Source organism: Mustelus asterias, chromosome 8 (assembly GCF_964213995.1).
Source record: "Mustelus asterias chromosome 8, sMusAst1.hap1.1, whole genome shotgun sequence".
NCBI classification, from domain to species: domain Eukaryota; kingdom Metazoa; phylum Chordata; class Chondrichthyes; order Carcharhiniformes; family Triakidae; genus Mustelus; species Mustelus asterias.
Window position 1 is genome coordinate 122,795,646 of NC_135808.1, and position 576,716 is coordinate 123,372,361.

The following is a 576,716-nucleotide window of genomic DNA, read 5'->3' on the forward strand; positions in this document are numbered from 1 at the left end:
AATAAAATGGAGTAACTGAGAACTAAACAGGAGCAAAGAGTAAACTGGAGTAACTGAGAACTAAACAGGAGCAAAGAATAAAATGGAGTAACTGAGAACTGAACAGGAGTAAAGAGTAAACTGGAGTAACTGAGAAATAAACAGGAGCAAAGAATAAACTGGAGTAACTGAGAACTAAACAGGAACAAAGAGTAAACTGGAGTAACTGAGAACGAAACAGGAGCAAAGTGTAAACTGGTGTAACTGAGAACTGAACAGGAGCAAAGAACAAACTGTAGTAACTGAGAACTAAACAGGAGCAAAGAACAAACTGGAGTTACTGGGAACGAAACAGGAACAAAGATTGAACTGGAGTAACTGAGAACTAAACAGGAGCAAAGAATAAACTGGAGTAACTGAGAACTAAACAGGAGCAAAGAGCAAACTGGAGTAACTGAGAACTAATCATGAGCAAAGCGAAAACTGGAGTAACTGAGAACTAAACAGGAGCAAAGTGTAAACTGGAGTAACTGAGAACTAAACAGGAGCAAAGAGCAAACTGGAGTAACTGAGAACTAAACAGGAGCAAAGAACAAACTGGAGTAACTGAGAACTAAACAGGAGCAAAGAGTTAACTGGAGTAACTGAGAACTAAACAGGTGCAAAGAACAATCTGGAGGAACTGAGAACTAAACAGGAGCAAAGAGAAAACTGGAGTAACTGAGAACTAAACAGGAGCAAAGTGTAAACTGGAGTAACTGAGAACTAAACAGGAGCAAAGAGCAAACTGGAGTAACTCAGAACTAAACAGGAGCAAAGAACAAATTGGAGTAAATGAGAACTAAACAGGAGCAAAGAATAAACTGGAGTAACTGAGAACTAAACAGGAGCAAAGAGTAAACTGGGGTAACTGAAAACTAAACAGGTGGAAAGAGCAAACTGGAGTGACTGAGAACTAAACAGGAGCAAAGAGCAAACTGGAGTAACTGAGTACTAAACAGGAGCATAGAGAAAACTGGAGTAACTGAGAACTAAACAGGAACAATGTCTGAACTGGAGTAAGTGAGAACTAAACAGGAGCAAAGAATAAACAGGAGTAACTGAGAACTAAACAGGAGCAAAGTGTAAACTGGAGGAACTGAGAACTAAACAGGAGCAAAGAGCAAACTGGAGTAACTGAGTACTAAACAGGAGCAAAGAGAAAACTGGAGTAACTGAGAACTAAACAGGAACAATGTCTGAACTGGAGGAAGTGAGAACTAAACAGGAGCAAAGAATAAACAGGAGTAACTGAGAACGAAACAGGAGCAAAGTGTAAACTGGAGTAACTCAGAACTAAACAGGAGCAAAGAAAAAATTGGAGTAACTGAGAACTAAACAGGAGCAAAGAACAAACTGGAGTAACTGAGAACTAAACAGGAGCAAAGTGTAAACTGGAGTAACTGAGAACGAAACAGGAGCAAAGTGTAAACTGGAGTGACTCAGAACTAAACAGGAGCAAAGAATAAATTGGAGTAACTGAGAACTAAACAGGAGCAAAGAACAAACTGGAGTAACTGAGAACTAAACAGGAGCAAAGTGTAAACTGGAGTAACTGAGAACTAAACAGGAGCAAAGAGTAAACAGGAGTAACTGAGAACTAAACAGGAGCAAAGAGTAAACTGGAGAAACTGAGAACTAAACAGGAGCAACGAGTCAACTGGAGTAACTGAGAACTAAACAGGAGCAAAGAGTAAACTGGAGTAACTGAGAACTAAACAGGAGCTAAGAGTAAACTGGAGTAACTGAGAACTAAACAGGAGCAAAGAGCAAACTGGAGTAACTGAGAACTAAACAGGAGCAAAGAGTAAACTGGAGTAACTGAGAACTAAACAGGAGCAAAGAATAAAATGGAGTAACTGAGAACTAAACAGGAGCAAAGAGTAAACTGGAGTAACTGAGAACTAAACAGGAGCAAAGAATAAAATGGAGTAACTGAGAACTGAACAGGAGTAAAGAGTAAACTGGAGTAACTGAGAAATAAACAGGAGCAAAGAATAAACTGGAGTAACTGAGAACTAAACAGGAACAAAGAGTAAACTGGAGTAACTGAGAACGAAACAGGAGCAAAGTGTAAACTGGTGTAACTGAGAACTGAACAGGAGCAAAGAACAAACTGTAGTAACTGAGAACTAAACAGGAGCAAAGAACAAACTGGAGTAACTGGGAACGAAACAGGAACAAAGATTGAACTGGAGTAACTGAGAACTAAACAGGAGCAAAGAATAAACTGGAGTAACTGAGAACTAAACAGGAGCAAAGAGCAAACTGGAGTAACTGAGAACTAATCATGAGCAAAGCGAAAACTGGAGTAACTGAGAACTAAACAGGAGCAAAGTGTAAACTGGAGTAACTGAGAACTAAACAGGAGCAAAGAGCAAACTGGAGTAACTGAGAACTAAACAGGAGCAAAGAACAAACTGGAGTAACTGAGAACTAAACAGGAGCAAAGAGATAACTGGAGTAACTGAGAACTAAACAGGTGCAAAGAACAATCTGGAGGAACTGAGAACTAAACAGGAGCAAAGAGAAAACTGGAGTAACTGAGAACTAAACAGGAGCAAAGTGTAAACTGGACTAACTGAGAACTAAACAGGAGCAAAGAGCAAACTGGAGTAACTCAGAACTAAACAGGAGCAAAGAACAAATTGGAGTAAATGAGAACTAAACAGGAGCAAAGAATAAACTGGAGTAACTGAGAACTAAACAGGAGCAAAGAGTAAACTGGGGTAACTGAAAACTAAACAGGTGGAAAGAGCAAACTGGAGTGACTGAGAACTAAACAGGAGCAAAGATCAAACTGGAGTAACTGAATACTGAACAGGAGCAAAGAACAAACTGGAGTAACTGAGAACGAAACAGGAGCAAAGAGCAAACTGGAGTAAGTGGGAACAAAACAGAAACAAAGAAGGAACTGGAGTAACTGAGAACTCAACAGGAGCAAAGAACAATGTGTGGTAACTGAGAACTAAACAGGAGCAAAGAACAAACTGGAGTAACGGAACTAAACAGGAACAAAGATTGAACTGGAGTAACTGAGAACTAAACAGGAGCAAAGAGTAAACTGGAGGAACTGAGAACTAAACAGGAGCAAAGAGAAACCTGGAGTAACTGAGAACTAAACAGGAGCAAAGAGAAAACTGGAGTAACTGAGAACTAAACAGGAGCAAAGAGAAACCTGGAGTAACTGCGAACTAAACAGGAGCAAAGTGTAAACTGGAGGAACTGGGAACTAAACAGGAGCAAAGAGCAAACAGAAGTAACTGAGAACTAAACAGGAGCAAAGGGAAAACTGGAGTAACTGAGAGCTAAACAGGAGCAAAGAGCAAACTGGAGTAACTGAGAACTAAACAGGAGCAAAGAGTAAACTGGAGGAACTGAGAACTAAACAGGAGCAAAGAGCAAACTGGAGTAACTGAGAACTAAACAGGAGCAAAGAATAAATTGGAGTAACTGAGAACTAAACAGGAGCAAAGAACAAACTGGAGTAACAGAGAACTAAACAGGAGCAAAGTGTAAACTGGAGTAACTGAGAACTAAACAGGAGCAAAGAGTAAACAGGAGTAACTGAGAACTCAACAGGAGCAAAGAGTAACCTGGAGTAACTGAGAACTAAACAGGAGCAATGAGTAAACTGGAGTAACTGTGAACTAAACAGGAGCAAAGAGTAAACTGGAGTAACTGAGAAAAAAACAGGAGCAATGAGAAAACTGGAGTAACTGAGAACTAAACAGGAGCAAAGAACAAACTGGAGTAACTGAGAACTAAACAGGAGCAAAGAGTAAACTGGAGTAACTGAGAACTAAACAGGAGCAAAGAATAAAATGGAGTAACTGAGAACTAAACAGGAGCAAAGAGTAAACTGGAGTAACTGAGAACTAAACAGGAGCAAAGAATAAACTGGAGTAACTGAGAACTAAACAGGAGCAAAGAGCAAACTGGAGTAACTGAGAACTAAACAGGAGCAAAGAGTAAACTGGAGTAACTGAGAACTAAACAGGAGCAAAGAACAAACTGGAGTAACTGAGAACTAAACAGGAGCAAAGAGTAAACTGGAGTAACTGAGAACTAAACAGGAGCAAAGAATAAACTGGAGTAACTGAGAACTAAACAGGAGCAAAGAGCAAACAGAAGTAACTGAGAACTAAACAGGAGCAAAGAATAAACTGGAGTAACTGAGAACTGAACAGGAGCAAAGAGTAAACTGGAGTAACTGAGAAATAAACAGGAGCAAAGAATAAACTGGAGTAACTGAGAACTAAAAAGGAGCAAAGTGTAAACTGGAGTAACTGGGAACTAAACAGGAGCAAAGAGCAAACAGAAGTAACTGAGAACTAAACAGGAGTAAAGGGAAAACTGGAGTAACTGAGAGCTAAACAGGAGCAAAGAGCAAACTGGAGTAACTGAGAACTAAACAGGAGCAAAGAGCAAACTGGAGTAACTGAGTACTAAACAGGAGCATAGAGAAAACTGGAGTAACTGAGAACTAAACAGGAACAATGTCTGAACTGGAGTAAGTGAGAACTAAACAGGAGCAAAGAATAAACAGGAGTAACTGAGAACTAAACAGGAGCAAAGTGTAAACTGGAGGAACTGAGAACTAAACAGGAGCAAAGAGCAAACTGGAGTAACTGAGTACTAAACAGGAGCAAAGAGAAAACTGGAGTAACTGAGAACTAAACAGGAACAATGTCTGAACTGGAGTAAGTGAGAACTAAACAGGAGCAAAGAATAAACAGGAGTAACTGAGAACGAAACAGGAGCAAAGTGTAAACTGGAGTAACTCAGAACTAAACAGGAGCAAAGAAAAAATTGGAGTAACTGAGAACTAAACAGGAGCAAAGAACAAACTGGAGTAACTGAGAACTAAACAGGAGCAAAGTGTAAACTGGAGTAACTGAGAACGAAACAGGAGCAAAGTGTAAACTGGAGTGACTCAGAACTAAACAGGAGCAAAGAATAAATTGGAGTAACTGAGAACTAAACAGGAGCAAAGAACAAACTGGAGTAACTGAGAACTAAACAGGAGCAAAGTGTAAACTGGAGTAACTGAGAACTAAACAGGAGCAAAGAGTAAACAGGAGTAACTGAGAACTAAACAGGAGCAAAGAGTAAACTGGAGAAACTGAGAACTAAACAGGAGCAACGAGTCAACTGGAGTAACTGAGAACTAAACAGGAGCAAAGAGTAAACTGGAGTAACTGAGAACTAAACAGGAGCTAAGAGTAAACTGGAGTAACTGAGAACTAAACAGGAGCAAAGAGCAAACTGGAGTAACTGAGAACTAAACAGGAGCAAAGAGTAAACTGGAGTAACTGAGAACTAAACAGGAGCAAAGAATAAAATGGAGTAACTGAGAACTAAACAGGAGCAAAGAGTAAACTGGAGTAACTGAGAACTAAACAGGAGCAAAGAATAAAATGGAGTAACTGAGAACTGAACAGGAGTAAAGAGTAAACTGGAGTAACTGAGAAATAAACAGGAGCAAAGAATAAACTGGAGTAACTGAGAACTAAACAGGAACAAAGAGTAAACTGGAGTAACTGAGAACGAAACAGGAGCAAAGTGTAAACTGGTGTAACTGAGAACTGAACAGGAGCAAAGAACAAACTGTAGTAACTGAGAACTAAACAGGAGCAAAGAACAAACTGGAGTAACTGGGAACGAAACAGGAACAAAGATTGAACTGGAGTAACTGAGAAATAAACAGGAGCAAAGAATAAACTGGAGTAACTGAGAACTAAACAGGAGCAAAGAGCAAACTGGAGTAACTGAGAACTAATCATGAGCAAAGCGAAAACTGGAGTAACTGAGAACTAAACAGGAGCAAAGTGTAAACTGGAGTAACTGAGAACTAAACAGGAGCAAAGAGCAAACTGGAGTAACTGAGAACTAAACAGGAGCAAAGAATAAATTGGAGTAACTGAGAACTAAACAGGAGCAAAGAACAAACTGGAGTAACAGAGAACTAAACAGGAGCAAAGTGTAAACTGGAGTAACTGAGAACTAAACAGGAGCAAAGAGTAAACAGGAGTAACTGAGAACTAAACAGGAGCAAAGAGTAACCTGGAGTAACTGAGAACTAAACAGGAGCAATGAGTAAACTGGAGTAACTGTGAACTAAACAGGAGCAAAGAGTAAACTGGAGTAACTGAGAACTAAACAGGAGCAATGAGAAAACTGGAGTAACTGAGAACTAAACAGGAGGAAAGAACAAACTGGAGTAACTGAGAACTAAACAGGAGCAAAGAGTAAACTGGAGTAACTGAGAACTAAACAGGAGCAAAGAATAAAATGGAGTAACTGAGAACTAAACAGGAGCAAAGAGTAAACTGGAGTAACTGAGAACTAAACAGGAGCAAAGAATAAACTGGAGTAACTGAGAACTAAACAGGAGCAAAGAGCAAACTGGAGTAACTGAGAACTAAACAGGAGCAAAGAGTAAACTGGAGTAACTGAGAACTAAACAGGAGCAAAGAATAAACTGGAGTAACTGAGAACTAAACAGGAGCAAAGAGTAAACTGGAGTAACTGAGAAATAAACAGGAGCAAAGAATAAACTGGAGTAACTGAGAACTAAACAGGAGCAAAGTGTAAACTGGAGTAACTGGGAACTAAACAGGAGCAAAGAGCAAACAGAAGTAACTGAGAACTAAACAGGAGTAAAGGGAAAACTGGAGTAACTGAGAGCTAAACAGGAGCAAAGAGCAAACTGGAGTAACTGAGAACTAAACAGGAGCAAAGAGCAAACTGGAGTAACTGAGTACTAAACAGGAGCATAGAGAAAACTGGAGTAACTGAGAACTAAACAGGAACAATGTCTGAACTGGAGTAAGTGAGAACTAAACAGGTGCAAAGAATAAACAGGAGTAACTGAGAACTAAACAGGAGCAAAGTGTAAACTGGAGGAACTGAGAACTAAACAGGAGCAAAGAGCAAACTGGAGTAACTGAGTACTAAACAGGAGCAAAGAGAAAACTGGAGTAACTGAGAACTAAACAGGAACAATGTCTGAACTGGAGTAAGTGAGAACTAAACAGGAGCAAAGAATAAACAGGAGTAACTGAGAACGAAACAGGAGCAAAGTGTAAACTGGAGAAACTCAGAACTAAACAGGAGCAAAGAAAAAATTGGAGTAACTGAGAACTAAACAGGAGCAAAGAACAAACTGGAGTAACTGAGAACTAAACAGGAGCAAAGTGTAAACTGGAGTAACTGAGAACGAAACAGGAGCAAAGTGTAAACTGGAGTGACTCAGAACTAAACAGGAGCAAAGAATAAATTGGAGTAACTGAGAACTAAACAGGAGCAAAGAACAAACTGGAGTAACTGAGAACTAAACAGGAGCAAAGTGTAAACTGGAGTAACTGAGAACTAAACAGGAGCAAAGAGTAAACAGGAGTAACTGAGAACTAAACAGGAGCAAAGAGTAAACTGGAGAAACTGAGAACTAAACAGGAGCAACGAGTCAACTGGAGTAACTGAGAACTAAACAGGAGCAAAGAGTAAACTGGAGTAACTGAGAACTAAACAGGAGCTAAGAGTAAACTGGAGTAACTGAGAACTAAACAGGAGCAAAGAGCAAACTGGAGTAACTGAGAACTAAACAGGAGCAAAGAGTAAACTGGAGTAACTGAGAACTAAACAGGAGCAAAGAATAAAATGGAGTAACTGAGAACTAAACAGGAGCAAAGAGTAAACTGGAGTAACTGAGAACTAAACAGGAGCAAAGAATAAAATGGAGTAACTGAGAACTGAACAGGAGTAAAGAGTAAACTGGAGTAACTGAGAAATAAACAGGAGCAAAGAATAAACTGGAGTAACTGAGAACTAAACAGGAGCAAAGAATAAACTGGAGTAACTGAGAACTAAACAGGAGCAAAGAGCAAACTGGAGTAAGTGAGAACTAAACAGGAGCAAAGAGTAAACTGGAGTAACTGAGAACTAAACAGGAGCAAAGAATAAACTGGAGTAACTGAGAACTAAACAGGAGCAAAGAGTAAACTGGAGTAACTGAGAAATAAACAGGAGCAAAGAATAAACTGGAGTAACTGAGAACTAAACAGGAGCAAAGTGTAAACTGGAGTAACTGGGAACTAAACAGGAGCAAAGAGCAAACAGAAGTAACTGAGAACTAAACAGGAGTAAAGGGAAAACTGGAGTAACTGAGAGCTAAACAGGAGCAAAGAGCAAACTGGAGTAACTGAGAACTAAACAGGAGCAAAGAGCAAACTGGAGTAACTGAGTACTAAACAGGAGCATAGAGAAAACTGGAGTAACTGAGAACTAAACAGGAACAATGTCTGAACTGGAGTAAGTGAGAACTAAACAGGAGCAAAGAATAAACAGGAGTAACTGAGAACTAAACAGGAGCAAAGTGTAAACTGGAGTGACTGAGAACTAAACAGGAGCAAAGAGCAAACTGGAGTAACTGAGTACTAAACAGGAGCAAAGAGAAAACTGGAGTAACTGAGAACAAAACAGGAACAATGTCTGAACTGGAGTAAGTGAGAACTAAACAGGAGCAAAGAATAAACAGGAGTAACTGAGAACGAAACAGGAGCAAAGTGTAAACTGGAGTAACTCAGAACTAAACAGGAGCAAAGAAAAAATTGGAGTAACTGAGAACTAAACAGGAGCAAAGAACAAACTGGAGTAACTGAGAACTAAACAGGAGCAAAGTGTAAACTGGAGTAACTGAGAACGAAACAGGAGCAAAGTGTAAACTGGAGTGACTCAGAACTAAACAGGAGCAAAGAATAAATTGGAGTAACTGAGAACTAAACAGGAGCAAAGAACAAACTGGAGTAACTGAGAACTAAACAGGAGCAAAGTGTAAACTGGAGTAACTGAGAACTAAACAGGAGCAAAGAGTAAACAGGAGTAACTGAGAACTAAACAGGAGCAAAGAGTAAACTGGAGAAACTGAGAACTAAACAGGAGCAATGAGTCAACTGGAGTAACTGAGAACTAAACGGGAGCAAAGAGTAAACTGGAGTAACTGAGAACTAAACAGGAGCTAAGAGTAAACTGGAGTAACTGAGAACTAAACAGGAGCAAAGAGCAAACTGGAGTAACTGAGAACTAAACAGGAGCAAAGAGTAAACTGGAGTAACTGAGAACTAAACAGGAGCAAAGAATAAAATGGAGTAACTGAGAACTAAACAGGAGCAAAGAGTAAACTGGAGTAACTGAGAACTAAACAGGAGCAAAGAATAAAATGGAGTAACTGAGAACTGAACAGGAGTAAAGAGTAAACTGGAGTAACTGAGAAATAAACAGGAGCAAAGAATAAACTGGAGTAACTGAGAACTAAACAGGAACAAAGAGTAAACTGGAGTAACTGAGAACGAAACAGGAGCAAAGTGTAAACTGGTGTAACTGAGAACTGAACAGGAGCAAAGAACAAACTGTCGTAACTGAGAACTAAACAGGAGCAAAGAACAAACTGGAGTAACTGGGAACGAAACAGGAACAAAGATTGAACTGGAGTAACTGAGAACTAAACAGGAGCAAAGAATAAACTGGAGTAACTGAGAACTAAACAGGAGCAAAGAGCAAACTGGAGTAACTGAGAACTAATCATGAGCAAAGCGAAAACTGGAGTAACTGAGAACTAAACAGGAGCAAAGTGTAAACTGGAGTAACTGAGAACTAAACAGGAGCAAAGAGCAAACTGGAGTAACTGAGAACTAAACAGGAGCAAAGAATAAATTGGAGTAACTGAGAACTAAACAGGAGCAAAGAACAAACTGGAGTAACAGAGAACTAAACAGGAGCAAAGTGTAAACTGGAGTAACTGAGAACTAAACAGGAGCAAAGAGTAAACAGGAGTAACTGAGAACTAAACAGGAGCAAAGAGTAACCTGGAGTAACTGAGAACTAAACAGGAGCAATGAGTAAACTGGAGTAACTGTGAACTAAACAGGCCAAAGAGTAAACTGGAGTAACTGAGAACTAAACAGGAGCAATGTGAAAACTGGAGTAACTGAGAACTAAACAGGAGCAAAGAACAAACTGGAGTAACTGAGAACTAAACAGGAGCAAAGAGTAAACTGGAGTAACTGAGAACTAAACAGGAGCAAAGAATAAAATGGAGTAACTGAGAACTAAACAGGAGCAAAGAGTAAACTGGAGTAACTGAGAACTAAACAGGAGCAAAGAATAAACTGGAGTAACTGAGAACTAAACAGGAGCAAAGAGCAAACTGGAGTAACTGAGAACTAAACAGGAGCAAAGAGTAAACTGGAGTAACTGAGAACTAAACAGGAGCAAAGAATAAACTGGAGTAACTGAGAACTAAACAGGAGCAAAGAGTAAAGTGGAGTAACTGAGAACTAAACAGGAGCAAAGAATAAACTGGAGTAACTGAGAACTAAACAGGAGCAAAGAGCAAACAGAAGTAACTGAGAACTAAACAGGAGCAAAGAATAAACTGGAGTAACTGAGAACTGAACAGGAGCAAAGAGTAAACTGGAGTAACTGAGAAATAAACAGGAGCAAAGAATAAACTGGAGTAACTGAGAACTAAACAGGAGCAAAGTGTAAACTGGAGTAACTGGGAACTAAACAGGAGCAAAGAGCAAACAGAAGTAACTGAGAACTGAACAGGAGTAAAGGGAAAACTGGAGTAACTGAGAGCTAAACAGGAGCAAAGAGCAAACTGGAGTAACTGAGAACTAAACAGGAGCAAAGAGCAAACTGGAGTAACTGAGTACTAAACAGGAGCATAGAGAAAACTGGAGTAACTGAGAACTAAACAGGAACAATGTCTGAACTGGAGTAACTGAGAACTAAACAGGAGCAAAGTGTAAACTGGAGGAACTGAGAACTAAACAGGAGCAAAGAGCAAACTGGAGTAACTGAGTACTAAACAGGAGCAAAGAGAAAACTGGAGTAACTGAGAACTAAACAGAAACAATGTCTGAACTGGAGTAAGTGAGAACTAAACAGGAGCAAAGAATAAACAGGAGTAACTGAGAACGAAACAGGAGCAAAGTGTAAACTGGAGTAACTCAGAACTAAACAGGAGCAAAGAAAAAATTGGAGTAACTGAGAACTAAACAGGAGCAAAGAACAAACTGGAGTAACTGAGAACTAAACAGGAGCAAAGTGTAAACTGGCGTAACTGAGAACGAAACAGGAGCAAAGTGTAAACTGGAGTGACTCAGAACTAAACAGGAGCAAAGAATAAATTGGAGTAACTGAGAACTAAACAGGAGCAAAGAACAAACTGGAGTAACTGAGAACTAAACAGGAGCAAAGTGTAAACTGGAGTAACTGAGAACTAAACAGGAGCAAAGAGTAAACAGGAGTAACTGAGAACTAAACAGGAGCAAAGAGTAAACTGGAGAAACTGAGAACTAAACAGGAGCAACGAGTCAACTGGAGTAACTGAGAACTAAACAGGAGCAAAGAGTAAACTGGAGTAAGTGAGAACTAAACAGGAGCTAAGAGTAAACTGGAGTAACTGAGAACTAAACAGGAGCAAAGAGCAAACTGGAGTAACTGAGAACTAAACAGGAGCAAAGAGTAAACTGGAGTAACTGAGAACTAAACAGGAGCAAAGAATAAAATGGAGTAACTGAGAACTAAACAGGAGCAAAGAGTAAACTGGAGTAACTGAGAACTAAACAGGAGCAAAGAATAAAATGGAGTAACTGAGAACTGAACAGGAGTAAAGAGTAAACTGGAGTAACTGAGAAATAAACAGGAGCAAAGAATAAACTGGAGTAACTGAGAACTAAACAGGAACAAAGAGTAAACTGGAGTAACTGAGAACGAAACAGGAGCAAAGTGTAAACTGGTGTAACTGAGAACTGAACAGGAGCAAAGAACAAACTGTAGTAACTGAGAACTAAACAGGAGCAAAGAACAAACTGGAGTAACTGGGAACGAAACAGGAACAAAGATTGAACTGGAGTAACTGAGAACTAAACAGGAGCAACGAATAAACTGGAGTAACTGAGAACTAAACAGGAGCAAAGAGCAAACTGGAGTAACTGAGAACTAATCATGAGCAAAGCGAAAACTGGAGTAACTGAGAACTAAACAGGAGCAAAGTGTAAACTGGAGTAACTGAGAACTAAACAGGAGCAAAGAGCAAACTGGAGTAACTGAGAACTAAACAGGAGCAAAGAACAAACTGGAGTAACTGAGAACTAAACAGGAGCAAAGAGATAACTGGAGTAGCTGAGAACTAAACAGGTGCAAAGAACAATCTGGAGGAACTGAGAACTAAACAGGAGCAAAGAGAAAACTGGAGTAACTGAGAACTAAACAGGAGCAAAGTGTAAACTGGAGTAACTGAGAACTAAACAGGAGCAAAGAGCAAACTGGAGTAACTCAGAACTAAACAGGAGCAAAGAACAAATTGGAGTAAATGAGAACTAAACAGGAGCAAAGAATAAACTGGAGTAACTGAGAACTAAACAGGAGCAAAGAGTAAACTGGGGTAACTGAAAACTAAACAGGTGGAAAGAGCAAACTGGAGTGACTGAGAACTAAACAGGAGCAAAGATCAAACTGGAGTAACTGAATACTGAACAGGAGCAAAGAACAAACTGGAGTAACTGAGAACGAAACAGGAGCAAAGAGCAAACTGGAGTAAGTGAGAACTAAACAGGAGCAAAGAGTAAACTGGAGTAACTGAGAACTAAACAGAGCAAAGAGTAAACTGGAGTAACTGAGAACTAAACAGGAGCAAAGAGTAAACTGGAGTAACTGAGAACTAAACAGGAGCAAAGTGTAAACTGGAGTAAGTGAGAACAAAACAGAAACAAAGACGGAACTGGAGTAACTGAGAACTCAACAGGAGCAAAGAACAAAGTGTAGTAACTGAGAACTAAACAGGAGCAAAGAACAAACTGGAGTAACTGGGAACGAAACAGGAACAAAGATTGAACTGGAGTAACTGAGAACTAAACAGGAGCAAAGAGTAAACTGGAGGAACTGAGAACTAAACAGGAGCAAAGAGAAACCTGGAGTAACTGAGAACTAAACAGGAGCAAAGAGAAAACTGGAGTAACTGAGAACTAAACAGGAGCAAAGAGAAACCTGGAGTAACTGAGAACTAAACAGGAGCAAAGTGTAAACTGGAGTAACTGAGAACAAAACAGGAGCATGGATCAAACTGGAGTAACTGAGAACTAAACAGGAGCAAAGAACAAACTGGAGTAACTGAGAACTAAACAGGAGCAAAGAGAAAACTGGAGTATGTGAGAACTAAACAGGAGCAAAGAATAAACTGGAGTAACTGAGAACTAAACAGGAGCAAAGAGTAAACTGGAGGAACTGAGAACTAAACAGGAGCAAAGAGAAAACTGGAGTAACTGAGAACTAAACAGGAGCAAAGTGCAAACTGGAGTAACTGAGAACGAAACAGGAGCAAAGAACAAACTGGAGTAACTGAGAACTAAACAGGAGCAAAGAGCAAACTGGAGTAACTGAGAACTAAACAGGAGCAAAGAACAAACTGGAGTATGTGAGAACTAAACAGGAGCAAAGAATAAACTGGAGTAACTGAGAACAAAAAGGAGCAAAGAGTAAACTGGTGTAACTGAGAACTGAACAGGAGCAAAGAGCAAACTGGAGAAACAGAGAACTAAACAGGAGCAAAGAGTAAACTGGAGTAACTGAGAAATAAACAGGAGCAAAGAATAAACTGGAGTTACTGAGAACTAAACAGGAACAAAGTGTAAACTGGAGTAACTGAGAACTGAACAGGAGCAAAGAGCAAACTGGAGAAACAGAGAACTAAACAGGAGCAAAGAGTAAACTGGAGTAACTGAGAAATAAACAGGAGCAAAGAATGAACTGGAGTAACTGAGAACTAAACAGGAACAAAGAGTAAACTGGAGTAACTGAGAACGAAACAGGAGCAAAGTGTAAATTGGTGTAACTGAGAACTGAACAGGAGCAAAGAACAAACTGTAGCAACTGAGAACTAAACAGGAGCAAAGAACAAACTGGAGTAACTGGGAACGAAACAGGAACAAAGATTGAACTGGAGTAACTGAGAACTAAACAGGAGCAAAGAATAAACTGGAGTAACTGAGAACTAAACAGGAGCAAAGAGCAAACTGGTGTAACTGAGAACTAATCATGAGCAAAGCGAAAACTGGAGTAACTGAGAACTAAACAGGAGCAAAGTGTAAACTGGAGTAACTGAGAACTCAACAGGAGCAAAGAGTAAACTGGATGAACTGAGAACTAAACAGGAGCAAAGAGATAACTGGAGTAACTGAGAACTAAACAGGAGCAAAGAGTAAACTGGAGTAACTGAGAACTAAACAGGAGCAAAGAGCAAACTGGAGTAACTCAGAACTAAACAGGAGCAAAGAACAAACTGGAGTAAATGAGAACGAAACAGGAGCAAAGAGCAAACTGGAGTAAGTGAGAACTAAACAGGAGCAAAGAACAAACTGGAGTAACTGAATACTAAACAGGAGCAAAGAACAAACTGGAGTAACTGAGAACGAAACAGGAGCAAAGAGCAAACTGGAGTAAGTGAGAACTAAACAGGAGCAAAGAGTAAACTGGAGTAACTGAGAACTAAACAGAGCAAAGAGTAAACTGGAGTAACAGAGAACTAAACAGGAGCAAAGAGTAAACTGGAGTAACTGAGAACTAAACAGGAGCAAAGTGTAAACTGGAGTAAGTGAGAACAAAACAGAAACAAAGACGGAACTGGAGTAACTGAGAACTCAACAGGAGCAAAGAACAAAGTGTAGTAACTGAGAACTAAACAGGAGCAAAGAACAAACTGGAGTAACTGGGAACTAAACAGGAACAAAGATGGAACTGGAGTAACTGAGAACTAAACAGGAGCAAAGAGTAAACTGGAGGAACTGAGAACTAAACAGGAGCAAAGAGAAATCTGGAGTAACTGAGAACTAAACAGGAGCAAAGAGAAAACTGGAGTAACTGAGAACTAAACAGGAGCAAAGAGAAACCTGGAGTAACTGAGAACTAAACAGGAGCAAAGTGTAAACTGGAGTAACTGAGAACAAAACAGGAGCATAGATCAAACTGGAGTAACTGAGAACTAAACAGGAGCAAAGAACAAACTGGAGTAACTGAGAACTAAACAGGAGCAAAGAGAAAACTGGAGTATGTGAGAACTAAACAGGAGCAAAGAATAAACTGGAGTAACTGAGAACTAAACAGGAGCAAAGAGTAAACTGGAGGAACTGAGAACTAAACAGGAGCAAAGAGAAAACTGGAGTAATTGAGAACTCAACAGGAGCAAAGAGTAAACTGGAGTAATTGAGAACTAAACAGGAGCAAAGTGTAAACTGGAGTAACTGAGAACGAAACAGGAGCAAAGAACAAACTGGAGTAACTGAGAACTAAAGAAGAGCAAAGAATAAACTGGTGTAACTGAGTACTATACAGGAGCTAAGTGTAAACTGGAGTAACTGAGAACTAAACAGGAGCTAAGTGTAAACTGGAGTAAGTGAGAACAAAACAGGAGCAAAGAGTAAACTGGAGTAACTGAGAACTAAACAGGAGCTCAGTGTAAATTGGAGTAAGTGAGAACAAAACAGAAACAAAGACTGAAATGGAGTAACTGAGCAATAAACAGGAGCAAAGAACAAACTGGAGTAACTGAGAAGTAAACAGGAGCAACGAACAAACTGGAGTAACTGGGAACTAAACAGGAACAAATATTGAACTGGAGTAACTGAGAACTAAACAGGAGGAAAGAGCAAACTGGAGTAACTGAGAACTAAACAGGAGCAAAGAGAAAACTGGAGTAACTGAGAACTAAACAGGAGCAAAGTGTAAACTGGAGTAACTGAGAACTAACGAGGAGCAAGGAGCAAACTGGAGTAACTGAGAACTAAACAGGAGCAAAGAGAAAACTGGAGTAACTGAGAACTAAATAGGAGCAAAGTGTAAACTGGAGTAATTGGGAACTAAACAGGAGCAAAGAACAAACTGGAGTAACTGATAACTAAACAGGTGCAAAGTGTAAACTGGAGTAACTGAGAACTAAACAGGAGCAAAGTGTAAACTGGAGTAATTGAGAACTCAACAGGAGCAAAGAGTAAACTGGAGTAATTGAGAACTAAACAGGAGCAAAGTGTAAACTGGAGTAACTGAGAACTCAACAGGAGCAAAGAGTAAACTGGATTAACTGAGAACAAAACAGGAGCAAAGAATAAACTAGAGTAACTGAGAACTAAACAGGAGCAAAGAGGAAACTGGAGTAACTGAGAACAAAACAGGAGCAAAGTGTAAACTGGAGTAACTGGGAACTAAACAGGAGCAAAGAGTAAACTGAATTAACTGAGAACAAAACAGGAGCAAAGAGCAAACTGGATTAACTGAGAACTAGACAGGAGCAAAGAATAAACTGGAGTAACTGGGAACGAAACAGGAGCAAAGAGAAAACTGGAGTAACTGAGAACTAAACAGGTGCAAAGTGTAAACTGGAGTAACTGAGAACTAAACAGGAGCAAAGTGTAAACTGGAGTAACTGAGAACTAAACAGGAGCAAAGTGTAAACTGGAGTAACTGAGAACTCAACAGGAGCAAAGAGTAAGCTGGATTAACTGAGAAGAAAACAGGAGCAAAGAATAAACGAGAGTAACTGGGAACTAAACAGGAGCAAAGAGGAAACTGGAGTAACTGAGAACTAAACAGGAGCAAAGTGTAAACTGGAGTAACTGGGAACTAAACAGGAGCAAAGAGCAAACAGAAGTAACTGAGAACTAAACAGGAGCAAAGGGAAAACTGGAGTAACTGAGAACTAAACAGGAGCAAAGAGTAAACTGGAGGAACTGAGAACTAAACAGGAGCAAAGAGCAAACTGGAGTAACTGAGAACTAAACAGGAGCAAAGAGCAAACTGGAGTAACTGAGAACTAAACAGGAGGAAAGAGCAAACTGGAGTAACTGAATACCAAACAGGAGCAAAGAGCAAACTGGAGTAACTGAGAACTAAACAGGAGCAAAGAGCAAACTGGAGTAACTGAGAACTAAACAGGAGGAAAGAGTAAACTGGAGTAACTGAGAAATAAACAGGAGCAAAGAGTAAACTGGAGGAACTGAGAACTAAACAGGAGCAAAGAGCAAACTGGAGTAACTGAGAACTAAACAGGAGCAAAGAGCAAACTGGAGTAACTGAGAACTAAACAGGAGGAAAGAGTAAACTGGAGTAACTGAGAAATAAACAGGAGCAAAGAATAAACTGGTGTAACTGAGAACTAAACAGGAGCAAAGAGCAAACTGGAGTAACTGAGAACTAAACAGGAGGAAAGAGCAAACTGGAGTAACTGAATACTAAACCGGAGCAAAGAACAAACTGGAGTAAGTGAGAACTAAACAGGAGCAAAGAACAAACTGTAGTAACTGAGAACTAAACAGGAGCAAAGAGCAAACTGGAGTAACTGAGAACGAAACAGGAGCAAAGAGAAAACTGGAGTAACTGAGAACTAAACAGGAGCAAAGTGTAAACTGGAGTAACTGAGAACTAAACAGGAGCAAAGAGCAAACTGGAGTACCTGAGAACTAAAGAGGTGCAAAGGGAAAAGTGGAGTAACTGAGAACTAAACAGGAGCAAAGTGCAAACTGGAGTAACTGAGAACTAAACAGGAGCAAAGAGCAAACTGGAGTAACTGAGAACTAAACAGGAGCAAAGAGTAAACTGGAGTAACTGAGAACTAAACAGGTGCAAAGAGCAAACTGGAGTAACTCAGAACTAAACAGGAGCAAAGAACAAACTGGAGTAAATGAGAACGAAACAGGAGCAAAGAGCAAACTGGAGTAAGTGAGAACTAAACAGGAGCAAAGAACAAACTGGAGTAACTGAATACTAAACAGGAGCAAAGAACAAACTGGAGTAACTGAGAACGAAACAGGAGCAAAGAGCAAACTGGAGTAAGTGAGAACTAAACAGGAGCAAAGAACAAACTTGAGTAACTGAATACTAAACAGGAGCAAAGAGTAAACTGGAGTAACTGAGAACTAAACAGAGCAAAGAGTAAACTGGAGTAACTGAGAACTAAACAGGAGCAAAGAGGAAACTGGAGTAACTGAGAACTAAACAGGAGCAAAGTGTAAACTGGAGTAAGTGAGAACAAAACAGAAACAAAGACGGAACTGGAGGAACTGAGAACTCAACAGGAGCAAAGAACAAAGTGTAGTAACTGAGAACTAAACAGGAGCAAAGAACAAACTGGAGTAACTGGGAACTAAACAGGAACAAAGAGTAAACTGGAGTAACTGAGAACTAAACAGGAGCAAAGAGTAAACTGGAGGAACTGAGAACTAAACAGGAGCAATGAGCAAACTGGAGTAACTGAGAACTAAACAGGAGCAAAGAGCAAACTGGAGTAACTGAGAACTAAACAGGAGGAAAGAGCAAACTGGAGTAACTGAATATCAAACAGGAGCAAAGAGCAAACTGGAGTAACTGAGAACTAAACAGGAGCAAAGAGCAAACTGGAGTAACTGAGAACTAAACAGGAGCAAAGAGCAAACTGGAGTAACTGAGAACTAAACAGGAGGAAAGAGCAAACTGGAGTAACTGAATATCAAACAGGAGCAAAGAGCAAACTGGAGTAACTGAGAACTAAACAGGAGCAAAGAGCAAACTGGAGTAACTGAGAACTAAACAGGAGGAAAGAGTAAACTGGAGTAACTGAGAAATAAACAGGAGCAAAGAGTAAACTGGAGGAACTGAGAACTAAACAGGAGCAAAGAGCAAACTGGAGTAACTGAGAACTAAACAGGAGCAAAGAGCAAACTGGAGTAACTGAGAACTAAACAGGAGGAAAGAGTAAACTGGAGTAACTGAGAAATAAACAGGAGCAAAGAATAAACTGGTGTAACTGAGAACTAAACAGGAGCAAAGAGCAAACTGGAGTAACTGAGAACTAAACAGGAGGAAAGAGCAAACTGGAGTAACTGAATACTAAACAGGAGCAAAGAACAAACTGGAGTAACTGAGAACGAAACAGGAGCAAAGAACAAACTGGAGTAAGTGAGAACTAAACAGGAGCAAAGAACAAATTGTAGTAACTGAGAACTAAACAGGAGCAAAGAGCAAACTGGAGTAACTGAGAACTAAACAGGAGCAAAGAGAAAACTGGAGTAACTGAGAACTAAACAGGAGCAAAGTGTAAACTGGAGTAACTGAGAACTAAACAGGAGCAAAGAGCAAACTGGAGTACCTGAGAACTAAAGAGGAGCAAAGAGAAAACTGGAGTAAGTGAGAACTAAACAGGAGCAAAGTGTAAACTGGATTAACTGAGAACTAAACAGGAGCAAAGAGCAAACTGGAGTAACTGAGAAGTAAAGAGGGGCAAAGAGTAAACTGGAGTAACTGAGAACTAAACAGGAGCAAATTGTAAACTGGAGTAACTGAGAACTAAACAGGAGCAAAGAGCAAACTGGAGTAACTCAGAACTAAACAGGAGCAAAGAACAAACTGGAGTAAATGAGAACGAAACAGGAGCAAAGAGCAAACTGGAGTATGTGAGAACTAAACAGGAGCAAAGAACAAACTGGAGTAACTGAATACTAAACAGGAGCAAAGAACAAACTGGAGTAACTGAGAACGAAACAGGAGCAAAGAGCAAACTGGAGTAAGTGAGAACTAAACAGGAGCAAAGAGTAAACTGGAGTAACTGAGAACTAAACAGAGCAAAGAGTAAACTGGAGTAACTGAGAAGTAAACAGGAGCAAAGAGTAAACTGGAGTAACTGAGAAGTAAACAGGAGCAAAGTGTAAACTGGAGTAAGTGAGAACAAAACAGAAACAAAGACGGAACTGGAGTAACTGAGAACTCAACAGGAGGAAAGAGCAAACTGGAGTAACTGAGAACTAAACAGGAGCAAAGAGAAAACTGGAGTAACTGAGAACTAAACAGGAGCAAAGTGTAAACTGGAGTAACTGAGAACTAACGAGGAGCAAAGAGCAAACTGGAGTAACTGAGAACTAAACTGGAGCAAAGAGAAAACTGGAGTAACTGAGAACTAAATAGGAGCAAAGTGTAAACTGGAGTAATTGGGAACTAAACAGGAGCAAAGAACAAACTGGAGTAACTGAGAACTAAACAGGAGCAAAGTGTAAACTGGAGTAATTGAGAACTCAACAGGAGCAAAGAGTAAACTGGAGTAATTGAGAACTAAACAGGAGCAAAGTGTAAACTGGAGTAACTGAGAACTCAACAGGAGCAAAGAGTAAACTGGATTAACTGAGAACAAAACAGGAGCAAAGAATAAACTGGAGTAACTGAGAACTAAACAGGAGCAAAGAGGAAACTGGAGTAACTGAGAACAAAACAGGAGCAAAGTGTAAACTGGAGTAACTGGGAACTAAACAGGAGCAAAGAGTAAACTGAATTAACTGAGAACAAAACAGGAGCAAAGAGCAAACTGGATTTACTGAGACCTAGACAGGAGCAAAGAATAAACTGGAGTAACTGGGAACTAAACAGGAGCAAAGAGAAAACTGGAGTAACTGAGAACTAAACAGGTGCAAAGTGTAAACTGGAGTAACTGAGAACTAAACAGGAGCAAAGTGTAAACTGGAGTAACTGAGAACTAAACAGGAGCAAAGTGTAAACTGGAGTAACTGAGAACTCAACAGGAGCAAAAAGTAAGCCGAATTAACTGAGAAGAAAACAGGAGCAAAGAATAAACGAGAGTAACTGGGAACTAAACAGGAGCAAAGTGTAAACTGGAGTAACTGGGAACTAAACAGGAGCAAAGAGCAAACAGAAGTAACTGAGAACTAAACAGGAGCAAAGGGAAAACTGGAGTAACTGAGAACTAAACAGGAGCAAAGAGTAAACTGGAGGAACTGAGAACTAAACAGGAGCAAAGAGCAAACTGGAGTAACTGAGAACTAAACAGGAGCAAAGAGCAAACTGGAGTAACTGAGAACTAAACAGGAGGAAAGAGCAAACTGGAGTAACTGAATACCAAACAGGAGCAAAGAGCAAACTGGAGTAACTGAGAACTAAACAGGAGCAAAGAGCAAACTGGAGTAACTGAGAACTAAACAGGAGGAAAGAGTAAACTGGAGTAACTGAGAAATAAACAGGAGCAAAGAGTAAACTGGAGGAACTGAGAACTAAACAGGAGCAAAGAGCAAACTGGAGTAACTGAGAACTAAACAGGAGCAAAGAGCAAACTGGAGTAACTGAGAACTAAACAGGAGGAAAGAGTAAACTGGAGTAACTGAGAAATAAACAGGAGCAAAGAATAAACTGGTGTAACTGAGAACTAAACAGGAGCAAAGAGCAAACTGGAGTAACTGAGAACTAAACAGGAGGAAAGAGCAAACTGGAGTAACTGAATACTAAACAGGAGCAAAGCACAAACTGGAGTAACTGAGAACGAAACAGGAGCAAAGAACAAACTGGAGTAAGTGAGAACTAAACAGGAGCAAAGAACAAACTGTAGTAACTGAGAACTAAACAGGAGCAAAGAGCAAACTGGAGTACCTGAGAACTAAAGAGGAGCAAAGAGAAAACTGGAGTAAGTGAGAACTAAACAGGAGCAAAGTGTAAACTGGAGTAACTGAGAACTAAACAGGAGCAAAGAGCAAACTGGAGTAACTGAGAAGTAAAGAGGGGCAAAGAGTAAACTGGAGTAACTGAGAACTAAACAGGAGCAAAGAGTAAACTGGAGTAACTGAGAACTAAACAGGAGCAAACAGCAAACTGGAGTAACTCAGAACTAAACAGGAGCAAAGAACAAACTGGAGTAAATGAGAACGAAACAGGAGCAAAGAGCAAACTGGAGTATGTGAGAACTAAACAGGAGCAAAGAACAAACTGGAGTAACTGAATACTAAACAGGAGCAAAGAACAAACTGGAGTAACTGAGAACGAAACAGGAGCAAAGAGCAAACTGGAGTAAGTGAGAACTAAACAGGAGCAAAGAGTAAACTGGAGTAACTGAGAACTAAACAGAGCAAAGAGTAAACTGGAGTAACTGAGAACTAAACAGGAGCAAAGAGTAAACTGGAGTAACTGAGAACTAAACAGGAGCAAAGTGTAAACTGGAGTAAGTGAGAACAAAACAGAAACAAAGACGGAACTGGAGTAACTGAGAACTCAACAGGAGCAAAGAACAAAGTGTAGTAACTGAGAACTAAACAGGAGCAAAGAACAAACTGGAGTAACTGGGAACTAAACAGGAACAAAGATGGAACTGGAGTAACTGAGAACTAAACAGGAGCAAAGAGTAAACTGGAGGAACTGAGAACTAAACAGGAGCAAAGAGAAACCTGGAGTAACTGAGAACTAAACAGGAGCAAAGGGAAAACTGGAGTACCTGAGAACTAAACAGGAGCAAAGAGAAACCTGGAGTAACTGAGAACTAAACAGGAGCAAAGTGTAAACTGGAGTAACTGAGAACAAAACAGGAGCATAGATCAAACTGGAGTAACTGAGAACTAAACAGGAGCAAAGAACAAACTGGAGTAACTGAGAACTAAACAGGAGCAAAGAGAAAACTGGAGTATGTGAGAACTAAACAGGAGCAAAGAATAAACTGGAGTAACTGAGAACTAAACAGGAGCAAAGAGTAAACTGGAGGAACTGAGAACTAAACAGGAGCAAAGAGAAAACTGGAGTAATTGAGAACTCAACAGGAGCAAAGAGTAAACTGGAGTAATTGAGAACTAAACAGGAGCAAAGTGTAAACTGGAGTAACTGAGAACGAAACAGGAGCAAAGAACAACCTGGAGTAACTGAGAACTAAAGAAGAGCAAAGAATAAACTGGTGTAACTGAGTACTATACAGGAGCTAAGTGTAAACTGGAGTAACTGAGAACTAAACAGGAGCTAAGTGTAAACTGGAGTAAGTGAGAACAAAACAGGAACAAAGAGTAAACTGGAGTAACTGAGAACTAAACAGGAGCTAAGTGTAAATTGGAGTAAGTGAGAACAAAACAGAAACAAAGACTGAAATGGAGTAACTGAGCAATAAACAGGAGCAAAGAACAAACTGGAGTAACTGAGAAGTAAACAGGAGCAATGAACAAACCGGAGTAACTGGGAACTAAACAGGAACAAATATTGAACTGAAGTAACTGAGAACTAAACAGGAGGAAAGAGCAAACTGGAGTAACTGAGAACTAAACAGGAGCAAAGAGAAAACTGGAGTAACTGAGAACTAAACAGGAGCAAAGTGTAAACTGGAGTAACTGAGAACTAACGAGGAGCAAAGAGCAAACTGGAGTAACTGAGAACTAAACTGGAGCAAAGAGAAAACTGGAGTAACTGAGAACTAAATAGGAGCAAAGTGTAAACTGGAGTAATTGGGAACTAAACAGGAGCAAAGAACAAACTGGAGTAACTGAGAACTAAACAGGAGCAAAGTGTAAACTGGAGTAATTGAGAACTCAACAGGAGCAAAGAGTAAACTGGAGTAATTGAGAACTAAACAGGAGCAAAGTGTAAACTGGAGTAACTGAGAACTCAACAGGAGCAAAGAGTAAACTGGATTAACTGAGAACAAAACAGGAGCAAAGAATAAACTGGAGTAACTGAGAACTAAACAGGAGCAAAGAGGAAACTGGAGTAACTGAGAACAAAACAGGAGCAAAGTGTAAACTGGAGTAACTGGGAACTAAACAGGAGCAAAGAGTAAACTGAATTAACTGAGAACAAAACAGGAGCAAAGAGCAAACTGGATTTACTGAGACCTAGACAGGAGCAAAGAATAAACTGGAGTAACTGGGAACTAAACAGGAGCAAAGAGAAAACTGGAGTAACTGAGAACTAAACAGGTGCAAAGTGTAAACTGGAGTAACTGAGAACTAAACAGGAGCAAAGTGTAAACTGGAGTAACTGAGAACTAAACAGGAGCAAAGTGTAAACTGGAGTAACTGAGAACTCAACAGGAGCAAAAAGTAAGCTGGATTAACTGAGAAGAAAACAGGAGCAAAGAATAAACGAGAGTAACTGGGAACTAAACAGGAGCAAAGTGTAAACTGGAGTAACTGGGAACTAAACAGGAGCAAAGAGCAAACAGAAGTAACTGAGAACTAAACAGGAGCAAAGGGAAAACTGGAGTAACTGAGAACTAAACAGGAGCAAAGAGTAAACTGGAGGAACTGAGAACTAAACAGGAGCAAAGAGCAAACTGGAGTAACTGAGAACTAAACAGGAGCAAAGAGCAAACTGGAGTAACTGAGAACTAAACAGGAGGAAAGAGCAAACTGGAGTAACTGAATACCAAACAGGAGCAAAGAGCAAACTGGAGTAACTGAGAACTAAACAGGAGCAAAGAGCAAACTGGAGTAACTGAGAACTAAACAGGAGGAAAGAGTAAACTGGAGTAACTGAGAAATAAACAGGAGCAAAGAGTAAACTGGAGGAACTGAGAACTAAACAGGAGCAAAGAGCAAACTGGAGTAACTGAGAACTAAACAGGAGCAAAGAGCAAACTGGAGTAACTGAGAACTAAACAGGAGGAAAGGGTAAACTGGAGTAACTGAGAAATAAACAGGAGCAAAGAATAAACTGGTGTAACTGAGAACTAAACAGGAGCAAAGAGCAAACTGGAGTAACTGAGAACTAAACAGGAGGAAAGAGCAAACTGGAGTAACTGAATACTAAACAGGAGCAAAGCACAAACTGGAGTAACTGAGAACGAAACAGGAGCAAAGAACAAACTGGAGTAAGTGAGAACTAAACAGGAGCAAAGAACAAACTGTAGTAACTGAGAACTAAACAGGAGCAAAGAGCAAACTGGAGTACCTGAGAACTAAAGAGGAGCAAAGAGAAAACTGGAGTAAGTGAGAACTAAACAGGAGCAAAGTGTAAACTGGAGTAACTGAGAACTAAACAGGAGCAAAGAGCAAACTGGAGTAACTGAGAAGTAAAGAGGGGCAAAGAGTAAACTGGAGTAACTGAGAACTAAACAGGAGCAAAGAGTAAACTGGAGTAACTGAGAACTAAACAGGAGCAAACAGCAAACTGGAGTAACTCAGAACTAAACAGGAGCAAAGAACAAACTGGAGTAAATGAGAACGAAACAGGAGCAAAGAGCAAACTGGAGTATGTGAGAACTAAACAGGAGCAAAGAACAAACTGGAGTAACTGAATACTAAACAGGAGCAAAGAACAAACTGGAGTAACTGAGAACGAAACAGGAGCAAAGAGCAAACTGGAGTAAGTGAGAACTAAACAGGAGCAAAGAGTAAACTGGAGTAACTGAGAACTAAACAGAGCAAAGAGTAAACTGGAGTAACTGAGAACTAAACAGGAGCAAAGAGTAAACTGGAGTAACTGAGAACTAAACAGGAGCAAAGTGTAAACTGGAGTAAGTGAGAACAAAACAGAAACAAAGACGGAACTGGAGTAACTGAGAACTCAACAGGAGCAAAGAACAAAGTGTAGTAACTGAGAACTAAACAGGAGCAAAGAACAAACTGGAGTAACTGGGAACTAAACAGGAGCAAAGAGTAAACTGGAGGAACTGAGAACTAAACAGGAGCAAAGAGAAACCTGGAGTAACTGAGAACTAAACAGGAGCAAAGGGAAAACTGGAGTACCTGAGAACTAAACAGGAGCAAAGAGAAACCTGGAGTAACTGAGAACTAAACAGGAGCAAAGTGTAAACTGGAGTAACTGAGAACAAAACAGGAGCATAGATCAAACTGGAGTAACTGAGAACTAAACAGGAGCAAAGAACAAACTGGAGTAACTGAGAACTAAACAGGAGCAAAGAGAAAACTGGAGTATGTGAGAACTAAACAGGAGCAAAGAATAAACTGGAGTAACTGAGAACTAAACAGGAGCAAAGAGTAAACTGGAGGAACTGAGAACTAAACAGGAGCAAAGAGAAAACTGGAGTAATTGAGAACTCAACAGGAGCAAAGAGTAAACTGGAGTAATTGAGAACTAAACAGGAGCAAAGTGTAAACTGGAGTAACTGAGAACGAAACAGGAGCAAAGAACAACCTGGAGTAACTGAGAACTAAAGAAGAGCAAAGAATAAACTGGTGTAACTGAGTACTATACAGGAGCTAAGTGTAAACTGGAGTAACTGAGAACTAAACAGGAGCTAAGTGTAAACTGGAGTAAGTGAGAACAAAACAGGAGCAAAGAGTAAACTGGAGTAACTGAGAACTAAACAGGAGCTAAGTGTAAATTGGAGTAAGTGAGAACAAAACAGAAACAAAGACTGAAATGGAGTAACTGAGCAATAAACAGGAGCAAAGAACAAACTGGAGTAACTGAGAAGTAAACAGGAGCAACGAACAAACCGGAGTAACTGGGAACTAAACAGGAACAAATATTGAACTGGAGTAACTGAGAACTAAACAGGAGGAAAGAGCAAACTGGAGTAACTGAGAAATAAACAGGAGCAAAGAGAAAACTGGAGTAACTGAGAACTAAACAGGAGCAAAGTGTAAACTGGAGTAACTGAGAACTAACGAGGAGCAAAGAGCAAACTGGAGTAAATGAGAACTAAACAGGAGCAAAGAGAAAACTGGAGTAACTGAGAACTAAATAGGAGCAAAGTGTAAACTGGAGTAATTGGGAACTAAACAGGAGCAAAGAACAAACTGGAGTAACTGAGAACTAAACAGGAGCAAAGTGTAAACTGGAGTAATTGAGAACTCAACAGGAGCAAAGAGTAAACTGGAGTAATTGAGAACTAAACAGGAGCAAAGTGTAAACTGGAGTAACTGAGAACTCAACAGGAGCAAAGAGTAAACTGGATTAACTGAGAACAAAACAGGAGCAAAGAATAAACTAGAGTAACTGAGAACTAAACAGGAGCAAAGAGGAAACTGGAGTAACTGAGAACAAAACAGGAGCAAAGTGTAAACTGGAGTAACTGGGAACTAAACAGGAGCAAAGAGTAAACTGAATTAACTGAGAACAAAACAGGAGCAAAGAGCAAACTGGATTAACTGAGACCTAGACAGGAGCAAAGAATAAACTGGAGTAACTGGGAACTAAACAGGAGCAAAGAGAAAACTGGAGTAACTGAGAACTAAACAGGTGCAAAGTGTAAACTGGAGTAACTGAGAACTAAACAGGAGCAAAGTGTAAACTGGAGTAACTGAGAACTAAACAGGAGCAAAGTGTAAACTGGAGTAACTGAGAACTCAACAGGAGCAAAGAGTAAGCTGGATTAACTGAGAAGAAAACAGGAGCAAAGAATAAATGAGAGTAACTGGGAACTAAACAGGAGCAAAGAGGAAACTGGAGTAACTGAGAACTAAACAGGAGCAAAGTGTAAACTGGAGTAACTGGGAACTAAACAGGAGCAAAGAGCAAACAGAAGTAACTGAGAACTAAACAGGAGCAAAGAGTAAACTGGAGGAACTGAGAACTAAACAGGAGCAAAGAGCAAACTGGAGTAACTGAGAACTAAACAGGAGCAAAGAGCAAACTGGAGTAACTGAGAACTAAACAGGAGGAAAGAGCAAACTGGAGTAACTGAATACCAAACAGGAGCAAAGAGCAAACTGGAGTAACTGAGAACTAAACAGGAGCAAAGAGCAAACTGGAGTAACTGAGAACTAAACAGGAGGAAAGAGTAAACTGGAGTAACTGAGAAATAAACAGGAGCAAAGAGTAAACTGGAGGAACTGAGAACTAAACAGGAGCAAAGAGCAAACTGGAGTAACTGAGAACTAAACAGGAGCAAAGAGCAAACTGGAGTAACTGAGAACTAAACAGGAGGAAAGAGTAAACTGGAGTAACTGAGAAATAAACAGGAGCAAAGAATAAACTGGTGTAACTGAGAACTAAACAGGAGCAAAGAGCAAACTGGAGTAACTGAGAACTAAACAGGAGGAAAGAGCAAACTGGAGTAACTGAATACTAAACAGGAGCAAAGAACAAACTGGAGTAACTGAGAACGAAACAGGAGCAAAGAGCAAACTGGAGTAACTGAGAACTAAACAGGAGCAAAGAGTAAACTGGAGTAACTGAGAACTAAACAGAGCAAAGAGTAAACTGGAGTAACTGAGAACTAAACAGGAGCAAAGAGTAAACTGGAGTAACTGAGAACTAAACAGGAGCAAAGTGTAAACTGGAGTAAGTGAGAACAAAACAGAAACAAAGACGGAACTGGAGTAACTGAGAACTCAACAGGAGCAAAGAACAAAGTGTAGTAACTGAGAACTAAACAGGAGCAAAGAACAAACTGGAGTAACTGGGAACTAAACAGGAACAAAGATGGAACTGGAGTAACTGAGAACTAAACAGGAGCAAAGAGTAAACTGGAGGAACTGAGAACTAAACAGGAGCAAAGAGAAACCTGGAGTAACTGAGAACTAAACAGGAGCAAAGGGAAAACTGGAGTACCTGAGAACTAAACAGGAGCAAAGAGGAAACTGGAGTAACTGAGAACAAAACAGGAGCAAAGTGTAAACTGGAGTAACTGGGAACTAAACAGGAGCAAAGAGTAAACAGAATTAACTGAGAACAAAACAGGAGCAAAGAGCAAACTGGATTAACTGAGACCTAGACAGGAGCAAAGAATAAACTGGAGTAACTGGGAACTAAACAGGAGCAAAGAGAAAACTGGAGTAACTGAGAACTAAACAGGTGCAAAGTGTAAACTGGAGTAACTGAGAACTAAACAGGAGCAAAGTGTAAACTGGAGTAACTGAGAACTAAACAGGAGCAAAGTGTAAACTGGAGTAACTGAGAACTCAACAGGAGCAAAGAGTAAGCTGGATTAACTGAGAAGAAAACAGGAGCAAAGAATAAATGAGAGTAACTGGGAACTAAACAGGAGCAAAGAGGAAACTGGAGTAACTGAGAACTAAACAGGAGCAAAGTGTAAACTGGAGTAACTGGGAACTAAACAGGAGCAAAGAGCAAACAGAAGTAACTGAGAACTAAACAGGAGCAAAGGGAAAACTGGAGTAACTGAGAACTAAACAGGAGCAAAGAGTAAACTGGAGGAACTGAGAACTAAACAGGAGCAAAGAGCAAACTGGAGTAACTGAGAACTAAACAGGAGCAAAGAGCAAACTGGAGTAACTGAGAACTAAACAGGAGGAAAGAGCAAACTGGAGTAACTGAATACCAAACAGGAGCAAAGAGCAAACTGGAGTAACTGAGAACTAAACAGGAGCAAAGAGCAAACTGGAGTAACTGAGAACTAAACAGGAGGAAAGAGTAAACTGGAGTAACTGAGAAATAAACAGGAGCAAAGAGTAAACTGGAGGAACTGAGAACTAAACAGGAGCAAAGAGCAAACTGGAGTAACTGAGAACTAAACAGGAGCAAAGAGCAAACTGGAGTAACTGAGAACTAAACAGGAGGAAAGAGTAAACTGGAGTAACTGAGAAATAAACAGGAGCAAAGAATAAACTGGTGTAACTGAGAACTAAACAGGAGCAAAGAGCAAACTGGAGTAACTGAGAACTAAACAGGAGGAAAGAGCAAACTGGAGTAACTGAATACTAAACAGGAGCAAAGCACAAACTGGAGTAACTGAGAACGAAACAGGAGCAAAGAACAAACTGGAGTAAGTGAGAACTAAACAGGAGCAAAGAACAAACTGTAGTAACTGAGAACTAAACAGGAGCAAAGAGCAAACTGGAGTAACTGAGAACTAAACAGGAGCAAAGAGAAAACTGGAGTAACTGAGAACTAAACAGGAGCAAAGTGTAAACTGGAGTAACTGAGAACTAAACAGGAGCAAAGAGCAAACTGGAGTACCTGAGAACTAAAGAGGAGCAAAGAGAAAACTGGAGTAACTGAGAACTAAACAGGAGCAATGAGCAAACTGGAGTAACTGAGAACTAAACAGGAGCAAAGAGCAAACTGGAGTAACTGAGAACTAAAGAGGGGCAAAGAGGAAACTGGAGTAACTGAGAACTAAACAGGAGCAAAGAGCAAACTGGAGTAACTGAGAACTAAACAGGAGCAAAGAATAAACTGGAGTAACTGAGAACTCAACAGGAGCAAAGAGGAAACTGGAGTAACTGAGAACAAAACAGGAGCAAAGAATAAACTGGAGTAACTGAGAACTAAACAGGAGCAAAGAGAAAACTGGAGTAACTGAGAACTAAACAGGAGCAAAGTATAAACTGGGGTAACTGAGAACTAAACAGGAGCAAAGAGAAAACTGGAGTAACTGAGAACTAAACAGGTGCAAAGTGTAAACTGGAGTAACTGAGAACTAAACAGGAGCAAAGTGTAAACTGGAGTAACTGAGAACTAAACAGGAGCAAAGTGTAAACAGGAGTAACTGAGAACTCAACAGGAGCAAAGAGTAAGCTGGATTAACTGAGAAGAAAACAGGAGCAAAGAATAAACGAGAGTAACTGAGAACTTAACAGAAGCAAAGAGGAAACTGGAGTAGCTGAGAACTAAACAGGAGCAAAGTGTAAACTGGAGTAACTGGGAACTAAACAGGAGCAAAGAGCAAACAGAAGTAACTGAGAACGAAACAGGAGCAAAGGGAAAACTGGAGTAACGGAGAAATAAACAGGAGCAAAGAGTAAACTGGAGGAACTGGGAACTAAACAGGAGCAAAGAGGAAACGGGAGTAACTGAGAACTAAACAGGAGGAAAGAGCAAACAGGAGTAACTGAATACTAAACAGGAGCAAAGAGCAAACTGGAGTAACTGAGAACTAAACAGGAGGAAAGAGCAAACTGGAGTAACTGAGAACTAAACAGGAGGAAAGAGCAAACAGGAGTAACTGAATACTAAACAGGAGCAAAGAGCAAACTGGAGTAACTGAGAACTAAACAGGAGCAAAGAGCAAACTGGAGTAACTGAGAACTAAACAGGAGGAAAGAGTAAACTGGAGTAACTGAGAAATAAACAGGAGCAAAGAGTAAACTGGAGGAACTGAGAACTAAACAGGAGCAAAGAGCAAACTGGAGTAACTGAGAACTAAACAGGAGGAAAGAGTAAGCTGGAGTAACTGAATACTAAACAGGAGCAAATAGCAAACTGGAGTAACTGAGAACTAAACAGGAGCAAAGAGCAAACTGGAGTAACTGAGAACTAAACAGGAGGAAAGAGTAAACTGGAGTAACTGAGAAATAAACAGGAGCAAAGAGTAAACTGGAGGAACTGAGAACTAAACAGGAGCAAAGAGCAAACTGGAGTAACTGAGAACTAAACAGGAGGAAAGAGCAAACTGGAGTAACTGAGAACTAAACAGGAGGAAAGAGTAAACTGGAGTAACTGAGAAATAAACAGGAGCTAAGAATAAACTGGACTAACTGAGAACTAAACAGGAGCAAAGAACAAACTGGAGTAAGTGAGAACTAAACAGGAGCAAAGAACAAACTGTAGTAACTGAGAACCAAACAGGAGCAAAGAGCAAACTGGAGTAACTGAGAACGAAACAGGAGCAAAGAGAAAACTGGAGTAACTGAGAACTAAACAGGAGCAAAGTGTAAACTGGAGTAACTGAGAACTAAACAGGAGCAAAGAGCAAACTGGAGTAACTGAGAGCTAAAGAGGAGCAAAGTGGAAACTGGAGTAACTGAGAACTAAACAGGAGCAAAGAGCAAACTGGAGTAACTGAGAACAAAACAGGAGCAAAGAGTAAACTGGAGTAACTGAGAACGAAACAGGAGCAAAGAGTAAACTGGAGTAACTGAGAACTAAACAGGTGGAAAGAGCAAACCGGAGTAACTGAGAACTAAACAGGAGCAAAGAATTAACTGGAGGAAGTGAGAAGTAAACAGGAGCAAAGAATAAACTGGAGTGACTGAGAACTAAACAGGAGCAAAGAGTAAACTGGAGTAACTGAGAACTAAACAGGAGCAAAGAGTAAACTGGAGTAACTGAGAACTAAACAGGAGCAAAGTGTAAACTGGAGTAAGTGAGAACAAAACAGAAACAAAGACGGAACTGGAGTAACTGAGAACTCAACAGGAGCAAAGAACAAAGTGTGGTAACTGAGAACTAAACAGGAGCAAAGAACAAACTGGAGTAACTGGGAACTAAACAGGAACAAAGATTGAACTGGAGTAACTGAGAACTAAACAGGAGCAAAGAGTAAACTGGAGGAACTGAGAACTAAACAGGAGCAAAGAGAAACCTGGAGTAACTGAGAACTAAACAGGAGCAAAGAGTAAACTGGAGTCACTGAGAACTAAACAGGAGCTAAGTGTAAACTGGAGTAAGTGAGAACAAAACAGAAACAAAGACTGAACTGGAGTAACTGAGCAATAAAAAGGAGCAAAGAACAAACTGTAGTAACTGAGAACTAAACAGGAGCAAAGAACAAACTGGAGTAACTGGGAACTAAACAGGAACAGAGATTGAACTGGAGTCACTGAGAACTAAACAGGAGCAAAGAATAAACTGGAGTAACTGAGAACTAAACAGGAGCAAAGAGCAAACTGGAGTAACTGAGAACTAAACATGAGCAAAGAGAAAACTGGAGTAACTGAGAACGAAACAGGAGCAAAGTGTAAACTGCAGTAACGGAGAACTAAACAGGTGTAAAGAGCAAACTGGAGTAACTGAGAACTAAAGAGGAGCAAAGAGTAAACTGGAGTAACTGAGAACTAAACAGGAGCAAAGGGCAAACTGGAGTAACTGAGAACAAAACAGGAGCGTAGATCAAACTGGAGTAACGGAGAACAAAACAGGAGCAAAGAACAAACTGGAGTAACTGAGAACTCAACAGGAGCAAAGAGAAAACTGGAGTAACTGAGAACTAAACAGGAGCAAAGAATAAACTGGAGTAACTGAGAACTAAACATGAGCAAAGAGAAAACTGGAGTAAGGGAGAACTAAACAGGAACAAAGAGTAAACTGGAGTAACTGAGAACGAAACAGGAGCAAAGTGTAAACTGGTGTAACTGAGAACTGAACAGGAGCAAAGAACAAACTGTAGTAACTGTGAACCAAACAGGAACAAAGATTGAACTGGAGTAACTGAGAACTAAACAGGAGCAAAGAATAAACTGGAGTAACTGAGAACTAAACAGGAGCAAAGAGCAAACTGGAGTAACTGAGAACTAATCATGAGCAAAGAGAAAACTGGAGTAACTGAGAACTAAACAGGAGCAAAGTGTAAACTGGAGTAACTGAGAACTAAACAGGAGCAAAGAGCAAACTGGAGTAACTGAGAACTAAACAGGAGCAAAGAACAAACTGGAGTAACTGAGAACTAAACAGGAGCAAAGATTAAACTGGAGTAACTGAGAACTAAACAGGAGCAAAGAGTAAACTGGGGTAACTGAATACTAAACAGGAGCAAAGAGCAAACTGGAGTAACTGAGAACTAAACAGGAGGAAAGAGTAAACTGGAGTAACTGAATACTAAACAGGAGCAAAGAGCAAACTGGAGTAACTGAGAACTAAACAGGAGCAAAGAGCAAACTGGAGTAACTGAGAACTAAACAGGAGCAAAGAGAAAACTGGAGTAACTGAGAACTAAACAGGAGCAAAGTGTAAACTGGAGTAACTGAGAACTAAACAGGAGCAAAGAGCAAACTGGAGTACCTGAGAACTAAAGAGGAGCAAAGAGAAAACTGGAGTAACTGAGAACTAAACAGGAGCAAATTGTAAACTGGAGTAACTGAGAACTAAACAGGAGCAAAGAGCAAACTGGAGTAACTGAGAACTAAAGAGGGGCAAAGAGGAAACTGGAGTAACTGAGAACTAAACAGGAGCAAAGAGCAAACTGGAGTAACTGAGAACTAAACAGGAGCAAAGAATAAACTGGAGTAACTGAGAACTCAACAGGAGCAAAGAGGAAACTGGAGTAACTGAGAACAAAACAGGAGCAAAGAATAAACTGGAGTAACTGAGAACTAAACAGGAGGAAAGAGTAAACTGGAGTAACTGAGAAATAAACAGGAGCAAAGAGTAAACTGGAGGAACTGAGAACTAAACAGGAGCAAAGAGCAAACTGGAGTAACTGAGAACTAAACAGGAGGAAAGAGCAAACTGGAGTAACTGAGAACTAAACAGGAGGAAAGAGTAAACTGGAGTAACTGAGAAATAAACAGGAGCTAAGAATAAACTGGACTAACTGAGAACTAAACAGGAGCAAAGAACAAACTGGAGTAAGTGAGAACTAAACAGGAGCAAAGAACAAACTGTAGTAACTGAGAACCAAACAGGAGCAAAGAGCAAACTGGAGTAACTGAGAACGAAACAGGAGCAAAGAGAAAACTGGAGTAACTGAGAACTAAACAGGAGCAAAGTGTAAACTGGAGTAACTGAGAACTAAACAGGAGCAAAGAGCAAACTGGAGTAACTGAGAGCTAAAGAGGAGCAAAGTGGAAACTGGAGTAACTGAGAACTAAACAGGAGCAAAGAGCAAACTGGAGTAACTGAGAACAAAACAGGAGCAAAGAGTAAACTGGAGTAACTGAGAACGAAACAGGAGCAAAGAGTAAACTGGAGTAACTGAGAACTAAACAGGTGGAAAGAGCAAACCGGAGTAACTGAGAACTAAACAGGAGCAAAGAATTAACTGGAGGAAGTGAGAAGTAAACAGGAGCAAAGAATAAACTGGAGTGACTGAGAACTAAACAGGAGCAAAGAGTAAACTGGAGTAACTGAGAACTAAACAGGAGCAAAGAGTAAACTGGAGTAACTGAGAACTAAACAGGAGCAAAGTGTAAACTGGAGTAAGTGAGAACAAAACAGAAACAAAGACGGAACTGGAGTAACTGAGAACTCAACAGGAGCAAAGAACAAAGTGTGGTAACTGAGAACTAAACAGGAGCAAAGAACAAACTGGAGTAACTGGGAACTAAACAGGAACAAAGATTGAACTGGAGTAACTGAGAACTAAACAGGAGCAAAGAGTAAACTGGAGGAACTGAGAACTAAACAGGAGCAAAGAGAAACCTGGAGTAACTGAGAACTAAACAGGAGCAAAGAGTAAACTGGAGTCACTGAGAACTAAACAGGAGCTAAGTGTAAACTGGAGTAAGTGAGAACAAAACAGAAACAAAGACTGAACTGGAGTAACTGAGCAATAAAAAGGAGCAAAGAACAAACTGTAGTAACTGAGAACTAAACAGGAGCAAAGAACAAACTGGAGTAACTGGGAACTAAACAGGAACAGAGATTGAACTGGAGTCACTGAGAACTAAACAGGAGCAAAGAATAAACTGGAGTAACTGAGAACTAAACAGGAGCAAAGAGCAAACTGGAGTAACTGAGAACTAAACATGAGCAAAGAGAAAACTGGAGTAACTGAGAACGAAACAGGAGCAAAGTGTAAACTGCAGTAACGGAGAACTAAACAGGTGTAAAGAGCAAACTGGAGTAACTGAGAACTAAAGAGGAGCAAAGAGTAAACTGGAGTAACTGAGAACTAAACAGGAGCAAAGGGCAAACTGGAGTAACTGAGAACAAAACAGGAGCGTAGATCAAACTGGAGTAACGGAGAACAAAACAGGAGCAAAGAACAAACTGGAGTAACTGAGAACTCAACAGGAGCAAAGAGAAAACTGGAGTAACTGAGAACTAAACAGGAGCAAAGAATAAACTGGAGTAACTGAGAACTAAACATGAGCAAAGAGAAAACTGGAGTAAGGGAGAACTAAACAGGAACAAAGAGTAAACTGGAGTAACTGAGAACGAAACAGGAGCAAAGTGTAAACTGGTGTAACTGAGAACTGAACAGGAGCAAAGAACAAACTGTAGTAACTGTGAACCAAACAGGAACAAAGATTGAACTGGAGTAACTGAGAACTAAACAGGAGCAAAGAATAAACTGGAGTAACTGAGAACTAAACAGGAGCAAAGAGCAAACTGGAGTAACTGAGAACTAATCATGAGCAAAGAGAAAACTGGAGTAACTGAGAACTAAACAGGAGCAAAGTGTAAACTGGAGTAACTGAGAACTAAACAGGAGCAAAGAGCAAACTGGAGTAACTGAGAACTAAACAGGAGCAAAGAACAAACTGGAGTAACTGAGAACTAAACAGGAGCAAAGATTAAACTGGAGTAACTGAGAACTAAACAGGAGCAAAGAGTAAACTGGGGTAACTGAATACTAAACAGGAGCAAAGAGCAAACTGGAGTAACTGAGAACTAAACAGGAGGAAAGAGTAAACTGGAGTAACTGAATACTAAACAGGAGCAAAGAGCAAACTGGAGTAACTGAGAACTAAACAGGAGCAAAGAGCAAACTGGAGTAACTGAGAACTAAACAGGAGCAAAGAGAAAACTGGAGTAACTGAGAACTAAACAGGAGCAAAGTGTAAACTGGAGTAACTGAGAACTAAACAGGAGCAAAGAGCAAACTGGAGTACCTGAGAACTAAAGAGGAGCAAAGAGAAAACTGGAGTAACTGAGAACTAAACAGGAGCAAATTGTAAACTGGAGTAACTGAGAACTAAACAGGAGCAAAGAGCAAACTGGAGTAACTGAGAACTAAAGAGGGGCAAAGAGGAAACTGGAGTAACTGAGAACTAAACAGGAGCAAAGAGCAAACTGGAGTAACTGAGAACTAAACAGGAGCAAAGAATAAACTGGAGTAACTGAGAACTCAACAGGAGCAAAGAGGAAACTGGAGTAACTGAGAACAAAACAGGAGCAAAGAATAAACTGGAGTAACTGAGAACTAAACAGGAGCAAAGAGAAAACTGGAGTAACTGAGAACTAAACAGGAGCAAAGTATAAACTGGGGTAACTGAGAACTAAACAGGAGCAAAGAGAAAACTGGAGTAACTGAGAACTAAACAGGTGCAAAGTGTAAACTGGAGTAACTGAGAACTAAACAGGAGCAAAGTGTAAACTGGAGTAACTGAGAACTAAACAGGAGCAAAGTGTAAACAGGAGTAACTGAGAACTCAACAGGAGCAAAGAGTAAGCTGGATTAACTGAGAAGAAAACAGGAGCAAAGAATAAACGAGAGTAACTGAGAACTTAACAGAAGCAAAGAGGAAACTGGAGTAGCTGAGAACTAAACAGGAGCAAAGTGTAAACTGGAGTAACTGGGAACTAAACAGGAGCAAAGAGCAAACAGAAGTAACTGAGAACGAAACAGGAGCAAAGGGAAAACTGGAGTAACGGAGAACTAAACAGGAGCAAAGAGTAAACTGGAGGAACTGGGAACTAAACAGGAGCAAAGAGGAAACGGGAGTAACTGAGAACTAAACAGGAGGAAAGAGCAAACAGGAGTAACTGAATACTAAACAGGAGCAAAGAGCAAACTGGAGTAACTGAGAACTAAACAGGAGGAAAGAGCAAACTGGAGTAACTGAGAACTAAACAGGAGGAAAGAGCAAACAGGAGTAACTGAATACTAAACAGGAGCAAAGAGCAAACTGGAGTAACTGAGAACTAAACAGGAGCAAAGAGCAAACTGGAGTAACTGAGAACTAAACAGGAGGAAAGAGTAAACTGGAGTAACTGAGAAATAAACAGGAGCAAAGAGTAAACTGGAGGAACTGAGAACTAAACAGGAGCAAAGAGCAAACTGGAGTAACTGAGAACTAAACAGGAGGAAAGAGTAAGCTGGAGTAACTGAATACTAAACAGGAGCAAATAGCAAACTGGAGTAACTGAGAACTAAACAGGAGCAAAGAGCAAACTGGAGTAACTGAGAACTAAACAGGAGGAAAGAGTAAACTGGAGTAACTGAGAAATAAACAGGAGCAAAGAGTAAACTGGAGGAACTGAGAACTAAACAGGAGCAAAGAGCAAACTGGAGTAACTGAGAACTAAACAGGAGGAAAGAGCAAACTGGAGTAACTGAGAACTAAACAGGAGGAAAGAGTAAACTGGAGTAACTGAGAAATAAACAGGAGCTAAGAATAAACTGGACTAACTGAGAACTAAACAGGAGCAAAGAACAAACTGGAGTAAGTGAGAACTAAACAGGAGCAAAGAACAAACTGTAGTAACTGAGAACCAAACAGGAGCAAAGAGCAAACTGGAGTAACTGAGAACGAAACAGGAGCAAAGAGAAAACTGGAGTAACTGAGAACTAAACAGGAGCAAAGTGTAAACTGGAGTAACTGAGAACTAAACAGGAGCAAAGAGCAAACTGGAGTAACTGAGAGCTAAAGAGGAGCAAAGTGGAAACTGGAGTAACTGAGAACTAAACAGGAGCAAAGAGCAAACTGGAGTAACTGAGAACAAAACAGGAGCAAAGAGTAAACTGGAGTAACTGAGAACGAAACAGGAGCAAAGAGTAAACTGGAGTAACTGAGAACTAAACAGGTGGAAAGAGCAAACCGGAGTAACTGAGAACTAAACAGGAGCAAAGAATTAACTGGAGGAAGTGAGAAGTAAACAGGAGCAAAGAATAAACTGGAGTGACTGAGAACTAAACAGGAGCAAAGAGTAAACTGGAGTAACTGAGAACTAAACAGGAGCAAAGAGTAAACTGGAGTAACTGAGAACTAAACAGGAGCAAAGTGTAAACTGGAGTAAGTGAGAACAAAACAGAAACAAAGACGGAACTGGAGTAACTGAGAACTCAACAGGAGCAAAGAACAAAGTGTGGTAACTGAGAACTAAACAGGAGCAAAGAACAAACTGGAGTAACTGGGAACTAAACAGGAACAAAGATTGAACTGGAGTAACTGAGAACTAAACAGGAGCAAAGAGTAAACTGGAGGAACTGAGAACTAAACAGGAGCAAAGAGAAACCTGGAGTAACTGAGAACTAAACAGGAGCAAAGAGTAAACTGGAGTCACTGAGAACTAAACAAGAGCTAAGTGTAAACTGGAGTAAGTGAGAACAAAACAGAAACAAAGACTGAACTGGAGTAACTGAGCAATAAAAAGGAGCAAAGAACAAACTGTAGTAACTGAGAACTAAACAGGAGCAAAGAACAAACTGGAGTAACTGGGAACTAAACAGGAACAGAGATTGAACTGGAGTCACTGAGAACTAAACAGGAGCAAAGAATAAACTGGAGTAACTGAGAACTAAACAGGAGCAAAGAGCAAACTGGAGTAACTGAGAACTAAACATGAGCAAAGAGAAAACTGGAGTAACTGAGAACGAAACAGGAGCAAAGTGTAAACTGCAGTAACGGAGAACTAAACAGGTGTAAAGAGCAAACTGGAGTAACTGAGAACTAAAGAGGAGCAAAGAGTAAACTGGAGTAACTGAGAACTAAACAGGAGCAAAGGGCAAACTGGAGTAACTGAGAACAAAACAGGAGCGTAGATCAAACTGGAGTAACGGAGAACAAAACAGGAGCAAAGAACAAACTGGAGTAACTGAGAACTCAACAGGAGCAAAGAGAAAACTGGAGTAACTGAGAACTAAACAGGAGCAAAGAATAAACTGGAGTAACTGAGAACTAAACATGAGCAAAGAGAAAACTGGAGTAAGGGAGAACTAAACAGGAACAAAGAGTAAACTGGTGTAACTGAGAACTGAACAGGAGCAAAGAACAAACTGTAGTAACTGAGAACTAAACAGGAGCAAAGAACAAACTGGAGTAACTGTGAACCAAACAGGAACAAAGATTGAACTGGAGTAACTGAGAACTAAACAGGAGCAAAGAATAAACTGGAGTAACTGAGAACTAAACAGGAGCAAAGAGCAAACTGGAGTAACTGAGAACTAATCATGAGCAAAGAGAAAACTGGAGTAACTGAGAACTAAACAGGAGCAAAGTGTAAACTGGAGTAACTGAGAACTAAACAGGAGCAAAGAGCAAACTGGAGTAACTGAGAACTAAACAGGAGCAAAGAACAAACTGGAGTAACTGAGAACTAAACAGGAGCAAAGATTAAACTGGAGTAACTGAGAACTAAACAGGAGCAAAGAGTAAACTGGGGTAACTGAATACTAAACAGGAGCAAAGAGCAAACTGGAGTAACTGAGAACTAAACAGGAGGAAAGAGTAAACTGGAGTAACTGAATACTAAACAGGAGCAAAGAGCAAACTGGAGTAACTGAGAACTAAACAGGAGCAAAGAGCAAACTGGAGTAACTGAGAACTAAACAGGAGGAAAGAGTAAACTGGAGTAACTGAGCAATAAACAGGAGCAAAGAGGAAACTGGAGTAACTGAGAACTAAACAGGAGCAAAGAGCAAACTGGAGTAACTGAGAACTAAACAGGAGGAATGAGTAAACTGGAGGAACTGAGAAATAAACAGGAGCAAAGAGTAAACTCGAGTAACTGAGAACTAAACAGGAGGAAAGAGTAAACTGGAGTAACTGAGAACTAAACAGGAGGAAAGAGCAAACTGGAGTAACTGAATACTAAACAGGAGCAACGAGCAAACTGGAGTAACTGAGAACTAAACAGGAGGAAAGAGTAAACTGGAGGAACTGAGCACTAAACAGGAGCAAAGAGTAAACTGGAGTAACTGAGAACTAAACAGGAGCAAAGAGCAAACTGGAGTAACTGAGAACTAAACAGGAGGAAAGAGTAAACTGGAGTAACTGAGCAATAAACAGGAGCAAAGAGGAAACTGGAGTAACAGAACGAAACAGGAGCAAAGAACAAACTGGAGTAAGTGAGAAGTAAACAGGAGCAAAGAACAAACTGTAGTAACTGAGAACTAAACAGGAGCAAAGAGCAAACTGGAGTAACTGAGAACTAAACAGGAGCAAAGAGAAAACTGGAGTAACTGAGAACTAAACAGGAGCAAAGAGAAAACTGGAGTAACTGAGAACTAAACAGGAGCAAAGTGTAAACTGGAGTAACTGAGAACTAAACAGGAGCAAAGAGCAAACTGGAGTAACTGAGAGCTAAAGAGGAGCAAAGAGTAAACTGGAGTAACTGAGAACTAAACAGGAGCAAAGAGCAAACTGGAGTAACTGAGAACTAAACAGGAGCAAAGAATAAACTGGAGTAACTGAGAACTCAACAGGAGCAAAGAGGAAACTGGAGTAACTGAGAACAAAACAGGAGCAAAGAATAAACTGGAGTAACTGAGAACTCAACAGGAGCAAAGAGGAAACTGGAGTAACTGAGAACTCAACAGGAGCAAAGAGGAAACTGGAGTAACCGAGAACTCAACAGGAGCAAAGAGGAAACTGGAGTAACTGAGAACTAAACAGGAGCAAAGAGCAAACTGGAGTAACTGAGAACAAAACAGGAGCAAAGAGTAAACTGGAGTAACTGAGAACTAAACAGGAGCAAAGAGTAAACTGGAGTAACTGAGAACTAAACAGGTGGAAAGTGCAAACTGGAGTAATTGAGAACTAAACAGGAGCAAAGAGTAAACTGGAGTAACTGAGAACTAAACAGGAGCAAAGAACAAACTGGAGGAAGTGAGATCTAAACAGGAGCAAAGAATAAACTGGAGTCACTGAGAACTAAACAGGAGCAAAGTGTAAACTGGAGTAACTGAGAACTAAACAGGAGCTAAGTGTAAACTGGAGTAAGTGAGAACAAAACAGAAACAAAGACTGAACTGGAGTAACTGAGCAATAAAAAGGAGCAAAGAACAAACTGGAGTAACTGAGAACTAAACTGGAGCAAAGAGGAAATTGGAGTAACTGAGAACTAAACAGGAGCAAAGAATAAACTGGAGTAACTGAGAACTAAACAGGAGCAAAGAACAAACTGGAGTAACTGAGAACTAAACAGGAGCAAAGAATAAACTGGAGTAACTGAGAACTAAACAGGAGCAAAGAGCAAACTGGAGTAACTGAGAACGAAACATGAGCAAAGAGAAAACTGGAGTAACTGAGAACGAAACAGGAGCAATGTGTAAACTGGAGTAACGGAGAACTAAACAGGAGCAATGAGCAAACTGGAGTAACTGAGAACTAAAGAGGAGCAAAGAGTAAACTGGAGTAACTGAGAACTAAACAGGAGCAAAGGGCAAACTGGAGTAACTGAGAACAAAACAGGAGCGTAGATCAAACTGGAGTAACGGAGAACTAAACAGGAGCAAAGAACAAACTGGAGTAACTGAGAACTCAACAGGAGCAAAGAGAAAACTGGAGTAACTGAGAACTAAACAGGAGCAAAGAATAAACTGGAGTTACTGAGAACTAAACAGAAGCAAAGGGGAAACTGGAGTAACTGAGAAGCAAACAGGAGCAAAGTGCAAACGGGAGTAACTGAGAACTAAACAGGAGCAATGCGGAGACTGGAGTAACTGAGGACTAAACAGGAGCAAAGTGTAAACTGGAGTAACTGAGAACTAAACAGGAGCAAAGAACCAACTGGAGTAACTGAGAACTAAACAGGAGCAAAGTGTAAACTGGAGTAACTGAGCAATAAACAGGAGCAAAGAGTGAACTGGAGTAACTGAGAACTAAACAGGAGCAAAGTGCAAACTGGAGTAACTGAGAACTAAACAGGAGCAAAGAACAAACTGGAGTAACTGAGAACTAAACAGGAGCAAAGTGTAAACTGGAGTAACTGAGCAATAAACAGGAGCAAAGAGTGAACTGGAGTACCTGAGAACTAAACAGGAGCAAAGTGCAAACTGGAGTAACTGAGAACTAAACAGGAGCAACGAGGGAACTGGAGTAACTGAGAAATAAAGAGGAGCAAAGAGTAAACTGGAGTAACTGAGACCTAAACAGGAGCAAAGTGCAAACTGGAGTAAGTGAGAACTAAACAGGAGCAAAGTGCAAACTGGAGTAACTGAGAACTAAGCAGGAGCATAGAAAAAACTGGAGTAACGGAGAACTGAACAGGAGCAATGGGTAAACTGGAGTAACTGAGAACTAAACAGGAGCAAAGAGGAAACTGGAGTAACTGAGAACTAAGCAGGAGCATAGAACAAACTGGAGTAATGGAGAACTGAACAGGAGCAATGGGTAAACTGGAGTAACTGAGAACTAAACAGGAGCAAAGTGCAAACTGGAGTAACTGAGAACTAAGCAGGAGCATAGAACAAACTGGCGTAACGGAGAACTGAACAGGAGCAATGGGTAAACTGGAGTAACTGTGAACTAAACAGGAGCAAAGAATGAACTGGAGTTACTGAGCAATAACCAGGAGCAAAGAGAAAACTGGAGTAAGTGAAAACTAAACAGGTGCAAAGAGGAAACTGGAGTAACTGAGCAGAAAACAGGAGCAAAGAGAAAACTGGAGTAAGTGAGAACTAAACAGGTGCAAAGAGGACACTGGTGTAACTGAGAACTAAACAGGAGCATAGAACAAACTGGAGTAACTCAGAACTAAACAGGAGCAAAGGGGAGACTGGAGTAACTGAGAACTAAACAGGAGCAAAGGGGAAACTGGAGTAACTGAGAACCAAACAGGAGCAAAGTGCAAACGGGAGTAACTGAGAACTAAACAGGTGCAAAGCGGAAACTGGAGTAACTGAGAACTAAACAGGAGCAAAGAGTTAAGTGGAGTAACTGAGAACTAAACAGGAGCAAAGAACAAACTGCACTAACTGAGCACTAAACAGGAGCAAAGAATAAACTGGAGTAACTGAGAACTAAACAGGAGCAAAGTGCAAACTGGAGTAGCTGAGAACGAAACAGGAGCAAAGTGCAAACAGGAGTAACTGAGCACGAAACAGGAGCAACGAATAAACTGCAGTAACTGAGAACTAAACAGGAGCAAAGTGCAAACTGGAGTAACTGAGAACTAAACAGGAGCAAAGAGGAAACTGGAGTAACTGAGAACTAAACAGGAGCAAAGTGCAAACTGGAGTGACTGAGAACTAAACAGGAGCAAAGAGTAAACTGGAGGAACTGTGATCTAAACAGGAGCGAAGAGCAAACTGGAGTAACTGAGAACTGAACAGGTGGGAAGAGTTAACTGGAGTAACTGAGAGCAAAACAGGAGCAAAGAGCAAACTGGAGTAACTGAGAACGAAACAGGAGCAAAGTGCAAACTGGAGTAACTGAGAACAAAACAGGAGCAAAGAATAATCCGGAGTACCTGAGAACTAAACAGGAGCAAAGTGTAAACTGGAGTAACAGAGAACTACTCAGGTGCAAAGTGTAAACGGGAGTAACTGAGAACTAAACAGGAGCAAAGAGTAAACTGGAGTTACTGAGAACTAAACAGGAGCAAAGAGAAAACTGGAGTAACTGAGAACTAAACAGGATCATAGAACAAACTGTAGTAACTGAGAACTAAACAGGATCATAGAACAAACTGCAGGAACTGAGAACTAAACAGGAGGAAAGGGCAATCTGGAGTAACTGACAACTAAACAGGAGCAAAGAGCAAACTGGAGTAACTGAGAACTAAACAGGAGCAAAGAATAAACTGGAGTAACTGAGAACTAAACAGGAGGAAAGAATAAACTGGAGTAACTGAGAACTCAACAGGAGCAAAGAATAAACTGGAGTAACTGAGAACTAAACAGGAGCAAAGAGCAAACTGGAGTAACTGAGAACTAAACAGGAGCAAAGAATAAACTGGAGTAACTGAGAACTAAACAGGAGCAAAGAGCAAACTGGAGTAACTGAGAACTAAACAGGAGCAAAGAGTAAACTGGAGTAACTGAGAACTAAACAGGAGCAAAGAGCAAACTGGAGTAACTGAGAACTAAACAGGAGCAACGAATAAACTGGAGTAACTGAGAACTAAACAGGAGCAAAGAATTAACTGGAGTAACTGAGAACTAAACAGGAGCAAAGAGCAAACTGGAGTAACTGAGAACTAAACAGGAGCAAAGAGCAAACTGGAGTAACTGAGAACTAAACAGGAGCAAAGAGTAACGTGGAGTAACTGAGAACTAAACAGGAGCAAAGAGCAAACTGGAGTAACTGAGAACTAAACAGGAGCAAAGAATAAACTGGAGTAACTGAGAACTAAACAGGAGCAAAGAATAAACTGGAGTAACTGAGAACTAAACAGGAGGAAAGGGCAAACTGGAGTAACTGAGAACTAAACTGGAGCAAAGAATGAACTGGAGTAACTGAGAACAAAACAGGAGCAAAGGGAAAACTGGAGTAACTGAGAACTAAACAGGAGCAGAGAGAAAACTGGAGTAACTGAGAACTAAACAGGATCATAGAACAAACTGTAGTAACTGAGAACTAAACAGGAGCAAAGAGCAAACTGGAGAAACTGAGAACTAAACTGGAGCAAAGAGGAATTTGGAGTAGCTGAGAACTAAACAGGAGCGATGAGTGAACTGGAGTAACTGTGAACTAAACAGGAGCAAAGAATAATCTGGAGTAACTGAGAACTAAACAGGAGCAAAGGGGAAACTGGAGTAACTGAGAACTAAACAGGAGGGAAGAGTTAACTGGAGTAACTGAGAACAAAACAGGAGCAACGTGCAAACTGGAGTAACTGAGAACTAAACAGGCGCAAAGAGGAAACTGGAGTAACTGAGAACTAAACAGGAGCAAAGTGCAAACTGGAGTAACTGAGAACCAAACAGGAACAAAGTGCAAACGGGAGTAACTGAGAACTCAACAGGAGCAAAGGGGATACTGGAGTAACTGAGAACTAATCAGGAGCAAATTGCAAACTGTAGTAACTGAGAACTAAACAGGAGCAAAGAGGAAATTGGAGTACCTGAGAACTAAACAGGAGCAACGTGCAATCTGGAGTAACTGAGAACTAAACTGGAGCAAAGGGGATACTGGAGTAACTGAGAACTAATCAGGAGCAAATTGCAAACTGTAGTAACTGAGAACTAAACAGGAGCAAAGAGCAAACTGGAGAAACTGAGAACTAAACTGGAGCAAAGAGGAATTTGGAGTAGCTGAGAACTAAACAGGAGCGATGAGTAAACTGGAGTAACTGTGAACTAAACAGGAGCAAAGAATAATCTGGAGTAACTGAGAACTAAACAGGAGCAAAGGGGAAACTGGAGTAACTGAGAAGCAAACAGGCGCAAAGTGCAAACGGGAGTAACTGAGAACTAAACAGGAGCAAAGCGGAAACTGGAGTAACTGAGGACTAAACAGGAGCAAAGTGTAAACTGGAGTAACTGAGAACTAAACAGGAGCAAAGAACAAACTGGAGTAACTGAGAACTAAACAGGAGCAAAGTGTAAACTGGAGTAACTGAGCAATAAACAGGAGCAAAGAGTGAACTGGAGTAACTGAGAACTAAACAGGAGCAAAGTGCAAACTGGAGTAACTGAGAACTAAACAGGAGCAACGAGGGAACTGGAGTAACTGAGAAATAAACAGGAGCAAAGAGTAAACTGGAGTAACTGAGAACTAAACAGGAGCAAAGTGCAAACTGGAGTAAGTGAGAACTAAACAGGAGCAAAGTGCAAACTGGAGTAACTGAGAACTAAGCAGGAGCATTGAACAAACTGGAGTAACGGAGAACTGAACAGAGGCAATGGGTAAACTGGAGTAACTGAGAACTAAACAGGAGCAAAGAGGAAACTGGAGTAACTGTGAACAAAACAGGAGCAAAGAATAAACTGGAGTAACTGAGCAATAACCAGGAGCAAAGAGAAAACTGGAGTAAGTGAGAACTAAACAGGTGCAAAGAGGAAACTGGTGTAACTGAGAACTAAACAGGAGCATAGAACAAACTGGAGTAACTCAGAACTAAACAGGAGCAAAGAATAATCTGGAGTAACTGAGAACTAAACAGGAGCAAAGGGGAAACTGGAGTAACTGAGAACTAAACGGGAGCAAAGTGCAATCTGGAGTAACTGACAACTAAACAGGAGCAAAGAGGATACTGGAGTAACTGAGAACTTAACAGGAGCAAAGTGCAAACTGGAGTAACTGAGAACTAAACAGGAGCAAAGAGTAAACTGGAGTAACTGAGAACTAAACAGGAGGAAAGGGCAAACTGGAGTAACTGACAACTAAACAGGAGCAAAGAGCAAACTGGAGTAACTGAGAACTAAACAGGAGCAAAGAGAAAACTGGAGTAACTGAGAACTAAACAGGAGCAAAGGGCAAACTGGAGTAACTGAGAACAAAACAGGAGCGTAGATCAAACTGGAGTAACGGAGAACTAAACAGGAGCAAAGAACAAACTGGAGTAACTGAGAACTCAACAGGAGCAAAGAGAAAACTGGAGTAACTGAGAACTAAACAGGAGCAAAGAATAAACTGGAGTAACTGAGAACTAAACAGGAGCAAAGGGGAAACTGGAGTAACTGAGAAGCAAACAGGAGCAAAGTGCAAACGGGAGTAACTGAGAACTAAACAGGAGCAATGCGGAGACTGGAGTAACTGAGGACTAAACAGGAGCAAAGTGTAAACTGGAGTAACTGAGAACTAAACAGGAGCAAAGAACCAACTGGAGTAACTGAGAACTAAACAGGAGCAAAGTGTAAACTGGAGTAACTGAGCAATAAACAGGAGCAAAGAGTGAACTGGAGTAACTGAGAACTAAACAGGAGCAAAGTGCAAACTGGAGTAACTGAGAACTAAACAGGAGCAACGAGGGAACTGGAGTAACAGAGAAATAAAGAGGAGCAAAGAGTAAACTGGAGTAACTGAGACCTAAACAGGAGCAAAGAGTAAACTGGAGTAAGTGAGAACTAAACAGGAGCAAAGTGCAAACTGGAGTAACTGAGAACTAAACAGGAGCAAAGAACAAACTGGAGTAACTGAGAACTAAACAGGAGCAAAGTGTAAACTGGAGTAACTGAGCAATAAACAGGAGCAAAGAGTGAACTGGAGTAACTGAGAACTAAACAGGAGCAAAGTGCAAACTGGAGTAACTGAGAACTAAACAGGAGCAACGAGGGAACTGGAGTAACTGAGAAATAAAGAGGAGCAAAGAGTAAACTGGAGTAACTGAGACCTAAACAGGAGCAAAGTGCAAACTGGAGTAAGTGAGAACTAAACAGGAGCAAAGTGCAAACTGGAGTAACTGAGAACTAAGCAGGAGCATAGAAAAAACTGGAGTAACGGAGAACTGAACAGGAGCAATGGGTAAACTGGAGTAACTGAGAACTAAACAGGAGCAAAGAGGAAACTGGAGTAACTGAGAACTAAGCAGGAGCATAGAACAAACTGGAGTAACGGAGAACTGAACAGGAGCAATGGGTAAACTGGAGTAACTGAGAACTAAACAGGAGCAAAGTGCAAACTGGAGTAACTGAGAACTAAGCAGGAGCATAGAACAAACTGGCGTAACGGAGAACTGAACAGGAGCAATGGGTAAACTGGAGTAACTGTGAACTAAACAGGAGCAAAGAATGAACTGGAGTTACTGAGCAAAAAACAGGAGCAAAGAGAAAACTGGAGTAAGTGAGAACTAAACAGGTGCAAAGAGGAAACTGGTGTAACTGAGAACTAAACAGGAGCATAGAACAAACTGGAGTAACTCAGAACTAAACAGGAGCAAAGGGGAGACTGGAGTAACTGAGAACTAAACAGGAGCAAAGGGGAAACTGGAGTAACTGAGAACCAAACAGGAGCAAAGTGCAAACGGGAGTAACTGAGAACTAAACAGGAGCAAAGCGGAAACTGGAGTAACTGAGAACTAAACAGGAGCAAAGAGTTAACTGGAGTAACTGAGAACTAAACAGGAGCAAAGAACAAACTGCACTAACTGAGCACTAAACAGGAGCAAAGAATAAACTGGAGTAACTGAGAACTAAACAGGAGCAAAGTGCAAACTGGAGTAGCTGAGAACGAAACAGGAGCAAAGTGCAAACAGGAGTAACTGAGCACGAAACAGGAGCAAAGAATAAACTGCAGTAACTGAGAACTAAACAGGAGCAAAGTGCAAACTGGAGTAACTGAGAACTAAACAGGAGCAAAGAGGAAACTGGAGTAACTGAGAACTAAACAGGAGCAAAGTGCAAACTGGAGTGACTGAGAACTAAACAGGAGCAAAGAGTAAACTGGAGGAACTGTGATCTAAACAGGAGCGAAGAGCAAACTGGAGTAACTGAGAACTGAACAGGTGGGAAGAGTTAACTGGAGTAACTGAGAGCAAAACAGGAGCAAAGAGCAAACTGGAGTAACTGAGAACGAAACAGGAGCAAAGTGCAAACTGGAGTAACTGAGAACAAAACAGGAGCAAAGAATAATCCGGAGTACCTGAGAACTAAACAGGAGCAAAGTGTAAACTGGAGTAACAGAGAACTACTCAGGTGCAAAGTGTAAACGGGAGTAACTGAGAACTAAACAGGAGCAAAGAGTAAACTGGAGTTACTGAGAACTAAACAGGAGCAAAGAGAAAACTGGAGTAACTGAGAACTAAACAGGATCATAGAACAAACTGTAGTAACTGAGAACTAAACAGGATCATAGAACAAACTGCAGGAACTGAGAACTAAACAGGAGGAAAGGGCAATCTGGAGTAACTGACAACTAAACAGGAGCAAAGAGCAAACTGGAGTAACTGAGAACTAAACAGGAGCAAAGAATAAACTGGAGTAACTGAGAACTAAACAGGAGGAAAGAATAAACTGGAGTAACTGAGAACTCAACAGGAGCAAAGAATAAACTGGAGTAACTGAGAACTAAACAGGAGCAAAGAGCAAACTGGAGTAACTGAGAACTAAACAGGAGCAAAGAATAAACTGGAGTAACTGAGAACTAAACAGGAGCAAAGAGCAAACTGGAGTAACTGAGAACTAAACAGGAGCAAAGAGTAAACTGGAGTAACTGAGAACTAAACAGGAGCAAAGAGCAAACTGGAGTAACTGAGAACTAAACAGGAGCAACGAATAAACTGGAGTAACTGAGAACTAAACAGGAGCAAAGAATTAACTGGAGTAACTGAGAACTAAACAGGAGCAAAGAGCAAACTGGAGTAACTGAGAACTAAACAGGAGCAAAGAGCAAACTGGAGTAACTGAGAACTAAACAGGAGCAAAGAGTAACGTGGAGTAACTGAGAACTAAACAGGAGCAAAGAGCAAACTGGAGTAACTGAGAACTAAACAGGAGCAAAGAATAAACTGGAGTAACTGAGAACTAAACAGGAGCAAAGAATAAACTGGAGTAACTGAGAACTAAACAGGAGGAAAGGGCAAACTGGAGTAACTGAGAACTAAACTGGAGCAAAGAATGAACTGGAGTAACTGAGAACAAAACAGGAGCAAAGGGAAAACTGGAGTAACTGAGAACTAAACAGGAGCAGAGAGAAAACTGGAGTAACTGAGAACTAAACAGGATCATAGAACAAACTGTAGTAACTGAGAACTAAACAGGAGCAAAGAGCAAACTGGAGAAACTGAGAACTAAACTGGAGCAAAGAGGAATTTGGAGTAGCTGAGAACTAAACAGGAGCGATGAGTGAACTGGAGTAACTGTGAACTAAACAGGAGCAAAGAATAATCTGGAGTAACTGAGAACTAAACAGGAGCAAAGGGGAAACTGGAGTAACTGAGAACTAAACAGGAGGGAAGAGTTAACTGGAGTAACTGAGAACAAAACAGGAGCAACGTGCAAACTGGAGTAACTGAGAACTAAACAGGCGCAAAGAGGAAACTGGAGTAACTGAGAACTAAACAGGAGCAAAGTGCAAACTGGAGTAACTGAGAACCAAACAGGAACAAAGTGCAAACGGGAGTAACTGAGAACTCAACAGGAGCAAAGGGGATACTGGAGTAACTGAGAACTAATCAGGAGCAAATTGCAAACTGTAGTAACTGAGAACTAAACAGGAGCAAAGAGGAAATTGGAGTACCTGAGAACTAAACAGGAGCAACGTGCAATCTGGAGTAACTGAGAACTAAACTGGAGCAAAGGGGATACTGGAGTAACTGAGAACTAATCAGGAGCAAATTGCAAACTGTAGTAACTGAGAACTAAACAGGAGCAAAGAGCAAACTGGAGAAACTGAGAACTAAACTGGAGCAAAGAGGAATTTGGAGTAGCTGAGAACTAAACAGGAGCGATGAGTAAACTGGAGTAACTGTGAACTAAACAGGAGCAAAGAATAATCTGGAGTAACTGAGAACTAAACAGGAGCAAAGGGGAAACTGGAGTAACTGAGAAGCAAACAGGCGCAAAGTGCAAACGGGAGTAACTGAGAACTAAACAGGAGCAAAGCGGAAACTGGAGTAACTGAGGACTAAACAGGAGCAAAGTGTAAACTGGAGTAACTGAGAACTAAACAGGAGCAAAGAACAAACTGGAGTAACTGAGAACTAAACAGGAGCAAAGTGTAAACTGGAGTAACTGAGCAATAAACAGGAGCAAAGAGTGAACTGGAGTAACTGAGAACTAAACAGGAGCAAAGTGCAAACTGGAGTAACTGAGAACTAAACAGGAGCAACGAGGGAACTGGAGTAACTGAGAAATAAACAGGAGCAAAGAGTAAACTGGAGTAACTGAGAACTAAACAGGAGCAAAGTGCAAACTGGAGTAAGTGAGAACTAAACAGGAGCAAAGTGCAAACTGGAGTAACTGAGAACTAAGCAGGAGCATTGAACAAACTGGAGTAACGGAGAACTGAACAGAGGCAATGGGTAAACTGGAGTAACTGAGAACTAAACAGGAGCAAAGAGGAAACTGGAGTAACTGTGAACAAAACAGGAGCAAAGAATAAACTGGAGTAACTGAGCAATAACCAGGAGCAAAGAGAAAACTGGAGTAAGTGAGAACTAAACAGGTGCAAAGAGGAAACTGGTGTAACTGAGAACTAAACAGGAGCATAGAACAAACTGGAGTAACTCAGAACTAAACAGGAGCAAAGAATAATCTGGAGTAACTGAGAACTAAACAGGAGCAAAGGGGAAACTGGAGTAACTGAGAACTAAACGGGAGCAAAGTGCAATCTGGAGTAACTGACAACTAAACAGGAGCAAAGAGGATACTGGAGTAACTGAGAACTTAACAGGAGCAAAGTGCAAACTGGAGTAACTGAGAACTAAACAGGAGCAAAGAGTAAACTGGAGTAACTGAGAACTAAACAGGAGCAAAGAGTAAACTGGAGTAACTGAGAACTAAACAGGAGGAAAGGGCAAACTGGAGTAACTGACAACTAAACAGGAGCAAAGAGCAAACTGGAGTAACTGAGAACTAAACAGGAGCAAAGAGAAAACTGGAGTAACTGAGAACTAAACAGGAGCAAAGGGCAAACTGGAGTAACTGAGAACAAAACAGGAGCGTAGATCAAACTGGAGTAACGGAGAACTAAACAGGAGCAAAGAACAAACTGGAGTAACTGAGAACTCAACAGGAGCAAAGAGAAAACTGGAGTAACTGAGAACTAAACAGGAGCAAAGAATAAACTGGAGTAACTGAGAACTAAACAGGAGCAAAGGGGAAACTGGAGTAACTGAGAAGCAAACAGGAGCAAAGTGCAAACGGGAGTAACTGAGAACTAAACAGGAGCAATGCGGAGACTGGAGTAACTGAGGACTAAACAGGAGCAAAGTGTAAACTGGAGTAACTGAGAACTAAACAGGAGCAAAGAACCAACTGGAGTAACTGAGAACTAAACAGGAGCAAAGTGTAAACTGGAGTAACTGAGCAATAAACAGGAGCAAAGAGTGAACTGGAGTAACTGAGAACTAAACAGGAGCAAAGTGCAAACTGGAGTAACTGAGAACTAAACAGGAGCAACGAGGGAACTGGAGTAACAGAGAAATAAAGAGGAGCAAAGAGTAAACTGGAGTAACTGAGACCTAAACAGGAGCAAAGAGTAAACTGGAGTAAGTGAGAACTAAACAGGAGCAAAGTGCAAACTGGAGTAACTGAGAACTAAACAGGAGCAAAGAACAAACTGGAGTAACTGAGAACTAAACAGGAGCAAAGTGTAAACTGGAGTAACTGAGCAATAAACAGGAGCAAAGAGTGAACTGGAGTAACTGAGAACTAAACAGGAGCAAAGTGCAAACTGGAGTAACTGAGAACTAAACAGGAGCAACGAGGGAACTGGAGTAACTGAGAAATAAAGAGGAGCAAAGAGTAAACTGGAGTAACTGAGACCTAAACAGGAGCAAAGTGCAAACTGGAGTAAGTGAGAACTAAACAGGAGCAAAGTGCAAACTGGAGTAACTGAGAACTAAGCAGGAGCATAGAAAAAACTGGAGTAACGGAGAACTGAACAGGAGCAATGGGTAAACTGGAGTAACTGAGAACTAAACAGGAGCAAAGAGGAAACTGGAGTAACTGAGAACTAAGCAGGAGCATAGAACAAACTGGAGTAACGGAGAACTGAACAGGAGCAATGGGTAAACTGGAGTAACTGAGAACTAAACAGGAGCAAAGTGCAAACTGGAGTAACTGAGAACTAAGCAGGAGCATAGAACAAACTGGCGTAACGGAGAACTGAACAGGAGCAATGGGTAAACTGGAGTAACTGTGAACTAAACAGGAGCAAAGAATGAACTGGAGTTACTGAGCAAAAAACAGGAGCAAAGAGAAAACTGGAGTAAGTGAGAACTAAACAGGTGCAAAGAGGAAACTGGTGTAACTGAGAACTAAACAGGAGCATAGAACAAACTGGAGTAACTCAGAACTAAACAGGAGCAAAGGGGAGACTGGAGTAACTGAGAACTAAACAGGAGCAAAGGGGAAACTGGAGTAACTGAGAACCAAACAGGAGCAAAGTGCAAACGGGAGTAACTGAGAACTAAACAGGAGCAAAGCGGAAACTGGAGTAACTGAGAACTAAACAGGAGCAAAGAGTTAACTGGAGTAACTGAGAACTAAACAGGAGCAAAGAACAAACTGCACTAACTGAGCACTAAACAGGAGCAAAGAATAAACTGGAGTAACTGAGAACTAAACAGGAGCAAAGTGCAAACTGGAGTAGCTGAGAACGAAACAGGAGCAAAGTGCAAACAGGAGTAACTGAGCACGAAACAGGAGCAAAGAATAAACTGCAGTAACTGAGAACTAAACAGGAGCAAAGTGCAAACTGGAGTAACTGAGAACTAAACAGGAGCAAAGAGGAAACTGGAGTAACTGAGAACTAAACAGGAGCAAAGTGCAAACTGGAGTGACTGAGAACTAAACAGGAGCAAAGAGTAAACTGGAGGAACTGTGATCTAAACAGGAGCGAAGAGCAAACTGGAGTAACTGAGAACTGAACAGGTGGGAAGAGTTAACTGGAGTAACTGAGAGCAAAACAGGAGCAAAGAGCAAACTGGAGTAACTGAGAACGAAACAGGAGCAAAGTGCAAACTGGAGTAACTGAGAACAAAACAGGAGCAAAGAATAATCCGGAGTACCTGAGAACTAAACAGGAGCAAAGTGTAAACTGGAGTAACAGAGAACTACTCAGGTGCAAAGTGTAAACGGGAGTAACTGAGAACTAAACAGGAGCAAAGAGTAAACTGGAGTTACTGAGAACTAAACAGGAGCAAAGAGAAAACTGGAGTAACTGAGAACTAAACAGGATCATAGAACAAACTGTAGTAACTGAGAACTAAACAGGATCATAGAACAAACTGCAGGAACTGAGAACTAAACAGGAGGAAAGGGCAATCTGGAGTAACTGACAACTAAACAGGAGCAAAGAGCAAACTGGAGTAACTGAGAACTAAACAGGAGCAAAGAATAAACTGGAGTAACTGAGAACTAAACAGGAGGAAAGAATAAACTGGAGTAACTGAGAACTCAACAGGAGCAAAGAATAAACTGGAGTAACTGAGAACTAAACAGGAGCAAAGAGCAAACTGGAGTAACTGAGAACTAAACAGGAGCAAAGAATAAACTGGAGTAACTGAGAACTAAACAGGAGCAAAGAGCAAACTGGAGTAACTGAGAACTAAACAGGAGCAAAGAGTAAACTGGAGTAACTGAGAACTAAACAGGAGCAAAGAGCAAACTGGAGTAACTGAGAACTAAACAGGAGCAACGAATAAACTGGAGTAACTGAGAACTAAACAGGAGCAAAGAATTAACTGGAGTAACTGAGAACTAAACAGGAGCAAAGAGCAAACTGGAGTAACTGAGAACTAAACAGGAGCAAAGAGCAAACTGGAGTAACTGAGAACTAAACAGGAGCAAAGAGTAACGTGGAGTAACTGAGAACTAAACAGGAGCAAAGAGCAAACTGGAGTAACTGAGAACTAAACAGGAGCAAAGAATAAACTGGAGTAACTGAGAACTAAACAGGAGCAAAGAATAAACTGGAGTAACTGAGAACTAAACAGGAGGAAAGGGCAAACTGGAGTAACTGAGAACTAAACTGGAGCAAAGAATGAACTGGAGTAACTGAGAACAAAACAGGAGCAAAGGGAAAACTGGAGTAACTGAGAACTAAACAGGAGCAGAGAGAAAACTGGAGTAACTGAGAACTAAACAGGATCATAGAACAAACTGTAGTAACTGAGAACTAAACAGGAGCAAAGAGCAAACTGGAGAAACTGAGAACTAAACTGGAGCAAAGAGGAATTTGGAGTAGCTGAGAACTAAACAGGAGCGATGAGTGAACTGGAGTAACTGTGAACTAAACAGGAGCAAAGAATAATCTGGAGTAACTGAGAACTAAACAGGAGCAAAGGGGAAACTGGAGTAACTGAGAACTAAACAGGAGGGAAGAGTTAACTGGAGTAACTGAGAACAAAACAGGAGCAACGTGCAAACTGGAGTAACTGAGAACTAAACAGGCGCAAAGAGGAAACTGGAGTAACTGAGAACTAAACAGGAGCAAAGTGCAAACTGGAGTAACTGAGAACCAAACAGGAACAAAGTGCAAACGGGAGTAACTGAGAACTCAACAGGAGCAAAGGGGATACTGGAGTAACTGAGAACTAATCAGGAGCAAATTGCAAACTGTAGTAACTGAGAACTAAACAGGAGCAAAGAGGAAATTGGAGTACCTGAGAACTAAACAGGAGCAACGTGCAATCTGGAGTAACTGAGAACTAAACTGGAGCAAAGGGGATACTGGAGTAACTGAGAACTAATCAGGAGCAAATTGCAAACTGTAGTAACTGAGAACTAAACAGGAGCAAAGAGCAAACTGGAGAAACTGAGAACTAAACTGGAGCAAAGAGGAATTTGGAGTAGCTGAGAACTAAACAGGAGCGATGAGTAAACTGGAGTAACTGTGAACTAAACAGGAGCAAAGAATAATCTGGAGTAACTGAGAACTAAACAGGAGCAAAGGGGAAACTGGAGTAACTGAGAAGCAAACAGGCGCAAAGTGCAAACGGGAGTAACTGAGAACTAAACAGGAGCAAAGCGGAAACTGGAGTAACTGAGGACTAAACAGGAGCAAAGTGTAAACTGGAGTAACTGAGAACTAAACAGGAGCAAAGAACAAACTGGAGTAACTGAGAACTAAACAGGAGCAAAGTGTAAACTGGAGTAACTGAGCAATAAACAGGAGCAAAGAGTGAACTGGAGTAACTGAGAACTAAACAGGAGCAAAGTGCAAACTGGAGTAACTGAGAACTAAACAGGAGCAACGAGGGAACTGGAGTAACTGAGAAATAAACAGGAGCAAAGAGTAAACTGGAGTAACTGAGAACTAAACAGGAGCAAAGTGCAAACTGGAGTAAGTGAGAACTAAACAGGAGCAAAGTGCAAACTGGAGTAACTGAGAACTAAGCAGGAGCATTGAACAAACTGGAGTAACGGAGAACTGAACAGAGGCAATGGGTAAACTGGAGTAACTGAGAACTAAACAGGAGCAAAGAGGAAACTGGAGTAACTGTGAACAAAACAGGAGCAAAGAATAAACTGGAGTAACTGAGCAATAACCAGGAGCAAAGAGAAAACTGGAGTAAGTGAGAACTAAACAGGTGCAAAGAGGAAACTGGTGTAACTGAGAACTAAACAGGAGCATAGAACAAACTGGAGTAACTCAGAACTAAACAGGAGCAAAGAATAATCTGGAGTAACTGAGAACTAAACAGGAGCAAAGGGGAAACTGGAGTAACTGAGAACTAAACGGGAGCAAAGTGCAATCTGGAGTAACTGACAACTAAACAGGAGCAAAGAGGATACTGGAGTAACTGAGAACTTAACAGGAGCAAAGTGCAAACTGGAGTAACTGAGAACTAAACAGGAGCAAAGAGTAAACTGGAGTAACTGAGAACTAAACAGGAGCAAAGAGTAAACTGGAGTAACTGAGAACTAAACAGGAGGAAAGGGCAAACTGGAGTAACTGACAACTAAACAGGAGCAAAGAGCAAACTGGAGTAACTGAGAACTAAACAGGAGCAAAGAGAAAGCTGGAGTAACTGAGAACTAAACAGGAGCAAAGGGCAAACTGGAGTAACTGAGAACAAAACAGGAGCGTAGATCAAACTGGAGTAACGGAGAACTAAACAGGAGCAAAGAACAAACTGGAGTAACTGAGAACTCAACAGGAGCAAAGAGAAAACTGGAGTAACTGAGAACTAAACAGGAGCAAAGAATAAACTGGAGTAACTGAGAACTAAACAGGAGCAAAGGGGAAACTGGAGTAACTGAGAAGCAAACAGGAGCAAAGTGCAAACGGGAGTAACTGAGAACTAAACAGGAGCAATGCGGAGACTGGAGTAACTGAGGACTAAACAGGAGCAAAGTGTAAACTGGAGTAACTGAGAACTAAACAGGAGCAAAGAACCAACTGGAGTAACTGAGAACTAAACAGGAGCAAAGTGTAAACTGGAGTAACTGAGCAATAAACAGGAGCAAAGAGTGAACTGGAGTAACTGAGAACTAAACAGGAGCAAAGTGCAAACTGGAGTAACTGAGAACTAAACAGGAGCAACGAGGGAACTGGAGTAACAGAGAAATAAAGAGGAGCAAAGAGTAAACTGGAGTAACTGAGACCTAAACAGGAGCAAAGAGTAAACTGGAGTAAGTGAGAACTAAACAGGAGCAAAGTGCAAACTGGAGTAACTGAGAACTAAACAGGAGCAAAGAACAAACTGGAGTAACTGAGAACTAAACAGGAGCAAAGTGTAAACTGGAGTAACTGAGCAATAAACAGGAGCAAAGAGTGAACTGGAGTAACTGAGAACTAAACAGGAGCAAAGTGCAAACTGGAGTAACTGAGAACTAAACAGGAGCAACGAGGGAACTGGAGTAACTGAGAAATAAAGAGGAGCAAAGAGTAAACTGGAGTAACTGAGACCTAAACAGGAGCAAAGTGCAAACTGGAGTAAGTGAGAACTAAACAGGAGCAAAGTGCAAACTGGAGTAACTGAGAACTAAGCAGGAGCATAGAAAAAACTGGAGTAACGGAGAACTGAACAGGAGCAATGGGTAAACTGGAGTAACTGAGAACTAAACAGGAGCAAAGAGGAAACTGGAGTAACTGAGAACTAAGCAGGAGCATAGAACAAACTGGAGTAACGGAGAACTGAACAGGAGCAATGGGTAAACTGGAGTAACTGAGAACTAAACAGGAGCAAAGTGCAAACTGGAGTAACTGAGAACTAAGCAGGAGCATAGAACAAACTGGCGTAACGGAGAACTGAACAGGAGCAATGGGTAAACTGGAGTAACTGTGAACTAAACAGGAGCAAAGAATGAACTGGAGTTACTGAGCAAAAAACAGGAGCAAAGAGAAAACTGGAGTAAGTGAGAACTAAACAGGTGCAAAGAGGAAACTGGTGTAACTGAGAACTAAACAGGAGCATAGAACAAACTGGAGTAACTCAGAACTAAACAGGAGCGATGAGTAAACTGGAGTAACTGTGAACTAAACAGGAGCAAAGAATAATCTGGAGTAACTGAGAACTAAACAGGAGCAAAGGGGAAACTGGAGTAACTGAGAAGCAAACAGGCGCAAAGTGCAAACGGGAGTAACTGAGAACTAAACAGGAGCAAAGCGGAAACTGGAGTAACTGAGGACTAAACAGGAGCAAAGTGTAAACTGGAGTAACTGAGAACTAAACAGGAGCAAAGAACAAACTGGAGTAACTGAGAACTAAACAGGAGCAAAGTGTAAACTGGAGTAACTGAGCAATAAACAGGAGCAAAGAGTGAACTGGAGTAACTGAGAACTAAACAGGAGCAAAGTGCAAACTGGAGTAACTGAGAACTAAACAGGAGCAACGAGGGAACTGGAGTAACTGAGAAATAAACAGGAGCAAAGAGTAAACTGGAGTAACTGAGAACTAAACAGGAGCAAAGTGCAAACTGGAGTAAGTGAGAACTAAACAGGAGCAAAGTGCAAACTGGAGTAACTGAGAACTAAGCAGGAGCATTGAACAAACTGGAGTAACGGAGAACTGAACAGAGGCAATGGGTAAACTGGAGTAACTGAGAACTAAACAGGAGCAAAGAGGAAACTGGAGTAACTGTGAACAAAACAGGAGCAAAGAATAAACTGGAGTAACTGAGCAATAACCAGGAGCAAAGAGAAAACTGGAGTAAGTGAGAACTAAACAGGTGCAAAGAGGAAACTGGTGTAACTGAGAACTAAACAGGAGCATAGAACAAACTGGAGTAACTCAGAACTAAACAGGAGCAAAGAATAATCTGGAGTAACTGAGAACTAAACAGGAGCAAAGGGGAAACTGGAGTAACTGAGAACTAAACGGGAGCAAAGTGCAATCTGGAGTAACTGACAACTAAACAGGAGCAAAGAGGATACTGGAGTAACTGAGAACTTAACAGGAGCAAAGTGCAAACTGGAGTAACTGAGAACTAAACAGGAGCAAAGAGTAAACTGGAGTAACTGAGAACTAAACAGGAGCAAAGAGTAAACTGGAGTAACTGAGAACTAAACAGGAGGAAAGGGCAAACTGGAGTAACTGACAACTAAACAGGAGCAAAGAGCAAACTGGAGTAACTGAGAACTAAACAGGAGCAAAGAGAAAACTGGAGTAACTGAGAACTAAACAGGAGCAAAGGGCAAACTGGAGTAACTGAGAACAAAACAGGAGCGTAGATCAAACTGGAGTAACGGAGAACTAAACAGGAGCAAAGAACAAACTGGAGTAACTGAGAACTCAACAGGAGCAAAGAGAAAACTGGAGTAACTGAGAACTAAACAGGAGCAAAGAATAAACTGGAGTAACTGAGAACTAAACAGGAGCAAAGGGGAAACTGGAGTAACTGAGAAGCAAACAGGAGCAAAGTGCAAACGGGAGTAACTGAGAACTAAACAGGAGCAATGCGGAGACTGGAGTAACTGAGGACTAAACAGGAGCAAAGTGTAAACTGGAGTAACTGAGAACTAAACAGGAGCAAAGAACCAACTGGAGTAACTGAGAACTAAACAGGAGCAAAGTGTAAACTGGAGTAACTGAGCAATAAACAGGAGCAAAGAGTGAACTGGAGTAACTGAGAACTAAACAGGAGCAAAGTGCAAACTGGAGTAACTGAGAACTAAACAGGAGCAACGAGGGAACTGGAGTAACAGAGAAATAAAGAGGAGCAAAGAGTAAACTGGAGTAACTGAGACCTAAACAGGAGCAAAGAGTAAACTGGAGTAAGTGAGAACTAAACAGGAGCAAAGTGCAAACTGGAGTAACTGAGAACTAAACAGGAGCAAAGAACAAACTGGAGTAACTGAGAACTAAACAGGAGCAAAGTGTAAACTGGAGTAACTGAGCAATAAACAGGAGCAAAGAGTGAACTGGAGTAACTGAGAACTAAACAGGAGCAAAGTGCAAACTGGAGTAACTGAGAACTAAACAGGAGCAATGAGGGAACTGGAGTAACTGAGAAATAAAGAGGAGCAAAGAGTAAACTGGAGTAACTGAGACCTAAACAGGAGCAAAGTGCAAACTGGAGTAAGTGAGAACTAAACAGGAGCAAAGTGCAAACTGGAGTAACTGAGAACTAAGCAGGAGCATAGAAAAAACTGGAGTAACGGAGAACTGAACAGGAGCAATGGGTAAACTGGAGTAACTGAGAACTAAACAGGAGCAAAGAGGAAACTGGAGTAACTGAGAACTAAGCAGGAGCATAGAACAAACTGGAGTAACGGAGAACTGAACAGGAGCAATGGGTAAACTGGAGTAACTGAGAACTAAACAGGAGCAAAGTGCAAACTGGAGTAACTGAGAACTAAGCAGGAGCATAGAACAAACTGGCGTAACGGAGAACTGAACAGGAGCAATGGGTAAACTGGAGTAACTGTGAACTAAACAGGAGCAAAGAATGAACTGGAGTTACTGAGCAAAAAACAGGAGCAAAGAGAAAACTGGAGTAAGTGAGAACTAAACAGGTGCAAAGAGGAAACTGGTGTAACTGAGAACTAAACAGGAGCATAGAACAAACTGGAGTAACTCAGAACTAAACAGGAGCAAAGGGGAGACTGGAGTAACTGAGAACTAAACAGGAGCAAAGGGGAAACTGGAGTAACTGAGAACCAAACAGGAGCAAAGTGCAAACGGGAGTAACTGAGAACTAAACAGGAGCAAAGCGGAAACTGGAGTAACTGAGAACTAAACAGGAGCAAAGAGTTAACTGGAGTAACTGAGAACTAAACAGGAGCAAAGAACAAACTGCACTAACTGAGCACTAAACAGGAGCAAAGAATAAACTGGAGTAACTGAGAACTAAACAGGAGCAAAGTGCAAACTGGAGTAGCTGAGAACGAAACAGGAGCAAAGTGCAAACAGGAGTAACTGAGCACGAAACAGGAGCAAAGAATAAACTGCAGTAACTGAGAACTAAACAGGAGCAAAGTGCAAACTGGAGTAACTGAGAACTAAACAGGAGCAAAGAGGAAACTGGAGTAACTGAGAACTAAACAGGAGCAAAGTGCAAACTGGAGTGACTGAGAACTAAACAGGAGCAAAGAGTAAACTGGAGGAACTGTGATCTAAACAGGAGCGAAGAGCAAACCGGAGTAACTGAGAACTGAACAGGTGGGAAGAGTTAACTGGAGTAACTGAGAGCAAAACAGGAGCAAAGAGCAAACTGGAGTAACTGAGAACGAAACAGGAGCAAAGTGCAAACTGGAGTAACTGAGAACAAAACAGGAGCAAAGAATAATCCGGAGTACCTGAGAACTAAACAGGAGCAAAGTGTAAACTGGAGTAACAGAGAACTACTCAGGTGCAAAGTGTAAACGGGAGTAACTGAGAACTAAACAGGAGCAAAGAGTAAACTGGAGTTACTGAGAACTAAACAGGAGCAAAGAGAAAACTGGAGTAACTGAGAACTAAACAGGATCATAGAACAAACTGTAGTAACTGAGAACTAAACAGGATCATAGAACAAACTGCAGTAACTGAGAACTAAACAGGAGGAAAGGGCAATCTGGAGTAACTGACAACTAAACAGGAGCAAAGAGCAAACTGGAGTAACTGAGAACTAAACAGGAGGAAAGAATAAACTGGAGTAACTGAGAACTAAACAGGAGGAAAGAATAAACTGGAGTAACTGAGAACTCAACAGGAGCAAAGAATAAACTGGAGTAACTGAGAACTAAACAGGAGCAAAGAGCAAACTGGAGAAACTGAGAACTAAACAGGAGCAAAGAATAAACTGGAGTAACTGAGAACTAAACAGGAGCAAAGAGCAAACTGGAGTAACTGAGAACTAAACAGGAGCAAAGAGTAAACTGGAGTAACTGAGAACTAAACAGGAGCAAAGAGCAAACTGGAGTAACTGAGAACTAAACAGGAGCAACGAATAAACTGGAGTAACTGAGAACTAAACAGGAGCAAAGAATTAACTGGAGTAACTGAGAACTAAACAGGAGCAAAGAGCAAACTGGAGTAACTGAGAACTAAACAGGAGCAAAGAGCAAACTGGAGTAACTGAGAACTAAACAGGAGCAAAGAGTAAACTGGAGTAACTGAGAACTAAACAGGAGCAAAGAGCAAACTGGAGTAACTGAGAACTAAACAGGAGCAAAGAATAAACTGGAGTAACTGAGAACTGAACAGGAGCAAAGAATAAACTGGAGTAACTGAGAACTAAACAGGAGGAAAGGGCAAACTGGAGTAACTGAGAACTAAACTGGAGCAAAGAATGAACTGGAGTAACTGAGAACAAAACAGGAGCAAAGGGAAAACTGGAGTAACTGAGAACTAAACAGGAGCAGAGAGAAAACTGGAGTAACTGAGAACTAAACAGGATCATAGAACAAACTGTAGTAACTGAGAACTAAACAGGAGCAAAGAGCAAACTGGAGTAACTGAGAACGAAACAGGAGCAGAGAGAAAACTGGAGTAACTGAGAAGTAAACAGGAGCAAAGGGTAAACTGTAGTAACTGAGAACTAAACAGGAGCAAAGAGCAAACTGGAGTAACTGAGAACTAAACAGGAGCAAAGAATAAACTGGAGTAACTGAGAACAAAACAGGAGCAAAGAATAAACTGGAGTAACTGAGAACTAAACAGGAGCAAAGAGTAAACTGGAGTAACTGAGAACTAAACAGGAGGAAAGAGCAAACTGGAGTAACTGAGAACTAAACAGGAGGGAAGAGTTAACTGGAGTAACTGAGAACAAAACAGGAGCAACGTGCAAACTGGAGTAACTGAGAACTAAACAGGAGCAAAGTGCAAACTGGAGTAACTGAGAACCAAACAGGAACAAAGTGCAAACGGGAGTAACTGAGAACTCAACAGGAGCAAAGGGGATACTGGAGTAACTGAGAACTAATCAGGAGCAAATTGCAAACTGTAGTAACTGAGAACTAAACAGGAGCAAAGAGGAAATTGGAGTACCTGAGAACTAAACAGGAGCAACGTGCAATCTGGAGTAACTGAGAACTAAACTGGAGCAAAGGGGATACTGGAGTAACTGAGAACTAATCAGGAGCAAATTGCAAACTGTAGTAACTGAGAACTAAACAGGAGCAAAGAGCAAACTGGAGAAACTGAGAACTAAACTGGAGCAAAGAGGAATTTGGAGTAGCTGAGAACTAAACAGGAGCGATGAGTAAACTGGAGTAACTGTGAACTAAACAGGAGCAAAGAATAATCTGGAGTAACTGAGAACTAAACAGGAGCAAAGGGGAAACTGGAATAACTGAGAAGCAAACAGGCGCAAAGTGCAAACGGGAGTAACTGAGAACTAAACAGGAGCAAAGCGGAAACTGGAGTAACTGAGGACTAAACAGGAGCAAAGTGTAAACTGGAGTAACTGAGAACTAAACAGGAGCAAAGAACAAACTGGAGTAACTGAGAACTAAACAGGAGCAAAGTGTAAACTGGAGTAACTGAGCAATAAACAGGAGCAAAGAGTGAACTGGAGTAACTGAGAACTAAACAGGAGCAAAGTGCAAACTGGAGTAACTGAGAACTAAACAGGAGCAACGAGGGAACTGGAGTAACTGAGAAATAAACAGGAGCAAAGAGTAAACTGGAGTAACTGAGAACTAAACAGGAGCAAAGTGCAAACTGGAGTAAGTGAGAACTAAACAGGAGCAAAGTGCAAACTGGAGTAACTGAGAACTAAGCAGGAGCATTGAACAAACTGGAGTAACGGAGAACTGAACAGGAGCAATGGGTAAACTGGAGTAACTGAGAACTAAACAGGAGCAAAGAGGAAACTGGAGTAACTGTGAACGAAACAGGAGCAAAGAATAAACTGGAGTAACTGAGCAATAACCAGGAGCAAAGAGAAAACTGGAGTAAGTGAGAACTAAACAGGTGCAAAGAGGAAACTGGTGTAACTGAGAACTAAACAGGAGCATAGAACAAACTGGAGTAACTCAGAACTAAACAGGAGCAAAGAATAATCTGGAGTAACTGAGAACTAAACAGGAGCATAGGGGAAACTGGAGTAACTGAGAACTAAACGGAAGCAAAGTGCAATCTGGAGTAACTGAGAACTAAACAGGAGCAAAGAGGATACTGGAGTAACTGAGAACTTAACAGGAGCAAAGTGCAAACTGGAGTAACTGAGAACTAAACAGGAGCAAAGAGTAAACTGGAGTAACTGAGAACTAAACAGGAGCAAAGAGTAAACTGGAGTAACTGAGAACTAAACAGGAGGAAAGGGCAAACTGGAGTAACTGACAACTAAACAGGAGCAAAGAGCAAACTGGAGTAACTGAGAACTAAACAGGAGCAAAGAGAAAACTGGAGTAACTGAGACCTAAACAGGAGCAAAGAGAAAACTGGAGTAACTGAGAACTAAACAGGAGCAAAGAGTAAACTGGAGTAACTGAGAACTAAACAGGAGCAAAGAGTAAACTGGAGTAACTGAGAACTAAACAGGAGCAAAGAGAAAACTGGAGTAACTGAGAACTAAACAGGATCAAAGTGAAAACTGGAGTAACTGAGAACTAAACAGGAGCAAAGAGTAAACTGGAGTAACTGAGAACTAAACAGGAGCAAAGAGTAAACTGGAGTAACTGAGAAGTAAACAGGAGCAAAGAGTAAACTGGACTAACTGAGAACTAAACAGGAGCAAAGAGTAAACTGGAGTAACTGAGAAGTAAACAGGAGCAAAGAGTAAACTGGAGTAACTGAGAACTAAACAGGAGGAAAGGGCAAACTGGAGTAACTGAGAACTAAACAGGAGCAAAGATTAAACTGGAGTAACTGAGAACAAAACAGGAGCAAAGGGAAAACTGGAGTAACTGAGAACTAAACAGGAGCAGAGAGAAAACTGGAGTAACTGAGAACTAAACAGGAGCAAAGAGCAAACTGGAGTAACTGAGAACTAAACAGGAGGAAAGAGCAAACTGGAGTAACTGAGAACTGAACAGGAGCAAAGAGCAAACTGGAGTAACTGACAACTAAACAGGAGCAAGGAATAAACTGGAGTAACTGAGAACAAAACAGGAGCAAAGAATAAACTGGAGTAACTGAGAACTAAACAGGAGCAAAGAGCAAACTGGAGTAACTGAGAACTCAACAGGAGCAAAGAATAAACTGGAGTAACTGAGAACTAAACAGGAGCAAAGAATAAACTGGAGTAACTGAGAACTAAACAGGAGTAAAGAGGAAATTGGAGTAACTGAGAACTAAACAGGAGCAAAGAGTAAACTGTAGTAACTGAGAACTAAACAGGAGCAAAGTGGAAATTGGAGTAACTGAGAACTAAACAGGAGCAAAGTGCAAACTGGAGTAACAGCGGTCTTAACAGTCGCATAGTGCAAACTGGAGTAACTGAGAACTAAACAGGAGCAAAGTGCAAACTGGAGTAACTGAGAACTAAACAGGAGCGATGAGTAAACTGGAGGAACAGAGAACTAAACAGGAGCAAAGAGCAAACTGGAGTAACAGAACTAAACAGGAGCAAAGAATAAACTGGAATAACTGAGCAATTAACAGGAGCAAAGAGTAAACTGGAGTAACTGAGAACTAAACAAGAGCAAAGTACAAACTGGAGTAACTGAGAACTAAACAGGAGCAAAGAATTAACTGGAGTAACTGAGCAATAAACAGGAGCAAAGAGTAAACTGGAGAAACTGAGAACTAAACAGGAGTAAAGTACAAACTGGAGTAACTGAGAACTGAACAGGAGGAAAGAGCAAACTGGAGTAACTGAGAACTAAACAGGAGGGAAGAGTTAACTGGAGTAACTGAGAACAAAACAGGAGCAACGTGCAAACTGGAGTAACTGAGAACTAAACAGGCGCAAAGAAGAAACTGGAGTAACTGAGAACTAAACAGGAGCAAAGTGCAAACTGAAGTAACTGAGAACCAAACAGGAGCAAAGTGCAATCGGGAGTAACTGAGAACTCAACTGGAGCAAAGAGGAAACTGGAGTAACTGAGAACTAAACAGAAGCAAAGTGCAATCTCGAGTAACTGAGAACTAAACTGGAGCAAAGGGGATACTGGAGTAACTGAGAACTAATCAGGAGCAAATTGCAAACTGTAGTAACTGAGAACTAAACAGGAGCAAAGAGGAAATTGGAGTACCTGAGAACTAAACAGGAGCAAAGAGCAAACTGGAGAAACTGAGAACTAAACTGGAGCAAAGAGGAATTTGGAGTAACTGAGAACTAAACAGGAGCGATGAGTAAACTGGAGTAACTGCGAACTAAACAGGAGCAAAGAATAATCTGGAGTATCAGAGAACTAAACAGGAGCAAAGAGTTAACTGGAGTAACTGAGAAGTAAACAGGAGCAACGAGGGAACTGGAGTAACTGAGAAATAAACAGGAGCAAAGAGTAAACTGGAATAACTGAGAACTAAACAGGAGCAAAGTGCAAACTGGAGTAACTGAGAACTAAGCAGGAGCAAAGTGCAAACTGGAGTAACTGAGAAGTAAACAGGAGCAACGAGGGAACTGGAGTAACTGAGAAATAAACAGGAGCAAAGAGTAAACTGGAATAACTGAGAACTAAACAGGAGCAAAGTGCAAACTGGAGTAACTGAGAACTAAGCAGGAGCAAAGAGGATACTGGAGTAACTGAGAACTAAACAGGAGCAATGGGTAAACTGGAGTAACTGAGAACTAAACAGGAGCAAAGAGGAAACTGGAGTAACTGTGAACTAAACAGGAGCAAAGAATAAACTGGAGTAACTGAGCAATAACCAGGAGCAAAGAGAAAACTGGAGTAAGTGAGAACTAAACAGGTGCAAAGAGGAAACTGGAGTAACTGAGCAAAAAACAGGAGCAAAGAGAAAACTGGAGTAAGTGAGAACTAAACAGGTGCAAAGAGGAAACTGGAGTAACTGAGCAAAAAACAGGAGCATAGAACAAACTGGAGTAACTCAGAACTAAACTGGAGCAAAGAATAATCTGGAGTAACTGAGAACTGAACAGGAGGAAAGGGGAAACTGGAGTAACTGAGAACCAAACAGGAGCAAAGTGCAAATGGGAGTAACTGAGCACTAAACAGGAGCAAAGCGGAAACTGGAGTAACTGAGAACTAAACAGGAGCAAAGTGCAATCTGGAGGAACTGAGAACTAAACAGGAGCAAAGAGGATACTGGAGTAACTGAGAACTTAACAGGAGCAAAGTGCAAACTGGAGTAACTGAGACCTAAACATGAGCAAAGTAGAAACTGGAGTAACTGAGAACTAAACAGGAGCAAAGTACAAACTGGAGTAACTGAGAACTAAACAGGAGCGATGAGTAAACTGGAGTAACGGAGAACTAAACAGGAGCAAAGAGCAAACTGGAGTAACTGAGAACTAAACAGGCGCCAAGCGGAAACTGGAGTAACTGAGAACTAAACAGGAGCAAAGAGCAAACTGGAGTAACTGAGAACCAAACAGGAGCAAAGTGCAAACGGGAGTAACTGAGAACTAAACAGGAGCAAAGAGGAAACTGGATTAACTGAGATCTAAACAGGAGCATAGAAAAAACTGGAGTTACTGAGAACTAAACAGGAGCAAAGAGTTAACTGGAGTAACTGAGCACTAAACAGGAGCAAAGAATAAATTGGAGTAACTGAGAACTAAACAAGAGCAAAGTGCAAACTGGAGTAACTGAGAACTAAACAGGAGCAAAGAGGAAACTGGAGTTACTGAGAACTAAACAGGAGCAAAGTGCAATCTGGAGTAATTGAGAACTAAACAGGAGCAAAGAGGATACTGGAGTAACTGAGATCTTAACAGGAGCAATGTGCAAAGTGGAGTAACTGAGAACTAAACTGGAGCAAAGAGGAAATTGGAGTAACTGAGATGTAAACAGGAGCAAAGTGTAAACTGGAGTAACTGAGAACTAAACAGGAGCAAAGAGGAAACTGGAGTAACTGTGAACTAAACAGGAGCAAAGAATAAACTGGAGTAACTGAGCAATAACCAGGAGCAAAGAGAAAACTGGAGTAAGTGAGAACTAAACAGGTGCAAAGAGGAAACTGGAGTAACTGAGCAAAAAACAGGAGCAAAGAGAAAACTGGAGTAAGTGAGAACTAAACAGGTGCAAAGAGGAAACTTGTGTAACTGAGAACTAAACAGGAGCATAGAACAAACTGGAGTAACTCAGAACTAAACAGGAGCAAAGAATAATCTGGAGTAACTGAGAACTAAACAGGAGCAAAGGGGAAACTGGAGTAACTGAGAACCAAACAGGAGCAAAGTGCAAACGGGAGTAACTGAGAACTAAACAGGAGCAAAGCGGAAACTGGAGTAACTGAGAACTAAACAGGAGCAAAGAGGATACTGGAGTAACTGAGAACTAAACATGAGCAAAGTAGAAACTGGAGTAACTGAGAACTAAACAGGAGCAAAGAGGAAATTGGAGTAACTGAGAACTAAACAGGAGCAAAGTACAAACTGGAGTAACTGAGAACTAAACAGGAGCAAAGAATAATCTGGAGTAACTGAGAACGAAACAGGAGCATAGGGGAAACTGGAGTAACTGAGAACTAAACGGAAGCAAAGTGCAATCTGGAGTAACTGAGAACTAAACAGGAGCAAAGAGGATACTGGAGTAACTGAGAACTTAACAGGAGCAAAGTGCAAACAGGAGTAACTGAGAACTAAACAGGAGCAAAGAGTAAACTGGAGTAACTGAGAACTAAACAGGAGCAAAGGGTAAACTGGAGTAACTGAGAACTAAACAGGAGGAAAGGGCAAACTGGAGTAACTGACAACTAAACAGGAGCAAAGAGCAAACTGGAGTAACTGAGAACTAAACAGGAGCAAAGAGAAAACTGGAGTAACTGAGAACTAAACAGGAGCAAAGAGAAAACTGGAGTAACTGAGAACTAAACAGGAGCAAAGAGTAAACTGGAGTAACTGAGAACTAAACAGGAGCAAAGAGTAAACTGGAGTAACTGAGAACTAAACAGGAGCAAAGAGAAAACTGGAGTAACTGAGAACTAAACAGGATCAAAGTGAAAACTGGAGTAACTGAGAACTAAACAGGAGCAAAGAGTAAACTGGAGTAACTGAGAACTAAACAGGAGCAAAGAGTAAACTGGAGTAACTGAGAAGTAAACAGGAGCAAAGAGTAAACTGGACTAACTGAGAACTAAACAGGAGCAAAGAGTAAACTGGAGTAACTGAGAAGTAAACAGGAGCAAAGAGTAAACTGGAGTAACTGAGAACTAAACAGGAGGAAAGGGCAAACTGGAGTAACTGAGAACTAAACAGGAGCAAAGATTAAACTGGAGTAACTGAGAACAAAACAGGAGCAAAGGGAAAACTGGAGTAACTGAGAACTAAACAGGAGCAGAGAGAAAACTGGAGTAACTGAGAACTAAACAGGAGCAAAGAGCAAACTGGAGTAACTGAGAACGAAACAGGAGGAAAGAGCAAACTGGAGTAACTGAGAACTGAACAGGAGCAAAGAGCAAACTGGAGTAACTGACAACTAAACAGGAGCAAGGAATAAACTGGAGTAACTGAGAACAAAACAGGAGCAAAGAATAAACTGGAGTAACTGAGAACTAAACAGGAGCAAAGAGCAAACTGGAGTAACTGAGAACTCAACAGGAGCAAAGAATAAACTGGAGTAACTGAGAACTAAACAGGAGCAAAGAATAAACTGGAGTAACTGAGAACTAAACAGGAGTAAAGAGGAAATTGGAGTAACTGAGAACTAAACAGGAGCAAAGAGTAAACTGGAGTAACTGAGAACTAAACAGGAGCAAAGTGGAAATTGGAGTAACTGAGAACTAAACAGGAGCAAAGTGCAAACTGGAGTAACAGCGGTCTTAACAGTCGCATAGTGCAAACTGGAGTAACTGAGAACTAAACAGGAGCAAAGTGCAAACTGGAGTAACTGAGAACTAAACAGGAGCGATGAGTAAACTGGAGGAACAGAGAACTAAACAGGAGCAAAGAGCAAACTGGAGTAACAGAACTAAACAGGAGCAAAGAATAAACTGGAATAACTGAGCAATTAACAGGAGCAAAGAGTAAACTGGAGTAACTGAGAACTAAACAAGAGCAAAGTACAAACTGGAGTAACTGAGAACTAAACAGGAGCAAAGAATAAACTGGAGTAACTGAGCAATAAACAGGAGCAAAGAGTAAACTGGAGAAACTGAGAACTAAACAGGAGTAAAGTACAAACTGGAGTAACTGAGAACTGAACAGGAGGAAAGAGCAAACTGGAGTAACTGAGAACTAAACAGGAGGGAAGAGTTAACTGGAGTAACTGAGAACAAAACAGGAGCAACGTGCAAACTGGAGTAACTGAGAACTAAACAGGCGCAAAGAAGAAACTGGAGTAACTGAGAACTAAACAGGAGCAAAGTGCAAACTGAAGTAACTGAGAACCAAACAGGAGCAAAGTGCAATCGGGAGTAACTGTGAACTCAACTGGAGCAAAGAGGAAACTGGAGTAACTGAGAACTAAACAGAAGCAAAGTGCAATCTCGAGTAACTGAGAACTAAACTGGAGCAAAGGGGATACTGGAGTAACTGAGAACTAATCAGGAGCAAATTGCAAACTGTAGTAACTGAGAACTAAACAGGAGCAAAGAGGAAATTGGAGTACCTGAGAACTAAACAGGAGCAAAGAGCAAACTGGAGAAACTGAGAACTAAACTGGAGCAAAGAGGAATTTGGAGTAACTGAGAACTAAACAGGAGCGATGAGTAAACTGGAGTAACTGCGAACTAAACAGGAGCAAAGAATAATCTGGAGTATCAGAGAACTAAACAGGAGCAAAGAGTTAACTGGAGTAACTGAGAAGTAAACAGGAGCAACGAGGGAACTGGAGTAACTGAGAAATAAACAGGAGCAAAGAGTAAACTGGAATAACTAAGAACTAAACAGGAGCAAAGTGCAAACTGGAGTAACTGAGAACTAAGCAGGAGCAAAGTGCAAACTGGAGTAACTGAGAAGTAAACAGGAGCAACGAGGGAACTGGAGTAACTGAGAAATAAACAGGAGCAAAGAGTAAACTGGAATAACTGAGAACTAAACAGGAGCAAAGTGCAAACTGGAGTAACTGAGAACTAAGCAGGAGCAAAGAGGATACTGGAGTAACTGAGAACTAAACAGGAGCAATGGGTAAACTGGAGTAACTGAGAACTAAACAGGAGCAAAGAGGAAACTGGAGTAACTGTGAACTAAACAGGAGCAAAGAATAAACTGGAGTAACTGAGCAATAACCAGGAGCAAAGAGAAAACTGGAGTAAGTGAGAACTAAACAGGTGCAAAGAGGAAACTGGAGTAACTGAGCAAAAAACAGGAGCAAAGAGAAAACTGGAGTAAGTGAGAACTAAACAGGTGCAAAGAGGAAACTGGTGTAACTGAGAACTAAACAGGAGCATAGAACAAACTGGAGTAACTCAGAACTAAACTGGAGCAAAGAATAATCTGGAGTAACTGAGAACTGAACAGGAGGAAAGGGGAAACTGGAGTAACTGAGAACCAAACAGGAGCAAAGAGGATACTGGTGTAACTGAGAACTAAACAGGAGCATAGAACAAACTGGAGTAACTCAGAACTAAACTGGAGCAAAGAATAATCTGGAGTAACTGAGAACTGAACAGGAGGAAAGGGGAAACTGGAGTAACTGAGAACCAAACAGGAGCAAAGTGCAAATGGGAGTAACTGAGCACTAAACAGGAGCAAAGCGGAAACTGGAGTAACTGAGAACTAAACAGGAGCAAAGTGCAATCTGGAGGAACTGAGAACTAAACAGGAGCAAAGAGGATACTGGAGTAACTGAGAACTTAACAGGAGCAAAGTGCAAACTGGAGTAACTGAGACCTAAACATGAGCAAAGTAGAAACTGGAGTAACTGAGAACTAAACAGGAGCAAAGTACAAACTGGAGTAACTGAGAACTAAACAGGAGCGATGAGTAAACTGGAGTAACGGAGAACTAAACAGGAGCAAAGAGCAAACTGGAGTAACTGAGAACTAAACAGGCGCCAAGCGGAAACTGGAGTAACTGAGAACTAAACAGGAGCAAAGAGCAAACTGGAGTAACTGAGAACCAAACAGGAGCAAAGTGCAAACGGGAGTAACTGAGAACTAAACAGGAGCAAAGAGGAAACTGGATTAACTGAGATCTAAACAGGAGCATAGAAAAAACTGGAGTTACTGAGAACTAAACAGGAGCAAAGAGTTAACTGGAGTAACTGAGCACTAAACAGGAGCAAAGAATAAATTGGAGTAACTGAGAACTAAACAAGAGCAAAGTGCAAACTGGAGTAACTGAGAACTAAACAGGAGCAAAGAGGAAACTGGAGTTACTGAGAACTAAACAGGAGCAAAGTGCAATCTGGAGTAATTGAGAACTAAACAGGAGCAAAGAGGATACTGGAGTAACTGAGATCTTAACAGGAGCAATGTGCAAAGTGGAGTAACTGAGAACTAAACTGGAGCAAAGAGGAAATTGGAGTAACTGAGATGTAAACAGGAGCAAAGTGTAAACTGGAGTAACTGAGAACTAAACAGGAGCAAAGAGGAAACTGGAGTAACTGTGAACTAAACAGGAGCAAAGAATAAACTGGAGTAACTGAGCAATAACCAGGAGCAAAGAGAAAACTGGAGTAAGTGAGAACTAAACAGGTGCAAAGAGGAAACTGGAGTAACTGAGCAAAAAACAGGAGCAAAGAGAAAACTGGAGTAAGTGAGAACTAAACAGGTGCAAAGAGGAAACTTGTGTAACTGAGAACTAAACAGGAGCATAGAACAAACTGGAGTAACTCAGAACTAAACAGGAGCAAAGAATAATCTGGAGTAACTGAGAACTAAACAGGAGCAAAGGGGAAACTGGAGTAACTGAGAACCAAACAGGAGCAAAGTGCAAACGGGAGTAACTGAGAACTAAACAGGAGCAAAGCGGAAACTGGAGTAACTGAGAACTAAACAGGAGCAAAGAGGATACTGGAGTAACTGAGAACTAAACATGAGCAAAGTAGAAACTGGAGTAACTGAGAACTAAACAGGAGCAAAGAGGAAATTGGAGTAACTGAGAACTAAACAGGAGCAAAGTACAAACTGGAGTAACTGAGAACTAAACAGGAGCAAAGAATAATCTGGAGTAACTGAGAACGAAACAGGAGCATAGGGGAAACTGGAGTAACTGAGAACTAAACGGAAGCAAAGTGCAATCTGGAGTAACTGAGAACTAAACAGGAGCAAAGAGGATACTGGAGTAACTGAGAACTTAACAGGAGCAAAGTGCAAACAGGAGTAACTGAGAACTAAACAGGAGCAAAGAGTAAACTGGAGTAACTGAGAACTAAACAGGAGCAAAGAGTAAACTGGAGTAACTGAGAACTAAACAGGAGGAAAGGGCAAACTGGAGTAACTGACAACTAAACAGGAGCAAAGAGCAAACTGGAGTAACTGAGAACTAAACAGGAGCAAAGAGAAAACTGGAGTAACTGAGAACTAAACAGGAGCAAAGAGAAAACTGGAGTAACTGAGAACTAAACAGGAGCAAAGAGTAAACTGGAGTAACTGAGAACTAAACAGGAGCAAAGAGTAAACTGGAGTAACTGAGAACTAAACAGGAGCAAAGAGAAAACTGGAGTAACTGAGAACTAAACAGGATCAAAGTGAAAACTGGAGTAACTGAGAACTAAACAGGAGCAAAGAGTAAACTGGAGTAACTGAGAACTAAACAGGAGCAAAGAGTAAACTGGAGTAACTGAGAAGTAAACAGGAGCAAAGAGTAAACTGGACTAACTGAGAACTAAACAGGAGCAAAGAGTAAACTGGAGTAACTGAGAAGTAAACAGGAGCAAAGAGTAAACTGGAGTAACTGAGAACTAAACAGGAGGAAAGGGCAAACTGGAGTAACTGAGAACTAAACAGGAGCAAAGATTAAACTGGAGTAACTGAGAACAAAACAGGAGCAAAGGGAAAACTGGAGTAACTGAGAACTAAACAGGAGCAGAGAGAAAACTGGAGTAACTGAGAACTAAACAGGAGCAAAGAGCAAACTGGAGTAACTGAGAACTAAACAGGAGGAAAGAGCAAACTGGAGTAACTGAGAACTGAACAGGAGCAAAGAGCAAACTGGAGTAACTGACAACTAAACAGGAGCAAGGAATAAACTGGAGTAACTGAGAACAAAACAGGAGCAAAGAATAAACTGGAGTAACTGAGAACTAAACAGGAGCAAAGAGCAAACTGGAGTAACTGAGAACTCAACAGGAGCAAAGAATAAACTGGAGTAACTGAGAACTAAACAGGAGCAAAGAATAAACTGGAGTAACTGAGAACTAAACAGGAGTAAAGAGGAAATTGGAGTAACTGAGAACTAAACAGGAGCAAAGAGTAAACTGGAGTAACTGAGAACTAAACAGGAGCAAAGTGGAAATTGGAGTAACTGAGAACTAAACAGGAGCAAAGTGCAAACTGGAGTAACAGCGGTCTTAACAGTCGCATAGTGCAAACTGGAGTAACTGAGAACTAAACAGGAGCAAAGTGCAAACTGGAGTAACTGAGAACTAAACAGGAGCGATGAGTAAACTGGAGGAACAGAGAACTAAACAGGAGCAAAGAGCAAACTGGAGTAACAGAACTAAACAGGAGCAAAGAATAAACTGGAATAACTGAGCAATTAACAGGAGCAAAGAGTAAACTGGAGTAACTGAGAACTAAACAAGAGCAAAGTACAAACTGGAGTAACTGAGAACTAAACAGGAGCAAAGAATAAACTGGAGTAACTGAGCAATAAACAGGAGCAAAGAGTAAACTGGAGAAACTGAGAACTAAACAGGAGTAAAGTACAAACTGGAGTAACTGAGAACTGAACAGGAGGAAAGAGCAAACTGGAGTAACTGAGAACTAAACAGGAGGGAAGAGTTAACTGGAGTAACTGAGAACAAAACAGGAGCAACGTGCAAACTGGAGTAACTGAGAACTAAACAGGCGCAAAGAAGAAACTGGAGTAACTGAGAACTAAACAGGAGCAAAGTGCAAACTGAAGTAACTGAGAACCAAACAGGAGCAAAGTGCAATCGGGAGTAACTGAGAACTCAACTGGAGCAAAGAGGAAACTGGAGTAACTGAGAACTAAACAGAAGCAAAGTGCAATCTCGAGTAACTGAGAACTAAACTGGAGCAAAGGGGATACTGGAGTAACTGAGAACTAATCAGGAGCAAATTGCAAATTGTAGTAACTGAGAACTAAACAGGAGCAAAGAGGAAATTGGAGTACCTGAGAACTAAACAGGAGCAAAGAGCAAACTGGAGAAACTGAGAACTAAACTGGAGCAAAGAGGAATTTGGAGTAACTGAGAACTAAACAGGAGCGATGAGTAAACTGGAGTAACTGCGAACTAAACAGGAGCAAAGAATAATCTGGAGTATCAGAGAACTAAACAGGAGCAAAGAGTTAACTGGAGTAACTGAGAAGTAAACAGGAGCAACGAGGGAACTGGAGTAACTGAGAAATAAACAGGAGCAAAGAGTAAACTGGAATAACTGAGAACTAAACAGGAGCAAAGTGCAAACTGGAGTAACTGAGAACTAAGCAGGAGCAAAGTGCAAACTGGAGTAACTGAGAAGTAAACAGGAGCAACGAGGGAACTGGAGTAACTGAGAAATAAACAGGAGCAAAGAGTAAACTGGAATAACTGAGAACTAAACAGGAGCAAAGTGCAAACTGGAGTAACTGAGAACTAAGCAGGAGCAAAGAGGATACTGGAGTAACTGAGAACTAAACAGGAGCAATGGGTAAACTGGAGTAACTGAGAACTAAACAGGAGCAAAGAGGAAACTGGAGTAACTGTGAACTAAACAGGAGCAAAGAATAAACTGGAGTAACTGAGCAATAACCAGGAGCAAAGAGAAAACTGGAGTAAGTGAGAACTAAACAGGTGCAAAGAGGAAACTGGAGTAACTGAGCAAAAAACAGGAGCAAAGAGAAAACTGGAGTAAGTGAGAACTAAACAGGTGCAAAGAGGAAACTGGTGTAACTGAGAACTAAACAGGAGCATAGAACAAACTGGAGTAACTCAGAACTAAACTGGAGCAAAGAATAATCTGGAGTAACTGAGAACTGAACAGGAGGAAAGGGGAAACTGGAGTAACTGAGAACCAAACAGCAGCAAAGAGGATACTGGAGTAACTGAGAACTTAACAGGAGCAAAGTGCAAACTGGAGTAACTGAGCACTAAACAGGAGCAAAGCGGAAACTGGAGTAACTGAGAACTAAACAGGAGCAAAGTGCAAATGGGAGTAACTGAGCACTAAACAGGAGCAAAGTGCAAATGGGAGTAACTGAGCACTAAACAGGAGCAAAGCGGAAACTGGAGTAACTGAGAACTAAACAGGAGCAAAGTGCAATCTGGAGGAACTGAGAACTAAACAGGAGCAAAGAGGATACTGGAGTAACTGAGAACTTAACAGGAGCAAAGTGCAAACTGGAGTAACTGAGACCTAAACATGAGCAAAGTAGAAACTGGAGTAACTGAGAACTAAACAGGAGCAAAGTACAAACTGGAGTAACTGAGAACTAAACAGGAGCGATGAGTAAACTGGAGTAACGGAGAACTAAACAGGAGCAAAGAGCAAACTGGAGTAACTGAGAACTAAACAGGCGCCAAGCGGAAACTGGAGTAACTGAGAACTAAACAGGAGCAAAGAGCAAACTGGAGTAACTGAGAACCAAACAGGAGCAAAGTGCAAACGGGAGTAACTGAGAACTAAACAGGAGCAAAGAGGAAACTGGATTAACTGAGATCTAAACAGGAGCATAGAAAAAACTGGAGTTACTGAGAACTAAACAGGAGCAAAGAGTTAACTGGAGTAACTGAGCACTAAACAGGAGCAAAGAATAAATTGGAGTAACTGAGAACTAAACAAGAGCAAAGTGCAAACTGGAGTAACTGAGAACTAAACAGGAGCAAAGAGGAAACTGGAGTTACTGAGAACTAAACAGGAGCAAAGTGCAATCTGGAGTAATTGAGAACTAAACAGGAGCAAAGAGGATACTGGAGTAACTGAGATCTTAACAGGAGCAATGTGCAAAGTGGAGTAACTGAGAACTAAACTGGAGCAAAGAGGAAATTGGAGTAACTGAGATGTAAACAGGAGCAAAGTGTAAACTGGAGTAACTGAGAACTAAACAGGAGCAAAGAGGAAACTGGAGTAACTGTGAACTAAACAGGAGCAAAGAATAAACTGGAGTAACTGAGCAATAACCAGGAGCAAAGAGAAAACTGGAGTAAGTGAGAACTAAACAGGTGCAAAGAGGAAACTGGAGTAACTGAGCAAAAAACAGGAGCAAAGAGAAAACTGGAGTAAGTGAGAACTAAACAGGTGCAAAGAGGAAACTTGTGTAACTGAGAACTAAACAGGAGCATAGAACAAACTGGAGTAACTCAGAACTAAACAGGAGCAAAGAATAATCTGGAGTAACTGAGAACTAAACAGGAGCAAAGGGGAAACTGGAGTAACTGAGAACCAAACAGGAGCAAAGTGCAAACGGGAGTAACTGAGAACTAAACAGGAGCAAAGCGGAAACTGGAGTAACTGAGAACTAAACAGGAGCAAAGAGGATACTGGAGTAACTGAGAACTAAACATGAGCAAAGTAGAAACTGGAGTAACTGAGAACTAAACAGGAGCAAAGAGGAAATTGGAGTAACTGAGAACTAAACAGGAGCAAAGTACAAACTGGAGTAACTGAGAACTAAACAGGAGCAAAGTACAAACTGGAGTAACTGAGAACTAAACAGGAGCGATGAGTAAACTGGAGTAACGGAGAACTAAACAGGAGCAAAGAGCAAACTGGAGTAACTGAGAACTAAACAGGCGCCAAGCGGAAACTGGAGTAACTGAGAACTAAACAGGAGCAAAGAGCAAACTGGAGTAACTGAGAACCAAACAGGAGCAAAGTGCAAACGGGAGTAACTGAGAACTAAACAGGAGCAAAGAGTTAACTGGAGTAACTGAGAACTAAACAGGAGCAAAGAACAAACTGCACTAACTGAGCACTAAACAGGAGCAAAGAATAAACTGGAGTAACTGAGAACTAAACAGGAGCAAAGAATAGACTGGAGGAACTGAGAACTAAACAGGAGCAAAGAGTAAACTGGAGTAACTGAGAACTAAACAGGAGCAAAGTGCAAACTGGAGTAACTGAGAACTAAACAGGAGCAAAGAGGAAATTGGAGTAACTGAGAAGTAAACAGGAGCAAAGAGTAAACTGGAGTAACTGAGCACTAAACAGGAGCAAAGAGGAAATTGGAGTAACTGAGAAGTAAACAGGAGCAAAGAGGAAATTGGAGTAACTGAGAAGTAAACAGGAGCAAAGTGCAAACTGGAGTAACTGAGCACTAAACAGGAGCAAAGAATAAACTGGAGTAACTGAGAACTAAACAGGAGCAAAGAATAGACTGGAGTAACTGAGAACCAGACAGGAGCAAAGAGTAAACTGGAGTAACTGAGAACCAAACAGGAGCAAAGTGCAAACAGGAGTAACTGAGAACTAAACAGGAGCAAAGAGGAAACTGGAGTAACTGAGAACTAAACAGGAGCAAAGAGGAAACTGGAGTAACTGAGAACTAAACAGGAGCAAAGTGCAATCTGGAGTAATTGAGAACTAAACAGGAGCAAAGAGGATACTGGAGTAACTGAGAACTTAACAGGAGCAATGTGCAAAGTGGAGTAACTGAGACTAAACTGGAGCAAAGAGGAAATTGGAGTAACTGAGAAGTAAACAGGAGCGATGAGTAAACTGGAGGAACAGAGAACTAAACAGGAGCAAAGAGCAAACTGGAGTAACAGAACTAAACAGGAGCAAAGAATAAACTGGAGGAAGTGAGCAATAAACAGGAGCAAAGAGTAAACTGGAGTAACTGAGAACTAAACAAGAGCAAAGTACAAACTGGAGTAACTGAGAACTAAACAGGAGCAAAGAGTAAACTGGAGTAACTGAGAACTAAACAGGAGCAAAGAGCAAACTGGAGTAACTGAGAACTGAACAGGAGCAAAGAATAAACTGGAGTAACTGAGAACTAAACAGGAGCAAAGAATAAACTGGAGTAACTGAGATCTAAACAGGAGGAAAGTGCAAACTGGAGTAACTGAGAACTAAACTGGAGCAAAGAATGAACTGGAGTAACTGAGAACAAAACAGGAGCAAAGGGAAAACTGGAGTAACTGAGAACTAAACAGGAGCAAAGAGCAAACTGGAGTAACTGAGAACTGAACAGGAGCAAAGAATAAACTGGAGTAACTGAGAACTAAACAGGAGCAAAGAATAAACTGGAGTAACTGAGATCTAAACAGGAGGAAAGTGCAAACTGGAGTAACTGAGAACTAAACTGGAGCAAAGAATGAACTGGAGTAACTGAGAACAAAACAGGAGCAAAGAGCAAACTGGAGTAACTGAGAACGAAACAGGAGCAGAGAGAAAACTGGAGTAACTGAGAAGTAAACAGGAGCAAAGGGTAAACTGTAGTAACTGAGAACTAAACAGGAGCAAAGAGCAAACTGGAGTAACTGAGAACTAAACAGGAGCAAAGAATAAACTGGAGTAACTGAGAACAAAACAGGAGCAAATAATAAACTGGAGTAACTGAGAACTAAACAGGAGCAAAGAGTAAACTGGAGTAACTGAGAACTAAACAGGAGGAAAGAGCAAACTGGATTAACTGAGAACAAAACAGGAGCAAAGAATAAACTGGAGTAACTGAGAACAAAACAGGAGCAACGTGCAAACTGGAGTAACTGAGAACTAAACAGGCGCAAAGAGGAAACTGGAGTAACTGAGAACTAAACAGGAGCAAAGTGCAAACTGGAGTAACTGAGAACCAAACAGGAACAAAGTGCAAACGGGAGTAACTGAGAACTCAACAGGAGCAAAGGGGATACTGGAGTAACTGAGAACTAATCAGGAGCAAATTGCAAACTGTAGTAACTGAGAACTAAACAGGAGCAAAGAGGAAATTGGAGTACCTGAGAACTAAACAGGAGCAACGTGCAATCTGGAGTAACTGAGAACTAAACTGGAGCAAAGGGGATACTGGAGTAACTGAGAACTAATCAGGAGCAAATTGCAAACTGTAGTAACTGAGAACTAAACAGGGGCAAAGAGCAAACTGGAGAAACTGAGAACTAAACTGGAGCAAAGAGGAATTTGGAGTAGCTGAGAACTAAACAGGAGCGATGAGTAAACTGGAGTAACTGTGAACTAAACAGGAGCAAAGAATAATCTGGAGTAACTGAGAACTAAACAGGAGCAAAGGGGAAACTGGAGTAACTGAGAAGCAAACAGGCGCAAAGTGCAAACGGGAGTAACTGAGAACTAAACAGGAGCAAAGCGGAAACTGGAGTAACTGAGGACTAAACAGGAGCAAAGTGTAAACTGGAGTAACTGAGAACTAAACAGGAGCAAAGAACAAACTGGAGTAACTGAGAACTAAACAGGAGCAAAGTGTAAACTGGAGTAACTGAGCAATAAACAGGAGCAAAGAGTGAACTGGAGTAACTGAGAACTCAACAGGAGCAAAGTGCAAACTGGAGTAACTGAGAACTAAACAGGAGCAACGAGGGAACTGGAGTAACTGAGAAATAAACAGGAGCAAAGAGTAAACTGGAGTAACTGAGAACTAAACAGGAGCAAAGTGCAAACTGGAGTAAGTGAGAACGAAACAGGAGCAAAGTGCAAACTGGAGTAACTGAGAACTAAGCAGGAGCATTGAACAAACTGGAGTAACGGAGAACTGAACAGGAGCAATGGGTAAACTGGAGTAACTGAGAACTAAACAGGAGCAAAGAGGAAACTGGAGTAACTGTGAACGAAACAGGAGCAAAGAATAAACTGGAGTAACTGAGCAATAACCAGGAGCAAAGAGTAAACTGGAGTAACTGAGCACTAAACAGGAGCAAAGAGGAAATTGGAGTAACTGAGAAGTAAACAGGAGCAAAGAGGAAACTGGAGTAACTGTGAACGAAACAGGAGCAAAGAATAAACTGGAGTAACTGAGAAATAAACAGGAGCAAAGAATAAACTGGAGTAACTGAGAACTAAACAGGAGCAAAGAATAGACTGGAGTAACTGAGAACCAGACAGGAGCAAAGAGTAAACTGGAGTAACTGAGAACCAAACAGGAGCAAAGTGCAAACAGGAGTAACTGAGAACTAAACAGGAGCAAAGAGGAAACTGGAGTAACTGAGAACTAAACAGGAGCAAAGAGGAAACTGGAGTAACTGAGAACGAAACAGGAGCAAAGTGCAATCTGGAGTAATTGAGAACTAAACAGGAGCAAAGAGGATACTGGAGTAACTGAGAACTTAACAGGAGCAATGTGCAAAGTGGAGTAACTGAGACTAAACTGGAGCAAAGAGGAAATTGGAGTAACTGAGAAGTAAACAGGAGCGATGAGTAAACTGGAGGAACAGAGAACTAAACAGGAGCAAAGAGCAAACTGGAGTAACAGAACTAAACAGGAGCAAAGAATAAACTGGAGGAAGTGAGCAATAAACAGGAGCAAAGAGTAAACTGGAGTAACTGAGAACTAAACAAGAGCAAAGTACAAACTGGAGTAACTGAGAACTAAACAGGAGCAAAGAATAAACTGGAGTAACTGAGCAATAAACAGGAGCAAAGAGTAAACTGGAGTAACTGAGAACTAAACAGAAGCAAAGTACAAACTGGAGTAACTGAGAACTGAACAGGAGCAAAGAGCAAACTGGAGTAACTGAGAACTAAACAGGAGGGAAGAGTTGACAGGAGTAACTGAGAACGAAACAGGAGGGAAGAGTTAACTGGAGTAACTGAGAACAAAACAGGAGCAACGGGCAAACTGGAGTAACTGAGAACTGAACAGGCGCAAAGAGGAAACTGGAGTAACTGAGAACTAAACAGGAGGAAAGAGGAAACTGGGGTAACTGAGAACTAAACAGGAGCAAAGAGCAAACTGGAGAAACTGAGAACTAAACTGGAGCCAAGAAGAATTTGGAGTAACTGAGAACTAAACAGGGCGATGAGTAAACTGGAGTTACTGAGAACTGAACAGGCGCAAAGAGGAAACTGGAGTAACTGAGAACCAAACAGGCACAAAGTGCAAACGGGAGTAACTGAGAAATAAACAGGAGCAAAGCGTAAACTGGAATAACTGAGAACTAAACAGGAGCAAAGTGCAAACTGGAGTAACTGAGAACTAAGCAGGAGCAAAGAGGATACTGGAGTAACTGAGAACTAAACAGGAGCAATGGGAAAACTGGAGTAACTGAGAACTAAACAGGAGCAAAGAGGAAACTGGAGTAACTGTGAACTAAACAGGAGCAAATAATAAACTGGAGTAACTGAGCAATAACCAGGGGCAAAGAGAAACCTGGAGTAAGTGAGAACTAAACAGGTGCAAAGAGGAAACTGGAGTAACTGAGCAAAAAACAGGAGCAAAGAGAAAACTGGAGTAAGTGAGAACTAAACAGGTGCAAAGAGGAAACTGGTGTAACTGAGAACTAAACAGGAGCATAGAACAAACTGGAGTAACTCAGAACTAAACAGGAGCAAAGAATAATCTGGAGTAACTGAGAACTAAACAGGAGGAAAGGGGAAACTGGAGTAACTGAGAACCAAACAGGAGCAAAGTGCAAACGGGAGTAACTGAGCACTAAACAGGAGCAAAGCGGAAACTGGAGGAACTGAGAACTAAACAGGAGCAAAGAGGATACTGGAGTAACTGAGAACTTAACAGGAGCAAAGTGCAAACTGGAGTAACTGAGACCTAAACATGAGCAAAGTAGAAACTGGAGTAACTGAGAACTAAACAGGAGCAAAGTACAAACTGGAGTAACTGAGAACTAAACAGGAGCGATGAGAAAACTGGAGTAACGGAGAACTAAACAGGAGCAAAGAGCAAACTGGAGTAACTGAGAACTAAACAGGCGCCAAGCGGAAACTGGAGTAACTGAGAACTAAACAGGAGCAAAGAGCAAACTGGAGTAACTGAGAACCAAACAGGAACAAAGTGCAAACGGGAGTAACTGAGAACTAAACAGGAGCAAAGAGGAAACTGGATTAACTGAGATCTAAACAGGAGCATAGAAAAAACTGGAGTTACTGAGAACTAAACAGGAGCAAAGAGTTAACTGGAGTAACTGAGCACTAAACAGGAGCAAAGAATAAATTGGAGTAACTGAGAACTAAACAAGAGCAAAGTGCAAACTGGAGTAACTGAGAACTAAACAGGAGCAAAGAGGAAACTGGAGTTACTGAGAACTAAACAGGAGCAAAGTGCAATCTGGAGTAATTGAGAACTAAACAGGAGCAAAGAGGATACTGGAGTAACTGAGATTTTAACAGGAGCAATGTGCAAAGTGGAGTAACTGAGAACTAAACTGGAGCAAAGAGGAAATTGGAGTAACTGAGATGTAAACAGGAGCAAAGTGTAAACTGGAGTAACTGAGAACTAAACAGGAGCAAAGAGGAAACTGGAGTAACTGTGAACTAAACAGGAGCAAAGAATAAACTGGAGGAACTGAGCAATAACCAGGAGCAAAGAGGATACTGGAGTAACTGAGAACTAAACATGAGCAAAGTAGAAACTGGAGTAACTGAGAACTAAACAGGAGCAAAGAGGAAATTGGAGTAACTGAGAACTAAACAGGAGCAAAGTACAAACTGGAGTAACTGAGAACTAAACAGGAGCAAAGTACAAACTGGAGTAACTGAGAACTAAACAGGAGCGATGAGTAAACTGGAGTAACGGAGAACTAAACAGGAGAAAAGAGCAAACTGGAGTAACTGAGAACTAACCAGGCGCCAAGCGGAAACTGGAGTAACTGAGAACTAAACAGGAGCAAAGAGCAAACTGGAGTAACTGAGAACCAAACAGGAGCAAAGTGCAAACGGGAGTAACTGAGAACTAAACAGGAGCAAAGAGTTAACTGGAGTAACTGAGAACTAAACAGGAGCAAAGAACAAACTGCACTAACTGAGCACTAAACAGGAGCAAAGAATAAACTGGAGTAACTGAGAACTAAACAGGAGCAAAGAATAGACTGGAGTAACTGAGAACTAAACAGGAGCAAAGAGTAAACTGGAGTAACTGAGAACTAAACAGGAGCAAAGTGCAAACTGGAGTAACTGAGAACTAAACAGGAGCAAAGAGGAAATTGGAGTAACTGAGAAGTAAACAGGAGCGAAGAGTAAACTGGAGTAACTGAGCACTAAACAGGAGCAAAGAGGAAATTGGAGTAACTGAGAAGTAAACAGGAGCAAAGAGGAAATTGGAGTAACTGAGAAGTAAACAGGAGCAAAGTGCAAACTGGAGTAACTGAGCACTAAACAGGAGCAAAGAATAAACTGGAGTAACAGAACTAAACAGGAGCAAAGAATAGACTGGAGTAACTGAGAACTAGACAGGAGCAAAGAGTAAACTGGAGTAACTGAGAACCAAACAGGAGCAAAGTGCAAACAGGAGTAACTGAGAACTAAACAGGAGCAAAGAGGAAACTGGAGTAACTGAGAACTAAACAGGAGCAAAGAGGAAACTGGAGTAACTGAGAACTAAACAGGAGCAAAGTGCAATCTGGAGTAATTGAGAACTAAACAGGAGCAAAGAGGATACTGGAGTAACTGAGAACTTAACAGGAGCAATTTGCAAAGTGGAGTAACTGAGACTAAACTGGAGCAAAGAGGAAATTGGAGTAACTGAGAAGTAAACAGGAGCGATGAGTAAACTGGAGGAACAGAGAACTAAACAGGAGCAAAGAGCAAACTGGAGTAACAGAACTAAACAGGAGCAAAGAATAAACTGGAGGAAGTGAGCAATAAACAGGAGCAAAGAGTAAACTGGAGTAACTGAGAACTAAACAAGAGCAAAGTACAAACTGGAGTAACTGAGAACTAAACAGGAGCAAAGAATAAACTGGAGTAACTGAGCAATAAACAGGAGCAAAGAGTAAACTGGAGTAACTGAGAACTAAACAGAAGCAAAGTACAAACTGGAGTAACTGAGAACTGAACAGGAGCAAAGAGCAAACTGGAGTAACTGAGAACTAAACAGGAGGGAAGAGTTAACAGGAGTAACTGAGAACTAAACAGGAGGGAAGAGTTAACTGGAGTAACTGAGAACAAAACAGGAGCAACGGGCAAACTGGAGTAACTGAGAACTGAACAGGCGCAAAGAGGAAACTGGAGTAACTGAGAACTAAACAGGAGCAAAGTGCAAACTGGAGTAACTGAGAACCAAACAGGAGCAAAGTGCAAACGGGAGTAACTGAGAACTAAACAGGAGCAAAGAGGAAACTGGAGTAACTGTGAACTAAACAGAAGCAAAGTGCAATCTGGAGTAACTGAGAACTAAATTGGAGCAAAGAGGAAACTGGAGTAACTGAGAACTAAACAGGAGCAAAGAGCAAACTGGAGAAACTGAGAACTAAACTGGAGCCAAGAAGAATTTGGAGTAACTGAGAACTAAACAGGGCGATGAGTAAACTGGAGTAACTGTGAACTAAACAGGAGCAAAGAGCAAACTGGAGTAACAGAACTAAACAGGAGCAAAGAATAAACTGGAGTATCTGAGCAATAAACAGGAGCATGGTGCAAACTGGAGTAACTGAGAACTAAACAGGAGTAAAGTGCAAACTGGAGTAACTGAGAACTAAACAGGTGCAAAGAGCAAACTGGAGTAACTGAGAACTAAACAGGAGCAAAGTGCAACCTGGAGTAACTGAGAACTAAACAGGAGCAAAGAGCAAACTGGAGAAACTGAGAACTAAACTGGAGCCAAGAGGAATTTGGAGTAACTGAGAACTAAACAGGAGCAAAGAGCAAACTGGAGTGACTGAGAACTAAACAGGAGCAAAGAGTAAACTGGAGGAACTGTGATCTGAACAGGAGCAAAGCGCAAACTGGAGTAACTAAGAACGAAACAGGAGCAAAGAATAATCCGGAGTACCTGAGAACTAAACAGGAGCAACGTGTAAACTGGAGTAACTGAGAACTACTCAGGTGCAAAGTGTAAACGGGAGTAACTGAGAACTAAACAGGAGCAAAGAGTAAACTGGAGTTACTGAGAACTCAACAGGAGCAAAGAGTAAACTGGAGTAACTGAGAACTAAACAGGATCATAGAACAAACTGTAGTAACTGAGAACTAAACAGGAGCAAAGAGTAAACTGGAGTAACTGAGAACTAAACAGGAGCAAAGAGTAAACTGGAGTAACTGAGAACTAAACAGGAGCAACGAGTAAACTGGAGTAACTGAGAACTAAACAGGAGCAAAGAGTAAACTTGAGTAACTGAGAACTAAACAGGAGGAAAGGGCAAACTGGAGTAACTGACAACTAAACAGGAGCAAAGAGCAAACTGGAGTAACTGAGAACTAAACTGGCGCCAAGCGGAAACTGGAGTAACTGAGAACTAAACAGGAGCAAAGAGCAAACGGGAGTAACTGAGAACTAAACAGGAGCAAAGAGTTAACTGGAGTAACTGAGAACTAAACAGGAGCAAAGAACAAACTGCACTAACTGAGCACTAAACAGGAGCAAAGAATAAACTGGAGTAACTGAGAACTAAACAGGAGGAAAGGGCAAACTGGAGTAACTGACAACTAAACAGGAGCAAAGAGCAAACTGGAGTAACTGAGAACTAAACTGGTGCCAAGCGGAAACTGGAGTAACTGAGAACTAAACAGGAGCAAAGAGCAAACGGGAGTAACTGAGAACTAAACAGGAGCAAAGAGTTAACTGGAGTAACTGAGAACTAAACAGGAGCAAAGAACAAACTGCACTAACTGAGCACTAAACAGGAGCAAAGAATAGACTGGAGTAACTGAGAACTAAACAGGAGCAAAGAGTAAACTGGAGTAACTGAGAACTAAACAGGAGCAAAGTGCAAACTGGAGAAACTGAGAACTAAACAGGAGCAAAGAGGAAATTGGAGTAACTGAGAAGTAAACAGGAGCGAAGAGTAAACTGGAGTAACTGAGCACTAAACAGGAGCAAAGAGGAAATTGGAGTAACTGAGAACTAAACAGGAGCAAAGTGCAAACTGGAGTAACAGCGGTCTTAACAGTCGCATAGTGCAAACTGGAGTAACTGAGAACTAAACAGGAGCAAAGTGCAAACTGGAGTAACTGAGCACTAAACAGGAGCAAAGAATAAACTGGAGTAACAGAACTAAACAGGAGCAAAGAATAGACTGGAGTAACTGAGAACTAGACAGGAGCAAAGAGTAAACTGGAGTAACTGAGAACCAAACAGGAGCAAAGTGCAAACAGGAGTAACTGAGAACTAAACAGGAGCAAAGAGGAAACTGGAGTAACTGAGAACTAAACAGGAGCAAAGAGGAAACTGGAGTAACTGAGAACTAAACAGGAGCAAAGTGCAATCTGGAGTAATTGAGAACTAAACAGGAGCAAAGAGGATACTGGAGTAACTGAGAACTTAACAGGAGCAATTTGCAAAGTGGAGTAACTGAGACTAAACTGGAGCAAAGAGGAAATTGGAGTAACTGAGAAGTAAACAGGAGCGATGAGTAAACTGGAGGAACAGAGAACTAAACAGGAGCAAAGAGCAAACTGGAGTAACAGAACTAAACAGGAGCAAAGAATAAACTGGAGGAAGTGAGCAATAAACAGGAGCAAAGAGTAAACTGGAGTAACTGAGAACTAAACAAGAGCAAAGTACAAACTGGAGTAACTGAGAACTAAACAGGAGCAAAGAATAAACTGGAGTAACTGAGCAATAAACAGGAGCAAAGAGTAAACTGGAGTAACTGAGAACTAAACAGAAGCAAAGTACAAACTGGAGTAACTGAGAACTGAACAGGAGCAAAGAGCAAACTGGAGTAACTGAGAACTAAACAGGAGGGAAGAGTTAACAGGAGTAACTGAGAACTAAACAGGAGGGAAGAGTTAACTGGAGTAACTGAGAACAAAACAGGAGCAACGGGCAAACTGGAGTAACTGAGAACTGAACAGGCGCAAAGAGGAAACTGGAGTAACTGAGAACTAAACAGGAGCAAAGTGCAAACTGGAGTAACTGAGAACCAAACAGGAGCAAAGTGCAAACGGGAGTAACTGAGAACTAAACAGGAGCAAAGAGGAAACTGGAGTAACTGTGAACTAAACAGAAGCAAAGTGCAATCTGGAGTAACTGAGAACTAAATTGGAGCAAAGAGGAAACTGGAGTAACTGAGAACTAAACAGGAGCAAAGAGCAAACTGGAGAAACTGAGAACTAAACTGGAGCCAAGAAGAATTTGGAGTAACTGAGAACTAAACAGGGCGATGAGTAAACTGGAGTAACTGTGAACTAAACAGGAGCAAAGAGCAAACTGGAGTAACAGAACTAAACAGGAGCAAAGAATAAACTGGAGTATCTGAGCAATAAACAGGAGCATGGTGCAAACTGGAGTAACTGAGAACTAAACAGGAGTAAAGTGCAAACTGGAGTAACTGAGAACTAAACAGGTGCAAAGAGCAAACTGGAGTAACTGAGAACTAAACAGGAGCAAAGTGCAACCTGGAGTAACTGAGAACTAAACAGGAGCAAAGAGCAAACTGGAGAAACTGAGAACTAAACTGGAGCCAAGAGGAATTTGGAGTAACTGAGAACTAAACAGGAGCAAAGAGCAAACTGGAGTGACTGAGAACTAAACAGGAGCAAAGAGTAAACTGGAGGAACTGTGATCTGAACAGGAGCAAAGCGCAAACTGGAGTAACTAAGAACGAAACAGGAGCAAAGAATAATCCGGAGTACCTGAGAACTAAACAGGAGCAACGTGTAAACTGGAGTAACTGAGAACTACTCAGGTGCAAAGTGTAAACGGGAGTAACTGAGAACTAAACAGGAGCAAAGAGTAAACTGGAGTTACTGAGAACTCAACAGGAGCAAAGAGTAAACTGGAGTAACTGAGAACTAAACAGGATCATAGAACAAACTGTAGTAACTGAGAACTAAACAGGAGCAAAGAGTAAACTGGAGTAACTGAGAACTAAACAGGAGCAAAGAGTAAACTGGAGTAACTGAGAACTAAACAGGAGCAACGAGTAAACTGGAGTAACTGAGAACTAAACAGGAGCAAAGAGTAAACTTGAGTAACTGAGAACTAAACAGGAGGAAAGGGCAAACTGGAGTAACTGACAACTAAACAGGAGCAAAGAGCAAACTGGAGTAACTGAGAACTAAACTGGCGCCAAGCGGAAACTGGAGTAACTGAGAACTAAACAGGAGCAAAGAGCAAACGGGAGTAACTGAGAACTAAACAGGAGCAAAGAGTTAACTGGAGTAACTGAGAACTAAACAGGAGCAAAGAACAAACTGCACTAACTGAGCACTAAACAGGAGCAAAGAATAAACTGGAGTAACTGAGAACTAAACAGGAGGAAAGGGCAAACTGGAGTAACTGACAACTAAACAGGAGCAAAGAGCAAACTGGAGTAACTGAGAACTAAACTGGTGCCAAGCGGAAACTGGAGTAACTGAGAACTAAACAGGAGCAAAGAGCAAACGGGAGTAACTGAGAACTAAACAGGAGCAAAGAGTTAACTGGAGTAACTGAGAACTAAACAGGAGCAAAGAACAAACTGCACTAACTGAGCACTAAACAGGAGCAAAGAATAGACTGGAGTAACTGAGAACTAAACAGGAGCAAAGAGTAAACTGGAGTAACTGAGAACTAAACAGGAGCAAAGTGCAAACTGGAGAAACTGAGAACTAAACAGGAGCAAAGAGGAAATTGGAGTAACTGAGAAGTAAACAGGAGCGAAGAGTAAACTGGAGTAACTGAGCACTAAACAGGAGCAAAGAGGAAATTGGAGTAACTGAGAAGTAAACAGGAGCAAAGAGGAAATTGGAGTAACTGAGAAGTAAACAGGAGCAAAGTGCAAACTGGAGTAACTGAGCACTAAACAGGAGCAAAGAATAAAGTGGAGTAACTGAGAACTAAACAGGAGCAAAGAATAGACTGGAGTAACTGAGAACTAAACAGGAGCAAAGAGTAAACTGGAGTAACTGAGAACCAAACAGGAGCAAAGTGCAAACAGGAGTAACTGAGAACTAAACAGGAGCAAAGAGGAAACTGGAGTAACTGAGAACTAAACAGGAGCAAAGAGGAAACTGGAGTAACTGAGAACTAAACAGGAGCAAAGTGCAATCTGGAGTAATTGAGAACTAAACAGGAGCAAAGAGGATACTGGAGTAACTGAGAACTTAACAGGAGCAATGTGCAAAGTGGAGTAACTGAGAACAAAACTGGAGCAAAGAGGAAATTGGAGTAACTGAGAAGTAAACAGGAGCGATGAGTAAACTGGAGGAACAGAGAACGAAACAGGAGTAAAGAGCAAACTGGAGTAACAGAACTAAACAGGAGCAAAGAATAAACTGGAGGAAGTGAGCAATAAACAGGAGCAAAGAGTAAACTGGAGTAACTGAGAACTAAACAAGAGCAAAGTACAAACTGGAGTAACTGAGAACTAAACAGGAGCAAAGAATAAACTGGAGTAACTGAGCAATAAACAGGAGCAAAGAGTAAACTGGAGTAACTGAGAACTAAACAGGAGCAAAGTACAAACTGGAGTAACTGAGAACTGAACAGGAGCAAAGACCAAACTGGAGTAACTGAGAAGTAAACAGGAGGGAAGAGTTAACTGGAGTAACTGAGAACTAAACAGGAGGGAAGAGTTAACTGGAGTAACTGAGAACAAAACAGGAGCAACGGGCAAACTGGAGTAACTGGGAACTGAACAGGCGCAAAGAGGAAACTGGAGTAACTGAGAACTAAACAGGAGCAAAGTGCAAACTGGAGTAACTGAGAACCAAACAGGAGCAAAGTGCAAACGGGAGTAACTGAGAACTAAACAGGAGCCAAGAGGAAACTGGAGTAACTGTGAACTAAACAGAAGCAAAGTGCAATCTGGAGTAACTGAGAACTAAATTGGAGCAAAGAGGAAACTGGAGTGACTGAGAACTAAACAGGAGCAAAGAGGAAATTGGTGTACCTGAGAACTAAACAGGAGCAAAGAGCAAACTGGAGTAACTGTGAACTAAACAGGAGCAAAGAGCAAACTGGAGTAACTGAGAACTAAACAGGAGCAAAGAGCAAACTGGAGTAACAGAACTAAACAGGAGCAAAGAGTAAACTGGAGTAACTGAGCAATAAACAGGAGCATGGTGCAAACTGGAGTAACTGAGAACTAACCAGGAGCAAAGTGCAAACTGGAGTAACTGAGAACTAAACAGGTGCAAAGAGCAAACTGGAGTAACTGAGAACTAAACAGGAGCAAAGAGTAAACTGGAGTAACTGTGAACTAAACAGGAGCAAAGAGCAAACTGGAGTAACTGTGATCTAAACAGGAGCAAAGCGCAAACTGGAGTAACTGAGAACTAAACAGGTGGGAAGAGTTAACTGGAGTAACTGAGAGCAAAACAGGAGCAAAGAGGAAACTGGAGTAACTGAGAACTAAACAGGAGCAAAGTGCAAACTGGAGTAACTACGAACGAAACAGGAGCAAAGAATAATCCGGAGTACCTGAGAACTAAACAGGAGCAAAGTGTCAACTGGAGTAACAGAGAACTACTCAGGTGCAAAGAATAAACTGGAGTAACTGAGAACTAAACAGGAGCGAAGACTTAACTGGAGTTACTGAGAACTAAACAGGATCATAGAACAAACTGGAGTAACTGAGAACTTAACAGGAGCAAAGAGTAAACTGGAATAACTGAGAACTAAACAGGAGCAAATAGTAAACTGGAGTAACTGAGAACTAAACAGGAGCAAAGAGTAAACTGGAGTAACTGAGAACTAAACAGGAGCAAAGAGTAAACTGGAGTAACTGAGAACTAGACAGGAGCAAAGAGTAAACTTGAGTAACTGAGAACTAAACAGGAGGAAAGGGCAAACTGGAGTAACTGACAACTAAACAGGAGCAAAGAGTAAACTGGAGTAACTGAGAACTAAACAGGAGCAAAGAGTAAACTGGAGTAACTGAGAACTAAACAGGAGCAAAGAGTAAACTTGAGTAACTGAGAACAAAACAGGAGCAAAGAGTAAACTGGAGTAACTGAGAACTAAACAGGAGCAAAGAGTAAACTGGTGTAACTGAGAACTAAACAGGAGGAAAGAGTAAACTGGAGTAACTGAGAACAAAACAGGAGCAAAGGGCAAACTGGAGTAACTGAGAACTAAACAGGAGCAAAGAGTAAACTGGAGTAACTGAGAACAAAACAGGAGCAAAGGGAAAACTGGAGTAACTGAGAACTAAACAGGAGCAGAGAGAAAACTGGAGTAACTGAGAACAAAACAGGAGCAAAGAGTAAACTGGAGTAACTGAGAACTAAACAGGAGCAAAGAGTAAACTGGTGTAACTGAGAACTAAACAGGAGGAAAGAGTAAACTGGAGTAACTGAGAACTAAACAGGAGGAAAGAGCAAACTGGAGTAACTGAGAACAAAACAGGAGCAAAGAGCAAACTGGAGTAACTGAGAACAAAACAGGAGCAAAGAATAAACTGGAGTAACTGAGAACTAAACAGGAGCAAAGTGCAAACTGGAGTAACTGAGAACTAAACAGGAGCAAAGAGCAAACTGGAGTAACTGAGAACAAAACAGGAGCAAAGAATAAACTGGAGTAACTGAGTACTAAACAGGAGCAAAGAGTAATCTGGAGTAACTGAGAACAAAACAGGAGCAAAGAATAAACTGGAGTAACTGAGAAATAAACAGGAGTAAAGAGGAAATTGGTGTAACTGAGAACTAAACAGGATCAAAGAATAAACTGGAGTAACTGAGAAATAAACAGGAGTAAAGAGTAAACTGGAGTAACTGAGAACTAAACAGGAGCACATTGTAAACTGGAGTAACTGAGAACTAAACAGGAGGAAAGAGCAAACTGGAGCAACTGAGGACTAAACAGGAGCAAAGAGGAAACTGGAGTAACTGAGAACTAAACAGGAGCAAAGAGGAAATTGGAGTAACTGAGAACGAAACAGGAGCAAAGTGCAAACTGGACTAACAGCGATCTTAACAGGCGCATAGTGCAAACTGGAGTAACTGAGAACTAAACAGGAGCAAAGTTCAAACTGGAGTAACTGAGAACTAAACAGGAGCGATGAGTAAACTGGAGGAACAGAGAACTAAACAGGAGCAAAGAGCAAACTGGAGTAACTGAACTAAACAGGAGCAAAGAATAAACTGGAGTAACTGAGCAATAAACAGGAGCACAGAGTAAACTGGAGTAACTGAGAACTAAACAAGAGCAAAGTACAAACTGGAGTAACTGAGAACTAAACAGCAGCAAAGAATAAACTGGAGTAACTGAGCAATAAACAGGAGCAAAGAGTAAACTGGAGAAACTGAGAACTAAACAGGAGTAAAGTACAAACTGGAGTAACTGAGAACTGAACAGGAGCAAAGCGCAAACTGGAGTAACTTAGAACTAAACAGGAGGGAAGAGTTAACTGGAGTAACTGAGAACAAAACAGGAGCAAAGTGCAAACTGGAGTAACTGAGAACTAAACAGGAGCGATGAGTAAACTGGACTAACAGAGAACTAAACAGGAGCAAAGAGCAAACTGGAGTAACGGAGAACTAAACAGGAGCAAAGAGGATACTGGAGTAACTGTGAACAAAACAGGAGCAAAGAGCAATCTGGAGTAACTGAGAACTAAACAGGAGTAAAGTACAAACTGGAGTAACTGAGAACTGAACAGGAGCAAAGAGCAAACTGGAGTAACTTAGAACTAAACAGGAGGGAAGAGTTAACTGGAGTAACTGAGAACAAAACAGGAGCAACGTGCAAACTGGAGTAACTGAGAACGAAACAGGCGCAAAGAGGAAACTGGAGTTACTGAGAACTAAACAGGAGCAAAGTGCAAACTGGAGTAACTGAGAACCAAACAGGAGCAAAGTGCAAACGGGAGTAACTGAGAACTCAACAGGAGCAAAGAGGAAACTGGAGTAACTGTGAACTAAACAGAAGCAAAGTGCAATCTGGAGTAACTGAGAACTAAACTGGAGCAAAGGGGATACTGGAGTAACTGAGAACTAATCAGGAGCAAATTGCAAACTGTAGTAACTGAGAACTAAACAGGAGCAAAGAGGAAATTGGAGTAACTGAGAACTAAACAGGAGCAAAGAGGAATTTGGAGTAACTGAGAACTAAACAGGAGCGATGAGTAAACTGGAGTAACAGAGAACTAAACAGGAGCAAAGAGCAAACTGGAGTAACAGAACTAAACAGGAGCAAAGAATAAACTGGAGTAACTGAGCAATAAACAGGAGCAAAGAGTAAACTGGAGTAACTGAGAACTAAGCAGGAGCAAATTGTAAACTGGAGTAACTGAGAACTAAACAGGAGGAATGAGCAATCTGGAGTAACTGAGAACTAAACAGGAGCAAAGAGGAAACTGGAGTAACAGAGAACTAAACAGGAGCGAAGAATAAACTGGAGTTACTGAGCAATAAACAGGAGCAAAGAGTAAACTGGAGTAACTGAGAACTAAACAGGAGCAAACTGGAAACTGGAGTAACTGAGAACCAAACAGGAGCATAGCGCAAACGGGAGTAACTGAGAACTGAACAGGAGCAAAGAGGAATTTGGAGTAACTGTGAACTAAACAGGAGCAAAGTGCAATCTGGAGTAACTGAGAACTAAACAGGAGCAAAGAGGAAACTGGAGTAACTGAGAACTAAACTGGAGCAAAACGGAAATTGGAGTAACTGTGAACTAAACAGGAGCGATGAGTAAACTGGAGTAACTGAGAACTAAGCAGGAGCAAAGCGGAAACTGGAGTAACTGAGCAATAAACAGGAGCAAAGAGAAAACGGGAGTAACTGAGAACTAAACAGGAGCAAAGTGCAAACTGGAGTAACTGAGAACTAAACAGGAGCGATGAGTAAACTGGACTAACAGAGAACTAAACAGGAGCAAAGAGCAAACTGGAGTAACGGAGAACTAAACAGGAGCAAAGGGGATACTGGAGTAACTGTGAACAAAACAGGAGCAAAGAGCAATCTGGAGTAACTGAGAACTAAACAGGAGCAAAGTGCAAACTGGAGTAACTGAGAACGAAACAGGAGCGATGAGTAAACTGGACTAACAGAGAACTAAACAGGAGCAAAGAGCAAACTGGAGTAACTGAGAACTAAACAGGAGCAAAGAGTAAACTGGAGTAACTGAGAACTAAACAGGAGCAAAGAACAAACTGGAGTAACTGAGAACTAAACAGGAGCAAAGATTAAAGTTGAGTAACTGAGAACTAAGCAGGAGCAAAGAGTCAACTGGAGTAACTGAGAACTAAACAGTAGCAAAGAATAAACTGGACTAACTGAGAACTAAACAATAGCAAAGAGTGAACTGGAGTAACTGAGAGCTAAAAAGGAGCAAGGAATTAACTGGAGTAACTGAGAACTAAACAGGAGCAAAGAGTAAACTGGAGTAACTGAGAACTAAACAGGAGCAAAGAGGAAACTCGAGTAACTGAAAACCAAACAGGGGCAAAGAGTAAACTGGAGTAACTGTGAACTAAACAGGAGCAAAGTGGAAATCGGAGCAACTGAGAACGAAACAGGAGCAAAGTGGAAACAGGAGTAACTGAGAACTAATCAGGAGCAAAGAATAAACTGGAGTAAATGAGAACTAAACAGGAGCAAAGTGTGAACTGGAGTAACTGAGAATGAAACAGGAGCAAAGAGTAAACTGGTGTAACTGAGAACTAAACAGGAGCAAAGTGTAAAATGGAGTAACTGAGAACTAAACAGGAGCAAAGAGTAAACTGGAGTAACTGGGAACTAAACAGGAGCAAAGAGCAAAACTGGAGTAACTGAGAACTAAACAGGAGCAAAGAGAAGACTGGAGTAACTGAGAACTAAACAGGAGCAAAGAATAAACTGCAGTAACTGAGAACTAAACAGGAGCAAAGAATAGACTGGAGTAACTGAGAACCAGACAGGAGCAAAGAGTAAACTGGAGTAACTGAGAACCAAACAGGAGCAAAGTGCAAACAGGAGTAACTGAGAACTAAACAGGAGCAAAGAGGAAACTGGAGTAACTGAGAACTAAACAGGAGCAAAGAGGAAACTGGAGTAACTGAGAACGAAACAGGAGCAAAGTGCAATCTGGAGTAATTGAGAACTAAACAGGAGCAAAGAGGATACTGGAGTAACTGAGAACTTAACAGGAGCAATGTGCAAAGTGGAGTAACTGAGACTAAACTGGAGCAAAGAGGAAATTGGAGTAACTGAGAAGTAAACAGGAGCGATGAGTAAACTGGAGGAACAGAGAACTAAACAGGAGCAAAGAGCAAACTGGAGTAACAGAACTAAACAGGAGCAAAGAATAAACTGGAGGAAGTGAGCAATAAACAGGAGCAAAGAGTAAACTGGAGTAACTGAGAACTAAACAAGAGCAAAGTACAAACTGGAGTAACTGAGAACTAAACAGGAGCAAAGAATAAACTGGAGTAACTGAGCAATAAACAGGAGCAAAGAGTAAACTGGAGTAACTGAGAACTAAACAGAAGCAAAGTACAAACTGGAGTAACTGAGAACTGAACAGGAGCAAAGAGCAAACTGGAGTAACTGAGAACTAAACAGGAGGGAAGAGTTGACAGGAGTAACTGAGAACGAAACAGGAGGGAAGAGTTAACTGGAGTAACTGAGAACAAAACAGGAGCAACGGGCAAACTGGAGTAACTGAGAACTGAACAGGCGCAAAGAGGAAACTGGAGTAACTGAGAACTAAACAGGAGGAAAGAGGAAACTGGGGTAACTGAGAACTAAACAGGAGCAAAGAGCAAACTGGAGAAACTGAGAACTAAACTGGAGCCAAGAAGAATTTGGAGTAACTGAGAACTAAACAGGGCGATGAGTAAACTGGAGTTACTGAGAACTGAACAGGCGCAAAGAGGAAACTGGAGTAACTGAGAACCAAACAGGCACAAAGTGCAAACGGGAGTAACTGAGAAATAAACAGGAGCAAAGCGTAAACTGGAATAACTGAGAACTAAACAGGAGCAAAGTGCAAACTGGAGTAACTGAGAACTAAGCAGGAGCAAAGAGGATACTGGAGTAACTGAGAACTAAACAGGAGCAATGGGAAAACTGGAGTAACTGAGAACTAAACAGGAGCAAAGAGGAAACTGGAGTAACTGTGAACTAAACAGGAGCAAATAATAAACTGGAGTAACTGAGCAATAACCAGGGGCAAAGAGAAACCTGGAGTAAGTGAGAACTAAACAGGTGCAAAGAGGAAACTGGAGTAACTGAGCAAAAAACAGGAGCAAAGAGAAAACTGGAGTAAGTGAGAACTAAACAGGTGCAAAGAGGAAACTGGTGTAACTGAGAACTAAACAGGAGCATAGAACAAACTGGAGTAACTCAGAACTAAACAGGAGCAAAGAATAATCTGGAGTAACTGAGAACTAAACAGGAGGAAAGGGGAAACTGGAGTAACTGAGAACCAAACAGGAGCAAAGTGCAAACGGGAGTAACTGAGCACTAAACAGGAGCAAAGCGGAAACTGGAGGAACTGAGAACTAAACAGGAGCAAAGAGGATACTGGAGTAACTGAGAACTTAACAGGAGCAAAGTGCAAACTGGAGTAACTGAGACCTAAACATGAGCAAAGTAGAAACTGGAGTAACTGAGAACTAAACAGGAGCAAAGTACAAACTGGAGTAACTGAGAACTAAACAGGAGCGATGAGAAAACTGGAGTAACGGAGAACTAAACAGGAGCAAAGAGCAAACTGGAGTAACTGAGAACTAAACAGGCGCCAAGCGGAAACTGGAGTAACTGAGAACTAAACAGGAGCAAAGAGCAAACTGGAGTAACTGAGAACCAAACAGGAACAAAGTGCAAACGGGAGTAACTGAGAACTAAACAGGAGCAAAGAGGAAACTGGATTAACTGAGATCTAAACAGGAGCATAGAAAAAACTGGAGTTACTGAGAACTAAACAGGAGCAAAGAGTTAACTGGAGTAACTGAGCACTAAACAGGAGCAAAGAATAAATTGGAGTAACTGAGAACTAAACAAGAGCAAAGTGCAAACTGGAGTAACTGAGAACTAAACAGGAGCAAAGAGGAAACTGGAGTTACTGAGAACTAAACAGGAGCAAAGTGCAATCTGGAGTAATTGAGAACTAAACAGGAGCAAAGAGGATACTGGAGTAACTGAGATTTTAACAGGAGCAATGTGCAAAGTGGAGTAACTGAGAACTAAACTGGAGCAAAGAGGAAATTGGAGTAACTGAGATGTAAACAGGAGCAAAGTGTAAACTGGAGTAACTGAGAACTAAACAGGAGCAAAGAGGAAACTGGAGTAACTGTGAACTAAACAGGAGCAAAGAATAAACTGGAGGAACTGAGCAATAACCAGGAGCAAAGAGGATACTGGAGTAACTGAGAACTAAACATGAGCAAAGTAGAAACTGGAGTAACTGAGAACTAAACAGGAGCAAAGAGGAAATTGGAGTAACTGAGAACTAAACAGGAGCAAAGTACAAACTGGAGTAACTGAGAACTAAACAGGAGCAAAGTACAAACTGGAGTAACTGAGAACTAAACAGGAGCGATGAGTAAACTGGAGTAACGGAGAACTAAACAGGAGAAAAGAGCAAACTGGAGTAACTGAGAACTAACCAGGCGCCAAGCGGAAACTGGAGTAACTGAGAACTAAACAGGAGCAAAGAGCAAACTGGAGTAACTGAGAACCAAACAGGAGCAAAGTGCAAACGGGAGTAACTGAGAACTAAACAGGAGCAAAGAGTTAACTGGAGTAACTGAGAACTAAACAGGAGCAAAGAACAAACTGCACTAACTGAGCACTAAACAGGAGCAAAGAATAAACTGGAGTAACTGAGAACTAAACAGGAGCAAAGAATAGACTGGAGTAACTGAGAACTAAACAGGAGCAAAGAGTAAACTGGAGTAACTGAGAACTAAACAGGAGCAAAGTGCAAACTGGAGTAACTGAGAACTAAACAGGAGCAAAGAGGAAATTGGAGTAACTGAGAAGTAAACAGGAGCGAAGAGTAAACTGGAGTAACTGAGCACTAAACAGGAGCAAAGAGGAAATTGGAGTAACTGAGAAGTAAACAGGAGCAAAGAGGAAATTGGAGTAACTGAGAAGTAAACAGGAGCAAAGTGCAAACTGGAGTAACTGAGCACTAAACAGGAGCAAAGAATAAACTGGAGTAACAGAACTAAACAGGAGCAAAGAATAGACTGGAGTAACTGAGAACTAGACAGGAGCAAAGAGTAAACTGGAGTAACTGAGAACCAAACAGGAGCAAAGTGCAAACAGGAGTAACTGAGAACTAAACAGGAGCAAAGAGGAAACTGGAGTAACTGAGAACTAAACAGGAGCAAAGAGGAAACTGGAGTAACTGAGAACTAAACAGGAGCAAAGTGCAATCTGGAGTAATTGAGAACTAAACAGGAGCAAAGAGGATACTGGAGTAACTGAGAACTTAACAGGAGCAATTTGCAAAGTGGAGTAACTGAGACTAAACTGGAGCAAAGAGGAAATTGGAGTAACTGAGAAGTAAACAGGAGCGATGAGTAAACTGGAGGAACAGAGAACTAAACAGGAGCAAAGAGCAAACTGGAGTAACAGAACTAAACAGGAGCAAAGAATAAACTGGAGGAAGTGAGCAATAAACAGGAGCAAAGAGTAAACTGGAGTAACTGAGAACTAAACAAGAGCAAAGTACAAACTGGAGTAACTGAGAACTAAACAGGAGCAAAGAATAAACTGGAGTAACTGAGCAATAAACAGGAGCAAAGAGTAAACTGGAGTAACTGAGAACTAAACAGAAGCAAAGTACAAACTGGAGTAACTGAGAACTGAACAGGAGCAAAGAGCAAACTGGAGTAACTGAGAACTAAACAGGAGGGAAGAGTTAACAGGAGTAACTGAGAACTAAACAGGAGGGAAGAGTTAACTGGAGTAACTGAGAACAAAACAGGAGCAACGGGCAAACTGGAGTAACTGAGAACTGAACAGGCGCAAAGAGGAAACTGGAGTAACTGAGAACTAAACAGGAGCAAAGTGCAAACTGGAGTAACTGAGAACCAAACAGGAGCAAAGTGCAAACGGGAGTAACTGAGAACTAAACAGGAGCAAAGAGGAAACTGGAGTAACTGTGAACTAAACAGAAGCAAAGTGCAATCTGGAGTAACTGAGAACTAAATTGGAGCAAAGAGGAAACTGGAGTAACTGAGAACTAAACAGGAGCAAAGAGCAAACTGGAGAAACTGAGAACTAAACTGGAGCCAAGAAGAATTTGGAGTAACTGAGAACTAAACAGGGCGATGAGTAAACTGGAGTAACTGTGAACTAAACAGGAGCAAAGAGCAAACTGGAGTAACAGAACTAAACAGGAGCAAAGAATAAACTGGAGTATCTGAGCAATAAACAGGAGCATGGTGCAAACTGGAGTAACTGAGAACTAAACAGGAGTAAAGTGCAAACTGGAGTAACTGAGAACTAAACAGGTGCAAAGAGCAAACTGGAGTAACTGAGAACTAAACAGGAGCAAAGTGCAACCTGGAGTAACTGAGAACTAAACAGGAGCAAAGAGCAAACTGGAGAAACTGAGAACTAAACTGGAGCCAAGAGGAATTTGGAGTAACTGAGAACTAAACAGGAGCAAAGAGCAAACTGGAGTGACTGAGAACTAAACAGGAGCAAAGAGTAAACTGGAGGAACTGTGATCTGAACAGGAGCAAAGCGCAAACTGGAGTAACTAAGAACGAAACAGGAGCAAAGAATAATCCGGAGTACCTGAGAACTAAACAGGAGCAACGTGTAAACTGGAGTAACTGAGAACTACTCAGGTGCAAAGTGTAAACGGGAGTAACTGAGAACTAAACAGGAGCAAAGAGTAAACTGGAGTTACTGAGAACTCAACAGGAGCAAAGAGTAAACTGGAGTAACTGAGAACTAAACAGGATCATAGAACAAACTGTAGTAACTGAGAACTAAACAGGAGCAAAGAGTAAACTGGAGTAACTGAGAACTAAACAGGAGCAAAGAGTAAACTGGAGTAACTGAGAACTAAACAGGAGCAACGAGTAAACTGGAGTAACTGAGAACTAAACAGGAGCAAAGAGTAAACTTGAGTAACTGAGAACTAAACAGGAGGAAAGGGCAAACTGGAGTAACTGACAACTAAACAGGAGCAAAGAGCAAACTGGAGTAACTGAGAACTAAACTGGCGCCAAGCGGAAACTGGAGTAACTGAGAACTAAACAGGAGCAAAGAGCAAACGGGAGTAACTGAGAACTAAACAGGAGCAAAGAGTTAACTGGAGTAACTGAGAACTAAACAGGAGCAAAGAACAAACTGCACTAACTGAGCACTAAACAGGAGCAAAGAATAAACTGGAGTAACTGAGAACTAAACAGGAGGAAAGGGCAAACTGGAGTAACTGACAACTAAACAGGAGCAAAGAGCAAACTGGAGTAACTGAGAACTAAACTGGTGCCAAGCGGAAACTGGAGTAACTGAGAACTAAACAGGAGCAAAGAGCAAACGGGAGTAACTGAGAACTAAACAGGAGCAAAGAGTTAACTGGAGTAACTGAGAACTAAACAGGAGCAAAGAACAAACTGCACTAACTGAGCACTAAACAGGAGCAAAGAATAGACTGGAGTAACTGAGAACTAAACAGGAGCAAAGAGTAAACTGGAGTAACTGAGAACTAAACAGGAGCAAAGTGCAAACTGGAGAAACTGAGAACTAAACAGGAGCAAAGAGGAAATTGGAGTAACTGAGAAGTAAACAGGAGCGAAGAGTAAACTGGAGTAACTGAGCACTAAACAGGAGCAAAGAGGAAATTGGAGTAACTGAGAACTAAACAGGAGCAAAGTGCAAACTGGAGTAACAGCGGTCTTAACAGTCGCATAGTGCAAACTGGAGTAACTGAGAACTAAACAGGAGCAAAGTGCAAACTGGAGTAACTGAGCACTAAACAGGAGCAAAGAATAAACTGGAGTAACAGAACTAAACAGGAGCAAAGAATAGACTGGAGTAACTGAGAACTAGACAGGAGCAAAGAGTAAACTGGAGTAACTGAGAACCAAACAGGAGCAAAGTGCAAACAGGAGTAACTGAGAACTAAACAGGAGCAAAGAGGAAACTGGAGTAACTGAGAACTAAACAGGAGCAAAGAGGAAACTGGAGTAACTGAGAACTAAACAGGAGCAAAGTGCAATCTGGAGTAATTGAGAACTAAACAGGAGCAAAGAGGATACTGGAGTAACTGAGAACTTAACAGGAGCAATTTGCAAAGTGGAGTAACTGAGACTAAACTGGAGCAAAGAGGAAATTGGAGTAACTGAGAAGTAAACAGGAGCGATGAGTAAACTGGAGGAACAGAGAACTAAACAGGAGCAAAGAGCAAACTGGAGTAACAGAACTAAACAGGAGCAAAGAATAAACTGGAGGAAGTGAGCAATAAACAGGAGCAAAGAGTAAACTGGAGTAACTGAGAACTAAACAAGAGCAAAGTACAAACTGGAGTAACTGAGAACTAAACAGGAGCAAAGAATAAACTGGAGTAACTGAGCAATAAACAGGAGCAAAGAGTAAACTGGAGTAACTGAGAACTAAACAGAAGCAAAGTACAAACTGGAGTAACTGAGAACTGAACAGGAGCAAAGAGCAAACTGGAGTAACTGAGAACTAAACAGGAGGGAAGAGTTAACAGGAGTAACTGAGAACTAAACAGGAGGGAAGAGTTAACTGGAGTAACTGAGAACAAAACAGGAGCAACGGGCAAACTGGAGTAACTGAGAACTGAACAGGCGCAAAGAGGAAACTGGAGTAACTGAGAACTAAACAGGAGCAAAGTGCAAACTGGAGTAACTGAGAACCAAACAGGAGCAAAGTGCAAACGGGAGTAACTGAGAACTAAACAGGAGCAAAGAGGAAACTGGAGTAACTGTGAACTAAACAGAAGCAAAGTGCAATCTGGAGTAACTGAGAACTAAATTGGAGCAAAGAGGAAACTGGAGTAACTGAGAACTAAACAGGAGCAAAGAGCAAACTGGAGAAACTGAGAACTAAACTGGAGCCAAGAAGAATTTGGAGTAACTGAGAACTAAACAGGGCGATGAGTAAACTGGAGTAACTGTGAACTAAACAGGAGCAAAGAGCAAACTGGAGTAACAGAACTAAACAGGAGCAAAGAATAAACTGGAGTATCTGAGCAATAAACAGGAGCATGGTGCAAACTGGAGTAACTGAGAACTAAACAGGAGTAAAGTGCAAACTGGAGTAACTGAGAACTAAACAGGTGCAAAGAGCAAACTGGAGTAACTGAGAACTAAACAGGAGCAAAGTGCAACCTGGAGTAACTGAGAACTAAACAGGAGCAAAGAGCAAACTGGAGAAACTGAGAACTAAACTGGAGCCAAGAGGAATTTGGAGTAACTGAGAACTAAACAGGAGCAAAGAGCAAACTGGAGTGACTGAGAACTAAACAGGAGCAAAGAGTAAACTGGAGGAACTGTGATCTGAACAGGAGCAAAGCGCAAACTGGAGTAACTAAGAACGAAACAGGAGCAAAGAATAATCCGGAGTACCTGAGAACTAAACAGGAGCAACGTGTAAACTGGAGTAACTGAGAACTACTCAGGTGCAAAGTGTAAACGGGAGTAACTGAGAACTAAACAGGAGCAAAGAGTAAACTGGAGTTACTGAGAACTCAACAGGAGCAAAGAGTAAACTGGAGTAACTGAGAACTAAACAGGATCATAGAACAAACTGTAGTAACTGAGAACTAAACAGGAGCAAAGAGTAAACTGGAGTAACTGAGAACTAAACAGGAGCAAAGAGTAAACTGGAGTAACTGAGAACTAAACAGGAGCAACGAGTAAACTGGAGTAACTGAGAACTAAACAGGAGCAAAGAGTAAACTTGAGTAACTGAGAACTAAACAGGAGGAAAGGGCAAACTGGAGTAACTGACAACTAAACAGGAGCAAAGAGCAAACTGGAGTAACTGAGAACTAAACTGGCGCCAAGCGGAAACTGGAGTAACTGAGAACTAAACAGGAGCAAAGAGCAAACGGGAGTAACTGAGAACTAAACAGGAGCAAAGAGTTAACTGGAGTAACTGAGAACTAAACAGGAGCAAAGAACAAACTGCACTAACTGAGCACTAAACAGGAGCAAAGAATAAACTGGAGTAACTGAGAACTAAACAGGAGGAAAGGGCAAACTGGAGTAACTGACAACTAAACAGGAGCAAAGAGCAAACTGGAGTAACTGAGAACTAAACTGGTGCCAAGCGGAAACTGGAGTAACTGAGAACTAAACAGGAGCAAAGAGCAAACGGGAGTAACTGAGAACTAAACAGGAGCAAAGAGTTAACTGGAGTAACTGAGAACTAAACAGGAGCAAAGAACAAACTGCACTAACTGAGCACTAAACAGGAGCAAAGAATAGACTGGAGTAACTGAGAACTAAACAGGAGCAAAGAGTAAACTGGAGTAACTGAGAACTAAACAGGAGCAAAGTGCAAACTGGAGAAACTGAGAACTAAACAGGAGCAAAGAGGAAATTGGAGTAACTGAGAAGTAAACAGGAGCGAAGAGTAAACTGGAGTAACTGAGCACTAAACAGGAGCAAAGAGGAAATTGGAGTAACTGAGAAGTAAACAGGAGCAAAGAGGAAATTGGAGTAACTGAGAAGTAAACAGGAGCAAAGTGCAAACTGGAGTAACTGAGCACTAAACAGGAGCAAAGAATAAAGTGGAGTAACTGAGAACTAAACAGGAGCAAAGAATAGACTGGAGTAACTGAGAACTAAACAGGAGCAAAGAGTAAACTGGAGTAACTGAGAACCAAACAGGAGCAAAGTGCAAACAGGAGTAACTGAGAACTAAACAGGAGCAAAGAGGAAACTGGAGTAACTGAGAACTAAACATGAGCAAAGTAGAAACTGGAGTAACTGAGAACTAAACAGGAGCAAAGAGGAAATTGGAGTAACTGAGAACTAAACAGGAGCAAAGTACAAACTGGAGTAACTGAGAACTAAACAGGAGCAAAGTACAAACTGGAGTAACTGAGAACTAAACAGGAGCGATGAGTAAACTGGAGTAACGGAGAACTAAACAGGAGAAAAGAGCAAACTGGAGTAACTGAGAACTAACCAGGCGCCAAGCGGAAACTGGAGTAACTGAGAACTAAACAGGAGCAAAGAGCAAACTGGAGTAACTGAGAACCAAACAGGAGCAAAGTGCAAACGGGAGTAACTGAGAACTAAACAGGAGCAAAGAGTTAACTGGAGTAACTGAGAACTAAACAGGAGCAAAGAACAAACTGCACTAACTGAGCACTAAACAGGAGCAAAGAATAAACTGGAGTAACTGAGAACTAAACAGGAGCAAAGAATAGACTGGAGTAACTGAGAACTAAACAGGAGCAAAGAGTAAACTGGAGTAACTGAGAACTAAACAGGAGCAAAGTGCAAACTGGAGTAACTGAGAACTAAACAGGAGCAAAGAGGAAATTGGAGTAACTGAGAAGTAAACAGGAGCGAAGAGTAAACTGGAGTAACTGAGCACTAAACAGGAGCAAAGAGGAAATTGGAGTAACTGAGAAGTAAACAGGAGCAAAGAGGAAATTGGAGTAACTGAGAAGTAAACAGGAGCAAAGTGCAAACTGGAGTAACTGAGCACTAAACAGGAGCAAAGAATAAACTGGAGTAACAGAACTAAACAGGAGCAAAGAATAGACTGGAGTAACTGAGAACTAGACAGGAGCAAAGAGTAAACTGGAGTAACTGAGAACCAAACAGGAGCAAAGTGCAAACAGGAGTAACTGAGAACTAAACAGGAGCAAAGAGGAAACTGGAGTAACTGAGAACTAAACAGGAGCAAAGAGGAAACTGGAGTAACTGAGAACTAAACAGGAGCAAAGTGCAATCTGGAGTAATTGAGAACTAAACAGGAGCAAAGAGGATACTGGAGTAACTGAGAACTTAACAGGAGCAATTTGCAAAGTGGAGTAACTGAGACTAAACTGGAGCAAAGAGGAAATTGGAGTAACTGAGAAGTAAACAGGAGCGATGAGTAAACTGGAGGAACAGAGAACTAAACAGGAGCAAAGAGCAAACTGGAGTAACAGAACTAAACAGGAGCAAAGAATAAACTGGAGGAAGTGAGCAATAAACAGGAGCAAAGAGTAAACTGGAGTAACTGAGAACTAAACAAGAGCAAAGTACAAACTGGAGTAACTGAGAACTAAACAGGAGCAAAGAATAAACTGGAGTAACTGAGCAATAAACAGGAGCAAAGAGTAAACTGGAGTAACTGAGAACTAAACAGAAGCAAAGTACAAACTGGAGTAACTGAGAACTGAACAGGAGCAAAGAGCAAACTGGAGTAACTGAGAACTAAACAGGAGGGAAGAGTTAACAGGAGTAACTGAGAACTAAACAGGAGGGAAGAGTTAACTGGAGTAACTGAGAACAAAACAGGAGCAACGGGCAAACTGGAGTAACTGAGAACTGAACAGGCGCAAAGAGGAAACTGGAGTAACTGAGAACTAAACAGGAGCAAAGTGCAAACTGGAGTAACTGAGAACCAAACAGGAGCAAAGTGCAAACGGGAGTAACTGAGAACTAAACAGGAGCAAAGAGGAAACTGGAGTAACTGTGAACTAAACAGAAGCAAAGTGCAATCTGGAGTAACTGAGAACTAAATTGGAGCAAAGAGGAAACTGGAGTAACTGAGAACTAAACAGGAGCAAAGAGCAAACTGGAGAAACTGAGAACTAAACTGGAGCCAAGAAGAATTTGGAGTAACTGAGAACTAAACAGGGCGATGAGTAAACTGGAGTAACTGTGAACTAAACAGGAGCAAAGAGCAAACTGGAGTAACAGAACTAAACAGGAGCAAAGAATAAACTGGAGTATCTGAGCAATAAACAGGAGCATGGTGCAAACTGGAGTAACTGAGAACTAAACAGGAGTAAAGTGCAAACTGGAGTAACTGAGAACTAAACAGGTGCAAAGAGCAAACTGGAGTAACTGAGAACTAAACAGGAGCAAAGTGCAACCTGGAGTAACTGAGAACTAAACAGGAGCAAAGAGCAAACTGGAGAAACTGAGAACTAAACTGGAGCCAAGAGGAATTTGGAGTAACTGAGAACTAAACAGGAGCAAAGAGCAAACTGGAGTGACTGAGAACTAAACAGGAGCAAAGAGTAAACTGGAGGAACTGTGATCTGAACAGGAGCAAAGCGCAAACTGGAGTAACTAAGAACGAAACAGGAGCAAAGAATAATCCGGAGTACCTGAGAACTAAACAGGAGCAACGTGTAAACTGGAGTAACTGAGAACTACTCAGGTGCAAAGTGTAAACGGGAGTAACTGAGAACTAAACAGGAGCAAAGAGTAAACTGGAGTTACTGAGAACTCAACAGGAGCAAAGAGTAAACTGGAGTAACTGAGAACTAAACAGGATCATAGAACAAACTGTAGTAACTGAGAACTAAACAGGAGCAAAGAGTAAACTGGAGTAACTGAGAACTAAACAGGAGCAAAGAGTAAACTGGAGTAACTGAGAACTAAACAGGAGCAACGAGTAAACTGGAGTAACTGAGAACTAAACAGGAGCAAAGAGTAAACTTGAGTAACTGAGAACTAAACAGGAGGAAAGGGCAAACTGGAGTAACTGACAACTAAACAGGAGCAAAGAGCAAACTGGAGTAACTGAGAACTAAACTGGCGCCAAGCGGAAACTGGAGTAACTGAGAACTAAACAGGAGCAAAGAGCAAACGGGAGTAACTGAGAACTAAACAGGAGCAAAGAGTTAACTGGAGTAACTGAGAACTAAACAGGAGCAAAGAACAAACTGCACTAACTGAGCACTAAACAGGAGCAAAGAATAAACTGGAGTAACTGAGAACTAAACAGGAGGAAAGGGCAAACTGGAGTAACTGACAACTAAACAGGAGCAAAGAGCAAACTGGAGTAACTGAGAACTAAACTGGTGCCAAGCGGAAACTGGAGTAACTGAGAACTAAACAGGAGCAAAGAGCAAACGGGAGTAACTGAGAACTAAACAGGAGCAAAGAGTTAACTGGAGTAACTGAGAACTAAACAGGAGCAAAGAACAAACTGCACTAACTGAGCACTAAACAGGAGCAAAGAATAGACTGGAGTAACTGAGAACTAAACAGGAGCAAAGAGTAAACTGGAGTAACTGAGAACTAAACAGGAGCAAAGTGCAAACTGGAGAAACTGAGAACTAAACAGGAGCAAAGAGGAAATTGGAGTAACTGAGAAGTAAACAGGAGCGAAGAGTAAACTGGAGTAACTGAGCACTAAACAGGAGCAAAGAGGAAATTGGAGTAACTGAGAACTAAACAGGAGCAAAGTGCAAACTGGAGTAACAGCGGTCTTAACAGTCGCATAGTGCAAACTGGAGTAACTGAGAACTAAACAGGAGCAAAGTGCAAACTGGAGTAACTGAGCACTAAACAGGAGCAAAGAATAAACTGGAGTAACAGAACTAAACAGGAGCAAAGAATAGACTGGAGTAACTGAGAACTAGACAGGAGCAAAGAGTAAACTGGAGTAACTGAGAACCAAACAGGAGCAAAGTGCAAACAGGAGTAACTGAGAACTAAACAGGAGCAAAGAGGAAACTGGAGTAACTGAGAACTAAACAGGAGCAAAGAGGAAACTGGAGTAACTGAGAACTAAACAGGAGCAAAGTGCAATCTGGAGTAATTGAGAACTAAACAGGAGCAAAGAGGATACTGGAGTAACTGAGAACTTAACAGGAGCAATTTGCAAAGTGGAGTAACTGAGACTAAACTGGAGCAAAGAGGAAATTGGAGTAACTGAGAAGTAAACAGGAGCGATGAGTAAACTGGAGGAACAGAGAACTAAACAGGAGCAAAGAGCAAACTGGAGTAACAGAACTAAACAGGAGCAAAGAATAAACTGGAGGAAGTGAGCAATAAACAGGAGCAAAGAGTAAACTGGAGTAACTGAGAACTAAACAAGAGCAAAGTACAAACTGGAGTAACTGAGAACTAAACAGGAGCAAAGAATAAACTGGAGTAACTGAGCAATAAACAGGAGCAAAGAGTAAACTGGAGTAACTGAGAACTAAACAGAAGCAAAGTACAAACTGGAGTAACTGAGAACTGAACAGGAGCAAAGAGCAAACTGGAGTAACTGAGAACTAAACAGGAGGGAAGAGTTAACAGGAGTAACTGAGAACTAAACAGGAGGGAAGAGTTAACTGGAGTAACTGAGAACAAAACAGGAGCAACGGGCAAACTGGAGTAACTGAGAACTGAACAGGCGCAAAGAGGAAACTGGAGTAACTGAGAACTAAACAGGAGCAAAGTGCAAACTGGAGTAACTGAGAACCAAACAGGAGCAAAGTGCAAACGGGAGTAACTGAGAACTAAACAGGAGCAAAGAGGAAACTGGAGTAACTGTGAACTAAACAGAAGCAAAGTGCAATCTGGAGTAACTGAGAACTAAATTGGAGCAAAGAGGAAACTGGAGTAACTGAGAACTAAACAGGAGCAAAGAGCAAACTGGAGAAACTGAGAACTAAACTGGAGCCAAGAAGAATTTGGAGTAACTGAGAACTAAACAGGGCGATGAGTAAACTGGAGTAACTGTGAACTAAACAGGAGCAAAGAGCAAACTGGAGTAACAGAACTAAACAGGAGCAAAGAATAAACTGGAGTATCTGAGCAATAAACAGGAGCATGGTGCAAACTGGAGTAACTGAGAACTAAACAGGAGTAAAGTGCAAACTGGAGTAACTGAGAACTAAACAGGTGCAAAGAGCAAACTGGAGTAACTGAGAACTAAACAGGAGCAAAGTGCAACCTGGAGTAACTGAGAACTAAACAGGAGCAAAGAGCAAACTGGAGAAACTGAGAACTAAACTGGAGCCAAGAGGAATTTGGAGTAACTGAGAACTAAACAGGAGCAAAGAGCAAACTGGAGTGACTGAGAACTAAACAGGAGCAAAGAGTAAACTGGAGGAACTGTGATCTGAACAGGAGCAAAGCGCAAACTGGAGTAACTAAGAACGAAACAGGAGCAAAGAATAATCCGGAGTACCTGAGAACTAAACAGGAGCAACGTGTAAACTGGAGTAACTGAGAACTACTCAGGTGCAAAGTGTAAACGGGAGTAACTGAGAACTAAACAGGAGCAAAGAGTAAACTGGAGTTACTGAGAACTCAACAGGAGCAAAGAGTAAACTGGAGTAACTGAGAACTAAACAGGATCATAGAACAAACTGTAGTAACTGAGAACTAAACAGGAGCAAAGAGTAAACTGGAGTAACTGAGAACTAAACAGGAGCAAAGAGTAAACTGGAGTAACTGAGAACTAAACAGGAGCAACGAGTAAACTGGAGTAACTGAGAACTAAACAGGAGCAAAGAGTAAACTTGAGTAACTGAGAACTAAACAGGAGGAAAGGGCAAACTGGAGTAACTGACAACTAAACAGGAGCAAAGAGCAAACTGGAGTAACTGAGAACTAAACTGGCGCCAAGCGGAAACTGGAGTAACTGAGAACTAAACAGGAGCAAAGAGCAAACGGGAGTAACTGAGAACTAAACAGGAGCAAAGAGTTAACTGGAGTAACTGAGAACTAAACAGGAGCAAAGAACAAACTGCACTAACTGAGCACTAAACAGGAGCAAAGAATAAACTGGAGTAACTGAGAACTAAACAGGAGGAAAGGGCAAACTGGAGTAACTGACAACTAAACAGGAGCAAAGAGCAAACTGGAGTAACTGAGAACTAAACTGGTGCCAAGCGGAAACTGGAGTAACTGAGAACTAAACAGGAGCAAAGAGCAAACGGGAGTAACTGAGAACTAAACAGGAGCAAAGAGTTAACTGGAGTAACTGAGAACTAAACAGGAGCAAAGAACAAACTGCACTAACTGAGCACTAAACAGGAGCAAAGAATAGACTGGAGTAACTGAGAACTAAACAGGAGCAAAGAGTAAACTGGAGTAACTGAGAACTAAACAGGAGCAAAGTGCAAACTGGAGAAACTGAGAACTAAACAGGAGCAAAGAGGAAATTGGAGTAACTGAGAAGTAAACAGGAGCGAAGAGTAAACTGGAGTAACTGAGCACTAAACAGGAGCAAAGAGGAAATTGGAGTAACTGAGAAGTAAACAGGAGCAAAGAGGAAATTGGAGTAACTGAGAAGTAAACAGGAGCAAAGTGCAAACTGGAGTAACTGAGCACTAAACAGGAGCAAAGAATAAAGTGGAGTAACTGAGAACTAAACAGGAGCAAAGAATAGACTGGAGTAACTGAGAACTAAACAGGAGCAAAGAGTAAACTGGAGTAACTGAGAACCAAACAGGAGCAAAGTGCAAACAGGAGTAACTGAGAACTAAACAGGAGCAAAGAGGAAACTGGAGTAACTGAGAACTAAACAGGAGCAAAGAGGAAACTGGAGTAACTGAGAACTAAACAGGAGCAAAGTGCAATCTGGAGTAATTGAGAACTAAACAGGAGCAAAGAGGATACTGGAGTAACTGAGAACTTAACAGGAGCAATGTGCAAAGTGGAGTAACTGAGAACAAAACTGGAGCAAAGAGGAAATTGGAGTAACTGAGAAGTAAACAGGAGCGATGAGTAAACTGGAGGAACAGAGAACGAAACAGGAGTAAAGAGCAAACTGGAGTAACAGAACTAAACAGGAGCAAAGAATAAACTGGAGGAAGTGAGCAATAAACAGGAGCAAAGAGTAAACTGGAGTAACTGAGAACTAAACAAGAGCAAAGTACAAACTGGAGTAACTGAGAACTAAACAGGAGCAAAGAATAAACTGGAGTAACTGAGCAATAAACAGGAGCAAAGAGTAAACTGGAGTAACTGAGAACTAAACAGGAGCAAAGTACAAACTGGAGTAACTGAGAACTGAACAGGAGCAAAGACCAAACTGGAGTAACTGAGAAGTAAACAGGAGGGAAGAGTTAACTGGAGTAACTGAGAACTAAACAGGAGGGAAGAGTTAACTGGAGTAACTGAGAACAAAACAGGAGCAACGGGCAAACTGGAGTAACTGGGAACTGAACAGGCGCAAAGAGGAAACTGGAGTAACTGAGAACTAAACAGGAGCAAAGTGCAAACTGGAGTAACTGAGAACCAAACAGGAGCAAAGTGCAAACGGGAGTAACTGAGAACTAAACAGGAGCCAAGAGGAAACTGGAGTAACTGTGAACTAAACAGAAGCAAAGTGCAATCTGGAGTAACTGAGAACTAAATTGGAGCAAAGAGGAAACTGGAGTGACTGAGAACTAAACAGGAGCAAAGAGGAAATTGGTGTACCTGAGAACTAAACAGGAGCAAAGAGCAAACTGGAGTAACTGTGAACTAAACAGGAGCAAAGAGCAAACTGGAGTAACTGAGAACTAAACAGGAGCAAAGAGCAAACTGGAGTAACAGAACTAAACAGGAGCAAAGAGTAAACTGGAGTAACTGAGCAATAAACAGGAGCATGGTGCAAACTGGAGTAACTGAGAACTAACCAGGAGCAAAGTGCAAACTGGAGTAACTGAGAACTAAACAGGTGCAAAGAGCAAACTGGAGTAACTGAGAACTAAACAGGAGCAAAGAGTAAACTGGAGTAACTGTGAACTAAACAGGAGCAAAGAGCAAACTGGAGTAACTGTGATCTAAACAGGAGCAAAGCGCAAACTGGAGTAACTGAGAACTAAACAGGTGGGAAGAGTTAACTGGAGTAACTGAGAGCAAAACAGGAGCAAAGAGGAAACTGGAGTAACTGAGAACTAAACAGGAGCAAAGTGCAAACTGGAGTAACTAAGAACGAAACAGGAGCAAAGAATAATCCGGAGTACCTGAGAACTAAACAGGAGCAAAGTGTCAACTGGAGTAACAGAGAACTACTCAGGTGCAAAGAATAAACTGGAGTAACTGAGAACTAAACAGGAGCGAAGACTTAACTGGAGTTACTGAGAACTAAACAGGATCATAGAACAAACTGGAGTAACTGAGAACTTAACAGGAGCAAAGAGTAAACTGGAATAACTGAGAACTAAACAGGAGCAAATAGTAAACTGGAGTAACTGAGAACTAAACAGGAGCAAAGAGTAAACTGGAGTAACTGAGAACTAAACAGGAGCAAAGAGTAAACTGGAGTAACTGAGAACTAAACAGGAGCAAAGAGTAAACTTGAGTAACTGAGAACTAAACAGGAGGAAAGGGCAAACTGGAGTAACTGACAACTAAACAGGAGCAAAGAGTAAACTGGAGTAACTGAGAACTAAACAGGAGCAAAGAGTAAACTGGAGTAACTGAGAACTAAACAGGAGCAAAGAGTAAACTTGAGTAACTGAGAACAAAACAGGAGCAAAGAGTAAACTGGAGTAACTGAGAACTAAACAGGAGCAAAGAGTAAACTGGTGTAACTGAGAACTAAACAGGAGGAAAGAGTAAACTGGAGTAACTGAGAACAAAACAGGAGCAAAGGGCAAACTGGAGTAACTGAGAACTAAACAGGAGCAAAGAGTAAACTGGAGTAACTGAGAACAAAACAGGAGCAAAGGGAAAACTGGAGTAACTGAGAACTAAACAGGAGCAGAGAGAAAACTGGAGTAACTGAGAACTAAACAGGATCATAGAACAAACTGTAGTAACTGAGAACTAAACAGGAGCAAAGAGTAAACTGGAGTAACTGAGAACTAAACAGGAGGAAAGAGCAAACTGGAGTAACTGAGAACAAAACAGGAGCAAAGAGCAAACTGGAGTAACTGAGAACAAAACAGGAGCAAAGAATAAACTGGAGTAACTGAGAACTAAACAGGAGCAAAGTGCAAACTGGAGTAACTGAGAACTAAACAGGAGCAAAGAGCAAACTGGAGTAACTGAGAACAAAACAGGAGCAAAGAATAAACTGGAGTAACTGAGTACTAAACAGGAGCAAAGAGTAATCTGGAGTAACTGAGAACAAAACAGGAGCAAAGAATAAACTGGAGTAACTGAGAAATAAACAGGAGTAAAGAGGAAATTGGTGTAACTGAGAACTAAACAGGATCAAAGAATAAACTGGAGTAACTGAGAAATAAACAGGAGTAAAGAGTAAACTGGAGTAACTGAGAACTAAACAGGAGCACATTGTAAACTGGAGTAACTGAGAACTAAACAGGAGGAAAGAGCAAACTGGAGCAACTGAGGACTAAACAGGAGCAAAGAGGAAACTGGAGTAACTGAGAACTAAACAGGAGCAAAGAGGAAATTGGAGTAACTGAGAACGAAACAGGAGCAAAGTGCAAACTGGACTAACAGCGATCTTAACAGGCGCATAGTGCAAACTGGAGTAACTGAGAACTAAACAGGAGCAAAGTTCAAACTGGAGTAACTGAGAACTAAACAGGAGCGATGAGTAAACTGGAGGAACAGAGAACTAAACAGGAGCAAAGAGCAAACTGGAGTAACTGAACTAAACAGGAGCAAAGAATAAACTGGAGTAACTGAGCAATAAACAGGAGCACAGAGTAAACTGGAGTAACTGAGAACTAAACAAGAGCAAAGTACAAACTGGAGTAACTGAGAACTAAACAGCAGCAAAGAATAAACTGGAGTAACTGAGCAATAAACAGGAGCAAAGAGTAAACTGGAGAAACTGAGAACTAAACAGGAGTAAAGTACAAACTGGAGTAACTGAGAACTGAACAGGAGCAAAGCGCAAACTGGAGTAACTTAGAACTAAACAGGAGGGAAGAGTTAACTGGAGTAACTGAGAACAAAACAGGAGCAAAGTGCAAACTGGAGTAACTGAGAACTAAACAGGAGCGATGAGTAAACTGGACTAACAGAGAACTAAACAGGAGCAAAGAGCAAACTGGAGTAACGGAGAACTAAACAGGAGCAAAGAGGATACTGGAGTAACTGTGAACAAAACAGGAGCAAAGAGCAATCTGGAGTAACTGAGAACTAAACAGGAGTAAAGTACAAACTGGAGTAACTGAGAACTGAACAGGAGCAAAGAGCAAACTGGAGTAACTTAGAACTAAACAGGAGGGAAGAGTTAACTGGAGTAACTGAGAACAAAACAGGAGCAACGTGCAAACTGGAGTAACTGAGAACGAAACAGGCGCAAAGAGGAAACTGGAGTTACTGAGAACTAAACAGGAGCAAAGTGCAAACTGGAGTAACTGAGAACCAAACAGGAGCAAAGTGCAAACGGGAGTAACTGAGAACTCAACAGGAGCAAAGAGGAAACTGGAGTAACTGTGAACTAAACAGAAGCAAAGTGCAATCTGGAGTAACTGAGAACTAAACTGGAGCAAAGGGGATACTGGAGTAACTGAGAACTAATCAGGAGCAAATTGCAAACTGTAGTAACTGAGAACTAAACAGGAGCAAAGAGGAAATTGGAGTAACTGAGAACTAAACAGGAGCAAAGAGGAATTTGGAGTAACTGAGAACTAAACAGGAGCGATGAGTAAACTGGAGTAACAGAGAACTAAACAGGAGCAAAGAGCAAACTGGAGTAACAGAACTAAACAGGAGCAAAGAATAAACTGGAGTAACTGAGCAATAAACAGGAGCAAAGAGTAAACTGGAGTAACTGAGAACTAAGCAGGAGCAAATTGTAAACTGGAGTAACTGAGAACTAAACAGGAGGAATGAGCAATCTGGAGTAACTGAGAACTAAACAGGAGCAAAGAGGAAACTGGAGTAACAGAGAACTAAACAGGAGCGAAGAATAAACTGGAGTTACTGAGCAATAAACAGGAGCAAAGAGTAAACTGGAGTAACTGAGAACTAAACAGGAGCAAACTGGAAACTGGAGTAACTGAGAACCAAACAGGAGCATAGCGCAAACGGGAGTAACTGAGAACTGAACAGGAGCAAAGAGGAATTTGGAGTAACTGTGAACTAAACAGGAGCAAAGTGCAATCTGGAGTAACTGAGAACTAAACAGGAGCAAAGAGGAAACTGGAGTAACTGAGAACTAAACTGGAGCAAAACGGAAATTGGAGTAACTGTGAACTAAACAGGAGCGATGAGTAAACTGGAGTAACTGAGAACTAAGCAGGAGCAAAGCGGAAACTGGAGTAACTGAGCAATAAACAGGAGCAAAGAGAAAACGGGAGTAACTGAGAACTAAACAGGAGCAAAGTGCAAACTGGAGTAACTGAGAACTAAACAGGAGCGATGAGTAAACTGGACTAACAGAGAACTAAACAGGAGCAAAGAGCAAACTGGAGTAACGGAGAACTAAACAGGAGCAAAGGGGATACTGGAGTAACTGTGAACAAAACAGGAGCAAAGAGCAATCTGGAGTAACTGAGAACTAAACAGGAGCAAAGTGCAAACTGGAGTAACTGAGAACGAAACAGGAGCGATGAGTAAACTGGACTAACAGAGAACTAAACAGGAGCAAAGAGCAAACTGGAGTAACTGAGAACTAAACAGGAGCAAAGAGTAAACTGGAGTAACTGAGAACTAAACAGGAGCAAAGAACAAACTGGAGTAACTGAGAACTAAACAGGAGCAAAGATTAAAGTTGAGTAACTGAGAACTAAGCAGGAGCAAAGAGTCAACTGGAGTAACTGAGAACTAAACAGTAGCAAAGAATAAACTGGACTAACTGAGAACTAAACAATAGCAAAGAGTGAACTGGAGTAACTGAGAGCTAAAAAGGAGCAAGGAATTAACTGGAGTAACTGAGAACTAAACAGGAGCAAAGAGTAAACTGGAGTAACTGAGAACTAAACAGGAGCAAAGAGGAAACTCGAGTAACTGAAAACCAAACAGGGGCAAAGAGTAAACTGGAGTAACTGTGAACTAAACAGGAGCAAAGTGGAAATCGGAGCAACTGAGAACGAAACAGGAGCAAAGTGGAAACAGGAGTAACTGAGAACTAATCAGGAGCAAAGAATAAACTGGAGTAAATGAGAACTAAACAGGAGCAAAGTGTGAACTGGAGTAACTGAGAATGAAACAGGAGCAAAGAGTAAACTGGTGTAACTGAGAACTAAACAGGAGCAAAGTGTAAAATGGAGTAACTGAGAACTAAACAGGAGCAAAGAGTAAACTGGAGTAACTGGGAACTAAACAGGAGCAAAGAGCAAAACTGGAGTAACTGAGAACTAAACAGGAGCAAAGAGAAGACTGGAGTAACTGAGAACTAAACAGGAGCAAAGAATAAACTGCAGTAACTGAGAACTAAACAGGAGCAAAGAGCAAACTGGAGTAACTGAGAACTAAACAGGAGCAAAGAGCAAAACTGGAGTAACTGAGAACTAAACAGTAGCAAAGAATAAACTGCAGTAACTGAGAACTAAACAGGAGCAAAGAGCAAACTGGAGTAACTGAGAGCTAAACAGGAGCAAAGAACAAACAGGGGTAACTAAAAACTAAACAGGAGCTAAGAGCAAACTGGAGTAACTGAGAACTAAACAGGAGCAAAGAGTAAACTGGAGTAACTGAGAACTTAACAGGAGCAAAGAATAAAGTGGAGTAACTGAGAACTAAGCAGGATCAAAGTGGAAACAGGAGTAACTGAGAACTAAACAGGAGCAAAGAATAAACTTGAGTAACTGAGAACTAAGCAGGATCAAAGTGGAAACAGGAGTAACTGAGAACTAAACAGGAGAAAAGAGGAAACTGGTGTAACTGAGAACTAAACAGGAGCAAAGTGGAAACTGGAGTAACTGAGAACTAAACAGGAGAAAAGTTGAAACTGGAGTAACTGAGAACTAAACAGGAGCAAAGAATAAACTGGAGTAACTGAGAACTAAACAGGGGCAAAGAGTGAACTGGAGTAACTGAGAGCTATAACGGAGCAAAGAACTAACTGGAGTAACTGAGAAGTAAACAGGAGCAACGAACAAACTGGATTAACTGAGAACTAAACAGGAGCAAAGAACAAACTGGAGTACTTGAAACAAAACAGGAGCAAAGAACGAACTGGAGCAACTGAGAGCTAAACAGGAGCAACGAACAAACTGGATTAACTGAGAACTAAACAGGAGCAAAGAACAAACTGGAGTAACTGAGCAATAAACAGGAGCAAAGAATGAACTAGAGTGACTGAGAACTAAACAGGAGCAAAGATTAAACTTGAGTAACTGAGAACGAAACAGGAGCACAGAGTGAACTGGAGTAACTGAGAACGAAACAGGAGCAAAGAGCAAACTGGAGTAACTGAGAACTAAATAGGAGCAAATAATAAACTGGAGTAACTGAGAACTAAGCAGGATCAAAGTGGAAACTGGAGTAACTGAGAACTAAACAGGAACAAAGTTGAAACTGGAGTAACTGAGAACTAAACAGGAGAAAAGTGGTAACTGGAGTAACTGAGAAGTAAACAGGAGCAAAGAATAAACTGGAGTAACTGAGAACGAGACAGGAGCAAAGAGGAAACTCGAGTAACTGAGAACGAAACAGGAGTAAAGAGTAAACTGGAGAAACTGAGAACTAAACAGGAGCAAAGAGTAAACACGAGTAACTGAGAACTAAACAGGAGCAAAGAACAAACTGGAGTAACTGAGAATTAAACAGCAGCAAAGAGAAAACTGGAGGAACTGAGACCTAAACAGGAGCGAATTGTAAACTGGTGTAACTGAGCACTAAACAGGAGCAAAGAATAAACTGGAGTAACTGAGAACTAAACAGGAGCAAAGAGTAAACTGGAGTAACTGAGAACTAAACAGGAGCAACGAACAAACTGGAGTAAATGAGAACTAAACAGGAGCAAAGAACAAAGTGGAGTAACTGAGCAATAAGCAGGAGCAAAGTAGAAACTGGAGCAACTGAGCAATAAACAAGAGCAACAAATGAACTAGAGTGACTGAGAACTAAAGTGGAGCAAAGATTAAACTTGAGTAACTGAGAACGAAACAGGAGCACAGAGTGAACTGGAGTAACTGAGAACTAAACAGGAGCAATGAGTGAACTGGAGTAACTGAGAACTAAACAGGAGCAAAGAGCAAACTGGAGTAACTGAGAACTAAACAGGAGCAAAGAGTAAACTGGAGTAACTGAGAGCTAAACAGGGCAAAGAATGAACTGGAGTAACTGAATACTAAACAGGAGCAAAGAGAGAACTGGAGTAACTGAGAACTAAACCGGAGCAAAGAGCAAACTGGAGTAACTGAGAACGAAACAGGAGCAAAGAGCAAACTGGAGTAACTGAGAGCTAAACAGGAGCAAAGAGCCAACTGGAGTAACTGAGAACTAAACAGGAGCATAGTGGAAACAGGAGTAACTGAGAACTAAACAGGGGCAAAGAGGAAATTGGAGTAACTGAGGACTAAACAGGAGCAAATAACAAACTGGAGTAACTGAGAAGTAAACAGGCGCAAAGAGCAATCTGGAGTAACTGAGAACTAAGCAGGAGCAAAGAGTAAACTGGAGTAACTGAGAACTAAACAGGAGCAAAGAATAGACTGGAGTAACTGAGAATTAAACAGGAGCAAAAAGTAAACTGGAGTAAGTGAGAACAAAACAGGAGCAAAGAGTAAAGTTGAGTTACTGAGAACTAAACGGGAGCAAAGAACAAACTGGAGTACATGAGATCTAAACAGGAACAAAGAGTAAACTGGAGTAACTGAGAACTTAACAGGAGCAAACAATAAACTGGAGTAACTGGGAACTAAAGAGGAGCAAAGTGGAAACAGGAGAAACTGAGCAATAAACAGGAGCAAAGAACAAACTGGAGTAACTGAGAACCAAACAGGAGCAAAGAGTAAACTGGAGTAACTGAGAACTAAACAGGAGCAACGAACAAACTGGAGTAAATGAGAACTAAACAGGAGCAAAGAACAAAGTGGAGTAACTGAGCAATAAGCAGGAGCAAAGTAGAAACTGGAGCAACTGAGCAATAAACAAGAGCAACAAATGAACTAGAGTGACTGAGAACTAAAGTGGAGCAAAGATTAAACTTGAGTAACTGAGAACGAAACAGGAGCACAGAGTGAACTGGAGTAACTGAGAACTAAACAGGAGCAATGAGTGAACTGGAGTAACTGAGAACTAAACAGGAGCAAAGAGCAAACTGGAGTAACTGAGAACTAAACAGGAGCAAAGAGTAAACTGGAGTAACTGAGAGCTAAACAGGGCAAAGAATGAACTGGAGTAACTGAATACTAAACAGGAGCAAAGAGTGAACTGGAGTAACTGAGAACTAAACCGGAGCAAAGAGCAAACTGGAGTAACTGAGAACGAAACAGGAGCAAAGAGCAAACTGGAGTAACTGAGAGCTAAACAGGAGCAAAGAGCCAACTGGAGTAACTGAGAACTAAACAGGAGCATAGTGGAAACAGGAGTAACTGAGAACTAAACAGGGGCAAAGAGGAAATTGGAGTAACTGAGGACTAAACAGGAGCAAATAACAAACTGGAGTAACTGAGAAGTAAACAGGCGCAAAGAGCAATCTGGAGTAACTGAGAACTAAGCAGGAGCAAAGAGTAAACTGGAGTAACTGAGAACTAAACAGGAGCAAAGAATAGACTGGAGTAACTGAGAATTAAACAGGAGGAAAAAGTAAACTGGAGTAAGTGAGAACAAAACAGGAGCAAAGAGTAAAGTTGAGTTACTGAGAACTAAACGGGAGCAAAGAACAAACTGGAGTACATGAGATCTAAACAGGAACAAAGAGTAAACTGGAGTAACTGAGAACTTAACAGGAGCAAACAATAAACTGGAGTAACTGGGAACTAAAGAGGAGCAAAGTGGAAACAGGAGAAACTGAGCAATAAACAGGAGCAAAGAACAAACTGGAGTAACTGAGAACCAAACAGGAGCAAAGAGTAAACTGGAGTAACTGAGAACTAAACAGGAGCAAAGAATAAACTGGAGTAAGTGAGAACTAAACAGGAGCAAAGAGTAAACTGGAGTACATGAGATCTAAACAGGAACAAAGAGTAAACTGGAGTAACTGAGAACTTAACAGGAGCAAACAATAAACTGGAGTAACTGGGAACTAAACAGGAGCAAAGAACAAACTGGAGTAACTGTGAACTAAACAGGAGCAAAGTGCAAACTGGAATAACTGAGAACTAAACAGGAGCAAAGAAAAAACTGGAGAAACTAAGAACTAAACAGGAGCAAAGAGTAAACTGGAGTAACTGAGAACCAATCGGGAGCAAAGAATAGACTGTAGTAACTGAGAACTAAACAGCAGGAAAGAATAAACTGGAGTAACTGAGAACTAAACAGGTGCAAGCATTGCACTGGAGCATCTCAGTAACTGAGCAATAAACAGCAGCAAAGAATAAACTGGAGTAAGTGAGCAATAAACAGGAGCAAAGAGTAAACTGGAGTAACTGAGAACGAAACAGGAGCAAAGAGTAAACTGGAGTAACTGAGAACGAAACAGGAGCAAAGTGTAAACTGGAGTAACTGAGAAGGAAACAGGAGCAAAGAACAAACTGGAGTAACTGAGAACTAAACAGGGGCAAAGTGTAAACTGGAGTAACTGAGAGCTAAACAGGAGCCAAGAGCAAAGTTGAGTTACTGAGAACTAAATAGGATCAAAGAATAGACTGGAGTAACTGAGAACTAAACAGGAGCAAAGAATAGACTGGAGTAACTGAGAACTAAACTGGAGCAAAGTGTAAACTGGAGTAACTGAGAACGAAACAGGAGAAATGAATAAACTGGAGTAACTGAGAACTAAACAGGAGCAAACAATAAACTGGAGTAACTGGGAACTAAACAGGAGCAAAGAACAAACTGGAGGAACTGTGAACTAAACAGGAGCAAAGTGCAAACTAGAATAACTGAGAACTAAACAGGAGCAAAGAGTAAACTGGAGTAACTGAGAACTGAACTGGAGCAAAGTGGAAACAGGAGTAACTGAGAACCAATCAGGAGCAAAGAATAGACTGGAGTAACTGAGAACTAAACAGCAGGAAAGAATAAACTGGAGGAACTGAGAACTAAACAGGAGCAAAGAGTAAAGTTGAGTTACTGAGAAGGAAACAGGAGCAATGAGTAAACTGGAGTAACTGAGAACTGAACTGAAGCAAATAGTAAACTGGAGTAACTGAGAACGAAACAGGTGCAAGCATTACACTGGAGCATCTCAGTAACTGAGAACTAAACAGGAGCAAAGAGTAAACTGGAGTAACTGAGAACGAAACAGAGGCAAAGTGTAAACTGGAGTAACTGAGAACTAAACAGGAGCAAAGAGTAAAGTTGAGTTACTGAGAAGGAAACAGGAGCAATGAGTAAACTGGAGTAACTGAGAACAAAACAAGAGCAAAGAGCAAACTGGAGTAACTGAGAACTAAACAGGGGCAAAGTGTAAACTGGAGTAACTGAGAACTAAACAGGAACCAAGAGCAAAGTTTAGTTACTGAGAACTAAATAGGATCAAAGAATAGACTGGAGTAACTGAGAACTAAACAGGATCAAGGCGCAATCTGGAGTAACTGAGAACTAATCAGGAGCAAAGAATCAACTGGAGTAACTGAGAACTAAACAGGAGCAAGGAGTGAACTGGAGTAACTGAGAACTAAACAGGAGCAAAGAATAGACTGGAGTAACTGAGAACTAAACAGGAGCAAAGTGCAAACGGGAGTAACTGAGAACTAAACGGGAGCAAAGAGGAAACTGGAGAGACTGAGAACTAAACAGGAGCAAAGGGGAAACTGGAGTAACTGAGAACTAAACAGGAGCAAAGAGTAAACTGGAGTAACTGAGAACTGAACAGGAGCAATGTGGAAACAGAAGTAACTGAGAACTAAACAGGAGCAAAGAATAGACTGGAGGAACTGAGAACAAAACAGGAGCGAAGAGTAAACTGGAGTAACTGAGAACTAAACAGGAGCAAAGAGTAAACTGGAGTAACAGAGAACTAAACAGGAGCAAATAACAATCTGGAGTAACTGAGAACTAAACAGCAGGAAAGAATAAACTGGAGCAACTGAGAAGTAAACAGGAGCAAAGAGCAATCTGGAGTAACTGAGAACTGAGCAGGAGCAAAGAGTAAACTGGAGTAACTGAGAACTAAACAGGAGCAAAGAATAAAGTTGAGTTACTGAGAACTAAACAGGAGCAAAGAACAAACGGGAGTAACTGAGAACTAAACAGGAGCAAAGAGTAAACTGGAGTAACTGAGAACTAAACAGGAGCAAAGAGTAAATTGGAGTAACTGAGAACTAAACAGGAGCAAAGAGTAAACTGGAGTAACTGAGAACTAAACAGGAGCAAAGAGTAAACTGGAGTAACTGAGAACTAAACAGGAGCAAAGAGTAAACTGGAGTAACTGAGAACTAATCAGGAGCAAAGAATAAACTGGAGTAACTGAGAACTAAACAGGAGCAAATAACAATCTGGAGTAACTGAGAACTGAAGAGGAGCAAAGAGGAAACTGGAGAGACTGAGAACTAAACAGGAGCAAAGGGGAAACTGGAGTAACTGAGAAATAGACAGGAGCAAAGAGTAAACTGGAGTAACTGAGAACTGAACAGGAGCAATGTGGAAACAGAAGTAACTGAGAACCATACAGGAGCAAAGAATAGACTGGAGGAACTGAGAACAAAACAGGAGCGAAATGTAAACTGGAGTAACTGAGAACTAAACAAGAGCAAAGAGTAAACTGGAGTAACAGAGTTCTAAACAGGAGCAAATAACAATCTGGAGTCACTGAGAACTAAACAGGATCAAAGAGCAAACTGGAGTAACTGAGAACTAAACAGCAGGAAAGAATAAACTGGAGTAACTGAGAACTAAACAGGAGCAAAGAGCAATCTGGAGTAACTGAGAACTAAGCAGGAGCAAGGAATAAACTGGAGTAACGGAGTTCTAAACAGGAGCAAATAACAATCTGGAGTAACTGAGAACTAAACAGCAGGAAAGAATCAACTGGAGTAACTGAGAACTGAACTGGAGCAAACAGTAAACTGGAGTAACTGAGAACGAAACAGGTGCAAGGATTAAACTGGAGCATCTCAGTAACTTAGAACTAAACAGGAGCAAAGAGTAAACGAGAGTAACTGAGCAATAAACAGCAGCAAAGAATAAACTGGAGTAACTGAGCAATAAACTGGAGCAAAGAGAAAACTGGAGTAACTGAGAACTAAACAGGAGCAAAGAGCAATCTGGAGTAACTGAGAACTAAACAGGAGCAAAGAGTGAACTGGATTAACTGAGAACTAAACAGGAGCAAAGAGAAAACTGGCGTCACTGAGCACTAAACAGGAGCAAAGAGTAAACAGGAGTAACTGAGAACTAAACTGGAGCAAATGGTAAACTGGAGCAACTGAGAACGAAACAGGTGCAAGGATTAAACTGGAGCATCTCAGTAACTGAGAACTAAACAGGAGCAAAGAGTAAACCGGAGTAACTGAGCAATAAACAGTAGCAAAGAATAAATTGGAGTAACTGAGCAATAAACAGGAGCAAAGAATAAACTGGAGTAACTGAGAACTAAACAGCAGGAAAGAATAAACTGGAGCAACTGAGAAGTAAACAGGAGCAAAGGGCAATCTGGAGTAACTGAGAACTAAGCAGGAGCAAAGTGTAAACTGGAGTAACTGAGAACTAAACAGGAGCAAAGAACAAACTGGAGTAACTGAGAACTAAACGGGAGCAAAGAATAGACTGGAGTAACTGAGAACTAAACAGGAGCAAAGAGTAAACTGGCGTCACTGAGAACTAAACAGGAGCAAAGAGTAAACTGGAGTAACTGAGAACTAAACAGGAGCAAAGAGTAAACTGGAGTAACTGAGAACTAAACAGGAGCAAAGAGTAAACTGGAGTAAATGAGAACTAAACAGGAGCAAAGAACAAACTGGAGTAACTGTGAACGAAACAGGAGCAAAGAAAAGACTGGAGTAACTTAGAACTAAACAGGAGCAAAGAGTAAACAGGAGTAACTGTGAATGAAACAGGAGCAAAGAAAAGACTGGAGTAACTTAGAACTAAACAGGTGCAAAGTGTACACTGGAGTAACGGAGTTCTAAACAGGAGCAAATAACCATCTGGAGTAACTGAGAACTAAACAGCAGGAAAGAATCAACTGGAGTAACTGAGAACTGAACTGGAGCAAAGTGTAAACTGGAGTAACTGAGAACGAAACAGGAGCAATGAATAAACTGGAGTAAGTGAGAACTGAACAGGAGCAAACAATAAACTGGAGTAACTGGGAACTAAACAGGAGCAAAGAACAAACTGGAGGAACTGTGAACTAAACAGGAGCAAAGTGCAAACTGGAATAACTGAGAACTAAACAGGAGCAAAGAGTAAACTGGAGTAACTGAGAACTGAACTGGAGCAAAGTGGAAACAGGAGTAACTGAGAACCAATCAGGAGCAAAGAATAGACTGGAGTAACTGAGAACTAAACAGCAGGAAAGAATAAACTGGAGTAACTGAGAACTAAACAGGAGCAAAGAGTAAAGTTGAGTTACTGAGAAGGAAACAGGAGCAATGAGTAAACTGGAGTAACTGAGAACTGAACTGAAGCAAATAGTAAACTGAAGTAACTGAGAACGAAACAGGTGCAAGCATTACACTGGAGCATCTCAGTAACTGAGAACTAAACAGGAGCAAAGAGTAAACTGGAGTAACTGAGAACGAAACAGAGGCAAAGTGTAAACTGGAGTAACTGAGAACTAAACAGGAGCAAAGAGTAAACTGGAGTAACTGAGAACAAAACAAGAGCAAAGAGCAAACTGGAGTAACTGAGAACTAAACAGGGGCAAAGTGTAAACTGGAGTAACTGAGAACTAAACAGGAACCAAGAGCAAAGTTTAGTTACTGAGAACTAAATAGGATCAAAGAATAGACTGGAGTAACTGAGAACTAAACAGGATCAAGGCGCAATCTGGAGTAACTGAGAACTAATCAGGAGCAAAGAATCAACTGGAGTAACTGAGAACTAAACAGGAGCAAGGAGTAAACTGGAGTAACTGAGAACTAAACAGGAGCAATGAATCAACTGGAGTAACTGAGAACTAAACAGGAGCAAGGAGTAAACTGGAGTAACTGAGAACTAAACAGGAGCAAAGAATAGACTGGAGTAACTGAGAACTAAACAGGAGCAAAGTGCAAACGGGAGTAACTGAGAACTAAACGGGAGCAAAGAGGAAACTGGAGAGACTGAGAACTAAACAGGAGCAAAGGGGAAACTGGAGTAACTGAGAAATAAACAGGAGCAAAGAGTAAACTGGAGTAACTGAGAACTGAACAGGAGCAATGTGGAAACAGAAGTAACTGAGAACTAAACAGGAGCAAAGAATAGACTGGAGGAACTGAGAACAAAACAGGAGCGAAGAGTAAACTGGAGTAACTGAGAACTAAACAGGAGCAAAGAGTAAACTGGAGTAACAGAGAACTAAACAGGAGCAAATAACAATCTGGAGTAACTGAGAACTAAACAGCAGGAAAGAATAAACTGGAGCAACTGAGATGTAAACAGGAGCAAAGAGCAATCTGGAGTAACTGAGAACTGAGCAGGAGCAAAGAGTAAACTGGAGTAACTGAGAACTAAACAGGAGCAAAGAATAAAGTTGAGTTACTGAGAACTAAACAGGAGCAAAGAACAAACGGGAGTAACTGAGAACTAAACAGGAGCAAAGAGTAAACTAGAGTAACTGAGAACTAAACAGGAGCAAAGAGTAAATTGGAGTAACTGAGAACTAAACAGGAGCAAAGAGTAAACTGGAGTAACTGAGAACTAAACAGGAGCAAAGAGTAAACTGGAGTAACTGAGAACTAAACAGGAGCAAAGAGTAAACTGGAGTAACTGAGAACTAATCAGGAGCAAAGAATAAACTGGAGTAACTGAGAACTAAACAGGAGCAAATAACAATCTGGAGTAACTGAGAACTGAAGAGGAGCAAAGAGGAAACTGGAGAGACTGAGAACTAAACAGGAGCAAAGGGGAAACTGGAGTAACTGAGAACTGAACAGGAGCAATGTGGAAACAGAAGTAACTGAGAACCATACAGGAGCAAAGAATAGACTGGAGGAACTGAGAACAAAACAGGAGCGAAATGTAAACTGGAGTAACTGAGAACTAAACAAGAGCAAAGAGTAAACTGGAGTAACAGAGTTCTAAACAGGAGCAAATAACAATCTGGAGTCACTGAGAACTAAACAGGATCAAAGAGCAAACTGGAGTAACTGAGAACTAAACAGCAGGAAAGAATAAACTGGAGTAACTGAGAACTAAACAGGAGCAAAGAGCAATCTGGAGTAACTGAGAACTAAGCAGGAGCAAGGAATAAACTGGAGTAACGGAGTTCTAAACAGGAGCAAATAACAATCTGGAGTAACTGAGAACTAAACAGCAGGAAAGAATCAACTGGAGTAACTGAGAACTGAACTGGAGCAAACAGTAAACTGGAGTAACTGAGAACGAAACAGGTGCAAGGATTAAACTGGAGCATCTCAGTAACTTAGAACTAAACAGGAGCAAAGAGTAAACGAGAGTAACTGAGCAATAAACAGCAGCAAAGAATAAACTGGAGTAACTGAGCAATAAACTGGAGCAAAGAGAAAACTGGAGTAACTGAGAACTAAACAGGAGCAAAGAGCAATCTGGAGTAACTGAGAACTAAACAGGAGCAAAGAGTGAACTGGATTAACTGAGAACTAAACAGGAGCAAAGAGAAAACTGGCGTCACTGAGCACTAAACAGGAGCAAAGAGTAAACTGGAGTAACTGAGAACTAAACTGGAGCAAATGGTAAACTGGAGCAACTGAGAACGAAACAGGTGCAAGGATTAAACTGGAGCATCTCAGTAACTGAGAACTAAACAGGAGCAAAGAGTAAACCGGAGTAACTGAGCAATAAACAGTAGCAAAGAATAAATTGGAGTAACTGAGCAATAAACAGGAGCAAAGAATAAACTGGAGTAACTGAGAACTAAACAGCAGGAAAGAATAAACTGGAGCAACTGAGAAGTAAACAGGAGCAAAGAGCAATCTGGAGTAACTGAGAACTAAGCAGGAGCAAAGTGTAAACTGGAGTAACTGAGAACTAAACAGGAGCAAAGAACAAACTGGAGTAACTGAGAACTAAACGGGAGCAAAGAATAGACTGGAGTAACTGAGAACTAAACAGGAGCAAAGAGTAAACTGGCGTCACTGAGAACTAAACAGGAGCAAAGAGTAAACTGGAGTAACTGAGAACTAAACAGGAGCAAAGAGTAAACTGGAGTAACTGAGAACTAAACAGGAGCAAAGTGTAAACTGGAGTAAATGAGAACTAAACAGGAGCAAAGAACAAACTGGAGTAACTGTGAACGAAACAGGAGCAAAGAAAAGACTGGAGTAACTTAGAACTAAACAGGAGCAAAGAGTAAACAGGAGTAACTGTGAACGAAACAGGAGCAAAGAAAAGACTGGAGTAACTTAGAACTAAACAGGTGCAAAGTGTAAACTGGAGTAACGGAGTTCTAAACAGGAGCAAATAACCATCTGGAGTAACTGAGAACTAAACAGCAGGAAAGAATCAACTGGAGTAACTGAGAACTGAACTGGAGCAAAGTGTAAACTGGAGTAACTGAGAACTAAACAGGAGCAAAGAGTAAACTGGAGTAACTGAGAACTGAACTGGAGCAAAGTGGAAACAGGAGTAACTGAGAACCAATCAGGAGCAAAGAATAGACTGGAGTAACTGAGAACTAAACAGCAGGAAAGAATAAACTGGAGTAACTGAGAACTAAACAGGAGCAAAGAGTAAAGTTGAGTTACTGAGAAGGAAACAGGAGCAATGAGTAAACTGGAGTAACTGAGAACTGAACTGAAGCAAATAGTAAACTGAAGTAACTGAGAACGAAACAGGTGCAAGCATTACACTGGAGCATCTCAGTAACTGAGAACTAAACAGGAGCAAAGAGTAAACTGGAGTAACTGAGAACGAAACAGAGGCAAAGTGTAAACTGGAGTAACTGAGAACTAAACAGGAGCAAAGAGGAAAGTTGAGTTACTGAGAAGGAAACAGGAGCAATGAGTAAACTGGAGTAACTGAGAACAAAACAAGAGCAAAGAGCAAACTGGAGTAACTGAGAACTAAACAGGGGCAAAGTGTAAACTGGAGTAACTGAGAACTAAACAGGAACCAAGAGCAAAGTTTAGTTACTGAGAACTAAATAGGATCAAAGAATAGACTGGAGTAACTGAGAACTAAACAGGATCAAGGCGCAATCTGGAGTAACTGAGAACTAATCAGGAGCAAAGAATCAACTGGAGTAACTGAGAACTAAACAGGAGCAAGGAGTAAACTGGAGTAACTGAGAACTAAACGGGAGCAAAGAATCAACTGGAGTAACTGAGAACTAAACAAGAGCAAGGAGTAAACTGGAGTAACTGAGAACTAAACAGGAGCAAAGAATAGACTGGAGTAACTGAGAACCAAACTGGAGCAAATAACAATCTGGAGTTACTGTGAACTAAACAGGAGCAAAGAGGAAACTGGAGAAACTGAGAACTAAACAGGAGCAAAGTGCAAACTGGAGTAACTGAGAACTCAACAGGAGCAAAGAATAAACTGGAGAAACTGAGAGCAAAACAGGAGCAAAGAGGAAACTGGAGAAACTGAGAACTAAACAGGAGCAAAGTGCAAACGGGAGTAACTGAGAACTAAACGGGAGCAAAGAGGAAACTGGAGAGACTGAGAATTAAACAGGAGCAAAGGGGAAACTGGAGTAACTGAGAAATAAACAGGAGCAAAGAGTAAACTGGAGTAACTGAGAACTGAACAGGAGCAATGTGGAAACAGAAGTAACTGAGAACTAAACAGGAGCAAAGAATAGACTGGAAGAACTGAGAACAAAACAGGAGCGAAGAGTAAACTGGAGTAACTGAGAACTAAACAGGAGCAAAGAGTAAACTGGAGTAACAGAGAACTAAACAGCAGGAAAGAATAAACTGGAGTAACTGAGAACTAAACAGGAGCAAAGAGCAATCTGGACTAACTGAGAACTAAGCAGGAGCAAAGAGTAAACTGGAGTAACTGAGCAATAAACAGCAGCAAAGAATAAACTGGAGTAACTGAGCAATAAACAGGAGCAAAGGGAAAGCTGGAGTAACTGAGAACTAAACAGGAGCAAAGAGTAAACTGGAGTAACTGAGAACAAAACAGGAGCAAAGAGCAAACTGGAGTAACTGAGAACTAAACAGGAGCAAAGAATAGACTGGAGTAACTGAGAACTAATCAGGAGCAAAGAATAAACTGGAGTAACTGAGAACTAAACAGGAGCAAAGGGTAAACTGGAGTAACTGAGAACTAAACAGGAGCAAAGAATAGACTGGAGTAACTGAGAACTAAACAGGAGCAAATAACAATCTGGAGTAACTGAGAACTAAACAGGAGCAAAGAGGAAACTGGAGAAACTGAGAACTAAACAGGAGCAAAGTGCAAACGGGAGTAACTGAGAACTAAACAGGAGCAAAGAATAAACTGGAGTAACTGAGAACTAAACAGGAGCAAAGTGCAAACTGGAGTAACTGAGAACTCAACAGGAGCAAAGAATAAACTGGAGAAACTGAGAACAAAACAGGAGCAAAGAGGAAACTGGAGAAACTGAGAACTAAACAGGAGCAAAGTGCAAACTGGAGTAACTGAGAACTAAACAGGAGCAAAGAATAAACTGGAGGAACTGAGAACAAAACAGGAGCGAAGAGTAAACTGGAGTAACTGAGAACTAAACAGGAGCAAATAACAATCTGGAGTAACTGAGAACTAAACAGCAGGAAAGAATAAACTGGAGCAACTGAGAAGTAAACAGGAGCAAACAGCAATCTGGAGTAACTGAGAACTGAGCAGGAGCAAAGAGTAAACTGGAGTAACTGAGAACTAAACAGGAGCAAAGAATAAAGTTGAGTTACTGAGAACTAAACCCGAGCAAATAACAAACGGGAGTAACTGAGAACTAAACAGGAGCAAAGAGTAAACTGGAGTAACTGAGAACTAAACAGGAGCAAAGAGTAAATTGGAGTAACTGAGAACTAAACAGGAGCAAAGAGTAAACTGGAGTAACTGAGAACTAAACAGGAGCAAAGAGTAAACTGGAGTAACTGAGAACTAAACAGGAGCAAAGAGTAAACTGGAGTAACTGAGAACTAATCAGGAGCAAAGAATAAACTGGAGTAACTGAGAACTAAACAGGAGCAAATAACAATCTGGAGTAACTGAGAACTGAAGAGGAGCAAAGAGGAAACTGGAGAGACTGAGAACTAAACAGGAGCAAAGGGGAAACTGGAGTAACTGAGAAATAGACAGGAGCAAAGAGTAAACTGGAGTAACTGAGAACTGAACAGGAGCAATGTGGAAACAGAAGTAACTGAGAACCATACAGGAGCAAAGAATAGACTGGAGGAACTGAGAACAAAACAGGAGCGAAATGTAAACTGGAGTAACTGAGAACTAAACAAGAGCAAAGAGTAAACTGGAGTAACAGAGTTCTAAACAGGAGCAAATAACAATCTGGAGTCACTGAGAACTAAACAGGAGCAAAGAGTAAACTGGAGTAACTGAGAACTAAACAGGAGCAAAGAGTAAACTGGAGTAAATGAGAACTAAACAGGAGCAAAGAACAAACTGGAGTAACTGTGAACGAAACAGGAGCAAAGAAAAGACTGGAGTAACTTAGAACTAAACAGGAGCAAAGAGTAAACAGGAGTAACTGTGAATGAAACAGGAGCAAAGAAAAGACTGGAGTAACTTAGAACTAAACAGGAGCAAAGTGTAAACTGGAGTAACGGAGTTCTAAACAGGAGCAAATAACCATCTGGAGTAACTGAGAACTAAACGGCAGGAAAGAATCAACTGGAGTAACTGAGAACTGAACTGGAGCAAAGTGTAAACTGGAGTAACTGAGAACGAAACAGGAGCAATGAATAAACTGGAGTAAGTGAGAACTGAACAGGAGCAAACAATAAACTGGAGTAACTGGGAACTAAACAGGAGCAAAGAACAAACTGGAGGAACTGTGAACTAAACAGGAGCAAAGTGCAAACTGGAATAACTGAGAACGAAACAGGAGCAAAGAAAAAACTGGAGTAACTGAGAACTAAACAGGAGCAAAGAGTAAACTGGAGTAACTGAGAACTGAACTGGAGCAAAGTGGAAACAGGAGTAACTGAGAACCAATCAGGAGCAAAGAATAGACTGGAGTAACTGAGAACTAAACAGCAGGAAAGAATAAACTGGAGGAACTGAGAACTAAACAGGAGCAAAGAGTAAAGTTGAGTTACTGAGAAGGAAACAGGAGCAATGAGTAAACTGGAGTAACTGAGAACTGAACTGAAGCAAATAGTAAACTGGAGTAACTGAGAACGAAACAGGTGCAAGCATTACACTGGAGCATCTCAGTAACTGAGAACTAAACAGGAGCAAAGAGTAAACTGGAGTAACTGAGAACGAAACAGAGGCAAAGTGTAAACTGGAGTAACTGAGAACAAAACAAGAGCAAAGAGCAAACTGGAGTAACTGAGAACTAAACAGGGGCAAAGTGTAAACTGGAGTAACTGAGAACTAAACAGGAACCAAGAGCAAAGTTTAGTTACTGAGAACTAAATAGGATCAAAGAATAGACTGGAGTAACTGAGAACTAAACAGGATCAAGGCGCAATCTGGAGTAACTGAGAACTAATCAGGAGCAAAGAATCAACTGGAGTAACTGAGAACTAAACAGGAGCAAGGAGTAAACTGGAGTAACTGAGAACTAAACAGGAGCAAAGAAACAACTGGAGTAACTGAGAACTAAACAGGAGCAAGGAGTAAACTGGAGTAACTGAGAACTAAACAGGAGCAAAGAATAGACTGGAGTAACTGAGAACCAAACTGGAGCAAATAACAATCTGGAGTTACTGTGAACTAAACAGGAGCAAAGAGGAAACTGTAGAAACTGAGAACTAAACAGGAGCAAAGTGCAAACTGGAGTAACTGAGAACTCAACAGGAGCAAAGAATAAACTGGAGAAACTGAGAGCAAAACAGGAGCAAAGAGGAAACTGGAGAAACTGAGAACTAAACAGGAGCAAAGTGCAAACGGGAGTAACTGAGAACTAAACGGGAGCAAAGAGGAAACTGGAGAGACTGAGAACTAAACAGGAGCAAAGGGGAAACTGGAGTAACTGAGAAATAAACAGGAGCAAAGAGTAAACTGGTGTAACTGAGAACTGAACAGGAGCAATGTGGAAACAGAAGTAACTGAGAACTAAACAGGAGCAAAGAATAGACTGGAGGAACTGAGAACAAAACAGGAGCGAAGAGTAAACTGGAGTAACTGAGAACTAAACAGGAGCAAAGAGTAAACTGGAGTAACAGAGAACTAAACAGCAGGAAAGAATAAACTGGAGTAACTGAGAACTAAACAGGAGCAAAGAGCAATCTGGACTAACTGAGAACTAAGCAGGAGCAAAGAGTAAACTGGAGTAACTGAGCAATAAACAGCAGCAAAGAATAAACTGGAGTAACTGAGCAATAAACAGGAGCAAAGGGAAAGCTGGAGTAACTGAGAACTAAACAGGAGCAAAGAGTAAACTGGAGTAACTGAGAACAAAACAGGAGCAAAGAGCAAACTGGAGTAACTGAGAACTAAACAGGAGCAAAGAATAGACTGCAGTAACTGAGAACTAATCAGGCGCAAAGAATAAACTGGAGTAACTGAGAACTAAACAGGAGCAAAGGGTAAACTGGAGTAACTGAGAACTAAACAGGAGCAAAGAATAGACTGGAGTAACTGAGAACTAAACAGGAGCAAATAACAATCTGGAGTAACTGAGAACTAAACAGGAGCAAAGAGGAAACTGGAGAAACTGAGAACTAAACAGGAGCAAAGTGCAAACGGGAGTAACTGAGAACTAAACAGGAGCAAAGAATAAACTGGAGTAACTGAGAACTAAACAGGAGCAAAGTGCAAACTGGAGTAACTGAGAACTCAACAGGAACAAAGAATAAACTGGAGAAACTGAGAACAAAACAGGAGCAAAGAGGAAACTGGAGAAACTGAGAACTAAACAGGAGCAAAGTGCAAACTGGAGTAACTGAGAACTAAACAGGAGCAAAGAATAAACTGGAGGAACTGAGAACAAAACAGGAGCGAAGAGTAAACTGGAGTAACTGAGAACTAAACAGGAGCAAATAACAATCTGGAGTAACTGAGAACTAAACAGCAGGAAAGAATAAACTGGAGCAACTGAGAAGTAAACAGGAGCAAAGAGCAATCTGGAGTAACTGAGAACTGAGCAGGAGCAAAGAGTAAACTGGAGTAACTGAGAACTAAACAGGAGCAAAGAATAAAGTTGAGTTACTGAGAACTAAACAGGAGCAAAGAACAAACGGGAGTAACTGAGAATTAACAGGAGCAAAGAGTAAACTGGAGTAACTGAGAACTAAACAGGAGCAAAGAGTAAATTGGAGTAACTGAGAACTAAACAGGAGCAAAGAGTAAACTGGAGTAACTGAGAACTAAACAGGAGCAAAGAGTAAACTGGAGTAACTGAGAACTAAACAGGAGCAAAGAGTAAACTGGAGTAACTGAGAACTAATCAGGAGCAAAGAATAAACTGGAGTAACTGAGAACTAAACAGGAGCAAATAACAATCTGGAGTAACTGAGAACTGAAGAGGAGCAAAGAGGAAACTGGAGAGACTGAGAACTAAACAGGAGCAAAGGGGAAACTGGAGTAACTGAGAAATAGACAGGAGCAAAGAGTAAACTGGAGTAACTGAGAACTGAACAGGAGCAATGTGGAAACAGAAGTAACTGAGAACCATACAGGAGCAAAGAATAGACTGGAGGAACTGAGAACAAAACAGGAGCGAAATGTAAACTGGAGTAACTGAGAACTAAACAAGAGCAAAGAGTAAACTGGAGTAACAGAGTTCTAAACAGGAGCAAATAACAATCTGGAGTCACTGAGAACTAAACAGGATCAAAGAGCAAACTGGAGTAACTGAGAACTAAACAGCAGGAAAGAATAAACTGGAGTAACTGAGAACTAAACAGGAGCAAAGAGCAATCTGGAGTAACTGAGAACTAAGCAGGAGCAAGGAATAAACTGGAGTAACGGAGTTCTAAACAGGAGCAAATAACAATCTGGAGTAACTGAGAACTAAACAGCAGGAAAGAATCAACTGGAGTAACTGAGAACTGAACTGGAGCAAACAGTAAACTGGAGTAACTGAGAACGAAACAGGTGCAAGGATTAAACTGGAGCATCTCAGTAACTTAGAACTAAACAGGAGCAAAGAGTAAACGAGAGTAACTGAGCAATAAACAGCAGCAAAGAATAAACTGGAGTAACTGAGCAATAAACTGGAGCAAAGAGAAAACTGGAGTAACTGAGAACTAAACAGGAGCAAAGAGCAATCTGGAGTAACTGAGAACTAAACAGGAGCAAAGAGTGAACTGGATTAACTGAGAACTAAACAGGAGCAAAGAGAAAACTGGCGTCACTGAGCACTAAACAGGAGCAAAGAGTAAACTGGAGTAACTGAGAACTAAACTGGAGCAAATGGTAAACTGGAGTAACTGAGAACGAAACAGGTGCAAGGATTAAACTGGAGCATCTCAGTAACTGAGAACTAAACAGGAGCAAAGAGTAAACTGGAGTAACTGAGCAATAAACAGTAGCAAAGAATAAATTGGAGTAACTGAGCAATAAACAGGAGCAAAGAATAAACTGGAGTAACTGAGAACTAAACAGCAGGAAAGAATAAACTGGAGCAACTGAGAAGTAAACAGGAGCAAAGAGTAAACTGGCGTCACTGAGAACTAAACAGGAGCAAAGAGTAAACTGGAGTAACTGAGAACTAAACAGGAGCAAAGAGTAAACTGGAGTAACTGAGAACTAAACAGGAGCAAAGAGTAAACTGGAGTAAATGAGAACTAAACAGGAGCAAAGAACAAACTGGAGTAACTGTGAACGAAAGAGGAGCAAAGAAAAGACTGGAGTAACTTAGAACTAAACAGGAGCAAAGAGTAAACAGGAGTAACTGTGAATGAAACAGGAGCAAAGAAAAGACTGGAGTAACTTAGAACTAAACAGGAGCAAAGTGTAAACTGGAGTAACGGAGTTCTAAACAGGAGCAAATAACCATCTGGAGTAACTGAGAACTAAACAGCAGGAAAGAATCAACTGGAGTAACTGAGAACTGAATTGGAGCAAAGTGTAAACAGGAGTAACTGAGAACGAAACAGGAGCAATGAATAAACTGGAGTAACTGAGAACTAAACAGGAGCAAAGAGTAAACAGGAGTAACTGTGAATGAAACAGGAGCAAAGAAAAGACTGGAGTAACTTAGAACTAAACAGGAGCAAAGTGTAAACTGAAGTAACGGAGTTCTAAACAGGAGCAAATAACCATCTGGAGTAACTGAGAACTAAACAGCAGGAAAGAATCAACTGGAGTAACTGAGAACTGAACTGGAGCAAATAGTAAACTAGAGTAACTGAGAACGAAACAGGTGCAAGGGTTAAACTGGAGCATCTCAGTAACTGAGAACTAAACAGGAGCAAATAGCAAACTGGAGTAACTGAGAACTAAACAGGAGCAAAGAGAAAACTGGAGTAACTGAGAACTAAACAGGAGCAAAGAGTAAACTGGAGTAAATGAGAACTAAACAGGAGCAAATAGCAAACTGGAGTAACTGTGAACTAAACAGGAGCAAACAGTAAACTGGAGTAACTGAGCAATAAACAGGAGCAAGGGAAAACTGGAGTAACTGAGAACTAAACAGGAGCAAGAGAAAACTGGAGTAACTGAGAACTAAACAGGAGCAAAGTGTAAACTGGAGTAACTGAGAACTAAACAGGAGCAAAGAGTAAACTGGAGTAAATGAGAACTAAACAGGAGCAAATAGCAAACTGGAGTAACTGTGAACTAAACAGGAGCAAACAGTAAACTGGAGTAACTGAGCAATAAACAGGAGCAAAGAGTAAACTGGAGTAACGGAGAACTGAACAGGTGCAAAGAGTAAACCGGAGTTACTGAGCAATAAAGTGCAGCAAAGAATAAACTGGAGTAACTGAGCAATAAACAGAAGCAAACAGTAAACTGGAGAAACTGAGAACTAAACAGGAGCAAAAAACAGCCTGGAGTAACTGAGAACTAAACAGGAGCAAAGTGTAAACTGGAGTAACTGAGAACTAAACAGGAGCAAAGTGTAAACTGGAGTAACTGAGAACTAAACAGGAGCAAAGAGTAAACTGGAGTAACTGAGAACTAAACAGGAGCAAAGGGTAAACTGGAGTAACTGAGAACTAAACAGGAGCAAAGAGTAAACTGGAGTAACTGAGAACTAAACAGGAGCAAAGGGTAAACTGGAGTAAATGAGAACTAAACAGGAGCAAAGAACAACCTGGAGTAACTGAGAACTAAACAGGAGCAAAGAGTAAACTGGAGTAACTGAGAACTAAACAGGAGCAAAGAGTAAACTGGAGTAACTGAGAACTAAACAGGAGCAAAGGGTAAACTGGAGTAACTGAGAACTAAACAGGAGCAAAGGGTAAACTGGAGTAAATGAGAACTAAACAGGAGCAAAGAACAACCTGGAGTAACTGAGAACTAAACAGGAGCAAAGAGTAAACTGGAGTAACTGAGAACTAAACAGGAGCAAAGAGCAAACTGGAGTAACTGAGAACCAAACAGGAGCAAATAACAATCTGGAGTAACTGAGAACTAAACAGGAGCAAAGGGGAAACTGGAGTAACTGAGAAATAGACAGGAGCAAAGAGTAAACTGGAGTAACTGAGAACTGAACAGGAGCAATGTGGAAACAGAAGTAACTGAGAACCATACAGGAGCAAAGAATAGACTGGAGGAACTGAGAACAAAACAGGAGCGAAATGTAAACTGGAGTAACTGAGAACAAAACAAGAGCAAAGAGTAAACTGGAGTAACAGAGTTCTAAACAGGAGCAAATAACAATCTGGAGTCACTGAGAACTAAACAGGATCAAAGAGCTAACTGGAGTAACTGAGAACTAAACAGCAGGAAAGAATAAACTGGAGTAACTGAGAACTAAACAGGAGCAAAGAGCAATCTGGAGTAACTGAGAACTAAACAGGAGCAAAGGGTAAACTGGAGTAACTGAGAACTGAACAGGTGCAAGGATTAAACTGGTGCATCTCAGTAACTTAGAACTAAACAGGAGCAAAGAGTAAACGAGAGTAACTGAGCAATAAACAGCAGCAAAGAATAAACTGGAGTAACTGAGCAATAAACTGGAGCAAAGTGAAAACTGGAGTAACTGAGAACTAAACAGGAGCAAAGAGTAAACTGGAGTAACTGAGAACTAAACAGGAGCTAAGAGCAATCTGGAGTAACTGAGAACTAAGCAGGAGCAAAGAGGAAACTGGAGTAACTGAGAACTAAAGACGAGCAAAGTGTAAACAGGAGTAACTGAGAACTAACCAGGAGCAAAGAACAAACTGGAGTTACTGAGAACTAAACAGGAGCAAAGAGTAAACGGGAGTAACTGAGAACTAAACAGGAGCAAAGAACAAACTGGAGTTACTGAGAACTAAACAGGAGCAAAGAGTAAACTGGAGTAACTGAGAACTAAACAGGAGCAAAGAACAAACTGGAGTAACTGAGAACTAAACAGGAGCAAAGAATAGACTGGAGTAACTAAGAACTAAACAGGAGCAAAGAGTAAACTGGCGTCACTGAGAACTAAACAGGAGCAAAGGGTAAACTGGAGTAACTGAGAACTAAACAGGAGCAAAGAGTAAACTGGAGTAACGGAGTTCTAAACAGGAGCAAAGAGTAAACTGGAGTAACGGAGTTCTAAACAGGAGCAAATAACCATCTGGAGTAACTGAGAACTAAACAGCAGGAAAGAATCAACTGGAGTAACTGAGAACTAAACAGGAGCAAATAGTAAACAAGAGTAACTGAGAACGAAACAGGTGCAAGGGTTAAACTGGAGCATCTCAGTAACTGAGAACTAAACAGGAGCAAAGAGTAAACTAGAGTAACTGAGAACTAAACAGGAGCAAGGAGTAAACTGGAGTAACTGAGAACTAAACAGGAGCAAAGAATAGACTGGAGTAACTGAGAACCAAACTGGAGCAAATAACAATCTGGAGTTACTGTGAACTAAACAGGAGCAAAGAGGAAACTGGAGAAACTGAGAACTAAACAGGAGCAAAGTGCAAACTGGAGTAACTGAGAACTCAACAGGAGCAAAGAATAAACTGGAGAAACTGAGAGCAAAACAGGAGCAAAGAGGAAACTGGAGAAACTGAGAACTAAACAGGAGCAAAGTGCAAACGGGAGTAACTGAGAACTAAACGGGAGCAAAGAGGAAACTGGAGAGACTGAGAACTAAACAGGAGCAAAGGGGAAACTGGAGTAACTGAGAAATAAACAGGAGCAAAGAGTAAACTGGAGTAACTGAGAACTGAACAGGAGCAATGTGGAAACAGAAGTAACTGAGAACTAAACAGGAGCAAAGAATAGACTGGAGGAACTGAGAACAAAACAGGAGCGAAGAGTAAACTGGAGTAACTGAGAACTAAACAGGAGCAAAGAGTAAACTGGAGTAACAGAGAACTAAACAGCAGGAAAGAATAAACTGGAGTAACTGAGAACTAAACAGGAGCAAAGAGCAATCTGGACTAACTGAGAACTAAGCAGGAGCAAAGAGTAAACTGGAGTAACTGAGCAATAAACAGCAGCAAAGAATAAACTGGAGTAACTGAGCAATAAACAGGAGCAAAGGGAAAGCTGGAGTAACTGAGAACTAAACAGGAGCAAAGAGTAAACTGGAGTAACTGAGAACAAAACAGGAGCAAAGAGCAAACTGGAGTAACTGAGAACTAAACAGGAGCAAAGAATAGACTGGAGTAACTGAGAACTAATCAGGAGCAAAGAATAAACTGGAGTAACTGAGAACTAAACAGGAGCAAAGGGTAAACTGGAGTAACTGAGAACTAAACAGGAGCAAAGAATAGACTGGAGTAACTGAGAACTAAACAGGAGCAAATAACAATCTGGAGTAACTGAGAACTAAACAGGAGCAAAGAGGAAACTGGAGAAACTGAGAACTAAACAGGAGCAAAGTGCAAACGGGAGTAACTGAGAACTAAACAGGAGCAAAGAATAAACTGGAGTAACTGAGAACTAAACAGGAGCAAAGTGCAAACTGGAGTAACTGAGAACTCAACAGGAGCAAAGAATAAACTGGAGAAACTGAGAACAAAACAGGAGCAAAGAGGAAACTGGAGAAACTTAGAACTAAACAGGAGCAAAGTGCAAACTGGAGTAACTGAGAACTAAACAGGAGCAAAGAATAAACTGGAGGAACTGAGAACAAAACAGGAGCGAAGAGTAAACTGGAGTAACTGAGAACTAAACAGGAGCAAATAACAATCTGGAGTAACTGAGAACTAAACAGCAGGAAAGAATAAACTGGAGCAACTGAGAAGTAAACAGGAGCAAAGAGCAATCTGGAGTAACTGAGAACTAAACAGGAGCAAAGAACAAACTGGAGTTACTGAGAACTAAACAGGAGCAAAGAGTAAACTGGAGTAACTGAGAACTAAACAGGAGCAAAGAACAAACTGGAGTAACTGAGAACTAAACAGGAGCAAAGAATAGACTGGAGTAACTAAGAACTAAACAGGAGCAAAGAGTAAACTGGCGTCACTGAGAACTAAACAGGAGCAAAGGGTAAACTGGAGTAACTGAGAACTAAACAGGAGCAAAGAGTAAACTGGAGTAACGGAGTTCTAAACAGGAGCAAAGAGTAAACTGGAGTAACGGAGTTCTAAACAGGAGCAAATAACCATCTGGAGTAACTGAGAACTAAACAGCAGGAAAGAATCAACTGGAGTAACTGAGAACTAAACAGGAGCAAATAGTAAACAAGAGTAACTGAGAACGAAACAGGTGCAAGGGTTAAACTGGAGCATCTCAGTAACTGAGAACTAAACAGGAGCAAAGAGTAAACTGGAGTAACTGAGAACTAAACAGGAGCAAAGAGTAAACTGGAGTAACTGAGAACTAAACAGGAGCAAAGAGTAAACTGGAGTAACTGAGAACTAATCAGGAGCAAAGAATAAACTGGAGTAACTGAGAACTAAACAGGAGCAAATAACAATCTGGAGTAACTGAGAACTGAAGAGGAGCAAAGAGGAAACTGGAGAGACTGAGAACTAAACAGGAGCAAAGGGGAAACTGGAGTAACTGAGAAATAGACAGGAGCAAAGAGTAAACTGGAGTAACTGAGAACTGAACAGGAGCAATGTGGAAACAGAAGTAACTGAGAACCATACAGGAGCAAAGAATAGACTGGAGGAACTGAGAGCAAAACAGGAGCGAAATGTAAACTGGAGTAACTGAGAACTAAACAAGAGCAAAGAGTAAACTGGAGTAACAGAGTTCTAAACAGGAGCAAATAACAATCTGGAGTCACTGAGAACTAAACAGGATCAAAGAGCAAACTGGAGTAACTGAGAACTAAACAGCAGGAAAGAATAAACTGGAGTAACTGAGAACTAAACAGGAGCAAAGAGCAATCTGGAGTAACTGAGAACTAAGCAGGAGCAAGGAATAAACTGGAGTAACGGAGTTCTAAACAGGAGCAAATAACAATCTGGAGTAACTGAGAACTAAACAGCAGGAAAGAATCAACTGGAGTAACTGAGAACTGAACTGGAGCAAACAGTAAACTGGAGTAACTGAGAACGAAACAGGTGCAAGGATTAAACTGGAGCATCTCAGTAACTTAGAACTAAACAGGAGCAAAGAGTAAACGAGAGTAACTGAGCAATAAACAGCAGCAAAGAATAAACTGGAGTAACTGAGCAATAAACTGGAGCAAAGAGAAAACTGGAGTAACTGAGAACTAAACAGGAGCAAAGAGCAATCTGGAGTAACTGAGAACTAAACAGGAGCAAAGAGTGAACTGGATTAACTGAGAACTAAACAGGAGCAAAGAGAAAACTGGCGTCACTGAGCACTAAACAGGAGCAAAGAGTAAACTGGAGTAACTGAGAACTAAACTGGAGCAAATGGTAAACTGGAGTAACTGAGAACGAAACAGGTGCAAGGATTAAACTGGAGCATCTCAGTAACTGAGAACTAAACAGGAGCAAAGAGTAAACCGGAGTAACTGAGCAATAAACAGTAGCAAAGAATAAATTGGAGTAACTGAGCAATAAACAGGAGCAAAGAATAAACTGGAGTAACTGAGAACTAAACAGCAGGAAAGAATAAACTGGAGCAACTGAGAAGTAAACAGGAGCAAAGAGCAATCTGGAGTAACTGAGAACTAAGCAGGAGCAAAGTGTAAACTGGAGTAACTGAGAACTAAACAGGAGCAAATAACAATCTGGAGTAACTGAGAACTAAACAGGAGCAAAGAGGAAACTGGAGAAACTGAGAACTAAACAGGAGCAAAGTGCAAACGGGAGTAACTGAGAACTAAACAGGAGCAAAGAATAAACTGGAGTAACTGAGAACTAAACAGGAGCAAAGTGCAAACTGGAGTAACTGAGAACTCAACAGGAGCAAAGAATAAACTGGAGAAACTGAGAACAAAACAGGAGCAAAGAGGAAACTGGAGAAACTGAGAACTAAACAGGAGCAAAGTGCAAACTGGAGTAACTGAGAACTAAACAGGAGCAAAGAATAAACTGGAGGAACTGAGAACAAAACAGGAGCGAAGAGTAAACTGGAGTAACTGAGAACTAAACAGGAGCAAATAACAATCTGGAGTAACTGAGAACTAAACAGCAGGAAAGAATAAACTGGAGCAACTGAGAAGTAAACAGGAGCAAACAGCAATCTGGAGTAACTGAGAACTGAGCAGGAGCAAAGAGTAAACTGGAGTAACTGAGAACTAAACAGGAGCAAAGAATAAAGTTGAGTTACTGAGAACTAAACAGGAGCAAATAACAAACGGGAGTAACTGAGAACTAAACAGGAGCAAAGAGTAAACTGGAGTAACTGAGAACTAAACAGGAGCAAAGAGTAAATTGGAGTAACTGAGAACTAAACAGGAGCAAAGAGTAAACTGGAGTAACTGAGAACTAAACAGGAGCAAAGAGTAAACTGGAGTAACTGAGAACTAAACAGGAGCAAAGAGTAAACTGGAGTAACTGAGAACTAATCAGGAGCAAAGAATAAACTGGAGTAACTGAGAACTAAACAGGAGCAAATAACAATCTGGAGTAACTGAGAACTGAAGAGGAGCAAAGAGGAAACTGGAGAGACTGAGAACTAAACAGGAGCAAAGGGGAAACTGGAGTAACTGAGAAATAGACAGGAGCAAAGAGTAAACTGGAGTAACTGAGAACTGAACAGGAGCAATGTGGAAACAGAAGTAACTGAGAACCATACAGGAGCAAAGAATAGACTGGAGGAACTGAGAACAAAACAGGAGCGAAATGTAAACTGGAGTAACTGAGAACTAAACAAGAGCAAAGAGTAAACTGGAGTAACAGAGTTCTAAACAGGAGCAAATAACAATCTGGAGTCACTGAGAACTAAACAGGATCAAAGAGCAAACTGGAGTAACTGAGAACTAAACAGCAGGAAAGAATAAACTGGAGTAACTGAGAACTAAACAGGAGCAAAGAGCAATCTGGAGTAACTGAGAACTAAGCAGGAGCAAGGAATAAACTGGAGTAACGGAGTTCTAAACAGGAGCAAATAACAATCTGGAGTAACTGAGAACTAAACAGCAGGAAAGAATCAACTGGAGTAACTGAGAACTGAACTGGAGCAAACAGTAAACTGGAGTAACTGAGAACGAAACAGGTGCAAGGATTAAACTGGAGCATCTCAGTAACTTAGAACTAAACAGGAGCAAAGAGTAAACGAGAGTAACTGAGCAATAAACAGCAGCAAAGAATAAACTGGAGTAACTGAGCAATAAACTGGAGCAAAGAGAAAACTGGAGTAACTGAGAACTAAACAGGAGCAAAGAGCAATCTGGAGTAACTGAGAACTAAACAGGAGCAAAGAGTGAACTGGATTAACTGAGAACTAAACAGGAGCAAAGAGTAAACTGGAGTAACTGAGAACTAAACAGCAGGAAAGAATAAACTGGAGTAACTGAGAACTAAACAGGAGCAAAGAGCAATCTGGAGTAACTGAGAACTAAGCAGGAGCAAGGAATAAACTGGAGTAACGGAGTTCTAAACAGGAGCAAATAACAATCTGGAGTAACTGAGAACTAAACAGCAGGAAAGAATCAACTGGAGTAACTGAGAACTGAACTGGAGCAAACAGTAAACTGGAGTAACTGAGAACGAAACAGGTGCAAGGATTAAACTGGAGCATCTCAGTAACTTAGAACTAAACAGGAGCAAAGAGTAAACGAGAGTAACTGAGCAATAAACAGCAGCAAAGAATAAACTGGAGTAACTGAGCAATAAACTGGAGCAAAGAGAAAACTGGAGTAACTGAGAACTAAACAGGAGCAAAGAGCAATCTGGAGTAACTGAGAACTAAACAGGAGCAAAGAGTGAACTGGATTAACTGAGAACTAAACAGGAGCAAAGAGAAAACTGGCGTCACTGAGCACTAAACAGGAGCAAAGAGTAAACTGGAGTAACTGAGAACTAAACTGGAGCAAATGGTAAACTGGAGTAACTGAGAACGAAACAGGTGCAAGGATTAAACTGGAGCATCTCAGTAACTGAGAACTAAACAGGAGCAAAGAGTAAACCGGAGTAACTGAGCAATAAACAGTAGCAAAGAATAAATTGGAGTAACTGAGCAATAAACAGGAGCAAAGAATAAACTGGAGTAACTGAGAACTAAACAGCAGGAAAGAATAAACTGGAGCAACTGAGAAGTAAACAGGAGCAAAGAGCAATCTGGAGTAACTGAGAACTAAGCAGGAGCAAAGTGTAAACTGGAGTAACTGAGAACTAAACAGGAGCAAATAACAATCTGGAGTAACTGAGAACTAAACAGGAGCAAAGAGGAAACTGGAGAAACTGAGAACTAAACAGGAGCAAAGTGCAAACGGGAGTAACTGAGAACTAAACAGGAGCAAAGAATAAACTGGAGTAACTGAGAACTAAACAGGAGCAAAGTGCAAACTGGAGTAACTGAGAACTCAACAGGAGCAAAGAATAAACTGGAGAAACTGAGAACAAAACAGGAGCAAAGAGGAAACTGGAGAAACTGAGAACTAAACAGGAGCAAAGTGCAAACTGGAGTAACTGAGAACTAAACAGGAGCAAAGAATAAACTGGAGGAACTGAGAACAAAACAGGAGCGAAGAGTAAACTGGAGTAACTGAGAACTAAACAGGAGCAAATAACAATCTGGAGTAACTGAGAACTAAACAGCAGGAAAGAATAAACTGGAGCAACTGAGAAGTAAACAGGAGCAAACAGCAATCTGGAGTAACTGAGAACTGAGCAGGAGCAAAGAGTAAACTGGAGTAACTGAGAACTAAACAGGAGCAAAGAATAAAGTTGAGTTACTGAGAACTAAACAGGAGCAAATAACAAACGGGAGTAACTGAGAACTAAACAGGAGCAAAGAGTAAACTGGAGTAACTGAGAACTAAACAGGAGCAAAGAGTAAATTGGAGTAACTGAGAACTAAACAGGAGCAAAGAGTAAACTGGAGTAACTGAGAACTAAACAGGAGCAAAGAGTAAACTGGAGTAACTGAGAACTAAACAGGAGCAAAGAGTAAACTGGAGTAACTGAGAACTAATCAGGAGCAAAGAATAAACTGGAGTAACTGAGAACTAAACAGGAGCAAATAACAATCTGGAGTAACTGAGAACTGAAGAGGAGCAAAGAGGAAACTGGAGAGACTGAGAACTAAACAGGAGCAAAGGGGAAACTGGAGTAACTGAGAAATAGACAGGAGCAAAGAGTAAACTGGAGTAACTGAGAACTGAACAGGAGCAATGTGGAAACAGAAGTAACTGAGAACCATACAGGAGCAAAGAATAGACTGGAGGAACTGAGAACAAAACAGGAGCGAAATGTAAACTGGAGTAACTGAGAACTAAACAAGAGCAAAGAGTAAACTGGAGTAACAGAGTTCTAAACAGGAGCAAATAACAATCTGGAGTCACTGAGAACTAAACAGGATCAAAGAGCAAACTGGAGTAACTGAGAACTAAACAGCAGGAAAGAATAAACTGGAGTAACTGAGAACTAAACAGGAGCAAAGAGCAATCTGGAGTAACTGAGAACTAAGCAGGAGCAAGGAATAAACTGGAGTAACGGAGTTCTAAACAGGAGCAAATAACAATCTGGAGTAACTGAGAACTAAACAGCAGGAAAGAATCAACTGGAGTAACTGAGAACTGAACTGGAGCAAACAGTAAACTGGAGTAACTGAGAACGAAACAGGTGCAAGGATTAAACTGGAGCATCTCAGTAACTTAGAACTAAACAGGAGCAAAGAGTAAACGAGAGTAACTGAGCAATAAACAGCAGCAAAGAATAAACTGGAGTAACTGAGCAATAAACTGGAGCAAAGAGAAAACTGGAGTAACTGAGAACTAAACAGGAGCAAAGAGCAATCTGGAGTAACTGAGAACTAAACAGGAGCAAAGAGTGAACTGGATTAACTGAGAACTAAACAGGAGCAAAGAGAAAACTGGCGTCACTGAGCACTAAACAGGAGCAAAGAGTAAACAGGAGTAACTGAGAACTAAACTGGAGCAAATGGTAAACTGGAGCAACTGAGAACGAAACAGGTGCAAGGATTAAACTGGAGCATCTCAGTAACTGAGAACTAAACAGGAGCAAAGAGTAAACCGGAGTAACTGAGCAATAAACAGTAGCAAAGAATAAATTGGAGTAACTGAGCAATAAACAGGAGCAAAGAATAATCTGGAGTAACTGAGAACTAAACAGCAGGAAAGAATAAACTGGAGCAACTGAGAAGTAAACAGGAGCAAAGAGCAATCTGGAGTAACTGAGAGCTAAGCAGGAGCAAAGTGTAAACTGGAGTAACTGAGAACTAAACAGGAGCAAAGAACAAACTGGAGTAACTGAGAACTAAACGGGAGCAAAGAATAGACTGGAGTAACTGAGAACTAAACAGGAGCAAAGAGTAAACTGGCGTCACTGAGAACTAAACAGGAGCAAAGAGTAAACTGGAGTAACTGAGAACTAAACAGGAGCAAAGAGTAAACTGGAGTAACTGAGAACTAAACAGGAGCAAAGAGTAAACTGGAGTAAATGAGAACTAAACAGGAGCAAAGAACAAACTGGAGTAACTGTGAACGAAACAGGAGCAAAGAAAAGACTGGAGTAACTTAGAACTAAACAGGAGCAAAGAGTAAACAGGAGTAACTGTGAATGAAACAGGAGCAAAGAAAAGACTGGAGTAACTTAGAACTAAACAGGTGCAAAGTGTAAACTGGAGTAACGGAGTTCTAAACAGGAGCAAATAACCATCTGGAGTAACTGAGAACTAAACAGCAGGAAAGAATCAACTGGAGTAACTGAGAACTGAACTGGAGCAAAGTGTAAACTGGAGTAACTGAGAACGAAACAGGAGCAATGAATAAACTGGAGTAAGTGTGAACTGAACAGGAGCAAACAATAAACTGGAGTAACTGGGAACTAAACAGGAGCAAAGAACAAACTGGAGGAACTGTGAACTAAACAGGAGCAAAGTGCAAACTGGAATAACTGAGAACTAAACAGGAGCAAAGAAAAAACTGGAGTAACTGAGAACTAAACAGGAGCAAAGAGTAAACTGGAGTAACTGAGAACTGAACTGGAGCAAAGTGGAAACAGGAGTAACTGAGAACCAATCAGGAGCAAAGAATAGACTGGAGTAACTGAGAACTAAACAGCAGGAAAGAATAAACTGGAGTAACTGAGAACTAAACAGGAGCAAAGAGTAAAGTTGAGTTACTGAGAAGGAAACAGGAGCAATGAGTAAACTGGAGTAACTGAGAACTGAACTGAAGCAAATAGGAAACTGAAGTAACTGAGAACGAAACAGGTGCAAGCATTACACTGGAGCATCTCAGTAACTGAGAACTAAACAGGAGCAAAGAGTAAACTGGAGTAACTGAGAACGAAACAGAGGCAAAGTGTAAACTGGAGTAACTGAGAACTAAACAGGAGCAAAGAGTAAAGTTGAGTTACTGAGAAGGAAACAGGAGCAATGAGTAAACTGGAGTAACTGAGAACAAAACAAGAGCAAAGAGCAAACTGGAGTAACTGAGAACTAAACAGGGGCAAAGTGTAAACTGGAGTAACTGAGAACTAAACAGGAACCAAGAGCAAAGTTTAGTTACTGAGAACTAAATAGGATCAAAGAATAGACTGGAGTAACTGAGAACTAAACAGGATCAAGGCGCAATCTGGAGTAACTGAGAACTAAACAGGAGCAAGGAGTAAACTGGAGTAACTGAGAACTAAACAGGAGCAAAGAATAGACTGGAGTAACTGAGAACCAAACTGGAGCAAATAACAATCTGGAGTTACTGTGAACTAAACAGGAGCAAAGAGGAAACTGGAGAAACTGAGAACTAAACAGGAGCAAAGTGCAAACTGGAGTAACTGAGAACTCAACAGGAGCAAAGAATAAACTGGAGAAACTGAGAGCAAAACAGGAGCAAAGAGGAAACTGGAGAAACTGAGAACTAAACAGGAGCAAAGTGCAAACGGGAGTAACTGAGAACTAAACGGGAGCAAAGAGGAAACTGGAGAGACTGAGAACTAAACAGGAGCAAAGGGGAAACTGGAGTAACTGAGAAATAAACAGGAGCAAAGAGTAAACTGGAGTAACTGAGAACTGAACAGGAGCAATGTGGAAACAGAAGTAACTGAGAACTAAACAGGAGCAAAGAATAGACTGGAGGAACTGAGAACAAAACAGGAGCGAAGAGTAAACTGGAGTAACTGAGAACTAAACAGGAGCAAAGAGTAAACTGGAGTAACAGAGAACTAAACAGCAGGAAAGAATAAACTGGAGTAACTGAGAACTAAACAGGAGCAAAGAGCAATCTGGACTAACTGAGAACTAAGCAGGAGCAAAGAGTAAACTGGAGTAACTGAGCAATAAACAGCAGCAAAGAATAAACTGGAGTAACTGAGCAATAAACAGGAGCAAAGGGAAAGCTGGAGTAACTGAGAACTAAACAGGAGCAAAGAGTAAACTGGAGTAACTGAGAACAAAACAGGAGCAAAGAGCAAACTGGAGTAACTGAGAACTAAACAGGAGCAAAGAATAGACTGGAGTAACTGAGAACTAATCAGGAGCAAAGAATAAACTGGAGTAACTGAGAACTAAACAGGAGCAAAGGGTAAACTGGAGTAACTGAGAACTAAACAGGAGCAAAGAATAGACTGGAGTAACTGAGAACTAAACAGGAGCAAATAACAATCTGGAGTAACTGAGAACTAAACAGGAGCAAAGAGGAAACTGGAGAAACTGAGAACTAAACAGGAGCAAAGTGCAAACGGGAGTAACTGAGAACTAAACAGGAGCAAAGAATAAACTGGAGTAACTGAGAACTAAACAGGAGCAAAGTGCAAACTGGAGTAACTGAGAACTCAACAGGAGCAAAGAATAAACTGGAGAAACTGAGAACAAAACAGGAGCAAAGAGGAAACTGGAGAAACTGAGAACTAAACAGGAGCAAAGTGCAAACTGGAGTAACTGAGAACTAAACAGGAGCAAAGAATAAACTGGAGGAACTGAGAACAAAACAGGAGCGAAGAGAAAACTGGAGTAACTGAGAACTAAACAGGAGCAAAGTGTAAACTGGAGTAACTGAGAACTAAACAGGAGCAAAGTGTAAACTGGAGTAACTGAGAACTAAACAGGAGCAAAGAGTAAACTGGAGTAAATGAGAACTAAACAGGAGCAAATAGCAAACTGGAGTAACTGTGAACTAAACAGGAGCAAACAGTAAACTGGAGTAACTGAGCAATAAACAGGAGCAAAGAGTAAACTGGAGTAACGGAGAACTGAACAGGTGCAAAGAGTAAACCGGAGTTACTGAGCAATAAAGTGCAGCAAAGAATAAACTGGAGTAACTGAGCAATAAACAGAAGCAAACAGTAAACTGGAGTAACTGAGAACTAAACAGGAGCAAAAAACAGCCTGGAGTAACTGAGAACTAAACAGGAGCAAAGTGTAAACTGGAGTAACTGAGAACTAAACAGGAGCAAAGAGTAAACTGGAGTAACTGAGAACTAAACAGGAGCAAAGAGTAAACTGGAGTAACTGAGAACTAAACAGGAGCAAAGGCTAAACTGGAGTAACTGAGAACTAAACAGGAGCAAAGAGTAAACTGGAGTAACTGAGAACTAAACAGGAGCAAAGGGTAAACTGGAGTAAATGAGAACTAAACAGGAGCAAAGAACAACCTGAAGTAACTGAGAACTAAACAGGAGCAAAGAGTAAACTGGAGTAACTGAGAACTAAACAGGAGCAAAGAGTAAACTGGAGTAACTGAGAACTAAACAGGAGCAAAGGGTAAACTGGAGTAACTGAGAACTAAGCAGGAGCAAAGAGGAAACTGGAGTAACTGAGAACTAAAGACGAGCAAAGTGTAAACAGGAGTAACTGAGAACTAACCAGGAGCAAAGAACAAACTGGAGTTACTGAGAACTAAACAGGAGCAAAGAGTAAACTGGAGTAACTGAGAACTAAACAGGAGCAAAGAACAAACTGGAGTTACTGAGAACTAAACAGGAGCAAAGAGTAAACTGGAGTAACTGAGAACTAAACAGGAGCAAAGAACAAACTGGAGTAACTGAGAACTAAACAGGAGCAAAGAATAGACTGGAGTAACTAAGAACTAAACAGGAGCAAAGAGTAAACTGGCGTCACTGAGAACTAAACAGGAGCAAAGGGTAAACTGGAGTAACTGAGAACTAAACAGGAGCAAAGAGTAAACTGGAGTAACGGAGTTCTAAACAGGAGCAAAGAGTAAACTGGAGTAACGGAGTTCTAAACAGGAGCAAATAACCATCTGGAGTAACTGAGAACTAAACAGCAGGAAAGAATCAACTGGAGTAACTGAGAACTAAACAGGAGCAAATAGTAAACAAGAGTAACTGAGAACGAAACAGGTGCAAGGGTTAAACTGGAGCATCTCAGTAACTGAGAACTAAACAGGAGCAAAGAGTAAACCGGAGTAACGAAGAACTCAACAGGAGCAAAGAGAAAACTGGAGTAACTGAGAACTAAACAGGAGCAAAGAGAAAACTGGAGTAACTGAGAACTAAACACGAGCAAAGAGTAAACTGGAGTAACTGAGAACTAAACAGGAGCAAAGAGAAAACTGGAGTAACTGCGAACTAAACAGGAGCAGAGAATAGACTGGAGTAACTGAGAACTAAACAGGAGCAAAGAGTAAACTGGAGTAAGTGAGAACTAAACCGGAGCAAAGAGTAAACTGGAGTAACTGAGAACTAAACAGGAGCAAAGAACAAACTGGAGTAACTGAGAACTAAACAGGAGAAAAGAATAGACTGGAGTAACTGAGAACTAAACAGGAGCAAAGAGTTAACTGGAGTAACGGAGAACTAAACAGGAGCAAAGAGTAAACTGGAGTAACGGAGTACTAAACAGGAGCAAATAACAATCTGGAGTAACTGAGAACTAAACAGCAGGAAAGAATAAACTGGAGTAACTGAGAACTGAACTGGAGCAAATAGTAAACTAGAGTAACTGTGAACGAAACAGGAGCAAGGATTAAACTGGAGCATCTCAGTAACTGAGAACTAAACAGGAGCAAAGAATAAACCGGAGTAACTGAGAACTAAACAGGAGCAAAGAGTAAACTGGAGTAAATGAGAACTAAACAGGAGCAAATAGCAAACTGGAGTAACTGTGAACTAAACAGGAGCAAACAGTAAACTGGAGTAACTGAGCAATAAACAGGAGCAAAGAGTAAACTGGAGTAACGGAGAACTGAACAGGTGCAAAGAGTAAACCGGAGTTACTGAGCAATAAAGTGCAGCAAAGAATAAACTGGAGTAACTGAGCAATAAACAGAAGCAAACAGTAAACTGGAGTAACTGAGAACTAAACAGGAGCAAAGTGTAAACTGGAGTAACTGAGAACTAAACAGGAGCAAAGAGTAAACTGGAGTAACTGAGCAATAAACAGGAGCAAAGAGTAAACTGGAGTAACTGAGAACTAAACAGGAGCAAAGGGTAAACTGGAGTAAATGAGAACTAAACAGGAGCAAAGAACAACCTGGAGTAACTGAGAACTAAACAGGAGCAAAGAGTAAACTGGAGTAACTGAGAACTAAACAGGAGCAAAGAGCAAACTGGAGTAACTGAGAACCAAACAGGAGCAAATAACAATCTGGAGTAACTGAGAACTGAACAGGAGCAAAGGGGTAACTGGAGTAACTGAGAAATAGACAGGAGCAAAGAGTAAACTGGAGTAACTGAGAACTGAACAGGAGCAATGTGGAAACAGAAGTAACTGAGAACCATACAGGAGCAAAGAATAGACTGGAGGAACTGAGAACAAAACAGGAGCGAAATGTAAACTGGAGTAACTGAGAACTAAACAAGAGCAAAGAGTAAACTGGAGTAACAGAGTTCTAAACAGGAGCAAATAACAATCTGGAGTCACTGAGAACTAAACAGGATCAAAGAGCTAACTGGAGTAACTGAGAACTAAACAGCAGGAAAGAATAAACTGGAGTAACTGAGAACTAAACAGGAGCAAAGAGCAATCTGGAGTAACTGAGAACTAAACAGGAGCAAAGGGTAAACTGGAGTAACTGAGAACTGAACAGGTGCAAGGATTAAACTGGTGCATCTCAGTAACGTAGAACTAAACAGGAGCAAAGAGTAAACGAGAGTAACTGAGCAATAAACAGCAGCAAAGAATAAACTGGAGTAACTGAGCAATAAACTGGAGCAAAGTGAAAACTGGAGTAACTGAGAACTAAACAGGAGCTTAGAGCAATCTGGAGTAACTGAGAACTAAGCAGGAGCAAAGAGGAAACTGGAGTAACTGAGAACTAAAGACGAGCAAAGTGTAAACAGGAGTAACTGAGAACTAACCAGGAGCAAAGAACAAACTGGAGTTACTGAGAACTAAACAGGAGCAAAGAGTAAACTGGAGTAACTGAGAACTAAACAGGAGCAAAGAACAAACTGGAGTTACTGAGAACTAAACAGGAGCAAAGAGTAAACTGGAGTAACTGAGAACTAAACAGGAGCAAAGAACAAACTGGAGTAACTGAGAACTAAACAGGAGCAAAGAATAGACTGGAGTAACTAAGAACTAAACAGGAGCAAAGAGTAAACTGGCGTCACTGAGAACTAAACAGGAGCAAAGGGTAAACTGGAGTAACTGAGAACTAAACAGGAGCAAAGAGTAAACTGGAGTAACGGAGTTCTAAACAGGAGCAAAGAGTAAACTGGAGTAACGGAGTTCTAAACAGGAGCAAATAACCATCTGGAGTAACTGAGAACTAAACAGCAGGAAAGAATCAACTGGAGTAACTGAGAACTAAACAGGAGCAAATAGTAAACAAGAGTAACTGAGAACGAAACAGGTGCAAGGGTTAAACTGGAGCATCTCAGTAACTGAGAACTAAACAGGAGCAAAGAGTAAACCGGAGTAACGAAGAACTCAACAGGAGCAAAGAGAAAACTGGAGTAACTGAGAACTAAACAGGAGCAAAGAGAAAACTGGAGTAACTGAGAACTAAACACGAGCAAAGAGTAAACTGGAGTAACTGAGAACTAAACAGGAGCAAAGAGAAAACTGGAGTAACTGAGAACTAAACAGGAGCAGAGAATAGACTGGAGTAACTGAGAACTAAACAGGAGCAAAGAGTAAACTGGAGTAAGTGAGAACTAAACCGGAGCAAAGAGTAAACTGGAGTAACTGAGAACTAAACAGGAGCAAAGAACAAACTGGAGTAACTGAGAACTAAACAGGAGAAAAGAATAGACTGGAGTAACTGAGAACTAAACAGGAGCAAAGAGTTAACTGGAGTAACGGAGAACTAAACAGGAGCAAAGAGTAAACTGGAGTAACGGAGTACTAAACAGGAGCAAATAACAATCTGGAGTAACTGAGAACTAAACAGCAGGAAAGAATAAACTGGAGTAACTGAGAACTGAACTGGAGCAAATAGTAAACTAGAGTAACTGTGAACGAAACAGGAGCAAGGATTAAACTGGAGCATCTCAGTAACTGAGAACTAAACAGGAGCAAAGAATAAACCGGAGTAACTGAGCAATAAACAGGAGCAAAGAGTAAACTGGAGTAACTGAGAACTAAACAGGAGCTAAGTGTAAACTGGAGTAACTGAGAACTAAACAGGAGCAAAGAGTAAAGTTGAGTGACTGAGAACGAAACAGGAGCAAAGAGCAAACTGGGGTAACTGAGATTAAAACAGGAGCAAAGAACAACCTGGAGTAACTGAGAACTAAACAGGAGCAAAGAGGAAACTGGAATAACTGAGCAATAAACAGGAGCAAAGAGAAAACTGGAGTAACTGAGAACTAAACAGGAGCAAGGAGTAAACTGGAGTAAATGAGAACTAAACAGGAGCAAAGACCAAACTGGAGTAACTGAGAACTAAACAGGAGCAAAGACCAAACTGGAGTAACTGAGAACTCAACAGGAGCAAAGAATAGACTGGAGTAACTGAGAACTAAACAGGAGCAAAGAACAACCTGGAGTAAATGAGAACTAAACAGGAGCAAAGACCAAACTGGAGTAAATGAGAACTAAACAGGAGCAAAGAATAGACTGGAGTAACTGAGAACTAAACAGGAGCAAAGAATAGACTGGAGTAACTGAGAACTAAACAGGAGCAAAGAATAGACTGGAGTAACTGAGAACTAAACAGGAGCAAAGAATAGACTGGAGTAACTGAGAACTAAACAGGAGCAAAGAGTAAACTGGAGTAACTCAGAGCTAAACAAGAGCAAAGAACAACCTGGAGTAACTGAGAACTAAACAGGAGCAAAGAGTAAACTGGAGTAAATGAGAACTAAACAGGAGCAAAGAACAAACTGGAGTAACTGAGAACTAAACAGGAGCAAAGAATAGACTGGAGTAACTGAGAACTAAACAGGAGCAAAGAGTAAACTGGAGTAACAGAACTAAACAGGAGCAAAGAATAGACTGGAGTAACTGAGAACTAAACAGGAGCAAAGAATAGACTGGAGTAACTGAGAACTAAACAGGAGCAAAGTGTAAACTGGAGTTACGGAGTTCTAAACAGGAGCAAATAACAATCTGGAGAAACTGAGAACTAAACAGCAGGAAAGAATAAACTGGAGTAACAGAGAACTGAACAGGTGCAAAGAGTAAACTGGAGTAACTGACAACTAAACAGGAGCTAAGTGTAAACTGGAGTAACCGAGAACTAAACAGGACCAACAAACAACCTGGAGTAACTGAGAACGAAACAGGAGCAAAGAGGAAACTGTAATAACTGAGCAATAAACAGGAGCAAAGATACAACTGGAGTAACTGAGAACCAGACAGGAGCAAAGAGCAATCTGGAGTAACTGAGAACTAAACAGGAGCAAAGTGTAAACTGGAGTAAATGAGAACTAAACAGGAGCAAAGAACAAACTGGAGTAACTGTGAACGAAACAGGAGCAAAGAAAAGACTGGAGTAACTTAGAACTAAACAGGAGCGAAGAGTAAACTGGAGCAACGGAGTTCTAAACAGGAGCAAATAACCATCTGGAGTAACTGAGAACTAAACAGCAGGAAAGAATCAACTGGAGTAAGTGAGAACTAAACAGGAGCAAATAGTAAACAAGAGTAACTGAGAACGAAACAGGTGCAAGGGTTAAACTGGAGCATCTCAGTAACTGAGAACTAAACAGGAGCAAAGAGTAAACCGGAGTAACGAAGAACTCAACAGGAGCAAAGAGAAAACTGGAGTAACTGAGAACTAAACAGGAGCAAAGAGAAAACTGGAGTAACTGAGAACTAAACACGAGCAAAGAGTAAACTGGAGTAACTGAGAACTAAACAGGAGCAAAGAGAAAACTGGAGTAACTGAGAACTAAACAGGAGCAGAGAATAGACTGGAGTAACTGAGAACTAAACAGGAGCAAAGAGTAAACTGGAGTAACTGAGAACTAAACCGGAGCAAAGAGTAAACTGGAGTAACTGAGAACTAAACAGGAGCAAAGAACAAACTGGAGTAACTGAGAACTAAACAGGAGAAAAGAATAGACTGGAGTAACTGAGAACTAAACAGGAGCAAAGAGTTAACTGGAGTAACGGAGAACTAAACAGGAGCAAAGAGTAAACTGGAGTAACGGAGTACTAAACAGGAGCAAATAACAATCTGGAGTAACTGAGAACTAAACAGCAGGAAAGAATAAACTGGAGTAACTGAGAACTGAACTGGAGCAAATAGTAAACTAGAGTAACTGTGAACGAAACAGGAGCAAGGATTAAACTGGAGCATCTCAGTAACTGAGAACTAAACAGGAGCAAAGAATAAACCGGAGTAACTGAGCAATAAACAGGAGCAAAGAGTAAACTGGAGTAACTGAGAACTAAACAGGAGCTAAGTGTAAACTGGAGTAACTGAGAACTAAACAGGAGCAAAGAGTAAAGTTGAGTGACTGAGAACGAAACAGGAGCAAAGAGCAAACTGGGGTAACTGAGATTAAAACAGGAGCAAAGAACAACCTGGAGTAACTGAGAACTAAACAGGAGCAAAGAGGAAACTGGAATAACTGAGCAATAAACAGGAGCAAAGAGAAAACTGGAGTAACTGAGAACTAAACAGGAGCAAGGAGTAAACTGGAGTAAATGAGAACTAAACAGGAGCAAAGACCAAACTGGAGTAACTGAGAACTAAACAGGAGCAAAGACCAAACTGGAGTAACTGAGAACTCAACAGGAGCAAAGAATAGACTGGAGTAACTGAGAACTAAACAGGAGCAAAGAACAACCTGGAGTAAATGAGAACTAAACAGGAGCAAAGACCAAACTGGAGTAAATGAGAACTAAACAGGAGCAAAGAATAGACTGGAGTAACTGAGAACTAAACAGGAGCAAAGAATAGACTGGAGTAACTGAGAACTAAACAGGAGCAAAGAATAGACTGGAGTAACTGAGAACTAAACAGGAGCAAAGAATAGACTGGAGTAACTGAGAACTAAACAGGAGCAAAGAGTAAACTGGAGTAACTCAGAGCTAAACAAGAGCAAAGAACAACCTGGAGTAACTGAGAACTAAACAGGAGCAAAGAGTAAACTGGAGTAAATGAGAACTAAACAGGAGCAAAGAACAAATTGGAGTAACTGAGAACTAAACAGGAGCAAAGAATAGACTGGAGTAACTGAGAACTAAACAGGAGCAAAGAGTAAACTGGAGTAACTGAGAACTAAACAGGAGCAAAGAATAGACTGGAGTAACTGAGAACTAAACAGGAGCAAAGAATAGACTGGAGTAACTGAGAACTAAACAGGAGCAAAGTGTAAACTGGAGTTACGGAGTTCTAAACAGGAGCAAATAACAATCTGGAGAAACTGAGAACTAAACAGCAGGAAAGAATAAACTGGAGTAACAGAGAACTGAACAGGTGCAAAGAGTAAACTGGAGTAACTGACAACTAAACAGGAGCTAAGTGTAAACTGGAGTAACCGAGAACTAAACAGGACCAACAAACAACCTGGAGTAACTGAGAACGAAACAGGAGCAAAGAGGAAACTGTAATAACTGAGCAATAAACAGGAGCAAAGATACAACTGGAGTAACTGAGAACCAGACAGGAGCAAAGAGCAATCTGGAGTAACTGAGAACTAAACAGGAGCAAAGTGTAAACTGGAGTAAATGAGAACTAAACAGGAGCAAAGAACAAACTGGAGTAACTGTGAACGAAACAGGAGCAAAGAAAAGACTGGAGTAACTTAGAACTAAACAGGAGCGAAGAGTAAACTGGAGCAACGGAGTTCTAAACAGGAGCAAATAACCATCTGGAGTAACTGAGAACTAAACAGCAGGAAAGAATCAACTGGAGTAACTGAGAACTGAACTGGAGCAAATAGTAAACTAGAGTAACTGAGAACGAAACAGGTGCAAGGGTTAAACTGGAGCATCTCAGTAACTGAGAACTAAACAGGAGCAAAGAGTAAACCGGAGTAACTGAGCAATAAACAGCAGCAAAGAATAAACTGGAGTAACGGAGCAATAAACAGGAGCAAACAGTAAACTGGAGTAACTGAGAACTAACCAGGAGCAAAGAACAAACTGGAGTTACTGAGAACTAAACAGGAGCAAAGAGTAAACTGGAGTAACTGAGAACTAAACAGGAGCAAAGAACAAACTGGAGTTACTGAGAACTAAACAGGAGCAAAGAGTAAACTGGAGTAACTGAGAACTAAACAGGAGCAAAGAACAAACTGGAGTAACTGAGAACTAAACAGGAGCAAAGAATAGACTGGAGTAACTAAGAACTAAACAGGAGCAAAGAGTAAACTGGCGTCACTGAGAACTAAACAGGAGCAAAGGGTAAACTGGAGTAACTGAGAACTAAACAGGAGCAAAGAGTAAACTGGAGTAACGGAGTTCTAAACAGGAGCAAAGAGTAAACTGGAGTAACGGAGTTCTAAACAGGAGCAAATAACCATCTGGAGTAACTGAGAACTAAACAGCAGGAAAGAATCAACTGGAGTAACTGAGAACTAAACAGGAGCAAATAGTAAACAAGAGTAACTGAGAACGAAACAGGTGCAAGGGTTAAACTGGAGCATCTCAGTAACTGAGAACTAAACAGGAGCAAAGAGTAAACCGGAGTAACGAAGAACTCAACAGGAGCAAAGAGAAAACTGGAGTAACTGAGAACTAAACAGGAGCAAAGAGAAAACTGGAGTAACTGAGAACTAAACACGAGCAAAGAGTAAACTGGAGTAACTGAGAACTAAACAGGAGCAAAGAGAAAACTGGAGTAACTGAGAACTAAACAGGAGCAGAGAATAGACTGGAGTAACTGAGAACTAAACAGGAGCAAAGAGTAAACTGGAGTAACTGAGAACTAAACCGGAGCAAAGATTAAACTGGAGTAACTGAGAACTAAACAGGAGCAAAGAACAAACTGGAGTAACTGAGAACTAAACAGGAGAAAAGAATAGACTGGAGTAACTGAGAACTAAACAGGAGCAAAGAGTTAACTGGAGTAACGGAGAACTAAACAGGAGCAAAGAGTAAACTGGAGTAACGGAGTACTAAACAGGAGCAAATAACAATCTGGAGTAACTGAGAACTAAACAGCAGGAAAGAATAAACTGGAGTAACTGAGAACTGAACTGGAGCAAATAGTAAACTAGAGTAACTGTGAACGAAACAGGAGCAAGGATTAAACTGGAGCATCTGAGTAACTGAGAACTAAACAGGAGCAACGAATAAACCGGAGTAACTGAGCAATAAACAGGAGCAAAGAGTAAACTGGAGTAACTGAGAACTAAACAGGAGCTAAGTGTAAACTGGAGTAATTGAGAACTAAACAGGAGCAAAGAGTAAAGTTGAGTGACTGAGAACGAAACAGGAGCAAAGAGCAAACTGGGGTAACTGAGATTAAAACAGGAGCAAAGAACAACCTGGAGTAACTGAGAACTAAACAGGAGCAAAGAGGAAACTGGAATAACTGAGCAATAAACAGGAGCAAAGAGAAAACTGGAGTAACTGAGAACTAAACAGGAGCAAGGAGTAAACTGGAGTAAATGAGAACTAAACAGGAGCAAAGACCAAACTGGAGTAACTGAGAACTAAACAGGGGCAAAGACCAAACTGGAGTAACTGAGAACTCAACAGGAGCAAAGAATAGACTGGAGTAACTGAGAACTAAACAGGAGCAAAGAACAACCTGGAGTAAATGAGAACTAAACAGGAGCAAAGACCAAACTGGAGTAAATGAGAACTAAACAGGAGCAAAGAATAGACTGGAGTAACTGAGAACTAAACAGGAGCAAAGAATAGACTGGAGTAACTGAGAACTAAACAGGAGCAAAGAATAGACTGGAGTAACTGAGTACTAAACAGGAGCAAAGAATAGACTGGAGTAACTGAGAACTAAACAGGAGCAAAGAGTAAACTGGAGTAACTCAGAACTAAACAAGAGCAAAGAACAACCTGGAGTAACTGAGAACTAAACAGGAGCAAAGAGTAAACTGGAGTAAATGAGAACTAAACAGGAGCAAAGAACAAACTGGAGTAACTGAGAACTAAACAGGAGCAAAGAATAGACTGGAGTAACTGAGAACTAAACAGGAGCAAAGAGTAAACTGGAGTAACTGAGAACTAAACAGGAGCAAAGAATAGACTGGAGTAACTGAGAACTAAACAGGAGCAAAGAGTAAACTGGCGTCACTGAGAACTAAACAGGAGCAAAGAGTAAACTGGAGTAACTGAGAACTAAACAGGAGCAAAGAGTAAACTGGAGTAACTGAGAACTAAACAGGAGCAAAGAGTAAACTGGAGTAAATGAGAACTAAACAGGAGCAAAGAACAAACTGGAGTAACTGTGAACGAAACAGGAGCAAAGAAAAGACTGGAGTAACTGAGAACTAAACAGGAGCAAAGAGTAAACAGGAGTAACTGTGAATGAAACAGGAGCAAAGAAAAGACTGGAGTAACTTAGAACTAAACAGGAGCAAAGTGTAAACTGGAGTAACGGAGTTCTAAACAGGAGCAAATAACCATCTGGAGTAACTGAGAACTAAACAGCAGGAAAGAATCAACTGGAGTAACTGAGAACTGAACTGGAGCAAAGTGTAAACTGGAGTAACTGAGAACGAAACAGGAGCAATGAATAAACTGGAGTAACTGAGACCTAAACAGGAGCAAAGAGTAAACAGGAGTAACTGTGAATGAAACAGGAGCAAAGAAAAGACTGGAGTAACTTAGAACTAAACAGGAGCAAAGTGTAAACTGGAGTAACGGAGTTCTAAACAGGAGCAAATAACCATCTGGAGTAACTGAGAACTAAACAGCAGGAAAGAATCAACTGGAGTAACTGAGAACTGAACTGGAGCAAATAGTAAACTAGAGTAACTGAGAACGAAACAGGTGCAAGGGTTAAACTGGAGCATCTCAGTAACTGAGAACTAAACAGGAGCAAAGAGTAAACCGGAGTAACGGAGAACTCAACAGGAGCAAAGAGTAAACTGGAGTAACGGAGTTCTAACCAGGAGCAAAGAGGAAACTGGAGTAACTGAGAACTAAACAGGAGCAAATAGTAAACTGGAGTAACTGAGAACGAAACAGGTGCAAGGATTAAACAGGAGCATCTCAGTAACTGAGAACTAAACAGGAGCAAAGAACAAACTGGAGTAACCGAGAACTAAACAGGAGCAAAGAGGAAACTGGAGTAACTGAGCAATAAACAGGAGCGAAATGTAAACTGGAGTAACTGAGAACTAAACAGGAGCAAAGAACAAACTGGAGTAAATGAGAACTAAACAGGAGCAAATAGCAAACTGGAGTAACTGAGAACTAAACAGGAGCAAAGAGAAAACTGGAGTAACTGAGAACTAAACAGGAGCAAAGAGTAAACTGGAGTAAATGAGAACTAAACAGGAGCAAATAGCAAACTGGAGTAACTGTGAACTAAACAGGAGCAAACAGTAAACTGGAGTAACTGAGCAATAAACAGGAGCAAGAGAAAACTGGAGTAACTGAGAACTAAACAGGAGCAAGAGAAAACTGGAGTAACTGAGAACTAAACAGGAGCAAAGAGAAAACTGGAGTAACTGAGAACTAAACAGGAGCAAAGAATAGACTGGAGTAACTGAGAACTAAACAGGAGCAAAGAGTAAACTGGAGTAACTGAGAACTAAACAGGAGCAAAGAATAGACTGGAGTAACTGAGAACTAAACAGGAGCAAAGAATAGACTGGAGTAACTGAGAACTAAACAGGAGCAAAGTGTAAACTGGAGTTACGGAGTTCTAAACAGGAGCAAATAACAATCTGGAGAAACTGAGAACTAAACAGCAGGAAAGAATAAACTGGAGTAACAGAGAACTGAACAGGTGCAAAGAGTAAACTGGAGTAACTGACAACTAAACAGGAGCTAAGTGTAAACTGGAGTAACCGAGAACTAAACAGGACCAACAAACAACCTGGAGTAACTGAGAACGAAACAGGAGCAAAGAGGAAACTGTAATAACTGAGCAATAAACAGGAGCAAAGATACAACTGGAGTAACTGAGAACCAGACAGGAGCAAAGAGCAATCTGGAGTAACTGAGAACTAAACAGGAGCAAAGTGTAAACTGGAGTAAATGAGAACTAAACAGGAGCAAAGAACAAACTGGAGTAACTGTGAACGAAACAGGAGCAAAGAAAAGACTGGAGTAACTTAGAACTAAACAGGAGCGAAGAGTAAACTGGAGCAACGGAGTTCTAAACAGGAGCAAATAACCATCTGGAGTAACTGAGAACTAAACAGCAGGAAAGAATCAACTGGAGTAAGTGAGAACTAAACAGGAGCAAATAGTAAACAAGAGTAACTGAGAACGAAACAGGTGCAAGGGTTAAACTGGAGCATCTCAGTAACTGAGAACTAAACAGGAGCAAAGAGTAAACCGGAGTAACGAAGAACTCAACAGGAGCAAAGAGAAAACTGGAGTAACTGAGAACTAAACAGGAGCAAAGAGAAAACTGGAGTAACTGAGAACTAAACACGAGCAAAGAGTAAACTGGAGTAACTGAGAACTAAACAGGAGCAAAGAGAAAACTGGAGTAACTGAGAACTAAACAGGAGCAGAGAATAGACTGGAGTAACTGAGAACTAAACAGGAGCAAAGAGTAAACTGGAGTAACTGAGAACTAAACCGGAGCAAAGAGTAAACTGGAGTAACTGAGAACTAAACAGGAGCAAAGAACAAACTGGAGTAACTGAGAACTAAACAGGAGAAAAGAATAGACTGGAGTAACTGAGAACTAAACAGGAGCAAAGAGTTAACTGGAGTAACGGAGAACTAAACAGGAGCAAAGAGTAAACTGGAGTAACGGAGTACTAAACAGGAGCAAATAACAATCTGGAGTAACTGAGAACTAAACAGCAGGAAAGAATAAACTGGAGTAACTGAGAACTGAACTGGAGCAAATAGTAAACTAGAGTAACTGTGAACGAAACAGGAGCAAGGATTAAACTGGAGCATCTCAGTAACTGAGAACTAAACAGGAGCAAAGAATAAACCGGAGTAACTGAGCAATAAACAGGAGCAAAGAGTAAACTGGAGTAACTGAGAACTAAACAGGAGCTAAGTGTAAACTGGAGTAACTGAGAACTAAACAGGAGCAAAGAGTAAAGTTGAGTGACTGAGAACGAAACAGGAGCAAAGAGCAAACTGGGGTAACTGAGATTAAAACAGGAGCAAAGAACAACCTGGAGTAACTGAGAACTAAACAGGAGCAAAGAGGAAACTGGAATAACTGAGCAATAAACAGGAGCAAAGAGAAAACTGGAGTAACTGAGAACTAAACAGGAGCAAGGAGTAAACTGGAGTAAATGAGAACTAAACAGGAGCAAAGACCAAACTGGAGTAACTGAGAACTAAACAGGAGCAAAGACCAAACTGGAGTAACTGAGAACTCAACAGGAGCAAAGAATAGACTGGAGTAACTGAGAACTAAACAGGAGCAAAGAACAACCTGGAGTAAATGAGAACTAAACAGGAGCAAAGACCAAACTGGAGTAAATGAGAACTAAACAGGAGCAAAGAATAGACTGGAGTAACTGAGAACTAAACAGGAGCAAAGAATAGACTGGAGTAACTGAGAACTAAACAGGAGCAAAGAATAGACTGGAGTAACTGAGAACTAAACAGGAGCAAAGAATAGACTGGAGTAACTGAGAACTAAACAGGAGCAAAGAGTAAACTGGAGTAACTCAGAGCTAAACAAGAGCAAAGAACAACCTGGAGTAACTGAGAACTAAACAGGAGCAAAGAGTAAACTGGAGTAAATGAGAACTAAACAGGAGCAAAGAACAAATTGGAGTAACTGAGAACTAAACAGGAGCAAAGAATAGACTGGAGTAACTGAGAACTAAACAGGAGCAAAGAGTAAACTGGAGTAACTGAGAACTAAACAGGAGCAAAGAATAGACTGGAGTAACTGAGAACTAAACAGGAGCAAAGAATAGACTGGAGTAACTGAGAACTAAACAGGAGCAAAGTGTAAACTGGAGTTACGGAGTTCTAAACAGGAGCAAATAACAATCTGGAGAAACTGAGAACTAAACAGCAGGAAAGAATAAACTGGAGTAACAGAGAACTGAACAGGTGCAAAGAGTAAACTGGAGTAACTGACAACTAAACAGGAGCTAAGTGTAAACTGGAGTAACCGAGAACTAAACAGGACCAACAAACAACCTGGAGTAACTGAGAACGAAACAGGAGCAAAGAGGAAACTGTAATAACTGAGCAATAAACAGGAGCAAAGATACAACTGGAGTAACTGAGAACCAGACAGGAGCAAAGAGCAATCTGGAGTAACTGAGAACTAAACAGGAGCAAAGTGTAAACTGGAGTAAATGAGAACTAAACAGGAGCAAAGAACAAACTGGAGTAACTGTGAACGAAACAGGAGCAAAGAAAAGACTGGAGTAACTTAGAACTAAACAGGAGCGAAGAGTAAACTGGAGCAACGGAGTTCTAAACAGGAGCAAATAACCATCTGGAGTAACTGAGAACTAAACAGCAGGAAAGAATCAACTGGAGTAACTGAGAACTGAACTGGAGCAAATAGTAAACTAGAGTAACTGAGAACGAAACAGGTGCAAGGGTTAAACTGGAGCATCTCAGTAACTGAGAACTAAACAGGAGCAAAGAGTAAACCGGAGTAACTGAGCAATAAACAGCAGCAAAGAATAAACTGGAGTAACGGAGCAATAAACAGGAGCAAACAGTAAACTGGAGTAACTGAGAACTAACCAGGAGCAAAGAACAAACTGGAGTTACTGAGAACTAAACAGGAGCAAAGAGTAAACTGGAGTAACTGAGAACTAAACAGGAGCAAAGAACAAACTGGAGTTACTGAGAACTAAACAGGAGCAAAGAGTAAACTGGAGTAACTGAGAACTAAACAGGAGCAAAGAACAAACTGGAGTAACTGAGAACTAAACAGGAGCAAAGAATAGACTGGAGTAACTAAGAACTAAACAGGAGCAAAGAGTAAACTGGCGTCACTGAGAACTAAACAGGAGCAAAGGGTAAACTGGAGTAACTGAGAACTAAACAGGAGCAAAGAGTAAACTGGAGTAACGGAGTTCTAAACAGGAGCAAAGAGTAAACTGGAGTAACGGAGTTCTAAACAGGAGCAAATAACCATCTGGAGTAACTGAGAACTAAACAGCAGGAAAGAATCAACTGGAGTAACTGAGAACTAAACAGGAGCAAATAGTAAACAAGAGTAACTGAGAACGAAACAGGTGCAAGGGTTAAACTGGAGCATCTCAGTAACTGAGAACTAAACAGGAGCAAAGAGTAAACCGGAGTAACGAAGAACTCAACAGGAGCAAAGAGAAAACTGGAGTAACTGAGAACTAAACAGGAGCAAAGAGAAAACTGGAGTAACTGAGAACTAAACACGAGCAAAGAGTAAACTGGAGTAACTGAGAACTAAACAGGAGCAAAGAGAAAACTGGAGTAACTGAGAACTAAACAGGAGCAGAGAATAGACTGGAGTAACTGAGAACTAAACAGGAGCAAAGAGTAAACTGGAGTAACTGAGAACTAAACCGGAGCAAAGATTAAACTGGAGTAACTGAGAACTAAACAGGAGCAAAGAACAAACTGGAGTAACTGAGAACTAAACAGGAGAAAAGAATAGACTGGAGTAACTGAGAACTAAACAGGAGCAAAGAGTTAACTGGAGTAACGGAGAACTAAACAGGAGCAAAGAGTAAACTGGAGTAACGGAGTACTAAACAGGAGCAAATAACAATCTGGAGTAACTGAGAACTAAACAGCAGGAAAGAATAAACTGGAGTAACTGAGAACTGAACTGGAGCAAATAGTAAACTAGAGTAACTGTGAACGAAACAGGAGCAAGGATTAAACTGGAGCATCTGAGTAACTGAGAACTAAACAGGAGCAACGAATAAACCGGAGTAACTGAGCAATAAACAGGAGCAAAGAGTAAACTGGAGTAACTGAGAACTAAACAGGAGCTAAGTGTAAACTGGAGTAATTGAGAACTAAACAGGAGCAAAGAGTAAAGTTGAGTGACTGAGAACGAAACAGGAGCAAAGAGCAAACTGGGGTAACTGAGATTAAAACAGGAGCAAAGAACAACCTGGAGTAACTGAGAACTAAACAGGAGCAAAGAGGAAACTGGAATAACTGAGCAATAAACAGGAGCAAAGAGAAAACTGGAGTAACTGAGAACTAAACAGGAGCAAGGAGTAAACTGGAGTAAATGAGAACTAAACAGGAGCAAAGACCAAACTGGAGTAACTGAGAACTAAACAGGGGCAAAGACCAAACTGGAGTAACTGAGAACTCAACAGGAGCAAAGAATAGACTGGAGTAACTGAGAACTAAACAGGAGCAAAGAACAACCTGGAGTAAATGAGAACTAAACAGGAGCAAAGACCAAACTGGAGTAAATGAGAACTAAACAGGAGCAAAGAATAGACTGGAGTAACTGAGAACTAAACAGGAGCAAAGAATAGACTGGAGTAACTGAGAACTAAACAGGAGCAAAGAATAGACTGGAGTAACTGAGTACTAAACAGGAGCAAAGAATAGACTGGAGTAACTGAGAACTAAACAGGAGCAAAGAGTAAACTGGAGTAACTCAGAACTAAACAAGAGCAAAGAACAACCTGGAGTAACTGAGAACTAAACAGGAGCAAAGAGTAAACTGGAGTAAATGAGAACTAAACAGGAGCAAAGAACAAACTGGAGTAACTGAGAACTAAACAGGAGCAAAGAATAGACTGGAGTAACTGAGAACTAAACAGGAGCAAAGAGTAAACTGGAGTAACTGAGAACTAAACAGGAGCAAAGAATAGACTGGAGTAACTGAGAACTAAACAGGAGCAAAGAGTAAACTGGCGTCACTGAGAACTAAACAGGAGCAAAGAGTAAACTGGAGTAACTGAGAACTAAACAGGAGCAAAGAGTAAACTGGAGTAACTGAGAACTAAACAGGAGCAAAGAGTAAACTGGAGTAAATGAGAACTAAACAGGAGCAAAGAACAAACTGGAGTAACTGTGAACGAAACAGGAGCAAAGAAAAGACTGGAGTAACTGAGAACTAAACAGGAGCAAAGAGTAAACAGGAGTAACTGTGAATGAAACAGGAGCAAAGAAAAGACTGGAGTAACTTAGAACTAAACAGGAGCAAAGTGTAAACTGGAGTAACGGAGTTCTAAACAGGAGCAAATAACCATCTGGAGTAACTGAGAACTAAACAGCAGGAAAGAATCAACTGGAGTAACTGAGAACTGAACTGGAGCAAAGTGTAAACTGGAGTAACTGAGAACGAAACAGGAGCAATGAATAAACTGGAGTAACTGAGACCTAAACAGGAGCAAAGAGTAAACAGGAGTAACTGTGAATGAAACAGGAGCAAAGAAAAGACTGGAGTAACTTAGAACTAAACAGGAGCAAAGTGTAAACTGGAGTAACGGAGTTCTAAACAGGAGCAAATAACCATCTGGAGTAACTGAGAACTAAACAGCAGGAAAGAATCAACTGGAGTAACTGAGAACTGAACTGGAGCAAATAGTAAACTAGAGTAACTGAGAACGAAACAGGTGCAAGGGTTAAACTGGAGCATCTCAGTAACTGAGAACTAAACAGGAGCAAAGAGTAAACCGGAGTAACGGAGAACTCAACAGGAGCAAAGAGTAAACTGGAGTAACGGAGTTCTAACCAGGAGCAAAGAGGAAACTGGAGTAACTGAGAACTAAACAGGAGCAAATAGTAAACTGGAGTAACTGAGAACGAAACAGGTGCAAGGATTAAACAGGAGCATCTCAGTAACTGAGAACTAAACAGGAGCAAAGAACAAACTGGAGTAACCGAGAACTAAACAGGAGCAAAGAGGAAACTGGAGTAACTGAGCAATAAACAGGAGCGAAATGTAAACTGGAGTAACTGAGAACTAAACAGGAGCAAAGAACAAACTGGAGTAAATGAGAACTAAACAGGAGCAAATAGCAAACTGGAGTAACTGAGAACTAAACAGGAGCAAAGAGAAAACTGGAGTAACTGAGAACTAAACAGGAGCAAAGAGTAAACTGGAGTAAATGAGAACTAAACAGGAGCAAATAGCAAACTGGAGTAACTGTGAACTAAACAGGAGCAAACAGTAAACTGGAGTAACTGAGCAATAAACAGGAGCAAGAGAAAACTGGAGTAACTGAGAACTAAACAGGAGCAAGAGAAAACTGGAGTAACTGAGAACTAAACAGGAGCAAAGAGAAAACTGGAGTAACTGAGAACTAAACAGGAGCAAAGAGTAAACTGGAGTAAATGAGAACTAAACAGGAGCAAATAGCAAACTGGAGTAACTGTGAACTAAACAGGAGCAAACAGTAAACTGGAGTAACTGAGCAATAAACAGGAGCAAAGAGTAAACTGGAGTAACGGAGAACTGAACAGGTGCAAAGAGTAAACCGGAGTTACTGAGCAATAAAGTGCAGCAAAGAATAAACTGGAGTAACTGAGCAATAAACAGAAGCAAACAGTAAACTGGAGTAACTGAGAACTAAACAGGAGCAAAAAACAGCCTGGAGTAACTGAGAACTAAACAGGAGCAAAGTGTAAACTGGAGTAACTGAGAACTAAACAGGAGCAAAGAGTAAACTGGAGTAACTGAGAACTAAACAGGAGCAAAGAGTAAACTGGAGTAACTGAGAACTAAACAGGAGCAAAGGGTAAACTGGAGTAAATGAGAACTAAACAGGAGCAAAGAACAACCTGGAGTAACTGAGAACTAAACAGGAGCAAAGAGTAAACTGGAGTAACTGAGAACTAAACAGGAGCAAAGAGCAAACTGGAGTAACTGAGAACCAAACAGGAGCAAATTACAATCTGGAGTAACAGAGAACTAAAGAGGAGCAAAGGGGAAACTGGAGTAACTGAGAAATAGACAGGAGCAAAGAGTAAACTGGAGTAACTGAGAACTGAACAGGAGCAATGTGGAAACAGAAGTAACTGAGAACCATACAGGAGCAAAGAATAGACTGGAGGAACTGAGAACAAAACAGGAGCGAAATGTAAACTGGAGTAACTGAGAACTAAACAAGAGCAAAGAGTAAACTGGAGTAAGAGACTTCTAAACAGGAGCAAATAACAATCTGGAGTCACTGAGAACTAAACAGGATCAAAGAGCTAACTGGAGTAACTGAGATCTAAACAGCAGGAAAGAATAAACTGGAGTAACTGAGAACTAAACAGGAGCAAAGAGCAATCTGGAGTAACTGAGAACTGAACAGGAGCAAAGGGTAAACTGGAGTAACTGAGAACTGAACAGGTGCAAGGATTAAACTGGTGCATCTCAGTAACTTAGAACTAAACAGGAGCAAAGAGTAAACGAGAGTAACTGAGCAATAAACAGCAGCAAAGAATAAACTGGAGTAACTGAGCAATAAACTGGAGCAAAGTGAAAACTGGAGTAACTGAGAACTAAACAGGAGCAAAGAGTAAACTGGAGGAACTGAGAACTAAACAGGAGCTAAGAGCAATCTGGAGTAACTGAGAACTAAGCAGGAGCAAAGAGGAAACTGGAGTAACTGAGAACTAAAGACGAGCAAAGTGTAAACAGGAGTAACTGAGAACTAACCAGGAGCAAAGAACAAACTGGAGTTACTGAGAACTAAACAGGAGCAAAGAGTAAACTGGAGTAACTGAGAACTAAACAGGAGCAAAGAACAAACTGGAGTTACTGAGAACTAAACAGGAGCAAAGAGTAAACTGGAGTAACTGAGAACTAAACAGGAGCAAAGAACAAACTGGAGTAACTGAGAACTAAACAGGAGCAAAGAATAGACTGGAGTAACTAAGAACTAAACAGGAGCAAAGAGTAAACTGGCGTCACTGAGAACTAAACAGGAGCAAAGGGTAAACTGGAGTAACTGAGAACTGAACAGGAGCAAAGAGTAAACTGGAGTAACGGAGTTCTAAACAGGAGCAAAGAGTAAACTGGAGTAACGGAGTTCTAAACAGGAGCAAATAACCATCTGGAGTAACTGAGAACTAAACAGCAGGAAAGAATCAACTGGAGTAACTGAGAACTAAACAGGAGCAAATAGTAAACAAGAGTAACTGAGAACGAAACAGGTGCAAGGGTTAAACTGGAGCATCTCAGTAACTGAGAACTAAACAGGAGCAAAGAGTAAACCGGAGTAACGAAGAACTCAACAGGAGCAAAGAGAAAACTGGAGTAACTGAGAACTAAACAGGAGCAAAGAGAAAACTGGAGTAACTGAGAACTAAACACGAGCAAAGAGTAAACTGGAGTAACTGAGAACTAAACAGGAGCAAAGAGAAAACTGGAGTAACTGAGAACTAAACAGGAGCAGAGAATAGACTGGAGTAACTGAGAACTAAACAGGAGCAAAGAGTAAACTGGAGTAACTGAGAACTAAACCGGAGCAAAGAGTAAACTGGAGTAACTGAGAACTAAACAGGAGCAAAGAACAAACTGGAGTAACTGAGAACTAAACAGGAGAAAAGAATAGACTGGAGTAACTGAGAACTAAACAGGAGCAAAGAGTTAACTGGAGTAACGGAGAACTAAACAGGAGCAAAGAGTAAACTGGAGTAACGGAGTACTAAACAGGAGCAAATAACAATCTGGAGTAACTGAGAACTAAACAGCAGGAAAGAATAAACTGGAGTAACTGAGAACTGAACTGGAGCAAATAGTAAACTAGAGTAACTGTGAACGAAACAGGAGCAAGGATTAAACTGGAGCATCTCAGTAACTGAGAACTAAACAGGAGCAACGAATAAACCGGAGTAACTGAGCAATAAACAGGAGCAAAGAGTAAACTGGAGTAACTGAGAACTAAACAGGAGCTAAGTGTAAACTGGAGTAATTGAGAACTAAACAGGAGCAAAGAGTAAAGTTGAGTGACTGAGAACGAAACAGGAGCAAAGAGCAAACTGGGGTAACTGAGATTAAAACAGGAGCAAAGAACAACCTGGAGTAACTGAGAACTAAACAGGAGCAAAGAGGAAACTGGAATAACTGAGCAATAAACAGGAGCAAAGAGAAAACTGGAGTAACTGAGAACTAAACAGGAGCAAGGAGTAAACTGGAGTAAATGAGAACTAAACAGGAGCAAAGACCAAACTGGAGTAACTGAGAACTAAACAGGAGCAAAGACCAAACTGGAGTAACTGAGAACTCAACAGGAGCAAAGAATAGACTGGAGTAACTGAGAACTAAACAGGAGCAAAGAACAACCAGGAGTAAATGAGAACTAAACAGGAGCAAAGACCAAACTGGAGTAAATGAGAACTAAACAGGAGCAAAGAATAGACTGGAGTAACTGAGAACTAAACAGGAGCAAAGAATAGACTGGAGTAACTGAGAACTAAACAGGAGCAAAGAATAGACTGGAGTAACTGAGAACTAAACAGGAGCAAAGAATAGACTGGAGTAACTGAGAACTAAACAGGAGCAAAGAGTAAACTGGAGTAACTCAGAACTAAACAAGAGCAAAGAACAACCTGGAGTAACTGAGAACTAAACAGGAGCAAAGAGTAAACTGGAGTAAATGAGAACTAAACAGGAGCAAAGAACAAACTGGAGTAACTGAGAACTAAACAGGAGCAAAGAATAGACTGGAGTAACTGAGAACTAAACAGGAGCAAAGAGTAAACTGGAGTAACGGAGTTCTAAACAGGAGCAAATAACCATCTGGAGTAACTGAGAACTAAACAGCAGGAAAGAATCAACTGGAGTAACTGAGAACTAAACAGGAGCAAATAGTAAACAAGAGTAACTGAGAACGAAACAGGTGCAAGGGTTAAACTGGAGCATCTCAGTAACTGAGAACTAAACAGGAGCAAAGAGTAAACCGGAGTAACGAAGAACTCAACAGGAGCAAAGAGAAAACTGGAGTAACTGAGAACTAAACAGGAGCAAAGAGAAAACTGGAGTAACTGAGAACTAAACACGAGCAAAGAGTAAACTGGAGTAACTGAGAACTAAACAGGAGCAAAGAGAAAACTGGAGTAACTGAGAACTAAACAGGAGCAGAGAATAGACTGGAGTAACTGAGAACTAAACAGGAGCAAAGAGTAAACTGGAGTAACTGAGAACTAACCGGAGCAAAGAGTAAACTGGAGTAACTGAGAACTAAACAGGAGCAAAGAACAAACTGGAGTAACTGAGAACTAAACAGGAGAAAAGAATAGACTGGAGTAACTGAGAACTAAACAGGAGCAAAGAGTTAACTGGAGTAACGGAGAACTAAACAGGAGCAAAGAGTAAACTGGAGTAACGGAGTACTAAACAGGAGCAAATAACAATCTGGAGTAACTGAGAACTAAACAGCAGGAAAGAATAAACTGGAGTAACTGAGAACTGAACTGGAGCAAATAGTAAACTAGAGTAACTGTGAACGAAACAGGAGCAAGGATTAAACTGGAGCATCTCAGTAACTGAGAACTAAACAGGAGCAAAGAATAAACCGGAGTAACTGAGCAATAAACAGGAGCAAAGAGTAAACTGGAGTAACTGAGAACTAAACAGGAGCTAAGTGTAAACTGGAGTAACTGAGAACTAAACAGGAGCAAAGAGTAAAGTTGAGTGACTGAGAACGAAACAGGAGCAAAGAGCAAACTGGGGTAACTGAGATTAAAACAGGAGCAAAGAACAACCTGGAGTAACTGAGAACTAAACAGGAGCAAAGAGGAAACTGAAATAACTGAGCAATAAACAGGAGCAAAGAGAAAACTGGAGTAACTGAGAACTAAACAGGAGCAAGGAGTAAACTGGAGTAAATGAGAACTAAACAGGAGCAAAGACCAAACTGGAGTAACTGAGAACTTAACAGGAGCAAAGACCAAACTGGAGTAACTGAGAACTCAACAGGAGCAAAGAATAGACTGGAGTAACTGAGAACTAAACAGGAGCAAAGAACAACCTGGAGTAAATGAGAACTAAACAGGAGCAAAGACCAAACTGGAGTAAATGAGAACTAAACAGGAGCAAAGAATAGACTGGAGTAACTGAGAACTAAACAGGAGCAAAGAATAGACTGGAGTAACTGAGAACTAAACAGGAGCAAAGAATAGACTGGAGTAACTGAGAACTAAACAGGAGCAAAGAATAGACTGGAGTAACTGAGAACTAAACAGGAGCAAAGAGTAAACTGGAGTAACTCAGAACTAAACAAGAGCAAAGAACAACCTGGAGTAACTGAGAACTAAACAGGAGCAAAGAGTAAACTGGAGTAAATGAGAACTAAACAGGAGCAAAGAACAAACTGGAGTAACTGAGAACTAAACAGGAGCAAAGAATAGACTGGAGTAACTGAGAACTAAACAGGAGCAAAGAGTAAACTGGAGTAACTGAGAACTAAACAGGAGCAAAGAATAGACTGGAGTAACTGAGAACTAAACAGGAGCAAAGAATAGACTGGAGTAACTGAGAACTAAACAGGAGCAAAGTGTAAACTGGAGTTACGGAGTTCTAAACAGGAGCAAATAACAATCTGGAGAAACTGAGAACTAAACAGCAGGAAAGAATAAACTGGAGTAACAGAGAACTGAACAGGTGCAAAGAGTAAACTGGAGTAACTGACAACTAAACAGGAGCTAAGTGTAAACTGGAGTAACCGAGAACTAAACAGGACCAACAAACAACCTGGAGTAACTGAGAACGAAACAGGAGCAAAGAGGAAACTGTAATAACTGAGCAATAAACAGGAGCAAAGATACAACTGGAGTAACTGAGAACCAGACAGGAGCAAAGAGCAATCTGGAGTAACTGAGAACTAAACAGGAGCAAAGTGTAAACTGGAGTAAATGAGAACTAAACAGGAGCAAAGAACAAACTGGAGTAACTGTGAACGAAACAGGAGCAAAGAAAAGACTGGAGTAACTTAGAACTAAACAGGAGCGAAGAGTAAACTGGAGTAACGGAGTTCTAAACAGGAGCAAATAACCATCTGGAGTAACTGAGAACTAAACAGCAGGAAAGAATCAACTGGAGAAACTGAGAACTGAACTGGAGCAAATAGTAAACTAGAGTAACTGAGAACGAAACAGGTGCAAGGGTTAAACTGGAGCATCTCAGTAACTGAGAACTAAACAGGAGCAAAGAGTAAACCGGAGTAACTGAGCAATAAACAGCAGCAAAGAATAAACTGGAGTAACGGAGCAATAAACAGGAGCAAACAGTAAACTGGAGTAACTGAGAACTAAACAGGAGCTAAGTGTAAACTGGAGTAACTGAGAACAAAACAGGAGCAAAGAGAAAACTGGAGTATGTGAGAACTAAACAGGAGCAAAGAATAGACTGGAGTAACTGAGAACTAAACAGGAGCAGAGAATAGACTGGAGTAACTGAGAACTAAACAGGAGCAGAGAGTAGACTGGGGTAACTGAGAACTAAACAGGAGCAAAGGGTAAACTGGAGTAACTGAGAACTGAACAGGAGCAAAGAGTAAACTGGAGTAACGGAGTTCTAAACAGGAGCAAAGAGTAAACTGGAGTAACGGAGTTCTAAACAGGAGCAAATAACCATCTGGAGTAACTGAGAACTAAACAGCAGGAAAGAATCAACTGGAGTAACTGAGAACTAAACAGGAGCAAATAGTAAACAAGAGTAACTGAGAACGAAACAGGTGCAAGGGTTAAACTGGAGCATCTCAGTAACTGAGAACTAAACAGGAGCAAAGAGTAAACCGGAGTAACGAAGAACTCAACAGGTGCAAAGAGAAAACTGGAGTAACTGAGAACTAAACAGGAGCAAAGAGAAAACTGGAGTAACTGAGAACTAAACACGAGCAAAGAGTAAACTGGAGTAACTGAGAACTAAACAGGAGCAAAGAGAAAACTGGAGTAACTGAGAACTAAACAGGAGCAGAGAATAGACTGGAGTAACTGAGAACTAAACAGGAGCAAAGAGTAAACTGGAGTAACTGAGAACTAAACCGGAGCAAAGAGTAAACTGGAGTAACTGAGAACTAAACAGGAGCAAAGAACAAACTGGAGTAACTGAGAACTAAACAGGAGAAAAGAATAGACTGGAGTAACTGAGAACTAAACAGGAGCAAAGAGTTAACTGGAGTAACGGAGAACTAAACAGGAGCAAAGAGTAAACTGGAGTAACGGAGTACTAAACAGGAGCAAATAACAATCTGGAGTAACTGAGAACTAAACAGCAGGAAAGAATAAACTGGAGTAACTGAGAACTGAACTGGAGCAAATAGTAAACTAGAGTAACTGTGAACGAAACAGGAGCAAGGATTAAACTGGAGCATCTGAGTAACTGAGAACTAAACAGGAGCAACGAATAAACCGGAGTAACTGAGCAATAAACAGGAGCAAAGAGTAAACTGGAGTAACTGAGAACTAAACAGGAGCAAAGAGTAAAGTTGAGTGACTGAGAACGAAACAGGAGCAAAGAGCAAACTGGGGTAACTGAGATTAAAACAGGAGCAAAGAACAACCTGGAGTAACTGAGAACTAAACAGGAGCAAAGAGGAAACTGGAATAACTGAGCAATAAACAGGAGCAAAGAGAAAACTGGAGTAACTGAGAACTAAACAGGAGCAAGGAGTAAACTGGAGTAAATGAGAACTAAACAGGAGCAAAGACCAAACTGGAGTAACTGAGAACTAAACAGGAGCAAAGACCAAACTGGAGTAACTGAGAACTCAACAGGAGCAAAGAATAGACTGGAGTAACTGAGAACTAAACAGGAGCAAAGAACAACCTGGAGTAAATGAGAACTAAACAGGAGCAAAGACCAAACTGGAGTAAATGAGAACTAAACAGGAGCAAAGAATAGACTGGAGTAACTGAGAACTAAACAGGAGCAAAGAATAGACTGGAGTAACTGAGAACTAAACAGGAGCAAAGAATAGACTGGAGTAACTGAGAACTAAACAGGAGCAAAGAATAGACTGGAGTAACTGAGAACTAAACAGGAGCAAAGAGTAAACTGGAGTAACTCAGAACTAAACAAGAGCAAAGAACAACCTGGAGTAACTGAGAACTAAACAGGAGCAAAGAGTAAACTGGAGTAAATGAGAACTAAACAGGAGCAAAGAACAAACTGGAGTAACTGAGAACTAAACAGGAGCAAAGAATAGACTGGAGTAACTGAGAACTAAACAGGAGCAAAGAGTAAACTGGAGTAACGGAGTTCTAAACAGGAGCAAATAACCATCTGGAGTAACTGAGAACTAAACAGCAGGAAAGAATCAACTGGAGTAACTGAGAACTAAACAGGAGCAAATAGTAAACAAGAGTAACTGAGAACGAAACAGGTGCAAGGGTTAAACTGGAGCATCTCAGTAACTGAGAACTAAACAGGAGCAAAGAGTAAACCGGAGTAACGAAGAACTCAACAGGAGCAAAGAGAAAACTGGAGTAACTGAGAACTAAACAGGAGCAAAGAGAAAACTGGAGTAACTGAGAACTAAACACGAGCAAAGAGTAAACTGGAGTAACTGAGAACTAAACAGGAGCAAAGAGAAAACTGGAGTAACTGAGAACTAAACAGGAGCAGAGAATAGACTGGAGTAACTGAGAACTAAACAGGAGCAAAGAGTAAACTGGAGTAACTGAGAACTAACCGGAGCAAAGAGTAAACTGGAGTAACTGAGAACTAAACAGGAGCAAAGAACAAACTGGAGTAACTGAGAACTAAACAGGAGAAAAGAATAGACTGGAGTAACTGAGAACTAAACAGGAGCAAAGAGTTAACTGGAGTAACGGAGAACTAAACAGGAGCAAAGAGTAAACTGGAGTAACGGAGTACTAAACAGGGGCAAATAACAATCTGGAGTAACTGAGAACTAAACAGCAGGAAAGAATAAACTGGAGTAACTGAGAACTGAACTGGAGCAAATAGTAAACTAGAGTAACTGTGAACGAAACAGGAGCAAGGATTAAACTGGAGCATCTCAGTAACTGAGAACTAAACAGGAGCAAAGAATAAACCGGAGTAACTGAGCAATAAACAGGAGCAAAGAGTAAACTGGAGTAACTGAGAACTAAACAGGAGCTAAGTGTAAACTGGAGTAACTGAGAACTAAACAGGAGCAAAGAGTAAAGTTGAGTGACTGAGAACGAAACAGGAGCAAAGAGCAAACTGGGGTAACTGAGATTAAAACAGGAGCAAAGAACAACCTGGAGTAACTGAGAACTAAACAGGAGCAAAGAGGAAACTGGAATAACTGAGCAATAAACAGGAGCAAAGAGAAAACTGGAGTAACTGAGAACTAAACAGGAGCAAGGAGTAAACTGGAGTAAATGAGAACTAAACAGGAGCAAAGACCAAACTGGAGTAACTGAGAACTTAACAGGAGCAAAGACCAAACTGGAGTAACTGAGAACTCAACAGGAGCAAAGAATAGACTGGAGTAACTGAGAACTAAACAGGAGCAAAGAACAACCTGGAGTAAATGAGAACTAAACAGGAGCAAAGACCAAACTGGAGTAAATGAGAACTAAACAGGAGCAAAGAATAGACTGGAGTAACTGAGAACTAAACAGGAGCAAAGAATAGACTGGAGTAACTGAGAACTAAACAGGAGCAAAGAATAGACTGGAGTAACTGAGAACTAAACAGGAGCAAAGAATAGACTGGAGTAACTGAGAACTAAACAGGAGCAAAGAGTAAACTGGAGTAACTCAGAACTAAACAAGAGCAAAGAACAACCTGGAGTAACTGAGAACTAAACAGGAGCAAAGAGTAAACTGGAGTAACTGAGAACTAAACAGGAGCAAAGAATAGACTGGAGTAACTGAGAACTAAACAGGAGCAAAGAATAGACTGGAGTAACTGAGAACTAAACAGGAGCAAAGTGTAAACTGGAGTTACGGAGTTCTAAACAGGAGCAAATAACAATCTGGAGAAACTGAGAACTAAACAGCAGGAAAGAATAAACTGGAGTAACAGAGAACTGAACAGGTGCAAAGAGTAAACTGGAGTAACTGACAACTAAACAGGAGCTAAGTGTAAACTGGAGTAACCGAGAACTAAACAGGACCAACAAACAACCTGGAGTAACTGAGAACGAAACAGGAGCAAAGAGGAAACTGTAATAACTGAGCAATAAACAGGAGCAAAGATACAACTGGAGTAACTGAGAACCAGACAGGAGCAAAGAGCAATCTGGAGTAACTGAGAACTAAACAGGAGCAAAGTGTAAACTGGAGTAAATGAGAACTAAACAGGAGCAAAGAACAAACTGGAGTAACTGTGAACGAAACAGGAGCAAAGAAAAGACTGGAGTAACTTAGAACTAAACAGGAGCGAAGAGTAAACTGGAGTAACGGAGTTCTAAACAGGAGCAAATAACCATCTGGAGTAACTGAGAACTAAACAGCAGGAAAGAATCAACTGGAGAAACTGAGAACTGAACTGGAGCAAATAGTAAACTAGAGTAACTGAGAACGAAACAGGTGCAAGGGTTAAACTGGAGCATCTCAGTAACTGAGAACTAAACAGGAGCAAAGAGTAAACCGGAGTAACTGAGCAATAAACAGCAGCAAAGAATAAACTGGAGTAACGGAGCAATAAACAGGAGCAAACAGTAAACTGGAGTAACTGAGAACTAAACAGGAGCTAAGTGTAAACTGGAGTAACTGAGAACAAAACAGGAGCAAAGAGAAAACTGGAGTATGTGAGAACTAAACAGGAGCAAAGAATAGACTGGAGTAACTGAGAACTAAACAGGAGCAGAGAATAGACTGGAGTAACTGAGAACTAAACAGGAGCAGAGAGTAGACTGGGGTAACTGAGAACTAAACAGGAGCAAAGAGTAAACTGGAGTCACTGAGAACTAAACAGGAGCAAAGAGTAAACTGGAGTAAATGAGAACTAAACAGGAGCAAAGGGTCAACTGGTGTAACTGTGAACTAAACAGGAGCAAAGAGTAAACTGGAGTAACTGAGAACTAAACAGGAGCAAAGAAAAGACTGGTGTAACGGAGAACTAAACAGGAGCGAAGAGTAAACTGGAGTATGTGAGAACTAAACAGGAGCAGAGAATAGACTGGAGTAACTGAGAACTGAACAGGAGCAAAAAGTAAACTGGAGTATGTGAGAACTTAAACAGGAGCAGAGAATAGACTGGAGTAACTGAGAACTAAACAGGAGCAAAGACTAAACTGGAGTAACTGAGAACTAAACAGGAGCAGAGAATAGACTGGAGTAACGGAGAACAAAACAGGAGTAAAGAGTAAACTGGAGTAACTGAGAACTAAACAGGAGCAAAGAGTTTACTGGAGTAAATGAGAACTAAACAGGAGCAAAGAGTTAACTGGAGTAAATGAGAACTAAACAGGAGCAAAGAACAAACTGGAGTAACTGTGAACGAAACAGGAGCAAAGAAAAGACTGGTGTAACGGAGAACTAAACAGGAGCGAAGAGTAAACTGGAGTAATGGAGTTCTAAACAGGAGCAAATAACAATCTGGAGTAACTGAGAACTAACCAGCAGGAAAGAATAAAGTGGAGTAACTGAGAACTGAACTGGAGCAAATAGTAAGCTGGAGTAACTGTGAACGAAACAGGTGCAAAGTGTAAACTGGAGTAACTGAGAACTAAACAGGAGCAAAGAATAAACTGGAGTAACTGAGAACTAAACAGGTGCAAAGTGTAAACTGGAGTAACTGAGAACTGAACAGGAGCAAAGAGGAAACTGGAGTAACTGAGAACTAAACAGGAGCAACGTGGAAACTGGAGTAACTGAGAACTAAACAGGAGCAAAGAGGAAACTGGAGTAACTGAGAACTAAACAGGAGCAAAGTGGAAACTGGAGTAACTGAGAACTAAACAGCAGCAATGAATAGACTGGAGTAACTGAGAACTAAACAGGAGCAAAGAGTAAACTGGAGTAACTGAGAACTAAACAGGAGCGAAGTGTTAACTGGAGTAACTGAGAACTAAACAGGAGCAAAGAACAACCTGGAGTAACTGAGAATTAAACAGGAGCAAAGAGGAAACTGGAATAACTGAGCAATAAACAGGAGCAAAGAGAAAACTGGAGTAACTGAGTACTAAACAGGAGCAAAGAACAAACTGGAGTAACTGAGAACGAAACAGGAGCAAAGAGTAAACTGGAGTAACTGAGAACTAAACAGGAGCAAAGAGTAAACTGGAGTAACTGAGAACTAAACAGGAGCAAAGAACAACCTGGAGTAACTGAGAACGAAACAGGAGCAAAGAACAAACTGGAGTAACTGAGAACGAAACAGGAGCAAAGAGTAAACTGGAGTAACTGAGAACTATACAGGAGCAAAGAGTAAACTGGACTAACTGAGAACTAAACAGGAGCAAAGTATAAACTGGAGTAACTGAGAACTAAACAGGAGCAAAGGGTCAACTGGTGTAACTGAGAACTAAACAGGAGCAAAGAGTGGACTGGAGTAACTGAGAACTAAACAGGAGCAAAGAGGAAACTGGAGTAACTGAGAACAAAACAGGAGCAAAGCGCAAACTGGAGTAAATGAGAACTAAACAGGAGCGAAGAGGAAACACGAGTAACTGAGAACTAAACAGGAGCAAAGTGTAAACAGGAGTAACTGGGAACAAAACAGGAGCACAGAACAAACTGGAGTAACTGAGAACTAAACAGGAGCAAAGAGTAAACTGGAGTAACTGAGAACTAAACAGGTGCAAAGTGTAAACTGGAGTAACTGAGAACTAAACAGGAGCGAAGAACAAACTGGAGTAACTGAGAACTAAACAGGAGCAAAGAGTGAACTGGAGTAAATGAGAACGAAACAGGGGCAAAGAGGAAACTGGAGTAACTGAGAATAAAACAGGAGCAAAGCGCAAACTGGAGTAACTGAGAACTAAACAGGAGCGAAGAGGAAACTCGAGTAACTGAGAACTAAACAGGAGCAAAGAGCAAACTGGAGTAACTGAGAACTAAACAGGAGCAAAGAGTAAACTGGAGTAACTGAGCAATAAACAGGAGCAAAGTGTAAACTGGAGTAACTGAGTACTAAACAGGAGCAAAGAGTAAACTGGAGTAACTGAGAACTAAACAGGAGCAAAGAATAAACTGGAGTAACTGAGAACTAAACAGGAGCAAAGAGTAAACTGGAGTAACTGAGAACTAAACAGGAGCAAAGAGTAAACTGGAGTAACTGAGCAATAAACAGGAGCAAAGTGTAAACTGGTGTAACTGAGAACTAAACAGGAGCAAAGGGTCAACTGGTGTAACTGAGAACTAAACAGGAGCGAAGAACAAACTGGAGTAACTGAGAACTAAACAGGAGCAAAGTGTAATCGGGAGTAACTGAGAACTAAACAGGAGCAAATGGTCAACTGGTGTAACTGAGAACTAAACAGGAGCAAAGAGTGAACTGGAGGAAATGAGAACTAAACAGGAGCAAAGAGGAAACTGGAGTAACTGAGAACTAAACAGGAGCAAAGTGTAATCTGGAGTAACTGAGAACTAAACAGGAGCAAATGGTCAACTGGTGTAACTGAGAACTAAACAGGAGCAAAGAGTGAACTGGAGTAAATGAGAACTAAACAGGAGCAAAGAGGAAACTGGAGTAACTGAGAATAAAACAGGAGCAAAGCGCAAACTGGAGTAACTGAGAACTAAACAGGAGCGAAGAGGAAACTCGAGTAACTGAGAACTAAACAGGAGCAAAGAGCAAACTGGAGTAACTGAGAACTAAACAGGAGCGAAGAGGAAACTCGAGTAACTGAGAACTGAACAGGAGCAAAGAATAAACTGGAGTAACTGAGAACTAAACAGGAGCAAAGAATAAACTGGAGTTACTGAGAACTAAACAGGAGCAAAGAATAAACTGGAGTAACTGAGAACTAAACAGGAGCAAAGAGTAAACTGGAGTAACTGAGAACTAAACAGGAGCAAAGAGTAAACTGGAGTAACTGAGCAATAAACAGGAGCAAAGTGTAAACTGGTGTAACTGAGAACTAAACAGGAGCAAAGGTTCAACTGGTGTAACTGAGAACTAAACAGGAGCGAAGAACAAACTGGAGTAACTGAGAACTAAACAGGAGCAAAGTGTAATCGGGAGTAACTGAGAACTAAACAGGAGCAAATGGTCAACTGTTGTAACTGAGAACTAAACAGGAGCAAAGCGTGAACTGGAGTAAATGAGAACTAAACAGGAGCATAGAGGAAACTGGAGTAACTGAGAACAAAACAGGAGCAAAGCGCAAACTGGAGTAACTGAGAACTAAACAGGAGCGAAGAGGAAACTCGAGTAACTGAGCACTAAACAGGAGCAAAGAGCAAACTGGAGTAACTGAGAACTAAACAGGAGCGAAGAGGAAACTCGAGTAACTGAGAACTAAACAGGAGCAAAGAATAAACTGGAGTAACTGAGAACTAAACAGGAGCAAAGAGTAAACTGGAGTAACTGAGAACTAAACAGGAGCAAAGAGTAAACTGGAGGAACTGAGCAATAAACAGGAGCAAAGTGTAAACTGGAGTAACTGAGAACTAAACAGGAGCAAAGAGTAAACTTAAGTAACTGAGAACTAAACAGGTGCAAAGTGTAAACTGGAGTAACTGAGAACTGAACAGGAGCAAAGAACAAACTGGAGTAACAGCAGTAAACACGAGCCAAAGCAAACTGGAGTAACTGAGAACTGAACAGGAGCAAAGAGCAAACTGGAGCATCTGAGAACTAAACAGGAGCAAAGAGGAAACTGGAGTAACTGAGAACTAAACAGCAGCAATGAATAGACTGGAGTAACTGTGAACTAAACAGGAGCAAAGAGTAAACTGGAGTAACTGAGAACTAAACAGGAGCGAAGTGTTAACTGGAGTAACTGAGAACTAAACAGGAGCAAAGAACAACCTGGAGTAACTGAGAATTAAGCAGGAGCAAAGAGGAAACTGGAATAACTGAGCAATAAACAGGAGCAAAGAGAAAACTGGAGTAACTGAGTACTAAACAGGAGCAAAGAACAAACTGGAGTAACTGAGAACGAAACAGGAGCAAAGAGTAAACTGGAGTAACTGAGAACTAAACAGGAGCAAAGAGTAAACTGGAGTAACTGAGAACAAAACAGGAGCAAAGAGCAAACTGGAGTAACTGAGAGTTAAACAGGAGCAAAGTGGAAACTGGAATAACTGAGAACTAAACAGGAGCAAAGAACAAACTGGAGTAACTGAGAACGAAACAGGAGCAAAGAGTAAACTGGACTAACTGAGAACTAAACAGGAGCAACGTGTAAACTGGAGTAACTGAGAACTAAACAGGAGCAAAGGGTCAACTGGTGTAACTGAGAACTAAACAGGAGCAAAGAGTGAACTGGAGTAACTGAGAACTAAACAGGAGCAAAGAGGAAACTGGAGTAACTGAGAACAAAACAGGAGCAAAGCGCAAACTGGAGTAACTGAGAACTAAACAGGAGCGAAGCGGAAACACGAGTAACTGAGAACTAAACAGGAGCAAAGTGTAAACTGGAGTAACTGAGAACTAAACAGGCGAAAAGAGTAAACAGGAGTAACTGAGAACAAAACAGAAGCAAAGAACAAACTGGAGTAACTGAGAACTAAACAGGAGCAAAGAGTAAACAGGAGTAACTGAGAACAAAACAGGAGCAAAGAACAAACTGGAGTAACTGAGAACTAAACAGGTGCAAAGTGTAAACTGGAGTAATTGAGAACTAAACAGGAGCGAAGAACAAACTGGAGTAACTGAGAACAAAACAGGAGCAAAGGGTAAACTGGAGTATCTGAGAACTAAACAGGAGTAAAGAGGAAACTGGAGTAACTGAGAACTAAACTGGAGCAAAGAGGAAATTGGAGAAACTGAGAACTAAACAGGAGCAAAGAGTAAACTGGAGTAACTGAGAACTAAACAGGAGCAAAGAGCAAACTGGAGTAACTGAGAACTAAACAGGAGCAAAGAGCAAACTGGAGTAACTGAGAACTAAACAGGAGCAAAGAGCAAACTGGAGTAACTGAGAACTAAACAGGAGCAAAGAGCAAACTGGAGTAACTGAGAACTAAACAGGAGCGAAGAGGAAACGCGAGTAACTGAGAACTAAACAGGAGCAAAGAGCAAACTGGAGTAACTGAGAACTAAACAGGAGCAAAGAATAAACTGGAGTAACTGAGAACTAAACAGGAGCAAAGAGTAACCTGGAGTAACTGAGAACTAAACAGGAGCAAAGAGTAAACTGGAGTAACTGAGAACTAAACAGGAGCAAAGAGCAAACTGGAGTAACTGAGAACTAAACAGGAGCAAAGAGCAAACTGGAGTAACTGAGAACTAAACAGGAGCAAAGAATAAACTGGAGTAACTGAGAACTAAACAGGAGCAAAGAGTAAACTGGAGTAACTGAGAACTAAACAGGAGCAAAGAGTAAACTGGAGTAACTGGGCAATAAACAGGAGCAAAGAGGAAACTCGAGTAACTGAGAACTAAACAGGAGCAAAGAATAAACTGGAGTAACTGAGAACTAAACAGGAGCAAAGAGCAAACTGGAGTAACTGAGAACTAAACAGGAGCAAAGAGTAAACTGGAGTAACTGAGCAATAAACAGGAGCAAAGTGTAAACTGGTGTAACTGAGAACTAAACAGGAGCGAAGAACTAACTGGAGTAACTGAGAACTAAACAGGAGCAAAGCGTAATCGGGAGTAACTGAGAACTAAACAGGAGCAAATGGTCAACTGGTGTAACTGAGAACTAAACAGGAGCAAAGAGTGAACTGGAGTAAATGAGAACTAAACAGGAGCAAAGCGGAAACTAGAGTAACTGAGAACTAAACAGGAGCAAAGTGTAATCTGGAGTAACTGAGAACTAAACAGGAGCAAATGGTCAACTGGTGTAACTGAGAACTAAACAGGAGCAAAGAGTGAACTGGAGTAAATGAGAACTAAACAGGAGCAAAGAGGAAACTGGAGTAACTGAGAATAAAACAGGAGCAAAGCGCAAACTGGAGTAACTGAGAACTAAACAGGAGCGAAGAGGAACCTCGAGTAACTGAGAACTAAACAGGAGCAAAGAGCAAACTGGAGTAACTGAGAACTAAACAGGAGCGAAGAGGAAACTCGAATAACTGAGAACTAAACAGGAGCAAAGAATAAACTGGAGTAACTGAGAACTAAACAGGAGCAAAGAGTAAACTGGAGTAACTGAGAACTAAACAGGAGCAAAGAGTAAACTGGAGTAACTGAGAACTAAACAGGAGCAAAGTGTAAACTGGAGTAACTGAGCAATAAACAGGAGCAAAGTGTAAACTGGTGTAACTGAGAACTAAACAGGAGCAAAGGGTCAACTGGTGTAACTGAGAACTAAACAGGAGCAAAGAGTGAACTGGAGTAACTGAGAACTAAACAGGAGCAAAGTGTAATCGGGAGAAACTGAGAACTAAACAGGAGCAAATGGTCAACTGGTGTAACTGAGAACTAAACAGGAGCAAAGAGTGAACTGGAGTAAATGAGAACTAAACAGGAGCAAAGAGGAAACTGGAGTTACTGAGAACAAAACAGGAGCAAAGCGCAATCTGGAGTAACTGAGAACTAAACAGGAGCGAAGAGGAAACTCGAGTAACTGAGAAATAAACAGGAGCAAAGAATAAACTGGAGTAACTGAGAACTAAACAGGAGCAAAAAGTAAACTGGAGTAACTGAGCAATAAACAGGAGCAAAGTGTAAACCGGAGTTACTGAGAACTAAACAGGAGCAAAGAGTAAACTGGAGTAACTGAGAACTAAACAGGTGCAAAGTGTAAACTGGAGTAACTGAGAACTGAACAGGAGCAAAGAGCAAACTGGAGTAACAGCAGTAAACACGAGCCAAAGCAAACTGGAGTAACTGAGAACTAAACAGGAGCAAAGAGTAAACTGGAGTAACTGAGAACTAAACAGGAGCGAAGTGTTAACTGGAGTAACTGAGAACTAAACAGGAGCAAAGAACAACCTGGAGTAACTGAGAATTAAGCAGGAGCAAAGATGAAACTGGAATAACTGAGCAATAAACAGGAGCAAAGAGAACACTGGAGTAACTGAGAACTAAACAGGAGCAAAGACCAAACTGGAGTAACTGAGAACGAAACAGGAGCAAAGAGTAAACTGGAGTAACTGAGAACTAAACAGGAGCAAAGAGTAAACTGGAGTAACTGAGAACAAAACAGGAGCAAAGAGCAAACTGGAGTAACTGAGAGTTAAACAGGAGCAAAGAGGAAACTGGAATAACTGAGAACTAAACAGGAGCAAAGAACAAACTGGAGTAACTGAGAACGAAACAGGAGCAAAGAGTAAACTGGACTAACTGAGAACTAAACAGGAGCAAAGGGTCAACTGGTGTAACTGAGAACTAAACAGGAGCAAAGAGTGAACTGGAGTAACTGAGAACTAAACAGGAGCAAAGAGGAAACTGGAGTAACTGAGAACAAAACAGGAGCAAAGCGCAAACTGGAGTAACTGAGAACTAAACAGGAGCGAAGAGGAAACACGAGTAACTGAGAACTAAACAGGAGCAAAGTGTAAACTGGAGTAACTGAGAACTAAACAGGAGCAAAGAGTAAACAGGAGTAACTGAGAACAAAACAGGAGCAAAGAACAAACTGGAGTAACTGAGAACTAAACAGGAGCAAAGAGTAAACAGGAGTAACTGAGAACAAAACAGGAGCAAAGAACAAGCTGGAGTAACTGAGAACTAAACAGGTGCAAAGTGTAAACTGGAGTAATTGAGAACTAAACAGGAGCGAAGAACAAACTGGAGTAACTGAGAACAAAACAGGAGCAAAGAATAAACTGGAGTATCTGAGAACTAAACAGGAGTAAAGAGGAAACTGGAGTAACTGAGAACTAAACTGGAGCAAAGAGGAAATTGGAGAAACTGAGAACTAAACAGGAGCAAAGAGTAAACTGGAGTAACTGAGAACTAAACAGGAGCAAAGAGCAAACTGGAGTAACTGAGAACTAAACAGGAGCAAAGAACAAACTGGAGTAACTGAGAACTAAACAGGAGCAAAGAATAAACTGGAGTAACTGAGAACTAAACAGGAGCGAAGAGGAAACTCGAGTAACTGAGAACTAAACAGGAGCAAAGAATAAACTGGAGTAACTGAGAACTAAACAGGAGCAAAGAGCAAACTGGAGTAACTGAGAACTAAACAGGAGCAATGAGTAAACTGGAGTAACTGAGCAATAAACAGGAGCAAAGTGTAAACTGGAGTAACTGAGAACTAAACAGGAGCAAAGAGTTAATAGGAGTAACTGAGAACAAAACTGGTGCAAAGAACAAACTGGAGTAACTGAGAATTAAACAGGAGCAAATAGTAAACTGGAGTAACTGAGAACTAAACAGGTGCAAAGTGTAAACTGGAGTAACTGAGAACTGAACAGGAGCAAAGAACAAACTGGAGTAACAGCAGTAAACACGAGCCAAAGCAAACTGGAGTAACTGAGAACTGAACAGGAGCAAAGAGCAAACTGGAGTATCTGAGAACTAAACAGGAGCAAAGAGGAAACTGGAGTAACTGAGAACTAAACAGGAGCAAAGTGCACACTGGAGTAACTGAGAACTAAACAGCAGCAATGAATTGACTGGAGTAACTGAGAACTAAACAGGAGCAAAGAGTAAACTGGAGTAACTGAGAACTAAACAGGAGCGAAGTGTTAACTGGAGTAACTGAGAACTAAACAGGAGCAAAGAACAACCTGGAGTAACTGAGAATTAAACAGGAGCAAAGAGGAAACTGGAATAACTGAGCAATAAACAGGAGCAAAGAGAAAACTGGAGTAACTGAGTACTAAACAGGAGCAAAGAACAAACTGGAGTAACTGAGAACGAAACAGGAGCAAAGAGTAAACTGGAGTAACTGAGAACTAAACAGGAGCAAAGAGTAAACTGGAGTAACTGAGAACTAAACAGGAGCAAAGAACAACCTGGAGTAACTGAGAACTAAACAGGAGCAAAGAACAAACTGGAGTAACTGAGAACGAAACAGGAGCAAAGAGTAAACTGGAGTAACTGAGAACTATACAGGAGCAAAGAGTAAACTGGACTAACTGAGAACTAAACAGGAGCAAAGTATAAACTGGTGTAACTGAGAACTAAACAGGAGCAAAGAGTGAACTGGAGTAACTGAGAACTAAACAGGAGCGAAGAGGAAACACGAGTAACTGAGAACTAAACAGGAGCAAAGTGTAAACTGGAGTAACTGAGAACTAAACAGGAGCAAAGAGTCATCAGGAGTAACTGAGAACTAAACAGGTGCAAAGTGTAAACTGGAGTAACTGAGAACTTACCAGGAGCGAAGAACAAACTGGCGTAACTGAGAACTAAACAGGAGCGAAGAACACACTGGAGTAACTGAGAACTAAACAGGAGCAATGTGTAATCTGGAGTAACTGAGAACTAAACAGGAGCAAATGGTCAACTGGTGTAACTGAGAACTAAACAGGAGCAAAGAGTGAACTGGAGTAAATGAGAACTAAACAGGAGCAAAGAGGAAACTGTAGTAACTGAGAATAAAACAGGAGCAAAGCGCAAACTGGAGTAACTGAGAACTAAACAGGAGCGAAGAGGAAACTCGAGTAACTGAGAACTAAACAGGAGCAAAGAGCAAACTGGAGAAACTGAGAACTAAACAGGAGCGAAGAGGAAACTCGAGAAACTGAGAACTAAACAGGAGCAAAGAATAAACTGGAGTAACTGAGAACTAAACAGGAGCAAAGAGTAAACTGGAGTAACTGAGAACTAAACAGGAGCAAAGAGTTAACTGGAGTAACTAAGCAATAAACAGGAGCAAAGTGTAAACTGGTGTAACTGAGAACTAAACAGGAGCAAATGGTCAACTGGTGTAACTGAGAACTAAACAGGAGCGAAGAACAAACTGGAGTAACTGAGAACTAAACAGGAGCAAAGCGTAATCTGGAGTAACTGAGAACTAAACAGGAGCAAATGGTCAACTGGTGTAACTGAGAACTAAACAGGAGCAAAGAGTGAACTGGAGTAAATGAGAACTAAACAGGAGCAAAGAGGAAACTGGAGTAACTGAGAACAAAACAGGAGCAAAGCGCAAACTGGAGTAACTGAGAACTAAACAGGAGCGAAGAGGAAACTCGAGTAACTGAGAACTAAACAGGAGCAAAGAGCAAACTGGAGTAACTGAGAACTAAACAGGAGCGAAGAGGAAACTCGAGTAACTGAGAACTAAACAGGAGCAAAGAGTAAACTGGAGTAACTGAGAACTAAACAGGAGCAAAGCGTAAACTGGAGTAACTAAGAACTAAACAGGAGCAAAGAGTAAACTGGAGTAACTGAGCAATAAACAGGAGCAAAGTGTAAACTGGAGTAACTGAGAACTAAACAGGAGCAAAGAGTAAACTGGAGTAACTGAGAACTAAACAGGAGCAAAGTGTAAACTGGAGTAACTGAGAACTGAACAGGAGCAAAGAACAAACTGGAGTTACAGCAGTAAACACGAGCCAAAGCAAACTGGAGTCACTGAGAACTGAACAGGAGCAAAGAGCAAACTGGAGTATCTGAGAACTAAAAAGGAGCAAAGAGGAAACTGGAGTAACTGAGAACTAAACAGGAGCAAAGTGCAAACTGGAGTAACTGAGAACTAAACAGCAGCAATGAATAGACTGGAGTAACTGAGATCTAAACAGGAGCAAAGAGTAAACTGGAGTAACTGAGAACTAAACAGGAGCGAAGTGTTAACTGGAGTAACTGAGAACTAAACAGGAGCAAAGAACAACCTGGAGTAACTGAGAATTAAGCAGGAGCAAAGAGGAAACTGGAATAACTGAGCAATAAACAGGAGCAAAGAGAAAACTGGAGTAACTGAGTACTAAACAGGAGCAAAGAACAAACTGGAGTAACTGAGAACGAAACAGGAGCAAAGAGTAAACAGGAGTAACTGAGAACTAAACAGGAGCAAAGAGTAAACTGGAGTAACTGAGAACTAAACAGGAGCAAAAAACAACCTGGAGTAACTGAGAGTTAAACAGGAGCAAAGAGGAAACTGGAATAACTGAGAACTAAACAGGAGCAAAGAACAAACTGGAGTAACTGAGAACGAAACAGGAGCAAAGAGTAAACTGGACTAACTGAGAACTAAACAGGAGCAACGTGTAAACTGGAGTAACTGAGAACTAAACAGGAGCAAAGGGTCAACTGGTGTAACTGAGAACTACACAGGAGCAAAGAGTGAACTGGAGTAACTGAGAACTAAACAGGAGCAAAGAGGAAACTGTAGTAACTGAGAACAAAACAGGAGCAAAGCGCAAACTGGAGTAACTGAGAACTAAACAGGAACGAAGAGGAAACACGAGCAACTGAGAACTAAACAGGAGCAAAGTGTAAACTGGAGTAACTGAGAACTAAACAGGAGCAAAGAGTAAACAGGAGTAACTGAGAACAAAACAGGTGCAAAGAGTAAACAGGAGTAACAGAGAACAAAACAGGTGCAAAGTGTAAACTGGAGTAACTGAGAACTAAACAGGAGCGAAGAACAAACTGGAGTAACTGAGAACTAAACAGGAGCAAAGAGTAAACTGGAGTATCTGAGAACTAAACAGGAGCAAAGAGGAAATTGGAGAAACTGAGAACAAAACAGGAGCAAAGAGTAAACTGGAGTGACTGAGAACTAAACAGGAGCAAAGAATAAACTGGAGTAACTGAGAACTAAACGGGAGCAAAGAATAAACTGGAGTAACTGAGAACTAACCAGGAGCAAAGAGCAAACTGGAGTAACTGAGAACTAAACAGGAGCAAAGAGCAAACTGGAGTAACTGAGAACTAAACAGGAGCGAAGAGGAAACTCGAGTAAATGAGAACAAGACAGGAGCAAAGAATAAACTGGAGTAACTGAGAACTAAACAGGAGCAAAGAGTAAACTGGAGTAACTGAGAACTAAACAGGAGCAAAGAGTAAACTGGAGTTACTGAGCAATAAACAGGAGCAAATTGTAAACTGGTGTAACTGAGAACTAAACAGGAGCAAAGAGTAACCAGGAGTAACTGAGAACTAAACAGGAGCAAAGAACAAACTGGAGTAACTGAGAACTAAACAGGAGCAAAGAGTAAACTGGAGTAACAGAACTAAATTGGTGCAAAGTGTAAACTGGAGTAACTGAGAACTGAACAGGAGCGAAGAACAAACTGGAGTAGCAGCAGTAAACACGAACCAAAGCAAACTGGAGTAACTGAGAACTGAACAGGAGCAAAGAGCAAACTGGAGTATCTGAGAACTAAACAGGAGCAAAGAGGAAACTGGAGTAACTGAGAACTAAACAGGAGCAAAGTGCAAACTGGAGTAACTGAGAACTAAACAGCAGCAATGAATAGACTGGAGTAACTGAGAACTAAACAGGAGCAAAGAGTAAACTGGAGTAACTGAGAACTAAACAGGAGCGAAGTGTTAACTGGAGTAACTGAGAACTAAACAGGAGCAATGAACAACCTGGAGTAACTGAGAACTAAACAGGAGCAAAGAACAAACTGGAGTAACTGAGAACGAAACAGGAGCAAAGAGTAAACTGGAGTAACTGAGAACTATACAGGAGCAAAGAGTAAACTGGACTAACTGAGAACTAAACAGGAGCAAAGTGTAAACTGGAGTAACTGAGAACTAAACAGGAGCAAAGGGTCAACTGGTGTAACTGAGAACTAAACAGGAGCGAAGAACAAACTGGAGTAACTGAGAACTAAACAGGAGCAAAGTGTAATCTGGAGTAACTGAGAACTAAACAGGAGCAAATGGTCAACTGGTGTAACTGAGAACTAAACAGGAGCAAAGAGTGAACTGGGGTAAATGAGAACTAAACAGGAGCAAAGAGGAAACTGGAGTAACTGAGAATAAAACAGGAGCAAAGCGCAAACTGGAGTAACTGAGAACTAAACAGGAGCGAAGAGGAAACTCGAGTAACTGAGAACTAAACAGGAGCAAAGAGCAAACTGGAGTAACTGAGAACTAAACAGGAGCAAAGAGTAAACTGGAGTAACTGAGAACTAAACAGGAGCAAAGGGTCAACTGGTGTAACTGAGAACTGAACAGGAGCGAAGAACAAACTGGAGTAACTGAGAACTAAACAGGAGCAAAGTGTAATCTGGAGTAACTGAGAACTAAACAGGAGCAAATAGTAATCTGGAGTAACTGAGAACTAAACAGGAGCAAAGAGTAATCTGGAGTAACTGAGAACTAAACAGGAGCAAAATGTAATCTGGAGTAACTGAGAACTAAACCGGAGCAAAGTGTAATCTGGAGTAACTGAGAACTAAACAGGAGCAAAGAGCAAACTGGAGTAACTGAGAACTAAACAGGAGCGAAGAGGAAACTCGAGTAACTGAGAACTAAACAGGTGCAAAGAATAAACTGGAGTAACTGAGAACTAAACAGGAGCAAAGAGTAAACTGGAGTAACTGAGAACTAAACAGGCGCAAAGAGTAAACTGGAGTAACTGAGCAATAAACAGGAGCAAAGTGTAAACTGGAGGAACTGAGAACTAAACAGGAGCAAAGCGTAAACTGGAGTAACTGAGAACTAAACAGGTGCAAAGTGTAAACTGGAGTAACTGAGAACTGAACAGGAGCAAAGAACAAACTGGAGTAACAGCAGTAAACACGAGCCAAAGCAAACTGGAGTAACTGAGAACTGAACAGGAGCAAAGAGCAAACTGGAGTAACTGAGAACTAAACAGGAGCAAAGAGGAAACTGGAGTAACTGAGAACTAAACAGGAGCAAAGTGCAAACTGGAGTAACTGAGAACTAAACAGCAGCAATGAATAGACTGGAGTAACTGAGAACTAAACAGGAGCAAAGAGTAAACTGGAGTAACTGAGAACTAAACAGGAGCGAAGTGTTAACTGGAGTAACTGAGAACTAAACAGGAGCAAAGAACAACCTGGAGTAACTGAGAATTAAGCAGGAGCATAGAGGTAACTGGAATAACTGAGCAATAAACAGGAGCAAAGAGAAAACTGGAGTAACTGAGTACTAAACAGGAGCAAAGAGCAAACTGGAGTAACTGAGAACTAAACAGGAGCGAAGAGGAAACTCGAGTAACTGAGAACTAAACAGGAGCAAAGAATAAACTGGAGTAACTGAGAACTAAACAGGAGCAAAGCGTAAACTGGAGTAACTGAGAACTAAACAGGAGCAAAGAGTAAACTGGAGTAACTGAGCAATAAACAGGAGCAAAGTGTAAACTGGAGTAACTGAGAACTAAACAGGAGCAAAGAGTAAACTGGAGTAACTGAGAACTAAACAGGTGCAAAGTGTAAACTGGAGTAACTGAGAACTGAAAAGGAGCAAAGAACAAACTGGAGTAACAGCAGTAAACACGAGCCAAAGCAAACTGGAGTAACTGAGAACTGAACAGGAGCAAAGAGCAAACTGGAGTATCTGAGAACTCAACAGGAGCAAAGTGCAAACTGGAGTAACTGAGAACTAAACAGCAGCAATGAATAGACTGGAGTAACTGAGATCTAAACAGGAGCAAAGAGTAAACTGGAGTAACTGAGAACTAAACAGGAGCGAAGTGTTAACTGGAGTAACTGAGAACTAAACAGGAGCAAAGAACAACCTGGAGTAACTGAGAATTAAACAGGAGCAAAGAGGAAACTGGAATAACTGAGCAATAAACAGGAGCAAAGAGTGAACTGGAGTAACTGAGAACTAAACAGGAGCAAAGAACAACCTGGAGTAACTGAGAGTTAAACAGGAGCAAAGAGGAAACTGGAATAACTGAGAACTAAACAGGAGCAAAGAACAAACTGGAGTAACTGAGAACGAAACAGGAGCAAAGAGTAAACTGGACTAACTGAGAACTAAACAGGAGCAACGTGTAAACTGGAGTAACTGAGAACTAAACAGGAGCAAAGGGTCAACTGGTGTAACTGAGAACTAAACAGGAGCAAAGAGTGAACTGGAGTAACTGAGAACTAAACAGGAGCGAAGAGGAAACACGAGCAACTGAGAACTAAACAGGAGCAAAGTGTAAACTGGAGTAACTGAGAACTAAACAGGAGCAAAGAGTAAACAGGAGTAAGTGAGAACAAAACAGGAGCAAAGAACAAACTGGAGTAACTGAGAACTAAACAGGAGCAAAGAGTAAACTGGAGTAACTGAGAACTAACCAGGTGCAAAGTGTAAACTGGAGTAACTGAGAACTAAACAGGAGCAAAGAACAAACTGGAGTAACTGAGAACTAAACAGGAGCAAAGAGTAAACTGGAGTAACTGAGAACTAAACTGGAGCAAAGAGGAAATTGGAGAAGCTGAGAACAAAACAGGAGCAAAGAGTAAACTGGAGTGACTAAGAACTAAACAGGAGCAAAGAATGAACTGGAGTAACTGAGAACTAAACAGGAGCACAGAGCAAACTGGAGTAACTGGGAACTAAACAGGAGCAAAGAACAACCTGGAGTAACTGAGAACTAAACAGGAGCAAAGAGTAAACTGGAGTAACTGAGAACTGAACAGGAGCAAAGAGCAAACTGGAGTATCTGAGAACTAAAAAGGAGCAAAGAGGAAACTGGAGTAACTGAGAACTAAACAGGAGCAAACTGCAAACTGGAGTAACTGAGAACTAAACAGCAGCAATGAATAGACTGGAGTAACTGAGATCTAAACAGGAGCAAAGAGTAAACTGGAGTAACTGAGAACTAAACAGGAGCGAAGTGTTAACTGGAGTAACTGAGAACTAAACAGGAGCAAAGAACAACCTGGAGTAACTGAGAATTAAGCAGGAGCAAAGAGGAAACTGGAATAACTGAGCAATAAACAGGAGCAAAGAGAAAACTGGAGTAACTGAGTACTAAACAGGAGCAAAGAACAAACTGGAGTAACTGAGAACGAAACAGGAGCAAAGAGTAAACTGGAGTACTGAGAACTAAACAGGAGCAAAGAGTAAACTGGAGTAACTGAGAACTAAACAGGAGCAAAGAACAACCTGGAGTAACTGAGAGTTAAACAGGAGCAAAGAGGAAACTGGAATAACTGAGAACTAAACAGGAGCAAAGAACAAACTGGAGTAACTGAGAACGAAACAGGAGCAAAGAGTAAACTGGACTAACTGAGAACTAAACAGGAGCAACGTGTAAACTGGAGTAACTGAGAACTAAACAGGAGCAAAGGGTCAACTGGTGTAACTGAGAACTACACAGGAGCAAAGAGTGAACTGGAGTAACTGAGAACTAAACAGGAGCAAAGAGGAAACTGGAGTAACTGAGGACAAAACAGGAGCAAAGCGCAAACTGGAGTAACTGAGAACTAAACAGGAACGAAGAGGAAACACGAGCAACTGAGAACTAAACAGGAGCAAAGTGTAAACTGGAGTAACTGAGAACTAAACAGGAGCAAAGAGTAAACAGGAGTAACTGAGAACAAAACAGGTGCAAAGAGTAAACAGGAGTAACAGAGAACAAAACAGGTGCAAAGTGTAAACTGGAGTAACTGAGAACTAAACAGGAGCGAAGAACAAACTGGAGTAACTGAGAACTAAACAGGAGCAAAGAGTAAACTGGAGTATCTGAGAACTAAACAGGAGCAAAGAGGAAATTGGAGAAACTGAGAACAAAACAGGAGCAAAGAGTAAACTGGAGTGACTGAGAACTAAACAGGAGCAAAGAATAAACTGGAGTAACTGAGAACTAAACGGGAGCAAAGAATAAACTGGAGTAACTGAGAACTAACCAGGAGCAAAGAGCAAACTGGAGTAACTGAGAACTAAACAGGAGCAAAGAGCAAACTGGAGTAACTGAGAACTAAACAGGAGCGAAGAGGAAACTCGAGTAAATGAGAACAAAACAGGAGCAAAGAATAAACTGGAGTAACTGAGAACTAAACAGGAGCAAAGAGTAAACTGGAGTAACTGAGAACTAAACAGGAGCAAAGAGTAAACTGGAGTTACTGAGCAATAAACAGGAGCAAATTGTAAACTGGTGTAACTGAGAACTAAACAGGAGCAAAGAGTAAACAGGAGTAACTGAGAACTAAACAGGAGCAAAGAACAAACTGGAGTAACTGAGAACTAAACAGGAGCAAAGAGTAAACTGGAGTAACAGAACTAAATTGGTGCAAAGTGTAAACTGGAGTAACTGAGAACTGAACAGGAGCGAAGAACAAACTGGAGTAGCAGCAGTAAACACGAACCAAAGCAAACTGGAGTAACTGAGAACTGAACAGGAGCAAAGAGCAAACTGGAGTATCTGAGAACTAAACAGGAGCAAAGAGGAAACTGGAGTAACTGAGAACTAAACAGGAGCAAAGTGCAAACTGGAGTAACTGAGAACTAAACAGCAGCAATGAATAGACTGGAGTAACTGAGAACTAAACAGGAGCAAAGAGTAAACTGGAGTAACTGAGAACTAAACAGGAGCGAAGTGTTAACTGGAGTAACTGAGAACTAAACAGGAGCAATGAACAACCTGGAGTAACTGAGAACTAAACAGGAGCAAAGAACAAACTGGAGTAACTGAGAACGAAACAGGAGCAAAGAGTAAACTGGAGTAACTGAGAACTATACAGGAGCAAAGAGGAAACTGGAATAACTGAGAACTAAACAGGAGCAAAGAACAAACTGGAGTAACTGAGAACTAAACAGGAGCAAAGGGTCAACTGGTGTAACTGAGAACTAAACAGGAGCGAAGAACAAACTGGAGTAACTGAGAACTAAACAGGAGCAAAGTGTAATCTGGAGTAACTGAGAACTAAACAGGAGCAAATGGTCAACTGGTGTAACTGAGAACTAAACAGGAGCAAAGAGTGAACTGGGGTAAATGAGAACTAAACAGGAGCAAAGAGGAAACTGGAGTAACTGAGAATAAAACAGGAGCAAAGCGCAAACTGGAGTAACTGAGAACTAAACAGGAGCGAAGAGGAAACTCGAGTAACTGAGAACTAAACAGGAGCAAAGAGCAAACTGGAGTAACTGAGAACTAAACAGGAGCAAAGAGTAAACTGGAGTAACTGAGAACTAAACAGGAGCAAAGGGTCAACTGGTGTAACTGAGAACTGAACAGGAGCGAAGAACAAACTGGAGTAACTGAGAACTAAACAGGAGCAAAGTGTAATCTGGAGTAACTGAGAACTAAACAGGAGCAAATAGTAATCTGGAGTAACTGAGAACTAAACAGGAGCAAAGAGTAATCTGGAGTAACTGAGAACTAAACAGGAGCAAAATGTAATCTGGAATAACTGAGAACTAAACCGGAGCAAAGTGTAATCTGGAGTAACTGAGAACTAAACAGGAGCAAAGAGCAAACTGGAGTAACTGAGAACTAAACAGGAGCGAAGAGGAAACTCGAGTAACTGAGAACTAAACAGGTGCAAAGAATAAACTGGAGTAACTGAGAACTAAACAGGAGCAAAGAGTAAACTGGAGTAACTGAGAACTAAACAGGAGCAAAGAGTAAACTGGAGTAACTGAGCAATAAACAGGAGCAAAGTGTAAACTGGAGGAACTGAGAACTAAACAGGAGCAAAGCGTAAACTGGAGTAACTGAGAACTAAACAGGTGCAAAGTGTAAACTGGAGTAACTGAGAACTGAACAGGAGCAAAGAACAAACTGGAGTAACAGCAGTAAACACGAGCCAAAGCAAACTGGAGTAACTGAGAACTGAACAGGAGCAAAGAGCAAACTGGAGTAACTGAGAACTAAACAGGAGCAAAGAGGAAACTGGAGTAACTGAGAACTAAACAGGAGCAAAGTGCAAACTGGAGTAACTGAGAACTAAACAGCAGCAATGAATAGACTGGAGTAACTGAGAACTAAACAGGAGCAAAGAGTAAACTGGAGTAACTGAGAACTAAACAGGAGCGAAGTGTTAACTGGAGTAACTGAGAACTAAACAGGAGCAAAGAACAACCTGGAGTAACTGAGAATTAAGCAGGAGCATAGAGGTAACTGGAATAATGAGCAATAAACAGGAGCAAAGAGAAAACTGGAGTAACTGAGTACTAAACAGGAGCAAAGAGCAAACTGGAGTAACTGAGAACTAAACAGGAGCGAAGAGGAAACTCGAGTAACTGAGAACTAAACAGGAGCAAAGAATAAACTGGAGTAACTGAGAACTAAACAGGAGCAAAGCGTAAACTGGAGTAACTGAGAACTAAACAGGAGCAAAGAGTAAACTGGAGTAACTGAGCAATAAACAGGAGCAAAGTGTAAACTGGAGTAACTGAGAACTAAACAGGAGCAAAGAGTAAACTGGAGTAACTGAGAACTAAACAGGTGCAAAGTGTAAACTGGAGTAACTGAGAACTGAACAGGAGCAAAGAACAAACTGGAGTAACAGCAGTAAACACGAGCCAAAGCAAACTGGAGTAACTGAGAACTGAACAGGAGCAAAGAGCAAACTGGAGTATCTGAGAACTCAACAGGAGCAAAGTGCAAACTGGAGTAACTGAGAACTAAACAGCAGCAATGAATAGACTGGAGTAACTGAGATCTAAACAGGAGCAAAGAATAAACTGGAGTAACTGAGAACTAAACAGGAGCGAAGTGTTAACTGGAGTAACTGAGAACTAAACAGGAGCAAAGAACAACCTGGAGTAACTGAGAATTAAACAGGAGCAAAGAGGAAACTGGAATAACTGAGCAATAAACAGGAGCAAAGAGTGAACTGGAGTAACTGAGAACTAAACAGGAGCAAAGAACAACCTGGAGTAACTGAGAGTTAAACAGGAGCAAAGAGGAAACTGGAATAACTGAGAACTAAACAGGAGCAAAGAACAAACTGGAGTAACTGAGAACGAAACAGGAGCAAAGAGTAAACTGGACTAACTGAGAACTAAACAGGAGCAACGTGTAAACTGGAGTAACTGAGAACTAAACAGGAGCAAAGGGTCAACTGGTGTAACTGAGAACTAAACAGGAGCAAAGAGTGAACTGGAGTAACTGAGAACTAAACAGGAGCAAAGAGGAAACTGGAGTAACTGAGAACAAAACAGGAGCAAAGCGCAAACTGGAGTAACTGAGAACTAAACAGGAGCGAAGAGGAAACACGAGCAACTGAGAACTAAACAGGAGCAAAGTGTAAACTGGAGTAACTGAGAACTAAACAGGAGCAAAGAGTAAACAGGAGTAACTGAGAACAAAACAGGAGCAAAGAACAAACTGGAGTAACAGAACTAAACAGGAGCAAAGAGTAAACTGGAGTAACTGAGAACTAAACAGGTGCAAAGTGTAAACTGGAGTAACTGAGAACTAAACAGGAGCAAAGAACAAACTGGAGTAATTGAGAACTAAACAGGAGCAAAGAGTAAACTGGAGTAACTGAGAACTAAACTGGAGCAAAGAGGAAATTGGAGAAGCTGAGAACAAAACAGGAGCAAAGAGTAAACTGGAGTGACTCAGAACTGAACAGGAGCAAAGAATGAACTGGAGTAACTGAGAACTAAACAGGAGCACAGAGCAAACTGGAGTAACTGGGAACTAAACAGGAGCAAAGAACAACCTGGAGTAACTGAGAACTAAACAGGAGCAAAGAGTAAACTGGAGAAACTGAGAACAAAACAGGAGCAAAGAGTAAACTGGAGTGACTGAGAACTAAACAGGAGTAAAGAGGGAACTGGAGTAACTGAGAACTAAACAGGAGCAAAGAGGAAATTGGAGAAACTGAGAACTAAACAGGAGCAAAGAGTAAAGTGGAGTGACTGAGAACTAAACAGGAGCAAAGAGTAAACTGGAGTAACTGAGAACTAAACAGGAGCAAAGGGTAAACTGGAGTAACTGAGAACTAAACAAGAGCAAAGTGTGAACTGGAGTAACTGAGAACTAATCAGGAGCAAAGAGTGAACTGGAGTAACTGAGAACTAAACAAGAGCAAAGAACAAACTGGAGTAACTGAGAACTAATCAGGAGCAAAGAGTGAACTGGAGTAACTGAGAACTAAACAGGAGCAAAGAGTGAACTGGAGGAACTGAGAACTAAACAGAAGCAATGAACAAACTGGAGTAAATGAGAACTAAACAGGAGCAAAGTGCAAACTGGCGTAACTGAGAACTAAACTGGAGCAAAGAGGAAATTGGAGTAACTGAGAACTAAACAGGAGCGAAGAGTAAACTGGAGTAACTGAGAACTAAACAGGAGCAAAGAGTAAACTGGAGTAACTGAGAACTAAACAGGAGCAAAGAGTAAACTGGAGTAACCGAGAACTAAACAGGAGCAAAGAATAAACTGGAGTAACTGAGTACGAAACAGGAGCAAAGAGATAACTTGAGTAACCGAGAACTGAACAGGAGCAAAAAGCAAACTGGAGTAACTGAGAACTAAACAGGAGTAATGTGCAACAGACTAACTAAACATTGGGACACCTTTTTTATTTTTTTCTCCAAAGTTTCAGTGAAACTTTTATCCAGATTGTGAATTTAATTGTGATTCTGCAGGTGTGGAGTCAAAGATCAAAGAAAATTACAGCACAGGAACAGGCCCTTCGGCCCTCCAAATCTGCACCGACCATCCTGACCGACTTAACTAAACCCCCCCCCCCCCTTCCGTGGACCATATCCCTCTATTCCCATCCTATTCATGTATTTGTCCAGACGCCCCTTAAAACTCACTATTGTATCCGCTTCCACTACGTCCCCTGGCAGTGAGTTCCAGGCACCCACCACCCTCTGTGTAAAAAAATCTGCCTCGTACATCTCCTTTAAACCTTGCCCCTCGCACTTTAAACCTATGCCCCTTAGTAATTGACTCTTCCACCCTGGGAAAAAGCTTCTGACTATCCACTCTGTCCATGGCTCTCATCATCTTGTAGACTTCTATCAGGTCACCCCTCAACCTCCGTTGTTCCAGTGAAAACAAACCAAGTTTCTCCAACCTCTCCTTATACCTGATGCCCTCCATACCAGGCAACATCCTGGTAAATCTTTTCTGTACCCTCTCCAAAGCCTCCACATCCTTCTGGTAGTGTGGCGACCAGAATTGAACTCTGTATTCCAAGTGCGACTGAACTGAGGTTCTATAAAGCTGCTCCATGACTTGCCAATTTTTCAACTCAATGCCCCGGCCGATGAAGGCAAGCATGCTGTATGCCTTCTTGACTACCTTCTCCACCTGCTTTGCCACTTTCAGTGACCTGTGTACCTGTATATCCAGATCCCTCTCTCTATCAATACTCTTGAAGGTTCTGCCATTTACTGTATATTTCCTATTTGTATAAAACCTTCCAAAATGCATTCCCTCACATTTTTCCGGATGAAACTCCATCTGCCACCTCTCCGCCCAAGTCTCCAACTGATCTATATCCTGCTGTATCCTCTGATGTTCCTCATCGCTATCCGCAAATCCACCAACCTTTGTGTCGTCCGCAAACTTACTAATCAATCCAGTTACATTTTCCTCCTTTATATAATCATTTCTACATATTCCAAACAGCAAAGGTCCCAACACTGATCCCTGAGGAACTCAGAAATGTACCCTTCCACTGCTACCCTCTGTCTTCTTTGACCGAGCCAGTTTTGTATCCACCTTGCCAGCTCACCTCTGATCCCATGCAACTTCACCTTCTGCACCAGTCTGTCATGAGGGACCTTGTCAAAGGCCTTACTGAAGTCCATGTAGACAACATCCACTGCCCTACCCTCATCAATCATCTTCATCACTTCCTCGAAAAACTCGATCAAGTTCGTGAGACATGACCTCCACTTCACAAAACTATGTTGCCTCTCACTAATCCGTCCACTTACTTCCAAGTGGGAATAAATCCTGTCTCGAAGAATTCTCTCCAATGATTTCCCTACCACTGATGTAAGGCTCACTGGCCTGTAATTACCTGGATTATTCTTGCTACCCTTCTTAAGCAAAGGAACAACATTGGCTTTTCTCCAATCCTCTGGGACCTCCCCTGGGACCTCCCCTGTATGTCGATAGTCTGTGTCGATATGCGCGATCTTCTTGGAGATCCTCTCCATTATTTTATAAATTGAGTTTGTGTCTTTATATGCCCTGCTTCTGAACAGAACTCCCAGTTATCTGATGAAGGAGTAGTGCTCCGAAAGCGAGTGGCTTGTGTTACCAAATAAACCTGTTGGACTTTAACCTGGTGTTGTGAGACTTCTTACTGTGTGTACCTCCCCTGTCGCCAGTGAGGATACAAAGATTTCCCTCAAGGCCCCAGCAATTTCCTCCCTTGCCTCTCTCAGTATTCTGGGGTATATCCCATCAGTCACTGGGGACTTGTCTACTCTAATGTTTCTCAAAAACCCCAATACCTCCTCCTTTTTGATCTCAACATGACTCGAACTACCTACACACCCTATCGCAGACTCATCATCCACCAAGTCCTTCTCTTTGGTGAATACTGACGCAAAGTACTCATTTAATACCTCACCCATTTCCTCTGGCTCCACGCATAGATTCCCTCCCTTGTCCTTGAGTGGGCCAACCCTCTCCCTGGCTACCCTCTTGCTCTTTATATATGTTTAAAAAGCCTTGGGATTTTCCTTAATCCTGCTGGCCAATGCTTTTTCGTGACCCCTTTTAGCTCTCCTTAGTCCTTGCTTAAATTTCTTTCTACTTTCCTTCTCTTCCACACTTGCTTCATCTGTTCCCAGCTTCCTAGCTGTGATAAATGCTTCCTTTTTCTCTTTAACTAGGCTCACAGTATTTCTCATTGTCCAAGGTTCCCAAAACTTGCCATACTTATCTTTCATCCTTACAGAAATGTGCCGGTCCTGAATCCCTATCAACTTACATTTGAAAGCCTCCTACATGCCAGATGTTGATTTGCCCTCAAACATCTGCCCCCAATTTACATTTTTCAGTTCCTGCCTAATATTGTTGTAATTAACCTTCCCCCAGTTTAGCACCTTAACTTGAGGACTCCACTTACCTTTATCAATCAGTACCTTAAGGCTTACTAAATTATGATCACTGTTCCCAAACTGCTCCCCTATTGAAACATCGACCACCTGGCCGGGTTCATTCCCTAATATCAGTTCCAGTACGGCCCCTTCCCTAGTTGGACTATCGACATACTGTTTCAATAAGCCTTTCTGGATGCTCCTTACAAACTCTGCCCCACTCACGCCCCTAGCACTGAGTGAGTCCCAGTCAATATAGGGGAAGTTAAAATCTCCCAACACAACAATCCTGTTACTTTTACACCTTGCCAAAATCTGCCTACATATCTGTTCCTCTATCTCCTGCTGGCAGTTGGGTGGCCTATAGCAAACCCCCAACACTGTGACTACACCCTTCCTATTCCTGAACTCTACCCATATTGCCTCGCTGTATGAGCCTTCCGTGGTGTCCTCCCGCAGTACAGCTGTGATATTCTCTTTAACCAGTAGTGCAACTCCTCTACCCCTTTTACATCCCCCTCTATCCCGCCTGAAACATCTGTATCCTGGGACGTTAAGCTGCCAACCCTGTCCTTCCCTTAACCAAGTCTCTGGAATAGCAACATTATAGTTCCTCGCACTAATCCAAGCTCTAAGTTCATCTGCCTTACCTGTTACACTCCTTGCATTGAAACAAATGCACTGAGTCACTGAGAGTTAAAAAATAACATTGGGTTACGGTCGATTGTGTGAAATTCAGTTCATGAATTCATTCTCTACACACCCTACAGGAGCAGCAATGATGCAGAACACTTCTATTACTGTACAGGTAATTATCTGCAATGTTTTCCACACTTCTCTAGGGTAGACATATAAAAAGACTAGACCTGGAGCCTGGCTTTATATTCACTATTAGTGGAGTTGCCAATGCAATGCTAATAGCAATTACTTCTGTGTTTGATACGACAGGGTATTGTGTTAATCAGCACAGCTGTTTTAATATTTGAAATTAAAATTTGACTGTAATTTGGAATAATGAATACCTCCTTCATCGAGCCCTGATTCGTTAAGACAGAGATAGATAGGTTCTTGATTAATAAGGGGATCAGGGGTTATGGGGAAAAGGCAGGAGAATGGGGATGAGAAAGAAATTGGCCATGATTGAATGGTGGAGCAGACTCGATGGGCCGAGTGGCCTAATTCTGCTCCTATGTCTTATGGTCTTATGGTGATGGGAGTGAGAAGAAAGAAAGATCATCTTCAATTCGCATTCTCAAACCATTAGACTTTCTACATTGTTGTGAAGCTCAGGGGTTTTAGAGGATTGCAGGGTTTCTTCACCTGTCACTCCCTGCTGCCATCCATCGCCCCTACAGAAACCTTCCCTGCAGTGATATTTAACACACAACAGTTGCACAATCTCTAACAGGGTGATATAAAGAAGTGTGATCCCCACCACCAGAGCAATTACTTTAGATATCCTGGTGAAACCTCCAAAATGTAATAGTTTCACTTCAGCATTAAAAATATAAATTGTCTTAGAATAGAATCCCTGCAGTGCAGGAAGTGGCCATTCAGCCCATCAACACTGAGAACAGCCCCACCCAGGCCCTATCCCCGTAACCCCACATATTTACCCTGCTAATCTCCCTGACACTAAGGGGCAATTTAGCATGGCCAATCCACCATTGGATTGTGGGAGGAAACTGGAGCACCCAATGGAAACCCATGCAGACACGGGGAGAATGTGCTACCTCCACATAGACAGTGACCCAAGCCGGGAATCGAACCCAGGTCCCTAGTGCTGTGAGGCCGCAGTGCTAACCACTGTGCCACCCTGCCACCCCCATCCTGTACAAACTACTAGAAAAAGGCAGTGGCGTAGTGGCACAGTTGCTGGACTAGTAATCAGACCCAGGGTAAAGCTCTGGGGATCTGGGTTCAAAACCCACCACGGCAGATGGTGAAATTTGCATTTGTTAAAAATCTGGAATGAAAAATCTAATAACCATGAAACCATGGTCAGTTGTTGTAAAAACCCATTTGATTCAATCATGTCCTTTAGGGAAGGAAATCTGTCGTCCTTACCCAGTCTGGCCTACATGTGACTCCAGAGCCACAGCAATGTGGTTGATTCTTAACTGCCCTCAGGGATGGGAAATAAAGTCTGGCCCAGCCAGCGACACCCACATCCCATGAACAAATGAAAAAAAAACTGCAAGCAATATTTTTTTTGAACAGAAGTGCAGGATTTTTATTTTTAATGGGAAATTGCAAAACAACTTAAACAATTGGAATGTGAGTCTCACCCTGTATCAATGGTGATTGGTCACCAAACCTTTTAAATGACTGATTAACACATCATTCTGTATGTGGAACACATTGGTGAGAAAACAGGTGGGAGGGCAGCTGATATCATAGAATCATTGAATCCCTACAGTGCAGAAGGAGGCCATTCAGCCCATCGCGCCTGCACTGACAACATCCCACCCAGGCCCTATCCCCATAACTCTACGCATTTATCCTGCTAATCCCCCTGACACTAAGGAGCAATTTGGCATGACCAATCAACCTAACCTGCACGTCTTTCGGACCGTGGGAGAAAACCAGAGCACCTGGAGGAAACCCACGCAGACACGGGGAGAATGTGCAGACTCCGCACAGACAGTGACCCAAGCCGGGAATCGCACCCGGGTCCCTGGCGCTGTGAGGCAGCAGTGCTAACTATTGGGCCATTGTGCCGCCCAATATCTTCTGATGAGCAGCATCCTATCGACAGCAACTCGCCAAGTGGAGATAGCAGCCTGGAAAATTAAATCCAGAATATTTTATTGTGTTGGACAAAATATTAGGACTTCACATTAATACTTTGCTGAATTGTGTTCAAAGTAAGCGACATCCTGAATAAAAACAGAGAAAGTCATCTATAATCTGACAATGTTTGGGAAGTGTAAACTCACGGAGTTTCCTCTTCAGCAGGGAAAGTCCAATTTTGGCAACCAAATGGGCTGTGGGAGATCAGAGGCCTTTTATTGCCAGAATCTGATTTTTATCTCATAGATAGGATGCAAGACTGAGCGGAGAAGTGGCAGATGGACTTCAACCCAGATAAATGCGTAGTGGTCCATTTTGGCAGGTCAAATGGGATGAAGGAGTACAACATAAAGGGAAAGACTCTTAGTACTGTGGAGGATCAGAAGGACCTTGGGGTCCGGGTCCATAGGACTCTAAAATTGGCCCCGCAGGTGGAGGTGGTGGTTAAGAAGGCGTATGGTGTTCTGGCCTTTATCAATCGAGGCATTGAGTTTAGGAGTCCGGGGATAATGATGCAGCTATATAAGACCCTCGTCAGACCCCACTTGGAGTACGGTGCTCAGTTCTGGTCGGCTCATTACAGGAAGGATGTGGAAATGATTGAAAGGTTACAGAGGAGATTTACAAGGATGTTGCCTGGATTGAGTGGCATGCCTTATGAGGATAGGCTGAGGGAGCTCGGTTTTTTCTCCTTGGAGAGACATAGGATGAGAGGAGACCTAATAGAGGTATACAAGATGTTGAGAGGCATAGATCGGGTGGACTCTCAGAGGCTTTTTCCCATGGTGGAAATGGCTGCTACGAGAGGACACAGGTTTAAGGTGCTGGGGGGTAGGTACAGGGGAAATGTTCGGGGTAAGTCTTTCACACAGAGGGTGGTGGGCGAGTGGAATCGGCTGCCATCAGTGGTGGTGGAGGCAAACTCAATAGGGTCTTTTAAGAGACTCCTGGATGAGTACATGGGACTTAATAGGACGGAAGGTTATAGGTAGGCCTAAAAGGTAGGGATATGATCGGCACAACTTGTGGGGCCGAAGGGCCTGTTTTGTGCTGTAGTTTTCTATGTTTCTATGTTTCTGTCTCGATTGACTCAGCGCTCGATTTGTGCCCTCTCTCTGCTCGCTGCACTGAATGGTCCGTGTGTGACTCATGAAGCAATGGGAGGCAAGTTCAAGTCTTCATCCCGGCCAGGCCACTCTTAGGATGGATGAGCAAAGGTATGGACACTCCTTGTAGGGAAGGTAATGTTAGAAAATTACTCTGACCCACCTGACTTAAAAAGTGGCATTGCCAGGGGTTGGGAAGAGGTAGATTTCCATAGTAACACCAGGAATGGAGGGAGGAAGGGTGGGGCTGTGACTGTAGATGTCTGATATTCAGGCACAGGAGTTGCAATCGGTGTTGTGCCTGTGCTTGCTCAGATTGTGACGACGCTGTGCCTTTAAGAAATGTATTTTAAGCATGCTTCTCTGCAGGATGTTTTGTCGGCATCGTACTGTCTGTGACCGGTGTCCTTTATTGTGGCTGAAGCAGGATAATTGAAGCAACGTTGGTTTTAATCTGAATTAATGCAGGGTTCTGGGGTTTTAATGTGTCCCCTGGTGTTGCAAAACGGAGCTTGAATGGGGTTGATTGACAGGTTATGTCATGTGACCAAGGACAGCTTTTTTCCATAGAGCATTCCAGTTTTGTTTCTCAGTTGCTGCTAGAAGCTGGTGGAAGAAGGCGTCTCTCTCTCTCTCTCTCTATCTAGAGGTTTTCTGAAAGTTCCAAGACTTAGGAGCCTCAGAGATTTGATCCAACACTCAAAAGAACAATTCACAGCAGTTGTTTAAAACTGAAGATCCAGCATCACACGAACACACTTGCTTCAGTGCTAAATTAGTCTGAAGAAGGATTTGTGTCTATAGGGTTGCTTTACATTGGAACAACATAAATGGATAGCTGTTAAGGATTATATGGTGTCATGTTTAAATCTTGTAATTGGTAAAAGTTATGCTAATTCTCTTTGTTATATTTTAATTATGTTCTTAAATAAACTTTGTTTGATGAAAGCTTCCTAGTGGGTCACTTGAATCACACCCTAATGCCAAAATCAAATGTAAAACTTAGGATCTAGGCTAACTTCACAAAACAGTTTCTGGCCTGGGTCTTGACAAAATCAAAGTGGGCAGCTGGCAAAGTTTGCGTAATTGCCTCATCTGCTTGAATATGGCATTCTTGTCTCCTTTAATAGAGGTGTACAAGATTATGAAGGGTATAGATAGGGTGAACAGTGGGAAGCTTTTTCCCAGGTCGGAGGTGACGATCACGAGAGGTCACGGGCTCAAGGTGAGAGGGGTGAAGTATAACTCAGATATCAGAGGGACGTTTTTTACACAGAGGGTGGTGGGGGCCTGGAATGCGCTGCCAAGTAGGGTGGTGGAGGCAGGCACGCTGACATCGTTTAAGACTTACCTGGATAGTCACATGAGCAGCCTGGGAATGGAGGGATACAAACGATTGGTCTAGTTGGACCAAGGAGCGGCTCAGGCTTGGAGGGCCGAAGGGCCTGTTTCCTGTGCTGTACTGTTCTTTGTTCTTTGTTCTTTGACATGCTGTGTCTTTACATCTTTCAAGCTTCCATGGTTTAAACTTCCACCAGGTACCTGGTTCACAAAATACAACATTCTAGCTGTGTTTTAAAGCCATAACTATGTAAGCCTTCATCTCCCAGGCCTATATATTTGTGTTATCTATTATAATAGGACAGTAGGCTTCCTCTGTGGCTTCTTTGGCTCTTCCTTGGTTTCATCAGGGCAGAGTGGCTAAGAGGATGTGAGGTCGGTTTTCTGCACTGCGATCTTGTGAAAGTTCGGTTCAAATCTCCCTTGGGCAACTAGCTGAATTTTAGGGTGGCACGGTGGCACAGTGGTTAGCACTGCTGCCTCACAGTGCCAGGGACCTAGAGTTCGATTCCTGGCTTGTGTCACTGTCTGTGTGCAGTTTGCACGTTCTCCCCATGTCTGCGTGGGTTTCCTCCGGGTGTTCCGGTTTCCTCTCACAGTCCAAAGATGTGCGGGTTGGGTGCATTGGCCATGCTAAACTGCCCCTTAGTGTCAGGGGTTACGGGGGTAGGGCCTGGGTGGAATTATGCTCGGTGCAGTCTCGATGGGCTGAATGGCCTCCTTCTGCACTGTAGGATTCTATGATTCTATGATATTCACTGATGAGCCTCTCCAATCACTGTACACCTCCGTCACTGCCCCCTGCTTCTTATCACTTATCAGCAAGAACCTCGGAACATTGTTTGCCAATAAAGCGGCACAGGCAACCAACTCTCCTTAAAGGCAGGCTGCCTCTTAAGGGGGAACTGCACAGAAAGATTGTTGCAATGTAAGTACTTGGAACTGAAGGAACAGGGCACGTAGAGAGGATCTGTAATGAAGGATTTGGCGCTGGAGGCATGAGTGTTGTAGGTGGAAACGAGGAGAGATGCCCTGATGCCTCAGGGGCCAGGGGACTCTCACAAGGACATCCTCAGGAGTGACAAAGTAGCCCAAAAGATCAACAGCTGGAGTCAGCAACTGGGGACCAGGCAGTAGTTCCACAAGAGGTCTTAATGGTCTCACATCTGTGAATTGATTTGATTTATTATTCTCACATGTATTAGTATACAATGAAAGGCATTGCTTCTCGCACGCTATACAGACAAAGCATACCGTTCATAGAGAAGGAAAGGAGAGGGCGCAGAATATAATGTTACAGTCATAGCTAGGGTGTAGAAAAAGATCAGCTTAATGTGAGGTAGGTCCATTAAAAAGTTTGGATGGCAGCAGGGAAGAAACTGTTTTTGAGTCATTTGGTAAGTGTCCTCAGACTTTTGTATCTTTTGCCCGACGGAAGAAGGTGGAAGAGATAAAGTCCGAGGTGTGTGAGGTCCTTAATTATGCTGGCTGCTTTTCCGAGGCAGCGGGAAGTATAGACCGAGTCAAAGGGGAGATGGGTGGGGGTTGTTTGGGAGGTTGTTGGGGGTTATGGGGGTTTGGGAGGTTGTTGGGGGTAGGGGGGTTGGGGAGGTTGTTGGGGGTGGGTGGGGGGGTGTTTGGGAGGTTGTTGGGGCTCATGAGGGTTTGGGAGGTTGTTGGGGGTGGGGGGGTTGGGGAGGTTGTTGGGGGTGGGGGTGTTTGGGAGGTTGTTGGGGGTCATGAGGGTTTGGGAGGTTGTTGGGGGTGGGGGGGGGTTGGGGAGGTTGTTGGGGGTGGGGGGGGTTGGGGAGGTTGTTGGGGGTGGGGGGTGTTTGGGGGGTTGTTGGGGGTGGGGGGGTTGGGGAGGTTGTTGGGGGTGGGGGTGTTTGGGAGGTTGTTGGGGGTCATGAGGGTTTGGGAGGTTGTTGGGGGTTATGTGTGTTTGGTAGGTTTTTGGGAGTTTAGTGGGGTTGGGGCTGTAGTGAGAGTTGCGGGGGTTTGGGAATTTGTTCTGTGGTTACTGGATTGGCGGGGAGTAATTCCCAGCTCTCAGTCAGCTGAGGGTTTACCAAACAGGTGAGTTTTCAGTCAGGTTGAGTAGATCCATCAGGTGAACCCAATCATTGGCTGAAGCTGCGATCTGCATGGACTATTGGATCATTGAGGGAAAGAGTTTCAATCCTGAGAGATTGCAGCTGCACCTCTGCTCCATCACTGATCACTGCTGACCAGGGGATGAAAAAACCCAATTATTATGTTACAATTTCACTTTGGCACAAACAGAGTGTAAAGGACGATTCCCCAATGATACGCAAGCGTCATTAACATTGGCTTCCTAACTCACATACAACATTATTTCAACTTTCACTTTTTCAATGATTACACTTGCCTCTGTGAAGTTTGGCTTCGCTTTTGATTTTGTTTCCGTTTCATCCTCTTTCTGTTTTAACCTACCTGGAATTGTATTGATTTTTGTTGCTGGGATTCGAAAGGACACAGCATTTATTAAGCCGTAAGCACTCTGAGAGTCTTTGTCAGGTAGAATGGCAGATGGAGATACCATTTAGCGATTGTGGCGAGGCATTGACACATGTCTACTTGGGGAAGATGCTAAGTAACCTCATGCTGCGAGATGCTCTCAGTCCCTTAACCATTTCCATTTTGTTATTTTCTTTGTCGACCAGGTTGTGCAGCTCTATCTGCGCATGCTGCTGTTCTCTGATCTTTGCTCCAGGGGTACCCACTGATAAACAGAGCTGGGACCCAGGGGTAAAGGTTGGAGGTCAGCGCTTTTGAGTACACGCGCACATTACTGAAGTGTACCTCCCCTGTGAAAACTGGAGTATTCTCACCGCAGAGAAGCATTCTTTTTGTTATAAACAGGTAAGCATCTTTAGTTGCTGCTTACAGCTTGGAAGAAGAGCAATTTATGTGAAAAGTGTTGAGCCCGGCAGTTTTAGTGTGATTTATGGAGCTGAGGAATTGGATGTGAGAATAAAATGATTTCACCTGTTGTGATGAATCCAGCTTTCACAGTGGGCCCATGCACTGCACGTCACTCCCAGCTAGTAAAGTTCAGGCAACCTTTCCTTTGTATAGCTCTAGTCTGCCCTGTTGTCTGGACATTTCTGTTGTCCAGAAATTGAGCCCAAATAGTGAGAAGGAGTTAGAGAAGCAACTCTGTGAGTAAATTGTATAAATAGAAGAAATATCAAGCCAATACAAGCCAATACGGGGTGGCACGGTGGCACGGTGATTAGCACTGCTGTCTCACAGCATCAGGGTTCAATTCCGGCCTCAGGTCACTGTCTGTGTGGAGTTTGCACACTCTCCCCGTGTCTGCGTGGGTTTCCTCCGGGTGCTCCGGTTTCCTCCCACACTGCAAAGATGTGCAGGTTAGGTTGATTGGCCAGGCTAAATTGACCCTAGTGACAGGGGGATTAGCAGGGTAAATATGTGGGGTTGCGGGAATAGGGTCTGGGTGGGATTGTGGTTGGTGCACACTTGATGGGCTGAATGGCCTCCTTCTGCATTGTAGGGATTCTATGATTCAATAGGGGCCTTCAATTACTTTAGCAAAGACGGAAAAATAAAAAGCAAAGAGCAGGTCAGAGACTGAGAATTCCTCCTCTCCTGACTCCCCAGAGCCTGTCCACCATCTACAAGGCACAAGTCAGGAGTGTGATGGAATACTCAGGAGTTGCATCCGGTAGAAGCGGCTGAGGGACTTCACTGGTGCATTCTGGGAGAAGTCGGACCAGCAACATCTACCAAGAAGTGGGAAGAGTAGATCTGGTGTCAAGGAGCGGTGAGCCCAAAACACTACATTAGTGTTTCCCTCCCTCCCTCCTCCTCTGACCAACAGAAAAAAGGCCACTGTGAGAAGGTAAAATTGAAGGCAAAAGTTTTATAAATGTTCTCAAATAATTTAATTGGTGCTCGAAATGTCAGTCAGTGGGGTTAAGGGCTGCACGTGTGAGATGTTGGAGATCTGTGACGCTTCCAGCATCTCGGACGACTGCATCTGCAGGAAGTGCACCCAATTGCGGCTCCTTACAGAACGCATGGATAGGTTGGAGCAGCAGTTGGATGCACTCCGGAGCATGAAGGTGGCGGAAAGCGTCATAGATAGGAGCTTTAGAGACATGGTCACACCGAAGTTGCAGGCAGATAGATGGGTGACCGCTAGAAGGGGCAGGCAGTCAGGGCAGGAATCCCCTGTGGTCGTCCCCCTCTTTAACAAGTATATCATTCTGGATACTGTTGGGGGGATGGTCTATCAGGGAATAACAGCAACAGCAGCCAAAACAGTTGCACCAAGGCTGGCTCTGTTATTAGGGACAAAGAGGATTAGAGCAATAGTTATAGGGGACTCTATAGTTATGGGTGCAGATAGGCGTTTCTGTGGACGTGAAAGAGACTGCAGGATGGTATGTTGCCTCCCTGATGCCAGGGTCCAGGATGTCTCTAAACAGACAGAAAGCATTCTGAAGGGGGAGGGTGAACAGCCAGAGGTTGTGGTACATACTGGTACTAACGACAGAGGTAAGAAGATGACATCCTGCAGCAGCAACTTAGAGAGTTAGATAGAAAGTTAAAAAGCAGCACCTCTCGGGTTGTAATCTCAGGATTACTCCCTGTGCGACGTGCCAGTGAGGCTAGGAATAGGAAGATAGTGCAGCTCAACACGTGGCTAAACAGCTGGTGTAGGAGGGAGAGTTTCAGAAATCTGGACCATTGGGGTCTCTTCCGGGGCAGATGGGACCTGTACAAGAAGGATAGGTTGCATCTAAACTGGAAGGACATAAATATTCTGGCCGGGAGGTTTGCTGGTGTCACATGGGAGGATTTAAACTAGTTTGGCAGGGGGATGGGATCCAAAGCAAAGGAGAATTAGCTGAATGGGAACCAGAGAGTAGGGCCAGTAAGACTCAGAGAAACAGCAGGCAGGGTGGGATTGCTAATCAAAGAGGGTCTGGTGGACTGAAGTGAATTTGTTTCAATGCGAGAAGTGTAACAGGTAAGGCAGATGAACTTAGAGCTTGGATTAGTACTAGGAACTACGATGTTGTTGTCATTACAGAGACTTGGCTAAGGGAAGGACAGGATTAGCAGCTTAACATTCTAGGATGCAGATGTTTCAGGCGGGATAGAGGGGGATGTAAAAGGGGTGGGGGATTTGCACTATTGGTTAAAGAGAATATCACAGCTTTACTCCGGGAGGACACCTCGGAGGGCTCATACAGCGAGGCAATATGGGTAGAGCTCAGGAATAGGAAGGGTGTAGTCACAATGTTGGGGGTTTACTATAGGCCACCCAACTGCCAGCGGGAGATAGAGGAACAGATATGCAGGCAGATTTTGGCAAGGTGTAAAAGTAACAGGATTGTTGTGGTGGGAGATTTTAACTTCTCCTATATTGATTGGGACTCACTTAGTGCTAGGGGTGTGGATGGGGCAGAATTTGTAAGGGGCATCCAGGAGGACTTCTTGAAACAGTATGTAGATAGTCCAACTAGGGAAGGGGCCGAATTGGACCTGGTATTGGGGAATGAGGCTGGCCAGGTGGTCATTGTTTCAGTAGGGGAGCAGTTCGGGAACAGTGACCACAATTCAGTAAGCTTTAAGGTACTGATGGATAAAGATAAGTGCAGTCCTCAAGTTAAGATGCTAAATTGGGGAAAGGTTAAATACAACAATATTAGGCAGGAACTGAAGAATGTAAATTGGGGGCAGATGTTTGAGGGCAAATCAACATCTGACATGTGGGAGGCTTTCAAGTGTAAGTTGATAGGGATTCAGGACCGGCACATTCCTGTATGGATGAAGGGCAAGTATGGCAAGTTTTGGGAACCTTGGATAATGAGAGATATTGTTAACCCAGTCAAAGAGAAAAAGGAAGCATTCGTCAAAGCTAGGAGGCTGGGAACACACGAAGCAAGTGTGGAATACTAGGAAAGTAGAAAGAATCTTAAGCAAGGAGTAAGGAGGGCTAAAAGGGGTCATGAAAAAGCATTGGCTAGCAGGATTAAGGAAAATCCCAAGGCTTTATATAATATATAAAGAGCAAGAGAGTAGCCAGGGAGAGGGTTGGCCGCCTCAAGGACAAGGGAGGGAATCTATGTGTGGAGCCAGAGGAAATGGGTGAGGTATTAAATGAGTATTCACCAAAGAGAAGGACTTGGTGGATGATGAGTCTGGAAAAGGATGTGTGGATAGTTGAGTCATGTTGAGATCAAAAAGGAGGAGCTATTGGGGTTCTTGAGAAATATTAGGGTAGACAAGTCCCCAGGGCCTGATGGGATATACCCCAGAATACTTAGAGAGGCAAGGGAGGAAATTGCTGGGTCCTTGAGAGAAATCTTTGTATCCTTACTGGCTACAGGGGAGGTCCCAGAGGATTGGAGAATAGCCAATGTTGTTCCTTTGTTTAAGAAGGGTAGCAAGAATTATCCAGGTAATTACAGGCCGGTGAGCCTTACATCAGTGGTAGGGAAATTATTGGAGAGGATTCTTTGAGACAGGATTCATTCCCACTTGGAAATAAGTGGACGTATTAGTGAGAGGCAACATGGTTTTGTGATGGGTAGGTCATGTCTCACTAACTTGATCGATTTTTCGAGGAAGTGACGAAGATAATTGATGAGGGTCGGGCAGTGGACTTCAGTAAGGCCTTTGACAAAGTCCCTCATGGCAGACTGGTGCAGAAGGTGAAGTCGCATGGGATCAGAGGTGAGTTGGCAAGGTGGATACATAACTGGCTCAGTCAAAGAAGTGATGTGGAGATGCCGGCGTTGGACTGGGGTAAACACAGTAAGAAGTTTCACAACACCAGGTTAAAGTCCAACAGGTTTATTTGGTAGCAAAAGCCACATGCTTTCGGAGCCTTAAGCCCCCGAAGGGCTCACGCCGTTTTTGTACCTGATAGTCTCACAGCGAATGTGGAAGAGAAATGACCTGTGGTTGGCGGAGCAGCAAACATCACTGGCAGTCAGTTTGCTGTGGAGAAAGATGTCTGCTTTTGGTGGGGGGCGGAGCACCAGAGTGCCAGGGCCCAGCAGGAGGCAGAGTGCCAGAAGCCCAGCAGGGAGCAGAGTGCCAGAAGCCTGGCTGGGGGCAGAGTGCCAGAAGCCTGGCTAGGGGCAGAGTGCCAGAAGCCTGGCCAGTGGGGGTGGGGGGGGGGGGGGGGGGGGCGGGGGGGTGGGGTGAGGAGTGGAGTGGGGGGAGTGCAGATTTTCATATCAGCGTGTGTGGGTGTGTGAGTGTTGTGTGAGTGGCGGCACGGTGGCACAGTGGTTAGCACCGCTACCTCACAGCACCAGGGACCCAGGTTCAATTCTGGCCTCGGGTCACTGTCTGTGTGGAGTTTGCACATTCTCCCTGTGTCTGCGTGGGTTTCCTTCGGGTTCTCCGGTTTCCTCCCACACTCCAGAGATGTGCAGGTTAGGTGGATTGGCCATGCTAAATTAACCCTAGTGTCAGGGGATTAGCAGGGTAAATACGTGGGGTGACAGGAATAAGGCCTGGGTGGGATTGTGGTCGGTGCAGATTCGATGGGCCAAATGGCCTCCTTCTGCACTGTAGAGATTCTATGATTCTTTGAGAGAGAATGAGTATGTGTGCATGTGAGAGAGAGTTGTGGGAATGAGAGTGAGTGAGTCTGTGTGTGAGTGGGAATGAGTGTGTGCCTTTGTGGGAATGAGTGTGTGCCTTTGTGGGAATGAGTGTGTGCCTTTGTGGGAGTGAGTGTGTGTCTTTGTGGGAATGAGTGTGTGTCTTTGTGGGAGTGTGTGTCTTTGTGTGGGAGTGAGTGTGTGTCTTTGTGGGAGTGAGTGTGTGTCTTTGTGGGAGTGAGTGTGTGTCTTTGTGGGAGTGTGTGTCTTTGTGTGGGAGTGAGTGTGTGTCTTTGTGGGAGTGAGTGTGTGTCTTTGTGGGAGTGAGTGTGTGTCTTTGTGTGGGAGTGAGTGTGTGTCTTTGTAGGAATGAGTGTGTGAGTGGGAATGAGTGTGTGTCTTTGTGAGAGTGAGTGTGTGTCTTTGTGGGAGTGAGTGTGTGTCTTTGTGTGGGAATGAGTGTGTGTCTTTGTGAGAGTGTGTGTCTTTGTGGGAATGAGTATTTGTCTTTGTGTGGGAATGAGTGTGTGTCTTTGTGGGAGTGTGTGTCTTTGTGTGGGAATGAGTGTGTGTCTTTGTGTGGGAATGAGTCTGTGTCTTTGTGTGGGAATGAGTGTGTGTCTTTGTGTGGGAATGAGTGTGTGTCTTTGTGTGGGAATGAGTGTGTGTCTTTGTGGGAATGAGTATTTGTCTTTGTGTGGGAGTGAGTGTGTGTCTTTGTGTGGGAGTGAGTGTGTGTCTTTGTGGGAATGAGTGTGTGTCTTTGTGGGAATGAGTATTTGTCTTTGTGGGAATGAGTGTGTGTCTTTGTGGGAGTGTGTGTCTTTGTGTGGGAATGAGTCTGTGTCTTTGTGGGAGTGAGTGTGTGTCTTTGTGGGAGTGTGTGTCTTTGTGTGGGAATGAGTCTGTGTCTTTGTGGGAATGAGTGTGTGTCTTTGTGGGAGTGAGTGTGTGTCTTTGTAGGAATGAGTGTGTGTCTTTGTGGGAGTGTGTGTCTTTGTGTGGGAATGAGTGTGTGTCTTTGTGGGAGTGTGTGTCTTTGTGTGGGAATGAGTGTGTGTCTTTGTGGGAGTGTGTGTCTTTGTGTGGGAATGAGTGTGTGTCTTTGTGGGAGTGAGTGTGTGTCTTTGTGTGGGAGTGAGTGTGTGTCTTTGTGTGGGAGTGAAAGTGAGTGCATGTCTGTGTGGAGGTGGGTGAGTCGGTATGTGTGTGGGAATGAGAGAGAGGGAGAGAGAGAGTGACTGAGTCTGCTTTCCTCCCAGTCTCAGGTTTCTTGTTCCAACCACCACACACAATATACACACCTACTCACAGTGGGCAAGTGAGTACCCTGAGACTGGAAGTGAGCTGGGGACACACACTTTGACTCTTTCACACTCTGGGCATTTTTATTAATTACTCTATTTTCAAACTTAACAATTTATTGTGATGCCATTGCTTTAATTTTGCTGAGCAATTGTTTCTTTTCTTCATAATTTTGATGGAAATTCAGATTAATTTTGGGCCAAACTTTCTCTTTCCCTAATTTGCTCATTGGACCCTCATTGGAGGAGAAAATGGAAATGTAGCCCTGAGTGAAAAGGTTAGATAAACTTGACCAAGAAGGAGAGGGGCAGCAGATAGCTGGGAAAATAACCTCCTGGAAGTTCCCCTCCAAGCCACTCTGATTTGGAAATATATCGGCTGTTTTTTCACTGTCGCTGGGTCAAAATCCTGACATTCCCTCCCTAACAGCACTGTGGGTGTACCTACACTTCAGGCACTTTCGCGGTTCAAGATGGTGGCTCACCAGCATCTTCCCAAGGGCAAAGGGAGGTGATGGCCTTGGGGTATTATCGCGAGACTATTAATCCAGAAACTCAGCTAATGTTCTGGGGACCCGGGTTCAAATCCCACCACGGCAGATGGTGGAATTTGAATTCAATAAAAAAAGTACCTGGAATTAAGAATCTACTGATGACCATGAAACCATTGTCGATTGTCGGATCAACCCATCTGGTTCACTAATGTCCCTTTAGGGAAGGAAATCTGCCATCATTTACCTGGTCTGGCCTACATGTGACTCCAGAGCCACAGCAATGTGGTTGACTGTCAACTGCCCTCGGGGGACTAGGGATGGGCAATAAATGCTGGCCAGCCAGCGACGCCCATGGCCCACAAATGAATGAAAAAAAAGTTAGACGTGGGTAATAAATGTTGGCCTGGCCAGTGACACCCACATCCTGTGAATGAATAAAAAAAGGTGAAGAATTTGTACCAGATATACAATAGAACTTCCTTAAACAATGTAGAATAAAAATTGGATAAGACCCACTAGTGGTCACAGGTTTGCGACACATGATCATTTCCTGCTGCCTACATATTACCATGACTGTGGTGCGCAGGCCGCTTCTGAATGCACAGATTACCAGTTGCACACTCGGGGGGCGGGGATGGGGGGGGCGGGGAGGGAGCGCTGACATGAGTGATGTCACGGTCAGTGAATGCATCATCAATCCAATGTCCTCCCAACTATCAGGAATACGCCCTGTTCTATGCTCCACTCCCCCACCATTCACCCAGGAACAATCTCCTGCCCATGTCAAACATTCATCACCTTCACCTCTGACCCTCACACACTTAGCGCTGCACCCACACCTCACAGCTCTCACACACATCCAGCCATTCAGCTACTCCCTCAGTACAGGTTAAACACAGGGAAAGGGATAGATTGAACTGTTACAGGCAGGCGATCCTAAAATACTGGAAATAATTCTGAGCTATTGTATTAATCGTCATTTAGAAAGCTCCAGATTAGTCAAGGACAGTTGACGCGAATTTGCTAAGGGAAGGACATGTCTGACTAGCTTGGTGGAGTTTTTTGAGGCAGTAACAAGGATTGATGTATATTTAGTGTCATTGAGTTTTGCAACACAGAAAGAGGCCCATCAGCCCATCGTGTCTGCGCCAGCCATCAAGCACCCGGAGCATTGTGCGCAGTTTTGGTATCCTTATCCGAGGAAGGATGTCCTTGCTATAGAGGGAGTACAGCGAGAGTTTACCAGACTGATTCCTGGGATGGCAGGACTGACATACGAGGAGAGACTAAGTTGGTTAGGATTGTACTCACTGGAGTTTAGAAGAGTGAGAGGGGATCTCATAAAAACTTATAAAATTCTAACAGGATTAGACAAGATAGATACAGAAAGAATGTTCCTGATGGTGGGAGAGTCCAGAACTAGGGGTCATAGTTTAAGGATAAGGGGTAAACCTTTTAGAACTGAGGTGAGGAGAAATTTCTTCACCCAGAGGGTGGTGAATGTGTGGAATTCACTGCCACAGAAAGTAGTTGAGGCCAAAACGTTGTCTGATTTCAGGAGAAATTAGATACAGCTCTTGGGGCTAAAGGGATCAAGGGATGTGGGGGGAAGACAACATCAGGATATTGAATTTGATGATCAGCCATGATCAAAATGAATGGCGGAGCAGGCTTGAAGGGCTGAATGGCCTCCTCCTGCTTCTCGTTTCCATGTTTCTATATTTCTATTCTCATACTATTTTCCAGCACTTGGTCCGTAGTCTTGTGTGCTATAATGCCTCGGATGCTCCTCGAGAGAGATTTTGTCCACATGGATTCTTGCAAGGTTTTTGACTTGGCAGACTGGCCGGAAAAATAAAAGCCCGTGGGATCCAAGGGAAAGTGGCAAGTTGGATCCAAAATTAGCTCTGTGATAAGCTGCAAAGTGTAAATGTTCACCAAGAGAGGTGATGTGACTGGCAAGCTGTTTCCACTGGAGTTCTGCAGGCTCAGTACCAGGTCTCTTGCTGCTTTCTCATGGTATGTTTGAATGGTTCAGATCTCAATATCGGGGGCATATTTAATGAGTTTGGAAGTGAGTACAAGAGCTGGGGAGTTGAGCTGAACCTTAAGCTCTGATTAGGCAAACAGCTCCAGCGTTCTACCCGGTTGGGGTCACCTCACTATCGGAAGGATGTGAGCGTCCTTGAGAGGGTGCAGGAGAGATTTACCAGAATGGTTCCAGGAATGAGAGATTTTATCTACTAGGTTAGATGACAGAAACTGGTCTCCCTCTCCTTTGAGCAAAGGAGAGTGAGGGGAGATTTGATGGTGTGTACAAGATTATGACAATGCTTGAACAAGGTAGAAGCTGTGACCATCACCTGACAGTACAGGAACCAGCGGACACAGAGGGCAGGGTTTTCTGGCCAGTCCACTGTTGGTGGAATCTTCTGGTCCCACCAATGGTGATCTCCTGCCACAGGGGAAGTAGAGAGTGCGAGCAACAGGAAACGCAGCGGCGGGACTGGAAAATCCTGCAACTAACCAATGGTGGGTCACTTCCACCAGCACATAGCATGCCATGAGGGTTGGAAACCCACCCAAAATTAATGTTTTGGACAAGAGGTTAGAGGGAGGATGTGAAGAAGGACCGTATTCACACAGTGAGTGGCTGTGAGGGTGGTGGACGTGGAGGCAATGAATGGTTTCAAAAGGAAATTGGATGCAAGCTTGAAGGAAATAAGCTTACAGGGCTATGGGGATAGAGCAGGGGGATGGAACTGGCTCGATTGCTCGACAGAGAGCTGGTGGGGATTTGATGGGCTGATTGGCCTCCTTCTGTGCCCCATTGACTCCATGTGAGGTTGACGATGAAAAAGAAAGCTGCAGCCAATAGGAAGATATGAATTGATTGGTCAAGTGGGCTGAGAAGTGGCAAAGTAAAATTGAATACGCCATATATGGTCAGATTCTGAGAATCTTGCCGTACTTATCCGCAGATCTCTGAAGGTAGCAGGACAGGTAGATAAGGTAGTTTAACAAGGTTAGTGGGATACTTTCATTTATTAGTCAAAGCCTAAAGTTTAAGAGCAGGACGGTTATATTAGGATGGTATTAATAGTTGTTAGACCATAGCTCGATAGTGCCTACTGTTCTGGTCATCACATTATAGGCAGGAACTGACTGAATTAGAGAGGGTATCAAGAAAATGATGAGGATGTTGCCAAGATTGAAGAATTTTATCTCTGAAGGAAGATTGGATAGGCTGGAGTTGTTTTTCTTGGAATAGAGAAAATCCGAGGGGAAATGCCATTAATGAGATAAAATCCATGAGAGAGAGAAATGCAGTGGATTAGAACGCTCAATAAGCAGGGGGCATAGATTTAAAATATTGGTGGAAGGATTGGAGGGCAGTTGAGGAGAAATGTTTTCACCCAGAGGATGATGGGGGCCTGGGACACACTGCTTGAAAGAAGGGCAGACACAGAGACTCTCACTGCGTTTCATGGGGTAGACACTTATTGCACATCCATAATTGCCCTTGAGAAGGTGGGGGTGATACGCCTTTTTGAACCGCTGCAGTCTATGTGGTGTAGGTACACCCACAGTGCTGTTAGGAAGGGAGTTCCAGGATTTTGATAATCTCTGCTTTATTATCTGAGCCATATGTGCCACGATGGCGCAGTGGTTAGCACTGCTGCCTCACAGTGCCAGGGACACGGGTTTGATTCCCGGCTTGGGTCACTGTCTGTGCAGAGTCTGCATGTTCTCCCCGCGTCTGCGTGTGTTTCCTCCGGGTGCTCCGATTTCCTCCCACAGTCCGAAAGACGTGTTGTTTAGGTTCATTGGCCATGCTAAATTCTCCCTCAGTGTACCCAAACAGGTGCTGGAGTGTGGTGACTAGGGGATTTTCACAGTAACTTCATTGCAGTGTTAATGTAAGCCTACTTGTAACTAAAAAAAATTTTAAAATTTGCATAGGGTAAGTAAAATTAGAGAGATGAATGCGTGAGTCAAAGATTGATGTGGGAGAATTGGGTTCCGCTTCATAGTGCAATGGCACCAGTGCTGGGGAAAGTAGCGGCTGTACCATTGGGACGATCTACACCTGAACCATGTTGGGACCAGTGTTCTAGCGAGTCGTATAATTAAGGAAGGAGAGAGAGTCTTAAACTAAATAGGGGCAGGGGAGGGGGGTGTAAAAGGGATCAAATTTGGGAAATAGAGACAAAGCAAGAGAAAAAAGGTGTTAATATGGGAAATGATAAACAGGGTATGACAGGAAGGGACAGAAAGTCCAAATTTTAGAGTAAATCAGCAGATAAGCTTAATTATTAGCTTCACAAGTAGGCTTACATTAAAACTGCAATGAAGTTACTGTGAAAATCCCCTAGTTGCCACACTTCGGCACCTGTTCAGGTACACTGAGGGAGAATTTAGCATGGCCAATGCACCTAACCAGCACGTCTTTCAGACTGTGGGAGAAAAACAGAGCACCTGGAGGAAACCCATGCATACATGGGGAGAACATGCAGACTCCGCTCAAACAGTGCCCCAAGCCGGGAATCAAACCTAGGTCCCTGGCACTGTGAGGCAGTGCTAACCACTGTGCCACTGTGCCACCCTAAGGTTAGAGATTACAAAAATAATGAAAGAACAAAACTAGAGGCTCTGCATCTGAACACACATAGCATTTGAAACAGATGTACTGAGCGCATACCTTTCGGGAAGGAAATCTGCTGTCCTTATCCAGTCTGGACTACATGTGACTCCAGATCCACAACATAGTAGTTTTCTCTTAAAATGCCCTCAGGGATGAGCAATAAGTGCTGGCCCAGCCAACGGTGCCCACTTCCCATCAACAAATTGAAAAAAACATAGAAATAAGTAAGTGTGATTCGATAGCCATTAGAGACATAGTTGCAGGTTGACAAAGATTAGGACTGAATATTTAAAGCTACATGACATTTTTTACAGATGCACCATAGAAAGCATTCTTTCTGGTTGTATCACAGCTTGGTATGGCTCCTGCTCTGCCCAAGACCGCAAGAAACTACAAAGGGTCGTGAATGAAGCCCAGTCCATCACGCAATCAGCCTCCCATCCATTGAATCTGTCTACACTTCCCGCTGCCTCAGAAAAGCAGCCAGCATAATTAAGGTCCCCACACACTCCAGAATACTCTGTTCCACCTTCTTCTGTTGGGAAAAGGTACAAAAGTCTAAGATCATGTACCAACTGACTCAAGAACAGCTTCTTCCCTGCTGCCTTTCATCAGACTTTTGAATGGACCTATCTTGCACTAAAGTGATATTTCTCTACATCCTAGCTATGACTGTAACACTACATTCTGCACTCTCTCCTTTCCTTCTCTGTGAACGGTATGCCTTGTCTGTACAGCGCGCAAGAAACAATACTTTTCACTGTATACTAACACATGTGACAATAATAAATCATATCAAATCAAAAAAAAGGAAGGAAAGGAAGCTAGGAAAAGATGGGGAGGTGGCTCTGTTAATGAATTATGCTGTGAGCACAATTGAGAGGGATGACTTAAGTTCAGGAAACTAAGATGTAGAAAGGTTTTGGGTAGAAATGGGAAATTATAAAGTCAGATGTCACTTGTGGGAGTGGTGCACAGACCCCCGAAAGATAAATGTATGGAATGACAGGGTATAAAGGAAGAAATAATTAGAGCTTGTCAGAAAGGTAGAGCAATGATCATGGGGGATTTTAATCTACACGTAGACTGGAAAAATCAGATGGACAAAGGTAGCCTAGATGAGGAATTCATTGAATGCTTTCAGGATAGTTTCTTAGAACAGCATATTCTGCCTAGAGAGCAGGCTATACTAAATCTGATGGCGTGCAACAAGATAGGGTTAATGAATGATCTCATAGTGAAGGTATCCCACGGTAGCAGCGATCATAGTACAATTGAAATTAACATACAGTTTGAGGGAGGGAAGAGTGGGTTCAAGATTAGTATTTTAAACTTAAATAAGGGCAATTATGAGGGCATGAAAGTAGAGCTAGTTAAAGTGAAAAGGAAAATGAGGTTAAGGAATAGGTCAATAGAGATGTAGGAGCAGATATTTAAGGGGGTATTTAAGAAAATACAGAATGGATACATTCCAATGAGAGTGAAAAATTCCAACGGGAGGACCCACAATCTGTGGTCAACTAAAAAAGTTAAAGATGGCATCAAATGTTTTAAAAAAAAACTATGATTGTGTGAAAATAGATGATAGGTCAGGAGATTGGACAGAATATGAAAAACTGCAAAGAATGACGGATAAGGAGTGAAAAATTAGAGTATGAGAGAAAGCTGGCGAGAAATATATAAACAGATAGTAAGAGTTACTATGGATCTTTTAAAAAGAAAAGTTAACAAAGTGAGCATTGATCCTATAGAAAGTGAATCTGGGGAATTAACAATGGGAAATAAGGATGAATTTTGTATTAGTTTTCACTTTAGGAGATATAAGTAACATCTCAGAAATAGGGGCGGCACAGTGGTTACCACTGCTGCCTCACAGTGCCAGGGACCCAGGTTCAATTCTGTGTGGAATTTGCACATTCGCCCCGTGTCTACGTGAATTTCCTCCGGGTGCTCCGGTTTCCTCCCACAGTCCAAGGATGTGTGGGTTAGGTTGATTGGCTATGCTAAATTGACCCTAACGTCTGGGGGATTAGAAGGGTAAGTATGTGGGGTGACAAGAATAAGGCCTGGGTGCGATTGTGGTCGGTGCAGACTCAATGGGCCAAATGGTCTCCTTCTGCACTGCAGAGATTCTATGATTCTATGAGCTGTAAATTAGGAATTAGAAAGGAGGCACTCAAAAAAATTATAATCAGAAGGGAAGTGGTGCTGAGCAAATTGTTGGGGCTACAATCTGAGAGGTCCCCAGATCCTGATGGGCTTCATCCTAGGGTTTTAAAAGAAATGACCTGTGACATAATTGATGCATTAATGTTAATTTTCCAAAATTCCCTTGATTCAGGAAGGTTCCATTAGATGGAAAATAGTGAATGTAACTCCATTGTTCAGACTGGGAGGAATACAGAAAGTGGGAAACTACAGGCCAGTTAGCTTAACATCTGCCACAGGGAAAATGTTAGAAGCTACTATTAAAATTGTCACAGCAGAGCACTGAGAAAATTTCAAGGTATTCAGGCTAGTGTAAACATGATTTTGTGAAAGGAAAATCATGTTTGACCAATTTATTGGTGTTCTTTGAATAAGTAGCATGTGCTGTGGTTAAAGGGGAACCGGTGGATGTGTTGTACTTAGATTTCCAGAAAGCATTTGATAAGATGTCACATCAAAGGCTATAGCGGAAGGCTATAGAAGCTCATAGCGTAAGGGGGAACATATTGACATTGATAGAACTCTGGCTGGCTAACGGGAAAGAGAGAGTAAGCATAAATGAATCATTTTCTGGGGGCAAGATGTGACGAGTGGTGTGCCACAGTGATCAGTGCTGGGGCCTCAACTTTTTACAATCTATATTAATGACTTGGAGGAAGGGACCAAAGTGATGGTTGCTAAATTTGCTGATGACACAAAGATAGGAAATTAAGTTGTAAAGAAGGCTAAGGTGGCTACAAAGGGACATAGATAGGTTAAGTGAGTGGGTAAAGATTGGCAAATGGAGTATAATGTGAGAAAATATGAAATTGCCCACGTTGATGGTATAAAACTGAAGCTTATTATCTCAATGGTGATTGATTTAGAGGGATCTGGGAGTCCGAGTGCATGCATTTCAGAAGGTTAGCATGCAGGTACAGCAGGTAATTAGGAAAGCTAATAAAATGTCACATTTCATTGTGAGAGTAATTGAATACAAAAGTAGGGAAGTTATACAGATTTTTGGTGAGACCACATCTAAAATTTTAAAGTTTTAAGTTTAGGCTTACATTAACATTGCAATGAAGTTACTGTGAAAACCCCCTAGTCGCCAAACTCCAGCACCTGTTAGGGTACACTGAGGGAGAATTTAGCCTGGCCAATGCGCCTAACTGGAGTTCCCAATGCACCTAATCTGGATAACTGTATACAGGTTTAGAGTCATAGAGCAATACAGCATGGAAACAGGCTCTTTGGCCCAACCAGACCATGCCGCCCGTGGTGCCCTCCCAGCTAATCCAAATGGCGCGCGTTTGGCCCATATCTCTCTAATACTTTCCCATTCATGTACTTATCCAAATGCTTTTTAAATGTTGCGATTGAACCTGCCTCCCCCCTATTTAAGGAACAATGTAAATGCATTGGAATCAGTTCAGAGAAGGTTACTGAGACTAGAGTCAGAGAGGTCTACAGCACAGAAAGGGCCCTTTGGCCCATCGTGCCTGCGCAAGTTGAAAACAACTATTAAAATCCCATTTTCCAGCACTTGGTCAGGATGCCTTGTATGCCTGGGCATTGCAAGTGCACATCTAAATACTTCTTAAAAGCTATGAGTGTCTCTGCCTCGACCACCCTTTCAGTTGCAGACTCCCACCACCCTCTGGATGTTATTCCTCATATCCCCTCTAAACCTACTGCCCCTTACTTTAAATCTAATACCTGGAATGGGCGGGTTTGTTTATGTGGAAAGGTTTGGTAGGCTAAACTTGTGTCCACTGCAGTTTAGAAGAGTTAGAGGTGAATTGATTGAAACATATTGGATCCTAAAGAGTCTTGACAGGGTGGATGTGGAGAGGACGTTCCCACTTGTGGGAGAATCTAGAACTCGGGGTCACTGTTTAAAAATAAGGGGTTGCCTATTTAGGGCAGAGACAAAAATGTTTTCTCTCAGAAGGTCGTGGGTCATAGAGTCATACAGGTTTACAGCATGGAAACAAGCCCTTCGGCCCAACTTGTCCATGCCACCCTTTTCTTTAAACCTCTAAGCTAGTCCCAATTGCCTGCATTTGGCCCATATCCCTCCATATCCATCGTACCCACGTAACTGTCCAAATGCTTTTTAAAAGACAAAATTGTACCCGCCTCTACTACTACCTCTGGCAGCTCATTCCAGACACTCACCACCCTCTGTGTGATAAAATTGACCCTCTGGACACTTTTGTATCTCTCTGCTCTCATCTTAAACCTATGCCCTCTAGTTTTAGACTCCCCTACCTTTGGGAAAAGATATTGACTGTTAGCTGATCTGTGCCCCTCATTATTTTATAGACCTCTATAAGATCACCCCTCAGCCTTCTACGGTCCAGGGAAAAAAGTCCCAGTCTATCCAGCCTCTCCTTATAACTCAAACCATCAGGTCCCGGTAGCGTCCTAGTAAATCTTTTCTGCACTAACTCTTTGGAACTCTCTTCCTCAAAAGGCAGTGGAAGCAGAGACTTTGAATATTTTGAAGGCAGAGCACGATAGATTCTTAATGAGCAAGGGGGTGAAGGTTATTGGGGCAGGAATGAGGTTATAACAGATCAACCTTGACCTTATTAAATGGCGAAGCATGTTTGTGGGGCTAAGTGACCTTCTCCTGCTCCTAATTCAAATGTTAATTTATTCATACATATGTTTGTAAGGAGGAGTTACAGCATCAAGAAAGCCGGGTTTGGTATTGTCATTTCTGATGCATAGATCGATGTTGAGTAGTCTGTCTGACTTCATTCCTTTTAGAATGTGTAGCGATTTTCAATACAATTGAGTGGGTTGCTAGGCCACTTAAGAGTCAACCACTTTGCTGTGCGCCTGGGGCCACATGAAGGCCAGACCAAGTAAGGACGGCAGATTTCCTTCTCTCAAGGACATTTGTGAACCAAATGGGTTTTTACAATAATTGACAATGGACAAAGAACAAAGAAAAAGGATGTGGAAATGATTGAAAGGGTGCAGAGGAGATTTACAAGGATGTTGCCTGGATTGAGTGGCATGCCTTATGAGGATAGGCTGAGGGAGCTCGGTCTTTTCTCCTTGGAGAGACGTAGGATGAGAGGAGACCTAATAGAGGTATATAAGATGTTGAGAGGCATAGGTCGGGTGGACTCTCAGAGGCTTTTTCCCAGGGTGGAAATGGCTGCTACGAGAGGACACAGGTTTAAGGTCCTGGGGGGTAGGTACAGGGGAAATGTTAGGGGGAAGTTTTTCACACAGAGGGTGGTGGGCGAGTGGAATCGGCTGCCGTCAGTGGTGGTGGAGGCAAACTCAATAGGGTCTTTTAAGAGACTCCTGGATGAGTACATGGGACTTAATAGGATGGAGGGTTATAGGTAGGCCTAAAAGGTAGGGATATGTTCGGCACAACTTGTAGGGCCGAAGGGCCTGTTTTGTGCTGTAGTTTTCTGTTTCTATGTTTCTAAATTTACAGCACAGCAACCGCCTCTTCGTCCCTCCAAGCCTACGCCGACCTTAGTGCCTGTCTGAACTAAAACCCCCTACCCTTCCGGGGACCATATCCCTCTACTCCCATCCTATTTATGTATTTGTCCAGACGCCCCTTAAAACTCACTATCATATCTGCTTCCACTACCTCCCCCGGGAGCGAGTTCCAGGCACCCACAACCCTCTGTGTAAAAAACTTGCCTCGTACATCTCCTTTAAACTTTGCCCCTCAAACCTTAAACCTATGCCCCCGAGTAATTGACTCTTCCGCCCTGGGAAAAAGCTTCTGACTATCCACTCTGTCCATGCCTCTCATAATCTCATAGACTTCTATCAGGTTTCGTGGTCACAATTACTGAAATCAGATTTTAATTTCAGATTTATTTATTAAATTTAACTTTGACTGTGGTGGGATTTGAATCCATGTCCCCAGAGCATTAGCCTGGGCCTCTGGATTACTAGTCAAGTGACGTTGCCTCCCCAGTTTTGTGGGCGTACAAGAGCGTAGATACTGGGGTGCAGACTGCAAATCTTGAAGGTGGTTGGGCAAGTTGATAAAGCTACTCAGAAAGAATCTGGGCCATTTGGCTCTGTAGATCATAGAATGCCTACAGTGCAGAAGAGGCCATTTGGCCCATCGGGTCTGCACTGACCCTCTGACAGAGTATCTTACCCAGGCCCTCTCCCCCAAACTATCCCCGAAAGCCCACACATTTGGCTAACCACTGTGCTGCTATGCCATCAATTGGCTAAGCTGTGACAAGAGTTATTAGCACTGTTGCCTCACCGCTCCAGGGTTCAATTCCAGCCTTGGGTCACTGTCTGTGTGGTGTTTGCACGTTCTCCCCGTGCCTGCGTGGATTTCCTCCGGGCACTCCGGTTGCCTCCCACAGTCCAAAGATGTGCAGGTTAGGTTGACTGGCCATGTTAAATTGCTCCTTATTGTCAGGAGGATTAGCAGGGTAAATATGTGAGGTTATGGGGATAGGCCCTGGGTGGGATTATTGTTGGTGCTGGCTTGATGGGCTGAATGGCCTCTTTCTGCACTGTCGGGATTCTATGACTCCATGAAAAACTAGGAAATCACACTAAACCCTGGCAATTCACTGCCCTCAGTTGGAGTACTCTATACAATTCTGGACACAACACATTAGGAAGGGTATCCAGACCATGGAGAGGATAGAGTGGAGATTTAACAGGATGACGAATTTCAGTTCTGTGGAGAGACCGCAGCAGCTGGGATTGCAATCCTTTGAGCAGAGAAGGTGAAGAGGTGACCTTGGAAACATTCTAAATTCTGAGGGTTTTTTGATGGGACAAGTTAAGGAGAAATTATTTCCTCGGGCAAGTGGCTTGATAACCAGTGGTCATAGATTTAAAATAATTGGCAAAAGAACTGGAATAGAAAGGAGGAGCAATTTTTCACACAGCAAGCTGTTAAGATCTGGAATGTATTACCATACCTGACTGGTTGGAGGTAGCATATTACATTGGAAATTCCAAAGGGCAATGAGGCATGTACCATAAAGAGGACTATTTGCAGGATTATGCGTAAGACTTCGACGTGGGATGACATTGGAAGATGCTTTCTAAAGGCTAGCATAGCAACGAAGGGCTGAAAGTTCTCCCTTTATGTTGTAGGATCTTTTGGTTCAGCCTAGATTAGGTACTCAGTAAGTTAGGTATTCAAGTCTCTTAAGAAGATGTTGAAATATTTTATTACGCAATGGGACCTCCCTCACCCACCACTTAGAAAATCATGAAAAATCATGTTGGATGAGGTATTAAATTGATGTTCCCCTCCAATACACTACTTCTACAAGTAGAATCATAGAGTCATAGAATCCCTACAGTGCAGAAGGAGGCCATTCGACCCAACAAACCTGCACCGACAACAATCCCACTCAGGCCCTATCCCCGTAACCCCACTTAGTTACCCTGCTAATCCCCCTAACACTAAAGGGCAATTTAGCATGGCCAATCCACCTAACCTGCCCATCTTTGGATAGGCTATTTGGAAACAGGCTATGGAATTGCATGAATTATGTCAAGCTCACTGCACAGACTGTTTTAGACCAGGTAATGTGTAAATTAATGACTTCCTAGTAAAGAATTCTCTTGGTCAGAGTGATCATGGGCTTAGTTTTATGAGTAATTAAGTGGGGGAGAGACAACTTCAATGGGGCAAGAATGGAACTGAGCCAGATAGACTGGAGCAAAAGACTGGGGTGAGAAAATACAGTTGAACAATGAGCTACCTTCAAAAAAACAAATGGTCCGGGCAGTGTTAAGAACAAAGAATAAAGAAAAGTACAGCACAGGAACGGAGCCTTCAGCCCTCCAAGCCTGTGCTGATCATGATGCCCTAACTAAACTAAAGAAAACCTCTGTCTTTACTCGGACCTTATACCTCTATTCCCTCCCTATTCATGGACCCATCCAGATGCCTCTTAAATGTTGCTAATGTACCCGCTTCCACCACCTCCTCTGGCAGCGCGTTCCAGGCACCCACCACTCTCTGCGTGAGAAACTTCCCCCGCACATCTCCCTTAAACTTTCCCCCTTTCACCTTGAACCTGTGCCCCCTTGTAATTGAAACTTGCACCCTGGGAAAAAGATATATCCCCTTAAAAGGGAAAGATACTACAAACAAATCCAGAACTCACTGGATGAAAAAGAAGATAGAAATTAAGATGAGGAAGGAAAAAAATGTGCTTATGACATGTGTCAGGTAGAAAATATAGTTGAGAACAAGATGAATACAGAAGGTTCAGAGGGGAGATGAAAAGGCACGTTGGAGAAGCAAAAAGGATTTATCACAAACTGGCAGTTAACATAAAAGGGAATCCCAAAGTCTTCCATAGGCATATAAATAGTAAAAGGGTGGTCAGAGGAGGAGTAGGGCCGATTAAGGACCTATAGGGGAAATTTCAATGGAGGCTGGGGCATGGCTGAGGTATTAAATTAATACTTTACATCTCTCTTTACCAAGGGGATAAATGCTACCGGATGTGGTGACAGTTGGGGAAACTCTGTCCCTAGAAGGGTTCAAGATTGCTAAGGAGGAAGTGTTGAATAGACAGTCCGTACTCAAAGTTGGCAAAGCACCGGGACCGGATGAGATGCATCCAAGGATATTGATGTAGGAAGGAAATTGCAGGGGTGCTGGCCATAATTTTCCGGTCTCCTATAGATTCAGGGGAGGTGCCAGAGGACTGGAGAATTGCAAATGTTACACAGTCACAGGGCGGCACGGTGGCACAGTGGTTAGCACTGCTGCCTCACATTTCCAGGGAGCTGGGGACAATTCCGGCCTCAGATCACTGTCTGTGTGGAGTCTGCATGTTCTCCCCGTGTCTGCGTGTGTTCCCTCCGGGTGCTCCGGTTACCTCCCAGAGTCCAAAGATGTGCGGGTCATGTTGACTAGCCATGCTAAATTGACCCTCGTGTTAGGGGATTAGCAGGGTAAATATGTAGGGTGACAGGAATAGGGCCTGGATGGGATTGTGATCGGCGCAGACTTGATGGGCCGAATTGCCTCTTTCTGCATTAAGAACATAGAAAGCCACAGCACAAACAGGCCCTTCGGCCCACAAGTTGCGCCGATCACATCCCCACCTCTAGGCCTATCTATAGCCCTCAATCCCATTAAATCCCATGTACTCATCCAGAAGTCTCTTAAAAGACCCCAACGAGTTTGCCTCCACCACCACCGACGTCAGCCGATTCCACTCACCCACCACCCTCTGAGTGAAAAACTTACCCCTGACATCTCCTCTGTACCTACCCCCCAGCACCTTAAACCTGTGTCCTCTCGTAGCAACCATTTCAGCCCTTGGAAATAGCCTCTGAGAGTCTACCCTATCCAGACCTCTCAACATCTTGTAAACCTCTATCAGGTCACCTCTCATCCTTCGTCTCTCCAGGGAGAAGAGACCAAGCTCCCTCAACCTATCCTCATAAGGCATGCCCCCCAATCCAGGCAACATCCTTGTAAATCTCCTCTGCACCCTTTCAATGGCTTCAACATCTTTCCTGTAATGAGGTGACCAGAACTGCGCGCAGTACTCCAAGTGGGGTCTAACCAGGGTCCTATAAAGCTGCAGCATTATCTCCCGACTCCTAAACTCAATCCCTCGATTAATGAAGGCCAGTACGCCGTACGCCTTCTTGACCGCATCCTCCACCTGCGAGGCCGATTTAAGAGTCCTATGGACCCGGACCCCAAGGTCCTTCTGATCCTCTACACTGCTAAGAATGGTACCCTTCATATTATACTGCTGCTTCATCCCATTGGATCTGCCAAAATGGATCACCACACACTTATCCGGGTTGAAGTCCATCTGCCACTTCTCCGCCCAGTCTTGCATTCTATCTATGTCTCGCTGCAACTTCTGACATCCCTCCAAACTATCCACAACACCACCTACCTTGGTGTCGTCAGCAAACTTACCAACCCATCCCTCCACTTCCTCATCCAGGTCATTTATGAAAATGACAAACAGCAAGGGTCCCAGAACAGATCCCTGGGGCACTCCACTGGTCACTGACCTCCATGCATTGTAGGGATTCTAATTCTGTGAGTCACATAGAAAATTGTAGGTTGATTAGGAAGAACCAGCATGGATTTCTAAAGAAGGAGATTGTGTTTAACTAACTTGCTAGAGTTTTCTGAGGAGGCAACAGAAATGGTCAATGCTGTTGATTTGGTGTACATGGACTTTCAGAAAGTGCTACATACAGTGCCACACAGCAGACTTGTGAGAAAGGTTACAGCTCATGGAATAGAAGGGCCAGTAGCAATGTGGATACAAAATTGGCTGAATAATAGGAAGGAAAAAGTAATGGTCAATGGGCATTCTTCAGGCTGGAGGAAGACTTGCTGTGATCTTCCCGGGCTGTATTGGGACCCTTGCTTTTCCTGATGTATATAAATCCTCTAGATCTTGGTGTGCACCTGGCAATTTCAAAGTTTGCAGATGGCACAAAACTTGGAAGCATTGTAAATTGTGAAGAGGACACATATAGTATTCTGGGCTTTATTAATAGGCATGATGTGGAGATGCCAGGTGTTGTGAGACTTCTTACTTTATTAATAGGGGCATAGAGTGCAGGAGCAAGGCAGTTATGCTGGACTTATACAAGAACCTAGTTAGACCTCAACTGGAATATTGTGCACAGTTCTGGGAGCCCACACTATAAGAAGGATGTGAACGTATTGGAGAGAGTGCAGAAGAGGTTTACAAGAATGGTTCCAGGGATGAGAAACTTCAGTTATGAGAATAGATTGGAAAGGTTGGGACTGTTCTCCTTGGAGAGAAGAAAGCTAAGAGGAGATTTGATAGAGATGTTCAAAATCATGAGGGGGCTGGACAGAGTAGAGAGGGAGAAACTGTTCCTGCTCATAAAAGGGTCAAGAACAAGAAGGCACAGGTTTGAAGTGATTTGCAAAAGAAGCAAATGTGATGTGAGAGAAAACAGCAACTGGTTCACGTCTGGAATGCGCTGCCTGGACATGTGCTGAAGGCAGGTTCAGTCGAGGCATTCAAGAGGGCAGTGTATGGTAGCTTCAATAGAAACAATGTGCAGGGTTACCGGGAAAAGGCAGAGGAATGGCACTGAGCCATCAAGCTCGTTTGGAGAACTGGTGCAGACACGATGGGCCGAATGGCCTCCTTCTGCACCGTAATGATTCTGTGTTCTGTGATTCTGTGTTCATTTCCAGTAATTGTTGAATACAGCCATTAATTAATCTGCTTCAAAATCCCACATCCATCTGTCTGGAATTCCAATAAAATTACGATCGCTAATGAAATGAACATTGGTTTATGATTGTGTGGAGTGAGGTTGTTATGTTTAAAATATGGAATATGATCATCCAACAAAACCACTGAATGAACAAAACAAAGAACAGTACAGCACAGAAACAGGCCCTTTGGCCCACTAAGCCCGCGCCGACCACGTTGTCCTGCCTTGATCAACCGCCTGTATCCCTCTATTCCCCATCTGTTCATGTGCCTATCCAGATAAGTCTTAAATGTCGCTAATGTAACTGCCTTAACCACCTCCCTTGGCCGTGCATTCCAGGCCCCCACCACCCTCTGTGTAAAAAACTTCCCCCGCACATCTCTACTGAACCTTTCCCCCCTTACCTTGAACTTGTGCCCCCTTGTAATTGTCAATTCTGCCCTGGGAAAAAGCTTCCAACTGTTCACCCTATCTATACCCCTCATCATTTTATAAACTTCTAACAGGTCGCCCTCAGTCTCCGTCTTTTTAGCGAGAACAATCCCAGTTTATTCGATATCTCCTGATAGTTAATACCCTCCATACCCGACAACATCCTGGTAAACCTTTTCTGTACTCCCTCCAAAGCCTCCATGAATGGACTCCTGTTTCTACAACCAAAGTTCAGCATGTTAGTGCTCTGAATCAACAGACTGATGTAAATAGTGAAGGCGATAAAGTGGCTCGGATATTTAAATAACCCTGGTCAGCTTTTTAAAGTTGCATGTTCAAAACTATTTTCAAAATGATCTTCATTTGCTGGGTAACAGGAATGTGAATGTTAATATCAGGGTGTATACATGACCCATGGGAACATCACTTGAGTCATTGTTTGGAAGTGACCCCGGCAGATTGAGACTGTGAGCAGTTCATTTAAATTTGAATATCATGTCACTGTCTGGAATGGCCATTTTGAAAGATGTTCGAATGCTCTGTTAGACATTTTATGAATAATATATATTTTTGCAACACACACAAAAAAATTAGCAAAGGATTTGCTGGAGTTCTGCAGGGACTGATGAGTCTTTCATCCTACGTGGGTGTGAGGGAGGTTGTGTGCAATTTCCACCAGCGCCTATCCAAAGCCAATGCAGCCTTTCATTCTTCTCTGTGTGGCTGATACATATTCTTGGAGCATTCTCTTCTCGATCACAGAGACAGAACTGGATCCCCAGCAAAGAGAACAAAGAACAGTACAGCACAGCAACAGGCCCTTCGGCCCACCAAGCCTGTGCCGACACATGCGCCTTTCGAAAAAGACCTTTTGCCTCTAAGTGGTCTGTGTAGCTCTATTCCCTGCCTGTTCATGTATCAAGGTGGTCTTCCGTCCACCAGTATCTTTTACACATTTTTCGAAGGTGGTCAGTTAGACAACTATTAAAGGGCTTTTGGATTTGCATCTACCTTCACTGCTGAATCAAATATTACTCCCTCCCGACACTGACAAGTGGGTTGAAATTTTACCCCCTTGCCCGCCTGAGGCTCGTAACATCCTGCCCGAGGCCGTTGGAGAATGTCGTCCTGTGAGTCTCGCCCATCCCGATTCTGGGGTGGACGAGGTGGTAAAATTTCAGCCGTGACGTTCTTTATTTGAAACGCAGAAAAAGATCATTTGTTTGACTGAAGACTGCACAGCGATGAATGGAATAAACCTCAGCAGAGAATGTTTTCCCCTCGCTCACACTCATGACAAAATCCAGTTCCCGGTTAAAGAAATAAAGGCTTGCATTTATATTGTGCCTTTCTTGACCTTGAGAAGTCCCAATGTGTTTTACGCCCAATGGAATGCCTTTGAAAGGTAGTTGTTGTAATAGTTATTGGCTAAGGGATAAATATTAGCTAGCTAGGACACCGGGAGGACTAGCCTGTTCTTGGTTCAGTATTGCCATGCGGTCTTCTATATCCACCTGAAAGAGCAAGTTTCACAGCTTGTTCGAAAGGCAGCAGCACTGACAGTGCCGTACATGCTCAGTACAGTGTCGGCTACTATTCAGCTGGAAGTTCTCTTGCTCGAATCAGAAGGTTCTGGGTTCAGGTCCCACTCCAGCTCTTGAGCTTAAAAATCAAGACTGACACTCCACGTGCAGTACTGATGGAGTGCTGCACTCCCAGGGGTGCTGTCTTTTGGGTGGGACATTAAACCGAGGTCCTGTCTGGTGGACATGAAATATCTCAGGATGAAGGAGAGCAAGGAAGTGAGTTATTTCTGGTGACCCGGTCAATGTATATCCTGCAATCAACATCACAAAAAAACAGAATATCTGGTCATCATCACAATGCTGTTTGTGGGAGCTTGCTGTGTGTACATTTGCTGCCATTTTTCCTACATGAGAGTGGTGACTATGATTCAGATGTATTCCTTGGCTGTACAGTGCTTTGAGACATCCGGTGGTCAGGGAAGGTACTATATAAATACAAGTCTTTCTTTCCTGTATTGGAGTGTCAGGACGTGATCTTACCGGCCATTCACGCCACACTTCCATTGCAGCGAGGTCAGAGAATTTGGCGCCCAGCCAAATCTCTGTTCACTGCAGCGGGATGGGAAAATCCCATTCGGGATGGGAAAATCCCACCTGCGTGAATGGCCGTAACTTTCTGGCCTTGGTCTAGATTATTTTTTGCTGGGTGTTCCTCTAAACCCACAACCGTCTGGTTCACGGTGAGCGCTTGTCCACAGACACTGACTACCTTGATGATAAAAACATCGGAATGACTTATTACCCCTACTTCTCCGTACTCCAGAATGACAGACTTTTAGGTGTATTTGGAACAATTTCTAAAAAAATAGTGGACTCGTGCAATTTAAACTTTAATTTAAACTGCCAGTTTTCAATTTTCCAGTTTCTTCAATAATGATCGGTACCATCTGCAAAATCCACCACTGCCTTTCTCCTTTTTTTAAGAAACAAGTCAAACATGTTGTGGTCAAAGTAAGATTCCTGAGGCATAATCCCCTTTTCTACACTATCGAGCTAGCACAGCCCATGGAATATTGTTCACTCAATGAAGGTCGGCCGTTCCCTCTTTCACACATCCTGGAACTTCACTAAAATGTACAGATAAATTAAACATACACGGCAGGCTGGATATATTTTCAAAAGAAAATTAGGCAAATAGTTGAGAAGGGATAAAAAAACTGCCAGGTCTTGTGAGAAAGAGAAGTATTGTGAACAGTTTTGGGCCCCATATCTAAGGAAGGATGTGCTGGCCTTGGAAAGGGTCCAGAGGAGGTTCACAAGAATGATCCCTGGAATGAAGAGCTTGTCGTATGAGGAACGGTTGAGGACTCTGGATCTGTACTCGTTGGAGTTTAGAAGGATGAGGGGGGGATCTTCTTGAAACTTACAGGATACTGCGAGGCCTGGATAGAGTGGACGTGGAGAGGATGTTTCCACTGGTAGGAAACACTAGAACCAGAGGGCACAACCTCAGGCTAAAGGGACGATCTTTTAAAACAGAGATGCGAAGGAATTTCTTCAGACAGAGACTGGTGAATCTGTGGAACTCTTTGCCACAGAAAGCTGTGGAGGCCAGGTCATTGAGTGTGTTTAAGACAGAGATAGATAGGTTCTTGATTAATAAGGGGATCAGGGGTTATGGGGAAAAGGCAGGAGAATGGGGATGAGAAAAATATCAGCCATGATTGAATGGCGGAGCAGACTCGATGGGCCGAGTGGCCTAATTCTGCTCCTATGTCTTATGGTCTTATGGCATAGATTGGATGGCTCTTTCAAAGACCTGACACAGGCACGAAAGGCAAAATGGCCTCCCTGTGTACTGTACAGTTCTATATGGGGACTCGGTTCAACTCAGTTGGCTGGACGGCTGTTTCGTGATGCAAAGTGACACCAACAGTGTGGGTTCGATTCCCGTACCGGCTGAGGTTAATCATGAAGGCTCACCCGAGGTGTGGTGATCCTCAGGTTAGAAACATAGAAAATAGGTGCGGGAGGAGGCCATTCGGCCTTTTGAGCCGGCACCATCATTCAATATGATATGGTTGATCATGCACTTTCAGTATCCCACTCCCACTTTCTCTCCATGTCCCTTTAGTCAAAAGGGCCACGTCCAGCTCCCTCTTGAACATATGTAACAAACTGGCCCCAACAGCTTTCAGTGGTAGAGAATTCCACAGGTTCACAACTCTCTGAGTGAAGAAGTTCTTCCTCGTCTCAGTCCTGAATGGCTTACTCTTATTCTTAGACCGTGACCCCTAGTTCTGCATTTCTCCAAGATTGGGAACATTCTTCCCGCATCTAGCCTGTCCAGTCCCATCAGGATTTTATATAGAACCATAAGAACATAAGAACATAAGAAATAGGAGCAGGAGTAGGCCATCTAGCCCCTCGAGCCTGCCCCGCCATTCAATAAGATCATGGCTGATCTGACGTGGATCAGTACCACTTACCCGCCTGATCCCCATAACCCTTAATTCCCTTACCGATCAGGAATCCATCCATCCGCGCTTTAAACATATTCAGCGAGGTAGCCTCCACCACCTCAGTGGGCAGAGAATTCCAGAGATTCACCACCCTCTGGGAGAAGAAGTTCCTCCTCAACTCTGTCTTAAACTGACCCCCCTTTATTTTGAGGCTGTGTCCTCTAGTTTTAACTTCCTTACTAAGTGGAAAGAATCTCTCCGCCTCCACCCTATCCAGCCCCCGCATTATCTTATAAGTCTCCATAAGATCCCCCCTCATCCTTCTAAACTCCAACGAGTACAAACCCAATCTCCTCAGCCTCTCCTCATAATCCAAACCCCTCATCTCCGGTATCAACCTGGTGAACCTTCTCTGCACTCCCTCCAATGCCAATATATCCTTCCTCATATAGAACATTAGAACCATAGAACATTACAGCACAGAAATAGGCCTTTTGGCCCTTCTTGCCTGTGCCGAACCATTTTTGTGCCTAGTCCCACTGACCTGCACCTGGACCATATCCCTCCACACCCCTCTCATCCATGAACCCGTCCAAGTTTCTCTTAAATGTTAAAAGTGAGCCCGCATTCACCACCTCATCTGGCAGCCATTCCAAACTCCCATTACTCTCTGTGTGGAGAAGCCCCCCCCCTAATATTCCCTTTAAACTTTTCCCCCCTTACCCTTAACCCATGTCCTCTAGTTATTTTCTACCCTAGCCTCAGTGGAAAAAGCCTGCTTGCATTCACTCTATCCATACCCATCATAATTTTATATACCTCCATTAAATCTCCCCTCATTCTTCTACGCTCCAGGGAATAAAGTCCTAACCTATTCAAAACTTTCTCTGTAACTCAGTTTCTCAAGTCCCGGCAACATCCTTGTAAACCTTCTCTGCACTCTTTCAACCTTATTAATATCCTTCCTGTAATTAGGTGACCAAAACTGCACACAATACTCTAAATTCGGCCTCACCAATGTCTTATACAACCTCACCATAACATTCCAACCCCTATACTCAATACTTTGATTTATAAAGGCCAATGTACCAAAAGCACTCTTTACAACCCTATCTACCTGTGACGTCACTTTTAGGGAATTATGTATCTGTATTCCCAGATCCCTCTGTTCTACTGCACTCTTCAGTGTCCTAACATTTACCTTGTATGTTCTACCTTGGTTTGTCCTTCCAAAGTGCAATAATTATATGTTTCAATGAGATCCCCTCTCACTCTTCTAAATTCCAGTGAGTACAAGCCCAGTTGATTCAGTCTCTCTTCATAGGTCAGTCCTGCCATTCCAGGAATCAGTCTGGTGAACCTTCGCTGCACTCCCTCAATAGCAAGAATGTCCTTCCTCAGACTAGAAGACCAAAACTGCACACAATACTCAAGGTGTGGCCTCACCAAGGCCCTGTATAACTGCAGCAAGATATCCTTACTCCTATACTCAAATCCTCTTGCTATGAAGGCCAGCATGCCATCAGCTTTCCTCACCACCTGCTGTACCTGCATGCCAACCTTCAGCGACTATTCCACCATGACACCCAGGTCACGTTGCACTTCCCCTTTTCCTAAACTGTCACCATTTAGATAATAATCTTCCTTCCTGTTTTTGCCACCAAAGTAGATAACCTCACATTTATCCACATTATATTGCATTTGCCAAGTATTTGCCCACTCAGCCAGCCTGTCCAAGTCACCCTGCAGCCTCTTAGCATCCTCCTCACAGCACACACTGCCACCCAGCTTAGTGTCATCTGCAAATTTGGAGATATTGCATTCAATTCCTTCATCCAAATCATTAATATATATTGTGAATAGCTGGGGTTCCAGCACTGAGCCCTGCAGTACCCCACTAGTCACTACCTGCCACTCTGAAAAAACCCGTTTATTCCCACTCTCTGCTCCCTGTCTGCCAACCAGTTCTCTATCCACGTCAATACATTACCCCCAATACCATGAGCTTTAATTTTGCTCACTAATCTCTTGTGTGGGACCGTGTCAAAAGCCTTTTGAAAGTCCAGATATACAACATCCACTGGTTCACCCTTGTCCATTCTACTGATCACATCCTCAAAACATTCCAGAAGATTTGTCAAGCACGATTTTCCTTTAGTGAATCCATGCTGACTTGGACTGATCCTGCCACCGCTTTCCAAATGCTCAGTTATTGCATCCTTAATAACTGACTCCAGCATTTTCCCCACCACAGATGTCAGGCTTAGCGGTCTGGAATTCCCATTTTCTCTCTCCTGCCTTTTTTTTAATAAGTGGGGTTACATGAGCTACCCTCCAATCCATTGGAACTCTTCCAGAATCTATAGAATGCTAGAAAATGATCACCAATGTGTCCACTATTTCTAGGGCCACTTCCTTAAGTTCTCTGGGATGCAGAGCATCAGGCCCTGGGGACTTATTGGGTTTTAATCCCAGCGATTGCCCCAGTACAATTTCCTGACTAATAAGGATTTCCTTCAGCTCCTCCTTCATGCTAGACCCTCTATCACCTTGTGTTTCTGGAAGGTTATTTGCATCCTCCTTAATGAAGACAGATCCAAAGTATTTGTTCAGCTGGTCTGTCATCTCTTTGTTGCCCATTATGAATTCACCTGATTCTAATTGTAAGGGACCTACATTTGTCTTCCCCAATCATTTTCTCTCCACATATCTATGGAAGCTTTGGCAGTCAGTTTTCATGTTTTTTGCAAGCTCACTCTCGTACTCTATTTTCCCTTTCTGAATTAAACCCTTTGTCCTCCTCTGCTGGACTTTAAATTTCTCCCAGTCCTCAGGTTTGCTGCTTTTTCGGGCCAATTTATAAACCTCCTCTTTGGCTTTAACACTATCCTGATTTCCCTTGTTAGCCATGGATGAGTCACCTTCCCCATTTTACTCTTATGCCAGACAGGGATGTGCAGTTATTGAAGTTCATCCATGTGTTTTTTAAATGTCTGCCATTGCCTATCCACTGTCAACTCCTTAAGTATCCTTTGCCAGCTTATCCTAGCCAATGCATGTCTCATAGCATCAAAGTTAGCTTTCCTCAAGTTCAGGACCCTAGTCTCAGATTTAAAATCACCAGCAGTCAGCTCCCTCCTCAAAGGGGAGAGTAGCCTATGGTCATCTCAAATTGTGATGACTTTACTGTTTACAATTCCGTACGGGCAATTGGGAGATTTATGAAGCGAACCCATCAATGGTTCATACAATCATAGAATCCCTACAGGGCAGAAGGAGGTCATTCAGCCCATCGAGTCTGCACCAACAACAATCCCACGCAGGCCCTATCCCCGTAACCCCACATATTTACCCTACTAATGCCCCTGACACTAAGGGTCAATTTAGCATGGCCAATCCACCTAACCTGCACATCTTTGGAGTGTGGGAGGAAACCGGAGCATCCGGAGGAAACCCACGCAGACATGGGGAGAATGTGCAAGCTCCACACAGACAGTGACCTAAGGCCAGAATCAAACCTGGGTCCCTGGCGCTGTGTGGCAGCAGTGCTAACCACTGTGCCACCAGGCCGCCCTTGTGGCACAATATTATTGGGGCATTTGATAGGTTCTATTTTAGAACAGTTGATTTCCTTTCTGTTTCCATACAAGCGAATAAAATCTGATTTTGGGTCTTGGAGATATAACGGATTAAAAATATGTCCTTTAGTGCTGGATTCAGGATTTATATTCATCCAAGATTGAGCTATGTCCACTTCCTAGCTCTGTAAATTTTTATCTTTATATAGGGAGCTTAGTCAAAATGAATTTAGTCTTAGCTTCAGTTAAGGTCTTGCAGATGCAAGAATAAAATAGCCACAAAAAAACCGAACCATGCATTTGTTTTAAAAGTTTAATTATTAGTGTCACAAGTAGACTTAAATTAACACTGCATTGATGTTGCTGTGAAAATCCCCTAGTCACTACACTCTGGCACCTGTTCGGGTACACTGAGGGAGAATTGTATGGTGCATGGCCAACGTACCTAACCAGCACGTCTTTCGGACTGTGGGAGGAAACCGGAGCACTCGAAGGAAACCCACAGAGACATGGGGCGAACAGGCAGACGCTGCACAGACAGTGACCCAAGCCGGGAATTGAACCCAGGCCCCTGGCGCTGGAGGCTGCAGTGCTAACCACTGTGCCACCGTGTACTTGACACTAACTGCTTGAGCTTATTCGGAGAGGCTAGAGAAATGTATTGTCTTATTTCATTTGTGGTTTTCTCCTTACCTCTTCACCAGGCCATGGGGAAGGCTGATCAAATGAAAATATACTGGCGCAAGACAAGTAAGTAGTCTTCTGACGTTGGGGTTAAAGCACCTTGTATTTAACACTTGCTCAACCTGACCTGGGAGTGCTTAATGTCAACGGTGAGTACAAACAGTGCAAAATGTTCCATTTTTCAGTGTGACTACCAACATGCTGTTAGAAGGGGAAAATACATTTCTCTTGCACACGTCTCTCACACACACGCAGTTCCATTGGATTTTAGACATACGTATTCATTTTGAAAACATCATGCAGAATTTACACATTTCTTTCATTTGGATCAAAGTGGGGAAGAACGTCGTACCGAATAATAGATGTCAATCCAATCATACTTGATCTGGTTTCATTTGAACTGTAACCCAGGTAAATAGATATTTCAAAATTAGGTCAGTAAATAGCATCAGAAACAACAACTGCGCCACAATACTGTGAAACTGCTTCCATTAAGTAAAATCATCTTGATATCTAACGCACTGTTTGTGAATTGATGTGAAACGCGACAGTAGTCTACGTGGAAACTTCCCTTATCATTGATTTACAAGTGGAAGAGAGAATTGAATAAGTCATGGTAAGTTGGAACCATCGCGATCCATACCCTGTTTGCTTTCATTGCATAAAGAAAGCGAAGGCTAATGAAATGAAATTGTGATTTATTAGAAGATCTTAAATCATAGTTGCCAACCGTGATTGGCATAAACATGTTGTTGATTATAGCCAAGATTATTGCCTCAAATTTGAGGCATTTATTTAACTGTTTGCTTTCAGCAAGTTGATTTTTTATTTGTCAAAAAACATAAGCTGCTTTAAATGTTTACATTTGTCTAATTCAAAGACTTAATAAAACTGGATTCCTGGACTGAATTCCTGTCGGCAGATAGGGAATGATTTGGATTTTTGTAGACTTCGGGGAGGGTTGTTTGGTTATGTGAAGTCTACACTGCTTGTACTCTATTAGCCTCCAGACTAATGAGGCATTTTCAGCCCCTTTGTACCGAGTGACAACAACCCTTGACCTGCCTTAGTCGTCATGGGAATTTCAATTCAATGTACAAGTTTGGACATAACATGGAGAGATTTTTGTGCTGGATGTTGTTTCCCTTGAGCCCACCTAACATTTTCCTCTTTTCGTGTAGAAGTGCACTTCTGTGGCAGCCCTTGCTGAGCTGATGGTCATAAGAGGGCTGCTCACAGTCCTTGTTAAATGGAGGTATCTCTAAGGTCTTAACACAAATATATTCGAGGGAAAGTGTTGTCACTCCCACCCTGCCCCCACCTTCCAAAACAGCGGAAATAACTGTATTCAGAAAAGTAATTCATTTCCATTACCAGATCAACTTGATTTAAATATGCGTTGGATAAGCAACTCTCTTCCAGTTTCCTGTACTATTTCATTTATTTTAAGAATTTGAGATGATGCTGGACTTTAATTTTCTTTTATTACCAACGACTGATAATACCTTGTAAATATTGTGTGCAGATCTTAAGCCATTTTATCAGAATGTCTCTCTCTGTTACATCTCATATCCATGTCTGCGCGGGTTTCCTCCGGGTGCTCCGGCTTCCTCCCACAGTCCGGAAGATGTGCTGGTTAAGTGCATTGGCCGTGCTAAATTCTCCCTCAGTGTATCCAAACAGGCTCCAGAGTGTGGCGACGAGGGGATTTTCACAGTAATTTCATTGCAGTGTTAATGTGATACTACTTGTGACACTAATAAAAAACTTAAACTTAAAAATGCATTCAAAACAAAACAGACTCATTTTATTTGCAGCTCTGAAGAGAAGTCATGCGGACTCAAAGCACTAATTCTTCCTGCCTCCACAGAGATTTTCCCACCATCTCCTGTTTTTATTTCAGATTTCCAGCATCCGCAACATTTTGCCTTCATTTTTGAGGACTTATTACTTAAATATATTGAGTAAATAATCAATTCCTCTTCAGATAACATAGAATTATAGCTCCAAAACAGTCCATTTGGCCTAGCAGGTTCATGTTAGTGTTTAAGGTTCTACACAAACCTCTTCCCACTCTGATGAAGAGTCATCCGGACTCTATTCTCTCTCCACAGATGCTGTCAGACCTGCTGCGATTTTCCAGCATTTTCTGTTTTTGTTAGAGATTCCAGCAGCTGCAGCATTTAGCCTTCCTCTTCTCACCCATCGTCATCTAAATTCCCATCAACATAAGCATCACAATATTTGCTTAGTTCTTCCCCTCGTGTTGATCTAGTTTTCCTTTAAATGCATCTACACTGTTCACCGTAACTATGCATTGAATTTCTCAATTGAGACATAGGCCGGAATTCTACCGGTACGTCCGCCCCAGAATTGGGGCAGGCCAGGTTTGCAGAATGGCGTTCTCTGTTGGCCTTGGGCGGGATCTTACGAGCCTCGGGGGGTGGGGGGGGGGGGGGGGCGAGGTGATAAAATTCCGGAGATAATTTTCGATTAATATTTTTCTTAATTGGTATTTATTCCTTCAATGGATATTTGATTGACAATTTTGTAAAAATTTGATATCTTGTTCCTTACGAGCGTGATGCTGTGTTTTTAATTATTATTTTACAGGATCATGCAACACAGAAGGTGGCCATTTGACCCATTTTATTCCTGAAAGAGCTGTCCAGTCAGTCCCACTCCACTGACTGCTCTTTCCCCAATGGCCCTGCAACATTTCACCTTTGCAGAAGTACTTTATTGAATTTTTATTTCATTTAAGTTGCAGCGGTAGTAGCTTGCTAACGTGCTCACGTGCACTTCCTGTGAAATAAGGACAGCTTGTACATTGCAGGCAGTTTGAAGCACGCAGTACTGGTGTGTAATCAGCAAAAGAAACACAATACACTCATTTAAATAGACAAATTAAGTGTGACATTTAGAAGCCACATTAAGAAAACCCTTTAGCCCTAACGATAAGGCAATATGGTATTAAGTAAGATGGCATATCAGTTTCTTCTTGCATTTCATGAATAGACTATTAACACATTCTGAAGCTTTTGTTGTGTGACTATGGGCTATTACTGGATGATTAATGGGACAGACAACAGCACAAAAGGGGTACAAGGTCACCTTAAATCACTGCGGTGCACTGCAGCTGAAAAAACAACAACATATTATTAGGTGAAACAGAAGTGTTGTTATTCAGAATTTAGTGCCTCAGAAATACATAGGGTAAAAATCCATACATGCTTGAAATTTACTCCTGAGCAGAATCTTTCAGGCAACCTCTTCAGTGCAGCAAGGGAGACAAAAACAACGAGATGCTTTCAAGATCTGTTTTGGCCTCATATTTAAAGGTCTTTGAGTTTTGTATTAAGGAAGCCAATCACATTGATCAGCGAGGAAGTCCACTGCAACCATTAGGATCCTGCCACAGGTCCCTACATTTGACCGAGACCACTTCACATGCAACTTTCAAAGGCTGAACATCCTATCCATGAAAGCTAAGGGAAAACCAATGACAGTGAGCCCACAAGGATAACAGAAAATGCTGGAAAATCTTAGCAGGTCTGACAGAACTTGTGGTGAGAGAATAGAGCCAACATTTCAAGTCTGGATGACCCTTCATCAGATCTTCATCAGATTGGTAAATCCAAGATGGCATTGGGTAAAGCCAAGATGGTGCCAGAGTGTGGCAACTTCCTGCAAGCTGTGCCCAGCATACCCTCTAATTCTATCTTTTACTCTCATTCTATGCTTTTAAAACTCTAACTCTTTTAAATTCTTTAACAATGCTTTAATTCCCTGCTACCACCAGACTTTTGAATGGACCTACCTTATATTAAGTTGATCTTTCTCTACACCCTAGTTATGACTGTAACACTACATTCTGCACCCTCTCCCTTCCTTCTCTATGAATGGCTTGCTTTGTCTGTATAGCACGCAAGAAACAATACTTTTCACTGTATGCCAATACATGTGACAATAATAAATCAAATCAAATCAAATTGGATCTCCAGGGAAATTGAATGTTGCTGTATCTCTGGGTTGACAGGGGTGGGATCCATTGCCATGTGTAAACTCTCCCAAGCCACCTGCATCAATGCATATTTGAAAGCTGCGTTGACGCAAGTGGCTTGGGAAAATCCTCTGAAACATGCTACTATTGGCTTGTATCCAGGCTCATTGGTGCTGCTTGAGTATCATACTGATGTAGGATTAATGGCAGAGAAAACACTCAGTGGTAGAAAGAAAAGTCTCTCTGTACGAGCAGACCCATATTTTAAAATCACGTACAAGTCCCAAATTCGCTGAATTTTGCACAGGGGAGATATTCATGGATGAATCCAAAATGGTTCAGTTTTAGTCATTTGAATTCAGAATTTCGCTGAAGTTTCAGACTTATAAACAAGCTTACCTCCAACTTTTTTTTAACCATTTTGTTTCTACAGTACAGACTGTCAGGTCACTATTAACAAGCTGCCTAACGCATTTTAATTCCACACACCTGAGAATAAGTGAGAGCACCTGTGACAAAATCAAGGATTTAATTGTGTGTGATTTGATTTGGTCGGAATGAGCAAAGTTAAGATGAACGTTTCATGTTAAACTGCAGGATGGAGACTGGAGACCAGATGTCTGCAGGAATATAGTCAGCTTCTGTCACATGTAGAACATCCAGCACCTGGGTTATTTGGCTCATCTCTCATTGAGTGATATTTAGTGAAACCTGACATAACTTAGTCAGGTATGTGGACTTGGCAGTTAGGATCAAGAGTGGAAGGGATAGAAATGAAGTAATTTGGTGGCCCCCAATTCCTGCCTTCATTTTCACTTGGTGGGCAAGGAAGTGGCGTGGGGTGAGGGGGTAGTGGTGGCACTGATCTTTCAAGTTGAGATTCAGTGAGGAAATAGAGATTGGGACAAAAATTGGTCTTCACATCCAATTAGAAATCATAGAAAGCCTACAGTGCAGAAGGAGGCCATTCGGCCCATCGAGTCTGCACCGACCACAATCCCACCCAGGCCCTACCCCCACATATTTTGCTCACTAATCCCTCTAACCTATGCATCTCAGGACTCTAAGGGGCAATTTTTAACCTGGCCAATCAACCTAACCCGCACATCTTTGGACTGTGGGAGGAAACCGGAGCACCCGGAGGAAACCCACGCAGACATGAGGAGAATGTGCAAACTCCACACAGACAGTGACCCGAGCCGGGAACCGAACCCGGGACCCTGGAGCTGTGAAGCAGCAGTGCTAACCACTGTGCTACCGTGCCGCCCCTACATTGAACTACATTATTGATTATGGCCTTGGTTAAGAGGAAAAGACAGCCTTAAAATCTATGGGAACTTTCAACGCCAATCATTTCACCATTGCACCACAAATCCTCTGAAAGATGGTTTCCTCCAAAATCCTTGCGTATAATTGGGTTCTACAAGAAATGTAATCTCAAATTGACATTTTAACCCTTGTGAACCAATTCAGTCTTCCTGTTGTCTAAGCATTTGTAGCACCAGTACCTTCCTGGTCATTTGACTCTGTGTAATTATCGGGCTTGTAAATAAATCCAACAATGATTTTTAGCCTGATGAAATATTTTGACAGTTGGGTATTTACTGTATTTCTCCATAGGAGAGAATTGTCCCAAATGATCTGGAGCACACAATGACTTGACTGCTAACAGAAAGAGATCTTTTGCCAGGAAGTAAAACATTTGGCAAAATCCTGAATTATAACGACCTGAATCTTCATTTGTAATTGTACGTAATCTTAATCTGAATTTAGTCGGTGCTCAGAAACACACATCATAAAACAGGATTTATTGAACATGCCCCTTTTTCTGGTCATTTAGTGAATGTTAATAAACACAAGAGCTGTAAATTTCTACTGGTGTTGTTGATATTATTGTCTTGGCAACACTCTCAAAAAGCACTAGATCTCAGCTCCCCAAACATGGTCCCAGAAATAATCAATAAAATACATTGACGGTCATATCCTTTGAAATATACATGAAAGAAAAGACAAGAGTCACTTTTTAACTTTATTGAGCTTGAGTATCAGAAAACAAAAGTGAAGCAACAGCAAATTTTTCGCATAGTTACAAACAACACCTTTCTTATGCTGCAATAACTTCCAACCATTGTACTTTGATCTCGTTTACTCGGCATTAACTTTAAAAATACACTTTACAATGTATCACATGAATCAACAAACCTATGCACATATTAAAAATATTTATGTTTGCCACTTTGACATACCATTGAGGAGCAAATAACTAAATTGTTGAATTTGTTGTAATTGGAACACTTGGTTGGTTAAAGTTGGCCGGCGTAACCCATCTGTAATACAGGCTAAATAGTTGATTGTTTAAATAAATAAAAAGGACTGGACATTAAGAGAGTCGAAGATGAGGATATTTGGCTCTGTGGACACAGGAATGAGGTCACCTCCTTAGGAAAAGTGGCATAGGATTGCAGGAATGGACCATAAATTCAATGCACTGTGCACCAACGCTTGACAGAATATTTGCATGAAAGCCATCAGGCCTGTATTTAAATAGTGTGCCTGTTGAGCATGGATTGCTACAGCCCCTGTTAAATGATTCTTAGTGCATTAAAAGCTTGAATAAAAAGGATGGAAACTAGTCCCTAAGGATTTTTTTTTCTTCCCTGTGTTTTCTTAGAAAGGCTGCTTGCAAACAGCTTTTTGGAATCTCAGAATAAAAATCCACATTTACTTTTGACAATGCCAGTAATGTCAGATTTAACAGTCTTGTCTGATGATAGTAAAAACTCATTTAATTAACCCTCTTGGTGTAGTATCATGTGACTAAATATGGCTGAGATGCCCCTTTGGGGCTTTGACTACTACAAATGCTCACAATAATCATTTGTTTTGCTTTTATATTTAAACCCATTATTGCATAGCTTGGTGCACATATAATTACAGAACCCATCTCACGTGTGTTTTTCTTCAATGTTCATTAATAACAATAAAAGGTTGTAGGTTAAAAACTCATTTAATTGCCTTTATGTTAATGACATTATGAATAGCCTTAGCTACATGATTCTAATTCTGTCCAGTATTCTGTTTCCTAGTAAATCCCCAGGTGAGCTGCTCATTTTATCAGCATTACTAATTCAGAGATATTTTCCTTGCAGGTGGGTTTTGTACATAATCAGAATTAATGTGCAACACATTTTGTGAAGAACAGAGTTGATACACACTCTGAATTAGTAATTAAAGGAAGTGCTATAGGCTTGCTTGTGGAATTAGAAATGAGATTTTATACATTTCCAATAAAGCAGAAGCAATGATTTTTCAGAAAATAAAAATAATACTTGATCCGGATTTTGTTTCTTTTTAATTGCATTCATTTTAAATATGTGCAATGCTTAATAAAATTTGCATTTTTTTCTTCACCAGAATTGCTCAGCAGTGTGTAAACAGCAAAGATAAAAGAGTATCATTTAGTTAGAGCGATCCCAGAAAGTGCAGCCCATGTATAGAATGAATCTCTTTTTCACTACAGCATCTGTTCCGTATTTCATACTTTTTCTACTTATTAATTATTTTGTTCTGGAGCCAGTTGTATGTTTTTGTTTTCCGATGACAGTCTCACTATTTAAAGCCAACGTGATATTGAAATGAAAAGAAATTGCAACTTGTTGTCACAGTCTGCTGTTCTCCGCAACATCCTCATTTTAAATTTTGAAATTAATTGGATTACTGGATATGGTGATGATGTAATAATGACTGTTGCAGTCAGAAAGGGTTGACCTTGGTTGGATTGAAAGCTCGACGCTGTTATGCATTTAGCTCTTGCTTCTAATAGTATCACTTTCTGGGAGATTCAGTTTCTACCCACCGTGCGTTTAACTGCACCAGTTTTTTTTTGTCACAGGTAGGCTTACATTAACACTGCAATGAAGTTACTGTGAAAATCCCCGAGTCGCCACACTCTGGCGTCTGTTCGGGTTCACTGAGGGAGAATTTAGCACATCCAATGCACCTAACCAGCACATCTTTCGGACTGTGGGAAGAAACCAGAGCACCCGGAGGAAACCCACGCAGACACGGGGAGAACGTGCAGACTCCACGCAGACGGTGACCCAAGCCGGGAATCGAACCCGGGTCCCTGGCACCGTGAGGCAGCAGTGCTAACCACTGTGCCACCGTGCGGTATCATGATCAATGAAGATGGGACAGGTAAGCTTATGCATGTCACGTGAAGATAAAAAATGAATGCGCCAAAGGGCCTGTTTCTGGTGAGACAGGTCTATTGACACATTAATTTTTGTCCTGGTGTACCACAGGAATGAGAGATAATGAAGAAGCCCATAAAACATGAGATGTTGTTGGCGAACGGGCAGTGCTAAGGTAGAAACGAGGCCAGGGGATGATGAATGTGCACATCTTCCCTCAGCTGAAGAATGACCTGGATACACTTCACATCTGAACACCAAGTGTGCCAACATTTTTCACGGCTGCACTTAACAGTGGATATTATCGTGGCCCCTTCAAAAGGTCTGAACCTCTGTCTCCCCTCAGTGGTTCTCCAAAGTGTAATCACCTGCTCAGCCTGTAATTTTATCAAATAGCATGCACTTTTTCCTGCCACTTATTGACCAATTAAGTCAAGTTCTCACGGAGGGGGTTCAGCTGGCTTCAAGTCATCCTGGATGAATTGATTGAAGCCATTCTGCAATCTATGAGCCTGGTTTAATGATCTAGGTGATAATACTTGTAATTCTTCTCAGTCAGGGGAATTCTCGGCAGCTGTTATCTGATATCCGTGTTCGGATACACTAAAGTACGAGCGATGCATTAATCCACCTACAGTTTTTATAACTGTGACTGCGTTATGAATTGTGACATTTACAAATCACAATAAAACTCTTCCAGGCGCGTTTTATATTCATTTCCTTTTTTTATATATAAAAAAAGACTAGGATTCAATGTCCAGTGTAATTTTGAATTATATGTATTAGCAATGGATATAGCCATTTTATCGCCTGTTAGGTTGGTACAACTCTGCTTTTGTTTGATATATATATCTCCTGACATCACGCGGTGACTATTGAATTTATTACCATTGCATTCACATCGTGAATCTTTCACATCAGAAATTTCCATATTTAATTTTTAGAATTTGTTTTGCCCCCATTGTCCTTTCTCTTCTGCTGTTGCTCAATTATTTCCAAATCTGGCTAAATGAGAATGAAGCACTTTGAGTTTCAAACCCTTGGTCCTCATTCATTTGGAATGTATAAAATGCAAAAAATAAAATTCAAAAATGGAAATAAAATTGCAATCTTTATATGAACAGCAGATTTCAGTAAATTGCCATTCGTAAAATATCTTATCATCATTCAGAGAAACTAACAACCCCACTGAAATTTTACTTCATAAAATTGCGCCTCGGTTGAAATAAAGTGATGGAGTAGCCCAGCCCTGTATTCCACTATTCTGCCTTGTGGTTTACGATACATTTGAACCATTTACCACTCCTCAGCTTTGCTCTTGCTCTGAGCAAATCTCGGCATTTCTAAGAGAAGAATGTACTCAAACCTTAAAACCCACTAGCTTAGGAGTGCCACCTTCCTCCCCTTAAAGATGACAGTCGCTGTCAGTTCTCAGGCATGCAGTCAATATATGGCTGAGCTTCATTCTGTGTACAGGTACATTAGACACACAGTAATACTGTGAACCCATGACAGGTTTAGCCAGGGCTGGGAAAGCGTCCTCAGAGATTTTAATGTTTGAGGGTTAGAGGTTGCTAAAGCCAGGTGGAATTTAGGACATATTTACCAAGGGAATGAAATCAAACAGAGTTTTATGTGTTGTCAGAAACAATAAAAAAAACAATAGCAGCTGGTGCATGTAATATGACATAAATTTTACTGTAATGGTGTGGTTTCCAGTGATTAAAACATGAACATGTAAATAAAAAAAGAGCTATCACGGCTTTGTATTCCATGACCTACCCACACCAGTTTTCAGAATTTATCTGTTTTAGTGAAGAATAAAGCACTAAGGCAACAAACACATTATCGGGCCTGTAAGTAGCAGCACTTGCAAACGTCTGTTAGTTTCTCTTCTTATTATTTTTGGCAGTATTGCATATGTTCTCTGTGCTCATTCCAGCTGATTATTATTCTAATCACCAGAGGAAGAGAGAGTCACATTAATTTGTAGTAATTAATAGCACTGATGCATCTGACAGTGCATGTTAACAAGCCTCTTTGATTGTTTGGATCTCTAACCGCGGCCCTTCTTGTTTGCATCACCTCCAAGGAATTCATAATATCAAAGCTTAACGGTATCTGATACTTGTCAAAATGCAATTTATAAAAGTTTAATTCTTTTATTGATTTAGTTTGGTTTTGATGCCTGCAGAGTCAGCTCCCTTGACAGAACTTAGCGGATTCAAATGCTTGTCACCAGCGCGGCCTCCTTTTTTTGCAGAGAACAATTGCCACGGGCCAAGCCAACAGGCACGGTTTAATTGCCATTAATTAAAAGCATAAATCTCTTTTTTCTTCAGTTGCTCTGCTCTTAAAGGGAGCGATGCATCTCTCCCCTTTTTCCTGTATTTGTCAGAACACCTTCTGGCAAAAGGGATTTAACCCATTCCGCACTTCCAGCACATTCTAGAAATATCTTTGAAGCATGACTTTGTGTGATCTAATATGAAATGCACGCAGGTTGGTGATATTTAACAAACTGGATATCTCCTTTATTGCTGTATAATGAGGTCAAATGAATCCCTCCATGAGTTGTATACATGCTTAAATGCCTTCTGCGTCAAATGTTTTCTGACAGCAAATAAAACAGCAGGCAAACAGAAAGCTGGCTCCCAGAGAATGCATCAGGCAGTCTACACTGGCCATAATTTTACATTGTGACAAAAATAAACGTTTGAATTAATTTTTCTTTAAACCTTCTAGTATGGAGAGTGTGCTGAAACCAGCAAACAGGCATATGTTCCTCCACATAATAGGTTTAGTAAATAGGCTGTGTTGGATTTGTGTCATGTATAATGAGAGTACTCCAGTGCCAAAAGGATAGACACTGAATATTGTCCCTAAACATGGTCCATAAGATGTGCTCTCTCAGCATTCACATTGACGACTGTTAGAAATATAAGAGAGCGTGCAAAGAGTTAATTATTAGAATCAACCAGAATTCAGTGTTTTGGGTGGGGATAGATAAAGGCTTTATTTGAAAAAAAACTGCATAGCATACCGTGCGCAATTAGCCTATGAAATGATTATCAACCATGATTTGTTATTCAATGACAGTGTCAAAACAATTCTGTTTCTCTTTGCTGCCAAGCGCCATCTCCTTCCCCTCAGCTCTGCTGCTGTTAGGGGAAGTGTCGCTGTAAGCAGATTATTGCTTTAAAGCATTTACACATATTAGCTTTGCTGCATCTGCCAGTGTTAGCAGGATTGCAAAACCACTGAAGTTCCACACGCTTTATTAAAAAAAAAAGTTCTGCTCAGGGTCATTTTAAGTGCATAATGCATATATTTCTTGTATATTTACTTTCAGCAGGTCTCTGCTCTCAACATGATTGATTTTAGCCCTACTGTGCTTTCCACAAACATCTTAAGTGGGCGCAATTTTGTTTAATTGGAAGCCTTACAGCAAGAGCACTGCCTAACTTGATGCAAATGCTGCATCTATGGAAATGTTATTTTTTTTGGAAAAAAAAGAGCTCCTTAAAATCAATGAACATATCTGCCCTCCTTAGCATTTCAGATTAAGACCAGACCCACACTTGCTGACTGACAAAAACAAATGCCTTTATACCTGAACGCCAATTTCCTCTCCACCCATGCTATTTTTTTTTTGGTCAAAGTTGAGGGGAGGAAGGGCCAATTAAAACAAAAATAAGCTGTTTTAATGGTCTTTTAAATTGACAAGTGAACAATGATTTTAGTATTGGTATCTGTCAAAGGTCTTAGAAAATCCTCAGTTGATAAGGCCCAATGCTTCCAATTAGGAACAGTGCAGGTCTGCAACCAATAATGATTTCTGGGTCCCCACAGAAATGTTGCCGACACTTATTGCAAATTACTGACAAAAAGCCCTGCTGTATTGATGAGAGGAAGTACAGGAGTTTTTCTGTGTCCCCCATCAGATATAGCTAATAATGAGAGAGCTTGAAGTTTTGACTTTGTCTTTCTTTTCTTCACCTTTTTAAGAGTGCTTCAGTGATGAGGATTTTTTTTTTACCTCCCACCAGCTTTTCCCGTGTAAGACATCTTTTTCAGATTTTTACATGAAGGTCGCTAATTTGATGTCAGACTCAACCATGGCTCTCATCAATAATTTCTGCAAGCACTGTGTAATTTAAACCGTCTTTCTCGTGCTGCCGAGGACACAATACCAACCTTCGAAGGCATCAGCAACAGAAAGATGGAGAGTTTGCTAAATTTATATCTGCTCATGATTAAGATAAAGCAAGTAAAAGCTGCTAAAATAGTTCCCAGCTTGTAATGCCCCATTTACCCTTTATCATGTTCTTCTGGGTTAGAAAGGGCTTCTGTCTAGAAGATTGTGCAGAGGAGAACATGTCTTTGTGTGGAATAAGGAAATACAATTTTAATTAAAATATATATTTTAAAAGGAACCGCATTTAAAAGAAAAACTGCTTGTTTAAATACTTTATTTTTTATTGTATCAACCAGGAATTGTATTGTTGATTGTTGACTTAGTAAAGCTTTTGTAAGGATGTTCCATTTGTGTACCTGAATTACATCAATAAAGGGTTGTACATTTCATTGTCGTAGCAAACATTACTGGTTACATACAAGTGCTGGTGAATATTTTTAAAATATTAAAAATGTCAATATCACACCTATTGGTGCCGTTACTTGTGGTTTTTTTAGGGAGAAAAAATTCCTTCTTCCGCAGCTTTATTCCTTCATAGTACCATTATGTATTTTTTTTTACCTCCGACTTTCTTGTTCATCGTTGATTCCATCTGACCCATAGCTGTGCATCAGTTCTTGTACAGCCCTTCTTTCTATTTCATTTCAAAAGGGCAAAAGTCTTGGTAGTGAGCATTTTGCCCCGCAGTGCATGCCATGGGCAATTTTTGCCTCAGCTGCTCCATCAGTAGTGACGGCACTAACGGATCCTGACTGCACTTATCTTTGTTTCCCCGATAAGGTCTTATCACATCAACTGGGGCACATGTGACATTACATCCATAACTTTAAGCATTTTGTTGCTATCTTCAGTCTGAGGAATGTTGTGATTTCTGACTATATTTTTTGGCAGTCCAGAACACATTTATGTCAGATAATGGCCTATTACAGTTCTCTGATATGGCCACTTTTATAAGAAAAGAATGAGGCCTTTTCTCCCATTTGAATTTCCAGATAATAGGCTTTGACTTCTGGCTGCACGTTTATGGGTCTTTTCATGTTATCAACTTAGCTCATAGCGTGGAACTCAAGAACACAGACTCCAAGTGACAGGCCAGCCAGTCAGCAAGGCAGGCCTGTCAGTATCTCTCATCCACTAATGATTTCCCTTTAGTCTATTTTCTGTCTCATTGGCTGTTTCCTTCAAAAACAAAATTGCTCATTTAAATTCTCATGCCCGGGGCATTTTGGTCTTCAAATATTGTTGGAAAGTGAAAGGATTAGGCAAAATATGCTTTTTTAAAATGTTAATATATTTTCTGGTTCACTTTCTCCTCTGAGGCCAATTAGGAAATTTCTGCTGGCTGAATTAATGTCAAACTGACAACCCCCGCTATAATTACACTGTGCTTGAAACCTAACTTTCACTTGTGGGTAGATGAATACGCCTGGCAGTGACATTGAATTTGTTCTGCCAGCTTTTTGATCATTTAATCATTGCTTGCTTTCTTTTCCTCTTTGCTCACTTTTACTCCCTCCTTTTTTTTTAATATATTGCAAAATGCAGTGTTGGATTTCATTATTCACGGTTACATTTTTTCTCTCTCTCTGCAAGCCTCATTAGTCCCATTGTTTCCTGTTTTCTTTCCCCCCCCCCCCCCCTTCTCCCTCTCTCCAGACATGAACATGGAAAAGTGATTCCTGGAGCAGCTATTCCTATTTCTGATCCGTCCCTGTCTTGTCTCTTTTTGTCCCCCCCCCCCCCCCCCCGCCCCGTTGTTGTAGCTGCACATATTGATCGCTATCTTTGGACGCTTTCAGCAACTGAGCTCCTCGGGTTCTGACGGTGAAGTAAGGCTGGTATTTCCTGGACGCGTTTCCTTCTAGAAGCCTGGATCCTCCAGTAGTTGGTTCCAGCTCGCTACCCCTTTCCCCCAAAACTACCAGCCCTAAGTCTTAATTGGCGTATTAAAAAAAAAAATTGCAGCCATGGTTATACGAGCTAAACTTGAAATTACCAAAATTGCCCGTAATCTGGAGGTGCATGATTAGATCACCCGGACACTGCTCCAAGGAACTTTGCCCAAAGGTGCAAAGCTTTGGTTGGGGGGGGGGGGGGAGGGAATAATTAATATTCATTAGAGCCTAACAAAGCATCACAGGGTGTGGAGCAAGACTGAATTACTGTCTAACCCAGTTTATGGAGAGAAAAAAACTGATAGTGGGACCAATATGTTGAGTTTCCTTTTATTTTCACAGTAACAGCAATTTCCTCAGGTTTTGAATTGTGCAACATCTTGCATATTTCCCTCGATTCCGGCGCCTCTCCAGGTTTGTAGTCCATTTAAGCTTCCTTACCCCACAACTGCCTGTCAGCATCAGAGCCAATTGCAATAATAACCTTTGGATCATTTTAAATGTGTCTAAACCTGCGTTAGACAAAATCAATCTGCCATTTGTTGGCTCAAAAGCAAATCACTTGCACAGTTTGACGAACTGCCTGCATCCCCTTTAGCAATCCTTAAGATATTTCTCTATCTGTCAGCATCATCCTCACAGCCTCTTGTATATTTTACCCTTTGCTTAGACTTCAGGTAATAAGAAACGGCACTGACCCTTCTCATCCTTCCGATTACCTTTCTGAAGCATGAACTTGGTATAAAATCACACATCAGAAAATTCACTGTAATTATTTTGCGATGCCATCAGCACAGATCAATCAAGACGGAAGCCCAGTAGTGGAATGTTCCTTGCAGCCATAAATGCGGCCAGTAGCGACCGCCCTGACTGACAGGTCTGGTAATTAAGTGATTGTATAGACCTCTCCAACTGTTATAACAACCTTATCAGGGGCCTGTCTGTGGACAGAACAAGCTGAAATCAATGTGCTTTCTGCTCTGTGAGCATTGCCGATCATGTACTCGGACTGAATCTTAAAGATTTGACAAAAGAAAAATAGAATCGCTAATCGCTGGAATTACATTTTACATACTTGCTTTTAAAAATGAATATGTTTCAATACAGCCGCTGTTTTTACAGTCACTGCGGCGGAATAAAATTCCCCTTAGTACTCCAGGAGAATTATTTGGTTGGAATTAATAGCGACTGCTGCATATTTTTATTTTTTTTAAAACAAACCACTTTTGGCAAATGCAGTCCGTGATGTTTAAGGGTATTAGATATATTGGGCCGTGTACAGTGAGGTGGAGGGGACACTATCAATCCACAGCGCTCCGGGTCTGGAATGCATCTCAGTTCTCTGGGTCGACTTTACGCGTGGCTCCACGCTTTATTCCATGGTCATGTTGACTCATCATCTCCTCTCTGTCACTCTAGTGCCAGATTAGCTTCTTACTTTTAGGAAATAGCAACACGCACATACACACACACACACACACACACTCACAAAAAGACGCGTGTCTGGTGGTTGACATAATGTTAGAAGATATTAACAAGTAATAATAGTTGATTGTGGTTGTGTTGGGGACGCGGGTTGTCTTCCTCTATGAATAACACCGGAGTGACAGGCCCAGAACAAACGCTGGAATGAATCAATATGCTACAAACCTCTAATTTACTAACACTTCATCGACCATTGGCCTGGGCTAATAACATGATACCTTAAACTGGTAGCATTCAATTTGTTCCCGCAACTATACTAAACCTAAGAAAGCGATCGATGAAAGCACAAAGATCCGATGCCATTAAATGAATGTTAATTAACATGTTAAATTAGTTTCCCAGGGTTGACTGACACGTTCTGTGATTTCTTTGATTTTCCGGCAAGCTACGAGACAAAGCAGGGAAATAAGTTTAATAGAAAATAAATTGGGTATAGATTACTGCCATTGATTGGCTTGCCGTAGTGTACAGGGTAGAAAATTGCAAATTTATTTCACAAAGTGCACTTGACATTGCGTTAACTGACGCCTCATTACCTGTCCTGTTTGGCGTGTGGGGGTTATATTAGCTTGCATAGAAACTACTGGGGGAATAGGGGACTGGGTGAAAGGACGCGCCTTTGATGGACTGGTTTTTTGTCGCTCATTGAATGAGCTCGGCACTATTTCAAAGTATTCAGGTAGTTTGCAGGTGGTCAGCCAGGGTCTTGCACACAGTTAGGATGTTTCAACAAAGCCAGTCCCCAGCAAATCATGTCTTCATTGAAACTCAACCCAGCCGGGAGTTTATTTTTTTTCCCAAATTCATTATCGGGTTTAGCAACATTTAACTTTGAAAAGATGTAATATCCCCAAAGCATACAATTAATGATAATTAGATTATGAGCGCTGAGCAAATTTAACACAGATGAAGTCTTGGCCATTCCGTTCTTTTATTTTCTGTACATGATTCAAGCTGATTTAGACTGTGGCTCTATCATTGCCTCCACGGAGTTTGATTCTGTTTGCCCAATTAACTATTTAAAATTATCTATATATAAATCTCTCTCCTTACATAGCACGTTTTTTTACGGTTAACAATGAAATTGAGATTTTTTTCAAATGTTCAGAAAATTGCCTGCGCCAGTGTTCAGAAGATATTTAATATGACATTGAGAATCTTGGCAAAAGAGCTAAGTTTAATAGGTGAAGTTTGGATGACTCTAACACTTTTAGCGTAGAAATCCATTCAGTCATCAGGTAAGTGCAAATGTCTCGCATCCTCTTGGACTAGTTTTCTCGCCAGCGCCCTTTACGATCTTGACTTTAGAAACTGATTATCGCGTGGAGATGAAACGGGCAAAAAGAAAAGCTGTTGTGTTTGGACCAGGAGCTGAGCCCACAGCACATAACGCCGTGCCTTCATCGGGCACACTGCATCAGGTAGCGCCATCCAGCAGTCACTGGAGAAATCGCATCCTCACCACCGAGCATCCTTCTTTTTTGGAATGGGACACAAGGCGGGCCTCACTCCCCGAAAAGCCACCCATCCATCTGAGGCAGGGCCAGCTGAGGAAACATGTTTACCTTCAGGTGGTGTCCATGCGGTGTGACATTACCTTCTGCAGGGCAATGAGTGAAAGTTGTGTTGGGCTGACGGGGAACACTCGCGCAATATACGCTCTTGTCAAAATGCTGAAGGTGGGAGTGACGTGTGAGCACATCACCCTAATTCTGTGTTTAAATCCGACACCCACACGTAAGCTATTCAAATCAAACAACTGCAATCATTTGGAATACACTCCAAATTAATATCTCCCCGTCTTTAAAAAAAACAGCGCAATCGCCTGCCTGTGCAGGTAATATCGGCGAAGTAATACTCTTTGCAAAGCTTCACTTGCGTTGCAAGTGTCAGAGACATACTTTCTCTGCGAATTTCAGAAATGCTCTGGCCTCACCTATCAAACCACAATATTGTAGCGCTGGATTATGTTAAAATAGGGAATAAACTGCGCTGAACTTTTTCAAGGGCTTCCAATGTTACTCGACACACAACAGGTGCGGTGTTTGTGCTCCATCTGCACAGCTTTTGTACGTCCTGCGATCAGTTGCAAATTAGATCATTGAAGTTTTTTTCCCCCCAATGTAACAACAATAGAAAAACTGCCGGTTATTAGAATTCGAGTCGAACTCCATTAGAGCTTATATCCTTTGCAATCCCGTTGTTTTGTTTGTCGATTCTACTTTAAGGACTTTGGAACAAATTTTTTAACTCAAGCAACAGACTTTGTATTTCTGCGGTATTAATTCTCATTTCCTTATCTCCGTGAAACCCCGGTTGAAAAGGAATGCGCGTCTCAATTTCAAGTGTTAATTTCTGCCCAAAGCCAGAAGGGACCGATATTTAAATGTGTTGAACATTTACCTCCACAGAGTTTACAATGTGCGCAAGTCCTCGATCGACTGCCCAACCTTAAGGAAATGTTCTTTTGGCCAGTCCAGTGTTTGATCCCAGTTGTTATTCTGTCGTTCAGGTTATAGTGGCTATCTGTCCACAAAGTGTTTCTTGGAAAGATTATCCATTCACACATATTGCCATATAGCATCGATATACACATGTATATAAATTATAGATATACCGGATCTATAGGATTAAATTACAGACATGCAGGGTCTATATACATGGGAATAAAAATTATAGATATACAGGATCTGTAGGATTTAATAACATAGGATACAGGATTTATATGCGGGGGTATACACGTTATGTAGGATCTATAGGATTAACTTGCAGATATGTAGGGTCTATATACAAATTATACATGTATATAATATATAAGATCTAATTACATATATATTGGGTCCATATGCTCAGGTATACAAGTCATAGATATATAGGATCTATAGGACTAAGTTACAGATATGCAGGGTCTATATACACGAGTATACAAATTATACATGTATATGATAAATAAGATCTAATTACAGATATAGAGGATCGATATGCAAAGGCATACAAGTTATAGATATGTAAGACTAAATTACAGATATGTAGGGTCTTTATACACTGGTATACTAATTATAGATACATAGGATCTAATTACAGATATATGGAGTCTCTATGCGCAGGTATACAAGTTATAGATATATGGATCTATAGGATTATATTACAGATATATGGAGTCTTTATGCACAGTTATAGATATATGCGTTCTATAGGATCAAATTACAGAATGGAGTCTATAAGCGCAGGTATACAAATTAGTGATATATAGGAATCTATATATGGAATCTAATTACAGATATATAGGGTTTATTAGCGCAGGTGCACACATTATTTCACCTCCAACAATATGTACACCGTGTTCAGATCGAAAATTATGCAGCCTTTGTATTTATTGATTTCTAACGCAAGCTTCGAGTCCTTCGACCGCCCAACCTCCTTGCCGACTGAAGTTTGCAAATCTACTACTTCGGGCAGGTCCTGTCAGCGTTCTGGTTAACCTGACATCTTCTTCAGGCACTCGATCCAGAAACGTCTATATCCAATTGTTAATTTGAGCATCACTCGGTTCAAAGCAGCAGAAATAATAATGCATGGTAAAAAGATGCGGCGTTGAATTGATTATTGAGAGGCGGTTGTGAAGTTTGGTTCTCCACCTTCACTCAGCCCAGGCGGTTGAGTTGGAGAGGGGTGCGGGGGGGGGGGGGGCTTGAGAAGGTCCAAACGGCAGCAAAAACCAGTCCCTCCGGGCGCTGTGCCGCTCCCCTGTCTCTCAAATGCAAAAACACAAACAGTTGTATTAATTATTTATGCGGGCATTTTAAACATTGATCCCCCCCCCCCGCCCCCAACCCCACCCCACACCCAACTCATGCCTTTGAATAGTGGCGGTGTAAAACTCTTCGATTTATCTGCATCCGCCTACGGTTTACTATTTGTTCATGGCAGGAATGCAATGGTTCAAGGGGAAAACAAATTGTCAGACATGCTTGGCAGCACCTTCTGAAACCGGCGCATTTGCGTCTAAGACTGCACAAGATGCGGCACAGACAGAATAGTTTCACCCTGTTGAATATTTGCACATTATATTGAGATCAAATGCATTGGGGGCAAGGGAGGTGCGGGAGTCTACAGGTATGTGACACATCACCACAATCGTACAGAAAGCAGCAATCACTTTGACTTGTGGAGTCAACCTGGCTTTTTTAGGAGGGGGGGGGGAGAAGGAGGGGTGGGGTTGCTATCCAGAACACGGATAGTTAAAAGAGTAAATAGTCGGACAGATAGATCCCTCTCATCATGCAGCCGCCCAGAGAAAGGGACGATGGAAAACCTTTTCATCCCATTTTACAAGAAATTGCAAAACAATGTGCGCATTTAATCTTTTCAAAAATATTTTGATTCACATATTTTGCAAGTCTCACCTTTAAATATTTTCTGCACGCCACAGGGCTACTGAATTTCTGTTCAATTAAACAACATTTCGACTATTTAGATCCTAGCTGAAGTCCCACCCACACATTCACAAATAGCTATACATCTGCAACAAACAGAAATATTTAGCGTTACAGGCATCGTATTTACTATCCCGTGTTGCCTAACAAGTAATCAATATATATCATTCGCATACGTATTTCCAGCGCCGTTAGTTTTATTGTCTATGAATTATAGGACTATGTTTCTGTGAGGTTTTTAAAAAATTGTCAAGTGTAAAACTGGAGAGAGATTTAAAAAAAAAAATAATATCTCGGCCAAGACAATACAATAAAATAAAACGTCTGTTGCTTGGGTCGGAGAAGTCCACAACCGGGAAGGCTTGAAGTAAGATGGAAGTTCTGAAACTTTGAATCATTCATTAGCACCTTATAATTACCCTGCTAATTAGGCTGACACAGTACTTAATCATGAGTAATACGCAGTCATGTCACAGCTCTTCCCATTATTCTGACATTCAACAAGAGTCAGGTTTGAGGCCGCAGTGAAGTTAACACAAGTTGATACTCTGAAACACTGGTGGGGTAATTTCAACCAACTCTCCCCCCCACCCCACCCCCCCCCCATCCCCAAACCCCTCAGCAAACATGCAAATATTTCGCACAAACGGCGCCAGAAATCGCTTTGGCGGAATAGCGCTAAAATGCTTCAAAAACCATTAACTTCATCAAAGAATTTTACAGACAATACAGGGTGAAACGCGGCCATAATAAAAAAAAAGGAACCGTTAAACAGAGACCGAGAACAGGATCGCCTGGGTTGAGGCAAAACACGCACCAAATGGAAGACACGAGTGCAGAACAAGTTGTACAGTTATTTGGGGTTTGTATGTCCCGCGCCACTATTAAGGGTATTAAATTTCACTTATTGACCTAACGCATTTGCCTGGGTACCAGAGTCAAAAGCTCAAGAGAGTGAGCTCGGATTCTTCCAGGATTGCAGGGTGGCTGGGCGAACCGCTTGTTTCAATTGCTTGCTGCTAAACCCCCGAGCAGCATGTGCCCAGGAATGCAACACTCTCCCCTGATCCTCCAGTCTGAGGTACCGCAACAACAAAAATAATGCAACATTTGTTTGGAAAGGCGCGGGAACAATTTACCAGACAGGCCAAGGCTGCAAGACAAGGTTTGCTCCAAAGTATTGGGCCTTGAATTAGTTGAATTGGTAAATAAACAACGATTAAAGTGCTAATTCGGGGGGGGGGGGGGGGGGGAGGTGAGAGGGGTGGGGGGGGGGGGGAGAGGACAATACAAATAGATTTTTTAAAAATTGTCCATAATGTTTCATTTACAGTAGAGATGTGTGAAAGTTTACCCTTTCCCACTGAGACCCCGTGATTGAGATTGGAAGAGGGACATGGAGGAGAGAGGGATAGTTTCAGTTGTTGAATTGCAATCCATTGTTCGCGTGAATTCCTTGCCTCCTTTTCCAAGCCTGATTTTAGAGGGTGGGTGAATAAAGGGGTGCCTGTTCTAATTTTTTTTTAAAGTACAAGCTTTCCCCGGTTGCATTTAAGTTGAGATGCCGGGGTGTAGAGTGTGTAAGTGTGTGCAGTTTACAATGCTGGGGGAATCGACCGAAGAAAAAGAACATCCAGGATTCGATCGCCGTTCTAAAATTGACAAGATAAAATGCTTGGCTTGTGATTGGCTTGTGGCTTGAAACGTCAGCCTGTTAGGCCTTGGCAGACCAATGGGTGGAAAGAGTAATAAAATATGCGCTGGATTATAATAATAAAAAAATATGACACTCTGCAATGGCAGTGACGTAAGGTTGGGAAGTAATTGTCATTTTAGTAGAAGAGAATCGTTGCAAAAGATCGTGCTGTCTCGGACTTCACCCCTCCTGCCTCTCCCTACAGCTCAACTTTCAACAAAGTTGCCTAACTAGACACAGCCAGCGTGGTGGATTAACCCAGATTGGGGTTTTTTTAAATTCCTAGAATGTATTAATTTTTAAAAGTTTGTTTGCTATTTTCTTTTCTTCCAAGGACAAAAACACCAACCCAGCTTTAGCTTGGTGTAGCAAAGTTTACAGCACGTGTTAGATTATATTTTCATTTTTTTTTTAAATATTGCAAGCAAAAAAAAGAGAGAAACGGTTAGTGCACACACACACACACACACACACACACTGATTACCAACGCTTTGAACAGCCTAATCGTAAAACTCAATTATAAAGTACGGGCTGTGATGGAGGTGCACTGTTAAAAATCATAGACTGTAGCCCCGCCGCGATGGACGGATCCAGCGGGTCTAGTTTTGGAATAGACACTATCTTGTCGAACAGTTCCGGCAGCCCGGTGCTGGGGAACGGTGATTTTCGCCACGGTGACAGAAGGACTCCAGATTTTCGAAACCAGGGCACTCCGTCTCCGGCCTCGGAGATAGACACGGTGGGGACAGCTCCCCTGTCGCCGCTTTCCATGGAGCACCAGGAACAACATCTCGGTGCGGACAATCTTCACCCACATCAACAGCAAAGTTTGCAGCAGCAGCAGCCGCCCCAGCAAGTGGCAGCCGCCAGCTCTGGCCCTAGGACTTCCACCTCCTCGTTTTTAATCAAAGACATTTTGGGCGACAGCAAACCGCTGGCAGCCTGCGCCCCTTACAGCACCAGCGTGTCCTCACCCCACACCCCCAAACCGGAGGCTGAGACCTTCAGGCAAAAGCCGGAACCCGAAGAGATTAAAAACCGGGACAAGCTCGACAAGCGAGATGACATTCAGAGCGACAACATCAAATGTAACGGTCAGTCCGCCTCGCCTCTTATCTCCCGTCTCGTGTAATATAGGAGCCGCGCTGCTTGCTATGTTCTTTTTTTTTTGGTCATTTGCAACTAACTGTTCTTGTAGATGTTGCAGACTCTCTGCACTGGCTGCTCTGCTTGGCAATGTATATGGGGTTGAGGTGGGGTGGAGGGGTTGGGGTAGAGAGAGAGAGAGAATGGTCAGGGTTTTTAATGGTGCCAGTCGCGACCAAAATCTGAGATCCTTCGTTCAAATAACAGCGGCAAACTAAAGAGGTTATCTCTGTGGTCAGTGGAGGTTTATTTGTTTCGTTCAGGGGTAATTTTTTGTTTATACATTTGCTTTGGTGGCGTTTCGCTGTCACCTTTGTTTGTGGCTGGGAACTGATAGGAGTAAATACTGTATGTGTGTGTGTATATTGTGTCTATATCTAACCCACGTCTTTGCAAAACTATCGCAGTAATTGCGAATCTGCAGCATTTCATTGCGTGTTCATCTCCAAGGGAAATTACCGAGGCAAATGAACAGACCCTATTTTACTCCTTATTCGCTAAATGTTTTGTGATCGTTATCTCCCCCCCCCCCCCCCCTCCCCTTTATCCGTTGCAATTACAGAAGATGGGAAGTGCTGAAATGCACCCGCGGTCACACATGGGGTAAGGGGGGTGGGGGATTGAACGCGGGGGGGAGAATTAGACGGAAGGTTTGAGGGCTTTCTCAAATTTCGGGCGGCCCAATGTTGGACTGTGGTGTCTATTTTTTTTCCTTTTCTCTTTTGCCGGCAATGTACCGAAATTGATATAATTGGCTCTTTCTCCGCGAGATTTAATCCGCTGAATGGGTGTTAAAACAAGTGTACAAGGCAGGGAAATGTGTGATTAAGAAAATGATCTGCCTTTTTAAAAAAAAACCCACAAAATTACTTAATCTGCGAAGACGGTCATTTGCCAAATGCTTCCTAATGATACCTTATCACCATCAGCCATTTTTGTTTGTTATATTTTGTGTGTAAATGGGGGGGGGGGGGGGAACTGGTCTGTTTTTCTTATAATTCATTCAGTGATTACTATTAACATAATAGAGAGAGAGAGAGAGAGAGAGAGAAAAACAGATGCAGACTCTGGTCTGGCGATTTTTCTGCCCATACCTCCCCAGTGGGTCAATTAGAGGCATTATGGTTTTTCCTGCAGGGGAGATCATGGAGCGCTGCAAAAAACTGGTACAAATAAAGATGGATTGACATATCGATTTCTCAGTATTTCAAGAAAAACTGAAAGTTGACAAATAGTATCCGGAAACCTTAACGCTGTCACGAGTAAGCGCGCCTCCATCGAAAGATTCTGAACCCAACACATCTCTCCCAAGTTTAGCTTTTATTATGTGACGGCCGTTGGTTTGGAGAATAATTGTATCTACATATATTACATTTTAAATACACGGGCTTTTTGAATAATTAATGGGTATAATCTGTATTAAATATTTCTTGAGCAATGCTATTAAGTGGAACGGTATTGAGGGCACACACACACACACACACACAAATGGCTGTTTTGCACATGCTAATGATATGCAAAGATTGTTCGCCCGGCAAATGGAACTTTTTCCTCAATCAAATGTTCCTCAGAGTCACATTTGGGACTGACGCGCTGCTATTCTGTTCCCCGTCTCAGGGACAAAAGAAGAGGGCGACCGCGAGATAACGAGTAGCCGGGAAAGCCCCCCCGTCCGGGCGAAGAAGCCGCGGAAAGCGCGGACGGCCTTTTCTGACCATCAGCTGAATCAACTGGAGCGCAGCTTCGAGCGTCAGAAGTACCTGAGTGTCCAGGACCGCATGGATCTGGCCGCAGCTCTCAACCTGACGGACACCCAGGTCAAAACCTGGTACCAGAACAGGAGGTACGTGATGCGCTGCCCTTCGCGCTCCGTGTACCTGTCAAACTCTGTACAAATCGGTGAGCACTGGCACTTGTCAAGAGGACACGGTGGAAACTTGTTAGATACAGATGGCACACACTCTGATTTATTTTTTGAAAAAGAAACAATTTCGCCGCAGAGAGAGAAAAGATTTCGCCCTCCATCTAAACAGCATGAACTGGTACCAACAGTGTAACATCTCCAGAGCTGCATGGGGGGCACCGGTTAATCTCTGCACAAAACACACTAAAACTGTGCTCAAGGAGCGGATTTCTGTTTTGCAACGGTGGGGCGATTGAGAACGGATATAACTGTCCCAGGGAATTCACAAACAATTTAAACATTGTCCACGCAATCCCCCCGTCCCCTTCAAACTTTCACAAAGGCAAAGCGGCGCCAAAGGTCTGCCCAATTTATAGAAACTGGTTATATTTTTTAAGATGATGTTATTATTGGGTGTATTTTTTATATCCCTGCAGAGCAGTGGGAGACAATTTGACTAGAGTTTACAAACCGCAGCTATTTTAGTTTACCGTTATTCTAGGCGCATTATTAGCACGGCTTAAATTTTTTTTTAAGCCTATAGTTTAATTCTGAAATGTTCTGAAATGGAACTTACAACGCGAGTATCTTTTCGATTGCCGCCGAGGTACAGGAAGGAGCGCTCATTCATTCATTCAATTTTTTTTCTGAGCGAAGGGTTTTTTTTTGCTTAAAGGAAATCTTGAGCCATCTCTGTCTGTTAAAATCGCGGGCGAAATGTTGCAAGTTAGCACAGTTGAAGGGAACTGGATTTGCAAATGGGCGTCCAGTTGCCATCGATGGCACAGTTTTTCTGTCTCATTACATACAGTTCCCGACCATGCTAAATCTGTCAGCAAACATTAACATCAGCAGTTCCCAAACCCAAACACGGTTTAATGCATTATACTTTTAAACTTTTATTCTCCTCTCCCCAGCCCTTGTTAATTGCTTTGCAAAGGCGGGCACGCACGCTGGATACTGAAGCAATAACCCCCCCTCCCCACACACACTCACCCTTATCTCTGTATCTGAGCCCTGTCGCTCCCATTTCAGATGTAGCGACATTGCGGTTAGATTTCCCTTACTCATCCGCTAATTTGCCTTTTTAATAAATTAAAGCGCCGAGCCGCTCAAAATAGATTTGTTGCTAAAAGGCGATGATTTGCCAACACTGTCCCTCGCTCTACAAATGTCTGCCCCTGATTGTTGTCAAGGGTCATTTTAAAATCCTCAGGATTCCTGTTACACAATCGATCGGTGACTCAAATATGTAAGAAATGCATTTGAAATCTCCAAATGAATTTCATTGCTGTGGGGTGGGGAGTTCGAACGGCGCCTGTTTTATCTCCTAACATTGCATCCTTCTTCTCACCTCGGGATTATTTACTCCCCCCCCCCACCCCACCCCCACACAGTAAAGCTACAACTAATATAATTTATTTTGTCTTATCTCTGTACTGTTGCAGGACGAAGTGGAAAAGGCAAACTGCCGTCGGACTGGAGCTACTAGCCGAGGCTGGCAATTATTCGGCTTTGCAGAGAATGTTCCCCTCTCCCTATTTCTATCACCCCAGCCTGCTCACCAACATGGACACAACGGCGGCGGCGATGTACATGTATCGGACTCCACCGCCTCACCCGGGGCTACAGCGGCCGCTTGTCCCGCGAGTTCTCATCCACGGCCTGGGGCCAGCAGGACAGCCAGCACTCAACCCTCTGCCCAACCCTATCCCCGGAACCCCACACGCCCGGTGAAAAACAGAGCGGGGGGGAGGGGGGGGGAGGAGAAAGGGGGGGGGGGGAGAGGAGAGACTGGGGGTGGGGGAAGGTGTGGTGGGGAGAGGGAAAGGGAGAAGGGGAGGAGGAGGAGGGTGGAAAAATTAAAATAGAGAGACTGAAAAAACCGCCAAGAGAAACACAGAACGGCCTCAACTGTAAATGTAAGGAATTTAAACAAAAAACAAGACGGAATTAAAAAGGTCGTGGGTAAATGGACTTGGAAACTTTGCACTGATTTCTATTTGAACGTGGCATGCACCAGGCTAGTAAGAAGTGTACATTTCAAGGACTGAGTGATTTATGCGTATTTATTGTTTGTCAGACGCCGGGTTGGAAGTATATAAACATTAGTACAGTACATAACATTTTTTTTTCCTTCTCTCATTTTCATGCAGTCTTTTCAATCAAATAAATACTTAGATCAAGTGAACTAGTCCTTTGTTTTATAGTTCGGTTTCTGCTGTCTGTGTGTAAAGAGAGAAAGGAGAAACGATTTAAATGGAAGAATGTATTTAATAACATACATGTGATCATTATTTACGGAATAGTGTTGCGAATGTCATTGTATTGCTGGCGAGATCTGATTTTGCAGATGGGAATGGGGGCGGAGGGAGGGAGGGAGAGAGACAGAGAGAGGGGAAGGACTCCAGCTTGAGGCAATTGGTTAATTGAAAGTTGGGCTCGACTGGTTTACCCGTGCTGGACACGAGCCCCGGTTTACAATCGCTGCAACAATTGGCCGCCAGTTAAGAATGAAAATGGGGAAAGACAGGTGCCACTTTTAGACAGCTCGGGGGGGGGGGGGGGGGGGAAGCAGGCAATGTATCAATCCATCTATCAGTTCAGCAAAAGTTGTTGCAGGAGGGAGTTATATTAACCGGGGGGGGGGGGGGGGCGGAGAGGGGAGAATTGATCACCGTGCTTGTTTAAGAGTGGGGGGTGGTTTGCCAAAAAAAAAATTACAACTGTTCCGGCGAAAGTTTGATATTTAGATTTTTTTTTCACCAAGTGAATATTGTAATGGGTTCAAGCTCATTCTCTCTCTCTGCCTCTCTTTTTTTTTCCTGAATAGTTAACAGCGCATCATAATGGATGGTTTGTTAGGCTGGCTGGCCTTGCCTGGGAGACGGGAATTGGGTTCAGCCAGGCAGCTGTTGTGGGGGGAACATAACGCTTGACAGCACCGGCTTCGCTGGGCAGCAGGCGCAAGGCGGCTCAGCGTGTGAGCAACTGGAGCAAAATTAAAAACCCAGGGCCAAGCCATCCTCCATGCGAGAGATGGCAGCCATAATCTCACCTACACCCCTTCACCTAGAGCGATCAAAGGGGGAGGGAGACTCAGTGATAATGACAACCTCAAGCTGTAGTCAACCTCATTCTCAGCTCATCAGAAGAGCCGTCTGATCTGGCTGTAATGCGGGATGACAAATCTCTAACCCCCCCCAAACCACACACACACCTTTACAGTAAACCGCAAGGACTGCACCGAGTAAATGTTCATTTTCGGCCACGGCTCAGCCCAACTTTTCCCGATTAAATTCAGGACATGATTTCTAATGTGGCCCGAGGAACAGATTTTTTAAAAAAAAATAAAGTAAGTTCATATAAATTGCAGCAATTTGGATTATCGCCGTCCAATGCATTGGCGACCTACGCAGAAATTTTAAAAAATAAAAACGTCCAGGAATTCACTTAATAACTAACCCTGGGAGAATATAATTCATCAAAGCGCATGGCCCGCGTTCTGTACAGGCTCACGAATACTTCCATCTGCCCGTATCTTGTCAGCCAGCACCTCTCTTTTTAAAATCTTTTCCTCTGAAGGTTTTGCGTGACCAGTAAACCGGGGGCTGTCTGCAATTATAAAGAAATGATAAAGTTACATAGATATTAATATACATTTGGAGGGGGTGGGGGAAGGCCATCTCTGGCCCTGCAGGCTTGGAGTGGCAGTGGCGTTTCTGTGTGAATACACTCCAGAATACAGCAGCCTGGGGGCACATTTGTTTTGGCTTCCGTAATTGGAGAATCATTTGCTGATTCCTCCACTAATAACTTCGCGTTAAAAACAAATTGACCTCAGCAAAGGCCTAATGGAAAGGAATAAATTGCAAGGCAACGCCCACCTAATTCCCCCCCCCCCCCCCCCCGCCCCTCTCCTCCCCACCTCCCCTCACTCACTGAACCTTTTGCAAAAGTCACCCTGGCTCTGTTGGGGGCTGTTTCCTTTTCCCAATCCGTGATCAACCCCCTCGGCTTCCACTTATTTCCTGTATTAAAGCTGACATGCACAGATTGTATTGGTTTAACGCTGGTGTTTATGCGAGCAACAATCGTTGCAAGGGCAGTTGTTTTAATAAACCGGTTTCTTTACCCCTGCCCCCCCCTCCCCCCGAACCCCGCCCGCGACGGGCTAACGGGAGCTGGGAACCAACCGAATCGATCAAATTGCGGGATTTGAGGGAACGGGAGGGGGAGGGGGGGGGGGGTAAACACGAACGAAATCTTCCCTCAAAACCGGGCGTTGCAGCTAAACAATTGTCCTTTTAGCCAGAGCTGCACACGGATCAAGACGGGTTACATTAGCTTGAGCTTTTGTGTTCCTGAGTGTGGACAGCAGTGATGCTGAGAATGTACACGGTCTGAACTGTATCATAGATTCCGAAACAATGCTTGACGGCCTGGCCCTGGGATGTTTTAAATCCAGCAACAACAATCATTTGGCAGCGTTGTTGCAAGTTCAGAAAGTTGCTCAGCTCGTGTCAAACTGGTTGTACACAATCGATTGGAGAATATCAGTTTTGCCAATGTTTGATGTTTTGCATTTAACTTGTGCAGTCTAGATAATGTCAACATTAAAAACAAACTTATAACAATGTAGAATTAATCATCGCAGGAATGCGAAACTTCAATAAATGAGTCAGGCTTAATTAAACATTTACATTTAAATTGGTGATTTATAAAAAAAAGTTAGCGTCTGTTTTCTCCGTTTTTAAAAAAAAGAACATTGTAATGTTGATAATTGTCAGCGGTTATTATTAATATAAATTGTAGGGCTGGTTCTATATACCGAATAAGTTGATGTGGGGCTAACCTATACCAAGCCACCGATTAATGTACTTAAATTAATTAGCAATTTTTGGGTGATTCGGGTTCCCCCTCCCCCCGCAAAACAAAACTCCCACTGTCCAACCTGGCAGAGTTGGGAGCAGCAGGTCACTTGCAAAACGGTTGATAGGAAATCGGCGACGGTTTGGTGAGGCTGGCGTTATGCCTCACAAAGCTGTGTTCCCTAATCCTGTTAGACACTTTGAGACTAACGCTCAGTCCGACCGAGCGGCATTGCGTTCCTCTGCTTTTAGTTTACACTGTCCGACCCTCAGTTGACTGTTGGAGAGTACAACATGTCGGCGGCAGGCGGGCGGGGGTGGGAGGGGGTTGCAAAAATAGATAGCCCTTGTCCCAATTTTATACCAACATTTTGATGCGTAACATCACAGCCGATCTGGCGTGAATGGATGAATGGAATTATGTTTATAATCCTAATCTTGATAACTGAATCTAAATTATGTTACGCTTTTCTTGTTTGTTTGATTCATTGAGTCATAAAAAAAGCTAATTGTTCTATCCTAACGCCTCTTGTATCCAATAAACTTCGTGTTCCTATTGACAATAAGGCAGGTATGCAGTCCAAATATTCCGCCAATTAGATTAGCCGTCTGTTTTGTTATTAAAAGGAATTCGTATCTCGAAGGGGTTTACTTTTCAATGACAATAATTCAGCCAGTTAGCCATCTTGCTTTGAACCAGTGTTTATATATTTTTTGCATTCAAAATAACTATTTGCACCGAATTATTTCTTGAATGACAAGATTTTTCTTAAAGTTCCTTGAGAAAATACAGTTAATTTCTTATTGGTTGTACCTTCTGTAAATTCAACTGTGCATGAGCCAACTTTTAAGTATTGAGAGAAACTATAGCATTCGCACACAACCAGAGAACGCACAATTGGAAGTGTGCAAACGCCAGCAATCACATCGAAAGATTGTTGCCGCATCCTGCCCTCGCGTCCCAATAGTTGTGTTGAGCCAGGTTCTAAAGTACGCAAATTAATGTGCGAACTTATATTGACAAAAAGTCGGGAAGCAAAGATATCAACACTTCCATTCGACATAAATATTGTTGTGGACAAGTGTTTGTCCAGATGTATCCACCTGCAAACCAAAGGCAAGGCTGAAACACGCGGAGGTGAAGGGGACAGTGGCAGATGTGAGAAATGTTTTTGAAATGACTCACTCTTCCGAAGGGTCGGAATTAAGTTCTGATATTGCATTCTGGGGGGGGGGGGGGGGGGAGTCAAAACCGCGACGAACTTTGGCGTGAACCTGGGCCCGTTCTTCCATTCGATGTTGCTTCCAAGCACTGTGTCAAAGTCCGAAAGGGATTGACCGCACAAACTCTTCCAGAGGAAGACTTGATTATTAATTTTGGAGTTGTGTTGTAACCTCTCATTCGCATTGTTGTGTTTTGCTTTGGGTGTCTCACCGTTGGAAGGATTGGCAACGCATTGCTGTGCATTTTCCCCCTTCTGAGGCTGTGTTAATAACGTGAGGTTAAAGTTGTGGAATGGACATTGACACCATTCTTAATTCTTTTTATTTGCGCGCGTTTTGCCCGGTGACTGTTAATATCCCATCTGGTAACATTCTACTAAATCCCACGTACACGTGAAAAAAAGTATATCTTGCTTCCTGATGGTAGTTGCTGAGTCGTTTCACTGAATTCCGCGTGATAAAGATAATTTAAATTTAATACTGCTTCTTCCGGATAAACCTTTTTTCGTGTTTGTTGACGATGCGAATTGTTGTGCTTTGATTCCCCCCTCTCCCTTTGCCTGCCTCTCGGCAAACCTCTTCGAATAAACATACACAAAACTGAAGCCGTTGATCATGATGCTGTACACAGCAGTTGATCCGACCGCTTGCTTGATTTAGCTTAGATTTTTCACTCTCCAGCCCACCTTTCGTTAGGTCGGGGTGTGGGGGGAGGAATGTCGTCAGGCCGGTGCTGAGGATATTTGCTGGACTGAGATTTATTTTTTTTAATACAAAAAAACAAAGAAAAGCAAGATTGTGTCTCCTAATTGTGCTGTAGACTTGCTTATTAACAGACTCGCTGGTGTCTGACTATTCTTAGGGAACAAATCGAACCTCTTCCCACCTGTCCCAGTCTCTGAGAATAAAGGCACATCTATTTAAGACCAGTTTCAGTGTTTCCCGGTTACTTGTGTTGAGGAGGGAGAATATACATTTCCCCCAGGTAATTGGGGTAACAGATTATAATATGCAGTTTTAATAAGGGTGTACTTGTCTGGTCTCGTACCGTGGTGTTATCCCAGTGGTTCACAGGTAGCTTGGAGGTTTTTGTTTGCACAGCTTCGTGACTGGAGGCCGCCAGAGGTGTGTAACTCTGGCTTGGTGCTGGGGTCGGGAGTTGTGAGTGATGGAGCCGCTCCTCTGCCTATTCCCACTGCCCGCGGTTACCAACTGGTCCAGAAACCTCACCGGGGGCGGTGTGAGCTCGGGGAGTGAGGGAGTGGCTAAGTGGGGGCTGGAGGAGGGGGGGGGGGGAGAGAAATCAGGGAGCAGAGAGGAAAGGGGGAGGCACCAGAGGAAGAGGAGGGGAGGAATGGAGGAGGGAGTAGTAGAAAGGGAGAGAGGGAGAAAGAGAGGAGGGCGGAAGGGAAGGGGAAGGAGGAGAAGGGGAAAGGGGATGGCAGAGGATAGAGGAGGAGAGGGATGGAGGGATTGGGGAGGGAGTGGGGAGGGAGGGCAGGGAGGAGGGAGTGGGGAGGGGAGGGAGGGCAGGGAGGAGGGAGGGAGAGGGGCGGGAGGGCAGGAGGGAGGGAGGGAGGGAGTGGGGAGGGAGGGAGTGGGGAGGGAGGGTGGGGAGGAGGGAGGGAGGGAGTGGAGAGGGAGGGAAGGGAGAGCGAGGTGGTACAGAGGGAGGGGGAGAGAGGAGAGAGAGAGGGACGGAGTGGGGATGGATGGGAGAGGGAAGGAGGGAGTGAGGGGAGCGGGAGGGGAGGGTGAGGAAGGGGTGTGGGTAGGGAGGAATGGGGAGTGAGGGTGCTGGAGGGCAGAGTGAGGGAGGGGAGAAGGTGAGATAAGAGGGAGGGAGGAGAGTGCGGTATGGGCGGGAGGGGAGGGAGAGGGATGAAGGGTGGGGAGAGTGAGGGAGGGGGAGCGATGGAGAGAAGGGCGAGGGAAGGAAGGGAGTGGGAAGGGGGAAGCAGGAGAGCGGGGAGTTGAGAGGGAGGGCGAGGAAGTGAGGGAGGGGTGAGGGTGCGGGAATGGAGGGAGGGGAGGGAGTGAGGGATGGAGGGTAGAGAGGGGGTGGGTAAATTAGGAGAAGGAAGGATGGATGGAGAGAGAGGGAGGGAGTGTAGAGAGGGTGGGGAGAGAGAGGAGATGGGGGAGAGAGAGGGGAGGGTGGGAGCAAGGTGGAGGAAGTTAGAGGGAGGGAGGGGTAGAAGTGAGGGGGGCGTGAGTGGGAGGAAGAGGGAAGGAAGGTGAGAGGGAAGGAAAGGGAGAGAGTGGGAGGGACAAAGGGAAGGAAGGGAGTGGATCGGGAGAGGAAAAGTAGGGAAGAATAAAGGGGAGGGAGAGGCGAGGGAGGGGTGGTATTGGGAGGGAGAGGGGAGGGAGCTGAGAGGGAGAGAATGGAGAGGGTGAGAGGGACAGAGGGGAGGAGGGAAGGGAGAGAGGAGAAAGAGGGAGGGAGAGTCATGCTGGGAGGGTGACTGTGGAGATGGTCAGGGGGAGAGTAAGGTAGGGAGGGGAGAGGGACGGAGGCAGAATGGGAATGGAATGGAGGAGAGAGGGAGGGAGGGGAGAGGCAGCGGTGAGGGAGGGGGAGGGTTGGGAGAGAAAGGGAGGAGAGAAGAAGGGGAGATGGAGAGAAGAGGGGGAGGGAAGAGGAAGAGTTAGGGAGGGAGGGAAAGAAGGTGGGAGGGGAGAGGGATGGAGGGAGGTGGTGGAGAGAGAGAGGAAGGGAGGTGAGAGAGTCAGTGAGGAGAGAGGGAGTGGAGAAAGAGGGGAGGGGGAGGTTGAAGGAGTGGGGAGAGGGATGGAGAGGAGTGGATGTGATGGGACAGAGGGGGAAAGTGGGGGTGGAAGGGGAAAGTGGAGAGAGTAGGGGGAAAGTGGGGGGGGGGCAAAATGGGGGAGAAGGGGAAAGGAGGGGAAAGTGGGAGGGGAAAATGGGCGGAGGAGGGGGGAAAGTTGGGGGGTGGGGAAAGTGGGGGGAGGAGGTAGGAAGTTTTTTTTCATTCATTCGTGGAACAAGACTGTCACTGGCTGGCCAGCATTTATTGCCCATCCCTAGTTGCCTGAGGGCAGTTGGAAGTCAACCACATTACTGTGGGTCTGGAGTCACATGTCAGCCAGATCAGGTAAGGACAACAGATTTCCTTCCCTAAAAGACATTAGTGAACCAGATGGGATTTTCTGACAATCGACCGTGGTTTCATGGTCATCAGTAGATTCTTAATTCCAGATTTTTTTTATTGAATTCAAATTCCACCATCTGCCGTGACGGGATTCGAACCCCAGAACATTAGCTGAGTTTCTGGATGAATAGTCTCACGACAATACCACTGGCCATTGCATAGCGGGGGGAGGAGAGGGGAAATTGGGGAGAGGAGGGGGAAATTGGGGGAGGAGGGGGGAAAGTGGTGGGAGGAAAGTGGTGGGAGGGGGGAAAGTGGGGGAGGAGGGGGAAATTGGGAGAGGAAGGGGGAAAGTGGGGAAGGAGGGGGAAATTGGGGGGAGAAGGGGGAAATTGGGGGGAGGAGGGGGATAAGTGGGGGAGGAAGGGGGAAATTGGGGAGGAGGGGGGAAAGTGGGGGGAGGAGAGGGAAATTGGGGGAGGAGGGGGAAATTGGGGGGAGGAGGGGGGAAAGTGGGGAGAGGAGAGGGAAATTGGTGGCAGGAGGTGGGGTATTGGGGGGAGGAGGGGCAAAGTGGGGGGAGGGGGGCAGAAATGGGGAGAAGAGGGGAAGTGGGGGTGAAGAGGGAAGTGGAGGGAGGAGGGGTGAAAGTGGGGGGATGGGGGAAAGAGGGAGGAGGAGGGGGGAAATGGGGAGGAGGGGGAAAGTGGGGGCAGGAGGGGGGAAAGTGTGGGAAGGGGGAAAGTGGGGGAGGAGGGGGAAAGTGGAGGGAGGAGGGGGAAAGTGGGGGGAGGAGGGGGAAAGTGGGGGGAGGAAGGGGGAAGTGGGGAGAAGGAGGGGGAAAGTGGGAGAGGGAAGGGGAAAGTGGGGGGATGAGGGAGAAAGTGGAGGGAGGAGGAGGGAAAGTTTGGGAAGGAGGAGGAATGGGAAGACAGAAGTTTAAAAATAGGAGAGGAAGGGAAGTGGAGATGGAGCAGAGAGGAATGGGGGAGGGGGAGAGGAAGGGGAGGGTGGGCGAGAGGGAAAGATTTGGAGGGTGAGAGGGAGGGAGTGATGTGGGAGGGGAGAAGCAGGGGAGAGGGAGGGAGAGAAGTGGGAGTGGAAAGAGGGAGGGAGGCTGGAGTGGAGGGTGTGAGGGAGGGAATTGGAGTGAGGGGAGGGTGGGGCTAGGGGAACGGAACAAGAGTGAGGGAGGGAGAGTTTGAGTGAAGGTGAGGAGGTGGAGGGAGAGAGAAGGAGGGAAGGGTTGGGGATGGAGGGGCGAGAGAGGAAGAGAGTGAGTGAGTGAGGGGAGAGGGATGGAAGTAGTGAGAGTGTAGGGAGTGTGGGAAAGAGGCAGGGAAGGGATAGAGTGTGAGGGAGGGAAGGGAGAGGGATAGAGGGAGAGGAGAGGGAAGCAAAGAGGGAGGGGAGAGGGAGGGAGGCGAGGCAGTGTTTGAGTGAGGTTGGGGAGAGGGAAGGAGAAGGAGGGAGGGAACAGGATGGAGGGGAAGGAAAGAAAGAGTGTGAGGGAGCAAGTGAGGGAGAGGGAGGGATTGAGGGGGAGAGGGAGTGAGTGGAAGGGAGGGGAGAGAGGGTTTGGAGGGGAGGGAAGGAAGGGGGGATAGGGGGCCAGATGGGAGAGGAATTTAGAGGGAAAGACAAGGGGGTAAAAATGGAGAGAGAAAGAAGGGGAACATGGGTATTAATAGGGAAAGGGAGGGAAGAGAAAAGAGAAGGAGGGAAAGTGGAGGGAGGAGGGGGCAGTGGGGGAGGAGTTGTGTTTTCCCTAAACTGGTAAACGAACATCATTACATTTGGTAACAAAGATTAAAAATCTGACCCTCAGACTGTGAGTGTCCAGTTTACATTAAGTTGAGAAAAGAAAAGAGTACTGACTAAGATAGATCCATTTGACTCCTCCATGGAGAACTGGACACAATGCGTAGAGCACTTTGGATATCACCTCGAAATGAACCAAATAGGGGAGAAGGCAAAGCACAAAGCAATAATCCTGAGTGTGTGTAGAACCCAAACTTATAATCTGATTCACAGTCTCACAGCCCCAAGTGCACTCGACTCCAAACCATTCAGTGAGCTTGTGGAATTGGTGAAGTCACATTTCAGGCCTAAACCATCAGTCATACTCTAGAGATTTAATTTTAATTCAAGGGGGAGAGCCCCAGGTGAAACAATTGCAATTTAAATCACAAAATTGAAATAGATATCAGAGTATTGAGTTTTGGAGCCACCTTGAATGATATGTTGTGGGACAGATTAGTTTGTGGGGTGAGTAACAAGGTGATTCATTGAAGATTACCTGCAGAGGTCAATATAAATATTAAATGGGCAATGGAAAGCGTTGACAAAGGTGCACAAAGCACACAAAATGGTGCCATTTATTAGTTCGGGCGGGAACCTGCAGTCAGCAATGATGCCAAACCAGAGAAGTAGCAGTGAGGTGGGAAACGTGTTCAGCCACAAACAAGACAAGAAGATTCAGAAGAGGCAATCAATCAGCAAAGTTTGAAGTGGACTGTTAATGATGTGGAGAGAGGAGGCAAAGAAGGCAAGGCTATTCCGCTAATCGCATTGGCAAAGTTCAATGTTGAGTGTCGATTCTCTCTGCCTATGAATATACATTGAAGTACCAACCTGGAATGCATATAGCCAATGTGGATGCACCTAACTGCTTACTTTTGCACAAAAGTGTTACAGCCGCTGCAGTAACCCAGGTATTTGTCATGGTGGTGAATATTTTGGACACATCGAAAGTCTCGACAAAGCAAATCAGGAAGTGGACCAGTCAGGATCCACTTCTGTCCAAAGTGAGACACAAGATACTTACAGGTTGGGCCAATGACCAGTTTCTGAAGAAATGAAACCGTTTGCTACCCACAGGGATGAATTGAGTTCTCAGGACAGCATCATACCCTGGGGAGCAAGAGTAATCATCCTTGTACCAGGCAGAGAGCGCTTCTAATGGAATCAGACAGTGCGCATCCGGGCATCTCAAAGATGAAGATGTTCACCAGGACTTAGGTGTGGTGACCTGGCATTGGTGCTGACATTGAGAGTCTTGCTAAGCACTGTGAACAGTGCCAATTGCAACAAATGTTGTCGACTGCGGCCCCACTGCACCCTTGAGTGTAGTCTGGCCAGCCATGGGTATGAGTCCATATTGATGATGTCGGTCCATTCATGGGCACAATATTTCTGCTCATTGTTGATGCACACTCTAAGTGGGTGGACGTTTTTGAGGTGAAGCCTCCTACTTTGCACATTACCAGTGAAAGATTATGTCAATGTTTTTCCACACACGGAATACCTGACATCATAGTGTCTGATAATGGAACAGCATTCTCGTGTGTTGAGTTTCAGAACTTCATCACACTCGATGGTATCAAACACATTCTGTAAGGACTGCACCTTACACCCAGTATCCAACGGACTAGCTGAATGAGCCATCCAAACTTTTAAGTTTGACCTAAAGAAGGAGTCAGGAGGAACCCTGGAGACCAGAATCTCACTCTTCCTTCTGGACTTGAGGATCACTCCACATGCAACAAGGGGAATCCCACCAGCAGAGTTGTTAATGAAGCATCATCACAGAACAAGACCAAGCCTTGTGTTTCCAAACTTGCCAGGAGAGTAGAGGCCAGCCAAAGCAGTCAGAAGACAAATTAATGGTAGGACATTGGGGAGAGATACAGAACAAAGAGATCTAGGAGAACAGGTTCATAGTTCCTTCAAAGTGGAGGCACAGGTGGACAGGGTGTTGAAGAAGGCATTTGGCATCCTTCGTTTCATTGGTCAGAACACTGAGTGCAGGAATTGGGACGTTTAGTTGAAGTCGTATAGTACATTGGTAAGGCCACACTTGTAGAAAGGATATTATTAAACTAGAAAGAGTGCAGAAAAGATTTACTAGGATGCTACCGGGACTTGGTGGTTTGAGTTATAAGGAGAGACTGGATAGACTGGGGAACTTTTTTCCCTGGAGCGTAGGAGGTTTAGGAGTGATCTTATGGAGGCCTATAAAATAATGAGGGGCATAGATCAGCTAGATAGTCAGCATCTTTTCCCAAAGCTCTGGGAGTCTGAAACTAGACAGCATAGGTTTAAAGAAAGAGGGGAGAGATACACAATGATCCAGAAGGGCAGTTTTCTCAAACAGAGGGTGGTGAATGTCTGGAACAAGCTGCCAGAGGTTGTAGTAGAGATGGGTGCAATTTTGTCTTTAAAAAGGGTTTAGACAGTTATATGGTTAAGATGGGTATAGAGGGATATGGGCCAGATGCAGACAACTGGGACCAGCTGAGTTGTTAAAAACCGGACGGCATGGACAAGTTGGGCCAAAGGGCCTATTCCCATGCTGTAAACCTCTATGACTTTATGACAAACAATGATTCATGTAAGTCAACATGGTCGTTTATGGTGGATGACGGTGTGGATGTGAGGAATTTTTGTAGTGGGTTGAGTTGGGTCCCTGGAATCGTTGTCTCTAAAACTGGACCCCTGTCTTATCAAGAGGACGTAGGAGGAAGGATCTTCCGGAAATATGTAGACTATTTGAGGGAGCGAGAGTTGCCCCAGCAGCCAATACTGCCAGCAGGAAGTATTTTGCCATCTGGGAATATTGCTGACTGTTTTAACACTGAGGTACCTGGTTGTCCTGTGGCAGGTACAACCAATGTCTCAATAAAACATTATGTGTTCTACGTGGAAAGACATAAAAGTAAACTGTCTGTGCCTGAAGAGGCACCAGTCATTGTGGTTTCAGCTGACCCTGTGGAAGTGCCCCAGACAGAAGAGTCATGCCACTCTATAAGGATTCAGAAACCCCCTGAAAGACTTAATCTATAATTGACTAAATTCATGTATCATATTATTTAATTATCTTGGACGGTGTAAATTGAGTATTGACGTTTATATAAAATGACATTCAGGGGGAGGGACGTGGTGATTGTCCCTTTAAGGAGGAGTCTGCAGAGTAAGAGAGGTGATCTGGGGAACTAATCATGGTGCAGGGTGGGGAATCACGCTGGTAAACTCGAGATTCTGTACTCAGAGTCATCTCGGGAGCTGACTGCAGCCGTGAGGTTGGAAGCCTCTGTATAGTTTTAACCTGTAAATAAATGAGTTGTCCTTTCCTTAAACTGGGGAATGAACATCTTTACAGAGGGGAAGAGGGAAATGTGGAGGGAGGAGGAAAATGGAAGAGAGGGTGATGAGAAAAATGGGAGGGGGGGAGGGAAAAGAGGAGAGGATGGGATAAGAGCGAAAAGAGGAGGAGGGGGAATAGGGATGGAAGGTGAGGGGGAAGGCATGGACTGGAAGGGAAGGGGGAAAGGGGAGGGAGAGGGAGGAGGAAAATGCTTGCGAGGGGGCAGGGAAGTAGGATGGGGAAATGGGGAGAGGGAGTAAAAAGGGCAGAAAGGGGAGAAGGAGGGGGATGGGTGAAAGTGGAGGGGCAGAAAAGGTGGGGGGAGGGCAGGAAGGGGAAAATGGGAGAGAGGGGGAAAATGGGAGGGGGAATGGAAGGGGGAGGGGAAATGTGAGGGAGGAAAATTGGAGGGAGGAAAATTAGAGGGAGGGTGAGGGAGGAAATTGGAGGGAGGATGAGGGCGGGGAGGAAAATTGGAGGGAGGGTGAGGGAGGAAAATGGAAGGGGAGTGTGGAAACATTGGAGGGGAAAAAGGGGAAAATGGGAAGGGGAAGAGAGAAAAAGGGGATGTGCGGGAATAAGGGAGGGAAAATGGGGAGGGAGGAATAGGGGAGGGGGATAGGGTAGAGGGAATGAGGAGGGGCAATAGTGGAGGGGACTGGGGCAGGGGGAATGGTGGGGGAATAGGTGAGGGGGAATAGATGAGAGTGAATGCATGAGGGGTGAACACAGAGGGGGAATGGGGAGGGGGAAGGGGTAGGGGGAAAGGAGAGGAGGGATAGGGGAGCAGGAAAAGCAGAGGGTGAATAGGGGAGGGGATTAGGGGAAGGGCATAGGGGGGTGGGTGTTATGTTGTGACTGGGTCATTGTCGGCCTCCTTCAGGCTCTTCCCCTCTCTGGAGTTTCTCAGTACTCCCCCCACCCCCTTTCATGGAATATTTAATGCCTACTCTTTCATTGCTTACAGATCCCCCTTTTTTAGAGTTGCCCTCTCTTTTTACAGTTGGCCTCTCTCTGGGGTCTTCTCTTTTTTTCCTGTTCATTGCCCTTTCTTCCTTCCTGTGGTTGTTTCATTAAACATTGTGCAACTTTAAATGCATTGCCACTTTAAGACTGTCAACTTTTTTTAAACTGCCACAGCTGCTGTTTCTCTCTGTGCTTTTGCTGAGTTTTTGCAGTTTGTCCTTCTTGGACCCTTTGTAAACTGTGTAATTATTTTCTTTTTTTAGCAGCTAAAGAACTGACTTCTGAACTCTCTTCTGGCACAGGCATTTCATTACTACTTATGGCTGGCATGGTGGCACAGTGGTTAGCACTGCTGCCTCAGAGAGCCAGGGACCCGGGTCTGCATGGCTTTCGTCCGGGTGCCCCGGTTTCCTCCCACACTTAAAAGATGTGCAGGTTAGGTAGATTGACCATGCTAAATTCTCCCTCAGTGTACCCGAACAGGCGCCGGAGTGTGGCAACTAGGGGATTTTCACAGTAACTTCATTGCAGAGTTAACCTAAGCCTACTTGTGACACTAATAAATAAACTAAAATTTAAAACTACTCGCTTCCACGGAGACATCAGTTATGCTATAACAGGTCGATCAGGTACTCGGTGCTTACAGGTTCAAAAACATTTCTTGACAGCCGCACTGACTGCCGAAGTGTGTCTCTCTACTCAGTGATCCACATGTTTACGAACAATCCCTCCATGTCCACTGGGTATGACAGGAGTCCAGTCACAGAGACAATAGTTCCAGGGATCTAACTTGATCCACTCCCGCAGTTTCATATTAAGACACCGTGTCATATTATGTACTTAATGTTTTTTAATTGTTGCAATGGTGATGGCTCATTGATAAGATCTTGAAGCTTGGGTGTCCAAACATTAGTACTTTTATTGGTAGACTTTATCAATGTGCAGTACCAAATATGGTCATGCATGGAGCTCTTCCATGCAAGTTTGTTGCTTACTGAACTCAGTCCTAGACTGTTCTCTGACCATGTGACTACATACTTCACTCTGTGGGTGGTGCCACTCTGCAGTCGCACGTTGACCCTTGCTCTGTCAATTACCTTACATTATAATGATTGCAGGCACATATCATCACAGTACAACACAGTCTTATGTCTTGACACTTCTTTCACAATCTTGGTCTGTCACCTGTGAAGGAATGGTCTGTTTCTGGTACTTAGGTCATGTGATAAAATTTCTTTTCCTTCCAGCATTTCAATGCAGAATCTTTTTCATTGACTCTTTTATCATATAAACAAAGAAACATAGAAACATAGAAGATAGGAGCAGGAGGAGGCCATTTGGCCCTTCGTGCCTGCTCTGCCATTCATTACGATCATGGCTGATCATCCAACTCAATAGCCTAATTCTGCTTTCTCCCCATAACCTTTGATCCCATTTGCTCCAAGTGCTATATCCAGCCGCCTCTTGAATATATTCAATGTTTTGGCATCAACTACTTCCTGTGGTAATGAATTCCACAGGCTCACCGCTCTTTGGGTGAAGAAATGTCTCCTCATCTCCGTCCTAAATGGTCTACCATGAATCCTCAGACTGTGACCCCTGGCTCTGGACACCCCCACTATTGGGACCATCCTCCCTGTATCTACCCTGTCTAGTCCTGTTAGAATTTTATACGTCTCTATGAGATTCCCGCCTCATTCGTCTGAACTCCCGTGAAAACAATCCTAACCCAGTCAATCTCTCCTCATACATCAGTCCCGCCATGATTCTTGTGCTTTTCCATTCTCATGGCAATTTCAGCAATCTTGTTCTGGCACGTCGTCGGTTTCTTTCTGTGTCTGAATTGCTGAATCTGCTGGTAATTTCAATGTTTAATTCCCTTTTGTTAATTTCTTACTGTCAAGCTTTCTTTCTTCAAGATCTTAGTCTCCTGATTAAATTCTTCACCGGACCTGCTCTTATTTTCTAGTTGTTCTACATGGAGTTCAGCTTGTTTGACATTGTCTCATTAATTTCTCCTTCTATTTCACTTAATTTTGTAAATTGTTTGCAACTCTGTTTTTTCAAGTTTCCTGCCAGTCACTTCATCCTGTTGTTTTAATATCTTCTCCAAATATTTAGTTGTTTTTGCCAACTCCTCTGTATGCTCAATTGTTTCTGATTTCTTTGGAAATCTTTGATCTGCATTTCTTCCAAGGGGAATCATCCTCTTCTTATTGCACATATACATTTCACAAATGGAATCTTCATTTCTACTTGTCTTAACTTCAGCTAAACTCTCATGGCTTCACTGTTGCTTGGGTCTGTCTCCAGTGAAGTGTTGCCTTGTTTCCATTCTACGATTCTCTCATTGTCCTTTACTTGGTCATTTGGTGCCTTTCAGTGCCCTCCTTCTGGAGCCCTTCAGGGCCCCTCTTCTGGGGTCTTTCAGTGCCCTCCTTCTGGAGTCTTTCAGGGCCCCTCTTCTGGGGTCTTTCAGTGCCCTCCTTCTGGAGTCTTTCAGGGCCCCTCTTCTGGGGTCTTTCAGTGCCCTCCTTCTGGAGTCTTTCAGGGCCGCCTCCTGGGGTCTCTCAGTGTCCTCAGTAATGACTTCAATCAGGCCATTGAGGTTGGCCTATTGGAATATGAACTCCCTGATTTAGGAGTCAATTGATGGACCAATCAGGGAGTCTTTTCACTGTAGTTAACTGGGAGTGTCAGTTCCTCTGGCGCTCCCGAAGGTAGACTGCTGACTGATAGCACTCTGCGTACTGCTGTTGGAATTGTAAATAAAAGGATTTTGGTGAAGGGACTTCTGCCTCCAAAGACCTATTACATCCTCCTTCTCTGGTCTCTCATTGCCCTCTTTCTGGGATCTCTCATTCCCTCTTCTGGGGTCTTTCGTTGCTCTCCTTCTGGGGTCTTTCTACTGCCCCCTCTTTCAGGTTGTCCATTGCCTTTTCCTTCAGGTCGTCATTGTTTATGGACCTTTTTTTCAGAGTTGCCCTCTTCCCAGGGTCTTGTCCAATTTTCCCGGCCGTTACCCTTTGTTTCTTCTTGTGGTTGTCTCTTTAAAGGCATTACCACTTTAAGACCGTCATTTTTTTACTGCTGTCGGCAGCTGCTGGTTCTCTGTGTTTTTCCTGCGCTTTTGAAGTTTTGACACGAACCTGACTTCTTCTCTTCCAAACCGCCAAAACTTCACCTTCTTATTATTGGAAAGTTCTCTCAGCGACCTCTGCTGCTTTTGTGTTTCACCTCGCCACTTGGAGAGTCTGTTTTCCTCCTGCTTTTGATGTGCTCATTTCTCTCGTCAATTTCACAGGCAGATTCCGCATTCTCGAGGTTTTGATAACTTTCTCACTTTCCTATTAAACAGGTTGAGGACTTCTTTTTAAAACTTCAGAACCTGGCTGCCTGCAGTCCCTCAGGGCAGGAACCACTAACTGGAACCCCGCAAGCTCTGTTCAGGAGTCCGGCAATCTCAGTTTCTTCATTTTCCTCTGTTCCTGGGACAGGTCCTGCTGCTCCTTGGGGCGGTGCTCTTCAATCACTTAAAAACACTGCTCTCTGTGCGCTCTTCCCTTTTTTCTTTCTTTTTAAAAACTTTGCAGCAACTCTTTATTTTTTTTTCTAACTAAGTTCCACTTTTCCTTAAACACGAAATCACAGCTCTTGCTTCTGAAGGTTATTTTTCCTTCATTTTTTTCTATATATTTCTAAACTTCTGACTGTACCGGCCAGTCCAGCCTCATTCCACATCCATCCCTCAGGGTGTGGCAATATCGCAAAATCTCATCAAATCTGTTCACCCAAAGACAGTCATTCAGATGAGTACCTTTTCCGTCAACCTTCGGTTAAAACAAGATACTCACTTGTGTTGGGCCACAGGCAGCATTTTCAGGATCAATCCCATCCTCGTTGCCAATATGAAGATGCACACTCATCAGGAACACAACAGGTCTTTATTAACAAGAAAGATTTATACAGAGGTTGGTAACTTTTGGCTGCCCCCGAGCAGCCTATCGGCTGCTCCAGTCTCTACAAGTCTTCTACATGTTTTCAGAATGTCTACCACCTAAGAGAGGACTCTAACCCCTGGTGTAATTACCCACACTCAGTCCCAATTGGTCCCTCAAGCCAGGTGACCCTCATCACAGAGGAAGGGGGAAATGTGTAAGGGAAGAGAAGGTGTTAGCTCATTAATGTAATCATCACAGAGGGAGGGGGAAAGGGGAGGGGGAAATGGGGAGGGAGGGTGGAAGGAGGAAGAGGGGAAGTGGGGAGGGAGGGGGATGGGAAGTGGGGAGAGAAGGATGGGGAAGTGGGGAGGGAGGGGGAGGGTGAAAATGCATTGGAGGGAGAGGGGGGGAAAGCGGAGGAAATGGAAAAGTGTAAAGGAGAGGGAGAGGGTGGGTGAAAAGATAGGGAGGGGGAAAGGTGAGAGGGGGAGGGTAAAAGGAAGAAAGAGAGAAGGAGAGAACAAAGAACAAAGCAAAGAAAAGTACAGCATAGGAACAGGCCCTTCGACCCTCCAAGCCTGGGCCAATCATGATGCCCTAACTAAACTAAAACCTTCTGCCCTTACTTGGTCCATATCCCTCTATTCCCTCCCTGTACACGTACCCATCCAGATACCTTTTAAATGTTGCTAATGTGCCTGCTTCCTCTGGCTGCACGTTCCAGGCACCCATCATTTTCTGTGTTAAAAACCTCCCCCGCACATCTCCCTTAAACTTTCCCCTCTCACCTTGAACCTCTGCCCCTTTATAATTGATGCTTCCACCCTGGGAAAAAGCCTCTGACTATCCACCCTGTCTGTGCCTCTCATAATTTTGTAAACCTCTATCAGGTCTCCCCTCAGCCTCCATCTTTCCAGTGAAAACAATCCTTGTTTATTCGACCTCTCCTCACTGCCACACCCTCGAGACCCGGCAACATCCTGGTGAACCTTCTTTGCATTCTCTCCAAAGCTTCCATGTCCTTCTGATACTGTGGTGACCAGAGCTGCATGCATTACTCCAAGTGCGGCCTAAGCGAGGTTTTATATAGCAGCAACATGATTTCCCAACTCCTGTACTTAGTGTCCCAGCTGATGAAGGCAAGCATGCCATATGCTTTCTTAATCACCTTGGCCACCTGTGTTGCCACTTTTAGGTGACTGTGGACCTACACACCCAGATCCCTCTGTATGTTAATGTTCCTAAGGGTTCTGCCATTTACAGAATAATTCACACCTAAATTTGATCCAAAATGCATCACCTCACATTTGTCCAGATTAAACTCCATCTGCCATTTCTGTGTCGAAGTCTCCAATCTATCCATGTCCTGTTGTAAACTCTGACAATCCTCGGCACTATCAGCAACTCCATCAATCTCTGTGTCATCCACAAACTTACTAATCAGACCACCCACATTTTCCTCCAGATCATTTATATATACTACAAACAACAGAGGTCCCGGCACTGATCCCAGTGGAACACTAGCTACCGATCTCCATTCTGAAAAACCACCGCTGCCCTCTGTCTTCTCTAACTAAGCCAGTTCTGTATCCATCTGGCCGGCCCACCATGAATCTCATGTGATTTTAGTTTTTGTACCAGTCTGCCATGTGAGACCTTGGGGGTAGGGAAAAGGTGGCGGGGGAAAGGTAGTGTGGAAAAGGATATGGAACCTGGAGGGAGCAATGGGAGGAGGGAAAATAGGAGGGGCAAGAGGGAGGGCAATGGAGTGAGGGGGAGAGATGATAGGGAGGGGGTGTAGAGGGGTGAGGGGGTGTAGGGGAGGGGGTGGGGTGGGGGAGTGGATGGAATGTGCTGGGTGATTGAGGGAAATGGGGGGGTGGGTTTCACTCCATGCGAGCACATTGAGGAGTGTGTGGTGGAGGCACGGGATGCCTGATATTATTGTGAGGAGCTGAGGTGAGAGTTTGTCTGGAGTTTGCTGGCTTTGAGTGGAGAAAGGGGAGATCAGCAACTGGAGGACCAAGTGAATGAGCTGCCCCCACCCCCCCCCCCCCCACGCCCCCTCACACCCCTCCTCACCCCCCCAACACCGCTCCAAATCAGGGCAGTAACAATCCCCCCACAAGCTGGACAGTAACTGCCCCCCCCCCCTCTCCCACACACAGCTGGGCAGTGATTCCCCTCACCCGCTGGGCAGTAACATCCTCCCCCCCCCCCCCCCAGCTGGGCAGTAACTCCCCCCCCCGCCCCCCACTCCCCCCCAGCTGGGCAGTAACTCCCCCCCCCCCGCCCCCCACTCCCCCCCAGCTGGGCAGTAACTTCCCCCCCCCCCTGCCCCCCACTCCCCCCCAGCTGGGCAGTAACTCCCCCCCCCCCCCAGCTGGGCAGTAACTCCCCCCCCCCCCCCAGCTGGGCAGTAACTCCCCCCCCCCCCCCCCCCAGCTGGGCAGTAACTCCCCCCCCCGCCCCCCCAAGCTGGGCAGTAACACCCCCCTCCCCCTCAACAGCTGGGCAGTACCTCCCCCCCTTCCCAGTAACAGGCTATATTGAATGGGGAGAACCCCCTCCTCCCCATTTCATTTACATGACACACATTAACCGCAACACAGATATTGCCAGAGAATTGTCTTGTTCTCCAGTTTACAGGAGCCCACGTAGGGCGCTTTAATTGCCACATTTTCAACCGAACCTGGGTGATATAATGGGGAATGTCTTAGTCATTACCTTAATGAGCTCACACCTTCTCTTCCTCTGCCTACTCATTATCACGCCTCATGCTCCACTTTAAACGACAGCGACTTTTTTTTTGAAATAAATGGGAGGCTTGAAAGTTTAATATGGAAAAAGAAAAAGGATCAGGTTTGTACACCACAAAATTCGAGAGGGCATAAATTTACACGGAATAAGCAAGGCATTAAAGCAAGGGAGGAATTGTTTCGCCCGGGGATTGGGGTGGGTGAGAAAGGACGTCCCTTCATTATAGCTGGTTTGAACCCTCTGTGTCTTGACCCGCGTTTGGTGCCTCGGTGTCAGGAGATGAATTTTAAGGCGGTGGGTTGTGAACGCGTGTCTTGCACCGTTGATGGATTTTGAAAGCTATTGTAACAGGGTTAGCCTTCACGTTAAGTGAGAATTGGGATTTTTTTCTCTCTCTCTCTCTTCTGTGGCTGGGAGAGGGGCGTTTCTGTTAGACCCTTCAAAGAATCACCTCGGCACAATACATTGGCCCACCAGCCTGCTCCACTGGCGTTTGGCGGACAGCAACCGGGGACTGTTTTAATCCTCAAAGCCGAATGCAAAGCAACTTTGGACAGCGCGATTATGTACAGATAAATCAGCAATCTAAAAGTGTTTATCTAAAATACCTTGTGTTGTTTTCTCCCCCAGCGTTTATACTTAACTTACCTCGTTTAACTTATAACGGATTTATTTTAACATATAACTGATTTTATTTTGTATCTAATGTTTATAAATATACATCAACATTATGGAAACGTTTTATCCTGTTGTAATAACATTAGCCTTAAATATTCAATATGGAATATGCAATAATTAGAGGGCTTTTATTTTCCCCTCTTCGCTTTCTGAGCAGAAATTGTTTCATCTGAGTATTTGAAATGACCAACTTCAACGTATTTGATTTGATTTATTATTGTCACATGTACTAGTATATAGTGAAAAGTATTGTTTCTTGCTCGCTATACAGACAAAGCATACCGTTCATTGAAAAGGGAAGGGTGCAGAATGTAGTGTTACTGTCATAGCTAGGGTGTAGAGAAAGATCAACTTAATATAAGGTAGGTCCATTCAGAGGCAGCAGGGAAGAAGCTGTTCTTGAGTCAGTTGGTGTCCTCAGACTTCCGTATCTTTCTCCTGACCTGCAGGTTTGACACCAGAAAACATATTCTCCACTCCTTTTGCAAGACAAAATAAGAATTGATTTGGAATAAGTGTACCACATGTTATATTAGCAAATAAGTGATGACAATTTACACACAAAGAAAATTACAGCACAGGAACAGGCCCTTCGGCCCTCCAAGCCTGCACCGACCATGCTGCCTGACTGAACTAACACCCCCTACCCTTCCGGGGACCGTATCCCTCTATTCCCATTCTATTCATGTATTTGTGAAGACCCCCCAAACATACACATGAGGCGGGATTTTATGGCCTTGCTTGGGTGAGACTGGAAATTCCTGCCCGAGGTCAACGGAGATTTCCGTTGTCGGACCTTCGCCCGTTCCGGTTCTGGGCCAAGGTGGTTGAGTTCCAGCCATGGAGTCAGGTGCAATATTTTGCATTGATTTGGCTTGAGCCATTGGGTGTCAAAATCAAGTGTGTTGCTTCTAGAATCATAGAATCCCTACAGTACAGAAGGAGGCCATTCAGCCCATCCCGCCCAGGCCCTATTTCTGTAGCCCCACGCATTTCCCCTAGCTGATCCCCCTGACACTAGGCTCAATTTAGCATGGCCAATCCACCTAACTTGCACATCTTTGGAGTGTGGGAGGAAACCGGAGCACCTGGAGGAAACCCACACAGACACGGGGAGAATGTGCACAGATAGTGACCCGAGGCCAGAATTGAACCTGGGACCCTGCCGCTGTGAGGTAGCAGTGCTAACCACTGTGCCACCATACCGCCCGAAAAGCCTACTGCAGCTGGTATTCCAAGGCGGTCTCCCATCCAAGTACTAACCAGGCCTGAGTTTGCTTAGCTCCTGAGATCAGACGAGACCGGGCGTTTTCAGACTAGTATGGCCATAGAGTTGCCTTGAGTTCTCTCAAGTTGCCTCACTTTTCCCAGGAACAGTTTGATTCTTATCATCCCCTACCTGTATTCTCCATAAGGCTGCTTCCACTCCCGGAAGTAAATTCATTCTTGATGGCCAACAGCGAAGAAGTAACTTCAAAGGGGCCCAAGTGAATGAGATGCTATTGTTGTGGAAATAGTACCACTTGTGCCTCAGATGTTGGGATAACCCTCATTTTTCCCAGTGAAAGTTCTATTTAACAAAGTTTCCCTTTCTGGAACGTTGGTTTGTGAAGCAATTTGTCGGTTGGTTAGAAACCTGAATGCTTTCTTGCTCTCAAATATATTCATGTAACTAACAGGCTGGACCTTTCCTTGGGTTTTTAAATTAAATAATTTGTCAACCTCGGTGTACAATTAAAATGTGAAGAATTGTCTGGATCCACAACAGCCTCAACTGAGGACAAATGTCGCAGGATGAATATGACAACTGGAACTCAATTATTTCTATTAAATCAAGAGATGTGATTTTCTGTCTGACAGTTCTTTGTCTTCCTATCTGAATCAGCAGAGAAATTGACGACTTTTCTACATTTCTGAACCTAATTCGATGTATTGAAGGAGGGAGGAGGGGAGTTTTAACCACCACTTAGTCAATCGAATAATTTAAACCCCTATTAAACTCGATGTAGTCCACTGAAAGTGGGTCAAGGTGTTTAGGTTACCCCAGTGTTAGCATACACAATTAATTAGGATGAGCCTGCACCATTCATTACAAATTGGTGCTAAATTGGCAACCGACTCAGCGAATCCTTGCTGTGGAGGCAGACAGGAGAGAAGGAGGGGGGTGGGAAGAATCTCACTGACGCGATAGGGATGTTCTTGGGTGAGTCGTCAAGGTCCTTGCTGGGTTAAAGCTTTAGTCTGCTTACTGCCTGCATTGTGGACCATGAAATATAAGAACTAGGAGCAGGAGTAGGCAATTCAGCTTCTCCAGCCTGCTCCACCAATCAATATGATCTTCACCTTCCTGCCTGCTCCCATAACCTTTCAACACCTCGCTAATAAAAACCCCATCTAGTACCTCCTTAATTTTTTTAAATGTTCCTGCATCCACTGCATGCTGGGGTAGAGAATTCCACAGATAGCCTAGTGGTATTATCTACTAGACTATTAATCTCGAAACTTAGCTAATGTTCTGGGGGACCCAGGTTCGAATCCTGCCACGGCAGCTGTCAGAATTTGAATTCAATAAAAAATATCCGAAATTAAGAATCTACTGATGACCATGAAACAATTGTTGATTGTCGGAAAAACACATCTATCACTAATGTCCTTTTAGGGAAGGAAATCTGCCATCTCACCTGGTCTGGCTTATATGTGACTCCAGAGCCACAGCAATGTGGTTGACTCTCAGGTGCCCTCAGGCAACTAGGGATGGGCAATAAATGCTGATGTGGAGATGCCGGCGTTGGACTGGGGTAAACACAGTAAGAAGTTTAACAACACCAGGTTAAAGTCCAACAGGTTTATTTGGTAGCAAAAGCCACACAAGCTTTCGAGGCTCTGAGCCCCTTCTTCAGGTGAGTCAATGGCCAGCCAGCGACGCCCATGTCCTGTGAATGAATAAAAAGAATTCACCACCCTTTGACTAATTCCTAATTTGAGTAATTCTTCCTCATTTCTGTTTTAAATCTGCCCCCCTTAGCCGACAACTAATGCTTCTCATTCTAGAATGTCCAACAAGGGGAAACATTTTTCCTATGTCTTACCCTGTCAATCCCTTTTCGCATCTTGTATACCTCAACTAGATTTACCCTCACTCTTCTAAACTACATCCTGTATAGATAGGCCTAAATTGCTCAACTGACTGCACTGATTGTAACTCAAGTCTCTCACCCCGTTTACAACTGAAATTTTCATCTTGATGAGCTAAATACTTTACCCAAACATTTCATTGTTAAACATAAATAGGCTACACAGTGCACAGTGGTTAGCATTGCTGCCTCATAGCCCCAGAGACTCGGGTTTAATTCCCGGCTTGAGGCTTGGGTCACTGTCTGTGCAGAGTCTGCACGTTCTCCCCATGTCTGCGTGGGTTTCCTCCAGGTGCTCCGGTTTCCTCCCACAGCCTGAAAGACATGCTGGTTAGCTGCATTGGCCATGCTAAATTCTCCCTCAGTGTACCCAAACAGGTTCCAGAGTGTGGCGACTAGGGGATTTTCATAGTCACTTCATTGCAGTGTTAATGTAACCCTACTGTGACACTAATAAATAAACTTTAAAACTGAAAAAAAAACCAGACAGGAAGGCAAGTCCAATAAGTGCACTATTAAGAAGACAATAACACTGGAACATCTGTTTTCATAAATGGTGCTGGGGCTTCATCAGAACTTCTGTTCAATGCATTTAGAAACAACAAATTACTTTTTGGAATGAATGAAGGGTTTGACATATAAGGAGCGCTTGAGGATTCAGGGTCTATATTCACTGGAGTTTAGAAGGATGAGGGGGGAATCTCATTGAAACTTACAGGATACTGAGAGGCCTAGATAGAGTGGACGTGGAGAGGATGTTTCCACTAGTGGGAGAGACTAGAACTCAAGAGCACAACCTCAGAGTGAAGGGACACCCCATTAAAACTGAGATGAGGAGGAAATTCTTCAGCTGGAGGGTGGTGAATCTGTGGAACTCATTGACACAGAAGGCTGTGGAGGCCAGGTCATTGAGTATCTTTAAGACAGAGATAGATAGGTTCTTGATCAATAGGGGGTTCAAGGGTGCAGGGAGAAGGCAGGAGAATGGGGATGAGAATCATATCAGCCATGATTGAATGGTGGAGCAGACTCAATGGGCTGAAAGGCCTAATTCTGCTCCTATATCTTATGGTTTTATGGAATAGACTATTCTTCATTAGGCAATTGTAGAATATGAGTGGTAACTTCTAGAGGGCAGAACACCAAATAATTCAAATTTAAGATGTTGATATTCTGGTCAAGATTCCGAACATTCCTTCACTAATGACATTTTTAATATTACACCACAAGCTACAACATTGCATGGTTCCACATTGATTTAAGCAGACAGATGCTTTTTTACTGCAAACTCTCATCAAAGTAAAGTTGGGGAAAGCAGAGTGCTTTATGTGGCCTTAAGGGGCTGATGATGTAGTTAATGACTGTAAAATACCCATGTGTTAGTCAGCTCTTTTCAATCTTTAATCGTGCAGATTTACTGCACATCTTGCGTTAGTGAGCAGTATTTTGTTCCCTCCTTACAATATCACAAGATGTACACTATAATTGGAGCAAAGCTGAAATTGGTTTAACCTTTTTTGCAGAATGTGTAATACCATCAGGAGAAGGTAGCCTCTCAATGCTTTGTGTTCAGACTGCTTGCAGCTTAAGTACAAGTGGCAAAGTCTCGAATTCAAGAAAAGACCAGGTGGTTTGCCCCACCAGTGTTAGATTTCCAGCATCATCGAAGACTCAACTATCCCATTTTGTAAATTAGAAATTTCACATCAATAACAGATTACAGCATCCGTAATGCGGGCAAACATAATCAGGCAAAAAGAAAATGACATCCAGACAACAAGGGAAATATTCGGAGGAGAGGATGGGCGGGATATTCCGCCCTCACTTATCCCGAAATCGTATAATCCCGCCTGCGTTCAACGGACCTTCCCATTGTCTGCCCCTCGCCTGCTCCGATTCCCATGGCGGGCGGTGTGGTAAAATTCCGGCCGATGATTCAAAATTTGGTCAGAGAGTTCGGTTTTAATGAGAGGGGGTGGGGGGCAACAGAGACATTTAGGGAGGGGGTTCGACAGTTCAGAACCTGGATAACTTAAGGGACAACCGGTGAGATGAAGGAATGGCGATTCCATTAGAATCACCAGCCTAGTGGTTAGCAGTGCTGCCTCACAGCGCCAGGGACCCAGGTTCGATTCCCGACTTGGATCACTGTCTGTGTGGAGTCTGCACATTCTCCCCGTGTCTGCGTGGGTTTCCTCCGGGTGCTCCGGTTTCCTCCCACAGTCTGAAAGATGTGCTGGTTAGGTGCATTGGCCATGCTGAATTCTCCCTCAGTGTACCCGAACAGGTGTCGGAGTGTGGCGACTAGGGGATTTTCACATTAACTTCATTGCAGTGTTAATGTAAGCCTACTTGTGACACTAATAAATAAACTTTAAGAGACCAGAGTTGGAGGAACTCAGATTACAGGTTGTAGGGGAAGGGCTGTGTTGGGTTTCAAGGTCACAAAGGAATTTTGACAACGAGTATGAGAATGTTAAGTGGGAGGCATTATTGGACTGTGAGCCAATGTAGACCAATGGGAGAGCTGAACTAGGTGTGCATTAGGACATTAGTGGAAGAGGCTTGGATGAGGTTGAGTTGATGCAGAATGGAGAGTGAAAGTGAGCCAGGAGAGTATTGGAATAATCTACTCTAAATGTAACAAAAGCATGAATGTTGGTTTCAGATGGGGTAATATCATGGAGATGGAAGTATGTAGTGTTTATGATGGACCGGATATGTAGAATTAAAATTTCAGCTCAGGATTGAGTAGACCACTGAAGTTGTGAACAGTCCACTTCAATTTGTGACTGTGGATGGTGTTGTTGGAAAGGATAAATAATTTGAGAAGTCTGGGTTGGGTTTTGGGAAGGGGGTGGGGGGAGTGTGCGGCGCAGTGGTTGTAGATACATTCCAAAGTCAATGACTTTGGTCTTAATTTTTGGAAACAGTAGTTCATCCAGAGCTGCGTGTCAGACAGACAGCGTTCGGATATAGAAGAGTTGATTGATTTATTATTGTCACATGTACTGGGATACAGTGAAAAGTATTGTTTCTTGTGAGCTGTTCCAGACAAAAACATCTTGTTCATAGCGTACATAGGGGAGAAGGAAAGGATAGGGTGCAGAATATAATGTGGAGAGAACAGTTTTAAGAGCACAGAACGTGAGTTAAAAGATTGAATTTGAGGGTATGAGTGGCACGGTTGGTACTGCTGCCTCACAGCACCCGGGACCGGGGTTCAGTTCCCAGCTTGGGTGACTGTCTGTATGGAGTTTGCACATTCTCCTCGTGTCTGGGTGGGTTTCCTCTGGGTGCTCCAGTTTCCTCCCACACTCCAACTTGAGAGACGAGAGGGAATGCTAAATTGAGATGGAGATTGAAATTCGAGATGATAAGGGATTGCTCAGTGTAAAAAGCTGAGGAAGTAAATCAATGGTGAGGACATCTCAATGAGTACGTCATGTTGGGGTTGGGCAGTTTGAGTTGATTGGTCATGCTAAATTGCCCCTTAGGGTCAGGGGGACTAGCAGGGTACGCTGGCGACAGCTCATAAGAAAAGCCATGCCCCGGCGCCATATTGAAAAGATGCAAGAGAAGGATGACAAATGGGTGTTTGAGGTAGAGGGGATGATGACAGATTTGAAAGGTAGGGGGTTGAGGGATATCTGTTAACCATGTCCACTAGTATGAAGAAATTGGGTCATCAGCAGTTTATTGCGAATAGAGTCACAAAAACTGGATGTGAGTCTCATGGAGAAGATGGAAAACCTGGAATACAGTGAACAGTTTTGGTCCCTTTATTCTAAGGGAAGATACACTGGCATTGGAAGCAGTGTGGAGAAGGTTATGGTATGGAGTAATTTTCTTATCGGGAGAGGTTGAGTAGTTGGTGTCTGTATGTATTGGAATTTAGCAGAATGAGAGGCAACCTTATTGAGACATATAGGATTCTTAGGGGGCTGGACAGGATAGATGCTGAGAGGTTGTTTCCTGTTGTGGGAGAGTCTAGCCTCTTGAACTCGAGGAAGCAAAGACAGGGCCCTACCAGTGGGAGCAATTAGGAGTGGAGCCATAAGGGTTTTATTGTTCACAAGGGCATCAATGACAAAAGGAGAGGGATTGATTGTGCATTTCCACAACTGCAGGAATATGGTGGGTCAAAGGCTAGTCAGTTGGACTGTTGAAAGTGCAGTTGTAAGTGACTTTGAGGAGAGATTTTGCCAGAGGCAGACACAGAGGAGTAGGATTGGAAGGAAGTAAAGGATATTAGTGCTGAGGGAAGTGAGGCCATGTTTAGTGATGGCCTAGTCTGTGACTGAGACAAATAACTAGAGAGCTAGCAAGATGAAGTGGTGGCTGTGAATATGAGTAGGAGATTTGAAATGGAAGGGGAGGTTAAGGGGGGGGATAGGAAAGCATTGAAGTCGAGAGATGAGAGGGAATGCTAAGTTGAGATGGAGATAGAAATTCGAGATGATAAGGAATTGCTCAGTGTAAAAGCTCAGGAAGTAAATCAGTGGCGAGGACATCTCGATGAGTAGGTCATGTTGGGATTGGGCTGTAAGGTAAAGAATGATGCTTTTAAATGAGAGGTGGTAGGGGTGCGACAAGGTGAGTTGCCAGAGGGTCAATAGAATGTTCAAGTTAAGATTGGTGAGAAATGCCAGAACCCCATTGGAGCAGTGGGTGGGAAGTGTAGGTAGCCAGGAGCTGTCTTCACTCATTAGCTGAGTTCCTATCAAGGTGATAATATCAATGCAATCATCTATAATGGATTGCCAAGGTCTTGTTTGAATTGACGTTCTGGAGAGGGAAGTGAAGTACTAATTTCAATTCTCTTCCCGAACCTAGTGACACACTAAGGCAGACTTCTGTCTGCCTCCATAGCTAGTGCGGCACAGTGGCACACTGGTTAGCACTGTTGGCTCACAGCACCAGGGACCCAGGTTTGATTCCCGGCTTGGGTCACTGTCTGTGTGGAGTTTGCACATTCTCCGTGTGTCTGGGTGGGTTTCCTCCGGGTGCTCCGGTTTCCCCCCACAGTCCAAAGATGTATATAGACAGTAGCTATGTATAGCTACTGGGAAGGAAGAGTGAGGAGGTCCTAAAGAGTGAGTACAAAGAACTTGGAAGGAAGTTAAAAAGCAGGACCCCGAGGGTAGTAATCTCAGGATTGCTACCTGAGCCACATGCCAGTGAGGGCAGGAGTAGGATGCTTGGGCGGATGAACACGTGGCTGAGGAAGTGGTGCAGGGGGCAGGGTTTCCAATTCTTGGATCATTGGGACCTCTTCTGGGGCAGGTGGGACCTGTACAAGAGAGACGGGTTACACCTAAACTACAAGGGGACCAATATACTTGCAGGGAGATTTGCTAGTGTTATTGGGGAGTGTTTAAACTAGATTTGCAGGGGGATGGGAACCAGAGTGCCAGAGCAGATAGTGGAGCAGGGGTAAAAAGACAGGTTAGTTCAAGCAAAATCACAAATGGAAGGGTAGAGTGTGGTGGAATTAATCTTTTGAGGTGTGTCTATTTCAATGCCAAGAGTATTGTGGGGAAGGCAGATGAGCTGAAGGCGTGGATAGACACATGGAAATATGACATTATAGCCATTAGTGAAACTTGGCTACAGGAGGGGCAGGACTGGCAGCTCAATGTTCCAGGGTTCCAAAGTTTCAGGCGGGATAGAGGCAGAGGGATAAAAGGTGGGGGGGGGTGGCATTGTTGGTCAGGGAAAATGTTACAGCGGTACTCAGGCAGGATAGATTAGGGAGCTTGTCTACAGAGGCCTATGGGTGGAGCTGAGAAACAGGAAAGGTATGACCACATTAATGGGCTTGTATTATAGACCACCCAATAGTCAGCGAGAATTGGAGGAGCAAATCAGCGGAGAGATAGCTGACAACTGCAAGAAACACAAAGTTGTGAGAGTAGGGGATTTTAATTTTCCACATATAGATTGGGACTCGCATACTGTTAAAGGTTTAGACGGGGTAGAGTTTGTAAAATTTGTTCAGGAGAATTTTCTACATCAGTATATAGAGGTGCGAACTAGAGAGGATGCGATATTGGATCTCCTATTGGGAAATGAGTTAGGGCAGGTGATGGGTGTGAGTGTGAGGGAACACTTTGGATCCAGTGATCATAATGCCATTAGTTTCAACCTGATCATGAATAAGGATAGATCTGGTCCTCAGGTTGAAGTTCTGAACTGGAAAAAGGCCAAATTTGATGAAATGAGAAGGGATCTGGGAAGTGTGGATTGGCACAGGCTGTTCTCTGGTAAGGATGTAAATGGAAAATGGGAGGCCTTCAAAGGAGAAATTTTGAGAGTGCAGAGTTTGTATGTTCCTGTCAGGATTAAAGGCAAAGTAAATCGGAATAAGGAACCTTGGTTCTCGAGGGAGATTGTAACACTGATTAAGAGGAAGTGAGAGTTGTATGAAATGTACAGGCAGCAAGGAACAGATCAGATGCTCGAGGAGTATAAAAAGTGCAAGAAGCTACTTAAGAGGGAAATCAGGAGGGCTAAAAGAAGACATGAGGTTGCTTTGGCAGACAGAGTGAAGGAAAACCCAAAGAGCTTCTATAGGTATGTTAGGAGCAAAAGGATAGTGAGGGATAAAATTGGCCTTCTTGAAGACCAGAGTGGTAGACTGTGTATGGAACCAAAAGAGATGGGGGAGATACTAAATGTTTTTTTTGCATCCATATTTACTGAGGAAACGGGCATGGAGTCTACGGAAATAGGGCAAACAGGTAGGGAGGTCATGGAACCTTTACAGATTAAAGGGGAGGAGGTGCTCGCTGTCTTGAGGCAAATCAGAGTGGATAAATCCCCAGGACCAGACAGGGTATTCCCACAGACCTTGAGGGAAGCTAGTGTTGAACTTGCAGGGGCCCTGGCAGACATATTTAAAATGTCAGTATTCACGGGAGAGGTGCCGGATGATTGGAGGGTGGCTCATGTTGTTCCGTTGTTTAAAAAAGGTTCCAAAAGAAATCTGGGAAATTATAGGCCAGTAAGTTTGACGTCGGTGGTGGGCAAGTTATTGAAAGGTGATAAGGGATAGGATCTACAAATGTTTGGATAGACAGGGACTTATTAGGGAGAATCAACATGGCTTTGTGCGTGGTAGGTCATGTTTGACCAATCTATTAGAGTTTTACGAGGAGGTTACCAGGAAAGTGGATGAAGGGAAGGCGGTGGATGTTGTCTACCTGGATTTCAGCAAGGCCTTTGACAAGGTCCCACATGGGAGGTCAGTTAGGAAGGTTCAGTCGCTAGGTATACATGGGGTGGGAGTAAATTGGATTAGACACTGGCTCAATGGAAGAAACCAGAGAGTGGTTGTGGAGGATTGCTTCTCTGAGTGGAGGCCTGTGACTAGTGGTGTGCCGCAGGGATCGGTGTTGGGACCATTGTTGTTTGTCATCTGTATCAATGATCTGGATGATAATGTGGTAAATTGGATCAGCAAGTTTGCTGATGATACAAAGATTGGAGGTGTAGTGGACAGTGAGGAAGGTTTTTCAAAGCGTGCAGAGGGATTTGGACCAACTAGAAAAATGGGCTGAAAAATGGCAAACGGAATTTAACGCAGACAAGTGTGAGATATTGCACATTGGAAGGACAAACCAAAGTAGAACGTACAGGGTAAATGGTAGGACTCTGAAGAGTGCAGTTGAACAGAGGGATCTGGGAATACAGGTACAGAATTCCCTAAAAGTGACGTCACAAGTGGATAGGGTCGTAAAGAGTGCCTTTGGTACAGTGGCCTTTATAAATCGGAGTATCGAGTATAAAAGTTGGAGTGTTATGGTAAGGTTATATAAGGCATTGGTGAGGCCGAATTTGGAGTACTGTGTTTTGGTCACCTAGTTACAGGAAGGATGTAAATAAGGTTGAAAGAGTGCAGAGAAGGTTCACAAGGATGTTGCCGGGACTTGAGAAGCTGAGTTACAGAGGGAGATTGAAGAGGTTGGGACTTTATTCCCTGGAGCGTAGAAGATTGAGGGGAGATTTGATAGAGGTGTATAAGATTTTGATGGGTATAGATAGAGTGAATGCAAGCAGGCTTTTTCCGCTGAGGCTAGGGGAGAAAAAAACCAGAGGGCATGGGTTAAGGGTGAAAGGAGAAAAGTTTAACGGGAATATTAGGGGGGGCTTCTTCACGCAGAGAGTGGTGGGAGTGTGGAATGAGCTGCCGGATAAAGTGGTAAATGCGGGGTCACTTTTAACATTTAAGAAAAACTTGGACGGGTTCATGGATGAGAGGGGTGAGGAGGGATATGGTCCAAGTGCAGGTCAGTGGGACTAGGCAAAAAATGGTTTGGCACAGACAAGAAGGGCCAAAAGGCCTGTTTCTGAGCTGTAATTTTCTATGGTTCTACGTGCTGGTTAGGTGCATTGGCCATGCTAAATTCTCCCATAGGTGCCGCAGTGTGGCGACTGGGGGATTTTCACAGTGACTTCATCACGGTGTGAATGTAAGCCTACTTGTGACTAATAACTAAACTTTAATAATCCCTGGAACAGATTATTAGTCTGTCTCCAGGGGCTGATAGCTTGAGGGCTGCCACTCCATATCAAACGTGACTGACCAGGAGTCTCTCCCACTCTTACTGCTAGCCATTGGCATGTTGGAAGAAGTTTACACGTTAATACTCAAACTGTTTTGCCATGTTATGAACACACCATCCTTGGTCATGAAGTGCTGGGATGGGACTCAAGCCTGGGGCTTCTGGCTTCTATGCTGCCCACTACACCATGAAACCTCCACAAAGACCCAATAATCATTAATTAATGTGTTATAGTTCAGGTCAGAAACTCCAAAGTGCTTTATGGAACCCACCTGGATCACAGGTTTTGCCCTTGAATTTGGCTAGGATAAGCATGATATGTTTCAAATGACCCACTAGGGAGCTTTTATCAAACAAAGTTTATTTAAGAGTATAGTTAACATGTATGGAAACAAAATGAGCAATACATTTTATCAATTACAAACAAAAACAAAACAACCACAATAATGTATAACCCTCAACAAATATATCTAAGATGTTTCAATCAAACAAAACCCATGCACAAAACCATTCCACAGGTTTAACACAGCAAAGACTAATGCTCACGTGACACTAGAACGGAGTCCTTTGGTTGGAGAATTGAAACCGTGACTTCTCAGCTTGTAAACTTCAAGCAGCTCTCCGGATACACTCAGAACAGTTTGAAGTCAGAACAGCCTCCCAGAACACCAGAGAGGGGCTCTGGTCAAGCCAACAACAGCAGATGCTCTACTCCAGGAAGGCAAGAAGCCTTGCTTTCAGCTAACCAGCAGAATTTCCAAAACCAAGGAGCAGTCTGATGTCCCCTCTCTTCTAAACTCCAACTGCAGCCAAACTGAAAATGAAACCTGAAATAGGAAAACAAACTGACCAGAACCCATGACCTTCCTCTTAGCAATGCAGGGTCATAAAACAATCCAGAGTAAAGATAAACAAACCCAATTTAAACCACTGAAGGAGCAATAAGAGAGCTTCTATAGGTAGCTTCTAAGGCGACTTAATAGAGGTTTATAAGATGATGAGGGGGATAGATAGAGTGGATGTTCAGAGACTATTTCGTCGATGTAGCTGTTACTAGGGGGCATAACAATAAGGTTCGTGGTGGGAGATATAGGAGGGATGTCCGAGGTAGGTTCTTTACTCAGAGAGTGGTTGGGGTGTGGAATGGACTTCCTGCTGCCATAGTGGAGTCGAACACTTTAGGAACTTTCAAGCGGTTATTGGATAGGCACATGGAGCACACCAGAATGATAGGGAGTGGGATAGCTTGATCTTGGTTTCGGAAAAGGTTCGGCACATCGTGGGCCGAAGGGCCTGTACTGTGCTGTACTGTTCTATGTTGTATGTAACTCGGCAACACTGAGAGCTGAGAGCTGCAGAGAAAATGATTTTAAAAAAAAAATTCTCTTAAAGGTACACTAACGTCACAATTGATCTGCTGACTAGCTCCAAGGGGTTGACAGTAGAAGCGGTGAGGAGAATGCGATTGTGTTTGGCAAAATTAGCTTCCAGTCCTTGTTCTGGGAGAATGTCAATGAAAGAGAGGTTCTCTGAAGTCTTGGGACTGTGATGATTGACATCGAACCACCACAACCATCTTCCTTTGTGCCAGGTATGACTCCAACTAGCAGAGAGTTTTCCTCCCAATTCCCATTGACTCCAATTTTGCTAGGACTCCTTGATGCAATACTCGGTCAAATGCTGCCTTGATGTCAAGGGCAGTCTCTCTCACGTCGCCTCTGGAATTCAGCTCTTTTGTCCAGGTTTGAACCAAAGCTGTAATGAGGTCAGGTGCTGAGATGCCATGGTGGAACTTGAACTGAGCGTCAGTGAGCAGGTTATTGCTCTGCTGATGACCCCTTCCATCACTTTATTGATGATCGAGAGGAGACTGATGGGGAGGTAATTGGCCGGGTTGGATTTGTCCTGTGTTTTGTGTACAGGACATACCTGGGCAATGTTCCACATTGCTGGGTAGATGCCAATGTTGTAGCTGCACTGAAAAAACTTAGCTAGGGGCATGGCAAGGTCTGGAGCACATGTCTTTAGTACTTTAGCCAGAATAGCGTTGGTGCCAATTGCCTTTGCAATATCCAGTGCCTTCAACTGTTTCTTGATATCATGTGGAGTGAATCGAATTGACTGGAGACTGGTATCTGAGATGCTGGGGACCTCTGGAGGAGGCTGAAATGGATCATCCACTCTGCACTTCTGGCTGAAGATTGTTGCGAATGCTTCAGCCTTGCTCTTTGCACAGATGTGCTGGCCTCCTCCATCATTGAGGATGGGGTTAGTTTTAGAGCCTCCTCCTCCAGTGAGTTGTCCAATTGTCCACCATCATTCAAGGCTTGGGCATGGCAGAATTGCAGAGCTTGGATCTGATCCCTTGGTTGGGAGTTGCTTAGCTCATGAGAGATAGTGAGGATAGAAAATAAATTAATCCTCTAGTAAGCTCAATGCATGTATGTAACTACTTAGTGTGGTGGAATATGGTGTAAGATGAGATGCACCTCAGAAAATGCTACTGGTGTCACTGAGGAGCTACTGGAAGATGAACTCTGATTTGAGGTACGGTAGTCACCAGGATATGTTGTCAATTGGTTGGTTGATTTTCCAGTGTAACCATTGGGTAACCCTATTGTTTTTCCAGGTGGATTTGCTAGTAGCTCTCTGATAAAGGTTTGTCCATGTGATCTTGCATTTGTGATTAGTGAGATAAGATCGGGACCCGAGAGGATGCTGCACTAATAACATAAGTGTAGCATCAACGAGGTAAAGCTGCAGCTGCTGTACATATCCACACACGGGGATATCTTATCCTCAATCTCTATCGGAAATCTGAACAGTCAAATGCATTTTCTGTTCTGTCTGGATTCACCATGCTGATTCAAATTAACTGGACAGTATCCTGATAGGGGGCTTCACTGACCTAATTATAGCCCCGTGGCTTGCTCCCCATGCAGACCGAACACATGCTGAGGAACACTGAGAGGCAGGAACATTGCATGGATGAGGGAACTGTTTCTCAAGCTAGATCTTGGTAGCTCTACATCCACGCCACTCAGCTGCCCCATTACACAGAGTAAGCAAGCGGGCAGGCGAGGCAGTCACCACACTATTAAACCTGACGCCAGTTGTTGCATATGACCCAGTGGGAACAGATAACCAGCTGGTATAGAATCATAGAATAGAATCAAAGAGTCCCTACAGTGCAGAAGGAGGCCATTTGGCCCATCGAGCCTGCACTGACAACAATCCCACTGTATCCCCGTAACCCCAGATATTTACCCCACTAATCCCCCTGAAACCAGGGTCAATTTAGCATGGCCAATCAACCTAACCCGCACATCTTTGGAGTGTAGGAGGAAACCAAAGCACCCAGAGGAAACCCACGCAGACATGGGCAGAATGTGCAAACTCCACACAAGCAGTGAACCAAGCTGAGAATTGAACCCGGGTCCCTGGTTGCTGTGAGGCAGCAGTGCTAACCACTGTGCCACCGTTTCTTTGCAGGAATTACCGTGACCATCTATCAGTCAGATACGCCATTTCTACATCAAACTTGGGTCGTATCTGGAAAGAACACTGTGACACAGTGGTTAGCATTGCTGCTGCCCCACAGTGTCAGAGATCCAGGTTCGATTCCCGGCTTGGGTCACAATCTGTGCGGAGTTTGCACATTCTCCCTGTGTCTGCGTGGGTTTCCTCTGGGTGCTCTGGTTTCTTCCCACAGTTTGAAAGACGTGGTGGTTAGGTGCATTGGCCGTGCTAAATTCTCCCTCAGTGTACCCGAACAGGAACCGGAGTGTGGCGGCCAGGGGATTTTCACAGTAACTTCATTGCAGTGTTAATGTAAGCCTACTTGTGACACAAATAAATGATAAATTAAACTTTGTAATGCATTCTTCGCATACAGACAGAAACAGGATAAAGGCAGGGAATAGCATGAAGTCATAATGCTTATTTGGAGAGCTGGTGCAGATAAAATGGGCCAAATGGCCTCCTTCTGCACTGTAACAATTCTGTAAAAGGCACTGACAGCTTACCATACATTGGATTAAAAACAAAATACTGTGGATCCTGGAAATCTGAAATAAAAGCGAGACATAGATAGAATGCAAGACTGGGCGGAGAAGTGGCAGATGGACTTCAACCCGGATAAGTGTGTGGTGATCCATTTTGGCAGATCCAATGGGATGAAGCAGTATCATTCTTAGCAGTGTAGAGGATCAGAAGGACCTTGGGGTCCGGGTCCATAGGACTCTTAAATCGGCCTCGCAGGTGGAGGATGCGGTCAAGAAGGCGTACGGCGTACTGGCCTTCATTAATCGAGGGATTGAGTTTAGGAGTCGGGAGATAATGCTGCAGCTTTATAGGACCCTGGTTAGACCCCACTTGGAGTACTGCGCGCAGTTCTGGTCACCTCATTACAGGAAAGATGTTGAAGCCATTGAAAGGGTGCAGAGGAGATTTACAAGGATGTTGCCTGGATTGGGGGGCATGCCTTATGAGGATAGGTTGAGGGAGCTTGGTCTCTTCTCCCTGGAGAGACGAAGGATGAGAGGTGACCTGATAGAGGTTTACAAGATGTTGAGAGGTCTGGATAGGGTAGACTCTCAGAGGCTATTTCCAAGGGCTGAAATGGTTGCTACGAGAGGACACAGGTTTAAGGTGCTGGGGGGTAGGTACAGAGGAGATGTCAGGGGTAAGTTTTTCACTCAGAGGGTGGTGGGTGAGTGGAATCGGCTGACGTCGGTGGTGGTGGAGGCAAACTCGTTGGGGTCTTTTAAGAGACTTCTGGATGAGTACATGGGATTTAATGGGATTGAGGGCTATAGATAGGCCTAGAGGTGGGGATGTGATCGGCGCAACTTGTGGGCCGAAGGGCCTGTTTGTGCTGTGGCTTTCTATGTTCTAAAATCAGAAAATGCTGGAAAAACTCAGCGGGTCTGGCATCATCTGAGGAGAGAGAGAAACAGAGTTTTATTTCTCTCTCTTCACAGATGCTGCCAGACCTGCTGGGTTTTTCCAGCATTTTCCATGTCCTTGTGATTTATTTTGGACTTTGTACCAATAGGATTAATTTGAACGAGGAAGGAGATGAATGGATGTAAGCTGGATTAGGTGAAGGACAGAGACATGACATCGTGTGGGTTTGCTTATCAATTCATTTAGAAAATGATACAGGAATATTTATACCGTGTGTGAATTTTAGTTTAACTGAAATGGCTGCACTTCAATTCTGGTCGCCACACTATCAGAAGGATGTGGAGGCTTTGGAGAGGGTACAGAAAAGATTTACCAGGATGTTGCCTGGTATGGAGGGCATTAACAATGAGGAGAAGTTGAAAAAACTTGGTTTGTTCTCACTGGAACGATGGAGGTTGAGGGGCGACCTGATAGAAGTCTACAAGATTATGAGGGGCATGGGCAGAGTGGATAGTCAGAAACTTTTTCCCAGGGTGGAAGAGTCAATTACCAGGGGGCATAGGTTTAAGGTGCGAGGGGCAACGTTTAAAGGAGATGTACGAAATAAAGGTTTTTTACACAGAGGGTGGTGGGTGCCTGGAACTCGCTGCCAGGGGAGGTAGTGGAAGCGGATACGATAGTGAGTTTAAAGGGGCGTCTTGGCAAATACATGAATAGGATGGGAATGGAGGGATATGGTCCCCAGAAGGATAGGGGGTTTTAGCTCAGTCGGGCAGCATGGTCAGTGCAGGCTTGGAGGGCCAAAGGACCTGTTCCTGTGCTGTAATTTTGTTCTTTGTTCTTTGGTTCGTGGATAAATGTGACTGGTTCGTCTACCTTTCTGGAATGTTGCACCAACCAATAATTCCTCAATCTCAACCGTAATTCTCACTATCTTCTTCCTGGCCTTCTGATATTCCTTTTGTACTTGCTGCATGGTGACTTCTACTTTGGTATTAAATAGTGAGCAAGATACACACCACTATTGCTTTAGATACATTTTCAGGTTGTATAATGGGACAGCTGGATGGCACAGTGGTTAGCACTGCTGGCTCACAGCACCAGGGAGCTGGGTTTGATTCCCACCTTGGTGACTGTCTGTGTGAAGGCTGCACGTTCTCCCCATGTTCACGTGGGTTTCCTCTGGGTGCTCCAGTTTCCTCCCAAAGTCCAAAGATGTCGAGGTTAGGTGGAATAGCAATGGTGAATATGCAGGGTTACAGGGATGGGGCTGAGTAAGATGCTCTTTTGGAGAGTCAGTGCAGACTCGATGGGCTGAATGGCATCTTTCTGCACTAAAGGGATTCTATGGATAATAAGTCACTAATGGATTAATCCAGATGGTCGAATCTTTGCTCCAGTGTGTCTATTGGATCTTTGTGCTGTATAGCTCCCCTTATTATAGCTATTATGTTCTGATGTAGTTTGCAGTCTGTACAATCCAACCCACTACAGTGGAAATTCCATGAAATAGCATCAGGTGCACTTGGGAATCTGCCTGTACAATATAGCCATATAACCTTTTTATCAATTCTTTCATGACAGTCGCTGACTGGGTCAGCCTTTGTTGTCTATCCCTAATTGCCCCTTGATCTGAATGGTTTGCTAGGCCATTTCAGAGGACAACCACATTGCTGTAGGTGAGGACATGTAGGTAAGGACGGCAGATTTCCTTCCCTAAAGGACATTAGTGAATCAGATGGGTTTTCCCGACAATCAGCAATGTTTTCATGGTCACCATTAATCACAGAAACCACAGAAACCCTACAGTACAGAGGGAGGCAGAACCAGCCACAGGTCCTACTCCCATATTCCCACATTTTTACCCTTCTAATCCCCCTGACACTAGGGTCAATTTATCATGGCCAATCATCCTAACCTGCACATCTTTGGACTGTGGGAGGAAACCGGAGCACCCGGAGGAAACACACGCAGACATGGGGAGAATGTGCAAACTCCACATAGACAGTGACCCGAGCCGGGAATTGAACCCGGGTTCCTGGCGCTGTGAGGCAGCAGTGCTAACCACTGTGCCACCGTGCCACCCTCTCCAACGTGAATGGAATGGAACCCTCCATGATTAAAGAACACCTAGAACCATGTGTGTTACATTCTTGGCAATTGAGACAGAGAGAAACTTTAGAATCTTCTCACCCTGGTCATTTTGCTTTGGAAGTGACAATGTGACTTTGTCCTTGTGTGGAATGCACCGATGCTGGTGGATGATGGATGGTGGATCTGGTGGATGTCTCTTGAGGCAGATTGAAAGATGCCAGTCATATGGAAACCATATGACTGGCTCCCCCTTCCCCCTCCCCCCTTGTCATGGACAACATCTTGAAGTCTGGTTGCTGGAAATGCAAAGACAGACCTCCCTGGCACTGGGGTGTTTACTGCCCACTCGCCTTGCCTGTGACTCAGCGCCTGGCGTGGACTCACTTTAGGAACTCGGACACATGCGATGGAGCAGCTGGGCGGAAACTCCCCATCGGAAAAGCAAAAAAACCCCCCACCACATATTAAGAATAATCTGCAGTGAAAAAGGTTGGAAACCCACATTTTAAAATGCATGCAAAAAACATGTCCCTTCACAATTATTCGAGAAACCAGGGCTGGTAGATTTTTTCCAACTTGCGTTCACTAGGTCAAGTTGTTCCAGGCGCACTTGTGTTTTATAAGCAGACCCAAAACAACGAAGCAATGTTTTAGTGGAAACAATATGAAAATGTGGAGAAAGGGAGGGCCTAGCTCTGTTCCTGTATTTTTGCGATATTTTCAGGTGGCTCCCAGCCCGTTTGAAAGTACAATTCAAAGCACCTCCCAGAACATGTTCAATGTTCCCGATTCCCACTGAAATTCCCCACCAGAGGCGGGGGAATTGGCTTCACGATCGGTCATTAGTGAGGACAAGCCTTTTGCTCCTTTTCTCACTCAGGACAAGGTTTACAGAATTGGTCCAGGCTGGCACATGTTGTCAACGCACAGTGGGAAATTCGGGAAATTGCGCACTGCGCCAATCAAAGTCAAAGCAAGGGTACAATTTTGTGATGTGTACTGCTGACGGGAACCAGGAGGGGGCAGAGTGAAATTTGTTTTTGGCCCTTCTGTCATGACACCACCATGAAGTTCAGGTCTCTTTTGCTCAGCTGGAACTATGATTTAACCTTCTGATGTTGGAATTAACATTTCTGCACCCGAGTTAAGAGAAAGCGATTTATTGCTTTGCGCTGCAAATGAGTGTTGTGTGGTTCTCCATAAACCTCAGATTGTACCTCAGCAAAGCTCAATTTAACTAGGATGTTACTCGTGCATTTAAAAAAAAGTAAAACCAGCCTAACTATTTCGTTAGTGAAAATCATGTAATCTTAATAGAGTGTCAGTTTGAACTTATCCACTTCTTAAAGTGCTTTGTGATTATCCTGCCTTTATACTGACCCAGTGACATTTCTTTATATCGAACAGGATTTAAAAGCCCCTCTATAGTCAGGGCACCATATCGATACTTGTTTTTTTTCGACAGAAAAATGTAATTAAATTGATGTAAGTCTTCCAGATATTTCAGCATAAAAACTAGACCGACACTCCAGTACAGTATATAAAACTTTTTGTTGTATTAGTACCTGAGGGAGTGCTGCACTGTCGGAGGTGTGGCCTTCGACATAAGAAGAGTAAGGGAGTCCCGGCCAAGGTTTATCTTTCATCCTGACGTCATTAAAAATCAGATTATCTGGTCATGATCTCAAATAGGTGGCACGGTGGCACAATGGTTAGCACTGTTGCCTCACAGCGCCAGAGACCCAGGTTCGATTCCCAGCTTGGGTCACTGGAGTCTCGTGTTCTCCTCATGTCTGCATGGGTTTCCTCCCACAGTCTGAAAGACGTGCTGGTTAGGTGCATTGGCCTTGCTAAATTCTCTCTCAGTGTGCCCGAACAGGGGCCAGAGTGTGGTGACTAGGGGATTTTCACAGTAACTTCATTGCAATGTTAATGTATGTCTACTTGTGACTAATAAATAAACTTTAAAACATTGCCATCTGTGGGATCTTGCTTTGCTTACATAATAGTGACTATTTTTCAAAAGTATTTCATCAGCTGTCAAGTACTTTGGGGCCTCCTCTTCTGAGGCTGTGAAAGGTGCTATATAAATGCGAGTTCTTTACTCTCACCCACACTATTGTCCCTCATTACCTGAAAACACATTTCAGTCGAGCCTTTTGTATTTGTTTCAGATTGAGCAGAATGAGGGACGTAGATTCAAGGATGAGCACTCTTCAATAAAATAAATTGCACTGTTCATTAAGGAACAAACGTTTACTCATTCATGGGATGTGACCATCGCTGACAAGGCCAGCATTTATTGTCCATTCCTAACTACCCTTGAGAAGGTGGTGGTGAACTGCCTTATTGAACCACTGTTGTCCATGTAGTGTAGGAAGAGGAAGGTTGTGCTGTTAGGGAGGGCACTTCAGGAGTTGGTTCACTGACAGTGAAAGAATGGAGATCTATTTCCAAGTCAGGATGGTGAGTGGCTTGGAGGGGAACTTGCAGGTGGTGGTGTTCCCATGTATCTGCTGCCCTTGTCCTTTGAGGTGGTAGAGCTTGTGGGTTTGGAAAGTGCAATTGAAAGAGTCTGAGTGAGTTGCATCTTGTATTTGGTACAGAAAACCATAAGACATAGGAGCAGAATTAGGCCACGTGGCCCATCGAGTCTGCTCTGCCATTCAATCATGGCTGACATTTTTCTCATCCCCATTCTCCTGCCTTTTCCCCGGAACACCTGATCCCCTTATTGATCAAGAACCTATCTATCTCTGTCTTAAAGACACTCAATGACCTGGCCTCCACAGCCTTCTGCGGCAAAGAGTTCCACAGATTCACCACTCTCTTCACCACGGGGGCTGGATAGGGTGGAGGCGGAGAGATTCTTTCCACTTAGTAAGGAAGTTAAAACTAGAGGACACAGCCTCAAAATAAAGGGGGGTCGGTTTAAGACAGAGTTGAGGAGGAACTTCTTCTCCCAGAGGGTGGTGAATCTCTGGAATTCTCTGCCCATTGAGGTGGTGGAGGCTACCTCGCTGAATATGTTTAAAGCGCGGATGGATGGATTCCTGATCGGTAAGGGAATTAAGGGTTATGGGGATCAGGCAGGTAAGTGGTACTGATCCACGTCAGATCAGCCATGATCTTATTGAATGGCGGGGCAGGCTCGAGGGGCTAGATGGCCTACTCCTGCTCCTATTTCTTATGTTCTTATGTTCTTATGTTCTCTGGCTGAAGAAATTCCTCCTCATCTCTGTTTTAAAGGATCGTCCCTTTAGCCTGAGGTTGTGCCCTCTGGTTCTAGTTTTTCCTACTAGTGGAAACATCCTCTCCATGTCCACTCTATCCAGGCCTCGCAGTATCCTGTAAGTTTCAATAAGATCCCCCCTCATCCTTCTAAACTCCAATGAGTACAGACCCAGAGTCCTCAACCGTTCCTCATACGACAAGCTCTTCATTCCAGGAATGCTGTCAGTGTGTGCTGGTGTTGGAAGGAGTGAATGTTAAAAATGGTGGAAGGGGTGCCAATTTTGTCATGGAAGGTGTCAAGCATCTTGAGTGGTGTAGGAGATGCACTCACCCACGCAAATGGAGAGTGTTCCATCAAACTGCTGGCTTGTGCCTTGTAGATGGTCTACAAGCTTTGGAGAGTCAAGTGGTGAGTCATTCATCACAGAGTATCCAGTTCCTGAACTCTTGTAGCTACATTTATGTAGTTGGTCCATTTAAATGGTCAGTGGTGGCCTGAAACGATCTTGATGGGGAGATTCAATGGTGACTCTGTCCCACAACCTGACTCTACCCCTACCTCAGCTAATTGGCTGCTGAAATGCCTTTTTTACCTTGAGACTTGACTTTTCCAGTGTACTCCGGGCTGGCCTCTCATATTCTTGATTGGCAAAGGGATCAAAGGTTACGCATGGTGGCACAGTGGTGGGCACTGCTGCCTCACAGCGCCAGGGACCTGGGTTCGATTCCCAGGTTGGGACGCTGTTCGTGTGGAGTTTGCACATTCTTCCCGTGTCTGGGTGGGTTTCCTCCGGGTGCTCAGGTTTCCTCCCACAGTCCGAAAGACGTGCTGGTTAGGTGCATTGGCCATGATAAATTCTCCCTCAGTGTACCCGAACAGGAGCCGGAGTGTGGCGACAAGGGGATTTTCACAATAACTTCATTACAGTAAACCTACTTGTGACTAATAAATAAACTTTACTTTTTCTTTACTTTAAGGTTACAGGGAAAAAGCAGGAGAATGGGGTTGAGAAACTTATCAGCCATGATTGAATGGTGGAGCAGACTCGATGGGCCAAATGGCCTAATTCTGCTCCTATACCTTATGGTCTTTACTCTACCCCATGTAAACCTGACATCATCCGTCCCTTTTTTGTCCATGTCCTGACTCGGGCCAAAGTTCCATTTACAAGTCACCCCTGTGCTCACTGGCTCCTGGTTAAATAATGCCTCAATTTAAACATTCTCACCAGATCTGTAATCTCCTCTGGCCTCACAATCCTCCTTGTGACCACCCCCTGAGTTGAATTGCTCCACCATTGGAGGCCACGCCTTCAGCTCCCAGAGCCCTAAACTCTGGATTTCCCTCCCTAAACCCCTCTGCATCTTTTAGACACGATGTGGAGATCACCATGGACTACTCTCCGGAATCGGTTGCATTCTTGGACACACGCATCTCCATTAAGGACGGTCACCTCAGCACCTCACTGTACCGCAAGCCCACGGATAACCTCATGATGCTCCACTTCTCCAGCTTCCACCCTAAACACGTTAAAGAAGCCATCCCCTACGGACAAGCCCTCCGAATACACAGGATCTGCACAGATGAGGAGGATCGCAACAGACACCTCCAGACGCTGAAAGATGCCCTCATAAGAACAGGATATGGCGCTCAACTCATCGATCAACAGTTCCGACGCGCCACAGCGAAAAACCGCACCGACCTCCTCAGAAGACGAACACGGGACACGGTGGACAGAGTACCCTTCGTCATCCAGTACTTCCCCGGAGTGGAGAAGCTACGGCATCTCCTCCGGAGCCTTCAACATGTCATTGATGAAGACGAACATCTCGCCAAGGCCATCCCCACACCCCCACTTCTTGCCTTCAAACAACCACGCAACCTCAAACAGACCATTGTCCGCACCAAACTACCCAGCCTTCAGGAGAACAGTGACCACGACACCACACAACCCTGCCACAGCAACCTCTGCAAGACGTGCCGGATCATCGACACGGATGCCATCATCTCACGTGAGAACGCCATCTACCAGGTACACGGTACCTACTCTTGCAACTCGGCCAACATTGTCTACCTGATACGCTGCAGGAAAGGATGTCCCGAGGCATGGTACATTGGGGAAACCATGCAGACGCTACGACAACGGATGAATGAACACCGCTCGACAATCACCAGGCAAGACTGTTCTCTTCCTGTGGGGGAGCACTTCAGCAGTCACGGGCATTCAGCCTTGGATCTTCAGGTAAGCGTTCTCCAAGGCGGCCTTCACGACACACGACAGCGCAGAGTCGCTGAGCAGAAACTGATAGCCAAGTTCCACACACATGAGGACGGCCTAAACCGGGATGTTGGATTTATGTCACATTATCAGTAACCCCCACAACTTGCCTCCTGGGCTTGTAGAATCTCACTAGCTGTTCTGTCTGGAGACAATACACATTTCTTTAACCTGTGTTTAATGTTCCCTCCACCCACATGGTCTGTACCTTTAAGACCTGGCTGGCTGTAGGATTCGCATTCTAATCAGTATTCTGCAACTTGATTTTGTCTGTTTGCACTGTTTGAGAGCACATTTCCACTCCATCTGACGAAGGAGCAGTGCTCCGAAAGCTTATGGTATTTGCTACCAAATAAACCTGTTGGACTTTAACCTGGTGTTGTGAGACTTCTTACCCTCTTTTAGACACACCATTGAACCGACCTCTTTAACCCACTTTTTGGTCATGATACTGAATAATTCCTTAAGCGGATCAGTGTCCAAATAGTTTAATGTTTTCCCTGTGAAACATCTTGGGGTGCTTTACTGTGTTACAGGTGCTACATAAGTAGAGGTAGTTGCTGTAAAACCATTGGATGTCACAGGGAATTGGTTTGTTTCTCTCTTGTTGGAGATGGCCTATGACTCTGTGTGTGCCGCTGAAATGCCAGCCAGTGACCATCTCCAACAAGAGAGAAACAAACCACTTCCCTGTGACATCCAATGGTTTAACAGCAACTATTTCTATTTATGTAGCATCTGTAACACAGTAAAGGAATTAAGCTTTAAGAATCCGCTTAGGGAATTATTCGGTATCATGACCAAAAGGTGGTTAAAGAGGTCGGTTTAAGTTTAAAGTTTATTTATTAGTGTCACAAGTAGGCTTACATTAACACTGCAATGAAGTTACTCTGAAAATCCCCTGGTCGCCACACTCAGGCACCTGTTCGGGTACACTGAGGGAGAATTTAGCACGGCCAATGCACCTAACCAGCACGTCTTTCGGACTGTGGGAGGAAACCGGAGCACCCGGAGGAAACCCACGCAGACATGGGGAGAATGTGCAGACTCCGCACAGACAGTGACCCAAGCCGGGAATCGAACCAGGGTCCCTGGCGCTGTGAGGCGACAGTGCTAACCACATGTTGCTTGCCAATTATCACCCTGAATATTGTCCAGGCCCGGCGGCATAAAGAGAGACAAAATAAATGACAAACTAGCGAGGAATATAAAAACTGACAATAGATCTTCTTTCAATACAGAAAAAGGAAGAAAGAGGTCAAAGTGAACATCAGCCCCTTGGAAAATAAATCTGGGCAGATAGTTATGGGAACAAGGAAATGGCAGAGGCGTTAAACAGATATTTTGATCAGTCTTTACAGTGGAAAATACTTTGAACATCCCGTTAATACTAAGGAATACGGCAGAGGAATTAAGTACCATCACTAGAGAAGCAGTGTTAGTCAAACTAATGGGGCTAAAGGCAGATAGGACCCTGGCTCCGATGGCTTGCATCCTCGGATTCTGAAAGAAGTAGCTACAGAGATAGAGGATGTAGTGGTTGTAATTTTCCAAAAATCCTTGGATTCTAGAGAAGTCATGATGTGGAGTTTCACTGCAGAGTTTCACTGGCTGTCTTGTCTGGAGACATCTTTTTAGCCTGTCTTGATGCTCTCTCCACTCACGTTGTTTGTATCTTAAAGACTTGATTAGCTGCGAGTATTCGCATTCCAACCATTATTCATGTAAATTGAGTCTGTGTCTTTATATGCCCTGTTTGTGAACAGAGTTCCCACTCACCTGAAGAAGGGGCTTGGAGCTCCGAAAGCTTGTGTGGCTTTTGCTACCAAATAAACCTGTTGGACTTTAACCTGGTGTTGTTAAATTTCTAGAGAAGTACCAGTGGATTGGAAAACTGCCAATGTGACACCCCTATTCAAAAAGAGAGGCTAAAAAGTGGATAACTATTGGCCAATTAGCCGAGCAACTATTGTTCAAAAATTGTTGGAATCAGTTGTTAAGGAAGTAATAGCAGCACATTTGGAAAATCATTATCAGAGTCAGCGTGGACTCATGAAAGGGAAATCATGTCTGACTAATTTGTTGGAGACTTTTGAGAAAGTCTCTGTTCGAATGTAACCAGTGACAACTTTGTATTGGATGTAATGTGACCAATGGGAACAAGATGTAAGGGTCAGCTGACCCAGTAAACCATGGAACCAATTACAGAGTGATGTAATAAAAAGCTGACCAGCTGATTCACTATAAATAAGGAACTATGTAGCATTGTGCAGAGCTTGGAGTGGCCCAGGGCGAGGCCCCAAGTTTGGAGGAATGATGTTTCTTTATTAAACCCTTTATTTGATTTATAAGTTGGAGTAAACTTTGTTGTATTTTCATCAGCTGCATTTTGAAGAGTTCCTTCTGAAGAAACAGTCTCAACCAGAGTAGATAGAGGGGAAGCAGTGGATGTATTGTATTTGGCCGTCTAGAATGTGTTTTGCAAAGTACCTCACAAAAAGTTAAGTCATAAGATAAGAGTCCATGGTGTTAGAGGTAGTTTACTGGCATGGGTAGAGAATTGGCTAATGGGCAGGAAACAGTGAGTGGTGATAAGGATTTCTGTTTCAGGTTAGCAACCTGTAACCAGTGGGATTCCACAGGGATTAGTGCTCAGACTGCAACTGTTTAAATATATATTAGTGACATGGATGAAGGAAATAAATTCACTGCAGGCAAATTTGCAGGTGACACAAAAATAGGTGGAAAGGCAAGTTGTGAGTGGGGTACAAACAGTTTACAAAGAGATATTGATTGGTTAAGTAAATGGGCAATACATTTGTAAGTGGAGTATAATGTAGGAAAATGTGAAGTTGTTCATTTTGGAAGGGAGATCAAAAGAACAGTATTATTGAAGTGGCTAAAAACTGCAGAGAGCTGCAACACAAAGGGATTTGGGGATACTTGTGCATGAAACACAGAAAGCCAGCACGCAGGTGCAGCAGGAAATCAGGAAGACTAATGGAATGTTGGTCCTTATTTGAAGGGGGTTGGAGTATAAGAGTAGGGAAGTCATGCTGCAACTGTACAAGGTACTGGTGAGACCACATCTGGAGAACTGTGAACAGTTTTGCTCCCCTTATTGAAGGAAATATATTATTTCATTGGAGACAGTTCAGAGAAGTTTCACCAGGATGGTGCCTGGGATGTAGGAATTATCGTTAAAACAAGTTGGAACTCATTGGAATTTACAAGAATGAGAGGTGCCCTCATTGAAACATATGATTCTTAAGGGGCTGGTTATCCCCATACCCCGAACATTTACTATGGCTAATGCACATCTTTGGACACTAAGGGGCAGTTGAGCATGGCAAATCAACTTAATCTGCATATCCTTAGACTGTGGGAGGAAGCCGGAGCACCCAGGGGAAACCCGCGCAGACACAGGGAGAACATGCAATCTCCACACAGACAGTGACTCAAGGCCGGAATCGAACTCGGGTCCCTGGCGCTGTGAGGCAGCAGTGCTGACCACTGTGCCACCATGCCACTGTACTCAGCTACAATCTATAACCTCAGGGCTCAGCATATCATCCACTCTACCATTCCCACCAAGCCCCAGGAACAGCACTGCTTTGATGAGCCGTGCATCAGGAGTATGCCAGGAGCAGCGTCAGGCATACCTAAAAATGAGGGGTCGACCTGTTGAAACGGGGATCGTGCAGAGGGGTGGGCCTGGGTGGGATGCTCTTTTGGAGAGTTGGTGCAGAGGTGATGGACCGAATGGCCTCCTTCTGCACTGTGGGGATTCTATGAAATTCTGCGGCTGCTGATGATCCACCGTGCCTCATGGATGCCCAGTTTTGAGCTGTTGGATCTGTTTGAGATTTATCCCATTTGTCACTATGGTAGAGCCACACAACACAATAGAGCTTGCTTTAATTGTGAAGACAGGGTTCTATCTCCAAAGGGACTTTACCACCATGGAGGTTCATCTGTGACAGATAAATTGAGGTTAAGTAGGTTTTAACATTGTGTTGGTTCCCTCACCACCAGCTGCAGGCCCAAATTGACAAATATCTACTTCAGGAATTGGCTAACTTGGTCAGTAATAATGATACCGAGTCACTTTTGATGATAGACATTGAAGTCCGCCACCCAGAGTACATTCTGTGCCCCTGTCAGTCACCCTCAGTGCTTGCTTCAAATGGTAGAGTCATAGAGGTTTACAGCATGGAAACAGGCTCTTCGGCCCAACTTGCCCATGCCGCCCCTTTTAATTTTAACCCCTAAGCTAGTCCCAATTGCCTGCGTTTGACCTATATCCCTCTATACCCATTTTACCCATGTAACTCTAAACGCTTTTTAAAAGATAAAATTGTATCCACCTCTACTACTAAGCACCTGCCCCAACTACTGTGATGTTCAACATGGAGGAGGATGGATCCATTTACTAAGGGAGGGTGTAGTTGGTAATAAGCAGGAGGTTTCCTTGCCCATGTTTGACCTGATGCCATGAGACTTCCTGATGTCTGGAGAACATGAAGATTTTCAGATTGACTCCCTCCTAACTGTGACACGACCTCTTGTCCAGCCTGTCGTGCTACTGGGACAAGGTGTACACAAAGGTGGTGATGGAAGAGTCAGAAACATTGGCTAAAATGTGTGATTCAGTGAGAATGAGTTGCTGACTTGTCAGACAGCTGGAGTCTGATGTTGCAGCTGTGTAGAACGCTGGTTAGGCCACATTTGGAATACTGCGTCCAGTTCTGGTCGCCGCACTACCAGAAGGACGTGGAGGCATTAGAGAGAGTGCAGAGAAGGTTTACCAGGATGTTGCCTGGTATGGAGAGTCTTAGTTATGAGGAGAGATTGGGTAAACTGGGCTTGTTCTCCCTGGAAAGACGGAGAATGAGGGGAGACCTAATAGAGGTGTACAAAATTATGAAGGGTATAGATAGGGTGAACAGTGGGAAGCTTTTTCCCAGGTCGGAGGTGACGATCACGAGAGGTCATGGGCTCAAGGTGAGAGGGGCGAGGTATAACTCAGATATCAGAGGGACGTATTTTACACAGAGGGTGGTGGGGGCCTGGAATGCACTGCCAAGTAGGGTGGTGGAGGCAGACACGCTGGCATCGTTTAAGACTTACCTGGATAGTCACATGAGCAGTCTGGGAATGGAGGGATACAAACGAATGGTCGAATTGGACCAATGAGCGGCACAGGCTTGGAGGGCCGAAGGGCCTGTTTCCTGTGCTGTACTGTTCTTTGTTTGTTTGTTCTTTATTAGTCTGGATCTCTGGATTCCTATTCCAGTAACATAATCACTATGCTATCATTTCCATTGGGCATTAGATACTAGGCGCGCCAGCCTCAAGCCCCACCAACTGCCTCACTAATTCTTATTCAAATAATGTTATTGGATCCTTGCTAAACCTCCAAACATTGGGTGAGAACTGTACTCGACATCAACATCAGTCTTGTTTTAATTGTTAAGAATGAATTGCAGGTTCAATAATAGAATCATGGAATCCCTAAAGTGCAGGAGGAGTCCATTCAGCTCATCGCGTCTGCACCGACTCTCTCTGACAGAGTGCTTTACCCAGGTCCTCCCCTCCCCCCCCTACCTCCACCCTATCTCTGTAACTCCACACATTTAGCATGGCCAATCCACCTAACCTGCACATCTTTGAAGTGTAGGGCGAAATCGGAGCACCCGGAGGAAACCCACGCAGACACGGGGAGAACGTGCTGTTGAAAATGCTACTCTTACACTCCTTAAAATTTGAAACACTTTGGGGCTGAATTTTTAATTGGGGATGGGGGAACCGGATACTTGGATCATTCCCTGGTCCTCACCTGATATTTCTTCAGCATTAGTGATAGAATCATAGAATCCCTACAGTACAGAAGGAGGCCATTTGGTCCATCGAGTTTGTACCAACCACAATCCCACCCAGGCACTTTTCCTGTAACCCCACACATTTACCCTGCTAATTCCCCCTGACACCAAGGGTCAATTTAGCACGGCCAACCAACCTAACCCGCACACCTTTGGACTGTGGGAGGAAACCGGAGCACCCGCAGGAAACCCACGTAGACATGGGGAGAACGTGCAAACTCTACACAGACAGTGACCTGAGGCCGGATTTGAAACTGGGTCCCTGGTGCTGTGAGGCAGTAGTGCTAACCACTGTGCCACCATGCCGCTCTATATGTCTTCTTCAAAACTGACTTTCCTAACTATTTTAATGTCATTAACAAATTTAGCAACCGTACCATTGGTCTCTTCATCCAAATTATTTATCTAAATTTTAAAGAATTGAGGCCCCAGTAGTGATCCCTCCACACCACTCATAACATCCTTCCAGCCAGAAAATGACTCATTTATGCCTACTCTTTGTTTCTTGTTAGGTAGCGAGTCTTCAATCCATGCCAAAATGTTATCCACTTCACCATGAGCTTTTACTTTCCACAATAACCTTTGATGATTGATGCACCATTGATTCACGCAAAGACTCGTTTTTGCGAAACAGCAGGCTTTTATTAACAAAGAACTGGAGCACTCCCAAACCGATAGCTAATCTGAACTGAGGCAAAAGGGGCGGAGAGCAGCCACCTTTATACCCCAAGGAGGGCGGAGCCCCGGATTGAGGCAGCAGGGGCGTGTCCAGGCATATCACATAAACTATCACATAAACAGACAACTACAGTGGTTCACCACAATGAGACATCTTGTTAACCTTGTTGAGGCACCTTGTTGAGGCTCATTGTTCTTTTGGTCCCCGGAAGGGTAGGGGTTTTAGTTAAATTGGGCAGCATGGTCGGTGCAGGCTTGGAGGGCCGAAGGGCCTGTTCCTGTGCTGTAATTTTCTTTGTTCTTTATTAAATGCCTTCTGGAAATCTAGGTACAGTACATTCACCAGTTCCCCTTTGTCAACCTAACAACAGTGACTAAATTTCAAAAAAAAATTCAAAGGCTGCGAATTACTTTTGGATTTTGGAACAGTTGTAAACCACACACTGATATTAGTCTATATAATCCACTTATCGTTTGGGGCCTGTGGGTTATTTAGTTTGATATCATGTTGCTTATTTTTTAATAAACCACCAACTCAAATCACACTTGTGGAGTAAGTTGTCACATTTCTAATTTAGTGAGATCTGGTTGATAATAGAGGCACTACAGCATCTGTCAGGATTGGAAGGGATTCAGATATTGTTTTTGCCATTCTAGCAGGAAGTGTTATTAAAGTAGCTTCAGTAAACACACTATGAAATGACTTTTATGCTTGGTGCAGTTACACAGACTGCATGGGCTGGACTGTCACGAATGAGGTGGGAAAGTCAAGTTGGGAAACTTCCTGACTGGCCTCCTTTCAGGAGACCCCCTCCGAGGTGTCATGAACCATGTCTGCTACCAAAATGCCATGATGCGGAGATGCCGGCGTTGGACTGGGATGGGCACAGTAAGAAGTTTCACAACACCAGGTTAAAGTCCAACAGGTTTATTTGGTATCATGAGCTTTCGGAGCGCTGATCACCTGATGAAGAAAAGCCTGTGATACCAAATAAACCTGTTGGACTTTAACCTGGTGTTGTGTGACTTCTTACTGCTACCAGTCTGAAAGACGTGCTGGTTAAATACATTGACCGGAACAGGCGCCGGACTGTGGCGACTGGGGGAATTTCACAGAATCTTCATTGCAGTGTTAATGTAAGTCTTCCTTGTGACTAATAAATAAATAAACTTTAAAATGGGCCCAACTTCATGAAGATAGTGGGATATGAAATGCCCATCCCAGCAATGAAGTAGGTAAAGGCAGGTTTTTTAAAATTCATTTATTTACAGGACATGATCATCACTGGGATTGGCTGGGCCAGCATTTGTTGTCCATCCCTAATTGCCCTCCATTTCAGAGGGTATTTGAGAGTCAATCACATTGCCGTGGGTCGGGAATCACACGTAGGCCAGACTGGGTAAGGACGGCAGATTTCCTTCCCTAAAGGACATTAGTGAACCAGATAGGTTTTTTCCAACAATCAACAGGAGTTTCTTGCTCATCATTATTACTTTTAATTCCAGATTTTTATTGAATTCAAATTTCACCTTCTGCCATGGTGGGATTCGAACCCGGGTCCCCAGAGCATTACCCTGGGTCTCTGGATTACTCGTCCAGCAAAAGCACCACTGCACCACTGCCTCCCCTGAGGATTCCCACTCACCTGAAGAAGGGGCTTGCAGCTCCGAAAGCTTGTGTGGCTTTTGCTACCAAATAAACCTGTTGGACTTTAACCTGGTGTTGTTAAACTTCTTACCCTGAGGATTGCCAAGTGGAAGGCCACAGAAATCCCACATGAGGGGAATAGGGGAGGGAATCCAGGAATTGAGCCCTACCCGACATTTAAAACCCCACCCACCATTTTAAATGGCCCAGCATCTCTCTCTCATCCCCCTCCTCACCTGCCTCAACCTCCTCCCTTCTGACATGGACAGATTCTTGAGAATCCAGGCCCAAGTGTTTGCAAATGAAATTACTGGAAGTTGACTTTAAGTGTGGCAGTAATACATGTGAATATTAGGAGTAAGTCCTTAAATCCTTAAGTCCTTAAGCCCAATCCATCACGCAAACCAGCCTCCCATCCATTGACTCTGTCTACACTTCCCGCTGCCTCGACAAAGCAGCCAGCATAATTAAGGACCCCACGCACCCCTGACATTCTCTCTTCCACCTTCTTCCTTCGGGAAAAAGATACAAAAGTCTGAGGTCACGTACCAACCGACTCAAGAACAGCTTCTTCCCTGCTGCTGTCAGACTTTTGAATGGACTTACCTTGCATTAAGTTGATCTTTCTCTACACCCTAGCTATGTCTGTAACACTACATTCTGCACTCTCTCCTTTCCTTCTCTATGAACAGTATCTGTATAGTGAGCAAGAAACAATACTTTTCACCGTATGTTAATACATGTGACAATAATAAATCAAATCAAATAAATAGTCAAATAGAAGCAAAATACCGCAGATGCTGGAAATCTGAAATAAAAACAGAAGCTGCTGGATTAACACAGCAGGTCTGGCAGCATCTGTGGAGAGAAACAGAGTTAATGTTTTGAGTCTAAATTACCCCTCTAAATAGTCAGTTTGATAGACGGAAGGTGCAATCTGGAGTTTGGAATTATCTCCATCAGTAGTAAGAGGGACACATCAGTTGGAATACAAATGCACTGCCTTTTTTCTCCATTATTACTGTCCCAAAGCATACAAGAGTGAGAGTTTAGCTTCAAATGGCAGAAGTTAGATGCATTGTCCAATGTGTTTTGGGGGAATAAATACACACTTTCAACATGCAGCATGCTGGCTAATATAATGGTCGTTTTCATTGTACTAAGATGCTGTTATTGTCAGTTTAACGGCATCTTAAGGTGAAACTTCGAGCATCATCTAATGTCATTGTGCCTGAGGTGTCAAGCTATCCTGAAGACAATTAAATAGAGGATCATCCTTTCTGATATTTTCCCCTAAAATTGCTTAGATAGTGATGTATGAAATATGTAAGTAGTTTAAAATAGGGCTGTTACTTATCAATCTCATAGATATTATTCAGTTAAAATTGTACATTTTCAACTTGATGGTTGAATAGCTGAAAATATGGAAACAAACAGGGGCGGCACGATGGCACAGTGGTTAGCACTGCTGCCTCACAGCTCCAGGGAACCAGTTTCAATTCCGGCTCGGATCACTGTCTGTGTGGAGTTTGCACTTTCTCCCCGTGTCTGCGTGGGTTTCCTCTGGATGCTCCGGTTTCCTCCCACAGTCCAAAGATATGTTAATTGGCCATGCTAAATTGGCCCTAGTGTCGGAGGGATTAGCAGGGTAAATATGTGCAGTTACGGGAATAGGGCCTGGGTGGGATTGTGGTGGGCACAGACTCGATGGTTCAAATGGCTTCCTTCTGCACTGTAGGGATTCTATGATTCTATGAAACAGATGACCAGAAGGAACTGTTATATTATAGGATCTATTGGATGCACAAATTAAATGTACTGTTAGTAGGTAGAAAAATATTCATGTGGCGAAAAGCTTCTACTTTCATTATATTTGCCCTCAAAACTGCAAAAGAAAATTGGTCTATTGGCGAGAGCGAGCAGCAATACTAGGCTGACCTGGGCAGATAATAAAGTCTGACAGAAATTCAACCAAAGCCCAAATTTCCACTCAAATTACTCAATGCAAAACAAACAAAGAATATTCTGACATCCGGATTATTCTTTCCGATGTTGGAGTGAAGCGATGGCAACTTTGTTCTACATTTAACCCACTGCCTTCATGACCTGTGAATGCGTGATATTCACTGGGAAAGACAGGCCTTCCCAAATCTCAAACAATGGTTACATTTGTAGACATGGAAAATATTGTACAGCTGATATTTCTATGTGAAAGCCTGATCAGATTAGTGACTCATACCGAACCAGGATTATGTTCATGTCCCACCTAATCATAAAACAATTCTGTAATGATATATCGAGTTATCGTTTTTTTGTCATAATTGAATGACTAAAAATCAGCCGTGTGCGAATAATAAATTATGATTATCATCGAATCCTTACAGTGAAGAAGGAGCCCATTTGGCCCATCAAGTCTGCACCAACTCTCTGACAGAGCATCTTGCCCAGGCCATCCCCCCCGCCCTATCCCCGTAACCCCACATATTTAGCCCGCTAATCCTCCTAACCTACACATCTTGGGACACTAAGGGGAAGTTTATCATGGCCAATACACCTAACCTCCACATCTTTGGACTGTGGGAGGAAACCAGAGCACCCAGAGGAAACCCACGCAGACACGGGGAGAATGTGCAGAGAGTCACCCAATGTTGGAATCGAACCCGGGTCCCTGGCACTGCGAGGTAGCAGTACCACACTGTCTGTGTGGAGTTTGCACATTCTCCCTGTGTCTGCGTGGGTTTCCTCTGGGTGCTCCAATTTCCTTCCACAGTCTGCAAGACGTGCTGGTAAGGGTGCATTGACCCAAACAGGAGTGTGGCGACTAGGGGAATTTCACAGTAACTTCATTGCAATGCTAATGTAAGCCTTCCTTGTGACTAATAAATAAACTTTACTTTATAACTAGAGTGCCACCGTGCCACCCCAATTAAGTGGAAACTTTTAATGAAGAATCTGAGTTAAATTTTTAATCTTTAAGCTTCAGTTACTAATTGGCCTAAAATTACAGAAAAATGAATGTGACCTTTCAGACTATGGGTGAAATTCTCCGGCCTTCCAGTCGCGTGTTTCCCGTTGGCGGGAGGTGGCGCGTTGTTGGCTAGCGGTGAAATTCTCTGGCCCCGCTATTGTCAATGGAAATTCCCATTGATGTCATCCCACACCGGTGGGAAACCCGTAGGTGGGGGTGCACTACTGGGGGGTCTGGAGAATCCCACTGGCGAGATTGGCTGGAGAATTCCGGCCTGTATTTCGCCACTTAAGTATATCCTATATACAAATAAATAAAATCAATTAAACAACATCCTTCGTCACTGTAACTTTGTGTCCTTGCTCCTGATGTTTAACTGGTGTTTTGTAATTGAACCAATTTAGTTATTGAGTGAGGATACAATTTTGTTTTATTAATTACTGAAAGTGTAAGCTAATTGTAACATGAGACTTGCACTCCATGGAGATGCACCCTACCCTCTTTAACACTGAGGTAGAACAGAGTAACGCTGCAACCTTGGCTGCAAGCTGCCTTTTTCTTTACAAAGTATGGCAATTAGAACTGTGTAATGGATGAGATAAAGTACTGATCAGATCATTTCATTCAAGCAAAAACGAGGGATTAGTTAATCCTTTCACAATAAATAAGACCTCTGGGACTGTGTTAAAAGAAAAGGTAGGCTTGAATGGAAAATCCCAGTTTCATTGACGGAAACAATGTGTAAATTAACTATTTGTAATGTTTCTTGGGATAAGGCACAGCGTTTCACGGCGGAATTTCATCGGTATATTGTGCTTTGTAGCTCAATGGGCAGCACGGTGGCACAGTGGTTAGCACTGCTGCCTCACAGCGCCAGGACACCCGGGTTCAATTCCTGGCTTGTGTCACTATCTGTGTGGAGTCTGCACGTTCTCCCCGGATTTCCTCTGGGTGTTCTGATTTCCTCCCACAATCTGAAAGACGGGCTGGTTAGGTGCATTGGCCGTGCTAAATTCTCCCTCAGTGTACCCGAATAGGTGCCCGAGTGTGGCGACTAGGGGATTTTCACGGTAACTTCATTGCAGTGTTAATGTAAGCCTACTTATTTATTTATTAGTGTCACAAGTAAGCTTACATTAACACTGCAATTAAGTTACTGTGAAAATCTCCTGGTGGCCACACTCCGGCGCCTGTTCGGGTACTCTGAGCGAATTTACTCACCTAACTAGCACGTCTTTCTGATTGTGGAAGGAAACCAGAGCACCCGGAGGAAATGCACGCAGACATGGGGAGAATGTGAAAACTCCACACAGACAGTGACCCCAAGCTGGAAATTGAACCCGGGTTCCTGGCGTTGCGAGGCAGCAGTGCTAACCACTGTGCCCCCCTTGTGACACTAATAAATAAACTTAAATAGTGCAACCATTGCTCCTTTCCTGCAGAAGGACATATGGGCCTCTGAACTGGCTGTTTACTAAACTACTGTTGGGCAAAAGACTCCCATGGCCAATACATTATGGAACAACTGATGAGTTAAGCATGGATTAAACATCTCCTAATGAGAAACTCACTGATCATTAGCAATTTCTGAGGATTTCCCTGGTAATTAGAGATTTGTACCTTGCATCTGTGGTGAGAGGCGTGTTGGAATAAATAGGTGGGCCAAGGTCAATTATCCTGATATTAAATCTATTTTCAACCCGCCTTCTTAAAAAAATAATGAATAATTAGTAGAATTGGTCGGTTTGATGTAAGACAATGATCTGGACAGGGTGCTCCTGTGATCCTGGTGAATGTTTCTTTCTGAATGATAATTAGATGCTTAGAACTGGCGGGTAGTTCAGTGCTGGAAGAAATGACAGCCTCCTGATTGACTTGTGGGACGGGACTTGAGGTTCTCCCGCTGCGACTAGCACAGCAGTTTGACGGAGACTAAAAAAAAAACCCATGAGCAGTGGCAAATTGGATCATCATGCAAGTTTCAACTGGCCCTTTGTGTACGCGCTGTAAATTGGGAGCTGAAATTTCCGAGAAGTATGTATTAGCAAAGGGTCGGGAGAGCTTCCCCCATAGTTAGCTTGTGTAAATAGCTTTTCCCTCCCGCTTGTTTAAATGAATAATCTGCAGCATTTACCTATTTTTGTGTTTATGCAATTGCTGTAAGGAGCTGTTAGAGCCAGGCATCTGCTTACTGTGACAATGTAGCACGGACTGCATGGTACCCGGAGATTGATACTTTGGAAAATACCCAGATTTTCACCAATGAATAAGCATTTCTATTGACCACTGGAAAACATTTATAAAGTACTTCTATGCACAGTGCAATTTTAAAATAAGAAAGCTGTGTAATAACATGATATCATCCTACAGACAAGATACCTAGCGATATATTTTTTTGTTCCATTAAGTGTCACGAAGTGTGAAAAATAAGCTGTGAGCAGTTAGCAGACACCTTTTCAGGTACGTGTATGGACCTGTAATATAATACATAAAATGGGATTAATTCTTGTTCTGTAGGAGGTGAACAAAGTAGATTTTACGCGGGTAGTCAGCAGGAGACATTGATCTATATTTCATTGCCAGCTTTCTGCAACTTGTCAAGACTGGGTCTTGGAGCAATTGGCTTTGACCATTGAACTGCATCAATAAATTACTGTCACCTTCTCTCCGAAGAAAACTTGTACCCTAACTCTAACTTCAGCTAGCTGGCGACAGCATTGTCTTGAAATGCTGAAATATTTGTAAATATAGCCTTGCAAATGCCGGGAAGAAGATCTTTACCATCATTTACAAAGCAACAATGGGCTGAATTTTTATTTTACTTTATCAGTGTCACAAGTCGGCTTACATTAACGCTGCAATGAAGTTACTGTGAAAATCCCCCAGTCACCACACTCCGGCGCCTGTTCGGGTACACTGAGGGAGAATTTAGCATGGCCAATGCACGTAACCAGTATGCCTTTCGGATTGTGGGAGGAAACCGGAGCACCCGGAGGAAACCCACGCAGACACGGGGAGAACATGCAGACTCCGCACAGACGGTGACCTGAGCCGGGAATTGAACCCAGGCCCCCGGCGCTGTGAGGCAGCAGTGCTAACCACTGTGCCACCATGCCGCCCACACATGGGGTGCCGTACAGCGGCAGGAGACATAAAGGTTCCCCCTGCCAGTCCAGCACGCCAGTTTTCTGGCACCATATCACCCCAACCGGGCCGTTTTCCTGGATATGGGATGGAGTTTGACAGGAAGAGAATGGCCAACAGAGGCTGGCTTGGGCTGTGGGCCCCTTCTTGTAGGTGAGTGGGGGTGGGGAACGTGGCCATCTGCAGCAGGCTGGGGAGATAGAGCTCCAGGCAGGCTTTGAGGCCCTTCCCCACCTTACTAGCCCCGGACCACTTGGTGGACGGGTGGCCCCTCCATGATAGTGGCCGGGCTGCTGAGGCTATTTCTTGATGTAAAACTTTAAAAAATGACAGAGAGAGCTCCCAAGATGGAGACCCAGTCTCTCTCTCTAATACCTGAACTGCAGGTGGCTGTTCCCTCGGAACTGAAGATCCCCCTATTAGTCTCCAGGTTCTCGAGCCACCCACCATCCAATTGGCTGGCAACCTGTTTTCCGGCCACTGATTAGTCAATTTGGGGAAAATCATTGCCAGCTGAATGTTCTCCCCTCTCCCCCCGCCCCACAAAATGCAATTTGTGACCTCCATTCGATCCCAGTGTCAAACTGCTAACCCAAAACTCCAAATCCTGCCCAATGTTTCTGGGGTATTTTCAAAGCATGGCATTGTTAACATGTCCTTATAGATCATCGTAGAACCCTGACATTGCAGATGAAGGCCATTCGACCCATCAAGTCTGCACCGCCTCTCCGACTGAGCACCCCACCCAGGCCCTATCCCCATAACCCTATGTATTTACCTCACTAATCTCCCTAACTCAAGATGGCGCTGGAGCAAGGTGACTTCTTGCATGCTGTGCCCAGCATATCTTCGAATTCTATCTTTTACTCTCGTTCTGTGCTTCTAAAACTTTATTCTAACTATTTTAAACTCTCTAACAATGCTTTCATGCAATATCTTACAGATTTGGCGTTAAGTTGATCTTTCTCAACACCCTAGCTATGACTGTAACACTACATTCTGCACTCTCTCATTTCCTCCTCTATGAACGGTATGCCTTGTCTGTATAGCGCATATGTTAATACATGTGACAATAATAAATCAAATCAAATCAAATAACCTACACGTATTGGGTCACTAAGGGACAATTTAGCATGGCCAATCCCCCTAACCTGCACATTTTTGATAATTTTCCAAATCTGGACAATTTTTACATTCTTCAGGCCATAGTTTTGTTTGAACGGTATTCATGTCACATTGGTCTGATTTGGTACACAGTCATTACGAATAAATATTAGCTGAGTCAATTATTAGGGGGTAGGTTCCAGCAGTTTAAATAATTCTGCCACTTTCATCATGTCAAAGCCATTAAACCACCGGCATTGTATGTCATACCGGAAGCATATTTTATTATCATTGACACACACGACTAAATATGCTCATTATCATTTAATTTGTGTAATGAACAGAATTTACTGATGTGTTTGGAAACAGGACAGATTGCCACTCCGTATCCACTTACCAGCGCTAAAGTTCTGAAGTGCTTGTTTCGCCCAATCTTTCTAACTCATCTGGGTGTCATAGAAGAATCCATAGAATCCTACAGTGCAGAAGGAGGCCATCTGGCCCATCGAGTCTGCACTGACCACAATTCCACCCTGGCCCTATCCCCAAAATCCTATACAATTACCCTAGCTAGTCCCCCTGACACTAAGGGCCAATTTAGCATGGCCAATCTTGGATGATAGGGAGTGGGATAGCTTGATCTTGGTTTCAGATAAAGCTCGGCACAACATCGTGGGCCGAAGGGCCTGTTCTGTGCTGTACTGTTCTATGTTCTATGTTCTAATCCACCGAACCCGCATGTCTTTTGGACTGGGGGAGGAAACCCACGCAGACACGAGGAGAATGTGCAGATTCCACACATTCAGTGACCCGAGCCGGGAATTGAACTTGGCGTCCCTGGCTCTGTGAGGCAGCAGTGCTAACCACTGTGCCACTGTGCCGCTGTGCCGCTGTGCCGCTGTGCCACTGTGCCGCTGTGCCGCTGTGCCACTGTGCCACTGTGCCACTGTGCCGCTGTGCCGCTGTGCCGCTGTGCCACTGTGCCACTGTGCCACTGTGCCGCTGTGCCGCTGTGCCACTGTGCCACTGTGCCGCTGTGCCACTGTGCCGCTGTGCCACTGTGCCGCTGTGCCGCTGTGCCACTGTGCCACTGTGCCGCTGTGCCGCTGTGCCGCTGTGCCACTGTGCCACTGTGCCACTGTGCCGCTGTGCCACTGTGCCGCTGTGCCGCTGTGCCGCTGTGCCACTGTGCCGCTGTGCCACTGTGCCACTGTGCCACTGTGCCGCTGTGCCACTGTGCCGCTGTGCCGCTGTGCCACTGTGCCGCTGTGCCGCTGTGCCGCTGCTCAGTGAGATTCAGGCAGCGCAGCATTGGCCCTGGCTTCAGTGTCGGAGTCTAAAAGAATTGGAGTGAAGGAGGACGCAGCCCTTTTGTTTTTACAGTGCTGGCTGCCGTAAAGCAGGTGAGTTTGAAGGTCCCATTGAAAATAAAGGATAGGGAGAGGTTAAGTGTCGACAGTAAGTGAAGGGGTTGTGGGGGTTCTGACATTGGAGTGGTGGGGAGTTGGACGTGGGGAGTGGGGGTGTCAGACACTTGGGGGGTGGGGAGTCAGATATGAGGGGTGGGAGTTGGACATGGGGAGTGGGGGAGTCAGACCTGGGTGGGGAGTTGGACATGGGGGGGCCTAGTCAAGCCAGATGGGGTTGGGGGGGGTCAGATTAAGTGGGGGGGGGGGGTGTTGGTGATGGAAATACCGTGGAGGTTGGGTGAGTCACCTAGGGGTTTGAGAGTCCAATTAAGGGTTCACGGGGGGGGACATCCCATGTGGGAGTTGGTCTGGAACTTTCAAATAGTTACCCTGAAGTTAGAAGTGCTTTTACTTTTTCCAACGTTTTCAGAGTAATTATTATTGCAACGCTGGCAGAACCATCCGAAGTTAGAGAGTTAAATGACTTTGTTGGATGGTCCCCAGTGCAGTCCAATTGTCCAGGGAATGTTAGCCCTTCTGTACAATTATTGGGTAAACCCTTACCTGGGGACTTCCCATAGAGATTTCCCAGTGCATCTGCAATTGTTGTCCTGATTGTAGAAGGTGGTCATCACTTCATTGGAAATAGAGAACTTTGCAAAGCAGAATTCAATGGGCCATAGAAACCTATTATAAAATGTCACTCACCTTTGATATTGCTCAATGAATTGCCTATACTGCACTTTTTCCCATATATTCTGGTTCAATGACAAGTCTATAATAAATTACCTGCATTTTTCATGATTAACATTCTTAATTGATTAATTACCATGGCATAATTTTGTGAAAACAACTGGCTGTGTCTTGCCTTGCCTGCGGCACCAGTTAATAGGCCATTTGGGCTTTTACTCTTGGTGCCAAAGGTTGAGAGTTTGTGCCTCACCTGGAGAACTTGGAAATTTATGACTAACACTGAGTGTTAAAGGGGAAAGAGCAGGAAGGGTATAGTACAGCCAGTGCAGAATCCTTGTACGTGAGATGTCCTGCCTATATAACTTAATACACGAAATATTCCATTGTAACAATCGCTAAGGTCATAAGTTACCGTGTTTCTCTGACAATGCTGCAGCTTTATAGGACCCTGGTTAGACCCCACTTGGAGTACTGCGCGCAGTTCTGGTCACCTCATTACAGGAAAGATGTTGAAGCCATTGAAAGGGTGCAGAGGAGATTTACAAGGATGTTGCCTGGATTGGGGGGCATGCCTTATGAGGATAGGTTGAGGGAGCTTGGTCTCTTCTCCCTGGAGAGACGAAGGATGAGAGGTGACCTGATAGAGGTTTACAAGATGTTGAGAGGTCTGGATAGGGTAGACTCCCAGAGGCTATTTCCAAGGGCTGAAATGGTTGCTACGAGAGGACACAGGTTTAAGGTGCTGGGGGGTAGGTACAGAGGAGATGTCAGGGGTAAGTTTTTCACTCAGAGGGTGGTGGGTGAGTGGAATCGGCTGACGTCGGTGGTGGTGGAGGCAAACTCGTTGGGGTCTTTTAAGAGACTTCTGGATGAGTACATGGGATTTAATGGGATTGAGGGCTATAGATAGGCCTAGAGGTGGGGATGTGATCGGCGCAACTTGTGGGCCGAAGGGCCTGTTTGTGCTGTGGCTTTCTATGTTCTATGTTCTATGTTCGACAAGAGAAAAGGATATCCAATTAATTTGGTTTCTGCAAGGTTTCAATGTGAACAAACTAGCTAACTACCTTCAAATAATAATGACAATGATGAATAGTACATGATGTGTTCGGAAGGAATGATTTAAGGGATTTAGTTGTTCTTTTTTGCTTTGGCCAAAACGTTACAATAATGGGCGAAAGTTTCTAATATTAAAATACCGAGAACTGGACTGGAATTACCTCAATGCAGCTGCTACACGTTAGTTTTGAAGAAAGGATGCCATCCTCCACCAATAGCTTCTAGAAGGTTTTTCCTGGTCATGTTACTCATACCCACTGCATTGCTGTGAAACAAGCAATTTCCTTGTTAGTGTAGAGGTTAGTATCCCCACCTGTTGGGGACGGTACGATGTCATAGCCATTAGCACTGCTGCCTCACAGCGCCAGGGACCGATTCCTGGCTTGGATCACTGTCTGTGTGGGGCTTGCACATTCTCTCCATGTCTGCGTGGGTTTCCTCCGGGTGCTCCGGTTTAGAACATAAGAACTAGGAGCAGGAGTAGGCCATCTGACTCCTCGAGCCTGCTCTGCCATTCAATAAGATCATGGCTGATCTTTTCGTGGACTCAGCTCCACTTACCCGCCCACTCACCATAACCCTTAATTCCTTTACTGTTCAAAAATGTATCTATCCTTGCCTTAAAAACATTCAATGAGGTAGCCTCAACTGCTTCACTGGGCAGGGAATTCCACAGATTCACAACCCTTTGTGTGAAGAAGTTCCTCCTCAACTCAGTCCTAAATCTGTTTCCCCTTATTTTGAGGCCATGCCCCCTAGTTCTAGTTTCACCTGCCAGTGGAAACAACCTCCCTGCTTCTATCTTATCTATTCCCTTCATAATCTTATATGTTTCTATAAGATCTCCCCTCATTCTCCTGAATTCCAATGAGTATAGCCCCAGTCTACCCAGTCTCTCTTCGTAAGCCAACCCTCTCAACTCTGGAATCAACCTAGCGAATCTCCTCTGCACCCCCTCCAGTGCCAGTATATCCTTTGTCAAGTAAGGAGGCCAAAACTGTACACAGTATTCCAGATGTGGCCTCACCAGCTCATTGTTCCACAGGAGCAGGCTGAGGGTAAGGGAGCTTGTTTGTGCACTAATTTATTTAATTATTTTTCAGTTAAATTAGTGAAAAAAATCGGAGGTTTTTTTTCTAAACAGGAAATAGGCCCAGCAGCAGCCTGGGAAGATTTTGGAGGGTTTAAAAGTAGGCCGCACCTTTGAGCGGGCAGCGTCGTTAGCGGGCAGCGGAGAGAGCAGGGGACAGAGTGAGAGCTAAAAGGGCTTTGGCTCACAGGGCTTCGGCGAGGAAGGTTGTTTGTTTGTTTTTCTTCGGTTACACCCCCTTTTTGTTTTATCCCCAAAACTAAAAAGGACATGGCTGGTATGAGTGGGAGGCCAGTATACTGCATTCGGTGTGGGATGTGGGAGTTCCTGGAGACAACTTGCCTCCCGGAAGTCCATATCTGTGCCAGATGTGTGGAACTGCATCTCCTGAAGGATCGTGTAAGGGAGCTGGAGCTGAGGCTCGATGAACTCAGTTTAGTTAGGGAAAATGAGAGAGTCATAGATAAAAGTTATAGTCAGGTAGTGACACCAGGGTCTCAGAAGGAAGACACGTGGGTCACGGTTAGGAGGGGTAATAGTCAGAAGGGTGATGTGCCAGAAAGCACCCCAGTGGCAGTCTCCCATAAGAGAAAGGGATGGGCAACAGATGGGAGAAGGGAAGGGAGTGAGCAGTCTGTGGAGGGATCCCCTGTGGTTATCCCCCTCCACAATAGGTATATTGTTTTGGATTCTGTGGCGGGGGATGACCCTCCAGGGGTAAGCCACGAGGACCAGATCGCCTCCACGGAGACAGGCTCAGGGGTCCGGAAGGGAAAGAAGGGGTTTAGGAGAGCGATAGTTGTGGGGGACGCAATAGTTAGAGGCACGGACAGGCGCTTCTGTGGGACTGAACGAGAATCCAGGATGGTAGTCTGCCTCCCTGGTGCCGGGGTACTGGATGTCTCCGAGAGGGTAGGAAGCATATTTAAAAAGGAAGGTAGTCAAACGGATGTGATTGTACACATTGGGGGAAATGATGTAGGTAGGAAGAGCAGGGGGGTCATACGAGAGAAATTCAGGGAGTTGGGTGCTAGGCTAAAAAGTAAGACCTCCAGTGTAGCAATCTCTGGACTGCTCCCGGTGCCTAGTGCAAGTGAGGCTCGGAACAGGGAGATTCTACAGTTGAACGCGTGGCTAAAGGACTGGTGCAAGAGGGAGGGTTTTAAATTCATAGATAACTGGGAAATCTTCAAGTCAGGATGGCAACTGTACAGAAAGGATGGGTTACACCTTAACTGGAAGGGAGCAAATATCCTGGCTGGGAGTTTTGCTCGAGTGTTTCGGCAGGATTTAAACTAGTGTGGCAGGGGGGTGGGGAACAAAACAGGAGGTCAGTAAATACTGAGGCTGGGGTCGAGCTGGGGGCCAGGGCAAGGCTAGCTAAGAAGAGGAGCACTCTGGAGGAGGAGGACCTGACTGGGCCTGGAGGTCTGGAGTGCATCTGCTTCAATGCGAGGAGTGTAACGGGTAAAACAGACGAACTTAGGGCCTTAATGCTTGTGCGGAATTTGGATGTGGTTGCGGTGACGGAAACTTGGTTAAAAGAAGGACAGGACTGGCAGCTGAATATTCCGGGGTATCAGTGTTTTAGGCGAGACAGAGGAGGGGCTAAAAAAGGTGGGGGAGTAGCGATATTAGTTAAGGAGCATATTACCGCGGTGCAGAGGGTAGACAACTTAGAGGGGTCATGTACTGAGTCGCTGTGGGTGGAACTCAGAAACAGGAAGGGTGCAGTCACTATGCTGGGGGTGTACTACAGACCACCCAACAGCCCACGGGAAGTGGAGGAAAGGATATGTCAGGAGATTCTGGATAGGTGCAGAAAAAATAGGGTTGTTGTAGTGGGGGACTTTAATTTCCCTGGCACAGACTGGAAAGTGCTTAGAGCTGGGGGACCGGACGGGGAGGAATTTGTAAAATGCGTACTGGAAGGTTCTTTGGAACAGTATGTAGATAGCCCGACTAGAGAGGGGGCTATACTGGACCTAGTTCTGGGAAATGAGCCCGGTCAGGTCGTCAAAGTTTCGGTAGGGGAACATGTGGCAAATAGTGACCACAACTCTGTTAACTTTAGGATAGTAATGGACAAGGATGAGTGCTGTCCTACGGGCAGGGTGCTAAATTGGGGGAAGGCTGACTATAGCCGGATTAGGCAGGAATTGGTGGATGTTGATTGGGAGAGGATGTTCGAGGGTAAGTCCGCGTCTGGCATGTGGGAGTCTTTTAAGGAACTATTGATAAGGCTGCAGGATAGGCATGTGCCTGTAAAAAGGAAAGATAGGAAAGGTAGGATTCGAGAGCCGTGGATAACCAGGGAAATTGAGGATCTGATTAAAATGAAAAGGGAGGCGTACGTTAAGTCCAGGCAACTGAAAACAGATGGAGCTCTGGAGGAATACAGAGAGAGTAGGAAAGATCTCAAACGGGGAGTTAGAAGGGCAAAAAGAGGGCACGAGATGTTCTTGGCAGGCAGGATTAAGGAGAATCCTAAGGCATTCTATTCATACGTTAGGAACAAAAGAGTTGTCAGGGAGAAAATCGGACCTCTCAGGGACAAAGGAGGGGAATTATGCTTAGAACCCAAGGGAATAGGGGAGATCCTAAATGAATACTTTGCATCGGTATTCACGAAGGAGAGGGGCGTGTTAACCGGGAGTGTCTCGGAGGGAGGTGTTGACCCGTTAGAGAAAATCTCCATTACGAGAGAGGAAGTGTTAGGTTTTTTAGGGAACATTAAAACTGACAAAGCCCCAGGGCCTGATGGCATCTATCCTCGACTGCTCAGGGAGACGAGAGGTGAAATTGCTGGGCCTCTGACGGAAATCTTTGTCGCTTCTTTGGACATGGGTGAGGTCCCTGAGGATTGGAGGATAGCGAATGTGGTCCCGTTGTTTAAGAAGGATAGCAGGGATAACCCAGGAAATTATAGGCCGGTGAGCTTGACGTCCGTGGTAGGGAAGTTGTTGGAGAGGATTCTTAGAGACAGGATGTATGTGCATTTAGAACGGAACAATCTCATTAGTGACAGACAGCATGGTTTTGTAAGAGGGAGGTCGTGCCTTACAAATTTGGTGGAGTTTTTTGAGGAAGTGACAAAAACGGTTGATGAAGGAAGGGCCGTGGATGTCGTCTATATGGATTTCAGCAAGGCATTTGACAAAGTCCCACATGGCAGGTTGGTTAAGAAGGTTAAGGCTCATGGGATACAAGGAGAAGTGGATCGATGGGTGGAGAACTGGCTTGGCCATAGGAGACAGAGGGTAGTGGTCGAAGGGTCTTTTTCCGGCTGGAGGTCTGTGACCAGTGGTGTTCCGCAGGGCTCTGTACTGGGACCTCTGCTTTTTGTGATATACATAAATGATTTGGAAGAAGGTGTAACTGGTGTAATCAGCAAGTTTGCGGATGACACGAAGATGGCTGGAATTGCGGATAGCGAAGAGCATTGTCGGGCAATACAGCAGGATATAGATAGGCTGGAAAATTGGGCGGAGAGGTGGCAGATGGAATTTAATCCGGATAAATGCGAAGTGATGCATTTTGGAAGAAATAATGTAGGGAGGAGTTATACAATAAATGGCAGAGTCATCAGGAGTATAGAAACACAGAGGGACCTCGGTGTGCAAGTCCACAAATCCTTGAAGGTGGCAACACAGGTGGAGAAGGTGGTGAAGAAGGCATATGGTATGCTTGCCTTTATAGGACGGGGTATAGAGTATAAAAGCTGGAGTCTGATGATGCAGCTGTATAGAACGCTGGTTAGGCCGCATTTGGAGTACTGCGTCCAGTTCTGGTCGCCGCACTACCAGAAGGACGTGGAGGCATTGGAGAGAGTGCAGAGAAGGTTTACCAGGATGTTGCCTGGTATGGAGGGTCTTAGCTATGAGGAGAGATTGGGTAGACTGGGGTTGTTCTCCTTGGAAAGACGGAGAATGAGGGGAGATCTAATAGAGGTATACAAGATTATGAAGGGTATAGATAGGGTGAACAGTGGGAAGCTTTTTCCAAGGTCGGAGGTGACGATCACGAGGGGTCACGGGCTCAAGCTGAGAGGGGCGAAGTATAACTCAGACATCAGAGGGACGTTTTTTACACAGAGGGTGGTGGGGGCCTGGAATGCGCTGCCAAGTAGGGTGGTGGAGGCAGGCACGCTGACATCGTTTAAGACTTACCTGGATAGTCACATGAGCAGCCTGGGAATGGAGGGATACAAACGATTGGTCTAGTTGGACCAAGGAGCGGCACAGGCTTGGAGGGCCGAAGGGCCTGTTTCCTGTGCTGTACTGTTCTTTGTTCTTTGTTTGTTCTTTATACAGCTGCAACATAATCTCGCTGTTTTTAACTCCATCCCTCTTGCAATGAAGGACAAAATTCCATTTGCCTTCTTAATTACCTGCTGCACCTGCAAACCAACTCCTTGTGATTCTTGCACAAGGACACCCAGGTCCCTCTGCACAGCAGCATGCTGCAATTTTTTACCATTTAAATAATAGTCCATTTTACTGTTATTCCGACCAAAATGGATGACCTCACATTTACCAACATTGTGCTCCATCAGCCAGACCCTCACCCACTCAGTTAGACTATCTATATCCCTTTGCAGACTTTCAGCATCCTCTGCACACTTTGCTCTGCCACTCATCTTAGTGTCATCTGCGAATTTTGACACACTACACTTGGTCGCCAACTCCAAATCATCTGTGTAAATTGTAAACAATTGCGGCCCCAACACTGATCCCTGAGGCACACCACTAGTCACGGATCGCCAACCAGAAAAATACCCATTTAGCCCCACTCTTTGCTTTCTGTTAGTGAACCAATCCTCTATCCATGCTAATACATTACCCGTAATACCCGCACACCTTTATCTTATGTAGCAGTCTTTGGTGCGGTACCTTCCTCCCACTGTCCAAAGGTGTGCGGGTTAGGTGGATTGGCCATGCTAAATTGCCCCTTAGTGTCAGGGGGACTAGCTAGGGTAAATGCATGGGGTTATGGGGATTGGGCCTGGGTGGGATTGTGGTTGGCGCAGACTCGACGGGCCGAATGGCCTCCTTCTGCACTGTCGGATTCTATAAAAAGCAGCTGCCCCAGCAGGACATTGCCACACAACTTTTTAAATGCACTGTTGCCCTTGTGCTCAATGCAACACCATAGGAGGAGCAAGGAGAAAAATGGTGTATGGTTCTTTCACTCTCTCTAAAAATCTTACCAATGTTATTTTTACATGAGGACAGAATCATCAATAAGCCAGATCCTTCTGTGTCTTAATGATAGAGGCGGGTGGGGGAGGAGGGGGGGAGGGTGACACCAAGTCAGAGGCAAAGAATGCAACATTTCACCCATTTATCAGGTTGAGGATATTGGGGATGGGACAAAAGAGTGACGGGGGTGAATAATAAGAGGTGCGTGAGCAGTTGGGAGAGAGCGATTGTCTGAGTGAGACACAGCACTGAAAGTAGCCTTGCTCTGCTACAGGAATCGAGGATAGTTATTTGGTGAATATTTCAGCTGCAGTAAGGAAGCAGCACTCGGGAACTGACCTGTGAGGGAGCAGCAGGATAGAACAGAACATTCCAGATTCCAAACATTCGGGCACTGACCTATGAGGGAGCAGCGGGATAGAACAGGATGTTCCAGATCCAGACACTCAGGAACTGACCTGTGAGTGGGCAGCGGGATAGAACAGAATGTTCCAGACTCCAGACATTCGGGCACTGACCTGTGAGGGAGCAGCGGGATAGAACAGAACGTTCCAGACTTCAGACACTCGGGAACTGACCTGTGAGGGAGCAGTGGCATAGAACAGAACATTCCAGACTCCATACTTGGAAACTGACCTGTGAGGGAGCAGCGGGATAAAACAGAATGTTCCAGACTCCAGACACTCAGGAACTGACCTGTGAGTGGGCAGCGGGATCGAACGGAACGTTCCAGACTTCAGACACCCGGGAACTGACCTGTGAGGGAGCAGTGGCGTAGAACAGAACATTCCAGACTCCAGATGCTTGGGAACTGACCTGTGAGGGAACAGTGGGATAGAACAGAACGTTCCAGACTCCAGACACTAGATGGCGCTTGAATTCAAATGTCTGATGTCAATTTTACCTCATTACCTCCATCTTTTCCGAGTTGAATTCCATTTGCCACTGCTCTGCCCACCTGACCAGTCCATTGATATCCTCCTGCAGTCTATGGCTATCCTCCTCACTATTTATCACCCTAATAATTTTCATGTCATCTGTGAACATCTGAATCATATTCCCTATGTTTAAGTCCAAATCATTAACATACTTCACAAATAGCAAGGGCCCCAGCATCGAGTCCTGTGGAACCCCACTGGAAACAGACTTCACAGAAACAACCCTCTACCATCATCCTCTGCTTCCTGCCTCTCCACCAATTGTGGACCCAATGTGCCACTTTGCCTCGGATCCCACGGGCCATTACCTTCTTAGCCAGTCTGTCATGAGTGACCTTATCAAAAGCTTTGCTAATGTCCGGACAGAGCACATCAAATCCATTGCCCTCATCAACACTCCTGGTTACCCCCTCAAAGAAATCAATTAAATATGTCTAAAAGACCTTCCATTAACAATTCCACATTGACTATCCCTTATTAATCAGTGTCCATCCAAATGCAGATATATTCTGTCCCTCAGAATTATTTCTAGTAACTCCCCAACATTGAGCTTAGGCTGACTGCCCTATAATTTCCTCGTCTACCTCCTAACTCACTCTTTTAATAATGGGGCAACGTTAGCAGTCCTCCAGTCCTCCGGCACCTCCCCTGTGGTCAGAGAAGATATGAAAATTACTGCCAATTCCCTTTGTATCTCCTCCCTAGCCCTCCCCCCAAATACATCCCATCTGGGCCTGTATGCCTATCCACTGCTAAGGCTGCTAAACCTGTGATTACTTCCCTCTCTCGATGTTAATTTCCTCTAATATTTTAGAGCCCTCTACCCTGACGTCCACACCTCTGTCATCTTTTTCCATTATGAAAACTAAAGCAAGTATTTATTGAGGATTTACTCATGTCTTCCAGCCCCACACACAGATCATATATGGTCCACAATTGGCCCTACTCTTTCCCTTGTTTTTTATTTATTTTTCTATGGGATGTGGGCGTCTCTGGCTGGACCAGCACTTATTGTCCATCCTTAATTGCCCTTGAAGAGGCTGTTAAGTATCAACCACATTGCTGTGGATCTGGAGTCATGTAGGCCAGACCAGGTGAGGGTGGCAGATTTCCTTCCCTAAAGGACATTAGTGAACCAGATGGGTTTTTATGACAATTGATAATGGTTTTCAGGTCATCAATAGATTTTTAATTCCCAATTTCACCATCTGGAATCAATTTATGTCACAGCACCAGGCACCCGGGTTCAATTCCAGCCTCAGGTGACATCTGTGTGGAGTTTGCACATTCTCCCTGTGTCTGCGTGGGTTTCCTCCAGTTTCCTCCCACAATCCAAAGATGTGCGGGTTGGGTTGACTGGCCATAGTAAATGTCCCTTTAGTGTCAGGGGGATTAGCAAGGTAAATACATGGTGTTATGGGGATAGGGCCTGGGTGGGAATGTTGTTGGTGCAGACTCGATGGGCTGAATGGCCTCTTTCTGCACTGTAGGGATTCTATGATTCTATGAATTCCAATAATGTTGATAAAATTGGGATTTATGGAGTCAAAGGTCAAACATTACTCTGTAATGTCATCTTATCGGATGTTATTTGGAAATGGTTGTCTCAGGATATGTCAATGAACGTAGTTCTAAAACATCTCGTTAATTTATCAAGCAAATTCCTGATGAGCAATATATTTGTGAGCAGAATTGGACAAAGGACAGATTCTGAATCTGAATGACTCAGTTACATTGGTATGCTTGTATGATGTCAATATTTTACCTTGTTCAATTTCTCTTTTTTTGAAATGATAACTGAATAATGAGATGTTATTCGTCACTCATTAGACATTTGCAGTCAAAGATGCCCTGGAGACAATTGAAATTTAATTTCTACGAAGCATACAAAACAAATAATTGGCCAGAGGATATTTTAATCACTTAGATTTTGAAGGTTAACCTTTGCTTCTGCCATCTCATCACATCATTTGCACATTTGATATGCACAGCTCCTGTTCTTCGAAATAGTTCACTTTTTAAACCCACAAATGGTGCACGGGGTGTTCACTGTATGGATCTGAAATTTCAGTTGGACACTGAAAGACTTTGGGCTCTAACTTCTGAAATCCAAGGCAGTATATCGGGATGAGGGTGGGGGTAAGGGGTGGCGGTCAGGGGGTTAGTGGGGATTATCCCAAAGATGCTCCCAGGTAAAGATTGCCTGGCAGTCAGCCTGGAAGTGCCGGCTTCGTCACGTGAAACAATGAGAAATAGTGATTTAAGTCTCAAACTTCAGCTGGTTCCAATTGTGTTCCATCAACAGTTACCCAGAAAAAGTTTGAATTAAAACACTTGTAGCTCTGGGACCAACACAGACTCACATGGGAGTCCTGTCACCATCGTCCTAATGCCACCACACAAGCCTTCACCCCCACCTCCCAATCCATGGGCTCTTATCCCCAAGGGACTCTTCCCCTCCCCACGAGGGGGCTCCCTCCATCTGCTGACTGCACTCCTCCTGACAATTCCTCCACTCCATGGGACTCCATCAAACTCACCCTGATTCAAGCCACCCTCCCCCACCTGACTGCCCCAACACATGGAACTCCCCACCTCTGTGGGACTCTTCCTCTCACCCCATAGGTATTCCCCCACTCCTTGACTACCCCCCATCCTTCCCCAGGGAACTGTTCACCTCCCCCCTCCATATGGGGCTCCCACCACTCCTTCTGACTCCCCTGACTACCCCACCCCTGGGGTTATTCACCACCTCCCGCGCCTGGCTGCCCCAGCACATGGAACTCCCCACCTCTGTGGGACTCTTCTTCCCACCCCATGGGTATTTCCCCTCTCCTTGACTACCCCCCAATGCTCCCCCATGAAACTGTTCACTCCCCCCTCCATACGGGGCTCCCATCACTCCTTCTGACTCCCCTGACTACCCCACCCATAAGCTTGTTTGACACCTCCCCCACCCCCTAGTGATATTTTCAAAATGGAGTGTGGGTTATTTATCTGGGCTCCACTTGGCGATCGGCCCCAGGGATGAGCTGCACTCCACAGATCTCATCTGGCCTGAGTCAATAGGTTGGGCAGGATAGGAGCATCTAGATTTCTCAATTTGATTTGATTTGATTTGATTTATTATTGTCACATGTATTAGTATACTGTGAAAAATATTGTTTCTTGCGCGCTATACAAACAAAGCATACTGTTCATAGAGAAGGAAATGAGAGAGTGCAGAATATAGTGTTACAGACATAGCTGGGGTGTAGAGAAAGATCAACTTAATGCAAGGTAAGTCCATTCAAAAGTCTGATGGCAGCAGGGAAGAAGCTGTTCTTGAGTCGGTTGGTACGAGACCTCAGACTTTTGTATCTTTTTCCCGACGGAAGAAGATGGAAGAGAGAATGTCCGGGGTGCGTGGGGTCCTTAATTATGCTGGCTGCTTTGTCGAGGCAGCAGGAAGTGTAGACAGAGTCAATGGATGGGAAGCTGGTTTGTGTGATGGATTAGGCTACATTCACGACCTTTTATAGTTCTAGTTAAGTATTTTTGAGCACAGTGCCAATCTGCCTGAGTTGAAAAACCAGTGGGCTGTGGGTTATCTAATAAACAAACCAAAGGATCAACAGCTAGGTCATTTTTTGAGTACTCAATATGATATCCAGCAATATCGCTCTGTAATATGATGCTGACAAGAGTATGATTGTTTAAAAGAACTTTGCCACATTATTTTCCCTATTTACAATTCTTGCATCACTATTTGATTCCACAGATCGATATGGATTTTAAACTCAGGATCTTAACTTCCGAGGGTCTGGTTCTCCGGTTTCGGGTATTGCGTGGCTCTGCGGTGCAGTTCTCTGACTCTGGCCTGTCACTCTATTCTTCAGAAAGAAAATAAAAAGCATGCATTTATATAGAGTTTTTCACACCCCTCATAGCATTTTCCAACTGTTGACGTGCTGTTGGAGTGTAATCGTTGTTGTAACGTAGGAAGCATGGCAGCTAACATGCACACAGCAAGTTTGCACAAACAGCAATGGGATAATGACCAGATCATCTGTCTCAGTGCGTTGTTTGAGGAACGGATAATGGACATTAGGGGAGAGCTCCTCTTCAAACTATCAGACCTTTTACCCCCACTTATGAGAGAAGATGCCTGATCTGAAAGAAAGCACCTGCAACAATGCAGCACTTCCGTAACGCTGCATTGATTTTATGCTCCAGTCTCTGGAGTAGGACTTCATAGAATCATAGAATCCTCCAGTGCAGAAGGAGGCCATCCAGCCCATTGTGTCTGCACCGGCTACAATCCCACCCAGGCCCTATCCCCATAATCCCATGCATTTACCCTCGCTTGTCCCCTTGACACTAAGGGGCAATTTAGCATGGCCAATCAATCTAACCCGCACAACTTTGGACTGTGGGAGGAAACTGGAGCCCCCAGAGGAAATTCACACCGACACGGGGAGAATGTGCAAACTCCACACAGACAGTGACCCAAGCCGGGAATCGAACCCGGGTCCCTGGCGTTGTGAGGCAGCAGTGCTAACCACTCTGCCACCGTGCCACCCACAGCTTTCCGACCCAGAGGTGAGAACATTACCGAGCAAGCAGCTGTTACTTTCCTGTTCCTCCAAGTGGAGTTAACATTGTCCCTAACACATCTCTACCCTCTGGATATCTCGCCATAGATTTGTACATCAGATCACAACCAGCTTTTCAGGATGGTTGCTTGTTTGTATAAAGTGGGAAGTCTTTCCAGAAAGCCAGAACCATTTCATGTGTAATTTTTCCAGCTCCCTCTCTCTGTGCTGAGGCAAACAGCATTTTGAATTGGACGATGATATAACGGCAATTGCCCTTCCAGTTCCGAGAAACTGAGATGCAATTGTGTGAGTTATAGAGGAGCTCTATTTTGCAATTAACCAGTTTTCGAATTAAGTATATTTAACAACTTATTAATGCATTACAGCTTTTAGCATAATGAATGTACACTTCAGTTTCATAAACATAGGAGTTACAGCTGAAGTAATTAGGGGGGATTTATTTTGTAGTTGACCTAATTTAAATATGGTAATTGGCTCTAATTTATTAACATCTCTAATAGCAACATGTGAGTAGTCTCGGTATTTTGTAAAGCTGGGACTTGGGGGCTTGGAGCTTTCTGCAAAAGTCTTTTGTATAGTTGGGTATTTATAGTTTGGTTTTGTTTACACTGTTAACAAGGCTCCAAGATTCAGCAAGATGGAAATTATTCATTACATTCTGGATACCCCTGTGTTTGTTGTGGATCAGATCTGGAAGAGAAATAATGCAAGAAAGGCAAAGTTGATCTTATGGTTGTAAAGCGAAGTTTATTTATTAGTGTCACAAGTAGGCTTTACGCTGCAATTAAGTTACTGTGAAAATCCCCTGGTTGCCACACTCTGGCGCCTGTTCAGGTACACTGGGGGAGAATTTAGCATGGCCAATGCACCTTTCCAACTGTGGGAGGAAACCGGAGCATGTGGAGGAAACTCACACAGACATGGGGAGAATGTGCGTACTCCACACAGACAGTGACCCAAGCCAGGAATTGAACCGAGGTCCCTGGTGCTGTGAAGCAGCAATGCTAACCACTGTTTTGAGTTGCTTTGAGCTGCAAGTATATGTAATTCAAGAAAGTTGCCAACCCCAATGGAAATTTAATACAAATTTGGTTGAATTAAAAATATTCACAGATGTACATGACATAGAATTTATTTTTAAATTTATTTATTAGTGGCACAAGTAGGCTTACATCAACATTTCAATGAAGTTGCTGTGAAAATCCCTGAGTCGCCACACTCTGGCGCCCGAGGGGGAATTTAACATGGCCAACGCAGCTAACCAGCACATCTTTTGGACCGTGGGAGGAAACTGGAATACCAGAAATATCATAAAATCCCTACAGTACAGAAGGAGGCCATTCGAGTCTGCAACGACAACCCTCCCACCCATACGCTATCCCCATATCTCCACATATTTACCCTACTAATCCCCCTGACACTAAGAGGCAATTTACCATGGCCAATCCACCTAACCCGCACATCTTTGGAGTGCGGGAGGAAACTGGAGCATCCAGAGGAAACCCACGCAGACACAGGTAGAGCATGCAAACTCCACACAGACAGTCACTCTAATTTGGAAATATTTCGCTGTTCCTTTGCAGTCACTGGGTCAAAATCCTAGAATTACTTCCCGAATGGCATTGTGGGTCAACCCACAGCATTTAGACTGCAGTGTTTCAAGAAGGCAGCTCACCACCACCTCCCCGAGAGCAACTAGGGACGAGAAATAAATGCTAGTCCAGCCAGTGACGCGCATGTCCCATGAATAAAAAAAAAACAGAGCTGGAATTGAACCCAGGTCCTTGGTGCTGTGAGGTAGCAGTGCTAACCACTGTGCCACCGTGCCGCCCAATTTGTTTTACACTGGCAACTGGTTTATAAAGATTAAATGAAATTGGGCAGCACGATGGCACAGTGGTTAGCACTGCTGCCTCACAGCACCAGGAATCCAGGTTCAATTCTGGCCCCGGGTCACCGTCTGTGTGGAGTTTGCACATTCTCCCCGTGTCTGCGTGGGTTTCCTCCGGGTGCTCCGGTTTCCTCCCACAGTCCAAGGATGTGCCGTTTAGGTTGATTGGCCATGCTCAATTGACCCTAGTATCAGGGAATTAGCAGGGTAAATATAAGGGGTTGCGGGAATAGGGCCTGGGTGGTATTGTGGTCAGTGCAGACTCGATAGGCTGAGTGGTCTCCTTTTGCACAGTAGGGATTCTAAAGAAGAAAAAGTATTAACTTCATTTCTTATTCTTGGGTGTATATACTGATGACTTTCATCCAAAATTTCATAGAACATAGGAGCAGAAGTAGGCCATTCGGTCCATTCAGCCACTCAAGCAGATCATGGCTGTTCACCATTTTCCCCCACTATCCCCATGTCCCTTGATGCCATTAGTGTACAGAAATCTATCGATTTCTGTCTTGATGCTCAATGGCTGAGCTTCCACACTCCTCTGGGTGAGAGGATTCCAAAGATTCACCACCCTCCGAGTGAAGAGATTCATAGAATCATAGAATCACTACAGTGCAGAGGGAGGCCATTTGGCCCATCGAGCCTGCACTGACCACAATCCCATCCAGGCCCTATTCTCGGAACCCCACATATTTACTATTAATCCCCTGACACCAGGGTCAATTTAACATGGCCAATCAACCTAATCCGTACATCTTTGGACTGTGGGAGGAAACCGGAGCACCTGAAGGAAACCCCCGCCAGACAAGGGGGAGAATGTGCAAACTCCACACAGACAGTGACCCGAGGCCGGAATTGAACCCGGGTCCCTGGCATTGTGAGGCAGTAGTGCTAACCATTGTGCCACCGTGCTTCCTCCTTACCTCAGTCTTAAATGGCCTGCCCCTTATTCTGAGACCCTGTTCGCTAGTTCTAGACTCATCAGTCAGGGATAACATCCTATCCACATCAGCGCTGTCATGCCTTGTAAAAATTTTGTAAATTTCAGTGAGATCATCTTTCATTCTTCAAAATTCGAGAGAACATGGGCCCAGTTTCCCCATTCTCTCCTCATAAAACAATCGTACTGTCCCAGGGATTGATCTGGTGAGTGTCAGTTGTACGTTTGGCAAGTATATCCTTCCTTTCCAAAGGCATAATTTTCCTGTGCTGCCCGCCACGGGAATCGTAGCGGGCAGGACAGAAATTTCAGACCATGCAAAGGTCCGTTGACCTCGGGTGGGAAGTTCCGGTCTTGGGTGAACGCGGCTGGAAAATCCCACCCAAAGGCCAGAAGTTTATCGTCTCACCTCCCATAAGACCATAAGACATAGGAGCAGAATTAGGCCACTCGGTCCATCGAGTCTGCTCCGCCATTCAATCATGGCTGATATTTTTCTCCTTATTAATCAAGAACCTATCTATCTCTGTCTGAAAAACATTCAATGACCTGGCCTCCACAGCCTTCTGCGACCAAGAGTTCCACAGATTCACCACTCTCTGGCTGAAGAAATTTCTCCTCATCTCTGTTTTAAAGGATCGTCCCTTCACCCTGAGGTTGTGCCCTCTGGTTCTAGTTTTTCCTATTAGTGGAAACATCCTCTCCACGTCCACTCTATCCAGGCCTCGCAGTATCCTGTAAGTTTCAATAAGATCCCCCCTCATCCTTCTAAACTCCAATGAGTACAGATCCAGAGTCCTCAACCGTTCCTCATACACCAAGCTCTTCATTCCAGGGATCCATTCTTGTGAACCTCCTCTGGACCCTTTCCAAGGCCAGCACATCATTCCTTTGATGTGGGGCCCAAATATAGCTAAAGACGTTTTTAGTCCACCTTCATGTTGCTCACAAGCTTGTAATTATGTTCTCTTTTCTCTTCCTTCTGGACCCTTTCCAAGGCCAGCACATCCTTCCTTAGATATGGGGCTCAAAACTGCTCACAATACTCCAAATGGGGTCTGACCAGAGCCTTAGACAGCCTCGGAAGTATTCCCTCACAGAACGGAATTCTCCGTTGGCCTCGGGTGGGATTTTACGAACCTCGACCGAACAAGGTTGTGAAATTCCGCCCTAAGTGTCTAGTTATCACATCCCTACATAGATTCTAATATTTTCCCTATGACTGTCATCAAAATATCAGGTCTGTAGTTCTCCGTTTTTCTCACCCTCCGTTCTTACACAGCGGGTGCTGCATTTACTACTTTCCAGTCTGCAGAAACATTTCCAGAATTTTGAAAGCTAACCACCAATGTATCCATTATCTCGATACTTCCTTCAATACTCTGGCATGTATCTCATCAGGTCCAAGGGACCAACCTTCAATCCACTTCATGTTTTTGTGCACTACCTCTTTATTAATGCTAAGTCCTTTCAGTTCTTCATTTTCACAAGTCCTCGGGTTCCCTGATATTCCCGGGCGATTTTCCGTACCTTACTCCGTGAAGACAGACACAAAGGGCGGAATTTTACAACCTCGCTTGTCCTGAAACCGTAAAATCCCACGCACGGTCAACAGAGCTTTCCATTGTCTGCCCGCCACCCGCTCCGATTCCTGTGTCGGACGGGACGGTAAAATTCTGGCCAAAGTAATTGTTTAGTTTCTCCACCATTTCCTTATTCTCCGTTATAAATTTTATTGCCTCTGCCTGAAATGGACCAATGGACCCACGTTTGTCCCAGATAATCTTTCCTTTTTCATATAGCTAAAGAAGTTTTTAGTCCACCTTCATGTTGCTCACAAGCTTGTATTTATGTTCTCTTTTCTCTTTCTTCATCAGTTTCTTGGTCATCCTTCACTGGAATCTAAATTGCTCCCAATCCTCGGGCTTATCACTTTTTCGTGCATGGGCAGAACGGTGGCACATCGGTTAGCTCTGCTGCCTCACAGCGCCAGGGACCTGGGTTCGATTCTCGACTTGGGTCACTGTCTGTGTGGCGTCTGCACATTCTCCTCGTGTCTACATGGGTTTCCTTCGGGTGCTCCGGTTTCCTCCCACAGTCCGAAAGATGTGCTGGTTAGGTGCATTGGCCATGCTAAATTCTCCCTCAGTGTACCTGAACAGGTGCCAGGTGGAACATTATCGAGGACAAATGTGAGTCCATTACAGACAGAGACAAGAACATTTATAATGGGGAATAAGGAAATGGCAGAGAAACTAAATATTTACTTTGTGTCTCCAAAAATACTAGGGAATCCAAGGACTTGTGAAAATGAAGAACAGAAAGAAATTAGCAGTAATAAAGAGGTAGTATGGTGACTAGGGGATTTTCACAGTAACTCCATTGCAGGGTTAATATAAGCCTACTTGTGACGCTAATAAATAAACTTTAAACTTTATAACTTTCCAACAACATTATATGTGGTTAGCACTGTGGGTGGCATGGTGGCACAGTGGTTAGCACTGCTGCCTCATAGCAAGAAGTTTAACAACACCAGGTTAAAGTCCAACAGGTTTATTTGGTAGCAAAAGCCACACAAGCTTTCGAGGCTCTGAGCCCCTTCTTCAGGTGAGTGGGAATTCTGTTCACAAACAGAACTTATAAGACACAGACTCAATTTACATGAATAATGGTTGGAATGCGAATACTTACAACTAATCCAGTCTTTAAGAAACAAAACAATGGGAGTGGAGAGAGCATCAAGACAGGCTAAAAAGATGTGTATTGTCTCCAGACAAGACAGCCAGTGAAACTCTGCAGGTCCGAAGGGGCTCAGAGCCTCGAAAGCTTGTGTGGCTTTTGCTACCAAATAAACCTGTTGGACTTTAACCTGGTGTTGTTAAACTTCTTACTGTGTTTACCCCAGTCCAACGCCGGCCTCATAGCGCCAGGATCCCGGGTTCAATTCCAGCTTTGGGTCACTGTGTGGAGTTTGCATGTTCTCCCCGTGTCTGTGTGGGTTTCCTCTGGGAGCTCCGGTTTCCACCCACAGTCCAAAGATGTGCTGGATAGGTTGACTGGCCATGCTGAATTGATCCTAGTGTCAGGGGGATTAGCAGGGTAAATACATGGGTTACGTGAATAGGGCCTGGGTGGGATTGTGGTCTGTGCAGGCTCGATGGGCCAAATGGCCTCATTTTGCACTGTAGGGATTCTAAGCCACTTCCTTCGATCTAATACAATCTTTAACTTCTTTTGTTAGCCTGTGGGACTGGAGAATCCCAGTCGGAGAATCTTTCATCACGAAGGGTCATCCAGACTCAAAACGTTGGCTCTATTCTCTCGCTCCACAAATGCTGTCAGATCTGCTGAGATTTTCCAGCATTTTCTGCTTTTGTGATAAACAGCTCAGTGTTTGCTTTTGTGTCTGTGACTTGTAAATGTCTCAAGTGTTATGAATTTATTAAAGCCCTCTGCTATAGTTCTTACTTAAATACCACAATTCAACATAGAAAACATTTAGGAAGTGAGAAATGCCTTTCTGGCCTATCATGCCCATTTTATTTTTATAAATAAACCCCATTTATCTTATTTCTCACTGTGGAATTCTTGGGAGGAAACAGTAAGATTTGGTAAGGGGCATTCAGAATCAGAACTACACATGGATTCCTTTATTCTCTTTCTAGACTCTCTCTGCTGGTACATGTGTATGGCTGCCTTCAGTGGGCAGAATGCACAATGTAATTTTCAATAAACTACATCCCTCCCTTTATTGGTAAATGAGAAGCAGTGTGTGTGTTTAATGGTTAGTTTCCAGAAGTCTAAATAATAAACTTAAGCATAACTTGAACTTATATTCATTTAACAATGCACTCAGTCATATACAATGAGATGAAAGATTAGTTTACCAATTAAAAGTAGCTTTACTTCATAACATAAGCCCTTAAGTATGGTGTGCGGCTTCTCTCACAGTAGAACATCATTTAAAATCTCATGTAACTTGTACCCTTCATGATGTTGGAATTGGATTCAATGTTAACAAATTGTGTTTTCAATGCTTTGAAGAATGACACATTTTTTTGATGATTTGTGAACCATGATCAGAAGTGACCACTGATCCTTTTATGTAGTTCAGAACAAATAGTTGGATGTCACAGCAGGTTATTTGCCTTCCAGCAGGTTCACAAGCACCCTATCTGCTGGCTTTGGTGGGGATGGTTTAAATTGCATGTTTCGCTTTGCATCTACTTTCATTCAATCCTCCTGTTCTTGAATGTATTCACATACCCGTTGAACATGAGCTCTGCGGGGTAGCTGAGGAAGATGTGTACACACAGGGTGTGCAAGGACGAGTGTAGCTGGATGCGTTCCAGTCATTAAGTGAGGAGTGACTCTGTAATTGTAAAGAAAGGGATACAGCTCTTCCTTCCATGACCTGCTGTCAGCTGTAGCTGTATGTTTCACTTTTTCCACATAAATCTCTCGATTTCTCCACTAGCTCTTGGCTAGCGAGGTGCGATTTTTCGATAAGTGAACCCAGGTAGCTTGCAGATTGACTGAAGCCATTGCTGTAGAATGGGGGTCCATTGTCACTTCTTGCCAACGGACCGACTTGTAGAAAAGTTGAAGGTGGATAATTATTTACAGTTAGTTTGTAGTTTAGTTCTGGGCATGAGTCAAATAATCAAAGGATATCAACCCAATCTGATTTCATGCTGAAATCTGGGACACTGGGCAGAATTCTCCCAAAGAACTAAGTGTCATAACGGCAAGAATAATGGAGTGATCCATGCCAGTCTCTCAGGCACGCTCCGCACTGCAATCCTCCCACACTCAGTCAGCTTTCTGGGGAGTTGGGTGTGGCGGGGGGTGGGGGGGGTGGGGGGGGGGGGAGCGGGTGGGGATAAACATGCCAGTGAGCCTGGCTTCAGAGCACTCGGGTGCCATTTTGCAAGAACGCCCTGATCTCGGTGCACTGGGAGACTCCCCCTCCTTCCATGGCCATTACGGAACCACGCCCCCACTCACTGGGTCACCGGCATCGGGATATAGGGGGCCCTCCTGTTGCGCCCCCCTGCCTGACCCCCGACATGATCCATCCCTGCATGAATCCCCCCCCACCCCCGCATAGCCCCCCTGCACAGCCCTCCTCACCATAATCCCCACTCAGGCTCCACCCCCTTGGCACTGCCCCTGGCATACTGGTGGTGCCCAACTGGCACCACCAGGATGTCTGATGGGCACGCCCCAGCTATGCCCCCAACCACCCCGGGGCCGCAATGGCCTCCTCGCCCTTTCCCCCCCCCGGCGTGACCATTTGTGCCAGGTCTCTGCTAGTGGAGACCAGGAGTGAATCCTGCTATTCTCGCGCTGTGCCTGTAGGCCGGAGAATCCCGTGCAGTGGGATTCGAACAGGATATACATATTTAAATGCTACTTTAAATATGCTAATCAGCCTTGTGCCCATAAAGGGCGCGATTTGGTTCGCTCCGTTCGAAAGGGGCCGGGAGGATCGCAAACTGTTTGGCGCTGGGTGCAAAACCGATTTTTAGGCCCACACATTATTCTCCAGGCCCAGTGCGATCTGCACCAGGCGCGGTGAGGTTGGAGAACCGCACCCACTATCTCATCACATGAATTGGTCTTTATCGGTATCATGCTCACACTTGACACGGAAGAGGCCCTCAAGTCAGTGATGCAAGACATCAAGATTGAACAATTGCTGGTGTGGAACCATCCACCTCCCTCACAATTAAAACTTATCAGCCGCGATCCCAAAATTCAAAGTCCAATGGTGCAATGAAAAACAGGTGTCGAAACATTTAGTCTTGTGCATTAAATTAGTGCAGTTTAACTTGTGATGTTTAAAAGAAGAAGTCACTTTCTTTCACTATGTGATGATCTTTGATTTTGAAAGTTGAGAGTTAATTTCTGTAAATAACTGTTGTGACTCGATGGACAGGAGTTTACAACCTCACTCGAGTGAGATTGTAAAATCCAGCCCCAGACTAACGGGGATTTCCTTCTGGGAAACTTGCCTGCCCTGATTCCAGGATGGGCAAGGTGGTACGGTTTTTGGCGTATAGTTCTTTGAACTTTCATTGCCTAGGATTGTGTGTCAGTTAGATGTATCGCGTTATATTTAGCGCACCAATCCCTTTCAAGCACTGATCTTACATGTATTTTGTATCGACTTAGTAATTTCTGTAACTTTGTAAGCTTTGTAAAGATATACAACAATAACATGCTATTGAAAAGCAGTTTCCTCAACAAAACACATTGATAAGCCCCTGTTTCAATGAAGTCCTACTGGACATACTGATTGTTATCGATTTGTTGGACAGCTGAAGTGATGAATTCATGTTCCCAGCCTACACATCCTATCTTATCCTATCCAAAGATGTGCGGGCTAGGTTGATTGGCCATTCTAAATTGACCCTCAGTGTCCCGGGATGCATAGGTTAGAGGGGTTAATGGGTAAATATGTAGGGATATGTGGATAGGGCCTGGGTGGGATTGTGGTTGGTGCTGACTCGATGGGCCGAATGGCCTCTTTCTGCACTGTAGGATTTCTGCACTGTAGGATTTTTATGCTGCAACTGTACAAAACTCTGGTGCGGCCGCATTTGGAGTATTGCGTACAGTTCTGGTCGCCAGGACCTTTTTCCTCGGATGGTGATGGCTAGCACGAGGGGACATAGCTTTAAATTGAGGGGTGAGAGATATAGGACAGATGTTAGAGGTAGGTTCTTTACTCATAGAGTAGTAAGGGAGTGGAATGCCCTGCCTGCAGCAGTAGTGGACTCGTCAACATTAAGAGCATTCAAATGGTTATTGGATAAACATATGGATGATATTGGAATAGTGTAGATTAGAGGGGCTTTCGATTGGTTCCACTGGTCGGCGCAACATCAAGGGCCGAAGGGCCTGTACTGCGCTGTAATGTTCTATGTTCTATGGTTCTATGCTTTATGATAAAGTAGACATTAAAACCATTCTAAGAAAACTTTAAACGCTGATTATGGTTATGCACTTATATTCTATACATATTCTATATAACCTTTAAAATACTAACCACTTGGTAATCTTCTTCATTAGCTTAAAGGTTATTTGCAACTTTACCACTTCAGCCTTTGTTTTAAGGTAACTTATTATAAGTGACTGGGGAGACAGTGGCATAGTGATATTGTCACTGGACTAGTTATGCAGAGACTCAATGTCATTCTTGATTTGATTTGATTTATTATTGTCACATGTATTAGTACACAGTGAAAGTATTGTTTCTTGCGCGCTATACAGACAAAGCATACCATTCATAGAGAAGGAAAGGAGAGAGTGCAGGATGTAGTGTTACATTCATAGCTAGGATGCAAAGAAAGATCAACTTAATGTGAGGTCGGTCCATTCAAAAGTCTGATGGCAGCAGGGAAGAAGCTGTTCTTGAGTCGGTTGGTACGTGTCTTCAGACTTTCGTATCTTTTTCCCGACAGAAGTACGTGGGGGAGAGTATGGGGTGCGTGGTGTCCTTAATTATGCTGGCTGCTTTTCCGAGACAGCGGGAAGCGTAGACAGCGTCAATGGGTGGGAGGCTGGTTTAAGTGATGCTCTGAGGACCCGGGTTCGAATCCCACCACGGAAGATGGTGAAATTTGAACTCAATAAAAATCTGTAATTAGAAGTCTAATGATGAAATGATAGATGATTGTCGTAAAAACCCACCTGGTTCACTAATGTCCTTCAGGGAAGGAAATCTGCTGTCCTTTTCTGGTCTGGCTTACATGTGACTCCAGACCCACGGCAATATGGTTGACTCTTAAATGTCCTCAGGGATGGGTAATAAATGCTGGTCCAGCCAGCGACGCCCACATCCCATGAACAAATTTTAAAAAGTAGCCACAGAGAAAAGTACATCATCCAGCTGTGAAAACAGAGTCACTGAGAAGTTTCTGATTTAATGCCAGCTAAACAGATTCTGAGATGATGAGCTCAAGGTATCATTCATGAAACCGTGACAACATATTCCCCCTGCCCTAAATAAATGGGCAAAGAAGATATCATGGAACATCCTTTTATCCCAGCAAAAAGTCATGAAAGTGACAGAGACATTGACTGGGATTTTCCTGTCCTGACCACCAAGGGAATTGTGGTGGGTTGGGGTGGGGTGGGGGGTGATGGGAGGGGGAGGGGGGGGGGGGCGGGGGGAGAGAGGGGAGGGTGGGGTGGTGCGGCAGGCCAAGCAAAAGTCTGTTGACCTCGGGTGGGATTTTCCAGCTTTGCGGTGAGTGCGGCTGGAAAATCCCACCCATTTTGAGAGGGATGGTCCCACGAGCATTTGACACCTCAGAGGGCCAATCAGGGGACAATAGGAAATGACATCATTAGATGATCATCGGCCTCAGGAAACTATTTGGAAACTGAGCATGCCCCTGACCAATCACAGATTGAGCACATACCCTTTAAGCCAATTAGGAAATAGCCTCGCCTCATTTAAGCCAATCAGAATGCAATAACACCATTGATCAGACTATGGGCTGTGGCTTGCAAAGGGTTAATAAGCAATGGCTGTCACTGAGCTAAGTGAGCAGCAAGTTGGAAACGGAAGTTTGCAGAGCCTGCTTTCCACAGGGAAGCAGGAGTAACAGAGAGAGGACAGAGATCGAGGCTGAACCAGGAAGCAAGAACTATAGTATACCTGTAAAGCCATGCCCTGTTTTGATAGGTACTAATTATTAACTTATTCATATTTCCAGAGTTACTTCACCAAACTGTCTCTTGTTGCCTGTATGGTTAAAGTCTCAAATAAACACAATTGGAATTTTAGTTCAAATAGCACCAAGAACTTAGGGCTCCAAACATGACAAAAATGTGGTCAAGCTTTGGGATAACTGCTTTCATTGAAGTAGACATAACTATGGGCTTTCATAGTGAGATGATTTGAATATAGCGATAGGAATGTTCTACTACAATTGTATAGGGCTTTGGTGAGGCCACACCTGGAGTATTGTGTGCAGTTTTGGTGCCTTATCTGAGGAAGGATGTCCTTGCTATAGAGGGGGTACAGCGAAGGTTTACCAGGCTGATTCCTGGGATGGCAGGTTTGTCATATGAGGAGAGACTAAGTTGGTTAAGATTATATTCACTGGAGTTTAGAAGGCTGAGAGGGGATCTCAAAAAACTTATAAAATTCTGACAGGGTTAGATAGGGTAGATTCAGAAAGAATGTTCCTGATGGTGGGGGAGTCCAGAACTAGGGGATCATAGTTTGAGGATAATGAGTAAACCTTTTAGAACAAAGAACAAAGAAAATTACAGCACAGGAACAGGCCCTTCGGCCCTCCAAGCCTGCACTGACCATGCTGCCCGACTTAACTAAAACCCCCTACCCTTCCAGGGACCATATCCCTCTATTCCCATCCTATTCATGTATTTGTCAAGATGCCCCTTGAAAGTCACTACCGTATCCGCTTCCACTACCTCCCCCGGCAACGAGTTCCAGGCACCCACTAGTCTCTGTGTAAAATATCTGCCTCGTACAACTCCTTTAAACCTTGCTCCTCGCACTTTAAACCTATGCCCCTTAGTAATTGACTCTTCCACCCTGGGAAAAAGCTTCTGACTATCCACTCTGTCCATGCCTCTCATAATCCTGTAGACTTCTATCAGGTCTCCCCACAACCTCCGTCGCTCCAGTGAGAACAAACCAAGTTTCTCCAACCTCTCCTCATAGCTTAATGCCCTCCATACCAGGCAACATCCTGGTAAATCTTTTCTGTACCCTCTCCAAAGCCTCCACATCCCTCTGGTAGTGTGGCGACCAGAATTGAACACGATATTCCAAGTGCAGCCTAACTAAGGTTCTATAAAGCTGCAACATGACTTGCCAATTTTTAAACTCAATACCCCGGCCGATGACTACCTTCTCCACCTGCATTGCCACTTTCAGTGACCTGTGTACCTGTACACCCAGATCCCTTTGCCTATCAATACGCTCAAGGGTTCTGCCATTTACTGTATATTTCCTACTTGTATTCGACCTTCCAAAATGCATTACCTCACATTTGTCCGGATTAAACTCCATCTGCCATTTCTCTGTCCAAGTCTCCAACTGATCTATATCCTGCTGTATCCTCTGATGTTCCTCATCACTATCCGCCAATCCACCAACCTTTTGTCGTCCGCAAACTTACTAACCAATCCAGTTACATTTTCCTCCAAATCATTTATATATATTCCAAACAGCAGAGGTCCCAGCACTGATCCCTGAGGAACACCACTTGTCATAGCCCTCCATTCAGAAACGCACCCTTCCACTGCTATCCTCTGTCTTCTTTGACCGAGCCAGTTTTGTATCCACCTTGCCAGCTCACCTCTGATCCCATGCAACTTCACCTTCTGCACCAGTCTGCCACGAGGGACCTTGTCAAAGGCCTTACTGAAGTCCATGTAGACAACATCCACTGCCCTAACCTCATCAATCATCTTCGTCACTTCCTCGAAAAACTCGATCAAGTTCGTGAGACACGACCTCCCCTTCACAAAACCATGTTGCCTCTCACTAATACGTCCATTTATTTCCAAGTGGGAATAAATCCTGTCTCAAAGAATCCTCTCCAATAATTTCCCTACCACTGATGTAAGGCTCACTGGCCTGTAATTACTTGGATTATTCTTGCTACCCTTCTTAAACAAAGGAACAACATTGGCTATTCTCCAATACTCTGGGACCTCCCCTGTCGAACAAGACTTCTTCACCGCACAGGACCTTCAACCGATGCTATACACTAGGTACATCGATGACATTTTCTTCCTTTGGACTCATGGTGAACAATCACTGAAACAACTATATGATGACGTCAACAAGTTCCATCCCACCATCAGACTCACCATGGACTACTCTCCGGAATCGGTTGCATTCTTGGACACACACATCTCCATTAAGCACCTCAGCACTTCACTGTACCGCAAGCCCACGGATAACCTCACGATGCTCCACTTCTCCAGCTTCCACCCTAAACACGTTAAAGAAGCCATCCCCTACGGACAAGCCCTCCGTATACACAGGATCTGCTCGGATGAGGAGGAATGCAACAGACACCTCCAGACGCTGAAAGATGCCCTCATAAGAACAGGATATGGCGTTCAACTCATCGATTGACAGTTCCGACACCACAGCGAAAAACCGCACCGACCCCCTCAGAAGACAAACACGGGACACGGTGGACAGAGTACCCTTCGTCGTCCAGTACTTCCCCGGAGTGAAGAAGCTACGACATCTCCTCCGGAGCCTTCAACATGTCATTAATGAAGATGAACATCTCGCCAAGGCCATCCCCACACCCCCACTTCTTGCCTTCAAACAACCGCACAACCTCAAACAGACCATTGTCCGCAGCAAACTACCCAGCCTTCAGGAGAACAGTGACCACGACACCACACAACCCTGCCACAGCAACCTCTGCAAGACGTGCCGGATCATCGACACGGATGCCATCATCTCACGTGAGAACACCATCTACCAGGTACACGGTACCTATTCTTGCAACTCGGCCAACGTTGTCTACCTGATACGCTGCAGGAAAGGATGTCCTGAGGCATGGTACATTGGGGAAACCATGCAGACGCTACGACAACGGATGAATGAACACCGCTCGTCAATCACCAGGCAAAACTGTTCTCTTCCTGTGGGGGAGCACTTCAGCAGTCATGGGCATTCAGCCTCTGATCTTCGGGTAAGCGTTCTCCAAGGCGGCCTTCATGACACACGACAGCGCAGAGTCGCTGAGCAGAAACTGATAGCCAAGTTCCGCAGACATGAGGACGGCCTAAACCGGAATCTTGCGTTTATGTCACACTATCAGTAACCCCCACAGCTTGCCTGCTGGACTTGCAGAATCTCACTGGCTGTCCTGTCTGGAGACAATACACATCTCTTTAACCTGTGCTTAATGCTCCCTCCACTCACATTGTCTGTATCTTTAAGACCTGGTTGGCTGTAGAGATTCGCATTCTAATCAGTATTCTGTAACTTGATTTTGTGTCTCTGTGCCCTGTTTGAGAGCAGATATCCACTCCATCTGACGAAGGAGCAGCGCTCCGAAAGCTAATGGCATTTGCTACCAAATAAACCTGTTGGACTTTAACCTGGTGTTGTTAAAACTCTTACTGTGTTTATCCCAGTCCAACGCCGGCATCTCCACATGACCTCCCCTGTAGCCAGTGAGGATACAAAGATTTCTCTCAAGGCCCCAGCATTTTCCTCCCTTGCCTCTCTCAGTATTCTGGGGTATATCCCATCAGGCCCTGGGGACTTGTCTACCTTAATGTTTCTCAAGAACCCCAATACCTCCTCCATTTTGATCTCAACATGAATCAAACTATCTACACATCCTTTCCCAGACTCATCATCCACCAAGTCCTTCTCTTTGGTGAATACTGACGCAAAGTACTCATTTAATACCTCGCCCATTTCCTCTGGATCCACGCCTAGATTCCCTCCCTTGTCCTTGAGTGGGCCAACCCTCTCCCTGGCTACCCTCTTGCTCTTTCTATATGTATAAAAAGCCTTGGGATTTTCCTTAATCCTGCTGGCCAATGCTTTTTCATGACCCCTTTTAAGGAGTTTCTTTCTACTTTCCTTGTATTCCACACTTGCTTCCTGTGTTCCCAGCCTCCTAGCTTTGACAAATGCTTTCTTTTTCTCTTTGACTAGGCTCACAATAACTCTCGTTATCCAAGGTTCCCAAAACTTGCCATACTTATCCTTCATCCTTACAGGAATGTGCCGGTCCTGAATCCCTATCAAATTACACTTGAAAGCCTCCCACATGCCAGATGTTGATTTGCCCTCAAACATCTGCCCCCAATCTACATTCTTCAGTTCCTGCCTCATATTGTTGTAATTAGCCTTCCCCCAACTTAGCACCTTAACCTGAGGACTACACTTTAGTCTGAGGTGACTAACTTTAGTCTCCTCACTTTAGTCTTGAGGACTACACTTTAGGACTGAGGGGAGGAGAAATTTCTTCACCCAGAGAGTGGTGAATGTGTGGAATTCACTACCACCGAATGTAGTTGAGGCCAAAACTTTGTGTGATTTCAGGAAGAAGTTAGATATATCTCTTGAGGCTAAAGGAATCAAGGGATCTGGAGGGAAGGGGCATCAGGAAATTGAATTTGATGATCAGCTATGATCGAGATGAATGGAGGAACAGACCTGAAGGGCTGAATGGCCTAATCCTGCTTCTAGTTTCTATTTCAGTGACTGGGAAGCTGCTATAGTCGTCAGTGATAACAAGCAGGTTTGTTCCACTGGGTAAATCTGTGAAATCAATGCTAACTTCTAGCTCTGGTCCTGGAGGTGTTTCAAACATCCTGAGAGGATCACAACGATTTGCCATTGTGGTCGCTTGACATTGATTGATTTTGTTTCCAACGATGTGGTCAATTCCAGGGAACCACACCTTTGCCCTCAGGAGTTGTTTGGTTTTGGCAATTCCCCAGTGAATATATCTACAACACATTCCCTCAGTGATTGTGAATGACAGCAACTGTACCACATAACACAAAGTCAGATCTGATTGTAACAGTGAGCTCATCTTGAACACGGCACAGTGATGTAATGTAGACGTTCGTTTGTAGACGCTCTCTCGATCATCTTTTTCCCATTTTGTGATTCCACAACAGTCATGCATAGTTAGTTACACCTCATCTGGTTTTGTTGCTGCTTTGATATCAGCTCGTTTTAGTCACCTTGGTACCCTATTTAGGTTTAGGCAGTTAAGATGTTGTTTGACAACCTTTTCCTCACCACTAGTAGGACTGACTGTCAGTGACGGATATTATTGAAGATAATTTTCATAGAAATCATAGAAACCCTACAGTGCAGAAGGAGGCCATTCGGCCCATCGAGTCTGCACCGACCACAATCCCACCCAGGCCCTACCCCCACATATTTACCCGCTAATCCCTCTAACCTACACATCCCAGGACTCTAAGCGGCAATTTTTAACCTGGCCAGTCAACCTAACCCGCACATCTTTGGACTGTGGGAGGAAACCGGAGCACCCGGAGGAAACCCACGCAGACACGAGGAGAATGTGCAAATTCCACACAGACAGTGACCCGAGCCGGGAATCGAACCCGGGACCCTGGAGCTGTGAAGCAGCAGTGCTAACCACTGTGCTACCGTGCCGCCCTCTTTTTCTGGGTTGAGCTTGCCTAGCTGGTACAACTTGCAACTTGCACTCTTGTAGTGTGAATATCCAACATGCTGTGTGAATTGTTGCTTTATTATCTGCATTGTTGTACAAGCTTATTTGACTTCTGTGACCAGTTATGACTTCAGACTCACTTCCATACAAGTGGAGGTGAAAGTGTAGGGTACCCCATGTAATTGAGGCGATCGTGGCGACACGGTGGCACAGTGGTTAGCACTGCTGCCTCGCAGCCCCAGGGACCCGGGTTCGACTCCCAGCTTGGGTCACTCTCTGAGGGAGTCTGCATGTTCTCTGCTCCGGTTTCCTCCCACAGCCTAAAAGACGTGCTGGCTAGGTGCATTGGCCATGCTAAATTCTCCCTCAGTTTACCCCAACAGGTGCCGGAGTGTGGCGACTAGGGGATTTTCACAGTAATTTCATTGCAGTGTTAATGTAAGCCTACTTGTGACACTAGTAAATAAAGCACCTTTCTCTCTGTTTGCAAATGTTGCTGTACAGACATTAGTGATCTGCTTCCAATTGCAACAGTTGATGGGTTACCTGTCTTGTCTTCCTGCCTAAGCACTGCAACTAACCTAAGCCTGCTTGCATCCACAACCAGTTGGTAGTTTTCTGAGGGCTGAAATAGGCATTTAGGCAACGTTTGTGATTTACTGCACTCTCATTTGATGATCTCTTTTGTCACGTATGGAGCAGAAAGCATACCGTGATCAGGAATGAAGAAACTGCAGTACGCGATGAGTCCGAGCAGGATCTGGACTGCTCCTGTATACTTGTAGGATCTGTATCATTTGCAAAATGGTTTCAACATCCCATGGATCAGGTGATACTCATTCACCAGTGGACACATGACTAAAGGATTTGGTTCTGCTTTCATTGAGCAATGCTTGTCTTTGTTCAAGGTGAGGTTACAGTCTCAACGATGCGTCGGCGCAGTCGTTCAGTTTTTCTTGAGTGCTTTGTGGCCGAGTTGACCAGAGAAACAACCTCTGATTGTTTGTGTTTTGATTTTCCATTCGACATGTTTGACGTTACCAAAATCACATTTGGTAGGCAGCTGCCTTAACCTCAGTTGTCGAATTTGCTTCTTGCTGAGCACTTGAGAATATGATTGATTTGTATGTTGTATCTTTTGCGGCATGAAATAGGTTATTAGTGCACTTTCCTTACTGAGTCATAGTCATTTTGCTCAGGCACAAGCATCTTAAAAATGTCTCCTAATTTTGGAAAAGTAAGGTCTCTCTCCTTTTGTCATCAGGAGATTGTAGAAACTTGTCACTGTGCCCTTGAAACATTGCAGCCATTTTTGCCAATGTGGGAATGCAGTTGGCTCCAAACGCACATCAAGTAGTGGTAGATTGGACATAGGTAATTGCATCTTGATCAGCAATGCAATAATAGTGTGTGTTCAAGGATCTGAGATCGCATTCCTGCCAAAAAAAACTTCTCTGTAATGATCCATTTGTTTTTGGATTGGATTGTTATTTTGATGAGTTGAGAGTGTGTGTTTACTGTTCAAACTTCCTCTTGTTGCTCCTGAGCTGCAATGTCCCAATGTGTGTCCACCAACAGGCCAGAATCTTTGTGTTCCCTAAATCACCAACTGCATCTGCTGTTGCCGGAAAGCAAACACCGTCCAAATGTTTCATATCTAAGAGCAATGCTTCCTACTTCTCACTCTATTTGTTATCTTGTGGAGCTCTTGGGAAAAAGCAATAACATTCAACAGAGATATTCAGAATTAAAACTGCACATGCTGTTAAAACATGGATTCCTTTATTCTCCTTCTAGACTCCCTCTGCTGGTATATGTGCATGGTAGTCTTAAATGGACATAATGAATTCTCAGTACACTGAACTCATCACCTCACTCAATTAATTCTTCATCATAAATGTATCTGATGTGGTCCTTCAACTCACTGAGGCCATCTGCTTCAATAGCTTTCTGTGATAATTTATCCCATGACTTACCCTTTGGGTGAAACAGTTCTGCCTATTTACCTTCTCACTCTCAATTTCCTAATTTTGTACTCTTGTCTTTTGAGTTTGAACCCTCCGCTGTCATGAGTAATTTGCCTGGATCAGTCCTTTTACATGAGATCATTTTGGTTAAATAGCAACAGGCTGGTTTCTAATTTTCACTACTCCTTGCCCATAGAAAACTTGCCTGGAGTTAAAATGGGAGACTGGAGTTGCAGTTAATAATTATAGACATGAATTGAAAAATCAGTGCATTTTGTAAAATATTTTCCTGATTCAGCACAACAATTAGCAAATTGTTATTGATTGATTTATCAATATTAATACTATTAGTATACAGTGAAAAGTATTGTTTCTTGCATGCTATACAGACAAAGCATACCGTTCATAGAGAAGGAAACGAGAGAGTATAGAATGTAGTCATAGCTAGGGTGTAGAGAAAGATCAAGTTAATACGAGGTAGGTCCATTCAAAAGTCTAACAACAACAGGGAAGAACTGTTCTTGAGTCGGTTGGTACGTGACCTCAGACTTTTGTATCTTTTTCCCGACGGAAGAAGGTGGAAGAGAGAATGTCCGGGATGTGTGGGGTCCTTAATTATGCTGGCTGCTTTGTCGAGGCAGCGGGAAGTGTAGACAGAGTCAATGGATGGGAGGCTGGTTTGCGTGATGGACTGGGCTTCATTCACGACCTTTTGTAATTTCCTGCGGTCTTGGGCAGAGCAGGAGCCATACCAAGCTGTGAAACAACCAGGAAGAATGCTTTCTATGGTGCATCTGTAAAAGTTGGTGAGAGTCGTAGCTGACATGCCGAATTTCCTTAGTCTTCTGAGAAAGTAGAGGCGTTGGTGGGCTTTCTTAACTATAGTGTCAGCATGGGGGGACCAGGACAGGTTGTTGGTGATCTGGACACCGAAAAACGTGAAGCTTTCGACCATTTCTACATCTATAATGGGAATGCGAGAATGATGAGGATTGGGATGGGGGAGGGGGGGAGGATGCGACGGCTGAGAGGAGTGGAGCTGTAAACCTCTAAATCTTCTGTTTATTAAGCTCTCTTCTCCCATTCTCATCCTGATCCCTCCTCAACACTCCCACACCCCGTTCACCCAAATTTATACAACAGAAAGAATTGCACTAACAGACCGATAGAGTGACAGATATTCACAAGTTAAGTAGCCCCTGCGTCTCCTGACAATGTTATTGAAAGGCAGGCACAGACCTGAGCGATAAAGAGGAAAATTTTCAAATGCTGAGGGATGTAGCAGGTTGCTCAGCATCTTAAAGCAGAAAATATTGGTTGATGCTTTGCCAGATCCGAAAACCAGCAGATGATTGAGAGTGTTTGCAGGGTGGAGACAAAACAACGAAGGGAAGGGACAACAAGGGTTTCATCTCATCTCCTCTAGTGACCACCCAGGAAGACAATGCCCTAATTGATAGGGTGATCTTAGCTGCACAAGCAACACTGACTATTGTTCTGCCCTGGTGAATCACACACCGTACCCATGTGTACCCCACGGCTTGGTTCGGCTTTCTGGACTGAGTCAAGAGGAATCATTCGCTGCAGGGAAACTCTATCTTTATTGGGTAAACACAAATTCTACCGGCATAGATGTGTGTCAGTGAGTCAGATTGGAGATGGGTTTCCACATTTCTCACACTTGTCTGGCCAACAAAACACTCTCAGAAACAGTGAAATGAGTCACGTTGTTTGGTTCTGGGTTCATTACTCACTTTTGTCTGATTGATTTTCATGTCTGTCTATATTGGAGTGAAATGAGGTGGCTAATTTTACAAGTAATTGTTATTTCAACCAATTAGGAACGTTCCACAAATTGATATTTGTGGCGCAGTGGTTAACACTGCTGCCTCTCAGCACCAGGGACCCGGGTTCGATTCCCGGCTCGGGTCACTGTCTGTGCGGAATTTGCACATTCTCCCCGTGTCTGCGTGGGTTTCCTTCGGGTGTTCTGGTTTCCTCCCACATGCCAAAGATGTGCGGGTTAGGTTGATTGGTCATGTTAAATTTATCCTAGTGTCAGGGGGATTAGCAGGGTAAATGTGTGGGTTTGCGGGGATAGGGCCTGGGTGGGATTGTTGTCGGCGCAGGCTTGATGGGCCGAATGGCCTCCTTCAGTACTGTAGGGACTCTATGATATAATGCACAGTACAGACCTCCACAGAAGATAATGTGGACTGGCTTCTTTCATTTAATAGTTTATAACTTACAATAGTCATTCCGTCGCACAGAACTAGAGTATTGCTTGGAAAAAAAAGAGATCTTTGTTGAAGCTTTTTGTCTTGCACCCATCAGGACGAGTCACAAGAATACCAAATATAAAAGCAACTACAATTTATACTACATGAGACGAGAGTGCTGGTTTGTTGGCAAGTGGACTCTGATTCCATGAGAACCAATGGAATGACACCCAACCTCCCACCCCTTCCAGATATATGATATGTTTGCTAAAGTAAAGTTTAAGTTTATTTATTAGTCACAAGTAGGCTTATGTTAACACTGTAATGAAGTTACTGTAAAATTCCCCTCGTCGCCACACTCCGGCACCTGTTCGGGTACACTGAGGGAGAATTTAGCATGGCCAATGCACCTAACCAGCACGTCTTTTGGACTGTGGGAGGAAGCCAGAGCACCCGGAGGAAACCCACGCAGACATGGAGAGAACGTGCAGACTCCGCACAGACAGTGACCCAAGCCGGGAATTGAACCTGGGTCCCTGGCACTGTGAGGCAGCAGTGCTAACCACTGTGCCACCCTGCTGCCAGGTTTCTAAGTAAATCTGCAGCACCATATATTAATTTCCTTACCTGTCTTAATGGGTGCCATCCAGACCTCAAATTCACCTTTGAGATAAAGCAGACAAACAAACTCCGTTCCTTGAGAAATCTGCTGGGGGGTGGGGGTGGGGGGGTGGGGGGGTGGGGGTGGGGAGCGGGGGGAGGGGGGGGGGAGGGGGGGGAGGGAGGGTGGAGGGGGAGGGGGGGGAGAGGGGGGAGGGAGGGTGGAGAGTGAGGGGGGGGATTTCTAACACAGTTCACTACAAGCCGAGCTTTACTGGTCAATGTACACATTGAGAATCTTACAGTTCCATGGGCTATAAGATTGGTCTTATCAGCAAGCTTGGAAATAGGGCTCAAGCCACTTGCTCACCAGACAAGCATGATGCTGGAAAAGGGCATCCTGCAGGTTTATGCATTGTATATGATGACCAAAACCCATCACTTTTGTACGCAGTCTACCTCCGATTACCACAGAAGGGAAAGGAATCGAGACAATTTGAGAAACAGGTGAAGCTAGGTGTTTCATGCTGTGACTATGCAACAGCAACAAGAGTGGAATTCGTCACTGGCAGAATGCTGCTGTCAAGCCAAAAAGACTTTCTTACGAGCACGCAAGTTCAAAACAGCCTCCAATATCAGATGTGATTGTGTGATTGGACAGCATTCGCTAAACAATCCTCAGTGTGCTAAGAACTATGCTGACAACCAATTAAGATTGTCAGGCAGGCTAGTTCATTCCTCCGGGTAATGCCTTGACCAATCAGGGCAAAGCTGCCTGATTTAAATTTCAAGCAATGCTTGGCAGTTAACTGTCAGTCAACACCAACTGGTGCATTCTCCATGGCAGTGCCTCTACCCATTAGAGCCCACTTGCTGCCAACCAACCAGCACTCTCTTCTCATGTAGTATAAGTTGTTCCCTTTGGTATTCCGAGAATTGTCCTGATGAGTACAAGATGTAAAACTTTGACTGAAAAGGTAGTTTTCTTTTGTTCAGCAATAACTTGCTTTCCTCCTGGAATCCATTCCTTTTGATTTGATTTATTATTGTCACATGTATTAACATACAGTGAAAAGTATTGTTTCTTGCGTGCTATACAGATAAAACATACCGTTCATAGAGAAGGAAATGAGAGAGTGCAGAATGTAGTGTTACAGTCATAGCTAGGGTGTGGAGAAAGATCAACTTAATTCAAGGTAAGTCCATTCAAAAGTCTGACAGCAGCAGGGAAGAAGCTGTTCTTGAGTCGGTTGGTACGTGACCTCAGACTTTTGTATCTTTTTCCCGATGGAAGAAGGTGGAAGAGAGAATGTCCGGGGTGCGTGGGGTCCTTAATTATGCTGGCTGCTTTGCCGAGGCAGCGGGAAGCGTAGACAGAGTCAATGGATGGGAGGCTGGTTTGCGTGATGGATTGGGCTACATTCACGACCTTTTGGGTGGAATTGAATTGAATACATGCGTAGGTGCGGGTCTACCTACAATCTGAAGAGAAAGGGACATTAGAGCTTATCGCCCACAAGAAACAGTCAACGTTGATTGGCGGAATGGGAAAGGATGTGAAAATGCACACTTACCAACTAGTGTACATCATAAAGAGCCCAGGCGCGGAAACAGATTTGTGCCTTTTGCTTGCAAGCCGCACTTGTGAAAGTAAATAGAGATCAGATTTGGCGTTCTACCTTTGGGTCATCTCATTTTCAGTTTCTTCACCACCCTCCCCTCGGCCCCCGCCAGTGGAGTTGATCACACAATAAGTGAACCTCAAATTAACAATGCTGTTTTCTCCACTGAATAATTTAACAGTTGGTGTGATTATTTTTATATCCACAATCACGATTGAAACCACACACACACATACACACACACACGCACGCACGCACACACGCACACGCACACACGCATGCACGCACACACGCACACACACACACGCACGCACACACGCACTCTGGTTCCATGACCTTTATATTGCACCAGCCCGTTTGCTAACGCATTGAGTTCGAACCTTGTGCTATTAATTTCTTAAATCATATTTTCTCTGTGATTAGCTAGTGATCTTTTCTTTTCCCTTTGGAGAGTCTCAATTACACTTTTTCTTTTAACGAGCCTGCTGCAGTTTTCTGTAATTTGTAATATTGTTGGACGTACAATTGTGTAAAAGGACCATTACTGGTGGCGTAGGCAATTAATGCCCCCACCAGAGAGCTCCCCATTATTGAGCTTACTAAACACTGTTGGGAACACTAATTGAGCCTGACACTTGCTTAACTTTGACATCTATTCAACTCCTTCTACAAATAGGAGTAATATCTGTAATTCTATTGCTGAATCCACCTGAATGACCCCAAAGTCTGAGACGACATTGAAAAGTAAATTTTTGTTATACCTTTTTATTCCATGTGGAAACAGTTATTCCCACACCATGTGGCTGGCAGTGTAACAGCTTGGCTGAGATTCTTTCGAAAAGATTTAAGGCCGGAGTTTTTCCCATCCTGCTGCAGTGAACGGAGCTTTGCCTGGGCGCCAAATTCTCTGACCTGGCTGCAGCGGGAGCGTAGCGTGGACAGCCGGTAAGATCGCGCCCTGAGACTTCTGTAATGGATTTAGAGTTGACAGTCTATCAGCAGATTGCTGGCCTCACATACACTGGGTGCGATTTTCCCCTCCCACAACCCCGCCAGAATGTTTTGTGGGGGTGGGGGGTGGGGGACACACACACACGCTATTGTGTCTTCCGGTCCTGCTGCTGTCAATGGGTTTTCCTGTTCTCCGCACCCTCCGCTGCCTGGGAAACTGCGACGGGGGTCACCGTTGGTGGGAGTGGAAGATTTTCATGGATTATCACCATAGATTCCCCTCCCGCACAGTGCAGGAGGAGGCTATTTGGCCCATTGAGCCTGCACCGACAACAATCTCACCCAGGCCCTCTCCCCTTAATCACACCTATTTCATAGACTCCCTACAGTACAGAAGGAGGCCATTCGGCCCATCGAGTCAGCACCAATCACGATCCCACCGAGGCCCTATTCCCGTAACCCCACGCATTTACCCTGCTAATCCTCCGGACACCAGGGTTAATTTATCATGGCAAATCAACCTAACCCGTGCACCTTTGGACTGTAGGAGGAAACCGGAGCACCCGGAGGAAATCCACGCAGACACGGGGAGAACCGACAGTCATCCAATGTGCAAACTCCACACAGACAGTGACCCGAGGCTGAAATTGAACCTGGCACCCTGAAGCTGTGAGGCAGCAGTGCTAACCACTGTGCCACCGTGCCATCCAAGTTTGTTAGTCCCAAGTAGGCTTACATTAACACTGCAATGAAGTTACTGTGAAAAGCCCCTAGTTGCCACACTCCGATGCCTGTTTGGGTACACGGAGGGAGAATTTAGCACAGCCAACGCACCTAACCAGCACGTCTTTCAGACTGGGAGGAAACCGGAGCACCCGGAGGAAACACACGCAGGCACGGGGAGAATGTGCAAACTCAACACAGTGACCTGAGCCAGGAATTGAACCCGGGTCCCTGGCACTCTGAGGCAGCAGTGCTAACCATTGTGCCACCAATGCGCCCCGCTATTTACTCTGTGAGTCCCCCTGACACTAAGGGACAATTTAGCATGGCCAATCAACCTAACCTGCACAGCTTTGGACTGCGGGAGGAAACTGGAGCACCCGGAAAAAAACCCATGCAGACACAGGAAGAATGTGCAAACTCCTCACCGACAGTCACCCAAGCCAGGAATTGAACCCAGGTCCCTGACGCTGTGAGACAGCAGTGCTAACCACTGTGCCACCCAAATGCTTATATTTGGCCAATACTATCTTTAACTTGACTGCCCTGCGATAGCAATGAACTGGATCTGGGATTAGAATGTACCTTGCTGTATGTGATAACATGTCGCTATTCTATTCGAACTGATGCAAATGAACCAATTGAATTGTTTTGATATTGAATCCATTTTATTGAAACGATGGTGGGAAATCGCTGACCTTGGCCGGCGGCTGGGATTTTCCGGTCCCGCTGATGCGAGCAGTGTATTGGCTGAGCGCCAAATTCTCCGTTCTCGCTGGCAGCTGTGGTGGGGTGAGCGAGACTGGAGAATTCCGGCCCGTTTATCCACACTGTCAATGTTCATGTGAATTCACATCTCACGGTTACAATTAACAATTTAATTATTTTAGTTTTTCTCATCCAGTTCCTCTTGCTTCACCTTTTTGCTTTGGCCATCTCACTGAATTTTACTCCACTCTTTCCGCACAAAAGCATGTCCAATGACGGAGATCAGGAGCAATTTCTCTCTCAGGGTTGTTAATCTTTCGAGTTCTCTCACTCGGAGCAGTGGCGGCTGGGCCTTTGTGTAACTCAATCCTGACTATATCCAGAGCTTTGATCTGTAAGTGGGGGTCAAGGGTTATGGAGAACAAGCAGGAAAATGGAGTTCAGGCCACAATCAGATCAGGTATGAGGGGCCGAATGGCCGACTCCTGCTCCCATTTCTTATGTTCTCAGAAACATTGCGAGGAACTTAAGAAAGTAAAGGGATTTGGTAGGGGGCATAGGTTTAAGGTGCGAGGGGCAAGGTTTAAAGGAGATGTACGAGGCAAGTTTTTTTTTTTACACAGAGGCTGGTGGGTGCCTGGAACTCGCTGCCAGGGAAGGCAGTGGAAGCGGAGACGATAGTGACTTTTAAAGGGCATCTTGACAAATACATGAATAGGATGGGAATAGAGGATCCCTGGAAGGGTAGGGGGTTTTATGGTCCCAGGAAGGGTAGGGGGTTTTATGATCCCAGGAAGGGTAGGGGGTTTTATGATCCCAGGAAGGGTAGGGGGTTTTATGATCCCTGGAAGGGTAGGGGGTTTTATGGTCCCAGGAAGGGTAGGGGGTTTTATGATCCCTGGAAGGGTAGGGGGTTTTATGGTCCCAGGAAGGGTAGGGGGTTTTATGATCCCAGGAAGGGTAGGGGGTTTTATGATCCCTGGAAGGGTAGGGGGTTTTATGGTCCCAGGAAGGGTAGGGGGTTTTATGATCCCTGGAAGGGTAGGGGGTTTTATGGTCCCTGGAAGGGTAGGGGGTTTTAGTTCAGTCGGGCAGCATGGTCGGTGCAGGCTTGGAGGGCCGAAGGGTCTGTTCCTGTGCTGTAATTTTCTTTGTTTTTTTTTTGTTCTTCATTCCTGAGCCTCTGTGGACAGAAAATAAACAAGTTAATTCCTGCAAAGGAATGATAAGTGTTTGAGTGTTGACTCAATTGTAAGTGTTATGAAAAATAGTGTAACCAAAATAGAAATCGATTCCTGCACGAGTTTTCTCTTTTTTTTAATGTTCCTTTGTGATTTTAAAAGTAACTCTCTGTAAGACTGGTTCTTAAAGAACAACAAAGAACAAAGAAAATTACAGCACAGGAACAGGCCCTTTGGCCCTCCAAGCCTGCACCGACCATGCTGCCCGACTGAACTAAACCCCCCTACCCTTCCAGGGACCATATCCGTCTATTCCCATCCCTATTCATGTATTTGTCAAGACGCCCCTTAAAAGTCATTATCATATCCGCTTCCACTACCTCCCCCGGCAATGAGTTCCAGGCACCCACCACCCTCTGTGTAAAAAAAAACTTGCCTTGTACATCTCCTTTAAACCTTGCCCCTTAGTAATTGACCCTTCTGCCCTGGGAAAAAGCTTCTGACTATCCATGCCTCTGTCCATGCCTCTCATAATCTTGTAGACTCCTATCAGGTCGCCACTCAACCTCCATCGTTCTCGTGAGAACAAACAAAGTTCCAACCTCTGCCCTCCATACCGGGCAACATCCTGGTAAATCTTTTCTGTATCAAAGAACAAAGAACAATACAGCACAGGAACAGGCCCTTCGGCCCTCCAAGCCCGCGCCGCTCCCCGGTCCAGGATTGAATCCTGAATCCAGGATCCCCGCCCAATTTTCCAGCCTATCTTCATACCAATATCCTATCCACCGAGCTGTCCCTCACAGCTACGATGCTTTGTTCATCACAACCTATTAACTCACCCCCACCCCCCCATTCCAGACCATGTGATCTCCAGGGAGAGGCGAAAACCCAGAGTGAAAACCCCAGGGCCAATATGGGGAAAAAAAAAAATCTGGGAAATTCCTCTCCGACCCCCTGAGGCGATCGAAACGAGTCCAGGAGATCACCCTGGCCCTGATCGGAAAATGCTTCCCAACCCTAGTCATTTCCACTTCCACGAACACCATATGAATTCCCTGCCCCCGAGACAGGTTCCCAACTATCTGCAGTCTCGCTCTGTACTGGCACCAGCAAGATGATCATAGAATGAAGCCTTGAAACGAGAAACAAGGAACAATTAGCCCGCGCCGCTCCCTGGTCCAAACAATAGATCACTCTTTTGTATCCCTCCATTCCCACTCCATTCATATAGCTGTCTAGATAAGTCTTAAACGTTCCCAGTGTGTCCGCCTCCACCACCTTGCCCGGCAACACATTCCAGGCCCCCACGACCCTCTGTGTAAAATATGTCCTTCTGATATCTGTGTTAAACCTCCCCCCCTTCACCTTGAACCTATGACCCCTCGTGAACGTCACCACCGACCCGGGGAAAAGCTTCCCACCGTTCACCCTATCTATGCCTTTCATAATTTTATACACCTCTATTAAGTCTCCCCTCATCCTCCGTCTTTCCAAGGAGAACAACCCCAGTTTCCCCAATCTCTCCTCATAACCAAGCCCCTCCATACCAGGCAACATCCTGGTAAACCTCCTCTGTACTCTCTCCAAAGCCTCCACGTCCTTCTGGTAGTGTGGCGACCAGAACTGGACGCAGTATTCCAAATGCGGCCGAACCAACGTTCTATACATCTGCAACATCAGACCCCAACTCTTATACTCTATGCCCCGTCCTATAAAGGCAAGCATGCCATATGCCTTCTTCACCACCTTCTCCACCTGTGACGTCACCTTCAAAGATCTGTGGACTTGCACACCCAGGTCCCTCTGCGTCTCTACACCCTTTATGGTTCTTCCATTTATCGTGTAGCTCCTCCCTACATTATTCCCACCAAAATGCATCACTTCGCATTTATCAGGATTGAACTCCATCTGCCATTTCCTTGCCCAAATTTCCAGCCTATCTATACCCTTCTGTAGCCTCTGACAATGTTCCTCACTATCTGCAAGTCCTGCCAGTTTTGTGTCGGCCGCAAACTTACTGATCACCCCAGTTACTCCTTCTTCCAGATCATTTATATAAATCACAAACAGCAGAGGTCCCAATACAGAGCCCTGCGGTACACCACTAGTCACAGGCCTCCAGCCGGAAAAAGACCCTTCCACTACCACCCTCTGTCTTCTGTGACCAAGCCAGTTCTCCACCCATCTAGCCACCTCCCCCTTTATCCTCTCCAAAGCCTCCACATCCTTCTGGTAATGAGACGACCAGAATTGAACACTATATTCCAAGTGCAGCCTAACTAAGGTTCTATAAAGCTGCAACATGACTTGACAATTTTTAAACTCAATGCCCCGGCCAATGAAGGCAAGCATGCCATAGGCCTTCTTGACTACCTTCTCCACCTGCATTGGCACTTTCAGTGACCTATGTACCTGTACACCCAGATCCCTCTGCCTATCAATACTCTTAAGGGTTCTGCCATTTATTGTATATTTCCTATCTGTATTAGACCTTCCAAAATGCATTACCTCACATTTGTCCAGATTAAACTCCATCTGCCATCTCTCTGCCCAAGTTTCCAGCCAATCTATATCCTGCTGTATCCTCTGATGGTTTGCTATCGGCAAATCCACCAACCTTTGTGTCGTCCGCAAACTTACTGATCAAACCACTTACATTTTCCTCCAAATCATTTTAATGTATATATTACAAACAACACAGATCTCTGAGGAACGCTACTTGTCACAGCCCTCCATTCAGAAACGCACCCTTCCACTGCTATCCTCTGTCTTCTTTGACCGAGCCAGTTCTGTATCCACCTTGCCAGCTCACCTCTGATCCCATACGACTTCACCTTCTGCGCCAGTCTGCCATGAGGGACCTTGTCAAAGGCCTTACTGAAGTCCATGTAGACAACATCCACTGCCCTACCCTCACCAATCATCTTCATCACTTTCTCGAAAAACTCGATCAAGTTAGTGAGACACGACCTCCCTTTCACAAAACCATGTTGCCTCTCACTAATACATCCTCTAATTTACAAGTGGGAGTAAATCCTGTCTCGAAGAATCCTCTTCAATAATTTCCCTACCACTGATGTAAGGCTCACCGGCCTGTAATTACCTGGATTATTCTTGCTACCCTTCTTAAACAAAGGAACAACATTGGCTATTCTCCAATCCTCTGGGACCTCCCCTGGCAACAGTGAGGTTACAAAGATTTCTCAAGGCCCCAGCAATTTCCTCCCTTGCTTCTCACAGTATTCTGGGGTATATCCCATCAGGCCCTGGGGACTTGTCTACCTTAATGCTTCTCAAGCATCCCAAAACCTCCTCCTTTTTGATCTCAACACTATTCAAACTATTTACACATCCTTTCCCAGACTCATCTTCCACCAGGTCCTTCTCTTTGGTGAATACTGACGCAAAGTATTCATTTCATACCTCACCCATTTCCTTTTGCTCCACGCATAGATTCCCTTCCCTGTCCTTGAGTGGGCCAACCCTCTCCCTGGCTCTTTCTTGCTCTTTATATATGTATAAAAAGTCTTGCGGTTTTTCTTAATCCTGCTGGCCAATGACGTTCCATGACCCCTTTTAGCCCTCCTTACTCCTTGCTTAAGTTTCTTTCTACTTTCCTTATATTCCACACTTGCTCCATGTGTTCTCAGCCATTTAGCCTTGACAAATGTTTCCTTTTTCTCTTTGACCAGGCTCACAATATCTCTCGTTATCCAAGGTTTCCGAAACTTGCCATAATTATCCTTCATCTTTACAAGAATGTGCTGGTCCTGAATCCCTATCAACTTACACTTGAAAGCCTCCCCCATGCCAGATGTTGATTGTCCCTCAAACATCTGTCCCCAATCCACATTCTTCAGTTCCTGCCTAATTTTGTTGTAATTAGCCTTCCCCCAGTTTAGCACCTTCACCTGAGGACTACACTTATCTTTATCATAGAACATAGAACATAGAACAGTACAGCACAGAACAGGCCCTTCGGCCCACGATGTTGTGCCGACCTTCATCTGAAACCAAGATCAAGCTATCCCACTCCCTACCATCCTGGTGTGCTCCATGTGCCTATCCAATAACCGCTTAAATGTTCCTAAAGTGTCTGACTCCACTATCACTGCAGGCAGTCCATTCCACACCCCAACCACTCTCTGCGTGAAGAACCTACCTCTGATATCCTTCCTATATCTCCCACCATGAACCCTATAGTTATGCCCCCTTGTAATAGCTCCATCCACCCGAGGAAATAGTCTTTGAACGTTCACTCGATCTATCCCCTTCATCATTTTATAAACCTCTATTAAGTCTCCCCTCAATCTCCTCCGCTCCAGAGAGAACAGCCCCAGCTCCCTCAACCTTTCCTCATAAGACCGACACTCCAAACCAGGCAGCATCCTGGTAAATCTCCTCTGCACTCTCTCCAGCGCTTCCACATCCTTCTTATAGTGAGGTGACCAGAACTGCACGCAATATTCCAAATGTGGTCTCACCAAGGTCCTGTACAGTTGCAGCATAACCCCACGGCTCTTAAACTCCAACCCCCTGTTAATAAAAGCTAACACACTATAGGCCTTCTTCACAGCTCTATCCACTTGACTGGCAACCTTTAGAGATCTGTGGATATGGACCCCAAGATCTCTCTGTTCCTCCACAGTCTTCAGAACCCTACCTTTGACCCTGTAATCCACATTTAAATTTGTCCTACCAAAATGAATCACCTCACATTTATCAGGGTTAAACTCCATTTGCCATTTTTCAGCCCAGCTTTGCATCCTATCTATGTCTCTTTGCAGCCTACAACAGCCCTCCACCTCATCCACTACTCCACCAATCTTGGTGTCATCAGCAAATTTACTGATCCACCCTTCAGCCCCCTCCTCTAAGTCATTAATAAAAATCACAAAGAGCAGAGGACCAAGCACTGATCCCTGCGGCACTCCGCTAGCAACCTGCCTCCAGTCCGAAAATTTTCCATCCACCACCACCCTCTGTCTTCGATCAGATAGCCAGTTACCTATCCAATCGGCCAACTTTCCCTCTATCCCACACCTCCTTACTTTCATCATAAGCCGACCATGGGGGACCTTATCAAACGCCTTACTAAAATCCATGTATATGACATCAACCGCCCTACCTTCATCAACACACCTAGTTACCTCCTCAAAAAATTCTATCAAATTTGTGAGGCACGATTTGCCCTTCACAAATCCGTGCTGACTATCCCGGATTAATCCGCATCTTTCTAAATGGTCGTAAATCCCATCCCTAAGGACCTTTTCCATCAATTTACCAACCACCGAAGTCAGACTAACCGGTCTATAATTACCAGGGTCATTTCTATTCCCTTTCTTAAACAGAGGAACAACATTTGCCACTCTCCAGTCCTCTGGCACCATCCCCGTGGACAGCGAGGACCCAAAGATCAAAGCCAAAGGCTCTGCAATCTCATCCCTCGCCTCCCAAAGAATCCTAGGATACATTTCATCAGGCCCAGGGGACTTATCGACCTTCAGTTTATTCAAAACTGCCAATACATCCTCCCTCCGAACATCTATTTCCTCCAGCCTATTAGCCTGTAACACCTTCTCTTCCTGAAAAACATGGCCCCTCTCCTTGGTGAACACTGAAGAAAAGTATTCATTCATCACCTCGCCTATCTCTACTGATTCCATACACAAGTTCCCACCACTGTCCTTGACCGGCCCTAACCTCACCCTGGTCATTCTTTTATTCCTCACATAAGAGTAAAAAGCCTTGGGGTTTTCCTTGATCCGACCCGCCAAGGACTTCTCATGTCCCCTCCTAGCTCTCCTCAGCCCCTTTTTCAGCTCATTCCTTGCTAACTTGTAACCCTCAATCGAGCCATCTGAACCTTGTTTCCTCATCCCTACATAAGCTTCCCTCTTCCTTTTCACAAGACATTCCACCTCTTTTGTGAACCACGGTTCCCTCACTCGGCCATTTCCTCCCTGCCTGACAGGGACATACCTATCAAGGACACCCAGTATTTGTTCCTTGAAAAAGTTCCACTTTTCATCAGTGCCTTTCCCTGACAGTTTCTGTTCCCATCTTATGCCCCCTAATTCTTGCCTAATCGCATCATAATTACCTCTCCCCCAATTGTAAGCCTTGCCCTGCCGTCCGGCCCTATCCCTCTCCATTGCAATAACAAAAGACACCGAATTGTGGTCACTATCTCCAAAGTTCTCTCCCACAACCAAATCTAACACTTGGCCCGGTTCATTTCCCAGTACCAAATCCAATGTGGCCTCACCCCTTGTCGGCCTATCCACATATTGTGTCAGGAAACCCTCCTGCACACACTGCACAAAAAGTGCCCCATCCAAACTATTCGACCTACAAAGGTTCCAATCAATATTTGGAAAGTTAAAGTCCCCCATGACAACTACCTTGTGACCCCCACACGTATCCATAATCTGCTTAGCAATTTCTTCCTCCACATCTCTATTACTATTTGGGGGCCTATAGTAAACTCCTAACAACGTGACCGCTCCATCAGGACCTTAAAGCTTACTGAATTGTGGCCACTGTTCCCAAACTGCTCCCCGACTGAAAAGTTGACCACCTGGCTGGGCTCATTCCCCAATACCAGGTCCAGTACGGCCCCTTCCCTAGTTGGACTATCTGCATACTTTTCAAGAAGCCCTCCTGGTTGCTCCTTACAAACTCTGCCCCATCCACACCCCTAGCACTAAGTGAATCCCAGTCAATATAGGGGAAGTTAAAATCTCCCACCACAACAACCCTGTTACTTTTACACCTTGCCAAAATCTGCCTACATATCTGTTCCTCTATCTCCCGCTGGCAGTTGGGTGGCCTATAGTAAACCCCCAACATTGTGACTGTACCCTTCCTATTCCTGAGCTCTACCCATATTGCCTCGCTGTATGAGCCTTCCGTGGTGTCCTCCTGCAGTACAGCTGTGATATTCTCCTTAACCAGTAGTGCAGCTCCCCCACCCCTTTTACATCCCCCTCTATCCCGCCTGAAACATCCGTATCCTGGAACGTTAAGCTGCCAATCCTGTGCTTCCCTTAACCAAGTCTCTGTAATAGCAACAACATCGTAGTTCCTAGTACTAATCCAAGCTCTAAGTTCATCTTAACGATGGTTGAAATGCAGAGAGGAAAAAGGATCCCTATTATCTGGGTAGATTAAATACTGCTGCATTGCAGTGAGTTGTGCAAACTGCACATGCTCAGATTGCATAGCCTTCATTTGGATGACAGCAACAATGGCCAATCTGTAGCCCGGGGGCCACATGCGGCCTATCCGAGTTCTGAGTGCGGCCCACGAGACATTTTGCTGACCGATGCCCAAGCGCAGGGTTATCACAATCCACTGATTTCCGCCCGTGTCGTATTTTTCCTACTGGTTTGACTGAAGTGACAAGCAGATAAAGCGGGGGCGAGTGAAGTGAGGTGTGCGCTGATTGCTAACAACATTGACTGTGAGAGCCGTGCGCTCCCTCTGTGTCCAAAGTGTAAATATTTCTTTTGCTTTTACCATTTGAAGTTGGCGATGATTTCTATAAATATAGAAAGGATGAAACATTTTCCCTAACTCATTATGAAATATTCAGCTTGTATTAAATGGTATTTAATCTTATTCATGGCGTGATGGGTAGTGAATAATTTAGCGGCCCGTTGAGATGAAGGAGGGTCTCTTGTGCGGCCCACTCACTAGCCGAGGTTGCCCTTCACTGATCTAGATTTAGGGTCACGGGGATGAATTTTCTCAAGTCTCCGGTGGTTCGGAAGTGGGACCGGAACAAATTTGGGTTTGCTACTTGATGTGTTCCCGTGTTTGGGTTTACATCCAAAATCCCATTGTGAGCATTTGCATCGGATATTACTGAGAGAAGTAAGAGGTGTTACTGGAAGCAGGGACAGGACGCACACACGATGGGTGGGATTCTCGCACGGTAGCACAGTGGTTAGCACTGCTGCTTCACAGCTCCAGGGTCCCGGGTTCGATTCCCGGCTCGGGTCACTGTCTGTGTGGAGCTTGCACATTCTCCTCGGGTCTGCGTGGGTTTCCTCCGGGTGCTCCGGTTTCCTCCCACAGTCCAAAGATGTGCGGGTTAGGTGGATTGGCCAGGTTAAAAAAATTGCCCCTTCGAGTCCTGGGATGCGTAGGTTAGAGGGATTAGCGGGTAAAATATGTGGGGGTAGGGCCTGGGTGGGATTGTGGTCGGTGCAGACTCGATGGGCCGAATGGCCTCCTTCTGCACTGTAGGGTTTCTATGATTCTATGAATCAGACAGAGTGGCGCAGTGGGTGGGGCAAACAGCAAGGAATCCTCCAGCTTAAAGCTGTCTTTCCCCCGCCGTATAGTTCGACACGCAGCAAAAAAAAGGGGGCCAGTTCCTCAGATGTCACACCGGCAACTTAGTTTTTCAAAGATTGGGGTGTCCTTTTAAAAAAATTTTACAAAAGAATTGATAATAGGAACCTGTCATTTTCCCTACCACATTGTTTCTTATTCGTTCAGGGGACGTGGGTATCACCAGCATTTGTTGCCCATCCCTAATTGCCCCTTGAACTGAGTGGCTTGCTCGGCCATTTCAGAGAGTGGTTAAGAGTCACATTGCTGTGGGTCTGGAGTCACATATAGGCCAAACCGGGTAAGGAAGGCAGATTTCCTTCCCTAAAGGACATTAGTGAACTAGATGGGTTTTTCCGACAATGGTTTCATGGTCATCATTAGATTTTTAATTCCAGATTTTTTTCATTGAATTCAAATTTCACCACCTGCCGTGGTGGGGTTTGAACCCAGGTCCCCAGAACATTACCCCAGGTCTCTGGATTACTAGTCTCTGCTGGTTTTGAACAGATTGAATGGTTCGGCCAAGCTGGTGACAGATCCAGTGCCTCTGAAAAAGATTTGAGTATAAGGTTGCTGTAGCAGATTTATTTTAGTTCACAGTGAAGACGATGACATCACTAGAGTCATAGAGGTTTACAGCTTGGAAACAGGCCCTTCGGCCCAACTTGTCCATGCCGCTCTTTCTTTTTTAAACCCCAAAGCTAACCCCAATTGCCCGCATTTGGCCCATATCCCTCTATACCCATCGTACACATGTAACTATCTAAATGCTTTTTAAAAGATAAAATTGTACCCGCCTCTACTACTACCCCTGACAGATTGTTCCAGACACTCACCACCCTCTGTGTGAAAAAATTGCCCCCCTGGACACTTTTGTATCTCTCCCCTTTCACCTTAAACCTATGCCCTCTAGTTTTAGACTCCCCTACCTTTGGGAAAAGATATTGACTATCTACCTTGTCTATGCCCCTCATTATTTTATAGACCTCTATAAGGTCACTCCCCAGCCTCCTACGCTCCAGAGAAAAAAGTCCCAGTCGATCCAGCCTCTCCTTATAACTCAATCCATCAAGTCCCGGTAGCATCCTAGTAAATCTTTTCTGCACTCTTTCTAGTTTAATAATATCCTTTGTATAATAGGGTGACCAGAATTGCACACAGTACTCCAAGTGTGGCCTTACCAATGTCTTGTACAACTTCAACAAGACGTCCCAACTCCTGTATTCAATGTTCTGACCGATGAAACCAAGCATGCCAAATGCGTTCTTCACCACTCTGTCCACCTGTGACTCCACTTTCAAGGAGCTATGAACATGTACCCCTAGATTTCTTTGTTCTGTAACTCTCCCCAACGCCCTACCATTAACTGAGTAAGTCCTGCCCTGGTTCAATCTACCAAAATGCATTACCTCGCATTTGTCTAAATTAAACTCCATCTGCCATTCATCAGCCCACTGGCCCAATTGATCAAGACCCCGCTGCAATTGGAGATAACCTTCCTCACTGTACACCATGCCACCAATCTTGGTGTCATCTGCAAAATTACTAACCATGCCCCCTATATTCTCATCCAAATCATTAATATAAATGACAAATAACAGTGGGCCCAGCACTGATCCCTGAGGTACACCGCTGGTCACAGGCCTCCAGTTTGAAAAACAACTCTCTACAACCACCCTCTGGCTTCTGTCAAGAAGCCAATTTTTTATCCATTTAGATACCTCACCCATGTCCCACAAACGAGAAAGAAAGAAGATAAAATCGTCAGCAGATGCAGCATATTTTCCATTATATGGTGATGGAACCTGGGTTCCCACTGGCTGGAGAAAAGGAGATTCTACATGGAAGTACAGTTTTGAATGGATTGTATTTGCTAATATTATTTAGCAGCACCAATCGAAATAGTCAAGAAATAGTATTGGATTTTGCGCAGCTATTTAATGAGCGTTGGTAATTTTGACACTGACTTATTGCTGATCTGGAAAGCAAGCAGTGTTGACTTTAAAGGTGTGCTCTGCACTTTGTCTAAATCAGCATTAAATGGTTCCTGCCAGTGGGCTAAAAATGCCAATTGAGCTCAGTACTCAGGCAGCAAATCTAATCAATTGGAATAATGAGCTAGTTTCAAGTGTTACAAGAGGCGAACGCACCTTTGCAATGAATCATGTTCAGGTCAGAGTTTATCACTATGTATGTACTGAAACTGACGGTGGAACGGATGAAGTGGCAATAGGAAGAACATGTTAAATTACCACCCCCCCCCCCCCCCCCCGCCTCCCGCCCTGCCCCTAGTGGCATTGACAAAGTCAAAATATCCGCTGCTCTGAAAATCAAAACTTGTGAAAATTCCAGGCTCTTCATTTTAATAACCACCCTGGAAATTAAAATGAGTATTGCACTAACCAGGAAAGTAACGTGAAGTCCTTGGGAAACTGAGAAAACAAAAACCTCAAACTCCAAGGAGAGGAAGAACTGATCCCTGAAAGTATCTCAACTCAATCATTTTTTCTGATTGGATACAATGAGTATACACCCGTGTTCATTCAATACTTTATTTTTCTAATCCAGTTGTTGGGTGCAGTCCTGACCCCTGCAGCTGAGGTGGAGGCTGTCTGCCGACTGCTCTGTCCTGTTGACTATAATGACTTTGGTCGGTGTGCTTTGATGGTCTGAATGTTTGTTCGGAAGGAATTCTTCAAATGCAGACAATAAAAATATCACAAAGTTTACTCCAACTTATAAATCAAAGAAAGGGTTTAATAAAAAAAACTTCATTACTTCAAACTTGGGGCCACGTCCTGGGCCAATCCAAGTTCCCCACAATTCCCAACAGGTTCTTATTTATAGTGAGTCAGCTGACCATCACATCATTCTGTGATTGGTTCCATGTTTACTGGATCAGCTGACTCTTACAGCTTGTTACCATTGGGCACATTACATCCAATACAAAATTGTCACCGGTTACATTCTAACATGAAGCCTAGAGGGCCCCGGCCTGCGTCAGGGCCTCCTGCTTCAGGGCCCCGGCCTGCATCAGGGCCCTGGCCTGCTTTAGGGCCCCGGCCTGCGTCGAGGCCTCCAGTTTAAGGGCCTCCTGCTTCAGGGCCTCCTGAGATGAAGGTGTGCTCTCCATCGGCCTGGTCTGTTGGAAGTGATGGGGTTACTGGCAGGACACTCTTGGAGTGTCTCGGATCGATGCCCCTGGAGTGCCTGGTTGGCACTCCCCTGTAGGTGATCAATGCCACTGCATTGAATCCTTGAGGCGAAAGGGCATCTGGAGGGGGATCACGGTGCCCTATTCCACTCTCATCCAACAACTACTGCACTGTACCCATGGCTAGAGCGATGGAATGCAGGTCCGAGCGCACACCTGGCAGAAATTTGGAGCTGGGTCTCCAATGCAGCTGCCACCATTTCCATGGCGGCAGTCAAGCTCTGTGTCCCAGAGCCATGCCAGCACCCAGCACGTGGACAGACTCCTCCAATCTACAGACAGCCTTTAGCATTTCTGCCCGATGTTCCCCTGCTTGCCTCTCCGCCTCCGAGACGTCACGTAGGGCGAGTCCAGAGGCTCGTCATCTGAAGCGTGGTCAGCAGGGCCCTGGTCTCCAGCAGTCCTCTGAGAGCCAGAGAACTTGGCTGTCACTTTATACGCCAGCTGTGGACCCCTCAGTGATGTGCTGACCAGACTGTGACCCTGAACCTTCTCTAGAACATGCACCCAGAAAGGGAAATGTACCTGTGCTAATGGAAAGTGCAGGTAAATATCGTGACAGCGCATCCTCAGAAGTGACCTGGGGACTGGGGTGTCTCTGGGTTGCTGTCCTCCACTTTTTTTGCTGGTACCTGGAAGAGAGATTTAGTGATTGACTAAGCAAGCTCGTACATTAAAGATCACTCATGGCCAATGCCTACAAATTGGTGCTGGAGGCTGGGTGCGTCCTCGCTGGCGGAGTCCGCTCTCGCATTCTGAGCCAGCACAGTCACCGTCACACTCTGTGGCCTGCTCCTTGAAGCTACTAAAGGGACAACATTCAGCCGTTCCCTGAGGCCTTGGCCCACTCATGTTTGTTATGTGCAACCCTGTCCTGCAGAAATCACAGGGACGGATTGTGTGGCCACTGGGTGAATGAGCAGTTCAGAAGCATGCGTTCCTGTTGTTGCTGCTGAGCTGTCCCCAGCCAGTGAATCAGAAACGGTTTTTCCTGGAACTTGTGCAAGGTGTAGAACTTTCCGGGGCTGGCAAAGATTCGGTACTGATGTCCCATCTGTTGGCCGTATGTGACTCCCATGCACTCTGACCCTTTGACTGACTGCTCTGCCTTTGTCCTTTGGTCTGAAGCCGAGAGGGCTCTTCTGCCTGTGGGGCAGCTGTGCATGACCCCCATTCACAGCTGCCCCACAGCACCAGGGACCCGGGTTCGATTCCAGCCTTGGGTCACTGTCTGTGTGGAGTTTGCACATTCTCCCCGTGTATGCGTGGGTTTCCTCCGGGTGCTCCGGTTTCCTCCTACAGTCCAAAGATGTGCAGGTTAGGTGGATTGGCCATGCTAAATTGCTCCTTAGTGTCAGGGGGCCTAGCTAGGGTAAATATGTGGGGTTATGGGGATAGGACTTGAGTGGGGTTGTGGTTGGTGCAGACTGGATGGGCCTCCTTCTGCACTGTACAATTCTACGACTGCCTAATGTCCTGAGGAGGGTGTCAGTTTGTAGTGAGTAGGTTGCTGGGGGACCGCAGCAGATCATTCTTCCATTTTCTACATTGAAGCCGATTCTTTTTGGGACCCCACAGGCACTAACCACCTCAGCGGCCTCCTCCCAGGCTGCTGTGATTGGCTAGGAGAATCTCCTGCTCCCATCCTGAGGAACCAGCTCTTCCCACCTTTCCTGGACTTGGAGGAGAATCTCCAGGGAGGCTTCGCTGAAGTGTGGGGCTGCAAGTTCCTTTCTTCTCCTGCGCAACCCGGGTGCCCCGGCCTGTGGTGAGTGAATGGTTGTTTTGGCTGTCCTTCTCAATATGCCCCAGGACCTTTGACCCCGTGAGTGCCAGTGACTTACTGCCCACCCCACCACTTGATTGGCCGAGCTCCGAGCGAAATGAATGAGCTGAATGGAAGATTGTGGGAAAACTCTCAGACTTCCCCGTCCGCCACCTAACATAGACTTCAGAGCTGAAAATTCTGCCCTACGTAGCTGCACCTTCATCTTAGATCTCACTGTAAGACCTTATTCATCATCTTGTCCAATTAGTGCTCAGTTGTTTTAGCAAAGACATTTTTAAAGTTTATTTATTAATGTCACAAGTAAGGTTTACATTAACACTGCAATAAAGTTACTGTGAAATTCCCCTAGTCGCCACACTCTGGCGCCTGTTCAGGTTAAAGCACCTAACCAGCACGTCTTTCAGACTGTGGGAGGAAACCGGGGCACCCGGAGGGAGCCCATGCAGACACAGGGAGAACGTGCAGGGTCCAAACGGACAGTGACCGATCTGGGAATTGAACCCAGGTGCCTGGTGCTGTGAGGCAGCAGTGCTAACCACTGTGTCACCGTGTCGCCCAGTTTTGCAAGGAATAAATGGATATGACCAAGAGCAGGCAGAAGAGATTAGTTTAATTTGGCATCATGTTTGGCACAATATCGTGGGTCGAAGGTCCTGTTCCTGAGCTGTGCTGTTCTATGTTCTATGATACCTCACGCTATAACAGTTTTGAACAACTGAACCCCTACCAAAGTCTTTTTGACATGAGAGTGAATCTGCCCACTTCCACTGTGACCATTCAATTGGAATGTTTTCCATGGACTATAGCAGCAGTAAGGATTATCTAGTTCCATTTTTAGTTTGCATTTTAATGTTTTGTGGCTGCTAACTGGAAGTTCGGAGGTAGTTGGTGGTGCATTGCTCTACTTTTATTCTGGACAAGTTTCTGCAGCAGTCGCATCTCCTCTGGAGAATGCCTCGATGTGCTGGATCGCTGCTTGTTGAATCATTGGAAAGCCTCTTGAGATGTTCCCTGCCCAGGGACAATATTGCCCTTTACCCTCCTTGTTGCTAATCCCCGTGGTGATGCAGGGACTCCGGTACATCGAAACTCCTGGTAGTTCTCCTTGCGTTACCCACTGTGGAAAACCCTCCATCATTTGGAGCTCTGGGAATTTTGGCACCAGAAATTGCTGATGTTTCCATTGAGGTATTTTATTCACATCCATCCTCAAATCTGTAATCAAGGCCAATCGCTAACAGCGCTATGGAAACATGGGTGCAGTCACAGAATAATATCCCAATAGAACCATGATAAATCATGTAATTTGAATAGGATTTTATTTATCCTCTCAAATAATTATTTATTTTAGGTCCTTCTTGTTAGGATAGAATTGTTGTTGGAGCCCTGGATATCCATAGAATCCCTACAGTGCGGAAGGAGGCCTTTCAGCCCATCGAGTCTGCACCGACTCTCTGAAAGAGCATTACCCGCTCTATCCCCGTAACCCCTATGCATTTACCATGGCCAATCCACCTAACCTGCACATCTTTGGACTGTGAGAGGAAACTGGTGCACCCGGAGGAAACCTACGCAGACACAAAGATACACAAAGATAAGTGGAAAAGTGAATCGTGTGGAGGGCGTAGAAGGTCTGCAGAGAGATTTGGACAGGCTGAATGAGTGGGCGAGGATCTGGCAGATGGAGTATAACGTTGACAAATGCGAGGTTATTCACTTTGGAAGAAATAATAGCAAATTGGATTATTATCTAAATGGAAAAAAATTACAACATGCTACTGTGCAAAGGGACCTGGGGGTCCTTGTGTATGAGACGCAAAAACCTAGTCTGCAGGTGCAACAGGTGATCAAGAAGGCAAATGGGATGTTGGCCTATATCACAAGGGGGATAGAATGTAAAAGCAGAGATGTCTTGCTGCATCTGTACAGGGCATTGGTGAGGCCGCAGCTGGAATACTGTGTGCAGTATTGGTCCCCTTATTTGCGGAAGGATAGATTGGCCTTGGAGGGAGTGCAGAGAAGGTTCACCAGGTTGATACCAGAGATGAAGGGTGTTGATTATGAGGAGAGACTGAGCAGATTGGGTTTGTACTCATTGGAATTTAGAAGGCTGAGGGGGGATCTTATAGAGACCTATAAGATAATGAAGGGGCTGGATGGGGTAGAGGTGGAGAGATTCTTTCCACTTAGAAAGGAAACTAGAACTAGAGGGCACAGCCTCAAAATAAAGGGGGGTCAGTTTAGGACAGAGTTGAGGAGGAACTTCTTCTCTCAGAGGGTGGTGAATCTCTGGAATTCTCTGCCCACTGAAGTGGTGGAGGCTACCTCATTGAATATGTTTAAATCACGGATAGATGGATTCCTGATCGGTAAAGGAATTGGGGGTTATCGGGATCAGGCGGGTAAGTGGAACTGATCCACTTCAGATCAGCCATGATCTTATTGAATGGCGGGGCAGGCTCGAGGGGCTAGATGGCCTACTCCTGCTCCTATTTCTTATGTTCTTATGTTCTTATGACACTGGGAGAATGTGCAAATTCCACAGTCACCTAAAGGCTGGAATCAAACCTGCATCCCTGGCACTGTGAGGCAGAAGTGCTTGCCTGTTTGTTGTATATTTGGACTTAAATGTTGGAGGCATGATTGAGAAATGATATCAATGGTGTGGTTGAGTGAGAAGAGAAGTGACAAATGGAATTCAGCCTGGAAAAGTGAGGTATCGCATTTAGGGAGAGCAGACAAAGCAAGAGAATACTCAATACATGGAAAGATATTGAGAGGGGTTGAGGAAGTGAGGGGCCTTGGAGTGCATGCCCACAGGTCCTTGAAGGTGGCAGAACAGGTGGACAAAGTAGTCAAGAAAGCATATGGAAAGCTTTCCTTTATTGGGTGAGGAATTTAATACAACAGCAGGGTTGTAATGCTGGAATTGTATAAAACACTTGAAATTTGATTTATTATTGTCACATGCATTAACATACAGTGAAAAGTACTGTTTCTTCCGTGCTATACAGACAGAGCATACTGTTCATAGAGAAGGAAAGGAGAGAGTGCAGAATGTAGTGTTACAGACATAGCTAGGGTGTAGAGAAAGATCAACTTAATGCAAGGTAAGTTCATTCAAAAGTCTGACAGCAGCATGGAAGAAGCTGTTCTTGAGTCGGTTGGTACGTGACCTCAGACTTTTATATCTTTTTCCCAGTGGAAGAAGGTGGAAGAGAGAATGTCCGGGGTGCGTGGGGACCTTAAATTATGCTGGCTGCTTTTCTGAGGCAGCAGGAACTGTAGGTGGTGTCAATGGATGGGAGGCTGGTTTGAGAGATGGACTGGGCTTCATTCAGTGTAGTCTTTGTTCTTTGTTTGTTCTTTGTAGTTTGTAGTTTCTTGCAGTCTTGGACAGAGCAGGAGCCATACCAAGCTGTGATACAACCAGAAAGAATGCATTCTATGGTGCATCTGTAAAAGTTGGTGAGAGTCGTAGCTGACATGCCAAATTTCCTTAGTCTTCTGAGGAATTAGAGGAGTTGGTGGGCTTTCTTAACTATAGTGGCGGCATGGGGGGGACCAGGACAGGTTGTTGATGATCTGGAACCTAAAAACTTGAAGCTCTCGACCCTTTCTACTTTGTCCCCATTGATGTAGACAGGAGCATGTTTTCCACTATGCTTCCTGAAGTCAATGACAATCTCCTTTGTTTTGTTGACATTGAGGGAGAGATTATTGTCATCACACAAGTTCACCAGATTCTCTATAAAAGCAAATTACCGCGGATGCTGGAATCTGAAATCAAAAGAGAAAATGCTGGAAAATCTCAGCAGGTCTGGCAGCATCTGTAAGGAGAGAAAAGAGCTGACGTTTCGAGTCCAGATGACCCTTTGTCAAAGCTAAAAGGCATCGAAAGTGGGAGATATTTATACTGCAGGGGGAGGGAATGAAAGATGAGTCATAGCCACAAAAACAAGGGGAAAGGCTGTTAATGGCTGTCCACAGAGAGAATAGAAGGTGTGAATGGCCAAACGGCCGAGAAGCTCTTTCCCCCTATTTTATCCCCCCTTTCCTTACCTCTTCTCTCCCTTTCTCCCTTTTTTCTCAATTTTATCTCTCTCCCACCCATCTGTCACAGCTTACCCTCTGATTTCAGCTTCTCTGCCGTTCACACCTTCTATTCTTTCTACGTACTGCCATTAACAGCCTTTCCCCTTGTTTTTGTGTCAATGACTCATCTTTCATTCCCTCCCCCTGCAGTATAAATATCTCCCACTTTCTCTGCCTTTTAGCTTTGACAAAGGGTCGTCTGCACTCGAAACGTCAGCTCTTTTCTCTCCTTACAGATGCTGCCAGACCTGCTGAGATTTTCCAGCATCTTCACTTTTGGCACCAGATTCTCTATCTCATTCCTGTACTCCGTCTCGTTATTGAGATCTGACCCACTACGGTGGTGTCATCAGCAAACTTGAAAATCGAATTGGAGGGGAATTTGGCCGCACAGTCATAGGTGTATAAGGAGTATAGTAGGGGACTGAGAACACAGCCTTGTGGGGCACCGGTGTTGAGGATGATCGTGGAGGAGGTGTTGTTGCCTCTCCTTCCTGATTGCGATCTGTGAGTTAGGAAGTTAAGGATCCAGTCACAGAGGGAAGAGCCGAGTCCCAGGTCACGGAGTTTGGAGATGTTTCGTCGGAACAGTGGTGTTGAAGGCTGAGCTGTGGTCGATACATAGGCGTCTTTGTTATCTAGGTGTTCCAGGGTTGAGTGCAGGGCCATGGAGATGGCGTCTGTGTGGACCTATTGTGGCCGAAGGTGAACTGTAGTGGATCCAGGCAATCCGGGAGGCTGGAATTGATTCGTGCCATGACTAACCTTTCGAAGCACTTCATAATGATGGATGTCAGAGTCAACGGACGACAGTCATTGAGGCACGCTGCCTGGCTTTTCTTTGGTACCGGAATGATGGCTGTCTTCTTGAAGCAGATTTATGTACCGTTCAAGTCACCAGATTACGGGAAGGGCATAATTACTCTGGAAAGAGTGCAGAAGAGATTTACAAGAGTGTTCCCAGTCTTGAAAATTGCAGTCCTGAGGAGAAATAGGATAGGTTAGGGTTGTTTTCCTTCAAGCAGAGGAGGCTAACCTAATTGAGGTGGACAAAATTGAGCGGCCCAGATAGGGTAGACAGGAAAGAGTTATTTCCCCTGGCAGAGGAGTCAATTACTTGGGGCGGGGGTTAAATTTAATGTGATTGGTCGAAGGATTAGAGAAAAAAATCTTTTCTCACAGAGGCAGAAACACGCATTTAAAATGTACCTGGATCTGCATTTGAAGTGCTGTAACCTGCAAGGCTATGGACCAGGTGCTGGTAAGTGGGATTAAAGTGAACAGTTATTTCCTTTTTCTCTCTTGGGTGGCGCAGAGGCGATGGGCTGAATGGCCTCTTTCTGCACTGTAGCTTTTCTTTGGTTCTGTGGAGCTACAGATTGAAATGTACAAAACCAATTTGATCGAAACCATCAACAGAAGGGATTGCAATTCCCATGATTTACGCATTTGAATTTACACTTAATGGCTGGAATTCTCCAGCCTCGGATGCCAGCGGGAACGGAGAATTTGGCGCTCAGTCAAATCTCTGTTCACTGCAGTGGGACTGGAGAATCCCAGCTGTAGGCGCGATTGGAGGGTTCCGTCCATTGAATCTGGCCCATAATTGGACGTAGGACTGAATCTATCAATGACTGCAATTAGTTAAACTTGCCTTTTGCCTGTTAAGATGATACATTTATTTTGCATCGCAAGTGGATAATGTCACTGCCAGGGAAGCTGCGAATGTGAGTGAACGCGGTGAACAACAGCGTATCTGCTAACTAATCAGGTTGCGGGATTGTGAAATTGAGGATTGAGAGGGAAATGTATTCAATGCCAAATCAAGCACAAGAAGCAAAGTAAAGAGATGGAAGAAGAAGATTACAACAAAGAAGTATGTTTCAAATACACTTTGAAAATCACCAACAGCAATTAAAACTCGACAGAATGAGACTTTTCATCGTTTCTTTTCAGCGCGAGAGATGTTGACTGACAATAATTAATACGCATCATTAGAAGGGTACTCAGACTGGAATAGGCAAGGTTTCACATTCTGTGGTGAGTTAGTTCATCTCAACCCTGCAAAACACAGCGACTTCACACCTTTCAACTCATCTCGATGGCAAAGCAGACAGTAAGTTGCAGCTTTTGCGGAGCTAACAGTGGAGAGGTGCATCGCAGATATCAGCTTCTGTATTTCCGCATTTAACTGCACAATGTGGCTGACTCTTAACTGCCCTCTGAAATGATGTGGCGAGCCACTCAGCCCAAGGGGCAATTAGGGATGGGCAACAAATGTCGGCCTTGCCGGCGACACCCACCTCCCGCGAAAAGAAAAAAATAGATAAATCTGTCCTCACCTGAAATGGCTGCAGCGTTTGTCCATAAACAGCAGCAAGCACCATTCGCCTCGCCTTCACGGCGGCACAGAGGTTAGCACTGCTGCCTCACAGCGCCTGCGATCCAGGTTCGATTCCCGCCTTGGGTCACTGTCTGTGCGGAGTCTGCATGTTCTCCCCATGTCTGCATGGGTTTCCTCCGGGTGCTCCGGTTTCCTCCCGTTGTCCAAAAGACGTGCTGGTTAGGGTGCATTGACCATGCTAAATTCTCCCTCAGTGTACCCGAACAGGCACAGGAGTGTGGTAACTAGGGGATTTTCACAATAATTTCATTGCAGTGTTAATGTTAGCCTACTTGTGACACTAATAAATAAACTTTAAAACATTATTTGGACAGCAAATTGTCGGTTAGTGCGATTAAAAGGCAGTTTTTATTTTTAAATATTTTTAGATTGTTCCTTGTTTTGAACGGATGTCCTTTGCATTTGGGCCTTCATGAACGAGTAGTTAGCTTGCCACCGGCATTTCTGCTCCGCTGAAGCCCCAGAATATCATTAATGTTTGGCTTGTTGTTGGCTGAAGGGTTCAGGGATATTGGCGTGCTTTTTATCTTCTCTGAATCCTAGGGAGAATGATTTAAGTGTCCAAACACCCTGGTTTAAATTGGTGCTGTGCCTTTTGCTGGCTTTGCTGCTACAGATTGCAGCCACCTTTCCTATCCTTGAGTCTATCTGTTCTTCACTTCTGAAGTACTTGTTTCTGTAGTGTTTTAGATTTGACATTAGATGCAGTCAAAATTGATCAAGAGGTGTGCCACTCATGTGATATTACTGCGCAATTATTCCTTCAGGTTTTTTTTAACAGCCTTTCTGATTACTTGCTTTGGAGTCTGAAGTGATTGTTGAACTGAGATTTACTCTTGTCAAATGGAGCTTTGAAAAAAATAATTGCTCCTGATCATGCTGTATTGTTTATTTGTCGGGCTCCTTTTGAAAAGGGGTTTTTCACCTCCCTGTCATTGATCGTGTTGGTGAGTCTCCTTTTCTTGTGTAATAAAGCACACAAGGCCACAGCTAAAAAAAATGTCTTGCATCTTTCAGCCTATTTAATTAAAACTACTTATTCGGTAGGGGAGGAATTTCTGCTCCCCTCACTCCCAAACTGACTCCCATCTCTCAGGACTCGCAGGCAACTTGACTCTCTACATTGCAATGTCTACCAAGAGATAAAAGAGAATTAAATATAATTGGTGTAACTGCACAGTTTGAGCATGTGGCCTCAATTACAAGTAGCATTTAGCTGTACAAATATGGTATGTTAGAGATGCCGCCTCTGGAGCTATTGGTGATCAGGACGCAAATTGAGCCAAAATTTAAGTTCGAAAAAAAATTGATGTTCAGCTCAAACGTATTTGCATATCGCCAAGTGTGATATTTCCCATGAACCAACACAATCAGATTGCATCTTAGAATGCAATTTAATAAGAAAGGATTATTTTTGCATGTAGTCCTTACCTAGTCCTTACCATGGAAACAGTGGTAACTTAGAAACATAGAAAATAAAAGTAGGAGTAGGTCATTTGGTCCTTTGACCTGGCTCCGCCATTCATTTTGATCATGGCCAATCATTTGATTTGATTTATTATTGTCACATGTATTGGGATGCAGTGAAAAGTATTGTTTCTTGCATGCTATACAGAGAGAAAGAAAGGAGAGGGTGCAGAACGTAATGTTACAGTCATAGCTAGGATGCAGAGAAAGATCAACTTAATATAAGGTAGGTCCATTCAAAAGTCTGACAGCAGCAAGGAAGAAGCTGTTTGCTTCGATTGGTCCGTGACCTCAGACTTTTGTCTCTTTTTCTCGACAAAAGAAGGTGGAAGAGAGAATGTCCGGGGTGTGTGGGGTTCTTGATTATGCTGGCTGCTTTTCCCCGAGGCAGCGAGAAGTGTACATGGAGTCAATGGATGGGAGGCTGGTTTGTGTGATGGACTGGGCTTCATTCACGACCTTTTTTTTTTGCGGTCTTGGGCAGAGCAGGAGCCATACCAAGCTGTGATGCAACCAGAAAGAATACACTCTATGGTGCATCTGTAAGAATTGGTGAGAGCCGTGGCGGACATGCTGAATTTCCTTCGCCTCTTGAGAAAGTAAAGGCATTGGTGGGCTTTTTTAACTATAGCGCCGGCATGGAGTGTAGTCCTTCCTGTGTAAACATTCTAAAGGGTAAGAATCCCCATAACCCCATGCATTTATCCTAGCTAATCCCCCTGACACTAAGGGGTAATTTAGCATGGCCAATCCATCTAACCCTCACATCGTTGGACTGTGGGAGGAAACCGGAGCACCCGGAGGAAACCCTGCAGACACTGGGAGAACGTGCAAACCCCACTCAGACAGTGACCCAAGCTGGGATTCGAACCCGGGACCCTGGTGTTGTAAGCCAGCAGTTCTAACCACTGTGTCACTATGTCGTCCTTCCATTGAAATCGGACGGTATTCCCCGGTTTTCAGGTGAACGCGGCTGGAGAATCCGTCTGACTTTCAATGGAGTAAGTTAGGAAAGTAGAAATCATAGAAATCATCATAGAAACCCTCCAGTACAGAAAGAGGCCATTCGGCCCATCGAGTCTGCACCGACTATAATCCCACCCAGGCCCTACCCCCATATTCCTACATATTTACCCATTAATCCCTCTAACCTATGCACCCCAGGACACTAAGGGCAATTTTTAGCATGGCCAATCAACCTAACCCGCACATCTTTGGACTGTGGGAGGAAACCGGAGCACCCGGAGGAAACCCACGCAGACACGAGGAGAATGTGCAAACTCCACACAGACAGTGACCCGAGCCGGGAATCGAACCCAGGTCCCTGGAGCTGTGAAGCTGCAGTACTAACCACTGTGCTACCGTGCCGCCCACGGCAGTGAAGTAGAAAGAGAAAGATCAGCAAGTCATCACTTGCAGGTATTCTAGACTCCTCTGCTAAACTACTGAATTCTGAAAGGTGTTTTGGCATGAGATATGGTCAGAAATGTGACTTTTTTATTTATTTGTGGGACATGGGTGTTGCCGGCTGGCCAGTATTTATTGCCCATCCCTAGTTGCCCTTGAGAAGGTGAGCTGTTTTCTTGAGCGATTGATACAACTGAGTGGCAGTTGAGAGTCAACTACGTTGCTGTGGCTCTGGAGTCAAATGTCGGCCAGACGAGGTAAGGATGGCAGATTTCCTTCCCTGAAAGATGAGCCCTAAAAGGTGAACCAGATGGGTTTTTTCTGACAATGGTTATCAGTCGATTCTTAATTCCAGATTATTTTATTGAATTCAAATTCCACCATCTGCCGTGGCGGGATTCGAACCCGGGTCCCCAGAACATTAGCGGAGTTTCTGGACTGATAATTAGCGATAATATCACTAGGCCATCGCCTCCTCTAAGTCTAATCCTCGGCATTTGCTGTTGGAGGCGTTTGCTCGAAAAGAAAAAGCAAGGCCAAATTTCAGCGCTTTAATATACCCAAATCTAAAAATAGCAAAATGAAACTTTGTAGTTGCTCTGACTCACTGGATCAAATTCCGATTAGCTTCGCGATTTGTCTGGTATTTGTACTCATCACTGTCACACCGCTTGGCCCATGAATTAGCCAACAACAGCTACTTCTTCAATCTTCATTGCACATTGCTGTCAACTTGACTTCCAGAGGAGCTGACTGAAGACAAATCATTGCAAAAATTCCACTGTCTGTAGCATATGTTCCTGCATGAAAGGCTTAAAATACTGCAGCGTTTTGTGGGCTTGATGGTAGTTTGGAAGGTTTCGACTGTAATTTGAAAAGACAAGTTATGACATTTTTCGTGTGAAGGGTAAAAAACTAAAACTGCATTATGCCGTCGTTTTTTTTTTACAGATATTGACTGACACGTTGTGTATGTCCCCTTTTATTTCAGATTTCCAGCATTTGCAACCTTTCGTTTTTACATTACCTCGCTGTAATTCCAGGCGCTGCAATTTCTCAATCTGATAAGTCACCTCTTGACACCTAAGTGTCCCTGCAACTAGTTAGATGACCCCAAACCACTTTCCACATGCAACTTTTTTCTCAAACCTTTGATGGTTGTACTCACTGCCTTTTAGTAGTCACTGATACGTTTCTACATGTTAAAAATATCAAAGCGTATGGGGATAGTGCAGGGCAATGGTCTTGAAGGGGTAACACAGTGGTTAGCGCTGCTGCATCACAGCGCCAGTGACCCGAATTCAATTCCAGCCTCGGGTTGCTGTCTGTACGGAGTCTGCACGTTCTCCCCGCGTCTGCGTGGGTTTCCTTCGGGTGCTCCGGTTTCCTCCCACAGTCCAAAGATGTGCAGGTCAGATGCATTGGCCATGCTAAATTGCCCATTAGTATCACAGGGATTAGCAGGGTAAATATGTGGGGGTTACAGGGATAGGGGCCTGGGTGGGATTGTTGTCGGTGCAGGCTCGATGGGCCAAATGGCTTTTTTCTGCACTATATGGATTCAATGATTCGATAAAAGATCAGCCATGGATCTCATATGAATATAGGAACATACGAATTCGGAGCAGGAATTATTATTATTATGTTAAAGATCTTAGGCGAGATTCTCTGGCCTCTCCTCAGCATGTTTCTCAGCGGTGGGAGGTGACACATCGTTTGCTGGCAGTGGGAACCTCTGGTCCTGCCGGTGTCAATGGGAATTGCCATTGAAGCCAGCCAATGCCACTGGGAAACACGCAACAGGGGGGGTGCCACCGGTGGAACCAGGGGATCCTGCCGGCCTGAATGGCCAGAAAATTCCAACCATTGTTTAATGGGTGCATGGTGGTATTAAGCTTGGAGAAGGCTTGAGGGGCCAGATGGCCTACTCCTGCTCCTAGTTCTTATGTTCTTAACTGCACACCAGCCTGAGTAAAGTATCGGCTTTATTTTCTGTATTTAGGGTTGACATTTTTAGATCCTTATTTACAATGATACATATTCTCAAGATGAACTGACATGGTCTATATTTCAGGTCTATTTAGGTGGGAATGCGACAGTTTTTAAACTATTGAGACCTTGGGCTGAATGTTAGTCAGATGTCGGAGTGAATTGAAGTGCGTGAATGGCCACACCCAGGCCGGGATCTTCTGGCACACCCAATCCCGCCCCCCCCCTCACGCGGTGATGCCTGATGGAGTCAGGGCTGAGAAATTCCAAATTACAGCCTAGCTTTTTGTGGAAATCTGATCTCCCTCCGCACTCCCAAACCTGCACCATTTCCTTCTCTCCTTTTTGCAATGTGGATGTGTTTTCAATACAATATTATTATTAGGTATTTAAATGTAATGGGATTTTTTTAATGCAGTGTTATTATTTGGCACTGCATTGTAATGTGGATGTATTATTCGTTGCTGCATTGTAATGTGGAAGTGATTTTAATTCAATGTTATTATTTGGTTGCTGTATTATAATGGGGTGTGTTTTTAATGCACTGTCATTATTAGGTGCTGCATCGTAATGGGAAATTTTAATGCAATGTGATTGTTAGGTGCTGCATTGTAATGGGGTGCGTTTTTTGTGCAGTGTCAACAAAGAACAAAGAACAATACAGCACAGGAACAGGCCCTTCGGCCCTCCAAGCCCGCGCCGCTCCCCGGTCCAGGATTGAATCCTGAATCCAGGATCCCCGCCCAATTTTCCAGCCTATCTACATACCGATATCCTATCCACCGAGCTGTCCCTCACAGCTACGATGCTTTGTTCATTACAACCTATTAACTCACCCCCACCCCCCCATTCCCGACCATGTGATCTCCAGGGAGAGGCGAAAACCCAGAGTGAAAAACCCCAGGGCCGATATGGGGGAAAAAAATCTGGGAAATTCCTCTCCGACCCCCTGAGGCGATCGAAACGAGTCCAGGAAATCACAATGGCCCTGATCGGAAAATTAGGCACCGCATTGTAATGGTTTATGTTTTAATGCAGTGCCATTATTAGGTGCTGCATCGTAATGTGGATGTGGTTTCTAATGCAGTGATTTAGGAATTGTTCCTTTTAAGGGTAGTCAACTAGATTTGTGTGTTTGTTTACATGCATTACAATGTCTTTTCAATCGAAAGGGTACCATAATACAGTGAAAAATGCATCAAAATAGCCTGTCAGATGTGCTGTTCGTCTCTTCATAGAATCCCTACAGTACAGAAGGAGGCCATTCGGCCCATCGAGCCTGCACTGACCACAATCCCACCCAGGCCCTATTCCCACAACCCCACATATTTACTCTACTAATCCACCTGACACTAGGGTCAATTAAGCATGGCCAATCAACCTAACCCGCACATCTTTGGACTGTGGGAGGAAACCGGAGCACCCGGAGAAAACCCATGCAGACACGGGGAGAATGTGCAAACTGCACACAGACAGTGACTCAAGGCTGGAATTGAATCCTGGTCCCTGACACTGTGAGGCAGCAGTGCTAACCACTGTGCCACCGTGCCGCCTTCTTCTAATGCGTTAAATGGTTCTGGCTGATAAAAGAAATATTACTTTTGATGCTTGAAAAAAGTCTAACCATCGGCTCCCCTACGTTGATTTAAAAGGCACTCGAGTTTGAAACTGAAATGAGCACCTGTTCATTCCTTGCCAGAGAGTTGTCCATAATTGGGACAGCTGTGGCCATTAGTAATGCTTGACTGAGCTTCAGCACATTAGCTGTTCCTTTCTTCTGAGAATCAATTACAGTTACAAAAACTTATTGTGCCTTTGATATGGTTTCTGTCACAAGGGCCAAAATGTTCACACTTATGGCATCTTCTGGTCATGCAACAGTTCACCCTTGCCATGGTTTCTCAGAGATGGGGATTTTCAACGAGAAACTCCATTGACAGTGACGGGACCAGAAGATCCTGCCATTGGCCAAGACAGGTGACCTCCTGCCATTGCCACACCTGTGGGGGGTTGGGCATTAAGTTGCATCCAATCTAATAGGATAATGAGAATTACACGTTGGCTTTGCACGTAACAAAATGCATTTTAGCAGTGTCAATGATTCGGTGGCTTTTATTAGATGTCGGGAGGCTCATTTGTTTTCTTCCAAGACTCATCCAGTTCAGGGCTGGCCTACCAGTTGAGCATGGGATCAACTGGTACCAATTCTACTGGAACTCCCTTTATGTTGATTGGCAAAAGAAATAATGGTGACATGAGGAAAAAGTTTCTTACGCATTGAGCGGAATGCACTACCTGAGAGTGTGATGGAGGCGGATTCAATTGAGGGTTCCGAATGGGAATTGGATCATTATCAGGAAAGAAAAGCAGGGCTATGGAGAAAGGACAGGGAAGCCAGTATAGATAAATGGAGCTGATGTAACATCCTAACTATGTTGGGGCGGCACGGTAGCATAGTGGTTAGCACTGCTGCTTCACAGCTCCAGGGACCTGGGTTCGATTCCTGGCTTGGGTCACTGTCTGTGTGGAGTTTGCACGTTCTCCTCGTGTCTGCGTGGGTTTCCTCCGGGTGCTCCGGTTTCCTCCCACAGTCCAAAGATGTGCGGGTTAGGTTGATTGGCCATGCTAAAATTGCCCCTTAGTGTCCTGAGATGCGTAGGTTAGAGGGATTAGTGGGTAAATAGGTGGGGATTTGGGGGTAGGGCCTGGGTGGGATTGTGGTCGGTGCAGACTCGATGGGCCGAATGGCCTCTTTCTGTGCTGTAGGGTTTCTATGGTTTTTGCACAAAAAGAAAAGACGTGGTTTGCACGTGTAGATTCAAAATAACACACTACAGGTTTTATTAAAAGTGATGCTCTCTGCACTACACCAAGTACAGACTGAAAGTAAATGAGCAGCCTGTGGCAACACCCTAATGACATCACCATCAGATCATGTGATCCGCTCTTGAAGTAACCCACAACCCTTTTAAATATGTAACGAATAGCCTCCTGCTGTGCTGTAACCATTCATTACTCTTAATGAACTAACTTGTTTATTAAGTTTAAGCCACTGATCTAATGAAATAATACCTATTTTCCCGCTTGTGGTTTAGAGCAAGGCCAGAATCTTGCCACCGTTCACGCCGGCAGGATTTTCCCATCCCGCTGCAGTGAACAGAGACTTGGCTGGCCGCTAAATTCTCCGACCACACTGCAGCGGGAGCGTGATGTGAACGGCTGGTGAGAACGCGCTCCATGTCTTCCGCTTAAAGTTAAAACAATAATGATAATACTTATCGATCTATGGTCTACCTGCTGTCCTGCGGCATCACTGCTTATTTTTTGCTCTCTCTCTCCCTCCCTTATCTAATCCCAATCACACTCAGTCTTGGTCACACTCTCACCGCTGTGCCAGAAGTCATAAACTCAATCCCATTCTCCTTTCTGCTATTTCAGGTGGTTTACATCTTCCTGGTTGGTGTGATGGATGTGTCATTTTTTTTAATAAGCAAAATACTGCGGATGGCGGAGATGCAAATTAAAAACAGAAAATTCTGGAAAAACTCAACAGGTCTGGCAACATCATGTTCATTTATTTATTAGTGTCACATGTAGGCTTATATTAACACTGCAATGCAGTTACTGTGAAAACCCCCTTGTTGCCACACTCCAGCACCTGTTCGGGTACACTGAGGGAGAATTTAGCATGGCCAATGCACCTAACCGGCACGTCTTTCGGACTGTGGGAGGAAACCGGAGCACCCGGAGGAAACCCACGCAGACACTGGGAGAACATGCAGACTCCGCACAGACAGTGACCCAAGCCGGGAATTGAACATGGGTCCCTGTGAGGCAGCAGTGCCAACCACTGTGCCACCGTGCCATCTCTATGGAGAGAGAAACAATTTTGAGTCCAATATCGTCTTTCTAGTACATCCTGTTTTCATTTCACATCTCCAGCAGCCGCCGTATTTTGATTTTTTTAAAGTAAATGCATCAGTTTTATACTTTATCCATTCTGTGCATACTTTATATTAGCTTTGGAGAAATTCTGCATTATGGTTGGTGTTGACACATATCCCATCACAGCAGGAAGATGAACCCATTTGAAATGGCAGAAAGGAAAATGGGAATGCGCTTATACTGCGGTGTGAGGTGATTCAATGAGGGAAGCCTTAAGTCACAATGATGATTTACTGCATGCTAATTGTAACTACGTACAGACAAGCTCAAGCCTAGTCCGACTGACTCCTCAGCTCACACCCCGGAACTGCCCTTTAACATCTGATAGGCTGAGGTTTGCGCGCTCCATTCCGATAGGCCCTGGGAGGGTCATGTGACCCATGAATGATCGTTTCCCCCTTAAAGGGGCCACGCTATCACGGCTTATGATTTCTGCCAATGCCTTGAGTACAGTGAGAGTGGGATCATTGACCCAGAGTGATGGGGATAAAAGGCGCGAGAGAGAGAGAGAGAGAGATACAGGGCAGAACTTTTCTGACACGATGTGGTGGGGGTGGGGCCAGACAATTAGGGTGACACAGTGGTTAGCACTGCTGCCTCACTGCGCCAGGGACCTGGGTTCAATTCCCAATTGGATCATTGTCTGTGTGGAGTCTGCATGTTCTCCCCTTGTCTGCATGGGTTTCCTCCGGGTGAAACATAGAAACATAGAAGGTAGGAGCAGGAGGAGGCCATTTGGCCCTTCGAGCCTGCTCCGCCATTCATTACGATCATGGCTGATCACCCAACTCAATAGCCCAATCCTGCTTTTCCCCCATAACTTTTCCTCCCATTTGCCCCAAGTGCTATATCCAGCCACCTCTTGAACTCGTTCAATGTTTTGGCATCAACTACCTCCTGTGGTAATGAATTCCACAGGCTCACCACTCTTTGGGTGAAGAAATGTCTCCTCATCTCTGTCCTAAATGGTCTACCCTGAATCCTCAGACTGTGACCCCTGGTTCTGGACTCCCCCACCATCGGGAACATCCTCCCTACATCTACCCTGTTTAGTCCTGTTAGAATTAAGGGTGCTCTGGTTTCCTTGCACAATCCAAAAGATGTGCTGGTTAGATGCATTGGCCGTGCTGAATTCTCCCTCAGTGTACCCGAATAGGCGCCAGAGTGAGGCGACTCGGGGATTTCCACAGTAACTTCATTGCAACGTTAATGTAAGCCTACTTGTGACACTAATAAATGAACTTCAAACAATCCGGCAAGCCATTCAAGAGTCCGTAGACTCCGGTGGGAATGGAAAATGCCAGCAGTAAAATTCCACTGAGCAAGAGAGAGAGAATAAGAAACAAGTGGTGCCACAGGTAGATCATTGATTGGGTAAGAACTGTCGTTATTATTTTATCTTTAAACTGAGGAAATGTCCTAAACTATGAGCTGGAAAGTGTAACCTAATAAATAGATTAGTTCAATACAAAACATTAACTCTTGTTTCTCTCTCCACAGGTATTGCCAGACCTGCTGAGTTCTTCCAGCATTTTCTGTTTTTACATCGTGTTCAGAACCAGAGTTATGAAAAGAAATTCTGTCAATCAGAATTCAGAAATAGAAACGGAACGTAGCAGAAATGCAGAGCAAATTACACAGCGTCGAAAAAGACATTACTATTTCATCAAAAGAGAGCATTTGCATTTACCTTCTTACATTCTCAAGACTTCCCAAAAATGTTTTACTACCAATGATCTACTTTTGAAATATTTATAATTCCTTTGTCTGTCGAAGATTAAGGTTCACTCTACTTGGGGTGTTTTGGGTGATTGAAGGAGTTAATAGAATAGACGGGAGGAAGCCATTTCATCTTGTGGGGAAATCCAGGACAAAGGGATGGACATCACCTTCAAGTCAATGCCCAGACCATGGAGGAATGAAGCCAGGACATTCTCCTCCACACGAAAGATAGTGAAAATCCGGAACTCTCACCCGCCCCCCTGCAAAAACCCCTGAGGCTAGTTGAGTTAAAAATATCGAAATTGCGGGCGATTGGTTTTTGAAACAAAAACAGAAAACGTTGGAAAGTCTCAGCAGGTCTGACAGCATCTGTGGAGAGAGAAGAGAGCTAGCGTTTCGAGTCAGGATGACCCTTCGTCAGAACTGAAGACAAGGAAAATAGGATGAGATTTATACTGTTGGGGTGAGATGGCGATGGCTGTGACATCTACATAGAGGGCCAACAATAGGTGGAGGCCAGGGAGAGATTGGCAAAGATGTCACAGACCAAAAGACAAGGGAGTGTGAATGGTGGTGATCATGGCTAAGAAGGGTGCTAATAGCGGCACATTAAGAGATCAGAATGTGTAAACAGCAGAACGAAGGTGAGCAGTGTGTTAAAGGTCAACCTGAAACAGGTAACAGATGGCCTGAATGGGGTGGGTTCCTATGGTGTGTTAAAATGACAAGCGACAGGAGGGTCTGGGTCATGCTTGCAGATGGTGATTGTTTTTTTGTTTGGAAAGGATCCAAGATGGAGTTAAGGGCAGTTAGGGATGGGCAATAATGCCTGTCTAACCAGCGATGCTCACATCTCAGGGACAAATTTTTAAAAAAGGTAATCCACTTATTAGCCATGATGTAGTTGGATGGTCGAACACGGTCAAGGGACTGAATGGCCTACACTGGTTCCACTGTTCCTATAAATGCACTCACTGTTAACATGTACCTTTTAATATCAAATCCCTTCATTCACTCTATGCCTTAAAAGCTTATTTTGTCTATTTTTTTAATGTTTTATTCCTACTCACTGACTCTGGGTTATTGAGAGTATAAATTGATTAAAATCATGTTACGTCTAAGCCTGACTACAATAGGGCAGCACGGTGGCACAGTGGCTAGCACTACTGCCTCACAGCGCCAAGGACCTGGGTTCGATTCACGGCTTGGGTCATTGTGCGGAGTTTGCACGTTCTCCCCGTGTCCGCGTGGGTTTCCTTCGGATGCTCCGGTTTCCTTCCACGCTCCAAAGATCTGCGGGTTAGGTTGATTGATCATGCTAAATTGCCCCTTAGTGCCCCAGGATGCGTGGGTTAGAGGGATTAGCGGGATAAATATGTGGAGTTACGAGGATGGGGCCTGGGTGGGATTGTTGTCGGTGCAGACTTGATGGGCCGAATGGCTTCCTTTTGCACCGCAGGGTTTCTATGGTTTATATGAATGCTTACAGTCGAGCTTCCAGTGGGTCTAATTCATTCCTGTCAACCATTTCTCCCTCTCTGTTCCAGCTCAGGCGAAGATTTTGTGCAGCGGAGGCGTCATTTTTTTATGTTTTAAAAAGTTTCCTTCGACATTTTGGAACCTATTTGATTTTCTGAGGCATGAATTTGCCGTGGACGCACTGTCAGTGGAACAAAGGCCGAGCGCAAAGTGGCCCTCCGCACATTGTGGCAATTTTCCTGCGGCCCTTTATCCAAGACCAGTTTAGATTTTAGAAGCGAAGGCACTAAAATAAATTATGTTTATTTGTGGATCATTGCTGAGCTTTAGAGAAGCTTCTAGAAAAGAGCAGTGGGTATTTATTCTGTGTCAGCAATAACGCTGCTGCATTACCTGAACAAAGGCCTAATTAGAAATCATTTGGACTAAAAGCCTACTATTGCGTCTATTATAGAAGAAATGTACACCTTAAAGGCCCCTGTTTGTCTCCTGCTGACCCTTTTGAAAATGGCAATTTTGCAATCAATCGAAAGAAGCATGCTCCCTTCTCTTTAATCTAAGGGCTGCGTAAGTGCCCAAAGTAACTGTCAGTGGTACCACTTTAATCAACTTAATGCAGCTCGCCAGATTGCACGCTTTGGGCTAGTACAAAGGGACATGCAGATGTGAACCCATGAGAGGGTGCTTTCATAGGATACTAAACTTTAAAAGCTATGGGAGAGAGGCTGATCCAAAAAAAGGAAAGGAGACGGCGATATGGCAGGCGGAAGATCGGGCACACTGTGAAAATGATGTAGTTGTGTGTTATGTCAGTAAGAGTGCACTGGCAAAAGCCATCTGGTCCCCGTGTCTGGCACCATCTCTTCTATAAGGTACTTGTGAAATGAAGTACACAGTGATGGACCTTTGTTTAGTTCAAAGGTTTTTTTTTTACCGCTTTATTCTGAAGCCCCATTGTGAATTCATGGGACTTAAAATATGTATCACTGTCCCTTTCATTTTTGTTCTTCTGAAACAAATCAAAGGGAAAAAGAAAAGTTTCTCCAACAGTTGAAGCTAGTTTGAAATTTTTAAAACGTTTGGCCCCGATAGCACTTTGCACGACTATCTGGATAGAGCCATCATAACGTTTGCAAAACAAGGTGAGGCTCAGTTTTATGCTACTTTTCAATTACGGAGCTGTTGGAAAGGGCCTTTTGTTTCACTTCAATGTATTTGCTTTAAGTGAAAAATACCCTTAATGAAGTGTTTGTCGGGACTTTTGTCAGGTTTGTTATCTGACCTCAGTGGCCTTATGTAGTCTTTATCAAGAGAAACCACGCATTAGCCTAATATTTTCATTTGATTTAAAGAAATATCATTAGGCGGCGTAGTATTAGAATAAAATCAAATACATAGCCCGTAGAGCCATTGCGCTAAATTACCCTTCATTAGAAATATAGGCAGAGAAATTGCTTCCATTTTATTTCAGTTACCCCCGTTGGGCTGAAGGTGCAATATTGAAGGCTTCCTTGGGCATTTTAGAATGCAGCTTTTGAGTCAGGCAATAGGGAAGCAGCCTTTCCCCTGGTTTCTGTGGCTATGACTCATCTTTCATTCCCCCGCCTGCAGTATAAATATCTCCCACTTTCTATGCCTTTTAACTTTGACAAAGGCTCATCTGGACTTGAAACGTCAGCTCTTTTCTCTCCTTACAGAAGCTGCCAGGCCTGCTGAGATTTTCCAGCATTTTCTCTCTTGGGAAGCGAACACCCCTGAAGCTGGCTATGAACAATACCAATCTTTTCCTTGCAGCTTGCCGAGTTGTGGTTGTCAGTTTAATGACATTGAGATCCCTTTGCCAATAAGCTGGTTGACAAATTATAAAGTCAACGCAGATTGTAGAAGGCTGGTATTACATTGCCTGGTCTGCGCAGGATTTCAGATTGGGCTTTGAAATATATTTTGCAATACCTACTTCAGTCGATACTCTTTTGGTGCTCTGAGGTGTATTACTGATACAAGGCTGCACAGTGGCAAAGTGGTTAGCACTGCTGCCTCACAGTTGCAGAGACCCGGGTTGAATTCCTCGCTTGGGTCACTGTCTGTGCGGAGTCTGCACATTCTCCCCGTGTCTGCGTGGGTTTCCTCCAGGTGCTCCGGTTTCCTCCCACACTCCAAGGATGTGCAAGTGGATTGCCCATGGTAAATTGGCCCTCAGTATACCAAGATGTGTAGGCTAGGGGGATTAGTGGGGTAAGCACATGGGGTTATGGGAATAAGATGGGGGAGAGGGCCTGGAAAAGATATTCTGTTAGAGAGTCGGTGCAGACTCAATGGGCTGAATTGCCTCCTTCTGCACTGCAGGGATTCTGAGTTCTAATTAGTGATGTGAACTGCTTGTGGAACATCAAAGCAAATTTCTAACTGTTTTAATTCATTAGTGAAGACTTGGTCAGGATCGGCACTTGATTAACAGGTACATTTCAATGGAGGTAGGTGTGAGGCAATCATTTTTGGACCAAAATAAGGATAGATCTGAGTATTATTCAAATGGTGAAAAGATAGGAACAATGGGGTCAAGAGACTTAGGAGTCCATGTGCACAGATCATTAGGGTGGGATTTTTCAGTCCTGCCTGTGGCAGGCCTCACCATGGGCGGGACTGGGGATTCCCATCCACAGTGTTCCAAGGAAAGGTCCTTGGCTCTGTTTCTCCACAGACGCTGCCAGTCCTGCTGAGTATTTGCAGCATTTTCTGATTTTATTAAAATATAGTCATCGGGTTTTTTAAAAAAATATGCAAACGGCGAAAGTAATGTTAGTCTGGAGAGCTAGAATGTAACGGGGAGGAAGTTTTGCTTCAGCTGCAAAAAGCCCCATTGAGAGCTGGGGTAATGTGCACAGTTCTGGGCACTGCACCTTTGAAAGTTTATTTTTTATGTTGAATATATTGCTCCTGGAAGCAGCGCAGTGCAGTCTCAGCAGAATGTTTGGGTGGAATTCTCCCATCTCGCTGGGTTTGGTGAGGGGGGTGGGAACAGAGAATCTAGCCGGACACATAGAGGTTGGCCTCTTGGAGTATGAGCTCCCTGACTGAGGGAGTCTTTATATCTTGAGGAGTGTCTTTGTGTTCTTTGAACTTTGTGTTCATGTTTCAGTCCACATTTCTCTGTGTTAAAATTCACCTGCTATCAGCCTATGTATATCCTTTTGAAGTTTTGTTTTATTCATTCATGGGACATGGGTTTCGCTGGCTGGGCCCAGCATTTATTGCCCATCCCCACTTGCCCTTGGATGACAATTGAGAGTCAACCACATTGCTGTGGCTCTGGAGTCACATGTAGGCCAGGCCAGGTAAGGATGGCAGATTTCCTTCTCTAAAGGACATTAGTGAACCAGATGGGTTTTTCCGACAATCGACAATGGTTTCGTGGTCATCAGTAGTTTCTCAATTCCAGATATCACTTTTTATTGAATTCAAGTCACCGTGGCGGGTTTGAACCCAGGGCCCCAGAACATTAGCTGAGTCTCTGGATTAATAGTCCAGCGATGATACCATTAGGCCATCGCCTCACTGTTCTCCTCACAGTTCACAATCCTTCCAAGATTTGCATCGTCTTCAGATTTTGACCTTGTACCCTCTGCGCCCAAGTCCAGGTTGCCCAATATAGTTCAAGAAAAGCATTGGACGTTGACAGATAAATCAATCAGAGAGGATGTCTCGGTTATCTTTCCTCTCCCTCCTCGTGCTGCTCCTCAGTGTCCAGCTTCTGCTCCTCACCATGTGGTTGGTGACAAGTGCTGTTCTCTCACGATGGCGAGTTTGTGCAGCCTGCAAGAGACTGTGAGCCTTGACACATCCTCTGCTGACTACGGCAGCCTTTCTGCAGAGTAATCCAGGGTGTGTTGTATCAGTGTGCCAGTGATTAGTCAATCCAATTTTGTTTGGCAGCATGCTTTGCATTGTATGCTTGCATGAACTGTGCACTGGTGCCATAGCCATGTGGCCAGCAGATAGCCCTGATTGTACACGAGAGGCCTTTACGTTTGCTGTGATGTCTGAATTGCAGCTGGCACAGTGTTCTGGCACTTGTCTGCTGCCAGGATACTGGACATTGACCTGCATGATTCATGTATACCACAGGAAGTAGTTGATGCCAAAACATTGAATGTATTCAAGAGACAGCTGGATGTAGCACTTAGGGTGAATGGGATCAAAGGTTATGAGGAAAAAACAGGGTTAGGTTATTGAGTTGGATGATCAGCCATGTTCGTAATGAATGGCAGAGCAGGCTCGAAGGGCCGAATGGCCTCCTCCGGCTCCTATCTTCTATGTTTCTATGACTCCCCTCCAGGCCGCACCCTGAGGATCTGAATCCCTTTCAGTTCTGGTGAGGGCAGGGCACACGCAAAGCTATAAGCATATAGTCACTGGCACCCTGCACCATCGGAAAGTCCGCAATCCCGGAAAATCTGCCCACCTGGCTCTGAAAGGAGAGAATGAAATATTATCAGCTCTCAATGATAACCTCAATTGCGACAATTGATGGCAATCTGAGATGTCACAAATATCTCCAGTTTCCAGCTGAAACAAGACAGTTTGTTTATGTTGTGGACACCATTTTAATTTCCAAACAGCATCCGTAGTCCAATCTAAGGCCATTATGGATCCCAACCAATGGGCATGATAGATCCCAATGGGCATTATAGATCCCAATCACATGGATTTTGTTAGATTATTTTAAGCTTTTCAATCAGTTTTAGAAGCTAAAAATTAATAGAAACTGTAATGACTTCAAAGGTTAGCCCATTGGAGTATGAACTCCCTGATTAAGTCGTCAATTGATGGGCCAATCAGGGAGTCTTTTCCTTGTATTTAACTGGGAGTGTCAGTTCCTCGGGCACTCCCGAAGGTAGACTGCTGACTGATAGCACTCTGTGTACTGCTGTTGGAATTGTAAATAAATGGATCTTGGTGAAGGGACTTCTGCCTCCGAAGACCTATTACAGCATCAGGGCGGCGCGGTAGCACAGTGGTTAGCACTGCTGCTTCACAGCTCCAGGGTCCCGGGTTCGATTCCCGGCTCGGGTCACTGTCTGTGTGGAGTTTGCACATTCTCCTCGTGTCTGCGTGGGTTTCCTCCGGGTGCTCCGGTTTCCTCCCACAGTCCAAAGATGTGCGGGTTAGGTTGATTGGCCAGGTTAAAAATTGCCCCTTAGAGTCCTGGGATTAGTGGGTAAATATGTGGGGGTAGGGCCTGGGTGGGATTGTGGTCGGTGCAGACTCGATGGGCCGAATGGCCTCCTTCTGCACTGTAGGGTTTCTATGATTTCTGATTTCTCTATAACATTTCGATGCCTCATCTCATGGAAACAAAGCAGTTTTACCATCTCTCGATAAAGTTGAAGAGCCCGCAACAGCAATTAAACAATCATTGATACAATGGGTGTGCTCTGGAACTAAGTGCAACTGCAGCTCGTTGAATTAGTCCAATTAATTTTTAAACACTATTTTTGTCTTTCAAGAGTTCTCCCCCAATTTGTAAAGGAAAATCATGTCCTGTAGCATTTTTAAACTGTACAATTTTTTAAATGATGCGAGTGATAAAGCAAGACTAAGAATTATTAATCTGTGTGCTTGACTGACCATAGACCAAAGGCAAGGTCCCACTTTTCTTGAATTTAATGGAGTGTTGAACTTAGCTGAGGTTTTTTGGCTAAAAATAAGGAATGCATTTATTCCTAATTAAAGAATTAAAGCATGAAAATACTTTGCCAAATGCCAGAACAATGCAACGACAAGTGATCACTGAAATCGTCTATTTGTATGAATTAATTTATCCATTTCAATGGCTATCCCCACAGCAGACAAATAGATTCTTGAAAACAACTACCTCCAGGCAGAAATAAATATCAACCTGACTTCCACCTCTTGCTTATTTACTTATTAGTATCACAAGTAGGCTTACATTAACACTGCAATGAAGTTACTGTGAAAATTCCCTAGTCGTCACACTCCGGCGCCTGTTCGGGTACACTGAGGGAGAATTTAGCATGGCCAATGCACCCTAACCAGCACGTCTTTCGGACTGTGTGAGGAAACCGGAGCACCCGGAGGAAACCCATGCAGACATGGGGGGTGGGATTTTATGGCCTCGCTCAGGCAAGACCGGAAATTCCCTCCCGAGGTCAATGGAGATTTCCATTGTCGGACCCTCATCCACTCCGATTCTGGGTGGGTGAGGTGGTAGAGTTCCGGCCGAGGAGAACGTGCAAACTCCACACCGACAGTGACCCAAGCCAGGAATCGAACCCGGGCCCCTGGTGCTGTGAGGCAGCAGTGCTTACCACTCTGCCATTGTGCCACCCCTTGTAGCCCTTGTGCTGTTACTTGGATGTGAACTTTAACCCATGTCACACTCAATTTACTTTGCAACGTCTCTCCCCCTGGTTTAATATTGGAAATTAGAATGGCACATCCAGCCTTTTAAAACCTTTAAAAAATCCTTTCGACTTTGGTAAGGTGACCGATCAGCAGAATGGAAACAAAAACGTTATGTATGACACTTTGGAAGAGGCATGAGCGTTGGAGAGCTCAGCGGGAACTTTGCGCCATCAAATCAGCAGGAATAGATAGCAATCGGCAAGACCTCCCACCATTAAAACATAGGTTTCTGTTTCCAGAACCTTCTGGTTTGCCGGTTTTGTTTAAATTTAACAATGCATAAACTGCAGATAACCCCACCCGTGCGAATTAAGGAAAATACTTTTTGGATCCCGCAACCTGGAGGTTTGAAGTTCTTCAATTTAAAAGCGAGAGAAAATATTATCCACAGTCATTGCAGATACAAGGATATGAACTAATTGCAATTGTCTCTGCAACCTAACTGTGTTTGATTTGATTTATTATTATCACATGTATTAGTATACAGTGAAAAGTATTGTTTCTTGCGCGTTATACAGACAAAGCATACCGTTCATAGAGAAGGAAAGGAGAGAGTGCAGAATGTAGTGTTACAGTCATAGCCAGGGTATAGAGAAAGATCAACTTCGTGCAAGGTAGGTCCATTCAAAATTCTGATGGCAGCGGGGAAGAAGCTGTTTCTGAGTTGGTTGGCATGTGATCTCAGACTTTTGTATTGTTTTCCCAATGGAAGAAGGTGGAAGAAAGAATGTCCGGGGTGTGTGGAGTCCTAATTATGCTGGCTGCTTTTCCAAGGCAGTGGGAAGTGTAGACAGTGTCAATGGATGGGAGGCTGGTTTGCGAGATGGACTGGGCTACATTCATGACCCTTTGTAGTTTCTTGCGGTTTTGAACAAAGCAGGAGCCATCCCAAGCTGCGATATAACCAGAAAGAATGCTTTCTCTGGTGCATCTGTAAATGTTGGTGAGAATCTGTACTTTATTATTTTAGTTTATTTCATTCTGATAATACTGGAAGTTCCATAAAAGAACTACATCCAACATTGAATTTGAATCAGCTTAACAATGTCTCTTTTATTAAAATTATAATATGAAAAATAGCTTTGATTAAAGTTGATATCGTCATTGAAATGAAGGTGTGCATATCCCAGCAAAGTCTTATTCCATTTCTCCTGGTCATCAATCTGTCACATTAATCAAGTGCCTCGATGATGGGAATAATTTCTACTCCTGGCTTCCCATGTTTCTGATGTGAAACCATTTTTAGACCTCTGATTTTCACAGCACCATCGATCACACCCAAATTATGATCGTTCTGGATAATATATTCTGGATAATATATTGGGTCAAGTGATGTTTAGCCAGGGAACCTATCTGGGGTCTGAGTATCTTTGCTGGCGGAGGGTGCGGGCGACAGCTGGTTTCTGAGATGTCTTCCTTGGAACTGTTCTGGTCGGTGGTCTCCAGAGGGCATGGGGATGGTCCTGGCTGGTCGACCTGCAAGAAAAGCGAGATAGCATTCGTGCATCACAGGGGCAGGGTGATGGGAATAGGGCCTGGGTGGGATTGTAGTCGGTGCAGACTTGATGGGCCAAATGGCTCCTTCTGCACTGAAGGGATTCTATGCATTCTTCAATGAGAGAGTGGTGAATCTGTGGGATTCATTGCCACAGAAGGCCAAGTCACTGAGTGTATTTAAGACAGAGATAGACAGGTTCTTGACTGGTAAGGGAATCAAAGGTTATGGGGAAAAGGTGGGAGAATGGGGTTGAGAAACTTATCAGCCATGATTGAATGGTGGAGCAGATTCAATGGGCTGAATGGCCTAATTCTGCTCCTATATCTTATGGTCTGATATGATGCCTTAAATTTCTGACCAAAATAATTCCTGTTCAGGAATAGATGGGCGCTTGCAAGAGACGAAACCTCACACCATTAAAACATGCATGTAACCCAATGTAAGCTATGTGAGGCTTGCACCATGGGTGCATGTGTTGAGGGTTCTCACTTCAGTCTCTTGCCCCCACCTCGTCCTCTGCACAGGTGTGGTCCTGCTCCTTGCTGACCAGCTCGAGGGCTCTCTCCTCACAGGGGATTCAGCTTCTCAGCTGGCGCATGACTCCAGTAGGCTGGCCCATGCCGGTTTCGCTCGAGGTTGTCCTGCGATGAGAGAGTCCAGAACCAGGGGTCACAGTCTGAGGATTCAGGGTAAACCATTTAGGATGGAGGTGAGGAGACATTTCATCACTCAAAGAGTGGTGAGCCTGTGGAATTCATTACCACAGGAAGTAGTTGATGCCAAAACACTGAATGTATTCACGAGGCGGCTGGATATAGCATTTGGGGCAAATGGGATCAAAGGTTATGGGGAGAAAGCAGGATTAGGCTATTGAGTTGGATGACCAGCCATGATCGTAATGAATGGCGGAGCAGGCTTGAAGGGCCAAATGACCTCCTCCTGCTCCTATCTTCTATGTTTCCCTGTTTAATTGACATGGAGACAGGTTCCTTGGCCAATTAGGGTGGCAGAGAGGCTTTTGAAACTGGAGAGCACATCAGACAGAGGCCTTCCACCTTGAGAGGAGAAGAAGATTCCAGTACAGGGCTATTAACTGAAAGGGTGCTTCAACATGGAATGGCCCTCTCACAAATTCCTTTGAGAACTTCAATTAAAAATGCAGCCAGGGTACCGCTGTGGGGTGGGTGGTTTGGGAGGGAGGGGAATGCAAGCACAGAGTGCTCTCTGGCTGCACCACCACCCAGGCAGGCCCAGTGGGCCTCCAGGCCCACCTATGAAGCACTGCTGCTGGGTGCCGGCCTTCGGGCATTTGAACTGCCCCCTGTTGCATCTGGAAACAAGAGATTGACAGGAAAACCCCACATTTCCAATAACTATTGTTAATAAGGCTCTTACTAAGCCTGACTGGCTACTCACTTCAAGGGGCAGGTAGCCCTGTTGACCCCAAACTTTCTTCAGCAAAAAATGGCTGGCACCAGCAAAGGGCTTGGCAAACCGACATTCCCCCTATCGCCTCGGGCCCCGTCCATTTTCACTCCCAACCTGGGTGGGCCACGAAAATTTAATCCATTATAACTTGGAAATTTGGTGATGCCACTTGGTGCCAAGTGTGGTGGAGTGGCGTTTCCAATTGGCTTATATCCAAGGGGTGGGATTTTAACACACGATCCAGATCCCATGCCCACATGTCTGTCCTTGGCCTGCTGCAATGTTCCAGTGAAGCTCAACACAAACTGGAGGAACAGCATCTCATCTTCCGGCTCTGCACTTTACAGCCTTCCGGTCTCAACATCGAATTCAACAACTTCAGATGATTTGCTCTACCCCACCTCGGCTCCCTTTGTTTTCATTTTATTTAATTTTTAACTGTTCTCTACCTTTTATTTCTTTATTATCTTTCTTTATTTTTCTTCCCCCTCCCCCCCCACGCTTTCCCCCTATTTTATTCCCTCTTTCCTTACCTTTTCTCCCTCTTTGGTTCCCTTTCCCCCTTTTCCTCAATTTTACCTCCCTTCCACCCATCTCCCGCCTCCCCTCACGTCATCATCTGCCACAGTTTACCCTTTGATTTCCGCTTCTCTGCCCGTTTGGCCATTCACGCCTTCTATTCTCTCTATAGATGGCCATTAGCAGCTTTTCCCCTGGTTTTTGTGGCTACGACTCATCTTTCATTCCCTCTCCCTGCAGTATAAATAACTCCCACTTTTTGGACCGTAGGACCATAGCTTTGACAAGATCTTTGATAAGACCTTTAGCTTTGATAAAGGGTCATCTGGACTCGAAACGTCAGCTCTTTTCTCCCCTTACAGATGCTGCCAGATGTGCTGAGATTTTCCAGCATTTTTTCTTTTGGTTCCAGATTCCAGCATCTGCAGTAATTTGCTTTTATCGCAGGGGTTGGGTCATTCCCGGAATAGGGTTTGGTGTTCCTGTCTGCGGAGGTAGGAAAGAAGCTGCTGCCCCACCGAGTTAGCTTAAAGCAGATGATCTGATGGGTGACCCAAAGGTCAGGATTGGGTCAAAGGTCAGGAATTGAATGCAGTTTTCACACTGGCAATGGATCCTTCTGCGATCGGTGACTGTCACCCCTTGGTGTTTCAGGTTGTCCCGAAATGGTGTCTCTGTTTGCTTTCTGACAAAGGGTCATCCAGACTTGCACCGTTGGCTCTATTCTCTCTCCACGGATGCTGTCAGACCTGCTGAGATTGTCCAGCATTTTCTGTTTTTTCAGATTCCAGCGTCCGCAGTATTTTGCTTTTATCTCTGTTTGCTTATTCCAGCTTCTCTAACCTTTTAGCCAGTGAGGCTCTGGAACTCACAATCTGAAATGGTCACAGTGACGGGAACCCTCATTGCGTTTGATAAAGTGCTTGGCCATTCACACCAAACAGGGGCAATGGACCAAGATCTGGGAGGTGGGGGTTCGGCTGGATAATCGTTTTAATGGCTATCATGGACATGATGGGCGGAATGTCCTCCTTCTGTGCCGTTCCTCTTTCTACGTTTGCACGGACGTAAGTTCTGTGAGGACTATCGGGTGTTTGCCAGGGTGAATTGCCAGGAGTAACTCCGGAGACAACCCCTCCTCCCACATAAGGAATGGATGTTCCTTATTTGCAGGTTGCCACACATACAGATCTTTGAGACAAACCATCCTTTCAATGCCAGCCTGTCACGTCAGTATGATGTAAACTGTAAGCAGTCAGTAGATAATAGCCGCTTGATTGTGTGTGTGTGTTTCTGCCTGAGCACCGGTGACAGTTACAATAAAATCACAGGATAGGATTGACAATGATAAATCTTTCCTGATGTTACCAGCCACAGAGAGGTTCCACAATAGGGACTTTAATTCCCTTAGCCTGGCGGAACTCAGTAAAACGGGAGTTGACATCCAAATGGTGTATCCGCCCTCCTGTTCCCTATACTTCGATGGGTTCCGGAAGGATGTGCCTGACCCAAATGGGAGCTTCATAATTGACATGAGGTTCCTCTCTCTCTCTTTGGACCTTTAGTGACCATGGGCCTTCCTGCTAATCTTTCTCTACTGGTGTGGATTATCTTCATTGGTGCGACGGGCAGCACGGTGGCACAGTGGTTAGCACTGCTGCCTCACTGCACCAGGGACCCGGATTCAATTCCGGCCTTGAGTCACTGTCTGTGCGGAGTTGGCATGTTCTCCCCGTGTCTGCGTGGGTTTTCTCCCACAGTCTGAAAGACGTGCTGGTTAGGGTGCATTGGCCATGCTAAATTCTCCCTCAGTGTACCCGAACAGGCGCTGGACTGTGGCGACTAGGGGATTTTCACAGTAACTTCATTGCAATGTGAATGTAAGCCTACTTGTGACACTAATAATTAAACTTTAGATGCTGACTTCCCACGCTCCAGTTAAAATTTAATCTTTCTCATATCCCCAGAGAGAGGAAAGAGAAACATTAGCCTGCCCTCGAGGAGTTGAGTTGGATGTGAAATCATTTGCATATTTCTCGGCTTGCTGTGTTCAATAATCAATCATTATTAATGTAACTAAATTCCAGATGTTGGAAATGAATTTCTTATTCATGTGGGGCAAGGTGTTTGTCAACTGGGGCTGAATTTTCCAGCGGGATGGGTTGTATAGCCATAGAGGAGACTGCACCAACCACAATCCCACCCAGGTCCTATCCCCATAACCCCATGCATTTACCCTGGGTGAGGGGCATAAAATCCAGCCCCGGCTTTCACTATAGTGAGACAAGCATTTACTGAAACTACAGCAAATGACAGTGGAATCTTATTGTTATCTTTGTCTCTGCCCTCTATTGGTCCCTATCTCTCTCTCTCTCTCTCTCTGCTTTCCCTGTTCACCTGCCTTTATTTGCGAGAGAGACGCACTCATTTAAATTGTTTTGAAGATGAAATACCGCATCTGCATTCGAAAAAGACAATAATTGCACCATTGTGAGTTCTAGCTTGGAGGGAGGGCTTCAAAGGAAGAGTCAGCTTCGTGCGACAGGACTCGGTAAACAGAGCGACTGCTTTTGTTAAAGCAGTACTTGGAAGTTCAGTGCAATGATTACGACATTGGATTTTAAGCAACAGGCTGTTTTGTTTTGCTCGTCTGAATACACATGATGTGGAGATGCTGCCGTTGGACTGGGGTGGACGCAGTAAGAAGTCTCACAACACTGGGTTAAAGTCCAGCAGGTTTATTTGGTATCGCAAGCTTTCGGAGCGCTGTCCCTTCATCAGGTGATCAGGTCGCCACTCACCTGATGAAGGAGCAGCGCTCTGAAAGCTTGTGATATCAAATAAACCTGTCGGACTTTAACCTGGTGTTGTGAGACTTCTGACTGAATGCACATGGCATTGCAGCTTTCCAATTGTGATTATCGCATCATTGGGCGGCACGGTAGCACAGTGGTTATCACTGCTGCTTCACAGCTCCAGGGTCATGGGTTCGATTCCCGGCTCGGGTCACTGTCTGTGTGGAGTTTGCACATTCTCCTCGTGTCTGCGTGGGTTTCCTCTGGGTGCTCCGGTTTCCTCCCACAGTCCAAAGATGTGCAGGTTAGGTTGATTGGCCAGGTTAAAAATTGCCCCTTAGAGTCCTGAGATGCGTAGGTTAGAGGGATTAGTGGGTAAATATGTGGGGGTAGGGCCTGGGTGGGATTGTGGTCAATGCAGACTCGATGGGCCGAATGGCCTCCTTCTGCACTGTAGGGTTTCTATGATCATGTGATAATCAGCAGGCAATGTATGGACAGACAAGAAAAGAACAATGATATTGTGACAGTGATTATCCTTGCATTCCACGGAACAATTGGACAAGGCAATAACAACTTCAAGTTTATTTATTAGTGTCACGAGTAGGCTAATGTTAACATTGCAATTAAGTTATTGTGAAAATCCCCTAGTTGCTGCATTCTGGCACCTGTTGGGGTACACTGAGGGAGAATTTAGCACGGCCAAAGAATCTAACCAGCACGTCTTTCAGACTGTGGGAGGAAACTGGAGCACCCGGAGGAAACCCACGTCGACACAGGGAGAACGTGCAAACTCCACACAGACAGTGACCCAAGCCGGGAATCGAACCCGGGTTCCTAACACTGTGAGGCAGCAGTGTTAACCACTGCGCCATCGTGCAAGAATTCATAGAAGCATAGAAACATATAAACTACAAACAGGAGGAGGCCATTCGGCCCTTCGAGCCTGCTCCGCCATTCATTTTGATCATGGCTGATCATCAAATTCAATATCCTGATCCCGTCTTTCCCCCCATATCCCTTGATCCCTTTAGCCCCAAGAGCTATAGAAACACATCCATAAACTTCATTAATGTGCTTTAATTCATGTTATAACTTCCTGCAATTTTCTCACGCACCCTGAGATATCCTATACATTAAATGAATATTTTAAAGACTTTTATTGCAATCATTATAATTCACAAAGTGCAATGAGGAATACATACAGTTAACTATGTAATGCTTTATTACATAGTGTGGTGAACCACTGTAGTATTGTCTGTTTGTGTGATATGCCTGGACACGCCCCTGCTGCCTCAATCCGGGGCTCCGCCCTTCTCTGGGTATAAAGGCGACTGCTCTCCGTCCCTTTTGCCTCAGTTCGGATTAGCTATCGGTTCGGGTGTGCTCCAGTTCTTTCGTAAATAAAAGCCTGTTATTTTGCAACAACGAGAATTTGCATAATCGATGGTGCACCACATAGCTCGGGATGTTTGTAGTATTAGACACGGCAATGAGTGAATGTTGGATTGGAAAGTTGAAAAAACAAGTGGGGATCTGATGTGTTTTGAATATTTCTTCGCTGTCAGAATGATCCAGTATCTGTGTGTACTTTGTTTTTCGACAGACCAGCTGCCATACACATGATTAAAAATTTAGATAGTAGACGTGTTAAATTTCTACACCTCTTAATTACAGCGCAGTAACCAGGAATTAATGTCTGCAGCGTTGTGGGTATTGCAGGAAGGCTAAAGATCAGTATCGGTCTGGTTCAGGTACATTCAGCAGGTTCTGACTGAGGCAATCCGATCTTCCGTGTGTCACAGCCGAAAGGGAATTTTGGATCCAGCAGGAAATTCAGTCATGAATTTGTTCGCATCATTACACAGCGGAGAGGCAGACTGGGATCTAACACAGAGATATGTTGTCACGTCTACATTGCTGCAAAGTGGAGGTCGCGTGAGGACAATACAGAATTGTACTGTCGGTTAGAATTCAGGGCACTCCAGGAGGTGTGGCGGATGTAGGATGCAGTTATAAAGGAGCAAGGTTTGCCTTTAAATAGTCCCTTTCCTAATTATAGAATCATAGAATCCCGACGGCGTAGAGGAGGCCATTTGGCCCATCGAGTCCGCGCCATCTCCCTGACAGAGTATCTGACCCAGGCCCTGTCTCCCGCCCTGTCCCCGTAACCCCACACAGTGGCAATGTTGACACTGGGCTTGTGCACCTCACCTCAGTCAGGGCTGTTTTGTGTATACTTGCTTTGGAGAGTGGGTTGTTCTTCATGCCAGGGTACACAGTCCCCACATTCCAGTTTGCAAACCAAAAGGCTAAATTTCTTTGTTTTGGGCGGTCTAGGCGTGGTTTTCGAAGGTTTGTATCCCCTCCTGCTCCCCCCTATATTCCAACAGTGACTACACTTCCACACAGTGACTACACCGGGGCGGCACAGTGGTTAGCACTGCTGCCTCACAATGCCAGGGACCCGGGTTCAATTCCAGCCTCGGGTGGCTGTCTGTGTGGAGTTTGCACATCCTCCCCGTGTCTGCGTGGGTTTCCCCCGGGTGCTTCGGTTTCTACCCAAGTCCAAAGATGTGCGGGTTAGGTGGATTGGTCATACTAAATTAACTCTAGTGTCAAAGGGATTAGTAGGGTAAATATGGGGCCTGAGTGTGATTGCGGTCGGTGCGACTCGATGGGCCAAATGGCCTCCTTCTGCACTATAGGGATTCTATGATTCATTGGCAATAAATGCTTTGGGACATCCTCTCTCTACATGCTAGCTATGACTGTAACACTATATTCTGCATCCTTCCTTTCCTTCTCCTCTATGAAGGTATGTTTTGTCTGTACAGCGCGTAAGAAACAATACTTTTCACTGTATCCCAACGCATGTGACAACAATAAATCAAATCAATTTTGAAAGGTTCTCTGTAAAAACAAGTCAACATCAGCCACAGAAACTTCCACTTACATCAGCACCCTCATGAATGTTCATTTTTAACAACAATTGCTAAGGTAAAGTATATTTATGACTCACAAGTAGGCTTACATTCACACTGCAATGAAGTTACTGTGAAGATCCCCTAGTCGCCACACTCCGGCGCCTGTTTGGGTACACTGAGGGAGAATTTAACATGGCCAATGCACCTAATCAGCACATCCTTGGACTGTGGAAGGAAACAAGAGCACGCGGAAGAATCCCACGCAGACACGGGGAGAATGTGCAGACTCCATACAGCCAGTGACCCAAGCCGGGAATTGAACCCAGGTCCCTGGCGCTGTAAGGCAGCAGTGCTAACCACTCTGCCACCGTGAACAAGCTGGAGTCCACTTCAAATTTAACATTGTTTCATATTCGTTCGTGTGATGTGGGCATCGCTAGCTGGGCCAGTATTTATTGCATATTCCCTAACTGCCCTCCATTTCAGGGGACATTTAAGAGTCAACTATATTGTTGTGGGTCTGGAGTCACATGTGGGCCAGACTGGGTAAAGATGACAGATTTCCTTCCCTAAAGGCGAAATGGGGCTTTTATGACAATCAACAATGTTTTCATAGTCATCATTAGACTTTTAATGCCAGATTTTCGCTATCCCAAAGTGCGGTGGATGCTGGGACAGTGAGTAAGTTTAAGGAGGAGTTAGACAGATTTTTAATTGGTAATGGGTTGAAGGGTTATGGGGAGAAGGCAGGAAAATGGGGATGAGGAGCATATCAGCTATGATCGAATGCTGGAACAGACTCGATGGGTTGAATGGCCTAATTCTGCTCTTATATCTTTTTTTTTTATTGAATTCAAATTTCAACATCTGTCATGGTGGGATTCGAACCCAGGTTCGCTTGGAACATTATCCTGGGTCTCTGGGTGATGAGTCCAGCGACAATACCACTCTGCCACTGCCTCACTTTACTACCAGATGAAGAGCGGTTCAAGATGGCAGCTCACCACTGGCTTCTCACGGACAATTTGGGGTGGGCAACAAATCCCACGCCCCGTGGAAGAATAAAAACCAATTAAACAGCTTGCAAAGAAACTGCAATTTATGCAATAAATCAATCGTATTCGCTTGCTGAAGATTTTCCTTGGGGAAAAGGAACATTGCCGTATATTATAATGATTCACTTTAAAAACAATGGAACACTATCATTATGAAGCAAAAACATTTGCACAGTAAACATTTGCAGTTAAATTCTACGAGGCAGCAAAATCACCCACACTAGCAGATCTGTACAGAAAATATCCAAAATACATCCAACAAGTCAAACTAATAAGCACCAACAACAGATTTTCAGAATAAATATTTGCAAGCACATCCAAAGGCACATTACTCACTAATATCAACAGATTTGCACAATAAACACATGAGGGGAGAATTTCCATGTGCTGTGTTGCTCCAGTTTCACATCAATGGGAAAGTATTTGGCACCACTGATGGTCTGGGAAGGTATTTACATAAGAGTTTCTTGGGTCTGCTCATTTGCTAGTCGCTCGGAGTGGTGATTTTCGTAAATCCCACGTGAGGTGCCGTATGTTCGCTGTGTGGAAACTGAATGGAAACCTGTCACAAGAGACAACTTAGTCTGCATGCAATCGACTCCAGGAACAGCTAATGAAGGAAGAAGCTCATTCCTCGATCCTCAAAAAATCTTGCTGCATGTCTCATTAATTCGGGGCGGAATGGTGGCACAGCGGTTAACACTGCTGCCGCACGGTGCCAGGGGCCAGGGTTCAATTCCAGCCTTGGGTGACTGTCTGTGTGGAGCCTGAAAGTTCTCCCCGTGTCTGCATGGAATTGCTCTGGTTTCCTCTCACAGTCTGAAAGACGTGCTGGTTAGGTGGATTGGCCACGCTAAATTCTCCCTCAGTGAACCCGAACAGGTGCCGGAGTGTGGTGACTCGGGGACCTTCACAGTAACTTCATTGCAGTGTTAGTGTAAGCCTACTTGTGACATTAATAAATAAACTTGAACTTTAAAACATCCATTTGAGACTCCAGACCCCTCAGGAAAAAGCAACCAAGCACTAGAGCCAGGACTGGCTCCCAGAAGGACCCTAATTTGAACCCTGACCTCCTCTGATTAAGAAAATTGGAGTGAGGAAATTAATGTTCCTGGATGGTATTTGCCAGCAAGTACACCAGAGAGGCTGCTCACCCCACCTAGAGGAAGGTGGCACTGGGACTAAATGTCACCTTGCACTCCCCGGACTGCCGACCAGTGTCACAGGAAGTTCAACGACCTCACCAAAGCTGGCGAGGTGTCATTCCCCCTTTGCCTCAAACTCAGCCTGGCCATCAGCACAATCTTTCCCCACGTGAAGCAAAACTTGTACAGCTAACCCATCGAAACACACCCTGGTGAAGGGCGACTCTCACTCAGGATCTTGTGGCACAGTGGGAGTGTCCCTACTCCTGGACCAGGAGCTCTGGGTTCAAGTCCAACACCCAGACTTGTTGGTCACAGTGCTAGGGAGTCCCAGTATTTTGACCTGGCTGCGGTGAAGGAACAGGGAAACAGCTCCAAGTCGACTTCAGAAAGTGTAGTGGAGGACATGCCCCGTGTCCATATCAATGGTGATGAAGTGGAAAGGGTCGATAGCTTCAAGTTTTTCGGTGTCCAGATCACCAACAACCTGTCCTGGTCTCCCCATGTCGACACTATAGTTAAGAAAACCCACCAACGCCTCTACTTTCTCAGGAGGCTAAAGAGCTTTGGCATGTCAGCTATGAATCTCACCAACTTTTACAGATGCATCATAGAAAGCATTCTTCCTGGTTGTATCACAGCTTGGTATGGCTCCTGCTCTGACCAAGAAACTGCAAGAAACTACAAAGGGTTATGAACGTAGCCCAGTCCATCACGCAAACCTGCCTCCCATCCATTGACTCTGTCTACGCTTCCCGTTGCCTCGAAAAAAAGCGAAAATAAGCAGGGACCCCTCGCACCCTGGACATTCTCTCTTCCACCTTCTGCTGGGAAAAAGATGCAAAAGTCTGAGGTCACGTACCAAGAACAGCTTCTTCCCTGCTGCTGTCAGACTGTCGAATGGACCTACTCACATTAAGTTGATCTTTCTCTACACACTAGCTATGACTGTAACACTACATTCTGCACCCTCTCCTTTCCTTCTCTATGAACGGTATGCTTTGTTTGTAAAACGTGCAGGAAACAATACTCTTCGCCGTATACCAATACATGTGACAATAAATCAAATCAAATCGAATCATGGATGGTATGTGGGAACTCACAGATGGTGGTGTTTTCAAGTGCCTCCTGCCCTTGTCAGCGGTTGTGGGTTTGGAAGGTGCTGTCGAAGGAGCCTTGGCGACTTGCTGCTGTGCGAGTCATAATTCAGGATGATTTGAAAGTACTGATAAATTTTAAATATGTATTTCAACCTTGGTGCATTTCTTTCAAGTGTCAGTTTTCCTCAGTTAGCAGCTTTATTGCTTCTGAACCAGAGGTTGTAGGGTGAAGCCGATCTTGAACACATAATCTAGACTGACACCCCGGTCACCATCAGAGCTGCTGCTGCATGGTTGGTGGTGCTGTGCCTCTGACGGGACATTAAACTGAGGATTTGTCTGTCTGTCCAGGTGGCTGACGTGTATTTTTAAAGGGCATCACGGTGCCATTCAGAAAAAGAAAGCAAAGATTTCTTCCAGTCTTGTGGTTGGGGGTGGCACGGTGGCACAGTGGTTAGCACTGCTGCCTCACAGCGCCAGGGACCCGGTTCAATTCCCAGCTTGGATCACTGTCTGTGTGGAGTCTGCAAGTTCTCCCCGTGTCTGCGTGGGTTTCCTCCGGGTGCTCCGGTTTCCTCCCACAGTCCAAAAGATGTGCTGGTTAAGTGCATTGGCCATGCTAAATTCTCCCTCAGTGTACCCGAACAGGTGCCAGAGTGTGGCGACCAGGGGATTTTCACAGTAACTTCATTGCAGTGTTAATGTAAGCCTACTTGTGACACATATAAAATAAAGTTTATTTATTAATTACAAGTAGGCTTACATTAACACTGCAATGAAGTTACTGTGAAAATCCCCTAGTTGCCACACTCCGGCGCCTGTTCGGGTACACTGAGGGAGAATTTAGCATGGCCACTGAACCTAACCAGCACTTCTTTCGGACTGTGGGAGGAAATCGGGACACCCGGAGGAAACCCACACAGACACAGGGAGAACGTGCAAACTCCGCACAGATAGTGACCCAAGCCGGGAATTGAACCTGGGTCCCTGGCGCTGTGAGGCAGCATAAATACACTTTAAAAAGTTGCATCCAGGCCCTCTGAGCTAGACTGCTGACATTGACAGTGATGTATATCTGCTCCCTCTGCCTTCTCAATATCTGTACGCTGAGTCTCCTGCTCCCCTGGGGGAAGGGGACCTCTCTCTCCTGCCTACCTCCCACATCAAACCCTCCAGTGCTGCATCAGAGAATGGTTGACCACACTCCCTGGCCTGTTATGTCACTTCCTCCATTCTCTCACAGGCACACCCAAGCCACCTCCTATACCCTGCTGCATCCAGAATGCACTTCACCTTTCAGAGGCCGAGACTGGTGTTTATTTAATTGATCAGAAAAGTACATTTATTTAAAATTCAACTTCTGCCATAGCCAAGGGCTGAACTGAAGTAAGATTTACATTCAATCATTACGGATAAAAATAAACAAATAATGATAAAAAGAACAGAGTTGAATAATGTAATGATTATCACATTAGAATCGTTAGGTTATCAGCGTTCAAACCATGGAATCCCAACAGTGCAGAAAAATGTCACTCTCCAAAAGAACATCTTACCCACCCCCTGGGCCTATCCCCATAACCTCGTTCATTTAACATGGCCAATCCCCCTAACCAATACATCTATGGGACTGTGGGAGGAAACCAGAGCACCTGGAGGAAACCCACGCAGACACAGGGAGAACGTACAAACTCCACACAGACAGTCACCCAAGCCGGGTCCCTGGCGCTGTGAGGCAGCAGTGCTATCCATTGTGTCATCGTGCCGCCCTTTTTAGTTGAGCAGCCATTGTGTGAAGGAGATATGGCATTGGATTATTCTTGAGTCTTGTTATTTTGCATCTTCAGTTGGCTGTTTTGAGCTTCATAGTTGGTGGCTCCTGTGAGATCTGTCAGTAGGTAGCAAATGGTGAATGGAGCAAATGGTGAAGGCTAGAGTTTGGTAGCAATCATGCCAAATAATGACACGGTCGATCACGTATGTTCTGGAGGCCTCCAGGGTGTAGTTATGTAAAGCACTGAACAACCATGGTAATCAGGGTCAAGAATGACTCTGCAAGCTCTTTCCGAACCACTTCCAAAAACTTTATATTGTTACCTTATAATTCCACTCCATCATGAGGTATTCCAACATGGGGGCAAACAAAAGGTTTTAAGTGACACTGGCCACATATGAACTTTAGTTAAACGTTGAAGTGTGCAGCCACTCAGCATACACTTAGCTTCAAGCCACATGCCACGATGACATTTTGATTTGATTTATTATTGTCACGCATTGGGATACAGTGAAAAGTATTGTTTTCTACACAGACAAAGCATACCGTACATAGAGAAGGAAACGAGACAGTGCAGAATGTAGTGTTACAGTCATAGCTGGGGTGAAGAAAAAGATCAACTTAATGCAAGGTAAGTCCATTCAAAAGTCTGACAGCAGCAGGGAAGAAGCTGTTCTTGAGTCGGTTGGTACGTGACCTCAGACTTTTGTATCTTTTTCCTGATGGAAGAGAGAATGTCCAGGGTGTGTGCGGTCCTTGATTATACTGACTGCTTTTCCGAGGCAGCGGGAAGTGTAGATGGAGTCAATGGGTGGGAGGCTGGTTTGCATAATGGACTGGGCTGCATTAACGACCTTTTGTAGTTTAACTTAGACTTAACTTAGCATCGGTGCAATTGGGCGTGGGCTAATTGCTCATTGCGCCTGTTCTCCTGCCTTATCCATTTCTTCCTGCTAGATGTACATGTTCAAACCCATCACTGAAGATTGTACAGGCTGGGGAACTTTTCTCCAGAAAAGAGAGGACTGTTCAGGGACATTGGGGTGAATTTTCCTGTTCCGCCCGCCACAGGAACCAGAGCGGGCAGGATTTTCCGGTTTCGGGGCGAGCGCGGCCAGAAAATCCCACCCATTATGTAGCCGGAGAGAAGATGTTTTCCTTTCTAATAATTTACCAGCACAACTTATCCATCTTGCCTTGAAACCACCAAGCATTCTCCAGTCAAGTATCTCCACATTCGTCTATTTAGCATATTCCAGTCGAAGTCAGTGAGCACTTGTAGCTGATTTACAGAAAATCACTGGCTGGGGAGAAGTTTCAGAGACATTTTTACTCATCTATTCTGGAGGTCAGAAGGTTATGTATTTTAATGATATACATCTGTTACGGAGGCTTACTGCAGGGAAGTGAGAAGGCAGTTTGATCGAGGAGCAGAACTGGAGTGTGAATTCTGATCATTTAAACCTCTACTTCAAGATAACATTATTCCTAATTTATAATTTTCATTACCAAAGTGATTTGAAAAGATTTACTGCCGCGGTGTTCTTTCCATTTGCAATGGACTAATAACTAGTGTAATTTCTAACTGACACCGGGATACATTTATCAATGCTGATCTGCTGCAAAATGTACTTGGCATTAAACTTTAAGCACCTAAATATCTTGCTATTTTTTTAAACAGTACCATTAAAATATATTGGTGCTTGAACCATTCATAAGGCTTAAGAGGATAAATACTTAGAGGTAAATAATGAACAAACTGGGAGTTCCTGGTGTCCACCTGGGTAACTAGAACATTATTGGATGAGGTTGCATGCGTTTGCATTTTGAGAAATTCTTACTAGATTGATATTAATTTTGGGCGTGGGTGGGAGCTTTTCAAAGCTGTGCCATAATTCTGTGTATGTTGTGTGAAATATTAAGGGAACAAGAAATATGTGAAATATTCAGGGTGGCACAGTGGTTAGCACTGCTGCCTCGCAGCGTCAGGGTCCCGGGTTCGATTCCCGGCTTGGGTAACTGTCTGTGTGGAGTCTGCACGTTCCCCCCGTGTCTGCGTGGGTTTGCTCCGGTTTCCTTCCACAGCCCAAAGATGTGCAGGTTAGGTGGATTGGCCATGCTAAATTGCCCTTTAGTATCCAAAGATATGTGGGCTAGGGGGATTAGTGGGAATAGAGTTGGGTCCGGGGTTGGCTGAGCCTGGCACAATGCTCTGTTGGAGAATCAGTTCGGACTTAAGTAAGGCTTACATTAACACTGCAATGAAGTTACTGTGAAAATCCCCCAGTCGCCATACTCCGGCGCCTATTCGGGCACACTGAGGGAGACACTGAGGGAGACTCAGTGGGCCAAATGGCATCTTTCTGCACTGTGGGGATTCTATGATCTGGGTTGGTAACATTCTTGCCTCACGTCCCACTCCAGACCTTTAGCACAGAAATCAATGTGGACACTCTGATGCAGCACTGAGGGAGTGCTGCACTGTTGGAGGTGCAATCCTTTTGTGATGAAGTTACATATGTAAGGTTAAAACTGTGGTGTTTGAAAATGTAAATAGTGAAAAGAAATGCTGAGAAAAAACAAACAAAATTATGGAGCATTGTCTCTTTAAAAGCTGATTGTGTCGGTGCCTGGAAAAAAAGCTGTTTTGGGTTCAATGCGGAAATGTTTAAATTGCAGAGAGCAGGCTGCAGAAGTAAAATCTAGTATCAAAATCTAGAAGTCAGTGTTCCAACCTAACCAAAACAGGCTTTTGAATTGGACCAATGAATTTAAAGCAAGCACGCAGAGACACAGAACCAATGGAATTCAAGTGTGAGGATTGTTGACAGCCTCAAGCCACTCAAATCATAGAAATACTGTGAGGTAATTCCAGGTATATAAACCCGGACAAGGGGGAATAACTGGCAGAGAGAGTCTGCTTTGCCACCTCTGAAGTTGGAAGGAGGGAAAGGTGAGGCACTCATGTAAATCCTGCAGTTTTCATTATGTCTTTTAGAACCAACGTCAGAATCGAGAGAGGTGCCAACCCAGAAAGTGTTCCAGACTTGAGCATCATTGAAGAAAGGTCATATTTCCAAAGACATCTGTTTGCATTTTACCTGAGAGTGACTAAATTCTGTAATGATTTATTTCACTATTCCAAAATGAGTCAAATAGTATTCAAACAGCATTCTATTGGGATTTTTTCAGTTTGTTAATTGGTTTAATGAGGTTATCACCAGTTTAAAAAAAGTAAATTTCTGTTAATTGTTCATGATAGAGAGTGTCAGATCCTGCTTTAATTTAACAAAACCAACAACTTCCTATGACCTCATACACACTCATACAAGATTATGACGTGAGGTATAGCCCTTTGGGTGGTTCTAAAATCACGCAGGGGGAAAAATCACTTCCGCATATTATCACTGGACTATTAATCCAGAAATCCAGAAATGTTCTGGGGACCCGGGTTCCAATCCCACCAAGGCAGATGGTGGAAATTGAATTCAATTAAAAAAATATCTAGAATTAAGAATCTACTGATGACCATGAAACCATTGTCGATTGTTGGAAAAACCCATCTGGTTCACTAATGTCCTTTATTGAAGGAAATCTGCCGTCCTTACCTGGTCTGGCCTACATGTGACTGCAGAGCCACAGCAATGTGGTTGACTCTCAACTGCCCTCCAAGGGCAACTAGGGATGGGCAATAAATGCTGGCCAGCCAGCGACGCCCATGTCCCACGAATGAATAAAAAAAAAACAAGACTCGCGCCTTGGTGGATGTGAAAGACCCTCTGGCATCACTGTAGTGAAAAGCAGAGGAATTGTCCCTGGTATCCTAGACAATATTTATCCCTCAATCAACATCACTACAAAAACTGGTCATTATCACATTGCTGGTTGTGAGAGCTTGCTGTGCGTGAATTGGCTGCCAGGTTTCCTCCGTTGCAACAGTGACTACACTTTGAAAGTACTTCATTGGTCGGAAAGAGCCTTGAGGGGCTTAATCCTGCCCGAGAGGCTGGCACCAGACTGCTGAGGGGGCCAGTGCACATGCGCTGAACTCCCAGTATGCTGGGAGATCAGTTGACATGTGCCTCCCTCCAGTTGTTGGCCTCTTGATCAATATTACCCAACATGTGAGAGGGACCAAAGTTGGATACTGGAATCCGGGTGTTTTGGATGGCAGATTTCTCTTCCTATCACCCGAGGTGTTGGCGGAGAACACATCCCCGTTGCTACTGCTTGCCCTGCAGTTCTTTAATGCTCAAAAGTGTGTTAATTATCTGTGGGCAGGACTTCTGCCCTTCGCTCAGGAGGAGGTCCTGTTTCAAAGAGCTGCCAGACAATCTGATTAGCTGGCAACTCTCTAGTCACTGCCGCGTCAGGAGCTGCAGTGGACGGCATTGGGACTGACCCGAGGTCCCAGGCATCCATGACCGGGTAGATTTTGGGAGTCATAGGGAGGTGAGGCCCGGGGACAGAGCAGAGGAGGAGGATGGGGTCAGAGTGTTGGTAGAGAGGCCAGGGGGATGGGAGTACCTGCAGTTGCTAGTTATTTTGGGTGGTGGAGGGCACCCAATGTTAAAAGGCGGCTGCTGATGGAGGCGTTCTCCCCAGGTATCTGCTGCTCTTGACTCACCATCAGGTGAGTCACCTGATGAAGGGGCAGTGCTCCGAAAGCTCGTGCTACCAAATAAACCTGTTGGACTTTAACCGGGTGTTGTGAGACTACTTACTGTCCTTCAAGATGGTAGTGGTCGTGGGTTTGGAAGGTGCTGCCTAAGGAACCTTGGTGAGTTTCTGCAGTGCATCTTGTAGATGATACACATTGCTACCACTGCTCATCAGTGGTGGAGGGAATTAGTGTTTGTAGAAGGGGTCGCAATCAAACGGGCTGTTTTGTTCTTGATGGTGTCAAGCTTCTTGAGTGTTATTGGAGCTGCACCCATCCAGGCAAGTGGGGAGTATTCCATCACACTTCTCACCTGTGCTTTGTCGATGGTGGACAGGCTTTGGAGAATCAGAAGGTGAGTTACCTACCGCAGGATTCCTAACCTTTGACCTCTCTGGTAGCCACAGTATTTATATGGCTAGTCCAGGTCAATGGTAACCCTCAGGATGTTGATAGTGGGGGCTTCATCAATGGTAATGCCATTGAATGTCAAGGGGCAATGGTTAGATCCTCTCTTGTTGGAGATGGTCATCCCATGGCACTTGTGTGGCATGAATGATATGTGTCCAATCCTGGATATTGTCCAGGTCTTGCTGCATTTGGACATGAACTGCTTCAGTATCTGAGGAGTTGCGAATGATAATGTACATTGTGTAGTTATCAGTGAACATATATGTGTATGTATTACAGTTCATTCATCACGGGTAAACAGCACTTTGCGAGTAACCTAACCCCACATTCTGCAATGGTTCATGCAGAAAGCTCACTGTTTTATTCCAGGTAGCCAGATATTGATGGCTGGAACTGAAGACTAATTTTTACACACTTATGAACCTTTATTTGCTGAGGTACTTGATGTGAAGTGGTGCCCCTCAAGCTATAAGCCCCCAGTGATTGACGAGTGACCTTTTCCGGGGATTACTAGCTGTGGAAAGGGACAAAGGTCTGCGTCAGTGCACCACTAGGTACGGGAAGAGAATAGAAGAAGAAGATAGTGGCAATGTCACAAGATTAGTAATCCAGAGACCCAGGCAAATGCGCTGGGGACATGAGTTCAAATCCCACCACGGCAACAGGTAGAATTTAACTTCAAGTAACTTAAACAATCTGGAATTAAAAGCTAGTGGCCATTGTTGCAAAAGCCTTTCTGGTTCACTAATGCCCTTCAGGGAAGGAAACCTGCCATCGCAAAAACTCAGTTTGCAGGTGCAGCAGGTAATCAAGAAGGCAAATGGAATGTTGGCCTTTATCGCGAAGGGGATGGAGTATAAAAGCAGGGAGGTCTTGCTGCAATTGTACAAGATACTGGTGAGGCCGCAACTAGAGTACTGTGTGCAATTTTGGTCCCCTTGTTTGCGGAAGGATATATTGGCCTTGGAGGGAGTAAGAGAAGGTTCACCAGGTTGATACCGGAGATGAGGGGGTTAGCTTATGAGGAGAGATTGAGTAGATTGGGCCTGTACTCGTTGGAGTTTAGAAGGCTGAGGGGAGATCTTATAGAGACATATAAGATAATAAAGGGGCTAGACAGGGTAGAGGCAGAGAGATTCTTTCCACTTAGAAAGGAAACAAGAACGAGAGGACACAGCCTCAAAATAAGGGGGAGTCAGTTTAGGACAGAGTTGAGGAGGAACTTCTTCTCTCAGAGGGTAGTGAATCTCTGGAATTCTCTGCCCATTGAAGTGGTGGAGGCTACTTCGTTAAACATGTTTAAGTCACAGGTAGATAGATTTCTGATCAATAAGGAAATTAAGGGTTATGGGGAGTGGGCGGGTAAGTGGAACTAAACCACTATCAGATCAGCCATGATCTTATTGAATGGCGGGGCAGGCTCGAGGGGCTAGATGGCCTACTCCTGCTCCTATTTCTTATGTTTATCTTTACCTGGCCTGGCCTACATACGGCTCCAGACCCACAGCAATGTGGTCAACTCTTAATTGCTCTCAAGGGCAGTTGGGAATGGGCAACAATTGCTGGCCTTGCCAGTGACGGGGTAGCACAGTGGGGCAGCACTATAGTACAGTGTCTAGCACTGCTGCCTCACAGCACCAGGGACCTGGGTTCGATTCCGGTCTTGGGTGACTGTGTGGAGTTTGCATGTTCTCCCCGTGTCTGTGTGGGTTTCCTCCAGGTGCTCCAGTTTCCTCCTACAGTCTGAAAGACATGCTGGTTCGGTGCAGTGGCCATGCTAAATTCTCCCTCAGTGTACCCGAACAGGCGCCGGAGTGTGGAAACTGGGGGATTTTCACAGTAACTTCATTGCAGTGTTAATGTAAGCCTACTTGTGACCCTAATAAATAAACTTTAACTGACACCCACATTTCATGAAAATATATGAAAAATATATGATACAAAAGTGTCCAGAGGGGCAATTTTTTTACACAGAGGGTGGTGAGTGTCTGGAACAAGCTGCCAGAGGTAGTAGTAGAGGCGGGTACAATTTTATCTTTTAAAAAGCATCAAGATAGTTACATGGGTACGATGAGTATAGAGGAATATGGGCCAAATGCGGGCAATTGGGATTAGCTTAGGGGTTTTAAAAAAAAAAGGGCGGCATGGACAAGTTGGGCCGAAGGGCCTGTTTCCATGCTGTAAACCTCTATGACTCTATGACTCTAACATTAAAATGCACAATTAGCACTCGCCAGCATCTCCAAGGAAACTCGAGATGAACAATAAATGGTGATCTTTCCAGAAAGATCCAAATCCCAAGTATGAACGTTGAAAGGAATTTCTATTCCTGCTGATGTTGAAAGTTGCAAATTGCAAACTGCTATCATTTTTCTTTCAAAATGGAAGGATTTTGAGCCTGGATCAAAGGATAATGCATCAAACTTTCTATCTAGTTTGGCTCCACCGCATTATAATAGTATGAAAGGGACTGTTTAAGATCATACAAAATAAGAGCAGGGGTAGACCATTCAACCCATTGGACCTCTTCTGCCACAGACTGATTGGCACAGTGGTTAGCACTGCTGCCTCACAGCGCCAGGGACCCGGGTTCGATTCCCGGCTTGGGTCACTATCTCTGCCCAGTTTGCACGTTCTCCCCGTGTCTGTGTGGGTTTCCTCCGGGTGCTCCAGTTTCCTCCCACAGTCCGAAAGATATGCTGGTTAGGTGCATTAGCCATGCTAAATTCTCCCTCAGTGTACCCGAGCAGGCGCCAGAGTGTGATGACTCGGGGATTTTCACAGTAACTTCAGCACAGAATCATAGAATCATAGAATCCTACAGTGCAGAAGGAGGCCATTCGGCCCATCGAGTCTGCACCGACCACAATCCCACTCAGGCCCTTTCCCCATAACCCCATGCATTTACCCTGCTAATCCCCCTGACACTAAGGGGCATTTTAGCATGGCCAATCCACCTCACCCGCATATCTTTGGACTGTGGGAGGAAATCGGAGCTCTCGGAGGAAACCCACGCAGACATGGGGAAAAGGTGCAAACTCCACACAGACAGTGGCCCAAGTCGGGAATCGAACCAGGGTCCCTGGTGCTGTGAGGCAGCAGTGCTAACCACTGTGCCGCCCAATTGCAGTGTTAATGTAAGCCTCACATTTTCCGACATCATACACCCTCTGTTAATTTTTTAAAATTCATTCACGGGATGTGGGCATTGCTGACTAGGGCAGCATTTATTGCCCATCTCTATTTATCCTTGAGAAGGTGGTGATGAGACACCTTCTTGAACCACTGCAGCCTGTGTCCCTTTGCAGACTGATTAAGTAGAATTTTCCAGCTCCCCCGTAGAATATTTTCCTGCGGTGGAGGTGGCCCACCATTGGCAGGTGGTGGGATCTTCCAGATCTACAAGGATTTGCACGCCCCACATCTTCTGTTTCCAGGGAACACACTGTGGAGGGGGGGGGGTCACCATCAGCAGGACTGGAAGATCCTGCTGGTGGGAAGGGCTGGAAAATTTCAGCCATTGTATGCTCCTCACGACTTGCTTTCCTACTTATCTTTATATCATCATCACATTTGGCTACAATATAGTCAGTCCCTTCATCCAAGTCAGTAATATAGATCGTTAAAGTTTATTTATTAGTCACAAGTACATTAACACTGCAATGAAGTTACTATGAAAATCCCTGTGGCATTCCACTTGCTACAATGTGCCAACTGGAAAATGACCCATTTATCCAAACTCTGTATTCTTTTAGTTAATCAATCCTCTTTCCGTGCTAATTTATCACTCCTAACTTTGAGCTCTTATCTCGTATGGTAACTTACAATGAGGCAACTTAGCAAATGTCTTTTGGAAATCCAAATATATTACATCACTCTCCTTTATCGATCCTGCATATTACTTCCTCAAAGAACTCGAATTAATTTGTCAAACACGATTTCCCTTTTGCCACACCGTGTTGACTCTGCCTGATTGTATTATAGAAACTAGAAGCAGGAAGAGGCCATTCGGCCCTTCAAGCCTGCTCCGCCATTCATTTTGATCATGGCTAATCATCGAATTCATTATCCTGTTCCCCGCTTCCCCCCATATCCCTTGATCCCTTTAGCCCGAAGAGCTATACTCAATTTCTTACTGAAGTCAGACCACACTTTGGCCTCAATTACTTTCTGTGGTAGTGAATTCCATAGACTCACCACTCTCTGGGTGAAGAGATTTCTCCTCACCTCAGTCCTAACAGGTTTACCCCTTATCCTCAAACTAGGACACCTAGTCCTGGACTTTTGGACTTATAGGGCAGGATTTTATGACCTTGCTCATCCCGAAACCGTAAAATCCTGCCCGAGGTCAGCTGACCTTTCCATGCTCCACTCCTCGTTTGCTCCGATTCCCGGGGCGGGCGGGGCGGTAAAATTCTGGTCATAATTTTCTAAATGAGTTGCTGCTACCTCCTTAAAATGGATTTCAGCATTGATCCCAGTGACAGAGGTTAGACTAACTGGCCTATAGATTCCTGCTTCTGTCTCCCTCCTTTCTTGAATAGAGGTGTTGCATTTGCAGTTTCCCAAGCTGCTGGATTCCTTCCAGAATCTAAGAAATTTTGGAAGATTACAACCAATTCCTCCACTGTCGTTGCAGGCACTTTCTTTAAGACCCCAGGATGCAGGCCATCAGGTCCAGGGGACTTGTCATCCTTTCGTCCTGTTCGTTTTCCTGGTACATTTTCCTCGAGTGATCCTGATTGTTATAAGTTCCTCCCTCCCTTTTGCCTCTTGATTTACTTACATTCTTGCTTTCTAATCTTTAACTGTGAAGACAGATATTAAATATTTGTTCAAAGTCTCCGCTATTTACTTGTTTTGCCTTCTTAATTCTCCAGTGTAACTCTCTAAGGGACCAAACTTACTTTAGCTACTCCCTTCCTTTTCATGCATTCATTCAGCTTTGACTAACAGTTTTCATATTTCTTGCTAGTTTTCTCATTATTAATTCTCCAGTTTTGCTTCCTAAAGGCCCGACACTTACTTTAGCTACTCTCTTCCTTTTCATGCATTCATATCAGCTTTGACGTCAGTTTTTGTATTTCTTGCTAGTTTTCTCTCAGACTCCATTTTCTTGTCATCCTTTACTGGTTTTTATTTTTTTCCCCAGACTGTGGCCTACCACTAATCTGTACAAATTTAAAAAAAATTGAATATCACCCAAATTTGATATCATCCATCTATGACTCTATCCTTAATTTCCTTTGTTAGCCAGAGACAGAGCATCCTTCTCATGACTTATTTCTTTCTCAATAGAATATACCCTTGTTGAGAGTTATCAAGTATCTCCTTAAATATCTACCACTGCTTCTCTACCATCTTATTTTTTAACCAAGTTTACCATTCCACTTCAGCCAATTCTGTCTTGATACCCTTGTAAAAGCCTTTATTTAAGTTTCGGACACTAGTTTCAGACCCACATTTCTCACCCTCAAACTGAATGTGGCATCCCATCTGTTAAGATTTGATGCCACTGATGGGATAAAATAGCACACTGGGGAATAGCTGTCAAATTGTATACAATGCAGCCACAAACTGAGAAAGAAACTAGACTGGGAATGATTACTGCCACAATTGTTGTTGCCAAAGGCAGTGGAGTTTCTGAAAGGGTATTATAACTCAGAATGTTCAGTATCATTTGCGACACCTCAGATACTGAAGCAGTCCAAATGCAGCAAGAACTGGACAATATCCAGGCTTGGGCTGACAAGTGGCAAGTAACGTTCAGACTACACAAACTCTCGGCAATGACCATATCCAACAAGAGAGGATTTAACCATCACTCCTTGACATTCAATGGCATTCTATCACTGAACCTTCCACTCTCAACAACGTGGGGGTTACCATTGAGCTAGACGAACCATATAAACACAGTGGCTACCAGAGCAGGCCAAAGACTAGGAATCCGACAGCGAGTAACTCACCTCCCAACTTCCCAAAACCTGTCCACCATCTACAAAGCACAAGTCAGGAGTGTGATGGAATACTCCCCACTTGCGACAATCCTCAGGAAGCTTGACACCATCCAGGACAAAGCAGCCCACTTGATTGTTACCCCTTCCACAAACATTCAATTCTCCACCACCAACGAACATTGGCAGCTGTGTGGACCATCTCCAAGATGCCCTGCAGGAACTCACCAAGGTTCCTTCGACAGCACCTTTCAAACCCACGACCACGACCTCTCCTAGAAAGGGACAAGAGTAGCAGGTACCTGGGAACACCACCACCTGGAGGTTCCCCTCCAAGTCATTTCGCATCCTGACTTGGAAATATATTGGCCGTTCCTTCACTGTCGCTGGGTCAAAATCCTGGAACTCCCTCCCTAACAGCACTGTGTGTGTATCTACAACTGAGGGACCGTAGGGGTTTAAGAAGGTGGCTCACCACCACCTACTGAAGAGCAAATAGGGATGAGCAATAAAGGCTGGCCTAGCCAGCGATACCCACATCTTGTAAAATGAATTTTTAACATAATACCGTATCTCTGGACAGGGTCGTGGGTGAGTAAGACAGACACTTGTCAGATACAGACTCAAGTAACCTGAGCATTATTATTTGATATTGGAATCGCAAATAATTGCAAGATGAGAATCTCGACCACTTTTTGGACGTTAACAATGAGGCTGGCAGCACCAGAGAGATGTCTGCCTGCTTACCAGATTAAGTCTTCCTCAATTCATTATGCACACATTTGTAAAGTTTGTCGGCAGAAAATCATATTTTGAGATATGTGTACTTTGGTGGCTCAGACTATTTGAATATATTAGTGCCAGTTTTCAACTGCAGCTGTAAGTCAGTTTTAAGTGGTGAGGAACAACCGTAAACCCACTGAAATGGCAAGTGCTAATTGCACTGGATTGCCCGCTAGAGGCTTATTTTCATAATTAATCACAGGCCCAATTAGAAACCCAGAGAAACCCTACAGTGCAGAAGGAGGCCATTCGGCCCATCAAGCCTGCACCAACCACAATACCACCCAGCCCCTATCCCCATAACCCCATATATTTACCCTGCTAGTCCCCCTGACACTAATGGACAATTTAGCATGGCCAATCCACCTAACCTGCACATTTTTGGACTGTGGGAGGAAGCCGGAGCACCCGGAGGAAACCCACGCAGACACGGGGAGAACATGCAGACTCCGCACAGACAGTAACACAAGCCGGGAATTGAACATGGGTCCCTGGCACTGTGAGGCAGCAGTGCTAACCACTGTGCCACTGTGCTGCCCTCATGGAGAGTCTCAGACTGGAGGACATAGTCTCAGGCTAAAGGGGCACCAATTTAAGACTGAGATGAGGATGAATTTCTTCTCTCAGAGGGTTGTGAGTCATTGGAAGTCCTTACCACAGAAAGCTGTGGGGGGCAGAGTCCTTGTGTATATTAAAGGCTGAGATAGATGGATAGATTTTTGATCATTAAGGGAATCAAGGGCTGGGGGAAAGGGCAGGAAAGTGAGGAATGTCGGATCAGCCATGATCCTATTGAATGGTGGAGCAGGCTCAAGGGGTCTAACGGCCTACTCCTGTTGGTCGGTCACCCCAATGAGCTGGCAGGAATGCCTGATATCATCAGGGATGCTTTGAGGACATCCTTAATGCGTTTCCATTGTCCTGCTGCATCCTCCTGCCATGACCGAGTTCTGGTTGGCGCCGTTACTTCGGGAGTCTGGTGTCAGGATTGCGAACAACGTTCTGCTCAGTGGAGCTGGTTTTGAGTGAACAGCACCTGAACGCTGGGCATGTTGACTTGGGAGAGGAATACACTGTGGGACCCCCTTCCGTCCCATTGGATTTGGAGGAGTTTTCAAAGGCACCATTGGCGGCATTTGTCCAGTACTTTGAGGTGACTGCAGTAGGTTGTCCAAGTCTGTGAAACATTTTGGTTTGATTTGATTTGATTTATTATTGTCACATGTATTAGTGTACAGTGACATGTATTAGTATACAGTATTGTTTCTTGCGTGCTGTGCAGACAAAGCATACTGTACATAGAGAAGGAAAGGAGAGGATGCAGAATGTAGTGTTACAATCACAGCTAGGGTGTAGAGAAAGATGAACTTAATATAAGGTAAGTCCATTCAAAAGTCTGAAAGCAGGGAAAAAGCTGCTCTTGAGTTGATTGGTACGTGTCCTCAGACTTTTGTATCTTTTTCCCAACAGAAGAAGATGGAAGAGAGTATGTCTGGGGTGCGTGGGGTCCTTGGTTATGCTGGCTGCTTTGCCGAGGCAGCGATACGTGTAGACAGAGCCAATGGATGGGAGGTTGGTTTGCGTGATGGACTGGGCTTCGTTCACGGCATATAGGAGCAAGCTGCCTGGTAAACATGATTTTAGCCTTGTGTTTGAGATCCTGATCTAACAATACTCTTTTTTCCTGAGTCGACCCAATGTTGAGCTGCCACTTTGGTTCCTGTTGGAAAGAAGAGACTTTGCAACATTGCCAAAAGAGATAATTTCACATATGTCTACAGATGTGGGTGTACGCGTGTGTGGATCAGCAGGAAGATGCTGAACATCCCACCTCCGGCATGACTTCCCTGCATCTCTCTGCAGACTCCATTCCTTCTTCCAAATGCAATGGAAAACCCATTACTGCCATTAATGATGCTGGGGGTAAGAAATAAATAATTCAGAGCATGACGGCTCATGAGAGCTTAAATGCCAACAGCAAAAACAAAACTCTGGATAATGGGCCACAAGCGACGTCAAGCCAGTTACTGGTGCAGGATTGTACTTTCAGAAAAAACATTACTATCTGCAATTTATTCCCTCTCAACTTTGAGCAACCCGTTTCTTGGATGTATTTTGCCCCCAGAATATATCAGAAAATTTGTGTGTGGCACGTCCAGCTGCCTTTTGCATAGATTGGTAAACATAGAACACAGGAGCAGGAGGAGGCCATTCAGCCCTGCTCCATCATTCATTATGATCTTGACTGGTCATTGTGACCACTGAGCAAACAAAATCCATTTTCTGTACATAATGGGAGCCACCTTGGATGCATTTTCTGGGTGATTTCACCCCCCCCCACCCACTGCACCCCCTCCCCCCCCCGCCCCACTCCCACCCACCCTCGCCCTGGACATACTGGCCCAGATTTTCCACTTTGACGCAAATTTAAAGTTTATTTATTAGTGTCACAAGTAGGCTTACATTAACACCGCAATGAAGTTACTGTGAAAATCCCCTAGTTGCCACACTCCGGCACCTGTTTGGGTACACTGAGGGAGAATTGAGCATGGCCAGTGCATCTAGCCAGCATATCCTTCGGACTGTGGGAGGAAACTGGAGCACCCGGAGGAAACCCACGTAGACATGGGAAGAACGTGCAGACTCCACACAGACAGTCAGAAGGCCAGAATCGAAATTTGATCTAGATCTTAGAATCCCTACTGCAGAAAGAGGCCATTTGGCCCATCGAGTATGCACGACTCTCCGACAGATCATCCCATCCTGACCCTATCCCTGTAACGTCACATATTTACCCTGTTAATCCCCCTAACCTGCATATTTTTGGACTGTGGAAAGAAACTGGAGCACCTGGAGGAAACCCACACAGAGAAGGAGAGAACATTCAGACTCCGCACAGACAGTGACCCAAGCCCAGAATCGAACCTGGGTCCCTGGCGTTGTGAGGCAGCTGTGCTAGCCCACTGTGCCATCGTGCCACCCTATTTGCTTCATTTTCTTTTTAATACATTTATTTGGTAATTAAGGTAAGACAAGGGCTGAGATTTTCCAGCCCCAGCCACAGCCAGGATCTTCCAGTCCTGTTGCAAATCAATGGACTTTTGGATGGTCAACACATCCCCCAGGGAGTGCAGAAAATGATAGCCCAGCCCTGGAGTACTGCGACTCCAACACTCTTAAGGAAGATTTTCTATTTGTCATTCTGGGTATATGTTACTATCTAAATATCAGGGTAATTGTGATTACACATAGCACATTGGGAATGAGGATTCATCTATGAGAGTAAGTGAAAGAAATGAGCTGAAGGATATCCAGAAAAGGAATGGATTAAAAAAGACCCAACAAAATCATCAAATCGTTCAATTCAGAAGAGGCCATTCAGCCCATCAAGTCTGCACCGACACATGAGAAGCACCTAACCTCTCACCTAATCACATTTACCAGCACTTCGATCATAGCCCTGAATGTTATGACATGCCAAGTGCTCATCCAGGCACTTTTTAAAGGATGTGAGGCAACCCGCCTCGACCATCCCTCCCAGGCAGCGCATTCCAGACCATCACCACACTTCGGGTTAGAAAGCTTTTCCTCACATCCCCCCTAAACCTCCTGTCCCTCATCTTGAACCTATGTCCCCCGTGACTGACCCTTCAACTAAAGTGAAAGGCTCTCTATCCACTCTGTCCGTGCCCCTCATAATCTTGTATACCTCAATCAGGCCACCTCTAGACTTCTCTGTTCCAACACAAACAACCCAAGCCTACGGAATCTCTCTTCGTAACTTAAATGTTCCATCCCAGGCAGCATCCTGGTGAATCCCCTCTACACCCACTCCAGTGAAATCACATCCTTCCTATAATGTCATGCTAAACTCTCCCTCAGTGAACCCGAACAGGCGCCGGAATGTGGCGACTAGGGGATTTTCACAGTAACTTCATTGCAGTGTTAATGTAAACCTACTTGTGACACCAATAAATAAACAAACAACATGTGGCGATCAGAACTGCACTCAGTGCTCCAGCTGTGGCCTCACCAAAGTTCCATACAACTCCAATACGACTTCCCTGCTTTTGTAATGTGCTCCTTGATTGATAAAAGTGAGTGTCCCATATGCCTTTTTTCACCACCCTACTAACATGCCCTTCTGCTTTCAGAGATCTGTGGACAAACATGCCAAGATCCCTTTGTTCCACAGAACTTCCTGGTAACCTGCCATTCATTGAATGCCCCCTTGTCAAATTACTCCTTCCGAAGTGTATCACCTCACACTTTTCAGGGTTAAATTCCATCGTGTTAAATGTCTTGCTCCATTTTTTTCAGACCCATAAACACACTCTTTCAGCCATAAACATTTGACCTTCAAAGGCACTAACTTGTGCTATTTTAGCAGGCTGGGACATTTTGAGCTAATCAAGTCCAATGTGTATGAAAGCTGGACAGGCAGTTCTAGCTGACCAGCCTTTCTTTCCCTGCAGATATTACCAGTACAGTTTGCCTGTGTGCTCTGCACACAGAATGTGAGGCCATTGCTGCCTCACGCAGAACTCACTGCCGGATGATGTTGACTTTCAGCAAAAGTGTAAAATGCGTGACGCAGCAACAGAAAATGCTGGAAAATCTCAGCGGGTCTGGACAGCATCCGTGGAGAGAGAAATCTAGCTAATGTTTCCAGTCTGGATGACTCTTTGTCAGAGCCAAAGAACAAAGAACAGTACAGCACAGGAAAACAGGCCCTTCGGCCCTCCAAACCTGTGCCGCTCCTTGGTCCAACTAGACCATTCGTTTGTATCCCTCCATCCCCAGACTGCGCATGTGACTATCCAGGTAAGTCTTAAACGATGCCAGCGTGTCTGCCTCCACCACCCTACTTGGCAGCGCATTCCAGGCCCCCACCACTCTTTTGATGAAAAGCTTGCATCCCTCAATCAGGTCACCCCTGTCATCCATACTCAAAACATTGGCTCTATTCTCTCTCCAGAGATGCTGTCAGACCTACAGAGATTTTCCAGCATTTTCTGTTTTTGTTTCAGATTCCTGCATCTGCAGTATTTTGCATTTATCTTGGCGTAAAATGGGTGATAACGGATCAAAATGAAATTTGGGAGGTTTGAATGACAGGTTCTGTTGTTACTCATTTTCACTATCGCCTCACTTTGCTTTAACGTTCGCCTGGTGCATGTTTATAATGGCAATATTCAATGGAAGACTGCAGTCGTGCTTAGGTTATGAAGAGATGCTGCCTGCAATGAAAAAAACTCTGAAGGGTGGGAGTTTCTGCTTGTGCTATCCAGTCCTGAGACTGGAAATTCCCGCCCGAGGCCAACGGACATTTAAATGGTCCATCAAACTTTCCGCCACGATTCCGATGGCAGGCAGGACCGGAAAATTGACCCCCTTGTTTCTTTCACTCCAGAATATCAGTGCTTGACACAGGTGCGCCGAAGGGAAACTAACTACCTGAGTTTCCAGCGATAATAGAGCTTTTGAAATGTTAATCTCCAATTAATTTTTGTTTTGAAGGAGCTCAAAAAATGATATGAATTCAGGTTACCAAGATGCTAAAAGTAAATATTGTCAATTTTCTGATGAAACCTTCTCACTGACGCAGGTCTGGTTACACTGATGTTACACTTCGAGCAACCCTTTTATTCCAAAAAAAACCCCACGAAACAGGCAATATATTTTTTCATGAAAGAACTCGTCACCTGATCCAGATCAGAATGTGTAACGCGGTGGCAAAGGAGGAAGCCGGGGAATAATAAAATTGCTCGAATCCTAAGGACATGCTATATGACCAATTATGTAGTCACTTATTAAATAGATCCAATTATATGATGAAATGAGACTGGAAGTTATTCTGCACAGGGGGTTTATTATTCGGAAATAGTTGGCTCAGTGGTAGACATAATTAAATAGCAACATCCAAAAAAAAAGAAAAATGAAATACTTACATCTGAAAGTGTTTGAATTGGTATTTTAAATAAGTTACATGAAGGTAACAGTAAAATGGTGTTTTATTTTCCCTGTAAAAGCTGATTAAGGGCTTGGGCAATTCTACCCAGTTAAAGCTTCTGTCTGCGTATGCACCGTATTAATCTCCATCTCAAGATAATGAAGGAATGAACATCTCTTTAGGCTTTTCTCCCTGTGACTCCTGCCACCAGAATCATAATCACATTACAGAAAGGAAATTAGTGATATCCTGAGAGAAATAATGCCTTTGTAAGCCACACTCCATCATTAATTTAGCTTTTATTCATCTCAAAGATGGGGTTGTGGTTTAAAGAACTGGCAAGCGCTGAGATGCTTAGCTCTCCCTTTATGTTCAAAGAGAGCAGATTGACTTTTAGAACAAATCGTTTTTTTTTATATCGGAGGCAAAGCAAAATTGCACGTCCAGGGAAAGATAAATTAATTGCCGAGCTTCTAAACAACGCCGAGGCATCCTCCTGCCTCGCGCTTTGAATTATTCTGTTCATTATGTGGCACCGAGCTGACTTCTCTGCTTTCAACCCACCTATAACAATACTATTTGGCTCATCATGCTAATGGTGACATATTTTATATTGTGACTAATGATGGATTAGTTCAGGCATTGTTTAAGAAATTCCGAGGCGCTGTAAATGAAAGGGAAAGGCGAATGCAGTTTGGAAGATGAGACTATTGGGCTCCGACTGCAAAAAAGGTACATTTATTTCCAACAAAGAAGATCACACGGGCAGGATTAAGCACATCGCTACCTTGGACACCTGGAACTACAGCAGTGAAAGGCTTTTCAGAGGGAAGTCATTTTCGCCCTGACGGAATTTATTCGGTTTTCCAAAGCACAGTATAATATTTCATATCTCTAGAATGGTCATTCTCATTAGTTTGGAAAGCCCTCCAACGCCTCTACTTTCTCAGGAGGCTAAGGAAATTTAGCATATCCGCTAGGACTCCCACCAGTTTTTACAGATGCACCATAGAAAGCATCCTTTCTGGTTGTATCACAGCTTGGTTTGGCACCTGCTCTGCCCAAGACTGCAAGAAACTACAAAGGGTTGTGAACGAGGCCCAATCCATCTCGCAAACCAACCTCCCATCCACTGACTCTGTCTACACTTCCCACTGCCTCCGAAAAGCAGCCAGCATAATTAAGGACCCCACGCACCCCGGACATTCCCTCTTCCACCTTCTTCCATCGGGAAAAAGATATAAAAGTCTGAAGTCATGTACCAACCGACTCTAGAACAGCTTCATCCCTGTTGTCATCAGATTTTTGAATGGACCTAACTTATAGGTCTTTCTCTACACCCTAGCTATGACTGTAACACTATATCTGCACTCTCTCCTTTCCTTCTCCCTTATGTACTCTACGAATAGTATGCTTTATCTGTATAGTGAGCAAGAAACAATATTTTCCATTGTATCCCAATACATGTGACAATAATAAATCAAATCAAATAATTTAAACAATGTCATTCGGAGAGCAATAGCCTGACATGGTGGCACAGTGGTTAGCACTGCTGCCTCACAACGCCAGGGACCCGGGTTCAATTCCAGTCTCAGGTGACTGTTTGTATGGAGTTTGTACATTCTCCCCATGTCTGCGTGGGTTTCCTCCAGGTGCTCAGGTTTTCACCCACAGTTCAAAGATGTGCAGGTTAGGTAGATTGGCAAATTGCCCCCTTGTGTCCCAAGATATATAGGTTAGGGGGGATTAACGGGGTAAATATGTAATGTTATGTTGTAAGCTTGGGAAAGTTTCGGTGCAGGTTTGATGGGCGAACGCCCTCCTTTTGTACCAAAGCGATCCTGTGATTCTACGATTCTAATTAAAAGCAAATTCTGTCTCAATGGTCTTTGATCTGAACATACTGAAGCCTTGTTTGCAATGGATGTGTTCATGTTTACTTCCTACGTATCTGGAACAAGCAGTCATGATCCAGTAACATTGTACCACTGACTTCTATTGAGTCCACACAGCACACATTTTGTGTTGATAGTCCTGTGATAAGTAGGGGGGGGGGGGGGGGGGGGGCGGGGGGGGGGGGGGGGGGGGGGGGCGGAAATCTCCATATATCAGCACTTCCAACCATGAAATGGGTTTGTGAACTGACCAATGCTCCAATTGCTCTTTTACCAGCAATGGCCTGTTCGGATCTGCTTGTAGGGACTCCTAGTAGATCTACTGCCACAGAATGTCTCACTTGTTCGTCTGCCTTGCACTATCCTCAGACATCCACTATCCTCATCTGCAACCGTTCTGTGACGTCCATTGTCCAACTAGACCGAAGTTGACCTCTCTTTTTGTTGCCCTCCATTTTGGCTTCTGGGAGGGTGATTGAAACCTCCGACCTTGTCTATGGCTGGGGTTCTCCGGTGCCGCTGAACCTAATGGAGTTTTGCTCGGAAAAGCCTTTAAAGGGTCCTGTCAAAAGTCCGTATTGAGCACTCCTGTCCCAGCTGGCTCCATTGCACAGATAAACCTCTCCTATGCTTCCCTGTAATTTTCTTGTAGTTGGGCCAGGTTTTTAAAGAGTCATGAACTCTAGTCAACATGAAGGGACTATTTAGAGGGTACATTTGGAACACCCTTCTCATGTCCCTATGCCAAGATGCATCCTCCTCCATCCACCTCCATGGCCACTCATGCGTTTGCCCCCAGGCCACGATATGGTACTTTTACCTCCCCCCATTACATATTTTTGGCTGAGAGCCCAGCCAGTTATTGGAATACCAAGCGCCTGTTCCCTGGAGGAAATATTGTTTCATTGACAGTTCAGGATCTCTGATCTCTGGGATCAATTTCATGATGTTTGTTTACACAAGTTAAATGGTTTCAAGGGGTTGTGGGTTTTGAAACTTCAAAGATCCTGGATAATTCGCACTTTATTAACACGCAGGCAGACTTTTTCCTCAAACATAGGAGAAAGTTCTCAATGAAATACTTTTTTTCAATAATTCTTTACACATCTCACTGTATATTTTAGGGCTCATTGGTTCTGGAAGGTGTACAGTGAGTCAATGGGCATGGAAATGCCATATCTTGACATGGGGGAATGAGGGACCATAGGGAGTGGGCACCGTGCCACGTCTTGGCTAGGAGGTATGAGGGGCCATAGGGGTGGGTGGAATTGTCATATCTTGGTATGGGGGCATACTGGGGTTGAGTCGAAGGGCAGAAGTTGACATGGGAAACTGAGGGACAATAGGAGATGGGTAGAATTCAGAGCTTGGTACAGGAGGACACAAGGCATGAGGGGGTCATTGGGCATGGGTGGAAGGGCAGAGCTTAGTCTAGGGGGCAGAAGGGCCCATGGGAAGTGGGTAGTAGGCATAAGGTGGCATGGTTGGAATGTGGGGAGAGTTTGGGAGACAAAGATAGTGTGAGGGGTTTGAGGCCTGGAGGGCCTTTGCATTTTAATTTTAACTGGGACTGGCAGTGAGGTGGGCCTTATAAACAGCCTACCTCTGCACACCGCAGCCCCTGGAGCTGCCTCTGCACTTCTTAGGGAGGCTGGCATGACTCCAGCGCAAACCCAACCCCCAATGAAGATCTTACTTCTTGTGGATACGTTCAACTGGGGTGGGCAGGTAAAACTGGGAACTTTCCCAATTCCCCTCAAGTGCCTTGGAGGTGAAAATCCAGGTCCATACATCCGTACAATAGACCCTGAAGAAAGTCATTGGCCTGAACCATTGACTCTGATTCTCTCTCCACAGACGCTGCCAGACCTGCTGAGTGTTTCCAGCATTTTCTGTTTTGATCTCAGATTTTCAGCACTGCAGTATTTAATGCTGGAACTCAATTTTTGTTGATATGAGGCCCCAAATGACAAGGCGACTAGGCCAGGGTTTCCTGGCCTCAACACGGCAAGATAGAAACATAGAAGATAGGAGCAGGAGGAGGCCACTCGGCCCTTTGAACCTGCTCCGCCATTCATTACGATCATGGCTGATCATCCAACTCAATAGCCTAATCCTTCTTTTCTCCATAACCTTTGATCCCATTCACCCCAAGTGCTATATCCAGCCGCCTCGTGAATACATTCAGTGTTTTGACATCAACTACTTCCTGTGGTAATGAATTCCACAGACTCACCACTCTTTGGGTGAAGAAATGTCTCCTCACCTCTGTCCTAAATGGTCTACCCTGAACCCCCAGACTGTGACCCCTGGTTCTGGACAGCCCCACCATTGGGAACATCCACCCTACATCTACCCTGTCGAGGCCTGTTAGAATTTTATAAGTCTCTATGAGATCCCACCTCATTCGTCTGAACTCCAGAGAAAACAATCCTAACCCAGTCAATCTCTCCTCATACAGGATCCACTGCAACAGGTGGAACCAGAATATCTCGCCAGCGGGCAATCCAGAAAATCCCACCCGAGGGAGACATTATCGGATTGAATTTCACAAACAAAAGAGAGACGCAGGCAGGCACGTGAAAATTAGAACAAGAACAAAGAAAATTACAGCACAGGAACAGGCCCTTCGGCCCTCCAAGCCTGCACCGACCATGCTGCCCGACTGAACTAAAACCCCCTACCCTTCCGGGGACCATATCCCTCCATTCCCATCCTATTCATGTACTTGTCAAGATGCCCTTTAAAACTCACTACCATATCCGCTTCCACTACCTCCCCCGGCAACGGGTTCCGGGCACCCACCACCCTCTGTGTAAAAAACCTGCCTCGTACATCTCCTTTAAACCTTGCCCCTCGCACCTTAAACCTGTGCCCCCTAGTAATTGACTCTTCCACCCTGGGAAAAAGCTTCTGACTATCCACTCTGTCCATGCCTCTCATAATCTTGTGGACTTCTATCAAGTCTCCCCTCAACCGCCGTTGTTCCAGTGAGAACAAACCAAGTTTCTCCAACCTCTCCTCATAGCTAATGCCCTCCATACCAGGCAACATCCTGGTAAATCTTTTCTGTACCCTCTCCAAAGCCTCCACATCCTTCTGGTAGTGTGTTTGCCAGAATTGAACTCTATATTCCAAGTGCGGCCTCACTAAGGTTCTATAAAGCTGCAACATGACTTGCCAATTTTTAAACTCAATACCCCGGCCGATGAAGGCAAGCATGCCATATGCCTTCTTGACTACCTTCTCCACCTGCGTTGCCACTTTCAGTGACCTGTGTACCTGTACACCCAGATCCCTTTGCCTATCAATACTCTTAAGGGTTCTGCCATTTACTGTATATTTCCTACCTATTTTAGACCTTCCAAATGCATTACCTCACATTTGTCCGGATTAAATTCCATCTGCCATCTCTCCGCCCAAGTCTCCAACTGAAGTATATCCTTCTGTATCCTCTGATGGTCCTCATCGCTGGATACGCAAATCCACCAACCTTTGTGTCGTCCACAAACTTACTAACCAATCCAGTGACATTTTCCTCCAAATCATTTATATATATTACAAACAGCAAAGATCCCAGTACTGATCCCTGAGGAACACCACTTGTCACAGCCCTCCATTCAGAAACGCACCTTTCCACCGCTACCCTCTGTCTTCTTTGACCGAGCCAGTTTTGTATCCACCTTGCCAGCTCACCTCTGATCCCATGCAACTTCACCTTCTGCACCAGTCTGTCATGAGGGACCTTATCAAAGGCCTTACTGAAGTCCATGTAGACAACATCCACTGCCCTACCCTCATCAATCATCTTCGTCACTTCCTTGAAAAACTCGATCAAGTTCGTGAGACACGACCTCCCCTTCACAAAACCATGTTACCTCTCACTAATACATCCACTCATTTCCAACCAGTTTTACTGTATGGAAGGAGTTTAATACGGCCAGAGTTTAGGCATTGCTGAATACCAACTAGCATCGCCGTAAATAGCAATAATTTCTTTAGCCATGACCCATGACCTCGGCTCAAGACACTTGGGTAGATCTGTAGATATCATAGGTCTGAAAAAAAGTCCGTTTCGGCGGAAAAAAATGGAGAGATTTCATACACTTAGAAAAAGAAAATTAAAAGCTACAAACTAGGAAAATAACATTCATCTCACAGTAATAATGAACTGAAGTTTATTACTTTGTTCAGGGAATCGTACATCAAGCCTGTTCCAGTAATCATCTTTGTACAGTGTCCAAGTCCAAGATAAATTATACTGCTGTTGTTCCCTAAATATACATTGATAAAAAGTGAGTAAAAGATTTAAATTGCAAACTATTCTGTTGCTTCATAATTTACAAAAAGCAAAGGCATTTTCTGTTCTGGACCATTCACTGCCCGTTCTATGGTTAGTGATCATAAGCAAATGGTTTGATTATCAGATCAGATACTTGCTGATTGAGCCATACTGAGTCATAGAGTCATAGCGGTTTACAGCATGGAAACAGGCCCTTTGGCCCAACTTGTCCATGCCGCCCTCTTTTTAAAAATCCCTAAGCTAGCCCCAATTGCCCGCATTTGGCCCATATCCCTCCATGCCCATCTTAATGATAGCCAGTTTCATTCAACCACATGATCCCAAAAGGATCACTCTCAGTTCGTTGGGACGATTTTGAGCTCACATTAGCCGTCAGCGAGAATGAGAACGCAAGCGCAAAATCTGGCAAGTAGCAGGAAAAGTAAAGTTTATTTATTAGTGTCACAAGTAGGCTTATGTTAACACCGCAATGAAGTTACTGTGAAAATCCCCTAGTTGCCACACTCCGGCGCCTGTTCGGGTACACTGAGGGAGAATGGTCAATGCACCTAACCAGCACGTCTTTCAGACTGTGGGAGGAAACCGGAGCACCCGGAGAAAACCCATGCAGACACAGGGGAGAACATGCAGACTTCGTACAGACGGTGACCCAAGCTGGGAATCGAACCTGGGTCCCTGGCACTGTGAGGCAGCAGTGTTAACCGCTGTGCCACCATGCTACGATGTGGAGATGCCGGCGTTGGACTGGGGTAAACACCATGCTACCCCAGGAAACGCAATTGTCGCCAGCAAGATCGTGTTTCCTGGTTTTCCAGACTCCTCACCGGTGGCAGGAAAATATTCCTGCCACAGAAGGCCTGAAACCTCATTTTAAATACATCAACACGTCATTAGTGAGCCCCCCTGCCAGGACTTTCCCCCTCACTGGATATTAATTAAGCGTGACGTCACGCTGGCTGTACAAAAACGAGAAGCTGGTGACCCCACCTCAGAACGGGATATCGGAGGTGGGCGCTCAGGCCACCAGCACACTCCGAAGTGCCAGCTGCAGAGAGGGCATCGGAGAGGATGCAGGGGACCCATATGAATGCAACTTGGGGCCGGAAAGAGGGAGCGGAGGAGGGGTTCAGTCTCGGCATCTCGGGAGGTGGGGGGGCAGGCGCGGTGTCACGCGCAGACCTTAGCGGCCCTTCAGGGCTGTCGGCCTTGAGGTTAAAGGTCATGGAGGTCAGGCTGTCAGGGATTGCTGTATAGGTGGCTGGCTCTTCAAGTTGGAGGGTTTGTTTAATCCGCAGCCAATGGGAGCTGGAGGGATAAGGATACTCGCTACCGTTGAAGCTGAATGTAAATTGCAGTTTTCACATGTATCAGGCGTGTCTCGCTTCCCACAAGGGGAAGCCAGTTGTCTAATCAGCTCCCTAAACTTTCTTTGACCAGTCCATTGTGCCAATTTAGTCAGCACTGTAATGCATGAGTGTGCTACTGACTGGCACCCAATGGTTAACCTGTTGGAAGCTTAGCCCCCAAGCATTGAATTCAAGACGAATACTCACATCTCCATAACTTCCCACTTCCAGCCTTCGGCCCAACTCCATGCTGTCCTTTTTTTCAAACTCCTGAGTTAGTTCCAATTTCCCGCGTTTCGCCCATATCCCTCTGTACCCATCTTACCCATGTAACTGTCTAAACACTTTTTGATGTCAGATGTCAGAGATCCAGTGCTGGAGAAGACCATGTCTGTCTCAAGGAACAGTGGACCACCTGTGCCAGGTGATGCAAGAGTTGGCACAACATCAACTGGGGGGGGTCACCCATTGCCCACGGCCCTGAAAGTTACTGGCGCTCTGAACCTTTATGCCAGCAGCTTGTTTCAGGGCTGCATGGGTGACCTGTGTGGCCTCTGCCACCCTGCCGCACACAGGTGCATAAGGGACGTCACAGATGCGCTATTTGAGAGGGCCCACTTGTACGTCATCTTGGACCAGGACCAGGCAAGCCAGGATGCCAGTTTCGCTTGTATAGCAAGCATGCTTTTTTTTTATTGAATTCAAATTTCACCATCTGTTGTGGTGGGATTTGAACCTCAGATCTTTCCCTGGATCTCTGAATTACTAGTCCAGTGACAATACCATTTTGCCACTGCCTGCCCCATTTGGCCTTGTGGCCCGAGGAGGGATGCTGTCATCCCTTCCTGATGCTCATGACTCTACCGTTGTGGCTGCAAGAGTTCTGGGACAACAGTCCCCAAGGGCCCGTCATTGGCTTGGAGCCCTGAGGTTCAGCAGAGTCCTGGGTTCTGGCATCCCTCCGAGTGCTCGATCCCTGGGGGATTCCTTCATCCCCCTGCTGTGGATCATCAGCTGTGAGATGCTCACCAGTGAGTGACCCAGAAGCCTACCTGCTAATCCTTCCCACCCAGGTGTGAGTATCTGCGCTGGTGGAGGGTGCGGGTGACAGCTGTGACACCTCTTCAATGCTGGTCTCCGAGGTGTCTCCCTCAGAGCTGCTCTGGTCGGTGGTCTTCAGAGGGCATGGGAATGATCCGGGCTGGTCGACTGATTGACCTGAAAGGGAAGTGAGATGGCATTAGGGCATCACAGGGGCAGGCTGATGGGAGAAATGTAACCCATGTGAGGCTTGCACCATGGGTGCATGTGTTGAGGATTCCCACTTTTTGTCTCTTGCCCCCACCTCACCCTCTGCACAGGTGAGGTCCTGCTCCTGACCAGCTCGAGGGCTCTCTCCTCACAGGGCATTCGGCTTCTCAGCTGGGGCATGACTCAGGCAGGCTGTGCCCACACACACCGGTTGTGCTGGAGTTTGTTCTGTAATGAGATAGATGAGGGAGTCTTGTCTTTAGGGTAAAGCAATAGCTTTTGTTGTAATTTGTTCTGGTACAGTTGGGCCAGATTCATTCGATTCAATTGACACAACTTTCATGAAGGATCCATTAAGGAATCATAGAAACCCTGCAGTGCAGAAGGAGGCCACTCAGTCCATCGAGTCTGCACTGACTCTCAGAAAGAGCATCTTGCCCAGGCTACCCTACCCTATCCTGTAACCCCGCATATTTACCATGGCTAATCCACTTAACCTGCACATCTATGGAGCAATTTAGCATGGCCAGTCCACCTAACCTGCACATCTTTGTAGTGTGGGAGGGAACCAGAGCACTCAGGGGAAACCCACGCAGACACGGGGAGAATGTGCAAACTCCACACAGCCAATGACCCAAGGCAGGAATCGAACCTGGGTTCCTGGCGCTGTGAGGCAACATTGCTAACCACTGTGACATCGTGCCGCCCTATCATACATGCCCTTCTATTCAAAACTAAAATCCCAGAAACAGGCCCTCGTTTATATGGTACTCTCAGTTTGAAAGTGATTGTGTGAGAAGTTTGTAAATAAAAAGATGGACTTCAATGGGCTTTCTTCTGAAACTCCTGATAGAAGTCTACAAGATTATGAGGGACATGGACAGAGTGGATAGTTGGAAGCTTTTTCCCAGGGTGGAAGAGTCAATTACTAGGGGCATAGGTTTAAGGTGCGAGGGGCAAAGTTTAAAGGAGATGTACGAAGCAAGTTTTTTACACAGAGGGTGGTGGGTGCCTGGAACTCGTTGCCGGGGGAGGTAGTGGAAACTGATACGATAGTGACTTTTAAGGGGCATCTTGACAAATACATGAATAGGATGGGAATAGAGTGATATGGTTCCCGGAAGGGTAGGGGGGTTTTAGTTTAGACGGGCAGCATGAACGGTGCAGGATTGGAGGGCCGAAGGGCCTGTTCCTGTGCTGTAATTTTCTTTGTTCCTTGTTTTTTGTTCTTTGCTGTGATGTTTGATTGGCAGTGCCATTTGTCTGGGTTTCTGAGGCTATTCTGCTGACGTTACGGCATTATGACTGAGGGGAAACCTACATGAACCCAGATAAGTGGTGTAACCAGTCAAATGTCATGTACTGTTTCTTCCTAAGTACTTGGTGTTGCACTTGTATTGATTGCCTGAATTGAGAAGTTTCGTACAACTTTAAGTCATTTAAAATTTAGAACCGGGGGCACAGTGTCAGAATAAGGTGACGTTAGGACAGGTGACCAAAAGCTTGCTCAAATCCTGGTTAGACCCCACTTGGAGTACTGCGCGCAGTTCTGGTCACCTCATTACAGGAAAGATGTTGAAGCCATTGAAAGGGTGCAGAGGAGATTTACAAGGATGTTGCCTGGATTGGGGGGCATGCCTTATGAGGATAGGTTGAGGGAGCTTGGTCTCTTCTCCCTGGAGAGACGAAGGATGAGAGGTGACCTGATAGAGGTTTACAAGATGTTGAGGGGTCTGGATAGGGTGGACTCTCAGAGGCTATTTCCAAGGGCTGAAATGGTTGCTACGAGAGGACACAGGTTTAAGGTGCTGGGGGGTAGGTACAGGGGGGATGTCAGGGGTAAGTTTTTCACTCAGAGGGTGGTGGGTGAGTGGAATCGGCTGACGTCGGTGGTGGTGGAGGCAAACTCGTTGGGGTCTTTTAAGAGACTTCTGGATGAGTACATGGGATTTAATGGGATTGAGGGCTATAGATAGGCCTAGAGGTGGGGATGTGATCGGCGCAACTTGTGGGCCGAAGGGCCTGTTTGTGCTGTGACTTTCTATGTTCTATGTTCTAAACCGATAGGTCTCAAAGAAAGAGAGAGGGTTGGGGACATAATTCCAGAGCTTAGGGCCTTGGCAGCTGAAGTGCATGGTCAGTGGTGGAGCAACTCATAGCCAAGTTCTGCACTTGTGAGGACGGCCTCAACTGGGGCCTTGGGTTCATGTCACACGTGTAGCCCCCACCATTTGGCCTGGGCTTGCAAAATCCTACTAACTGTCCTGGCTTGAGACAATTCACACCTCTTTAATCTATTATTATCCCTCTCACCACTCGCACTGCCTGTACCTGTAAAGACTTGATTACCTGTAAAGACTCAAAGAACAAAGAAGAACAAAGAACAATACAGCACAGGAACAGGCCCTTTGGCCCTCCAAGCCTGCGCCGCTCCCTGGTCCAAACTAGACCATTCTTTTGTATCCCTCCATTCCCACTTCCTTCATGTGGCTATCTAGATAAGTCTTAAACGTTCCCAGTGTGTGTCCGCCTCCACCACCTTGCACGGCAGCGCATTCCAGGCCCCCACCACCCTCTGTGTAAAATACATCCTTCTGATATCCGTGTTAAACCTACCCCCCCCCCCCTCACCTTGAGGTGCATTACAATCTGTAATTATCTTGCAATTGTGTATTTGCCAAAATATGCCCTGTTTGTGAACCCATCTCTCTACTCACCTGATGAAGGAGCAGCGCTCCGAAAGCTTGTGATTCCAAATAAACCTGTTGGACTTTAACCTGGTGTTGTGAGACTTCTTACTGTGTTTACCCCAGTCCAACGCCGGCATCTCCACATCACAATTAAAATAAAGGCTGCCTAAGGGCTGCCACAGAATTGGAGGTGCAGAGAACTCGGTGGGTTGTTGGGCTGCATAAGATCATAAAACTAGGGAGTAGTGAAGCCACGGAGGGGTTTATACATAAGGATAAAATTTTAAAAATTAGGACATTGTCTAACTGGGAGCCAATGTAGGTCGCAAGTGGTGTACGTGGTGTGGGTTAGACCATAGACACCAGAGTTTAGGATGACCTTAAATTTACAGAGGACGGAAGGCAACCAGGTATGTCTTAGAATAGCCAACTCCAGAGGTAACGAAGGCAGGGATGAGGGATTCAGCAGCAGAGTTCCCTATGGAAATTGAATATGGTTTGCACACATTGTTTTAAGGCAGAAGTAGATAGTTTCTTGATCAACAAGGGGGTGAAATGTTAATGGGGGTCGGCAGGAATGTGGGGCTGCAGTTACAATCGGATCGGCCGCGATCTTATTGAATGGCGGAGCAGGTTTGAGGGGCCGAGTGGTCTACTCCTGCTCCCAATTCATGTGTTCATCTGTTGGTGTCGTGTAAATCACTTCTCATGACAAATTTAGAGCAATTATTTATTGAGAAGAGGTGAGAAGATCAAATAAAACTGTCGTACTTATGCTTAGATCTGGCCCTCAGAACGTTTGGCAAGAATGAGCGCATTAAAAAACCTCGCAACATTTCCGTTTCAGTTTGAGAACATTTTCAAGAACCCAAATTTTTTAAACAATGGATTTTCATGGTGTATTCATAGAATAGCAGCAGGGTGATCAAGGCTTTGATGGGGAGAATGGGGTGGGGTTGGTTAACTTGGTATCTTTGAGTGGAATTCTCTGTTTTGTAGACTATGTGCGGTGGTGGGTGGCTCTGGCGGTGTCTTTCCCGCTGATTCTGTGCTTGGAACCTCATTAATTATGCACACGCGTGTTCCCCTCCATTTCACCTGGCAGCTGATTTGACTGCTCACCATCAGCTGGCGGATTCAAAGGTCCTGGCGCTATATTTAAATGGCAGCCGAGCACACTCATATCACTCTGTCCAGCCCACCTCGCTACACCAGGCCATGCAGGATTTCAGCAATCCAGGACAGGCTAGCAGCCTCAAGGGGAAGTGTTATGATCCAGATCAGAAACTCCAAGATGTTTTACAAAGTTAGCTGAGACCCTAAGTTTTACATTTGCCGCGGCGGCACAGTGGCACACTGCTGCCTCACAGCGCCAAGGACCCGGGTTCGATTCTGGTCTCAGGTCCACTGTCTGTGTGGAGTTTGCACTTTCTTAGTTCTTATGTTCTTCTGTTCTCCTCTTGTCTGCGTGGGTTTCCTCCAGGTGCTCCAGTTTCCTCCCACACTCCAAAGATGTGCAGGTTAGGTGGATTGGCCATGCTAAATTGACCCGAGTGTCAGGGGCGTTAACAGGATAAATGTGTGGCGTAACGGGAATAGGGCCTGAGTGGGATTGTGGTTGGTGCAGGCTCGATGGGTCAAATGGCCTTCTTCTGCACTGTAGGGATTCTATGATCTGATTTTGGCATTGGAGTGCGCAGAAGGTGTTTCACTCCAGGTATGATTCACTGGGAAGCTTTTATCAGACAAAGTTTATTTAAAAACACAATTAATTTATAATAAGAAAAATTAACATAACTTTTACCCCTTACAAGAAGCATCCATGATATTGTATAAACCTTAATAGCCAGCTATGATGTATCAAGTCAGTCAACACCTACAAATACATATCCCTTTCTAGGTTTGGCACAAAGAAACAAGTGTGCTCACGAGACGCTGGATTTGTCAACATTTTAACATCTGCTGTGAATTGCTCCTTTGGAATGTTGGATTGCAACTGAGGCTTCCCAGTCCTGGAACTTGCAGCATACCTCGAGAGAGAGAGATATAGAGACATTGCTTGCCTCTCTGCAGCTCCTCGCTAGCAACCCACAGGCAGCAGGATTTCCACTCCCAGGGACAGAAACAAGAAACAATGCTTTCTGCTTCCAGTCCAAACACCTTCTGAGCCAAAATTAATCTTATGCCTTGGTCTCTTCTGTGGAACAAAAACCTGTCCTCCATGCATCACCTAGAGTCATAGAGGTTTACAGCATGGAAACAGGCCCTTCGATCCAACTTGTCCATGCCGCCCTTTTTTTTACCACTAAGCTAGTTCCAGTTGCCCACATTTGGCCCACATCCCTCTTTACCAATCTTACCCACGTAACTGTCTAAATGCTTTTTAAAAGACAAAATTGTACCCGCCTCTGCTACTACCTCAGGCATCTCCTTCCAGACATTCACCACCTTCTGTGTGAAACAATTGCTCCTCTGGACCCTTTTGTATCTCTCCCCTCTCATCTGAAACCTATGCCCTCTAGTTTTAGAGTCCTGCTACCTTTGGGAAAAGATATTGACTATCTAGCTGATCAATGCCCCTCATTATTTTGTAGACCTCTATAAGGTAACCTCTAAGCCTCCTTCCTATGCTCCAGGGTATAAGTCCCAGTCTAACTGGCCTCTCCTTATAACTCAAACCATCAAGTCCCGGTAGCATCTTAATAAATGTTTTCTGCACTCTTTCTAGTTTAATAATATCCTTTCTATGATAGGGTGACCAGAACTGTACACAGAATTCCAAGTGTGGCCTGACTAATGTCTTGTACAACTTCAACAAGAAGTCCCAACCTGACCTGTCATTCATTCCCCAAATCAAGCTCAAAAGTTAACTTATTGTTACAAGTCGGCTTACATTAACACTGCAATGAAGTTACTGTGGAAATTCCCTAGTTGCCACACTCTAGCACCTGTTCGGGTACACCGAGGGAGAATTTAGCATGGTCAATGCATCTAACCAGCATGTCTTTCGGACTGTGGGAGGAAACCGGAGCACCCGGAAGAAACCCACACAGACATGGGGAGAATGTGCAAACTCCACATGGACAGTGCTCCAAGCCGGGAATTGAACCTGGGTCTCCGGTGCTGTGAGGCAGCTGTGCTAACCACTGTGCCACTGTGCTGCCGCAGTCAGCATCCCAAGGGAGCATTAAAACCTCAGGACGCTGCATTAGGCCAGAGTAAAAATAAACAAGACGTCCATTATATTGCTTCAGTAACAACTGGAGGACATTGGTTACGAACAAATCAGCGCCAATAAAAACTTGCAGAGGAACTGCTTGAAAAATCTGCAAAGAAACATTATTAAAATACATTTCTTAAAGGTATAGTATTGTCACAGAAGTCTGTTCCCTGAGTCTGCTACCCTCTCCCGAGCCCACCACCTGCAAGGCATCAATGCCCCAACTGGACCTCTACCCACTGCATCTAGAGTCTTCATCCATCCCCTACCACAGTGAATGATGTGATATTCCTTTGACCCCCTTTTTTGTGAGCTTTTCAGCCAACTTTTTTGGGGTCCAGCTTTCCTTCACTTGGTTTTCCCTCTGACTTCCACTGTTCCTCTTCTTCATCCACCTCCTTGCCCCTCTGCCTGCCACTGCAAGCCCTCACCCTTAACCCCCCCCCCATCCTTTGCACAGCCCTCCTTCCACATTGCTCCCTCTTGTCTTGTCTTTGTCAGGGGATAACCTCCCTCTCAGCTTCACCTCCCACTGCCAATGAAAATATTAAAAATATATCACACTGAGAGGAATTGCTGCCGTGCTGCCCCCCAGTGTGGCTGGTCATTCACTTGTTGGCACGCCTTGCCAGAGGAGCCTTGGTGGTTGAAATACAAGCCCCTGTAAAGTATCTCAGGATATTTCGCTCCATGAATGGGGCTATAAAGATCCAAGTTGTTGTTTTATTGTGCTCCTTTCTTTATGAGTGAAAATTGGCACTTGGATGTATCAAAGTTTTCTTTTATTAAATGTATCATGGCATAAAAAATTCATTATTAATGTCACTAGTAGCGATGCTAATAGCCACTATCGCACTGAATTCAGAAACACCTTACTCATGATTGGCAGCACTGCGGCCTTTGATGTTACGATGTTTCAATGAGCCATGGCTGCGTTACCTTCATGCAAAATAGATTTGAGATCTTTATCCGTTGCTATTCATAGCTGATGTTACTGAAGTTCTCCAGTATATTCCACAGGAACACTGACAGTGAGGATTGTGATTCTGGAGAAACACTGACGCTCAAATATTTTTAAAACCCAAATAATGCTGATCATGAAAGAGGGAGGGTGCAGTGGTGGAGGGGGGATCTACAATCAATACATGAAGAATTCACATTTTCCCCCTATTTCTGTCACTAAATGTGAATGGGTGCGATTGGTAAGGCCATAAGAAGACGAAAAGCGAATTCAGGATGTGTTACCAAAATACCAAATTCGGTACCTGTTTATATTATTGTTGGCCCCTACCATTTTTCAAAATTTTGATTATTTTAAAACACAAATGACACAGTTTTAAATTTCTTAAGTAAAATGATCCTACAAATTGCAATTTCACTTATTCATGGATATTCGTGGAGGGCGGCACGGTGGCACAGTGTTTAGCACCGCTTCCTCACAGCGCCAGGGACATGGGTTCAATTCCTGGCTTGGGTGGCTCTCTGTTTGGAGTCTACACGTGTCTCCCTGTGTCTGCGTAGGTTTCCTCTGGGTGCTCTGGTTTCCTCCCACAGTCTGAAAGATGTGCTGGTTAAGTGCATTGGCCATGCTAAATTCTCCCTCAGTGTACCCGGACAAGCGCTGGAGTGTGGACACGAGGGGGTTTTCACAATAGATGCATTGCAGCATTAATATAAGCCTACTTGTGACACCAGTAAATAAACTTTAAAACATTTTATGAATTCATTGCACATGCCAAATTTTGTTTTATGTCAAAGGAATCATTCAATTCGATCTGCGTAATAGGATAAATAAGTGGATATATAAATTTAATGTTCAGGATAGTGGTTGTATCAAGATATGTATTTATGCTTATGTGTCATCTTAATAAAAAGGACAACTTGATTATCTCGGTTTGCTTTTGGAGTTGTCCACTGCACAGTGTAGAGCTCAATACTTTGGAGGTGATTAGAAGTTGTTCAGGCAGAAAACCTGATCGAATTCAAACGCTTTGAATCCCTTGTTCACTCAATAGTCTTGTCAAAAAAGAGCGTTCAGTGGTTCATATAACAAAATTGGCGCCTGACTAAATTGTTGGTCTTTTTTTTAAAACTTGCATATGGCACACACAAAAAAAATTTCAGTGCTCTTTCTGCACTGCCATCATGCTTTGCTATGGATAACATTACCATAACAGCCTGCATTAGGCAACTTATATTTTATTCTTCTTTTCAATGTACATAAAAATCCCAGATTAGGCCCATTCTCCTTTACTTCCTTTGAACTCTTTCAGGCTATTTTTTTGGGACCTTTTTGTGCTTTTGACTGCGCAGTGCATTCACTGTAAAAGCAGTCGAGGCTGCTATATGACCACAAGCAAAACTGCGAGTGCCTTAAGTAGGGACCACACAACTCTTTTTGAGAATTTGCATATTTCAGCGATGTGCTTCAGTCTAAATAACACCTCAGGAAAGGCCAATTGCCCTCGGCCTGTTGCGTTATTCTAGATATTTACCACTTTTATTTTTGGAAAAAAAGAAAAATCAGTGACAAGACGCGTACAATTGTGAAATTGGGTGTGTGCCGCGCCCGCGTCTTTCTTTTTGGGAGAGATGCGAGGAAACGTAGCTGATGGGGAGGCCGCTCGACCCGGCCGGCAGGAAGACACCCTCAAAGGGAGCAAGGCCAAAGCCGGGGCTGCTCAGTTCATTTTCCAGTTCAGTAACTGTAGTAATCTAGCTCAGCCAGCTGCTAACAAGATTGGGTCTGAAGTTTACCTCCACAATGAGATAATCAGATTACCAGCCACAAAGATCAAGTAATGACCCAGCTTTAGAGCAAGTTCAGGAGGCCCTTGATAGCACTGTGTGGTCGATGGAGTTTGGTTCCTTAAAAAAATATATAAGCAAATGGAATGACTGAAAAAGATATTTCGATATTGACATGAGACAAATTGTCACTTCTTGACGCCGCGTTCCATGTCGTTGACGTTAATGTTCACGGAAAAGGAGAAAATATGTTTAAAAATGAGATGATATTCACACCGGTGCAATTGTTAATGAGCTTGGCTTTCGATGAAGCACGCAGAATTTTTAGAATGGGAAAGAGAAAGTTCAAATGAGTTGTTGTCGACGTGTCGTGGTGATTGCAAAGTGATTTCTTTTTTGGCTTGGTAATTTTTTTTTTAATGCCCAAAGTTTGGGGGCGAAAATATGCTGACGTTTATTTTGTTACATTTTGCCTGTGTCGCAATATCTGGAAGTTTTTGTTTTGGCCACATTATGATAGCTTTTTTTTTTAAAGTAGTAACGGGATTATTCTGAGAGCCATACAAATGTGATTGTCTCACAGCAGATGGTGCGCACTGCTTCACCTTTGAGCAAAGTTAATTAAGCCAAGCATATTGTGCCCATGGAGGGGAAAATGTAGATGAATATTGAGCAATCAAACTCGGTGTCTGCTTTTCATGCCTTTGCAATGGGAGACAGAACCCTATTGAAGGAGAATTATGTACAGAATCAAATTAATTCACTTCCAACTTCACTCTCTTCCCACGTTTTAACAGGGGGTTCACACCAGGCCCTTCAGAAGTTTAGCTCACAGTCAATGGGCCACACTGCTGAGAGCACTAAATTAAATGAATCAGTGCAGAAAAATCTCTTGTGTGATATTAAAAGGGTGAAGGACTGTTTAATTCAAATCTTTCCGCACAGGCTTTCTTTTCCTCTTTTCAGCTTCTTCTACAAAGTACAGTACAAACTTGTAACAAAACCCTTTCAAGTCAGTTCGTCGGAATGAAGGCGAAAAGGTACAGCGCTGGAAAATATGATTTATACCCCGTGCTCAATGCACAAAATACCGATCATTTAATTTAAATGGCAAACCGAAATCAGGTTCGAATTGCGTGAATATAAATTTCATTTCATATCCTAAAAAGATAGAGGGATTTCTTTTCTTTTGTTAGCAATGACCCCATTATATTAACCCCAGTAAAGCTAATCCCATGTGTCCCAATCCTAAAAGTGTTGCTTTGAACCATTTCCTGACTAATTTGTTTTAATGCACCATTCTAGATAGTGTCTTCATTAAGGTTAACTTGTACATTTTCCAGCTTAATTCTTTTAAAATAGCGCAGATGAATAACATTTTTTGCATTTAAAGGTTAAACCACATGGGCAAAATAAGGTTCAAAGTGAACAAACTATGGGGAAATCCTGCGGTGCCCACGATAAGACATGAGGTTAAGCTTATTGCTAACATATTTTATTACACTGGAAAGTCTTTCTGGTAATGGTGGGGATGTCGAAATCTGTGGGCATATGTAATGGTGACATTTTAGGATTGGACTCCAACTAATCTACTTCAGTTTGCTAAGGGTAGTTGCTGCAGGATATGTATGGGCCGGGGTTCTCCGCCCGCGGCTGGGATTCTCCGGTCCCGCTGCTGTGAACGGAGATTTGGCCGGGTGCCAAAGTCTCCGTTCTCGCTGGCGTGCGAGACTGAAAAATTTCCGGCCTCGATTACACCTTCATTTCATTTGCAAAGTGTCGTAATTTTCCTAAGAACGTACCCGTGCGCAATGACTCAGTTTTATAAATTGGCAGATGATTGACAAGGCAGCCCCGGTTTAGGAACCAAATCCTGGGAATCGGATGAATGTTGTGAATGTAAATCTGTCAGCTCAGCACCACATGAGAAAGTTTGTGCGTTTGGACATTGCTGCCGTTCTCTGCTTGGGTCTCAGCTTCTCAACCAGAAACACAAACTCCTGCTGAGAATGAATGAGGACTTTCCAACAAAGATCCCCTTCTGTGCCAAAAAAAAGGGGTTACTCCTTAGTCAAGGTTGGCGTTTCATGCCAGGATAGGCTGCTTATTTATTGTGCCAAGAGAAAACACTTTATCCTCACTGCATAAAGAAGGCTCTGATTTACCATTAACACTTTGTATAATTTGTTGCTTATTTTCGAGGGAATATGGATGAGATTTGCTCAGATGAGAAAATTATTGCCACCGGTGAAGAAAGAGACCATTTGGTCCATTGTGCCTGTTTCTGATCATAGAATCATCGAATAGAGTCATGGAATAGAACCATAGAATCCCTACAATGCAGCAGTGAGGCCATTCGGCCCATTGAACCTGCACTGGCAACAATCCCACCCAGTCCCTATCCCCATAACCCTTACTCTGCTAATTTACCTTGACACTCAGGGGCAACTTAGTATGGCCAATCAACCTAACCCGCACGTCTTTAGAAATCTTTGAAGGAGCTGTCCAGTTAGTTTCACTCCACTTGTCCCTCTCCCTTTTCAATCTCTCGAGCATATGCTAAATTTATTATTTATTAAGGGGAGGCGATGGCCTAGTGGTATTATCGTGAGACTATTAATCCAGAAACTCAGCTAATGTTCTGGGGACCCGGGTTCGAATCCCACCATGGCAGGTGGTGAAATTTGAATTCAATCAAAAAAAAAATCTGGAATTAAGAATCTGCTGATGACCATGAAAGCATTGTTGGAAAAACCCATCTGGTTCACTAATGTCCTTCAGGGAAGGAAATCTGCCATCCTTACCTGGTCTTGCCTACATGTCATTCCAGGGCCATAGGAACTCTCAACAGCCTTCCAAGGGCAACTAGAGATGGGCAATAAATGTTGGCCAGCCAGCGCCGTCGATGTCCCCATAAATGAATTTTAAAAATCGATTTGTTTCTGAAAGTTACTATTGAATCTGCTTCTGCCACCTTTCCCAGGTAACGCTTTCCACATTGCAACAATCCACTCTGAAGAGCAAAAAACAATCTTTCATCTGGTTTTTCTGCCAATTATCTTAATCATTTGATTACCCACCCTCCTGTCAATGGTACACTCTGTGTGTTACCCTTGAAGAACAGTCACTCACCTGCTGCCATTTGCCTGGTTCCAATTCTAATGGGTGAGGTTAGGGCGGAGGGGGCACTTTCTTGGATTGCCTCCTTGGGGTGTTGGCTGTGAATTGAGCAATTTCTTCGATCATCCTGATGTACAGATTGTTGACAATTCTGGACCCCAGTCGCACTTTATTTAACGCTCTCCCCAGTGTTACACAGTCATTAACAAATTGTTTCTCTAATGCGCCCACATCTTAAACCCAACACCCCCCCCACCCGAAAAAACTGTACCTTGTACAAGTTCTGAATGTGCAATTAAACTATTATTAACAGCCGCTATTCCGCATTGAGGCAGGATATGTGTCTCAAATAATGAGCAAATTCACAGCATGTTGGACAGAGACTCATATCCTACGGGGGTCAAAGGTTGACAGTTGAAGTAATTCATTGTTTCATTTGGCACCCGCAAGGATGCCTGTGATATATGTATTTTTGAGTTCTATCTTATTAATAAAACCTGAAGGATTCAAAGGTGTTGCATAAATGTTCCTCAGTTGGCAGGGATTTCCTTCACTCGATCGCAGCTGTTGAGAAAAAGCCTCGAACAAAAATGTACGGTTCGGGGACATTAAGAACAGTTACTCCAAATTCTGATTATCGTGACTTTTAATCTTAGTGGTTGTAGGTCGACAAGAATATTCGCAAAGGGGTAGGGAGATAAAGCACCCCCCCCCCCCCCCCGCCCCCCACCGACCCCCGGTCTTGCAGGTTGAAAAATCTGGGCGGCACGGTGGCACAGTGGTTAGCACTGCTGCCTCACAGGGCCAGGGACCCGGGTTTGATTCCCGGCTTGGGTCACTGTCTGTGTGGAGTCTGCACGTTCTCCCCGTGTTTGCGTGGGTTTCCTCTGGGTGCTCCAGTTTCCTCCCACAGTCTGAAAGACATGCTGGTTAGATGCATTGGCCATGCTAAATTCTCCCTCAGTGTACCCGAGCAGGTGCCAGAGTATGGTGACTCGGGGATTCTCTCAGTAACATCATTGCAGTGTTAATGTAAGCCCACTTGTCACTAATAGATAAACTTTACTTTAATATAAACCTGGCAGATCTATAGAGACATTTCCAGCTTCCTTTTAAAAATGTGCACCAAACTGCGAGAATTTATTTTTTCTTTTTTTCTGTTTTTCTTTCGCAGGATGTTGGCATCGCTGGCAAGGGTAGCATTTGTTGTCCATGCCTATTTGCCCTCAAACTGAGTGGCATTTTAAGAGTGCACCATATTGCTGTGGATCTAGTGTCACATGTAGGCCAGACCAGATAAGGACGGCAGATTTCCTTCCCTAAAGGACACCAGTGAAGCAGATGGGTTTTTACAACAATCGACAATGGTTTCATGGTCATCATTAGACTTTTCATCATAGAAACCCTACAGTGCAGAAGGAGGCCATTCGGCCCATCGAGTCTGCACCAACCACAATCCCACCTAGGCCCTACCCCCACATATTTACCCGCTAATCTACACATCTCAGGATTCTAAGGGGCAATTTTTTTTTTTAACCTGGCCAATCAACCTAACCCGCACATCTTTGGACAGTGGGAGGAAACCGGAGCACCCGGAGGAAACCCACGCAGACACGAGGAGAATGTGCAAACTCCACACAGACAGTGACCCGAGCCAGGAATCGAACCGAGGACCCTGGAGCTGTGAAGCAGCAGTGCTAACCACTGTGCTACCGTGCCTTTTAGGGCGGAATTTCCCCGTCCCGCCTGCCACGGGAATTGTAGCGGGCAGGACACAGACCATGCAAAGGTCCCTTGACCTCAGGTGGCATTTTCCGATCTTGGGGCGAGCACGGCTGGAAAATCCGAGCCCAAAATTCCAGGATTTTATTGAATTCAAATTTCAACATCTGCCATGCAGGGATTCGAACCTGGGTTCCCAGAGCAGAGCCTGGGTTTCTGGGTTACTAATCCACTGCGCCACCAGAATTACAGATTAAAAATGTATTCAGTTGAAGTTATGAACGAAAGATGCTGTCTGCTGATTGGAACCAAACGGCCTTCTCGAATTGAGATCCTGAAGGTAACCAGCCGACAGCTGCAGAAAGAAATACAGATGTTTGTCTTGGAGATGGACTGATCAATGTTTCTGACAAACTTTTCACTGCCAGGGCTGTCTTATCCACAGACTTGGGCCACAGCTAAACGGTTTAAACTATCACAAATCCTGCATGAAATATCAAAATGCAATTTGCGCTCAGCTCTCTGGCTTGTCCCAATTGTGAATAATTATTCACCCCCACTCCAGGTGCATACTCAGATGATTCTGGGGAAAGTGATGGGTAAGAAAGATGCCCAGGGGTTGAAATTTAAAGTGGGTAAGCAAAGTGGAATGGAACAATGGGAGGACAAAGGGAGGGATTGGCATCAGCTTCCAGCTGGTTAGAGTGGATTAGCCGCTCACTGTAAACCTTGCCAGATTTGTCTTTCCATTGACTTGAGTGTGGGATTTCCACTACTGTTCGCGTTTGCCAAAGTTGAAACTTCTACTCAGAATGCTCGGGAAGACTGAAAAGGCAAACTCTACCCACCACCAGCCTTTGCCAAAGTTGAAAAGCTGGAAAATACAAAGCTGGCTAGAAATGAAGGGAAAAGAAATTGGCAATGGAGAAGTGGGGGGGCAGCCCAGAACCTAGCTCTCCATTTGATAGTGTGGCTGCATGGACCCAAGGTGCTGCTGCACAAGATGGCCGCTGCCCTCTTTAGAATTCCACAACAGCATCTTTATCAGTCAGCAGTGCAGCCTGCTACAACATTTTGCTCTTTCTCCATGTTAGGCCTCTGCTGCAAGGATGCATAGAATCATAGAATCCCTACAGTGCAGTAGGAGGTCATTTGGCCCATTGAGCCAGCACCGACAACAATCCCACCAGGGCCCTATCCTTGTAATCCCACATATTTACCCTGCTAATCCCCCTGACACTGAGGGTGGGATTTTGCGGCCTCGCTCGACCCAAGTTCGGAAAATCTTGCTTGAGGTCAATGGACATTTCCATTGTCTGCCCCTCGCCCACTCCGATTCTGTGACGGTCGGGGTGGTAGAATTCCGGCGCAAGGGTCAATTTACCATGGCCAATCCACCTAAACTGGCACATCTTTGGACTGACAGAGGAAACCTGAGCACCGGGAGGAAACCCACGCAGACACGGGGAGAAAGTGCAAACTCCACACAGACAGTGACCCAAGCCGGGAATTGAACCCAAGTCCCTGGCGCTGTGAAGCAGCAGTGCTGACCACTGTGCCACCGTGCCACCCTGCAGATGTCATAATATCTGCTTCTCTATTGGGTCAAATACTGAGCAATACTTTACCCTCAACTAGGGGAACCCAGGGTCTGAAGAAACGGCCAGTGTTCTTTTGGTGAGTGTGACCGATTGGGCAGTGCTGGTTTTTAATTGCTATGACATGGCTTCTTTCACATAGTGCCATGTACAACGTGGCATGCTATGTCTCTTTTTGCCAGTTAGTCAGGCAATCATATCTTGTAATGATGCCACTGAGCATCTGTTGGCACAGCCTCCACTGCCAAGAGCACTCTCGCCCAGCGCTATCTCTGCCAAGAATAAAACAAGCTAATCTCACTTCTTGGCAGGCTTTAGGTGGCAGCAGGAGGGCACGCAGCAGCTCTTGGGCAGTATGACCTGCTTGATGTCGCTCTTCATCCATCAGTTCACATGATTTCCACTGGGAATCTCAGCCTCCGTGAGTCAAAAATAGGAATGTTGTTAAAACGGGTTCACGTGCTCGGTCTCCTTTAAGGGCTTCAGTGGCCGACCTGCCTCCTGAGAGTGGGTTGGTCATTGCTTGTTCCCCCGTCTCCCGATAGAATCAGAATGATTGGATTAAGGTTGAATTTGAGATTTTCAAAGATGATACTTCCCCACCTGCCACCAATCCCATCCCAGTGGTGAGAATTCCAGCTCCCAATCCCAACCCAATGGTGAGAATTCCATCCCCAATCCCAACCCAATGGTGAGAATTCCATCCCCAATCCCAACCCAATGGTGAGAATTCCAGCTCCCAATCCCAACCCATTGGTGCGAATTCCAGATCCCAATCCCAACCCAATGGTGAGAATTCTAGATCCCAATCCCAACCAATGGTGAGAACTCCAGCTCCCAATCCCAACCAATGGTGAGAATTCCATCTCCAATCCCAACCCAATGATAAAAATTCCACCTTTCCAATCCCAACCCAGTGGTGAAAATTCCAACTCCCACTCCCACCCCAATAGTGAGAATTCCAACTCCCAATCCCAACCCAATGATAAAAATTCCAGTTCCCAACCCCAACCCAATGGTGAGAATTCCAACTCCCAATCCCAACCCAGTGTGAGAATTCCAGATCCCAATCCCAACCCAATGGCGAGAATTCCAACTCCCAATCCCAACCCAATGGTGAAAATTCCAGTCCCCAACCCCAACCCAACTGCGAGAATTCCAGCTCCCAATCCCAATCCCGTGGTGAAAATCCCAGTCCCCAACCCCAAGATTCTATGGTCCATTATGGCCAACCAAAAATCTCCTTAACCAGTGTAAATCCTCGACGTGTGCAGTTTCTGTGAGTAATGGAAGAAACTGGAAGATTCAAACATGAGTCACTAAAGGACATCATGATAGCACAGTTGAAAAAGCCATGAATTCAAGAAACTTAAACAAGTGTGTGAGGCTGTGCACAGAAGGGGTTATCGATCCAGTCCGGAACCTTCCAACTGTTCACACCGATGGGATTTTCCCATCCTGCCACAGCAAATGAAGATTTGGCTGGCGGCCAAATTCTCCGACCTCGCTGCAGCGGGAGCAAGGTGTGAACGGCTGGTAAAATTGTGCCCAAACTGGGCGGACGGTGGCACAATGGTTAGCACTGCTGCCTCACAGCGCCAGGGACCTGGGTTCGATTCCCAGACTGTCTATGGAGTCTGCACGTTCTCTCCATGTCTGCGTGAATTTCCTCTGGATACTCCGGTTTCCTCTCACAGTTTGAAAGGTGTGCGGGTTAGGTGAATTGTCCGTGCTAAATTGTCCCTTAGTGTCCCGGGATGTGTAGGTTAAGGGGATTATCCATGGGGTAGTGGGGATAGGGCCTGGGGTGGGTTTGTTATTGCTGCAGACTCGATGGGCTGAATGGCCTCCTTCTGCAGGGATTCTATGATTCTATGATGATTCTATGAGTTTGGAAGGATACTGAGCAGAAAGTGTTAGAAAAACTCCAAATGAAAAATGAGAATGAGTATGATTTATCGAGAGTGCCATTTATTTATGGAGCTTGGTACTGATGGCAAACAAGTAGATTATAGATTTCCTGAAGCGGCTGGAGTTATTCATGAAGGCCTGGCCTTCTCAACCTTGCCTGTTGCCTGAGGTATGGTGACCCTCCAGTCAGCTCTCCTCCTCAAAGCTGAGAGCAGCCTATGGTCATCTGGTATTACGGCGACTTTTACCTTTACTTTCAACAGAAGGCTCAAAACGCAGCAGAACGGAAGGAGTTAGCAGCCCAGCGCTTCATACCTGTCGAAGATGCCATTATCAATCCTTGTGGAGTGGCATAACTCCTCTGTCTGGGGTGCTTCCGCAGGATTGCCGTCAGCCGAAACCACAACGGCCGGTGCCTCTTCAGGCACAGGCACTTCAGTTCTACCTGTTTCCATGGAGATATTAGTTGTACCTGCCACAGGACAACCAGGTACTTCAGTCCAAAAACAGTCAGCAACATTCCCAGATGGCAAAATAGTTCCTGCTGGCAGTACTGGCTGCTGGGGCATCTCTCTTTTTCTCAAATGGTCTACATGTTTCCAGATGATCCTTCCTTCTACGTCCACTTGATAAGTCAGGCGTCCAGTTTTGGATTCAACAGCATTCAGGGACTCGACTCGAATCACTACTAAAATTCCTCACATCCACTGGTTTCAGTGGTTTCATCCACTGAAAATGACCAACACGAAATGGGCGGCATGGTAGCACAGTGGTTAGCACTGCTACTTCACAGCTCCAGGGACCTGGGTTCGATTCCCGGCTTGGGTCACTGTCTGTGTGGAGTTTGCACATTCTCCCCGTGTCTGCGTGGGTTTCCTCCGGATGCTCCAGTTTCCTCCCACAGTCCAAAGATGCGTGGGTTAGGTTGATTGGCCACGCTAAAATTGCCCCTTAGTGTCCTGAGATGCATAGGTTAGAGGGATTAGCGGGCAAAATATGTGGGGATAAGAGGGTAGGGCCTGGGTGGGATTGTGGTCGGTGCAGACTCGATGGGCCAAATGGCCTCTTTCTGCACTGTAGGGTTTCTATGATTCTATGAAACCTGATTTACCTTCTAACTGTTTTAGCTGGTCTCGTTCTGAGACAATGCTTCATTAACAACTCTGTTGGTGGGATTCCCGTTGTTGCGTGTGGAGTGGTCCTAAGGCCCAGAAGGAAGCATGAGATTCTGGTCTCCAGGCTTCCTCCTGATTGCTTCTTTAGGCCGGACTTAAAGGTTTGGGCGGCTCATTCAGCTGGTCTGATGGATGCCGGATGGTAAGTCACAATCCTAATGCGCTTGATACCATTCGAGTGTGGAAAAGTTCAGAAACTCAGCACCTGTGAATACTGTTCCATTATCAGACACTATGGGCGGGATTTTCCGGCCGCACTCGGGCCAAAGCTGGAAAATCCTGCACGAGGTTAACGGGACTCTTGCATAGTCTGTGTGCCGCCCACGACGATCCCTGTGGCGGGCGGGACGAGAAAATTCCACAAGGAGACTTCAGTTATTCCATGGGTGGAAAAACACTGACGCAATTTCTCAACTGTAGCGTGCGATATCGGAGACTTCTCCTCCAACACTTCCATCCACTTTGTACATTGACAAGGAGCAGAAACATTGTGCCCACGAATGAACCAACATAATCAATATGGACTTGTACCCATGACTGGTCAGACCACTGCCAAGGGTGCAGTGGGGCTGCAGCAGGCAGCCTTTGTTACAGTTGGCACTGTTCACAGTGCTTGACTAGACTCTCAATGTCAGCACCAGTGCCAAGCCACCAGGCGTAACTCTGGCGAGTATCATCTTAGATATACCCAGATGGGCACTGTGTAATTCAGTGAGAACCACCTCCCTTCCTGGTACAGGGACGTCTACTCCAGCTCCCCAAAGTGTGATGCCATCTTTGCAAGTTAACTCATCCTTTCGTATATATTATGATTTTATCTCTTCCGAAACTAGCTCACTGGCCCAACCTCTTCGTATCCTGTGCCTCACTTTGGACAACAGTGGATTCCTGTTGGTCCAATACTTGATTTGCTGCGCTGAAACTGGCAATGCGTCCCAAGAAATTCCACACCATGGCAACTTCCTGCGGTACTGGGGAGGTGCCGCGCTCTCTGGTGAAGGCAGGTGACTGAGTACATCAACGTTCACGATGTGTTACAGGCCGGTGCTTGGATGTATATTCATAGGCGGACAGAATTAACACTGCATTCTTGTTGATGTGATTGGTGGAACAACCCTGTCTTCTTTAAAAAGACCCAAGAGTCATTTGTGTTCCATAACAATGGTAAAGGTGCCTCCCATCCACGCACTTCTTTATCCCAGATACTATTGACTATTGGGGCAATACGGTGGCACAGTGGTTAGCACTGCTGCCTCACAGCGCCAGGGACCCGGGTTTGATTCCCGGCTTGGGTCACGGTCTGTGCTGAGTCTGCACATTCTCCCCATGTCTGCATGCGTTTCCTCCGGGTGCTCAGGTTTTCTTCCACAGTCCGAAAGACGTGCTGGTTAGGTGCATTGGCCATGTTAAATTCTCTCTCAGTGCAGGCGCCGGAGTGTGGCGACTAGGGGATTTTCACAGTAACTTCATTGCAGTGTTAATGTAAGTCTACTTGCGACACTAATAAATAAACTTAAACTTAATTCGAGCAGGATTTTCCTCCCCCTCCACAGTGTGTTTCGCGGTAGCGGGATGTGGCGGCTGCTTGCTGGTGGCAGGATCTTATGGTCCCGCCCTTGTCAACGACGTTTCCCGTTGAACACACTCCTCGTCACCGGGAAACCCATGGTGGGGGTACACAGTCTGTGGACCCACAGATCCGGCCAGCGTAAATGGCAGCAAGATTTCAGTGGCCTTTTTCAATCTGCAAGTAGTTTTTTTGGCCTCTGAGAGGGTTCTCGAGATGGACCCTATTGACCTTTCAGATCCAGCGTCCATCTTATGGGGCAATGCTGCAGTGATGCCGTATGGAGAGGCGTCACAGATTAACACCAATTCCTTCGATGGATTAAAATGCACCAATGAACTCGATGAATATAACAATCGCTTTACTCTGTTAAAAGCTTCTTTCAGAGTTGTCTTCCAAACCAATGCCTGTGTTTCTTTAGCAGCATGTACAAGGGGGGCAATAAAGTCAACAAATTCGGTAATAAACACCCATAGTAATTCACCATTCCTAAAAATGACTTGAGTTCAGATGTGTTTCTGGAGCCATTGCTTCCTTTATCGCTCTGACCTTGTCTTCTGATCCTTGTGCATCAACGTGAGACCCCACATGGGCTAACTCAGTGGCTTGAAAAGTACGTTTCTCCTTCTTGAGGTGAACTCCAGCCTCTTGAAATCTGAGGATTGGAGGATAGCTAATGTGGTCCCGTTATTTAAGAAGGGTAGGAAGGATAACCCGGGTAATTATAGGCCGGTGAGCTTGACGTCCGTGGTAGGGAAGTTGTTGGAGAGGATTCTTAGAGATAGGATGTATGCGCATTTAGAAAGGAATAAACTCATTAACGATAGTCAGCATGGTTTTGTGAGAGGGAGGTCATGCCTCACTAACCTGGTGGAGTTTTTTGAAGAAGTGACTAGTATGGTTGACGAGGGAAGGGCCGTGGATGTCGTCTATATGGACTTTAGTAAAGCGTTTGACAAAGTACCTCATGGTAGGTTGGTGCAAAAGATTGGATTTCATGGGATAAAGGGGAAGGTGGCTATAGGGTGGAGAACTGGCTTGGTCACAGAAGACAGCGGGTGGTAGTGGAAGGGTCTTTTTCCAGCTGGAGGCCTGTGACTAGTGGTGTTCCGCAGGGCTCTGTATTGGGACCTCTGCTGTTTGTGATTTATATAAACGATCTGGAAGAAGGTGTAGCTGGGGTGATCAGTAAGTTTGCAGACGACACGAAATTGGCTGGACTTGCAGATAGTGAGGAACATTGTCAGAGGCTACAGATGGATATAGATAGGCTGGAAATGTGGGCAAAGAAATGGCAGATGGAGTTCAATCCAGATAAATGCGAAGTGATGCATTTTGGTAGAGTTAATGTAGGGGGGAGCTATACGATAAATGGCAGAACCATAAAGGGTGTAGATACACAGAGGGACCTGGGTGTGCAAGTCCACAGATCCTTGAAGGTGATGTCACAGGTGGAGAAGGTGGTGAAGATGGCATATGGCATTCTTGCCTTTATAAGACGGGGCATAGAGTATAAAAGTTGGGGTCTGACGTTGCAGATGTATAGAACATTGGTTCGGCCGCATTTGGAATACTGCATCCAGTTCTGGTCGCCACACTACCAGAAGGACGTGGAGGCTTTAGAGAGAGTGCAGAGGAGGTTTACCAGGATGTTGCCTAGTATGGAGGGGCTTAGTTATGAGGAGGGATTGGGTAAACTGGGGTTGTTCTTGCTGGAAAGACGGAGGATGAGGGGTGACCTAATAGAGGTGTATAAAATTATGAAAGGCATAGATAGGGTGAACGGGGGAAAGCTTTTTCCCAGGTCGGTGGTGACGTTCACGAGGGGTCATAGGTTCAAGGTGAGGAGGGGGATGTTTAACACGGATATCAGAAGGACATATTTTACACAGAGGGTGGTGGGGGCCTGGAATGCGCTGCCAGGCAAGGTGGTGGAGGCGGGCACACTGGGAACGTTTAAGACTTATCTAGGTAGCCACATGAACGGAGTGGGAATGGAGGGATACAAAAGAATGGTCTAGTTTGGACCAGGGAGCGGCGTGGGCTTGGAGGGCCGAAGGGCCTGTTCCTGTGCTGTATTGTTCTTTGTTCTTTTGTTCTTTAGCACCCTCCCTCCTGGTTATGTGCTCATTTATCAAAACATCATCCAAGTAAACTACAGTTCGTGGCAGTCCTTGTAATAGACATTTCATTGTTCCCTGGAAGATGGCACATGTTGATGACGCACCAAAGCGTAGGCGCAAATACTGAAACAAACCTTTTGGTGTGTTTATTGGAACATAACCTCAGGAAGCATCGCCTGACTCAAGTTGCTGATATACGTGGCTCATTTCCAGCTTTCTATAAGACAGACCTCAAGCCAACTTTACATACAAATCTTCAACCTTGGGGATTGGATACTTATCTAACTTGGCAGTCTAGTTAATTATTAATTTGTAGTCTCCACAGATGCGGATAATCCTGTCAGGCTTTATCACGGGGACTATCGGTGTTGCCCACTCAGTGAATTGATCAAGCTGGATAATACCCAGTTCTTCCAATTTCCAACTTTTTTCGCAAGGCATATGGCACTGGTCTAAAAAATGAGGGGATGCCTCTTGATCTTCATAGATCTTCATCTGGAGGCCCTTCATTTTGCCTAACCTGTCATAAAAATGTTCTCATACTCCTTCTTCAGCAGTCAAGTGTACCCGAACAGGCACTGGGGTGTGGCAACTAAGGAATTTTCACAGTTACTTAATTGCAGTGTTAATGTAAGCCTACTTGTAACGAATAATAGATAAACTTTTAATCTTTATGGAACTATTGTCGATTGTTATAAAAACCCATGTGGTTCATTCATGTCCTTTAGGGGGCAGTACGGTGGCACAGTGGTTAACACTACTGCCTCACAGTATCAGGGATCTGGGTTCGATTCTCGGCTTGGGCCACTGTCTGTGTGGAATCTGCACGTTCTCCCCGTGTCTGCGTGGGTTTCCTTTGAGTGCTCCGGTTTCCTTCCACAGTCCAAAGATGTGTAGGTTAGATTGATTGGCCGTGCTAAATTGCCCCTTAGTGTCCCAGAATGTGTAGGTTAGAGGGATTAGTGAGGTAAATATGTGGGGTTGTGGGATTGTGCTTGGGTGGGGTTGTTGTCGGTGCAGACTCGATGGGCCAAATGGCCTCTTCCTGCCCTGTAGGGATCTATGAAATTTGCCATCCTTACCTGGTCTAGCCTACATGTAAGTTAAAGTCACAAACTTTTGGAGTGCTACTCCTTCTTCACTCACCTGATGAAGGGGCAGCGCTCCAAAAGCTCGTGCTACCAAATAAACCTGTTGGACTTGCACCTGGTGTTGTGAGACTTCTTACTGTGCCCATCTCAGTCCAATGCCTGCATCTCCACATCATAGCCTACATGTGACTCCAGATCCAGAGAAATGTGGTTGACTCTGAACTGCCCTCTGAAATGGCCTAGCAAGCCACTCAATTCAAGGGCAATTAGGGATGGGCAATAAATGCTGGCGCAGCCAGCAACACCCACATTCCCTGAATGAATAAAAAAAAACATAAACTTGATTGACACTGAACACAGGAGCAAGGTTCTCAGCCCTAGAATGTTTGGCAGTACACTTGCTGGGTCTTTGCATTGCGTCTTAAGGCTACCTCATGACAAGAGTTCAGGCTATGAGTATGCAGAGCTTGTCCATCTCACGGCATGGTGCACAGCGACACGCTGGCTGTCACTGAATCCACCTGACATGTTAAAGCGGCTTTGATTGCTCTGAAAAACCATCAGGACTTTCGGAAAGGAATCCTCTGCTCTGAGCCTCAAGCAGAACTGGGACAGTCAGATGTGTTGGGTGGTGGTGGTGGAGAGGGTGGGTGGTGGGGGTGGTGGTGGGGAAGGTGGGGGGTGGGGTTGTTGTCGGTGGATGGTGGGGGGGTGGTGGTGGGGGGTGGTAATGAGGGGTGGTGGTGAGAGGGTGGTGGTGAGGGATGGTAGTGGTGGGGGGGTGGTGATGAGGTGGGGTAGTGGGGAGTAGTGGTGGGAGGGTGGTGGTGAGGGATGGTAATGGTGGTGGGGAGGTGGTGGTGAGGGGTGGTGGTGAGGGATGGTGGGGGGGTGGTGGTGGGGGGGTGGTGGTGGGGGGGTGGTGGTGGTGGGTGGTGGTGGGGGGTGGTGAGGTGGTGGTGGTGGGGGGGTAGTGGGGGGTGGTGAGGTGGTGGTGGTGGGTGTGGTTGTGGGGGGCTGGTGGTCAGGGATGGTGGGGGGGTGGTGGTGGGGGGGTGGTGGTGGGGGGGTGGTGAGGTGGTGGTGGTGGGGGGGTAGTGGGGGGTGGTGAGGTGGTGGTGGGGGGTGGTGGTGGCGGGGGGTGGTGATGGGGGTGGTGGGGAGGGTGGGGGGTGCTGTTATCTATAAGCCGTGTCAACCTTCAACCCTGCAGCTAACTTTAAGAAAGGATAGCAGCTGTGGTTAGTATTCTTCCAGTAATGCCATCTCTGCCCCATGATAAACTCGACTTGTGAGCTGTCCTTTGACAGTCTGTTCGCCAATGCACTGTTATAGGCTCTGACTGCAATCCACTAAACTTGATCACAAGGACAAACTTATAGCAGGCAATACATTTAAGGTGACTATTGTATCCTTAAAGACAGCCTTCCTTTCTGAGCAATTATATTGATGATAATGCGAGGTGTTGTTGTGTGCCAATATATAATTCTTGTCTTGTGTCTTCTTGATTTTAAGTTGCAATTTGAAAGGACATTCATTACCATAAAGTCATGAGACCATAAAAGGTAGGAACAGAAGTAGGCCATTCGGCCCATTGAATTTGTTCCGTCATTCAATTAAATATTGACAGATCTGATGTGATAATCCTCAACTCCACTTCCCACCAAATCTGCATGGTGGCACAATGTTTAGCACTGCTGCCTCACAGTGCCAGGGACCTGGATTTCATCTCCGGCTTGGGTCACTGCCTGTGCGGAGTCTGCACGTTCACCCTGTGTCTGCGTGGGTTTCCTCCAGGTGCTCCGGCTTCCTCCCACTGTCCAAAAGATGTGCTGGTTAGATGCATTGGCTGTGCTAAATTCTCCCTCAGTGCACCCGAACAGGTGCCGGAGTGCGGCGACTAGGGGATTTTCACAGTAACTTCATTGCACCGTTAATAAAGCCTATTTGTGACAATAATAAATAAACTTATCCCCATGACCCTCGATTCCCTTACTGTTTAAAAATCTGTTTATCTCAACCTTGAACATATTTAATGACTCAGTCTCTGCAACCTGCTGCGGTAAAGAATTCCACAGATTCACTCCCCTCTGAGAGAAGAAATTCCTCCTCATCTCTGTTTTAACTGGGTGACCCCTTACCCTGAGATCATGCCCTCTTGTCCAAGACTCTCCCACAAGGGGAAACAACCTCTTGGCATCTACCCTGTCAATGTCCCTGAGAATCCACAATGTCTCAATTAGGTCGCCTCTCGTTCTTCTAAACTCTGGAGGACAAGATCACCCCCAGTCAGTGATATAGATTTCATATTCATTTCTTTTCCACTTTACCAATGTTTCTCCTGCTGTTCTGCCTGACAAGGAAATAAACCTCTTCCTTACCATATCAAAACTGAACCCGGCTGAAAAACATTCTCCAACATGGCAAAAAAAAATCACCTGAGCGGTTTAAAAGTTCATTTTATTAGTGTCACAAGTAGGCTTACATCAACACTGACTGTGAAAATCTCCTAGTCGCCACACTCCGGCGCCTGTTCGGGTACACCGAGGGAGAATTTAGCATGGCCAATGCACCTAACCAACACATCTTTTGGACTGTGGGAGGAAACCGGAGCACTGGGAGGAAACCCACACAGACTCGGCAACTCGGCACAGGCAGTGACCCAATCTGGGAATTGAACCCAGGTCCCTGGCGCTTTGAGGCAGCAGTGCTGACCACTGTGCCACCGTGCCACCCTAATTAGTCTAGAAAATATGAATTCTGCACAAAGATGAGGTGATAAGTGCAGAAGTCCATTTTGGCAAGGGCAAACTACATAAAGCTAAAGTTAATCAGCAGGAAGCCACTTCAAAGAAAGCGACTGGATGGTAGGTTCTTATAAGCTTAGTTGTTTAAGGGGAGCCATTTCAAATGAAGAATTCCTGGCAGAATGTATTATTAATGGCTGTTATTAGTGCATTCCAACCAGTGTGAGTTTCTGGTTTAAAACATTTGTAAACAGCAAATTGAAATTAACGTCACAATGGAATTTTGTTAAATGCACCAATTTTGATCTTTCACCTTATTTCTACGAACACATTAAGCTGCCATTGTGCAGAAGGAGGTAACTGTATGCGAGGTACTTGTTTTGAGGTTGTGCTCCCATCTTTGAACTTCGTTAAATGGCAGTGAGGGTTGGTGATAAGACTAATGTTACCAAGTTCAATCTTTGAACTACATTCCCAACCAATGACTAGCTTTCTTTTAGAATCCGACAATGCAGAAGGAGGCCATTTGGCCAATCGAGTCTGCACCGATCATAATCCCACCCAGCCCCTATCTCTGTAACCCCACATATTCACCCTGCTAATCCCCCTGACACTAAGGGGCAATTTAGCAAGGCCAATCCACTTAACCTGCACATCTTTGGACTGTGGGGGGAAACCGGAGCACCCAGAGGAAACCCATGCAGACACGGGGAGAACGTGCAAACTCCACACATGCACTGACCCGAGGTCGGAATTGAACCTGGGTCTCTGGTGCTGTGAGGCAGCAGTGATAACTGTAGTGATAATGTGTTGTGTTTCATGAGACCTTTTCAGTGATGTTGGCAGGGTGGCACAGTGGTTGGCACTGCTGCCTCACAGCGCCAGGGACCCGGGTTCGATTCCCGGCTTGGGTGACTGTGCGGAGTCTATACGTTCTCCCTGTGCCTGCGAGGGTTTCCTTCGGGTGCTTCCCGCACTCCAAAGATGTGCGGGTTAGGTCAATTGGCCATGCTAAATTACCTCTTAGTGTCAGGGGGATTAGCAAGGTAAATACATGGGTGGGGGGTGGGGTGGTTACAGGGATAGGGCCTGGGTGGGCTGGATGTTGGTGCAGGCTCGATGGGCTGAATGGCCTCCTTCTTCATTGTAGGTATGATATGTCCACAAATCTATTTTCATCTGCTTTCCTCCTGGAGACTGTTGGCCAGGAATTGGGCGTGGTGGCCTGGGTGATGAAGGTTAATCTGGTGAACTTGTTTAACTAAGAGGTTGTTGGCACAGCAAGCGAGAAGCAAGAATGAGTTAGGAGCTCTAATTCTGTGTTTGGACTTATTTCGACAGACAATAGGGAGTAATCTGGAGGAGGAGGAGAGGAATAGGTCTTGTAGTGCAGTGGGTAGCGTCCCTGACTCTGAGCCAGAGGTTCCTGGTTCAAGCCCAACCCCAGGACTTGATGGCCAAGGATACGTAGTCAAACAAGTTGAGTGTTAAGCTGCATAATCCTTCCAAACACTCCAATAGCTGACATTAAGGCCCTGATTTTACCGGCATGGCTGCCCCGAAAATGGGGCGGGCGAGGTTCGCAAACCACATTCATCGTTGACCTCGGGCACGATCTTATGAGTTTCAGGCAGCCGTGTGGGTAAAATCAGGGACTAAGAGTGGGAGAGACTCCTAGTCAACCATCCTTTATGTGGAGTGGCGTCCCTCAAACTATAAGTCCCTGGAGACAGACTAGCGTCCTGTTCCGAGAATAATCAGTTATGGAAATGGACGGAAGTCTGCCTTGGTGCACCACTAGATTCAGGAAGAGAATTGGAACTGAGAAAGGGAGCAGTGTAGCCCATGGTTACCCTTCGTGCCATTGGGACCTCCAGTGCTTTCTGTTTTATTCAGAAACTGCAGCTCTTTAAGAGCTGTACGCTGGATGAGATTTTTGTCTGCTGTTATGACTGGTTCAGACTCAAAAAAGATGTAGCCTTTAAATCCGAGGCCGGCCCAGACACCATCTTTTTCCACGTTAACTCCTCTTTACCTTATTCTCCATATCTCATCCTCCTTCACTGGGCCTGTCCTTCCAGCTCCTGGCATCGTCACCCCTCTTTGGATCAGAGAATTCCGTCAGAGAGGATTCTGGAAATCTTGGGTGGATCGGCAAACGTCAACTGCCTGATTGGTCTGAATGACAAAACCCTCACTTTAGCATCCCAATGACATGCTCAGCTGTGGTGGCATGGGTTTTGTCTTTGCCCTCTGGGGTTGTGTGAGGGCATCTGATTGGGGTCATGGGCCAAGGCTGTGAAGAATAGCCTTAGTCGCCCAATCTCTCAATGGCTGGAATTTTACCCGCACGCCTGCCCCGATTCTGGGGGCGGGCGTCGCTCGGAGAACGGCATTCCCCACTGGCCTCAGGCGGGATCGTACGAACCTCAGGCGGACGTGCCGGTAAAATTCCACTCATTGTCTCCAAACCATCAAATAATTTGAGCACCGTGGACTGTGCCTGGACAGCTGGTTCGTGATGTGGGGTGACACCAACATTGCCGCACCGGCTGAGGTTATTCATGAAGCCTTCTCAAACTTGCCCCTTGCCTGAGGTGTGGTGATCCTCAGGTTCAATCACCACCAGTCAAAAAAGGGGAGAGCAGCCTATGTGTGGTGAACCACTGTTACTACATGTATGTGCCTGGACACACCCATGCTGCACCTGGCCCGAGACTCCTCCCTTTCCACCTGAGACCCCTCCCTTTCCACCCAGAGTGGGGTATAAAGGTGATGGTCCCTCCTCCTTGCCTCAGTCTAGACCAGGTCAGCTACAAGGGTGTGCTCCTGTTCTCTGTGAATAAAAGCCTATTAGTTTCCCTCACTCACAGGAGTCTTTCGTGTCATAATTGATAGTGCATCACTATGGTCATCAGAGACTTTGGCAACTTTCATTTTACATTCGTACGTTTATATGTGTAGAATTTCTTTGTGAAGTGATCTTTCTGAACAGTTCCAGCCACTTGCACCTGGAAAGTGTTAATTCTTGGGTGAATGCCAAACATAAAGCTTATTTATTATTGTCGCAAATAGGCTTACATTAACACTGCAATGAAGTTACTGTGAAAATCCCCTAGTTGCCACACTCTGGCACCTGTTCGGGTACACTGAGGGAGAATTTAGCATGGTCAATGCACCTAACCAGCACATCTTTCGGACTGTGGGAGGAAACCGGAAGAAACCCAAGCAAGACCCGGGGAGAATGTGCAGACTCAGCACAGACAGTGACCCAAGCTGGGAATCGAACCCGGCTCCCTGGTGCTGTGAGCCAGCAGTGCTAACCACTGTGCCACTGTGCCGCCCACTTGATTTGTATCTTAGTATCCGGACAACACGTACAACTGCTGAAGCAACCAAGAGAATGCTGTCACTGTGACTACTGCAGCAGTTTACATCTTATTTGATTTTACTTGGTTAGACAGCTTGATGTTAATCCTTTTAAAATTTCTGGCAACTCTATCCAATAAAATACCTTTGTTTGTTTTCTTTTTCCCAAATTAACCTCAGCGAGTCAGTTCAGTGACATGTCTAAAAGTAGAGCGTGTCCCGCTGGGACAGTTTTGTCCACCTTCCCACAGTTCAATCAAAAACAGCTTAGTGAAATAATGGCTGCTTAACTGTGATCATGTAATTTCCACTTGAAGCATTGGGAGGAATCAGCAGAAAGCCATGTGAATGCAGATTGAATTATTAACTCCCATTTTCCTGACCTTTGCCTTATTTCCCTGGGTGAGGAGGTCTGAGAGGAGAAGTAGAAGTCTTGGGATCGTACGGTGGGTTTCATCTTATTTTTAACCCGATAACTACAAGTGGGGGCTACTGGACAAGCAACAAGAGCAGGAAACTTTCTTGTGATTTTGTTCTCTAAAATAGAGGCAATTATTCTTTTTGAGTTGATTTATTATTGTCACGTACTGGGATACAGTGAAAAGTATTGTTTCTTGCGTGCTATACAGCCAGAGCATGCCGTTCATAGAGTACAATAATTTTCACTGTACACATGTGATGATAATAAATCAAATCAAATCAGACATAGAGGAGAAGGCAAGGAGAGAGTGCAGAATGTAGTGTTACAGCCATAGCTAGGGTGTAGAGAAAGATCAACTTAATACGGGGTAGGTCCATTCAAAAGTCTGACAGCAGCAGGGAAGAAGCTGTTCTTGAGTCGGGTGGTACGTGACCTCAGACTTTTGTTCCTTTTTCCCGACGGAAGAAGGTGGGAGAGAGAATGTCTGGGGTGGTGTCCTTAATTATGCTGGCTGCTTTTCCGAGGCAGCGGGAAGCGTAGACAGAGTCAATGGATGGGAGGCTGGTTTGCGTGATGGACTGGGTTTCTTTCACAACCATTGGTAGTTTCTTATGGTCTTGGTCTGAGCAGCAGCCATACTAAGTTGTGATACATCTGGAAAGGATGCTTTCTATTGTGCATCCGATGAGAGTCGAAATGGACATGCCAAATTTCCTTAGCCTCCTGAGAAAGTAGAGGCATTGGTGGGGCTTTCTTAATTACATGGAGGGACAAGGACAGATTGTTGGTGATCTGAACATCTAGAAATTTGAAGCTCTTGACTATTTCTGCTTCATCATTGTTGATGTATCCCTTAAATCAGGAGCTTAAGATGGAATTAGCTCCCAGTCTGAGACTTTCCTAGACTGTGTGGTCTGTTCTTGTCTGGGATGGGTTTATTAAACATGTGGGGAGTTTGCGGTGTCATTGTGGGGGGTGGGGGGGGGGGGGGGCGGTGGGGGGTGGGGGGGGTGGTTGAAGGGGAGGGTGCTAGTCCAGTTTCAGGGTATGGGTAGTTTCACTTTGGGCAGGGAAGCGGGTAAGCACCTGCTTCCTCCAGCCCACAAGCAGTGCTGTAAAAGGCACTTGCCTCTTTCACAAAACAGTCCTCACCTCCCTTTAGCTTCCATGTTTCCTGAGAGTAGGGAACCAGTGATAAACCTTGAAGACCGGTCCAAACTGGGGTACATCGTCTCATTATGACATTTAAATGCACAACCCACCTCCCGGGAGCAGACCCAGTCACAAATAGTCTCAGGGGTGTGGGACCTCAGTTACAAGGACAGACCGGAGAATCTGGAGCTGTTGCCCTTCGAGATGAGAAGGTTAAGAATAGATCTGACAAACATGTTCAAAATCGTGAGGGGTCTCGACAGAGTGAATTGAAGAAAGCATTCCGAGGATTTGTAAAAGAAGCAATGGTGACACAAGGAAGAACCTCATTCACAGAGAGCGGTTCAGATCAGGAAGGCAGACTCAATCATGACTTTCTAAAGTGAATTCGATAATCATCTAAAGAGAAACAGCCATGCAGGGCTACGAGGAAAGAGTGGGGGAGTGGGACTAGCTGAGTAAGTCATGCAAGCGATCAAGAAAGGGCACAATGGGCTGAATAGCCTCCTTCTGTGCTATAAATAGGGGAGGACAATTAGACAACTAATGACCCAACGGACCTCCCCATCCCACTGCAAACAGGAGTGGAAAATCCCAGCCTTAATGTTAAAAAAAGAGGAAAGTGAGGGACTGAAAGTGTGGTATGAACTAATGGTTAAAACAAAGTAAAAACCATCTGCATTAATTGGTGTGTAAGCCAGAAGTTACTGCAGCTACAAGGGGTGGCACGGTGGCACAGTGGTTAGCACTGCTGCCTCACAGCGCCAGGGACCCGGGTTCGATTCCAGCCTTGGGTCATTGTGCAGAGTCTATACCTTCTCCTCACGTCTGCGTGCGTTTCCTCTGGGTGCTCCGGTTTCCTCCCACAATCCGAAAGACGTGCTGGTTAGGTGCATTGGCCGTGCTAAATTCTCCCTCAGTGTACCCGAACAGGTGCCGGAGTGTGGCGACTGGGGGATTCTCACAGTGACTTCATTGCAGTGTTAACGTAAGCCTACTTGTGACAGTAATAAATAAAATTCACAGAGTGAAATGGCATCAGTCAGTTTAAGTTGCGAGAAGGTAAAAGACAATTACTATTAAAATCGATTGCTCACAAGCCTACATCACCGGACAGGTAGCTCCAGAGTGTACAACAACACAATTGGGAACATTGAATTAGCCGATCAGGATTGGATGTGTCAAATACAGGAAGCAGGATATCTTAACAGATGGAAGAATAGGAACTAGAAGCAGGAGAAGGCCATTTGGCCCTTCGAGCCTGCTATGGAAATCTTGGATCAGCCAAGCCTGCCAAAGTCAAGTGGAGACCAGATGCAATGGAGAGTTTTTGATACCTCAGAGACGACGACAAGTCCTGGGGAAAGAAACTGTTCAGGTGAGACGGGAGTGGTCACAGTCTCAGGATAGGGGAGTGGGGCTGGCCATTTAGGACTGAGATGAGTAGAAATTTCTTCACACAGAGGGTGGTGAACCTGGAGAATTCTCTACCAGAGATAGCTGTGGAGGCCAAATCACTAAATGTATTTGAGAAAGAAATAGATTTCTAAACTCCAAAGGAGTCAAGGGGTATGGGGAGAATGCTGGAGCATGGCATTGAGTTACAGGATCAACCTTGGTCGTATTGAATGGCGGAACTGGTTTGAAGGGCTGAATGGCCTGCTCCTGCTCCTATTTTCTATGTTTCCTCTTAATTGGATTGCTTCCCATCTTACAGAGAGATAAAACTGGCAATGGGAAAGATTTACACTAAAAGAAAAGCTCTGATAAGCAAAGAACACGTTGAAAAGCCAAAAAACACAGAAAAAGAAAAAGATAATAAAGAGACTGTATGAAGAATAGGATTAAAATTTATTTATTAGTGTCACAAGTAGGCTTACATTTCACAGTAACTTCACTGTGGTGTTAATGTAAGCCTTACTTGTGACGAATAAAAAAAATAGATACATTAACACTGCAATGAAGTTACTGTGAAAATCCTCCAGTCGCCACACTCCGGCGCCTGTTCAGGTACACTGAGGGAGAATTTAGCATGGCCAATGCACCTAACCAGCACGTCTTTCGGGCTGTGGGAGGAAAGTGGAGCACCCGGAGGAAACCCACGCTGACATGGTGAGAATGTGCAAACTCCACACAGACAGTAACCCAAGGCCGGGAATTGAACTCAGGTATCTGGTTCTGTGAGGCAGCAGTGCGAACCACTGTGCTGTCCTCAATGTTAATGTTATGAAGTTGCAGATACATGATGCTGGAAAGGTTTGTGACTGAACTTGAAGCTAGCGTGAGAGCCAAGGACAGTTGTGTAATGAGGATGTCAGACCCATGGTTAAGCAACTGTGATGAAAACGAGCGCAACATAAAAAGGTTTAGTGTGCTCAGGAAGGCCAAGAGAGGAGGGAAGATCCTTATAGGTCAGGAATACCTGAGGGGTGAACGATAATGCTTTGGAATCAGCTCTCCTGTAAGGTGATGAAAAGCAAAATACTGCAAACACTGCAAATCAGTAATAAAAGCGGAAAGTGCTGGAAAGACTCAGCGGGTCAGGCAGAGAGAGACACACAGATGCCTGGGTTTTTCACCAATCGACGCGCGCACTCGGTTGTCCCGGATGTGGACACGAAACACACTGCGATCAGCCCCGAGCGCAATTCCATACTGATTGGCCAATGAACAGTCACCCAGCGTGAAGCGCACTCTGGGAAAGGCCGAGCGCAGCCGGGAAGCGCTGGGAGAGGGCGGGGTGTCGAGAAAAGGGAGGGTGCAGCTGACGCTCCGAATGTGTTCCCTCATGGCGGGTAGCCACTGTGGAGCTGTCTCGGGCAGCTGCTGACCCGTGACAGATAAATATCAATGTTAAAGCGATGCCAGGAGTATCTGGGCAGCACAATCACACATCAACCTCCGTCCCCAGACACGTTGGTTAATTTTATTTCAGTTAATTCCGCCCTGGATCGAGGTTGCAGCTAAAACTTAAGGGCCGCGGATGATCAATCATAGAAGGCCTACATTGCAGAGAGAGGCCATTCGGCCCATTGATCTGCCTGCCTGCCAACCGTAAGAGCAGACGGGCCATGTAAAATTACATTCAATTGGCTCCTTAATAGGTTAAATTGCCCACTTGATTATCAGCAGATAGCACTTCCCACTCTTGCGTGCCCACCAAAATACTTTACGATGACGGTGGGACATGTGCCCAATGACCTCTCTCATGATTTTGTGTGCTTCCAGGTCAGGCGCGTGTCTGTCTGAGCAATGGAAAATTCTGGCCAGAGTTTTGAGTCTGTGTGACTCAGAGCTGAAAAGGGGCAGAAATGGGATGGATTACAGGGCGGGAGAGGTGGGTGGAGCAGATTGGAGGTCAGGGTAGGTGGGAGCCCAGGAGAGATTGACAAAGCTGCTATGGACGCTAAACAAAGGGAAGTCTTAATGGTTAAAGACTAAAGAAGTTGCTAATAGCGGCATTAAGGTAGGGTAGCAGAATGTGTTAACGGCAGAACGAGGGTCTGTGAAAGCAAAACAAGTTACAGATGGCCCTGTGAGGGTGGGGTTTGGGGAACAAAAATCAGAAATGGAGGCTGCAAGGTGGCCTGGTTGGGAATGTGCAAAGTCGGGGAGGCAAAGGGGCTTATGATTGACCACCAGATCACAACAAGTGGACATCGTAGGATGAAATAAAACACCTCTGTGCAAAGGCTAAGGCATCCTAACCAGCACCATATCAACTGGAAAAGTTTAAATAATCTAAAATCTAAGCTAGTGAGCACAGCACATGACTGCTATTTGATCTAAAATGTCAGAGATGTCATGAGAATTAACTCACATTTACACCTGATAATGCTAAGTGACCCAGAGAGTATACTGGGAATAGAAGAAGTGACACCCTGAAAAAAAAAACCAATCGTAGCATGATTAAATGTGACATTATTTGGGGGAAGTCAGTATCACAAAGTAATCCTGAGGTGTGTAACTGTAAAGGGTCAACCTTAAGGCAGAGAAGGACATGCTTAAGTCGATTGATTGAGGTTGGCAGGAAGCTCAAAAACTTCAGCTGAGGACAAACGGAATACTTTAAGGACACACATGTACAGCATACTGCATATTAATAATTAGGAAGCACAGATTAAAAAGAAAAAAATACCTTCACTGGATTGATAAAACAGTAAACAGTGAAATAGGTAGGGAAAAAAAAAACAACTTTATAAATCCTGAGTAGAAAGTTAGAGAGACCAGTTAACAGTTGGGTTTTTACAACAATCTGATGTGTCTTTACCCTACACGGTGCCAGCTTTTTGTTTCCGGATCTCTCCCTCTAATAGGATTCAAATTCCCAATCTGCCATTGTGAGATTCAAACTCAGGATCCCCGTTCCCAGATGGAATATCTGAAATATATGGCCGAGTGCTATCATCGCCAGCTTCTAAATCCAGAAACTCAGCTAACGTTCTGGGGACCCAGGTTCGAATCCCGCCACGGCAGATGGTGGAATTTGAATTCATAAAAAATATCTGGAATTAAGAATCTACCAATGACCATGAAACCATTGTCGGATAAACTCATTTGGTTCACTCATGTCTTTTAGGGAAGGAAATCTGCCGTCCCTTACCCGGTCTGGCCTACATGTGACTCCAGAGCCACAGCAATGTGGTTGACTCTCAACTGCCCTCTGAAATGGCCTTGCAAGCCACTCAGTTCAAGGGTAACTAGGGATGGGCAATAAATGCTGGCCAGCCAGCAACACCCATGTCCCATGAATGAATAAAAAAATGTTATCAGTCATTACCAGTGAATCGTAACTGCTGGTATAAGGAGGTAAAGTTTCAGGCTGATGAAGGTAGGTTCTGTTGTCATGTCGAGCCTTTTCATACAAAGGGTGAGCAACAGAATTTGGGGTGGCACGGTGGCACAGTGGTTAGCACTGCTGCCTCACAGCGCCAGGGACTCGGGTTCAATTCCTGGCTTGGGTCTCTGTCTGTGTGGAGTTTGCACGTTCTCCCTGTGTCTGTGTGGGTTTCCTCCGGGTGCTCCGGTTTCCTCCCACAGTCCAAAGATGTGCTGGTTAAGTGGATTGGCCGTGCTAAATTGCCCTTTAGTGTCAGGGGACTAGCTAGGGTAAATGCATGGGGTTATGGGAATAGGGCCTGAGTGGAACTGTTGTCGGTGCAGACTCGATGGGCCAAATGGCCTCCTTCTGTAGCATGTTATGATTCTTTGAATACATTTCGTGGCCATCCAGTCAGATAAGGGGAGACAAAGTGTGGAAAAATCAATGCCGTTTGAACGCAATTGTTGGGTGAAAAGTAAGTGTCACAGAATCACAGAATACTGCAGTGCAGAAGAGTCCCTTCAGCCCATCGAGTCTGAAAGGTCCTGACCTACCCACCTAATCCCACTTGCCAGCACTTGGCCCATAGCCTTGAATGTTATGGCGTGCCAAGTACTCACCCAGGTACTTTTTAAAGGATGTGAGTCATCCCGCCTCCATCACCCGCCCATGCAGCACACTCCAGGCCGTCACCACCCCCTGGGTAAAAAGGTTTTTCCATAAATCCCCCGTGTTGTGGGTCTACAAATGATCAGGTGCAACCTCCCCCACCTGACACCTCAGACCTGAGGACATGATTTGCAAGTTCCACCTAAAATAAGAATTAGACCCCTTCAACGCGCTGACCAATGGTCTCAGACCTGGTTTTAGGCCTCAATGTGAAGTTCTGCACAGTATTTGCAGGTTTACAGTGAACTAACCAGTGGTCCTTAGAGTTACCAGTGGAGACTGCCAAAGAAAAGACCAGTTATTTTGTAATGTCCCTCGTTAAGGTGCCGGGGGCAGGACATGTAATCCTGGTGCAGTGTGTGGGGAGGGGGGAGTGGGGGGTGCTGGGCCTGGGTAAGACACTCTTTCGGAAAGTCGATGCACACTCGATGGGTTGAATGGCCTCCTTCTGAACCGTGGGGATTCTATGATCCCTTTCTTACTGGAGCAGCTGGCATTTTTTTTTAAATAACAAACCCTCTGTTTCTGGGAGACCTTTTTGCTGTAAAACATTCTCATTGTCATCCCTCAGATAGGGATGAGCGCTGGAATTTGGCATTGAGATTGAAGATCAGCGATGATCATAATGAATGGTGGAGCAGGCTCAAAGGGCCGAATGGCCTCCTCCTGCTCCTATTTTGGACGTTTCTATGTTTCCTCTTAATTGGATTGCTTCCCATCACCTTACAGGGAGGTTAAACAGGCACTGGGAAAGATTTACACAAAGTGAAGCATCGATAAGCCAACGGCACGGTGGCACAGTGGTTCGCACTGCTGCCGCACAGCGCCAGGTTCGATTCCCGGCTTGAGTCACTGTCTGTGTGGCATTTGCACGTTCTCCCTGTGTCTGCGTGGGTTTGAAACATAGAAACATAGAAACCCTACAGTGCAGAAAGAGGCCATTTGGCCCATCGAGTTTGAACTGACTGCAATCCCGCCCAGGCCCTACCCCCATATCCCTACACATTTACCCACTAATCCCTCTAACCTAGGCATCTCAGGACATGAAGGGGCAATTTTAGCATGGCCAATCAACCTAACCAGCACATCTTTGGACTGTGGGAGAGAACCGGAGCAGCCGGAGGAAACCCACGCAGACTCGAGGAGAATGTGCAAACTCCACACAGACAGTGACCCAAGCCGGGAATCGAACCCAGGTCCCTGGAGCTGTGAAGCAGCAGTGCTAACCACTGTGCTACCGTGCCTCCGGGTGCCCCGGTTTCCTCCCACAGTCCGAAAGACGTGCGGGTTAGGTGGATTGGCCATGCTAAATTGCCCTTTAGTGTTAGGGGGATTGGCGAGGGTAAATGTATGGGGTTATGGGGATAGGGCCTGGGTGAGATTGTAGATGGTGCAGACTTGATGGGCCGAATGGCCTCCTTCTGCACTGTAGGGTTCTATATATCTAAAAGGTGAAAAAGATGGAGAAAGAAAGTTACAATTATCTGTATAATCCTCTGTATTCCTGTTGCCTTTGAAATGCAATTCATCTTTTGTTCAGTCTTCATCCTGTTATTTTAGCGTGCCAGCGACAGGCATATCAAACTTGTTTTCTCCTTACCTTTTAACTCGCTTTTCATCTTCTGTGCAACATATGAACCTTCCATGCAACATTGCGGGTTTTATTTCAATTGCTGTCATTGGAAACGAAATGGCAATCATTAATGATGAACAAGTGGATCATCTCCAGTTGTTGAAATGTTTCTCTGCACTATTTCAATTTACTATCTGTTGTCAAATTGCCACAAAGTAGAGATTGGCATCTTAATGCTTGGGCAGCAGATCTGCTGTTGCTGCCAGGAAAAGCATTCGTGACTCCAGAGAGAATCATTTCATGCTATATGCTCTGTGACATGATAATCACAGTAGGTCCTCTCTGTAATTGTTATGTTTAGCATGCAAAATGCATATTATTTGAATTGGCCATGGGTCCATCTTTGCAATTCTCACCACATTTACAAATAGGGGGTGAGGTTTCAATCTTGTGTAGCCTCAGAAATGTTCAGTGATCTCTCCACAAGAACAGCCAACACCCTTCAAATTCCCTCCCCAATTTTCTTCAGAACTCCTTAGGATATATGCTCCCTGACCCAGAGTCCAAAATCCTGGCATCTTATCAATGCCACCTTTCCTACAGAACAACAGTAATTCCACTTCCGAGCTTGGAAAGCAATTTGGGATGGTGTGGTCTTGTGGGAGACACGGCATAAGGTATTAATGACATCAGTTTACTGGTTATATCATGTGCCTTATTTTTTTTGACTGGTGATGGTAGTACGATTAATGCTTTGCTAGACTGTGATACAGGCCATAAACTTCTAAATAGCAGTAAGTAGATTAATGCAATAGAACTACAAACTTAAATAACCCTCCTCAGAAGATGTCTGCTGCTATAGACTACAAGTTATATTGGACCAGATGTGAAGATCCTGAAGATTATTCAATAGTTTCTCGCAGACCCTCCATGGCAGCCTTGCCTGTCTGTCTTTCTCTGATTGCTTCAGATGGACTATTTAATTTGAACAAGACAAGTGGAGAAGAGTGTTACAAAAGAAAAACTGGAATTGATGGAATTTTTTTGTTCATTCGGTGCGCATCAGTGGCAGGGCCAGCATGTATTGCCCATCCCTAATTGCCCTTGAACTGAGTGGCTTGCTGGGTCATTTCAGAGGGCAGTTAAGAGTCAAACACATTGATATGGGTCTAGAGTCACATGTAGGCCAGACATGGTAAGGACAGCAGATTTCCTTCTCTAAAGGATATTAATGAACGAGATGGGTTTTTACGATAATCGACAATGGTTTAATCATTACCATTAGACTGTTAATTCCAGATTTTTATTGAGTTCAAATGTCACCATTTGCCATGGTGGGATTCTACCCCGGGTTCCCAGAGCATTACCCTGGGTCTCGAAATTACTAGTCCAGTGACAATATCACTGTGCCACCACCTCCCACTGATTTAAATATGTACCTTTTCTAATCGAATATATACGTGTAGAAAAACCAATAGGGTTTTAAAGTTTATTTTATTTGTGTCAAAGGTAAACTTACATTAACACTGCACTTAAATTACTGTTAAAAACTCCCAGTCACCACACTCCGGCGCCTGTTTGGGTAACACTGAGGGAGAATTTAGCATGGCCAATGCACCGAACCAGCACGTCTTTCAGACTGTGGGAGGAAACCAGAGCACCCGGAGGAAACCCACGCAGACACGGGGAGAACGTGCAGAGACAGTGACCCAAGCCGGGAATCGAACCCAGGTTCCTGGAGCTGTGAGGCAGCAGCGCTGACCACCGTGTCACCGTGCCGGCCAAGCTTGTATTTCAATTGAGTGGATTGGCCCCCTCCTCAAATACTGCCCATCTCCACATCTTTCAGCAAAATGGGCTGGGAGTGGACTTGCCATCGTCTAATTCTGGACAGTTCTCTCTCATTTGCATTCTTTCAATGCCGCAATGGTTCTTGCTTCTTTTCATACCATCCTTCATAAGTCAGTCCTCTGCCAGTACGGATCAGCCAGCTTGTCATCTCGCTGGGATATCAAATAAGCTTTCTGTATTTCCAAATTACCTTGAAGATACTCTGTGCACTGGATGCCTGTCTTCACTTCAATATTCCCAACCTTAGGCTTAAAGTGTTACGATCCCAGCTGACGTGATTACTGCAGGAGTCAAATCTCAGTGTGGACCTTGGCCTGATAGATCCTAACTTTTATTTTTTGTTTGGAAAGTTGGAGGATAACAACTGAACAGAAAATCACAGCGTCTGCTGCTGAATTTTTAACAAAAGAATAAAACATTTATTAAACCAGAAAAGATGAACTAAAAAGCATTACTCCTTCACTCCAAATATATCTTTATAGATGTATACAGACTTATAAGGATAACGTGAGGTTCAAAGTCGATCTTATACTCTAATGTTCACATTAAGTACAGTCCATGTAACCAATAGGTATTCTGCGATTGGATGCACCGCACTTTGAAATCAGTGATAGATCCCATTCAAAGCAGCTCCTGGGGAATTCCCATCAACGACCCCCAGACGCTGCTCACACCGTGAGCTAACTGGTCTCATAGAAGGTCTGACTTTGAACTTGGGTTCTCAATCTCCACCCTCGATGAACTTGCCTTGATATTTCCTCCCAAACAATGATTTCACTTGGACATCTTCAACAAGGATCCAACTCCGAGGTTTCTTTCAACCTCTCCTGCTGACATTCCTTACTCCTGGATCTCCCCTGATGCACTCAAACTCCGCCTTTCACACACTCTCTCAGATACTCTGTGCCAGCAGAACACCACTGCCTCACAAGCCCATAGTAAGGTGTCACAAACCTTTGATTGTCTCTGGTGTTTTGCCTTCTCACAAGCCAACTTTGCCTTGACTCTGCTCCCTGCAGCTTTCCACTACTCTTTACTTTAACTTCACTGAACAGGACCTTGTTCAGATTCCTAGGGGTCTCCCTGGGCCTTTCTTATTGTTCCACTCCTGGGCCGCGATTCTCCCATCCCGACCCGCAACTTTTCTGGCGGATCGGGGTGGGAGATGCACGTCGCCGGCCTTGTTCTGGGATTTGCACATGCGCCGGGAACACATGCGCTTCTCCCAGAGCCAGAGAACAGTCACAGGTCAGACCACGCTGGAGACCGGTGGGAAGGCAGGTAAGGCATTTGAATATTTTTCTAATATGTTTTAAATGTCTTTTGAATGTAATTATTGGGAACTTACTGGTCCCGATTGAATCTCCCACCCCGCCAGGAGTACTTCATTCCCCACGTTCGGGGAACGAGCGGGAGATGCCCCCCGGAATGAAGGGGGGGGGGCAATCGGGGCCCTCCAGGGGGTTAGCAGTGGGAGGGTGGTGCCCCCTGGGCATGGGCACCCTGGCAGTGCCAGCCTGTACCCTCTGGAACTGCCCAAGGAGCAAAGTGCCCATGCCCAGTGGGCACCTTGGCACTGCCCATCGGACAACGGGCAGTACCAAGGAGGCAGGGCCGACTGTAGACGGGGCCGAGGAGCAATCAGTGGGGGTGGGGGTTCCTGCTGCCACTCTGCATTGGGATTGGTCTGGGATGGAAGGAGGGCAGCGATTAGGGCAGGCTGGGCTGGGGGGGGGGGGGGGGCGGTGGGGTGGTCAGCCGGAGGCGGGGGGGCAGGGGGGGGGGCTGTGTCCCAGGGGGGTGTCTGACCCGGGGGGGGGGTTCAGCGGGGTGGGTGGTCTGCGGGGCGATCGCCACTGCTGGGGTGGAGGTGGGCTGGCCATCGGGGTGCTCCGAGGCGGGAGGGGGGTTAGGGCTGGCCCGGGAATTGTCATGGGGGCTGCGATCGGGCCGTTGGGGGGGCTGGAGGGGCAACACTGCGTGGGTCCTGGTCTGGTCAGCAAACGGGGAGTCTGACAGATTGGGACCACTGCGCACGCGCAGAGTTCCAGAACTGTCAGAGTCCGCCGCGAATAGGCCCCGCCCCCTGGGGTTATAATGAGATTCACGATTGGGACCTCTGCAGTGCACAAAGTGCGGAGATTCAGGCGAGAAGCTGAACTGATAAAATAGTCGTGATCTAGAACAGTTTTCCCGCCAATTCAGCATTTTTGGGAGAATTGCGACACTGGTTTCTGGGTTTTTTTTCCTGTTCTTTGGAGAAATCTCTGCTGTGTGAAATTCCCTCTCCTCCTGGCTCCTGCTTACAACTGAACTAAAACTGCTTTTGTCTGTGTCCCCTGTTGCAAGGCAACAGTTGAGTTTTTTTTCTACTTTGTTTTAACTTCCCTGAGCCACTGGCCCCCTCTGATAACAGAGCTTCCCACTTCAAGGGTCATAAAACCCCATTAAAATGCAGATACACAAACAAACCCACAGACTTGCAAACATCACTCTAAAATGAAACTAAAACTCAGGCCACCCCTTTCTCAGCATTTAGATATAGAAATATAATTTAAACTTAAATTTAAAACTAAAACTTAAACTTAAAGCTTTTGCTTATTCCTGACACCCACAAATACAAATATAACTTGGTTAAAACTATCTTAATTTCCGAACAAAAGAAACTACTCACATCCAGTCGCTTGGTAGGTCAGAAGTTGAACATTGCAGAAAAAAGAGACATGTTGCTGAACCTTTTCACCTTGTACTCATCAGGATAAACACAAGGAGTGGGATTTTCCACTGATGTAATTTTCCACTCCTGCCAAAGTCAAATGGACTTTTGAAAGGCTCACCACATTTTCCAGCCCCACCTCCTCTGTGATGGGGCCATAAAAGTCAGCCCAAGAATGTAAACTTTCAAACAACCACTGCAATCCATACAGTCGGAGAAGAAAGTGCTGACAGGTTGGCCGGGATTCTCCAGTCCCGCCAAGTCAATGGACTGACCCGCTGCATCTCCCGCGATGGGGGCGGGGGGGGGGGTGGGGGGGGGGTGGGGGGGGGTGGTGGGGGGGTGGGGGGGTGGGGTGGGGGGGGTGGGGGGGGGGTGGGGGGGGTGGGGTGGGGGGGGTGGGGGGGGGTGGGGGGGGTGGGGGGGGGTGGGCGGGGGGGGAGGTGGGGTGGGGGGGGGCGGGGGGGCGGGGGGAGGGCGGGGGGGAGGGCGGGGGGGGGGGCGGGGGCTGGACAATCCCAGCCTTCCTTTTAATTTCATCTTTGCAACAAAGCTTAATATCTGATTTCATTCCATTGCATTTCCAACTATTTTATTCGTGCATTGTCACAAGTTCTTCTTTCCATTTTTCTCCCCACAGTTTATTTTCTTCAGATCCTGTTTCTCTCCTCTTGAATGATCACTGGAGAAAAAGTTGGTCTTAGCTCAACAGAAGGAGGCCATTTGGCCCATCATGTCTGCACTGGCTCTCCAGCTGAGCACCTTGAGTTTGTGCCATTCTCCTGCCTTTCTTCTGTCCCCTTGCACATTGTTTCCCTTCAAGTAATCATCTAATCCCCTCTTGAATGCCCCAATTGACCCTGTCTCCACCACACATCCAGACAGTGCATTCCAGACCCCAATCACTCGCTGTGCGAAAAAGTTTTTTCTCACATAACATTTACTTCTTTTGCAAATCACCTTATATCTGTGCCCTCTCGTTCTTGATCCTTTTGCAAGCGGGAGCAATTTCTCCAAGTCTACTCTGTCCAGTCCCCTCATGATTTTGAACATCTCCATCACTTCACTTCATGCACCCTCTACAATTAATATTGGACTAAATTCATCTGCAGCAACCCTATTGGGACACTTGTTAAGCTGGAGACCAAACATGTTAGGAGCTGAAATTTTCAAACAAAAGAAAAGAACTTGCATTTATATAGCACCTTGCATGAGCTCAATTCAGCCATGGTTTGAAGTGTAGTCATTATTGTAATGCATGAAATGTGCCTGTCAATGTGAGCTCAACCAGGACCCAAACATTAACAATCTAACTGTAAGAATTCTCACAACAACAGGTTAAAGTCCAACAGGTTTATTTGGTAGCACGAGCTTTCGGAGTGCTGCCCCTTCATCAGGTGAGTGAAGAATTCAGTTCACAAACAGGACATTTATAGACACAAACTCAATTTACAAGATAATGGTATTTAAGATAAAGGATAATTCCTTTAACAAGGAATCAAGTCTTTTCAGGTGCAGACAATATGAGTGGAGAGAGGGTTAAGCACAGGTTAAAGAGATGTGTATTGTCTCCAGCCAGGACAGTTAGTGAGAATTTGCAAGCCCAGGCAAGTCGTGGGGGTTACAGATAGTGTGACATGAACCCAAGACCCCGGTTGAGGCTGTCCTCATGTGTGCGGAACTTGGCTATCAGTTCCTGCTCGGCAATTCTGCGTTGTCGTGTGTCGTGAAGGCCGCCTTGGAGAACGCTTACCCGAAGATCAGAGGCTGAATGCCCGTGACTGCTGAAGTGCTCTCCGACAGGAAGGGAACACTCCTGCCTGGTGATTGTCGAGCGATGTCCATTCATTCATTGTCGTAACGTCTGCATGGTCTCCCCAATGTACCATGCCTTGGGACATCCTTTCCTGCAGCGTATCAGGTAGACAACATTGGCTGAGTTGTAAGAATATGTACCGTCTACCTAGTGGATGGTGTTCTCACGTGAGATGATGGCATCTGTGTCAATGATCCGGCACGTCTTGCAGAGGTTGCTGTGGCAGGGTTGTGTGGTGTCGTGGTCACTGTTCTCCTGAAGGCTGGGTAGTTTGCTGCGGGCAATGGTCTGTTTGAGGTTGCGCGGTTGTTTGAAGGCAAGTAGTGGAGGTATGGGGATGGCCTTGGCAAGATGTTTGTCTTCATCAATGACATGTTGAAGGCTCCGGAGAAGATGTCGTAGCTTCTCCGCTCCGGGGAAGTACTGGATGACGAAGGGTACTCTGTCCACCATGTCCCGTGTTTGTCTTCTGAGGAGGTCGGTGCGGTTTTTCACTGTGGCGCGTCGGAATTGTCGATCGATGAGTCGAATGCCATATTGAAAGGGTATTGAAAGAAATGTCAGAGGTAATAGTGGATGCGTTAGTGATTATTTATCAAAACTCGTTGCATTCTGGGGTAGTGCCGGTTGATTGGAAAACGGCTAATGTTACGCCGCTGTTTAAAAAAGGAAGGAGACAAAAGGCGGGTAACTACAGGCCGGTCAGCTTAACGTCTGTAGTAGGGAAAATGCTGGAATCCATTATTAAAGAAGAGATAGCAGGGCATCTGGATAGAAATGGTTCGATCAATCAGACGCAGCATGGATTCATGAGGGGAAAGTCGTGCTTGACGAACATGTTGGATTTTTATGAAGATGTGACTAGGGCGGTTGATGGAGGATGCGGTGTTTTTGGATTTCCAAAAGGCGTTTGATAAGGTGCCCCATAAAAGGCTGCTGAAGAAGATTAGGGCACACGGAGTTGGGGGTAGTGTGTTAAAGTGGATTGGGGACTGGCTATCCGACAGGAAGCAAAGAGTTGGAATAAATGGGTGTTTTTCCGGTTGGAGGAAGGTAACTAGTGGCGTGCCGCAGGGATCGGTACTCGGGCCGCAACTATTTACCATTTATATAGATGATCTGGAGGAGGGGACGGAGTGTAGGGTAACGAAGTTTGCAGACGACACAAAGATAAGTGGAAAAGTGAATCGTGTGGAGGACGGAGAAGATCTGCAGAGAGATTTAGACAGGCTGAGTGAGTGGGCGAGGATATGGCAAATGGAGTATAACGTTGAGAAATGCGAGGTTATACACTTTGGAGGAAATAATAACAAAAAGGGATTACTACCTCAATGGAAACAAATTAAAACATGCTACCGTGCAAAGGGACCTGGGGGTCCTTGTGCATGAGACGCAAAAGCCCAGTCTGCAGGTACAACAGGTGATCAAGAAGGCAAATGGGATGTTGGCCTATATTGCGAAGGGCATAGAATATAAAAGCAGGGATGTCTTGATGCACCTGTACAGGGCATTGGTGAGGCCGCAGCTGGAATACTGTGTGCAGTATTGGTCCCCTTATATGAGGAAGGATATATTGGCATTGGAGGGAGTGCAGAGGAGGTTCACCAGGTTGATACCGGAGATGAGGGGTTTGGATTATGAGGAGAGGCTGAGGAGATTGGGTTTGTACTTGCTGGAGTTTAGAAGGATGAGGGGGGATCTTATGGAGACTTATAAGATAATGCGGGGGCTGGATAGGGTGGAGGCGGAGAGATTCTTTCCACTTAGTAAGGAAGTTAAAACTAGAGGACACAGCCTCAAAATAAAGGGGGGTCGGTTTAAGACAGAGTTGAGGAGGAACTTCTTCTCCCAGAGGGTGGTGAATCTCTGGAATTCTCTGCCCACTGAGGTGGTGGAGGCTACCTCGCTGAATATGTTTAAAGCGCGGATGGATGGATTCCTGATCGGTAAGGGAATTAAGGGTTATGGGGATCAGGCGGGTAAGTGGTACTGATCCACGTCAGATCAGCCATGATCTTATTGAATGGCGGGGCAGGCTCGAGGGGCTAGATGGCCTACTCCTGCTCCTATTTCTTATGTTCTTATATTCTTATATCCTGTTCTTACGAGGGCATCTTTCAACGTCTGTAGGTGTCTGTTGCGATCCTCCTCATCCGAGCAGATCCTGTGTATCCGGAGGGCTTGTCTGTAGGGGATGGCTTCTTTAACGTGTTTAGGGTGGAAGTTGGAGAAGTGGAACATCGTGAGGTTATCTGTGGGCTTGCGGTACAGTGAAGTGCTGAGGTGACCGTCCTTGATGGAGATGCATGTGTCCAAGAATGCAACCGATTCCGGAGAGTAGTCCAAGATGAGTCTGATGGTGGGATGGAACTTGCTGATGTCATCATGTAGTTGTTTCAGTGATTGTTCATCATGAGTCCAAAGGAAGAAAATGTCAAGAAAATGTGGGCGGCACGGTAGCACAGTGGTTAGCACTGCTGCTTCACAGCTCCAGGGACCTGGGTTCGATTCCCGGCTTGGGTCACTGTCTGTGTGGAGTTTGCACATTCTCCTCGTGTCTGCGTGGGTTTTCTCCGGGTGCTCCGGTTTCCTCCCACAGTCCAAAGATGTGCGGGTTAGGTTGTTTGGCCAGGTTAAAAATTGCCCCTTAGAGTCCTGAGATGCGTAGGTTAGAGGGATTAGCGGGTAAATATGTGGGGGTAGGGCCTGGGTGGGATTGTGGTCGGTGCAGACTCGATGGGCCAAATGGCCTCCTTCTGCACTGTAGGGTTTCTATGATTTCTATGATTTCATCAATATAACTAGTGTATAGCATCGGTTGAAGGTCCTATGCGATGAAGAAGTATTGTTTGAACCTGTGCATGAAGATGTTGGCATATTGAGGTGCGAATTTGGTCCCCATGGCTGTTCCATGTGTCTGGATGAAGAACTGGTTGTTGAAGGTGAAGACATTGTGGTCCAGGATGAAGTGAATGAGTTGTCGAATTGTGTCTGGAGATTGGCGTTGAGTACTGAAGTACTTGATTACCTGTTAAGACTCGCATTCCAACCATTAAATGTATTTGAGTTTGTGTCTATATACGCCCTGTTTGTGAACCAAACTCTTCATTCACCTGATGAAGGGGCAGCGCTCCGAAAGCTCGTGCCACCAAATAAACCTGTTGGACTTTAACCTGATGTTGTGAGACTTCTTACTGTGCCCACCCCAGTCCAATGCCGGCATCTCCACATCAATGTAACAGTGACCAGTGACTTTTACAGATGCACCATAGAAAGCATTCTTTCTGGTTGTACCACAGCTTGATGTAGCTCCTGCTCTGCCCAAGACCGCAGGAAAATACGAAAGGTCGTGAATGTAGCCTAATCCATCACGCAAACCAGCCTCCCATCCATTGACTCTGTCTACACTTCCCACTGCCTTGGAAAAGCAGCCAGCAGAATTAAGAACCCCACACACACTTCTTCCGTCGGGAAAAAGATACAAAGTCTGGGATCACATACCAACTGACGCAAGAGCAGTTTGACAATGTTTTTAATTGTAATACCAAATAATATTGTCAAATGAGCCAGAACGCAGTGGCAGTGCGAATCTTTGGCCCTAATTCTCCCAAAAAAATTCTAAGTGCTGAATTGGTGGGAAAAATGATGTAATTCCCGATTGCTTTCTCAGTGGGAGTTCAGGCTTGAATCTCCCACACTCTGCAATCAGAGGTCACAATCATGAATATCATGAAAAGCTCGGGGGGACGGGGGACCACTCCCCACAGTCCGCCCCAATCGCTGGCTTCCCTCCAGCCCCGACCAAATCCCAATGCAGAGTGGCAGCAGGACCCCCCACCCCCACCGATCGCCCCTATGCCCTACCCACAATAGGCTCCACCCCCTTGGCACTGTCTGATGCCCAGTGGGCAGTGCCAAGGTGCCCCCTGGGCATGGGCACTTTGCCCCTTGGGCAGTGCCAGGGGGCACAGGCTGGCATTGCCAGGGTGCCCATGCCCAGGGGGCACCACCACCCCCATCGCCTGACCCCCTGGGGGGCCCCGATTGCCCCCCTTCAACCCAGCAGGGTCTTCCACTAGTTCCCCGAGCGTGGGGAGCTACTCTAAACCCCGTTGGAATGAAATAGTCCTGGCGGGGTGGGAGATGCCATCGGGCCTGGAGAATTCAGTCCCGGGCCCGAAATTCACATTTAAATTACATTACAAATAGATAAAAATAATTTACCTTGTCTTGCTGTCGGTTTCCAGCGTGGTCTCGATCGCGCCTGCTCTCTGGTGGTGGGAGACGTGCATTGCCGACACGCGCATCTCCCAACCCGACGCGCCACAAAACTAGGGCGTCGCGATGGGAGAATCGCGCTGTTTATGTTTAAATATATTTCATGTGCTTCTGGGATTGAAGGTATTTTAAAAACATTATTGCAAAGTCATGATATCAGAAAGCACTCATTATTTTTTACTTTTGGAATAAAATGGGAATGAAGTGTGCAATTATTTCAGTGTTTAATTACGGCAGCTTGTAGCACAAAGCAAGTAAGCTGCTTTTTCAAATTCTTGATGTGGAGATGCCGGCGTGGGACTGGGGTAAACACAGTAAGAAGTTTAACAACACCAGGTTAAAGTCCAACAGGTTTATCTGGTAGCAAAAGCCACACAAGCTTTCGGAGCTCGAAGCCCCTTCTTCAGGTGAGTGGGAATTCTGTTCCAAATTCTTTACAGCTGTGAAGCGACATCAGCCCATGAGGCGGCACGGTGGCACAGTGGTTAGCACTGCTGCCTCACAGCGCCAGGGACCCGGATTCGATTCCCGGCCTTGGGTCACTGTCTGTCTGGAGTTTGCACATTCTCCCCGTGTCTGCGTGGGTTTCCTCCAGGTGCTCCGGTTTCCTCCCACAGGCCAGAGATATACAGGTTAGGTCGCTTGGCCGTGCTAAATTTTCTCAGGGGGATTGGGAGGGTTACAGGGATACGAAACGAGTTTGGTGGGATTGTTGTCAGTGCAGGCTCGATGGGCCAAATGGCCTCCTTCTGCACTGTAGATTCGATGATTCTTGACGAAAGAGGATAATAATCATAATGAAAGAAGTTTGTTGGTTTGGAGGCTGACAGTATAAATCGTCAGTTACTATTGCGCATAGCCTTTCTCTGATTCTAGGGTTTAACATCCACCTATTGCACAAAGTGCAGCATAAATTACGCGTATCCTGATTAAAGATTTAATGGGGCCAAAAGTTCTGTGCAATGGGATTTGTTTCCTGTGCAGCTTGTACAGAAGTTGAATCCTGCAGGAAAGAGACATGTTGCAGAAACTTTTTATCTTGCACTCATCAGGACAAATGAAAGAATTTCAAATTCCACACTATCGCAGCTATTTATATTACTGTTCAAGTATCCTTTATCCTTTTTAAAAATCATTTATGGGACGTGAGCGTCGCCGGCTAGGCCAGCATTTATTGCCTATCCCTAACTGCCGTCCATTTCAGGAGGCAGTTGAGAATCAACCACATTGCTGTGGGTCTGGAGTCACATGTAGGCCAGACCGGGTAAGGACGGAAGATTTCCTTCCCTCAGGGACATGAGTGACCCAGATGGGTTTTTACGACATTCGACAATGGTTTCATGGTCGTCATTAGACTTTTTAATTCCAGATTTATATTAAATTCAAATTTTACCATTTGTCATGGCCGGGGTTCGAACCCGAGTCCCCAGATCCTTGCCCTGGTCTCTGGATTGCGAGTGAAGTGATAATACTGCCCCCTACTGCCCCCTCTGCAAATCTGAAAACCGAACACATTCAAAAACCGCAATCATTTTTAATCTCATCAAAATTTAGCATTGGAAGTTTATGACCTGAGTCCACTTGACTCGAACTAACACGACCCAAACTGGTAGGCCCAGATTTGACACAAGCCTCATCCACCACACCAACCTTCACTCTTCAGTGGTAAAGCTTAGTTTCGAGCTATTTTACTTACTTGAGACAGTCGTTGGCTAAGGCTTCTGCCATCATCGTGAAAGTAGGCCTGGGCTTATTTGTGGAATCCAAAAACCCCAAATTATCTGGAAACCGAAACGCAATTGGCCTCAGATTTCGGATAAAGGACAATCAGAGGAAAGGCTGCTGACTGCTTGGCAAGTCGACACATCCTCTTCAACACATCCGTGGGCCACAGCTTCCCACGTTTCTGCGACCGAGGCTCATGGCAGCCTCCTGCCAAACTCGCAGGAGGACAGTCGCTCTCCTTGCGGGAAGCGAGAGGTCCTCCTTTCAGGAAAAGAGTGACTCTCCTCACAGGAAGAGAGTGATTTTCCTCAGAGGAAGAGAGTGACTCGATTCGAAGGAAGGGAGTGACTCTCCTCGCAGGAAGAGAGTGACTCGATTCGAAGGAAGGGAGTGACTCTCCTCGCAGGAAAAGAGTGACTCTACTCACAGGAAGAGAGCGACTCTCCTCACGGGAAGAGAGTGACTCTCCTCGCAGGAAGAGAGTGACTCTCCTCGCAGGAAGAGAGTGACTCTCCTCACAGGAAGAGAGTGACTCGATTCGAAGGAAGAGAGTGACTCTCCTCGCAGGAAAAGAGTGACTCTCCTCACAGGAAGAGAGCGACTCTCCTCACGGGAAGAGAGTGACTCTCCTCGCAGGAAGAGAGTGACTCTCCTCGCAGGAAGAGAGTGACTCTCCTCGCAGGAAGAGAGTGACTCGATTCGAAGGAAGGGAGTGACTCTCCTCACGGGAAGAGAGTGACTCTCCTCACAGGAAGAGAGCGACTCTCCTCACGGGAAGAGAGTGACTCTCCTCGCAGGAAGAGAGTGACTCTCCTCGCAGGAAGAGAGTGACTCTCCTCACGGGAAGAGAGTGACTCTCCTCACGGGAAGAGAGTGACTCTCCTCACGGGAAGAGAGTGACTCTCCTCACGGGAAGAGAGTGACTCTCCTCACGGGAAGAGAGTGACTCTCCTCACGGGAAGAGAGTGACTCTCCTCACAGGAAGAGACTGACTCTCCTCACAGGAAGAGAGTGACTCTCCTCACGGGAAGAGAGTGACTCTCCTCACAGGAAGAAATTGACTCTCCTCACAGGAAGAGAGTGACTCTCCTCACGGGAAGAGAGTGACTCTCCTCACGGGAAGAGAGTGACTCTCCTCACGGGAAGAGAGTGACTCTCCTCACGGGAAGAGAGTGACTCTCCTCACGGGAAGAGACTGACTCTCCTCACGGGAAGAGAGTGACTCTCCTCACGGGAAGAGAGTGACTCTCCTCACAGGAAGAAATTGACTCTCCTCACAGGAAGAGAGTGACTCTCCTCACGGGAAGAGAGTGACTCTCCTCACAGGAAGACAGTGACTCTCCTCACGGGAAGAGAGTGACTCTCCTCGCAGGAAGAGAGTGACTCTCCTCACGGGAAGAGAGTGACTCTCCTCGCAGGAAGAGAGTGACTCTCCTCACGGGAAGAGAGTGACTCTCCTCGCAGGAAGAGAGTGACTCTCCTCACGGGAAGAGAGTGACTCTCCTCGCAGGAAGAGAATGACTCTCCTCGCAGGAAGAGAGTGACTCTCCTCACGGGAAGAGACTGACTCTCCTCGCAGGAAGAGAGTGACTATCCTCGCAGGAAGAGAGTGAATCTCCTCGCAGGAAGAGAGTGACTCTCCTCGCAGGAAGAGAGTGACTCTCCTCGCAGGAAGAGAGTGACTCTCCTCATGGGAAGAGAGTGACTCTCCTCATGGGAAGACAGTGACCCTCCTCATGGGAAGAAATTGACTCTCCTCACAGGAAGAGAGTGACTCTCCTCACAGGAAGAGAGTGACTTACCTCACAGGAAGAGAGAGATTCTCCTCATGGGAAGAGAGCGATTCTCCTCGCAGGAAGAGAGTGACCCTCCTCGCGGGAAGAGAGTGACTCTACTTGAAGGAAGAGAGTGACTCTCCTCACAGTAAGAGAGTGACTCTCCTCACAGGAAGGCAGTGACTCTCCTCGCAGGAAGAGAGTGACTCTCCTCGCAGGAAGAGAGTGACTCTCCTCGCAGGAAGAGAGAGACTCTACTTGAAGGAATGGAGTGACTCTCCTCTCAGGAAGGGAGTGACTCTCCACGCGGGAAGAGAGTGACTCTCCTCACAGGAAGAGAGTGATTTTCCTCAGAGGAAGAGAGTGACTCTCCTCGCAGGAATAGAGTGACACTCCACGCTGGAAGAGAGTGACTCTCCTCACAGAGAGAGAGTGACTCTCCTCGCAGGTAGAGAGTGACTCTCCTCACAGGAAGAGAGTGACTCTCCTAATTCAGAAGAGAGTGACCCTTCTCGCGGGAAGAGAGTGGCTCTCCTCATGGGAAGACAGTGACTCTCCTCATGGGAAGAGAGTGACTCTCCTCACGGGAAGAGAGTGACTCTCCTCACAGGAAGAGAGTGACTCTTCTCATAGGAAGTGAGTGACTCTCCTCGTAGAAAGAGAGTGACTCTCCTCGCAGGAAGATAGTGACTCTCCTCGCAGGAAGAGAGTCACTCTCCTCACAGGAAGAGAGCGATTCTCCTCACAGGAAGAGAGTGACTTTCCTCGCAGGAAGAGAGTGACTCTCCTCGCAGGAAGAGAGTGACTCTCCTCGCAGGAAGAGAGTGACTCTCCTCACGGGAAGAGAGTGACTCTCCTCACAGGAAGAGAGTGGCTCTCCTCACTGGAAGAGAGTGGCTCTCCTCACAGGAAGAGAGTGGCTCTCCTCGCAGGAAGAGAGTGACTCTCCTCACAGGAAGAGAGCGACTCTCCTCATGGGAAGAGAGTGACTCTCCTCATGGGAAGACAGTGACCCTCCTCACAGGAAGAGAGTGACCCTCCTCATGGGAAGAAATTGACTCTCCTCACAGGAAGACAGTGGCTCTCCTCGCAGGAAGAGAGTGACTCTCCTCACAGGAAGAGAGTGACTCTCCTCACAGGAAGAGAGTGACTCCCCTCACAGGAAGAGAGTGACTTACCTCACAGGAAGAGAGAGATTCTCCTCATGGGAAGAGAGCGATTCTCCTCGCAGGAAGAGAGTGACCCTCCTCGCGGGAAGAGAGTGACTCTACTTGAAGGAAGAGAGTGACTCTCCTCACAGTAAGAGAGTGACTCTCCTCACAGGAAGGCAGTGACTCTCCTCGCAGGAAGAGAGTGACTCTCCTCGCAGGAAGAGAGTGACTCTCCTCGCAGGAAGAGAGAGACTCTACTTGAAGGAATGGAGTGACTCTCCTCTCAGGAAGGGAGTGACTCTCCACGCGGGAAGAGAGTGACTCTCCTCACAGGAAGAGAGTGATTTTCCTCAGAGGAAGAGAGTGACTCGATTCGAAGGAAGGGAGTGACTCTCCTCGCAGGAAGAGAGTGACTCTCCTCGCAGGAAGAGAGTGACTCTCCTCGCAGGAAGAGAGTGAATCTCCTCGCAGGAAGAGAGTGACTCTCCTCACAGGAAGAGAGTGATTTTCCTCAGAGGAAGAGAGTGACTCGATTCGTAGGAAGGGAGTGACTCTCCTCGCAGGAAGAGAGTGACTCTCCTCGCAGGAAGAGAGTGACTCTCCTCACAGGAAGAGAGTGACTCTCCTCACAGGAAGAGAGTGATTTTCCTCAGAGGAAGAGAGTGACTCGATTCGAAGGAAGGGAGTGACTCTCCTCGCAGGAAGAGAGTGACTCTCCTCGCAGGAAGTGAGTGACACTCCTCACAGTAAGAGAGTGACTCTCCTCACAGGAAGAGAGTGACACTCCTCTCAGGAAGAGAGCGACTCTCCTCACAGGAAGAGAGAGACTCTACTTGAAGGAATGGAGTGACTCTCCTCTCAGGAAGGGAGTGACTCTCCACGCGGGAAGAGAGTGACTCTCCTCACAGGAAGAGAGTGACTCTCCTCATGGGAAGAGAGTGACACTCCTCGCAGGTAGGGAGTGACTCTCCTCACAGGAAGAGAGTGACTCTCCTAATTCAGAAGAGAGTGAACGCTCTCGCGGGAAGAGAGTGACTCTCCATATGGGAAGAGAGTGACTCTGCTCGCAGGAAGAGAGTGACTCTCCTCGCAGGAAGAGAGTGACACTCCTCGCTGGAAGAGAGTGACACTCCTCGCTGGAAGAGAGTGACTCTCCTCACTGGAAGAGAGTGACTCTCCTCGCAGAAAGAGAGTGACTCTCCTCGCAGAAAGAGTGTGACTCTCCTCATGGGAAGAGAGTGACCCTTCTCGCAGGTAGAGAGTGACTCTCCTCACAGGAAGAGCGTGACTCTCCTCACAGGAAGAGAGTGACTCTCCTAATTCAAAAGAGAGTGACCCCTCTCGCGGGAAGAGAGTGACTCGCCTCATTGGAGGAGAGTGACTCTCCTTGAGGGAAGAGTGTGACACTCCTCGCAGGAAGAGAGTGACGCTCCTAATTCAGAAGAGAGTGACCCTTCTCGCGGGGAGAGACTGACTCTCCTCATGGGAAGAGAGTGGCTCTCCTCACAGGAAGAGAGTGACTCTCCTCACGGGAAGAGAGTGACTCTCCTCACGGGAAGAGAGTGACTCTCCTCACAGGAAGACAGTGGCTCTCCTCGCAGGAAGAGAGTGACTCTCCTCACAGGAAGAGAGTGACTCTCCTCGCAGGAAGAGAGTGACTCTCCTCACAGGAAGAGAATGACTCTCCTCGCAGGAAGAGAGTTACTCTCCTGATGGGAAGAGAGTGACTCTCCTCACAGGAAGAGAGTGACTCTCCTCACAGGAAGAGAGTGACCCTCCTCACAGGAAGAGAGTGACTCTCATCATGGGAAGAGGGCAACTCTCCTCGTAGAAAGAGAGTGACTATCCATGCAGGAAGACAGTGACTCTCCTCGCAGGAAGAGAATGAACCTCCTCGCAGGAAGAGAGTGACTCTCCTCACAGGAAGAGAGTGACTCTCCGCGCAGGAAGAGAGTGAATCTCCTCACAGGAAGAGAGTGACTCTCCGCGCAGGAAGAGAGTGAATCTCCTTGCAGAAAGAGCGGGACTCTTCACATTCAGAAGAGAGTGACTCGTCTCGCTGGAAGAGAATGACTCTCCTCATTGGAAGAGAGTGACTCTCCACATGGGAAGAGACTGACCCTCTTAGCCGGAAGAGAGTGACCCTCCTCACTGGAGGAGAGTGACTCTCCTCACGGGAAGAGAGTGAATCTCCTCGAGGGAAGAGAGTGACTCTCCTCACAGGAAGAGAGTGACTCTCCTCACAGGAAGAGAGTGACTCTCCTCACAGGGAGAGAGTGACTCTCCTCATGGGAAGTCAGTAACCATTTCGCAAGGAAGAGAGTGACCCTCCTCGCAGGAAGAGAGTGACCCTCCTCTCAGGAAGAGAGTGACTCTCCTCACTGGAAGAGAGAGACTCTACTTGAAGGAAGGGAGCGACTCTCCTCTCAGGAAGAGAGTGACTCTCCTCGCAGGAAGAGAGTGACTCTCCTCACAGGAAGAGAGTGACTCTCCTCATTCAGAAGAGAGTGACCCTTCTGGCAGGAAGAGAATGACCCTCCGCACACTAAGAAAGTGACTCTCCTCGCAGGTAGAGAGTGACTCTCCTCATGGAAAGAGAGTAACTCCCCTCACAGGAAGAGAGTGACTTATCTCACAGGAAGAGAGGGATTCTCCTCATGGGAAGAGAGCGATTCTCCTCACAGGAAGAGAGTGACCCTCCTCGCGGGAAGAGAGTGACTCTACTTGAAGGAAGAGAGTGACTCTCCTCGCAGTATGAGAGTGACTCTCCTCACAGGAAGAGAGTGACTCTCCTCACAGGAAGAGAGTGACTCTCCTCACAGGAAGAGAGTGACTCTCCTCACGGGAAGAGAGTGACTCTCATCACGGGAAGAGAGTGACTCTCCTCATGGGAAGAGAGTGACTCTCCTCATGGGAAGAGAGTAACTCTCCTCACAGGAAGAGACTGATTATCCTAACAGGAAGAGAGTGAATCTCTTCGCAGGAAGGGAGCGAATCTCCTAGCAGGAAGAGAGTGACTCTCCTCTCAGGAAGAGAGTGACTCTCCTCTCAGGAAGAGAGTGACTCTCCTCTCAGGAAGAGAGTGACTCTCCTCATTGGAGGAGAGTGACTCTCCTCATGGGAAGACAGTGACCCTCTTCACAGGAAGAGAGTGACACTCCCTGCAGGAAGAGAGTGACGCTCCTAATTCAGAAGAGAGTGACCCTTCTCGCGGGAAGAGACTGACTCTCCTCATGGGAAGAGAGTGACTCTCCTCATGGGAAGAGAGTGACTCTCCTCGCAGGAAGAGAGTGACTTTCCTCGCAGGAAGAGAGTGACTCTCCTCGTTGGAAGAGAGTGACTCTCCTCATGGGAAGAGAGTGACTCTCCTCATGGGAAGAGAGTGACTCTCCTCGTGGGAAGAGAGTGACTCTCCTCGTGGGAAGAGAGTGAATCTCCTCATGGGAAGACAGTGACCCTCCTCACAGGAAGAGGGTGACTCTCCTCATGGGAAGAGAGTGACTCCCCTCACAGGAAGAGAGTGACTCTCCTCACAGGAAGAGAGTGACACTCTTCGCTGGAAGAGAATGACTCTCCTCACTGAAAGAGAGTGACTCTCCTCGCAGGAAGAGAGTAATTCTCCTCGCTGAAAGAGAGTGACTCTCCTCATGGGAAGAGAGTGACCCTTCTCGCAGGTAGGGAGTGACTCTCCTCACAGGAAGAGAGTGACTCTCCTAATTCAGAAGAGAGTGAACGCTCTCGCGGGAAGAGAGTGACTCTCCTCGCAGGAAGAGAGTGATTCTCCTCGCAGGAAGAGAGTGATTCTCCTCGCAGGAAGAGAGTGACTCTTCTCGCAGGAAGAGAGTGACTCTCCTCACAGGAAGAGAGTGACTCTCCTCACAGGAAGAGAGTGACGCTCCTAATTCAGAAGAGAGTGAACCCTCTCGTGGGAAGAGAGTGACTCTCCTCATGGGATGAGACTAACTCTCCTCATGGGAAGAGACTGATTTCCCTCACAGGAAGAGAGTGACTCTCCTCATGGGAAGAAAGCGACTCTCCTCGCAGGAAGAGAGTGACTCTCCTCGCAAGAAGAGAGTGACTCTCCACATGGGAAGAGAGTGACCCTTCTCGCAGGTAGGGAGTGACTCTCCTCACCGCAAGAGAGAGACTCTCCTAATTCAGAAGAGAGTGAACGCTCTCGCAGGAAGAGAGTGACTCTCCATATGGGAAGAGAGTGACTCTGCTCGCAGGAAGAGAGTGACTCTCCTCGCAGGAAGAGAGTGACACTCCTCGCTGGAAGAGAGTGACTCTCCTCACTGGAAGAGAGTGACTCTCCTCGCAGAAAGAGTGTGACTCTCCTCATGGGAAGAGAGTGACTCTCCTAATTCAAAAGAGAGTGACCCCTCTCGCGGGAAGAGAGTGACTCGCCTCATTGGAGGAGAGTGACTCTCCTCGAGGGAAGAGTGTGACGCTCCTCGAGGGAAGAGAGTGACTCTCCTCATGGGAAGACAGTGACCCTCTTCGCAGGAAGAGAGTGACACTCCTCGCAGGAAGAGAGTGACGCTCCTAATTCAGAAGAGAGTGACCCTTCTCGCGGGAAGAGACTGACTCTCCTCATGGGAAGAGAGTGACTCTCCTCATGGGAAGAGAGTGACTCTCCTCGCAGGGAGAGAGTGGCTCTCCTCACAGGAAGAGAGTGGCTCTCCTCACAGGAAGAGAGTGACTCTCCTCACGGGAAGAGAGTGACTCTCCTCGCAGGAAGACAGTGGCTCTCCTCGCAGGAAGAGAGTGACTCTCCTCACAGGAAGAGAGTGACTCTCCTCACAGGAAGAGAGTGGCTCTCCTCACAGGAAGAGAATGACTCTCCTCGCAGGAAGAGAGTTACTCTCCTGATGGGAAGAGAGTGACTCTCCTCACAGGAAGAGAGTGACTCTCCTCACAGGAAGAGAGTGACTCTCCTCACAGGAAGAGAGTGGCTCTCCTCACAGGAAGAGAATGACTCTCCTCGCAGGAAGAGAGTTACTCTCCTGATGGGAAGAGAGTGACTCTCCTCACAGGAAGAGAGTGACCCTCCTCACAGGAAGAGAGTGACTCTCATCATGGGAAGAGGGCAACTCTCCTCGTAGAAAGAGAGTGACTATCCATGCAGGAAGACAGTGACTCTCCTCGCAGGAAGAGAGTGACTCTCCTCGCAGGAAGAGAATGACCCTCCTCACAGGAAGAGAGTGACTCTCCGCGCAGGAAGAGAGTGAATCTCCTTGCAGGAAGAGCGGGACTCTTCACATTCAGAAGAGAGTGACTCGTCTCGCTGGAAGAGAATGACTCTCCTCATTGGAAGAGAGTGACTCTCCACATGGGAAGAGACTGACCCTCTTAGCCGGAAGAGAGTGACCCTCCTCACTGGAGGAGAGTGACTCTCCTCACGGGAAGTGAGTGAATCTCCTCGAGGGAAGAGAGTGACTCTCCTCACAGGAAGAGAGTGACTCTCCTCACAGGGAGAGAGTGACTCTCCTCATGGGAAGTCAGTAACCATTTCGCAAGGAAGAGAGTGACCCTCCTCGCAGGAAGAGAGTGACCCTCCTCTCAGGAAGAGAGTGACTCTCCTCACTGGAAGAGAGAGACTCTACTTGAAGGAAGGGAGCGACTCTCCTCTCAGGAAGAGAGTGACTCTCCTCGCAGGAAGAGAGTGACTCTCCTCACAGGAAGAGAGTGACTCTCCTCACGGGAAGAGAGTGACCCTCCTCACAGGAAGAGAGTGACTCTCCTCATTCAGAAGAGAGTGACCCTTCTGGCAGGAAGAGAATGACCCTCCGCACACTAAGAAAGTGACTCTCCTCGCAGGTAGAGAGTGACTCTCCTCATGGAAAGAGAGTAACTCCCCTCACAGGAAGAGAGTGACTTATCTCACAGGAAGAGAGGGATTCTCCTCATGGGAAGAGAGCGATTCTCCTCACAGGAAGAGAGTGACCCTCCTCGCGGGAAGAGAGTGACTCTACTTGAAGGAAGAGAGTGACTCTCCTCGCAGTATGAGAGTGACTCTCCTCACAGGAAGAGAGTGACTCTCCTCACAGGAAGAGAGTGACTCTCCTCACGGGAAGAGAGTGACTCTCCTCACGGGAAGAGAGTGACTCTCCTCACGGGAAGAGAGTGACTCTCCTCACGGGAAGAGAGTGACTCTCCTCATGGGAAGAGAGTGACTCTCCTCATGGGAAGAGAGTAACTCTCCTCACAGGAAGAGACTGATTATCCTAACAGGAAGAGAGTGAATCTCTTCGCAGGAAGGGAGCGAATCTCCTAGCAGGAAGAGAGTGACTCTCCTCTCAGGAAGAGAGTGACTCTCCTCTCAGGAAGAGAGTGACTCTCCTCATTGGAGGAGAGTGACTCTCCTCATGGGAAGACAGTGACCCTCTTCACAGGAAGAGAGTGACACTCCCTGCAGGAAGAGAGTGACGCTCCTAATTCAGAAGAGAGTGACCCTTCTCGCGGGAAGAGAGTGACTCTCCTCGCAGGAAGAGAGTGACTTTCCTCGCAGGAAGAGAGTGACTCTCCTCGTTGGAAGAGAGTGACTCTCCTCGCAGGAAGAGAGTGACTCTCCTCGTTGGAAGAGAGTGACTCTCCTCGTTGGAAGAGAGTGACTCTCCTCATGGGAAGAGAGTGACTCTCCTCATGGGAAGAGAGTGACTCTCCTCGTGGGAAGAGAGTGACTCTCCTCGTGGGAAGAGAGTGAATCTCCTCATGGGAAGACAGTGACCCTCCTCACAGGAAGAGGGTGACTCTCCTCATGGGAAGAGAGTGACTCCCCTCACAGGAAGAGAGTGACTCCCCTCACAGGAAGAGAGTGACTTACCTCACAAGAAGAGAGAGATTCTCCTCATGGGAAGAGAGCGATTCTCCTCGCAGGAAGAGAGTGACCCTCCTCGCGGGAAGAGAGTGAGTCTACTTGAAGGAAGAGAGTGACTCTCCTCACAGTAAGAGAGTGACTCTCCTCACAGTAAGAGAGTGACTCTCCTCGCAGGAAGAGAGTGACTCTCCTCTCAGGAAGAGAGTGACTCTCCTCACAGGAAGAGAGAGACTCTACTTGAAGGAATGGAGTGACTCTCCTCTCAGGAAGGGAGTGACTCTCCTCATGGGAAGAGAGTGACTCTCCTCGCAGGAAGAGAGTGACACTCCTCGCTGGAAGAGAGTGACACTCCTCGCTGGAAGAGAATGACTCTCCTCTCAGGAAGAGAGTGACTCTCCTCACAGGAAGAGAGAGACTCTACTTGAAGGAATGGAGTGACTCTCCTCTCAGGAAGGGAGTGACTCTCCTCATGGGAAGAGAGTGACTCTCCTGGCAGGAAGAGAGTGACTCCCCTCACTGAAAGAGAGTGACTCTCCTCATGGGAAGAGAGTGACCCTTCTCGCAGGTAGGGAGTGACTGTCTTCACAGGAAGAGAGTGACTCTTCTCGCAGGTAGGGGGCGACTCTCCTCGCAGGAACAGAGTGACTCTCCTCGCAGGAACAGAGTGACTCTCCTCGCGGAAGAGAGTGACTCTACTCGAAGGAAGAGTGTGACTCTTCTTGAAGGAAGAGAGTGATTCTTCTCACGGGAAGAGACTGGCTCTCCTCGCAGGAAGAGAGTGACTCTTCAAACAGGAAGAGTGAATCTCTTCGCAGGAAGAGAGTGACACTGCTTGCAGGAAGTGAGTGTCTCCCTTCATGGGAATTGAGAGACTCTCCTCGCAGGAAGAGCGTGACCCTCGTTGCGGGAAGTGAGTTACTCTACTCGAAGGAAGACAGTGACTCTACTCGAAGGAAGAGAGTGATTCTTCTCATGGGAAGAGAGTGACTCTACCCGCAGAAAGAGATTGACTCTTCTCACGGGAAGAGAGTGACTCTCCTCATGGGAAGAGAGTGACTCTCCTCATGGGAAGAGAGTGACTCTCCTCATGGGAAGAGAGTGACTCTCCTCATGGGAAGAGAGTGACACTCCTCATGGGAAGAGAGTGACTCTCCTCATGTGAAGGGAGTGACTCTCCTCACAGGAAGAGAGTGACTCTCCTCACAGGAAGAAAGTGACTCTCCTCGCAGGAAGAGAGTGACACTCCTCGCAGGAAGAGAGTGACTCTCCTCTCAGGAAGAGAGCGACTCTCCTCACAGGAAGAGAGAGACTCTACTTGAAGGAATGGAGTGACTCTCCTCTCAGGAAGGGAGTGACTCTCCACGCGGGAAGAGAGTGACTCTCCTCACAGGAAGAGAGTGACTCTCCTCATGGGAAGAGAGTGACACTCCTCGCAGGAAGAGAGTGACACTCTTCGCTGGAAGAGAGTGACTCTCCTCGCAGGAAGAGAGTAATTCTCCTCGCTGAAAGAGAGTGACTCTCCTCATGGGAAGAGAGTGACCCTTCTCGCAGGTAGGGAGTGACTCTCCTCACAGGAAGAGAGTGACTCTCCTAATTCAGAAGAGAGTGAACGCTCTCGCGGGAAGAGAGTGACTCTCCTCATGGGAAGAGAGTGACTCTCCTCATGGGAGGAGAGTGACTCTCCTCGCAGGAAGAGAGTGACTCTTCTCGCAGGAAGAGAGTGATTCTCCTCGCAGGAAGAGAGTGACTCTTCTCGCAGGAAGAGAGTGACTCTCCTCACAGGAAGAGAGTGACTCTCCTCACAGGAAGAGAGTGACTCTCCTCACAGGAAGAGAGTGACGCTCCTAATTCAGAAGAGAGTGAACCCTCTCGTGGGAAGAGAGTGACTCTCCTCATGGGATGAGACTAACTCTCCTCATGGGAAGAGACTGATTTCCCTCACAGGAAGAGAGTGACTCTCCTCATGGGAAGAGAGCGACTCTCCTCGCAGGAAGACAGTGACTCTCCTCGCAGGAAGAGAGTGACTCTCCTCGCAAGAAGAGAGTGACTCTCCACATGGGAAGAGAGTGACCCTTCTCGCAGGTAGGGAGTGACTCTCCTCACCGCAAGAGAGAGACTCTCCTAATTCAGAAGAGAGTGAACGCTCTCGCAGGAAGAGAGTGACTCTCCATATGGGAAGAGAGTGACTCTGCTCGCAGGAAGAGAGTGACTCTCCTCGCAGGAAGAGAGTGACACTCCTCGCTGGAAGAGAGTGACACTCCTCGCTGGAAGAGAGTGACTCTCCTCACTGGAAGAGAGTGACTCTCCTCGCAGAAAGAGTGTGACTCTCCTCATGGGAAGAGAGTGACCCTTCTCGCAGGTAGAGAGTGACTCTCCTCACAGGAAGAGCGTGACTCTCCTCACAGGAAGAGAGTGACTCTCCTAATTCAAAAGAGAGTGACCCCTCTCGCGGGAAGAGAGTGACTCGCCTCATTGGAGGAGAGTGACTCTCCTCGAGGGAAGAGTGTGACGCTCCTCGAGGGAAGAGAGTGACTCTCCTCATGGGAAGACAGTGACCCTCTTCGCAGGAAGAGAGTGACACTCCTCGCAGGAAGAGAGTGACGCTCCTAATTCAGAAGAGAGTGACCCTTCTCGCGGGAAGAGACTGACTCTCCTCATGGGAAGAGAGTGACTCTCCTCATGGGAAGAGAGTGACTCTCCTCATGGGAAGAGAGTGACTCTCCTCGCAGGAAGAGAGTGGCTCTCCTCACAGGAAGAGAGTGACTCTCCTCACGGGAAGAGAGTGACTCTCCTCACAGGAAGACAGTGGCTCTCCTCACAGGAAGAGAGTGACTCTCCTCACAGGAAGAGAGTGGCTCTCCTCACAGGAAGAGAATGACTCTCCTCGCAGGAAGAGAGTTACTCTCCTGATGGGAAGAGAGTGACTCTCCTCACAGGAAGAGAGTGACTCTCCTCACAGGAAGAGAGTGACCCTCCTCACAGGAAGAGAGTGACTCTCATCATGGGAAGAGGACAACTCTCCTCGTAGAAAGAGAGTGACTATCCATGCAGGAAGAGAGTGACTCTCCTCGCAGGAAGAGAATGACCCTCCTCACAGGAAGAGAGTGACTCTCCTCGCAGGAAGAGAATGACCCTCCTCGCAGGAAGAGAGTGACTCTCCTCACAGGAAGAGAGTGACTCTCCGCGCAGGAAGAGAGTGAATCTCCTTGCAGGAAGAGCGGGACTCTTCACATTCAGAAGAGAGTGACTCGTCTCGCTGGAAGAGAATGACTCTCCTCATTGGAAGAGAGTGACTCTCCACATGGGAAGAGACTGACCCTCTTAGCCGGAAGAGAGTGACCCTCCTCACTGGAGGAGAGTGACTCTCCTCACGGGAAGTGAGTGAATCTCCTCGAGGGAAGAGAGTGACTCTCCTCACAGGAAGAGAGTGACTCTCCTCACAGGGAGAGAGTGACTCTCCTCATGGGAAGACAGTAACCATTTCGCAAGGAAGAGAGTGACCCTCCTCGCAGGAAGAGAGTGACCCTCCTCTCAGGAAGAGAGTGACTCTCCTCACTGGAAGAGAGAGACTCTACTTGAAGGAAGGGAGCGACTCTCCTCTCAGGAAGAGAGTGACTCTCCTCGCAGGAAGAGAGTGACTCCCCTCACAGGAAGAGAGTGACTTACCTCACAAGAAGAGAGAGATTCTCCTCATGGGAAGAGAGCGATTCTCCTCGCAGGAAGAGAGTGACCCTCCACGCGGGAAGAGAGTGAGTCTACTTGAAGGAAGAGAGTGACTCTCCTCACAGTAAGAGAGTGACTCTCCTCACAGTAAGAGAGTGACTCTCCTCGCAGGAAGAGAGTGACTCTCCTCTCAGGAAGAGAGTGACTCTCCTCACAGGAAGAGAGAGACTCTACTTGAAGGAATGGAGTGACTCTCCTCTCAGGAAGGGAGTGACTCTCCTCACGGGAAGAGAGTGACTCTCCTCGCAGGAAGAGAGTGACACTCCTCGCTGGAAGGGAGTGACACTCCTCGCTGGAAGAGAATGACTCTCCTCGCAGGAAGAGAGTGACTCTCCTCACTGAAAGAGAGTGACTCTCCTCACTGAAAGAGAGTGACTCTCCTCATGGGAAGAGAGTGACCCTTCTCGCAGGTAGGGAGTGACTGTCTTCACAGGAAGAGAGTGACTCTTCTCGCAGGTAGGGGGCGACTCTCCTCGCAGGAAGAGAGTGACTCTCCTCGCAGGAACAGAGTGACTCTCCTCGCGGAAGAGAGTGACTCTACTCGAAGGAAGAGTGTGACTCTTCTTGAAGGAAGAGAGTGATTCTTCTCACGGGAAGAGACTGGCTCTCCTCGCAGGAAGAGAGTGACTCTTCAAACAGGAAGAGTGAATCTCTTCGCAGGAAGAGAGTGACACTGCTTGCAGGAAGTGAGTGTCTCCCTTCATGGGAATTGAGAGACTCTCCTCGCAGGAAGAGCGTGACCCTCGTTGCGGGAAGTGAGTTACTCTACTCGAAGGAAGACAGTGACTCTACTCGAAGGAAGAGAGTGATTCTTCTCATGGGAAGAGAGTGACTCTACCCGCAGAAAGAGATTGACTCTTCTCACGGGAAGAGAGTGACTCTCCTCACGGGAAGAGAGTGACCCTCCTCACAGGAAGAGAGTGACTCTCCTCATTCAGAAGAGAGTGACCCTTCTGGCAGGAAGAGAATGACCCTCCGCACACTAAGAAAGTGACTCTCCTCGCAGGTAGAGAGTGACTCTCCTCATGGAAAGAGAGTAACTCCCCTCACAGGAAGAGAGTGACTTATCTCACAGGAAGAGAGGGATTCTCCTCATGGGAAGAGAGCGATTCTCCTCACAGGAAGAGAGTGACCCTCCTCGCGGGAAGAGAGTGACTCTACTTGAAGGAAGAGAGTGACTCTCCTCGCAGTATGAGAGTGACTCTCCTCACAGGAAGAGAGTGACTCTCCTCACGGGAAGAGAGTGACTCTCCTCACGGGAAGAGAGTGACTCTCCTCACGGGAAGAGAGTGACTCTCCTCACGGGAAGAGAGTGACTCTCCTCATGGGAAGAGAGTGACTCTCCTCATGGGAAGAGAGTAACTCTCCTCACAGGAAGAGACTGATTATCCTAACAGGAAGAGAGTGAATCTCTTCGCAGGAAGGGAGCGAATCTCCTAGCAGGAAGAGAGTGACTCTCCTCTCAGGAAGAGAGTGACTCTCCTCTCAGGAAGAGAGTGACTCTCCTCATTGGAGGAGAGTGACTCTCCTCATGGGAAGACAGTGACCCTCTTCACAGGAAGAGAGTGACACTCCCTGCAGGAAGAGAGTGACGCTCCTAATTCAGAAGAGAGTGACCCTTCTCGCGGGAAGAGAGTGACTCTCCTCGCAGGAAGAGAGTGACTTTCCTCGCAGGAAGAGAGTGACTCTCCTCGTTGGAAGAGAGTGACTCTCCTCGCAGGAAGAGAGTGACTCTCCTCGTTGGAAGAGAGTGACTCTCCTCGTTGGAAGAGAGTGACTCTCCTCATGGGAAGAGAGTGACTCTCCTCATGGGAAGAGAGTGACTCTCCTCGTGGGAAGAGAGTGACTCTCCTCGTGGGAAGAGAGTGAATCTCCTCATGGGAAGACAGTGACCCTCCTCACAGGAAGAGGGTGACTCTCCTCATGGGAAGAGAGTGACTCCCCTCACAGGAAGAGAGTGACTCCCCTCACAGGAAGAGAGTGACTTACCTCACAAGAAGAGAGAGATTCTCCTCATGGGAAGAGAGCGATTCTCCTCGCAGGAAGAGAGTGACCCTCCTCGCGGGAAGAGAGTGAGTCTACTTGAAGGAAGAGAGTGACTCTCCTCACAGTAAGAGAGTGACTCTCCTCACAGTAAGAGAGTGACTCTCCTCGCAGGAAGAGAGTGACTCTCCTCTCAGGAAGAGAGTGACTCTCCTCACAGGAAGAGAGAGACTCTACTTGAAGGAATGGAGTGACTCTCCTCTCAGGAAGGGAGTGACTCTCCTCATGGGAAGAGAGTGACTCTCCTCGCAGGAAGAGAGTGACACTCCTCGCTGGAAGAGAGTGACACTCCTCGCTGGAAGAGAATGACTCTCCTCTCAGGAAGAGAGTGACTCTCCTCACAGGAAGAGAGAGACTCTACTTGAAGGAATGGAGTGACTCTCCTCTCAGGAAGGGAGTGACTCTCCTCATGGGAAGAGAGTGACTCTCCTGGCAGGAAGAGAGTGACTCCCCTCACTGAAAGAGAGTGACTCTCCTCATGGGAAGAGAGTGACCCTTCTCGCAGGTAGGGAGTGACTGTCTTCACAGGAAGAGAGTGACTCTTCTCGCAGGTAGGGGGCGACTCTCCTCGCAGGAACAGAGTGACTCTCCTCGCAGGAACAGAGTGACTCTCCTCGCGGAAGAGAGTGACTCTACTCGAAGGAAGAGTGTGACTCTTCTTGAAGGAAGAGAGTGATTCTTCTCACGGGAAGAGACTGGCTCTCCTCGCAGGAAGAGAGTGACTCTTCAAACAGGAAGAGTGAATCTCTTCGCAGGAAGAGAGTGACACTGCTTGCAGGAAGTGAGTGTCTCCCTTCATGGGAATTGAGAGACTCTCCTCGCAGGAAGAGCGTGACCCTCGTTGCGGGAAGTGAGTTACTCTACTCGAAGGAAGACAGTGACTCTACTCGAAGGAAGAGAGTGATTCTTCTCATGGGAAGAGAGTGACTCTACCCGCAGAAAGAGATTGACTCTTCTCACGGGAAGAGAGTGACTCTCCTCATGGGAAGAGAGTGACTCTCCTCATGGGAAGAGAGTGACTCTCCTCATGGGAAGAGAGTGACTCTCCTCATGGGAAGAGAGTGACACTCCTCATGGGAAGAGAGTGACTCTCCTCATGTGAAGGGAGTGACTCTCCTCACAGGAAGAGAGTGACTCTCCTCACAGGAAGAAAGTGACTCTCCTCGCAGGAAGAGAGTGACACTCCTCGCAGGAAGAGAGTGACTCTCCTCTCAGGAAGAGAGCGACTCTCCTCACAGGAAGAGAGAGACTCTACTTGAAGGAATGGAGTGACTCTCCTCTCAGGAAGGGAGTGACTCTCCACGCGGGAAGAGAGTGACTCTCCTCACAGGAAGAGAGTGACTCTCCTCATGGGAAGAGAGTGACACTCCTCGCAGGAAGAGAGTGACACTCTTCGCTGGAAGAGAGTGACTCTCCTCGCAGGAAGAGAGTAATTCTCCTCGCTGAAAGAGAGTGACTCTCCTCATGGGAAGAGAGTGACCCTTCTCGCAGGTAGGGAGTGACTCTCCTCACAGGAAGAGAGTGACTCTCCTAATTCAGAAGAGAGTGAACGCTCTCGCGGGAAGAGAGTGACTCTCCTCATGGGAAGAGAGTGACTCTCCTCATGGGAGGAGAGTGACTCTCCTCGCAGGAAGAGAGTGACTCTTCTCGCAGGAAGAGAGTGATTCTCCTCGCAGGAAGAGAGTGACTCTTCTCGCAGGAAGAGAGTGACTCTCCTCACAGGAAGAGAGTGACTCTCCTCACAGGAAGAGAGTGACGCTCCTAATTCAGAAGAGAGTGAACCCTCTCGTGGGAAGAGAGTGACTCTCCTCATGGGATGAGACTAACTCTCCTCATGGGAAGAGACTGATTTCCCTCACAGGAAGAGAGTGACTCTCCTCATGGGAAGAGAGCGACTCTCCTCGCAGGAAGACAGTGACTCTCCTCGCAGGAAGAGAGTGACTCTCCTCGCAAGAAGAGAGTGACTCTCCACATGGGAAGAGAGTGACCCTTCTCGCAGGTAGGGAGTGACTCTCCTCACCGCAAGAGAGAGACTCTCCTAATTCAGAAGAGAGTGAACGCTCTCGCAGGAAGAGAGTGACTCTCCATATGGGAAGAGAGTGACTCTGCTCGCAGGAAGAGAGTGACTCTCCTCGCAGGAAGAGAGTGACACTCCTCGCTGGAAGAGAGTGACACTCCTCGCTGGAAGAGAGTGACTCTCCTCACTGGAAGAGAGTGACTCTCCTCGCAGAAAGAGTGTGACTCTCCTCATGGGAAGAGAGTGACCCTTCTCGCAGGTAGAGAGTGACTCTCCTCACAGGAAGAGCGTGACTCTCCTCACAGGAAGAGAGTGACTCTCCTAATTCAAAAGAGAGTGACCCCTCTCGCGGGAAGAGAGTGACTCGCCTCATTGGAGGAGAGTGACTCTCCTCGAGGGAAGAGTGTGACGCTCCTCGAGGGAAGAGAGTGACTCTCCTCATGGGAAGACAGTGACCCTCTTCGCAGGAAGAGAGTGACACTCCTCGCAGGAAGAGAGTGACGCTCCTAATTCAGAAGAGAGTGACCCTTCTCGCGGGAAGAGACTGACTCTCCTCATGGGAAGAGAGTGACTCTCCTCATGGGAAGAGAGTGACTCTCCTCATGGGAAGAGAGTGACTCTCCTCGCAGGAAGAGAGTGGCTCTCCTCACAGGAAGAGAGTGACTCTCCTCACGGGAAGAGAGTGACTCTCCTCACAGGAAGACAGTGGCTCTCCTCACAGGAAGAGAGTGACTCTCCTCACAGGAAGAGAGTGGCTCTCCTCACAGGAAGAGAATGACTCTCCTCGCAGGAAGAGAGTTACTCTCCTGATGGGAAGAGAGTGACTCTCCTCACAGGAAGAGAGTGACTCTCCTCACAGGAAGAGAGTGACCCTCCTCACAGGAAGAGAGTGACTCTCATCATGGGAAGAGGGCAACTCTCCTCGTAGAAAGAGAGTGACTATCCATGCAGGAAGAGAGTGACTCTCCTCGCAGGAAGAGAATGACCCTCCTCACAGGAAGAGAGTGACTCTCCTCGCAGGAAGAGAATGACCCTCCTCGCAGGAAGAGAGTGACTCTCCTCACAGGAAGAGAGTGACTCTCCGCGCAGGAAGAGAGTGAATCTCCTTGCAGGAAGAGCGGGACTCTTCACATTCAGAAGAGAGTGACTCGTCTCGCTGGAAGAGAATGACTCTCCTCATTGGAAGAGAGTGACTCTCCACATGGGAAGAGACTGACCCTCTTAGCCGGAAGAGAGTGACCCTCCTCACTGGAGGAGAGTGACTCTCCTCACGGGAAGTGAGTGAATCTCCTCGAGGGAAGAGAGTGACTCTCCTCACAGGAAGAGAGTGACTCTCCTCACAGGGAGAGAGTGACTCTCCTCATGGGAAGACAGTAACCATTTCGCAAGGAAGAGAGTGACCCTCCTCGCAGGAAGAGAGTGACCCTCCTCTCAGGAAGAGAGTGACTCTCCTCACTGGAAGAGAGAGACTCTACTTGAAGGAAGGGAGCGACTCTCCTCTCAGGAAGAGAGTGACTCTCCTCGCAGGAAGAGAGTGACTCCCCTCACAGGAAGAGAGTGACTTACCTCACAAGAAGAGAGAGATTCTCCTCATGGGAAGAGAGCGATTCTCCTCGCAGGAAGAGAGTGACCCTCCACGCGGGAAGAGAGTGAGTCTACTTGAAGGAAGAGAGTGACTCTCCTCACAGTAAGAGAGTGACTCTCCTCACAGTAAGAGAGTGACTCTCCTCGCAGGAAGAGAGTGACTCTCCTCTCAGGAAGAGAGTGACTCTCCTCACAGGAAGAGAGAGACTCTACTTGAAGGAATGGAGTGACTCTCCTCTCAGGAAGGGAGTGACTCTCCTCACGGGAAGAGAGTGACTCTCCTCGCAGGAAGAGAGTGACACTCCTCGCTGGAAGGGAGTGACACTCCTCGCTGGAAGAGAATGACTCTCCTCGCAGGAAGAGAGTGACTCTCCTCACTGAAAGAGAGTGACTCTCCTCACTGAAAGAGAGTGACTCTCCTCATGGGAAGAGAGTGACCCTTCTCGCAGGTAGGGAGTGACTGTCTTCACAGGAAGAGAGTGACTCTTCTCGCAGGTAGGGGGCGACTCTCCTCACAGGAAGAGAGTGACTCTCCTCGCAGGAACAGAGTGACTCTCCTCGCGGAAGAGAGTGACTCTACTCGAAGGAAGAGTGTGACTCTTCTTGAAGGAAGAGAGTGATTCTTCTCACGGGAAGAGACTGGCTCTCCTCGCAGGAAGAGAGTGACTCTTCAAACAGGAAGAGTGAATCTCTTCGCAGGAAGAGAGTGACACTGCTTGCAGGAAGTGAGTGTCTCCCTTCATGGGAATTGAGAGACTCTCCTCGCAGGAAGAGCGTGACCCTCGTTGCGGGAAGTGAGATACTCGACTCGAAGGAAAAGTATGAGTCTACTCGAAGGAAGAGAGTGATTCTTCTCGTGGGAAGAGAGTGACTCTACCCGCAGAAAGAGATTGACTCTTCTCACGGGAAGAGAGTGACTCTCCTCATGGGAAGAGAGTGACTCTCCTCATGGGAAGAGAGTGACTCTCCTCATGTGAAGGGAGTGACTCTCCTCACAGGAAGAGAGTGACTCTCCTCACAGGAAGAAAGTGACTCTCCTCGCAGGAAGAGAGTGACTCTCCTCGCAGGAAGAAAGTGACTCTCCTCACAGGAAGAGAGTGACTCTCTTCACGAGAAGAGAGTGACTCTCCTCACGGGAAGAGAGTGACTCTCCTCACAGGAAGAGAGTGACTCTCTTCACGAGAAGAGAGTGACTCTCCTCACGGGAAGAGAGTGACTCTCTTTGCAGGAAGAGAGCAACTCTACTCGTGGGAAGAGAGTGACTCTCCCCGCAGGAAGAGAGTTACTCTGCTCATGTGAAAAGAGTGAGTCTCCTCGCAATAAGAAAGTAACTCTCCTCGCAGGATTCGAGTGACTCTACTTGCGGGAAGAGAGTGACTCTCCTCATGGGAGGAGAGTGACTCTCCTTGTGGGAAGAGAATGACTCTCCTCACGGGAAGAGAGTGACTCTCCTCACAGGAAGAGAGTGACTCTCCTCGCAGGAAGAGAGTGATTCTCCTCACGGGAAGAGAGTGACTCTCCTCACGACAAGAGAGTGACTCTCCTCGCAGGAAGAGTGTGACTCTCCTCATGGGAAGGGGCCACTCTCCTCGCGGGAAGAGAGTGACTCTACTCGAATGAAGAGTGTGTCTCTACTCAAAGGAAGAGAGTGATTCTTCTCTCGGGAAGAGTCTGACTCTCCTCACGGGAAGACAGTGACTCCCCTCGCAGGAAGAGAGTGACTCAACTCGCAGGAAGAGAGTGATTCTCCTCGCAGGAAGAAAGTGACTCTCCTCGCAGGAAGAGAGTGTCTCTTCACGCGGGAAGAGAGTGACTCTCCCCGCAGGAAGAGAGTGACTCTCCACACCGGAAGAGAGTGACTCTCCCCCAGGAAGAGTGTGACTCTACTCGAAGGAAGAGAGTGACTCTCCACGCGGGAAGAGAGTGACACTTCTCGCAGGAAGAGAGCGACTCTCCTCGGAGGAAGAGAGTGACTCTTCTCGCGGGAAGAGAGTGACTCCCATCGCAGGAAGACAGTGACCCTCCTCGCGGGAAGTGAGTTACTCTCCTCGAAGGAAGAGTGTGACTCTACTTGAAGGAAGAGAGTGATTCATCTCACGGGAAGAGAGTGACACTACCTGCAGAAAGAGATTGACTCTTCTCGCGGGAAGAGAGTGACACTCCTCACAGGAAGAGAGTGACTCTCCTCGCAGGAAGAGAGTGACTGTCCTCACAGGAAGAGAGTGACTCTCCTCACAGGAAGAGAGTGACTGTCCTCACAGGAAGAGAGTGACTCTCCTCGCAGGAAGAGAGTGACACTCCTCACAGGAAGAGAGTGACTCTCCTCGCAGGAAGAGAGTGACTGTCCTCACAGGAAGAGAGTGACTCTCCTCACAGGAAGAGAGTGACTCTGCTCATGGGAAGAGAGTGAATCTCATCTCAACAAGAGAGTAACTCTCCTCGCAAGAACAGAGTGACTCTTCTTGTGGGAGTAGAGTGACTTTCCTCGTGGGAGGAGAGTGACTCTCCTCACAGGAAGAGAGTGACCTTCCTCGCAGGAGGAGAGTAGCCCTCCTTGTGGGAAGAGAGTGACTGTCCTCACAGGAAGAGAGTGACTCTCCTCGCAGGAAGAGAGTGACTCTGCTCATGGGAAGAGAGTGACTCTCCTCATGGGAAGAGATTGGCTCTCCTCACAGGCAGAGAGTAACTCTCCTCATGGGAAGAGAGTGACTCGCCGCGCAGGAAGAGAGTGACCCTCCTCACAGAAAGAGAGGGACTCTATTCACAGGAAGAGAGTGACTCTCCTCGCAGTAAGAGAGTGACTCTCCTCGCAGGAAGAGAGTGACTCTCCTCTCAGGAAGAGAGTGACTCTCCTCACAGGAAGAGAGAGACTCTACTTGAAGGAATGGAGTGACTCTCCTCTCAGGAAGGGAGTGACTCTCCTCACGGGAAGAGAGTGACTCTCCTCGCAGGAAGAGAGTGACACTCCTCGCTGGAAGGGAGTGACACTCCTCGCTGGAAGAGAATGACTCTCCTCGCAGGAAGAGAGTGACTCTCCTCACTGAAAGAGAGTGACTCTCCTCACTGAAAGAGAGTGACTCTCCTCATGGGAAGAGAGTGACCCTTCTCGCAGGTAGGGAGTGACTGTCTTCACAGGAAGAGAGTGACTCTTCTCGCAGGTAGGGGGCGACTCTCCTCACAGGAAGAGAGTGACTCTCCTCGCAGGAACAGAGTGACTCTCCTCGCGGAAGAGAGTGACTCTACTCGAAGGAAGAGTGTGACTCTTCTTGAAGGAAGAGAGTGATTCTTCTCACGGGAAGAGACTGGCTCTCCTCGCAGGAAGAGAGTGACTCTTCAAACAGGAAGAGTGAATCTCTTCGCAGGAAGAGAGTGACACTGCTTGCAGGAAGTGAGTGTCTCCCTTCATGGGAATTGAGAGACTCTCCTCGCAGGAAGAGCGTGACCCTCGTTGCGGGAAGTGAGATACTCGACTCGAAGGAAAAGTATGAGTCTACTCGAAGGAAGAGAGTGATTCTTCTCGTGGGAAGAGAGTGACTCTACCCGCAGAAAGAGATTGACTCTTCTCACGGGAAGAGAGTGACTCTCCTCATGGGAAGAGAGTGACTCTCCTCATGGGAAGAGAGTGACTCTCCTCATGGGAAGAGAGTGACTCTCCTCATGTGAAGGGAGTGACTCTCCTCACAGGAAGAGAGTGACTCTCCTCACAGGAAGAAAGTGACTCTCCTCGCAGGAAGAGAGTGACTCTCCTCGCAGGAAGAAAGTGACTCTCCTCACAGGAAGAGAGTGACTCTCTTCACGAGAAGAGAGTGACTCTCCTCACGGGAAGAGAGTGACTCTCCTCACAGGAAGAGAGTGACTCTCTTCACGAGAAGAGAGTGACTCTCCTCACGGGAAGAGAGTGACTCTCTTTGCAGGAAGAGAGCGACTCTACTCGTGGGAAGAGAGTGACTCTCCCCGCAGGAAGAGAGTTACTCTGCTCATGTGAAAAGAGTGAGTCTCCTCGCAATAAGAAAGTAACTCTCCTCGCAGGATTCGAGTGACTCTACTTGCGGGAAGAGAGTGACTCTCCTCATGGGAGGAGAGTGACTCTCCTTGTGGGAAGAGAATGACTCTCCTCACGGGAAGAGAGTGACTCTCCTCACAGGAAGAGAGTGACTCTCCTCGCAGGAAGAGAGTGACTCTGCTCATGGGAAGAGAGTGACTCTCCTCATGGGAAGAGATTGGCTATCCTCACAGGCAGAGAGTAACTCTCCTCATGGGAACAGAGTGACTCGCCGCGCAGGAAGAGAATGACCCTCCTCGCGGAAAGAGAGGGACTCTATTCGCAGGAAGAGAGTGACTCTCCTCGCAGGAAGAGAGTGACTCTCCTCGCAGGAAGAGAGTGTCTCTTCACGCGGGAAGAGAGTGAATATCCCCGCAGGAAGAGAGTGACTCTCCTCACAGGAAGAGAGTGACTCTCCTCACAGGAAGAGAGTGACTCTGCTCATGGGAGGAGAGTGAATCTCATCTCAACAAGAGAGTAACTCTCCTCGCAGGAACAGAGTGACTCTTCTTGTGGGAGTAGAGTGACTCTCCTCGTGGGAGGAGAGTGACTCTCCTCGTGGGAAGAGAGTGACATTCCTCGGCGGAAGAGAGTGACTCTTCTCGCGGGAATCGAGTGACTCTCCTCACAGGAAGAGAGTGACTCTCCTCGCAGGAAGAGAGTGACACTCCTCACAGGAAGAGAGTGACTCTCCTCGCAGGAAGAGAGTGACTGTCCTCACAGGAAGAGAGTGACTGTCCTCACAGGAAGAGAGTGACTCTCCTCACAGGAAGAGAGTGACTGTCCTCACAGGAAGAGAGTGACTCTCCTCGCAGGAAGAGAGTGACACTCCTCACAGGAAGAGAGTGACTCTCCTCGCAGGAAGAGAGTGACTGTCCTCACAGGAAGAGAGTGACTCTCCTCGCAGGAAGAGAGTGACACTCCTCACAGGAAGAGAGTGACTCTCCTCGCAGGAAGAGAGTGACTGTCCTCACAGGAAGAGAGTGACTCTCCTCACAGGAAGAGAGTGACTCTGCTCATGGGAAGAGAGTGAATCTCATCTCAACAAGAGAGTAACTCTCCTCGCAAGAACAGAGTGACTCTTCTTGTGGGAGTAGAGTGACTTTCCTCGTGGGAGGAGAGTGACTCTCCTCACAGGAAGAGAGTGACCTTCCTCGCAGGAGGAGAGTAGCCCTCCTTGTGGGAAGAGAGTGACTGTCCTCACAGGAAGAGAGTGACTCTCCTCGCAGGAAGAGAGTGACTCTGCTCATGGGAAGAGAGTGACTCTCCTCATGGGAAGAGATTGGCTCTCCTCACAGGCAGAGAGTAACTCTCCTCATGGGAAGAGAGTGACTCGCCGCGCAGGAAGAGAGTGACCCTCCTCACAGAAAGAGAGGGACTCTATTCACAGGAAGAGAGTGACTCTCCTCGCAGGTAGAGAGTGTCACTTCACGCGGGAAGAGAGTGACTCTCCCCGCAGGAAGAGGGTGACTCTGCTCATGGGCAGGGAGAGAATCTCATCTCAACAAGAGAGTAACTCTCCTCACAGGAACAGAGTGACTCTTCTTGTGGGAGTAGAGTGACTCTCCTCGTGGGAGGAGAGTGACTCTCCTCGCGGGAAGAGAGTGACATTCCTCGGCGGAAGAGAGTGACTCTTCTCGCGGGAATAGCGTGACTCTCCTCACAGGAAGAGAATGATTCTACTCGCAGGAAGAGAGTGACCTTCCTCGCAGGAGGAGAGTGGCCCTCCTTGTGGGAAGAGAGTGACTCTATTCGCAGGAAGGGAGTGATTCAACTCGCAGGAATAGAGTGACTCTCCTTATGGGAAGAGAGTGACTCTCCTCATGGGAAAAGAGTGACTCTCCTCACGGAGGAGAGTGACTCTCCTCACAGGAAGAGAGTGACTCTCTGCATGGGAAGAGAGTGACTCTCCTCATGGGAAGAGACTGACTCTCCTCATTGGAAGAGAGTGACTCTCCTCATGGGAAGGGAGTGACTCTCCTCACAGGAAGAGAGTGACCCTCCTCACAGGAAGAGAGTGTTTCCCCCAATGGGAAGAGGCTGACTCTCCTCATGGGAAGAGACTGACTCTCCTCATGGGAAGAGAGTGACTCTCCTCATGGGAAGAGAGTGACTCTCCTCACGGGAAGAGAGTGACTCTCCTTGCAGGAAGAGCGTGACTCTCCTCATGGGATGAGATTGACTCACCTCACAGGAAGAGAGTGACTCTGTTCATGGGAAGAGAGTGACTCTCCTCATGGGAAGAGGTTGACTCTCCTCGCAGGAAGGGAGTGACTCTCTTCACGGGAAGGGGGCGACTGTCCTCGCAGGAAGAGAGTGACTCCCCTCATGGGAATAGAGAGACTCTCCTCGCAGGAAGAGAGTGACTCTCCTCGCGGGAAGAGAGTGACTCTACTCGAAGGAAAAGTGTGACTCTTCTTGAAGGAAGAGAGTGCTACTTCTCGCGGGAAGAGAGTGACTCTCTTCGCAGGAAGAGAGTGACTCGTCGCGCGGGAAGAGAGTGAATCTCCTCGCAGGATGAGAGTGAGACTGCTTGCAGGAAGAGAGTGTCTCCCTTCATGGGAATTGAGCGACTCTCCTCGCAGGAAGAGAGTGACCCTCCTTGCGGGAAGTGAGTTACTCTACTCGAAGGAAGAGTGTGACTCTACTCGAAGGAAGAGAGTAATTCTTCTCGTGGGAAGAGAGTGACTCTCCTCATGGGAAAAGAGTGACTCTCCTCACGGAGGAGAGTGACTCTCCTCACAGGAAGAGAGTGACTCTCCGCATGGGAAGAGAGTGACTCTGCTCATGGGAAGAGAGTGAATCTCATCTCAACAAGAGTGTAACTCTCCTCGCAGGAACAGAGTGACTCTTCTTGTGGGAGTAGAGTGACTCTCCTCGTGGGAGGAGAGTGACTCTCCTCGCAGGAAGAGAGTGACATTCCTCGGCGGAAGAGAGTGACTCTACTCGAATGAAGAGTGTGACTCTACTCAAAGGAAGAGAGTGATTCTTCTCTCGGGAAGAGTGTGACTCTCCTCACGGGTAGACAGTGACTCCGCTTGCAGGAAGAGAGTGACTCAACTCGCAGGAAGAGAGTGACTCTCCTCGCAGGAAGAAAGTGACTCTCCTCGCAGGAAGAGAGTGTCTCTTCAACCGGGAAGAGAGTGACGCTCCCCCAGGAAGAGTGTGACTCTACTCAAAGGAAGAGAGTGACTCTCCACGCCAGAAGAGAGTGACACTTCTCGCAGGAAGAGAGCGACTCTCCTCGGAGGAAGAGAGTGACTCTTCTCGCGGGAAGAGAGTGACTCCCATTGCAGGAAGACAGTCACCCTCCTCGCGGGAAGTGAGTTCCTCTCCTTGAAGGAAGAGTGTGACTCTACTTGAAGGAAGAGAGTGATTCACCTCACGGGAAGAGAGTGACTCTACCTGCAGAAAGAGATTGACTCTTTTTGCGGGAATAGAGTGACTCTCCTCACAGGAAGAGATTGACTCTTCTCGCGGGAAGAGAGTGACTGTCCTCACAGGAAGAGAGTGACTCTCCTCGCAGGAAGAGAGTGACTCTGCTCATGGGAAGAGAGTGACTCTCCTCATGGGAAGAGATTGGCTATCCTCACAGGCAGAGAGTAACTCTCCTCATGGGAACAGAGTGACTCGCCGCGCAGGAAGAGAATGACCCTCCTCGCGGAAAGAGAGGGACTCTATTCGCAGGAAGAGAGTGACTCTCCTCGCAGGAAGAGAGTGACTCTCCTCGCAGGAAGAGAGTGTCTCTTCACGCGGGAAGAGAGTGAATATCCCCGCAGGAAGAGAGTGACTCTCCTCACAGGAAGAGAGTGACTCTCCTCACAGGAAGAGAGTGACTCTGCTCATGGGAGGAGAGTGAATCTCATCTCAACAAGAGAGTAACTCTCCTCGCAGGAACAGAGTGACTCTTCTTGTGGGAGTAGAGTGACTCTCCTCGTGGGAGGAGAGTGACTCTCCTCGCGGGAAGAGAGTGACATTCCTCGGCGGAAGAGAGTGACTCTTCTCGCGGGAATCGAGTGACTCTCCTCACAGGAAGAGAGTGACTCTCCTCGCAGGAAGAGAGTGACACTCCTCACAGGAAGAGAGTGACTCTCCTCGCAGGAAGAGAGTGACTGTCCTCACAGGAAGAGAGTGACTCTCCTCACAGGAAGAGAGTGACTCTGCTCATGGGAAGAGAGTGAATCTCATCTCAACAAGAGAGTAACTCTCCTCGCAAGAACAGAGTGACTCTTCTTGTGGGAGTAGAGTGACTTTCCTCGTGGGAGGAGAGTGACTCTCCTCACAGGAAGAGAGTGACCTTCCTCGCAGGAGGAGAGTAGCCCTCCTTGTGGGAAGAGAGTGACTGTCCTCACAGGAAGAGAGTGACTCTCCTCGCAGGAAGAGAGTGACTCTGCTCATGGGAAGAGAGTGACTCTCCTCATGGGAAGAGATTGGCTCTCCTCACAGACAGAGAGTAACTCTCCTCATGGGAAGAGAGTGACTCTCCTCGCAGGAAGAGAATGACCCTCCTCGCAGGAAGAGAGTGACTCTCCTCACAGGAAGAGAGTGACTATCCATGCAGGAAGAGAGTGACTCTCCTCGCAGGAAGAGAATGACCCTCCTCGCAGGAAGAGAGTGACTCTCCTCGCAGGAAGAGAGTGACTCTCCTCACAGGAAGAGAGTGACTCTCCGCGCAGGAAGAGAGTGAATCTCCTTGCAGGAAGAGCGGGACTCTTCACATTCAGAAGAGAGTGACTCGTCTCGCTGGAAGAGAATGACTCTCCTCATTGGAAGAGAGTGACTCTCCACATGGGGAGAGACTGACCCTCTTAGCCGGAAGAGAGTGACCCTCCTCACTGGAGGAGAGTGACTCTCCTCACGGGAAGTGAGTGAATCTCCTCGAGGGAAGAGAGTGACTCTCCTCACAGGAAGAGAGTGACTCTCCTCACAGGGAGAGAGTGACTCTCCTCATGGGAAGACAGTAACCATTTCGCAAGGAAGAGAGTGACCCTCCTCGCAGGAAGAGAGTGACTCTCCTCACTGGAAGAGAGAGACTCTACTTGAAGGAAGGGAGCGACTCTCCTCTCAGGAAGAGAGTGACTCTCCTCGCAGGAAGAGAGTGACTCTCCTCACAGGAAGAGAGTGACTCTCCTCATTCAGAAGAGAGTGACCCTTCTGGCAGGAAGAGAATGACCCTCCGCACACTAAGAAAGTGACTCTCCTCGCAGGTAGAGAGTGACTCTCCTCATGGAAAGAGAGTAACTCCCCTCACAGGAAGAGAGTGACTTATCTCACAGGAAGAGAGGGATTCTCCTCATGGGAAGAGAGCGATTCTCCTCACAGGAAGAGAGTGACCCTCCTCGCGGGAAGAGAGTGACTCTACTTGAAGGAAGAGAGTGACTCTCCTCGCAGTATGAGAGTGACTCTCCTCACAGGAAGAGAGTGACTCTCCTCACAGGAAGAGAGTGACTCTCCTCACAGGAAGAGAGTGACTCTCCTCACGGGAAGAGAGTGACTCTCCTCACGGGAAGAGAGTGACTCTCCTCACGGGAAGAGAGTGACTCTCCTCATGGGAAGAGAGTGACTCTCCTCATGGGAAGAGAGTAACTCTCCTCACAGGAAGAGACTGATTATCCTAACAGGAAGAGAGTGAATCTCTTCGCAGGAAGGGAGCGAATCTCCTAGCAGGAAGAGAGTGACTCTCCTCTCAGGAAGAGAGTGACTCTCCTCTCAGGAAGAGAGTGACTCTCCTCTCAGGAAGAGAGTGACTCTCCTCATTGGAGGAGAGTGACTCTCCTCGAGGGAAGAGTGTGACTCTCCTCACAGGAAGAGAGTGACTCTCCTCACAGGAAGAGAGTGACTCTCCTCATGGGAAGACAGTGACCCTCTTCACAGGAAGAGAGTGACACTCCCTGCAGGAAGAGAGTGACGCTCCTAATTCAGAAGAGAGTGACCCTTCTCGCGGGAAGAGACTGACTCTCCTCATGGGAAGAGAGTGACCCTCCTCATGGGAAGAGAGTGACTCTCCTCGCAGGAAGAGAGTGACTCTCCTCGTTGGAAGAGAGTGACTTTCCTCGCAGGAAGAGAGTGACTCTCCTCGTTGGAAGAGAGTGACTCTCCTCGTGGGAAGAGAGTGACTCTCCTCGTGGGAAGAGAGTGACTCTCCTCGTGGGAAGAGAGTGACTCTCCTCGTGGGAAGAGAGTGAATCTCCTCATGGGAAGACAGTGACCCTCCTCACAGGAAGAGGGTGACTCTCCTCATGGGAAGAGAGTGACTCCCCTCACAGGAAGAGAGTGACTCCCCTCACAGGAAGAGTGACTTACCTCACAAGAAGAGAGAGATTCTCCTCATGGGAAGAGAGCGATTCTCCTCGCAGGAAGAGAGTGACCCTCCTCGCGGGAAGAGAGTGAGTCTACTTGAAGGAAGAGAGTGACTCTCCTCACAGTAAGAGAGTGACTCTCCTCACAGTAAGAGAGTGACTCTCCTCACAGTAAGAGAGTGACTCTCCTCGCAGGAAGAGAGTGACTCTCCTCTCAGGAAGAGAGTGACTCTCCTCACAGGAAGAGAGAGACTCTACTTGAAGGAATGGAGTGACTCTCCTCTCAGGAAGGGAGTGACTCTCCTCATGGGAAGAGAGTGACTCTCCTCGCATGAAGAGAGTGACACTCCTCGCTGGAAGGGAGTGACTCTCCTCGCTGGAAGAGAATGACTCTCCTCGCAGGAAGAGAGTGACTCTCCTCACTGAAAGAGAGTGACTCTCCTCACTGAAAGAGAGTGACTCTCCTCATGGGAAGAGAGTGACCCTTCTCGCAGGTAGGGAGTGACTGTCTTCACAGGAAGAGAGTGACTCTTCTCGCAGGTAGGGGGCGACTCTCCTCACAGGAAGAGAGTGACTCTCCTCGCAGGAAGAGAGTGACACTCCTCGCTGGAAGAGAATGACTCTCCTCACTGAAAGAGAGTGACTCTCCTCACTGAAAGAGAGTGACTCTCCTCACTGAAAGAGAGTGACTCTCCTCATGGGAAGAGAGTGACCCTTCTCGCAGGTAGGGAGTGACTGTCTTCACAGGAAGAGAGTGACTCTTCTCGCAGGTAGGGGGCGACTCTCCTCACAGGAAGAGAGTGACTCTCCTCGCAGGAACAGAGTGACTCTCCTCGCGGAAGAGAGTGACTCTACTCGAAGGAAGAGTGTGACTCTTCTTGAAGGAAGAGAGTGATTCTTCTCACGGGAAGAGACTGGCTCTCCTCGCAGGAAGAGAGTGACTCTTCAAACAGGAAGAGTGAATCTCTTCGCAGGAAGAGAGTGACACTGCTTGCAGGAAGTGAGTGTCTCCCTTCATGGGAATTGAGAGACTCTCCTCGCAGGAAGAGCGTGACCCTCGTTGCGGGAAGTGAGATACTCGACTCGAAGGAAAAGTATGAGTCTACTCGAAGGAAGAGAGTGATTCTTCTCGTGGGAAGAGAGTGACTCTACCCGCAGAAAGAGATTGACTCTTCTCACGGGAAGAGAGTGACTCTCCTCATGGGAAGAGAGTGACTCTCCTCATGGGAAGAGAGTGACTCTCCTCATGGGAAGAGACTGACTCTCCTCATTGGAAGAGAGTGACTCTCCTCATGGGAAGGGAGTGACTCTCCTCACAGGAAGAGAGTGACCCTCCTCACAGGAAGAGAGTGTTTCCCCCAATGGGAAGAGGCTGACTCTCCTCATGGGAAGAGACTGACTCTCCTCATGGGAAGAGAGTGACTCTCCTCATGGGAAGAGAGTGACTCTCCTCACGGGAAGAGAGTGACTCTCCTTGCAGGAAGAGCGTGACTCTCCTCATGGGATGAGATTGACTCACCTCACAGGAAGAGAGTGACTCTGTTCATGGGAAGAGAGTGACTCTCCTCATGGGAAGAGGTTGACTCTCCTCGCAGGAAGGGAGTGACTCTCTTCACGGGAAGGGGGCGACTGTCCTCGCAGGAAGAGAGTGACTCCCCTCATGGGAATAGAGAGACTCTCCTCGCAGGAAGAGAGTGACTCTCCTCGCGGGAAGAGAGTGACTCTACTCGAAGGAAAAGTGTGACTCTTCTTGAAGGAAGTGAGTGCTACTTCTCGCGGGAAGAGAGTGACTCTCTTCGCAGGAAGAGAGTGACTCGTCGCGCGGGAAGAGAGTGAATCTCCTCGCAGGATGAGAGTGAGACTGCTTGCAGGAAGAGAGTGTCTCCCTTCATGGGAATTGAGCGACTCTCCTCGCAGGAAGAGAGTGACCCTCCTTGCGGGAAGTGAGTTACTCTACTCGAAGGAAGAGTGTGACTCTACTCGAAGGAAGAGAGTAATTCTTCTCGTGGGAAGAGAGTGACTCTCCTCATGGGAAAAGAGTGACTCTCCTCACGGAGGATAGTGACTCTCCTCACAGGAAGAGAGTGACTCTCCGCATGGGAAGAGAGTGACTCTGCTCATGGGAAGAGAGTGAATCTCATCTCAACAAGAGTGTAACTCTCCTCGCAGGAACAGAGTGACTCTTCTTGTGGGAGTAGAGTGACTCTCCTCGTGGGAGGAGAGTGACTCTCCTCGCAGGAAGAGAGTGACATTCCTCGGCGGAAGAGAGTGACTCTCCTCACAGGAAGAGAGTGTCTCTTCAACCGGGAAGAGAGTGACGCTCCCCCAGGAAGAGTGTGACTCTACTCAAAGGAAGAGAGTGACTCTCCACGCCAGAAGAGAGTGACACTTCTCGCAGGAAGAGAGCGACTCTCCTCGGAGGAAGAGAGTGACTCTTCTCGCGGGAAGAGAGTGACTCCCATTGCAGGAAGACAGTCACCCTCCTCGCGGGAAGTGAGTTCCTCTCCTTGACGGAAGAGTGTGACTCTACTTGAAGGAAGAGAGTGATTCACCTCACGGGAAGAGAGTGACTCTACCTGCAGAAAGAGATTGACTCTTTTTGCGGGAATAGAGTGACTCTCCTCACAGGAAGAGATTGACTCTTCTCGCGGGAAGAGAGTGACTGTCCTCACAGGAAGAGAGTGACTCTCCTCGCAGGAAGAGAGTGACTCTGCTCATGGGAAGAGAGTGACTCTCCTCATGGGAAGAGATTGGCTATCCTCACAGGCAGAGAGTAACTCTCCTCATGGGAACAGAGTGACTCGCCGCGCAGGAAGAGAATGACCCTCCTCGCGGAAAGAGAGGGACTCTATTCGCAGGAAGAGAGTGACTCTCCTCGCAGGAAGAGAGTGACTCTCCTCGCAGGAAGAGAGTGTCTCTTCACGCGGGAAGAGAGTGAATATCCCCGCAGGAAGAGAGTGACTCTCCTCACAGGAAGAGAGTGACTCTCCTCACAGGAAGAGAGTGACTCTGCTCATGGGAGGAGAGTGAATCTCATCTCAACAAGAGAGTAACTCTCCTCGCAGGAACAGAGTGACTCTTCTTGTGGGAGTAGAGTGACTCTCCTCGTGGGAGGAGAGTGACTCTCCTCGCGGGAAGAGAGTGACATTCCTCGGCGGAAGAGAGTGACTCTTCTCGCGGGAATCGAGTGACTCTCCTCACAGGAAGAGAGTGACTCTACGCGCAGGAAGAGAGTGACCTTCCTCGCAGGAGGAGAGTGGCCCTCCTTATGAGAAGAGAGTGACTCTCCTCATGGGAAAAGAGTGACTCTCCTCACGGAGGAGAGTGACTCTCCTCACAGGAAGAGAGTGACTCTCCGCATGGGAAGAGAGTGACTCTCCTCATGGGAAGGGTGTGACTCTCCTCACAGGAAGAGAGTGACTCTCCTCGCAGGAAGAGAGTGGCTCTCCTCATGGGAAGAGACTGACTCTCCTCATGGGAAGAGAGTGACTCTCCTCATGGGAAGAGAGTGACTCTCCTCACGGGAAGAGAGTGACTCTCCTTGCAGGAAGAGCGTGACTCTCCTCATGGGATGAGATTGACTCGCCTCACAGGAAGAGAGTAACTCTCCACATGGGAAGAGGGTGAGTCTCCGTGCAGGAAGAGAGTGACCCTCCTCGTGGGAAGAGGTTGACTCTCCTCGCAGGAAGGGAGTGACTCTCTTCACGGGAAGGGGGCGACTGTCCTCGCAGGAAGAGAGTGACTCCCCACATGGGAATAGAGAGACTCTCCTCGCAGGAAGAGAGTGACTGTCCTCGAGGGAAGAGAGTGACTCTACTCGAAGGAAAAGTGTGACTCTTCTTGAAGGAAGAGAGTGCTACTTCTCGCGGGCAGAGAGTGACTCTCTTCGCAGGAAGAGAGTGACTCTTCGCGCGGGAAGAGAGTGAATCTCCTCGCAGGATGAGATTGACACTGCATGCAGGAAGAGAGTGTCTCCCTTCATTGGAATTGAGCGACTCTCCTCGCAGGAAGAGAGTGACCCTCCTTGCGGGAAGTGAGTTACTCTACTCGAAGGAAGAGTGTGACTCTACTCGAAGGAAGAGAGTAATTCTTCTCGTGGGAAGAGAGTGACTCTCCTCATGGGAAAAGAGTGACTCTCCTCACGGAGGAGAGTGACTCTCCTCACAGGAAGAGAGTGACTGTCCGCATGGGAAGAGAGTGACTCTCCTCATGGGAAGAGAGTGACTCTCCTCATGGGAAGAGACTGACTCTCCTCATGGGAAGAGAGTGACTCTCCTCATGGGAAGGGAGTGACTCTCCTCACAGGAAGAGAGTGATTCTCCTCGCAGGAAGAAAGTGACTCTCCTCGCAGGAAGAGAGTGGCTCTCCTCATGGGAAGAGACTGACTCTCCTCATGGGAAGAGAGTGACTCTCCTCATGGGAAGAGAGTGACTCTCCTCACAGGAAGAGAGTGACTCTCCTCACAGGAAGAGAGTGACTCTCCTCACGAGAAGAGAGTGACTCTCCTCACGGGAAGAGAGTGACTCTCCTCACGGGAAGAGAGTGACTCTCCTTGCAGGAAGAGAGTGACTCTCCTCACGGGAAGAGAGTGACTCTCCTTGCAGGAAGAGCGTGACTCTCCTCACGGGAAGAGAGTGACTCTCCTCACAGGAAGAGAGTGACTCTCCTCATGGGAAGGGAGTGACTCTCCTCACAGGAAGAGAGTGACTCTCCTCACAGAAAGGGAGTGACTCTCCTCACGAGAAGAGAGTGACTCTCCTCACGAGAAGAGAGTGACTCTCCTCACGGGAAGAGAGTGACTCTCCTCACGGGAAGAGAGTGACTCTCCTCATGGGAAGGGAGTGACTCTCCTCACAGGAAGAGAGTGACTCTCCTCGCAGGAAGAAAGTGACTCTCCTCGCAGGAAGGGAGTGACTCTCTTCACGGGAAGGGGGCGACTGTCCTCGCAGGAAGAGAGTGACTCCCCTCATGGGAATAGAGAGACTCTCCTCGCAGGAAGAGAGTGACTCTCCTCGCGGGAAGAGAGTGACTCTACTCGAAGGAAAAGTGTGACTCTTCTTGAAGGAAGAGAGTGCTACTTCTCGCGGGAAGAGAGTGACTCTCTTCGCAGGAAGAGAGTGACTCTTCGCATGGGAAGAGAGTGAATCTCCTCGCAGGATGAGAGTGACACTGCTTGCAGGAAGAGAATGTCTCCCTTCATGGGAATTGAGCGACTCTCCTCGCAGGAAGAGAGTGACCCTCCTTGCGGGAAGTGAGTTACTCTACTCGAAGGAAGAGTGTGACTCTACTCGAAGGAAGAGAGTGACTCTCCTCGCTGGAAGAGAGTGACTCTCCTCGCTGGAAGAGAGTGACTCTCCTCATGGGAAGAGAGTGACTCTCCTCACAGGAAGAGAGTGAGCCTCCTCGCAGGTAGAGAGTGACTCTCCTCGCGGGAAGAGAGTGACTCTCCTCATAGGAAGAGAGTGACTCCCCTCGCAGGAAGAGAATGGCTCTCCCGATTGGAAGAGAGTGACTCTCCTCATGGGAAGAGAGGGACTCTCCTCATAGGAACAGAGCGATTCTCCTCACAGGAAGAGAGTGACTCTCCTCACAGGAAGATAGTGACTCCCCTCATGGGAATAGAGAGACTCTCCTCGCAGGAAGAGAGTGACTCTCCTCGCGCGAAGAGAGTGACTCCACACGAAGGAAGAGTGTGACTCTTCTTGAAGGAAGAGAGTGATTCTTCTCACGGGAAGAGAGTGACTCTCCTCGCAGGAAGAGTGTGACTCTACACGAAGGAAGAGTGTGACTCTACACGAAGGAAGAGTGTGATTCTTCTTGAAGGAAGAGAGTGATTCTTCTCGCGGGAAGAGAGTGGCTCTCCTCGCAGGAAGAGAGTGACTCTCCTCGCAGGAAGAGAGTGACTCTCCTCATGGGAAGAGAGGGACTCTCCTCATAGGAAGAGAGCGATTCTCCTCACAGGAACAGGGTGACTCTCCTTATTGGAGGAGAGTGAATCTCCTCACGGGAAGAGAGTGACTCTCCTCGTGGGAAGAGAGTGACTCTCCTCATGGGAAGAGAGTGACTGTCCTCATGGGAAGAGAGTGACTCTCCTCATGGGAAGAGAGTGACTCTCCGCGCAGGAAGAGAGTGACCCTCCTTGCGGGAAGAGAGTGACTCTACTCGCAGGAAGAGTGTGACTCTCCTCATGGGAAGAGGGTGGCTCTGCGCGCAGGAAGAGAGTGACCCTCATTGTGGGAAGAGAGTGACTCTCCTTGCAAGGAGAAGAATGAACCACCTTGTGGGAAGAGAGTCACTCTACTCGCAGGAAGAGTGTGACTCTCTTCGCAGGAAGAGAGTGACATTTCTCGCGAGAAGAGAGTGACCCTCCTCATGGGAAGATAGTGACTCTCCTCATGGGAGGAGAGTGACTCTCCTCGTGGGAAGGGAGTGACTCTCCACACAGGAAGAGAGTGACTGTCCTCACGGGAAGAGAGTGACTCTCCTCGCAAGAAGAGAGTGGCTCTCCCGATTCGAAGAGAGTGACTCTCCTCACAGGAAGAGAGTGACTCTCCTTATTGGAGGAGAGTGAATCTCCTCATGGGAAGAGAGTGACTCTCCTCATGGGAAGAGAGTGAATCTACTCATGGGAAGAGAGTGACTCTCCTCATGGGAAGAGAGTGACTCTCCTCGTGGGAAGAGAGTGACTCTCCTCATGGGAAGAGAGTGACTGGCCTCATGGGAAGAGAGTGACTCTCCTCATGGGAAGAGATTGTCTCTCCTCACAGGAAGAGAGTAACTCTCCTCATGGGAAGAGAGTGACTCTCCGCGCAGGAAGAGAGTGACCCTCCTTGCGGGAAGAGAGTGACTCTCCTTATTGGAGGAGAGTGAATCTCCTCATGGGAAGAGGGTGACTCTCTTCACAGGAAGAGAGTCACTTTCCTCATGGGAAGAGGGTGACTCTCTTCACAGGAAGAGAGTAACTCTCCTCATGGGAAGAGGGTGACTCTCTTCACAGGAAGAGAGTAACTCTCCTCATGGGAAGGGGGCGACTCTGCTCGCAGGAAGAGAGTGACTATACTCGAAGGAAGAAAGTGACTCTCCTCATGGGAAGAGAGTGACTCTCCGCGCAGGAAGAGAGTGACCCTCCTTGCGGGAAGAGAGTGACACTCCTTATTGGAGGAGAGTGAATCTCCTCATGGGAAGAGGGTGACTCTCTTCACAGGAAGAGAGTCACACTCCTCATGGGAAGAGGGTGACTCTCTTCACAGGAAGAGAGTAACTCTCCTCATGGGAAGAGGGTGACTCTCTTCACAGGAAGAGAGTAACTCTCCTCATGGGAAGGGGGCGACTCTCCTCGCAGGAAGAGAGTGACTATACTCGAAGGAAGAAAGTGACTCTCCTCATGGGAAGAGAGTGACTCTCCTCACAGGAAGAGAGTGACTCTACTCGCAGGAAGAGAGTGATTCTACTCGCAGGAATAGAGTGACTCTCCTCATGGGAAGAGAGTGACACTCCGCATGGGAAAAAGTGACTCTCCTCACAGGAAGAGAGTGACTCCCTGCAGGAAGAGAGTGACTCTCCTCATGGGAAGCGACTGACTCTCCTCATGGGAAGAGAGTGACTTTCCTCATGGGAAGGGGGCGACTCTCCTCGCAGGAAGAGAGTGACTCTACTCGCAGGAAGAGAGTAACTCTCCTCATGGGAAGAGGGTGACTCTCTTCACAGGAAGAGAGTAACTCTCCTCATGGGAAGAGGGTGACTCTCTTCACAGGAAGAGAGTAACTCTCCTCATGGGAAGGGGGCGACTCTCCTCGCAGGAAGAGAGTGACTCTACTCACAGGAAGAGAGTGACTCTCCTCGCAGGAAGAGAGTGACTCTCCTCACAGGAAGAGAGTGTCTCTTCACGCGGGAGGAGAGTGACTCACCCCGCAGGAAGAGAGTCACTATCCTCGCAGGAAGAGAGTGACTCTCCTCAAGGGAAGAGAGTGACTCTCCTCACAGAAAGAGAGTGAATCTCCCCGCAGGAAGAGAATGACTCTGCTCACAGGAAGAGAGAGACTCTCCTCGCAGGAAGAGAGTGACTCTCCTCACAGGAGGAGAGTGGCCCTCCTCATGGGAAGAGAGTGACTCTCCTCGCAGGAAGAGAGTGGCTCTCCTCATGGGAAGAGTGTGACTCTGCACACAGGAAGAGAGTGACCATCCTCGCGGGAAGAAAGTGACTCTACTCGAATGATGAGTGTGACTCTACTCGAAGGAAGAGAGTGATTCTTCTCTCGGGAAGAGTGTGACTCTCCTCACGGGTAGAGAGTGACTCCCCTCGCAGGAAGAGATTGTCTCTTCACGCAGGAAGAGAGTGACTCTCCCCGCAGGAAGAGAGTGACTCTCCTCACTGGAAGAGAATGATTCGCCGCGCAGGAAGAGTGTGACTCTACTCGAAGGAAGAGAGTGACTCTCCACGCAGGAAGAGAGTGACACTTCTCGCAGGAAGAGAGCGACTCTCCTCGCAGGAAGAGTGTGACACTTCTCGCAGGAAGAGAGCGACTCTCCTCGGAGGAAGAGAGTGACTCTCCTCGGAGGAAGAGAGTGACTCTTCTCGCGGGAAGAGAGTGACTCCCATCGCAGGAAGACAGTGACCCACATCGCGGAAAGTGAGTTACTCTACTCGAAGAAGAGTGTGACTCTACTTGAAGGAAGGGAGTGATTCTTCTCACCGGAACAGAGTGACTCTACCCACAGAAAGAGATTGACTCTTCTCACGGGAAGAGAGTGATTCTCCTCACAGGAAGAGAGTGACTCTCCTCGCAGGAAGAGAGTGAGTCTCCTCGCAGGAAGAGAGTGGGTCTCCGCGCAGGAAGAGAGTGACTCTCCTCATGGGAAGAGAGTGACTGTCCTCATGGGAAAAGATTGACTCTCCTCACAGGCAGAGAGTAAATCTCCTCATGGGAAGAGAGTGACTCTCCGCGCAGGAAGAGAGTAACCCTCTTCGCGGGAAGAGAGTGATTCTATTCGCAGGAAGAGAGTGACTCTTCTCACAGGAAGAGAGTGACTTTCCTCGCAGGAAGAGAGTGTCTCTTCACGCGGGAAGAGAGTGACACTTCTCGCATGAAGAGAGCGACTCTCCTCGCAGGAAGAGAGTGACTCTTCTCGCGGGAAGAGAGGGACTCTCCTCATAGGAAGAGAGCGATTCTCCTCACAGGAAGAGAGTGACTCTCGTTACTGGAGGAGAGTGAATCTCCTCATGGGAGGAGAGTGACTCTCCTCACAGGAAGAGAGTGACTCCCCTCAAGGGAAGAGAGTGACTCTACACGAAGGAAGAGTGTGACTCTTCTTGAAGGAAGAGAGTGATTCGTCTCGCGGGAGAGAGTGACTCTCCTCGCAGGAAGAGAGTGACACTTCACACGGGAGGAGAGTGAATCTCTTCGCAGGAAGAGAGTGACACTGCTTGCAGGAAGAGAGTCTCCCTTCATGGGAATTGAGAGACTCTGCTCGCAGGAAGAGAGTGACCCTCCTTGCGGGAAGTGAGTTACTATACTCGAAAGAAGAGTGTGACTCTACTCAAAGGAAGAGAGTGATTCTTCTCCTGGGAAGAGAGTGACTCTACCCGCAGAAAGAGATTGACTCACGTCGCAGGAAGAGAGTGAGTTTCCTCATGGGAAGAGAGTGACTCTCCTCATGGGAAGAGAGTGACTCTCCTCGTGGGAAGAGAGTGACCCGCCTCGCAGGAAGAGAGTGACTCTCCTCGTGGGAAGAGTGTGACTGTCCTCACAGGAAGAGAGTGACTCTCCTCACAGGAAGAGAGTGACTGTCCTCAGAGGAAGAGAGCGATTCTCCTCACAGGAAGAGAGTGACTCTCCTTATTGGAGGAGAGTGAATCTCCTCATGGGAGGAGAGTGACTCTCCTCATGGGAAGAGAGTGTCTCTCCTCGTGGGAAGAGAGTGACTCTCCTCATGGAAAGAGAGTGACTGTCCTCATGGGAAGAGAGTGACTCTCCTCATGGGAAGAGATTGTCTCTCCTCACAGGAAGAGAGTAACAATCCTCATGGGAAGAGAGTGACTCTCCGCGCAGGAAGAGAGTGACCCTCATCCTGGGAAGAGAGTGACTCTCCTCGCAAGGAGGAGAGTGAACCTCCTTGTGGTAAGAGAGTGACTCTAGTCGCAGGAAGAGAGTGACTCTCCTCGCAGGAAGAGAGTGACATTTCTCGCGAGAAGAGAGTGACTCTCCTCGCAGGAAGAGAGTGACTCTCCTCATGGGAAGAGAGTGACTCTCCGCGCAGGAAGCGAGTGACTCACCTCGCAGGAAGAGAGTGACCCTCCTCGCGGGAAGAGAGTGACTCTCCTCGCAGGAAGAGTGTGACTCTCCTCACAGGAAGAGAGTGACTCTCCTCAAGGGAAGAGAGTGACTCTCCTCACAGAAAGAGAGTGAATCTCCCCGCAGGAAGAGAATGACTCTGCTCACAGGAAGAGAGAGACTCTCCTCGCAGGAAGAGAGTGACTCTCCTCACAGGAGGAGAGTGGCCCTCCTCGTGGGAAGAGAGTGACTCTCCTCGCAGGAAGAGAGTGGCTCTCCTCATGGGAAGAGACTGACTCTCCTCATGGGAAGAGAGTGACTCTCCTCATGGAAAGAGAGTGACTCTCCTCACGGGAAGAGAGTGACTCTCCTCGCAGGAAGAGCATGACTCTCCTCATGGGAAGAGTGTGACTCTGCACACAGGAAGGGAGTGAGTCTCCTCATGGGAAGGGGGCGACTCTCCTTGCAGGAAGAGAGTGACCATCCTCGCGGGAAGAAAGTGACTCTACTCGAATGATGAGTGTGACTCTACTCGAAGGAAGAGAGTGATTCTTCTCTCGGGAAGAGTGTGACTCTCCTCACGGGTAGAGAGTGACTCCCCTCGCAGGAAGAGAGTGACTCAACTCGCAGGAAAAGAGTGACTCTCCTCCAGGAAGAGAGTCACTCTCCTCGCAGGAAGAGAGTGTCTCTTCACGCGGGAAGAGAGTGACTCTCCCCGCAGGAAGAGAGTGACTCTCCTCACTGGAAGAGAATGATTCTCCCCGCAGTAAGAGTGTGACTCTCCTCGAAGGAAGAGAGTGACTCTCCACGCGGGAAGAGTGTGACACTTCTCGCAGGAAGTGAGCGACTCTCCTCGGAGGAAGAGAGTGACTCTTCTCGCGGGAAGAGAGTGACTCCCATCGCAGGAAGACAGTGACCCTCCTCGTGGGAAGTGAGTTACTCTACTCGAAGGAAGAGTGTGACTCTACTTGAAGAAAGAGAGTGTCTCTTCATGCGGGAAAAAAGTGACTCTCCCCGCAGGAAGAGAGTGACTCTCCTCACAGGAAGAGAGTTACTCTGCTCATGGGAAGAGAGTGAATCTCCTCGCAACAAGAGAGTAACTCTCCTCGCAGGAATAGAGTGACTCTTCTTGTGGGAAGGGAGTGACTCTCCTCATGGTAGGAGAGTGACTCTCTTTGCGGGAAGAGAGTGGCATTCCTCGGCGGAAGAGAGTGACTCTTCTCACGGGAAGAGAGTGACTTTCCTCACAGGAAGAGAGTGACTCTACTCGCAGGAAGAGAGTGACCTTCCTCGCAGGAGGAGTGTACCCCTCCTTATGGGAAGAGAGTGACTCTACTCGCAGGAAGAGAGTGACTCTACTCGCAGGGATAGAGTGACACTCCTCATGGGAAGAGAGTGACTCTCCTCATGGGAAAAGAGTGACTCTCCTCACGGAGGAGAGTGACTCTCTTCACAGGAAGAGAGTGACTCTCCCTGCAGGAAGAGAGTGACTCCCCTCATGGGAAGAGACTGACTCTCCTCATGGGAAGAGAGTGACTCTCGTCATGGGAAGAGGGTGACACTGCTCAGAGGAAGAGAGTGACTATCCGCGCAGGAAGAAAGTGACTCTCCTCGAAGGAAGAGAGAGATTCTCCTCACGGGAAGAGAGTGACTCTCCATACAGGAAGAGTGTGACTCTCCTCATGGGAAGAGAGTGACTCTCCTCGCAGGAAGAGAGTGACTCTCCTCGCAGGAAGTGCAGGACTCTCCTCATGGGAAGAGTGTGACTCTGCACACAGGAAGAGAGTGACACTCCTCATGGGAAGGGGGCGACTCTCCTCGCAGGAAGAGAGTGACTATACTCGAAGGAAGAGTGTGACTCTACTCGAAGGAAGAGAGTGACTCTCCTCATGGGAAGAGAGTGACTCTCCTCACAGGAAGAGAGTGACTCTACTCGCAAGAAGAGAGTGAACTACCTCGCAGGAGGAGAGTGGCCCTCCTTGTGGGAAGAGAGTGACTCTACTCACAGGAAGAGAGTGATTCTACTCGCAAGAAGAGAGTGAACTACCTCGCAGGAGGAGAGTGGCCCTCCTTGTGGGAAGAGAGTGACTCTACTCGCAAGAAGAGAGTGAACTACCTCGCAGGAGGAGAGTGGCCCTCCTTGTGGGAAGAGAGTGACTCTACTCACAGGAAGAGAGTGATTCTACTCGCAGGAAGAGAGTGGCTCTCCCGATTGGAAGAGAGTGACTCTCCTCATGGGAAGAGATTGTCTCTTCTCACTGGAAGAGAGTAACTCTCCTCATGTGAAGAGAGTGACTCTCCGCACAGGAAGAGAGTGACCCTCCTTGCGGGAAGATAGTGACTCTACTCGCAGGAAGAGTGTGACTCTCCTCGCAGGAAGAGATTAACTCTTCCCATGGGAAGAGGGTGACTCTCCTCATGGGAAGAGAGTAACTCTCCTCATGGGAAGAGATTAACTCTCCTCATGGGAAGAGGGTGACTCTCTTCACAGGAAGAGAGTAACTCTCCTCATGGGAAGAGGGTGACTCTCTTCACAGGGAGAGAGTAACTCTCCTCATGGGAAGAGAGTGACTCTCCGCATGGGAAAAAAGTGACTCTCCTCATGGAGGAGATTGACTCTCCTCACAGGAAGAGAGTGACTCTCCCTGCAGGAAGAGAGTGACTCTCCTCATGGGAAGCGACTGACTCTCCTCATGGGAAGAGAGTGACTTTCCTCATGGGAAGGGGGCGACGCTCCTCGCAGGAAGAGAGTGACTCCCCTCATGGGAATCGAGAGACTCTCCTCGCAGGAAGAGAGTGACTCTCCTCGCGGGAAGAGAGTGACTCTCCTCGCGGGAAGAGAGTGACTCACCTCATGGGAAGAGAGTGACTCTCCTCGTGGGAAGAGAGTGACCCTCCTCGCAGGAAGAGAGTGACTCTCCTCGCGGGAAGAGAGTGACTCTCCTCATGGGAAGAGAGTGACTCTCCTCGCAGGAAGAAAGTGACTCTCCTCGCGGGAAGAAAGTGACTCTCCTCGCGGGAAGAAAGTGACTCTCCTCGCGGGAAGAGAGTGACTCTTCTCATAGGAAGAGAGTGACTCTCCTCGCAGGAAGAGAGTGGCTCTCTCGATTGGAAGAGAGTGACACTGCTCATGGGAAGAGAGTGACTCTCCTCATGGGAAGAGAGTGACTCTCCTCATGGGAAGAGAGTGACAGTCCTCATGGGAAGAGAGTGACTCTCCTCATGGGAAGAGATTGTCTCTCCTCACAGGAAGAGAGTAACTCTCTTCATGGGAAGAGAGTGACTCTCCGCGCAGGAAGAGAGTGACCCTCATTGCGGGAAGATAGTGACTCTACTCGCAGGAAGAGTGTGACTCTCCTCGCAGGAAGAGAGTAACTCTCTTCATGGGAAGAGGGTGACTCTCTTCACAGGAAGAGAGTTACTCTCCTCATGGGAAGAGGGTGACTCTCTTCACAGGAAGAGAGTAACTCTCCTCATGGGAAGGGGGCGACTCTCCTCGAAGGAAGAGTGTGACTCTACTCGAAGGAAGAGTGTGACTCTCCTCACGGGAAGAGAGTGACTCTCCTCACAGGAAGAGAGTGACTCTACTCGGAGGAAGAGAGTGACCTACCTCGCAGGAGGAGACTGGCCCTCCTTGTGGGAAGAGAGTGACTCTACTCGCAGGAATAGAGTGACTCTCCTCATGGGAAGAGAGTGACTCTCCGCATGGGAAAAGAGTGACTCTCCTCACGGAGGAGAGTGACTCTCCCTGCAGGAAGAGAGTGACTCTACTCATGCGAAGTGACTGACTCTCCTCATGGGAAGAGAATGACTCTCCTCATGAGAAGGGGGCGACTCTCCTCGCAGGAAGAGAGTGACTCTTCTCGCGGGAAGAGAGTGACTCTCTTCGCAGGAAGAGAGTGACTCTTCACGCGGGAAGAGAGTGAATCTCCTCGCAGGATGAGAGTGACACTGCTTGCTGGAAGAGAGTGTCTCCCTTCATGGGAATTGAGCGACTCTCCTCGCAGGAAGAGAGTGACCCTCCTTGCGGGAAGTGAGTTACTCTCCTCGAAGGAAGAGTGTGACTCTACTCGAAGGAAGAGAGTGATTCTTCTCGTGGGAAGAGAGTGACTCTCCTCGCTGGAAGAGAGTGACTCTCCTCATGGGAAGAGAGTGACTCTCCTCGTGGGAAGAGAGAGACTCACCTCACAGGAAGAGAGTGACTCTCTTTGCAGGAAGAGAGTGACCCTCCTCGCAGGAAGCAAGTGACTCTCCTCGCGGGAAGAGAGTGACTCTCCTCAGAGGAAGAGTGTGACTCTCCTCGTAGGAAGAGAGTGGCTCTCCCGATTGGAAGAGAGTGACTCTCCTCATGGGAAGAGAGTGAATCTCCTCATGGGAAGAGAGTGACTCTCCTCATGGGAATAGAGAGGCTCTCCTCGCAGGAAGAGAGTGGCTCTCTCGATGGGAAGAGAGGGACTCTCCTCATAGGAAGAGAGCGATTCTCCTCACAGGAAGAGAGTGACTCTCGTTACTGGAGGAGAGTGAATCTCCTCACAGGAAGAGAGTGACTCTCGTTACTGGAGGAGAGTGAATCTCCTCAAGGGAAGAGTGTGACTCTTCTTGAAGGAAGAGAGTTATTCTTCTCGGGGGAAGAGAGTGACTCTCCTCGCAGGAAGAGAGTGACTCTTCACGCGGGAAGAGAGTGAATCTCTTCGCAGGAAGAGAGTGACCCTCCTCGCAGGAAGAGAGTGACTCTCCTCGCGGGAAGAGAGTGACTGTCCTCACAGGAAGAGAGCGACTCTCCTCATGGGACGAGAGGGACTCTCCTCATAGGAAGAGAGCGATTCTCCTCACAGGAAGAGAGTGACTCTCCTTATTGGAGGAGAGTGAATCTCCTCATGGGAAGAGAGTCACTCTCCTCGTGGGAAGAGAGTGACTCTCCTCGTGGAAAGAGAGTGACTGTCCTCATGGGAAGAGAGTGACTCTCCTCATGGGAAGAGATTGTCTCTCCTCACAGGAAGAGAGTAACTCTCCTCATGGGAAGAGAGTGACTCTCCGTGCAGGAAGAGAGTGACCCTCCTTGCGGGAAGATAGTGACTCTACTCGCAGGAAGAGTGTGACTCTCCACGCAGGAAGAGAGTAACTCTCCTCATGGGAAGAGGGTGACTCTCTTCACAGGAAGAGAGTAACTCTCCTCATGGGAAGAGGGTGACTCTCTTCACAGGAAGAGAGTAACTCTCCTCATGGGAAGAGGGTGACTCTCCGCGCAGGAAGAGAGTGGCCCTCATCGTGGGAAGAGAGTCACTCTCCTCGCAAGGAGGAGAGTGAACCTCCTTGTGGGAAGAGAGTGACTCTACTCGCAGGAAGTGTGTGACTCTCTTCGCAGGAAGAGAGTGACATTTCTCGCGAGAAGAGAGAGAGACTCTACCCGCAGAAAGAGATTGATTCTTCCCACGGGAAGAGAGTGACTCTCGTCGCTGGAAGAGAGTGACACTCCTCATGGGAAGAGACTGACTCTCCTCACAGGAAGAGTGTGACCCTCCTTGCAGGAAGAAAGTGACTCTCCTCGCGGGAAGAGAGTGACTCTCCTCATGGGAAGAGAGTGACTCTCCTCACAGGAAGAGAGTGACCCTCCTTGCAGGAAGAAAGTGACTCTCCTCGCGGGAAGAGAGTGACTCTTCTCATAGGAAGAGAGTGACTCTCCTCGCAGGAAGAGAGTGGCTCTCCCGATTGGAAGAGAGTGACTCTCCTCATGGGAAGAGAGGGACTCACCTCACAGGAAGAGAGCAATTCTCCTCACAGGAAGAGAGTGACTCTCGTTACTGGAGGAGAGTGAATCTCCTCACAGGAAGAGAGTAACCCTCCTTGCAGGAAGAAAGTGACTCTCCTCGCGGGAAGAGAGTGACTCTTCTCATAGGAAGAGAGTGACTCTCCTCGTGGGAAGAGAGTGACTCTCCTCGCGGGAAGAGCGTGACTGCCTCACAGGAAGAGAGTGACTCTCCTCGTGGGAAGAGAGTCACTCTTCTCATAGGAAGAGAGTGACTCTCCTCGCGGGAAGAGTGTGACTGTCCTCACAGGAAGAGAGTGACTCTCCTCACAGGAAGAGAGTGACCCTCCTTGCAGGAAGAAAGTGACTCTCCTCGCGGGAAGAGAGTGACTCTTCTCATAGGAAGAGAGTGACTCTCCTCGTGGGAAGAGAGTGACCCTCCTCGCAGGAAGAGAGTGACTCTCCTCGCGGGAAGAGAGTGACTGTCCTCACAGGAAGAGAGCGACTCTCCTCATGGGACGAGAGGGACACTCCTCATAGGAAGGGAGCGATTCTCCTCACAGGAAGAGAGTGACTCTCCTTATTGGAGGAGAGTGAATCTCCTCATGGGAAGAGAGTGACTCTCCTCATGGGAAGAGAGTGACTCTCCTCATGGAAAGAGAGTGACTGTCCTCATGGGAAGAGAGTGACTCTCCTCATGGGAAGAGATTGTCTCTCCTCACAGGAAGAGAGTAACTCTCCTAATGGGAAGAGAGTGACTCTCCTCACAGGAAGACGTGACCCTCCTTGCAGGAAGAGAGTGACCCTCCTTGCAGGAAGAAAGTGACTCTCCTCGCGGGAAGAGAGTGACTCTCCTCATGGGAAGAGAGTGACTCTCCTCACAGGAAGAGAGTGACCCTCCTTGCAGGAAGAAAGTGACTCTCCTCGCGGGAAGAGAGTGGCTCTCCCGATTGGAAGAGAGTGACTCTCCTCATGGGAAGAGAGGGACTCACCTCACAGGAAGAGAGCGACCCTCCTTGCAGGAAGAAAGTGACTCTCCTCGCGGGAAGAGAGTGGCTCTCCCGATTGGAAGAGAGTGACTCTCCTCATGGGAAGAGAGGGACTCACCTCACAAGAAGAGAGCGATTCTCCTCACAGGAAGAGAGTGACTCTTGTTACTGGAGGAGAGTGAATCTCCTCATGGGAAGAGAGTGACTCTCCTCACAGGAAGATAGTGACTCCCCTCATGGGAATAGAGAGGCTCTCCTCGCAGGAAGAGAGTGACTCTCCTCAAGTTAAGAGAGTGACTCTCCACGAAGGAAGAGTGTGACTCTTCTTGAAGGAAGAGAGTGATTCTTCTCGCGGGAAGAGAGTGACTCTCCTCGCAGGAACAGAGTGACTCTTCACGCGGGAAGAGAGTGAATCTCTTCGCAGGAAGAGAGTGACACTGCTTGCAGGAGGAGAGTCTCCCTTCATGGGAATTGAAAGACTCCTCGCAGGAAGAGAGTGTCCCTCCTTGCGGGAAGTGAGTTACTATACTCGAAGGAAGAGTGTGACTCTACTCAAAGGAAGAGAGTGATTCTTCTCGTGGGAAGAGAGTGACTCTACCCGCAGAAAGAGATTGACTCACCTCGCAGGAAGAGAGTGACTCTCCTCATGGGAAGAGAGTGACTCTCCTCATGGGAAGAGAGTGACTCTCCTCGTGGGAAGAGAGTGACCCTCCTCGCAGGAAGAGAGTGACTCTCCTCGCGGGAAGAGTGTGACTGTCCTCACAGGAAGAGAGTGACTGTCCTCACAGGAAGAGAGCGACCGTCCTCATGGGAAGAGAGGGACTCTCCTCATAGGAAGAGAGTGATTCTCCTCACAGGAAGAGAGTGACTCTCCGTATTGGGGGAGAGTGAATCTCCTCATGGGAAGAGAGTGACTCTCCTCGTGGGAAGAGAGTGACTCTCCTCATGGAAAGAGAGCGACTGTCCTCATGGGAAGAGAGTGACTCTCCTCATGGGAAGAGATTGTCTCTCCTCACAGGAAGAGAGTAACTCTCCTCATGGGAAGAGAGTGACTCTCCGCGCAGGAAGAGAGTGACCCTCCTTGCGGGAAGATAGTGACTCTACTCGCAGGAAGAGTGTGACTCTCCTCACAGGAAGAGAGTAACTCTCCTCATGGGAAGAGGGTGACTCTCTTCACAGGAAGAGAGTAACTCTCCTCATGGGAAGAGGTTGACTCTCTTCACAGGAAGAGAGTAACTCTCCACATAAGAACATAAGAACATAAGAAATAGGAGCAGGAGTAGGCCATCTGGCCCCTCGAGCCTGCCCCGCCATTCAATAAGATCATGGCTGATCTGACGTGGATCAGTACCACTTACCCGCCTGATCCCCATAACCCTTAATTCCCTTACCGATCAGGAATCCATCCATCCGCGCTTTAAACATATTCAGCAAGGTAGCCTCCACCACCTCAGTGGGCAGAGAATTCCAGAGATTCACCACCCTCTGGGAGAAGAAGTTCCTCCTCAACTCTGTCTTAAACCGACCCCCCTTTATTTTGAGGCTGTGTCCTCTAGTTTTAACTTCCTTACTAAGTGGAAAGAATCTCTCCGCCTCCACCCTATCCAGCCCCCGCATTATCTTATAAGTCTCCATAAGATCCCCCCTCATCCTTCTAAACTCCAACGAGTACAAACCCAATCTCCTCAGCCTCTCCTCATAATCCAAACCCCTCATCTCCGGTTCAACCTGGTGAACCTTCTCTGCACTCCCTCCAATGCCAATATATCCTTCCTCATATAAGGGGACCAATACTGCACACAGTATTCCAGCTGCGGCCTCACCAATGCCCTGTACAGGTGCATCAAGACATCCCTGCTTTTATATTCTATCCCCCTCGCGATATAGGCCAACATCCCATTTGCCTTCTTGATCACCTGTTGTACCTGCAGACTGGGCTTTTGCGTCTCATGCACAAGGACCCCCAGGTCCCTTTGCACGGTAGCATGTTTTAATTTGTTTCCATTGAGATAGTAATCCCATTTGTTATTATTTCCTCCAAAGTGTATAACCTCGCATTTATCAACGTTAGACTCCATTTGCCATATCCTCGCCCACTCACTCAGCCTGTCTAAATCTCTCTGCGGATCTTCTCCGTCCTCCACACGATTCACTTTTCCTATATCTTTGTGTCGTCTGCAAATTTCGTTACCCTACACTCCGTCCCCTCCTCCAGATCATCTATATAAATGGTAAACAGTTGCGGCCCGAGTACCGATCCCTGCGGCACGCCACTAGTTACCTTCCTCCAACCGGAAAAACACCCATTTATTCCAACTCTTTGCTTCCTGTCAGATAGCCAGTCCCCAATCCACTTTAACACACTACCCCCAACTCCGTGTGCCCTAATCTTCTTCAGCAGCCTTTTATGGGGCACCTTATCAAACGCCTTTTGGAAATCCAAAAACACCGCATCCACCGGTTCTCCTCTATCAACCGCCCTAGTCACATCTTCATAAAAATCCAACATGTTCGTCAAGCACGACTTTCCCCTCATGAATCCATGCTGCGTCTGATTGATCGAACCATTTCTATCCAGATGCCCTGCTATCTCCTCTTTAATAATGGATTCCAGCATTTTCCCTACTACAGACGTTAAGCTGACCGGCCTATAGTTACCCGCCTTTTGTCTCCTTCCTTTTTTAAACAGCGGCGTAACATTAGCCGTTTTCCAATCAACCGGCACTACCCCAGAATGCAACAAGTTTTGATAAATAATCACTAACGCATCCACTATTACCTCTGACATTTCTTTCAATACCCTGGGATGCATTCCATCCGGACCCGGGGACTTGTCCACCTTCAGTCCCATTAGTCTACCCAGCACTGCCTCTCTGGTAACATTAATTGTATTAAGTATTTCTCCTGCTGCCAACCCTCTATCGTTAATATTTGGCAAACTATTTGTGTCCTCCACTGTGAAGACCAACACAAAAAACTTATTTAAAGACTCAGCCATATCCTCATTTCCCACTATTAACTCCCCCCTCTCGTCCTCCAAGGGTCCAACATTCACTCCAGCCACTCTATTCCTTTTTATATATTTATAAAAACTTTTACTATCATTTTTTATATTAATTGCTAGCCTAGCTTCATAGTCTATCCTTCCTTTCTTTATCGCTTTCTTAGTCTCTCTTTGTTGTTTCTTAAATTTTTCCCAATCACTTGTTTCTCCACTATTTTTGGCCACTCTGTACGCAGCTGTTTTTATTTTAATACTCTCCTTTATTTCCTTCGTTATCCACGGCTGGTTCTCCCTTTTCTTACAATCCTTGTTTTTTGCTGGAATATATTTTTGCTGAGAACTGAAAAGGATCTCCTTAAAAATCCTCCACTGTTCCTCAGCTATCCTACCTGCCAGCCTGCTCTCCCAGTCTACCTTAGCCAATTCATCCCTCATCCTATCATATTTCCCTCTGTTCAAACAGAGGACACTGGTTTGGGAGCAAACTTTCTCCTCTTCCATCTGAATCAGAAATTCGACCATATTGTGGTCACTAGACCCAAGAGGGTCCTTCACAATAAGATCCTTAATTCTACCTACCTCGTTACACAATACCAGATCCAAAATAGCTCGTTCCCTCGTCGGTTCCGTAACATGCTGTTCAAGGAAACTATCCCGACAGCATTCTAAGAACTCTTCCTCCATTCCACCCTTACCGACTTGAGTCTGCCAGTCAATGTGCATGTTGAAGTCCCCCATAATTATTGCCGTTCCGTTTTTACACGCATCCCTTATCTGCTTGTTTATAGCCCTCCCTACCTCAACATTATTATTTGGGGGCCTATATACCACACCTACTAGTGTCTTTCTCCCTCTACTATTCCTCATCTCTACCCATAATGATTCCACGTTTTGTTCCTCAGAGCCTATGTCATCCCTCAGTACTACCCTGATATTATCTCTTATTAATAGCGCTACCCCACCACCTTTTCCTTCCTGTCTATTCTTCCTAAACGCCTGATACCCCTGGATATTCATCTCCCAGTCCTGGTCACCTTTCAGCCACGTTTCTGTAATGGCCACTAGATCGTACCCACTTGTGCTGATTTGCACCATCAACTCATTTACCTTGTTCCGAATGCTTTGTGCATTCAGGCAAAGTGTCCTTATTCCAGCTTTTATCTGGACCCGCTTTGATGAGTCGCGAACACCCTCTCCCTCTACTCCCTTATCTAAATTACCGCCTTCATTCACTTGCACCCTCTCCTCTACCATTAATTTTGTAATTCCCCTTACCCCTGCATCCTCCCCCCCCATCAATTAGTTCCTTGATCCTAGTCAACTCTTCTAGCTCCCCTCCCCCCAACCTATCTAGTTTAAATTCGTCCCAGTAGCCTTAGCCAACCTACCGGCCAGGATATTGGTCCCCGTGTGATTCAAGTTCCACCCGTTTTTTGTATACAGATCACCCCAGCCCCTAAAGAGGTCCCAATGGTCCAGGAACCTGAATCCCTGCCCCCTGCACCAGTCCCTCAGCCACACATTCATCCTCCACCTCACTCCATTCCTGCCCTCACCTTCCCGTGGCACAGGCAGTAATCCTGAGATTACTACCTTTGCTTTCCTCTTTCTCAGTTCTCTCCCTAATTCCCTGTACTCCCTTTTCATGACCCCTTCTCCCTTCCTACCCACATCAGCGGTACCAATATGTACCGCTACCTCAGGCTCCTCTCCCTCCCACCTCAGGATTTCCGGGACGCGACTAGCGACATCCTGAATCCCGGCCCCAGGGAGGCAGACCACCATGAGAGACTCCCGCCTACCTCCGCAGAAACGCCTGTCTGTCCCCTTCACCATCGAGTCCCCGAATAATACCGCATTCCTCCTCTTTTCCTTAGCCCTCTGAGTTACAGGGCTGGACTCCACTCCGGAGACACGGCCACTGCTGCTTCCCCCAGGCGGGCTGTCCCCCCCAGCTTCATGGGAAGAGGGTCACTCTCCACGCAGGAAGAGAGTGACCCTCATCGTGGGAAGAGAGTGACTCTCCTCGCAAGGAGGAGAGTGAACCTCCTTGTGGGAAGAGAGTGACTCTACCCGCCGAAAGAGATTGACTCTCCTCACAGGAAGAGAGTGGCTCTCCTCATGGGAAGAGAGTGACTCTCCTCATGGGAAGAGAGTGACTCTCCTCGTGGGTAGAGTGTGATCCTCCTCGCAGGAAGAGAGTGACACTCCTTATTGGAGGAGAGTGAATCTCCTCATGGGAAGAGAGTGACTCTCCTCGTGGGAAGAGAGTGACTCTCCTCGTGGGAAGAGAGTGACTGTCCTCATGGGAAGAGAGTGACTCTCCTCATGGGAAGAGATTGTCTCTCCTCACAGGAAGAGAGTAACTCTCCTCATGGGAAGAGAGTGACTCTCCGCGCAGGAAGAGAGTGACCCTCCTTGCGGGAAGATAGTGACTCTACTCGCAGGAAGAGTGTGACTCTCCTCGCAGGAAGAGAGTAACTCTCCTCATGGGAAGAGGGTGACTCTCTTCACAGGAAGAGAGTAACTCTCCTCATGGGAAGAGGGTGACTCTCTTCACAGGAAGAGAGTAACTCTCATCATGGGAAGAGGGTGACACTCCGCGCAGGAAGAGAGTGACCCTCATTGTGGGAAGAGAGTGACTCTCCTTGCAAGGAGGAGAGTGAACCTCCTTGTGGGAAGAGAGTGACTCTACTCGCAGGAAGAGAGTGACATTTCTCGCGAGAAGAGAGAGACTCTATCCGCAGAAAGAGATTGATTCTTCCCATGGGAAGAGAGTGACTCTCCTCATGGGAAGAGAGTGACTCTCCTCATGGGAAGAGAGTGACTCTCCTCGTGGGAAGAGAGTGACTCTCCTCGTGGGAAGAGAGTGACTCTCCTCACAGGAAGAGAGTGACTCTCCTCGTAGGAAGAGAGTGACCCTCCTTGCAGGAAGAGAGTGACCCTCCTCGCAGGAAGAAAGAGACTCTCCTCGCGGGAAGAGAGTGACTCTCCTCATAGGAAGAGAGTGACTCTCCTCGTAGGAAGAGAGTGACTCTCCTCGCAGGAAGAGAGTGGCTCTCCCGATTGGAAGAGACTGACTCTCCTCATGGGAAGAGAGGGACTCTCCTCTTAGGAAGAGAGCGATTCTCCTCACAGGAAGAGAGCGACTCTCGTTACTGGAGGAGAGTGAATCTCCTCATGGGAAGAGAGTGACTCTCCTCACAGGAAGATAGTGACTCCCCTCATGGTAATAGAGAGACTCTCCTCGCAGGAAGAGAGTGACTCTCCTCAAGGGAAGAGAGTGACTCTACACGAAGGAAGAGTGTGACTCTTCTTGAAGGAAGAGAGTGATTCTTCATGCGGGAAGAGAGTGACTCTCCTCGCAGATAGAGAGTGACACTGCTTGCAGGAAGAGAGTGTCTCCCTTCATGGGAATTGAGAGACTCTCCTCGCAGGAAGAGTGTGACCCTCCTTGCGGGAAGTGAGTTACTATACTCCAAGGAAGAGTGTGACTCTACTCAAAGGAAGAGAGTGATTCTTCTCGTGGGAAGAGAGTGACTCTACCCGCAGAAAGAGATTGACTCCCCTCACAGGAAGAGAGTGACTCTCCTCATGGGAAGAGAGTGACTCTCCTCGTGGGAAGAGAGTGACTCTCCTCACAGGAAGAGAGTGACTCTCCTTGCGGGAAGAGTGTGACTGTCCTCACAGGAAGAGAGTTACTCTCCTCATGGGAAGAGAGGGACTCTCCTCATAGGAAGAGAGCAATTCTCCTCACAGGAAGAGAGTGACTCTCCTTATTGGAGGAGAGTGAATCTCCTCATGGGAAGAGAGTGACTCTCCTCATGGGAAGAGAGTGACTCTCCTCGTGGGAAGAGAGTGGCTCTCCTCATGGAAAGAGAGTGACTGTCCTCATGGGAAGAGAGTGACTCTCCTCATGGGAAGAGATTGTCTCTCCTCACAGGAAGAGAGTAACTCTCCTCATGGGAAGAGAGTGACTCTCCGCCCAGGAAGACAGTGACCCTCCTTGCGGGAAGAGAGTGACTCTACTCGCAGGAGGAGTGTGACTCTCCTCGCAGGAAGAAAGTAACTCTCCTCATGGGAAGAGAGTGACTCTCTTCAAAGGAAGAGTGTAACTCTCCTCATGGGAAGAGGGTGACTCTTTTCACAGGAAGAGAGTAACTCTCCTCATGGGAAGATGCTGACTCTCCACGCAGGAAGAGAGTGACCCTCATCGTGGGAAGAGAGTGACTCTCCTCACAAGGAGGAGAGTGAACCTCCGTGTGGGAAGGGAGTGACTCGACTCGCAGGAAGAGAGTGACATTTCTCGTGAGAAGAGAGTGACTCTCCCCGCAGGAAGTGAGTTACTCTGCTCATGTGAAGAGAGTGACTCTTCTCGCAATAAGAAAGCAAGTCTCCTCGCAACAATGGAGTGACTCTACTTTCGGGAAGAGAGTGACTCTCCTCATGGGTGGAGAGTGACTCTCCATGCGGGAAGAGAGTGAATCTCCTCACAGGAAGAGAGTGATTCCACTCGCAGGAAAGAGTGACCGTCCACACAGGAAGAGAGTGACTCTCCTCGCAGGAAGAGAGTGACTCGACTCGCAGGAGGAGAGTGGCCCTCCTCGTGGGAAGTGAGTTACTCTGCTCATGTGAAGAGAGTGACTCTCCTCGCAATAAGAAAGCAAGTCTCCTCGCAGCAATGGAGTGATTCTACCTTCGGGAAGAGAGTGACTCTCCTCATGGGTGGAGAGTGACTCTCCATGCGGGAAGAGAGTGACTCTGCTCACAGGAAGAGAGTGATTCTACTCGCAGGAAAGAGTGACCGTCCTCGCAGGAGGAGAGTGGCCCTCCTCGTGGGAAGAGAGTGACTCTACTCACAGGAAGAGAGTGACTCTCCTCACAGGAAGAAAGTGACTCTCCTCGCAGGAAGAGAGTGACTCTCCTCATGGGAAGAGACTGACTCTCCTCATGGGAAGAGAGCGACTCTCTTCACAGGAAGTGAGTGACTCTACTCACAGGAAGAGAGTGACTCACCTTGCAGGAAGAGAGTGACACTCCTCGCGCGAAGAGAGTGACTCTCCTGGCAGGAAGAGTGTGACTCTCCTCGCAGGAAGTAACTCTCCTCAAGGGAAGAGAGTGACTCTCCTCACAGAAAGAGAGTGAATCTCCCTGCAGGAAGAGAATGACTCTGCTCACAGGAAGAGAGAGACTCTCCTCGCAGGAAGAGAGTGACTCTCCTCGCAGGAAGATAGTGACTCTCCTCATGGGAAGAGAGTTACTCTCCTCATGGAAAGCGAGTGACTGTCCTCTTGGGAAGAGAGTGAACCTCCTCATGGGAAGGGAGTGACTCTCCTCACAGGAAGAGAGCGACCCTCCTTGCGGGAAGAGAGTGACTCTACTCGCTGGAAAAGTGTGACTCTCCTCGCAGGAAGAGAGTGACTCTCTTCGTAGGAAGCGAGTGACTCTACTCGCGGGAAGAGAGTGACTCTCCCCGCAGGAAGAGAGTGACTCTTCTCACAGGAAGAGAGTTACTCTGCTCATGTGAAAAGAGTTACTCTCCTCGCAATAAGAATGTAACACTCCTCGCTGGAATAGAGTGAATCTCCCTGCGGGAAGAGAGTGACTCTCCTCACAGGAAGAGAGTGACATTTCTCACGAGAAGAGAGTGACTCTCCCCGCAGGAAGAGAGTGACTCTTCTCACAGGAAGAGAGTGACTCTCCTCATGGGAAGAGACTGACTCTCCTCATGGGAAGAGAGTGACTCTCCTCATGGGAAGGGGGCGACTCTCGTCGCAGGAAGAGAGTGACTCCCCTCATGGGAATAGAGAGACTCTCCTCGCAGGAAGAGAGTGACTCTCTTCGCGGGAAGAGAGTGACTCTACTCGAAGGAAAAGTGTGACTCTCCTTGAAGGAAGAGAGTGATACTTCTCGCGGGAAGAGAGTGACTCTCCTCACAGGAAGAGAGTGACTCTTCGCGCGGGAAGAGAGTGAATCTCCTCGCAGGATGAGAGTGACACTGCTTGCTGGAAGAGAGTGTCTCCCTTCATGGGAATTGAGCGACTCTCCCCGCAGGAAGAGAGTGACCCTCCTTGCGGGAAGTGAGTTACTCTACTCGAAGGAAGAGTGTGACTCGACTCGAAGGAAGAGAGTTATTCTTCTCGTGGGAAGAGAGTGACTCTACCCGCAGAAAGAGATTGACTCTTCTCACGGGAAGAGAGTGACCCTCCTCGTGAGAAGAGAGTGACTCTCCTCGCAGGAAGAGAGTGACCCTCCTTGCGGGAAGAGAGTGACTCTACTCGCAGGAAGAGTGTGACAGTCCTCGCAGGAAGAGAGTGACTCTCTTCGCAGGAAGAGAGTGACTCTACTCGCGGGAAGAGAGTGACTCTCCCCGCAGGAAGAGAGTGACTCTTCTCACAGGAAGAGAGTGACTCTCCTCGCAGGAAGAGAGTTACTCTGCTCATGTGAAAAGAGTTACTCTCCTCGCAATAAGAATGTAACTCTCCTCGCTGGAATAGAGTGACTCTACTTGCGGGAAGAGAGTGACTCTCCTCGGGGGAGGAGAGTGACTCTCCCTGCGGGAAGAGAGTGACTCTCCTCACAGGAAGAGAGTGACATTTCTCACGAGAAGAGAGTGACTCTCCCCGCAGAAAGAGAGTGACTCTTCTCACAGGAAGAGAGTGACTCTCCTCATGGGAAGGGGGCGACTCTCCTCGCAGGAAGAGAGTGACTCCCCTCATGGGAATAGAGAGACTCTCCTCGCAGGAAGAGAGTGACTCTCCTCGCGGGAAGAGAGTGACTCTCCTCGGGGGAGGAGAGTGACTCTCCCTGCGGGAAGAGAGTGACTCTCCTCACAGGAAGAGAGTGACATTTCTCACGAGAAGAGAGTGACTCTCCCCGCAGAAAGAGAGTGACTCTTCTCACAGGAAGAGAGTGACTCTCCTCATGGGAAGGGGGCGACTCTCCTCGCAGGAAGAGAGTGACTCCCCTCATGGGAATCAAGAGACTCTCCTCGTAGGAAGAGAGTGACTCTCCTCGCGGGAAGAGAGTGACTCTGCTCGACGGAAAAGTGTGACTCTCCTTGAAGGAAGAGAGTGATACTTCTCGCAGGAAGAGAGTGACTCTCTTCGCAGGAAGAGAGTGACTCTCTTCGCAGGAAGAGAGTGACTCTCTTCGCAGGAAGAGAGTGACTCGTCACGCGGGAAGAGAGTGAATCTCCTCGCAGGATGAGAGTGACACTGCTTGCTGGGAGAGAGTGTCTCCCTTCATGGGAATTGAGCGACTCTCCTCGCAGGAAGAGAGTGATCCTCCTTGCGGGAAGTGAGTTACTCTACTCGAAGGAAGAGTGTGACTCTACTCGAAGGAAGAGAGTGATTCTTCTCGTGGGAAGAGAGTGACTCTACCCGCAGAAAGAGATTGACTCTTCTCACGGGAAGAGAGTGACTTTCCTCATGGGAAGAGAGTGACTCTCCTCATGGGAAGAGAGTGACTCTCCTCGTGGGAAGAGAGTGACTCTCCTCACAGGAAGAGAGTGACTCTCCTTGCAGGAAGAGAGTGACCCTCCTCGCAGGAAGAAAGTGACTCTCCTCGCGGGAAGAGAGCGATTCTCCTCACAGGAAGAGAGTGACTCTCGTTACTGTAGGAGAGTGAATCTCCTCATGGGAATAAAGAGGCTCTCCTCGCAGGAAGAGAGTGACTCTCCTCAAGGGAAGAGAGTGACTCTACACGAAGGAAGAGTGTGACTCTTCTTGAAGGAAGAGAGTGATTCTTCTCGTGGGAAGAGAGTGAATCTCTTCGCAGGAAGAGAGTGACACTGCTTGCAGGAAGAGAGTCACCCTTCATGGGAATTGAGAGACTCCTCGCAGGAAGAGAGTGACCCTCCTTGCGGGAAGTGAGTTACTATACTCGAAGGAAGAGTGTGACTCTACTCAAAGGAAGAGAGTGATTCTTCTCGTGGGAAGAGAGTGACTCTACCCGCAGAAAGAGTTTGACTCTCCTCGCAGGAAGAGAGTGACCCTCCTCGCAGGAAGAGACTGACTCTCCTCGCGGGAAGAGAGTGACTGTCCTCACAGGAAGAGAGTGACTCTCCTCGCGGGAAGAGAGTGACTGTCCTCACAGGAAGAGAGCGACTCTCCTCATGGGAAGAGAGGGACTCTCCTCATAGGAAGAGAGCGATTCTCCTCACAGGAAGAGAGTGACTCTCCTTATTGGAGGAGAGTGAATCTCCTCATGGGAAGAGAGTGACTCTCCTCATGGGAAGAGAATGACTCTCCTCATGGGAAGAGAGGGACTCTCCTCATAGGAAGAGAGCGATTCTCCTCACAGGAAGAGAGTGACTCTCCTTATTGGAGGAGAGTGAATCTCCTCATGGGAAGAGAGTGACTCTCCTCGTGGGTAGAGTGTGACCCTCCTCACAGGAAGAGAGTGACACTCCTTATTGGAGGAGAGTGAATCTCCTTATGGGAAGAGAGTGACTCTCCTCATGGGAAGAGTGTGACTCTCTTCACAGGAAGAGAGTGATATTTCTCGCGAGAAGAGAGAGACTCTGCCCGCAGAAAGAGATTGACTCTTCCCACGGGAAGAGAGTGACTCTCCTCGCTGGAAGAGAGCGACTCACCTCATGGGAAGAGAGTGACTCTCCACGCAGGAACAGTGTGACTCTCTTCGCAGGAAGAGAGTGATATTGCTGGCGAGAAGAGAGAGACTCTGCCCGCAGAAAGAGATTGACTCTTCCCACGGGAAGAGAGTGACGCTCGTCGCTGGAAGAGAGTGACTCTCCTCATTGGAAGAGATTGACTCTCCTCGTGGGAAGAGAGTGACTCTCCTCACAGGAAGTGAGTGACCCTCCTTGCAGGAAGAGAGTGACCCTCCTCGCAGGAAGAAAGTGACTCTCCTCATAGGAAGAGAGTGACTCTCCTCACAGGAAGTGAGTGACCCTCCTTGCAGGAAGAGAGTGACCCTCCTCGCAGGAAGAGAGTGACTCTCCTCATAGGAAGAGAGTGACTCTCCTCGCAGGAAGAGAGTGGCTCTCCCGATTGGAAGAGAGGGAGTCTCCTCATAGGAAGAGAGCGATTCTCCTCAAAGGAAGAGAGTGACTCTCCTCACAGGAAGATAGTGACTCCACTCATGGGAAGGGGGCGAGTCTCCTCGCAGGAAGAGAGTGACTCTCCTCGCGGGAAGAGAGTGGCTCTACACGAAGGAAGAGTGTGACTCTTCTTGAAGGAAGAGAGTGATTCTTCATGCGGGAAGAGAGTGACTCTCCTCGCAGGAAGAGAGTGACACTTCACGCGGGAAGGGAGTGAAACTCTTCGCAGGAAGAGAGTGACACTGTTTGCAGGAAGAGAGTGTCTCCCTTCATGGGAATTGAGAGACTCTCCTCGCAGGAAGAGTGTGACTCCCTTAATGGGAATAGAGAGACTCTTCTCGCAGGAAGAGAGTGACTCTCCTCGCGGGAAGAGAGTGACTCTGCTCGACGGAAAAGTGTGACTCTCCTTGAAGGAAGAGAGTGATACTTCTCGCGGGAAGAGAGTGACTCTCTTCGCAGGAAGAGAGTGACTCTCTTCGCAGGAAGAGAGTGACTCGTCGCGCGGGAAGAGAGTGAATCTCCTCGCAGGATGAGAGTGACACTGCTTGCTGGAAGAGAGTGTCTCCCTTCATGGGAATTGAGCGACTCTCCTCGCAGGAAGAGAGTGACCCTCCTTGCGGGAAGTGAGTTACTCTACTCGAAGGAAGAGTGTGACTCTACTCGAAGGAAGAGAGTGATTCTTCTCGTGGGAAGCGAGTGACTCTACTCGCAGGAAGAGAGTGGCCTTCCTCGCAGGAAGAGAGTGACTCTGCTCATGTGAAAAGAGTTACTCTCCTCGCAATAAGAATGTAACTCTCCTCGCAGGAATAGAGTGACTCTACTTGCGGGAAGAGAGTGACTCTCCTCGTGGGAGGAGAGTGACTCTCCCTGCGGGAAGAGAGAGACTCTCCTCACAGGAAGAGAGTGACATTTCTCACGAGAAGAGAGTGACTCTCCCCGCAGGAAGAGAGTGACTCTTCTCACAGGAAGAGAGTGACTCTCCTCATGGGAAGAGACTGACTCTCCTCATGGGAAGAGAGTGACTCTCCTCATGGGAAGGGGGCGAGTCTCCTCGCAGGAAGAGAGTGACTCTCCTCGCGGGAAGAGAGTGACTCTACTCGAAGGAAGAGTGTGACTCTTCTTGAAGGAAGAGAGTGATTCTTCATGCGGGAAGAGAGTGACTCTCCTCGCAGGAAGAGAGTGACTCTCCTCGCGGGAAGAGAGTGGCTCTACACGAAGGAAGAGTGTGACTCTTCTTGAAGGAAGACAGTGATTCTTCATGCAGGAAGAGAGTGACTCTCCTCGCAGGAAGAGAGTGACACTTCACGCGGGAAGGGAGTGAAACTCTTCGCAGGAAGAGAGTGAAACTGCTTGCAGGAAGAGAGTGTCTCCCTTCATGGGAATAGAGAGACTCTCCTCGCAGGAAGAGTGTGACTCCCCTCATGGGAATAGAGAGACTCTCCTCGCAGGAAGAGAGTGACTCTCCTCGCGGGAAGAGAGTGACTCTGCTCGACGGAAAAGTGTGACTCTCCTTGAAGGAAGAGAGTGATACTTCTCGCGGGAAGAGAGTGACTCTCTTCGCAGGAAGAGAGTGATTCTCTTCGCAGGAAGAGAGTGACTCGTCGCGCGGGAAGAGAGTGAATCCCCTCACAGGATGAGAGTGACACTGCTTGCTGGAAGAGAGTGTCTACCGTCATGGGAATTGAGCGACTCTCCTCGCAGGAAGAGAGTGACCCTCCTTGCGGGAAGTGAGTTACTCTACTCGAAGGAAGAGTGTGACTCTACTCGAAGGAAGAGAGTGATTCTTCTCGTGGGAAGAGAGTGACTCTACCCGCAGAAAGAGATTGACTGTTTTCACGGGAAGAGAGTGACTTTCCTCGCAGGAAGAGAGTGACTCTCCTCGTGGGAAGAGAGTGACTCTCCTCGTGGGAAGAGAGTGACTCTCCTCACAGGAAGAGAGTGACTCTCCTTGCAGGAAGATAGTGACTCCCCTCATGGGAATAGAGAGACTCTCCTCGCAGGAAGAGAGTGACCCTCCTCGCAGGAAGATAGTGACTCCCCTCATGGGAATAGAGAGACTCTCCTCGCAGGAAGAGAGTGGCTCTCTTCGCAGGAAGAGAGTGACTCTCTTCACGGGAAGAGAGTGACTCTCCTCGCAGGAAGAGAGTTACTCTGCTCATGTGAAAAGAGTTACTCTCCTCCCAATGAGAATGTAACTCTCCTCGCAGGAATAGAGTGACTCTACTTGCGGGAAGAGAGGGACTCTCCTCGTGGGAGGAGAGTGACTCTCCCTGCGGGAAGAGAGTGATTCTCCTCACAGGAAGAGAGTGACATTTCTCACGAGAAGAGAGTGACTCTCCCCGCAGGAAGAGAGTGACTCTTCTCACAGGAAGAGAGTGACTCTCCGCATGGGAAGAGACTGATTCTCCTCATGGGAAGAGAGTGACTCTCCTCATGGGAAGGGGGCGAGTCTCCTCACAGGAAGAGAGTGACTCTCCTCGCGGGAAGAGAGTGACTCTACTCGAAGGAAAGGTGTGACTCTCCTTGAAGGAAGAGAGTGATACTCTTCGCGGGAAGAGAGTGACTCTCTTCGCAGGAAGAGAGTCACTCTCTTCGCAGGAAGAGACTGACTCTTCGTGCGGGAAGAGAGTGAATCTCCTCGCAGGATGAGAGTGACACTGCTTCCTGGAAGAGAGTGTCTCCCTTCATGGGAATTGAGCGACTCTCCTCACAGGAAGAGAGTGACCCTCCTTGCGGGAAGTGAGTTACTCTACTCGAAGGAAGACAGTGACTCTACTCGAAGGAAGAGAGTGATTCTTCTCGTGGGAAGAGAGTGACTCTACCCGCAGAAAGAGATTGACTCTTCTCACGGGAAGAGAGTGACTTTCCTCATGGGAAGAGAGTGACTCTCCTCATGGGAAGAGAGTGACTCTCCTCGTGGGAAGAGAGTGACTCTCCTCACAGGAAGAGAGTGACTCTCCTTGCAGGAAGAGAGTGACCCTCCTCGCAGGAAGATAGTGACTCCCCTCATGGGAATAGAGAGACTCTCCTCGCAGGAAGAGAGTGACTCTCCTCAAGGGAAGAGAGTGACTCTCCTCGCAATAAGAATGTAACTCTCCTCGCAGGAATAGAGTGACTCTACTGGCGGGAAGAGAGTGACTCTCCTCGTGGGAGGAGAGTGACTCTCCCTGCGGGAAGAGAGTGACTCTCCTCACAGGAAGAGAGTGACATTTCTCACGAGAAGAGAGTGACTCTCCCCGCAGGAAGAGAGTGACTCTTCTCACAGGAAGAGAGTGACTCTCCTCATGGGAAGAGACTGATTCTCCTCATGGGAAGGGGGCGAGTCTCCTCATGGGAAGAGAGTGACTCTCCTCGCAGGAGGAGAGTGACTCTCCTCGCGGGAAGAGAGTGGCTCTACACGAAGGAAGAGTGTGACTCTTCTTGAAGGAAGAGAGTGATTCTTCATGCGGGAAGAGAGTGACTCTCCTCGCAGGAAGAGAGTGACACTTCACGCGGGAAGGGAGTGAAACTCTTCGCAGGAAGAGAGTGAAACTGCTTGCAGGAAGAGAGTGACTCTACTCAAAGGAAGAGTGTGACTCTACTCGAAGGAAGAGAGTGATTCTTCTCGTGGGAAGAGAGTGACTCTACCCGCAGAAAGAGATTGACTCTTCTCACGGGAAGAGAGTGACTTTCCTCGCAGGAAGAGAGTGACTCTCCTCATGGGAAGAGAGTGACTCTCCTCGTGGGAAGAGAGTGACTCTCCTCACAGGAAGATAGTGATTCTCCTTGCAGTAAGAGAGTGACCCTCCTTGCGGGTAGTGATTTACTCTACTCGAAGGAAGAGAGTGACTCTCCTCATGGGAAGAGAATGACACTTCACGCGGGAAGAGAGTGAATCTCCTCGCAGGATGAGAGTGACACTGCTTGCTGGAAGAGAATGTCACCCTTCATGGGAATTGAGCGACCCTCCTCGCAGGAAGAGAGTGACCCTCCTTGCGGGTAGTGATTTACTCTACTCGAAGGAAGAGAGTGACTCTCCTCGCAGGAAGAGAGTGACTCTCCTCGCGGGAAGAGAGTGACTTTACTCGAAGGAAAGGTGTGACTCTCCTTGAAGGAAGAGAGTGATACTCTTCGCGGGAAGAGAGTGACTCTCTTCGCAGGAAGAGAGTCACTCTCTTCGCAGGAAGAGACTGACTCTTCGTGCGGGAAGAGAGTGAATCTCCTCGCAGGATGAGAGTGACACTGCTTGCTGGAAGAGAGTGTCTCCCTTCATGGGAATTGAGCGACTCTCCTCGCAGGAAGAGAGTGACCCTCCTTGCGGGAAGTGAGTTACTCTACTCGAAGGAAGACTGTGACTCTACTCGAAGGAAGAGAGTGATTCTTCTCGTGGGAAGAGAGTGACTCTACCCGCAGAAAGAGATTGACTCTTCTCACGGGAAGAGAGTGACTTTCCTCATGGGAAGAGAGTGACTCTCCCCGCAGGAAGAGAGTGACTCTTCTCACAGGAAGAGAGTGACTCTCCGCATGGGAAGAGACTGATTCTCCTCATGGGAAGAGAGTGACTCTCCTCATGGGAAGGGGGCGAGTCTCCTCGCAGGCAGAGAGTGACTCTCCTCGCGGGAAGAGAGTGACTCTACTCGAAGGAAAGGTGTGACTCTCCTTGAAGGAAGAGAGTGATACTCTTCGCGGGAAGAGAGTGACTCTCTTCGCAGGAAGAGAGTCACTCTCTTCGCAGGAAGAGACTGACTCTTCGTGCGGGAAGAGAGTGAATCTCCTCGCAGGATGAGAGTGACACTGCTTGCTGGAAGAGAGTGTCTCCCTTCATGGGAATTGAGCGACTCTCCTCGCAGGAAGAGAGTGATCCTCCTTGCGGGAAGTGAGTTACTCTACTCGAAGGAAGACTGTGACTCTACTCGAAGGAAGAGAGTGATTCTTCTCGTGGGAAGAGAGTGACTCTACCCGCAGAAGGAGATTGACACTTCTCACGGGAAGAGAGTGACTCTCCTCATGGGAAGAGAGTGACTCTCCTCATGGGAAGAGAGTGACTCTCCTCGTGGGAAGAGAGTGACTCTCCTCACAGGAAGAGAGTGACTCTCCTTGCAGGAAGAGAGTGACCCTCCTCGCAGGAAGATAGTGACTCCCCTCATGGGAATAGAGAGACTCTCCTCGCAGGAAGAGAGTGACTCTCCTCAAGGGAAGAGAGTGACTCTACACGAAGGAAGAGTGTGACTCTTCTTGAAGGAAGAGAGTGATTCTTCATGCAGGAAGAGAGTGACTCTCCTCGCAGGAAGAGAGTGACACTTCACGCGGGAAGAGAGTGAAACTCTTCGCAGGAAGAGAGTGTCTCCCTTCATGGGAATTGAGAGACTCTCCTCGCAGGAAGAGTGTGACTCCCCTCATGGGAATAGAGAGACTCTCCACGCAGGAAGATAGTGACTCTCCTCGCGGGAAGAGAGTGACTCTGCTCGACGGAAAAGTGTGACTCTCCTTGAAGGAAGAGAGTGATACTTCTCGCGGGAAGAGAGTGACTCTCTTCGCAGGAAGAGAGTGACTCTCTTCGCAGGAAGAGAGTGACTCTCTTCGCAGGAAGAGAGTTACTCTGCTCATGTGAAAAGTGTTACTCTCCTCGCAATAAGAATGTAACTCTCCTCGCAGGAATAGAGTGACTCTACTTGCGGGAAGAGAGTGACTCTCCTCGTGGGAGGAGAGTGACTCTCCCTGCGGGAAGAGAGTGACTCTCCTCACAGGAAGAGAGTGACATTTCTCACGAGAAGAGAGTGACTCTCCCCGCAGGAAGAGAGTGACTCTTCTCACAGGAAGAGAGTTACTCTGCTCATGGGAAGAGACTGACTCTCCTCATGGGAAGAGAGTGACTCTCCTCATGGGAAGGGGGCGAGTCTCGTCGCAGGAAGAGGGTGACTCTCCTCGCGGGAAGAGAGTGACTCTATTCACAGGAAGAGAGTGACTCTCCTTGCAGGAAGAGAGTGACCTTCCTCGCAGGAAGAAAGTGACTCTCCTCACAGGAAGAGAGTTACTCTGCTCATGGGAAGAGACTGACTCTCCTCGTGGGAAGAGAGTGACTCTCCTCATGGGAAGGGGGCGAGTCTCCTCGCAGGAAGAGAGTGACTCTCCTCGTGGGAAGAGAGTGAATCTCCTCACAGGAAGAGAGTGACTCTCCTTGCAGGAAGAGAGTGACCCTCCTCGCAGGAAGAAAGTGACTCTCCTCGCGGGAAGAGAGTGACTCTCCTCAATGGAAGAGAGCGATTCTCCTCACAGGAAGAGAGTGACTCTCGTTACTGGAGGAGAGTGAATCTCCTCATGGGAAGAGAGTGACTCTCCTCACAGGAAGAGAGTGACTCCCCTCATGGGAATAGAGAGGCTCTCCTCGCAGGAAGAGAGTGACTCTCCTCAAGGGAAGAGAGTGACTCTACACGAAGGAAGAGTGTGACTCTTCTTGAAGGAAGAGAGTGATTCTTCTCGTGGGAAGAGAGTGAATCTCTTCGCAGGAAGAGAGTGACACTGCTTGCAGGAAGAGCGTCTCCCTTCATGGGAATTGAGAGACTCTCCTCGCAGGAAGAGAGTGACCCTCCTCGCGGGAAGTGAGTTACTATACTCGAAGGAAGAGTGTGACTCTACTCAAAGGAAGAGAGTGATTCTTCTTGTGGGAAGAGAGTGACTCTCCTCATGGGAAGAGAGTGACCCTTCTTGCAGGAAGAGACTGACTCTCCTCACGGGAAGAGAGTGACTGTCCTCACAGGAAGAGAGCGACTCTCCTCATGGGAAGAGAGGGACTCTCCTCATAGGAAGAGAGCGATTCTCCTCACAGGAAGAGAGTGACTCTCCTTATTGGAGGAGAGTGAATCTCCTCATGGGAAGAGAGTGACTCTCCTCATGGGAAGAGAATGACTCTCCTCATGGGAAGAGAGTGACTCTCCTCGTGGGTAGAGTGTGACCCTCCTCACAGGAAGAGAGTGACACTCCTTATTGGAGGAGAGTGAATCTCCTCCTGGGAAGAGAGTGACTCTCCTCATGGGAAGAGTGTGACTCTCTTCACAGGAAGAGAGTGATATTTCTCGCGAGAAGAGAGAGACTCTGCCCGCAGAAAGAGATTGACTCTTCCCACGGGAAGAGAGTGACTCTCCTCGCTGGAAGAGAGTGACTCTCCTCATGGGAAGAGAGTGACTCTCCGCGCAGGAACAGTGTGGCTCTCTTCGCAGGAAGAGAGTGATATTTCTCGCGACAAGAGAGAGACTCTGCCCGCAGAAAGAGATTGACTCTTCCCACGGGAAGAGAGTGACTCTCGTCGCTGGAAGAGAGTGACTCTCCTCATGGGAAGAGAGTGACTCTCCTCGTGGGAAGAGAGTGACTTTCCTCACAGGAAGAGAGTGACCCTCCTCGCAGGAAGAAAGTGACTCTCCTCGCAGGTAGAGAGTGACTCTCCTCATAGGAAGAGAGTGACTCTCCTCGCAGGAAGAGAGTGGCTCTCCCGATTGGAAGAGAGTGACTCTCCTCATGGGAAGAGAGGGACTCTCCTCATAGGAAGAGAGCGATTCTCCTCAAAGGAAGAGAGTGATATTTCTCACGAGAAGAGAGAGACTCTGCCCGCAGAAAGAGATTGACTCTTCCCACGGGAAGAGAGTGACTCTCCTCGCTGGAAGAGAGTGACTCTCCTCATGGGAAGAGAGTGACTCTCCGCGCAGGAAGAGAGTGACCCTCCTTGCGTGAAGATAGTGACTCTACTCGCAGGAAGAGTGTGACTCTCCTCGCAGGAAGAGAGTAACTCTCCTCATGAGAAGAGGGTGACTCTCTTCACAGGAAGAGAGTAACTCTCCTCATGGGAAGTGGGTGACTCTCCGTGCAGGAAGAGAGTGACCCTCAAGGAGGAATGTGAAGCTCCTTGTGGGAAGAGAGTGACTCTACTCGCAGGAAGAGTGTGACTCTCTTCGCAGGAAGAGAGTCATATTTCTCGCGAGAAGAGAGAGACTCTGCCCGCAGAAAGAGATTGACTCTTCCCACGGGAAGAGAGTGACCCTCGTCGCTGGAAGAGAGTGACTCTCCTCGTGGGAAGAGAGTGACTCTCCTCACAGGAAGAGAGTGACCCTCCTTGCAGGAAGAGAGTGACCCTCCTCGCAGGAAGAAAGTGACTCTCCTCACGGGAAGAGAGTGACTCTCCTCATAGGAAGAGAGTGACTCTCCTCGCAGGAAGAGAGTGGCTCTCCCGATTGGAAGAGAGTGACTCTCTTCGCAGGAAGAGAGGGACTCTCCTCATAGGAAGAGAGCGATTCTCCTCAAAGGAAGAGAGTGACTCTCGTTACTGGAGGAGAGTGAATCTCCTCATGGGAAGATAGTGACTCCCCTCATGGGAATAGAGAGACTCTCCTCGCAGGAAGAGAGTGTCTCTCCTCAAGGGAAGAGAGTGACTCTAGACGAAGGAAGAGTGTGACTCTTCTTGAAGGAAGAGAGTGATTCTTCATGCGGGAAGAGAGTGACTCTCCTCGCAGGAAGAGAGTGACACTTCACGCGGGAAGAGAGTGAAACTCTTCGCAGGAAGAGAGTGACACTGCTTGCAGGAAGAGAGTGTCTCCCTTCATGGGAATTGAGAGACTCTCCTCGCAGGAAGAGTGTGACCCTCCTTGCGGGAAGTGAGTTACTATACTCGAAGGAAGAGGGTGACTCTCTTCAAAGGAAGAGAGTAACTCCCCTCATGGGAAGAGGGTGACTCTCTTCACAGGAAGAGTGTAACTCTCCTCATGGGAAGAGGGTGACTCTCCGCGCAGGAAGAGAGTGACCCTCATCGTGGGAAGAGAGTCACTCTCCTCACAAGGAGGAGAGTGAACCTCCTTGTGGGAAGAGAGTGACTCTACTCGCAGGAAGAGTGTCACTCTCTTCGCAGGAAGAGAGTGATATTTCTCGCGAGAAGAGAGAGACTCTGCCCGCAGAAAGAGATTGACTCTTCCCACGGGAAGAGAGTGACTCTCGTCGCTGGAAGAGAGTGACTCTCCTCATGGGAAGAGAGTGACTCTCCTCATGGGAAGAGAGTGACTCTCCTTGTGGGAAGAGAGTGACTCTCCTCACAGGAAGAGAGTGACCCTCCTTGCAGGAAGAGAGTGACCCTCCTCGCAGGAAGAAAGTGACTCTCCTGGCAGGAAGAGAGTGACTCTCCTCATAGGAAGAGAGTGACTCTCCTCGCAGGAAGAGAGTGGCTCTCCCGATTGGAAGAGAGTGACTCTCCTAATGGGAAGAGAGGGACTCTCCTCATAGGAAGAGAGCGATTCTCCTCAAAGGAAGAGAGTGACTCTCGTTACTGGAGGAGAGTGAATCTCCTCATGGGAAGAGAGTGACTCTCCTCACAGGAAGATAGTGACTCCCCTCATGGGAATAGAGAGACTCTCCTCACAGGAAGAGAGTGACTCTCCTCAAGGGAAGAGAGTGACTCTAGACGAAGGAAGAGTGTGACTCTTCTTGAAGGAAGAGAGTGATTCTTCATGCGGGAAGAGAGTGACTCTAGACGAAGGAAGAGTGTGACTCTTCTTGAAGGAAGAGAGGGATTCTTCATGCGGGAAGAGAGTGACTCTCCTCGCAGGAAGAGAGTGTCTCCCTTCATGGGACTTGAGAGACTCTCCTCGCAGGAAGAGTGTGACCCTCCTTGCGGGAAGTGAGTTACTCTACTCGAAGGAAGAGTTTGACTCTACTCGAAGGAAGAGAGTGATTCTTCTCGTGGGAAGAGAGTGACTCTACCCGCAGAAAGAGATTGACCCCCTCACAGGAAGAGAGTGACTCTCCTCATGGGAAGAGAGTGACTCTCCTCACAGGAAGAGAGTGACACTCCTCGCGGGAAGAGAGTGACTGTCCTCACAGGAAGAGAGTGACTCTCCTCATGGGAAGAGAGGGACTCTCCTCATAGGAAGAGAACGATTCTCCTCACAGGAAGAGAGTGACTCTCCTCATGGGAAGAGAGTGACTCTCCTCATGGGAAGAGAGTGACTCTCCTCATGGAAAGAGAGTGACTGTCCTCATGGGAAGAGAGTGACTCTCCTCATGGGAAGAGATTGTCTCTCCTCACAGGAAGAGAGTAACTCTCCTCATGGGAACAGAGTGACTCTCTGCGCAGGAATAGAGTGACCCTCCTTGCGGGAAGAGAGTGACTCTACTCGCAGGAAGAGTGTGACTCTCCTCGCAGGAAGAGAGTAACTCTCCTCATGGGAAGAGGGTGACTCTCTTCAAAGGAAGAGAGTAACTCTCCTCTTGGGAAGAGGGTGACTCTCTTCACAGGAAGAGAGTAACTCTCCTCATGGGAAGAGGCTGACTCTCCACGCAGGAAGAGAGTGACCATCATCGTGGGAAGCGAGTGACTCTCCTCGCAAGGAGGAGAGTGAACCTCCGTGTGGGAAGAGAGTGACTCGACTCGCAGGAAGAGAGTGACATTTCTCGTGAGAAGAGAGTGACTCTCCTCGCAGGAAGTGAGTTACTCTGCTCATGTGAAGAGAGTGACTCTCCTCGCAATAAGAAAGCAAGTCTCCTCGCAGCAATGGAGTGACTCTACTTTCGGGAAGTGTGTGACTCTCCTCATGGGTGGAGAGTGACTCTCCATGCGGGAAGAGAGTGACTCTCCTCACAGGAAGAGAGTGATTCTACTCGCAGGAAAGAGTGACTGCCTCGCAGGAGGAGAGTGGCCCTCCTCATGGGAAGAGAGTGACTCTACTCGCAGGAAGAGAGTGACTCTCCTCATGGGAAGAGACTGACTTTACTCGCAGGAAGAGAGTGACTAACCTTGCAGGAAGAGAGTGACACTCCTCGCGGGAAGAGAGTGACTCTACTCACAGGAAGAGTGTGACTCTCCTCGCGGGAAGAGAGTGACTCTCCTGGCAGGAAGAGTGTGACTCTCCCCGCAGGAAGTAACTCTCCTCAAGGGAAGAGAGTGTCTCTCCTCACAGAAAGAGAGTGAATCTCCCCGCAGGAAGAGAATGACTCTGCTCACAGGAAGAGAGAGACTCTCCTCGCAGGAAGAGAGTGACTCTCCTCGCAGGAAGTTAGTGAGTCTCCTCATGGGAAGAGAGTGACTCTCCTCACAGGAAGAGAGTGACTCTCCTCGTGGGAAGAGAGTGACTCTCCTCGTGGGAAGAGAGTGACCCTCCTCGTGGGAAGAGAGTGACTCTCCTCGCAGGAAGAGAGTGACCCTCCTTGCGGGAAGAGAGTGACTCTCCTCGTGGGAAGAGAGTGACTCTCCTCGCAGGAAGAGAGTGACTCTCCTCGCAGGAAGAGAGTTACTCTGCTCATGTGAAAAGAGTTACTCTCCTCGCAATAAGAATGTAACTCTTCTCGCAGGAAGAGAGTGACTCTACTTGCGGGAAGAGAGTGACTCTCCTCGTGGGAGGAGAGTGACTTTCGCTCCGGGAAGAGAGTGACACTCCTCACAGGAAGAGAGTGACATTTCTCACGAGAAGAGAGTGACTCTCCCCGCAGGAAGAGAGTGACTCTCCTCGCAGGAAGAGTTACTCTGCTCATGTGAAGAGAGTGACTCTCCTCGCAATAAGAAAGTCAGTCTCCTCGCAGCAATAGAGTGACTCTACTTTCGGGAAGAGAGTGACTCTCCTCATGGGTGGAGAGTGACTCTCCATGCGGGAAGATAGTGACTCTCCTCACAGGAGGAGAGTGGCCCTCCTCGTGGGAAGAGAGTGACTCTACTCGCAGGAAGAGAGTGACTCTACTCGCAGGAAGAGAGTGACGCTCCTCATGGGAAGAGAGTGACTCTCCTCACGGGAGGTGAGTGACTCTCCTCACGGGAGGAGAGTGACTCTCCTCACAGGAAGAGAGTGACTCTCCTCACAGGAAGAGAGTGACTCTCCTCACAGGAAGAGAGTGACTCTCCTCATGGGAAGAGACTGACTCTACTCGCAGGAAGAGAGTGACTCACATCGCAGGAAGAGAGTGAACCTCCTCGCGGGAAGAGAGTGACGCTCCTCAAGGAAAGAGAGTGACTCTCCTCACAGAAAGAGAGTGAATCTCCCCGCAGGAAGAGAATGACTCTGCTCACAGGAAGAGAGGGACACACCTCGCAGGAAGAGAGTGACTCTCCTCGCAGGAAAAGAGTGACTTTCCTCATGGGAAGAAAGTGACTGTCCTCATGGGAAGAGAGTGACTCTCCTCGTGAGAAGAGAGTGTCTCTCCTCATGGGAAGAGAGTAACTGTCCTCATTTGAAGAGAGCGACTCTACTCGTTGGAAGAGAGTGACTCTCCTCATGGGAAGAGAGTTCCGGTCCTCATGGGAATAGAGTGACTCGCCGCGCAGGAAGAGAGTGACCCTCCTCGTGGGAAGAGAGTGAGTCTCCTCGCAGGAAGAGAGTGACCCTCCTTGTGGGAAGAGAGTGACTCTACTCGCAGAAAGAGTGTGACTCTCCTCGCAGGAAGAGAGTGACTCTCTTCGCAGGAAGAGAGTGACTCTTCTCGCGAGAAGAGAGTGACTCTCCCCGCAGGAAGAGAGTGACTCTTCTCACAGGAAGAGAGTGACTCTCCTCGCAGGAAGAGAGTTTCTCTGCTCATGTGAAGAGAATGACTTTCCACGCAATAAGAAACTAACTCTCCTCGCAGGAATAGAGTGACTCTACTTGTGGGAAGAGAGTGACTCTCCTCGTGAGTCGCGAGTGACTCTCCATGCAGGAAGAGAGTGACTCTCCTCACAGGAAGAGAGTGATTCTACTCGCAGGAAGAGAGTGACCCTCCTCGCAGGAGGAGAGTGGCCCTCCTTGTGGGAAGAGAGTGACTCGACTCGCAGGAAGAGAGTGACTCTCCTCATGGGAGGAGAGTGACTCTCCTCGCAGGAAGAGAGTGACTCTCCTCGCAGGAAGAGAGCGACTCACCTCGCAGGAAGAGAGTGACTCTCCTCATGGGAAGAGAGTGACTGTCCTCATGGGAAGAGAGTGACCCTCCTCGCGGGAAGCGAGTGACTCTCCTCATGGGAAGAGAGTAACCATTCTCGCGGGAATAGAGTGACTCTCTTTGCAGGAAGAGAGTGACTCTCCTCGCAGGAAGAGAGTAACTCTCCTCAACGGAAGTGAGTGACTCTCCTGACAGAAAGAGAGTGAATCTCCCCGCAGGAAGAGAATGACTCTGCTCACGGAAAGAGAGAGACTCTCCTTGCAGGAAGAGAGTGACTCTCGTCGCAGGAAGAGAGTGACTCTCCTCATGGGAAGAGGGTGACTCTCCCCGAAGGAGGAGAGTGGCCCCCCTCACAAGCAGAAACTAACTCTCCTCATGGGAAGAGAGTGACTCACCGTGCAGGAAGAGAGTGACCCTCCTCGTGGGAAGAGAGTGACTCTCCTCGCAGGAAGAGCGTGACCCTCGTTGTTGGAAGAGAGTGACTCTACTCGCAGAAAGAGTGCGACTCTGCTTGCAGGAAGAGAGTGACTCACTTCTCGTGGAAAGTCACTCTCTTCACATGAGCAGAGTAACTCTCTTCCTGCGAGGAGAGTCACTCTCTTCCTGTGAGAAGAGTCACTCTCTTCCTGCGGAGAGAGTCACTCTCTTCTCGCGAGAGGAATCACTCTCTTCCTTCTCGTGGGAAGAGAGTGACTCTACCCGCAGAAAGACATTGGCTGTTCTCACGGGGAGAGAGTGACTCTCCTCGTGGGAAGAGAGTGACCCCCGTCGCAGGAAGAGAGTGACTCTTCTCGCGGGAAGTGAGTGACTCTCCCCACAGGAAGAGAGTGACTCTTCTCACAGGAAGAGAGTGACTCTCCTCGCAGGAAGAGAGTGACTCTCGTCGCAGGAAGAGAGTGACTCTCCTCATGGGAAGAGAGTGACTCTCCTCATGGGAAGAGAGTGACTGTCCTCCTGGGAAGAGAGTGACTCTCCTCATGGGAAGCGATTGACTCTCCTCACAGGAAGAGAGGAACTCTCCTCATGGGAAGAGGGTGACTCTCTGCTTGCAGGAAGAGAGTGTCTCCCTTCATGGGAATTGAGTGACTCTCCTCGCAGGAAGAGAGTGACGCTTCACACGGGAAGAGAGTGAATCTCCTCGCAGGAAGAGAGTGAGACTGCTTGCAGGAAGAGAGTGTCTCCCTTCATGGGAATTGAGAGACTCTCCTCGCAGGACGAGAGTGACCCTCCTTGCGGGAAGTGAGTTAATCTACTCGAAGGAAGAGAGTGACCCTCCTTGCGGGAAGTGAGTTACTCTACTCGAAGGAAGAGTGTGACTCTACTCGAAGGAAGAGAGTGATTCTTCTCATGGGAAGAGAGTGACTCTACCCGCAGAAAGCGATTGACTCTTCTCAAGGGGAGAGAGTGACTCTCCTCACAGGAAGAGAGTGAGTCTCCTCGCAGGAAGAGAGTGACTCTCCTCACAGGAAGAGAGTGACTCAACTCACAGGAAGAGATTGACTCTTCTCGCGGGAAGAGAGTGAATCTCCTCGCAGGAAGAGAGTGAGACTGCTTGCAGGACGAGAGGGTCTCCCTTCATGGGAGTTGAGAGACTCTCCTCGCAGGAAGAGATTGACCCTCCTTGCGGGAAGTGAGTTACTCTACTCGAAGGAAGAGTGTGACTCTACTCGAAGGAAGAGAGTGGTTCTTTTCGTGGGAAGAGAGTGACTCTACCCGCAGAACGAGATTGGCTGTTCTCACGGGGAGAGAGTGACTCTCCTGGCGGGAAGAGAGTGACTCCCCTCGCAGGAAGAGAGTGACTCAACTCGCAGGAAGAGAGTGACTCTTCTCGCGGGAAGAGAGTGACTCTCATCATGGGAAGAGAGTGACTCTCCTCACGGGAAGAGAGTGACTCTCCTCGCAGGAAGAGCGTGACTCTCCTCATGGGAAGTGTGTGACTCTGCACACAGGAAGAGAGTGACTCTCCTCATGGGAAGGGGGCGACTCTCCTTGCAGGAAGAGAGTGAACATCCTCGCGGGAAGAGAGTGACTCTACTCGATGGAAGAGTGTGACTCTACTCGAAGGAAGAGAGTGATTCTTCTCACGGGAAGTGTGTGACTCTCCTCACGGGAAGAGGGGGACTATACTCGAAGGAAGAGTGTGACTCTACTTGAAGGAAGAGAGTGACTCTCCACGCGGGAAGAGAGTGACTCTTCTCGCAGGAAGAGAGCGACTCTCCTCGGAGGAAGAGAGTGACTCTTCTCGCGGGAAGAGAGTGACTCCCATCCCAGGAAGACACTGACCTTCCTCGCGGGAAGTGAGTTACTCTACTCGAAGGAAGAGTGTGACTCTACTTGAAGGAAGAGAGTGATTCTTCTCGCGGAAAGAGAGTAACTCCACCCGCAAAAAGAGATTGACTCTTCTCGCGGGAAGAGAGTGACTCTCCTCACAGGAAGAGAGTGACTCTCCTCGCAGGAAGAGAGTGACCCCACTCACAGACAGAGACTAACTCTCCTCATGGGAAGAGAGTGACTGTCCTCACAGGAAGAGAGTGACCCTCCTCGCGGGAAGAGAGTGACTCTATTCGCAGGAAGAGAGTGACCCTCCTTGTGGGAAGAGAGTGACTCTACTCACAAAAAGAGTGTGACTCTCCTCGCAGGAAGAGAGTGACTCTCTTCGCAGGAAGAGAGTGACTCTTCTCGCGAGAAGAGAGTGACTCTCCCCGCAGGAAGAGAGTGACACTTCTCACAGGAAGAGAGTGACTCTCCTCGCAGGAAGAGAGTTACTCTGCTCATGTGAAGAGAGTGACTTTCCACGCAATACGAAACTAGCTCTCCTCGCAGGAATAGAGTGACTCTACTTGCGGGAAGAGAGTGACTCTCCTCGTGAGTGGAGAGTGACTCTCCATGCGGGAAGAGAGTGTCTCTCCTCACAGGAAGAGAGTGATTCTACTCGCAGGAAGAGAGTGACCCTCCTCGCAGGAGGAGAGTGGCCCTCCTCGTGGGAAGAGAGTGACTCTACTCGCAGGACGAGAGTGACTCTACTCGCAGGAAGAGAGCGACTCACCTCATGGGAAAAGAGTGACTGTCCTCATGGGAAGAGAGTGACTCGCTGCGCAGGAAGAGAGTGACTCTACTCGAAGGAAGAGAGTGACTCTCCTCGCAGGAAGAGAGTGACTCTTCGCGCGTGAAGAGAGTGAATCTCCTCGTAGGAAGAGAGTGAGACTGCTTGCAGGAAGAGAGTGTCTCCCTTCATGGGAATTGAGTGACTCTCCTCGCAGGAAGAGAGTGACTCTTCGCGCGGGAAGAGAGTGCATCTCCTCGCAGGAAGAGAGTGAGACTGCTTGCAGGAAGAGTGTGTCGCCCTTCATGGGAATTGAGAGACTCTCCTCGCAGGAAGAGAGTGACCCTCCTTGCGGGAAGTGAGTTAATCTACTCGAAGGAAGAGAGTGACCCTCCTCGTGGGAAGAGAGTGACTCTCCTCGCAGGAAGAGAGTGACCCTCCTTGCGGGAAGAGAGTGACTCTCCTCGTGGGAAGAGAGTGACTCTCCTCGCAGGAAGAGAGTGACTCTCCTCGCAGGAAGAGAGTTACTCTGCTCATGTGAAAAGAGTTACTCTCCTCGCAATAAGAATGTAACTCTTCTCGCAGGAAGAGAGTGACTCTACTTGCGGGAAGAGAGTGACTCTCCTCGTGGGAGGAGAGTGACTTTCGCTCCGGGAAGAGAGTGACTCTCCTCACAGGAAGAGAGTGACATTTCTCACGAGAAGAGAGTGACTCTCCCCGCAGGAAGAGAGTGACTCTCCTCGCAGGAAGAGTTACTCTGCTCATGTGAAGAGAGTGACTCTCCTCGCAATAAGAAAGTCAGTCTCCTCGCAGCAATAGAGTGACTCTACTTTCGGGAAGAGAGTGACTCTCCTCATGGGTGGAGAGTGACTCTCCATGCGGGAAGATAGTGACTCTCCTCACAGGAGGAGAGTGGCCCTCCTCGTGGGAAGAGAGTGACTCTACTCGCAGGAAGAGAGTGACTCTACTCGCAGGAAGAGAGTGACGCTCCTCATGGGAAGAGAGTGACTCTCCTCACGGGAGGTGAGTGACTCTCCTCACGGGAGGAGAGTGACTCTCCTCACAGGAAGAGAGTGACTCTCCTCACAGGAAGAGAGTGACTCTCCTCACAGGAAGAGAGTGACTCTCCTCATGGGAAGAGACTGACTCTACTCGCAGGAAGAGAGTGACTCACATCGCAGGAAGAGAGTGAACCTCCTCGCGGGAAGAGAGTGACGCTCCTCAAGGAAAGAGAGTGACTCTCCTCACAGAAAGAGAGTGAATCTCCCCGCAGGAAGAGAATGACTCTGCTCACAGGAAGAGAGGGACACACCTCGCAGGAAGAGAGTGACTCTCCTCGCAGGAAAAGAGTGACTTTCCTCATGGGAAGAAA

At 45.0% G+C, this 576,716-nt stretch overlaps 1 protein-coding gene and 1 pseudogene across 1 annotated transcript; one reads left to right on the forward strand and one right to left on the reverse strand.

The window, feature by feature from the left end:
- The first annotated feature begins 264,944 nt into the window (after positions 1-264,944).
- barhl2 (BarH-like homeobox 2) lies at positions 264,945-269,150 on the forward strand. The gene is made up of 3 exons (XM_078219444.1): positions 264,945-265,458; positions 267,128-267,353; positions 268,862-269,150. Exons 1-3 carry the CDS (start codon positions 264,945-264,947, stop codon positions 269,148-269,150), a joined length of 1,029 nt encoding a protein of 342 aa, XP_078075570.1.
- A 22,179-nt stretch (positions 269,151-291,329) lies between these two features.
- LOC144497988 (5S ribosomal RNA) lies at positions 291,330-291,448 on the reverse strand (annotated as a pseudogene).
- Between the last annotated feature and the right edge of the window lie 285,268 nt (positions 291,449-576,716).

Excerpts from the sequence above, each read along its gene's own strand:
- barhl2 (XM_078219444.1), top strand. The coding sequence starts at position 264,945 with ATGGACGGATCCAGCGGGTCTAGTTTTGGAATAGACACTATCTTGTCG. Across the intron at positions 265,459-267,127 it reads CGACAACATCAAATGTAACG|GGACAAAAGAAGAGGGCGAC; the intron begins GTCAGTCCGCCT and ends TCCCCGTCTCAG. Across the intron at positions 267,354-268,861 it reads ACCTGGTACCAGAACAGGAG|GACGAAGTGGAAAAGGCAAA; the intron begins GTACGTGATGCG and ends GTACTGTTGCAG.